The following is a 576,716-nucleotide window of genomic DNA, read 5'->3' as shown; positions in this document are numbered from 1 at the left end:
AGACCTACCCGTGCTTTAAACAGCTGGTCACTCTTGCCTCTCAGGAAGAGTTGGACTCTGTGGAACTACCTGCAGAACATCACACCTCTGAAGTCAAGTTACCTGCAGAACAGAAGACTCTTTCATCAATAACAATGACCTCCTTTCCAGAATGTTCTTCCATTGTGCTAGATTTAGAGGTTCTCTCGATTCTTTTGACCCAAAGCCCCAGCATTCATCTTGGAGGACTGGAAAAGCAAAGATAATGGATTAAAGCCCCCTCTTTAAGATTCCCTGAAACTCTTTCTTGAGATGCCAAGGCAGGAATCAATAATTAAGGTGGTTTTCCGCTGAATAGGTGTTATCATGTGTTAACAATTTTGCATTGTTGAATACCTTATGGAACCATTGTCTTTGCTTTACATATTATTTAGCCCATAAGATAAAGGTGTGGCTGAGTTGCAAAGGCTTTCACCTGCTGAAGGTGATTCCTGTAGTCCTGACTTCCCAAGTCCAGTCAAACCAGTCCATACCTCAAGCTTGTCCAAAGAAAGGCTCTGCTTCCCACTTTGTCAAATACTGACCCCATGACAAGAGTGTAAAAGTTGTGACTATTGTGTCTGTCATGGAGTAAATTCTGTCTGCTCAAATTCATAAGGTAAAACCCTAACCCCCAGTGTGGCTGTGTAGGCAGCTGCATATCTTAGAGTAAGAGAGTAATGAAAGGTAAATGAGGTGGCTGGGTGGAGTCTTCCTAAGGGAAGATTAGTGTGTCTATAGGAAGAGACACAAGAGAGCCGGCTGGCTTGCCTTTGCCTGATAAGAAAACAGCAGGTCAGGATCCCTTCAGGGGACCAAACTGAGTAGGTCCTTGATCTTGGACTTCAAAGACTAAACCCAGGAGAAAAATGAATTTCGATTGTTTAATCCTCCTAGTCTGTGAGTTTTGTTATGGAGGCTGACCGGGTTGTGTTTTGTATCAACTTAACACAAGCTAGAGTCATTTGGGAAGAGAGGACCTCAGTTGAGAAAATGCCCTCACCAATTTTGCCTTTGGGTAAGCCTGCATGCATGGCATTTTCTTTTTCTTTCTTCTTTCTTTCTTTCTTTTTTTTTTTTTTTGGTTTTTTTTTTTTTTTGGTTTTTCGAGACAGGGTTTCTCTGTATAGCCCTGACTGTCCTGGAACTCACTTTGTAGATCAGGCTGGCCTCGAACTCAGAAATCGGCCTGCCTCTGCCTTCTGAGTGCTGAGATTAAAGGTGTGCGCCACCACATGCATGGCATTTTCTTAATTAGTGATTGGTATGTAAGAACCTAGAGGGTGGTTACCACCCCTGTCTCTGTTCTATACGAAATCCTGCTGAGCAAGTCATGGGGAGCAATCCAATAAGCAACACTCCTCTATGGCCTCTACATCAGTTCCTGCCTCCAGGTTTCTGCCCTGCTTGGGGAAGAAAAGGTTTGTTTCATTTTATTGCTTGTAATCACCTTAGGTCTTGGTGGTTTATCATAACAATAGCAATCTAACTAAAATGGAAACTTAAGCAAACTATGACAATGTTAGTAATGGAATAAAATGGACTTTTAAGACAGACATGGTGGTGTTCATCCAGTACTCAGCAAACTGAGGCATGAGGACTTCTGCAAATTCAAGGCCAACCTGGTCTACAAAGTGAGTTCCAGGACAGCCAGGGCTACACAGAGAAACCCTGTCTCAAAAAACCAAACCAAACCAAACCAAACCAAACCAAATAAAGTGAGTTTCAGGCCAGCCAGGACCTCAAGGTGAGAATCTATCTCAAAGAGAGAGAGATTGACAGATTGACTTTTGGAAAGAATAACAACCTGGTTCCAGTGCACCCTGATTAGTCTATTATGCTGATGATGTAGTAGTCATTGTTGGTTGCTGGCAACACTGAACTCTCTTGGAGGCTCTCATCCACACTCTCCTGTGAAAACAACCAGTGAGCTTCATAGATCAGCTACACAACTTTAGTAATTATAAAAACTAATATCTCCTGAACACCCCCCCCCCCCGCCAATAGTACTTTTCAACTGGCCACACCCCTTGTTCACCAAAGTAAGCAGCCACTATTTGTGGATGCTCTTAAAACTCGCTTTTAGAGATCTGTAATTGCAGAGAATGTACTAAAGACTGTTTGTTGAACAAATTAATTTGCCACAGGCTTTAAAAGCCTAAACAATGGAAATGCCCAGGACTCAAAGACCTCACAGATGGGTGACAAGAGCTACTGCTGGCAATCTCTGAGAACCCATAGAGAGCTGGGTAAATACTGTCTGATATCCTTTTGAGGAAGAAAAAAAATGCAAATATAAGAAATTATAATTTACATACCTGGTAATTTTGATCCTTGGTAGAATTTGATCAGCAAATAATTAGGTCCAGAGTTGGAGGGGAAATAGCCACATATATTAAGATATGAGCCTGTGAAGTGTCCCTGAGAACAAATTGGAGAAATGGCGCAAAATGGGAGTGCAGTTGAAGGCTCTTCTATGTTTTATGTATGTGAATGAGTCCATGTGATAAAGGGAAAAGCTAACAATAGAATGTCCAACAACAACAACAACCACAACCACAACCAGGCTGACAAACAAGAGAACAAAATTCTATTGCTGTTTTATTGATGAAGAAATAAATATGCAAAATCTCTAGGAGATTCACAGAATATTATTAGTGATTGTATTTGTGAATTTCTTTTCTTTTTTGATTTTCTTTTTGCTATTTCTAATTTTGTATGATTAAGTTATCGACAAGCTATTTTTAGCAGTGAAAGAAGATGTCAAAAGACAAACACATAAGGGATCAGAAGTATTGATTATTGTATTGACTTTATGTGGAGAAGGGTACTATGAAGGGATCTCTTACTCTAATGCAGAATTCTTAGAAATGTTGCTACATTCTGGGTTTGCAGAAGTGTCTTGTCACCAAAATCACAAGGGACACAGTTAACAGTATGGATGTTGGAGTCTGTCATTCTGATAGAGTAGCCTGTGGTAAGACTTAAGGATCTAACCATGGGGAATTGATTATGTTACAGTACATTGATAACGGTTGAAACCATATATCCATTAAGAGTGAGGCAGAGGAGACTATCCATGGCTTGAGGGTCATTGATAGCACCAAAGATGAAGACAAATAGTTATAAGACAATGTGTACTTTTATAAATAATACATTTTTATGTATGTTAGTAATACTTGTTTATATAATGGGATTATGGCTTTATTTTCTTTTTTACTAATTTAATTTTCTCAACTTTTTAGACATTTCATCTGTTGTGGTTATGGCTATTTTAAAACCATAATTTGCAAAACATAGAGTATTGACATAAAATTTTATAATGGCAATTAATTTTCAACTGAAGAACTATGGTGATGTCATAAAAAAAGAGACCCACATGGAAATCAGTAGTGTGAGGGTTTATCCATAGGAATGGACCCCTCCAAACTAGGGAAATGGTCACTGCTCAGCGCTCATGGCATGATGGCTAATATTGTCAACTTTATAGGATGTAGACTCACCTAAGAGACAACCTTCCAAACAAATTGGTGAGGGAGTTTTTATATTGGGATGTTTGAGGGAAAACATTTACACTAAATGTGGTTGGCCCCATTACCACAGTGAATAATGAGACTGAGCAAAAGACCACCATATCTCTCTGATTCCTAACTGCATATGCAATGCGACCATCCACCTTAAGCTCTTTCTTGCGTGATGATTATACCCTCAAACTGTAAGCCAAAGTGACAACCATTCCTTCTCTCAAGTCATTTTTTTTTGTCAAGTGTTTTGTCATAGCAATGATAAAAGCAACTGACACACATGGCGAATCTAATCCCAACTCATATTTCCACTAGGCATTCCTCACTGTCCTTGTAGATGGCATTCCTAGAGATAAGGCCGGCCACAGTAATGTGTGTTTCCATGTTATCTAGCAGGATCTTTTTCATACCTTCCCCTGTGGGCTAACACCAGGACTTCAAAGAGCTATTTTGTTCATCAAAAATAGCTTCCCCAAGCTCATTAGTCACTCCTCCTAATGCTGATTTCAGATTTATTTCGACAGTGTTATCACTATTTTGGAAAGTAGAGCCAAATAATAAGATTTGAACACCTGAGCAATGCCTTCACTGAGATTCATTTTATATAGATTAAAAAGATTACTCAACTCTTTCAGTAAATATGGTAGTAAGCCAAGAACATGAAATTAGGATGAAGATCTTCAGGCCTGTCTGGGATGAGAACTCTGGAGCCTTTGGAGAGAAAAAAATACTTTGCTTTCACCTGCCGTAAGAGTACTGAAGAACCAGATGAGGGCCCGGGTAGAAAACCTTCCCGATGGTTCTGAACTCTCATCCCAGAGACATAGTGCTTTGCAGCAACCATTCCTTCCTTGTGTTCCCAACATCTTCTAACAGAAGGAACGAGGAGTCAGGGTTCCTAAGTCAAGAGACACAGCCAAGACCAATTGAAGAAGACGTTATTGGCTAATTCTGCATGTCAGAAGTGCTAAGGGTATGGGGCAGGTCTGTTACACAGAAGACGAGAGTACAGAAGGTGCAGATGCAGAGGCCTTTGGGGATGTGAGAGATGGGGTTGGAATGTGAAAGCTGGCACTTAATCATGACCCAGGAGCATGGGGGTGGACCTGACCATGAGCTATAAGGGGAGGCCTAGTGGAGACACTGTCGGTGAAGGGGGTTGAAGTCATAGAGGGTGAAGACCACTTAGCAGGATTCAAGACATTTACTGATGTGGGAGTCACAGAGTTTTTCTGAGGGCTGTCATTGGATTATCAGAAACAGAACCAGTTGGGTTTTTTGTTTTGTTTTTTTCTTTCACTTCTATATTTTCTCCTGAAATAATAAAATACATTCTCTTGTACTCACATAGCCTGTTATTTTACACTTTTGTGACATATTTGCACTTGGAAATACCAAGCAAGAGAGTATTAGGAGCCACAGGCAGAGACTGGGCTATATCGATTCTCCAGGAGAGGTGCTCCCTCAGACACACATACACACACACACACACACACACACACACACACACACACACACACACACACTCAGAGCCTGTATGCTAGGGAAGGTGATTATTGATGCTAAGAGGCACAGCACATGTGGATAGTGAAAGGACATTACACATAAGAACCTCACTCTATGATTGCAATAGCAACTCTTTCCTGTAGGTACACTACAGAGACTCAGACTTAGTTTCTCCATGTCTTACAGGCTATTTTTACCTTGTCCAAGGTGTCTGTATGAGCCAGACTTTGGAGGAAGTTCAGCCTTATTGGTTGTTTGACAAGCTTTTCCTTTCCCTTCTATTTTATTTTCTAGCAGCAGGGCATAATTCAGAATTTTATGAGGACCACTGCTTATCACCAAGTGAGCCTCCAGAGCCACATCGCCTTTAGAGACAAGGTAATGCTGGCATGGGGTGACTAATCTTGCAATGTTTGAAGGAGCCTTTTCAGGGCCAGAATCAAAACCAAGCTTTGAGAGAATTGGCACTTGTACACAAATGTTCACAGCAATACTGTTCGAAACAGCCCCAAAACAAGAAGCAATTAAAAGGCCTTTCAGCTAATAAGTATATAAATAAAATGTGGGATTGCTACACAATAGAATATTATTAATACTTATATGATTCATAAAGCAGGCTAGAATGCTGATATCTGCATTTGCTCAGGTGAACCTCAAAAACATGCCAAGTGCAAGGAACCAGTCACAAAAGGTCATATGATTGGCTGTATTTATGTGAAACATTCAGAATATGTAAATCAAAGGGACAGAAAGTACACTAGTGATTGCCAGCGCTGTGCCCAGGTGGGAGGGGACAGAAAGGACTGCCTAGAAGGACAGAGGTTGCTTTGGTATAGTGGGAATATCTTGGAACTAGATAGAGGTAATGGTTGTACCGCATAATGAGTATACTAATGACACCAAATTGTACTCTTGAAAATGGTTAATTTGATGTTATGTGAATTTTACCTCAATAAAAAAAATTAAGCTTTGAGTGCCAGGGACTCCAGAGACGGAATGTACTATGCTTTGCGACATAGAATAGACCAGGCACTTTATTGCCACATAATGAATAGCTCTTTGAGAGGCACTCTGCTCTCGTTCTCTCCCCGCGCCCCCCACCCCCATTGGCTCCACATGTGCTGACATCCTTTTCCTTGGCTAAATAGATCTGAATGGTACATGATTGCTAGCACATTGTGCAACTGTTGTCCAATATTCTTCTACTTGTTAATTTGCCAGAATGCTCCAAAAAATTAAGCAGCTCATCTCAGAGGTAGGGATACTGGCCATGAGCATCAGCAGTCGTGACATCCAGTCTCATATTTTCCCCTTATATTTCTCAATTGTGGGATCCTAAACACAATAGGGCATCATTCTGTTCACCTAGGGCAACAATTGTGTGCCCATGGCCCTTGAGCTTTGAAACACTATTTCCCTAAGCAAGTACAACAGAATTTTGAAACAACAGTCTCCAATGGCTCTTGTCTCCAACTGCAACTCCCCTCACCATGCTGTAGATCTTTCCTACTCTTTCAGAGACTTTCTAGCCCTTAAGTTATGCTAGACTTGTAACAGAGACAATATTCCCCATGAGTTCCAGGGTCCCAGGCTTCAGCAAACCTAGAGATCCTGTGTGCACATTCTCATGCCCAGGTCTTTCATGTTGGAGCTAAGGGTACACGTGAGAAATGAAGTGTGTCAGCTAACAGCCAGCACCAGCTACTAGAGTCATGCCGCTTTGAAGCTCTATGACCAACCAACCCTTGGTGGCACACACCGAAAGGGACACATCCAGGGAAGGGCAGCAGAGATTGCTCAGCTTGCCATGTAATCGGGGAGAACTAACTTCATTTCTAATATCCCCCTGCCCTGACTTGGCATCTTTCCCTTTTAACCCAAAGGAAGAAGGAAGGACAGAGGAAGAAGCCTAAAAGTCGTGATAGATAATCCACCACTTACAAGTTGATTTGCCTGTGGATTCCTTTTCTACAGATTGGCTAGGCAGAAAGGGTACAGGAAGAACAAAGCCCCAGTGGCAGGCATGACCCCAGCCTTTGAAACAACAGTGCCCAGGAGTGGAGAGGAGGTTCGCTCTCGTAGCTTTGGTTCCTGTTGGCTGATGTTACCATTATGGCAACACCACTGAGGCAGCGACATGGGAGGAGGGAAGAAATCAGGAGAGAAGGGGGGAAAAAAGAAGATGGAGAAGATGAGACAGAAGAAAGCAGTCTCACAATAGCTGCTCCCTCTCCCTCTTCTAGAGCTGGTGCAGTTCAGGGGATTTTGAGGTCTCTGTCATGGTGCGTATTTCTTAAACAAGACTGGACTTTATGGGAAGAGGAGAAATGGGGCTCAATTCTCTTCCAGTTCTGTTGTGTTTTGAATTCTGAACTTGACCCTGCTCCTGCCTGCTACTATATATTTTTGGAATCCCAAAGTATTCCACACCCCACAGAGGGGCTCAGGGAGATCATTCCACACCCCACAGAGGGGCTCAGGGAGATCAAGGGGGATGTGCACTTCTCACTTAACCCAGGCTGGGAACTTTAAAAAATTATTTCTGGATAACCTGGTTAGTGAAGATAAGAAAGAGGAAAGATAAGCTCAGATACAGCTGTATTTGGTCAAACTGATCTTTTCTGACACAGGCCTTGAGGGGACTTTGCTTTGTAAGCTATGTCTGGCTAATAGCTAGAAAACACATTGCAACCAAAGAGAAGACTCAGCAGATAGGAGAAGTCGGGAGGGAGGGCGGGAGGGCGGGAGGGCGGGAGGGCGGGAGGGCGGGCGGGAGGGCGGGCGGGCGGGCGGGCGGGCGGGCGGGAGGGAGGGCGGGAGGGAAGAGCATGATTCTCTCACCTCAACTGCAATCCAAGATTGTAGGTAAGCAGTTGCGTTTGACTTATGACAGGCTTTGTCTTCTCCAATTAAAAAAGAAAGCATCTTTGAGCTGTGGAATTCTCCTTCACGATGTGAGGTTGTTTCTTGGAGGTGATGGCTTCATTCTGGGAAAGCTCTTTCCCCGTGTGCAAACTTCGCGGTAGCAGTTAACTCATTTCTTGTTATCCATCAGCCCTGTTCACCTTATTATCTACTCTTATTCCTGGTTACAGCGTCTGAAGTTGACTCCCTCAACTCCTCATCTCACTAATAATTGCAATGTGAACGTCTTGGGGCTTCTGTGACTTGGCCAATGAGTTTCTTCATCTCATCGGAAACAATGAAGATACTGGACCACAAAATACCCACTTCCTGTTTGCCCTGAGGTAGTTTTATCTGCCAGTGAAATAGAATAAGTATCCATCTGCTGGGGTTTATGAAGGTGGTAATTAATCACATGGATGATAATTAATTACATCCCTTTCCCCCTTTGAATTCCAAACCAATTTGGAAGTAGACAAAATGTCAGCTAGAAAGCACAGTACCAGTTGTGTTGTGTTGCTGTTTGGAAAACGGTGCTCTGTCCCACAGCCAAATGAAACTTCCTAGTCCTTCCACCCCCAAACGAAACTTCACCATCCATTTGCATCCCAAACAATTGGTTTCCAGGAGGATACTAGGGAAACATACCTCACACAGTAGATGAAGGATGCTCTTTTAAATCAGTGAAGGCAGGCTAGGCTATCAACGGGCTGTGGACAGTCCCATTTCCCAGTGTCCCAAGTATGTTGAGTCACTCCCACAGTCGGGGGCAGGTGTGGGGTGGGGTGGGGAAAGGAAAGGTAAATGGCTACTTACACTCCCTTCTGAAAATGAAAGCAAGGAGCTGTCCCCAATCTCCCTTGTCAGACAGAGATAAAGCAGGTGGTTAGTCGCTCTGCCTCCAGATCCATCATAATTAGAAATTGCTTTCCAGCCTGTATGCTTCCATTTAACTGAAGACCATTCTAGAAAAACTCCAGTGAGTCTGTAGAGTGCTGCACCTTCTCACTAAAGCTTTATATTCTTCACCTAAAAGGGAACCCTTCACCTAAAGGGACGAGGCTTAGAGTGGCCAATGGTTTATATTTATACAGAAGCTTGTACAGGCAAGCTCCAAGCTGAGGGCTTTCAACAGTTTCCTTTAACCTTCTTGACAGCCTTTTTTTTTTTTTTAAATGAAATAAATGCTAATATTATTGCCCTTTCAGAGATGAGAGAATTATGGCCCCGAAAGGCTAATAGTTTCCCGGTTTTATGTAAATAGCAATGAAAAGGCCAAATTAAGACCTAGGTAGTCTGTCTATGGAACGTACGCACAACCTTAAAAGCCACTGCCATGGAAGGGTTGGCTGAAAGTCCTAAAGGAGATGATATCTCTAGGAATAGCAATAAAATGAACATACTCTGGTCACTCAACTCCCCCAAACACACTAAGTAGCACTGCACAGTGGTCAAGTTCCTGAGTTCCGGAGTCTAAGGGCTATTGAGACTGCAGCTTGACTCGTTGTCGTACACCTGCTATGGGGGTGTATCAAGATTGTCCTGTGGGGTCTTAGGCAGATTGTCTGCTCTCTCTGGCTTTGGTCGCCTTATCTATGAGACCAGTGTGGTGATAAGAACCATACTTCCCTCCTAGAGTCCTTGGCACTTAAAGATAATTCTGTGTGTTTGAGTTGCTTAGTGGATGGCCCCAAATGTGAACTCAACACGCATTAGCCAACACTATTGTCGTTCTTCTCTTGGGGAACGATGCTGTAGTTTCTCTCGACTATAATTTCAGATCCTTCAAGTCTTAATTTTTTTCCCCCATTCTGCCTCCTTCATAGAGTTTTAATGAAAACCCTTTCTTGGCCAGAGCACTGCTGGCGGAGAGCTGCATTTGGAAGCCATCCAGGAAACTGACCCTGCTGGAGCCTACCCCATCTCCCTTCCTTGGAGCTTCTGTTAATTGCCATCTGGCTATTTTTAGTTTCTTCAAGTGTGTGCTGGGTGTAAGCAGGGAAAGTCCATCCTGCTGTGGAAGTGGGGTGGTGTGAGCTGTGGGGCTTTAATTTGGAAATGTTTTGACACTTCATTTGTCAGGGCACCAGTTGCTGGAAACTTGTGAGAGTAAGCAGGAGCTGGGAGCTTATTTTTTTATTTATTTATTTTTTTTGTAATCAGCGTTCTCACGGAGGAGGAGAATCCCCTGTTGCTGCAGCAGCTCAGAGCATCCAAATATGAGGTTGGCACAGGCAGAAGGAATTTAGGGATTTGAAGGCTTAACGGAAAGCATAAATAACAAACATGCAAAGCAACCTATTTAGGCTGTCAGCTGATATGCAGATTGGCAGAGGCCGCTGGTTGGCTCTTCTCTTGGGAATTTTATTTGGCATAGGATTAGCATCAGTTTGGTCAAAAATCCCTACTCAGGTCTATTCCCAGTCCTACCCTGACACTCTCCTCTCATTTTAAAACACTGCACACCCTGTGCTAACCTGGTGTGCCAATGAGGCTGACCTTAATCATCTCCAGGAATGGAGGCTGCAGGCTAGGTGTGCCCGCATGGTTGTGTCTGTCAGTTTTTGTTTCTGTCTGGTGCTTCTAACCCTCCACTTCTCACCCAGACTGTTGTTAACCCAGTGGCAGTTCAGAACTGTGTCAGGAAACAGCTCACAGGTCCTACTAGCAGCTTTGTGTTTCTATCTCATTCCATCTTTGCTTATTAGGATGCTGGGCTGCCAGCATCAAAAACCAACCCTGTTAATGTATGGAAAAACAAAACATCCCTAAAAGGAAACATCAGATAAATTGGAGGCAACATAACTAGGAGACTTTGGAAACTCTGGCTGCAGGCTTGATGTCAGGAAGACAGCAATGCAACCAGAGACTCTGCCCCTACATAGCTGCCATACTATACTAGTTTTTATTGCCATCCTTAGTATCTCCCTCTGCATACCTGGAATTACCAGAGTAAACTCTACACAGTTCCTGTTTTTTCACTCTCTGAGCATCCCCTGACACCCCTGACACCCCTCCACTACCTCTCATGCAAGATGCCTCTTAACTCCAGATCATACCCATGCTTTAGCTGTAGGCATTTTGGAAGGGAATCTCTGACAGGCTTATGACCTCTTATGGTATGGGAGTGGGGCATTCCTTATACAGGAAAAGGAGTTCAGATGCTCTGAAAGACAAAAGAATGGCGGATGCTCTCTACTCTATGACAGAAAAACACATACAGATAGTTGCATGGCTTGTATGGCGGAAAGGAGGCTCACTTGCTTCACAGTGACACCAAGTGACTTGAACAGTGGGCAAACTTGGGTCTGTCTGTAGGCAAGCTGCACGGCAGAATGACTTGGGAACTACAGGGGAAAAATCATTCTTCATGTGGTCTAGGACAATAAAAACTAATAAACTAATGTTCTGATAGTTTAGTTATGTGGCCTTCGGAATGTGTTGGGGGGCAATGTATAGTTGCCTGACCTTTGTCTGGAAGATGTGAACGAATGTTGACTACACCAAGATAGCACCAATAACAAAATAAGAGTAATCACATCAACATCCAACCTGGAGGACTGGTAAGTTTATTGGGTTTATGGCTGAGGGGCTACTTACAGAAGTGTAGGTGACTCCAGAGCGGATACCACCAAACATCTCACTCCAGCATAAATAGGGTCTTTTCCATCACTGCATAGTTATTGTCCCTACTTGAGTTAAACTTCCATTCTCTATACATTCAAGCATCTCAGAACACATACAGCTGGGGAAGAATTACATACTGGTGACAGGGACACACAGGAGGCAGTAGCTGAGATCTCTCTCAAGTGAGAGACGCATGACCCTCCCTATCCATGCTTCTATGAGGGAATGTCAACAAGTCCAAGTTCAGCAGTCTTTTTGGAACAGTCACTGCTGCATAGGAGAGGGTGGCTGATACTCAAAAGACAATGTTCTGTAAAGGGCATAATGATTAAAAGCAGTATCTCCTAGCAAGCATATGTGTAGGAATGTTTCTTATTTCTCTAGCTTGTGCTTTGAAAGCTGTTGGAGTTTCCCCGGGGTTGCCATAACAAATTATTCCAAATGGGGTAGCACGGTACAGCAGAAACATACTGTGCACAGTTCTGGAGCTGGAACTCAGGATCAAGATGCATGCAGAGCCAAGTTCACTCTGACGGTTGTAGGAGAGGAGGTTCTCCCTTGCCTCTTAATATGTTGTGTAGCGGCTGCTGATCATATCTGCTCGTAGATGCATCACTCTAACCTCTGCCTGTGCTGTCGTATGATAATCCACCATGTCTCTTGGTGTCTCTGTACAAGTTTCTCTCTTCTCTCAGTGGCACCATTCACACTGTGGTTAAGTCCCAACTGCATCCAACAGGACCGTTTCTTAAGTCAATGACAGCTGCATGAATTCTATTTACAAGTAAGCTCACACTCAAGGTTATGGAAAGACACAAATCTCTGGGGAGCCTTCAGGGAAGTTAAACTGTATATCCCTGTAACATTGCTGCATTAAGTCTATGAAATAGAAATGAAGAGAAAGAAAGGTGAAAAATGACTAGGGTCTTTTACTGATCTCTGTGGTCCCTTAAGCCCAAAGGAAAAACTCTTCATGGATTCCCTGATTGTAGGTGTATAGAGAAAAATCTCTTGTGTACTGAATGAATGCAGCATCTGTCAATGAAAGCTGACTGGCCTGTAGCTGAGGCAGGAAATAGAAGGTGGGACGTCTGATAGACAGAAAGGATTCTGGGATAAAGCCAGGGTAGGAGGTCAGCCCGGGGGAGCATGCAGGAGGACATAAGCATGGGAGCTCAACAGAGGTAAGCAGTCACATAACAAAACTTAGAATAGAATAATGAGATATCAGTTTATGAGCTAGTCTTAGAATGGTGAAGCTTATGGACAAGATAATTTTATACATATGTTGAATCTCATAATTGTTATTTTGGGAGCTTGAGACTGGAAAGAAAACAGCCCAGGTGTAGAGAAGAGGGCACATCTGCAGGTTGTGCACATAAACAGATTCTGTCCCTGAAACAGAGCATAGAGAAAGATGCCAGAGTCCACAAAAAGAAAGGGTTTTGCTTAATGTGGAAGTATAGAATCCAAAATAAATTCAAGACCACCTAGCCCCTTCCCCCTCTGAAGGGACTTTCAGAAACATAGCAGTCAAAATGACTAAGTCTGCAGCTGCCAAAACAAAACCATAACAAGATAGCAGTTCCCAGAGAAATTCCCCTACCCACCCCACACTGAATTCTGAGAAAGACCACAACCCCCCCTGACCTTGCTAGAATTCCCTGTGACATTAATAGCTGTGTCCTTAATAGCTGACCCATAAGTTCAAAATGTACTGCTGCTTTGCTGATAACCTACCATAAAGGCAGGCAAAGTGAGTAACTAGGCCAAAGATAGTCTCTATGCAAACCAACCAATGCCTGAATGGGTTACTTGCTACACCCATGAGATAAGCCAGCTAGCCCTGTTGCCTAAATATGCCCCTTAAAAGGCATAAAAAGTGTGTTCTTTGTTTGTTCTGGATCTCTCCTCTGGTCTTCATGCTAGGAGGGGGGTCCCCAACACATTGGATCAATAAAAATCTTCATGCGGTTTGCAGAAATGGCGGTTTGCAGAAATGGCAGTCTCTGTGGTCTTTGTGAGTGAAGGTATTTTGACAGACTCCAACAGAAGCAGCAACCTTCACAAACACCTAAGAAGAACTGTGAATAAGCAAGGGTTTCACGCTGGATTTTAGAGTAATTGGGGGAAAATGCTGGGGGCTGGAGGGCACACTGTAGTAGGTGAGCTTTTAGTTAACATATATGTACTCACAGCCCATCTCTACTCCCTCTGACATGGTGACACATGACCCTGGTCTTCTCTCAGTCAATTTTAAAATGAGACAAGAATATGACTACCTCATGACTGTCAGGACTTAGTACAGCTCCACCATGCTGCACCTGTAGCTGGGAAATTAGCATCAGAGATCCCCATAACCTCAAAGATGGAGCCTAACCAGGCTGTGAGGCAGGGTAGCCTTAGGATAGGCTCTCCTGACAGTTCACTCCTAGATCCCAATGCCTCATATCACCAGGGCCTCACTTCTCACTTATATCACCTGTCCATCATGCTTTGAATAGGGGAACCATCTTTGTTCTAGACTCCACGTAAAGCAAGGACAAAGGGCTTGCTGCTCTGACTCCTCAATTCTTCCCCCTAGAAGTAGCCCATGCACTTCACATGAGCCATTATAAGTCATATGATCATTCTGAATCCCAGGGGGATGCAATTCTACCATGTGTGCACAGGAAAAAATAGGCATGTGTGGCCAGTGATACTAGTGGTTATCACCTCCGGTGTCACTTTTCGAGCTCATCCAAATGGGGCCAGTTTGTTAAGATACTATTCTTAAATCCCTACTGTTCATTGGAGGTAAATTATAAAGAAAAGAGGGTATTGAATAATTAATATTTCCACTAAATAGTCTTTTTTTTCTTTTTCGGTTTTTCAAGATAGGGTTTCTCTGTGTAGCCCTGGCTGTCCTGGAACTCACTCTGCAGACCAGACTGGCCTTGAACTCAGAAATCCACCTGTCTCTGCCTCCCAAGGGCTGGGATTAAAGGCACGCGCCACCACTGCCTGGCCCCACTAAATAGTCTTATTGGAATTAAATGGCTGAGTGGCCCATTGCAAAGGCCTGTTTGGAAGTTGCTGGGGTTGCTCTAAACCTTCAACTCTCTGTCCATGGCATTGCTGAGAAGGGCCAGTTTAAGTCAACTACTAACTTGCTAAATGTTAATATGGAATACTGTACAACAGCAATTTCCAGTGCTCATGACCTCGTGTTGACATGTAGTGTCTAAGATGCAAAGTAAGCACATGAAGATGTAAGGCCACTAAAAGTGCTGAACGAGGACCCCTCTGTCTATCTGAGTTCTGATGAACTTGGACCATCCATCCAAACCCTCTTTTCACTTAATTTCCAAAACCTGAACTATGAACACATTTATGCTCCTTTGAGCAGTGACTTGCATTTGGAATTGAGAAATTCCTGGAACCTGGAAAAAACATGGTGATTTTCTTATTGCTCAGCAGCAGAGGGCATCTCACTCCATCCTCACATGGCTCATCCAGGGAAGGAAAGTGAGGATGGTCTCTCCATTAGTCATCATCCCACACTGGCCAGTGTGAGGCACTCCTAACACAGGCATTAACACACTTCTGCTCTGTGGGAGTGCTGTGTGAATGCCAAGTGGGTGCTCTAGTGCTTGCTTCTGCCCAGCAACAACAAGAACAGTCTGCTATAGGAGACACATGGCATGAATGAGATGCACACTGACTCATGATGCCAGCCTACAACCTGTGTGAGGCACCAGGAGATGCCATGGCAGCAGGCTTCTCAGGAAGGCATCCTTAGAGCAGCAGCAGCATTAACAATGGAACCCAGCTCCAGGTTTCAAGCAGTCAGTTCAATGAATTCCTTGGAACCCTGTGGGCTGTAAGGCATGTGTGCTGCTATGCAAAACGGGAGTGATCCATGCTCAGGAACAATGCACCAGGACAGGCCTTCTCTTCTCCTTTCCAACCTCCAAATCTTTTCTTTCTACCAGCTGAGCATTTCTGAAACTCAATCATTATCCTCATGATATGGCTCAGTATTTGTCATCACTCATATTATATCATTCTGGGAAAGATGTAAAAGTTCCCCAACTACTTTTTCTCCTTGTACCAATAAAGGCTGCATCTCCAGAGGAGAGTAATCCCCAGTCAAACTAGCAGAAACAGTTCTAAGACAGTGTGACTGAACATTTTTCACTTGTTTCTGCTTCTGTGGGTTGTTGCTATTGAACAGTCTTCCTGCATCCCAGGTTAGGCTCAAACTCAGTATCCTTTCCAGTGTATCTACTGCTATGCTGTTTTAATCAAGATGGCTCAAGTTCAAATATAACCATACCCTGGAAATAGGCATTTTTTTTTTTTGGTGTATTAAAACATACGTACAAAGAAGGAGATCCCTCCTAGCAGATTTCCTTCCAGGTCACATTAACAGATTTCTGTCTCCCAAGTTTGAACTCATCACTGGGAAGAAGAACAAAACCACTTGGTTGTCCCTGACCAGTGAGAACCCACTTGCTGGAACTGGGTTATCTCTGTGGAGAAGAAGGATCAACATATAGTAAAATGGAGGCTCTTATTCAAAGAGAGAAGGCGAGGTTGCTGTTGTTGGTAAGAAATTCAGCATCTGACCCCTGCCACTGGTGGGATACTGCTGGTATGTAGCTATGATATCATCCTGCTGATGAGTCTGTGGTAACTCTGCGTTGCATAAGAATCGCAACCAAGGCTCTCTCTACCAGTTGTTCTTGCTCTTGCATCTTCAAGTCTCCGCCATACTTTTCTAATGCTTCTGTCTCTGAAACCTCATGCTCCCGACGTGATTGATCACTGGCTTCCATCTATGTTACTCTTAGGTACCTTGTGCACACTGTCTGAGATTCCTGCCCAGCCCTCTGTTCAGTTTCTACAACCTTGGCTCATTTTAAATGTCCACTCTTGCGGAGGTTTGAATGAGAATACTGCCCCCAATAGGCTCATAGATTTGGAGGTGTGGCCTTGTTGTAGGAGGTGTGTTGCTGGGGTTGGGCTTTAAGGTCTCAAGAGCTCACACCAGACCCAGTGTTGCACTCTATGCCTGCTGCCTGTGGATCAGGATGTAAAGCTTCCCCAGCGTCAAGCCTGCCTGCATGCCACTAGGCCGTGATGATAATAGACTAACCCTCTGACACTGTAAGCAACTCTCTAATTAAATACCTCCCTTTATAAGTTGCCCTGGTCACAGTGTCTTTACAGCAATAGAACAGTAACTAAGACAACCTGGCCACTTCCATGAAGTCTTTCCCTTGACACAGGCGATTCCCTGCTGTGTGCTCTGTGCCTTTTCTGCAATTCTCTCATTGCCGGTTTTGCTCACTGCTGCAATACTTTCTAACAGGCTTCTTCCTACATGTGTCTTCCCTTCCATCAACTACCCATGCTGGCTGCCTCTCCCCACTCTCAGTACCCGGCACAAAGAGCAATAAGACACATGTAATAGATTTCTGCAAAGGAATCAGTGCTTGAGGTTTGGGGCCAAGTGTTGGTGACACAGTCTATTCATGCTTACTTGAGAGGGGATAGCCATGGGAAGATATGGTAAGAGTAGCCAATAAGCTTTGTAGACTCTCCTGTCACTGAGAATGGTTGTGGAATAATAGGTAAAAGGGTGAACAAAATATGAGAGATACATTTCTCTGTCCCCTGCCAGAAGACTAGGAGAATGAAATAGGAGTTTTTCATGGTCCATGAGCATTGATTCTGCATTATTTAAACATGGGCAGTCCTAAGGGTGAAAGGGAGTTTTGCTACACAGCAAATAGAGAATTCTGTCTTAGGAGGAGCTGTTGCGGCGGAATTCTGCCATAATGAAAGTGCTAATTATCTGAACAAGATTTAAGTCCAATCTGCAAAGGCTGCAAAAGGAATCTTTTGCAACCCCCCCACCCCCCCAAGATGCTTAGTTAGAGGTGTGATTGACTGCAGCAACCAGTACAGTTTCCTGGTTTCCTTACTGCCTCAAAGCTGCTCAGCCAACCAGCCAGCTCTGGTAGTTTGCCTACCAGAAGAGCTGGGTGTGGTCTCTGGAGCTACCTAGCTAACAGTGTTGATGAAGCCCATGCAAGAGCCTGGCTCAGGTCTAAGGTTGGGCTGCCTAGTAGAGGTGACTCCAGACAGAATAAACTATGGCTGGAAGGAGTGTTGGTTGTGGGAGTTCATAGGTGGGTAGGGGGACAGATTTTACAAATATAAAGTATGCAATAAAGGCAGCTGGGATCTAAGCATCCTTTAAGGTGTGTAAATGAGGAAAAAGAAAGGAATAAAAGCAAGCCTCATGTGAGGAATCCGTTGAGGGATAATGACAACTCTAACCTAGGAAGGCAATTTATGAATAGCTGGGGCCAAAACATAAGGCCAATGGTGAGGTAGACTTCACAGCACAAAGGATAAGTTGAAATTGATGGTGAAGCAACTGGTTGGGAGCTTAAGGTTAGAGTTAGGTAATTAAACAATCTTAATTCTGCCATTCATCACAGTACATGGCCAACCTCTTATGACCATCACAATCTTTATCTATAATACAATGAAAATACTAGTACTGGATTCTGGGGTTCCCGGCACCAGTAAAGAAGATAATGTTTACAAAGTGCTAGGCACATAATAAGGTACATGTACTTAATATTTGTTTTTACTCTTTTATTCTGGATATTTTGGTTTTATACTTTTATAATAATTTGGATACTCACTGTTTAATTTAAGCCTAGTAACACACACACACACACACACACACACACACACACACACACACACAGATATATATCTCAGTGTTGATGTATATATATATATATATGGAGCTGTATTGTCCCTGTCCAAGCAATTCACAGAATTTTTTTCTGGACCAGGAAACCAAACAGACATTCTATAAATAAATAAATAAATAAATAAATAAATAAATAAATAAGCAAGCTTTACTTACCTATAAATTCACAGAACATTTGGCCAATGTTACATGGCTCAATTGTTGGCTTTTTCCTATTGCTTGTGCAGGAATTTCATATCATCTTCTCACCTTATGTGAGAAAATTGAGCATGTCTGCAGTTTCTACCTAGGTATTGAATGGGCAGATGAGAATGAACTTCCTCTCTATAGGAACAGAGGCCACACAAGAGTCCACTAGATCATCAATAGCAAAAGAAGAGCATCCTGTAAAGAACTCTTAGATGCATTAGATTAGGACCTAGAGAGATGGCTCAGTTGTTAAGAGCACCTACTGTAGAGGAGTTGAGTTCAGTTTCCAGCACCCAAGGCAAGCAGCTGCCTGCAACTCTAGCTCCAGGGGATTTGATGCTCTCTTCTGACCCACAGGGATATCTGTATTCACATGTGCAAATATATACACAGAATTATACACACACACAATATTAAAGATAAAAATAATCTTTTAAAATGTCATTTACACAAGGAAGGTTTTGCTGTACTGGTACAAGGTACCTTTTCACAAAGGGACCACATTAAAATATATTTTATGTATCATAGGAATCTGTTTTCTATTTTCAGATGTGTAGAGCCTTTTTATTAATTCAGTCTACCAACAAAAATTTAGTGACTGCTTCTACTTGGCACCAGACGCTGTGCTTCATGCTATCACTTTGGTACTGGGTAGAAAATAGATCTCTCCTTTAGTGGCAAACACTATAGGAGGCAAGAGTAGACACTAATTGTCTTAGTCTCTTTTCCTCTTGCTATGATCAGTACCATGACAAAAGAAACTTAAAGAAGAAAAGATTTATTTGGTCAATAATTCTATGGTACAGTCTATCACTACAGAGAAGTCAAAATGGAAGGAACTTGAAGCAATTGGTCACATTGCATCTCAAGAGGAGAGAGCAATGAGTTAATGCCCGTATGCTAGTGCTCAGATCTTTCTTGTAACTCATAGAATAAATAATTTACTACATAGGGAATGGTGCTACCCATGGTGGATGGATCTTCCCATCCCAGTGTAATCAAGACAGTTCCCTTCAGAGAAATCCTTCATTGAGACTCCCTCCCCAGATATTTTAGATCATGTTAAGTTGACAATTAAAATTAACCATCATACTAATTAAACAAGCCCACCCATTATTATGGGTGTTACTAAAGAAGAATCTGAGAAGGTGGAAATAAGAAAGCATATAACAGGAGAATTTATCCCAGGAAGAGAACAAAGGCCATGGAGGGTATACTTTATGCCTACGATCTGAGGAATGACTTGGTTGATCAGCAATGATCCCCACAAACAAATACAGCACATCCAACAGAATATTTCAGCTAAGTTAGATAATATGGCTAATTCCCAAAGATATGCAAGAGTTTAGGGAACCAACCAACAAAAGATGTTAAGTACACTAGTAAGGGTGGCCTCAGCCTTGACCTAAAGATGATGACCTAGAAACCTGAGGGAATACTCATGGCTGGATAGTCTGGTCAAGAATTCCTTCACTATCTTGAAAAGGGACAGACAGTTGCATTTTTTCTGTTATTCAACTAAGATTCTGCGAGTCTCTAAAATGCACCAGAATCACAAAGACACAGAGATGGTAGCCCTAAGAAGAGCTGTGACCTTTTTAGTAGAGGGAGTCCAGCCAGTCTGTGGAGTCCTTGGTAGGAGAAAGCCAGGAGAGTAACCGTCAGACCTCGACACCCTCATTTCCTCTGCCCTCCTGTTGTTATTTTGCTTAGATGATTCCAAACAGAGTCAGGTGGCAAGGAAGCCCACTAGTACAGTCCGTGAAAATCTGACTCCTGGGGGACAGCAGGATAAAGGAGAATGGAGGGAAGATTGGAGGATAAAAGAGAAAATTCCCTGCAGAGTAGACATTGTATGAGTGAAATAAAAAGTGACTATAGGACAATACCACATAGTAGGGAGCACACCAAGGGAGAAAGCAGCATAAGTGTCAACTAAGTGTGACAGGAATTAGCACTTGATCTCCCCAGTGGGGTTTCTTATCATTGGGCTCTGGCTGAAATCAGCCAAGTGAAATGACAATAGGAAAACAGGGACAAGAATTTGGAAGATGGCTACCATATTCAGGCCATACTTAAAGAAGAAGACTAGGGTGCCCAACTTTTAAGAACACTTGTTCACTCAAAGAACCTGGGTTTAAGTCCCACCACTACATGGCAGCTCAGATCTGCCTGTAGCTCCAATCCCAGGGTATCTGACACCTTCTTTTGATTTCAGCAGGCACCAGGCAGATATGTGGTACATTGATATACATGTAGGCAAAACATTCATACATATAAAATAACATTTTTGTTTAATTTAATTTAAAATAAGAAGGGCAGAGACCATGAAGGAAAAATAAATCGAAAGGGAGAAAGAGAGTTTCTGAAGTGGCTTGGAGGTCAATATACAAGGAAAGGTGAGGTTTAGCGGACAAGGACTATTGAGTGAACCCACTCAGGATGAAGATCACAGATAAGGCAGAGGCATCCAGAGCTTATCGGGAGAATCCCAAGCTCATCCTCTTCAGCGATGACTTCTGAGATGAGGGTATTCGTATAGTCAGTGATGGCTGATGTAAATCGTAGTCCTTTTCCAGAGATAACTTAGCTGGTGCTGGAATTGAGAGATTACCATTTTGGGGTCGTCCCCCTTCATTTATTTAGTTTATAGGTATTTATTAATAGTTTTAATTAATTAATAAATCTGGCCAGAGGCTAAGACTTAAATTATATGACCTATATTTAGGGAGACCATGGGTTAAGCAGGAGCAATAAGAATGCAAGGAATGCTTGCAATAGCCTGTGATGTATACATCACATGTATCTTATGCAGAGAGCTGAGTACCAAGGGCCCGAGAGCCTTGCTTTGACTAGTGAGAGAGTCCAGAACGCATCCCTACCTAAGCTACATCTCAGAGAATGAGTTTCCCAGGTAGAAAACTAAGCAGCGGAATGTCTCCAAAAGAAAAGAATTGATCATTGTATTCCAGCTATTAAAAAGTAAGCCATCCTCGTGCCTTAGTCGTTTGCCATAATGAAATATATTTCCTGTCCATCCCATCTCGAGTGCCTTCTGGGTAGCCAACCCAGAGACTCCTATTCCTTTCATGAGTAGGTGGTCTCAGCATTGCTGCACATGGAGCACAAAGCACAGATGCTCCCGGCTTGTAGGTTCCCTTTCTAGTTTCCTGGATTCTACAGATTAAACACACAGATCTCGAGATTCGATGGTAGGATACACATTTGAGTGGGAACAGGCTGTCTTTACCTTTCTGGGTCTGTGTTACTTCCCTCTCAACTCGTATTAATTTGGAACAATCATAAATCCAAGATACATTTGATATACCTATCCTATCCAAATCATAGCACACGGAGGCAATGCCATGTGACTGGAAGCTAAGTCTCACCTTAGATGCTCAATGGTCCATGGGAACACACCATTACACATCACTAGTGCAGAGAATGTTCAGACTTCAGAACTAGTTGTAGCATTTCTGCTTAAAGTGTATCCTCCCCACATCTCTATAAATTCAGAAATTCTTCAATGGACCCATCATAAGCTGCTTGCCTTGGAAGCATATGCTGGACCCTTTGCCTGAAATGACTCATCACATACCCAAATATACTCTTGGCAGAAGTGGCCCTGTGCATGGACAGACACAAGAGTGTGGGAATGCTGTCCTGGTGAAGCTACTGCTTGCTGCTTCTAAACAACTCTACAGTAAGGGAACATGAACATTTGGGTGGATGTTGGCTGCCACTGACTTGGGGGACAGCACAAGATATAACCAGAATCTAGAAAAGGGATGGAATTCTTGAGAAATCGGAAGAGAAGAGAACATGGAAGAGGCTAAAGAGGTTGTTTGATTGCTTAGGAAAGCAGAAATAGCCCAAAGTAGCCCTCTTGTTCTTCTCCAGATACATGAGGCCATCAGAGATGTAATATGATTGGAAGTGCATTTCTTCTGCACTTTGCTCTCATCTTTTGCCACACAAAAAAGAGAACCACTTAACCTTGGTAGATGGTTCAGCAGTTAAGAGAGCTTGCTGCTCTGGCAGAGATCCTAAGTCCTATACCCAGCACCTATGTCGATGGTTCAGAACGGGCTGTAACTACAGCTCCAGGGAATATGGTGCCCTCTTCTGGCCTCCACAGGTACCTGTACTCATGTGCAAACCTACCCCCACCCACCTACCCCCACCCACCCCACATACTCACACACACACACACACACACACACACACACACACACACAGACTCACACACACACACACACACACACACACACACACACTCACACACACACACACACACACACACACACACATACACACACACACAAAATAATTAATAAAACTAAATCTTAGAACAGAGTCATGCCATTATGAAAAGCTAGTCACTGAATTCCCATCCAAGTCCCACCCCACACTTACTTAATTACATATTTGGAAAGATTCATTTTTGCTTTTCATAAGATGGGTACAAAGCTGTATGCTGCCTATCCCAAGGAGACACAAAGATCAAACACATGCACAGGGACATCCTTTGGAACTGTAAATTTTTTCTGCAGATACAAAAAGATTTTCTTGCTTTTTGTTGCTTCTGCCTGAGGGGGATATTTTTTCCCCACTGCATCAAAATATAATTTAACATCTGCCAATGTCCTCAAATATAGCCAATTCTGTGAAAATTGTACCAATGGTAGAATAACGAATGAGCTCAATATAATTTTCTGTGAGAACAAAGAGATATAATTAGAGGACACTCAGTGGTTTCCTGAGGTGCTGTGAGGGATAGTGTAATGGAATTATCTGTGTTACTGTCCTCTCTTCTGCACTCTTGCAAATCCCATCTGGAAAGTGTCAGGTGGAAGGTTTCCAGATAATCTAGATATTTCCTTTTCATGTTACCTTTTTACCATAGATTTTTCTGCTTGGCCCCACAGCACTGTTTCTGAAGTTGTACAGCTTAGGTACAAAAGGCAACCCAATCTGCATTCACTTGCCTCCACTTTCTTGTCATATAACGAAAGATTCGATTATTTCCTTTTAAAATACACACACAAGCAGGAAGCCAGAGGGATTATCTGGATCATGCTAGCAAATGATCAGATTGCTTTCCAAAGCCTATGCCCCATTTTGAAACAGCCATAGAGCTAAAGGTGTTTTGACTCCACTTATTGAGGAAATTGCCTCAGTCTGTGTGATGGCTTCTATTGATTGACAACTTGACAGGATCTAGAATCATTTTGGAGACAGATCTCTGGGTGGGTCTGTAGAGGAATTTTCCTGAGTAGACTAATTGCTATGCCAAGACTCTTAAGTGTGAATAATACCATTTTATCACTTGTTGGGGAGGGGCTGGGGGAGGGACGAACACACATAAAAACAAGCTGAGCATACATCTGCTTTCTGACTGCAGATGTGCTGTGACCACCTGCCTGTGTGCCTGCTGCCATGACTTCCTCAACAACTGTGAGCCAAAATAAATGTTTCTTTTCTTGAGTTGCCTTTGTCAAGCCTTTTGTTCACAGCAACAAGAGAAGCAAGAAACATTTATCACTTTTGGGCTTCCTAGTAAAATGTGATCAGAGGCTGTTAATGTACCATCCTACCAAATGGACCAATCTGGCAAAAGCTTTGTCACTCCCCTATTTCTTTCCCTTTTCTCTCCATGTCCTGTTTCCATTTCTATCCCAAACACTAGACACTTCTTTGCTTTAAACTGGATGATCAATAAAATTAGAAAACTGGGTTCTAAGTTGTGCTTTCTAACACCCCCATAAACTAGAGGAGAAACTGCATGGGAGGGTCTCAAGGGCATCTGGCATGAAAGCATCCGCTGTAGCCACGGACAATTGCCATTCCTTCTTGAGAACTTGGACTCTAAGGGGAGTTGAAGAAAAGTCTACAGAGCCTTGTAATCATGGTGCTTCTCTCTTTGTGGAGATGGACTTTTCTCTCCACCTGAGTGGCCTCTACTTCCTAAATTATGAGAGCCATAACTGCTCTCACAATGGATCATGCCAAGTGAAGATGGTGCCATGCCTGGGAAGAAGCAGAGAGATGAGAACACTGGTATTTCTGCAAGTACAGACAGCCTGACAGCCAAATTTGGAGTCTGGGTGACATTTCAGATTGGTAGTGCTACTAATTACTCGAGCCCTAGGAAACCATATGGAACGCAGCCACCACTCTAGAATTAATACGAGCAGGCACTGGGAACCCATTAGTGACAGCATGTTCTCCTGGAGTAATGGCACCGTGTCTGTGTCAGCACAGTGTGATACGGCAGTTAGTGTGTGTGCGTGTGCGCACACACATGTACATGCCAAGTTAAATGTCTGACTACGAAGCTAATACCCAAAGAGATGAAGGATGAAAGTCACCAAAGAAGCAGAAGTAAAGTGATATGAAATTTCAGTGAACAAGCCATATTCCAAGTTTTAGCTTCAGCAGTATGGAAGAGGAGAAATCTGGCATTCATGGTGCACCCTTAATCTCACCAGCATCCTCTATGGGCTGTGCCTATCATCCATGAGTGTCCCGCAAATTAAGCTGTACATCAACTACATTTGCTTTCTTCACCCAACATAACTTAAGGGTCACCTTTGTTTATTTACTATTCATTTTTTTATCTTGTTTCTTGTTTAAAATTGTGGCTATCGATTATACATTGTAGATGATGTATAATGTCTCCTTGTCTGGCACGTCTCAAGCTGATGGTCTCCCACACTGTTGGAAGGCTCCAATGGCTTTCACTGTAAAAGTCTTTACATGAGAATTCTTACAGCACCGACATTTTCTGGAGTTTCTTGGGCATGTACCTTGGTATGAAACTGTTGGCTATTAGGCTGCGAGGGTTGTTCAGCTTGGTCATACAATGCCAATTTTGTGTCTTGTAAAAACAAAGCACATCCTGTCCCACACGGCTTGGCATAGGCAGATGCCCAGGGGAAGCTATGCTCTAGTCTAATTTTTAAATTAAATGATGTGTCTGTGTGTATCCCATTTCACTCTGTAACGAGATGTGGGAACTATCATTGCTTTGCACCTTTGTCAGATTTCAGTGCTAAAAAAATTAGTCATTTCTACCAAGCTGGTACTTATGACTTGCTACTTCAGGGTTGAATTTGCATTTCCACTCACTGATGACTTGGGTTCTTGGCATTTTGTGCTCCTATCTTCTGTAAAGGGCTTACTCATGGATTTTGGCAATTTTTCATGTGAATCGGTTCTAATCCATCTGTGGGACTGAGTTTTATAGTCTCTGGGCTAAACTTCATGAGGTATAACCTCTCTGGCAAATATGTCCTCCCAGTGTGTACTTGACACCCACCCCTTCCTGGTGGCCTTCTAAGACATAATTAGAGACATAAGCTTGTACAGCAGAGTTTCTTACGTGAAAACCCCTCTGCTTGGATTGTTCGATGTATCCTTAAGGGTGAGGAGTTGAGAGCTCAGGTGTGGCTCACTTTTCACAACCGCTTTCAGTTGTATCCTTCAGTGCTGTTGTTGAGTAGTATAGGAGAGATAATAAGGATAAATATCTATTCCTACCTTGAAATTTCCATCCTAACGTGGAATTGAGCTTATGCGTTTACTGTCCATCGTAGCTCCTCCCCAGAGCACAGTGTAAATAATTTAGGCACTTTCTGTTTTTCATACAGCTTGTTTTCTCATTTAAAGTATGGTGAGGACAGGATAGTTGCCTTTAAAACTTTAAATATTCAGCATCCTTGTTTGTAGCTTTTTAAGGAAAAGAAGAGAGAAAGAAAGAAAGAAAGAAAGAAAGAGAGAGAGAGAGAGAGAGAGAGAGAGAGAGAGAAAGAAAGAAAGAAAGAAAGAAAGAAAGAAAGAAAGAAAGAAAGAAAGAAAGAAGAGAAGGAGGAAGGAAGGAAGGAAAGAGAGAGAGAAAGAAAGAAAGTGAGAGAGAGAGAGAGAGAGAGAGAGAGAGAGAGAGAGAGAGAGAGAATTAGCTGAAGATAGTCTTGCATTCCCAACCCATCACCTGGTCTCCAGCTACACCATAGATTCCCAGTTATCACCAGCATTTCCCAGGGACCATTCTAGAACCCTCGGTGTGATCAACTTCAGCAAGTAAATTCTCACTTAACTTAAGCACAGAGCAGCCTGGTCCCTCTCTCAGGCGAGTCTCCTCATGGCTGTTTTTCACTCCGTGTGGCTGCCACAGGATGGTAAGAGCCTCTGGCAAGAAGTTATTTCAGAAAGGAAGAAAGGGGAAAAAAATTAAAACCTTTTGTTTAGAAATAGTTTCAACTTCCAGATAAACTTCAAAACCAAAATCAATTTACAGATGACTCCAAGTTCTTTAATTGTTTCACCTATTTATCTTTACCCAGTTCTCTTCCGCTGTTCTTTCTTACCATGAAGGTTTGTATAGACACATATAAGCATGAATATATTCATATAAAACACATAATGCATGTATATGTTTATAAACATAGGCATCATAGCCTTTGTCTAAATGGTTCAGTGTAATTTCCCCCCCTAAGATCAAGGCTTTTCTTTTGTATAAACTAAAGAAGAATTACATTTAAAAGCAAAAAGAAAGCCGTCCAGTTATGTATGTAGTGAGCCGTTCAGTGTTGGTGCTCCAGTGTCAGTGGAGACCCCAGCATAAATGGGGAGACTGTTGCCTTGAGCATTGAGATGAGAAGGAACTATGCCTACTTGCCTTTTCCTTGTCTAATTCCAGGGAGACGTGATTTTTATAACACTGAAACTAATATTCAGGGGAAGGGAGTGGGAGTGGTCAAGATGCACAGACAGAGAGAGGGAGGGGAAGAGAGGGGGAGGGGAAGGTAGAGGGACACAAGAAGGGGAAGGAGGGAGAAGGAGAGTGCCTGCTAACGTTCTACAGCACATCTGGGATGCTAGGGTTGATAAAAATTCATTGCATATTTTAAAATAGGTAGTAGAAAAGATGTTGAGTGTCCCTGACATAAAGCAATGACACATTTGACATGATGGATGGACCAGTGACTCAGATCCAATCATTGTGCAGTATCCACATGCACTGAAGTCGTTCACTATCCTCCACGCATGTGCACGCTTGCGTCAACTTAGCAATGCACTTAAAATTTAACACACTTGTCAAAGAAAATTAAAAAACCAAAACCAAAACCCAAGTCATATTCTATGAAACCCCCAAAGCAACATGGCTTGCAGAGGACCCTAGTGTTGTGAAATGTTTTTTTAGGTGTACAGTTGGGGAGAGCTGGCGACAAGGACAGCTTTCAGGATGCTGTCAAGACTGGAGGGAGTCCATGAAACCCTTGATAGTCAGTCTGTTCTCTCCCCTGGGCTTTCCCTGCATGTGGTCTAAACACAGGCTGCTTAAAAATGTATTCTGGGTTAAGGATGCCTAGAATCTTTTCAAGCATGCGCTTTAAAGAGGCTGAGGCTTCCTGCTGTGTGGGTCAGAGCTGTTCCCTCGCGGCTGGGTCCCTTTGCCCTGTGAGGCTGAGCAGTACCAGTTCGTGGTTTCCACTGCTTCTCCCAACTCTTGACTGCATGGTTTGTGGGTGGCAAAATGTGATGGTGAACAGCACAAGGATGATTTTGCCTCTAAGAATAGGCTGATGCTGGAGCCCAGCACACAGCGCGTGGCGCTCCTTTCGACCTTTTCATTATTTGGTAATTGAACCGGCAGACATTTAATTCTTTCCTCTGGAGTCTTCATTAAAGTGCTCAGAAAAGATAAAATTGCAACAAGAAAGAAAAATGTACAAATTTAACTACCATTGCTCATGCCTGGATTCTTCCTCTCATACCAGGCTTCTGGATTTTAAGTAAACAGAATATTTTCAAATTGCATGGAATTCAATATCAGCTGCAACTACTGGCTCAGCCTGAGTCTGTAAGGACTGGTACTCGGTAGGCAGTGATGTGAATGACTGCGGGCACATGTGTTGAATTGAGCCCATTTTGGGGTGGCCATGAACAGAGGTATACCTACATATTCTCTCACATTTCTGGATGAGAAAAAGAGACTCTTCTAATCAAGGGACAAGCCAGAATTAAAGGCTTGAAAACCTTGAACCTGCCTACCTCATGTGACAAATATTTCTTGCTAGTTTTTTTTTTTTAATCTTCACCATCTTCCTCCTTCCTTTTCTTCAGTATGAAACATGAAACTAAACTTTCCAGAGATTATGGGCCAAGTGCAAAAGAAAAGGCATGGATCAAATTTATATACATATGTAGTCAATGAAGGGACTGTCGTTTCATTCGAAACTGGACTCAGATACATGTCCTACTTCTGTCTGAAGGACAACACCATGAAGGTCTAGCAGGATGAAAACAGTGAAGACCTCTTAGGATGACAAACACCTTTGACAATACTACACACTGTTATCAACTTGTAGCAAAGTTCTTGGCCATTTAGGCAGCATTAATGATCATTATTGATCTCCTAGACTATAAGCACACAGCTCCTATGTATTCCTCATTTGGATGATTGTAAAGAAATCAGACCAAGTATTCCTGAAGGAGTCGAGTGGTGGACGTAAAAGCAAGAAGAACTAGAAGCATTGTGGCATCCTGCCTCTATAGACCTGCTTAATTTATCTTCATGAGAAGTGTCTTGTTCAGTATGGTAGTCACTGGATGAATGTGACTAAGCTTAAATATAAGTAAACAATAAACATTTAACTTTCCTTTTTTGTTTGTTTGTTTGTTGTTGTTTCTTGTTTTGTTTTGGTTTTGGTTTTTTTTCGAGACAGAGTTTCTCTGTGTAACCCTGGCTGTCCTGGCACTCACTTTGTAGACCAGGCTGGCCTCGAACTCAGAAATCCGCCTGCCTCTCTTAAGATTATCTACCTTTTAGTAAGCACAAGTAGCTACTGGCTGTCATATTGCAGAGCACAGGTATGGGGGACATCTTTCGAATCTTCATAGAAGTTCTGTTGGGCTGCACTGATAGAGAGATTGATATGACCCAAATGCACCTATCTGGCATATAATGGCCAAGGGTAGTGGCTGTGCTCACTTGCCAGTCATGGGTACACTGTACCTAGCTTAGTACATGAGGCAACACTTTTCAGTCCCTCTTGGTGTGCATCTTGTTTAGTCTTTCTTTATATGTATTTATTGGTGTTGTAGTTTCTTTTCTATGTGAGAACACACCATGATTAAGGCAAACTTATAAAAGAAATTGCTTAGTTAGGGCTCATGGTTTCCTAGGCTTAGCGTCTAGAATAGCAGAGCAAAGGCGTGGTGGTAGGAACAGCTGAGAACTGACCTCTTACTTTGCAAGTTTTTGGAGGCAGAGAGATAGGGGAGGGAGGGAGAGGGAGAGAGAGAGAGAGAGGGAGAGGGAGAGGGAGAGGGAGAGGGAGAGGGAGAGGGAGAGGGAGAGGGAGAGGGAGAGGGAGAGGGAGAGGGAGAGGGAGAGGGAGAGGGAGAGGGAGAGGGAGAGGGAGAGGACTAGGAATGGCATGAATCTCTTAAAACCTCAAAACCTTCCCCCATGACATACCTTTTCCAACAAGGCCACACCTAATCCTCAAATAGTTCTACCAACTGGGAGCCAAATATCAATCATAAAACCTATGTGGGTTCATTCTCATTCAGACCACCACAGTTTGTATGTGGGATCTGTCACTGAGCAGGTTTCCAAGGAAACAGATCATAGTGTAGATCTGTTTGCAGGGAGTTTAGTAGGGAAAGCTTTCTGCTTTCTCCTATGGATGTGAAGTCACATTTAGGTGGCCTTGGGAAGAGTTAAACTACTATAGAGCTGTACTAAAGGCTCAGCTCGAGCAACAGAGACTGTTCAAGATGGGCTAGCCCTTAGATTCAAAGCAATCCCCATCAAAATTCCAACTCAATTCTTCAACGAATTAGAAAGGGCAATCTGCAAATTTATCTGGAACAACAAAAAACCTAGGATAGCAAAAACTCTTCTCAAGGATAAAAGAACCTCTGGTGGAATCACCATGCCTGACCTAAAGCTGTACTACAGAGCAATTGTGATAAAAACTGCATGGTACTAGTATAGCAACAGACAAGTAGACCAATGGAATAGAATTGAAGACCCAGAAATGAACCCACACACCTATGGTCACTTGATCTTTGACAAGGGAGCAAAAACCATCCAGTGGGAAAAAGACAGCATTTTCAACAAATGATGCTGGCACAACTGGCAGTTATCATGTACAAGAATTCAAATTGATCCATTCCTATCTCCTTGTACTAAGGTCAAATCTAAGTGGATCAAGGAACTTCACATAAAACCAGAGACACTGAAACTTATAGAGGAGAAAGTGGGGAAAAGCCTTGAAGATATGGGCACAGAGGAAAAATTCCTGAATAGAACAGTAATGGCTTGTGCTGTAAGATCGAGGATTGACAAATGGGACCTCATGAAACTGCACAGCTTCTGTAAGGCAAAAGACACCGTCAATAAGACAAAAAGACCACCAACAGATTGGGAAAGGATCTTTACCTATCCTAAAACAGATAGGGGACTAATATCCAACATATATAAAGAACTCAAGAAGGTGGACTCCAGAAAATCAAATAACCCCATTAAAAATGGGGCTCAGAGCTAAACAAAGAATTCTCACCTGAGGAATACCGAATGGCTGAGGAGCAACTGAAAAAATGTTCAGCATCCTTAATCATCAGGGGAATGCAAATCAAAACAACCCCGAGATTCCACCTCACACCAGTCAGAATGGCTAAGATCAAAAATTCAAGTGACAGCAGATGCTGGTGAGGATGTGGAGAAAGAGGAACACTCCTCCATTGTTGGTGGGACTGCAAGCTTGTACAACCACTTTGGAAATCAGTCTGGCGGTTCCTCAGAAAATTGGACATAGTACTACTGGAGGATCCCGCAATACCTCTCCTGGGCATATATCCAGAAGATGTTCCAACCGGTAAGAAGGACACATGCTCCACTATGTTTAAGGCAGCCTTATTTATAATAGCCAGAAGCTGGAAAGATGCCCCTCAACAGAGGAATGGATACAGAAAATGTGGTACATTTACACAATGGAGTACTACTCAGCTATTACAAAGAATGAATTTATGAAATTCCTAGGCAAATGGATGGACCTGGAGGGCATCATCCTGAGTAAGATAACCCAGTCACAAAAGAACTCATACAATATGTACTCACTGATAAGTGGATATTAGCCCAGAAACTTAGAATACCTAAGATATAAGATACAGTTTGCAAAACACATGAAACTCAAGAAGAATGAAGACCAGAATGTGGACACTTTGCCCCTTCTTAGAATTGGGAACAAAACACCCATGGAAGGAGTTACAGAGACAAAGTTTGGAGCTGAGACGAAAGGATGGATCATCTAGAGACTGCCATATCCGGGGATCCATCCCATAATCAGCATCCAAACACTGACACCACTGCATACACTAGTAAGATTTTGCTGAAAGGACCCTGATATAGCTGTCTCTTGTGAGACTATGCTGGGGCCTAGCAAACACAGAAGTGGATGCTCACAGTCAGCTATTGGATGGATCACAGGGCCCCCAATGGAGGAGCTAGAGAAAGTACCCAAGGAGCTAAAGGAATCTCAACCCTATAGGTGGAACAACAATATGAACTAACCAGTATCCCTCCCCCCGCCTCCCCGCCCCCCGGAGCTCGTGTCTCTAGCTGCATATGAATCAGAAGATGGCCTGGTTGGCCATCAGTGGAAAGAGAGGCCCATTGGTCTTGCAAACTTTATATGCCTCCGTACAGGGGAATACCAGGGCCAAGAAGTGGGAGTGGGTGGGTAGGAGAGTCGGGTGCAGGGAGGGTTTGGGGGACTTTTGGGATAGCAGTGGAAATGTAAATGAAGAAAATACCTAATTAAAAAAAAAGATTAAAAAAAAAAGAAAATGTAACATTAAAAAAAAAAAAAAAGATGGGCTAGCCCTGTTTTAAGAGTTGAACTATCTAGAGGTCAGTGGCTTTTATTATACACTTATGATTGTGTGTTCAGAGGGGATATGAATAAGTAAGGTGGTCCTTTTGGTATGAAGACAATTCCTACCTAGAGAATAGCTCAGCTATGAACCATCACCTTTCTTTGTCCTCAGCTGCTGAACAGTGAGTGCCTCCATCCTGATAGAAAGACCTGTGTGGTCCACCACAGTATATGCTGTAAGACCAAGATCCAGGATTCCAGTTTGGGGCTGCAAAAAAGAATGTGGTGGTAGATACCTGAAATATCAGATCAAAAATTGGGAGTCCATACGACGGACAAATGGATGTTGTCAAAACCTCAGCAGAAGTTACAGGATAATTCAGATCATCTTTTCCTGAGCCAAAGCTTTTAGAAACTGGGTATGTTACCTGACTGGGTGTGTTCTGTATGTTCTTTGTCCCATGGAAACACATGGCTTATAAAAGATGCATTCCTTCTTTTTCCCAGCAGGGAATGCAGTTGGTTGACAAAGAAGTGGAGTTTTCAATACAAGACAGTGAGGGCAAATGCACAGGTATGTGTAGTTGCATGGTCCAGCTGGAATTTCTATGCCAGTGCAGAGGAATTTCTTTGAGCTAGACTGGTTAAGGGAAAACTTAGAGAAGAAATGTGACAGAAATTGGTTGCTGAAGGATCAGAATTGGTAGACTTTTACTCTCTATCTTCTCACATCCTACTCTCACAAAAAAAGATTTTTAAATTCCTTTAGGTTCCCTTAGGATTCCTCATCTTAAATATGTTGATTGTCTTCTCATATATGCTTTAAAAGCCAATTATTGGAAAGTCACTTCTAATTTTTAATCCTGAATACTAAAAATGCACACCCCCTGAGATTTCCCTACGTGAATCTATCCTGACTTCACCTCTTTGGTTTCAGAATTTTTTTTTTTTTCTCCAGTAACTTCAGTGTCTCCAGTTGCTAGCTTCTATTTCTTCCTCATTCTCCCACGGGCTCCGAATGCATGAGTCACAGAATTCTGTCCAGCCTGTCAACACTTCTCATCCTTGCACTGACAACAGAGTTAAAGGGTGGCAATAAGGAATCTGTTAAGGAAACAATACCAAGCATTTGCATAGCTGAAGTTTTACACTTTAGAAAACTAGACTTAGGAAGCTCTTAGAGTAGATGACACCAGGACCATGTTATAGAACCTCAGTGTTGGATCAGGAAGCTAGAAAGTCACCTGAGAGTGAGACTGCATGGGGTGTTATAGCCCTGAACTTACACTTTCACGACCATACACAGTGAAAGTGTATGGGTTTCTTGTTGCTGATACTATTAAAACAAATCTGTAGAAATTATTAGGTGTTTAGAACAATTCAGATATATTACTTTATAGGTTAGGGGTCACAAATCTAAAACGGTCTTGCAAGGCTAAAGCATTGTTTGTGTCCTTCCTCAAGACTTTAGGGGAGAATCCATCCCCTGGAGATGTGTTGCCTTGGCTTCTGCTCTAGTTGTTACATCTCCTTCCTTGACTCAGACTCCCTGCCTTTCTGTTAGATGGATTCTTGTGGTCATGATGGATCACATTGTGATTGTGAACCCATGAGGATTGTGTAATCCCATGTATTCCCACCTCCCTGCCCCCCACTTTCAAGATCCATAGCATATTATATCTGAAAGCCCCCTTGTTATATAAGCCACCATGTAGAAGGCTTCAGTGGTTAGATTGAGACATCTTTCAAAAGCCATTATTCTGCCTTTCACACGAGATACCTAACCTTTGTCTTCATTGTCATCTGCATCAGTGAAGTGACAGATAATAGTCCCCCATAAGAGTATTTTGAATTTGGTAAGAAACAACCACATAAATAGCACCATGGTGCCTGGTATTCCCCAGCCAGTGTTATTGCCATGGTGGCCACCATCAGTGACATTGGAGCTGAGCAACATGGAGCAGGGCTTCACCAAAAATGACCTTTCAAAGATGCCCCAAGGAGGCCATTTGGAGAGTGAAGAAGAGACGAGAGAAGAGAACTGAAGCAGCAGCAAGCCTGCTTCCCTGAAGCCCTATGTTGGGGCCTTTGCCCTATGTGAGCGTTTCTAAATTAACTCACTGGGCTTCTGTATCAACATGTGCACGGTTTAAAAAAGCCAAGAGTCTGGAGACCAAGATCACCTTTTGAACTGAGACCTGGTTTCCCTAGTTGATGGCAGGCCTTAGAGATGTTAAGGACTGTGTGCTGATCTGCGGTGGTCTTTCCTCTTCTAAGGGCCTGCGTGTTCTCCAGGTTCATGTGTTGGGACTGAAGTGCCACTGTGGTGACTTGAGCAGCTCTGAGGGGGTGAAAGCATGGATGCCAGACTAGAGTCGGGGCTGAGAGACACTAGCTGAAGCCCTTCCTACACACTCCTTTTGTTCCTCCGATGTAGGAGGACAGTGACTGTCCCTCCTGCACTCTCTATACCTCATGTGAAGTAAGGACACCAGTGATACCATCTCTGAGCAATTGGCTCATACCAGAAACTTAGTGAAGGGCTTTTGTAGCTGAAACTTCTCAGCCTCCAGGACCGTAGGAGGTAGATTTTTTAATTCTATAAATGTCCCAGACTCAGGCAGTTTGTTTTAGCGGCACAGACTAAGATAACTCTCCTACAGTCTGTGTCATCTTAATAGTAAAATCTTATTTCTTGTGGATATGCTTTTCAGGGTACTTTGCAGCTTCTGAAATGTACTTACATCAGCTTCAGCCCTCTCTCTCAGCCTCTCTCTTCCACCATCTTCTTGGAGATTTCCCTCCGTGTGTTACTTTGCTGCTGAAGGGCCCCATTTAAGGGGCAGTTTGATTCTGAACATTTGAGGAAGGGAAGCAACCTGTTGGGGGAAATTCGTGGCTAATCTGAAGCATTTTCCGAGCACAACAGCTGCACATTTTAGCACAGTTGTGATTAGACCCCACGTGTTCTTGGCAAGAGCCAGAGACAGGAGGACACTCTGTCATTTCAATTCACCAGATGAACACCGGGCCACAGAGCTCTCGCCAGACCTGAAACCAAAATGTGTGGGGGTGGGTGGTTGATTGTTTGCTACTAATAGCTTCTTGGAGCCCCTATCCCTAGCAACAAAAGCGTGACTCCCCAGATTTACCTCTGAGAGAGAGAGAGAGAGAGAGAGAGAGAGAGAGAGAGAGAGAGAGAGAGAGAGAGAGACTGGGGTCTCACTGGGTAGGAGGTACCAGAAAAACAAGATCTGTGAGTTCAGCTATACAAGGCTCCTCAAGTGCAAACAGCCCAGCTGTTGGAAGAGCAAAATCAGCTTAGTCAACAGGTTACTTCTCTGCACAAAAAGAAGCAATCGCTCTGAGCCTGACTTTCCCTAGAACTGATGACCCCGCCTTTGCCGTGGGCTAATGGCCTGGCCTTCATGAAGCCTCAGATTGGCGGTCAATCTTCCTCTTTCATCTCCTGGAGCCCAGGAAATGATCAGTGCCCTGGCACCTGGGTTACTTTTTAATGATCTGAAAGACCACAAGGAGCCGTCATTTCTTTTGTGCGGTTTCTCATTCAGCAACCTAATAGCTACCAAAGAGAGATTTTCTTGAAAAGAAAAACTGCCTGCTCCTCTTGGGCGCCTATGATTAAACCCTCACACTGCGCATATTACCGGACATCGGACCTGCATGAGGCCGGCTGACTGCCGGGGAGTCTTGGTATCTGCACTCTGGCTTTCCTGCCAACAAGCCGTGAAATAACGGATGAGTGTACCGAAACTTCACTGTGAATAGAGGAGAGTAACCAAGAAGTTGCTGGGGCCCAGGGGTTCCTGTGTCAGTCCTAGAGGGGAAACCAAGTTTTTCTGTAGGTTACTCTGCTTGTACTCTGATCATGGTAAAACCAACGCCACCATAAATACCACAATGGGGTGGAGACCTATTGTCCATCTCCCCTAGCAGTCACTGACAATCGCAACTTACAGCAACCAAAGACAGAAGGAAGCAGAATAACTTTTTTTCTCATTTCCATAGCTCTTAAAAGAAATACAACGTTAAAATATCTGTAATGCAGAGTATTTTTAAAAAGGCAACTTTGTAATGGTTACAGTGCAGGCAGGCATTGATGGCATTGATGGCATTGATGGCAGGATGGTAGTCAACTCTGTATGCACAGTCAACTCTGGGCCGTGTAGTGCAAGCGATGGTTTAGAGCTGTTCTATCAGGACACAGAAACTATTTACTTGGGAAATTTTAGGTGTATAGCTATGTTCACACTCTATGTTTGTTAGAAGCAGGCCCAAGTTAAAGTATAAGATGCTACCACTTGCCCACAGATAGCTAACATGTTTGAGACTGACAGCCAGCGAGTAGGCAGGCGCTGAGCCAGCGTGCCCTCCCACTGCTGGTAGAAATGGAAAATGAAAAGATAGAACTCTCCAACAGCTTCTTAAAGTTCAGCATAAGCTTTCCCCAAGACCCACCAACTCTACAGGATTCAGTAAGAGAAAAGGAAAGAGATACCCAGAACAGGAGTCCTGCCTGAGATCTGGGAGACAATGGAGATAGCCCTCAGCAACTGAAATGATAAGTCAGATATAGGGAATCTAGACACCGGAATGTTGGTGAGCCATGGGAGCGAGCAAACTACTCACATACGCAACAGTACCAAGACCCACTGTGTTGGCAGACGACGCCCTAGGTGTGTGCTTTAGTTGTTTTTCCATTGCTGTAATAGAACACCGTGACCAAGGCAACTTACAGAAGAAAGAGTTTATTTGGCCTTGAGGTTCCCAAGGCTTAGAGTCCGTGATTGTGGTGTGGAGGCACGGTAGCAAGCACAGGGAGCCGAAAGCTCACATCTTACACTACAAGCACATAGCAGAGAGAACAAACTGAACATAAATAAGACTTGAAGCTCCTCGGTGATATAATTCCTCCAGCAAGGTTACCCCCCTCCTAAACTTCCCCAAGCGGTGCAACCAAGTGCTCAAATGTCTGAGACTGCAGGGGACATTTCTCATTTAAGCCACCAGAGTATGCTTTAATGTAAAATTCGAAATCAAGCAAAACTATTGTAGTGTAAACAAAAGTTCAGTAGTTTCTTGTTGGGGGTGTGGCAGATGGAGACAGCTGCAAATAAAATCATGAAGGGAAGTTAAGAGTGATAGTTTCTGCATCTTGGCTGTGTTGGCAACATGGATACATGCGTTGATTAAGACACATCAGACTAAATGCTTAGACTCAGATTTCTTCCCTGCATGTATAGGATGCCTTGATAATATGATTTAAAAATGAATAAACGTTTAGTCAGAACTGTCTAAAGAGATATGTGCAACAATATTAAAGAAGAAAGGAATGAAGGAACGAAGGAAGGAGGGAGGGAAGGAGAAAGCAAGGAAAAAAGGAAGGAAGGAAGAAAGGAAGGAAGGAAAGAAGGAAGGGAAGGGAAGGGAAGGGAAGGGAAGGGAAGGGAAGGGAAGGGAAGGGAAGGGAAGGGAAGGGCAGATGTGTGTGTGGGGGGGTACACTTTTAATCCCAGCACTTGGAGGCAGACACATGTGGATCTCTGTGAGTTCAAAGCAAGCCTGGTATACAAAGGGAGTTCCAGCCAAGGCTACAGAATAAAACCCTGTTTCAAAAGAGAAAATAAAGAAAGAGAGAGAGAGAGAAAGAAAGAAAAAAGAAGGAAGAAAGGAAGGAAAGAAGGAAGGAAGGAAGGAAGGAAGGAAGGAAGGAAGGAAGGAAGGAAGGAAGGAAGGAAGGAAGGAAAAGATGAAGACGAAAGAAACAATTTATCCCGGATCTGTGTTTTTAAACTAGAGGCACACAAAACGCACGTTGTAACGTGAGGTGAAACACTGATCTGATGTTTGTGGATGACCTGCTTCAGAGATCTAGCGTGACAAGTTTCTCTTGAAGCTTGGCAATGACAGCTGCTGCAGCTAGAAGCAAGCCTTACGGTATATACATTCAAATGGAAGAAACCCAAAATGTGTTGAGCCAAACACATCATGATACGCAGTCTGAAACTCAGCCATCATCACGTAACGTCCTTGAGACGCAGCTGATGTGTTGTTTCCCCTGAGACCAGTCAGCAGATCTTACAAACTAATCCTAAATCCTTACATTCTTTGCTCCCCCCTCCCCCCCCCCCCCCCCCACGCCAGAAGCAGGCTTAAATTTTTTAAAATTCTTCTTTTGGAAGACTTTGGAACAAGCTAAAAAAATTATGTTACCAAGTTTAAAAATTCTTGCAGATATGAGATTTTTTTTAATATCATCTTCAGCAACAAAATCACATAATGAAATACCACAAAGAACCACTTTGAAAATGTTCTTTCCACGGCAAGACTCCCTGTTGAAAGATAGCTCTTCTCCTGTTCATTACTAAAAGTCATCATTATCTTAGAAGAGAAAAATTAAGTTTATTCTTTCTAAAATACCTCCTGAGTAGAACAGCTCTGACAGCTACTTGTCATCACAGGAAATTTTAGCGAAATGTGGCTCTGCCTTGAACGAGAAAGTCTCAGAATTGATGTGTAAGTGAAGAAGCTCTTGTAAGTCCTCCATGATGAAGAAACCCAAAAAGGCCCACAGTTGAACAGACTCTCAAGGACAAATCCATGCTACGACCAGGTACTATAAACAATGTGCTACCACTTAAAGACATTCCTTGTTGTTGTTGTTGTTATTGTAAAATCCACATAACAAAAAGTTTACCATCTTCACCCTATGTGCGTGCACAGTTCAGTGCTAAGTATATTCATATTATTTTACAACCATCGTCACTGTCTGTAGAAGTCTTTCCTTCTTGCAAAATGGAAATTCCATACTCATTAAATAACAATTCCCTGTTTCTGATGGCCTGCAATCAAAGCAACTACCATTCTACTTTGTGTCTCTATAATTTTCATTTCTCTAGGTGTCTCCTATAAAGGAAACACACAATTTTTTGGGTCCTTGAGCTTGCTTGCTTGCTTGATTGATTGATTACACATAGCATGATATGCTTAAGACGCATTCATTTTGAAGTAAATGCCACAACTCCCTTATTAATATTCCATGTTTACCCACAGTTTGCTTCTCTGTTCATGTGTTGATGGATACTTGTTGAGACTTACAGTTCATAGGCTTAGTTCACTATCGCCGTAATGGGAAGCATGGTGATATTCAGGCAGATATAGTGATGGAGAGGTAACTGAGAGTTCTACATTTTGGCAGAGAAGCAGGAAGAGAGAGCCACTGGGCCCAGATGGAGCTTCTGAAATCCCAAACCCCATTGTCAGTTAAGCACTTCCTCCAACAAGGCCACACCTCCCAATAGTGTCACTCCCTATAAGCCTATGGAGGTTTCATTCAAATCGCACCCCTCCACTTTATTAGCACCTGAACTCTACTGTGCTCTCCCCTTATTAAGGAATATTAAGCATATTTTAAAAACCGAAATTTCTCTCTCATATTTTTGGACAGTGACAATTTCAAAATGAAGTAGCTGGCATGTTCGGTTGCCTGGTAGGGTTTGTATCCTTTAGAAAAGAAGACATCCTCATATGATAAAGGTTGAAAGACCAGCTCATCTAATGGCTCTTTAAGCCCCTTTTGTAGAGCTTTTAATTCCACTCGTGAAAGAAGTACCTTGAGGACTTAATAAACCTCTCAATACTGTTGCAATGGTAACATCTGAGTCAGAACATATATTCCAACAGTGTCAGGTTGTTTCTACATTGAACTATTACAGGTTGAATATTCCATATTCAGGATGCTTAGAGGCACCCCCCCCTTCAGGACTTTTTTTTTCTTTTTGATTTACGTAGACTCAGCTGGATGAATATGTGTAACATGGAGCTCTAGAGTCAGGAATATTTCAAAATCCCAAACTTGAAGGATTGTAGGAAAGTCTTGGAGTTTGGAGATTTATTTTATGTGCATGACTATTCTGACTACATACATGTCTGTGCCATTTGCATACCTGCTGTTTGCATGTCAGAAGAGGGTGTCAGGTCCCCTGGAACTGCAATTATGAATGGAGGTAAACTTTGTCTCTGAGACGAAAGGATGGACCATGTAGAGACTGCCATATCCGGGGATCCATCCCATAATCAGCATCCAAACGCTGACACCATTGCATACACTAGCAAGATTTTGCTGAAAGGACCCAGATATGGCTGTCTCTTGTGAGACTATGCCGGGGCCTGGCAAACACAGAAGTGGATGCTCACAGTCAGCTATTGGATGGATCACAGGGTCCCCAATGGAGGAGCTAGAGAAAGTACCCAAGGAGCTGAAGGGATCTGCAACCCTATAGGTGGAACAATAATATGAACTAACCAGTACCCCTGGAGCTCTTGTCTCTAGCTGCATATGAATCAGAAGATGGCCTGGTCGGCCATCAGTGGAAAGAGAGGCCCAATGGTCGTGCAAACTTTATATGCCTCAGTACAGGAGAATGCCAGGGCCAAGAAGTGGGAGTGGGTGGGTAGGGGAGTGGGTGGGGGAGCGTGTGGGGGACTTTTGGGATAGCATTGGAAATGTAAATGAAATAAATACCCCCTCACCCAAAAAGAATGGAGGTAAGCTACCATGTGGGTGCTTGAGAATCAAAGCTGGGTCCCCAGCAAGAACAACCTGTGCTCCTCATTGCTGAATCATCTCTCTACCTGCTAGAGACTTTTTAGAGTGTATATACTCAGTCTGTGTCAGTAATGCTACTGTAAACACAGGGGCGTGATCCATTTTGAGATATTTCTTTCAAAGTTTTGAAGTATGTACTCAGAAATAGAAATGCTACATCACATGGCAACTCCATTGTTAGTGTTCTAAGGGCCAGTCGTCCCGTTTTCTTCTACAGCTTTACCGTTCACCTTCCATCAGCTGTGTACAAGGATTTACATTTTCTATATCCTCACAACAGTTGTTAATTTCTGAGTTGTGGTTTTTCCTTTGCTTGTGAGTTGATATTTTTGAGACAAGATATCAAGTCGGCCAGGCCGGCCTCAAAATCAATATATAGCCAACATTAACTTTGAACAGCTGATCTCTCACCTCCCAAGTGTGAGATCACATGCATTTTATTTCTTTTGATACCATCCATTATAATGGTGTGAGCTGGTTTCTTTTCCTCTTGGTTTGTATTTTCTTTTTTCTTTTTTCTTTTTTTTTTTTTTGGTTTGTATTTTCTTAATGTCTCGCTGATAGAAAGCATGTCTGTTAGCTTATTGTCCATTCACTGGCTTTCTTGGAAAAGAAAAAGGAACTTTCTTTTTTTTAAAAAATATTTTTTATTAGGTATTTTCTTCATTTTTCAAGTTCCTTGTGTTTGCCAATTTTGTCCTTTAGTTCTAATAGGTTTTTTTTATGTGAAATAAACAGAGATTTTTATATATAAGATCATATTTTCCAAGGCTGTAGTGATGGCTCAGCAATTAAGAGTGTTTACTACTCTTGCAGAAAACGTCCTACAATCCTCTAATTTCTGTAGAGTTGGTGAGATTATTCCTATTTTCATTTAAATTTTTGTTGTTAAGGATTCATTTTTTCTTAGTTTGTTAAAGTTTATCAATGTCATCAATATTTTACAAGAACCAGCTTCTTACTATTTCCATTTTTATCTTTATTTTCCTATTCATTTCATTTATCTCTACTTTCCTTCGTATCATTTCTCCCCTTCGGGTAGATTTTAGTTTAGTTTTTTTGCTTTCTGTTTCTTCATCATTGATATCTTTCTTGTTTCAAACAAGCATTTGCAGCTGTAAACGTAGCCTTAGATCTTTTCTTTATTTTGTAAGTTTGAGTATGTTGTGTTCTTCTTTTAATTCATTGGTGTTTTCTAGTTTTTTTCTGTTATTTCTTATTTTGATCTTTTGGTTATTTAAGAGAATGATGTATTCTTCTGTATTCCTCTTGTTAACTTCTAAGTGATCCTATTATGTTGGGTAAAGGGAACTATTTCTCTCTCTTTGATGTATTATCTTTAATTTGTTATCTAATATATGGAATATACTGAAGCACACCTTATGTGTACTTAAAAGTTATAGATATTTTGTTCTTGGGTGAAGTGTCCTGTGTATGTTCATTAAATTTAATTAATTATTCATATTGCTCAGATCGTTCTATACATTACAAAAGTAAATAGTTACGTTATTCAACTAGGATTGTATAAATGCCTATTTCTCCCTTCAAATCTGACCATTTTCACACACACACACACACACACACACATACACACATCTGTTATTTGTGTGTAAATGTTTAAAAGTTTTATTTCTTCTTCCTGATAAATTCTTTATTAATATGAAGCCATTTTTCTCTTTTATCACGTTCTTCATTTAATGTATATTTTGTCTAATATTAAAAGAAATCTTTTTGCTCTCTTTTGCTACCATTGGCATGGAGTATCTTTCTACATCTTCATTTTCAACTTCTATGTTTGAGTGTAAAGTGGATCTATTGTACATAGTATATAAGGGGATCATATGTTTTTTTCAAAAATACTATGCCTATATCTTTTGATTGTAGAATTTAGCTCATTTATATTTAAAGTAATTATGGGACACGAGAGACTATTATTCATCTATTTCCTTTTCTATATGATGTACACATTTCTGTACCTCATTTTCTACAATATTGTTGAATTTGTATTCAATTAAATTTTTGATAGTAGAACATTTAGATTTATTTTTCATTTTCATTTGTATATGTTATATAGCTAATTATCTTTGTGGTTACCATGGTGAACATGTCTAACATCTAAAGTTATGACAATCTAATTTGAATTTGTACCATCTGAACTTCAATAATGTACCAAAACTGTGTTCATTTTCAATTCTAACTCTACCTCTTTCTGTAATTACTGTCACAATTAACTTGTTAATTATCTTGACTGTGGTAATATCTTCACAATGTATATCAACTCATCATCATAGTATATACCTCAGATGCTAATTCCATTTGCATCTATACAGAGGGGTTATGTCTTTTGATATACATGCTCATAAATATTAACCATTTTAATGTATTATTCTTTTAAATCATGTAGGTAATCAAGGTGAAGTCATAAGCCATAATTTTTAACAGTACTAGATTTTAGAAATATCCATATATTTACATATACTGAGATTTATTTTGTCTTCATACAACTTTGAGTTACCATCTGGTGTCTTTTTATTTCAACTTGCCAGTCTCAGTTGAGAATTTCTTGTAGCAGACAGAGGGACAGAGCAGTAATTCATTTCCTCAGATTTTGTTTATCTGAGGACTTCTTAATTTTCTCTGAATTTTGAGGGACATTTTTTTCTGAGCATAGAACCCTGTGCTAATTGTTTGTTTGTTTGTTTAGATTTGTTTCATATGTAGGAGTGTTTTGCCTGTATACATGTACACCATATGTGTGCCTTGTAGCTGTAGAGGTTAGAAGATCCCTGAAACGGGAATTGCAGGTAGTGGTGAACCACCATAGAGGTGCTGAGACTTGCACTCAGTTCTTTGCATCAGCAACAAGCACTCTTAACTGTGAAGCCATCTATCTGTTTCTGATTTTTTTTTTCTCTTTCAGCACACTGGATATATCTACTGACTTCTGGTCTCTAAAATTCCTAATGAGGCTTCTGATTATCATGTCACTGAGGATTCATTGTATGCAAATAATATCCCTTGGATCTAATTGAAAAAATTCCAGGGATGTAATTTTGATGAGCCTTCCAGTCTGAAGCTCTTTTTCTTTGGATCTTTGTATTCTTTTTTTTTTCTTTTTCTGATTTATTTTTATGAATGGTACTTTTATACCTAATACATTTCAAATTAATGATTTATCGATCAGTTACTTACTTCAAAAATTTGTGTTGACTATAGGAAAAAAGTTTGATTTCATACTGTCCACCTTCTAATCACTGCTGTCACTGGAAGGGGAATGTCATGGGTGGCTGAACCTAGGTCCCTTTCAACTTCTCTGGCCAAGGTCAGGGAAGGCAACTTTAACTGGGCAGCATCGCCAGCACCACAATAGATCAGAATAGAAGAGAAAGAGCTTACCAGAACTTTCCAGAGAAAGAACAGATCTTGTACAGATGAACTTGACAAAGAGAAGGCACGCCTATTTCACTCGAAAATAAGGTAAAGTGTATGGAAGCCTTTTGTAAACTGCAAAGCATTGTCCAAATGCTAATTGCTGTTATTATTCCTTCCTGTTAAATAAAGAGCCACATTATCTACTAGAGTAAATTAATGCTGGTAGCAAACCACTATTGTTCCACTCTTGCGCACATGAAAGTAAAGATTCAGTAAATAGACAGAAGGTCACCAGCAAAAACTGTTTAGCACTGAACCCAGAAGTTCTGCTTGTTACTTAGAAATGAGACTGTGTCTACATGAAAACAACTACCCTGCCACAATGGGGGAAACTGTTCAATATGGATTTTCTGAGTGGTCTTACATCCCTGGCTTTACGCTAGGAGACATTCTAGAAGAATAAGATACAAGCCTTCTCTCTTGGAGGAATGCCCCATGACAACAAGGCTCCAGTAGTTCCAGATATGCAAATTAAGTCAAGGAGGGTTCAGGACAAATTGACTGGAGTTTTCACTTTTTCTCCCGATGCCTTGACAGTCTATCATGCTTCCTGAATGATGTTTAATTTAATTCACATGCTTAAGGCACTGTGCTCTGCTTTGCAGCTGTGCACAGTTTGTTTGAAAAGGCTTAGGAGGCAAGGCCAAAGGCAGGAAGCACACCACCATGATATCTTGATGAATAGATCCCGGGGGAAAGAAGTGCCCACATAATGAAGTCAGAAAAGAAATCACAAATCCCCCAGGAGGCCCACAGCTTGCAGGTCCAAGAGCAACCAAGGTAATTCCAACAGGATCTGGGTGAAGGAGAGGAGACAGCTGTCTCCTCAATTCAGAGCCACACATGCGTGCACAGACATGTGTGATCAAAAGTTGCCAGAATGGAAAGGCACCTTCAACTACTTTCTGCAAGGCTGATTAACTAATAAGAACTTCATTGGATGTGGAGGGTTTAGTGTGTCGCAAGTTCAGAGCCAAAGTCTCTTGGGCATTTTTAGCCCTTTTACTAGTCATTTGTTGTTCTCCTCTGCAGGTGACCTAACAGCTTTGTGGCCACTGGGGAAGTTATTTGGTATGTACTCACAGGACACTGGTTTTTCTTTGGAAAACTGAAAAACTAGCTGCCTTCACCAACCCAAAAACGAAGAGTGTCAATCAGATAGCATCTGAGGTCTGTGTCCTACTTAGGGTTACTCTGGCTATGAGCAAACACCATGACCAAAGGCAAGTTAGGGAAGAAAAGGTCCATTTGGTTTGCACTTTCCCATCAAAGCCCACCACTGAAGGCCGTCGGGATAGGAACTCAAGCAGGACAGAAACCTGGAGGCAGGAGCTGATGCAGAGGTCACAGAGGAGTGACCTGCTTACTGGCTCATTCCCCATGGCTTGCTCAGCCTGTTTTATTATAGAACTCAGGACCACCTGACCAGGGATGGCACCCGCAACAGTGATCCGGGTCTTGCCCTATCAATCACTGATTAAGAAAATGCTCTATAGTATTGCTTACAGCCTGATCTTGCAGAAGCATTTTCTCAATCAAGATTTCCTCCTCTCAGATAACTAACAATTGTGCCCAGTTGACATAAAACTGGCCAGCACAGTCTGCAGCAAAGCTTTCCTACTCATCGTTGGTGTCTCCACCAATGTGCTTGAAACATTTTGATTTATGATTTAGAATCAACTCTCTCTGTGAATGTGGGAGTTGTATTTTTGTGTCACCACACACACATGTATAAGTAGATAAACATGAATGTGTACCCATCTTGTTTATTCCTCCTGTGAACCCTGATCCTTTTTCCAGTTCCTGCTTTTTTCAAGAAAAGCAGAGGCCATAGAGGAATCCTGCTTACTGGCCTGTTCTTTGTGTCTTGGTTTTCATCAAAGAAGGAGAAATAATAATGTCACTCTCCATGCTGGATAGGTTTATGTCAACTTGACACAAGCTAAAATTATCTAAGAAGAAGGAATCTCGGTTAAGAAAATGCTTCCATAAGATGGAGCTCTAGACAAGCCTGTAGGGAATTTTCTTAATTAGTGATGGATGGTGGAGAGCTTAGACCATTGTTGGCAGTGCTACCCCTGTGCTGGTCGTACTGGGTTTTATTTAAATAATAATAATAATAATAATAATAATAATAATAATAATAATAATAAAGCAGGCTGAGCAAGTCTTGGGGAGCAATCCAATAAGCAGCATTCCTCCAGGGCCTCTGCATCAGCTTCTGTTCCTGGTTCCTGCCCTGTTTGAGTTTCTGTCCTGGCTTCCTTCAATGATGGACTACAGTGCAGAAGTGTAAGGCAAATAAACCCTTCCCTCCTCAACTTGCTTTTAGGTCATGGTGTTTCATCACAGCGATAGAAACCCCAATTAATATACTCTCCCTGGTCTATTGATCAGCTAAGTGACTCTTTTGTTAATGAATTTGACTTCTCAATCATTGCAGTTTTAGGTCTTGGAGTCTCTAACAGGAAGCAACTGACAACTTCTCATTAAATTATGTATATATAATTGGTTATACATATATATATATATATGGGGTTTTATATATATATGAGGTTGAGGAGGATTGTCCGCAATCGTTTTCTATCCTAGGTCTTTAGGCTATCCAGCCTCTGGGTCCTGGCCATTCAGGCAGTGTCAGGGGTAGGCTCCCTCTCATGGCATAGGTCTCAAGCTGGACTAGTCATTGACTGGCTACTCCGACAATTTCTGTGCTACCTTTACCCCAACATATCTTGTAGGCAGGACAAATTGCAGGTGAAAGGTTTTGTGGCTGGGTTGATTTCCCAATCTTTTTACTGGAAGTCTTACCTGATCACAGGAGATGACCAGTTCAGGTTCCATATCCCCCATTGCTAGAAGTCTTATCTAGGGTTGCCCTTGTACATTTCTAGAAATTTCCATTGCATGAGGTTTCTAGCTTGTCCCAGCAATGCCCACCAAATTCCAGTTTTCTCTCCTGGTACTCTCTTGCTCCATCTTCCTCCCATCTTGACCCTTCCTGTTTCCATACCTACTCACTCCCAGACATCACTACCTTGATCCCATCCACCTCAGATGTCTATTCTTTACACCATTACAGGGAAATGCAAGTGTCCCCCTAGCCTCAGCCCCTACACATGCATTGAGCCCCCCTTGTTACTTATCTTCTCTGGTCTGTTGATTTCTAGCATGGTTATACTTTACAGTTAACATCCACTTATAAGTGAGTACATACCATGTTTGTCTTTCTGTGTCTAGGCAACCTAACTCAGAATTTTTTTTCCTAGTTCCACCCATTTGACTGAAAAGTTCATGATATCATTGTTTTTAACAGCTGAGTCAAACTCCATTGTGTAAATTTGTCCATTTTCTTTATTATTTGGTTGAGAGACAGCCATTCTTTGTTTCCAGTTTCTGGTTATTATGAAACAGCTGCTATGAACATAGTTGAACGTGTTTCCTTGTGATACAGTGGGGCATCCTTTGGGTATATGCCCAGGAATGGAATAACTGGGTCTTGAGGTAGATTGATTCCCAGTTTTCTAAGAAACTGCCATATTAATTTCCAAAATGGCTGTACAAGTTTGCATCCCAGCAGCAATGGAGGAGTGACCCCCTTTGCTATACACATCCTTGACAGCAGGAACTGTCACTTGTGTATTTGATCTTAGTTGAAATCTCTAGAGCAAAAAGGAAGCAAACACACCCAAAAAGGAGTAGATGGCAGAAAACAGATCAATAAAATAGGAACAAAGAGAACAACTAAAAAAAAAAAAAATCAATGAAACAGAGAGTCTGTTCCTTGAGAAAATCAACAAAACAGACAACCCTTTATCTAAACTAACTAAAAGGCAGAGAGAGAATATTCAAATCAACAAGATCAAAAACAAAAAGGGGAAACATAATAAGAGATACCAAGGAAATCCAAAAAGTCATTACATCAAAAATCTGTACCCCACAAAGTTAGAAAGTCTGAAAGAAATGGGAAAATTTCTTGATAAATATTATTTACCAGAGTTAAATTAAGGTCAGATACATAACTTAAATATACCTATAACCCCTAAGGAAATAGAAAGTAGTTATTAAAAGTCTCTCAACCAAAAGAAGCCCAGGACCAAATGGTTTTAGTGCAGAATGCTACCAGACTTTCAAAAAAGGGCTAACACCAGTATTCCTCAAATTATTTCACAAAAGAAGGAACATTGCCAAATTCATCTTACAAAGCTATTGTCGCCCTGATACCCAAGCCACAGAAAGACTCAACAAAGAAAGAGAATTACAGACCAATTTCCCACATGAACATTGATGTAAAAATATTCAATAAAATACCCATAAACCAAAAATAAAGCACTCATAAAATGAGTTCAAGAATACATCAAAAGCATCATCCAGCATGATCAAGTAGACTTTATCCCAGAGATGCAGGGATGGTTCAACATATGGAAATCTATCAATGCAATTCAACCATATAAAGAAACTGAAAGAAAAACAAACAAACCCATGTGGTCTCTCACTAGATCCTGAAAAAGCCTTTGACAAAGTCCAGCATCTCTTCATGATAAAAGTCTTAGAGAGATCAGGGATACACGGATATACATAAGCATCATAAAAGTAATACACAGCAAGTTGACAGCCAACATCAAATTAAATGGAAAGTCAAAGCAATTCCGCTAGAACAAGGGACAAGACAAGACTGTCCACTCCTTCCATACCTATTCAATATAGCACTTTAAATTCTAGCTAGAGCAATAAGTCAGCTGAAGGGGATCAAGGGGATGCAAACTGGATTTAAATTCTATGCAGTTGTTTGGCTTGCTGGTTGAGTTCATGTCCTAGGGTTACTTAAGAGTGTACCATAAACAGGGTGGCGGCATGGGAAAGTTAGGGACACAGTTCAAGTCTGTGATCTGGGATTGGCAGAAACAGTTTTTTCTGAGGACAACCAAAGAGAATTATCTCCCTGCTCCCTCCTGCTCTGGGTGCTTTGGTGTAGTCTTTGATGTTTCTTGACTTATGTAGTGTTGTCCACACTGCTGCTTGCGTCTTTACCTGGCATGCTCCTTGTGTATATACCTGCCTCTCAACATGCTCCCTTTAGAAGGACATTAGCTGTGTTAGACTGGAGGTCCACTTTCTCAATGGAACCTAAGTAGCATCTGCTACCTCCTTCAAATAACGTCACATTTGTAGGCCCTAGAGGTGTAGATATCAACATTCAAATTTTGAGGAGGGGGTTTGTCACAAGACGACCTCTAACAGTGGTAAATGATCTAGTTCCAATTTCCACAGTAATAGAATAACAGCACAGTCCACTGTATGAGGTGGTTGTACACTGGAATGACTTAATATAGCCCAGACACATTGTCAGGACTCAGCCCAGGACAGTCAGAACTTTCACTATCTGGTTTTGGGCTGTGTCTATGTCTGTCTCCTTCATTAACCTATTGTGGGTGGAGATTGTGCACAGTCAAATACAATGGTATTTTTTTATCACATATGATACAGCATCTAAGAATGTTCTTTCTGAGCTATAATCTTTGAGCTGATTGATTAAACTGACTCTAAAGCAGACTGATACTGGGGCTGGAATTGAAAGTCTGCCTGCATTTGTGAGATAGCATGTTTGGGTAGATTATACTTTCTCATCCCATTCACGAAGTTAGATCCCAGAGGCTCTCCCTGAAAGGAATTGGAAACCTCTCCTTTTTCTTGTCTCTCCCCAAGGTTCCCTGCTTTTTGAGGAAGCCTGGGGATTTGGTATTCTGCATGCAAATGCCATTGTCTTGAGATGTGCAGGGAGCATCCAGCCCGGCAGCTTACCTTGAGTTATTGGCTTCATTGAATGCCGTCGTCCTGTCATTCTCGACGCAGTTGTGATATTATCTGTGCAAGGCAGGAAAGCAGATGGAAGCACGCTGTGATATTTCCCCTCAGAGGCTTGAGTGGGCCAATGGCAATCTTTAAATCTGGGTGCCAGATTAAATAACATGCCTTGGGTGACTCCTAATATGTATTATTCAGGAGAGATGTTGTTTTAACCTCCACAACTTTACAGGACTTCTGAGTTAATAGAAAGTTTTTCTCCTTGCTTGAAAATTAGGTGGAATGGAGCCCAGTAGAGACTAATCCGTCAGCGTGAGAACTCCAAGTAGCAGCTAATGATGGGAAAGGATGCTTAGTTATTCTGCGGAAAGAATGGACTTGGGAGCCATGGACTCACATGTGGGGCACAGGCTGGTTTTTGACCGTTAGTGCGTTTGGATATACCTCTTGTTCCAGCCACAGTGAGGTCATCTCAGAGAGGAGTCCAAGTGGCTAGATGAGAAAATACTTGCACAGTAGACAGTGTGGTCAGCATCTAGCTTTGGTCAGGTTACTCTCTGGTTTGTTGAGATCAACAAGTCTTATCATTTTCCCACATTTACCCTTCCTCTTTGGTACAACCAAAATTGTTTATTTATGAGTGTGGTATTTAAGGTACATCCTCTTCTGTAACAGAAAGGTTTCTGTACCTCTTGACCCCAAGTTCTCTCTCTAGACTAGTTTCTTTCCCTCTTAGACTCTGACACCCACTTCTTAAAGACTTGCTTGGAGCTCAGTGACAAGTTCTTTGTGTTCTTCATAGAACTCTCTCAAACAGGACTTGAAACGTGAAAGACCCTCATCCTCCCATAGGAGAGTCTTCTGAAACACAGAGTGGGTGGGGTTGGCTCTGTACTGACTCCTGAAGACATCTTAGTGGATTGGGAAAGAAATCTTTCCACGTGGAAGATCAAAGGCTATTTGCTGTCATTGTGCATGTGAGTCTTCGTTAAATTTGAAATAAAATAAATCGAGAGATGTATAACCTGGGACCAGGGACTTTGGTAGGAGAAAGATACATATGTGTGGTCTGAAATATGTCAGCCTGATTCATTCTCGTGTACATGCTCTGAAGTGGTACCCAACTAACTGGCTAGTGATGCAAACATGTAAGTTAGTGTGTGGTTTGGGTTCGTTTCCGAAGAAAACGCTAAGAATGGAGTGATCTGAGTCACTTGGGCTGACACACGATTGAATACTCTGAATCAGGACAGAACATGGGTAGGGAAGAAGCCCTGAGACCACCAGCCTAGTCAGTAAATCACTGTATCACAGAAAGACATCAAAGAAGGTGGAGGAACACACATCCAGACCCCTAGCCTAGGGACATGTGGTTTGGAATGCTCGTAGCAAATGTGTTTTGTTCAGACCTAGCTTCTTATCAGAGCCCTGTTGTCTGATGTGTTTACTGCTGTTTTGCTGAGTCCCAGTTCCATTCACATCATGAAGGAGCGCTGTGTGAATGCAGCCTTCTCTTTAGATCTGTTGGCCATCATGAATATTTCATGTGCTTGTAGCACTGCATGCCTGACCACTTGGAAACGGGATGTTTATACTGCTGTCTAAGAGTTGTTTTCTCAATTTCTAAGAGAATTAAGAAAATTCTCAGCATTTTGAAAGATGTAAGGTAGATCTGAAGAGTGTGTGTGTGATGTGTGTGGTTTGTGATGTATGTGATGTATATGTGTATGTGGTGCGTGATGTATATGATGTACATGTGTGTATATGTGTGTGGTATATGTGTGAGAGAGAGTGTGTGTGGTATGTATGGGTGGGTGATTGGGTGGTGTGCTATATGTGTGTGTGGTGTATATGTGTATAATGTGTGACATATATGTGTGTGGTGTGTGTATGAATATGTGGTATATGTGTATGTGTGTGGCTTATGTGTATGGGTGTGTATAGTGTGTGTGGTGTATATGTGGAATGTGTGTGTGTGTGTGATATATATGTGTGTGTGCAGTGGTGTGTATATGTATGCATGGCATGGGTATGTGTGTAGTGTGTATATGTGCGGTGTCTGTGTGGTATATGTGTGTGTGTGGTATATGTGTCTTGTAGTGTGTGTGATGTATATGTGGTATGTGTATGATATATGTGGTATGTATGTGTTATGGTCTACATATGTACACTTTACTGAACATCTTTTGTATATGAGGTATCCTTAAGGAAAACCTAGCAGAAAGAAGCTTTAAAATGCCATAAAGTTCAGGTTGCAACTCCCGTGTTGAACCTATCAGTCCTTGGACGGCCATGGCTGCACCTCTGTGGTGTATGCATCTGGTTATCAGTCCTTGGACGGCCATGGCTGCACCTCTGTGGTGTATGCATCTGGTTAGCCATCATCATGGAGAAAACATTCCATTTATTGTTCCAATGTCTTGGTGAAGTTGGTTACAGATTGGGATTCTAGATATTTTCAGATTACAGGTTGGCCACAAAGCCAAGGACAGGCTCATAAGCTAAACTTCACTCTCGGGGGCTGGAGAGATGGCTCAGCAGTTAAGAGCACTGACTGCTCTTCTGAAGGTCCTGAGTTCAAATCTCAGCAACCATGTGATGGCTCACAACCATCCATAATGAGATCTGACACCCTCTTCTGGTGTGCCTGAAGACAGCTACAGTGTACTTACATATAATAAATAAATAAATCTTTGGGAAAAAAAATCAAACTCTGCAAAGGTAAACATTTGAGATTGGTGAAACCTGGAAGAAATTTTATTTTAATACATTTGTTGGAAACAAAAATCCAAATCACTTCAATTTCTTCATTTTTAAATGGCAACCTTCTGACTTTGCCAGAATTCATGAACTCTTTAATTTCTTTAAAACAAATCCCTCACTTTAATCCATCCCATAACCAATTTTCTTATATTTCCTTTATAACTTTTAAACAGACAAAATCAAGTAGATATTGTGATAGTCACCTAAAAGCTCCAATACCAACTAAATCTTTGGTACATCTAAAAAGTTCCAGTGATGTGAATTCAATAATGTGAGTTCAGTTTTTTCTGTCTATGTGGTAAAGTTAATGACAACACCTCTCCCGGCGTCTTGGGGTAGACACGAGCTAGAAAAGACAGTTTGTAGAAGGAAGAAGTCCAAAGCTTATCACCGATTTGATTAAAAACCAAAGCTCACAAAATACAATCAGGAAGCCCAATTTTACTCCTTTCATTACACAGATATATGTTATTGATGTACATTCCCAACAGAGGCAAACTGGAAATATATAATTATTTATATATTAATAGTGTGCCTTTCTCTGAAACCTATAAGTGCTGGGGACTTGAACACACTGAAGGTGACTCTAGAATGAAAAGACAGATTCCTATTAATGAAACTGGCCTGTTGGTACTAAAGGGAGCATGTTCCCAAGAAACCATAAGGAAACAACGGAACATCACAAAAGAGTGGGAATGAGTCTTCAAACAACAAGGGTCTGTTAAGTCTATCAGGACTGTAAGACTCCCGAGGGCTGAAAACTCCAGGATGTATCTGTTAGCTTAGTTCAATGTAATGGAAATCTTGCACCAGTGCCACACAAGGCTGTTTTTATCTCTTGTAAAAAGAAGTCTGAAGGAATGAGCAGAGGACCATAGAGCTAACAACTTTCGTAAAGCCAGTCCCAAGTTCTTTGCATCTCCTGCCAGGCTAACCTGGTCCATGGCTAACAAGGGATAGAATACCACAGAATCTACTGATGGCAGCATTTAATAAACAAATCTTCACTTTAGACAACAGGATTGAGAAAATGAAACTCCAAAGTCACCCTGCAGAGCTGTTTCTCCCCTTTAAGAAAACCTTTTGGGAAAGAGTTTCCAAAAAATTTGTGCTTATGTCTACCCCAGAGGCAAGAATTTAGACACACTTTGTGAGAGATGATAGGGGATGTGGCATTTTCATTGGCATATTTTTGCCTCTAATAATGCAGCAATTTTATTTGAAAGAAAAGGCAAAAAAAGGATGTTGGATAGGCAAGTATCAGATTCCACAGCAAGTATTTGTCTGGAGCATTTTGAGAGAAGAGTAGAAAATAAAATGTATGGCCAGGCAGAGTTCTACCCGGTGGCCTGGCCAGGTCCTTCTCCCTCGTATTGGAAAATAACCACTAGCCCTCTCTTCCCTCTACCGTAGGAAAAAGCAGGTGATAGCATCTACTGTGTGGCTGCTGTTTCCTAAGCAACGGACAATCACTCTACATGAATTATGCTGTTAAGTCCCAGAGCAATCCATGAAGTAAATGCTAATCTTGTTTCTATTTTACATGCGGAGGACTTGAAGCTGTGAGGGTGTTTAACCAACATTCCTAGGAGACGAAGGGGCACAACCTTGACCTTAGGTCTTCGGTTTCAGAAGCAAGTACTCTTAACCTCAGCACTGCCTGCTGTTTTAAACATGTGAGCACATGCGCACAGGCAGGCATGCACCCAGGAGCGAAAGGGAGAGTGTCATAAAAAGGGGTGAGGATAAAGTAATCCCTGAAACAAAGGTTCAAAAATTAAATATTAAAATGGAAAAAAAGAAAAAAAATGGGTACAATAGGTTAGGGCACTTGCCACCAAGTCTGACAACCTCAGTACAAAGACTAGGACCCTCACCGTGGAAAGACAGAAGCAGTTTCTTCAAGTGGTCCTCTGATACCCACAGCCATGTTATGGCATTGTGCACGTATGAGTACATCATGAACCACGCATGCATACACACGCAAATAAATGTAATATAAGAAGCTAATATAATACATTGAAAAGCCACACCAACAAATCTTCTTAAATGCAAAACCCAATTTTTAGAGGTGTAGAATCATGATACGTCCTACAAGTATGAGATACATATCGAATAGTTTACTCCTTAGTAAGTAAAACAGCAAGGGTAAACGGTAAACAGTCCAAAGGGAAGCTTGAAAAACTATGTATTTATAGACACTGAGGAGTGCTGGAAAGATTCCAAGTAGAGAGGAGAGTGTTGGAGCCTCGGGTTGCACATGATGGCATCCTACCTGAACAGCTCTTTCTCATTTCTAGCAGGATTCTTTGTTTCACTGCCATCTCTCCTTACAGACTACACAGGGGCGCCGATTGCCGAGGATGTGTTGGGCAAGACCCTCAGGGCCCTTAGGGCACACCGTAAAGTCTCAAGTCCTTCATAAGTAAAAAACAAAGTTTCCTGTTGTACTTAGATCACCCTCCTCCTGTCACCAGATGTGGCAGCTTTGGGGACGGCATGTGACATCACTCTGACATTCCCTCTGTACACTTAACGTTCCCCTTATCCCCTACAAGAGGTGTACCGAGAGTGAGGGGCAAAGAATGGTCCCTTCACTTCTAATGTGTTGAAAGTAACTTTCCAAACTAAGATGGAAAATTGAATCTTTTTTTCTTTTTCCATTTTCAATTGTGTGTTGCCTATTTGTGTGTGTATGTGTACATCTTAGCATGTGTGGGTATACCTATGTGGAAGTGTGCATCCATGTGTGTGAGAGTGGGTATGGAGGCCCGAGACTGACTTGAGAATCATCCTCCATGACTCTTCTACTTTATTCATGGAGACAGGGTCTCTCAGTAAAACCCGGAGCTCACCAATATAGCTAGTCTTGTGAGCCAGCCTGCTTTAGGAGTCCTGTTTCTGTCATCTGGGACTAGGATTATAGGCAGGCTACCACATTCATTAGATTTCTGGGCATCCGACCTCCAGTTCTCAAAGCAGGTTAAGACAAGCATTTTAACTGCTAAGCCATCTTCTCCTGTGTAGAAAACCGAAATCTAATGGCGGCCATGACTCCTTTAGTGTGAGAATTAGCAGAGATGTCTTAGATGCCTTTGAGATGGCAGATGCACTGCTGGATGGGCAAGGTAGACAGAGCAAGTGATATTTCAACAGGAGAAACTTGTTTCCCGATAAAGGGCAAATAAACTAGCCAAGACCGTGTACAAAACAATGTGTGCACATGCATGCACACACCCACTGCTTCGACAGACAGTGCATATTTCTTAGGACAGCTTTATCAGCTGATCAGCACCCTCTCCAAGCCTATACTGCTTGTCTGCCTCTCTCGTGTGTCCTCCTCCAGTGGTGGGGCAATTTGGAACATCATCAAAGAAAACCACTATGTGTATTAACCGTTGGCATTTTGTTTTTTTAAGTTTGGCAATAGCCCAAATGTGGTCCTGGCAGCTTTTCCTTCATAAAAGCTTCCTGGGACTTCCTCCTTCTACCTGGGAGAGCCTGTGGTGACCAGGAAGGTCCCTACTTGACCAGTACAGAGCCGTGTTCTAAAGATCAGTACAGAGAAGTGTCAGACTACCTATGGCATGTCCTCTAGAACTTGGTCTCCTGGTTTCTGAAGTGAATGTGCTTAGCAAAGACCTTTAGTTTAAATATCCTGCTTACATTCAAGCCACTGGATATTTCTAAGAGTGAAGTGAGGGTTGCTTTATATAAATATTTAAACAAATCTTCAGATTCCTTCATTAAGGAATGGGGTTCAAAAGAGTGGACGAAAATGATTGGTTAGGACTCCATCTTTTCCCTCTCTCCTTTTATTTAAATACCTGTACGTAGAGAAAGAGAAAGCAAAAAACAAAAGAAGGTCTCAAATTACAAAGTTATCATCCCCACCCACCTTCTTCAGGCCTGCCCATGTTCTGCCTTGAATCTGAAATATTCCCTTCACCATGGATTATATATTCGGCTACCTGATAGCACCAATGCTCTTAGATGCTGTGGGAACTTTAGCATAAGGGCCTACCTAGTCAATACAAGCCACTGAGTGGGGATGTTGGAAGGTCATAGCCTTGCCTTGCTTCTGGTCCCATTCCATCTCCTTCCTGATCTACTAGGATGTGAACAAACCATGCTATAGGATCCTACCGTGGGGGCCTGAGCTAACCTGCCCACCATGTTTCCCTGAGCTATAATACTCTCTAAACTGTGAGCCAGTCTCAACTCTGTTCCCCCACCCACCTCCCACCCCCCATGCTTCTCAGCCATGAGAAAAGAAGCTGCTACTCTATGTTCACCAATGGTAGCCATCTAACATTTTAGTCCTTTGTCTGGTTAGCATAAATGTATGTCACGAGGACTGCACTGCTGGTATTGAGAGTGTCACCTCTGCACCTGCTGTCCAGCCCCATGCAGCAGGCCTGCTTTCCTCTCCTGGTGACTCCCATAGTTTCTTGGATATATCATTTCTAAATGCTTAAGATGTAGGATAATTGGCCAAGTCCCCAATGCTTTGACAATAGCTGCTTCTAAAAAGTCTGCCCCATAAAAACATGCTAAATATAATAACCTAAAAGTAGCCTCTTGCTATGGAACTAGTCAATCTTACTGAGCCCATAGGAAAAGAAATTCAGCCCTGCGTCCCTGCTTTTGCCATTCCAGCAAGAACAATATAGATTGGTGTGGGGCGCACACATGCTTTTAATCCCAGCACTCAGAGACAGCGGCAAGTGGATCTCTGTGAGTTCAAGGCCAGCCTGGGCTGCAGAGTGAGCCCCTATCTTAAACAAAAGAATCAAATCCACAACAACAAAAGAAGAATGGTATGAGTGATTGAAAGTGAGAGGTCAGTAGATGGAGATATGTAGACTCAAATCTTTTTCTTTATAACATTTTAAAGTTTATTTATTTATGATTGTGAGTGTATATATACAGTATACATGTGTACCTACAGTGCACTTGTGGAAGTTTGAGAACAACTTGCTAGAACTGATTTTCTCTTACCATGTGGGTCCTGGAGATAAAACTCAGGTCATCAGAATTGGCAGCCGGTGACTTTACCCACCAAGCCATTTTCCAGCTTTAGGTATGAAAATGTTTTATTGTTTTCCACATTTCGTCATTTCTAATTCATATTCACGTTACTACTGTTTCTTGCATGCTTTTCTTTTTAAAGTATATTCTCTTATTTTTTGTTAGTGGTGCTGGGGATGGAGACCAGGGTTCCGTGTACACAAACCATGCAGGCTCCACAAAGGTGCCTGGCTAGCACCTTTCCTTGTGTTTTTGTGGCTCGTCATATGTAATTAAAATGCCTCTAGGCTCTTCTTGCCTGAAAGTGTTTTTGCATGCCTTCACGGTTTGTCGATTTTGTCTGGATGTAGACTTGAAGCGTGGAAATCACTTCCCCTCCGAATTTGCCTCATTTTCTGCTCATGTCTGTGCCTCTCATGAGAGCTGGGATTGCTATAATTCTAGCTCATTTGTGGTTAATGTGATTTTCTTTTTCTAACTTTGAAAGACTGGGGATTTTTCATCCTATCCCTCCTGTTGTTCAGTTTTGTTTTGATGTCTCTTAAAGTAGACTAAGTAGCCTTTGACCCAGTTCCCTCCCCACTCCCCGTATTTAGCCGTTTGGATTGAGGGCTGATTTCTTTCTTGAATTCTGGGAATGATTTTTTTTTCTATTATTTTTTCATCTACTATGTCCAGGTCCAACTCAACCTGACTCTTGGTTTCAAAAGTACCTTACCAATCACTCTCTGACCTTCAGCATGGATGGCTCACAGAATAAATTATTTTTTTAAAAAATCATGTCCCTTTTAAGACTTTTTTTAACCCCCCCCCCCCCCCCAGGGATGAAACTAAAGACCTCAGTCTTGCTAGGCAAATGCTTTACCACTGAACTCTCCTTCTCTCCCTCCAGTAAAGGTATCCTTAATTTTTAAACCAATCTAACTTTATTTTATGGCAACAAAAACAATCTATAATATTCTGTTAGTTATTTTTTATAGCTATCTTGTTTCCCTTCGAGTCATTTATTCTGCTTATTCATCTTAATATTTCTCTTTGGTTTGATTTATTTCTTTGTCTTATTTTTGCATTACTCCAGTAAAGCATGATTTATTCAGTTTTATTGTATGGAGTACTGTAGAAAGCAATTCAAACACATCAAATTCAACTAACAGAAAATTCCGACATTTGTTTTGTTAAATGTCACTCTAACTAAAGGTAGACATATTCATGCGACTTTCTTCTTTGATATCTGGTGATCCTTGGTCCCTGTTTTGTAGTTGAGTGAGGGCTTAGCACAGAGTGGTGTGATCCTGCATCCCAACAGGGCTCTTTCTTAAAAGAGCTGACCAATGGTTTTGCCTAAACAGAAAAGATGCACTGATGGGCGAGTTTCCTGCAGAGGGCATGGACATATTGCCCAAGTTGGGTGGTGCTAACCCACAGCCCCACCCCCAACTCCCAGGGTTAGACTGGAACTGAAAGCTATCCCATTTTGTCTCTGTTCATCCTCCCAAGCCTGAGCATCCACTCTCTAGTTTCCTTTCTGCCATCTCACCATGAACAGCAATTCCAGCCAGGGAACAAAACCCTGTGATGTCAGCCTCATACACTTTGCGTATGCGGAAGAAAAGACAGCACCATCTGCCTAAGATGACAGCCTTTTGAGCTTCTTTTGATTTTTGGCTTTTGTTTTTTTTATTTTTTTGATTTTATTTTATTTTTTAGCAATTTCACTTCATTTAGAGAATCTTTATTAGCTGTATTTACAAATTCTGAGTCCTATGTTGATTTTTTTTCCCTCAATTAATCTATTTTGCTCTTTTTCTTCTCTAGTTCAAGCCAATGTTTTCTCTTGCTGGCTCTTCACAGTGTACAAGCATGTTAAGGTTTCTTTCCCATTAATAGAACTTCATGTATTTCGGTGGGCTCTCACAAGAGAGGAGACATATATACTCACTTGGATCCTATAAAAAGGATCAAAGAAAATGAGTGTGTGATTATACAAATGAACTTCTAAAAGAACACCTGTGAACAAAGTATTGTTTATTTTTAAAATCAATGAGCCAAGAGATAGTTTAGTAAGGATAAGAATCATTAATTTGCAGAAGATTGCTATGCATAGTTGCTGTTATTTGTTACAATTAATAAGTACAATAAGCTGAAGCCATGAATACCAAAGCCATCCCCTTAAATGACTCAGTGCTTGAATATGCACATATACCAAAGATACATGCAAACACATAGATGTGTGAAGAATATATATAGCATATGTAGTAAGACTCTAGATATTTATTTCTTATCTGCATCTTCTAATTATCTGACATAAAATCATACTATTTATGCAGTAAGAAAAATAAGGTAAATTTTTTTTCAGTTTTTCAGAACTATGTTTATTCTTTTTCCCCTGAGGTCTTTTCAACTCCTTGTTTATATAATCTAGTCTTCCTGAGGTCTTAAGAAACAACAGCACCCATGTCCTGGGTTATTTTTTTTTCAGATGTTAACAAAAAATAACCTCCTTTTAGACAACATCTTTGTTCTGTGGGAGAAAATTGAAGAAATCTTCCTTCCTGAGGCCATAGATTGTGAATCAATGTTATCTTAGTTGCTGTTCTGCTGCCATGAAGAGACACCATGGCATGACAACTCATACAAAAGAAAACATTTAATTGGGGCTGGCTTACAGTTTCAGAGATGTAGTCCATTATTTTCATGGAGGCAAGAATGGCAGCATGCAGGCAGACTTGGTGCTGGAGAAGTAGCTGAGAGTTCTATATCTGACTGATCAGGCAGCAGAAGAAAGACTCTGGCTTAGAATGGGCTTTTTGAAACTTCAAAGTCTACCCTCAATGACACACTTCTTCCAACAAGGCCACACTTCTTAATTCTTTCAAAGACTGGCACTTCCTAGAGACGAAGTTTTCAAATTTATGGGCCTTTGGAGACCGTCCTCATTCAAACAACCACAAAGGGAAAACATGTTTTTCCATACAAGGATGCTGGAAAGTCACACACACACACACACACACACACACACACACACACACACACACACACACACGGATAAAATCAAATGGTGGACTGGCCAATGTACAGTTTAGGAAAGAGACTTCCCAGTGACTTCTCAGTAACCATAGTAACCATGTCTGTCCTCCATGTTTGATTCTCTCTAGAAAAGGAGATAGAACATTTTTTATTACACTCACTTCAGGACTCTGTAATGAAATAGTTTATATAATAAAATAGCCATAAGGATGCTTACTAGTCTACTGCAGACTGCCCAGTGTTGTATAAGGGCTGGCCAGGTCAACACAATGCCTCTGCCCTGACTCTGTGACTTTCTTTCTTAATGAACTTTGCCTTTTAGCCTCCCCCTCTCTTGTTCACCTAACAATATATCATTACACACAGTCTTGGAAGGCTTTCCCAGTGCTGGTCTTCTGGAAGGTGTGAACCCCCTTAGGGTCTGCTTGTTCATTTTGATATTCATACACACACAGAGAGAAGGAGAGAGAGAGAGAGAGAGAGAGAGAGAGAGAGAGAGAGAGAGAGAGAGAGAGAGAGAGAATCTCTCTCCTTTTTTGTAATCACTACACACAATCAAGCTAGTGTCACAGCCATCTTTCCTTATTCATGGTTTTGCTTTCCAAGGTTTCAGGTACTTGTCACTGGAGGTCCAAAAAACATTAAATATAAATTTTCAGAAATTAATAATTTGTCACTTTTGGATTCTGGATCATTCTGCAAAGCCTAGTGAAATCTAGAGCTACCTGGTCCTACCCTGCCTGGGACGGGTATCATCCCTTTCCTTAGGATATCCTGTGATGCAAATGCTATGTGTCTACTATCAATGAGTAGTCGTCTCAGTCATCAGCTCAACTGCGTTTAGGTCCCAGTGGCTCTTCCACAGTATCCTGACAGTGTATCGATCACATTGAATCACATAAGTGTTTTGTGCTGAATATGTACATGGGTACACACGGTGCACATATGGAGATTAAAGGACAACCCATAGGAGTCATTTCTTTTATTCCTCTATATGGATTCTGGTAACCAAACTCAGGTCATCACACTTGGCAATAAGTGCCTTTAACACACAGAGCCTCTTACCCATTTGCTGTGAATATGTTATGTGCCTTATTTATAATTAAATCTTTTCTTGTGTAAATGAATAGAGAGCACACATGTAGTCAGGAATATCCTCATTTTAGGACCTGATCCCCCTGAGGGAAAAATGTGAATCTAATACTTTTCTTGTGCTTGGCCAGATGACTACATGTATTTGTATTAAGTGATTTGAAAACAAAATTCTTGCAAAGTATAAATAATGGCATTTTAATTTATTTGAATGATTAGCATTTAGCTTCTCCATAATATGGTGCCTTTATTATATAGGAACATCTTAATGTCTAGAAGTTTTTAAGTTGTCACAATGGCATCTGGGGCCATAGGCAGGGATACTTCTAAACAGTCTTCAATTACAGAAGAGTCCCTATATCAAATCCTTATGTAGTCCCAAATGACAACAGTGTGAGACGGAGACCTCAGTTGACAGAACACACCATTAGGATCTTGATATTATTGTACAAAGAAAACTGTGACTCTGAAAAGAGCGTAAATAATAACAGGAATCTGAACTCAGGTCTGACACTGAAGTCCATAGTGCACATATTCTCTTGCCACCCATTATCGTTGTGCAGACATGATCCAACAGACCTTTCTTTAAAAAATTATGATTCTTGGGGCTGGAGAGATGTCTCAGCAGTTAATAGCACTTACTGTTCTTCTAGAGCATCCAGATTAAATTCTCAGCATCCACATGGCAGCTCACAACTGTCCAGGATCTCAGATGCCCTCTTCTGACCTCTGCATACATAGTCATGTATGTGATGCACAAACATGCGTGTGGTGCATAGGCACTCACATGGTGCATAGGCTTATATGCAAGCAAAACACCCATTTACAAGTAAATAAAGATTTTTAAAATCATATACTTATATAATATATTTTGCCCATGTCCATTCAATTCAGTTTTCCTCCAACTCCCCTCTTCCCTCATGACCCATTCCTTTCTGTGCTTTATCTTCTTTATTATTTATTTATTTATTTATTTATTTATTTATTTATTGAAAGAGGGTCTCACTAGGTAGCCCTGGATTGTCTGGAATTCGCCAAGCAGATCTGGGTGGCCTTGAACTCACAGAGATCCATCTGCTTCTCAGTGCTATAGTTAAAGATGCACATCACCATGCACAGCCAGGTGTCCTCCTTTCATTGTTGTTATTGAGTACAGTTAGTGCTGCCCATATGTGCATGGGCCATCTACTAGGACGTGAGCAACCTATCAGTGACCATGTTCCCAAAGGACAGTGGCTCTTCCTCTCAGTATTCATCAACCGTCAATAGCTCCTTTGCCAAGAATGGGCCCTCTGGGGCCCCACCCTAGCCATGTTGTAATGTTGACTGGCTTGAATCTGTGTAAGCCTTACCCAGCTGCTGCGAGTTAATGGATGTAGCAGCTACATCATGTTCAGAAATCCCCATGTCACAGCTCTCTCCTCCCCACTCACTGAGCCTTGTATTCTTTTTTCTCTTCGTCTATCATGTTCTTAGATGGGGAGATGGAGTGAAATAGCCTGTCCGCAGCTGATCACTCACAGTTACTTATTCCTGAACATTCTGACCACTATGAGTCTGTGCAATAACCATTACTTCCTGTAAAAAGAAACTTTATTGACCAAAGTTGGGAGTACCACAACCTCGTGTATATAAACATATTTGGAAGAGAGTTTAGTTTGAGTGCATGCCCATTAAGTGAAATAACAAAGGACAGCCAGATGATTTTAAAAGTTGCACAAGAATGTCAGCCTCTTGGCCCAGTTGACTTATTTTAAACTAACAATTTTGTTACTCCTTACCCTCGTATCCAAGCAAGGCAGTGTGGTGACCATTATGTCCACTCTACCAGGCCATCTATATCGTCCATGCCTCTGGGTGACACAAGTGAAGCCTGAAGCTCATCTGAAGTTTTCTATATGTTTCAGAGTTTGGGGTTTCAGACAGGGGCACTGAGCATTGTGGGTAAAGATAAGAAAGCACAAACAGAGCATCCCTGATGTCAAGACCTACTGTGAACCAGCACGGGAGGCTCTTGGGAGCCTTGTGTGTGTGCATGGGTTAGAGCTGACAAGAGAACAAAGGAAAGGCACAAAGCAGCCTGACTTTCTTCCATGGGTTCTCTGAAAAAACATTCTGGTTTTATTTTGCTGGATTTTTCCCCAGGTGATTGGACCCTTTCTGTGATGAAATTTTTACACATAGTTTATTAACCTGCTCCCATAGAGCTTTTCTTAACTAAACATTTAGATCTTATATCTAAGAATCCTGTTTTTCCCCAGACTTTTTTTTTTGGCTTGAATTTTGAATTTTGCTGTTTTTCTTGAATTTCATTCTAGGATGTGCAATTTTATTCTATGCTATGCATCTCTTTAGCTAGACAAGTATAAATGCCTACTGACTATTTTTTTTTAAAAACCAAACATCTATCCTGTATGTTCTCAAGAGAATGGTTGAGGTTTTTTAAAGTTATTTTTATTTTTCATCAAAAGAATATATAGTCTAAAACATCAAATGATAGTAAAAGTGAGTAAGTAAAAACAGTAGCCTCTACCATGCCTCCTTCCTTGCAACACTTCCTAAGAGCAACCACCTTGAACTCCATACACTGCTTCCTCGGTATTGTGCCTACACATCCTTGTGTGAAGTTACTACGTCGACGCTCTGTATTTGAGACTGTAGCTTTCATATGTAGCAGCTCTTTCTCTTTGTGGTATAGCCTCCCCTTGCCCCATCAGTCAATGGACTTACACTGGTTCACAGTCCCTAGTCCAAACACTCAGGGCATGGATGCTTTACCAAATCCAAACCCAGAGGACTTCAGAAAGGCAATATGATCTTAGACCATGTATTACTTCACCCTCCCAGAGGGGTCTGCGGCAACACCCTATAATGAAACACATTGCATTTCTGCAACAAAACATGAATGTTGTTAGCAAATGGGATAAAGACTATACATAGACATGTCAGCTCAGATCAGGGTTTGCCATCAATAATGTTACTGTAGAATTACAAAAGTATGTTGGTTTCCATAGCTGTTTCTAGCCTCTGGAATTTAGCATGGAGGAATATCAACCTAGATCATTCTTCGATTAAGTCAGTGATGGGTATTGACATTATTATGATGTGATATATAATGGGATGTACATATTATTCAATACTGCAGTGCTTGGTTTAGCAGATAATCTATGATTTTGCTAAGTTTGCCTTTCCTGGAATTAATGACCTTGCTTCTTTCATTAGGTTGGTTTTGATACCCCTTGATAGATGATTCCATGGCCCATTCGACCTGACAGGTGCTGTGATGGATAATCTTGGTTGTTAAGTTACCATACCTGGGGAAAATGAGCCTCCATTGAGGAATTGCTTTCATCAGATTGGTCTGTGGACATGTTTGTAAGGCAATCATCTCAATTGCTGATTGATGTAGGAGGACCCTCCCACAGTGGGCAATACCGTCCCTGGATATGTGGGCCTGGGCTGTATATGAAAAAGAGCTGAAAGAGAGAGTTACGAGGGAGCAAGCTAGTACAAAGTGTTCCTTCATTGTCTGTGCTTCAGTTCCTGCTTCCAGGCTCTTGCTTTGAGTTCCTCCCTTGGCTTCCCTCATTGTCAGATTTTAACCTGTAAGCCAAATAAACTCTTTCCTCCCCAAGTTGCTTTAGGTCGTGGTGTTTATCACAGCAGTACTTTAGGACACACCAGGACCTACCAGGATTGGCTCTGTAGTTGCTTCCCCCCTTGTGCCCTAAGGCAGGGTTGCCAGGGGTTGACTCTTTTCATCTTTTCATCTTTCCATCTTTTGTTTGCCTGCCTCTCCCTTTTACACTGTTGAGTCAGAAAGGGATGCTTTTTAGTAGCTTCTAGATGAAGTGTGCTCAAGAAAATGGGGGGCTTACAATATTGTCTGAAACTTCTCATTCACATAAGCAATACACTAACACACACGCCATTTTGGGTTGCTCATATGTTTAATAGCTGCTAGCCTCACCTATTTCTCCCCTCTCCCTTATTTAGAGATAGGACTTTATATAGCACAACCCAGCCTCAAAGCATCTATACAGCCAAGGATGACTTTGAACTCGCATTCCTCCTACCTGTACTTCCCAAATGAATGGTGGCTTTATAGGAGTGTGCTACTATGCCCAGCTAGTCCTTCTACCTGGAAGTTGAAAAAATCTGGTTAACAACAATCACCATTTTGAGAGCCACACAGGAGGTTTAAATAAAGACCCGTAAATAATACTAGAATCAGACTTTGTCTCTAGCCACCTCTGAAAAGGCCTTGAATAAGATCATTTGTATTTTGAAAGGCATAGAGGCCAACACTAGGCACAAGACAATGACCATCAGATGCGCGTCTCCTCCCTGCATTTTCATCTTCTGATTCTTAGCTCTATGACCTTGGCTATCTTACTTGAATTATTTCTCTTTTACTCCACTTCCTCATGTATAAGATGGAGACAGTAATAGAACCCCCTTTATATTGTTCTGAAGCCCAAGTGAGCAAGCAAAGCAGTCCACAGAGAGCACATGACAGTCAACGCTACCAAGGCGTTTTTAGCAATTATCGTTATTTTTTACATCATCTTTGGTTACTTAGGGCATTCTCAATTCTCAGGTACACTCAACTTTTTAAAAATCTCTTTTATAAATACAATTTAATAAATGACCCAGAAAGGTTGTCTCTAAAATAACAAGATTAAACAATGCCAATCAATGCATCTACTTACTCAGAAAGTCCACCTTTCTCTTCTATAGTCTAGAATCTCCCTTTCGCATAGTTCCAGGAGCTGAGCACAGAGGAGAGCTTCCCACTGGAGGTTAGTGAGCATCCACAGAAACACAGGCTCCTGCCACACTAGGAAGAGAGAAGAGGGTCATAGTCTGAGGGTAAAACCAAAGGTGTAACAGGATGACAGGAGCTGGTTGTTTGCAAAGCTGGTTGTTTTCACACTAGATAAGAGAATTCAATAAACACCAAAAGACAGTGCCACAAATTCCAAGCAAAGGACATACTGAAGGAAAAAAGGAAAAACAATGAAAAGCTATCTGTGTTGCATCAAATGCCTTACTGAAGACTGCAAGCTTCTATCACCAGAGAGCTGTGGGGTTTGATTCACAAATATCTTTCATATTTTGTTGTGTCTGGCCAGTAGATCACAACCTGCGTTCTAGCCTGGAAAGACATTTTGGAAACCTGGAAGAGAAGAGGGGCTAGGCGGCGAGAGAAAGAAATGCAGCTAAGACAGGCATTCTGATCAAAGCTCAATTTTACTGTTCTGCACAGTTATGAAGCAGGGGAAGGGGGCCCAATTCCCGCCAATTAATCTTGGGATCCAATAGCAAGGTGACCACGTGTACGTCTCTGAACAGCAAAGCGGCAGGTTCCAGCAGTGGGCGTGGCAGAACGATTGAGCGGGAAGCTCCACCCCTGAGCAAGCAGGTTTCAGGCTGGGGGAGGGGAGACTACAATATTTAATACTCTGCCTTATTTTTAGCCTTGCTTTGAGGGAAATTCCTATTTTATCCATTTATGTACAAACTGAAATAAAATTAAGGACTGGGATTAGTCTTAGGGGGCCAGACACATGTACCTTTCAACCAGAAGGCAACACAAGTCAACTTTTGGGTCCACTGTCCTCTGTTCACTAGGGATGATATTCCTGGACAGTCAGCAGCACCGACTTGGCCCCTTTTCTGCTGACAGCTCTACATGAAACACTACTCCAAGAGCCAACTTCTGATAAAGGTCTCTTTTTCTCTTCCCCTCCTTTGCCTTCAGAGTAAACCAGAGTTTCCTGATTTCCTGATATTTTGAGGCCGGATAATGTAGAGAAAGGGTTGTTCTGTACACTGAGGGATAATTAGCAATCTCCCTACTAGATTGTTAGTAACACTGTAACTGCAGAGCACGGTGACCGAAATGCCCCCATGACACTGCCAAGTGTCCCCGCTGGAACTCAGTCCTTAAACTTTAGCACCCACTTGTGGGTGGGAGCCACTATTCACAACCAAGACAGACAAATGAAGTATCTGCCACTAGAACATTAACACAAAACAAGAGGACACACAGCTGCTAAAATAATGACGTGTTCCTCAGATTCCCCCCTTCCACTTTCATCATCTACCCTTTTTACTCCACTCGTAACTTCTATCAGATATGCCTTGTGCAGAGAACAGATCAATCGATACACGTCAGTGTAAATGAGTTGATCAAATCTTCCTGGGAGTTTCCCCAAATCCCAAATCAATTTAACTGGCTTTTGGCTTTGGGCCATTCCTTTCTCCCCTATGGGACTCTGTTTCTTGGTTTGCCTAATAGAAACTGATATAAAACCCTGCTAGATCTAACACACCATGACTTATTGGGTTTCTGTTTTTCTAGGAAGCAGAATGACAATATTGGACCCTTGTGAGGGAGGAGGCAAGAGACATCATCCCCTAAGGAGTGGCACGTGGGAGGAAGCAGAGGCAGGCACTAGGTTTAATGTTTTAGCCTCGCTGGGGCAAACACAATCTTCCAACTCAAAGATGTCTAGAGTTGACTTCTACATTTCCCCCTCCTTTTAATCTTAGTAAATGGGCATCAAGCAGAAGGAGCTCTGGCTTTAAAAGATAAAAGAAGAAACTGAAAGTGGCTTTGGAAACAGGGAGTATAGACTGCTCTTCTGAGAAATTTTGCTTCAAAGGGGCTTAAGAGATGGGAGTGGGTGACTAGGGAAGGGGTTTATTGACAAGTTTGAACTTTTGCTTTCATCTTTTATTACTAAGTATTTTCATATCTATCATCTCTGTCTGTCTGTCTGTCTGTCTGTCTGTCTGTCTATCAGTAAGGGGGCATTGACAAGGTTGGACTTTTACTTTCATCTTTTATTTCATGTTTATCAGCTATTTATCTGTCTATCATCTATCTATCTATCTATCTATCTATCTATCTATCTATCTATCCATCCACCATCATTTATCATCTATCCAATTAAAAGGACTCAACATGTATGAATCAGTTCTCTCCCCCTACCATGTGTATCCCAGGGATTGAATGTAGATCATCAGGCTATGGAAAGTGCCTTAACTCTCTGAGCAGTCTCACCAGCCCTAATTTTCCTTTTCAGGGTAGAGGATGACAATGCATCATAGGAAGTTCTAGCCAATCCACTGTACTCATTAGTGCTACCAAGGTATAGGGTGCCAAAAGATGGTATTGGCTAGAAGTCACATATGGGCTATTGGGATGGCCAGTGTCCAGTTTATTGATCTGATCTATTCTGCTATCTAAAACACTTCTGCCTGTTTCCCAACTCAGGTCCCATGTAAAACACAAACACTTAAGGCCAGCATAAATTCAGAGTGATGATTATACTTAAGGCAAGCATCCTCCCAAATCCTTCCTTCTCCACCCAACACATGCCTACATTAGGGAGCTGTTTCTCTTCTGCGATGATAAGTTTATCCTTCAAATCATCCAGGTAAAGAGATTAGAATGTCTCTGATGACCTTCATCCAAATATCAAGATGTCTTGCTCATTCTCCTGCAAGACCTACCTAGGATCTGAGCGGTTTTCATATGACTACTGTTCTCTTTGAGCACAGTGGCCATGGCTCTCATCTAGATGGCTGCAACCCTCTTAAACCTGTGTGTCTTGACATGGCCAAGGCTAGACCATGGGTTCTGCCCACTCTGGCTCTTTATTTCATTCTGATCTCATTTCTCTGCTTCTGTGATCATTATTCAACATGCTACTTCTTGTACATCTGCAGATTCTCTTACCTGGATTTTTTTTTTTTGCCCCTCAATATTCAGATGGTAATTCCTCTAGTCTACAATGTTTTCCTTAAATGCCACCTCCTTAGTGGGATCCACTATGACTGCCGAATTCAAAGCTGTAGTCCACATTCCTTTTTTTTTTTTCATTGCGATGACAAGTGAGCTGACAAAGGCAACTTAAGGAGAGAAGGGTTTATTTGGCTCATGGCTTAAGGGTATTCATTGGGATGGGGAAGGCATAGCTGTGGGAGGACTAGGCAGCTGGTCACATTACATCTGATCAGAAAGTGAAGAGAGATGAACACTGATACTCAACTGGCATTCTCCTTTTCAAACAGTCTACAACACTAGCCCAGGGGATAGTGCTGCACACATTTAGGTTGGGTCTGTCTTCTTCAGGTCAATCTGTCTGGAGACACAGGCCAAGGGGTGTTTCCATGGTGATTCTAAACCAAGCCAAGTTGATGATGAAGATTAACCATTGCACAGCTAGACATTTCCAGCCCTTCTCATGTGCACTCACTGTTTTCCTACAGTGCTTATTACCTCTTATGAGGAGAATAAAAAGGTTTTCTTCATTATAATCTATCAATCAACCATGTCTCCTCAATAGGCTGTAAACACCGCAAGGGTGGAAATTAGGGTTTTCACTGATACATCCCAAAGATCCATATGGCAGACCCTCAGCAAGTATTCTAGATGAATAAAAGTCCAATAAGGTCAAGCTAGCTAAAGAATAATTAGTATTGAGAAGCTTAAAATAACTGCTATTGAGACTTTTGTCTCAAGTGTTTTTTCTATTCTCTTTCTTTAAAAAAAAGAAGTAGACTCACAACATCATTTTATAGTAAGTTTCCCTTCTTTTTTCTTTGACTACATTTTTTGAACAGGTTCTTATATCATTAAAATTCTTCTTCTGCAGAGACGTTTGTTCTGAAGCTATATCAGAATTTGCTGACCTAAGCTCCAAAGTGGAATATTATTAAATGATTTTGATTTTCTTTGCTGTTTTGAGCCTATAAGTCCTGTCAGAAACGCGACTTGGGTGTTTCAGTGTTCCATGAAAATAGAAATTTTTACTTAATTTGATATCCTAACAACTTATAAGAATAGCACTGTTGTGAGCATCCTTTTATAGATATCTAGATGCACAAGCTGGTGGTTTCTTTACAATAAACTGTAAAAAGAAAAAAATATTAGACTCAAATACATCTAGAAAAAATTTATAAAAATTATTCTTCTGTATTACCAAGCTGCCCTTAGAAAAGTTTTAGTAATTAACACTTAAACCAGCAGGATAAAGCATGCCTGCTATGTCTTGCCTGTAGTGGGATATGCCCTTTAAAATGCCAATTTGGTTTGGAGAAGTAGGGTAACCAGCTTACTTTAATCTGCATTTCTACAATAGCTAGTGCATTTAAATGGTTTTGGTTTTTTTTTTTTAATTTAAATCCTGAAAATACAAATATACCGAATTTCACAGGCTTCCTTTTCCTGATAACCTTCCCATTGTAAAAAGCCTTCTGTATAAGACTTCTGGCACTGCAGCCGTTCACTGCTGTGATCTGGAGAACAGGTGGTAAAGGCTTGAAGGATTTCTGCAAAAAGAGACAAAGGATGTGGAAGTGCTGGCTGTTGCGGAGTGGTACTCCCCACCACCACCACCCACACCCAAAAGAAAGCATTTAGGTGGGATTTGAAGGAGACTGAGCTTGAATAACTGAGAGGCTAAATTGGCCTATGAGACACAAGCAGTAACCTGGTCCTTACTCAGTTTTCTACCAACAGCACTTAGGATAATTGATTCTCTCTTCATTTCCCTCCTGAAATTCACACGAGGTTTCCCCCTGCCTCACGAGCTCCTTCCCAGCCTCAAGGGCCACATCTTTAATGCTGGTGTGGCCCCAGGATTCTCTCATACACGGCTTCCCTTTTCTGATTTCATGTAGTTTCTAAGGTCATCTGACTCATCTCTTGGCTGTATGTGCTGTCTGTAAACTAACAACTCAGACAGAACTCCAGCCCAGGCCTTTGCCCAGAACTACAGACTTGGATGCCCAGCAAGCTGTTGACATGTCTACTTGGATGTCAGCTTTGCATTTCAAACTTAATGTGTCCAAATGCAAGCTGCTGTCTTTTCTTGCCCACTCCTATTCATCCTGAAAAATAAAACAAACATTATTTCTACTTCAGGATTGCAATGGCCCCTTAACTTATTTCTTCTTCTTTAGCAATAAGAGAAATGATCTTGATTACACAAGCCAGATCAAAGTTCAATTCTGTAGAATCCTCTGGTGCCTTCCAAAGTTCTTACAAATGACAGCAAGACCCCAAGTGTCCCAGATACCGTCCTGCTCCCCTCCCCTCTTCCTACTTGTTCTCATATTCTTCACTCTGGACAGTGGCTTCCCCGCTCCATTCTCTTGCAGATGTAGTAGAGAAACGCCACCCCAGGAACATGCCTATAGCTTCACACAGACACCCCTGGGGTTTCTTCTCACTCCTTGTCTTATTCACACATCACCTTTATAGATAAGCTTTCTATTGGTGAAAGTTGATTAATTAATCAGTTAGTTAAATTAAAAACACTATGTTCTTCCCTCCTGGGAGCCCTCATCACTGTTTCCCACTTTCTCAATAGTTCTTATTACTACCTACAACGTTATGTTTTTAACCACTTATTTATTGTTTGCTTCCCCTGATAAGACCACGTGTTTCATAGAGATTGCTGTTTTAGCTAAGCAGGAAATGGTGCCTATGATGGTTTGTATATGCTTGGTCCAGGAAATGTTACTGTTAGGAGGTGTGGCCTTGTTGGAGTAGGTGTGTCACTGTGGGTGTGGGCTTTTAGACCTTCATCCTAGCTGCCTGGAAGTCATTATTCTGCTAGCAACCTTCAGATGAAGCTGTAGAACTCTCAGCTCCTCCTGCACCAGGCCTTCCTGGATGCTGCCAAGTTCCTGCCTTGATGATAGTAGACTGAACCTCTGAACCTGTAAGCCAGGCCCAATTAGATGTTGACCTTATAAGAGTAGCCTTGGTCATGGTGTCTGTTCACAGCAATAAAACCCTAGGACAGTGCCTGTCACAAATTTTAGTCCCAAGATATACATGGTAGAAAAGAAAATCAGCTTCCACAAGTTCTCCTCTGACCTCCCCATGCATGCATGCACACACATATAATAAACTCATGGATATGCTTTATAAAGAACAGCCATTTTGATTACTGTTGATCGTTTGCCTCTCCCCCCTCATTTGGGCCAGTGAGCAAATGTTAATGCATTACTGTTGAGAAAGATAAATGATTGATTTGTCAGAATTCCTATGCTGTAGAAATTTTCAGACTTTCTCACATTCTTTTCAGACTTTCCAGTTAACATTGGAACTTTTTTTTCCCCTGAAAGCTTTTATCACACAACAGCTGCAACGTGGCTGTGTAGCTGCATGAGTCAGTAAGTTTGTCGATTCCTTCTTTTCCTTCCCCACCTCGCATCTGGTATTAGCTCTTTCCTTCGTTTTTGGTGGCTTTCCACTTTTCATTGCACATCAATGACAAAAAACCACATTCAATTCTAAAGTTTGTCTTAACATACCAAACGTTATATGTATACAACTGTATCCTTTCTGAATATGCTACCAACTTATTGTGTTATGATGCCAGGTGCAACCACCTACAAAATTAATAATTCCAATGAGTGTAGTGATTGTGGTTCCTCAGCCCTCATTAAATAAGTCCTTGAGATGTTTCTCCTGGGAGAAGGCTTTGTCCTTAAGAAACATCATTCCACCTGTAAGCCTTCAATATTAATGAAAGGAATTGGCTTTGGGTTTACAACGAAGCCTGCAAATACTATTTTGAATAGATATTGTAGTGGTTTGGATAGGTATGCCCCCATAGTTCTGCGTATTTGAACACTTGACCCATTGGACATGGCATTACTAGGTGTGGCCTTGATGGAGTAGGTGTGGCCCTGTTGGAGAAAGCATGTCACCGTGTATGTGGGCCTTGAGGTTTCCTCCTATGATCAGGCTCCACCCAGTGCAGATGACCATTTCCTCCTAGCTGTTTTCTGAACAAGATGTAGTGCTTTTGGCTCTTCCAGAACCACGTCTGCCTGCACTGGCTACATGCAGCTATATGCTTCCTGCCATGATGATAATGGACTAAACCTCTGAACCTGTAAGCCAGTCTCAATTAAATGCTGTCCTTTATAAGAGTTGCCTGGGTCACAGTGTCTCTTCACAGCAATGCAAATATCATATTAAAAATAAGTATGGGATCAATTAAGAAATACACCTGAATAGCCTCAGAAATCTTGAAGATATATTTATCTAAGTTATATATTTAAAAAAAATAAGTAGAATACTAAAACTAGAATAACTGAGCCCTCTAAGAAGACTAAACTGTATTTGATTCTTGATTCTGTCAATTACCAACTGTGAAACCTTAGCTGCATGAATTTAATTGAATCTGCTGATGAGAACACTCCAGGTTCAGGGAGGAGTCATCTGCTTGTGCTTTCCTGCAGTGATAATCCTGTGTTCACAGGCCATGCCACCAAAGTGAGGCTCTTCCAGATGCTGCTTATATCAACCCGAATTTCGTATTTAGGGGGTGACAAAATGACCATAGGATAATAGGAAGGCACTGACGGCTCAGTGACATGGGTGTGATCCCAAACTCCATTTATCACTCACTGTCCAGAGGTCATCAGTGGATCACTCTTGATCTCTTGGTATCACTATCAGGTCAGGCTTCTTGTTTAACTTTCCTTAAGACATCTAAATGTCTCCTTTCCCCATTATTGTTGCTCTGCCATGAGAGAACAAGTCTTTCTGAAGAAAGATGTGCTCTGAAGAATGTGGTTCATGTATGCTATAGGGCACAGCAGAACCCATTCTCCAGAGGCTGGATCAATTAGTCATAGTCAATAGATCCATGTCACCTGGATCTGGGAACAGAATTAGTGCCCTGATATATTCATGGTGACACAATACTTGTGCAACAATTTTTCGTTGTACAAACTGAGCACTATTCGTCTCGGCTGCCCATCTTATGCACTGCTCTTGGTAACACTATGATCTATTAACAACCATGACAGATGAGTGTGGGTCAAGGTAGTTGACTGCCTCACTACACTTGATGTGTGTCACAGTAATTGCGTTATTGTGGACCATAATCATTAATTCTTGCTTTGTTGCTTTGGACACTGGGAAATTTTATTCAAAGTATACCTGCGAGGAACACAATATAACATACCACTAGCATAACATACCACTATTTGGGGGTTACCAAGAACACCTACCCTAAGCTTCTCAAAGATGCCACTGTTGTTTCCATTGTGAAAGGAATGTTTCCTGGGATGTGTGTGTGTGTGTGTGTGTGTGTGTGTGTGTGTGTGTGTGTGTGTGTTCTCAAAAAATTCCCAGGTCAAATATTCTCAAGTCTCCCATAATATATTCACATAACACTTCTATCTTTCTGATCACAATATAAATTTCTGTCTCACTTACTGTAGACCAACATGATGACCAAGCTTCAAGTCAACATGCCAGCAAAATAATGAAACCTATGAGAGGATTTCTCAATGACTTACATCCAGATTACAGTTTACTCTTTTTAATACAATCCCCTTACAATCTAATCTCCTATAGCCCTTCCTGGTTCTTAGCACAGAATATTACCTAGTATCTGCAATTTCATAGGAACACAAACTCTATCCTGGAGTAAGACATCCATTTATTCTCAAAGTTGTGGTTGAGTTATCAGCCTATCAACAGTGAGGACCTTTAGCCTAGAGGTAGATCTTGGGGAGACTAACACCCATCTTTCTACCACACAATCCAAAAGTTGCTGTGAAGTCCTTAGGCAAGGGGAGGCTGTTGTTCAGTAAGTGGGGGAATAATTCTGTCTCTGCTGACCTATGGGATTCAGGAACATTGGAAAGTCTCCAGTGGGATCATTGAAAAAGCACCCGATATTCTTTGCTTGGTCCAATCCAACGGTAAGACTGTCAGTTCTAGCACCTTGCTCTTCCTCTGGCAAGCCCCATATCTGATTGCTCCCTTCTAGTGTTCCATTTTACTGTCTGGCTTGGAGTGACGGTGATTTTAGCTTTAAGGATGTGACCTCTGGCTGTGAAATCACCTTACATTCTGCAGAGTAAGCACCAAGGGTTCGAAGCTCCTTTAATTCTGCTAGAAGAGCTTTGGGGGGTTTATGTCTTGATTTATGGATTGGGGTTAGCTTTTCTGAGATTATAATTTTGTGTTTGCAAAGCTTCTCGTTCAGCAATCAGAGGTTTTCCTATTCCTCATTCCACATAATTTTTATCCCCATCCCAAACTTCAAGCATAGCCATCTTATAACCCAATGTTTCACCTCTCTGCTGCATCCTGGTTAACTACCAGGCAGACCTTAGAAATAAGGATAAATCAGTCCAAGAGTTAGCAGTCTCTGCCCACCACATGGAATGAGAAATCTATTGTTCCATCTCAATGCTCCCCATTCCAAGCCACACATGGTATCAATTGTCTGGGCTGGAGTTTTCCAAGAAGCAGGGTCTTAGGCAAAATTTGTAGCCTGCCATGCTAAAGAATGCAATCCCAGTGAAATATGAATAGACATGAGTAATGTAAGCAAGAATGGAGAACTGATGTAAAAACCCCTTCCAAGATGACTACCTTGTGGTATCAACCAATCATCAGGGGACAGCTTGGTATCTCAGGATCATCGTATTGCAGTGAAATAAACTGCGCTACAGGGAAGTTTATACAGCGTACGGGAGGAGAAAATAACTTATACAGTGTCTTTCAGCCCTCATTGGTTAAAACCTCAAGCTTCAGATCCTGACTAGTCCTTCACTTCACCACAGGTCACATGGGATCTCATACCCAGAGACAACCAGATATGCTCCAGCACAGGAGGATAGGAGCACTACTGAGCTGTACCAAAGAAAGATTAGATGAGTGTGTACTTTGGCAAAGCTGAAATAGAACACATGTCCTAGGAATCCAGAGTCACCTGAGACTTGGAGGGCTGAGGTGACAGTGAACAGGAAATATACCAAAGCAGGAGCCAAAGGGCACTTCCCAGCTCCCTCGTTGTTGTATACGAGTGGGTGGTAGGCATCTATCATGCTTGAAAATGGCAGAGCCACTTGAGTGATGCAGAGCCATCACGTATGTAGCAACCTGGAGGTAGTTGTTCACAGAAGTCAGAAGCTCCTGCTTATGAAGGGTCAGGTACTATGAATGTGGGTAGAGTCTTGCCACAGGAAAGGACAGCTTTCTTGTTATTCATCTTATCCAGGACCTCCTAAATACTGTGATGGCCATGATTCTGCAGTGAAGCAATGTTTTCTAAGGAAACTCACTCAACAGAGCTGGCATGCTGCCGGGTTCTATTGTGAAACTCATAGATAGTTGATTCCTAGGCTAAACTATCTTAGTGTTGAAATCCTTGCAACCACTTCTTCTGCACAACTCAAGGCTTTCTGATCTTTCTCCAAATACATTCGACCCCAGTAGTTACTGGTTCATAAAAATAGCGCATGGATCAAAGGACAGTTCAAATGAGATTGTGAGAGAATGGTGTTTTTGTTAGAAGCCAAGGATACAACACAAAGCATCACAGAGAAAGAATGTCTGCAGTCCTTCTGAGTCCAGTGCAATCACATCTGCATCCTCATGGTCTGCCGACTTTGTCTTTCATTTCAATAACCTCTTGGCCTAGACCAGTGCTTCTCAACCTGTGGGTCGACCACCCCCCAGCCCCTTGGGAGTCACATATCAGATATCCGGCACATCAGATGTTTACACTGTGTTTCATAAAAGTAGATAACAGTAACAAAACTAGTTAAGAAGTAAATTTATGGTTGGGGGATCACCACACATGAGGAACTGCATTAAAGGGTCACAGCATTAGGAAGGCTGAGAGCCTGTTTCACTACATTGCAGGTTATATCTATTGAATTCATCTTGATTTTGCTCTTAAAACAAGACTGTATTTCTGTATCAATCTTTTTTTCTGGAACCTATGTCACACTTTGTGACTGCCCTGCAATGTTCTACCTCTGGGCACACTCATACCCACACTCATATCTGTGGTGTCAGGGTTCTCTATATCAGTTTCTATGGCCTCAGACAGAACTGCCAAGTCAAGTAGATATCTACTACACCATCCCCCAGCCTGATGCTACACGCTGGGCTAGAAGCAAGCAGTTTGGTCCTCACCAGGAAGTTACAACATACCTCCTCTTAGAGTTGTGTTTATAGCCCAGATAGAATTCTTTATTTCTTAATACAGGAATTCTGGGCTTTAAAATGACAAAAAGCCACTGAGAAATGTCTTAAGAAAGGACATTTCTGATTCAAGTGTCTGAAGAATTCAGGATGAATTCATCTCCTTCGATACCAATGGCTCCAAGGCAAGACACAGACATACTGGGTTTTGGGTTCTGGCTCTTGCTTGGCTCCATTCTTCAATAAGCATTACCAGAGAACTCATAGCTCTCTGTCTATGTTTTCTTTGCTACAGTTTGAACCAAAGTACAATTTTTTTGAGAAAGATAATTTTGTAATTATATTTATGTACGGAAAGCTTAGTATACATTTAACCCAGTTTAGTGGCGAGTTCTTTAACTGTTGCTTTTTTCAGCATGGCAATGTGAGCCACAGACTTAGGACCCAGGACATTGCCTCCCCAGTGGTGGCAGATCTTGTCACATCTGGCATTATAATTGGTCCTAATAGCTTCCACCAGTTTAGCCAGAGCACCTTGGGTTAATCCGTGTGAAGGCAACAGTGGTACATGTCTTCCTGTGGACCAGGCACCCCAGCCTGGCCTTTCCCTTGATAATGCAGTAAGGAATCCCCATCTTTTGACACAAGGCAGGCAGGAAAACCACCAGCTCAATGGGGGTCTACATCATGGGCAATCACCAGCATCTGAGCCTTCTTGTTCTCCACCAAGGTGGTTTCTATATCGACTGCTCAGAGGACTGGTGGTCTCTTAGTTGGGACATCGCCTTTGCCAGCAGCTTTCTTCTCAGCATAGGCCAAAAGTAGCCTTTGCTTCTTTTCTTGCTTTGTCTCTAGTCTGTACTTGTGGGCAAGCTTAAGCATCTGAGTAGCTGTTTGCCTGTCCAGGGCCTGAGTGAACTGTTTAATGGCATGAGGTACTTTGACCCACTTATAGAGGATGGCTCTTTGCTACTGCAGCCTGATATAGTGGGGCCATTTGACGAAGTGTGTTCGATCTCAATTTGGGCTGGATGTTCTTGGACCTTTTCTCAAACAAAGGATTGACGCCCTTTTTGGCCTCCTGGTTTTTTTTATGACGGTGGGGGTTGGGACCACCTTTTTCCCCTTGGCCTTCTTTCCTTTGGGCATCTTGCTTGGCTGGGGGAGGGATCCCAAAATGCAATCTTAATTCTCACTGGATCGGATGCTTTACGCTGAATCCTTCTCTAAGACCAAGGTGAGTAGATATGCCACATGATATGCCAGAATCAAGACCACCCAAGTCACAAGACTTCCAAATGGGGAAGTGATGACCCGCCCAAAGAAAAGCCTATTCCAACCATCCTTATCCTGACTGACCACTCTTCCCTTTCATATGCCTGCCCTCCATAAGGCAATCATCCATGCCTCGGTAGATCTTGACACATCTCTAAGTGCGTGAATTGCTTTACAGAAGTGGTTTCCCCTGCTTCTTACAATAAGAGGCACCACCTGGTGTCAGTTTTCTTTTGAAGGCTCATGAGTCCATTTCTCCTCTTCTTCTCTTTGCTAAAAAGAAACTGTACATTTGCAATTATGAAAGTATATAATCACAAAAACATGGAAAACATAATCCAGATAAAAACAGATATTGAATAAACACGGTGCTGGTAGGATGGAAAATAAATGGACCATCTGCTTTAAAAAGAGTTCTGAGAGCTGGCAGAATGGCTCAGTGGGAAAAGGTGCTGTGGCTAAGCCTAGCAAACTGAGTACCTGGGACCCACACAGTGACTTTGCCCTTTAAAGGATCCCTAATCAGCCTCGATGTGATGCTGTACCTGTATGCAGAAACAATGTATCGCATCCTTACATTTTTTTAGAGGTTTGATGTGTTTATCAGTTTTGTTTGTCTTTGAGACAGTCTCACTGAGCAGCCGCACAAGGTTTCATGTTGAATGTTTTTAACGTGCTCTTTAAATAAATAGAATAAGCTCACTGTAGCATTCAACTTAATTTTTAAAAGAAAAATTGTCCAAAGTAACCAAGCCTCCAGTCTGGCGATCTATGGAATGTGTGTACCAGCAAGTGCAGCTGCAGCTTGTCCCCAGCGTGACCTTTGACCTTTGACCATGCATACTTTGGAGCCTTTCCTTTTAGCTTCTGTTTTCTAGCTGTTGGAGTGACAAATGTTTACCTTGGTTGCTTGACTCTGATAACGCTTCTTATTAGGCGTGCAGTTTACCTTTCAAACAGCTTCTCCTCCCACTCTCTCCTTTCTCCTCTCCCCTGTCCCCTCTCCCCTCCCTCCTCTCCTCCCTCCTCTTGCTCACCTCTCTTCCTTTTCCCTTGCTTTATTTCATCTCCTACCCGCTTCCCTTTCTTGTTCTTTCTCTTTCTCTCTCTCTCTCCTCCCCTCTCTTTTTCTCTCCCACTCCTCCCCACCCCCATCTCTGTCTTCCATCTTTGAAAATGGAAAGTTTCCTAATGGAGGTAGGTTGGTAGCTTTGTTCGAGGACAGTAAACTTACAAAGACTTTTTATCTAAATAAGACATCTAAGTTTCAGAACGCAGGACAGAGAAGAGGGTGCCAATGTGGACTGGGACAAGGAGAAGCTCAGGGTATACGCCTCTTACCTGGACATGGGTGGGACAGACATGGGGAGGATCAGAGAAATCAATGACCAAGGTGAGCTAAAGAGAGACATCAACAACATGACAGAAACCAGGGAGGGAAGGCTCCATAGTAGGCTGTGTGCACACAGTAAATGTGGGCTGATCCCTTCTCTGCATGCTGCCTGCATGCGGACTAGTGAATCCAGGTTGAGCATCCCCAATCTACAACCCAAAGTATCTCAAAATGCAACAGTGTCAGTTCAGATTTGATGCTGGGAACATGAAGAGTTAACGTCAAAATGAGGCTACACTAAAAATACTGTATAAAATTCCCTTCAGTCCTGCGTGTAAGGTATTCATGAAACTTATTTACATTTGAGTCCCATCTCCAGGATATCTTATTATGAATATGCAAATACACTAAAGAGAGAGAAAAAAAAAAAACAACCCTGAAACCCTTCTGACCTCAATCATTCTGGATTAAGGAGCCCAAACTCGAGGTGAAAATGATTTATATTTTTTCTGGACTGCTTTGACAAGCCCTTCCAGATGCTGTGTGCACAGGGATGGTTGATGGGTGCTGAGAAGAACCCCTCAGATGCAAAGTGGTGAGAATCACAAGTGTGAACTGAGAAAAAGAACACAGAGACAGACTCTTTCCTTATGTGCTCATAAAGGGGGCCATAAGCTAACTTGGGAAAACAAAACCCACATAGGAAGAAAACAATGGAAAGTATCCCTCCCTCCCAAGTCAACAGATGAGCTCCATCCCCCACCCACAGTGACTCTTAAGAGACCCAGCCAGAAGCCAGCTCCCATCTGCCTTTATTATTTTATGATGCAGTACAGGAAGATGCTTGAAATTTCTAAGAACTAGAAATACGAAATGTGGTCCAGCCAGGATTTTTTTTTAAACCCAGGCAGTAGGCTTTCTGCCCACAGCTCTCCCATCTGCCCCAGGAATGGTGCCCATTTGTACCACGCCGATTGTGGCTGCAGGGTTTTAATTGCTACCGAACACACAAAGCAACTGGCACAGATGCATCCCCTCTGAGAGCCGAGGTTGTGTCCAGCCACAGAGAGGGGCTTTCAACTCAGCCACAGTGAGAGGGAGGAAGGCTGTCTCTATCCTGGACGTTTTCCCTTTAACACACTTGGCTGGGATTCTGGACCAACTGACTTAGGTAGCATCCACCTTAGACTGAGCCTTAGGGATACGGGGTGAGCTTTGGATGCCTACAGGCCTTATGTACATCTACAGATCAAAACAGTCACAGGCTGGGGTCAGGTACAAGGAGGATTAGCGCTTTTCATGGAACTATAGAAAAGATGAAGGTTAGGCCTTCTGAGCACCCTGGAAAGTCCTCCTGTCCCTCCCCTCTTCTTTATTCCGTATTTATCTCCCTCTTTTCTTCTCCTTTTCTCCCTACTCTGTCCCTTTCTCTCTTCTTCCAATACTAGACTTTTGTGACAGTGACTGGTTTCTCCTGAGCAACCTCATTCTACTTCTAAATACTAAAATATTGTCTCAGTCCATATCTGTTCTGAAGCCCTTTTCCTGGGGTTATGGGGGCCTTGGTTTTGATCCATGCATGTATAGAGAGATGTGCAACGCTCTTCATCACTACACATTGTCTAGCTTCTCTCTGGCTCTTAGCAGAACAGGAAGGTTAGGAGATGACTAAGAGACCTGGAGAACCTCAGACGGACGATTTCCTGTTCCCTTATTATTATAATGACTCTGCCTGTCTGTGTGTAGGGCCATGTAGGATTCTGCGTCCTCCAACTTCATTCACTGGCTAAAGCATTCACCAAATAAGTAATTATAGATCAAATGAAAACAACAGAAACTATCTCTTGCTCCCAAGTCAACAGATGAGCTTTCTGATCCATCCACAGAGTATCTTAGCAGACCCAGCGAGATACCAGCTTCCCCTCTGATTTCATTAGCTTGTGATAACATTCCATGAGCTGTGCTAAGTGCCAACTGTACACTAATGAATAAGAAAATTCTTATTTTAAGAGGGCAAAATGTAAATGTTCAACTATTCCACAATTTCTTTTTTCAGTTTTTAATGGAAATGTTTGAGCCAAATCTTCAAGACTAAATGGGAAATAAGAGAACAAAGAGAGCTCTAAGGGGAGTAAGAGACAACTAAAGGCTCATGGGTGAGGAATGGCAGCCACCATCTCAGAACCTGTCAGCCATTCAAGGGTACACTCACTGCCAGCTGACTACTGATTGTGTACCTATGAATAAGAGGTGGCATCTTGCTGCCTGAGAGGACACTTAAGGGTGGGACTCCTAGTTCAAATTTACTTTGATTGACTCGGTCACCAAAGTCTGATAGCACCACAATCCGTTTATGTTTATTTCTGTTTCTCTGTTTTGTTTTCTTTCTTCTCTGCACACTGGTGGGGTGGAACCTGACAGAGGATGGGAAGATGGGAAGATGGGAATTGATTAATTGAAAGGACATTGGGTTCACAGAAGCACAATGCAGACACACATACATGCAGGAGGGACACAGTTAAGGGCTAAAGGTTTTCCATCTCTATAGGCAAGTCCCCAAGTCTTTATGAATTTGCACCTAGAAATTTGAACTTGTAACAAGTTCCTCCCGAAGAGTAACATGCCAGAGTTACTGCGGGAATCGTCTTCCTAGCACCCAGTGCTGGATTAAGGGGGTGCTGTTCTGAAGGGAGTAGCCATTATTATACAGTAATGAAAACACCCAAAGCATCAAAGCTACCCTCTGCTAACCTATTTAACCCTGACAAGAACCTCTATAGTAAGTTTATGAGTATTTCTGCTGTAGAGATACGGAACTGAATCCAACTCAAGTGACTTTTTTGAGTCCTACTGTGTCAGTGGCAGGACTCTTCATTTACACCTTGACCACCTCAAATTATTTGGGACTGTTAGCCACACTGATGCCAAACCTCCTACCATGTGTCTTGTGTGGTCTCTGTTGCAGCAGGTCCAGAGTGGTGTGAGAGGGCCATAAGTGTTCTGGTACATGCTTGGCATTTGTGTTTCTGGGTTGGGGGTAGGAAGTTAGGCAATGCAAAGTGTGATTTGTCATTTGCTGTGGCTCAGACGTCACTGACCATGGGATACGAAAAAAGTGTGTCCAGTGGACTCTGATGAGCTGACAGGAGCCACCTTTAGTTTTCCATCAGACACAGCCTCCACTCACTTGTGAGTCACTGCCTGCTGCTGGACACCAACAGCCAAGGCCTTTGTGTAGACACAGGCCAGTTTCCATGGAATAGCAGAAAAGGTAAATCTGTTTCCTAAAACATCAAGGGTGTCAAGAAGTTTTGGAGATCTGCAATTGTGCGCTGGTAGTGAAAAAGCCAGACAAGAGGAAGGTCTTGCCATTCCCATGGGCCTGAGACACTGGGGTCTTTGACATAACTCAGCTCATGTCAACAATATATGTTCACTGAGGGCTTCCTCTGATCTCCACAATCATGGAATAGGAAAAAAGAGTTCCTTAGAACACCGTGTTTATAAGCCTTGGGACTCAGACCTCTCAATCAAAAAGAAAATTATCGTGGAGGGCTACTGCTCAAAATAAGGCATTATCTAACTCTCTTTCAGTGCTATGTATAGTCTCTACTTCCCTCACTACCCTGATCTATTCCAGATAGACAGTCAACTCATCCACATCCAGTAATCCATATCTTCCCTTTGATTCTGATAGAGCAAAGAATGATAGAAAATGGAAAACAGTGTAGTAGCTTAGGGGGAGCTTTGTGGCTCACCAGCCTAGAGTTTCAACCCTGGTCTTATCTTGTTGTATGATACTGGGCAACTCTGCCTCCATCCAAAAGCTTCGAGTGAGTGGCATGAAGCCAAACTGAACTGGCCTGAACTGAAATGTAACGACTGTCCCACAAAGACCCCAAAGCCTAATGATGCAGTGTGCCTTCGACACCTGTTGCAATGGCTCAAGATCACCTGGACCCCAGTTCTAGTCCTCAGATCTTAAATTTCCACCCTTTTGCTTAATCCTGTTCCTTTACTGTAGCAAGATCTCTACAGAAGCTCCAGCTTCCATTTAACAAGTCCCACGAGGGTCTAGGTTTCCCTATTAATTTAGGCAACCACCTCCGAGCTAGGACAAATAGAGCCTGATTGTTCCGCCTCGAACATTGCCCTATCTACCATATCCCTATCCATGAGCCAATCACCACCTTCAGGAGAAAGTGAATGCTTTTGGGTGACCAAACTAAGATCACATGTCATACCTATTGCTGAAGACAGATTAAGTTCATATAGTACTTCTTGGGTAGCTAGACTGCATACTTGCTTAAGTGCCATTGTCACGGCAGAAATGTGACATCTTTGACTTCTTTCCCTCAAAGACACTTTTGACATTAGGCTCTCGATGGCTCAGACAGTCAACTCCACATTGTAGATGCAGAGGTTGACTAGCTGTGCAGGGGCACACCAATTAGTGTCGCTCTTGGTTTCTAAGACCTACTCTCCATACCTCTCACACCCCACAGCTTTAGACTTTGGGGAGAAAAGTTTCCATCTGAGCTGAACTATTGAGGATTGGCTCAGCCTCATTCAATGCAAAAAACTGAAGATAATGTCTTTGGTAGGATTATTCATAAAGCTGAGTGACAAAAAATAGATGAAGTCAATACTTCCATCCCTGAGATACTGTTCTACACACTTAGACTATAATAACTCACTGGGCAATGGTGTTACACACCTTTAATCTCAGCAAGCAGGAGGCAGAGGTAGCCAATCTCTGAGTTCAAGGCCAGCCTGGACTACACAGAGAGACCCTGCTTCAAAAAACAAATAAACAAAAATATAGTATAATAACTCATTTAATCATCACCACAAGCATATGTAAACCATACTGGTGTCTCCACTTAGCAGATACAGGCAGAGGAGAATGGAAGTTTGAGTAAATGCAGAGAAATGATACATGTTTTAAAGTTAAGATTTTAATGTTTCTTTCAGAGGGCTCCAGAATTTGGGCTTTTAGCCATTGTGTTCCATACAGTCAGGTCTACGAATTCATAGCAAGAACAATAAGCACAAGGTTTTGAGTGCCTGCTCTGTATCAGCACCGCGTACTAAGTGTATTGTAGGTTGTAGCATACCTCTAAGAGAACATTCAGTAATTATTCCTCTTTCTCTCCACTTGAAGATACTGAGATGAGGCCTCGTAACTGAGATGAGGCCTTGGTTCCACTTTCATAGAGGGTGATATGAATCTTCTTTGATTTTTTCATTAATGTTTTACCCTTTCTTGCCTTAGAAAAATCAATATTTGCATTTTTTCCCTGAGAAATAAAGTTTAGCCACAGCCAGATTATAACTTGTCTAGAGCTACATAGGAAGCAATGGGCTCGCTGGAAAAACAGCCATCCTTCTTGAGAGTATGATGGGCAAAGTGTTAGGATCCTGTATTAGTTAGGATAGGTGCCAACCTTCTACAGTAACAAAAGGCAACCTTAGCATATGACAACACAGAAGACTTTCTTCTTTACATACTGCACACCAGCTTTAGCCCAATCCAGAGACAGCCCCACTAGCTTCCACTCCATCAATCCTGGTCTCTGAAGAATGTGCATAGGCAGGTTCTGTGCAGAGACAGGATAAGTCACCTCTGCTTACATGAAACTGGTCAGAGCAGGGCCTGTGCCTGAGAACACGTGGGCCAAGGAGTGAAGTTCTACCATAGGTCAGAGTGAGAGGCGTCTGGAAGCAGTGCTAGCTGCTATAGCTCCAAAGTTGACTTCAGCTGGCCATTTTCACTGCTCAAGGCTACCTCCTGACTCCAAGGGAAAGTTTTGAAAATTATGCCTGTGTTAACCTTCCAGGAAGATCATGCATTCACCAGTGTGCTGATGTAGCAAACGCTCATTGGGATTCCACTGTGTTTCAGGGACAGATACTGTGGTGGTTTAAATACACTTTGGCCCATAGGGAGTGGTACTGTTAGGAGGTGTGCCTTGTCAGAGGTAGTGTCAGGGTGGCCTTTAGAGGTCTCCTCCTATGCTCAAGCTCCACCCATTGTGGAAGAGAGCTTCCTCCTAACTGTCTGAGGATGCTCCTTTCTTCCTGGCTGACTTCAGATCAAGATATAGAACTCTTAGGGTCCTTTTCCAGCACTAGTCTGCCTGGATGCTGCCATGCTTCCCACCATGATGACAATGGGCTAAACCTCTGAAACTGTACCCCAGGCCCAATTAAATATTTGCTTTTATAAGAGTTGCCTTGGTGTCTATAAGACTCATGGTGTCTCTTCACAGCAATGGAAACCATAAGACATATAAAAGTCATTTGCTCTAGTACCTATCTCTACGGAGCTTAAAGTCTACCTGGAGGACAGAAAGAAAAAGAATTTCAGTGTAGGACCAATAAATATAATGTGCCAAACACAGTAGAAAATTCTAGAAATATTATGATTTCTGAATGAGAGAAGAACTTAAGTCTTTGGGAGCATCATGAAGGTCAACACTCCACGAATCCATAAGAATGCCTCTAGACTGGTGGATAGTGTCTCCAGAGATGGGATAGCAATAACACCTTTTAGCTGTGAACTGCATTTTCTCTTTTTGGCAGACACATACACAGACACAAACACAGAGACACACAGACACACGCACACACACACACACACGCGTGCGCGCGCGAATGATTTTTATGACCTTTCAACATGTGACAATTTGGAGGTCCAGAAGCTAGAAGCAGTATTTTAAGGCCCCACAGCTAAACAAATACAGTGTCTCCATTGTGTTCTGCTTTTCTCAACATCCCCTTTATTTCTACTTTATCTGCATGTGACATAAACTGTGGCCATTTATGCATAGCTCCTGCTGTGACCTGGTGGGAAGCTAAATCACTTCCCTTTTCAAAAAGCCAACTATGCCCATGACCTTCTTAACACAATGACATTCTTATAATCTGGTGCACATTTTTCTTTTTGTTTGTTTCTTTGTTTTTGGGGTGGTATTAATAGCCCTTATCTGAACAGCTGTGCTGGGAAGTAGCAGCAACCCCTGTTTTGACTTCTTGAAGATGGTTGTCAACTGGGACCTGAATCATCCCCTCTTCAGTCGTCAAACTACATCAGGACGTTATATTCCACTCTGTGCAGTTCTGGATCCCTAAATAGAGGTGGCATGATTCTTGCAGGAATTTGACAAGAAATGGGCTTCTCAATCTCACAGCATCCCTTGACAGTAATTATATACTTAGAGAGCCTCACTGTTGAAGCAAAGGTGTGCAAGACAAAGGACATATCCTGTGAATTCTCTCTCTTCCTATCTGTCAATAAAATAATGATAATTTTAGGAGTTTTCTTCTGCCTGCCTGCCTGCCTGCCTGTGTTTATTTCCTTGCGAAGTAGAATCCCTTTTGTGTTCCAGGTGGCATTCAGGTTTGGTGTGGTCTCCATTGGATCTCTATTGTATCCTCCATCTTCCTAGCTTAGTGTACTCAATACTTGCATTTGTATCCACAATTTTACAATCCTTAAGAATTAATTCAAGCAATAGTAGTAGTTATTTCTTTAGTTTTCAAGAAAATAATCACTACATTTCAAAAATATATTTATTTTAAACTTTTATATTCTTGGGTGAAATAGAAACAAAAGAGTTTTTCACAGTACAGTATCAAATTTAATTCAAATCCACAAAACCTCATAAGCTGGTGACTGCACTGAGAACAAGAGAGCTGAAAGAGTCTGCCTCCTCTGAGCTCTCTTCACCCCTCCCAGGATGGACCAGGTAGAATCTTCATGCTGAGTTATCCAACCTCTTATGCCAGTAATTGCTAGAATTAGTCCATTCCCCATGGTCCTTGCCAATCCAGCATCCTTCTCTCATGACCAGGCAGGCATGTTTTACCAACATCAATTGCAGATACAGCAACTTCTGCATCTGTGTTCTCCTTTCCTCTTATTGCAAGAGTCTTTGCAGGGAAAACAGAAGACCACCTACAAGTTGACTGTTTCTTTAATATTCCTTGTATGAACAATGCCACTCTCATGACCCCTGAGCCTCAAATTGATATTTATCCTTGACTTCTTAACTTTTTGCCAAGGTTTCCTCAAGTGTCTTGATTAGCGAAGAGGTTGTACCAGCTCCTGTGCCCATATGAATATTAGCCTCTAGGCTTATCTTTGTACCTGACTAAGAACAAACCCTTAGGAGTCTGATAAAGTCTGGTGGACACAGGGTCAAGTAAGGGGAACCAGGGAAGGGAGAGCACATAGAAGCCCTTTTCAGGGTGACAATCAGAGAAGAAAATGATACACACCATACTCCATGTAAGTACATTTGTTCAAAGAGTGCAGACATAAGTCTATCTCAGTAATATCCCACATACTTGAAGTTATTCCTCCAAAGACAAGGAAGATGAACTTGAAGAGTTGTGGTTTTTTTTTGTTGTTGTTGTTTTGTTTTTTCCCTACTGGAAAAGTTTCTTTGTAACCGATCAGTTGGGGTTTTTAAAGTGTAGATAATCTGAATCCTCTATATTGGTAAAATTAGATAGAAAGGTGACTTATACGCAATGGTCTGATTGTGTACCCTCTTGTTCAAGTCTTCATGTCAAAACTGAACCTCTAGGACTTTGTTTCATGTTTAGCCTGACCTTGGTTTCCCAGAAGTCATTGCCTCGCCTCAGGGTGAGTACAGTGTTAGGGGCTCAGAAATATGATCTCACTTCCTCCCATGAAATAAAGAACCCAAATTTAAAGACACATAGACAAAGCTCATCTAAAAGGATAGTAGATCCCTCTGCTCTGACAGTGTATCTTGCTTCCAGAAGCCCTCTCACAATCTCCAGACAGGTGATATGGAAACTCTAGGCTCCTCCCTTGTACCAATGCTCAGATTAAGCACTTCCTAACTTAACTGAGTTATCTATGGGGTGTCTGTGGGGCCAGTCATTTTATTTCTCTAGGCCTCCTTGGCAGCACTGTTATGTCAATTTCATGGGATGGTAATATCTATCAATCCTTGAAGTATGTGTTCACTCAACACATAGTAATGGCTCAACAGAGATACCCTTATGTCAAAGCACCATGTGAGTCAAAACCACAAACCAAAACGGGTACAAGTATAGCATCTTCTCTATGGAGCCAGCCTTTCCAAGGAAGGGGAGACATCCCAGGGAAAGTACTGGTTATAGTCAGTGTGCAAGTAGAGAGAGTGCACATGTGATTTCACCTGTGGAAACTGGAGACTGCCTTCATAGTCACAGTTTAAGTCCTGCTCAGCTATCACCAAAACCTGAAGGTATTACATAATATTTGATCACACTGTGAACTCCAAGATTGTGTTGCTTACTGGAAAAACCTGTTTCTAGTTGTAGTATGGCTCAGCCTTAGCACATACCTTTAATCCCTTTGGCTGGAATACAGACACACTCTTATTATACACCTTTAATCCCAAACAATGAAGGTAAAGTTAATTTGTAGCTGGAAACACCCATGTTTGACAGTGATGTCTGAGAGGCAGACAAAGAATAGGAGATGCCCAACTCTTAAGAAAATAGATGGAAAGGGGGGCTACTTAAGAGAAAGCATAACAGAGGGAGGAGGAAGAGAGAGAGTGGTTTTATCAGGAGAGATTTACAGAGACAGGTTGCAGAGACAGAACAAGGTAGACACTCGTAAAGACAGAGCGAGCCAGAGAATGAGAAGGAGCCAGAATATTAGAACATATTACCAAAGGTAGTATGAGGCCAACCAGAGCAATTCAGTCAGAGGCCAAGAGAGAAGCCAGATTGAGTCAGTCAGCTTGGAGAGGAGTTGAGCTAGAACAGCTGAGTTGAACCAGCCAGCCAGAGTTCAGAAAGAACTAGAAAGGGTGAGCTTATTCAGCAGCAAGCCTCAGAGGCTGAAAACATTCTAGGCCTAGAGTAGATTCTATAAAGGCTAGAAGCTTCAAAGATTAGGCCAGGGTTAGCCAACAGAGGCAATAAGCCTTAGAGACAATTAAATCAAGCAAATAAAAGATACGTTTATATCTGACACTCAAAATTGTTGGAAGGAAAACCCAATGTGATTGGAGGAGAAAACCCAATGTTGGTGGGCTTCCTCTAATCACATTGGGTTTCACATTCCTGTCCTCTGTGACATTTCTGTCAGATGCCATTTGCTTTCTGCAGCATTGGTGGGCTCTCTCCTTCTAGAGACATCGACCTAAAGTTATTTCCTTAATTACAAAATGTAACATACTCTCATATGAATCACAAACTACAAAATTGTCCATATAGAGCCCACCTTCCTTTTCTACTCATTACAATTCAGTTAATATATTTATATATATTTGTGATTTTCTATGCATGTACCTACATATAATATTGTTCTCATCTCCACAATAAGATTTTCTTAATAGTCTTCCTCTTCTTTTTTTCCTAATCATTAGTCCTGGATCTATACCAGTAGGCCTGCTTTGTTCCTTTTAATAGATGCATGTAAGTCTAGAACATGGATACATCATAATGTCTAAACATAATAAGAACAAAAACCCTAGTTCATGACCTGGCCTAGCATTTGGAAGGCTGAGGTAGGAGGCTCACAAGTTCAAGGCCAGCCTAGACTATATAGCAAGACTCGTGGAAACAAAAGAGACAAAAGAAAAAATGAAAATGTTCCCTGGCATTTGAGCTGCCTTCTCTATTTTTGCTATTGAGAATGCTCTACTAAAGATCTTCAAACATATAATCATGACAGGGGTATCCCATATGAGATGCCTGGACATGGAACTATTGAGGCAAAGGGTGTATGCCTCTTATGCTTGATGACACTGCCTCTCTTAGATCACAAACAATCTTGCCTCGGGTCTGCAACAGGTGAGTGAGCATGCTCATTCCTTTACCTCTTTACCTAAATGTCCCAGTCTGTAAGATTTCTGACAGGTCCAGAAACTTTCTAAGATGTGTTAAAATTATTTTAAATCTTATACAGGTGTGTGTGTGTGTGTGTGTGTGTGTGTGTGTGTGTGTGTTAATGCAGGTACACAGGTATCCACAGAGACCAGAGGGGTCTGATCCCCTGCATCTAGAGTTACAGGTGGCTGTGAGCCATGTGACATGGATACCATGCTGGCTGCTCTCAAGTCTCATATGAATCAGAAACTACAAAATTGTCCATATATTGACATCGTCAATTGAGAAAATGCCTCCATAAGATCTGGTTCTAGACAAGCCTGTGTGAGGAGCGGGTGTGGCAGCAGTTCCAAGATGGCGCCCGGGACTGCAGCTAAGTCTTATGACTTGCACCTGACTTCCTCATACACCTGAAAATAAGTCATGACCATTGTGAGAGCTGCGCAGGTGCACCATGATGCTGGCGGAGTAAACAAGTCCATATTTGGTGGAGACGTGTCCCTGCTGCCCTGATTGGCTGAAGTTGCGTGCCTGGTGAGGTGACGTGGCCTGCCGTGAGTGGATGGGGGCTGAAAGTATATAAGAGTGAGAGGTCCCGGGGTTGGGGGAGAAAAAAGATGAAGGGAGAGAGATGAAGACTGAAGCTTGCTGAATAAACTGCTGTTAGAAGAACTGGTGGTCGTGTCGTTCTTGCTGGTCGAGAACAGATGTGACAAGCCTGTATGGAATTTTCTTAATTATTGATTGATTTGGGAGGGGCTATCTTACTGTGGGTAGGTCTATTCCTGGGCTGGTGGTCCTGAGGTGTATAAGACCTGGGTGTTGGCTGAGTAAAACATGAGGAGCAAGTCAGTAAGCAGCACCCCTCCATCGTCTCTACATCAGCTCCTGCCTCCAGGTTCCTACCATGTTTCAGTTCCCATCCACACATCCTTCAATGATGAAAAGCAATGCGGAAGTGTAAGTCAAATAAACTCTTTCCTCCCCTACTTACCTTTCAGTCGTGGTGTTTCGATACAGCAATAGTAGCCCAAACTAAGACAGGTGCTGATAGCCAAACTTGGGTCTGCTAGAAGAACAGTGAGCACCCTTAACCAAGGTTCGTTTTCCTCACTGAAAGAGCCTGGCTTATTAATGTCCTTTTGAAAATGTTTCCAGAATGAAACTCAGGGCAGTCTCTGCATTCTGCTAAGTGTCAGCTACAAAGTACAGATGATGGATGCTCTGAGTCTTACTTCTAATTACATAGTGTAACATAAGTTTAAATTAAGTTGGAGATCATTTTACTGAGTTTTGAGTAAAAGCTGAAACGTTGATTTCCACAGGATCTATTTTGAGCCACATCTTTCCTTTTGCTGACATGCGACTCTTTGTCACCTTTCCTAGTCTAAGCTTTTGTATGCTTCTGTCCATGCACTTGTCTGTCTGTGTGTGTGTGTGTGTGTGTTTAATATCTTCACTAGAGCTGATAAATCATTTATTTTTTTAAACCCTTATGTGAGCAGGTTAATCATCCTTAGCAGTTCCTAAAGAAATAACATTCTCTCACTTGCAAGTTGCTTCTCTCTAGCCTACTGCACACCCTTTTGATTTGGTCGTGGGAATGGCTCAGAATCTATCCACTTGTACTTGGATCACATCCGGAATCCTCTATCCAGGCCAGAGGAAATGTGCTCTACCCAGATTAGCTGAATTATCTGGATCCACTCTCCAGTCCCGCTCAACAACCACGCTGGAAAGGAAAACAAGGAGACTGGTCTGCTCTTGTTTGATATCTTAGTGTGAGCACCCCAGGCTTCTGGCTGTCCCAGTTTTCTCAGACCTGAAGGGGTTAAGTTTTTGAAGTGCTGATTCAGCTGCATCTTTTCAAAGCTGCTGTTGAGAGGCAATAAAAGTCCTCCTGCCTTGTTCTGCAGCCACCGCTGGCACAGTGTATCTTATAGTTTCTTGTGTGTCCTCCCAGACTTTCACTAGGGATGAATTTAGAAAGCATGGTGGTAGCCGGGCGGTGATGGCGCATGCCTTTAATCCCAGCACTCGGGAGGCAGAGGCAGGTGGATTTCTGAGTTCGAGGCCAGCCTGGTCTACAAAGTGAGTTCCAGGACAGCCGGGGCTATACAGAGAAACCCTGTCTTGAAAAACCAAAAAAAAAAAAAAAAAAAAAAAAAAAAGAAAGAAAGCATCGTGGTGACAAGAATTTATACACTTAAATAGTAACATCTCTAATCCTTTTCTTCATCTTCATCTTTTAGTGAAGGAAAATCACAAGGACATGTCATCCTGACCATCCTGGTCCTTCTCTTCCCTCAGTTGTATTTCTCCATCATGCTTTCTCATTGATACAGTTGCATCCTTCTTGCAGGTCAAAGCTTTGTCATAGATTTAGAGTTTGCAAACAAAGTATCTGCTCCCATTATTGTTATACGCGTTCGCGCGCCCGGCCAGGAAGAACACAACAAACCAGAATCTTCTGCGGCAAAACTTTATTGCTTACATCTTCAGGAGCCAGGAGCGCAAACCCCCAGCCCCAAAAGTGAAAGCCACCCCAATAACGAAACCGAAACCCTTCTCTATTTAGGAGAGTTATATTTCGCCTAGGACGCATCACTCCCTGATTGGCTGCAGCCCATGGCCGAGCTGACGTTCACGGGAAAGGCAGAGTACAAGTAGTCGTAAAATACCCTTGGCACATGCGCAGATTATTTGTTTACCACTTAGAACACAGGATGTCAGCGCCATCTTGTGACGGCGAATGTGGGGGCGGCTCCCAACATCTCCCCCTTTTCTTTTAATAAGAGCAAATAGGCCACCCATATTAATGAGAGTGGAGATAGAGGTCAAATCCCCAGTGTGTAGGTAAAGGAGCCGTACACATAACCTCCTCCCAGGCTCATCACCCAGAGGGGTCCTGGTCTGGTCCTGTGTTGTTTTTTCTGGGGGAAGGACACTTGAACACTCAACCTTCTTGAAAGATGACATGTCTCCCTAGAATAGGCTCATATATGCCGCAGAGCCCTTCTACTGCAGTGCTTAGCCGTGCAACTCTCTCGGGCTGCTGAAGCACACTCACTCTATCCCGTGCAATGAGACTAGCCTCATGGGATATAAGAGCTGAGTGGCCAGCGACCTATTGCCTAAGCATAGATATATCAGGGGAAGCTCCATGTTCTAGTCCTGCAAGCGCCTGGGCAATAACCACCTTGTCTCTCCTAGTTTGGGCCTTAAGCTTACAGACCAATCAAAGAAGCAACACTAATCCACAGCAAAGTGTATCTCCAAATAATATCAATCCCACCCATCCTTTAAAGAAGGAAAATGCTGAGGAGATCCAATTGGGTAATCCTTTGGTTAGGGACAGGTCCAAGCGCGTGGAGTTGACCTGAAGTCTCAATTCCCGAAGGATCTGTTCAAATTCAGCCGTCCAATTCTGTAACATATACTGAAAAAGACTTTTTGACAAATTAGCTGCCCTAGTAAATTTAACATACTGAATGGAAATAACACACAATCCCGGAAACTTTTGTTTACACCCCAGCTGAGCTATTTGCCATAATACATCTAGTTGTTCCTAGACAAGATCTATGAGTTGATTAACCAGCATGAGACCTCCCTGTATCTTGACATTAGCTGAGGCCTGTTTATCTATGACTGTAGTCACTGAGGCTGACAAAGTGTTAATGGTGTCAGTCATCTGGACCTGTCCAGACAGAGCCAAGACTGTCTGAATCAAGGCTAAACCCAGTTCCTAGTTAGTGGTAAAAAAGCAGGAGAATACTTGAGCATTATACACCACCGTCATTGGGAGTGGAAATGTCGACATTATTCCCCAACGCTGCTCTCTCTTTATTATTGACGCCCTGGACATCACCAAGACGAGGGACATCAGTATTCCCTTGGTCAGTCTGGATTTTTCGGGTGAGTCTTTCTGGTATCCAAAATGGGTTGTCTTCATTCTGTGGGAAAACACAAACCGCTCCCCTGGATCTTATCAAAATAGGATCCGGGCCATACCATTTATTATCAAGGACATTTTTCCATTTAACCATCTCATTGGGCCTATCTGGCTCTGAACAATGACGTTCAGCCGCAGTATGGCCATGAACATCAATATTTAAAAAATTGAGTGTAAAGAGTGCCATAGACACAGACACTCTTGGTATTCAGGGTAGAGTCTCCTCAATTCCCCTCTTCTGTTTTATAAGATAGGCTTTGAGGGTGCGATGCGCACGCTCAACAATATCCTGTCCTTGAGGGTTGTATGGAAGTCCAGTCAGGTGGGTCACGTCCATCTGACGGCAGAACTGCTGGAATTTTTGAGACGTATAAGCTGGTCCATTATCAGTCTTAAGGAGTTTGGGTTTCCCCCAAGCACTCCATGCCTCAAGACAATGTTGAATCACATGTGAGGCCTTTTCTCCGGTTAACGGAGAAGCAAACATGATGCCAGAACATGTGTCAATGGACACATGGAGATATTGAAGTTTTCCAAAGGAAGAAACATGTGTAACATCCATTTGCCAGACCTGTAGAGGTCGAATACCGCGTGGGTTAATTCCCACATGAGGAACTGGCAAGAACTCACAGCAGCTTTGACATTGAGTAACAATGTCACGGGCTTCTTTTCTTGTCAAGGAGAAACGACTGCGTAATGTTTCAGCCGTCACATGAAAATTGTTATGAAAATTTCTTGCAGCCTCTACCGGGGATGATAGGGCAGCAGCCACCACTTTAGTGGCCTTATCTGCCAAATCATTTTTCAGAGCCATGGGGCCAGGTAGGCCTGAATGGGCTCTAACATGAGTAATATAAACAGGAAATCTTCTAGATATCAAAACTAATTGTATCTGCTGAAAAATATTGGCAACTCTACTGGAAGGCTTAATCACTCCAGCCACTTCTAAAAGATTTACTGCATTAACCACATAACAGGAATCTGACACAATATTAAGGGGTTCTAAAAAGGTTTTTAAAACTTCTAAAACCACTAAACATTCTACCACTTGAGGTGAATTTTCATTATATTGTTTGGATACCACTTTACCATTAGCCACATAGGCACCTATGCCAGTTTTTGATCCATCAGTATATACCACAATCCCATTTTTAAGTGGGTTTCTTACTGTTATTTGTGGAAACACAACAGATTGATTTTGGGCAAACTGTAAAATTGGATGTTTTGGATAATGGTTATCTATTTGTCCTGAAAAGGAGGTAACTAAAACTGCCCAATCATTAGATGTGGCTGCCAAGGTTTGAACCTGTGCAGCGGTATAAGGTACAATTAAAAGATATGGACTTTGCCCAAAGTGGGTGATTGCTGCTTTTAGGCCTTTAAGGGCAAGCTGTGCAATTGCATCAGGATACCAATCTATTATTTTAGCTGGGGATACGTTTGGATGGATCCACAACAATGGCCCATTCTGCCACAAAACTGAGGTTGGCAATTGTGCTGTCTTAAAGACACACAAACTGAAAGGCTGCGAATCCTCAATACGTTGTAATTGTGCATTCTGTAAGGCTTTTTCCACCTTTTGTAAGGCCTGGTTAGCAGCTAGAGTAAGAGCCCTAGGGGAGGAGATATGAGGATCTCCTTCTAAAATACCAAACAAAGGCCTTAACTCAGCGGAAGGAATCTTTAAAAAAGGCCTGAGCCAATTAATATCTCCCAACAGCTTTTGAAAATCATTTAAGGTATGGAGGTGATCTCTTTTTATCTAAACATGTAAATATTGATTTCTCTCAAAGGAGGAAATATGCGTGACATCCATTTGTCAGACCTGTAATGGCCTGACGCCACGAGGGTTTACCCCTACGTGAGTAGATAAAATTTGACAACAATCTAAAGGCATTATTAAGTAATCAGAATCATTTTCAGTAGAACCAATCCCTCTTGCAGCTCTAGGAATACCAGAGGAAGAAAAAACAGCCATGTAGGCTTGGCAAAATTATTAGTTGAGCTATTCTGTCCCCTTGTGATATAGAAAAGACAACTTGAGGACAAGAACAGAGAACCTGAAGTTCTCCTTTATAATCCTGATCTACAACTCCAGGGTGGACAATAAGACCTTGTAGGCTGCAAGAGCCTGTCTCTGTCATTATTGTCCAGTGGCTTCACCTGCTCGGGAGAGCGCCTTCCAGGCCCTAATAGCCTTTTCATCTGATTCAGAACTATTAAGAACTGGCTCCTTGAACTCATCTAGTGATGAGTAGAGGCTCCTTCTCCTAGAAGCCTCCGCTGATTGATCTTTTTTCTTTTCTTTTTCCTTCTCCTTCCTTCTAATCTCTCCCCAGGTATTCTTACCTGACCTAAACTTTTCCTCAGGTTCAAGACCCGTGGAAAGGCCTGTATACTTATTTTGTGTACCATATTTTCTCTTTGCTCCTATTCTCTCTCCCCGCTTTACTTCTGATAGATTGTCCTGAATTTCATCTAGAATCCGCCCTGCCTTAACCACTTGATAACATGTGAAAAGGAACAAAAGGGCTCCTAACACTAGAAAAAATTTAAGGCCAAACATACCTTGTAAAGCCATTTCCCACTTTACTTCTGATAGACTGTCTTGACTTTCCTTAGAAAGTTCAAGACCAGACTTACCTTGTAAAGCTATTTTCCACTTTACTTCTGATAGACTGTCTTGAATTTCGTTAGAAAGTTCAAGGCCAGACTTACCTTGTAAAGCTATTTTCCACTTTACTTCTGATAGACTGTCTTGAATCTCGTTAGAAAGTTCAAGGCCAGACTTACCTTGTAAAGCTATACTTACGGGTTACCGCCGTTCCCCAGCTGAAAAGTTCTGAATTCACGCAGTTGAATCCTTCTCAACAGTCTGTTTTACGAGAACACTTCATTACCGTGACCCGCAGTTCTGGTTCTGGAATGAGGGATCTTCTTTGCGCCGGTGATGGTAAACTCTCGTCCCGAGTTTTTCTTCCCGGGTTTCCTCTTCCCGGATTTTCTCGTCCCGGAATTTCTCGTCCCGGAATTCGGCACCAATTCTTATACGCGTTCGCGCGCCCGGCCAGGAAGAACACAACAAACCAGAATCTTCTGCGGCAAAACTTTATTGCTTACATCTTCAGGAGCCAGGAGCGCAAACCCCCAGCCCCAAAAGCGAAAGCCACCCCAATAACGAAACCGAAACCCTTCTCTATTTAGGAGAGTTATATTTCGCCTAGGCATCACTCCCTGATTGGCTGCAGCCCATGGCCGAGCTGACGTTCACGGGAAAGGCAGAGTACAAGTAGTCGTAAAATACCCTTGGCACATGCGCAGATTATTTGTTTACCACTTAGAACACAGGATGTCAGCGCCATCTTGTGACGGCGAATGTGGGGGCGGCTTCCAACCCATTATAAAACCCAGGCCTCCCTGAGTTCTGAAGTCGAGTGTACTTCTCCTGCACACGTTTCCATCTGTCCCATTATAATCTCAACTGCTTTCCCAGCCCTTGCACAGATGTTGGTGGCTACAGATGTCTTTCTTTGGTGTTACAGAAAACGGGCTCTGGAGTCTGCCCAGGCTTTCTGTTCTCTGTACTTTGGATGGCTTCCAGGCAAACAGTAGAAAATGCTGACTCATGGCATGTCCCTCCGGGAACTTATCATTTTCTTTCCCGAATCCTCATAAACCAGCTGCTAAATGATGGATTCTAAAATAAAATCAAATAAAAATGTGGTGTGGAGCAAGAGCCAGTGTGTGCCTGCAGATTGAACTTCCATCTTTTCTGCCTCTAGCAAACCTGGACAGCCTTTCAATATCTACATTTTAAAAGTATCTCATGGTGCATATATAATTGAGTGCATTTAAACCATTTTATTTTTCTATTACATTTATCTGAAAAAACTTTGGGTTTCATCCATTCATGCTGTTTTCTTTTTCCTTTTTAACTTCCATATCTGAATAACCCATCCAATAGGTTCTTATTTATTTATTTATTTATTTATTTATTTAGCAATCACCAATTCACTTACCACTCTGGCTTGGCTCCCACATGTACTGAAGCACCGATGCTTAAGGTCACGTTTCTATTTGTCTATACGGGCGCCTTCCTCAGAAGAGGGACTGAGTCCTAGTCTGTGCTGTGTCCCTGCTCACTCAGCACATTTCAGAGAGTCAGCAGGGTTGAGCAATGACTAACCAAACGGAGGCAGCTCTAAGAAACTAGCTTGGCACAATTTAAAGAAGCAGCAAGGATGCTATGGGCATGCAATCCTTGGCAGAAGTGAAAAAGGAAAGCAAGATAGGAGGTTGCTTCTTATTAGATTGTTACTCTGAGATAGTGAAGAGAGTAGGCCTGGAGCCTGCTGTATCCTGGTTCCATTTAGTCTCTTCTATATGCTGGTTGGTGCACCATGACCTCAGACAAGTTCATGAATCTGTTTAGCACCGTAATTTTCTTGCTGCATCTTACCGAGTGCCATTTATAATAACCATCCCACAAGGTCTTTACAAATACGAACGGGGAGCCTCCCACAGTAATGACTATCCAGTGAGCTTACAGTAAGTTCTTTCCTTAGTTCTCTTTCTACCACTGTGCTTTGTATGTTTGTTGTTTAGAATTCTTGCTTTCCTTGATATTTTCTTGTGAGCCTCAGCACTTCCTGAGTGTCTCTATCTCCAGGATGTTCTTTTTTTTTCCCCAGTAAGGGTATATTGTCCCTTCCCACTCCCGTAGACGGGATTACCTCTCTCTAATTGCCAAATAATCTTTTAAACTCTGAACTCTGAGGAGGAGTCCCCATGCAACCTCTGTGTGTGGCAATGCCTGCCCTTCCTTTTCCCACCAGGACCATTTACAATCGTGCTTTTAGCATTTTGTTTTTGACAGCTCCATCATTGTGGAGCTGTCTTCTATTTTATTGCTCTGGCAGCAATAAAGTAGAGCCTATCCTTTTATGAACTTTATGAAATCTGTGTTCTGAAAGGTCACAGACATGATCTCTAAAGTATTTTTGACAACCTGCTCCTAGGAGTAAAACCTCTTTATGTATATCTTCCCCAAGTGTATCGAATGAATCTTTCAATTGTGAGCATGTACAATAACAACAATAATAACAGAAAGTGTAGAACTAGCCTGTATGTGTGTATGTATGTATGTACACAGAGACACATGCACATCCATGTATAGACAGATTGTGCACACATGTAGGAATTCATGTTATGTGTTTTATAGTGCATACAAAATTTAAAATTAGTGTGACACATTGACAAGATTAAATATAGACAGATTATTGGATCTAACTCAGCTTCTTATCCTATGCCAAAATATTTTGAAACACTCTTTAAACATTATGGGTCCCTGCGAAGGCCCACTACACCCAGGTTTGGCAAGGGATTTAGTTTAGAGAGAATTTGATGAGCTTTGTGGTTTACAAAATTGGAAGAAGTGCTGATCAAAGAATTCGACCCTTGGAAGCTTCAAGCCCTCCTCCTCCAGCCATCTTCATTAAGCTGCTTTACAGAGGACACCATGCAAAGTGAAGCCTCCAGATAGCTATGCATTTGGTCAGCTGCCCCAAGGAGAATTATGGGAGGAGATTTTCACAGTCTTAGTGATGTATGGGAAGTGATGGCTCAGCTTTTCATGCCTATTTTTGCTCTTCAGCTTCAGATTCTCTGTGTGCTCATCACATCGTGGCCATCACCCACAGATGGGCCATTTTATTTAGAAATAGAGTCGTACTGGGTGAGGTGTCCTGTCTTTTCAAGACCTGTGCAACTAGGTAAAGATAACAGTGCCTCATGTTGATTTGGACAGAGCCTCACCCTCACCTAGGGAATTTACCAGGTTCCCTGTGTTTCAACAGCTATCTTGTTTTCCTAAATCTTCCATAGTAAGTTGTTCCATGGCAGGGAGGTTAAAACAACAATGGTTTGTCCTTAGGTTCTGGAGGTCCGAAGTCTGAAATCAACGAGAGAATAAGGTCCCATTCCCTCTCAAAGCTCAAAGCTCAAGGAGAAATGTTGCCCTACATTTTTCAGTCTCAAGGTGTTCCATGATGATTGGCACTCCCTGTGGCAGCACCCTCGTCCCTACCTGTCTCCCCTTGACCATCTTCCCTGTGTGTGTCTGTGTGTATTCCTCTCATAAGGATGCCTGTCTATTGGGCATAACTCAATATGGCCTCATCTAATCTTGGTTACAGAGGCAAAACAAGGTCCCATTCACAGTTACTGTAGTTTAAATTGAACCATAAATTTCATGAAGACACAGTATTTTTATGACAACCAAAATATTAAGAATAATAGCTAAATATCTTTTCCACTCCTCCAGTGCTCTCCACATTTTTTCTGGGGAAAACTCAAACCCCTTTAGCAAATACTACTCTGATGCCCGTGTCTTGCTCAATCAATAAACCCTCACTGATAGGCTTAGCTGTCCCCAAGATTCCAGCCCTTTGTTTCCCCATCCCTTTCTTCCTAATGATCACCCATAAGCCTATTTAGAATTACCATATCTCATTGAATGTTACCGAAAAAAAAAGTTGACCTATAAATGAATGGTTTTCCTACTCAGTATTGAACTAAGATGCATTCTCATCCTAACCATCTGCTCTGTTTCTGTAAAGTGTTAAATGAATGAATGAGTCTAGCAAAGATCTAGGGTTTTAAAACACACATGTCTATAAATGTATGAATACGTATAATGTACATGATATATAATGTATAAAATATACTCAAATAACTTGTTCAGGATAACAAGTGATTTAGGTTCTGTAGATACAGTTTGAAAAGCTATTTAATATTGTTTGTTCACTTTGGGAACTTTGAGCTACAATTTTGGGGTTTAATGTTGACCTCCAGAGCGTCTTGCCACAAACTTTTCATTATTTTCCTGCCATTTTAAGTACTCGCACATTCTCCTCGGTCAGATGAGTCACTATGAAGTCAGTGAGCCCAACTACCACATCTTGCTCCTCACACACACACTGAGTCACTCTGACAACCAGTTTCAGCCTCTCACTGACCATTCTGAGATGGCATTCTCCATCTTCTTGGATTCTTCCAACACTGGCGTACATGAGGACTTTCTGAATAAGGTTTTCCAGGAAATAAGCCTAACAATAGATAAATGGGACCTTAGGAAATTCAAAAGCTTCCTGACAACAAAGGAAACAATTGAGAAAAGAGACAGCTTAGAGACTCCTCTACAAAGCAGTAACAGCACTAAACCAAAAGATGGTGTACTGGCTGGTTTTGTGTGCCAACTTGACATAAGCGAGCTGGAGTTATCACAGAGAAAGTAGCCTCCCTTGAAGAAATGCCTCCATGAGCTCCAGTGTAAGGCATTTTCTCAATTAGTGATCAAGGGTAAGAGGGGCCCAGTGTGGGTGGTGCTATCCTTGGACTGGACATCCTGGGTTCTATAGGAAAGCAAGCTGAGCAAGCCAGAGAAAGCAATCCAGTAAGCAGCACCCCTCCATGGCCTCTGTATCAGCTCCTACCTCCAAATTCCTGCCCTGTGTGTGTCCTGACTTCCTTTATTGAAGAACAGCAATGTGGCAGTGTAAGCTGAATAAACCCTTTCCTCCCCAGCTTGCTTCTTTGTCATGATGTTTTGTGCAGGAATACAAACCCTAAGACAGATGGGTATGGGGGGGGGTAATATGATTGTGTACATGCATGAAAATATAATGAGATCTGTTTTATATGTAATCAATGTATGCTAATAAAAATAACCAATAAGAAAGCTTACAGGAAAAATTAAACAACTCAGCAATAAATAGGCTAATGAAATGAATAAAAAGGTCTCAGATAATAAAACACAAGTGGCCAATAAACACATAAGAAACTGTTCAAATTCACCAGTCACCAGAAAATGGAAATTAGATTACACTGATACTCCAGCTTATCCCAGTCAGAATGGCAGTCATTAAGAAAACATGAACAGTGCTAAAGAGATGGCTCAGCAGTTAAGAGCACTGGCTGCTCTTCCAGATGTCCAGAGTTCAATTCCCAGCAACCACATGGTGGCTCAAAACCATCTATAATGGGATTTGATGCCCTCTTCTGGTGTGCATGAAGACAGCTACAGTGTACTCACATACTTAGATAGATAGATAGATAGATAGATAGATAGATAGATAGATAGATAGATAGATCTAAAGAAAAAAAGAGAGAGAGAGAGAGAAACGGAGAAAGGACAAAAGGAAGAAAGAAAGCAAAATCAGCCCTCATCGCCATGGTCCTAGGGCAGCCAGAAGAGAGACACCCAAGCACTTTCCCTGGACCTGCCTGCAGAGGGTGCAACTCTGATGAGCAAATGGGATGGAAAGAAGGGGAAGATGAAGTACCCAGTGGAGAGCAGGGAGAGAAAGTAAAGCGAAAGCCACATGGTTCATGCACTGTGAAAAGAAGCAGAACTGGAGACTTTATAGTGGTGAGAAGCAGGCAGATGTGAGGAGCCAGCCTGGGAAACCACCTGGGGCCATGGTGATGTCTGGGCCTGGACTGCCCCATAGGGCCATGTCTGTGTCCATAACCCTATTGAAGCTGGAGTCTGTAACTGATGTCTGTGGCCCAGGTTGCCACTGAAGGCCATTTGAATATCAGTGATACGGGCTGATGACTGAGACCATGTTGATGGCCAGAGGTCATACTGATACAAGGTGCCAAACTGATCTGGGTGGACTATGCTGCTACCTAAGGCCATGATGATATCTGGGCCCATGCTGCTGCCAGGGACCGTGTCTGGGTCCATGGTCCTACAGCAGCCAGGGTCTATGTTCATGTCTGAGGCCCAAGTTACTACCAAAAGCCATTTGATGTCTGACCACTGTGCTGCCCCTCATAACACTGCATGCTGGAGAGCTGGCCTCACCCCTCACCTGGGCAGCACAGTAGAACTGGCTCTGGTGGTATGGGTGGCCCTGCCCCTTGCTGGGTGCAGCACTCTGCAGTATGTCCCCACCCAACCCTACACCTTGCCTGAGCTGCACAGTAGAACTGGCCCTGGTGGCAGGGGTGTGGGTCACCTAGGGCTACCCAAGGGCATAAGCATGGGAGAGCTGGCTCTGACCCTCATCTGCTGAGTGATGGGATAGGCACAGGAGAGATGCCCCCACCTACATCTGAGGCAGGCCTGCCCCTCACCAGCCCTAGCACCCAGGAGAGTGGCCCCCTACACCATGCATGGCCATTGCAGTAAAATTGACCCTGGTGGTGTGGGCAAGGGCCTCAAGGGCTAAAGAATGGGAGAGTTTTCCCTAACCCTTGCCTTGAAAAAGTGGGAGAGCTGCCTTGGTGGCACAGGAGAGCTGATGAGCTGAAGAACTCAACTTCTGCCCAGGCCTAGAGCCAAGGCTCTGAGTTGGCCCACCCCAACATTCATCCCATCAACGAACTGCTGGAGCACATGAGGGGGCCAGTCCTGCAGACCCAAAGCGTCAGCATCTCCATAACACAAGGCAACAACATGATATCTGAGAGGAGTCCTGGTGAAAACCCAGTATTGATAGAGTAGCAGAAACCAGAGGCCTTGGACTGGACCAATGACTCATTGCAATGAACAATTGCAAGTAAAGATATAGGTACAAAAGTGTGTATCATGTGGCACACTGTGACTCACCACAGTGTCTACGGTGAGATTCTTTTGAGGGGTTCATTTGTTTTCTTTTTATGGCAGATATGAATGGATGGGGAGATAAATAGAATTGGGGTGCAATAAAGTATAAAAAAGACAGAGAGAGAGATTGATTGATTGATTCAGGGAGTAATGGTGTATGCCTTTAATTCCAGCACTCAGGTGACAGAGGCAGGCAAATCTCTATAAGTTTGAGGCCAACCTGGTTTACAGACTGAGTTCCAGGAAAGCCAGGACTTGAAAACCCTGACTTGGAAAACCAAACCAACCAAACAAAACAAAAACAACAAGCAAAACAACAAATATTATAGGTTTGGACTAAGGGGAACTCCACTGCACAGCCGCTGAAATGTAAACTAACCCAGCCAGCATAGAAATTACTATGGAGGCTTCTCAGAAAACTCAAAATAGAACTATCGAGTGACCTGGTTATGCCATTGCTCAGTCGTTACCCAAAGGACTCCACATCAACATATCAGACATGCTTGTGTATCCATGGTTACTGGAGTAGTGTTCACAATGGCTAAGTTATGGAACAAAGCTAGACATCCAACCACGGAGGACTGTGTGATACTTGTAGTTATATACAATGGACTTTCTTCAGCTATAAAGAAGAGCAAAATTACATCATTTTCTAGAAAGTGAATGTAGCTGGAGATCGCCAAGTTAGGCTGCTTAAGCCAGTCTCTGAAGGATTGTATCTGAATCGTTTCCCATGTGGTTTCCAAATTTTCATAGATGTATAAAATCATGTACCTATCATGTACCTACACATGCTGTCGGGGTGTAGATGAGACTCTCTAGGGAAGCAAGGGAGACAAATATGAGAGGGATGAAAATGAGGAAGGCAGAGAGGAGGAATCTGCGCAGAGTGTAAGACACACGAGGAAACATTCTTACGGAACACAGGACAGAAAAACAACGATCCACTAAGAAATATTTATTTATTTATAGATATTTATTTTTATATGTATGAATGTTTTACCCAATTGCATGCCTATACCTCAAGCATGTCTGGTGCCCATGGAAGTCAGAAGGAGGTATCAGATCCTTGGAACTGGAGTTATGGAGCCAGAAGGTTGCTCACAAGGGTCCTCTGCAAGGACGGTAAGTGCCGTTAGCTGCTGAGCCATCACTCTCACCATACAATAAGAGCTTTAAATTTTTCATCCAAAATTAAAAATTTTGAATAATACATAGGTGTGTCTTCCTCTGACTTATTTACCCCCACGGCTTGCAGCAAGGTCTGAGCATCTTCTAAGGAGCACGCTGTATCAACATCTAGTTTCCCTCCAGCAGGGGTCCTCAGCCTGGGAATCATGACCCCCTTGTGGGTTAAATGATCCTTTCACGGGGGTCACATGTCAGATATCCTGCATATCAGATATTTACATTATGATTCATAACAGTAGTCAAGTTACAGTTATGAATTGGCAACAAAATAATTTTATGGTTGGGGCTCACTACAACATGAGGCACTGAATTAAAGATTACAGCATTAGGAAGGTTGAGAGCCACTGCCAAACAGCCTACCTTTAAATGTCACAGATGCAGTGAACTGTTAGACAGAAGAAAACTAAAAACCACAACAACCAGAGAAATCTCCTTTGTCAATTAGATGAATTTAAACAAGATCAAAAAGCACAGTGTTGATTTATTTGATACGGGCCTATATTCTCCTCTCATTTGTTTGGGCCCAAGAAAATATGTGACTTGGATTATAGCTTTCAATTGACCTAACATTATATTTAAATCTTTTCAGGTCATTATGGGTAAGGATGGGTGCTGTATACAAAATTTTGGAATTTGGAAAAGAATCTTGGCAACTAAGTTAACCCTTAGTATTTATCCTCATCTCTGTAAGGCTAAGGATTAGGAAGAGAAGTCCTAAAAGTGGCACTTTCTTTGGGAGACGTGGAAGTAACCCAGCACACTCTCAGAAATAGTTACAGCGATAGTGTTTGGAACCTTACATATGCCCACATACATCAGCATGGTGAGCCTGCCTCTAAGAATTGGTGCCAAGGGAGTGGTTGCAGGTACAACATAAAGATGTTTCATAAGAATATCCTTAATAGCATTTTGTCCAAAAAAATCTTGTTATTATAAATAATAATACTATAAGAAATAAGCATTTCATAATAGTACCAAGTAAATACTGCTTTTCCCATAAAATGCCACCAAAAAGTTTAATAATTTATCTTATGACATAATACTTGCTTATTAAAAAAAAAGAAAAGAAAAGAAAACGGACAAACCGTACTTAAACACGCACACCTATAACCACATAAATAAAATAGGAGGAATAACCTATAAGGTCAGCTGAAAAAAATCCTTACCCACTGGTGTTGGGAAATATCTTTATTTTCACAACTTTTCGCTTTCTCTATGATGAATATGTAATACTTTTATAATTAGGACATATACATGACTCAGAATATTCAACGAAATCCTGTAAGAGAGGCTCTTTCAGACCAGCCATCAAGACTACCCCAGACTACATATTGTTATCAGTTTGTTCCTTTCGCTGTAATAGCATGAAGCTTTCTTCTGGGGCCCCTTAAACGCAGTCACATCTGTTTAGTTGTTTACATCCATCTGAGATTTAGCTCAGCCATGATTAGGAAGGTACTTCACTGAAGACCGTCAAGCATCTGGTCCTTAAAGTCCCTCTCTGTCATTACGCTGGGAAAGTGCTCCCCACCAAACACTTTAATCATCCAGGAGCAGTGTTAACTTTGTGCTTTTTAGATCAAGAAATTATGACTGTCATCTGTTCTCAAGAATCAACAAGACATTCAATGGCCTCTGTCAATATTAATAGCATCTAAATAAGCAAACGAGAGCTTAAGTAAGACACCAAAGCACATTTGTGAAACTACAGTGAGTATAATAGACCCCCAAAGGCATGTGTGCGGTGCTTTACTGACTTGAAAGATGATGTTGTTTCTCTGTTCCACAGACAGAGCTATGGCATTCAGGCTGTGATGCTGTGCGGGGCTGTGGGTGTGGGGGAAAGGGGAGTGGGAGAGAACCCGCGTCCTGCCAGAGTTCCGGTGCTCTGGGTGGGCAGATGCGGGAGGACTACCAAACGCTTTCCACACTGCCCGTATGGGTGTCTGGCTGTGGGAAGCCACGGAATCCCAGCTCAGAGGGTGGTGGACAAGGAGCAGTCCTAGGCACCAGGTTCGCAGCCTCTGGCATCCCATTCTGGATACCGCAGAGGAGCTGAGAACAGAATAGGGGCCCGGGGCAGCACTGAGACCTGGGGCTGAAGGGAGGAGAGGACAGGGGGAGAGGGCGCTTGATGGTTCCCATGCGGGTGAGAGTCCTTGGTCCGGTCCATGGCTAGAATGCAGGATGGCCTTCTGGAGGGAGGTTAGACGTGGCTCGTTAGGAGAAATATCCCATCGTTCAAGCACAGCAGGCCTTGATGAGCAGAGACAGTCTATGGTTTTAGAGCTTTATTGTAGAAAGGCAGGGAGAAGGAGAGAAGGTAGAAAGAGAGAGACTGGCCATGGCCAAGTGGAGAGAGGGGGAAAAGGAGAGAGAGAAGGGCTAGAGAATAAGAAAGGTGAGGGCTTAAAGAGAGCGAGGAGGGGCCAAGCAGTCCCTCTACCTGATAGCAGAGCTATCAGGTAACTGTGGGGAGGAGCATACCTGGCTATAGTCAGGTAACTGTGGGGGTGGAGTCTAGCCAGAATGCCAGAAGCTTGGGACATTGTCTGCGTGACTGATAGTCACATAGTCACAGAATTATGGAGTCGGGGGCTCTGTGGTGTCAGGCACCTGTCTCTGGGAACGTGGCTCACTTTTCTGTTCCTTGTAGAGTTCTCTACTGGGTCACTAGAACAAGCCCCATTCAACCAAAATAGGCTGCCTATCACAGTCCCACAACACTGGTGAACGAAACGGACTTCAGATCTGAGAATGCCCTCAATTTAAAGAATCTTTGCAGTAGGTCAGTATGCTGTATGTGCATATAAAAGTTCAAACAGAAACATCTGAACCTTGACTATTTGGCGGTGACTTAGAAAACTCACTTTCTGAAGGCAAGGACATGTAAACCACTAACTTAAGTTCCATTTCCCCTCGCTTTATATGAACAAGGCTCTTCCAGGAATGCTACCTAGAGACACCAGGACAGAGCCGACTCTTGCTTTGCACAAAGGCACACACACAGAGGTCAAGAAGAGGTCAGAGTGAACTGCTCAAAGGCCAAGGGTAACTCAGCCACAGCCCAGTCACTTAGGCAGGCTGTCAGGAGAGGGACACACACCTTTCTGTCCTTTTTGTCCCACTCAAGTGACAAATTTAAATTAAAAAAAAACTGCTTGAAAATATGACCGTCTTGAGAATTCTAGATCTTGCATGGGTTTTCTTTTTTTCTTTTTTTCTTTTTCCAGTTCCTAGCTTGATGCCCAAGCTCCAGCAGACTAATATTGACAGGAGGCAAATGGCAGAATGTTTGAAAAGCTGGGCTTAGAGGGGGTGCTGAGCTAATGTTCAGCAGTGACAGTGTCCTTTTTCTGTCCTCTACTGAACCTCAATTTCCTACCTGCAACAAAGGATAGAAGAATGTATGTCCCTGTGTCATTTGTGCAGTGTGTGTGTGTTATGTGTATAGTTTGGTATATATGTATGGTATATCTATAAGATGTATGGTGCATACATGTAGTGTGTATGGTGCATGTATGTGGTGTATATGGTACATCTGTGAGAATATTTGTGGTGTATATGCATGCTGTATATGTAGTGTGTGTGTGTGTGTGTGTGTGTGTGTGTGTGTGTGTGTGTGTGCGCACGCGTGTGTGTATGTGTGTTTGTGTGTGTGTGTGTGTGTGTATGTGTGTATGTGTGTTTGTGTGTGTGTGTGTGTGTGATAGTTACAAACCTTCTTCCTAGTCTAGAGAGGCTTATGACCTGCCTCAGACTCATAAAAATCAAATCTAATCTAAATCCAGGCAGTGCAGCACAGGAGGAGGAAGACAGACAGAGACCTGCTGACTGCCATGCCAGTCACGGACCTGCCCTGCAGTGCATGGCACAGGTAGGTCATAGACACATGCTTGCCACCATGCAGCACAATATGGATGGAGAATGTCATTCAGGGACCCACCAGCCATGTGTCCAGCTTGTACTGGGAGCCATCTCAATGTGTGAGTATGTGGTGATCAGACGGGAGAGAAAGAGAAGTGGAGCAAATTGAGCATTATGAAGAGAGATGGAACAGGAGACTTCAAGGGTGGAGAGTCTGTTACAAATGGCCAGCCCAGTCACCTAGAGCCATAATGAGGTTCCAGCCTGAGCTGCAGTTGAGGGTCACATCTGGGTCTGTTGCTACACAGCACGGCAGCAGGGGTAGGTGTCATCTCTGGCTCATATTATCACTAGGGAACGTGGGGATGTCCCCAGTTGGAGCAGCCCCCAGGGAATACATGGTTGTCCGGGGGCTGCACAGAACTATCCCCGCCCCTCAGTGTGATTAGTGCCCTGGAAAGCTGGCTCATCTCTCACTGGTGGCAGCACTTGAAAGAACGGGCCCTGCACCTCACCTAGGCAGCACAGCGAAGCTGGCCCCGGAGGCATAGAGGAAGGTGAGCAACCCCTGAGGGCATGAGAGCCTGGCGTGATGACCCTGCCTCCTGCTGATGGCAGCATTGCAGTGGCCTAGCCAGAGCAGTGCTGAAGAGCTCTCCTTGGTGGTACAGATAAAGGAGCTCAGCCACCATCCAGGTCCAGATCCAGGGTTCTGAATTGGTCTACCCCCAAATCTACCATCTGTGACTGGTTGGGGCACAGAAAAGGGCTGCTGTTCCAAAGCTGCAGGATCTCCATGACACAGAGCAATAGCAGGATAACCAAGAGGAGTCCGGATGAAGATCCAATATTTATAGTGTCACAGAAGCTAGCGATCTAGAACCAGACTAATGACTCATTGCAGTGAGCATTTGCAAGTGAAGACGGATGGGCAGAGGGATATACTTGGGACACTCTGTGACATACTACAGTTTCCACTGATGTGGAAAGTAATGAGGCCCTTTCTATGCTTTCTGGTTTTGTGGCTGTTGTCTGTTGTTTTTAAAACAAAAGCCTAAATGTTTAGTTTATCAAATGAAGACTAAGGAGTCATATGCTATGGCGAAAACCTTCTAGCTTAGAAGCAGAGAAAGCACCCAGTTGACCTCCCTATCCCATAGATTTTCCAGAAGGAAAGCGCTCCTTCTCCTTCTCCAGGTTTCTTAAATACGCTTCAACTCAAAGTCTCTCCTTTCTCTTTGCCAGATTTTTTTCATGTTCACTCTCTGTAAACTGGTTGCTAGCTCTGCCCCTTGACTTTATTTAGCTTGTGCTTACAGAAAGCTCATGGGGTAAAGGTGTGTGCTAGGGCTGAGCCACACCACAACAAGAAAGCTTTTTTTTTTTCAATTCACAATCTTGGAGATCACAATGTGATCACAATGTGATTCTGCCCCGGTTGTTTTGGGGGGAAGCTGCAAGGGCAGATATGAAGGGACAGGGAGAAGAGGGGATTTTGTGAAACTCACAAGGGATCAATAAAAAGTTTAAGAAAAGAAGGAAGGGAGGGAGGGAGGGAGGAAAGGAGGGAGGAAGAGATGTTAAGCCTAAGTGCAGGTGAAGCCAGGGAGTCACAGTGGATCTGGAAAGGCTGCTTTGGAAATGGCTCAGGCAGTTTCTTAATCCACTTAGCATCTGCCCCAGTAACCTCACACTGAGGCATTATACACCTTCAGCTGAATATTTACTGTTGCTTTACCGATAATCACCAGAAATGAGAAGCAACGAAAATGTATTCTAAATGGAGACTTAATCAACTGTAGTCAGTGCACATAAAGGAATATTCAGTTGTAAAGTGTGAAAAGGGATGGAACACTGGAGATCATTTTTTTAAAAAAGCCAGACTCAGAGTGGTAAATACCACATTTTCTCTCATCTGAAGACTCCCCCCTCCATGAGTGTGTGTGTGTATGTGTGTGTGTGTGTGCATATATGCTCATCGCACATTAAAGGAGAAAGGGGACCAGGAGAAGGGAAAGAAGACAGTGTAGAGGGAATTGGGAACAGGAGAGGGAGCAGAGGATCTATGTTACAAACACAGAAGGATGACAGGTTGGGCAGGGCCAGCAGGGGAATAAGAACAAAGTGTAATTAGGGATATGCATGGAAATATCACAAGGAAAGCCACATCTTTTTTATGCTAACCAAGACTTAATTTAAAAACAAGTTTAAAAGACAGGAATGAAGTCCCAGTGCTTATCATAATGTAGGTGAGTCTGAGATTCAAAGTAGCGTTAACTGGTTCTATTTTTATATTATTCTGATAAGAGAAGATGTGCTTGTTTAGTAGGGCTCCAAATATCAGAAAGGAGCCAGGTAGGGCAGATGTGCATGTAGAACCTTCCCAAACAGGGTCCTAGGGAACTTGCACCACTGGCTAGCGAACAGTAAGTCGGAGCTTTGGTCTTTGCTATGACACAGGAAATGAAAAGTTCTTTCAGTGAACAAGAATCTGGATCGTTGGCTCACATCTGATTTAGGCTGTGCATAATCAAACTCACTAAATATAGTAGGTGAAAATAGATTCAAGGCTGCCCATAAAACCTCCAGGGAAAGTGGTGGATGCAAGGGGGTGGGGCACAGGATGGAAGAGTGGAATACTACAAAGCCTGCCTGCCCCTGGCTTTACCTGGAAATAGCACTTAACATCTTCACTGTCTTCGAGTCCTCTGGTTATCACAAGCCAAGCAGGGAGGATAATGACAGTCAGCGAAGCCCATCAGCGTATGAGTCCGTAAGCCACCTTCTCTGCATTTTCAATAGATGTCTTAGGCTTGTTTAATCTTTTTCCTCTAGAACTGTAAACTCCCCATCCTGTATAGAGAAAACTGTTTCTTGGTGTCCCTTGGACAGGTTCCTTACAGCTTCAGACATTTCCCTAAAAAACTTTTGTCATTTCATCTTTAGAGTAGCCACCCTACACCATGCAATGGCTACGCTCTGTGTCTTCAGGGAAGGCCCAAATTCCCAGACAGCATCAAAGGCTGCAAACTCAGTAGCCGTATAGATGTGTGATGTAGAGTTTAGTCCCTACTTGGGCATGATAAGAGCAAAATAATAATAACAGTAAGGTGGAACAATTTTAACATGTATACTCTCGTGAATGTTACTGGAGTGTATCTTCCTCTTCAAAAACAGAATTTCAGCTTTCATGTTTTCAGACCATCATTCCTGGGACATCCCCCAAGAAGACTGCAAAGCCTGAGGAGGCTCTGTAAAGGATGCAGAGCTGAACCACTCCAGAGACGGTTTCAGGAAAACAGTGTTTGCTTTGTTGTACGTGAACAAGTACTTACATAGCAGAAGGCTATCGACATTATCTGAGTGGACAGTGAATGCTCACACCTCCCGGGGCTCAAAGCACTGAAAAGGAGATGTGGAGAGTGCAGAGTCATCAGCAGGCCAGCTACAGGCTACTCACGCCACTTCAGAATTCAGTGTTCTGACTTCTGGGAAAACTCGGGCGCATGGTGTCTGCCTCGTTTCTTAGTTAGAAGCACAATGTGCCATGTAGGCTGGTCACCAGGTCATGCCTGCATTTCCTCACACAGTCGTAAACTTCAGGGAGCGCAAACCAAAGGAGGCAAAGTTATGCCTAGCAAGGACCTACTGTGTTACCACACTCCAAAGCCAACAGCATTGACTCAGTTTCTGAATTATTTTTTTTTAAGATTTATTTATTTATATGAGCACTTTAGTTGCATGTATGCCTGCATGACGGAAGAGAGCATCAGACAGGAGTGGTCATCATATCCCATTACAGATGCTTGTGAGACACCATGTAACCTCATGGAATTGAACTCAGGATTTCTGAATGAATAGCCAGTGCTCTTGACCGCTGAGACATCTCTCTAGTCCCAGTTTCTGAGCTCTTTGTAAAGAAATTTAAAACGCATGGGCTGGTGATGTCATATGTGGAAGCTTGCTTGCCTAGCATGCTTGAGGTCCTAGGTTGGTCCTTAGAGCCACATAAACAAGGTAGGGTGATTCCAGGACGTAGGAGATGCAGGAAGGAGTATCAACATCAGCCTCAGCTCCATAGTGAGCTTGAAGTCATTTGACCCTCTTTGAAAAAAGTAGAAATAAGTAAATAGGAATTTAATAAGCCCCTACCTTACATACCTGCCATATTTGACAGATATCAGAGCATGTAATAGTGGCCTTCTATTTGGATTTTTAATCTGCTTTTGATGCTGTCTTCCACAAATCAAAAGCTAGCCTTGGCACAGCATGTTCAGGCTTTCGCCTTTGTTCCTTTATGTATGTGATAGCATAGTTATGACATCAGGGGGTCTTTCACTGGAGCCCACTGGTGTATCTGTAAGCTCTTAAGAGATAACAATGAAAGTTTTCTCAATTCCCTTTGCTTTAGAGTAAATACGTGCAAGGCAAGACACCATGGAGGAGAGGCATCTCCTTTACTTCCTGGCACTTGCTCTTTGTCACCCCTCAAGTCAGGAGGAGAGATGGTCTTTCCAAAGACCAAGCTTCTCTCAGCTTAAGCAGCCCTTACACATCAGCACGGCAGGCTAACACATCAGGGACTCTCAGGAATGCTCGAAGAAGCAGTGAAGTAAGTGCTCTCACCAGCTGCTCGGTTGTTGTCCACCAGGGCTTTCAGATGTCCATCCTGATGCTAAGCGCATTCTGGCCACTCATGTGAAGCCGCCTTCCCTTCCACTTCTGTCTACAGCTGGTCTTACTAACATTTCAGCAAGCCTCTGTCCCAGTACACCCTCATCAGTGTCCTTTTCCAAGTAACTTCTCATCCACCTTAGACATATCCCTGCCCCATTCCTCTCTTCAGTCCACCTGGTAGACTTCCACAGACACCTTTGTTGTCTAGTAGATAATCTTTATAGATTCAACCCACATCCTATTCAGTTTTTAATTTCCCCTACTATTTAACATTGTGCTTTAAGCATCACAGATACTCAATAAATGTGCATCAACTAAATTGATTGATCCTGAACTTGAGGAACTAGAATTATGAAACAGGGCTGGATATTGCCCCAACTCTGTTTTAAGCATGTCAAGCAGAGACTAGACACATGTGATGGTTTGAATGTGCTCTGCTCATAGGAAGTGGCACTATTAGAAGGTGTGACCTTGTTAGAGTAGTTTGTGGCCTTGTTGGAGGAAGTGTACCACTATGGGGGGTAGGCTTTGAGACCCTTCTCCATCCAAGCTACCTGAGAGACAGTCTTCTCCCGGCAGCCTTCCGGTCAAGAAGTAGAATTCTCAGCTTCTCCTACAACATGCCTGCCTGGATACTGCTATGTTCCTGTCTTGATGATATTGGAGTGAACCTCAGAACCTGTAAGTCATTCCCAAATAAATGTCCTTTATGAAAGTTGCCTTGGTCATGACGTCTTTTCACAGCAATGGAAACCCTAACTAAGACAACACCCTAGTCCCAGAAATATACTGTGGCCAATGCTGAGGCCTCTGCCCACTGATTCCTGTGTTCCTTCCAGTTGAACTTTCACGTGGTATCCATGCCTCTCCAGAAAGCCCTATCAGTCTGTACAGGTGGACACAGCAGAGGAGGCTGTGGCCTTTACAATCCAAAGTTTTAATACTGAATCTTTGCCTTCGAACAATCCTGAAGATCTGTAAAGGTTACACATTTGTGGCTTTGCTGAGACAAAAATTTGCTCCAAATATAAGCTACAAGGTGAGTGTGACTTTTGGTTGGATGGCGGGTCTCCATTGGGAACAGTAATGCCTCTAGAGTATTTTACACTGGTTTTAGAAATTTTACGCTGGTTTTAGTATTTTCACCTTGGTTTTAGAATTTTAAGTAGCTTCCTAGTAAACTTTACTATAAAATGATGCCATGTGCAGTAGAGTTGATTTCAACGGGGAGCTATAGTAGTGACTGGTGATTCTAACCTTGTCTCTGCAGATTCACCTGGAATGAAAGAGGGTGGCATATCTAAATGATATTTATTCTATTTAAATGGTGGAGGAAATTAGCTTACTGTATTGCCTGAAGATCTGAAACTCATCTTAGAGCCATTTCCTTGTTGGGGTGGTTGATTTTGTGTGATCCTGGCTGCATCAGAGTTCCCAGGAGCACATTCATCTCTGGCTATGTTAGTGGAGGTACTTCCAGCGATTAGCATTTAACTTGCTGGGCCCAGATGAGCAGGTTGCTGTGAGCAGCATCTAATCTGTCGAGGACCTGAGTAGAACAAAAGGTAGAGGAAGCCTTCCTTTGTGCTTCCTGCCAGCCTCCTTAGCTGTGACATGGGTCTCCTCTTGTCCCTTTCCTCAGATCCACACCATTAACTCCTCTGGTTCTTGAGCGTCAGAAGTGGATGAGGTATAGCTCTGGCTTCCATGGCTGCTGGGCTTGTGCAGATTGTATGAGGATTTCTGTCTTCACAGCTTAGTGTCCATCAAATCCTTATGAGAAATCCCCCTATATGTATATATCACACACATGCATGCATACATGAACGCATATGCACAGGTACATGCGCACACACAAACATGTATGCACATATACACCCATAGGCACAGACACACATACATAGGTGGGGGGAACACACACACACACACACACACACACACACACACACACACACACACAGAGGCATGCACACACATACAAAAGCTGTAGGACTCCAGGATGGCGATAAAAAGCACAGTTCTTGACTCTAAGAGGAACATAGATTACTTGCTCTAAATGATGTGCTCCAACAAGAACATGATCAATTACATGGGTTTTAGAGTCACAGAACAAAAGAAAGCTATACAAATTCACTGGTGAGAACATAGATAGGTAGGTCACAGCATAAGAGGTAAAACACTGCAGTTGGTTCCATATATTCTTACAAAATTGTCTGCTATGTTACTATATCTTAAAGATTTCACCTGATAGTTAGAAGGAAGTTAGGTCAGACACAGAGGTGTCCAATGAATAGTTACAAAGGGGACTATACATAGACCAGGATAATTTGGCTCTGGATCTGCAATATTCCAACTCTCTAGTATGACTAAGTTCCAAGTAGAATATCAGCTGTGTAGGAACACTGATGAAAATATCTTTGTTTATGTGTGTGTGTGGGGGGGGGGTGAACTTTAGTTTATACACACAAGGAACTCACAATAGAGGTTAAATTATATCTCTCACTGTCAGTGATGCAAGACCTTCATCAAAAAGTCCCTAAATAATATAGAAAGAAATTGGTTCTATCATTTAAGGAGTCTGGGGCAGAGTGAGTTTTAAGATTACAGGCTTGGGGGGTTGGGGAGACGTTGGTAAAGCGATTGCCTGGCAACCAGAGGCCTGAGTTCAATTCCTAAAACCCCAGGTAAAGACAAAAAAGAAACTAAACCAAAGGCTGGCTGTGGTGGCTGTCACCTGTAATCCCAGTTCCGGGAAGGTAGAGGTGGCTCCCGAGGACCAACAGCCAAGATCGTCTTCTGGCCTCCATGTGTGCACACACATATATGCACGTACATAGACTATGGGGTTGAGTTGTGCAGGTCTTTTCAGTTTTTCATCCTCTGGTCATCTAAAGGACAAGGTGACCTTAGATATTATAGGGGTTATGTTCAGACAGAGTTATAATCAGAAACATCAAAAAGAAGAAGCGATCGTTTTTGGTGTCTCCTATTGAAATAATGACATGTGACACTCACTGTGTACCAGAGACCCTTCTAAATGTTTTGGGGCACATTATTTTATTTCCCCACTAAGCACATGCTTTTATTAAACCCATTTAACAGATGAAGAAGCAGGGGCATCATGGTTCAATCACTTATGGCATACATGTCCAGAGCCAGAGTAGTAATCCAGGCAGGTTACTCTAGCATGGAAGCACGCTCTACCACCGGCAAGCCTTTTGAAAGGAGTCCAGAGACTGGTTTGTCTGTTTCATTGGCCAAATCTGAGTCAGTATTTATATTAAATCACTAAATCACAAGGGATGCAAGATTAGCTTGGAACCAACTCAGGCAATCAAGTTTTATCCCAGAACTAGAAGTAAGTTCATCTTCTCAAAGATATATACCCTAAAACAAGGTGAAGTTCAGTCCCAAAGAATAGGGATGGAGCCAGGGAAAAGAGGTGACTGAGCGGGATTGACACACAAGAGTCTACCTTCTCAAATCCCATTTCCTCTGTGACACTGTCATCATTCATGCAAGTATCTTTGCTTCCTCCAACTTGCTTGCAAGCATCCCCGAGACAGGAGTAAATATCACCCATCTGCAAATTTCCCACTGGCCCCAGCATAGGACTTTATACAGAGAAATTATTCAAGGAATATTTGTTCATTGTAATTGAATCTTCATTCCGAGTCAACTTAATTGGCAAGGTCAACAGTTGACCATGCTCAAGGCGAGCAGATAATGCATTTTCACATAGATCTTATAATCAAATGTGTTCTTAAACACTTCTCTCTTGCTGTGCAAAAATGCATAAAATTGCACATTAACATAGGTCAGTGCAAAAGCCCAAACTTATTAAATGGTTAGTGTCTTGCACTCAGCACCCTTGGAGGTAACAGCAATGCCATGTGTTTATTAGTGACTTCACAGTCCCACTGTACTCAAAAAGACACTATATTCAAAAACATCCTTCAAAGAGCCGTAGACAAGGCTGGGCTATGTAATTTGCAGGATTCAGTTCAGAAAAATGCAGTGGTTTGGTAAACCAATTGTGGCGTTCTTTTTTTTTTTTTTTTTTTTTCTGAGACAGGGTTTCTCTGTGTAACCCTGGCTATCCTGGAACTCACTTTGTAGATCAGGCTGGCCTCGAACTCAGAAATCCGCCTGCCTCTGCCTCCCGAGTGCTGGGATTAAAGCGCTACCACGCCCAGCTTACCGGCTTAATTGTGGTGTTCTTTAGGCCTGTTGTTCCAACCTGCAGGAACAGGTGGCTTTCAAGAGACTGTAACCTCCTAATAGTTAATTGCTTATTGAATATACAAGAACAGTACCAGCTCCTGGTCAGCAAGGCATTGCCTTGTTGCTTAGTGACGCAGAAGGACATTTTCTTTTTTTTTTAAGTATTATTTATTTTTTGTATATGAGTATACTGTAGCTGTCTTCAGACACACAGACAGAAGAGGGCATCAGATGGTTGTGAGCCACCATGTGGTTGTTGGGAATTGAACTCAGGACCTCTGGAAGAGATGTCAGTGCTCTTAACCACTGAGCCATCTCTCCAGCCCCAGAAGGACATTTTCACAGCCCCTCTTCTTCTGCACTTGCACATAGAGCTCCCCAGGGTAGAATACACAGGAGAGCCCCTAAGTTACCTACGTCTGACATGATTTGGATGCAACCATAAAGAACCAGCAGAGAGAGAAAAGGAAGTCCAGGCAGGATCTGGAGTTTGGCATGTGGATGAAAACCCACTCTAGAGAGCCACACAGAGGCTACTGGCCATGATCCAGGGTTCTGAACTCCACTGTCCCAACATACTCATCAGGTCCCCATCACATGTCACTCACAAACTCAAAGGTAAAATCAGTCACTTCACATAATGGGACTTTCCCAGACCCAACAGGTACATAAATAATGTCAAGGAATCTTTTGACTATTTTAAAGTTTAGGCCTTTACCTTAGACTCCCTCCCAGCTCCTCTAAACTTACTAATTCTGGCCTACATCCCCATCACGTGGTCAGGTCTACCTCTCTGCTCGGTCTCAGTCATCCATCCACCTCCACATCTGCTGGCTAAATCTCCGATTTCTTCTCCCAGAGACCCTTTCTCTGCCCAGAAATTCTGTTGCAAGCTTCTACCACTGCAGGCCATTCCACCCTCTTTGCCAAGCTAAACTGTACTGCCTGGGATTGTGAGTCTAAATAAACCTCTCCGGGGCTTCTCCTGTCGGGTCCTCGATCACATCAACGAAGGTAAGGGACCAATGCAGGACTCTGTGCTATGGTTGGTGATCATGTGCCCTGGCTGTGGCCACATAGAACCTGGTTTCTATACAATAAGCCATTTGTAGGGAGGATAAAGAAGATTTTAAGAACTTCTATCATGAGGAGAAAGAACATAACTGAGGGTGTGGAGGAAGAATCCGACAATGGGGGAAATATTTGCCCACTGCATGCTCCATTCGGTGTTTCCTGCCCGAAGAGTATGCTGAGCTGACTTCCGATTCTGCCCCACAGACAGGTACTAAGGAACCATCTGGTATTTGCTTCATGTTGGAATGAAGCAACTGGGTTTATTCCATAGATGGAGCTCTTTGGCAGTAGAATAGAGACTTCAAGGAAATGGAGTGATTTATTCAAACATCTAAATTCTAGGTCAGCCTGTTGCTCAAGTAAATACACTCTATTTGATGATATAATGTTACCAAGATATGGTTGGGATTCTAGTGCAGTGCTTAAAAGCCTGTTAGAATTCTGTGGTCATGAGAAGGTAAAGGCAATTGTGGTGGTCAAATTTAAGTTACATATACCTTAGTTCAAACCCAAGTTCTACTATGCATGTACCGGATAAATTGTTTGTCTATTGTGAGCTTAAGGTTTGGTTTTTTTTTTTTTTCAATCTGCTTAAACAAGTAAATTGTGATAGGGTTTTGTGACAGTTAAATAACAGAACTGTGTGAAATGATACATAGAAACAACTTAGCATAGTGCCTGGCTCATTAAACATAGCCATTATTATCTTAGGAAATGAGCTGTTTGCTTCCATCACCAGCTCTGTTTATTTTTGCTCTAAAACCTCTGTGATTCCAAGACAGAAGGAAGGATGAATGCCCAGCCCTCTCATCAACCAGCCAATCCCCCTCTGTACTGCACAGCCTTCAAGAAAAGAAGGGACAGCTCTGCTATCTTTCCACTGTGTTATAATGCTCCCCTAACTAAGGGCAGCCTCAAGAACTGGGCATCAAAAATAGAGTGACATCTATTTTATTGTCAAGTCTCTTGATATGTAAAGAGAATTTAGGGAAACAAAAGCCATTTTCTGTTCATACCTTAGTTTAAAAATGTATTGTCCTGTCAGATAAAGTATCTCCCTTATTTATTCATTCAGATATCTCCTATCACCCCTGGTCAAAAGTCTGGGTAGAGAAAGAACTAAAGGCTTGTTGAGTTGAGGAAGAAATAAAATACATTCATTTAGTACTCACAATGTACAGTCTTCAAAGAAAAGATAATTCATTGTTGCTATAATGGTACCATATGAAAAGTAATTTCTGGAAAGTCTACTTATATAACATGTCAGAGTACACATAATTTGGTATAAACAACAAAATCACTTCTTTATTAGAAACCTCAGAGGCAGCTAGCATCCCCCAGGAATGAAGAAATATCTGGAAACTAGAGTGGAAAAAAAAATACAAGGTTGTCAAGATAAAAACTCAGAGGCTATGGTCATCTAAGACTAGAGAAGTTAACAGTGGTGGTGGTCTGAAGTCATACATGCCAGGACTCCATGTCCAAGGAAAGAGGGGACTTAGTGTCCAATGGTACCACCTGCCGGGGGTGTTCCGAGCACTTGGGATTCTACCAGCATTCCCACTGAGGTCAAAGGATGAGCAGAGTACAATTCTGTGGTCTCCCTGCCCTTCTGTCAATCAGAGATGTTGGCCCTGTACTGAGGCAGGAGATGGAGATCAAGGTGAACTCCAAAGGACTACTGCTCAAATTTTAAAACACTGTTAATTAACTGGGAATAGATTTCATTGTAATTCAAATATAATGGGTGGGGAAAGGATGACTTTTGGGTAGTTGGCTTTCAAATAAGTTTCCTGGTGCTGGATGCACTTCCAACAGCGAGGAAACCCGGGCTGTTAAAGCATCTAGTGGGAGCATTACCGTAACACTTTTGTTTGACTGGTTTGTTTGTTGTTTGTGGTGGTGGTTTTTGTTGTTGTTGTTTTGTCTTGTTTTTGTTTTTTCAAGATTTTTGAGATAATGTTTCTCTATGTAATTCTGGCTATCCAGGTACTTGCTCTTTAGTACAGGCGGGCTTTGAACTCACAAAGATCCACCTGCCTCTGCCTCCTGAGTGCTGGAATTAAAGATGTGTACTGCCACTACCTGGCTCCACCACAACTCTTTTGACTTAAATCATTGTCTTGTTCTCTTTCCACCAAACATTGCATATTCTGCATTCCTGACCTCAGAAAACAATGAAAACAACTTTCATCATATTTGACACACCTTTTATCAGAAAGATGAGTGCCAACCCTCCTGGATCAATCCCTGGGTTCATCCGGAAGGCCTTGTCCTCAAGGAGCAAAAGTCATGTGTAAATATCCTCAGCAACTATTTTTAAGTGCCTTCCCTTCTTAGGAAAAGAAGACATGTAAGGGAGGCCAGAATGAGTGATTCTTTTTAACCTAAGGTCATGTTTTCTCATCTGTGACTACAGATAGTAACAAACTCTTCAAAGGTTGTGCTTCAAGGATTTAATAAATCTCAAGTCTCTGGTACTTGCTTTGTGGATGGGTAGTTCCAGTCATCTCATATACTAGAAGTAGGTGGGAAAACAGAACACAGAGTGTTGTAGGGTTTTGCTCAGGGAGCCTCACTGATGTGGTCATCATCATGCTGCCAAGACATCCACAAGTCTAGAGGAAAGAACTCAGGGAGAAAACAGTCACTTGAAAGTTTGAGTAGAGGGCTTGCTTGGGCATCAGAAAGCAATTCTGGTTGCTCTTTATAAACCAATCATCTCTGACCAAGAATTGAAAGAGGAAACTGAGTCAAGAGACTGTTGCAATAGAGCAAATCAGAGATAAAGTGTCTGTGGCAAAGTGTTAGAGTTTCAGTGGTAAAAGATGCTGAGAAGTGACCAGATAGATGTGTGATCTGTTTTGGAGACAGTAGTGACACGACAGGGGGATGCACTGGATCTTGGTAGGAAAGGGACAGAAGAATTGAGGTCAGTTCTCATCTTCATAATCGGACCAACTGTATCCATACAACTGTATCCATACAACAAACTAAGGAACAGCACATTTGGAAGGCAAAGTTGCAGGTGCAGCTGTGAGAGTGCTAGTTGGATATGGCCATTGCACATCAGTGTGGAACTGACTACAGAGCAAACAAGGACACTCAGCTGGGAGTCAGAAGGACTGCTGTGTGAGGATGAGGTGGGGAGCGTTGAGAGCATGCAGTGGTCGTTGCAACAAAGTCCTGCATGCCAGAGGAGGAAAGGAACGAAACGGAAGAGGAGTGAGACAGAGGAGGACAGAGGAGAGGAGAAGAAAGTGGAGGAATTGGGAGGCCAGAGGAGGAGTCTAACAGTTAAAGGTTAGGAAGAAGAAAACGTCTCATTGGGAAGACTAAGAGGTTTGCAAGAAGTGTAGGATGCCCATGGAGACATGAAACAAAGTAGTTACTTTGAGATGGAGAAATATATAATCTTCATCGTGTGGCTGTGGGGGCCAAATATGACAGAGATTTGTCCCTTGAGACATGTAACCTGGATATGTATGGCCTATGTAGTGACAATAGCAGTTTGAGGATTAGAGTGTATGTGTGTGGGGGGAGGGGGGAGTGTGATCTAGTAGGGATATGTATCCAGACATCTCTTCCATGGAGTTTAAGTGTAAAGGGACAACAGAGGATCTAGTGGATAATGGGTCCCTGCATTGGAACCTTGGTCTTGATAGCACCTGTGGCAACTCATTCCCTCCAAATATGGCTGGACAGGAAACAACCAATGTTTCTGGACTGTATGTGGGCTGAGATTTTTTCCTGAACTCTAAGACTGGGATTGTACGCCTCTCTGACAGACCACCCAAGAACAAATGTCTGCCTCTACATTCTCCTTCTAAAGTAAAAGCCAACAATTCACCTTGAAGGAATGTACAAAATAAATAACAGGTGAATCAAAGAGCATTTATGATTTCTCACAAAACCAGAATATCTCTATGCATGTGATGGCAGTTACAAGCAGGCTCTCAAAAGCATGGGCCTCAGGAAAATGGGTGATGGTATTAAGAAAGTCAGACCACTCACATAAAAGCAGACCTCATACGCATACTGAGGTGCTCATGAAATTCATAATTACTTAAGTTTAATTTCTGAATTGCCATTATATTCATATAATTAAAAGTTCAAAAGGTTTAAGGGACATAAAATGATGTCCCCCATCAGCTGTGTGAAGCACCTGACCTTTATATTTCTAGCTCACTGCTCTGGAGGCAACCAGTGATTTTGCTCTCTTTCATCCTTCCGTATACAGGTGCATCTGCATATGTGTTCTCCCCACTTTCTAACTTTTGTTGAAAGTGACATTTTACTCCACATTTTCTTCTTCACCTACAGAACCAGGAATCTGACAGCAAAGATGAGAAGTGAAGATGAGAAGTGAATTTTTGTTAGTCCTACCAAACAGGTATTGAACTCAGGATAAATATTTTGGGAGAAAGTATTTATTCCATGGTAGGCATGATATCTGGAGTTTGGGTAGAGTTCTCTCGTGTGTCTAGGGATGATGCTTGCTGAATGAATTGACCTATAGGAAAATGGGAGGTGCCTGAGAAAGCAAAAGTAAGAGATCCAATGTGTGTGCTTAAGCATTCTTACACAAGCAGGGATGTTCTAGAACTTACCATCAGTCATGCTTGCTCACCATCACCCGCCCTTCTCGGAAGACCTTACCCTCTTGCCAGCACACCCACAGGCCCTTGGCTGGCTCTCTCTGAAGCTAATTAGGTGCCAAGATCACCACCTGTCTCATGTCAAATCTGGCTTTGTATTGCAAACGCCTCTACTTTAGCTGACCATCAGTGCAATGCTGCCATGGGATCTATCACATCACTGGGTCCCCAAGCTCCTGCTTTGAAGTCCGGCCCTCAGCTGCTGGCCTGAGACACTCTCCTAACAAGAGGCACAGGCCTCTTGAACATAAACCAGTTGTAATATCTTCTCTTAAAAAAAAATAGATTCCAGCTTTTTAAATGACCATCAGATATCCCCAGTGACGTGAAGCCCATTTCCAGATGATCTCCAGCTGTCACAACAGCGCCGTGCCTGACTGGCAGAGTCGTCCCAGAGGCAAGGAGCAGGAGTTCTTCTCACATTTGACCTGACAACAGCCATTGTGATGAGAGATCAACTTGAGATCCTCAGAACAGCTACTTGTAATTACAGCAATTAATGCGCGTTCACTGCTTTGCCATTCATGAAGCGCGGTTATGAGCACTGTCATAATATATTACCGAGTGATGGCATCTCGGGAAAGAACATGGATGAACGATTTTCCTACCCAAGCTTGGAGTTCGGGAGGAAGCACACAAGTTCTTACACAGAGGGTAGCTAAGCAGACTACAATGCTAAGCATAAAGGCATACTCCATTGCCAGACTCAAAGATGATGAAAGGAAAATTTACTGAATCATGAATTTGAGATGCACACAGCATGGGAGGAAGCTCCAAGCAAACTGAAGTCCTATAATAAAGGGTTTGAAGCTAAGGGCTGCTGAGCAACTGACTGGCCAGCATGTGCTTTCTTCTGTTTTGCATATAGCATATAGGCAACAAGAAGCTTTGTGTTAGAGTCTAGCAACCAAAAGAGACCAAGCAGTGGATTTTAGTTTCTCTGCCCGGGATCTTTGCTTCCTACATTTCTGGTATTCTCTACTGCTTCTTACGTGTTCTGCTTCTTTCAATTTGAATCTAGGAAGTGCCTAGTGATTCCTAGTCCAGCATGGTTCTTCATGTGATGTTAGTCTGGGACTAACTTTTTCCTAGCTCTTGAACACTTGGTTATGAACTTGCATGATGATAACCAAATTTTTTGGAGAGTAGGAGCTCCTGGTTGTCTTTTGTCTTGATCTGGATTGCGTTGCATATTTCTATATAATGTAAAAGGCTTTAGCTTGATTACTATCATACAAACCTAAGCTGAGCAAAATCATAGTTCAATTTATCTGGTTGTCTTAGTTACTTTTCTGTAACTTTAATGTTTCCAAACCTTATTTTTAATGATGGTTCTTAAATGCTTTAACCTCCCTTGAAGCCCACCACCCACCAAAGGGAGTGGAAAAGAAAGGATACAGAGGAAGTGGACCTGTTTAGAAAGGTTCTTTGGAGCAACTCCCATCTGTGTTGTCTGGAAATCAGCAATTCAGTTCACAGGTTAGCAGGCAGTGGCAGCGCATTCTACTTGCTAACATCTCACTGAGACAGTGAGATGAGTTGAGTTCAGTAGAGTTGGGTTAGCAACAGCAGTAGCACAACCTAGCAGAGACAGCCAGGCCTCAGCATTGCCTCAAGTTAGCAGAAGGGACAAACAACAGGAACACCAGAAGTTCTTAGCTGCGCCTCTCTCAGGAACAGAGCATGCTGCACTGCTAGCTGTACCAGCAAGCCAAGCTCTCTCTTCCTCACTCCAGTGAGTCAGTCCTATTTATACTCTCTCAACATCACATGTCCTCCACATGCCTTGCCTCGGCATGGGTTTTGCCTCAGCACATGCATCCAATCAGCCCAAGTCCATGGAAGCAGATAGAAACTGCAGTACACCACCAGAAGTTTCATGGTGTGTTTTTCTCTCTATGGAGTCCTAACAAATGCAGCTCAACTATGCAATGTAAGGTGAGCCAACATATGTGTGTTGTTAACAAAGGATCCTTCATCATGTGTGCTTTCAGCAAAATACCATCCAACTGACTTTCCAAAGAACCCTTGTTTCCACTTCACTTTTCTATTGCTATTATAAGATACCATGACCAAGGCAACTTGTAGAAGGAAAAATTTATATGGGGCCATGAGCATCATGGTGGGGAGCAAGGCAGCAGGAAGGCAGGTGTATGATGGAGCAATAGCTAAGAGCTTACATCCTGATCTGCAAGGTCAGGGAGGGAAGAAGGGAGGGGGGGGGGAGGGAGGGACTGATGGACAGACAGACAGATAGACAGATACAGAGAGTGACTTCGGGTGGCTCCAGTATTTTGAAACCTCAAAGTCTGTCTTCAGTGACACACCTCCTCCAACAAGGCCACACCTCCCTAATCCTTTCCAAGAAGTTCTACCAACTGGGGACCAAGTATCCAAATACATGAGACTACAGGGGCCATTCTCATTCAAACTGCCACACTGATGGTGTTAATTTGTCAATTTTGAAAAACTATTTTCTTTCTGGTGCTTTCCCTGAAGGGTCTTGAGGGATTGGCTTACACATACCTTCACTCTTGCACACTCACTTCCAGTCCTGTGTGTTTTCCTGGAAGGCTTCAAAAACTTAACGCATGCTTATGGGACTGTGAACCCAGTTGACTCAGTAGGCTCATGTGGTTCATGAGCACGAAACCTCGAAGGGTGAAGTCATATGTGTTCTGAGGACAATCAGAGCTAAAGTCACGTTTCTCTTTGAGAATAAACATGTGACTGTGGTGGGGGAGCTAATGACCAGGTGTGAATGAGTGTGGAGTGGGGTAGGGGGATGGGCTATGTTCATGCACTATTGCCTCCCCCACCCCCATCCTCTGATTTTTCCCAGCAGATGACCATCCTCTCCAAAAACAACTTCTTGGGATTCTTTCTTCTAGAGCAGCCCTTTCAGTCTCTCCAAATACAGAGATCTTACCCATGTCAAGACGGTTGCAGCCTAAGGTCCGAAATGGAAACTGGTTTTGGTTCTTGAGCAAAGCCCAACCACTGCCAGCATTGGTAGGACATTAAATAGAAGTGAATCTTTCAGAATAAAAATCAGGACAGAACAAGAACATGGAAGTAGTGTGGGAAAGTGGCCAAGGAGAGTAACACTGGCCTAGCTTACCCAGGACATGTGCAGTTGGATTTCATTGGAAAGACTGAGTGTCCTGCCTAGAACTGCTCAAACGCTATCTTGACTTAGAGATGAGATGAGTAATTATTAATAAAGAGGACAGGAGAAGAAAATGAGTAGGGAAGGAGTTAAATTATGGAAAAACTTCAAGTGGGTTAACAGAAATAGTAAATATGTATCAGTAGCCTTTCTATTAAAGTGATTGTAAGAGTAGCTATCTACATCAATCTCTCCATGCATCCATCCCTGCATCCATCCATCCATCCATCCATCCACACATCCCTGCATCCATCCATCCATCCATCCATCCATCCATCCCTGCATCCATCCATCCATCCATCCATCCATCCATCCATCCAATCCTGCCTTTTTATAAAAGGATTTAAATTAGCTTCTAAGAGTAAGTTGTATGTAATGATATAATATAAACTACACTGGAAGGGAAACATGGAAACACAACGATGTAAGACTGCATGAAGCCAAGAATGAGGCTGGACACAGACCTTTTCTACCGCTAGACCACATGACAGTGAAGGCAGGGAGCATAAGCAGGGTGAGCATCCTGGTAAACTGGGGATGTGGTCTACAGCCACCTGCCTGTCTGGATGTGTCTAGCTTGGACGGAGCCACAGCCTGTGGGATCAGTGGAGTGGCCTCTACATAAATTCAAAAGAGTGACTGCTCATGTCTGTGAGTGTTGTGGACATTAAAATCCAAGTAGAAAGTTCGCTTCAGTTGCATAAGGAATGATAGCAGAAAGAATTTGCGTAGGTACAGGGAATAAAAACCTTGTCAGGGGTTATGAAACAGCAACATTAAGTTTTTCATAGTTAGAAAAACAGCAAAATTTCAAAACTTTATTTTGGAATTTAAAAAAAAAATAGATGCAAAAGTGTGGTGACACGGCCGCCCATGGGCTTCTCTTATCTAAGATCTCCCTCTACTGACAGTGCTTGCTTGCTTTTTTTTTTTTTTTCCTCCCCTTTGAAACTCAGCAGGAGAGTCCTTTGAAAGTGACATGCCTGTGAAATGGCTTTGAGTCCTAGCTCACATCATGGAGAAGGGCCAGGTTTGGGGAGAAAAATGCTAGGTCCGTTTGGGAATTGGGGGATTGGAGCCAAGTTCAATCACCAAGAGATACAGTGCCTGGAGATGAGATGAGAGACCTGAGACGGAGCAGTGGTGGGGGGAAAATCTCAATGAAAGTGGATGAAAGGGAGGAGAAGACGGAACATACTCTGACTTTGAGAGTCTCACAGAAAGGTCAGGCAGCCGGGCAGGAGGAAAACAGTGCAAACTCGGTCGTTCCCTGAATACCTTTTTATAGCATTTCCTACTGAGGACAATCCATCTTTGACTTCCATACCTTGTGTCTGAAAGTTCCTTTCCTTACTGTGTGGCTATTTATCATCATCGTCATTATTACTAATATTATTATTATTGACACCTGTTTCTTATTGTTTTCTTTTGAGACAGAGTCTTCCAGCAGCCCAGGCTGGCCTTGAACACACCACCCTCCTGCTTCAGCCTCCCAAGTGCTGGGATCGCAGGCAGGTACCACCAGGCCCAGATGGCACTTCTTTTTATTAGAGATTTATTCCTTTCTATGAGTCGGGATCAGCTTCCCTGCCCATTCCTGTCCCTTTCCTTCATTCTGCCATGGGCCACTTGAAAGATAGACTCTTTGTGCCTTGGCTTGGTTCGTTCCTCACAGGAATCCCATGAGACAAATACAGTCAAACAGTTAATCCCACCCCTCCAGCCCAGAGCCAAACCTCTTTCCTACCCCATTGTCTTTCTCCTTTCTCCACAGCCTCCAGCATATGAAGACGTCTGTGTTACAAGTCCTTCTCCTGCAGATCTTCAGACACTGCGCTGGCTGAGTAAGTGAGGCACATTCCTTTCTCCATCTACAAACGGGAAGGCTGAGGCTCAGAGAGATATGTGATCTGTATCAGGGAGGCCACACAGCTAATGGGGGATAGAATCTGGCTGGATAAACGAGAGCTCGCTGATGTTGAAGACTAGATGTATGCATCAATGTGATTCTGCATCTCCTGCCCAGAGACAGCATCAGACACAGAAGCCCATGGTGGTATTTACTGCATAGTTCAAATGGTAGTAATAGCTATTGGAAATTCAATAATTGTCATTAAGATACTATACGGTAAAGAAGCTAAGATTCTGTAGGCCCACGCTCCTCTCCTTGGTCTCTGCAAAGCCTCTGTAGAACCCCAACCTTTGTCAGTCCCTTGCTACTAGGGACTAGCCTTGGTTTTGTTGTTATTTTGCTGTGTGTGTTTGAGACATGTTTTTCTATGTAGCCCTGTCCTGGAACTCACTTTATAGACCACCTGGCCTTGAACTCAGAGATCTGCCTGCTTCTGCTTCCTAAATGCTGGAATTAAAGGCATGTGCCACCACTGCCCAGAAAATTTTTGTTTCTCTAAAGTGACTGTCTGTGACACAGCCTCCCTACAGCCCTTATTAGCAAACAATCCATCCATATCAGAGTTTTGTGGACCAGAAGGTTTTGTCAGTATTTCCAAGGTCCTAAAAAGTGACAGGTTTTTATTTATTATAGTTTGGTCATAATTGGCTCTCAGGAAGTGAGTTCTATAGCCTTAGATGTCAAGTGCTTTGAAGCAGTGACTATACAGATTATATACAGACTTTAACAGAAACTATGAGCCAAAGTCCCAACACAGTGCCTGTCCCACACCATATCAACTCTGAAAATTAGTTGCATACTCTGTCGATGGAAACTGAAAAACGTGTGCTCGTTCCTTCCAATTGGGGATAAGCAGAGACAATGGAGACAACTCAAGGAAAAGGGGGTTACAGGGACAAGAGAGTGAAGCGGCTGCAGGACCATGGAAATCATAAAATAAATGTTATCTCCTGTTTCTATTTTCTACAGAATGGTTCCAATTCTCTGTCTTGTGATTGGCATGGAGATTCAAGGATCTTTGAAACATCTTTTTCTGTAGCTAAGTGGGAATAGAGGAAATCAGGGAGGTCTTAAGGAAATGAAGGCAGCTACTGATGATCATGTGTAACAGGGAAGGAAAGCAGGGCACAGGGCAGCAGTTGGGGGCAGGTGAATGACTTCGAGTAGATAAATCGGTGGTCACAGAACCTCTGGCTGAGGGAGCATTGGAGAGAGCCGAGTGCCTGGGGTTAAGTGATTTTGATAATGTTCATATTGTTGAGTCTGTACTTCCTTAAGGCTTTCTGTTAATAGTAAAAGTATGGAGCATTGTGCTGTTTGCAGCCAATAGCAACGCACTGAGGGCCAGAGAGCAGGAAGTAAAATTCCGTTCACCTGCTGCCGTCTGTGGCTTCTAAGCTGCCAGACTTTCTCTATGTGCTCTCTGACTGCATGAGGTCTGGAGAAAGGGGAACATAGAGAAGATTCAGGAATGCTGGCTGTGGGTAGAACTTAGATATGTATACGGTTGAGACTGAATATCTAGATCCACTTGGCAGTGTCTCCCGAGACCCTTATTTTCAGGTTGTCTGCAGGCTGGAGGACAACCAGCCTGGGTCCTTCAGTTCACTTCTGGGATCTGGACTTCTGCCTCCCTCAGTACTATTGACTAGGTAGAACTAGCCTGAACAGGTCAGGGATAGAATGACAGGTGAACCACTGGTCATTTATTATTGATCAGAACTTCTAAGAATCGTCTGGTATGGTTACTCTCGTCGCTAATCCCCTGTGGGGACAGAGCCTGGCTATCCACTTCCTCCAGTGAAGCAGCGGGGTGTGGTGAACTGCTATGGTAAGGCAAGGTATAATATATCTGACCTTGTGTGTCCAAAGAGATTCTTAGAGTTGGTTCGGTTTTAAGACTGTGTTCCCTTTCCCTAACTTAGAAACATGCAAAGGAAAAACTGTAATAGCAGATGCTTAGACTCATGAATATGGGACTGGAAGGATGGTCAGTGGTCAAGAATACATTTATCTATTCCAAAGGACTCAGGTTCACTTCCCAGTACCCACACTAGGTGATTCACAAGCAACTGTTATCCCAGCTCTTGAGAATCCAACACCCTTTTCTTGTTTCTATGGGCATCTGTACATATATGTAACATACCCACATACAAACACACACACATACATACAAAAGAAAGAAAGAAAGAAAGAAAGAAAGAAAGATCATGCATTTATAGTTCAAAGATTTTTTTTTTTTTGCAATACACACCTGAACATCTAGTATCCTTGCTTCCTTTTTTATTTTGTTTATTTTTATTTTTTGACCTTCACAGTTTGGTACAACCCCACTTTGGTTGATTTGGCATTCCCTCTGTGGATCAACTTTCTTCTGGCTTTGGAAAAAGCTTCCATCTTTTACCAGGCACTTTTAACCTGCAGGATCTCCATTTAGCTTAATTGGCATATTTATGTATTGAGATGGGTGCCTAGAGGGCTTGGGCCACAGCATCTTTTGTATAAATCGAAAAAAATGAAATGAGCTGTTCTCACAGTGGTGTGCCCTTCAGTCATGGAGTGCGTTAAAAGGCTCATCATTTACAGGCTGCGAAAGCTCGGGGAGATCAATAGGTAGAATGCAGCCCAGGGCCATTTAGAAAAGCAAAACTTGGGCATTTTCAAGCCCAATTACTTTAGGAGCTTGGCCATTACTAATTCCCGTTAAATCCGTCCTGGGCCTCCATTTCAGTGTTAAGGAATGGCCTCAGTACAGAAGACTCTGCCTCCAAAGGCTAACCCAGGAGCCTGTCCCTGAGAGCTGGACAATATAAGCTCTTGGGAGCTGGCACTTCTGGCCAGCCCCCTCTGATCACGAGCCAAGCTGTGGACTGTCATTTTTCAAGTCGCTTCTGGAGCCCAGCATGCTTTGAAGGCAAGTGTGGGAATTGATTCTTATTAGTTTAATATAGCTATAGTTAATGGCTTATAGATTTTTATCTACTCTGGCCCAGCTCGACATGTCTATTAAGTCTCTATTAAAGTTGACAGAGGACAGAGCAGGTCATAGGAGGTGGGCAAATGCATGGCTTCCCCGCAAGCCAGACTGAGAAATGACTCCTTAACAAGAGTTCTTAGAACCTCTTGCGAGGAAAAAAACGGTGGGGAGGGGGACGTCTGTCTGCATACCCCAAGGATAGAACTTGTGAGTTCAAGAAAGCCTGTCTTGATTAGGGCAAAGATAGCATCAGGCTAGCACAATATCCTACTAGGATGAATGGCAAACAGACTATTGGCCCTTAGGAGTTTCTCTGCCTGCCAAGATGGCAGTGGGTGGCAAAAAAGGTCCACCTAGAAACTGTCAAGAGCCTATCTGGGAAAAGAATCTTTGAGGATGCAATTAAGGTAAGGCTCTCCCAGTGAGATCATCTTGGATTCTCTCCATGGGCTGTCAGTATCGCTATAGATAGCTTTGGAAAAGAAAAGATGCTGACACAGAGATGGGACAATATGAGAAAAGAGTGGGGACCAGGGATGGGGCAGCACACCCATGATAAAAAAAAAAAAGGCTCAAAAAATTACCAGCAAAGACCAGAAACCGGAAGCGGAGGCATGGGATGAGTTCTTCCTGTCAACTAGACTTCCAACATTAGTTTTGGATCCCTGACCTCCGAGAATTCCTAAACCCAAGGGAATGACTCCCTCCTCAGCAACAGTTCTTTGCTAGGATTTTTAAAGGGGTGACACTGACTGAGAGAGTTACCTAACAAGATGGCAACAGATGACAAAGAGCAGCAATGGTTCTGTGGCTATCAAGGGCTCCTTCCTGAGGCCCATCCCTCCCCTTTCTCCAACTCACCTGAACTCACAGGCATGAAGGCAACCAAATCAGAACTCTGGGAACAAGAACTTAAAGTGAATTTTTAAAAAAAGCAATTCTGTGATACAAGACTGCATGAGGTACCTGAAGCAAGAACAAAAGCCAAGCTTAACTAAAGAAAAACTCCATTTAAGTCTCTCCTAGTTTGTTTTTCTGTTATTGTGATCAACACCATTACCAAAAAGCCACCTCCAGGGAAAAGGAGCTAATTTAGGTTACAGTATGGATACAGACTATTATCAGGAGACCAGAGCAGAAACAAGACTTGAAACAAGAGAGCATGGAGGGGCACTACTTACTGGCTTGATCCTCCTGACTTGCTCAGCTCCCCGTCTTCTACAACCCAGGCTTACTTTTCTACTCAGCAGATAGGGTATTAGCCATAGGTATCTGGGTCCTCCTACATCAATCATCAGTCAAGAAAATGCCCCTCTGACATGTCCACAGGCCAGTCTGATGAATGTGATTGCTCAATTGAGATTCCTTCTTCCCAGGTAGATCTAGGTTTCTGTCAGGTTGACAATAGCTAACTATAATAGATAGAGTAAATCCTAGAATCAATGTAGATCAATAATGAACCACTGAGTGGGAAGATTGTAATGAATATGACAGACAACAAAGCAATGCACACACACACACACACAATATATATATATATATATATATATATATATATATATATATATATATTTGAAAAATTAACTTGAAATTCCAATTTTTGTTAATTTGATTTTGGGGTTTTTTTTTTTGTTGTTGTTTACTTGCTTATTTGTTTTGGAGGCAAGATCTTGCTAGACTGGGTTTACCTCAAATTTGCAATTCTTCTCCCTTAGACTCCTAAATGCTTGGATTACCATTGTACATCAACATACCCAGCTCCAATTGTTAAATGTTTCAAAGATCTGAGGAAAAAAATCCCAGAAGTTCAAAACATCATGAAAAACTCAACTTACTGATAATTAAAATGATTATATAAAATATTATAATAAAATCATGTTTTAATCCCTGAGTGGAAAAAAGCACAAAGTCCTTCAGAATAAAGTCATCAAGTTTGGATGACTTGGCGGTTGTTCAAATATATACACCACTTCAGGAGGTCATAGGTTTTATTGGTGATCAGATTTTTTTTTTTTTTTTTTGGTGATACCAGAAATTAGTGCTTGATAGAAAACAGACCAGAAGGTACAAGGGAATGGAGTATATGGAGGTGAGGCCAAAGCTTCCAAATAAGGTTTGTGAGGCAGGGATGCTCACACATTGCTGGGTTGTAACCTCTCTGGAGACTAATTTAAAGATACTAATTAGTCCAGAAATCTGTGAATGTGTGTGTGGAAACTCCCAACCTCTGCTTTTCAAGAGAAATTCCTTTGTCTCTTTTCTCTTGATGCCCACAGAAGCCCTCTCTCCACCATCCCCAGAATTTTCTGTAATCTGCTCTCTTGGTCCAGGCTTCACTAAACCTCAGAAAGAACAGTTGCCATCAGATGATGGGGCAAAATGAGGAACCACCTGACGGCCATGGTGGGCATTGTAACCGTCTCACACTGCTTGCGTCTGGGATGTTCTTAGTATCATTAGATATTCTTTATTTGTTCAAGCTACACAGATCAACTCCGAGATTACCAGCAAGTAAATACTACTCAAAGATGAAAGATTTCATAAAGGTTGAACACATTTGCCCTAAACGCTCAGGTGCTCGGTCGTCATTGGCGTGAGTCTGGAATACTTCAAAGCTTCTTCAATCACCAAGTGCTGATTTCTGGTTACATCACCTACCCCCACCACCACCCCACCATCCCCCGCAAGTCTGTTTGTTCTATTGGCAGATCTAGAATTCACATTCACTAACCTTGAACATCAGTGTATCACTATCCAAATACTCTCTTTGTCGACCATTCTCATTCCTACCTTCTTGTCTGGACCTTTTGAAAAATAAGGTTTTGCTAGTTCTTTGAGACTTTATATATTTTGATCATATTCACCCATTCTCCCAAGTACTCCATGTCCACCCTCTCTATCCTCCTCTTCTTACTTACCCAAATTTGAGTCTTCCCCCACCTCCATTAAGTCTACTTTGTGTTGCTCAACTAGTCTTGGAAATGGGGCCTTCGCTGGAGAATGGACAACTTACCAGGAATCACATCATTAAAGTAAACTGGCCCTTCCTTTCACAGCAGCTATCAATTGCTAATGGCTCCTCGGCTAGTGGTAGGTTTCATGCCTGTGTCTTTCTTTTCCCACACTGGGATTTTTGTCTTGCTTGAGCTTGGGCGAGTCTGTGCATGCTGTGACAATCACTGTGAGCTCATATGTATAACTGACATTATGTCTGAGAAATACTGTTTCCTTGATGTTATCCACCACATCATCTTCAAACCTTTCTGCCCCTTTGGGGGGTAGGGAGGGAAGAGAAGTGTGATATGTATATTCCACTTAAGGCTGAGAGTTCCACAGACTCTTATTCTCTGCATGTTGATTAGTTGAAGGTTAATTGCCTATGTTAGTTTTCATTTATTACAAGAAGAATCTTTCCTGATGAGAGTTGCGAGATGTACTGATGTATATATCTATAAGTCATTAGGATGCCTTTTGTTACTACGTCCGTTTAACAGCGTAATAGTGTTGGGTTTGCCCCTAGGCTCTAGCTGCAGGTCCTTGTCTACTCTAGCAGTGCTAACTATGGGATCTAGGGAGCCATGGAATCTGTTCAGAAAGTGGTTGGTTACTCCCATAACGTTCATACCACTATTGGACCAGTGGGTGTATCCTGTCAAGGAAGCCACTGTTGTAAGCTGCAGGGTTTACAGTTTACAGAAGAGACGCATGATTTCGCTTCTCTTCTGGCCATATGCATGGCACTCTCTAGTGCCAGGAAAGCAAGACAACAGAGATGAAGCTTCTGTGTGAGGATCAGCTTGGTTTTGCCATATTCTATGACTCAGCAATATGGTCTTATAGTCAAATTCAGGAAGGTAGCCAAGTATCAGCAATAGCTAATAATGTTTGAGGAACATTATTATGGGGCTCCATTTTGCAACATTTTTACAGTAGTTCATTAACATAAATTATAATTAAAGTTGTATCACTTGGCCTGAAAGGATAGCTTGTGTTTAAGACATCCCATCCTTGACTTTTAAGATATTGTTTGAGAAGGTAGCATGCTTAATCTCCAAACTTGTATATTCATCACAATTTCCCCCATGGATGCTGAAGCTGTAATTTGAAGCCTAGCATTTTTAGAGGCTAGCAGAGGGTAGGGCAGACTCCTGTAAAATCCACCTCAGTTTCCCAATGCCAAGTTCTGTCAGTATTCTTAAGTAAAGGCAGCAGCCATATATTTAGGACTTATAAAATGCTACTAGCTGTCTGGCCCATGTTTAAATATACTGGGAAAGATGTGGGCTTTATTGGTAGTTTAATGTAGTGCCAGATATAAGGACTTGATAGAAAACTGAGAGGTAAAAGCAGGTGTTTGAGGCCACTGTTATGTAATGAAAAGCAGATAAACAGTACAGAAGAAGTGTTAGAAAGAGCAAGGGAGTTCCCCAGGGCTGTCAGCAAAGGGGCTGACATAGTGTAGCCAGGACAAAGGACACTACCAGTTTACATCATCTTGTTTAAATTAACACAAATGTAAAGTTTGTTTGAACAACTCATTGGGCTTGTTTGTAAATGAGATACCAAGACATTAAGGATAGTTATTCTCTATTCTCCTTTCCACCCTATTAAATATGTATATTGTAAAAAAGCCTTATTCTTGAAGAAAATTCAAGCTTTTTAAAATTCAAATCTTCTGAGACTGGAAGAAGGGAATAAGAATTACATAAGCAGCCTGTTTCTATAAAGTAGATTTTTATGAAAAGACGCCCAACAAACAATTAGTCAGAGAAGGGGAAGAAAAGAAGGCTCTGTAGCTTTATATTTTCATTTCTTCAGAAGCCAAGAGCAATGTGCAGCCAGGGCTCTCCCGGAGAGCAAGATGGGCCAACGTGCTCTGCCGCAGCAGACCAAGGTCCACTCTGAAGTGGTAGATGTGAGGACAGTGGTATTTGTGGAAGGATGGAGAAGTGGATCCATGGTTCAAAATGGCACACCCCAGCATAGGTTCACACATCAGTGCCCACTTAGTGCATAGCTGAGGATATGTGCAAAGGCACAGGGAAGATCAGTCTTTTAAAATAGGCCGTGTTTAACAGAGGATTCTGCAGTTTAAAAAGTGGAGTAGGGGCAAGAAGGAAAAGGGCAGAGTAAAGGAAGGGGAAAAAGGGAGGACAGATTTTTGATTTCTGCTTTGAACATGAACAATGAACAAAAATTAATTCTAGAGGCTTAAATATTTATGTATAAAAAGCAAAACACATCTTTTAGAAGACAGCACTAATAAAACACAGAGAGCACAAATAAAGGAATACATGTACACACACACATGTGCACATACACATGGAGAGGGGAGTAAAAAGAGGGGCATAGGGAAAAGGGCAGAGGAAGAGAGAAAGGATGATGTAGAGGGGGAAGAGAGGGAGAGATTAACAAAGCTACCCTGAGCATGTACCTCCCTTCACTGACCAGACTGTACATTGGTTCAACTATAAAAGGTGGACAAAATCAAATGTTGGAAACATGCCACAGTAAGAGCTCAGTGAATTGTTGTTGGGGCATTAGTGTATGTATGTAATTGAAGAATAGCATATCTTTATCTAGCACTTCAGCTATGTTTCCTGAATCTAGCAATCTTGCCTCTAGATATATTCTCCTTAGAGAATGTCAGCATAAACATATCAGAAGACAAGCAGAAGAATCAACTGAACAACACACTCATTATAGGGAAAAAAAAAAAACCCAGGAAAATTAAGGTCTGAAATAAAATTGATAAATGGATTGTGGAAATTTTACTTAATAACATTCCATGCAGGAAAAAAAATCAATAAAAAGTAGCTGTAAAGAACAACGTGGGTGCTTTTAAAATGTTTGACATAAGGTAGAGACAAAATTATTCCTTATGATTTCATTTTTATAAAGATGTATGTTATAAAGCAAACAGCTGGCCTGGAGTTGGGGCTGGAGCTGGAGCTGGGGCTCAGTGGTCCAGCATTTGTTTAGTGGCCAGAGTTTCACACTCTGACTAGCAAAGGCTAAGGTGTTCTCCTGGGGATGATGCACATTTATGTGTAGAAGAAAAGAAAGGGGGAGAGCTGAGCATAGTGGCGCACGCCTTTAATCCCAGCACTTGGGAGGCAGAGGCAGGCAGGTTTCTGAGTTTGAGGACAGCCTGGTCTACAAAGGGAGTTGCAGGACAGCCAGGGCTACACAGAGAAACCCTGTCTCGAAAAACAAAACAGAAAGAAAGAAAGAAAGAAAGAAAGGAAGGAAGGAAGGAAGGAAGGAAGGAAGAAAGAAAAGAAAAGAAAAGAAAAGAAAAGAAAAGAAAAGAAAAGAAAAGAAAAGAAAAGAAAAGAAAAGAAAAGAAAAGAAAAGAAAAGAAAAGAGGAAACACTAAGTGTAAACTGGAGCAATGGGAGCTGTAGACACATGGAGACACTGGAGGCTCAGAGAACATTGCCCTTCTTGCTGTGGACACTAGTTTCCCAGGTCGCTTCACACAGTCTTTTAAACTACAGTAAAATGTAGATGTATAAGCCCAGGTGTGGTGACTTATGAGTATAAACTCAGCACTCAGAAAGATGAGGCAGGAAGATTTTTGCTACTAGCCCAAGTCTAGTCCATCACACAGTGTGTTCTAGTCCCTAAGCTACAGTGTGAGACAGTCCTCTCATCTCAGACACACACACACACACACACACACTATATATGTATATATAGTGTGTGTGTGTGTATATGTATACATATATATATAATATTATGTATAATATTTTCCAAATAAAAATTAAAAGGTTAAAAAACCCCTAGACATTATAAACATAAAAGACCAAAAATCCATGACATACCCGAGGCAACTTGAAAAATGACCTCTTTATTCTCCAAGCAATTTTGCACAGTACTTTTGAACAGGTTGGTTCCTGTTTCTGTTAGTAGACTGAAAGATTTGTCATTCTCGGATGCTTGTGGGCAGCAGTGGCAGATCAGCGACTATGCATGCAAAGAGTGCTGGATTTCACAGAAAATACTCAGCTTCTCTCAACTCTTCCATATTCTGTGTGAAGATGCATGAAGATGCTCAGGACAACGTTGTTCAAAACAACCCCACCCTGGGAAAGGTGTCCGTCAGGGTAAAGTTGATATTGTACTATGTTATGGCTTTGGTTAGCCACAAAATAGAAGCTACATGTAACAATCTGTTTTAATCTATTCTCATACCCAGATGTTGAACAGAACAGGACAGATAGAAAACGTCTTAATGTTGCGGGGCCCATTGCTTAAAAAACTAAATATATGTTTAAAAAAAAAAAACTATTGTGTTGGGAGATTCATACTTATAGCTCAAAAATCTGGGGGATGGGGGCAGAAAATGATAGGGTTCCAATGGGAACAAGTCAATATCCTCCAGAGTAACTGAAATAGACACTGTAGGATCCTTAGTAAGCAGTGTATTGGTCTCTGGAGTCATTAAGTTTCTCAAAAATGAAGGAACTTTTACAAGCACACAGTAACCCTTTGCTTTCGCTTTTCCTTTTTATATATGCTATGTCAGCCTTACAAGAAGTAAATTAATATCAGGATAAGTAATAGCTCATTAAACCAAATAATTTTAGATTTACAGCCATGCCTCTTATGTATCTGTTTAAATCCATATCCAGACTTAGATCAATTTCACAATATACTCTTATGTATACACAATATACTTCCTATATGCATCCCTCATCCTTATCATATTTTCTATACTTCTTCCAGTGATGCAGTTTGTATCTACTTTAAAACTACTGTGTTTGAACCAGAGTACAGCTTTGCTCCTTGTCTACCTGGCCCTGAGGGGCTGTCACCTTTTACATTATAGATGCTAAACCTCTCTGTTCAGGGTACTCTAAAGATGCCCACACTGGTACCCCAGTTCTCCTTAACCCATTTAATGCAAACAAATCCAAATGCCAGTGTGAGTCTGAAGACTGGCTGGTTGTAGGAAGGATAGGTAGGTATCTTAAAAGCAGGTAAGACACGAATGACCTGGGCCTGTTATTTTTAAGATGCTCACACTTGCCTAGCTTGTGTTAGGGCTGCATCTCTCCATGCTTGCGGGAGCATGCCTTCTGTGAGGTCCTAGGATAGCTTTCCAATCAATGATGGATGGTGTTGCTATGTGAGACCAATCCAGTAAGCTGCAGATGATAGAAAATGCAGTTACTCTGCTGGGCTTGTCCCTGTGGTTGCTTGCTAGTGCCCCCTGCTGGCATTGGTGTCCAGGCTAACACTTTTCAGGAGTGTTGCCAGCGATTGTTGTGTGATTCTCCCACACATGTGTCCCAGTGAAGCCGTACCTTAACCGTGCAGACCTCAGGGCATGAAAATAAAATGATTAGCATATGTACCCTGTGCATAATAATAAACTAGACACTTTAGTAAAATAAAATGGCTTTTAAAGGACTTGTATTTGTGCTAAGGAAAGTGAATTGTTATATCAAACCCCATGTAACTGACCCATGGTGCTTTTATGTTCACAGTATCAATGAAAGGCAATAGTTAAAACGATTGTAAACGTGAAATTCAAGAGTTGCCAGCACCCCTATTCCAGTCCAATCTGTTAATTCCTTTATCCAGTATTAACTGAACATTTACTACATACCGGAGCCTATGACAGGCAATGACTGTCCCCAGTGATACTGGGGCGACACAGACAATAGTAAGGTAAGTACTCAAATTTAGGATGAGATTAAGAGCCCTGAATAAGATAAAGCGGGGTAGGAGATGGCGAGTTGGGAGCGCCTGGACGTTAAGGAGATGTTTTAAGTAGAATGATGTAGGGATTCAAAGGACTTTTCTGTTTCTCTAACTACTGGAATGAACTGGCTTTTGGCAACTAGAGCATCCTTCCTGGGATTTGGGTGACATTAACTTTGACTTTGGGTGAAGCAATGAAGGGGAAAGCAAAGAAGACCCAGGAAGCAGCTTGGCTAGTGTATTGTTTTCTCAAATAACTTAAGGAAGGAAGATGGGAAGGAGGGAAGAAGAAATGAATAAAAAGCTGCTCAGGATTTGAGGGTGTAGCCCATCACGCAGGAAAGCCATGGTGGCAGGGGTTTGAGGGAGCTGGTTGCATGTGATCCACAGTCCGGAGGCACGGGAAGATGAGTATTTGACTCATTTTCTGTTTCATTACCTATGTCGAGGACTCCACCCCACCAAATGATGCCATCCACATATAGAGTAGGTCTTCCAATATTAACCTGTTTTAGAAAAAAAAAATCCCAGAATTGGGAACAAAACACCCATGGAAGGAGTTACAGAGACAAAGTTTGGAGCTGAGACAAAAGGATGAACCATCTAGAGACTGCCATATCCAGGGATCCATCCCATTATCAGCCTCCAAACGTTGACACCATTGCATACACTAGCAAGATTTTGCTGAAAGGACCCTGATATAGCTGTCTCTTGTGAAACTATGCTGGGGCCTAGCAAACACAGAAGTGGATGCTCACAGTCAGCTAGTGGATGGATCACAGGGCCCCCAATGGAGGAGCTAGAGAAAGTACCCAAGGAGCTAAAGGGAACTGCAACCCTATATGTGGAACAACATTATGAACTAACCAGTACCCCGGAGCTCTTAACTCTAGCTGCATATGTATCAAAAGATGGCCTAGTCAGCCATCACTGGAAAGAGAGGCCCATTGGTCATGCAAAGTTTATATGCCCCAGTACAGGGTAACACCAGGGCCAAAAAGTGGGAGTGGGTGGGTGGGGGAGTGGGGGGAGGGTAGGGGAGTGGGAGGGAGGGTATGGGGGACTTTTGGGATAGCATTGGAAATGTAAATGAGGAAAATACCTAATAAAAATATTTTTAAAAAAAGAAGAAAAAGAAAAAAAAATCCAGCACACATGCCAGAGGTTGCCCTTCAAGGTGATTCTAGATCTCGTCAATCAATATTAACCACACAGCTAACAAAGAAGATAGGAGAGACTCTAAGATAAGATGGATGTCCTAGTGCCTTGGAGACATCGCAAGAAGTAGGAGAGGGGAGATGGGACTGTCAGGAAGATGGCCAAGGGCAGGGCACTGCAGGAAGAAGATGTGCCAGATCCCTGAGCCCAACTCATCCCCACTGCGCCAGATCCCTGAACCCAACTCAAGGAAGTTCCTGCACTCAGGCGACAAAATCTATGTTAGGCAGATGAAATTAGAAGAGAAGCCACTCCAATAGCTCCGCTGGTGTTGACTAATGAGTCCAACAACCCTCAGAGCCAGCACAGGTTCCGAGGGCTCCAGCCTGACACGGAGTCACCCAGCTCTGTCCACTCATGGACAGAAACTAGAATAGAGGTGTGGGCGACGGGAGTGAAGTGTTGGCACAGCTCACCCTTTGCCTTCTTAGAATAAAATCTAAATAGTTTGATGCTGCCCAGGCTGAAGCACCCCTACTGTGTGTGAGTGGTAGAGCCCCAGCTGCCAGAGAGAAAACTGCCCCGGCTGGCTGTCAGCTTTTGTGCTGAAGTTGTTCCGTAAGGACCCATCGACAGGCATCCTCAGCCACTATAAATCATTTTCAAAGTGTTGAAGGCTAAGGATTGCTAAGCTAGGGTCTCTCACTAGTCACAGGCTCCATGGGCACACCGAACAAAGAAATCTAGAGAGAGTGTGTGGAGGGAAAAGACAAGCATATTTTCATTGACGTCTTACTAAGACGAAGCAGCTTATCTAATATGATAATGGGTGACAAACATCCCAGGACAGTTGTAAATATCTTGAAGTATCATTTTTGCCCACATCTGTTCCACAATCGCAGTGGGTACGAAGAGGCCTGCCCCATTAAAGTGCATCAGTAAAGACATGAGTGATATGTTACCACATCACACACTCCCTTAAATATTCACATTTCAGCAAGATTGGTTGCCTTTTGTAATCCAGAGAGTACTGTTGTATATATTTGATGGCACCATGCTGATGAGTTCAGAGGCATAATGGATTGCCAGGGGTCTAAGAATCCCTGTGTTCGACTCTGTTGCGAACTTGTTTGGGGAGAGCAGATCTTTCATAGCCATCCTGTGCGGGTCAGCCTGAAGATTTGCCCAGGAAGAGTCAGAACACCACCAGCCCCCACCTCTAGAGCTCTAGGCATCTGCCTTTAAAAGAGATGTAGATAAAAACCGACTCTTCCCGATAATCCAGAGGGGTGGTCGATTCTGGCCTTCCATACCATCAGACATTTCTAGGCACATACTGCCATCTGGTGACCAGTTCCCTCTGCCATTTCTGTCTGTCCTGTAATTGGGAATATTCATGGCAAATCTCGGGGGCTCAGGGCTCTTCTCCAGTTTGTCTATTGTCTCAGTCCCATTAATTCTCAACCCTCACAGACTGTGTTTGACAATGCCCATGGAGCGCTCTGCAGAAATACACTTTGGTCTTGGAAATACACGTGTTTAGTAGGGGGCAGTGACCTGCAGTATTCAAATCCCAGTTTTCCCTCAGTTTCACTACTAATGGTAGTCCCTCTTCCCACAGAAGACAGGATCTTATGTAACCCAGAATGACTTGAAACTCCTTCTGTCTGCCTGCCTCTGTCCACTTTCTAGGTGCCAGGCTTGTAGGGGTGTACCATGACACTCAACTCTCAAAAGGTCACATTTTTCTGTGTTCATGTCTGGGTAAATTTTAAAACAGGGTGTACAAAGAGATGGTGGTGCTCCAGGGAGCACACAGTTTGACAGATGGAGGCTTCAAGTGATGTTAACGGTCCTAGAGTCTCAGGTTCCTAGCATCCTGACCAGGATACTCTCCCACCCTTGGTCAACTTGCCCTCCGCTCAGACACCGTGGTGCTAGATCCTCAGGCACCTCCATGCCCCACCTTTTACCCACTTTCAGACCTCCACTGCTCCCTGACAGGCTCCAAGATACCACTCTCCTTTCCCCCTTCCAGTTTTGAAAGGGTTTCATCCCCTTCTTCCACCCCCATCAGTTTCTTCTCTATGTGGCATCCAGAATGTGGTCCAGTTTAAAATACAAGCCTATCCATAGCTCTCTTGGGCTCACTACCCCTCAGAGCAAAAGAAGTCTTCACACTACAAAACACTATCATCTGCCTTTCAAGTGAGTCTCTAAGCCTCCTACACTGATGCACCAACAAGGGGGTCTTCCTGTTACCCTTCAAGCTAGTGCTGTGTGTCCATGTCTCAGGGCGTTTGCACCTGTTGCTCTTCTCTACCCCAAACAACAAACACCACCAAGGTTCATTCTCTTAGTTCTTCCCAGGCCCAGGACGGGACTTCAATCTGCCCCTTCCTGATTTGATTTTCTCTGTATTGTTGTATGAATTCTACTAATTTTTTGTTATCTCCCTCCCACTGCTAAAGCAATCTCCATGGGAATGTGGACAGTTGTCTCCCAGTTAGTGTCAAATCCCCAGTGTCTAAAGAAGTGCTAGGCACAGGACAGAAGATGTCTACAAGTTGTAAGACTCCCATGACTTTACATCTAGACACTACCCTGCACCTGCCAGTGGGCCTGCAGTAAGATTGGCCCCTTCCTGGGTGCTCCAGGATCCAAGATCCAGGAGAATCCTGGGGAGTTGAAGAAGTAACAGTATACAAAATGGCAATATATGGTTTTGTGAAGTTTGGCTTGGGGTTGCTTTCAATTAGGTCTTGCTATATAGCTTTGGCTGGCATGGAATTTTATATGTAGACCAGGCTGGCAAAGGAGTCCATGTATAGACAAGACTGGACTAGGATTTCACATGTAGACCAGCCTGTCCTGTAGCTTGCTGCAATTTCCCTGTTGTTTGGCTTCTGGAATCCCAGGGTTACAGGTAGGCATTGTCAAGCCCAGTCTTTCATATTTGCACTTTAGTTTCTCCATGGGGGTTTTATAACAATTATTTTTCAAAGGGTTTTAAATGATAGTAGACACATCATAATGGTAGATATTTATGGCATTCCAGACAACATTTAAATGAATGGGTGTAGTGTGTAATGATCAGACAAGGGTAGTTGGCATATCCATCACAACAAATATGTATTTTCTTTCTGTGGGAACTATTCAAGAACATCTCTGCCGGGCATTTTATTTTTTTTAATTTAATTTTATTTTAGGTTTTTTACTTATTCACTTTACATCCTGTTCAATGCCCCACTCCCAGTTACCCCCTCCCACAACCCTTCCTCCACTTCCCTAACCGTTCTCCTCTGAGCAAGTGGAGGCCCCTCTAGATATCCCTCCCACTGTGGCACTTCAAGTTTCTGTGAGGCTAGGTGCTTCCTCTCCCACTAAGGGGAGACAAGGCAGCCCAGCTAGAAGAACCTATCCCACGCACAGGCAACAGTGTTTGGAATAGCACCCGTTTCAGTTCTTCGGAACCCACATGAAGACTAAGCTGCACATCTGCTACATATGAACAGAGTAGCCTAGGTCCACCCCGTGTATGCTCTTCAGTTGGTGATTCAGACTCGGAGAGTCCCAAGGGGCCAGCTTAGTTGACTCTGTTTTTCTTCCTGTGGAGTTCATATCCCCTTCAGAGTCCACAGTCCTTCCTCCTACTCTTCCATAAGAGTCCCCAAGCTTCATCCACTGTTTGACTGTGGATGTCTGGGTCTGTCTGAGTCAGTTGCTGGGTGGAGCCTCTCAGAGGACAACGTGCTCCTGTCTGCATCTGCTAGGTATTTCAAATACACAACTGTTAACAGAACTCATCCTGCTGGTTTAGACCATAAGAAGTCGAACCTCTGATTGTACCACTAATTTGATAATCACCCTTTCACCAATCCCTATCCTTCACCCTTCTCAGCTTCCGTAAGATCAGCTTTTTAACTTCCGACTATAAATGAGAGGATATGGTCTTTGTCCTTCTGAGTCTAGCTTATTTTACTTAACATGTTATCTTCCGGTCTATCTATGCCACTACAAGTGACAGAATTTCATTCTTTATGTCTGGACCATATTCTGTTGTGTGTCTATATCACATCTTCACTGAATACTACCAACCAATGAACAGCAGTTTAGCCTATATCTTGGCTTTGTTAGTAGCAATGCACAGAGGAGTGCAAGCGCCTCTTCAGTACACTGGTTGTATTTCCTTTGGGCGTATACCTAGTATCAGGATAACTGGATCATGAGGTAATTCTATTTCCTTGAGGAGCATTCAATATTACTTCCCATTTACATTCCTACCAATAGTGTATGAGAGTTCTTTTTTCTCTGTATGGATGCCAAGGAAAGTGTCCTGGTTTCCCCCATCGTAGTTTTGTAGTTTGGGGTCTTTCACTTAAGGGTCTGTCTATTTTGAGTTAGTTTTTGTTCCTTAGGAACAAACATAAAGCCCTACTGGGTGTTGTGGCACACACCTTTAATCCCAGTACTCAGGAGGCAGAGGCAGGCAGATCTCTGTGAGTTGGAGGCCATTCTGGTCTACATAGGCTACAGGCTATCCAGGCTATGGAGGGCTACAAAGCAAGACTCAATCTCAAAACAACAAATGTGAAGGCATGCCCCCCCAGCATGAACTATGACATAGCCTGAGGGGTGGGGTGGATGGGGGTCCATCTAAGCATCGGACGGTTTTAAGTTACTAAGTGATTACAAGGCACAGCCAGGGCTGGAAGATACTACCAGTTCAGAAACTGGCAGCTTGACCAAAGCACTTCTGGGCTGTGTCACCACAAGAGATGGGACAACAGGTTTCTGTCCCCATTTTACAGGAGCCTCAATCAGATAACTGACCTGGCCATCCAGTAAGTCTCCGAGGTGGAACTTAAATCTGTCTTCTGACTCAAATTCCAGACTCTTTCACACAAATATAGCAGAAGCCATCTGTAAATAACGCTGTCTATCCCATGCCTAACCATCGCCACTGCTTCTTCATATTTAGATCGCATTTCTTTTTCTGTCTTGTCTCAATAGATCACTAACCGACAAAGCTTGGGAACAGACCCCAAGCTGCATTATTCACTCAGGACCTAGCATATTCTGGGTTCTGCACAAGCTATTTTTTGAATGAATGAATAAATGAATGAAGCTGTTGTTCCCAATGTTCTCTGAAAATTCTTGTCCTGCTTTAGTGATTGTACTGCCTGGTGGAAGTCACACTCAAAGGTTGGTAATTAGGTCTGGTGAGATGGCTTAATGGATTAAAGGTGTTTGCTGCCATGGTGTGTGTGTGTGTGTGTGTGTGTGTGTGTGTGTATGCCATGGTGTGTTTGCTGCATTCACACACACACACACACACACACACACACACACACACCCCACATGCATACTTATTTTGAGGCAGATGGTGGTAGTTTAACTCCGAGAACAAGTGAGCTCATACCTGGGCCTAAGGAGCATGCCCTGACCCCAAACACTTACATAGCTGAAAATGTCACTGAGTGTTGAGATTTTAAAAATTAAGGTTCTGCTTAGAAGTCTTCTAACTGCCGGCTGTCATAAATAGGTTTCAGTGGAACAACTTGCTCTGCCAGCACGATTGCAAATCTAGGAAGACAAAGGAGGGAAGAATAATCTTGCATTAAGTTTCTTGCAGTTATTTTCCCTCAAGGTGAACCTAATGACTCCCCCAAACTAGAAACGTCAGGTCCCTACCAGGCAGTAAGGCTTTCTGTGGTCTCTTTCTCTAGCTTAAGACTGGAGGCTATGGACCATGGTTTTTCAGCCTTGGCAATAGGGATGTTTAGGTTTGTAGAATGTTGCTGTGGGTGGGGATTTGTCCTATTCACTGTAGGAGTTTAGAGGTGTCCCTGCCCTCCACCAACAGCTTAGCCAAAGCCTTTCCCCAGAAGTCCACACAATCCTAACAGAGGCTCTCTCTTAACCTCTTTCATCCTTTCTCTTCCACAGGCTATTTCTTTTATAACCTTTATAGCCTTTATTTCCACTTATTGCAACAGACAAGCTAACAAAACTGGTACCAAACATGGTTCCACAACGTTGGAAGCAGGATGGAATTCTGAGAGTGACCCATTCACTACCTCCTTGCCATTCACTGTGGCAAGGAGGACCACAATCCAAACTGAATATGGGGCACACATGGTCCAAAGGGCAGCATGGCTGCTAAGTTGCTAAGCAAATCACTATCCGTGGGCTAGGATGTCTGATGAAAATACTCTTGCCAGAGCAGTCAGTGGCTCAGGCATTTGGAAGCTTTCAATTATGCTTTTTGTCCATGTACTGTAATGCCCTACAGAAACAACCTAGGAGAGGAGAGGTTTGTATTGGCTCCCGATTTACGGTGATGCAGTGACTAATCTTGGTTGTCAGATGGGAAGCGACTGAAACCCAAGCTGCTGAGTGCTCCTGGGAGGGAGTTTCTTAGATAAGTGGATGAGAAAGACTCCCCTAAATCTGGGCCACACCTTCTGGTGGCAGCCCACAGGAAAGGACACCAAAGAATGAAGCTTTGTTTTTGGCCTGCTTGCCCAGAATTCTCACTAATCCCTTCCCTGAGATTAGAACCTACATCTCTGGGGTTTCAATTTAGACTGAAGCTTGGCAGTCAGGAATCAGTGATGACACCAAGATGGATGTGATGATGACCTTTAACCCTCAAGGCCAGTTTCTTAGCAACCTACTTCCTTCAGCTGGGTCCCAAATCCTGAAGGTTCTACAACTTCTTTAAACACTAGCTGGGGACCAACGGTTGAAACACAGGGCCCTGTGGGGACATTTCATATTCAAACCTTGACAAAATGTTCTGTCAATGGAGTTGAATGATTTCCTGAAGAAGAGTAATGAGTAGCAGGGTGTCTTTAGCAATGAAGACCTAGTAGGAGGGCCATTGGACATTTGGTAGATTTCAAATAGGCTTCTACCTCCTGTAGGCAAAAGGACAAGCTGAAAGAAAACACATTTAAAAGTCACGAATCTAAAGACTCTTGCAAGTATTCAGCCACTGTGGTCTACTATAGTCAGGTCAGTGTGCTGGTTGAAAAAACTTGAGACACTGAAACGTGAGCTAGGGACGTGAGTAGATACCCAGTGTCAGTACGGAGCACCCCAGCCAAAACCTAGATCCCCCACCCCCCACCCCATGCAGGAGACATATAAATGTCTCTCCTTGTAAGAACCCCTCTCTTCTCTCCCCAGCCAACAGCTGCCCCGTTGCCTCTCAGCCATCAGAGCAATAACTAAGATTAAATCCCAGCAGCAATGCTGGGCCTGATGAGAGTGATTATCCTAGAGCAGACTTTCAAGAGTTTCCCTGTGCACACTGTCCAAGGCAGAATACTGAGAGACTGAATTACAAGGGACTAAAGGGAAAAAAATAAACATGCGAAGATATACTTAGGGTCACTTTCTCAAGGCATGCTTCTTAACACCTTGGCATGATCTCCAAAGGTCAGAGCAGAGCCATTGTTATATGGCTTCCCGAATGCCTGAGTTTACCATAGCAGATGGTAAAAGATAATGAAAGCAGTTGGAAAATAGGATGAGAAGCCGTTCAAATTACTTTGAGTGAACAACATTCATTTCTAGTTTTGTACCAGGGCTATGTTAGCTCGCCCACCCTCTGTCTTAATTTAGTCCGAAGAGCTCTGGGCCATCTGGACACTACGCAGAATGTCACTTCATACCAGTACATCAATAAAACAAAGGCATGGCTGGAATGCTAGAGACCTTGATTAGAAACAGGTGTCCCATAGGGCAGGCAGTGAACTCTACAAAGTGGGCCACTGCAGTAAGGCTGCCAGGAATTCCGTGAGCATGGATGTGACATGGTGACATTTTTGCATGCTGATACATATCCACAAAGGAAGAGTCACTGAACAATCACTTTAGCCAGTTGACATTAGTCTCCAGCTATGGATATGATGGGTGTAGTGATGGAGTAACTAGGGTGGCAGAGATGGAATCTCTAGATATAGGCCCACAGCACAAATAGTCACTAACCAAGACAAATGTAACTGCTACTTCCAGTGGCCAAAAGCCAGTAAAGGACACTCTATGGCACTTTTACACAAAGAAACCAGTAGGCAGGCCACTTGGTGGCAAGTTCATGACACAAGCTCTACTCATTCTGAAGGGACCACCAGTTCCTTCTGACAGAAGCAATGCCCAATTTTAATTATGCGTTGTCCTTTGCCATTCACAGAGCCTCCACTAAGACTTGAATCTACTAGCCTGTGAAATGCCTGGTCCTTGGGCACAAATTCTACAGAACATAGTCTGTACACGGGAGATGTGCATCAGAGTGAAGCAGAAGCAGTGGGGCCTGTGCCTTGAGATTCATGGGCCGTATCACACCCTGTACTACCCAGATACAGGCAACCTGACAAAGCATGATGCTGGCTTGTTGGAGACATAGCCGAAACACTGGCTGAGAGATAAACATCTGTGAAAATGAAGTACTGCCTTCCAGAATACAGAGCAAGTGGTATGCTCCTCAAAATAATGCATGTGTGTAAAGATGATACATGTGTCTAGGGACCAAGGGATGGCAGTTCTGAATGGAGACAGTTACCTTCATTCTCTGTGTCCCTCTTGGAAAAAAAAAATCATGCTTCCTGTCTCAAACGATAGGATCTGCAAGGTGAAAATAAATAATGAAAAAATTTTCCCAATAGGGACACACTTGCCAGAGGAGAGAGGAAGTCCATTGAATTATGGACATCACCTAGATATTTTGAACTGGTTGTATCCAAGACCAGCAGATAAGAAGAGGAATCACTCTCATGGCCAGGAAAATTAACTCTGGTTAGTAGAAGTTATGGCTGCCTCTATACACTAGAGACAGGAAGAAGAGGATGAAGAGCCCACTGACCCACTTAGATGTCTTGCAGGGGGTTTTAGCCCCCATTGTAGCTGTAGACATGTGGCAAAGCCTTAGAAAAGTATGGTTAGAAACAGTGCAAATATCTATGTAAGCCCACTCTCAGAACCGTATAGGTAGCGAAAGGTGAGATGAGTTTCAATGAAGAGCAGAGAAGGAAGCCCTTGAGGCCCTGTTGTAGGGACTTTGGAGGGTCTGCTTCCCAGTATAGCGGAGAGATAGATTATTTGAGGGTTGGACTCTGGTAGCCATGGGAGTGAACTGTTCTGAGTGCTTCTCAAGGAAGAACTTGGAACTAGCGGTGCCATGATTTCAGGAATCGCGGTGACATGAATGCTATATCTATGTTCTTCCTAGACCCTCTGTATTGGCTAGTTTTGTGTCAACTTGACACAGGCTGGAGTTATCACAGAGAAAGGAGCTTCAGTTGGGGAAATGCCTCCACGAGATCCAGCTATAAGGCATTTTCTCAATTAGTGATCAAGGGGGAATGTCCCTTTGAGGGTGGTGCCATCTCTGGGCTGGTAGTCTTGGGTTCTATAAGAGAGCAGGCTGAGCAAGCCAGGGGAAGCAAGCCAATAAAGAACATCCCTCCATGGCCTCTGCATCAGCTCCTGCTTCCTGACCTGTCTGAGTTCCAGTCCTGACTTCCTTTGGTGATGAACAGCAGTATGGAAGTGTAAGCTGAATAAACCCTTTCCTCCCCAACTTGCTTCTTGGTCATGATGTTTGTGCAGGAATAGAAACCATGACTAAGACACCCTCTTAGCCAGTGGTTGAATGCAGCAGGTACACTAGAGCCCAGATGTTCCTACCCTACAGGCCTTCTTTCACAGTAAGTATCTACTCTGTTGCTTAGCCAAGACTTCCTTGGAGCTTTTGTTATTTGAAGGCTTCTCACCACAGTCACCTCCTTCTGTCTCTCCCTTCACAGTTGTCAGGTCTAAATCCCCCCCCCCACACACACACAACAGATTCCATTTTCCTACTCACTCCTCCTTCACAAAGTTCCCCCACCCCCAGGATAAATCTCTTGTCCCTTTAAATCTATCAGGTATCTGCAACCTGGCCACAGGTGGAGTTCAATTTTCCCTTCATCACAAAAAGCAATGGCACATGCAGAAAGGGGGTTAGGTTATTATTATAAGGTCCAAATTAAATTTTTATTATTTTTTAAAGGCGAAATTGTAATGACAATTAGAAAATTATTCGCTGGGGCTGGAGAGATGCTTCCCTCACTAAGAACACGTGCTTTTCTTCCAGAAGACTTGGGTTTAGCAATCGGCTCACAACTGCCTGTAACTCCAGGTCTGGGGCTCAAGTCCCCTATCCTGGGCTGCTAGGCCTCCCACACATAAGTAGTGGCATCCACACACAGAAATACACACACACACACACACACACACACACACACACACACACACAGAGAGAGAGAGAGAGAGAGAGAGAGAGAGAGAGAGAGAGAGAGAGAGAGACAGAGACAGAGACAGAGACAGAAAGAGAGAGAGGGAGAGAAACAGAGGCAACAATAAATCTTTTTTTTTTTTAAGGATGTTATTCTTGAAAGCAGAAGTTTCTTCTCTGTTCATCTAGTGACGAAATGTATGCTTTGTCATTGTGTCTTTATTGCTTGTGGGTTAAAGAAATCATAACGTAAAACAAATCGGGGCTTAGTAAAGGAACTAGCTTTCATCAAGTGCAAAAGCGAAAGTTAAACGCTTACACTACAAGCCTCCTTTTTATCCTTATTCTGGTTTAAGAGCTCAGAACTGCTATGTGCTGCGGAATTGTTACGTACAACATCCCAGCACCGTGCACTGTGCTGTGTGTGAGTGACCGAGTGTAGGCTTTAGGTAGTGCTCATTTTTATTGCATTTTCCCATCACATGTTGATGTGACAAATCATTAGAGGTGGCACTAGTACAACTATCAGATCAACCTTTACCCTGGGCACATCACTTTCCTCTTGCTCCAAAGCATGTCACACTAAAAGCAAACAAGGACAAGGTTGACTTCATGTTTACTGGACAACAAGAACATAATGGAATAGTAGTGGTTAGACTCACTAGCTCACATTTTAAGAAACCTGAGGTATGACAAAAGACAACGTACCTTACTGTGAAACAGTTCTTTACTAAAGGAAAATGCATCGATGATGGCTCTGTTTCCATGGATTTATTATTCTAATAGATTCTGAAAATAAAACCATCTTTGCTAAATGTTTATTGATGCTTCACATTACTATTCCCTTTATTCCTGCATAGGCAGGTGAGAAACAGAAAACCTAAACTGAAAACACATTAAGTTGAATTCTAAAGAAGTTAGGGGGGAGGGGAGGTGTGTGGGAGATGACACTGAACATACCTTATGTTTAAGGGAGGGAAGGAGGGAAGAAGGGAGGGAGGGAGGGAGAGGGGGAGGGAGGGAGAGAGAGAGAGAGAGAGAGAGAGAGAGAGAGAGAGAGAGAGAGAGAGAGAGAGAGAGAAGCAATCATGCTGAATTGAAAAAGAAAAAAGCAAGCATTTCCCAAACAGATTTTGTGATACAGTTCAAATTTATATTTTTCAACTTCTCATGGGAATTAATCATTATAAGAAATCTCAGTCAATTAAAAAAAAAAGACATGTGTGTCCAGGACAGTCTACTTAGAGAAACAAGGATATTACACATTAATTCTTATCTTTGTTGGCTGCAATAAAAGTGAAGACCAGAGCATTGCAAGGTTTAATTAGAAAACCAAATCAACATTTTGAAGCTCATTCCTTAAACAAGTGGCTCTTGATTTAGCTGCGCATTAAGGAAACCCTGGGAGCTTCCACAGTCTTTCCACCTAGGTCCACTCAAGATCAATTAAATGAGAATTGCTGACATTTTTAACTCTACAGGTGATTCTGGTGTGCGTCCAAGATTGACATAGATTTCCTTGGATACTAAAGCTATTTTAAGCTTTAAAGTATTTTCATTTAAGCTACAAATTAAATATCTACAGCTCCACAGCCTTTCAGTCCTAGAAGTATTGATGCACCCAGTTTTAAACCCTGATATAGAGGAGCATCCTTGCTGGGTCTTTTCTTTCTGGGATGAGAACTGAGCCCTTTTAGAGCAGGAAAAGTGAACTTCACCCCTTTGTCCATTCCCCTGGTCCAGTTCTGTGTTATACACCCTAAAGAGAAGAGGACATCTGCCCATCAGAAAGCAACAGACAGGAGAATAAATAAAAGCTAACTCTGTTGTCTACATCTACACAGAAGTTGACTTAAAGATCACCACTCTTAACTATATAGCTACAGCAGTGATGAACCTTTTATATAGATTCTCACCTAACTACAGATTAAACTTCATGTGTATCGAATAGTATCAAAAGCATCTAGAAATATGGCACTCCACACTGAGGTCATTAGATAGTTGAAGGATGGGCAGAGTTACTGGCTTACAAGCAAAATCATAAGATGCAACTTTTGTATTATGCTATAAAAATGAAAAAATACTTCCTTACTCCAAACAAATAAAACTCCATGTCAAGAGCTTAGGGGACTAACAATGAGGGCTTTGCTATAGAGCAAGTTTTTATCTCCCTTGGTGGAGAGGCAGATGAGCAGTAGGGGGTTAGTCTATATCTTCAAGTGGCTTAGATGTGTTGTCCAGAAGATGAGGTGCTGCTAGTTCTGAAATTAAAGACACAAACATTTCCAGACTGTGTGGTAGCGGGTTGTGGTGGTTTGAATATGAGTGACCCCCATAGACCCATAGATTTGAAAACTCTGGATTAGAAAAATCTGTTGAATGCCTTAAGTGGGGTTTAGTGGGACACAGTAGGAGCATGGAAGGCTGTGGTGCTGAGGGTGATTTGAATTGCAGGAGCCTGGCTCAAAAGGTTTCCAGAGGAGAATATTTGTATGTGATGTGGAGACTGTTCTTGTGATATTTTGGCTAAGAATGTGGTTGCTTTTTGCCCTTGTCCAGAAAAAAAATCTGCCTGAGGCTAAATTGAGTTTTGTATTGTGTTGGCAGAAGAAATCTCAAAACAGCCTAGTATATTCTCTGCCATGAGTTTTATTAGTGTTCACTCTTACACAACTCTATAATGAAAAGGAGCAAACTGAGCAAGGAAAAATAGAAAATGTACAATTTGAGGAGAAAAGGGGCACCAGGAAGTGGAATGGAGCTAAGTCCTGTGTTCAAGGAGATCAGGAGATTAGAGAAAAGCCTGATATTAAATGAAATAAAGGAGGTTGTGACCTCAAGGCAAGACCCCACCCAAGTAAGCTTTCAACCTGTAAAAAGGAATTAAAGAAAAGTTTAGGTCCAGGCCTAGAGGTACATGCCTTTAATCCCAGCACTTGAGAGGCAGTGACTGTTCAATCTCTGAGTTCAAGGCGAGCCTGGTCTTCAGAACAAGTTCCTGTACAGCCAAGCTTAGGCAGTGAAGGAAACCTTAAAACCAAAAAGCTGGTGGAGATGTGATCTGAAAAGGAGGCCATTTTCCAGCCCAGCAAGCAGTAGAACTTGGCATTTTTCGTGTAGGACCCTGAAAGGCAGCCTGGTTTCTGGTTGAGCTAAGGTTGGAAACCCCAGCGATCCTGAGGGACGGTAGGTGATTTGCCACGCTCCTGGACACCAGGCTCCTGGCACGAGGCCACAGCTCTCCATATGTGTTTGTGTCCTTCAGTCACGTAAGGGCAATGCCCCAAGCTTCTCCACAAGTAGACCACGGGCTACATAGCCTCAAGACAAATCTCCATTTTAATGAGGTACCTAAAGACCTGGAGGCTTAGCCAATAAACTCCCCTTCCCAGACACTCTTCCCTGTAAAAGGTATTTAACCTCAGGCCTGCCCTGAGAAAGTGGGGGTACGGTTTTATTCATCTACTCTTTGCCATAACAATAAATGTCTTAAAACCATGGAGTGTCTCTTTTCATCGGGATCCGCCTAATCTTCTGTGGAGGGCCTCTCAGCGCTCCCAGTCATGGCCTCCACTAAGCCAGGGCATCCACCAAACAAGCCAAAAGACTCTGCTCCCCGCAGGACCCAGCCAGAGCTCTCCCCTCTTTTCCCCCTTGGCCCTGGGCTAGATCCAATCTGAGGGCCCATACCCCATTCTCAGCTATTCCACGGCTCCCAGCGGTGCCTGAATGCTCAAGAGTCTGAGAACCAGATGACCCTGGCCCCTCTGCAGGCCCGGGACCTCTGAGCAGGCTCCGGCAGTCTCTGGGACCTCAGACTGAGCTCCCCCAGCCCTGGAGCGGTGTCCAGTGGCTTCCAGTAGCCTGTAGGGTAAGCACAGTCAAAACTCCCAGGTCCTGCCTCCACGGCCGGAGCCCTGTGGAGGAGTGCACGCAGGATACCCCCATCCCCAAACCTTACATTTTGATCAAGTGGTTCTAGCTTTAGATTCAAGGATACAAGAAAGGGGTAATAGAATCTTGCTCCATGAAAGCTGCTGAGGCCCCTTGTGTGGCAGGGGTGTCCCTGCATGGAGGCCCAGAGAAACTATTGTCTGAAGCTGTGAAGGTGAAGCCTGAATTGTCTTTGAGACACCAAGATATTGGAGAAACACACATGTGGGATATCTGCCAAGGATAGCTGCAAACAAGGGGTGGAGCCAGCCTAAGAGAATGAGGGTATGAGGTCTCCTATGCTCAAACCAGACCCAGTGTGGCATTGCCTTTCCCTGTTGCCTGCTAATCCAGATGTAGAACTTCTCCATCACCATTTCTGCCTTGTGTGCTGCCATGCTTTCTGCCATGACAAAGGACTAAATTTCAGAACCTTTAAGACAGCCCCAGTTAAATGTCTAAGAGAGATATTTAACTCAACTCAACACAACTCAAGAGTTGCCTTGGTCATGCTGTCTCTTCATAGCCATAGGAACCCTAACTCAGACAGGGGTATTCTGTAGTTCTTTTCCTTCTGGGGGGCATTTACTTGTCAGGAGTTTCTTAAGTGCTCAATAGACACTGAAAACCAGGCTCTTCTGGGCCTTGAATTCTTGATCCTTATTCTCTTTTCTTCGGCATTTGTCAAATTAATAAATTCCAGTTTGTTTGTTTGTTTGTTTGTTTGTTTGGTTTTTCGAGACAGGGTTTCTCTGTATAGCTCCGGCTGTCCTGGAACTCACTCTGTAAACCAGGCTGGCCTCGAACTCAGAAATCTGCCTGCCTCTGCCTCCCGAGTGCTGAGATTAAAGGTGTGCGCCACCACGCCCGGCTCAAATTCCAGTTTTAAAAAAAGCAGTACAGAGACATCCCATTGAATTTGTAATCTGACTCTTGTAACCAAAGCTAGTGTATCCCCTGCGGGCCCATACCCCACTCTCAGCTCTTCCACGGCTCCCAGCAGTGCCTGGGTGCTCAAGAGTCTGAGAACCAGATGACCTCGGTTCTGAGAAAAATAAATCACCTTCATAATTCCTATTTAAACTAACTGGTTTCATTGTGAAATTTTAATATACATATGTGTATATATTTATACTTTGTTCTTATATGTCCCCTCAGTGTTCTTCCCACCCCACCTCCCCTCCACTTTCTCCTTTCTCCCTTCAAATATCAATTCTTTGTTTTCATGTCACAAATATATTTTGTTCCCCTCTCCCTCCAAAGCTCCCATCCCATCAGTCTCCTGTCATGTCCTACACACACTCAGGGATAGGAGTAGTAAATATATTTGTCACAATAAAGGCAGACAAGTATTTATGAAATCTGTGTGCCGAGCAGTGGTATGGGTACCTGAGAACTAAGTGTGGCTTCTAACCTAGCAAACCGCACTGTCTTATGTATATTACCCTTCTCAAGCTGAATGTCTCAAAGAGAAAACACTGAGTGAGTTGGAAGATAAGACAATCTTAAGGTCAGTGTCTTAGTTACTGTGAAGACACATGCTGTGAGGATACACCACGACCAAGGTGACTATTAGAAACAAAAGCATTTAATTGGGGCCTGCATGCAGTTTCAGACATTTAGTCCTTTATCATCTTGGTGGGAACACCTTAGAAGCATGGCAGCACTCACGGCTAGATAAGTAGCTGGGAGCTACATCCTGATTCTCAGGCAAAGAAAAGGAGAGAGAGTGGGCCTAGCTTGGGCTTTGAAACCTCCAGGCCCATCCCTCAGTGACACATACACTTCTTCCAACAAAGTCATACCTACTCCAGCAAGGGCACAACTCCTAGTCTTTTTCAGTTTCACTTCTTTGTGACTAAGTATTCAAATATACGAGCTTATAAGGACCATTCTCATTCAAACCACCACGCAGTACACCAGGGACCAAGTACGAAGTTCATCTTTTCCAGATGTAGTTGGTGGTCTCTGCCAAAGATTTCCAGACTTTAATCCACAGAATATGTAAATATGGCTGTATTTGGATAAAAAGGTCTTTCCAGGTATAATTAGGAACTGGAGATATTATCCTGTTGGATCTTAAAACAAGCTGAGTTCTTTTTGTAGGCTCTTGGTCTTGTAGATAAAAAGAATTGAAAATCAGACTCAAAAGAGAAAAACTCAAGGACAATTTTATTGGAGTTTGCTTTTATTGATTTTTAAGGGTGCTTTTAAAAAATCATATTGTGTGTGTATTTACAATGGTACATGTATGGAAGTCAGAGGATAAGTTGGGCTCCAGGGATTAAATTCATGTCTGTCTTCAGGCCTGGGGCAAGCACCTTCACTTGCTGAGCTATCTTAACAGCAATGTGTGTGTGTGTGTGGTGTATGTTGTGTGTGTTTGAGAAAACAAAAAGGGTCAGCAAGCTAGAGCTCTTGACAGCTTCCAGGAAGAGAGCACTGGGTAAGAAGAAAGCTAAGTTTTTCAAATTATTAGTCAAGAAAGTAGGCAGGATCAGTAACATGTAGCCTAGTGCATGGCCAGTCGGGGAGGGATCTTCAGAGAAAACAACTGTCCAGGGAGTGAAGGCAATCCAGTTTGGGATCGGGCTGTTATCCAGAGCAGGGAGATATAAAAAGGGAGGTGGAAGAGTTGGAGTCAGCTGTAATTCCGAAAGCAGGGTCTCAGAGCAGAGAGCATCTGTAAGCGACTGCCTTGTGAGAGAAGCTTCGGGGATATTCATAAGTGCATGGCTCACTGAGGAGACAAGCATGCTCCCATCTTAACATGCTTTTAAGTTTATTATATTTCGTTAAGGTTTCCAGAACATTTCCTGTCCAGATGCTTGACAGGCAGATCTGGATTAACTGGAGGGTCTGATATGTTTTTGTAATTTTATTTTCTGATCAGTTTAGAATATATGTGTTCTAAGTCATACCCAGCAACAGAGGTACAACTTGGGTCTATTTTTTTCATCATCATCATCAACAACAACAACAACCAAACAAAACCTGAAGATCTTTTTAAAATTAAAGTGAAACAAAATAATATAGCCAGACTTTATCAGGATATTTATAACCTTTCCTTGATTGGTCACAATAGAGCCCTGCAACTCCGTTCCTTCATGGAATATCTATGGAATTTGCTTTCATAAGCCTCTTGTAACTGTATAATATTAAATATTGAGGGGAAGTTATAATACATCCTTCACATGGTACTTCTAAAAAGGATCAACTGTGGTATTTTCCACTTTCTTCAAATAGGTATTGCTGGCCATTTACACCAACTCAAGCAACAGGCTTTTCTGCCATGACCTCCCTTTGTAAATTTTGTATACTTAGTAGCCGTTGTAAATCCTCAAGGCACAAAAGTGGCTAGGTCTTGGCCTCAGGAGCTCTAGCAAGGGTGTAAAGGCTAAAACAGCTGTAACTGCCTTTCTAGTGCTTCAAGGCAGGAAATAGCCAGACCCCCCCCCCCACACACACATGTGCCCTTGACTTCCCTAATGGTCATCTTTTAAAGGCTGTAATAGCCATTCCCAGCCCAGGTCTCGCCGTACAAGAAAAAAGTAAAATAAAATCCCAGACCACCCTGGAAAGTAACCCCCCACCCCAGAATCCTGATATATTTCCCCATCCCCCAATTCTGCCCAGTTCTCTGTTGCTTCTCTTCCAAGCAGGGCAACCACCCTCCTTAGCTTTTCCCTCCAAATTAATCCCTTGCCTGAGCTTAGTTGTGCAGCAAGACTTTGTGGTATTCCTTGGCTCCTGACTGCCAGGATACCTTTTGGAGCAGAACTGTCACAGGGAAAATTTTCTATGAGCCAGAGCAAAGCTGTAACACCTGCATCAGGGAAACTTTCCCAGCAGCTGAAGCCTTCCCCTAACAGAGCCGTAACACTTAAAGATGTGTTACCAGCGACACAAGAGACAGTGTCCACAGGGAATTATAGTCTCTAAGCTTATTTGCAAGCTATCTTAACAAACTGACAAGTGTTCTCACAACAAAGACGGAAGAGAATGAAAGGCAGGGGCAGGAGTCAGGTATAAGCCAAGGAACGTCTGAAGCACCAGATGCTGAAGATACATGGGACGTCCACTCACTCCTTGGGGCTTCAAAAAGGGCCCCCTGCTCAACCAACTAACATCTGCATTTCAGAACAGTTAGGCAGTAAGGTTCTGTTGTTTGGCGCGACGTGGGATCCCCTGGAACTGCCGCCATGTAGGTGCTGGGAAATGAACCCAAGTCCTCTCCAAGAGCAGAAAACAGCTTAGCCATCTCTGCAGCCCCCAAGACCAAGTTTGTTTCTATTGCTTCCTCGCTAAAATGGAGTAATACCTTAAATATATATCCTAAAGTGGAACCGTGGGGGAAAAAATGCATGCCCAAGAACGGGCCTACATTAAAAACGCCACACACACATTTATGGAAAGAGCTTTTCACAATATTTGACTGTGCTCCGTTCTTTACACTTATGGTTCCCGAGGGATCTAATTTATCCGGAGATTCGCAGCTAGGGTGGGAAATAAGGGAGACATGGGTGTTGGCAAACACGATTACAACAGAAGAGACTCCGGTACAGCTTTTACCCTCCAGGCTAGACTAACGACGCAAACAGACACTAACGAGCGAGCTGTCCCAACGCTAACCCAGCTTGCAGACTTCGCTGTCTTTTAACTCCTTCAGGACCTGGGTGGCCCTCGCGAGAACCCGCGTCGTTCCCAGAAATCTGCAGGCTCAAGCGTCACTTTCCCAAGCCACGGACTCGTCTTCCACGGGACGGATCCCTTCGAGGGCCAAAACTCATGCAGCCCTCTCAGACGAGAGGTGTGGCGAAAATGGACCAACAGGAACTACGGATTTCGTGTTTCCTAAGCTCCACCCCTTGACCCCAGTACCAGGACGTAACGCTACAATCAGCGGATCCGGGGCGGGGCAGAACGCGGAAGCGGAAGCGGAAGCGGCGGGGGGTGGTGGCGGAACTCTGCGAGTTTCTGCCCCACGTGTGCGGTGAGTGTTGTGGAGAGTTTGGTGCGGGAAGTGTGGGGCGAGTGTCCGCCGGCCGCTCGGGAGCGGGGAGCTCTGCGGGGTGGTGGGCGAGCGGCGTCTTCAGCTCCATCTCCGGGACGGTCTACCTGGCCGCTTCTCTGGCCCGGAGTTGGAGGAACCCTGGCGAGGGCAGGGGTTAAGCCCTCTCTGTTAACTTGATTATTGTAGAGCTAAAGGAACAAGTTTCGCTGTCAAACTCCGGCCTGTGCGAGTCACAGTCAGCCCACTCGTCCCGTGTCAGACGTTGTGCATAGGAGCAGTGCAGGGAAAACTGAAGCGATCCATAAGCCAAGCATGATGGGAGGCAAGAGTATTTTAAACAGAGGCAGTGGGATGTCCCGGAGGTGGAAGTCAGGAGTAAGGCGCGGACTGGACAAAGAGGAAGGTAGAACTGTGGAGCCTTGGTGTCGAGTCTCTTTATTTTTGTGTAGTGGGAAGTATTTTGCTTTGTGTTCCTAGGCATATAAAATAATGAAGGATTATTAGAAAAGATCGGGAGGCTCATGGTAGGTCTTGACTCTCTTAAGGAGATTTTTGATGATTTGCATTGAGTGTTGGTAGTAGAGACAGAGGTATCTTTAAGGAGACTGCAGGATAACTTACTGTTGGGTACACGATGACTACCAAAGAAGTGAACATCAGGAGCCGTGCTCCAGTTTTCTCTCTGCGAAGTGGAGTAGATGGTCCCCGTTGAATACAGCAGGAATAGACAGGGAGAGAAAGATAGTAATTTGTAGTGGAATGCAGAGGATTGTGTCTCAGACATTAAGCATAAGACGCCAGTTATATACATAATCAAGAAGTGTTGAGGACTCAGGTCTGTGTAGGACGTTATCTCAGGGTCCCAAGGCTGCACAGTCTAGAATACCTAATTTGCTTGTCTTGCTCTTGGATTAGCCGTTAATTTGATTGCTTAGTAACTTGGTGAACAGTGCTTTAAGTGACCAGGGTTAACATCATCATGACTGCCGCATAGCTTTGTCACTGTGAGAGCAGCACTTCTTTGCTGTCATGTGCCACCCCTTCCCCTGGCCCAAGCATAACCTCAGTCTAATAATGAAAATCTTAAACTCCCAAAGGGGACATAACCTGGAAAAAAGGACATGAGGTGGCTACATTAACTGTATCTTGGAATAGGAAGAGGACAGGAATGAGAAAATTGATTTCCAAATAAACCCTGTGTTATACTAGTGTTATTTTCATAAGTTTCATTACACTGTCTTATTAAGTTGTCAGTGGGGAAGCTGGGTAATAGATCTATAGGCTCTATATCGTTTTAACTCTAATGTAAGAGGCATAGTTTTAAAATAGAGTATGTAAATAAGGTTTTTCTAGACAGCTACATGTGAGGGCCATTGGCACAATTGCTTAGCATGTGGTAGTACATGAAACCTACATGCAGAAATGCAAATGCGAATGTGATGTCTTACCAGGTAATAAAATGAAAAAGTGAAAAAGAGATGCCCCGCAGGAAGCTGAGCAGGTCCTGTGCTGGAATTATAGATCTGTACCCTGTGTATACACTGCTGGGCATCAAACCCACTGCATTTTCCAGAGTGTTTCCTGGACAAATTTGGTTCTATTAGGTTTAGGAAGTCTTGTGCAATGGATAGTTCATAGTAGCAAATTAGAGAATTTGGAAAATCTTTACTTGCTGGCTATTGCTGTTTGATTTAGTGTTTCTCAATCTCAAATATAACATGGACCCCTGCCCAAGATGTTCCAGCGTCCTAAGGAACATCTTGTTTTGTTTTGAGTTTTGAAACAGTATCTCACGATGTAGCCCAGACTTGCCTCTAATTTATGTTGCCCAGAGTAGCCTTGAACTCAAACAGTGATCCTTCTGCCTTAGTCTAGGTGCTAGGATTACAACTGTGTGTTAACATAGCCAACAAGAAATTAATTCTTGTGGAAGTTTCTAATCTGTAAACATTGTCTAGGAATTCCTACAGGTGACTCTTGAGGTCATTTAGAGATGGGTGAGCATGTAACTTTGGGGACTGTAGTCATGAGCCTGGAGATGCTTGCCTTTTGTCCATATGTGTTCTGCTTCTTGCAGAGCTTGTAAGTTGGTGGGAGGTGAAGGTCACTGGACCCAACAGGTGACATGTTAGACAAATCCTTTGAAATAAAGTATTACATAGCTCTGTGTAACTTAGAGGCCAGCCAGATATTTGGTTACCTCTAAAAGAGTTGGCCAGTAACCTTTCTTTTAGCTTTCTTGTGTGTGTGTGTGTGTGTGTGTGTTTTCATGTTTTCATTAAATTGTAATATGTGCTGAGTGTAGCCTATTTCTGGTCCCTGCTTTGTAAGGTGGATGCCGAGAGATCCACTTACTCATCACCAAGGCTTCCCAGGTTAGAAGCTGCAGACAGTGGTGTTTACTCTTACAGTGGTCTGTATTGAGCCAGCTAGGGTGTGCTTGGGCTGGGATCTTTTTTGACTTTCCTTTTAATGTCTTAGAGGTTAACTATATACGTGGTGGACTTGAGAGCCTCCAGGCCGTGCCTGGTTACTTTATATGGCATCTGAACTCAAGGACTAAACGCTGTAGCAACTACTTAATGACTCTTATTGGATGAGCAAGTCAGTGATTCTTTGTGGTTTTGGCTTTTGTTTTTCAGAAGTACTATGATGGAAGTCAAAGGGAAGAAAAAGTTTACAGGAAAGAGTCCACAGACATCACAAGGAAAGAATAAATTTCATAAGAACAGTGGTAAGATGGCCTTTCCCAAGGTGCTTCCCTTCTGGTGACTACCTAGATTGGGGCAGGGGGTGGGGATTTATGGCAGGTGCCACTCTGTTCATGGGCTAGGATTACAGTAAACGTGGGAGAAAGAGGCCACTGCTACTGTCCACAAGTTGACCTGTTCCTCATGAAACTTCTATGAGATTGCCAGAAGAATCGAGGAATTTTTTTTATTTCTGAAAGCTCCTCTGTGTCAGCAGTGGATGTGGCCTCATGGTGTTCACATTTATTCTCTGAACAATTCATTTTAACATTGGTGAGTTGGAGCTGGCTAATTTTGACAGCTTTTGCCTTCTGAATTTTGAATGGTGATACCTCTGTTATTCCATCAGGTGTCAGTATTGCAGAGTAGAAACATCCAGGCCTATATAGATAACTGTTTCCTAAGCTGTCTTATGTTCCCCTCCTAATGGTCTTAAGTCAGCTATTGTTATTGGCATCCTGTTTGTTAGGTATATGTAAGCTTTTTGACCAAAAATTTTAACCAAATAATTTTATTATAGGCTTTAATTTATTTTTTTTTTTTTACAGAATTAGACCTTTTCAGAAATACACTTTCACTCATTTTTATGATATACTTATCGTCAGTGATATTCATTTTGTTCTTAGACTCTTATAGAACCACTGATTGAGGTTTTTGTATAAATACTGATGGTAGAGCCAGTAACTTCTAGCATATGCTTAAAACGGCAAAACTATGCTGAGCTAACAGTAGTGGTTGTTTCTAGGAGGTAAATTACAGTTTATTGTGAACTCCTTTACTTTCTGGGGCTACATCACTAGTCTATATTGCAGTTTTATAATCGGAAAGTTTTCTTTTGATTTGATTGTTTAAGTACGAATCTATTCAAAAGGGTTAATGCATATTTAAGAGTAAGGCTGTCTGTTGCTCTACAGAGCATGCCATTCTCTGTGGTGTGCAGTTGAGTGGATGCTGGTGATTAAGGCTCAGAGTCAGTGAACTAACACATATTCATTGTTACTGCTAGAGTCTAGTTCTTCAAAGACATTCCCAAGGAAAGCTGTTAAGGAAGGCGGACCTAAAGTCACATCTAAGAACTTTGAGAAAGGTGCCACAAAACCTGGCAAGAAAGGTGTGAAGCAGTTCAAGAACAAGCCACAAGGGGGCAAAGGACCGAAGGACAAATTTCAGAAGGCAAATAAATTCAGCAAGAAGCGGAAATTCCAGCCAGATGGTGAAAGTGATGGTAAGCTGTCTCAGAGCCGTTGCAGAAGCCTCCCTGACCAAGGCGCGCAGGTCTCCACCCTGTCGGAGACCACCTGTCCTTGCTCCAAGACAGGCAGCAGCTTGAAGTAAAAGGAAGGAAGCACACAAGGTTTTAAGTAAACAACAGCATGTTTCCTAACCAAAATTTCTCTTACTGGGGCTGGAGAGTTGGCTGTGCGGGTAAGAGCACTTGTTCTTGCAGAGGACCCAAGTTTGAGTCCCTGCACCTACGTGGTTGCACACACCCATCTCTTCAGACTTCCAGTTCAAGGGAATCGATCAGTGTCCTCTTCCGAGCTCCTCAGGCACCAAGCACACATGCTGTGCTCAGATATGCATGTAGCAAAACACTCATAAGATGAAAAAATACATGGTATTTATACCTAGGATTTATTATGACTCGTTTACTTTTTATTCTTTTGGTTTTTGCATTGAGTCACTTTTATAATCAGAGAGTGGGAGACCTTGGAAATAACTAATTTCTAAAGGACTCAGGGGAGATACTGCCATTAATAATACCCTAGTGGAGTATTCATTTCATTTTCCTCCCCTGAGGGGTATTACTGTTGTGTAACTGATCATGCAATCAGCTTTCGAAGATTACGACACAGGCATAGGTAGACACTCAAGCTTTATAGCATGGATCTGTAGAGAACTTAGAAGCTTGCTGTGCGTTGTCAGGAGTGAAAGGTGATTGTGGGTGATTATGTCCCTGTCCACCACGTAGCAGTGACAGGAGGCTTTGGCACGGACCTGCTGTGTGGGACCTGCTTCCCTAGTGTGGCAGGGGTGAGTAAGTCATAGCTACCTCATGCTCTAAGAGTTAAGTAATGCATGACAGCTCTTGGAACGTGGAGTTTGGGTAGTTTGTGATGTTTGGATTGAATGAGGAATCCCACGTGCAAGTGTTCCACCTCTGAGCTTCACCACCCACTTTTGAACAGTGGCTTTCTCAAATTATTTTTCCTGTTTTAACCTGGACTGACTTGTTTCCATTGGAAACTCTGGCTTAAAGGCACAGTTGTCTGTGCTCTAAAGTCGAGTGTTCTTTCACAACGGAAGATGGTGTTTCACATTTGTAGGCACTTTTAAAATCCTTTCATGTTCAGTTCCCATACTAGGTGTCCTCTTAAGAATAGTAAGCCATTAAAATGGCTGGGCTGTGGCCAGTCAGGGTGTTGCATGCACTTACTGAGTTTGAGGCTGGCCTGTGAGAGCCTTGTCTTTTAAAAAGCTACTAAATACATTGTTTTAGATACATTTTAAATGTATAGACTGGCTAAAAATTGTGATCAAATGCAAAACTTCTGGGAAATTATGGTTTCCCCTTGTAGCTTCTAGAATGAGATTGGTTCTGGTGATCGCCCTTTGTACTAACTTCATATTCGGGTATAGTATTTGGAATGCTAAACACATTGAATCTGGATCTAGAATCAGGAGCCAAGAAACCCAAGTGGGATGACTTCAAAAAGAAGAAGAAAGAGCTGAAGCAGAGCAGGCAGCTCAGTGACAAGACCAACTATGACATCGTGGTTCGAGCAAAGCACATTTGGGAGAGCTTGAGAAGGTACCTGAGAGCCACTTCTCTCTTATCCGACCAAGACAAGGGCAGCAGGAAGAGGTGTCCTCCAGACAGACAGTGCTCTAGGCATCCTGTCTGAGACAAGGGCAGCAAGAAGGGGTGTCCTGCAAACAGACCATGCTCTAGGCAGCAGAGACTGCGCCTGGTTTCTTGGTTGTGTACTGGCAGTCTGCTGTCATGGTGGCAGGATGGCTGGCTGCTTAGTGTAGCCGTGTGTGAAATCATTAGGATGGTGTCAGATAGCTTTATGGAAATGGAGAGAGTCAAATAGATTTGATATCTATCCTGAAAGATTTCTTAGAAAATGAAGGACAATTTCTTATCAGCTAGGTTTTGAGATGTTTAAGTATTTGCCATCTGAGATTGTTTTATTATTTTTCTTTGCTTCTGAAGTTCTGGCTGTTAAGATTTAGATTGATGCATAAAATTATACCTTGTGAGATGAGTTTCTGTCTCTGAGAAAATTGCTTTTGTCTGGCTGCTCCAGAATAATAATTTTAATGTCAAAGATTTGCTGCCTTCAAAGGAAAAACCTCACTGAACTGGTGACCATGTATTGCATGGTGTTTGGTTTTCATGTTTAAAATAACTTCATCTGTGCTTCCTCTGCAGAAAAGATTGTGACAAGGAAAAACGGGTGAAGCTCATGAGTGATTTGCAGAAGTTGATTCAAGGGAAAATTAAAACTGTGAGTAGAGTGTGCTCATTATTCCATTTAAAAAATAAAAATTCAGGTTTCCTTTGCTCTTAGGGAAGAGTAGTTGGCTGTTGGTGACAGGGGCCTGAAAAATGGACAAGTGCTAGCTCAGTGTCGGGACCCAAGTGTGGAATGAAACTCTTTTGTTTAATGAATACTTTATGCATTGGCATTGCTTCAGCTGTCTTTGCATATTTTATTTTTAGTGTGCTTGAGTGTTGAGTGTGGCTCATGGCCACCTGTGTCCAGGTGTGGAGATTTTCCCCTTGTGGTGTCATGTTAGTCTTCACAGCTTTCAGATTCTGGAACAGCAGATATTAATTAATGAGAAATGCTAATCCAGATTGAGGGGCAGTATTGCTGTAGAACTGGGACGATCAGCTGAGAGTTTCTTCTCCCTGAGATTGTCCGTGTGCTGCTTGTATGTGGTTACAGTTACTGATGCAGCAACACTTGGGCATTGGTCAGTCCTACATCAGAACCTGTTAACCTTCAGGAAACGAAGCAGTAGTCCACGCAGTCCTGCAGTGCGGTTTTAGTTAGCATTGGAACTTGGATGGTGATAGTATCTTCCCATCTCTTGAATTTATTTCAGCTATCAAATATGATAAGAAACAAAGCCAGATAATAGTACCTCATATAATTAGATGTATTTTCGCCTCAAGCAGTCTAGTGCAGTTTAAGTTGAAACAAGTAAAAATTGTAAGAAATAGTGTAAATAGTAAGAAACATCTAACATTCTCCTACAGATCGCCTTTGCACATGACTCGACGCGCGTGATCCAGTGCTTCATTCAGTATGGGAACGAGGAGCAGAGGAAGCAGGCTTTCCAAGAGTTGCAAGGTATTGTTAATAGCGGTGTGTTTATCACGCAATAAGGTCACTTGTTTTCTCTTGGAATGCTGAAGACTACCCTGCATGCTCCATGCTTTCTGAGGGATGATTTTTGTTGCTGCGTGTCTGCCTGGGGCGAGGAGAGTTCGCCCCTGTCCACAGTCTTGCACGGCGTCGTTCCGTGTCTCTGGGCACTGCAGTGAGACGCGCAGAGTGCTGACATGCTTGCTTTTCCCTCCAGGCGACTTGGTTGAATTAAGTAAAGCCAAATATTCCAGGAATATCGTTAAGAAATTTCTCATGTATGGGTAAGTTGTAAAGCGATGGTGGTGGTGGTGGGTTTTCACTTTCAGTTTTGTGGATTTTACTTTGTCCGAATGTTACTTTAAAATCTCTGGTCTTGGTGATTGCCTCCAGGGACTTGTGCTCTTCCTAGGGCATAACATCTTAAAATGGTAACTGAAATCGAGTAAAAAAACGGTGCTGCCTTCTCTGTTGTTAAGGACCTGTTTTTACATAGTGGGTTACAGAACAAAGCATTGGAACACTGTTGGTTAACACTGTTTATTTAGTTGGTAGTTATTGGAATAACTTCAGTTAACAGTATTTAGAGGATAGACGGTTAGGGACTGATAAACTGACTCTGACTACTGCTTGAGACAGAAATAGGTTTCCTTATGTTCCTGGCTACTCTCTCAGCTGCCCAGATTTAGAGTGAATTCTGTTTCTGAGACAGTTGGAGTTCACTTTCTCTCCCTTTGTCCCCTTCTTGCCTTCCTTTCCTTGTGGTCTAGTTGAAGGGACCGACTCGGGCACTTTGTATGTACTGGCCACTGCTCTGGGGGCAGCTTAGTTCATCTCGATCTCCTAGCAATTGTCTGTCTGTCTGTCTCTTTGCCTGCCTGCCTGCCTCCCTCTTTCTTTCTTTCTTTCTTTCTTTCTTTCTTTCTTTCTTTCTTTCTTTCTTTCTTTCTTTCTTTCCTTCCTTCCTTCCTTCCTTCCTCCTTCCTTCCTTCCTTCCTTCCTTCCTTCCTCCCTCCCTCCCTCCCTCTCTCTCTCTCTCTCTCTCTCTCTCTTTCTTTCTTTCTTTCATGAAGAAGCTGAGAAATGGAAGACTTCAGGGCTGGGGCTGTAACTTAGTGGCAGAGCATTTGCTGTCCTTGACCTTTTCTCTGCTCTTTGTGACTTTAGAAGTAAGCCACAAGTTGCGGAGATAATCAGAAGTTTTAAAGGTCATGTGAGGAAGATGCTGCGGCATTCGGAGGCATCGGCCATTGTGGAGTACGCATACAACGACAAAGCCATTTTGGAACAGAGGAACATGCTGACAGAGGAGCTCTATGGGAACACGTTTCAGCTTTACAAGGTGACCTTTCCGGAGAAGTTCTTTCCTTCCCAGTGTGTTTGTTTTTCTGTGGAGTCTCTTAGGTTTCAGGGTCCTATATTTAGGATGTGTTTTTACTGGGGCAGTCCTTCAGAACGCATCTCACATCGTTTGTTGTCTTAGATTATGTCTCTGCAAGAGGAGCGAGTGATCATTCTGTGCTCTCTCCTCCAGAATGTTGCCTCCAAACCCCCTTGGGATCTGTGTGTCCATTTTGTTCCTTCCCCTGCTGTGTGTGATGCCTTAGCACTTCTGTCTGTAGTCAGACTGAGATCAAAGACTGCAACATTGAGCAGAGCTTTTCCGCTCCATAGCCACCTCTGGCTGAGGTGCTCTAGACTCCTCTTCTTGCCTTGTGTTTCTTCCTGGTTTTGCCGTACCTTTGTCCAAGTTAGACCTGGAGAGGAAGAGGACAAGAGACCTGGCAACGGATGGTGGGGAGAAGTCTGAGAGTGGCCAGAGATGGGACTAGTACTGCTCTAGGACCTGTTTTCAACTCTGGGATAGGCGTGTCCGAGGGATGTGAAAGGATATGGATTGACTGTAGGGTTATCTCCAGTAGCTTCAGTTCCTGAATTGAATTGCTCTATAGCATTTCTGTTGTGACACCTGACGTTGGCAATATCCAGCCAATTATAAAACATACCAATTTGTGATTAGGCACATGCTAGGTGCTTGGTAAGATGTGTTCTTAAAGTATAGCCAGCTGCTCCCAAACCCTTTTCCAGGGCTTCCACATGCTCAGCCAAACAACACCATTAAGAAAAATCTATGTCTGTATTGGACAAGTATAGAGTTTGTTCTTATTGTTCCTTATAGTATAATCTATTTGCAGAGCATTTCTGCTCTGTTAGGTCATGTAAGTACATGATTGATTTAAAATATGCTGAAGGGTCATATAGGTTATATGCAATTAAGCGCCATCAAGTTTTTGTATCCTTGGAGGTTGCTAGGGCCAGTCCTCCGCAGGGATGACCACATGTTGGCAGATGTATAAACAGGGAGTCGGATTCTGAAGAGTAATCTTACTACGTAGTAAATATTTGTTCTAGAAATGTGAAACATCTCAAATTTATCTGAAACTCGGTTTTCCATGGCTGTAGTTGTTGCTTGTTTTGAAGTGATCACATTTGGAGGCGTTTGCTCTTTCCTTTCAGTCAGCAGATCACCCAACGCTGGACAAGGTGCTGGAGCTGCAGCCAGCAAAGCTAGAGCTTATCATGGACGAGATGAAGCAGATTCTGACACCGATGGCCCAAAAGTAAGAGAGGGTTTTTATTAATAGACTGAAAGAAGCATTTGAGGGAGCCACATCTTAATCCTTGCCAGAGAGGGGCCGTGCCTCCTCCTTCCGTTACTCCTCTGTTATAAATAAGAGCATCAAACTTTTTGTTTGAAACCATTCTTGATGCAGGTAGACATTGTTCTTGCTGATATTGTATCTTATTGGCTAACTTGTAATAGTGATTATAAACTTTCTTAAAGTGACAAAACCTTTTTTCTTTTTTTTTCAAAATAAAGTGTTATGCTGAAGCCTGTATGTTAAATAGCTTCATAAATTCAATTGATTATTTAAACTGCATTAGTTTGAGCTTGTTAGCTTCATGTCTTTTGTACCCTAGCAAAATGGTTGAACACAAAGCTTCTGGGACTAGGGAGGATGGATGGGACTCCTGATGCCACATCCTGTGTGCATGTGGACAACTTCACTTCTCTGGGCCTAGTTTCTGGACCTGTGGAATTGAGGTTGTAGCAGCGCATCCTCTGTAGAGTGTTATGAAGATGAAATAGCTTAATGTTTGCAAAGCCCTTAGAAGAATGCTGTGTGCATCAAAGTGTCCATGCTCTGTGTTTGCATGGTCCCCGTGAACTTTTAGGTCCTGGATCTTGAACATTAGCCTGCACTGAACTCCAGAGTGCACCACAGATCACATTAGAGGGGCATAGATTAAGTAGGAGTTGTTGCTCCTGGTGCCACTGTTGTGGTCCATTCAAATTGTAGTGCTACTGAAATTATTTCTGATACTGAGATATTTTGAAGAATGCTTGACAGAAAATAATAACCATTAGGTCTTAGGTTTGCATGTGAGTCCTTAATGCGATGCGCAGTACCTAGAGAGGAGGTGCAGCTGATAGGACCTGGGGTAGAACAGTGGTACTAGGGCATCGGTCATCCTGCTAGAGAGCCTGGAAATCTGTATCCTAGTCTCGGTCTTGATGAAAACAAGTGTCACAGGCTCAAATTATTTAACCTAGTACTGCTGACAGATGCAGTTGACTTATGACAAAGCGTTTAGTGAGAACCATCTCACTTGTTAGATGATCTTAGGATGGACAGACAGGTTACCTGCCTTTGTGTGGCCGTTCCGCTAGAGCTGATGTTTGTTTCTTTCTTTTGTGTCCAGGGAAGCTGTGATTAAGCACTCACTCGTTCATAAAGTATTCTTGGACTTTTTTACCTACGCACCCCCAAAACCTCGATCAGTAAGTGCTTGCTTTCTGTTTCTGTATCAGCGTTAAGCCAGTGCTGGCACACTGAGTTTGGCACTTGGGGGCCTGAGACAGGATGACAATTACTGTATGACGATGTATAGGGAAAGCAAGGCTGCTCTGATGCCCGCAATCCTTTAGACATGCCAGGTTTTCCTTCTCACTTAAGTAACTCACTAAACAGGCACTGAACAGATCTGCTAAATCTCTTTAATGTTTCACCCCCAGAAAATTATAGAATTGACCCTGGGTTTATGAATGCCACTCAATTTTTACATTTTAGTTACAATCCAGAGAGTGTCCTCTAGCTAATCCAATCCGAAGGGTAACTTACATTGAAGCATTACTCAGTGTTCCAATAGTTTTAAATTAAAAAAAAAAGAAGAAGAAGAAGAAGCCCGCTTTAAAAGGTTAAGGGAGGATACTTAATGTAAAACTAAATGGCCTGTGAAAACCTGGACCTTATGTGATGGCAGGCGGAGGGCCGGTGAAGGTAACTGCACCGTCCTTCCAGGCAGTGGTGCGAATACAGATGAGAGCTGATACCTCAGCCCCTGACCTTCCTTCGCTTGCCTCATCAGGCCGTGAGTTGCTGTCCCTTTGCTCTCATTGTCTAATCCCAAGGGCTGACTAAGTCACACATCAGATTCCTCTCAGTGAATATGCCTGTCACACATTTGTGGGAATTTTGTAGCCTTCCAATTAGCATGTAGAGTAATTTCTCTGCAGCAGCCCCCAAAGCTTGTGACGAGAACAGCACTTACTCTCTTAGGGATGTTCCTCTTCTCTGCTGAAATCAGTGTCTGAGGGTTTCTCATGGTGAGTGTGTTTGGAAGACAGTAGAAGGCAGCATTCAGCTACAGCAAGGGCTTGGAGTGGCTGGACAGTGACAATTGGAACCTGTGTTATCCTCTAGCCCAGTAGCTTTCTATTGATTCTTTGAGAATTTCACATATGTATATAATGTCTCTTGATCATATTTCTCCCCCTAATTCCTTCCAGATCTACCTCTCAATTTTCTGTCATCCTTTTTAAAAATAAATAAATAGCCCCTGAGTTCAGTTTGTGCCACTGTACGCTCATAGTTGTGGGGCCATCCATTATTAAGGGTCAACTGTTAGCAGCTCTTCAGCTCAGGGTGGAAGCTAGTGAGGCCCTGTCCCGCCCCCACGCTGGATCTTGACCGGCAGCCACACTGCTGTGAGTTTGTGGGTGCAATGGTCCTGTCCAGTCAGATACACTCCAGTCTAGAAGACTGTTTGACCTGGGTTCCACAGGCTGTGGCTCATGGACTCTTCCAGCTCACTCTTTCACAGTGCTCCCTCAGCCTTAGGGGGAGAAGCTGTGATTTAAATGTCCTGTTTATGGTGGAGCACTTTGGAGAGATTCTTAAGTTCATATATATGATCTGAAATCTTGAGATTCATCCCTGTAGAGGATGGGGCTTTTCAGGTGAGTGCAGTCCTTCTGTGTCTGCTCACCTGCTGTGACTTTTTAAGTTGGGTTCCTAGGTGGCAGAACTCATCCATATGACTTGTGGATATTGGCCCTGTGCTATATTCACCGCAGAAGCTTGAGTCAGGGTACGGTTAGACTGTGTTGTATATACACATGTAGGGGGGCAGTTTCTTTCCCCTGCTCTTCTGATAAACACTCCTCAGCACCACTCCCCCCTGGCTTCTTTTTCTATATTCATTAGAATGTACCACCTGCCACCTGTGAGCACCTTTAAAAATAGATATAAGAACAAGTGGTTATGCTGTTTGTTAGACGTTAGCTGGGAGCTGTATTGGTTGCCTTTGATGGAAAAGACCGTGCCTAGAAAGAGCCTGTCTGTAGAACTAAAGTCGCAGGGTCTGACGCCTGGGCTCACTTCGCTCTTTCACTCTCCGCCTCGCCTTGCTGTTCTCATGCACATGGGGGAGAAATTACAACTGACCTCTTCTGTTCCCCAGGAACTAATTGAAGCCATCCGGGAAGCAGTGGTGTACCTGGCCCACACACACGATGGCGCCAGAGTGGCCATGCACTGCCTGTGGCACGGCACACCCAAGGTAAGTGTCAGAGCCGTGTCTCGCCTGCAGTCTGGGTTTGATGAGCCCTTAACTTTGAGTTGGTAGCCTTTGGACTGGCTTTGGTTTCCAGTTGTACTTAAGCATTATCTTCTGGAAGTTGTGCCTTAGGGCCTCCCAGGGCTTTGGCATCTTTGAGCCTTGTATTCTCTGCTTCCGCAGAAATGCAAGACTTTACTGAAGGTTAGGAAGAGATCCTCTGGTACGGTTATACTCAGCTTTGGCTTATAGAGGCTTGGGCGCTTGTGTTATGGTTTTTTTTACTCTCCATTTAATGGTCATTCAGAGTGGGAGGAAGGAAGAGCTGGTTAGTATTGGATACACCATAAGTATGTTCTTGTGTATATTAAGTTCTTTGAGGAAAAGGTGAGCTCTTGATCAGAGAACTTTCCATCTTCTATATCCTTTAAATGGTGTTGTGTTTTATCTTCCTTTTACTCACTGCTAATTTAACTGCTGCACAAACATTAAACATGTCTGTATGCTAGATTCTTGCCATATCGGATATTGGAAGAGGGATGGTTGTAAAGGGGACTGCACTAGGTTTGCATGTACCTTAGACTTTCATGGTTGCATATCTGTGTCTAAAATACGGTGAAGGCTGCAGAGCTCCTTACAGGTGCTCTTGGGGTCCCAGTGCACTGGGTCTCATTCTACCTTATAACGTCTCTCCTCACTAATGATGCTGGTGAGAATGTAGTACTATACAAAGCATTAGCCATGCGGTAAGCTTACTGGATACCTAAACATTCATTGACGCAGTTTCTCCTTTTCAAGGACAGGAAAGTGATCGTGAAAACGATGAAGACGTATGTGGAGAAGGTTGCCAATGTGAGTGCAGCAAGAGCACGTTTCTTAAAGTCTGACTGACTTGATGTGAACTGAGACGAGTTGGTGCCTGCTGGGAAATTTGAACATTACAGATAATTGTTACATTTGTTCATTACGTCTTTTTTATCTATTTTTCTAGGTTAACTTAAACAAAATGGGTTTCGTACTATAGTTCTCTCTTTGTATGGCTTGTATATGTGTATGTGTTTTGTTAGAGATCAAAGGGCTTCATGTGTTCTGGGGGAGTGTCCTGCCTCTGCACTATACCCCAGATCCTGTTTGGTTGTGATGTGTCAAGAGTGGTATTTATCTAGAAAGACTGTTTTACGAGTGTCTCCAGACGTATTAGCTGACATGAGATTATAGCTGCCTATTTAAGACATGTATATCTAAGTAAGTAATAGGAGATTATAGCTCAGAAACAGGATACTGGTTTTTGTTACCACCAAAACTTAATAAATTAAAAGTTTTGTTTTTTCTTGGCATAAATTTATAATGTACTCATGAAAAGGTTAAGCTATTAAACATTAAATATTTTAGCTCCATGCAATGTGGTTTTTTTTTTTTTTAACTGGGAATTAATTGTTTCTAGGTGAGAAGCTGCCCAGTGGATAAACTACTTAGAGTTGACGTCTGGCCTCCACACATGTGTGCACAGGCAGTCTCACACACACACTTGCCTACACAGGCAGTCTCAATCATACACACACTCATACACGTGTGTGCACAGACAGTCTCACACACTTGCATGTATAGGCAATCTCTCACACATGTAGTAAAAATACTGGTAGTAATGTCATTTTAATTATATAGTTCAGTAAATTTGTCAGTTACTGGTGGGTGAAAAAAACCCAATGAGAACAACTAACATTTGTCAAATTCTTTCAGACCAAGGTAGGGTAGATGCTGTGTGATATAGGTTGTCCTCTGTGGCGTTGGGGGTTGGTATGTCATCATTTGGTAGATAGCTGACTTTTCTATAAGGGAAAAGTACTTTCTCTAGCTTGTGGTGTAAAAGAATATTCTGCTTACAATTCACTGTTGAGTAAGTTATGTGTGAGATTTAATTAAAATTCTTAGATTAGGATTGGCTAAAAACAGGATGTTAATAGAATGTTCTATCTAAACTGTATTGGTGTGGTACTTTTTAAATAATAAAATTAGACTTTAATTTTAGGTTTTGAGTACCTGAAGTAATTGGCCAATTCATTTTCTGAGATCCTTATCCTAGCTTGGCATTGTGGTGGTAACAGTACCTAGCAATTTTCCATCTTTTTAAGAATTACCTCTGAGGGAAGAGGTAAACAGATATAAATACCCATCAGTTCTTTAGAGTCTCAAGTGTTATTGTTAGGTTTTGAGATTTTTACATTTTTATTTTATCACTCCAGTGTTTTAAATGTTATTGAGACCCATTTCAGACCCGAGACTGGGTCTGACTTAGTCTTTTGAACAGAATTATTATGGAGTCCGTATGGAGTCTGTAAGTGTTTGTAGCATAAAGGTGGGGTTAGGCACCATTATTTGCTGGGTTCCCATTTTCTAGGGCTCAGTTGCTGAGAGACGCATGCTCAGTTTCTAGATGTGATTGTGGAGTTGCCTGTTGCTCACTACTATAATTGATGTGGAATGATTGTGGAGCTCCAGTAAGTACGATCATCACTCTTTGTTCTGTATAATTGTGCCTTCACAAGATGGTGCAGCTGTCCACATTTTAACATTGACTTGTGGACCAGTTTGTCCATTCATACAGAAATGCCTTGCACTTAGACATGCTGTGCCTGCCGCCCGAGAGTAGAGACCAGCAGTTTGGGTTGTGTGTGTCCTTTCCCTGTTTCCTTCACTCACCTGGAGCTGCTTTGTGTGAATACATGCGCCCCTGCTTGCCTCACTCAGGATGACTTTCCAGTATTCTGTTGCGTGGCTGTAGTCACTTAACACGGTCCCTGCTGTTGGATACTGAAGTTGTTTCTAGAATCATTAGTATTCCAGCACATATTTTATATGTGTCTGTTCTTTGTGGAAGCATGACTGGGGTAAATCCCTAGAGATAGAATTGCTGGGTGAGCACATGCATGCATGTTGTATTGAGGTTGCCAACTGCTTCCCTCAGAAGAAAACCCCTTTACATTCCGGCCAGCGTAGCAATCCCTGCTTGACCCCACATCGCTGAACTTTTTTAAAAACTCTTATCTATAGGTAGAGTTGCATGCATTTCATCATTTTATTATCCTTACTATTTCTCTAAAATGTTTCACACATTTAATATCATTTGCCTTTTCTGTGAATCAAGTCATCCGCTCTGTTTGAGTTGATCTGTGGTTTTTGTATAGTTTGTGTCTTAGCTTAGTTATTTTTTTCCAGTTAATTTTTTTAGGCACAATTAGTAAATTCCTCATTGCCTCTGGCCTTTCATATTCCTTAGACCTAGTTCTGATTAAAGCAACTCCACCCCTCAAAAGGCCCTCTGACACCTCACAAGGAATGTGTTAGGAACTCTGAAAACTGGGTTCTTCGGGTTTCCCAAGGGCACCAGGCGACATCTGTCACAGATGCAGGAACAGCTCAGAAGGTTCTTAGGAACACTGTGTGCGTGGTTGCTTGTGTGCACGCCTGTGTGTGCATGCCTTGTGTTTACACGTTGAAAGCCGTGATTTATCTGCTTCTCAGAGTCATTGTGTTGTGTGTACTTTGTTTATTGTAGATTTAGGGGCATTTGTTTCTTTGTTTTGGAACTTGTGATTTTTTTTCCTGTTTGTTTACATGGCTTGGATTTTTGTTTTGTTTTTGGTATTTGTACTTAAATATAGTTATTATCAAAGAAACTAGACAATATAAAATACAGTTGAACATAAATACAATATAAATAGTTTATAGTTCTTTGACCCAGAGGTGACTATGTTTTGCTTTCTAGAATTTTCTGTGCACATGTTTATGTGAATGTATGTATATAATCATGCCTGAGGATACTCATTTCTATTTTGGTGATTTGAATAGTTTCTATATGAGGCTAATATTTTGTTTAATTATCTCATTAAAATTTTTTTCGAATAGCCATTCATTAATTCATGAACTGAGTGCTTGCTTAGATGTTGGATTCTGGTACTTGGGCTGTTTGATGACTTGGTTCTCTCTCTTTTTAAATTAATCTTATCTTTGATATATAATTAGCTAGTTCATTTGAGTGGCTTTGATTTACCTTGCTTACCTGGGGTTGGTGCTGACTCTATGGGGAGACTGTATAAGAAGGAACCTTTTTTCATTTTTTTTTTAAAGACTGATTCTCACTATAATAATAATGTAGATCTCAAAGAGATCTATGTACCTGCTCCTCAGATGCTGAGATTAAATGCATATGCTATCAGGTCTAGGTTTCTGGGGTTTATTCTTATTCTGTCTTGTGAAATTTTTTATTACATATATATGTTGGGGGATATGTGGCCTGCACATGCATAGAGGTCAGAGGACAACATGGGAGAGTCTCTTCTCTTCTTCTACCACATGGGTTTTAGAAGATTAGACTCAGGTCATCAGGCTTGGCAGCAAGTGCCTTTACCCACAAGAATGGTTTTGCCAGCTCTGTGTGAAATCTTTTAACCTTTTCTGTCTCCCCTTTCTTATAGGGCCAGTACTCTCACTTGGTTCTCCTGGCAGCGTTTGACTGTATTGATGATACTAAGCTTGTGAAGCAGATAATCATATCAGTAAGTAACTTGGATGGGATGAGTGCTGGCGTTGGTCAGTTGATAGTGTTGAAGTTTAATGTCACACATGTTATATAAACACTTTATTTAACCTGTGCTTTCTGTCTATGTTTTCCATGACTTTCTAGTCACCTGGGCTATGGGTTATTTTAGAATCTTGTTCTGTTCCTGTGTGCATTCCAACCTTGTAACTGGATAGTAATTGTTTTAAATGACCATGGTGAAAATGACATTTTACACACACACACACACACACACACACATACACGCACACACACACACAGTGTCCACACACAGTGGACATCACCACCTCTTGAAGTCAAATTGTTCCTATACCTATGACAGATGTAATGTTGACACTTCTACTTTTGAGTAAAGTTGATTAAATTCTTTTTTTCACAAAACAGTGCTTAAATTTGATTGATGGTTGCCTATGTAGTGATGGCTCAGTTAAACACACTTCGTGTGGACAAGCAGCCTCTGCAGTTGTCCTTGCCATCCATCCCTGTGTGCTGGGTTATGTGGATGGAGAAGACAACACCCAGCACTTACTCAGTTGTGCCTGTGACATCCTTTTACAGAATCAGGTTAAATGTTATTAAAGTTGAAACATTAACTTCCTCTTACAACCAATTATGCAGGTCTAATCCAACGACCAAAGGTTACGTAATACTTGAGTAAAGGTCTTTATCCCTGCACTTGACTTTCAGGACTCTTGGGAAAGCTACTCCGAAGTAGATATAGTCAGAACTATCTGTCCTTTGTGATGCTCCTTTTCTCATTCTGCTTGTGTAAGTCTTTCTTCCCTATGTGTAGGATACACAAGTATTGAATGGATAAGGTTGAGATTGCCCGAGTGGGGAAGAGAAAGTGCAGTACTGGTATCAAAGACCAAAACTGAAAATGATTTCAAAACTGCTTAGTCTTTGTGAACACAATTGTTCAACTGGAAATCATAAATGCCGTTGTGTTTGCACACGAATGGAGCCTTAGAGAAATCTTACTGACAAATGAGACTCACAGTGTCAGTAGAGGAAAGAAAGACTGTGGTTAGGTGTGGGTGCTGTCGCCTTCTTAGTCGCAGATGAGGGTGGCTGGGTGTTGACTTGTTTATCTCTAGTAGAAGGGAGGTGGGGAAGGTCTGTTCAGATGGCAGCTGTCAGTCCCAGCTGTGGGTTCTCAGGCCCCGCTGGCACTTTCCCGCATTGTTGTTGACTGTTTTCAAGTTGTAATGACATTTGTGGGGACTGGGTTGTGGGAAGGAACATGTTGGCAAGATTTTGTGTCACAGACTGAGTGTTTTGACATGTTCCTTGGGACTTTAGTACCCTTTGACTCCAAGCAATAGTGGTTGTTTTTAATTTCTGTGACAGAGATGTGAGGGTGTAGAATTGGCTATGAATAAAGCTGTTTCACAAAAATGGAAACTGGCTGGCCTATTGAAAGTTTGCTTTTGTGTAATATTTCACAAAATTGAAAATGTGCATAACTGTTCCAAATGGATTTCAAGGGAAACAATCACCCTTCAGGACTTGCCAGAACTATCTGCTGGGTTGGTCTTTCCCAGCGATTTATCTCACTTCAGCTTGCTGTTGGAGCTGTTTTCATTTCTCTTGCTTATCAGTTTGAAGTCCACAACTGTGGAGCCCAAGTTCCTAAAGACTCATGGACATGCCTCTCGCTGACAAATGCGCTACCAGTTCTGGGTACCATTAAGCCCCAAAGTTAGTGATAAAGCCGTACTTAATGTTCATTGCTCTCGCATTTCCCCACCCATCCATCACAGAGTCTGTTGTAGTGCTTTTTGAAAATAGCCAGAAAAGGCCTAGAATTGCCAGGTGCTCCTCGGGGTATCCATACTTCCCGAATGTTAAGTCAAAATTTCAACCTGGTCAGCTCTATCTTTCTTTCTTTCATTTTTCAAACTAAATTTAAGCTGTTTCTTATCTACTTTCCTTTCCAAAATGAGCATATTTATAATTGAAATGTGGTCCCATTTATTTTAGTGTGCACAGGCTGGTTTGGTAACAGTGTTCTTAAGGAAAGGAATAAGAAGCTAGCTCATTGCTGTTTGGGAATGAAGCAGTAGTAATGCATATTTTAGATGCCTAATCTTCAATATGTACTTCAAGTTACAAAGAGTAAGGTGTTGAGTGCTTGGCTTTCCATCTTGTGACACAAAGAAAACCTAGTCAGGTCTTAGTGTTTCACACCTATAATCTCATCACTTGAGAGGCCAAGACTGGAGGATTGCCATGAATTTGGAGGCCATCCTGGGCTGAAGAGTAAGATACTATTTTTAAAAGAGTGGATTGGAGGGGGACAGTAAAACTTGACAGAGTTGAGGCTTTTCTTCTTGCTTTTAAAGAATTAGATAGTAATCATTTGGGCCCTTGTGGGAAGTATATGGTTTGTCCTGTTTGTTTATACTTTTAAAGAATGTTTTGCAATGTAAAAAAAAAAAAAAAGTAATCATTAGCGGAAGGAAGAGGAGAAAGGGAAAAACCACTCTTAGCTTCCTGTGTGCATTTAATTTACTTTTCAATGGCAACTAGGAAGTAGTCAACTAGTGAATATACTGGCTTGTTAGTTTTTATTTTCATTTTGTTTACACTCTTGAAAACTATTTTGAACCTAATCTGTGTAGTTCATTTGATAGAGTGCTTTTCTAGTATCCATAAAGCCGTGGGCTCCATACGCCGACCACCTAAGCCAGGCATGGTAGCACAGGCTTTTAGCAATTTTAGTGCTTAAGTTAGAGGGTGAAGGCAGGAGAAGGGAAGGTCAAGGTTATCCTTGGCCACAAAGCAGCTCTGATGCCAGCCTTGGGATACATGAAACCCTGTCTCAAAAACAAAAACAAACCATTTTTGGAGGAGTTTGTATATAGTTGATTGTGGGAGCACTTGGGCAGTCCACAAGAGCGTCAAGCCCTAGCACTGGAAACCTCAAGCAAACAACAACAAAACACAGAGAAACCCAACTCAGCAGTTACTCTTTGATTTTTATTGGCTTTTGCTAGTCCATATAATTCATAATCACATATATTCTCGTTTTATTACTGTAGCTTTAAAAAAACGAACGAAAACCAACCCCTGGAAGGAAGGGTTTATTTGGCTTTAGTTGAGAGGTTTGGCCCCTTATTGTGAGAAGTCAGGGACGGAACTCAAAGCATCACATCCATCATCACTGGCAGGATAAAGACATGGCTTCTTGATTGTGGTCAGCTAGGTTTTTTTCTTATACTGGTCATTAACCCTAGACCCCGGGAATGGAGCTTCCTATAGCTATCAACAGACAAGACAGTTTGCCCACAGTAGTACCCACAGGTCATTCTGTTCTTGGTAACTCTTCAGTAAGATTCTTTCCAGATGTTTCTAGTCTGTGTCAAATTGACAGCAAAACTAAGCAGTAGAGTCCTTTGATGGTATTCCCACCTAGATGCTAAAAACGTTGGTAATTGTCCTTACCAAAATGTCAGGTTGAAGTCATGGGCTGATAATCACTCTTTGTTTCCTAAGGCTAGTTGCCAGGTAGTGCTCTCTGACCTCTCAGCCATATCTCTACCTGTCCCTTAAAACTTTCCTTAGGTTGTTTTCATTCATATTTAGTAGTTAACTGTGAAATGTCGGTACTTAAAACTTAGAAATGTCCATAGACCAGATACTTGCTTGAGCGAGATGGACTAGGTATTCAGTAAAGAGGGAGGTTGGGGCTGAGACTGGAGAGAGTCCTGCCCTGAGTCCAGCCAAAGGGTGCGCTTTGGAGTAAGCTCGTATTTTTAAAGTCCTCAGGCTTCCTAGCCATCTAGCCTTCCCTTGGCTTTTCTGTTGGTATCTATTAAAGTCTCTCCTATTTGTTTTTAACTTTCCGTTAATACTCTTGTCTATTCTGTTAGATTTAACTCCCTGTGGCTAAAGTAGCTTACAGTTTTTTCGTTGTTTGCTTTTGGTTTTTCCTCACATAACCTATTGTAGAACTGCGCTTACTATAGATAGGTTCAGGTCTCAGGTTTCTTTTTTTTTTTCCATTTTTTATTAGGTATTTAGCTCATTTACATTTCCAATGCTATACCAAAAGTCCCCCATACCCACCCACCCCCAACCCCCTACCCACCCACTCCCACTTTTTGGCCCTGGCGTTCCCCTGTACTGGGGCATATAAAGTTTGCGTGTCCAATGGGCCTCTCTTTCCAGTGATGGCCGACTAGGCCATCTTTTGATACATATGCAGCTAGAGTCAAGAGCTCCGGGGTACTGGTTAGTTCATAATGTTGTTCCGCCTATAGGGTTGCAGATCCCTTTAGCTCCTTGGCTACTTTCTCTAGCTCCTCCATTGGGGGCCCTGTGATCCATTAGCTGACTGTGAGCATCCACTTCTGTGTTTGCTAGGCCCCGGCATAGTCTCACAAGAGACAGGTACATCTGGGTCCTTTCGATAAAATCTTGCTAGTGTATGCAATGGTGTCAGCGTTTGGATGCTGATTATGGGGTGGATCCCTGGATATGGAAGTCTCTACATGGACCATCCTTTCATCTCAGCTCCAAACTTTGTCTTTGTAACTCCTTCCAAGGGTGTTTTGTTCCCACTTCTAAGGAGGGGCATAGTGTCCACACTTCAGTCTTCATTTTTCTTGAGTTTCATGTGTTTAGGAAATTATATCTTATATCTTGGGTATCCTAGGTTTTGGGCTAATATCCACTTATCAGTGAGTACATATTGTGTGAGTTCCTTTGTGAATGTGTTACCTCACTCAGGATGATGCCCTCCAGGTCCATCCATTTGGCTAGGAATTTCATAAATTCATTCTTTTTAATAGCTGAGTAGTACTCCATTGTGTAGATGTACCACATTTTCTGTATCCATTCCTCTATTGAGGGACATCTGGGTTCTTTCCAGCTTCTGGCTATTATAAATAAGGCTGCTAAGAACATAGTGGAGCATGTGTCCTTCTTACCAGTTGGGGCATCTTCTGGATATATGCCCAGGAGAGGTATTGCTGGATCCTCCGGTAGTACTATGTCCAATTTCCTGAGGAACCGCCAGACTGATTTCCAGAGTGGTTGTACAAGCCTGCAATCCCACCAACAATGGAGGAGTGTTCCTCTTTCTCCACATCCACGCCAGCATCTGCTGTCACCTGAATTTTTGATCTTAGCCATTCTGACTGGTGTGAGGTGGAATCTCAGGGTTGTTTTGATTTGCATTTCCCTGATGATTAAGGATGTTGAACATTTTTTCAGGTGCTTCTCTGCCATTCGGTATTCCTCAGGTGAGAATTCTTTGTTCAGTTCTGAGCCCCATTTTTTAATGGGGTTATTTGATTTTCTGAAGTCCACCTTCTTGAGTTCTTTATATATGTTGGATATTAGTCCCCTATCTGATTTAGGATAGGTAAAGATCCTTTCCCAATCTGTTGGTGGTCTTTTTGTCTTATTGACGGTGTCTTTTGCCTTGCAGAAACTTTGGAGTTTCATTAGGTCCCATTTGTCAATTCTCGATCTTACAGCACAAGCCATTGCTGTTCTGTTCAGGAATTTTTCCCCTGTGCCCATATCTTCAAGGCTTTTCCCCACATTCTCCTCTATAAGTTTCAGTGTCTCTGGTTTTATGTGAAGTTCCTTGATCCACTTAGATTTGACCTTAGTACAAGGAGATAAGTATGGATCGATGCGCATTCTTCTACATGATAACAACCAGTTGTGCCAGCACCAATTGTTGAAAATGCTGTCTTTCTTCCACTGGATGGTTTTAGCTTCCTTGTCGAAGATCAAGTGACCATAGGTGTGTGGGTTCATTTCTGGGTCTTCAATTCTATTCCATTGGTCAACTGGTCTGTCTCTATACCAGTACCATGCAGTTTTTATCACAATTGCTCTGTAGTAAAGCTTTAGGTCAGGCATGGTGATTCCACCAGAGGTTCTTTTATCCTTGAGAAGACTTTTTGCTATCCTAAGTTTTTTGTTATTCCAGATGAATTTGCAAATTGCTGCTTCTAATTCGTTGAAGAATTGAGTTGGAATTTTGATGGGGATTGCATTGAATCTGTAGATTGCTTTTGGCAAGATAGCCATTTTTACAATGTTGATCCTGCCAATCCATGAGCATGGGAGATCTTTCCATCTTCTGAGATCTTCTTTAATTTCTTTCTTCAGAGATTTGAAGTTTTTATCATACAGATCTTTCACTTCCTTAGTTAGAGTCACACCAAGATATTTTATATTATTTGTGACTATTGAGAAGGGTGTTGTTTCCCTAATTTCTTTCTCAGCCTGTTTATTCTTTGTATAGAGAAAGGCCATTGACTTGTTTGAGTTTATTTTATATCCAGCTACTTCACCGAAGCTGTTTATCAGGTTTAGGAGTTCTCTGGTAGAATTTTTAGGGTCACTTATATATACTATCATATCATCTGCAAAAAGTGATATTTTGACTTCCTCTTTTCCAATTTGTATCCCCTTGATCTCCTTTTGTTGTCGAATTGCTCTGGCTAATACTTCAAGTACTATGTTGAAAAGGTAGGGAGAAAGTGGGCAGCCTTGTCTAGTCCCTGATTTTAGTGGGATTGCTTCCAGCTTCTCTCCATTTACTTTGATGTTGGCTACTGGTTTGCTGTAGATTGCTTTTATCATGTTTAGGTATGGGCCTTGAATTCCTGATCTTTCCAAAACTTTTATCATGAATGGGTGTTGGATCTTGTCAAATGCTTTTTCTGCATCTAACGAGATGATCATGTGGTTTTTGTCTTTGAGTTTGTTTATATAATGGATTACATTGATGGATTTTCGTATATTAAACCATCCCTGCATCCCTGGAATAAAACCTACTTGGTCAGGATGGATGATTGCTTTAATGTGTTCTTGGATTCGGTTAGCGAGAATTTTATTGAGGATTTTTGCATCGATATTCATAAGAGAAATTGGTCTGAAGTTCTCTATCTTTGTTGGGTCTTTATGTGGTTTAGGTATCAGTAATAGTGGCTTCATAAAATGAGTTGGGTAGAGTACCTTCTACTTCTATTTTGTGAAATAGTTTGTGCAGAACTGGAATTAGATCTTCTCTGAAGGTCTGATAGAACTCTGAACTAAACCCGTCTGGTCCTGGGCTTTTTTTGGCTGGGAGACTATTGATAACTGCTTCTATTTCTTTAGGTGATATGGGACTGTTTAGATGGTCAACTTGATCCTGATTCAACTTTGGTACCTGGTATCTGTCCAGAAATTTGTCCATTTCGTCCAGGTTTTCCAGTTTTGTTGAGTATAGCCTTTTGTAGAAGGATCTGATGGTGTTTTGGATTTCTTCAGGATCTGTTGTTATGTCTCCCTTTTCATTTCTGATTTTGTTAATTAGGATTTTGTCCCTGTGCCCTTTAGTGAGTCTAGCTAAGGGTTTATCTATCTTGTTGATTTTCTCAAAGAACCAACTCCTCGTTTGGTTAATTCTTTGAATAGTTCTTCTTGTTTCCACTTGGTTGATTTCACCCCTGAGTTTGATTATTTCCTGCCGTCTACTCCTCTTGGGTGAATTTGCTTCCTTTTTTTCTAGAGCTTTTAGATGTGTTGTCAAGCTGCTAGTATGTGCTCTCTCCCGTTTCTTCTTGGAGGCACTCAGAGCTATGAGTTTCCCTCTTAGAAATGCTTTCATTGTGTCCCATAGGTTTGGGTACGTTGTGGCTTCATTTTCATTAAACTCTAAAAAGTCTTTAATTTCTTTCTTTATTCCTTCCTTGACCAAGGTATCATTGAGAAGAGTGTTGTTCAGTTTCCACGTGAATGTTGGCTTTCCATTATTTATGCTGTTATTGAAGATCAGTCTTAAGCCATGGTGGTCTGATAGGATACATGGGACAATTTCAATATTTTTGTATCTGTTGAGGCCTGTTTTGTGACCAATTATATGGTCAATTTTGGAGAAGGTCCCGTGAGGTCCTGAGAAGAAGGTATATCCTTTTGTTTTAGGATAAAATGTTCTGTAGATATCTGTCAGGTCCATTTGTTTCATAACTTCTGTTAGTTTCACTGTGTCCCTGTTTAGTTTCTGTTTCCACGATCTGTCCATTGATGAAAGTGGTGTGTTGAAGTCTCCCACTATTATTGTGTGAGGTGCAACGTGTGCTTTGAGCTTTACTAAAGTGTCTTTAATGAATGTGGCTGCCCTTGCATTTGGAGCGTAGATATTCAGAATTGAGAGTTCCTCTTGGAGGATTTTACCTTTGATGAGTATGAAGTGTCCCTCCTTGTCTTTTTTAATAACTTTGGGTTGGAAGTCGATTTTATCCGATATTAAAATGGCTACTCCAGCTTGTTTCTTCAGCCCATTTGCTTGGAAAATTGTTTTCCAGCCTTTCACTCTGAGGTAGTGTCTGTCTTTTTCCCCTGAGATGGGTTTCCTGTAAGCAGCAGAATGTTGGGTCCTGTTTGTGTAGCCAGTCTGTTAGTCTATGTCTTTTTATTGGGGAGTTGAGCCCATTGATATTAAGAGATATTAAGGAAAAGTAATTGTTGCTTCCTGTTATTTTGTTGTTAAAGTTGGCATTCTGTTCTTGTGGCTGTCTTCTTTTAGTTTTGTTGAGGGATTATCTTCTTGTTTTTTCTAGGGGCGTGGTTCCCGTCCTTGTATTGGTTTTTTTCTGTTATTATCCTTTGAAGGGCTGGATTGTGGAGAGATAATGGGTGAATTTAGTTTTGTCGTGGAATACTTTGGTTTCTCCATCTATGGTAATTGAGAGTTTGGCTGGGTATAGTAGCCTGGGCTGGAATTTGTGTTCTCTTAGTGTCTGTATAACATCTGTCCAGGCTCTTCTGGCTTTCATAGTCTCTGGTGAAAAATCTGGTGTAATTCTGATAGGCTTGCGCTTTATATGTTACTTGACCTTTTTCCCTTACTGCTTTTAGTATTCTATCTTTATTTAGTGTATTTGTTGTTCTGATTATTATGTGTCGGGAGGAATTTCTTTTCTGGTCCAGTCTATTTGGAGTTCTGTAGGCTTCTTGTATGTTCATGGGTATCTCTTTCTTTAGATTTGGGAAGTTTTCTTCAATAATCTTGTTGAAGATGTTTGCTGGTCCTTTGAGTTGAAAATCTTCATTCTCATCCACTCCTCATTGTGTCCTGGATTTCCTGGATGTTTTGAGTTAGGATCTTTTTGCATTTTCCATTTTCTTTGATTGTTGTGCCGATGTTCTCTATGGAATCTTCTGCACCTGAGATTCTCTCTTCCATTTCTTGTATTCTGTTGCTGATGCTCGCATCTATGGTTCCAGATCTCTTTCCTAGTGTTTCTATCTCCACTGTTGCCTCACTTTGGGTTTTCTTTATTGTGTCTACTTCCCTTTTTAGGTCTTGGATGGTTTTATTCAATTCCATCACCTGTTTGGTTATGTTTTCCTGCAATTCTTTAAGGGATTTTTGTGTTTCCTCTTTAATGTCTTCTACTTGTTTAGCAGTGTTCTGTATTTCTTTAAGTGAGTTATTTAAGTCCTTCTTGATGTCCTCTACCATCATCATGAGATATGCTTTTAAATCCAGGTCTAGCTTTTCAGGTGTGTTGGGGTGCCCTGGACTGGGCGAAGTGGGAGTGCTGGGTTCTGATGATGGTGAGTAGTCCTGGTTTCTGTTAGTAAGATTCTTACGTTTACCTTTCGCCATCTGGTAATCTCTGGAGTTAGTTGTTATAGTTGTCTCTGTTTAGAGATTGTTCCTCTGGTGATTTTGTTACACTATATCAGCAGACCAGGGAGACTAGCTCTCTTCCCTGAGTTTCAGTGGTCAGAGCAGTCTCTGCAGGCAAGCTCTCCTCTTTCAGGGAGGTGCACAGTTATCTGGTGTTTGGACCTCCTCCTGGCCGAAGATGAAGGGCCAAAACAGGATTTTTCCCAGAAGCTGTGTTGCTTTGGCCTGCAGACTGCCCGCCGCGGAGTCCCGGAACCAAGGTGGCCCCCACGGAACGTGAGGCAGAAGCCTCTCGGGCCGGGTGGACCCCTGTGCTCTCACCAGGAAGGTGGCAGGTTGTCCTGAGCCGGAAATGGCGCCGCCTCAGAGGCTCTGTGGCTCTCGCCCGTTCCAGAAGCTGCTGGCCTCTGTGTTCCACACTCTCAAGGTGACCCCCGCGGAACGTGAGGCAGAAGCCTCCCGGGCTGTGCGGACACCTGTGCTCTGACCAGGAAGGTGGCAGGTTCAGGTCTCAGGTTTCTGTTGCTTGTCCTGTTTCTGTCCTCATGGAAACTGTGTGACCACTTTAACTCCATTGCCTGTGTGCATCTTTGCTTTGAACCATTCACCTCTTAAGAATGCCAAGGAGCCTAGGCAAAGACCTGCTTGGTCAGAGCAAGGACCTGACATGTCAGTTACAGAAGTTGTTCATCCTGGCAGTGCCCTTAGAGTGGTTCTTATGTGTGGGACCTGTCAGGGAGGCCATTCCTTATCTTGGTGCCTCTTACCTTTCCTTATTATGCCATGAAAAAGAGTTCAGGTGCACTGAGGACATACAAAAGCTTCCCTGACTTTGGATCATTAAATATCTCATTATCAAAAGCACAGATAATGCTACTTTGGGGGATTTTATCATCAACACATGATTCTAAGTTTTGCTGTATTGTGATGCTGTGGTTGATGACTGACTTTTTAGTTCAATCCTTTGTACTAAAACACTAACTTAGTAATAAAGAGGTATTTTTGTTGTCTATCTGTCTGTCTGTCTGTCTGTCTGTTTTTTAAGAGCAGACTGGGGACTGGAGCAGTGCTCAAGAGCATTGGCTGCTGTTCCAGAGCCCAGGTTCAGTACCCAGCTCACAGTGCTCTAATGCCAGTGGATCCGACACCCTCTTCTGGCTTCTGCAGGCACTGTATGCATCTTTTGCACAGACATACATGCAGACAAAATACCCATACACAATACAGATACTTTTTAATTCTTGAAAAAAAAAAAAAAAACCAAAAAAACCGGGGCTGAAGAGATGGCTGGGAGGTTACAAACACTGACTGCTCTTCCTGAGGTCCTGAGTTCAGTTCCCAGCAACCACATGGTGGCTCACAACCATCTGCAATGGGATCTGATGCCCTCTTGTGTTCTGTCTGAAGACAGATACAGTGTACTCATATACATAGAATAAGTAAATAAATCTTAAAACAAAACTAGAAGCAGACCTGAGTATGTATCATGTTAAGAGAAGGTCTTCCTTTCAGAGGAGGGGTGTGCTTTCTTTGGATCTGACAGATTTGGAGTCACATTCGGGTCTAGTCGGATCACTGCTTCTAATCCTGACCTATAAACTTAGCAAGTAAGCTAGTACTGTCTGTGGCTTCAGGTAACTTCTGCTCAGTTGTGTGTGGCTTTGGAAACAATGTCTTTGGAAACAGTGTTGTGACAAGTCATGATGGATTCCCTTTGCATTTTCTCTGTTAACAGTTGAGGGTGTGGTGGCTCATGCTGGTAACCCTAGCATTCAGTTCAAGGCCTTTCCAGGCTACCTAGCAAGAACTTGTCTCTCTCTCTCTCTCTTTTTTTTTTTGTTTTTTGTTTTGTTTGTTTGTTTGTTTTGAGACAGGGTTTCTCTGTATAGCCCTGGCTGTCCTGGAACTCTCAGCCTTGTAGACCAGGCTGGCCTCGAACTCAGAAATCTGCCTGCCTCTGCCTCCCAAGAGCTGGGATTAAAGGCATGCGCCACCACCGCCCAGCAAGAACTTGTCTCTAAAATAAAGTAGGATAAAGGAATTCAGTGACTTTCTGTGATGATTTCCTTAGGCATTTGGGGGGGGGAGTGGGGAGCAGTATCACTTTAGTTCTAACTACTGGCAATGCTGATGTCAATTCAGGATGGTGGGCATCTTCTTGCTAGATTATTTTCTCATCTCCCTGTGTGTATTTTTTACTGCAGTAAACAGCCTTCTTTTGCTATGAATAAGCAACCTAGCTAAGCCTTCATACTCTTTGTGATTAGCAGAGCAGCTTCCTGTCTCCTGGCTCAGCAGGGAGGTTCTGAGGTCCGTGCTTCATCAAGGCTCATGCTACATTAAGTCTCCTGCAGATTGACTGTCCACTCAGATCGCAGTAGGTGCTGTCCTTAGTAATAGCGGCCTGACCCATACTCACAATGAGTGGAGGTAGCTCTTCTAACTTTAAAAAGTCCTTGGGTTTGATCAGTTAGTTCAAACAGATTGTTCAATAATGGCCACCACAGCAGAGAATGAACAGTTCTGAAAGTAATTCTTTGTGCTTTGATAAGACATGTCAGAATTGACGTCACAAGTGATGTGAGTGGAGTGAGGAAAATACCCAGGGTGTGTTCTTCATCCCCATCAAATCTCAGCGGAACTCTGGGAATATAATAAACAGTGGACGTTTTTGTTTCCATTATCTAGGAAATCATCAGTTCCTTGCCCAGCATAGTTAATGACAAATACGGAAGGAAAGTCCTCTTGTACTTGATGAGCCCCAGAGACCCCGCCCACACGGTGCCCGAGCTCATCGAGCTTCTGCAGAAGGGTGATGGCAACGCGCACAGGTGAAGGCCAGCTCATGACTCCAAGAAATCCTCTAGATGCCTCCCTCTCTCCCTCCATTTCCCTAAGACTTCTTAGTGAATTCCATAGTCTCAAGAGCTTACTTTGAAGGAAATGGCAGTATCTGGCTGAAAGAACACAGCTGAACCTGGCACACAGTAGGCATTCAAGTGAATAGTTTGCTTTTTGTTTTACTTTACTTTCAGAGTTGTCAGTATCTTATACTTAAATGTCCTGAGAGCATCTATAAAGTACTCTGAACACGTCCTGTCTCACATGATGACTTGCCACTACTTGGTTGAAGATTGGCAGGATTGGGAATGGTTGGTTACTCGTTTGTGACTGTGGTGTAGAAAGCAGCTTCCTTTATTGAAGTCTTGCTCCATGCCAGATAGTGTTCAGATCCTGGGGATGGAAAGATGACACCTAGTCTGCCCTTGACTCACTCACTGTCCACATGCTCGGCAGGACTGACAGTTACAGGAGATAGTGCCCTGGGTTATGATAAGCTCCTGGAGGTTTGTGATAACAAGACTGGTCACTTAGCTTACCACCTCACTCAACATATTCCGACAGCAAGAAGGACACTGCAATCCGCCGGCGTGAGCTCTTGGAGTCCATCTCTCCAGCTTTGCTGAGCTACCTGCAAGGACACACTCAAGAGGTGGTGCTGGATAAGTCTGCATGTGTGCTGGTGTCTGACATGCTGGGATCTGCTACTGGAGATGTTCAGCCTGCTATGGATGCCATCGCCAGTTTGGCAGCAGCAGAACTGCATCCTGGTGGCAAGGACGGAGAGGTGATGTACTGTGATTATAGTAGGAGAGCCCCAGGGCCTATAGTATCTCCAGATGTGGATTCTGCAGAGGGTCAACAGTCATGCCAGTAGTACATTTAAAAACGGTAACTCAGAGTGCCGGTGGTAGCACTTGTCTTCCCCAGAATGCAGAGATCCTGTAGTGCCTACAGACATGTGCTATGACTTATGGTTATCTGTGATTGCCCCTTCACTACCTTTCCAGAGTAGTCCATGCTTGCTGTGGCAGCTGCTTCCTGTGGTGTGAAGTGCTGTTTGTCCTGTGCTCCATCCATTCAAAGCCTAATGCATTCCAGTGCCCATAGTTCTCCTTGAAGTCTTCCCTAATTTTGTTTGACTCATTAAAAAAGACTCACTCAGCCGGGTGCATAACCACAAACCTAGGCTTTAGACTTGAGAGATTGAGGTAGGAGAAATAGGAGTTCAAGGTCATTCTCCTACACATGAAGTGGAGGGCCTGACTGAGCTGGGTGAGGCTGTCTCAGACAGAACAGTTGTTCCTTCTTGTTTGTAGTTACATGGGCATGGTGTGATTCTACGTTGCATCTGAAGTTCACTGATTGTGTGTGCCTTGTTAGTGCTGTACCGCAGGCAACACCGTCCTCTGCTGCACCCCAAAGCTTTCGGAAGACATGCAATTTAAGGAAAGTAATTATTTAAGTTAACATAGAAACAAAAACTGAAGGACAACTGTGGATTCTAAGGGGTTGTATAAGAACAGCATGTCCCCAGGTAGCCTTCCTGGAATTGGAAAAGGCTACACTGGGCCCTGAAGGGTTAGCAGCTCAGTCAAGAATGGTGGAGAAGAGCGTGGGCTGCAGGGAGCCATACCGCAGCTCTGAGGAGGGGAGCATTGGGAGCTCAAGACTCGTGTTTGCAAATCAGCCGGCCACAAGCAGAAGGCAGGGGCCGCCGATCGATCGGACTGCCTTTGTCCTGTGCTGCCTTGTAAGACCCGGGAGCTCTGAACTAGCAGCTGGTTACAGGCAACCACCAATTTTATTTTATTTTATTTATTTATTTATTTGGATCTTTGACCTCTACTGTCAGTTAGTCTCACAAAAGCCTTTATGTGCTAAATAGAATAGCCTTTCATTATGATCGCTGGCATTGCTCAAGGATATAAAATAAGCTGTTCAAGTTAAGCCTTTCATTCATTAATCGAAAAGGCAATAAATCTGTCAGGAATGCTTAAAGAGATACTCGATAGATGAAATGACAGTCCCTGCCCTTCGAGTTTGGAATCCATTGGACAGAAGTGTACGTGTCACTTTTATGCACACCTTTATGTTAGCTGAATGCTAACAGCTGCATTTTAGTTCCGTCCAAGGGACTTTAAACTAGTGATGTAGTTCTGGTGACAGTAAACTACACATAATGGAATGCCTTGTGGTAGCAGCACTGAGTCGTCACAGTACAAAGGCTGTGTGCTGCACAGGGCAGTCAGCCTCCCCTGTTGGGCTCCTTTGCCCTGCCCTCTTTCCCTGTGTGTTCTAGTTCAGGCCAGCTTCCATAGCCGCAGCACTTGCTCACATCAGGCTCTCAGGCAGGAAGGAAAGCAAGAGCAAGGAGGCCTTTTCTTGTCAGGGAAGACCATCTCTAGCCAGGCTTTCCTGCCATGTCATTAGCGAAAATTGGTCTGAGGCACACCTGCGTCCACACCAGTCTAGCAAGAGTGACTGGATGGCGAGGGTTACTTAAAGCCTTGAGGATGTAGCCCCGGAGACCACAGTGGAGCCTTTAGAGGAAACAAGTTGGGGCTACCTGTTGAGTAAGTAGTTAGAATCTTTTTCACAGCACAGTTATTCATTCCATGTCTAATTCCCTTTAGCCATGGGTCTAGTCTGGCACTCAGCAGTGTTAATCCCCACCCGCACTTGATTCTGGTATTGAGTGTCTGATGTCTGACATGTGGCATGCTTTTGACAACGTGGATTGGAAGAGACAAGTGGACTGTCAGCTGAAGCTCAGACCCCTGCCTTCCTGGAGCAGACAGATGAATGTGATGAAATACTGCTCTCTATGGAAATAGTGCTCATTGGTTCTCATCCTAAATGAAGGGAGACCACTGTTACTGTGGGAACAGTTGGTAGGGCCAGCAAGCAAGCTGCAGAATGTTTTCTTGGCCTGCTGATTAGGTCACTGTAGAGAATAATATTTAAACGCCATGTAGCATTCTCCCCAGAGATTTCTTTGTATCTTAGAACAATGTTGCCATGGGAAGAGTGGACAGATTACCTGATTTTTTAGATGAGCATTGTATGTTGCTATTCAAACAAACTAATTTCTGCACTACCTTGTAGGGGCTATGATCTTCTACTTTGCTGCTTGTTGCACCCTAGGTATATGATGGGCATCCTGGGTTAAGATTTCTTAAAACTGAAACGTAACCACATCTGTGTCTACACGTGGGGTAAAGATAGGCTCAGGGACCAGAGATATTTACTAGCTTCTGCAATAACGTGTCGGGTTCTCTTGTAGCTTCATGTTGCTGAGCATCCTGCAGGACATCTGGTTCTCAAATGGTTACTAGAGCAAGATAAAAAGATGAAAGAAAGCGGAAAGGAAGGTAGGCTGTGCAGCTTATCTTTTGTGTGTGTGTTACATGGAGTTTTTGCATTCCTTGACTTTATACTGACCATTTAGGTTCAGGTACTATTTGCCAAGTATGTGGAAATCGTGCCTGTGAATAAGTAAGTAATGATTAAATGTCAAGGGCTGGCTACAGCTCACTAGTAGACTGCTTGCCTACCATGCAAATACCATGAGCTGTTACGGTGGCTGGAAAAGCTTTGAGCTGAGGTCATGGATTTGTTTTTGGAGACAGTTTCCAGTGGAGGGCGGAGGGTGGTACTGTCACATAAAGACCTGGGACTGGTTTCTGCCGCAATTTCATTATTGGAAACATTGATGCTCTGTTTAGGTGAGTTTGACAAGTTACCAATTTCCAAACATTTTTCTAATGATTTTTTTATAATTAAGACACCAAAAGCCCTAAACCATGGCTGGTGGGCTTGGAGTGGTTGTTGTTTCAAGCACGAATAAGTGTCTGTTATCCGGGTTATGTATTGCTGTGTGACAAGCTCCCTCGGCTTAGTGGTTCACTGAGCAGGATTTCGGCTTTAGTGGAGCTTGTTTCTCCCTACCTCTCAAGGCTCCTTGTTGGGCACTGGAGTTTACACAGTGTTGCTGGCCCAGCCACAGGGCTGCCAGTGTTAGCTGCACTTCCTCATCCTACCACAGGGCCGCCAGTGTTAGCCGCACTTCCTCGTCCTAGACTGCTTGGGCCTGCACACATCATGGTGGTTAATTGTTTTTTATTTATTTTTATTCTTTTATTTATGGCATGTATGTGTATGACTATGGACATAGCATGTCGTGGCACATGTGTAGAGTGCAGAGGACAGCTTCAGTTGTCAGTGTACCTTGTTTGAGACAGAGCTTGTCTTTTGTGATCTGTCACTCCATATGCTGGGCTAGCTGGCCCCTGTGCTCCTAGGGGCCCTGTTTCCACATCTCATCCCACCTGGGAATATTAGGTATATAATAATAACAAGCTCCAGCCATACATAGTTTCTAGGAGTCTGAGTTGAGGTCCTCAGCCCCGGGTGTTGGTGCTTAGATTGAGCGTCCCAAGGAAACAGCCCACGTATGCTTAGGCCTCAGGATTAGTCCTTAGATGTCATCTCATCTCACTTCTACCCTGTTCTGTTGGTCCAGGCAATGAGACCACCCAGATTCAACAGAAGACTTAGATTCTACCCTTAATGGGGGACTGGCAGCATCTAGAAATGCACACCATGGAGAACATGTTGTTTTTATCACCTTTGGAAAGCAAACAGCCTCACTAGCTGTCCTTGTTTACCACAAGAGCTAAGTGTGCTCCATGCGTGTCTTTGAATTATTATATGTACACAGTACCTACGTGAGATTGTTGCCATCAGCATAGGTCACCCTTTCCTTCCCAAACCCCAGTCACTGGCTGAGAATGAGCTGCACCTAGAGGGTACAGGGAACAACAGGCTAAGGCCTTGGAAAGAGAGTTACAGATGAACGGTGTTTGGGATGGAGGAATCACATAGCCTGAAACCCATGGCAGTCTTCTTGCCTCAGCCTCCAGAGCTGGGACAACAGGCTATGGTGGCTACGAAATCATTGTAGAAAGAAATTGCCACGAGTAAGCCAAAATGTTCATTCTTTAGTCACTAGCCATGTTACTGGTCCCTTCTAGTTAATTTTTTTTTTCTGTAGGAACTAATTTTGGCTACAGGTAAAGTGATATTGTCAAACATTTACTTGCTGGTCAAGGTTAAATCATTAAATATTACAAAAGTACAGATGTGATCAAATAAGCTTTTTAAAAATAATTTGTTTTTCTTGGGTAATTATTGCTAAAAGATAGTTTAGAAGTTGCATCAGAGTTAAGAAACTTGGCTTTATTAACACAGTGCTCGATCTATACTAGAATTTTAGTGTTTATATTAACTTAAGGGGATATGCATGTGGCGCCCACTAAGTATCAGTCTACTTTGCAGGTTGTTTTGCAAAAACCCTTGTAGAGCGTGTTGGTATGAAGAACCTCAAGTCCTGGGCCAGCATCAACCGAGGTGCCATTATTCTTTCCAGGTTGGTAGCTGTGTCATGCAACACACACAGACACTTATTTCATTTCTTTCTTTTTCTCGAGTTTATTCCCAATAATGTGGGATTACTCCATCACTCTTAGTCTAGACAAATATGAAAAAGTACTTGTAGAGGCGGTGAGACAAAGGCATTTGCCAGTAAGCTTGACTACCAGAGTTGCATCTCCAGGCCCCACATGATACAAAGAGAGAACTAACTCCTCCTGCAAGTTGTCCTCTTACCCATACTCTCAGGCTGAGGCAAGGAGCTTTGTGTGCTCGCACAAAAAACAGTAAACAGATGCGACTTAAACTTTTCTTTCTTTTTTTAAAGATTTATTTATTTTATGTAAGTACACTATAGCTGTCATCAGGCACACCAGAAGAGGGTGTCAGATCTCATTACGGGTGGTTGTGAGCCACCATGTGGTTGCTGGGATTTGAACTCAGGACCTTTGGAAGAGCAGTCAGTGCTCTTACCCACTGAGCCATCTCGCCAGCCCTAAACTTTTCTTTAAGCAAATACAGCTCTTCAGTCCTCAGATTTAAGTGTCATCTTTGGGTGTCAGGGGTCACAGAAATTTATGTTTACAGTTTTACTACATTTGTAGATTTGACCAAAATGTAGTTATATTTTTTTCTTAATGAGTAAGATGCATGCCTGTGGAAACTGTCACAGAGCTGTTTAAGCCAAGCCTAACTTTATAGTTTATTTTGTTGTCTTTAGTGATTTCCAGATTGATAGAGATTTGTTAAAGTACAAGAAGTTGATGATATGGAAATGGAGGCCAAGTTATAGACTGCTCTCTGGAATTGGTTATGTTGAGTTTATAATGTATGGATCATTGTTTAAAATGTTCATTTTATAATATCTGTGTGCTGTTACTGGTTTTCTGCTGTGTTGCTATCCTGGTTTGCTTCTCATTTATACAAAACTAGCCAAGATCAGCCTTGGGGAGCTTATTTTATCTTAGAACTCCTGGATCAGAATCCATCACTGAGCAAAGCCAAGGCAAAGTTTAAGGCATGGGCTGAGACTGTGGGCAGATGCCGATTCCTTGCTAGTTTGCTCCCAGGTTCACCTGCAGCTGCTTTTCTTGCCTGGACTAAGACCACCTACTGGGGATGGCACTTGTCACAGTTTGCTGGGGATGGCACTTGTCACAGTTTGCTGAGCCCTCCTACATCAATTAACAAGAAAGCGACCCATGGCCAGTCTGTTGGAGGCAATTCTTCATTTGAGATTTCCTTTTCAAGTTGACAATACTAGCCAGCACATGTACCGACAGTGAGAAGCTTTTTTTTTTTACCGGTTTGAAGCTTCCACCTTATATGTGGAACTTGCTGTCTAGCCTTACTGTAACTTGTAAACTAGGCTCAGTATTCTAGTATATGATTTGATCTACTGTAGATACATGAGAATTCATTTTTAAACCAGTCATTTTATTTGATTGTATGTTATTACATGTATATTCAGCTGTCTGTTTCTTAGTAAAATGAGTTAATATTTGAGGGGATGTTAAGGAGTCAGAACCCATTAGCTGCAACAGGAACTTTTTTGACTTGCATTTCCTTACCAGGCCTTTGGAATGTTAACGCCTACTGACACATGCTTTCATTCTGCCCAACCAAGTGGAAATTTCAGTGATGCTATGAAATTAATGGGTAAAGTTTGCTTATCAGTCAGCACTCCCTTGGGTAGATCAGACATACGAATGATCCAGTGTGCTTCTTGTGGAGCTTTGCCTGGAACTATATGGAGATACATAGTGTTTAAGGTTCTAAACAGAAGTTCAACTGTTGTGTGGCTTCAAAGGTAGTCTTCATGTTTGCTGGACAGTTGAGTAGAATTTGTTTGCCAAATTTCCCTGCCTGTTTACATTTTAGTTAGAATTTGTGTTTTCTTTTGGGACTATTTAATGTTGTTTGTTCACAGTTGCTATTAGGTTACTGAAGGAACATTTTGGGTAGAAAGGAAAAAGCCTTGTATGCTGGCTAAGGAATAACACTGTAGAGTTCTTTAGCAGCTAGGAAAACAGGCCTTAGTCTGCCTGGGCCTCGAGCCCTGCCTGTTGCATGGTTTGCAAAGTCATTGAGCTTTTCTGGTTTTTCTTGGTTGTAAAGCAAAAAGTTAATAATCTTAAAGTTGCTTTGAGAAAACAAGGCATATATAGTGCCTTTCACTGTGTCTGTGTATGACTTACTTATGTATACCATGTAATACAGTGGCTGTTTAGCCAGGTTGCTAACATAAGGACGCTGAGTGACAGGTCCACTACAGGGCACTCTACTAGTAGCTGTTGTCATCTCCTGTGAGCTGTAGGATGCTGCCTAGTACTTTTAACACAGCTTCCTCGTTATTGATATAAATGAAAGTTACTGGGACCAGGGGCTCTTGAAAATGCCAGGTGATCTCCTTATAGAATATATTTCAGAGGGCAACATTTAAATGTAGTCCTAAAGAACTTGGGAGAGAAAAGGAGATTTGGGCCTGGTGGCATGCAGTCAGGTGCCTGTGACCCAGCCCTGTGTAGTGGTTCTCATTGAGTATTTACTAAGTATCAGTGTCTAGTTTAAAAAAACAAAACAAAACAAAACAAAAAAACATCCTTCTGGGAACTGTTATCTCAGTGGCTGAATGTGGGCTTAGTGTGTGAGTGGGTTGAGCCTGAGTATAGCTCAGCTTGGCAGCAGAATGCAGCCATAAACTACATAGTCCGTGGTGAGATCCTGGATTCAGTTCTCCAACCAAAAGCAAACAACCTGAAGGAGAAGATGAATTCTGTTGTTAAAGAAAACTGAGTCTAAGACAATTACCATGCTCTTGAGTTACTGACAGAAGGCAGTTTCTGGCCAAATCAGGGACGTTCTAAGGTGAAGGCCTTCCACTTCCACAGCATAGTATGTTATAGGTGTAGAGCTCAGTGACAGGGTCACCAAGGTCTGCTTTCCTCCCATGCTTTGTCTGCCACACCTGTTCACTAGGGCGAGTTCATCTATGGAGCCATCTGTGTCCGTAATGAGTGAACCATGTGGCCTCTGCTTTTGAGATTGTCACCAGGATAAGATTGCTGTCTTAGTCGATGTTTATTGCTGTGGAGAGGAAGAGTGGGTGGGAGGGAGGGATAGAGAGAGAGGAGAGAGAGAGAGGAAGAGAGAGAGAGAGAGCGAGAGTGAGAGCGCGAGCCATCACAAGACAACTAATAAAAGGTTTTTTGGGGAAGAGGGTTGCTCACAGTTTTAGAAGGTAAGTCCATGCCCATCATGGCAGGGAGCATGGCAGCATGCAAGCAGGCAGCGTGCTGGAGAAGTAGCTGAGAACTCACATGTAGTCACAGGTAAAAGACAGGGTGGGCAAGACTGAGTGTAATACGGGCTTTTGAAACCACAAAGGCCACCCCAAAGGCTCTACCTCCTGATCCTTCCCAAACAGTTCTGCCAAATGGGATCCAAACATTCAAAGATAGGAGCCTAGACCACCACCCATGCCTGCCAAACCATGTTAAGGCAGGATGCAAGTAAGTCAGAAGATAATCACCATCGATGGAGTCTTACCTCCGGGTCTCCACCCACGGGGTTATAAAGCATTTCATCGTTTCAGAATGTGGACTACTCTCATTTGGTGAATTTTAATTCTTTTAAACTACATTTCTTTGTTCCTTTAGTGGGTATCTATATACACATACATGCCACAGCACACAGATGAGCCAGGAAGCAAGTTGCTTTATTCCGTTTTCCTCTTGGACCATATGGGTTCCACCTGTTGAGTCATCTTGGTGACCCTCATCTTGTAAATGTTTAAAAATCTGTATAATATACTGTACAGGAGGTGACTCAACAATGGATTGGTTACCCTGTCAATATGGGTTGTGTTGTAGATTCAGGGCTTGTGTGAAATTTAATCTTTTAATCTTTTTCCTCCTTCCAGCCTTCTTCAGAGTTGTGACCAAGAAGTTGTAAACAAAGTCAAAGGTGGACTGAAACCCCTGATTCCTACCTTGGAAAAAAACAAAAGCAGCAGCAGAGGCATCCAGACCCTGCTTGAGAAGCTGACTGCGTAGGCAGCAGGATGAGCAAGCGGGAACCCGCTTCCCAGAGGAGAAGGTGGAATCTCTCATACTCACAACTGGACGCTCTGTGCATGCATTTGTTAAAGGACCTATTTATATAAAATTGTTTCTAAAAGAGACCTTTGGTTTAATGTCAACTGTCTGATCTGTGAGACTGAGTACTACACAGTATGGCAGTGATCTGTGGGCCCAGGTGTGTGCTCTGTGGTTGAATGGCTTAATTTAGGAAAGGAGACAGCTATGATCTGAGAAGGTTTCCTGGTGTAGGTGAACTTTAGAGGGATGTTATAACAAAAGAATTAAGGACATGAAGTTCAAACAGAGTGTGTATAGTGGAGCAGGAAAGTGGTCTGAACTCCGGGAAGCCTGTGGCCAGGGCAGCCTGCACTGGGGACAGCTGCTTCCTCAGCTGCCGTGCAGACTGAGTTCCATCAGGTTTGTTTGGAAGCTGCTCTGGTCAGTCCAGCACATGGAGGGAAGTGTGCTAGAGGAATCAGGAGATGATGGGTCCTCGCTTGAAGTCAGCGTTGCTGGGAAAGTCTGATCTTTGTATTTGGGCCTTCAGGGTAAATACCTTCCAAGGAGAATGAGGACATTGTCCCATGAACAATCCCTAAAATAGTCAGAGCCCATAGTGTGACTAAAAGGGGGAACTGTAGAGGATTGAGTGTAGGTAGTATGTTTGGACTTTAAAAATACAGCTGGCTTTCAGCGGCAAAACTGGAGATCTGTAGACCATGAGAACTTGTGTAGCAGGCGTTTTTAGTACAGAGGCCTGTCCTTGCTGCTCTGCATGTCTGATATATACTAAGGCGGCCATCTGACCCTCTGAGGAATTGTCTGTGCCTTACCTGTCCCAACTTAAGGTTCCAGGACTACTAATGCAGCTTCTAGGACTCTCCTGCCCTCTCGTGCTGGGGTGTAGTAAGCCCTTTCCCAGGCATGACACCTGCCACTGTTGGCTGGATCCTCTAGGCATGGAGTGAGGAGGAGAGTGGGGAAAGACAGTTTGATTTGCTTCTGTGTGGCTAACATACCATGACTCGAGTTTTCGTTCTCCGTATAAAGGACCGTTTAGAGAGATGAGAGTCGGGTGCTAACATGTTTAATCTTTAAAAGTGAAAAACACGTACATAACTTGAAAGGTGCTTTTGTGCAGCTTGTAGAAAAAGCAGCTGTTTCCTCTGTAGTTCTAATTCACGCTCTCCATAATGACTTGAGTTCTTAGCTCTGGTGAATTTCTAAACATGTAGTATGAAGTCCCGAGTACCTAAAACGTATATATTCAAATACACAATAAAGAGCATGTTTATTTTTTGTTTTTTAAGGCAGGATCTTGCTATGTAGCTCTGACTGTTTTGAAATTTATTGTGTAGACCAAACTGGCCTCAAACTCACAGAGATCTGCCTGCCTCTGTCTCCCTGGTGCTGCGATTAAAGATGTGGGCCACCACATCCAGCTGAGGACACAGTTTCTATTTGTTTGTTTGTTTGTTTATTATAAGTAAACTGTAGCTATCTTCAAACACACCAGAAGAGGGCATCAGATCTCATTACAGATGGCTGTAAGCCACCATGTGGTTGCTGGGATTTGAACTCATGACCTCTGGAAGAGCAGTCAGTACTCTTACCCTCTGAGCCATCTCTCCAGCCCAAGGACAGTTTCTTGCATGACCAAACTCAAGACAGGAGTTAGCATTTTTTTTTATATTTTCCGTAAAATTTTATAAAAGATTGAATTTTAATTAGAGCAAGCTAATCTCTTCTGAGAGTAAATCTTGGGCAGGCAAAATGTCTCAGTGTGTACTTGAAACCAAACCTGACAACCTGAGTTTGTTGACTGGGATCCACGTGGTGGAAGGGGAGAACCAACTCCCCCAGATTGTCTCGTGACCTCCATATGCATTGTAACATGACCACATACACACTAAATGAGTGAAAACCTTTTAAGTTGAACTTTGCAGAGGTGTATGCATTCCTTGAGAATAATGGTGAGCAGAACACGAGGAAGGCTGCTTGTACGAGCTTACCTGTAATCCCCGCACTTGGGGACCTTGCAGGAGGGTCTTGAATTTGAAGCCAGCCCAGGCAAAAATGGAAAAAGAGTAAAAGAACATGATGTCTTAGAGCATCAGTTTATATGGAGCCAATTACAGTGAACTGAACAGCCCTACCACCCACTTGGGGCTTGCAGTGCAGCTCCATGGCAGAGAAGTTGCCTGGCACGCAGGACCTGCGAGTTCTGGTACCAGCAGCCCAAGAAAGAAAAAGCAAAGCTTGGCCTCTTAACTTTGTGATGGTGCTTAGCCAGGGAGACAGGTCACACCATGCTCTCTCCCATTTCCTTCTAAATTTGAGACATCACCAAGGTGCTCCAAGTCCCTTAGCCTATGTTGTGGGGAGTGAAAGCGAGTGTATTGTTGACATGGGTGTGGCCAGGTCAGTGATCTTACTGTCTCAGCCCCATAGAAGTTCCAAAGCCTGCCCCGGAGATTGCTCCTACGGAGATTAGACTAACCTGCCTCCTTGTTCAGCTGTAAACTGAACTGATACATAAACACACTAAGCTCCCTGGGTGCTGCGGCTTCTCCCCCAGTGATCCCAGTCCACCTGATCCCAGCTTTCCTATGTTTGCCTTCTCCTCCCTTGCCATCCCTGTTATGTTTCTAGGACCTTTGCCTGGAGCAAAGCACTGTGTCTGGATGAATGCTTAAGATTTTTCACATGAGTGAGTGGTCCCACCCAGAAGATGCCTTGTGCTGTTTGTCTAGTCTGCGTTTTATGGGTAGCACAAAGTAGCTACTCTGCACTCCAGCCTGCAAACACGCTGTACTCCACACAGTGTCCTCCTGATGCCCTCTCTCCCAGAGCTGTCAAGGAATCATGCTTTAGAGTCTTTCATAAAAAGAAAAATGTCCCACTCACTTACCCCACAAGTCAGCACGTTTGTAAGCCCGTGGATAGATTGATAGAGCATCAGAGGTGTGGGAGTGAGTAATGTTAGCCCGTGTTCTGTTCTTAATTACATCCAGAGAAGACATGACTATCTCTTGATGCCTCGTGTGTTGAGTACTTGGGTGGGGGGTGATAACGGTCTGGTAAGGTCGTGAGAATCATCTGACTTTGCGCTCTTAATGACTACAATTAAGCATAATGAATAATTTCGATATTTTAAATCACTTCCAGATGCTTGAAAACAGACTCTCCTTTTAAGTAGAACTTGTCTTGCACTTAAGGCTCATGTTGCCAGCCCTATCCATGTATCTGCTAGTGGATACAGATGACGTGGTGTTGCTTCTTCTATAACAGGCAGTGGTGGATGGACTCTTAGAGACCAGCATCACAGAGCAGGAATGTGCTCTTTGGAAGCATTTGACCAGGTAGGAGTTTTGGTCTTGTTACTAGATCAATCAATCATTCTGCCATTTGCATTTCAGTATCTAAGCCAAGTCTACATATGGATCTGCTGGAAATAACAGCCTTCTGGAGACATATGGTCCATCTGGTACCTTGCCAGCAGTTGATTACCATCATCACTATCATCATCATCGTAGGTGAGAAAGAGGAGGCCATTTATGACCTGCCCCAATCATGACCTCATGTCCCCCAAATCACAGTTGATTCTTGAGGGGAAAAATGGTTAACAGACCAAAGTACTCTGCTTAAGTGAGAGCATCCAATCAGAATGTAGAGCATTTGAGTTCTCCAGCTTAGGTGAGCAAAACAGTGAAAGATGCTCTCTCCTCTGAATCCCAGGCTACTTGGACCCTGAACTGCAGACTGCTTGCATAAATATTGCCATACTCCATCACTTCCATTCTGCACACTTGAGAATTGCAAATCTTTCAGTTGCATCTTAGCAGTGATACATGAACATGGCCGATACTTGACAGGTAGCTCATTTCTTGGTGATACATAAGACGACAGAGTTGGGCTCAGGGGGTATAAAGCCCAGAATGCTGCCCTTCCTCGCCTTCTCTGCAGCAGTCTGGTTTGCTCAGTCCTCCTCCTTCTTGTCAGTTAGCATGGTGAGATGGCATGGCTTCTGAAACACTGGCACACAGAACCCACTGCTTTTGGAAGACAAAAACCAGGTGAAGTGAGAGGCAATAAAAAAATACTGTCTGGGAGCGCCAGCCTGGAGCAAGTGATTTGAAGCCTAGCCCTGCGGTTTGGTGGACTGTGGGAAGTTTGCACAACTTCAGCTTCAGTTTGCTCACTGATGGAATGAAAGTAGCACAACACCTCCTCCCCTCGTCTTTGTGAAGATTTGATGAGTTTGTGTATGTGAAGCGCTTAGAACTGGATCTAGCCCAGTTGGGTGGTTCATAGCCAGGCTTCCTACACAAAGGATCACTGGAATTTGGAAATTATTCTAAAGGCCCCGTGACAACTCTGAAACTTGTGACTTGAAAGTGAAATGAACTCTCTAGCCTTTGGAGGCAGAACATTTCTGCCTCCCCTTTCCTGCACACAGGAGTCACTGGAGCTAGGTATTCACTGCTTCAGCTATTGTCTGGGGTAAGAATATCTGCACTTCCCTCCAGTCCCTTCTGCCTGTGGGTTAGGAAGCCTGGAGGAACTCTGAACCCAAATAAAAATCCTTTTGAAATGCAAATGATCTTGATAGAAATAGCACCTTGAGCTGTTGCTTGTCACAACACCTTCTTGTGAAGTCTATCAACCCTATTATGTAGATGTCATAGTGCAAGACTTGTTAGAAAGGGAGGCTGTTTGCAGGGGGGGAAAATGGGGGTAAGATGAGGTCACCTAGGTGAAGGTACAGAAGAGAAGTGGGGCCTTCCAGTCTCTTGTCTTAGCCTCCAGAGGTCAAGTTTGAATCAGTCAAGAGACAAGGCAGGGATAACCCTTGGTCTTGGTTTTGTAGCAGAAATGCCATGGGTTTTTATTTTGGAGAGGGCTACCATAGGGGTCTACCTACTGGCCAGCAGGTGATCTTGATCCTATAAAGCAAAAACCACCTGCTTGAAGCCATCTGCTTACTTAAGTCCTCAGAAGATCTGATAGTGCAGTGTTGCCCTGATTCTGACCAAGAATGCGGGCAAGGGTTCATCCCCAGAGCACTCCACTCATCCCTGTGAAGGTAGAAGTTATGCCTGAAAGCCCTCAGGATGCTGTGTCAGGCTCGTAGAGGCTGTGTGTGTGTGCAAAGGTGCCTTGCAAAACATTAGGTAGTCACGTGTTGCTAGGCTTATTTTAGACCCATATTACAAGGTTGTAGGTTAGAGATTTAAAGGAAAGATGGAAAAAAAAAAACAGACAGAAACAAAATCTCTACTGTCTGGCAGAAGGATCCAGATTGGCCCCATTCAAGAGCTTGCTCGAGCAATGTCTGCCTGAATATTTGTCATCGGTCTTCCTAAGGGAGTCGTAGCTATTTGAAAAGTGGGTGATATAACCGGGCTGCCTTGTCTAGCCTCAGTAGAAAACATACCTACCCCTACTGCAAATTGATAGGCCAAGTGGTTTGATATCCATGGGAGGCCTCCATTTTTCTATGAAGAAAAGGAGGGCAGGAGGATGTGGGCGCGTGGTGGGAGGAGATAATGGAAGGAGAGGAAGGAGAGAAGCTGGGATCAGAATGTAAAGTATATAATTATATAGAAAACCAATGAAAAGAAAAGTGGGGATTAAGATGATGTGTAGAATTTGTTAAACGCATGAAACTCAAGAACGAAGACCAAAGTGTGGACACTGTGCCCCTTCTTAGAATTGGGAACAAAACACCCATGGAAAGAGTTACAGAGATAAAGTTTGGAGCTGTGAAGAAAGGATGGACCATCTAGAGACTGCCATATCCGGTGATCCATCCCATAATCAGCTTCCAAACACTGACACCATTGCATACACTAGTAAGATTGTGCTGATAGGACCCTGATATAGCTGTCTCTTGTGAGACTATGCCGGGGCCTAGCAAACACAGAAGTGGATGCTCACAGTCAGCTAATGGATGGATCACAGGGCCCCCAATGGAGGAGCTAGAGAAAGTATCCAAGGAGCTAAAGGGATCTGCAACCCTATAGGTGGAACAACATTATGAACTAACCAGTACCCCGGAGCTCTTGACTCTAGCTGCATATGTATCAAAAGATGGCCTAGTCGGCCATCACTGGAAAGAGAGGCTCATTGGACATGCAAACTTTATATGCCCCAGTACAGGGGAACGCCAGGGCCAAAAAGTGGGAGTGGGTGGGTAGGGGAGTGTGTGGGGGGGGAGTGTATTGGGGACTTTTGGGATAGCATTGGAAATGTAAATGAGGAAAATACCTAATAAAAAAAATAATTCTAAAAAAAAAAAAAAGATGGTGTGTAGAACTGTAAGCGTTAGCTATCCAATAGCATAGGAAACACCTAAGATGAGTTGGCCTGCAGAATTTACCCAGGTTGATCTAAATTTGTCATCTTCTTCTAGGACCTTCATTACGTTTGTGTGTGTGATTTCAATCAAGTGTGTCCTTTTAACTTACTATGTCTTCCTGCTTATTTTTTAATAAGTTACATGCAAATCATTGTATGTTTATATAAGGATGTATGCTTTTTCTCGCATTATAGTGCTGTGTTTTGTTGTTTGTATGTTTGATGCTTTAGGTGTAATTATGTTATTTTTCCACCTGTTGGTTCAACCAAACCCAGACAACATTTGGCCCCGGTAAAAGGTAGTAGCCAGGCAATAGCTGATTGCCAAATAGAGAAAGCAGGCTGCCCACTGCTATTGTGGTGTCCTCGGCACTGCAGGCATGGGTATTCTATGGATAGCCATTTTCTTGCATTCAGATCGTGTTTAAATTTGTTTTGAAGAAAACGTTTAAGGGTGACATTTCAGTTCCTGAGTGTCCTAGTTGCTGCTCTGTGGCTAACATGAAACACCATGACAAGGCAGCCTATAAGAGGAAGCGTTTAATTGGGGGCTTCATTGCCATTTCAGAAGGTTAGTCTATGATCGTCATAGCAGGAGGCATAGCAACAGGCAGGCATGGAGCTGGAACAGTAGCTGAGAGCTTACATATGATCCACAAGCACGCAACAGAAAGAGCGAGACTGGACCTGGTTGGGGTTTTGAAACTTCTAAGCCCAGCACTTCTAACAAGGCCACACCTCCCCCAGCAAGGCCACACCTCCTAATCCTTTCTCAACAGTCCTTCAGGTAGAAGCCAGACATTCAAAGACTGTGGGGACCGTTCTTATTCAGACCCCCACAACGATGAACATTAACGCTTCTTGCTCAGTTGAAATTTGTTCCTTGGTATATTATAATTGAGGAGCAAGACTCTTCTCATTAGAAAACTAAGTCATGGAACTTTGCCTGTATACAATTTAATGTATAGGTCTGTTTGAATCAAGAAAAACACATACCATGCAGGGAACATTTGTTTCAGCACTCAAGTGGGCAAAAAGCAAACTGATATTCTATGAAAATGAGGAGCAACTTAAAATATCTTTCTAGAGAAGCTGTTTAAGGCCAAGACTAGAAATACAATAAAAAAAAAAAGAAGACACCAAGTCCCAGCAAGTGGGGAGGAATAAGTTTGCAGCCCATATTTAAGTCAGTCAGCAATAAAAATGAAAGAAAAACAAGTGTGTGTGTGCCTACATACAGTTCCTTAGCCCTCCCTGGGGCTTTTTGAATGGTTGCTTTTATCTCTGTATACGTAGATTCAGCCAACCCAAGATCAAAAATAGTTTTGAGTCTGTAGCACATATCTCTGGCTAGCCTGTAACTTCTAATCCTCCTGCCTCCACTTCCCAAGTACTGAAATTACAGGCATGATCACAATACCCTGTTTACAGTTTCAGGGCACAGATCCAGGACTACTAGCCAGCTGATAACTGTTTTCCAAATAGGAAAAGCATGCTTTTTGAATGCATGCCTGGCAAACACTGCCAACTGAGCTACATCCCCAGCTTCAGAAAAAAATGTGTTTTAATGTTTTGGACAGGACCTGGAAGGTAGCTCAGTTGGTGAAATGCTTGCCACACAAGCATGAGGGCCTGAGTTCAGATCCCCCACCATCCATATAAAGAGCTGAGTGTGCCAACACACAAATCACAGTGCTAAGAGTGGGGTGTGGGATGAAGACAGAAGGATCCTGGGCTTGTGGGCCAACTAGTTTTATCAAGTTGATGAGTTCTTATGTAGCAAGAAGCCCTACGTCAGACAAGGTGGAACGATTGAGGATGCACCTGATAGTGATCTCTGGTCTCCACTCCTGTCATTTATATCTGCATAGGCATGTACACACATACATACACGCACAATGTGTGCTGAGCATGTATAGACCTTTTTGCTATTTAAATGGTATAAAGGTAATTATTTGCATAGCATTTACATTATCTATTATGTAAACTATGCAAATATTTGGTAGGTGACTTAAAATGTTCAGGTTTTGCTTCGGTGGGCATGTGGGCTTCATTACCTATGGCCATAGCTGTCTAGAGACGAATTGTATTTCATGTTTCATGGAGCTAATGCCACGCGCTGGCTTCCTTCTCGGCCTCTTGCCTTCTGTGTGTATGCCAGTGACTTAGCCAGTGGCGCAGTATGAGGTAAGGGCAGGCAGGATCTGTACAAGGCAGAGGCTTCACTGACGAGGCTGAGGGGAGGAATACCTACCCACCTTCCTGGGCTACAGTGGGAGAAATTTTCTGACTTTTCCGTATAAGGGGTAATACCTGCTGTAATTCTATCCTATCCTGTAAATCCTTTTAATAACCCTATTCTGGGGAAAAGGTGGGAGACAACTTGATAAAAGACTGGCTTAAGAGTCAAGGTGGTGTTGTGGTGCAATGTAAGATCTGGGAGTAGACAAGCGTTCTAGGTGCTCTTGCCCAACACTTAAGCATGCAACTTAGGCTGAGCTATCCAAACTGTCTGGGTCTTCACTCTGTCCACCATAAGAAGCAGACCTTGAGATATATCAGGTAGTTTTCAGACCATATCCTTGTAGCCATGGTTTCTGCGTGACACATCAGTAGCTGAATCATGGCAGAACAGATGGAACTCTAGAATCCCCACCAGGACTCAACCAAGTTGCCCCAATCATATCTGTCTAATATGTTCAGATGTGGAGTCAGACTTCCTCTGTAAGTGTGCTGTGGTCAGGAAACAGCAAGTCACAGCTTTGAGACTAAGAATGCATGCTTGAAGACGACATTCTTCAATTCATTCATTTGATGCTTTCAGTTACTCTCCATTCATGGACATATGTTGTGCTGGTTGGTTTTAGCCAACATGAAACAAAATTTCAAGGATATCTCAATTGAGGGATTGTCTCCATTAGACTGGCTTTTCAGCCTGTCTGTGAGACTTATTTTAATTGCTAACTGTCTTATTTGGCATTACCATTGGCCGTGATGAAAGCATGACCAAAGACAACTTGGGAGGGAAGGGTTTATTTGGTTCATACATCCCAAGTCATAGTTCATCTAAGGAAGGCAATGCAAGTCAAACTGGAGGTGGGCAAACAGCAGAGCCTGGAGGCAGAACTTAATACAGAAGCCATGAAGACTTGCTTACTGGCTTGTTCCTCGTGGCTTGCTCATCCTGTTTTCTTATAGCATCGAACACCACCAGCTGAGGGGTGGTACCACCTCTAGTGGGCTGAGCCATCCTGTGTCAGTTGATAAGTAAGAAAATGCCTTTTATTTTTCTCAGTTGAGGTCCCCTTCTCTCAGATGACTCTAGCTGGGTCAAGTTGACATAAACTAGTCAGCATCCTAATTCAAGAGGGCCAAGACCACTGTGAGCTGTGCCAGCCTTGGTCAGATGGGCCCGGGCTTTATAAGAAAAGTGGCAGAACAAGCCAGTAAGCAGTATTCCTCCATGGTCTCTGCTTGAGTTCCTGCTCTGACATTACTGACTGTAATGTACTTAAGCCAAATAAACCCTTTCCTCCTTCCTGCAGAGTTTTTGTTGCATAGCAACAAAAAGCAAACACCTGGACAACCTCTTTAAGCTCCACTTTGCTCCTCTATAAAATGAGAGTAACAATTCCCCATAGGACTGTGAAGAAACAAGATACCATGCATGACGAGCTTACAGTGGTCTGCATGCTTAGGTTGTGCACATAGGCTTGCTTTTCTTATTGGCATTGCTGGATAATACCACAAACAGTCCCTTGATTGCTTTTCCTTTTTTCATTTTGAATCTGTGTGTGTGTGTGTGTGTGTGTGTGTGTGTATCTATGCCTGTTTTTGCATGTATATATGTGTGCATGGGTACATATGTGTGGTGTGTGTGTAAACCTCTCTCTTTCTCTCTCTCACACACACACACACCACTACTGCATTTTTTTTTTCATTTTTAGAACCTTGATCTTGAACTGGGTAGTTCAGTATCCAACCATCAGTCATTTTCTACTTTCTTCACAGAAAACAAAACAAAACAAGATGTGCCTTGTTTTTGCTGTTCTTTGAAGGTTTTTATGTTTGCAGTGTGATGTGAGAAGCGGTGCTGTGCTCTGACACAGTCATGCTAAAGTAGAATGTGTGCTCTCTATTCTACTCCCTTAGACCAGCTTGTGATCGCTGGATCCCAACCGCTGCCCTGGTGAACCTGTGCACAAGGTTCTTATGTGGCCATGAAAATGGTGAGCAAAGGGAAGTCCAGGTCCCTGGCAGCTTCTTGGTTCTGCTGGACTTTCCTTGGGTGGCCTCCTTCTCAAATCCTTAGAGTAGTGCTTCTTGAATCTATGGAGGACTCACTAAAAAGAGTTCTGTATCCTGCCCAAACAGTTTCTCATTGCACAGATTTGGTTTGAAATCTAAGAACTGACATTTCTATGGTGCTAGTGAATGCTGAGACAATATACAATAAGAAGTAACTCCTCCCTCATGTAAGCCTGCTGTCCAAAACGCTCTGTCAGTAACAAAGACTCTCTTGTTATTGACATTTTATAGCTCATTTTTCTTGTTCTGATGAATAAAATAAGCACAGCAAAATGGCTAAACAGAAAGCTGCAAATTGAGTCGCTAACCTCCGCACTATTCATGCATGCAATGCGCATTGAGGACCACAGATGTGCAAAGATGACCAAGACAGACAGTTGGTGCTTAGCAGATACTAATGGGAGTGTGGGTCAGTTGGACTGACAGCCAGGGTGCTTGTTTCTCTTTCCATGACAAAAAAAATAAAATAAAATAAAATAAAATAAAATAAAATAAAATAAAATAAAAAATCCTGACTATAGCAACTTGAGGAAGGGAGATTTTACCATGGCTCAGTTCGATTGGTTACTCCACCATGGAAGGGAAGATGACGGGGTGCTGCTGAGCCGAAGCTCTCCTTTGCCCCTTGTGTTCCATCTAGGACTCCACCCAGTAGGATGGCGCTTGAGTCTTCTCAGTTAAACCGCCCTGGAAAACCATTCACAAACCTACCCAGAAGTGAGGGTCCCAGATGACGATTCCAAATCCAATTGAGCTTAAGTATCACAGCCAGTGCCAGAACCGAAAAGAAGGGAATGAAAGAAGCCAGTGGCTTTCCATCGTTCAGTCTAGAAATGGGGAGATCGCAGAGTCCTCTCCATGCACGAGGCGTCCGTCCCACCCGCATCTGGAACTCCTCTAAAGAGCTTAGCTTATTTATCAGGGATTCTTCTGTAATTGCCTGGGGTGGGGATCCGTATCTGGAATATTGAAATATGCTTGATGAATTTGCTGTGGCTTCAAGGTTGAAAACCATGGGTCTAGCCCTCCAGAGAGGCTGGGTAGCTGGACCCAAAGGCACTGGCTTAGAGAACCAGAGGCAGCTCTGCTGTGCTGGGCAGTGTTCTTTAAATGCGGGTCTTCTCACCAAGGCCAGGTGCAGGGTAGTCCTCCCTCCCGTGTGTTCAACAGGCAGTTCTGTGATCGTGTGTTCCCAGCTCACTAACAACCCGCTGCAGCTCATCAGTTTCCCTAACAAGATTTTCCTCGGTGACAGAGAAACAGATCATTTTAATTAGCATTAGATAATGAATTTAAATGGCATTGCAGTAATTCCAAAATCTCCCTTAACTGTCCTAAATAACATCATGCAGGCAGTGCTCCCGTGGGATTTATTGCTGAGAAATATCCATGGCAAGAACACAGTTCTTTAAAGGCTCCTTACGTGAAATTATTTTCTCCTGATACAGTCAGGTTAGAGCTACGCTGGAACGATTTACATGTCATCTGGTGGCCTTGCTTCTTGGCTATGTGAATATCTGTCTCTGAGTAGAGAGGGTTTGTTCTCTGTCTCCTGAGGGGCCCCCGACCCTTCAGAAAGTCCTTTCTACTACTCAGCTAAGAAGGTCCTTGTGTCTTCCACCTTCATTCTCACTTCTGCTGTCTGGGAATTCATTCTCAGCCTCTCCATGCTAAGGCAGTACTTCTGAGAGCCCCATATTGGACTTGAGCAGATAGTGCTTTAGAGTGAATACTACTGTATGAGGTCTGGGACTGGAAGAACCAGGAGAATATGTGCTATCCTTGTGACTGGAGGATCTCGAAAGCCATCCCTCAACATAACATGGCTGGGAAGTTGGTTGTGTATTTTTTGTTTGTTTGCTTGTTTGTTTTGTGTTGTTTTGTTTTGTTTTGTTTTTTGAGATATAGATTTGATAGTCTTGGCAATCCTGGGACTCACTATGGAAACCAGGCTGGCCTTGAAATTCACAGAGATCTGCCTGCCTCTGCCTCCAGATTGCTAGGATTAAAGGCATGCATCACCATGCCCAGCTTGTGGTGAATATTTTTCATTCATATTTCTTAAAGAAAAGGAAGGCAAAGGAATATATTTGCTTCCTTCAAGCCACTAAACCATGGGCTTGCTTGTGCTGGCTTGTTTTTATGTCAACTTGACACAGTCTAGAGTCATCTGAGATTGGGCTGCAGACAAGTCACTAAGACATTTTCTTAGTGACTGATGTGGGAAGGTTCAGCCCATTGTGGGTGCTGCTAGCACTGGGCTGGTGGTCCTGGGTTCTACAAGGAAGCAGGCTGAGCACACCAGTGAAGAATAGCCTATGACCTCTGCATCAGCTCCTGCCTCCAGGTTCTTGCCTTGAATTCCTTTTACCCGCTTTGATGGTGGACTGTGATCTGGAAGTTTATGGAAAGTAAGCCCAAGTTGCTTTTGGTCACAGTGTTTCATCACAGCAATAGACACGCTAACTTAAAAAAATAAATACCCTCTTGTTATTGTGGTGTTTATGTCTCAGGCCATATTCTGGTTTAGAAAGAGGGGCTCTGAAGTCTGGGTGTGGAAATAAATGCCCATGATCCCAAAACTTGGAAGGCAGTGGAAGGAGGATTGGTATGTTTGAGTCTCTTCTGATCAAAATAGTAAGTTCCAGGCTAGCCAAGACTATATAACAAAACCCTCACCTAAAAACAAATGTGAAAGAGAAGCTCTGCCTTCTCTTCCTAGCTGGCCTTGCCTTCCTGTGGACAGACTGTTCATCAATAGTCTTAGCTATTCAGTGGTAACACAGGTCAGTAACCTGCTATTCATGAACATATCGACTGATTCGGTTTTCTCAGTTACATAGAGTAAATGGACTTGAGAGCTTTAGGCTCTGAGACTCCAGGCTACAGTTCCTGATTTTCTGACCTGGTCTGAGGACAGTCTTCACTTGGTGACTTAAAATCTCATGGGAAGTATAGTATGAAGAACTGAATACTATTACTCCAGGAGTAATTAAATAGAACATAGCTGTTAAATGTCTTAACTTGATATTCTGCCTGTTGAGTCCATCATCCCCAGATGATACTTGTTTGCCTGAATTATAATGCCTTGGTCTTTTTCACAGAGTAAATGCACTTGGTTTTGGTTTCCCAGCATCCAAAAGAACATGATTTTTCTTGATCATCCCCTTCACGTCCCTGATTCTCTGTGCCCAGAGGTGAGAATGTACCTGAAGCTCCTGCCCAAACTGTTGAAGAACATGGGCTCTTTGTCCACCATGTTCCAATAACAGTGTGATGCAAGCTTTGAGTTACTATTGCATGTAGCCAATGGGAAAGAAGGCACAATGGAGGAAATGGGGGTGGGGATAGCCAAGTCTATGTAGTGTTATTTAAACCCCAGTCCAACTGCGCTTGAAGTCAGATTTAACTTGCAGTCAGTTCTCAGTTTGTCAAAAATAAAATCAGGAAGAAGTTTAATTCATGCACCAAGAAAAAAATATATAGAACAACCCAAGAGAGTTGGACCACAAGGTTGTAAGAAACTCCGCACAGAGGTGAGTGCCGGCTTATGGAGCAACAAAGATAAAACATGCTATTTCTTGTCATGACTGGCAAAGTTTACATTTCTCTCCAGGTAGCCCTGCTCCATGAGTTTATGCGCTCACTTCTCATTGGCCAGGAATTTGAAGGTTCATGCTGGCCTGGGAAACCTTGAATTTTGTTTGCAGGTGGAGCTTGCATTTCTGAGGAAGGAAGCTATTTTCAGGTTTGGTTATATTACCTCAGGTGTTTGAGGTAAGGACTTACCAGACTATGGCCTCCAGAAAGTTCTCTGACTGCCTCACTCGTGGTCATTCTCTCAGGGAAATTAAGCATTTCTGTGGTCACTGCTGCTTTTCTTCCTCTCAGGGGATTTCTGTTGCTCATGTCCCAAGGATTCCATCCCATGAGCTGGTGACTCCTAGTAAACATGTACGCCTCTTCACAGCACACAACTCAAGAATGGTTTTCAATATGACTAATAAGAGGGTGATAGCATGAGTGGAACATACCCCCATGGCAAACCCTCCCCCAGCCCCCACATTTGAGACTTAATCACTTGACCAGGTCAACTGATTGTCCTTTCTCAGTTAGGTAGAATACGTGGACAAGACTGCCCAGGTCTCAGGTTCAAGACTACAGTCTCTGAGTTAGTGATATAAAATACCACGTTGTTTCTAATAAAAGCACATAGCTCCTCTTTATTAAGCAGAGAGATTATTAAGAAGTTTCCTGGTGGTTTAATTTCCAGTACCCATGTGGTGGCTCATAACTATCTGTAACTCCACTTCCAGGAGATCCAATGCCCTTTTTTTTGGCCTCTGAGTGCACTGCAGGCTCATGATGCACAGACATATATGCACATAAAAGATAAAGGAAGAAAGTTAAATGAAAGCATACAGTCAATGCAAAATGGGGCCAAGTTAAAGAAGTCGTGCTTCAGCCAAAGCAATTAAGGAAAGAAAAACCTGAGCCCGTTGCAGTCCATTTGGCTCAGCTGGTCCCTTTGCCAATAGGATGTTAGCATACAGTGGGAACTCTTGGAATAACGAGGGCTGGGGAGATGACTTAGTTGGTAAACTGCCTAGCTTTACAAGCGTAGGGACCCGAGTTCAGATCTTCAGTACCTACTCAATGTGTGAGGCAGAGCCAGACACGGGGCGGGGGGGGGGGGGGCGGGTCTCTGCTGCTCACTGGACAGCTATTTTAGCCAGTTGGTGATCTCTCACAGAAACAAACAAACAAACAAAAAACTGCTGGAGAGCAATAGAAGAAAACATATTACCTTCTGACCACAGCCACATACACTTACGCACAGACGTCCACACCCACGCATATCTTGGACTAACTTCTACTTTCAACTACAAGATATCTTGCAAACTTCCATTTTTTGGTCCCTGCTTTTGTTTTGATTTTTATTTTTAATGGGCAGGGTAGGGAGTACCATTACAGAACAGCACAAGGAACAATATTACTCTTGTTATTTAAATCTTTTATAGAGTAAGTCCTTGTCTAAGCTCGGTTTTTAACAGATAATCCTTTATTCAATGCCCTTTCTGTTGGCAGTACAAACAAATGTCTTCATCCCAAGAAGTCTAATCTAAAAGTCTTTTAAAGCCAGAGCGAATGGGCTGGGATATGACTGTGTGGTTAGGATCCTCATCACAAAAATGTAAGAACTACAGTTCAGATCCCCAGGACCCATATAAATACTGAGTGGAAACAGCAGCCCAGCTGCAGTTCCAGTGCTTAGAGGCAGAGTCAAGGATTTCCAGCGTTAGCTGGCTAGGCAGATTAGATTATCAGCAACTTCTGGTTCAGCTGAGAGACCCTGCCTTGGTGAAGAATGATGGACAAAAACCCCTGAGTTCAGTCTTGGGTCTCCATGTGCATACATACATACATACATACATACGTGAATCCACATACATTTGCTCCTACATAAACAAATAATTGTGTGCACATTGGACCACACACACAAAAGAAAGAAAAATTAGAACAAATATCTTGGAACAGTTGTAAATACAGAGCCATTAATTTGCTTGACAGTGATTCCTTGTCTGTCCTAACATCCTCTTGAAATGCTCTGCTAAATGTTGTCATTTTATCAGGGGACAGGGGAGAGTCGCTTCCCATTCTAACAGATCTTTCTTGAATCACTTATCTCTGTATGTAGTCCATTAACAACATGGAATGACAAGACCACTTCATCAGCTCAGCCAATAAGACCCGTGTTGTTGATATATTCTTCTAAATGCATAGCAGATTGGGTGACTGTGTTTGAAGACTGGGCTGTTTATTCTTAAAGAAAAAAAAAATCGAAGAACATTCTTAAGATTTATTTTCCTGCTTTTCTACCTCTTATTGATCCATCCTTGGAGACATGTTGCATAGAATCACCACGAAGCCTGGTGGGACAACTCCTGTCTAAATCAAGGACTATCAAATAGACAGATTGGTAGAATCAGGGATTCCTGGAGCTTTACACACAAAGAACTTCCCATTTCAAATATTTAGTTTGACCTTTTTTTCAGGTCTGAAAAATACCGTACCATGGCTCAGAATTTGTCTTGAGACGAAGGTTCCAGCTCTGCTTTATTTAATACCTCAAGCTCATTACCTTAAAATGGCATTTGGTGTGAAGAAGTTCATGAAGAAAGCATCAACACTGTTAGTGTATTCAAAATAGGCAGTAGTAGTAAATGGAGGATAAGTGAGGGTGCCTACTGCATCTAATCTGATTTTAGTCTGGAATTTATTAGCACATTATTAAAATTCTTATAGAGAGAATTGGAGTATAATTCTTCTAGAAACCTTTATATGCCAATTAAATGATGCATCCCATGGTTTGTGGAGATTTTATATTCTATTTTCTCAAGGGCGATCTAGTAAATGACTATTTTATCTAAGGGAAAGATCCCAAAAGTGGCCACAACAATTCTAAATTATCCTTAGTGAAGTTCACCAATTTTTTTTTCAAAAACACAAAATTCCAGTCTTTAGTGTTTAAACTGCAACTGGTCCCAGACCTTAGCATAACTGACCCTGTTCAGGCCTTGGAACCGAGCATGTGAGCAGCAGTACCGGCCAAAGCAAGAACAAAGATCTAGTCTACCTGCCAAGACAGGAAGAAAGGCTGTCAGTGATCCCAGATTGGAGCTAGGAAAGTCTCTAAACATACTAGCCTTGCCTTTTGGCTTTAGTGCTTCCATTTCTTGCTAACTGTTCTTGTTAACCGAAGTGATTCAATCCAGGATATGGTCTTTTGTGCTTAATAGGCCAAGAACAGTACGGCTCAGACCTGCAAGATTTGGGCAAGTTCCCCATGCAGCCTCTGGCTATAAAGGCTTTCTGTTGGCTTTAAGAATCTGTGTGTTCAAGCCGGGCGTGGTGGCGCACACCTTTAATCCCAGCACTCGGGAGGCAGAGGCAGGCGGATTTCTGAGTTTGAGGCCAGCCTGGTCTACAAAGTGAGTTCCAGGACAGCCAGGGCTATACAGAGAAACCCTGTCTCGAAAAAACAAAAAACAAATAGAACAAACAAAAAACAAAAGAATCTGTGTGTTTTCTGAAGGAGTTACCGCACAACAAAATTTCTAAGCAGCTCTAGAGCCAGATGAAGCTAACACTGGAACTCCACTCAGTGAGTACAGTGGGCTCTGTGGGTCCCACTGGCTTTGAAGCTTCTCTGGACTGTTTAAGTGTCCCTCCTCCAACACTGAACTAGACCAAACTTATTATGATGCAGTGAAAGTAGGTCACTGGGAATACATGAAAAGGACAAAAGGGGTCTCCTGTGCAGATGTGGGGAGAATGCCTCATCTTCACCCAGACTCTACATTGGCCAACCCCTTTAGGGACTTGGTACAGGGGGAAAAAATCCTCAGGGTCTTTCCCACATGGGTCAGCTCTGATGGTTTGAATTGCAATGGCTCTCATAGGCTCATATGTTTAATCCTTTGGCCACCTGTTTGGTGGAGCTGTTTGGGAAGGATTAGGAGGAAAGTCACTAGGGGGTGAGCTCCGAGGGATCAAAGGACTTCCACCAACCCTACTGTGCCTCTCTCTGGTGCCTACTTGCCCATCAAGATGCAACCTCTCAGATGTTCCTGCTGCCACACCTCGGCTCTGGCATGACTCTAACCCTCTGAAAAAATAAGCCCAGCTATATACTTTATTTTCTAAGTTGTCTTGGTCATGATGTTTTATCTCATGTATCAGCCAGCTTAACTTATTATACTTACTCCTTATTAGCAGAGAGGTTTTCTTTAAGACTTAATATTTTAAGAGTGTGTGTGTACACACGCACAGATACCCACAGAAGCCAGAAGTGTCAGATACCCTGGGTGGTGCTGTGGATACCGTGTGGGTGCTGGCAACTGGACTGAGGTCTTCTGCAAGAGCAGTGTATACTTTTAACTACAGAGTCATCTCTTCAGTTCAGACATTTGGTGATGACCACTTGGTATGAGCCTTTAAAGAGGTCCATGAGAGGAAGGAAAGTCTTTCTACTGTAACTGGAGAGGAAAAGGCGATCTTAGCCCAAGTGGCCATCCCATCCACCTCGGGTGTAGTCATTAAAGCCTCTGAAAACAAGCCAACTTCTTGCACTGCTGCCAACCCCCCCAGTGAACCCATTCCTGCGCTGTTTGGATTGTTCTTTAGCTTTGCTAAGTAAACCTCTGCTTAAACTGTCGCTATCTCTCTGCTGAATTCTTTCCTCTGGGAAAACACAAACCAAGAACCTTTTACCTGGCAGCAGTATGAAAAGAGAAGGACAGAGTAGGATTCAGAAAATTCCATGCTAAAAATGGCCAGAAACTCAGCTAACAGTAGGTAGGACCCTACTTCATCATCAAATGATAAAGGGCATTGCTTTCTGCCATCACTGACTACTTGAAATGCGCATTCCTTTTAGGGTAGCAACACTGCATGAGCTTGTTGTGGCTGACTGGCTAGGAATTGTAAGGTCAGGATGACCTGGGAAGCCTTGAATTTTGTTTATGGTTACAGCTTGCAATTTAGGGAGTTAAGAAGAGCTTTTAGCTTGTTGACTGCCCAGTGACAATGAACAGTTATTCTTGGTTTAGTCCAGTAACGGTCTCTAAAAAAAGGTTATCATTAGCAAGTTACTTGGAGGAACAAATTGCTGGGGTAGGATGTTGTTTATCTTAAACTACTTTGAGCCTTACTCAAGAGTCCTAACTAAATATACCAGTTTTCTATGTAGTAGTGTGCTAGTAACTGTTTACCAATCCATTCTCTTTGGGAAGGGAAAGAACAATACCTCGTGTCATGCTTTCCTATTTTATAGTCTCTGCATTCCGTCTGTGAGAACACAGCTATTGTCACGAAGCCGACATGCTTTCAGATACCCTTGCCATCCACTTTCATAAGCCAGATTTAAGACACTACTTTTTTCTTGGATTTGTCAAGTTTCAGTTTGTTTGTTTTGTTTTGTTTTGTTTATCAAGACCAAGCCAAAAACCATCAACTAGGGAACCTTCCTCTCCCAGCAACTTGTCATGGTACTTCAACCAACACTATTTTGGCAAGTCCAGCAAGCTCCACATTTAGCTGTTTATACTGCTAGCCAACTTACTCCTATTTGGTCCAACATAAAAGGATGTCCACGTGAGCAGGGGGTGAGAGACTTTGGAGAACTGAGTCCTAATTGGGATTTCTTCATCAAATCCTCTTCCCTCAAGGTTCAGATATCTGGGTGGCAGAAGAGGAGGAAAGATTGCAAGAGCGTGAGGTGATGGATGCTTGTCTACACATCTTTGATGCTTACTCATCCAACAAACAGCATCTTCCAGACACAACAAGGCTGATATACATATGAACTCACAGACACAGTGACAGCACACATAAAAATTGCACAAGTTTAAACCAGACAAAATCCCAGCACTAAGAAATGGAAATGAACATGAACTCCCACCACAAACAAGAACTAGTCAGAGTTGATAGCTAAGAAAGGAAAAATCAGTTTTCTCCAATGGAGTGCCCACTGGGCATACCAACTACGTTCCAGGGCAGGCTCCATGCCCAGACGTTGACCAATGTAAAAGGAATTCCTTTTTGTTTGTGTGCTTTTGGTGGTTTTTTTTTTTTTTTTTTTTTGCCTTTAATGGTTTTTGTCATTTGTTTTGACTTTTGGTTTTTGTTTGTTTCACTAGTGTAAGAAAGAACATGAAGGCAGGCACAAAGGCAGGTGGGATCTGGGAGGAGCTGGGGGAGGGGAAAATATGATCAGGATAAATTGTGTGGGAAAAGATGAATAAAAAATAAAAGGATGTCCAGTATCCTGCATCATTCTGTCAGTCCATTCATCTTGTTGGTCTTTTCCATGGCTGGTTTTTTTTTTTTTTTTTTTGAATCCCTGCCATCTCCTAAAGATCACTTTCCATTCTGAATGGCCAACCACTCGCCAAGCACTCCAGCCTAGAGTTTTGATTACACAGCAATTGTCTCACTATTTTTTAAATCTAGTAATGTTTTTCCTCTGTAAACTTCGTTGTGCCTACAGCCAGTCTTCGTTAGCATCTCCTTCCTCCCTTCCCCCATTCCCTCTTTTTAAGATGGAGTCTCATTTATGCAACTCCAGACTAGCCTCAAACTGGGATGCTCCTGCCTCAGTGTTTCAGATGCTAGTACACCATGTATGTATTACTGCATCCATGAGTCTGTTAATTGTCATCAAATATTCTGCACATACATAATGGGAAAAAAACAGAAACAATTGGTGTTGCAAATTCCATATAACCTTACCATTTTCATCTGTATAATCTTGCCAAAATCTGATTTTTCCCCCCAACAGATTTTCAATTTCAAATGCTTCTAGAAGCCTGCTCTACTTAGAGAAACTGGGGTTCTTTTCTAATCTTCCTTCAATCTTTATATCGATTCCACTATAAATAATATTTTCTGGAGCCCTTTGATAAAAGCATACTGGTGCAGAGATCATATATTTCCTTCTCCCTGTCCTTTGCCAAATGTCCTTCCCTATCACCGTTTAGTCTGTGGATTTCCAACCAGGATCGCATCCTCTTACCATTTCCTATTCAACTCTCCAGTAGGTCACATTTTCCACAGGATACTTAGCCCTACAGGAACTCTGGGATGTACAGACCTTAACTACTAATTGCTGACCCATTAAAAATTATTTTATCCAGTGTTTATTCTCTCTTTCAATGCCCTCCCCCTTGAAGAGGCTCTTACTGTGTAAGCCCTGGTTGGTCTGGATCTTGGCATATAGACCAGGTTGGCCATGAACTCACAGATCCATCTGCCTCTGCCTTCTGCCTGTAGTGCTGGGATTAAAGGCATGTTGCATCATGCCCAGTCCATGCTGCTTCTTTCTCTGCTTTTCCTCATTGGTGTGAGGACCTCTCAGGTTTGAAAGGCTGTACTGCCATGTGAGTTCCTCTCCATCTCTGGTGACATGCCTTGTCCTTGACTGAGAGGAGTCTAAAACTTTTGTCATACCCCTGATACCCCAAATCCTGTTCTTGGGCATCATCTATCTATACCGTTAGCTCTTCACCTCCCAAATCTTGTTCCAGCTGTCCTTCAGGACAGAATAAAACCAAGCCTCCGGACTGTCAAGCCAGGAAGCTGCATAGTTCCGTCACTCAAAAGGGGGTTGTTCTTAGATTCTGCTCTCCCCTTTGTTACCTGCTGACTCTGTGACCTTAGGCAAGCCGCTTTAACCCCTTCCCTTTTCCACTAGATAAAGCCAGGGGAAGCATGATGGTTCTCCCTCAGACTTTTCAAAATGGAGTAAGAGTGTTTCCGAAGGCGTTTGTGAGGGAAGCACTGTACACCAGTGAGACTGTTGGTGACATTCCAAAACCTTCTTGTAAAATGTGGGGATGTGACATTGGTCCATAGTTGTGGAGCTTAACCGAGTCATCATCCATTCATGATCAGGAGGATTTACAGGACCGATTGAGCATCACAGTGGAAGGCGAGAGGTAAATGCATTGGCTGAGCCATTGATCCTCATTTCTCTTCATTGACACCTTCGCTGGTGAAGTTCAAGGAACCATTCTGACCGGTGGCCCTGTTTTCGCCTTGTGACAGCTTATGTGAAACACTGGCTCCAGAGGACCTCCAGTTAACTACTTCTGTGTCACCTCGGGCAAACTCATCTCCCATCTCTGGCTTCTGGGGACTGGAGGGGAAGAGGAGAGAGAAAAATGGGCTTGTCTTCCTGTTGGTAGCTTAATGCTGGTAATTTAGAACTGATCAATGTAATTGCTGTCCTTATCAGCATGTTGTCTAGAAGTGTGTCTGTGTATGTGTGTGTTGTGGCATTTTAAAAATTCCACTGGTTACTGATGAAGTCTCAAAAAAAGAAAGCAGGCAGATTTGGGCTTGGCCTATGCCATACTCCCTCTCCTATTTAAAATAAACTCTCGGAAATAGAATTTCACATCAGATTTAATAAGTTTGAAGAATTTTTATCATTAATTATGTGAGAAATCATTATGTAAATTATATTAGGAAGAAAAAATATTATTTAAAAATTCTATGTGCATAATGTAGGCCAGCTTGTGTCCCTGAGTCTGTTGACCACAGACCTGTCATTAGGTTTTCTGAGCCACTGCTCACTTTTCTACAGACCACTTCATGTCACTGTGTATGGGGGCACACGCAAAGACATGTGGCAAAAAGATGCAGGCCGGGGCAGATCATAGCTGCTTTCTAAGAAGATACACAGCATGTCTTTATTTATCTGTCTTCTCTCCTTTCTTCTCTGACTGGTTACTTGTCTTATTAAAATAGAATATAATATGCTTTCTCCCTATTCATTAAAACCACACTAAAATCCTTCCCAGGCAACTGGTGTAGCGGCCATTTTCCTGCTGATGGGCATTCCTCTTTTTCCCTCCTCCCCCCCCCCCTTCTCTCTCCTTCCCCTCTTCTGTGATCCACACACTTTAATTTTAATTAGCCTCATGAATAATCCTTTTACAAATAAATCAGAGCATTACATTTCTGCTCTCAAGACCCTGAAGCAACTCCCGGTTCACCACCAATTGACAAGCAAAGCCCTAATATTTACATAATGATATTCACATGTAATCAATGACTTAAATTGCTTTTTTTTTTTTAAGCTTGTAAATATGTTGTAAAATAGGCAGAGGCCAAGGCAGAGCTTTTTTGCAGCTGTGGCCTGGAGTCACAGAAGTCACCCACATTTGTGCAATTTTAACACCAGGATGCTACCAATGGTCCATCTAAGAATAAGTTCTGAGGCACCTGACCCGGCGTGTCAGAATGAGCCAGGACAAGTTTGCAGGGTCAGGGGAAGACAAACACGGAGGTAAGGAAGAAGACTGCTGTATGTCAGCGGGCAGGGGAGGCAGCACCTACCCAGGCCACACTAATTTCTCAGGGCAGCCCAACCCTGAGACATCTGGTCTGCCTGGCTACACAGAGCTTTTTGCCCACAGCAGAGACAGACAGCATCTGGAAGCTGGCTGCGCTGACCACTTTCTTCACTGACTTGAACCAAGAGGCTGTCTACCTGCTCTTGAGGGATGGTCAGTCATGGTGGCCAAGTTCACAGAATCTCCAGCACTGATGTGTGCGTTTCCAGATTCTGTCCTGTCTGCTGTGCATCGCTGCAGACACCTTCTGTAGATCCAGGGCACTCAGAGCCTCATAGAGAGCTTTAGTGACTTGTGCTGGACTCTGCGTCACTCTGTGCATGGTCACAGCTGTGTGCACCTGAGAAGCGACATCATCAACGTGGGACATGTTGGCATGCTCCTTAGTTTTCTGTCCTTTACTCTGGCCTGTTCAGCCTTGGAGTTCATCTCTGCCCTCTTGGCTGACTTCTCCTGCTGTCTTACTATGAACTTTAGCAGGACTCAGGTATGGTCCTGGCCAGCTGGGCGGCACAGGAGTGGCCCAGGATGTTACCATTGACATTTTTAAAATTTTATTTATTTATTTTTATTAGATATTTTCTTTATATACATTTCAAATGCTATCCCGAAAGTTCCCTATACTCTCCCTCTGCCCTGCTCCCCTACCCACCCACTCCTGCTTCTTGGCCCTGGCATTCCACTGTATTGGGGCATATAAATTTTGCAATACCAAGGGGCCTCTTTGCAAACCTAGAGAGGAAAAAGCAACCACAAACGATCCATGTAACACATCTCTTCTGCTCTTGGCCACACATACAGGTGTGTCCTTATCCTGGAAATGATTTTCAGCAATACTGTAAGAAGATGGTTTTTCTGGGCAAGTTCAACCTGGTTAGCATTATCAGGGCTCTGTGGATTGCTACAAAATAACAAATGTAAGAATCCTTAGTGTACCTGGTACCAGATGATGGATGGATGGAGCCTGGTTCTAGGTAGTTGGTGGCCAGTGCCATTGCCACAGGCTCTGATAGGCCCAATACTGGCATCTGATGGACACTCTCCCCAGCCAGGGGACCCAAGGAGATCTTTTTAGTGGTTCCTCATCTGATCTTTAATCCTACTTTAAACTTCATTGCTTAGACTCCAAGCCACACACACCCTGTATCCTTCTGCCCTCGGAGACTCATTGTGTGTGGTAGCCGCTACCTGAAAACACGAAGCTTATACTCTTTTTTCAGACAATGCCACTCCTACAACATTAACTCAAATAGCTGTCATGTTCTCTCTCTCTCTCTCTCTCTCTCTCTCTCTCTCTCTCTCTCTCTCTCCCTTTTCAGCCCACACTCACTTTCCCAACTTCCAAATTAAAAAAATAAAATTAAATAAAAATAAAAACAAAACACCTTGCTGGAGTCTTCTCATAATTCTCAATTTTGACTCTGAAATAGCAAAATTAAAACTTACCTACTCTACGAGATTCAAATATACTAAAAATCAAGAAAAGCATTCTAAAAATATCTTTTTTAAAAATCTTATCTAAGGCAGAAATGGTAGTAAAGAGAAGCTAAATTAAAAAAAAATAAATTATCCTATCTTATATAAACAAGTACACACAAAGTAACCCTGGCAGTTGGTGCCCTGCCCAGCAGTTTGAGAAATGAGACAAAAAGAAAACCTTCAGAGGCTTTTCAGCTTTCAGAGCAATCCCTGCTCCAGGGGGACGTGACCTTGGCTGTGTCAGGAAAGTTCCTGGGCTGGCAGCTTTGTAAACTGTGAGTCATAATCCTGTCACCAAACAGAGAGGGTCAATCTTTCAGAGAGGGGGGATGGGGCTGGAGTACCAGGTTCCCAGGGCCCAGTCAGTTACCCAGTATGGCAGTTTACTGATTGGTGTTAAGGTTCAGTCTCTAGTTAAAGAATCACAGTACGTCTGCTGAGTACCGGATGCTGTGGCGATAGCAGTGAACAAGACAAACGGGGTCTCGCCCCTGCATGCTTAACATCTGTTCGTCTTCTCCCTGTAGGGAAACTGCACACGAAGTCAATTTATGATCAGAAAGTTGTGTCGGGACCCTGAAACCAAAAGCAAAATTAAAATGGTGATGCTCTGTGCAGCACTTCGTGAAGTATGCCTGCCCAAGTGCGGGTCCGTGGGGCTAGTCATCTTCTCCTGAACAAATGCTGGAGATGGAAATTAACTTGGGGGTGTTCAGGTTGTTTTTCTTTTTATCCCTTGTATGATACTGGCGCTTGAACAAAGATCTCCTACACCCTGGGCAAATCCTCTGCCGATGAGCTACATCTTTAATCTCTCTCTCTCTCTCTCTCTCTCTCTCTCTCTCTCTCTCTCTCTCTCTCTCTCTCTCTCTCTCACACACACACACACACACACACACACACACACACACACACACCAGGTATGTATGGAGGGGCATGCTTAGAATATTAGCATTCAGGAGGTAGAGGAAGGCAGATCTGACATCAAGGTCCAAACGGTCTAGAAAGTGAGTCAGAGCAGCCAGAGCTGAACAGCGAGGCGCTGTCTCAACAAAACAAAGCAAAGAATAAAACAAATTGAAATGAAACAAAGTTGGTTAGAAGACTGTAAACAATAACCATGAATACTTGCCCCATTCTGATTTCCCGTGGTTAACATCTTATCCCAAATATTTCCAGGTATTTTTCTCTTTTAAAGAAAAATCCTTTTTGTTGTTTTAGTGAAAAAAAATAATGGTTTTTATGGAGAGTGCACGTAACGAAGAGTAGCACAAAGGTCAGGGCTTAAAAATATTTACTCAGAATATGACACCCAGAAATAGTTTACAATTAATATTATTTTAACTCTTATTTATTTATTTATTCATTCATTCATTCATTCATTCATTCATTTAATATAGTCTTAGTTTGGAATACAGACTGGCTTCAAATTTGCTATGTATCCATGCTATTCTTGAATTCAAGATCCTCCTACCTCAGCCTCCCAAATGCTAAGATTACAGGCATGCACCACTACACCCAGCTTGTCCAAACACTTCCTTATAAACACATTCTATTTGAAGCAAGGTAGATTGAATGGCAGTGATTTTGTGTTTTTTTTTTTTAAAAGCATCCTGTTCTATGGGATTGTTTTAGAAGAAAAATAGAAATACAGAAAAAAGGAACAATTGAACTTCAGAATATTATTTTTTTAATCTACAAGAGAAAGATTATTTATGCTTAAAAAGGTAATTGTGAGAAACATTGGCACCGGAGCTTATAAAAGCATTTTGTTAGCATATCTTATGACTTCATTATGACATTTTCACACACATCACACACACAGTGTATTTCTATCACATCCACCATCTTCCCCCTCTCCTACTCCCTCTCACCCCCCTCCTTCAGCGGATTTTATAAGTCGATGTCAGTCGCCTTTATCTTACAGGAATATGGCATTTCAATACGCATTTGTCTTTCTCCTTCTCCAGATCTCTGGTTTTGTTATGCTAGCTTCTGTATGTCTGTGTGTTTACACACGCAGATGCACATACATGTGTTGACTATCACTGTATATTTGCTGTCACAGATTTGACCACTGCATTCTGTCTACAGCCTTCATTCCCATTTCTGTCTAGTATTAGCTTGACACTCACTGAATTTGACTTAGTACTTAGTCTTGTTTTTGTGTGTACGCTCCTGAGTTTTCTTTTGCATTCTTTGTAAATTAGCTGGCTACTGATTTCCGATTACTGGATATTGGCACTGTGCTTGCTGATTCTTTCATTTATTAAAATATACATTTTGAATTTGAAGCACTCCCCCTGGCTCGGTATGATCTCACCAAGTCATACTTTCTTTTCCTTAGAACTTCGTAAGACAGCTTTCTTGTGTTCTAGTATTAAAACTATACAGTAGAGAAGTCTGGAGCCTGGCTAAACGTTCAGCCTCTGCAGGGGCTTTTCTCCTGTCTGCAAGTGAAGCTTTTAATTTTCAGTGGCTAAGTAGGCTATATCCAAAATTTCCTTGCTTCTGGCTTGCCCCATTGAGTTAAAGATGACCTTATATATTTCCGTGTTTTGTACATTTTCTGCTATCTCTCTCTATATGGAATTTTCCAGTTTCCATAAGTACCACTTATGGGACTGTTGGATTACCTTTATGTCATTAGTTTCTCTCTCAATGATGTAGTAACTGTCCATCCCCATGGAGATTAGCCTTGTCTTCCTCTTGTTTTTAGTGTTGTCTGCTTGCTTCTTTTCTACATCATTATGTCTATAGTTGGTTTGGCTCCCACTGTGTTTATGGTCTTATTCCCTACCCTGTAATCTATCTTTTAGTTCTGTTTATCTAATCAATAGAGCCCCATTTGGAGCCCCTTCTATAGGAATAACTGTTCTGCCCTCCTATTCTACAGGCAGGATAACTGTGTGGCACTACTCTGTTATATTGCTACTTTCCTCTCTGCTTCAGGAGTCCTGACAAGAATCATGCTTTGCATTTGGTTGTGATGTCTTCTATTGTCTCCATTCAGTCTGCTATAGCAACGTATCCTGGACAGGAAGCTTCTAAATGGCAGAAAGCACTCATCTTTCTGGAGGCGGAGAAATCGAGGATTGAGCTGCCATCAGGTTCTGTAGAACTTGTTTCTTCATTGTAGAAGTCATCGTCTTGTTGACCCCTCACAGGGTAGAAAAGTGAGGGGAGATGTGTTAGTTAAGGTTTCATTGCTGTGAAGAGACCACCATGACCAAGGCATCTCTTATAAAGGGCAGCACATTTAATTGGGGCTGGCTTATAGTTTCGGAGAATCAGTCCATTATCATTATGGTGGGAAGCAAGACATGGTACTGGAGGAGCTGAGAGTTCTATACCTTGATCTGAAGGCATCCACAAGAAGGCTGTCTACTATAGGCAGCCAGGAAGAAGGTCTCCTCTGCACTGGGTGGAGCTTGAGCACAGGACCTCAAAGTCCACCCCCACAGTGACACACTTCATCTAACATGGCCACACCTACTCCAAAAAGGTCACATCTCCTAGCAATGCCACTTCCTGTGGGCCAAGCATATTCAAACCACCACAAGATATATCACGGAAATGCTTTATTTCTTTTAAAATTAAGTGTAGGTGTGTACATCTGCATGTGGATATGTGCAAGTGAGTTGAAGGGTCTAGAGAGGCCAGAGGCATAAGATTCCCTGAAACTAGAGTCACAGATAGTTGTGAGGTGCCATGTGGGTGTTAGAAACCAAACTCAGGTCCTCTGGAAGAGCAAGTGCTCTTAATCACAGAGACATTTCTCCAGAGCCTTTATTACTTTCTAATGACTCTTGTCTAATGTCATCATCTTTAGCTACGGGGGATCTACATTTTTTTGTGTGGGCTGAAGAGACCACCATGTTTTTTTCAGTCTCTAATCTGGAAGAGCTCTTTCTCATCTCTTTGCCTACCTGCCTTTCCCCCTCTCTATTTCCCTCCCACCCTCGCTTTTATCGCTGGGGATCAAGCCCCAGGCCTTCCACATGCTAGGAAAAGCGATCTGAATTTCATCTCCAACTCTGCTGTGCTTGACCCAGGAGGAATCGAGGCTAGTTACTTTAGAATGTGCATAAGCTTGAATTTGCCTGATAATGACTAGTTTATAATGTGGGCAACAATAGCACAGTTCTTCAGTGTTTTAAGTGGCACTTGCTTTTAATTGCTCTAATGTTAGTGACATTAACTTGGACTACTTAATTAAGGAGGATCTGCCACCACTAGTTTAAAGCCCCTTCTCTCCTTTTTTCAATTAGTAAGTAATTTGTATGGGGGGAATGGGTTGTACCATGAGCTTGTGCACAGATTATTTTTATTATGAAAACATTTTTTCACTCATTTTAGCAATGATTTAGGATTTTCTACTACCACTGTTTGGCAAGATTTATGTTTTCATATAACCAAATAACATTTGAAATAGTCCCTTCAGTATTTCTTCTTGGAAAATGCTCTTTGTTCTGTCTCTCTTGCCTGCTGGGACTAAGGCCAGCTCTCAATACCTTGGGAAAGGACTGATGTGTGGAGGAGTTGGGGTGGGGGTGGGGTTAGAAAATGAAATAAAATTATTCATCCAGATTCCAAAATAAGGTCTTGAAAGCCTTAGCTCCAGTTCACTCTTTATTTTCATTGCTACAGATTGAACACAGGGACTTGTGCACAGTAAGACACATGTGCTCTACCTTTGAGTCAAACTCCCTACTCCTCATTGCTGTCAATTAAAAAAAAAACTCAGATTTTTTTCCTCAAGTATAGAAGTCTCCTCCTCTTCCTCTTCCTCTTCCTCTTCCTCTTCCTCCTCCTCCCCCTTCTTCTCTTCTTTTTCTTCCTTTAATTTTAAACTCTTGGCTTTGGTAATTACAAGAACTCTTACATCAATGTCATAATTCAGGGAAGGATTATCAGTGTATAAAATAAAATTCTGCTGGGAAATAGGTTGTTTTATGTCAAAGGATCACTTCTCCAATTTCATACAAGTTTCAAAGCAGAGTATACCATTGCAGGAGAGACCTTTAGCTAAGTAAAGCTAATATCCCTATTCCAGGATGACTAGACACTGAATATCTGCTAACCCGATGTTCTTTCACTATATTTAAGGTATACACCACACATAAAATTCTTTTTGCCAAAGGTGTTTAGCCTGAATCTCATCTCCAGATTCAATTTCCAATTTATGAAAAATATATGTGAGACAGAAGTTGGTGTTATGGATAGAATGTAAATGTCCGGCAAGGGCTAATGTGCTTCTCTTGATCCAGCCAGTGACATTACTTTGGGAAGCTATTTTAGAATCTCTGGACCTTAGGGCTAGCTGGTGGACATGGGCTACTAGAGGTAGGCTTTGACAGTTGTAGCTCATCCCTGCTTCTTGATCTGCCTCTTCTTCCTGATCCACTGAGATGTGAACGAGCTGTGTTCCAAGCTCCAGCTGTCATGCATTCCCTGCCAAGATGGACAGAAACTGGGAGCAGAACTAAATTCTCCTCCCTTAAGTTGCTTCTGTCATATGTTCATTCTCTTACAATAATAACAACAGGAGCCATAACAGTACAATAGGCTAAATGACATTATAAGGCAGCTGTCAAATCAAATGTGTCACTTTTTAAAAAATTCAATGGAAAGGAGCTGCCTTAGATAAAAAGATACTATACTATATTTTGTCTCTTGACAAAACAATCAAACCACATAATTGGAGGCATTTTCATATGTACATGATGTTGATATGTTACTTGAATTATGATACAAAACTATCAAATTTTGTACCTGTGATAATATATCCTATAATTTTACATAATATCATCTCTATTTTTAGAATATATGTGCTGTAATATTTAGAGAGTATTTAGATGTACCTATTATAGAGAGAATGCCCAGGTCTCTTACATTTCTGCACACTAATTTTTTATTTTTGAGAAATTTGTAAAATATGTTTTGATCATATTCACCTCTCTCCTCAAATATGCCCAGATCCACCCTCCTTCCCTGAAGTATAAATTTCTGGTATCTTTGGGGATTCAGTTGTGTCATGTTATGTTTTTCTGGACGCTGTCTTGTGAGAGGATACATGATATTTTACTGGATCAGACACTTGAGAAGGTGTCTGATGTTTAGAAAGAATAAAAATAAAACCCCACAGACAGTGAAAGAATGTTCTTGTATTGGTTCCTTGCAACATATCTCTGGTCTTTTCCCAGTGCTTTTAAATCGGTTCACCTTGCAATGCTTTGCTGGTCTTTACTGATCTTCACTTGTGACATCATGGAGAGAAGTGTGCCTCGTGGAATCCTGCCTGCTTCTTGCTACTTCCATCTACTTGTGTCAATTTGGCAGAGCCTTGTGGTTTCTTCTGGATCAAACCACTGTTACTGATTCGTGTTTGGGGTTTGCTGACTGATCTGGACTGCTGCTACTGATTCAAGTTAGATGTTTTGAACTGGACTGCTGATATCCTGATAACAAAAATTGGAATCACCCCCAAAGAACTACGTCTAACCAGGTCCACATGTCCCTTGTCCTATTAACCATCTTTTCCTGCAACCTCTAGTCAGTGGGCTAGAAGAGAGGTTGAATCATTTAAGAACTTAAAATGGGTTTTGAAAAATCTAAGCCTACAATTCCCTTCAACTTTTGATTCTCTTTAAACATACCATACACACACACACACACACACACACACACACACACACACATTCATGTCTAGTTTGTGCTATTCTTGGATGTGTGGTCATTTCTTGGAAAAATGTTGACTTACCAGGGGCAACACTCTGAAAGAAAACTAACTCTCCCTCTCCTAGCAGCTAACAATTACCAGTAGCTCCTCAGCTATGGGTGGGACTTCATATCCAATTTCTCTCTCCATATTGGAATTTTGTCTGGCTTGAGCTTGCACAAGTCCTATGCATGCCACCATAACCACTGTGAGTTCATAAGTACAGTTACCCTGTTGAATCTGAAGGGCACTGTTTCTGATTTCTGTGTAGTAACTTACCACCACTGGCTCTTACACTCTTTCTACCCCTCTTTCACAATGATCCCTGGGCTTGTCCTATTTAGGTCTAAGCATTCATTTCACAGTCTCTTATTTTCTGCACCTCAGCCACATATGGGTTCTTTGTTTATCACCATCTACTACAAATAGAAGCTTCTCTGATGAGGGCCAGGATATGCATTAATTTGTGGGTGTTTGATAAGCCATTAATACTATGTTCATCTGTCAAAGTAACACTAATAGGATCTCTTCTAGAACCTATGACCTGTCCTAGTCACAAGCATTTGTCCCAACAATAGTGCCAGGTATGTTTTCATCTTATAGAACATGAATTAAATCCAATCAGAAAGTGGTTAGTTACTCCTATGATGTACATACCACTATTGTACCAGTCGGCATGCATTATCAAGCTAGTTGTTATTGTAACTCCCTGTGTTCACATCTAGATAAAGATGACAATTATTTTTATTATGCAGTAGAATGCTTAACACATTTCAGCAGTGTGAAAGCCAGCCAGTAGAGGTGAAATGCATATATCAGTATCAGCTTTATCTTTTCATATTCTATGACTTAAGTACACATGGTATCTTCAGCAGTAGAGTTTTCCAAGGTCTGGAGGATAACCAATAACATTGACAATAGCGTGTGTGGTGGTTTGAATATGGTTGGCCCAGGGAGTGGCATTATTAGGAGGTGTGGTCTTTTTGGAGAAAGTGTGGCCTTGTTGAAGGAAGTGTGCTACTGTGGGGGTGGGCTTTGAGACCTTCTTCCTAGCTTCTTGGAAGTCAGTCTTCTCTTAGCTGCCTTCAGAACAAGAGTTAGAACTCTCAGCTCCTCCAGCACCATACCTGCCTGAACACTGCCATACTTCCCACCGTGATGATAATGGACTGAACCTCTGAACCCTTAAGCAAGCCTCAATTAAATGTTGTCCCTTATAAGAATTGCCATGGTCGCTCTTGCTCTCTTGCTCTTACTCCCCTTACACTTACTCTCCTCTCTCCTCTCCTCTCTCTCTCTCTCTCTCTCTACTTGTTCTCCCCTCCCCTCCCCTCCCCTCCCCTCCCCTCCCCTCCCCTCCCCTCCCCTCCCCTCCTCTCCTTTCTCTCTCTAACCTCTTACTTCCTCTTACTCTAGACTTTTCTTCTCTCTCCTTTTCCCCCTTCTCTCCTCTTGGTCATGGCCGGTCTCCCTCTTGGCCATGGCCAGTCTCTCTCTCTCTTTCCACCTTTTCTCATTCTCCCTGCCTTTATAATAAAGCTCTAAAACCATAGACTGACTCTGTTCATCAAGGCCCGCTGCACTTACTCTCGCCTGCGTGGGAACCTCTCTCACTCAACCCTCACTCCCATAACCCCAGTGCTACAGGGTGTCGCGCCCGGGGCCCCAGGTCAGGGGCTGTCCCTTTTCTACCACCACCACCACCACCACCCCTGTCGAGTGGGGTCAGTGGCTTACATGCCCACCAGGGTCCAAGTGGAAAGCGTCTGGCAGCCCTCCTGCGCCTGCCTGCCCAGAGCATAGGAGGAACTCTGGCTGAACGTGGGCTATCCTCCCTCCCCCTCCTTCCTTTGCCCCCCTTCAGTACCCACAGTGTGCTATGTTTTGTTTCATACAAAACAGCTGAACTGTTTTCTAGGAAGGTGAATTAGGAGACCTGAACAGATAGCAAATCTCTTCAGAGACATAAAAGGGGGATTTATTAGAGTGTCTTCCAGGCTGTGGTCTAGCTAGCCCAACAATGGCTGTCTACTGGTCCAGGAATCCAGTAGTTTTTCAGTTCATGAAGATGGGCATCTCGGCTGGTCTTCAGTAGACACTGGAATCCCGAAGACCTAGAAAGCCAGTGAAGGAATGAGCTTGCCAGTGAGAGCAAGGGCAAGCAAGCAAAGAGCAAAAGTTTCCCTTTTCCATGTTCTTTCTATAGGCTGCCAAGGGAAGGCGTAGCCAGATTAAAGGTGGACCTTTCCATCTCAAATGATCTAGATTACAGGTTGGTCTTCCCACCTTGGAAAACCTGGATTAAAAGTGGGACTTCCCACTTCCCACTTCAAAAGAAAAAAGATCTCACAGGTGTACCCATCAGCTTGGGTTTTACTTCATTTCAGATGAAGTCAAGTTGACAACCAAAAGTTGCCATTACAGGTGGCTGGGACATTTTACATCCCCACCCACAATTTATAAAAAATTCAGTCACTGTGAACATTTGCCAGTGTTTGGTGTGTCACTGTTTTTATTTTAACCATTAAAAAAAAAAAAAAAAAAAAAAGAATTGCCATGGTCATGGTGTCTTGTCACAGTAGTGGAACCCTAACTAAGGCAGCCTGTCTTATTAGCGGTATATCAGACCTCACTGGTCAATAATCCAAAAAGGGTAATCCATTCCTGGTGCTGAGCTTTCCATGTTGAGCCTGTGGTGTCCAGTAGGAGCATTGTTGCCATGTTAGAGGGTATGTCCATTTTAGCTCTGTGTGTGTATGTGTGTGTGTTTATGCATATATGTATATACATACACATATAGATGTAGTAGGCAGGTTTCCATGTAACTTTTTAAGAAGATATTTTATCTTTATTTATCTCTCCCCCTATTTTTTCCTTCACCCTATTCTCCCCCATCACAATTTAACCCTTTCTGTACTATTATTCCCCTTAAAATCTTTATACCATTGTGTCTCATCTCTTCTCCCTTAAGAGCCACTTCCTCAAGAAAATTTAAGTATGCTTCAAGCTTGTAGAGTAAAAGCTGTGGCTGCTTTTGGTTATGTTGCTCTACTGACGCTGCTGCAACAAATCACTACAGCTTCTGTGCTTAGACTATAGAAACATATTTTCTCACAGCATTAAAGGTCAGAAGCGTAAGATCAAAGTGGCTTAGTTAGGATGTCAGTGGTCATGTGTTAAGCATCATGACCAAAAGCAACTTGGGAAGAAAATTGTTGATTTTTCTTTCAATCCTCAGTTCCCACTCCCTCACCAAGAAAGTCATGGTAGGAAGCTGGAGAGGTGCTGCTCACTGGCCCATTCCTATGGCTTTCTTTCTTTTTTTTTTTCTTTCTTTTTTTTTTTTTTTTTTGAACAAAGAATTCTCACGTGAGGAATACCGAATGGCTGAGAAGCACCTGAAAAAATGTTCAACATCCTTAATCATCAGGGAAATGCAAATCAAAACAACCCTCAGATTCCACCTCACACCAGTCAGAATGGCTAAGATCAAAAATTCAGGTTACAGTAGATGCTGGCGAGGATGTGGAGAAAGAGGAACACTCCTCCATTGTTGGTGGGATTGCAGGCTTGTACAACCACTCTGGAAATCAGTCTGGCGGTTCCTCAGAAAATTGGACATAGTACTACCGGAGGATCCAGCAATACCTCTCCTGGGCATATATCCAGAAGATGTCCCAACCGGTAAGAAGGACACATGCTCCACTATGTTCATAGCAGCCTTATTTATAATAGCCAGAAGCTGGAAAGAACCCAGATGCCCCTCAACAGAGGAATGGATACAGAAAATGTGGTACATTTACACAATGGAGTACTACTCAGCTATTAAAAAGAATGAAGTTATGAAATTTCTAGCCAAATGGATGGACCTGGAGGGCATCATCCTGAGTGAGGTAACACATTCACAAAGGAACTCACACAATATGTACTCACTGATAAGTGGATATTAACCCAAAACCTAGGATACCCAAGATATAAGATACAATTTGCTAAACACATGAAACTCAAGAAGAATGAAGACTGAAGTGTGGACACTATGCCCCTCCTTAGAATTGGGAACAAAACACCCATGGAATGAGTTACAGAGACAAAGTTTGGAGCTGAGACGAGAGGATGGACCATGTAGAGACTGCCATATCCAGGGATCCACCCCATAATCAGCTTCCAAACGCTGACACCATTGCATACACTAGCAAGATTTTATCGAAAGGACCCAGATGTAGCTGTCTCTTGTGAGACTATGCCGGGTCCTATGGCTTTCTTAACCGCTTTCGTACATCATCTAGGACCACCTGACAAAATGGACTGGGCCCTCCCACACTGAGCACTAATCAAGAATATGCAGTACAGACGTGCTTAGAGACAAATCTTTTGGAGGCACTTCCTCTATAGAGAGTCACTCTTTTCAAGACTGTAGTTTGTGTCAAGTTGACGTAAAGCTGACACATATGGAAGCCTATCAAGGTTGTTCTTGTGATAGGCAAAAGGAGGGAAGAGAATAAAACTCATCCTTTTGCTCCCACTCGAAGTGCACTCCTAAAAAAAACCACGCATTTATTGTTTTTGTTGAGCTCACTTCCTCTTCCTCATCCTCCTTCTTTTCCTTCTTCTTAAGACAGGGTCTCTCTGTCTCCCAAGTACTGAGATTAAAGGTGTGTGCCACTGTGCCTGGCAAGGACTAATTTACACTTTAATTATTATGTTTCTTAATACGTTATTGTGTGACTGTGTGTGGGCTGGGTATTTTGGGTTTTCTTATTTAGCAATTGAGAGTTTCGAGTTAATGGCAATGGCAATGGGTTGCTTTAACTCAACTGATGTTCCCCGTGTATTGATGACAGAATGTGAGCTATTTGTGCATTTATACTGACAGCACGAGCTATGGTGGTAAACTGTAAATTGTATCTATGTCATTGCATCAGAAACAAAATTTAAACATCATTATTGTCCTGGATGTTGCGCCTAAGGCTGTGGTATACATACTAGGCATGTCATTTACCACTAACCTACCCCCACCCCCAGCATACTACTTAAAACAAAAGTATGATTTAACCAGTTTTCTAGTGAAATATAGACAGATTTTAAAGCTTAAATGAAAGCACATGTTGGGGCTGGAGAGATGGCTGTGCATGTGCTGCACAGATAAAAGATAAATGAAGAAAATTAAATAAAGACATACAGTCGATGCAATATGTGGCTGAGTTAAGGAAGTTAGTGGTTCAGCCAAAGCAATTAAGGAAAAAAAACTGGGTGGGGGGATGGATACCCAGGGGGCCTCCATTCACTCAGAGGAGAAGGGGAGAAGGGATGGGGGAAGGACTGTTTGAGGCACGACCGGGAGCAGGGCAGTGAGTGGGACGCAAAGTGAATAAGTAAATATATATATATGTATATATATATGTATATATATATATATGTATATGTATATATATATGTATATATATGAAGAAATAAGAAAAGAACAAAGTGAGAGTGTTGAAACCGCATACTGAAGTGCAATTGCAATGTATTGCAGTACGTCATTAGAAATAATATTTGTTGTGTCAAAAGCTGAAATATTTTAAACAAAGAATTTGAGAGTTTCTTGTTAATAATTATTTGCTAGAGTAAATTCCTTTTAACTCACATAGAGTGGTTTGAAACAGGACTTGATCTCGCTACTTTGAATTCAGAGCTGTGCACACAGGCATGGGTACTCTTAGGTGAGGAGATGGCTAAAGAAATTCTTTCATTTATGGAATTGGGCTTCGAAATTATGAATAGACTACAGTAAATGCCTTTATAAATGTCTAGGTCTAAGCAGACAATTACTAATGCATGGAAGGCATTCATAATGTGACTGACTGTGATGGGTTCAGTCTTTGGCTAGTACAAAGCCCATACACACAACCGGAGTTGAAAGCAGAGAGAGGTTTGTTACTTGCAACAACCAAGAAGAGTTCTGGGGTAAGGCTCTCCAGTGCGGAAACATTAACAATCACTTAAAGCGGCAGCACGTGGAGGCTTGTCCAGAAGAGGACCTGCTTACAAGTTACACTTCCCAGCATTAGGAGGCAGAGGCAGGAGGATCTCTGTGAGTTCTAGGCCATCCTAGTCTACAGAACTAGCTTCAGGACAGCCAGGGCTACATAGAGAAACCCTGTCTCAAATACATACATACATACATACATACATACATACATACATACATACATACATACATACCAAAAACTAACTAACTAACACTAGCAATATCAGAGATCAATTTATTCACAGTTCGACAAACTGCAACTATGTTTATTTAGCTTTAGATGAGTCATGTGATATAAAAGCTACCACCTAATTAATTCTTTAGGCTCCTTTCCTCTGACAGGATCTCCAGGCTTACACAGAAATGCTGTCACGATGATTAATCCTTGTTGTTAACTCATTGCATTGAGAAATGCCTAAAAAACTTGGCAAAGCACACCCCTGCGTGTGACTGCGAGGGTGTTTTCTCAGAGGAGACAAGCATGTGAGTCAGTGAGTTGGGTGGGGAAGACCCACTCTGAATGTCGGTGCTATGGTTCAAAAGGCTAGAGAACAATGGGGAATAAAAGCAGGAAGGGGAGGCCTGAGTCAACATATACTAAGCTCTCTCTCGAGTGGATACGCACTGAGCACCCTGCTCATCTCTGTGAACCTCATCCCTGTGGACATCAGATTCTACTCTCTTCCGGCTTGACTGTGGGCTTTCGCCAGCCACTTGCTAAGATGCTCACGGGCATCCAGCCTTCATCTGGGGCTGTGCCATGATCCCCTTTGTTCTGAGATTTCTACTGAGACCAAACTTGCTCAGTTCCCCAGCTCCCCAGCCAGCAGTCAGGCATTGTAGGGCTATTTAGCCTTCGATGTTATAAACGAATCGAATACATCCTCCTATAATTATGTGTACATCTATTGGTTCTGTCCCTCTGGAGAACGGAGACTAAAGAAGTTGGAAGTTTGAGTTAAAATTTTAACATCATGGTGCAGATGTTTAGATCTTCTACATCTATTAAAGAAATACCCCGGACCCACCTAATGTACTTAATGATTAGTTTTTATCATGATGGCTAATGTTCTAGCTAGGTTAGGTTAGAAGTCTGGATTTAAAATAAGAAAGATGCAGCCATGGTAATGTACACTGATAATCCCAGCATTCAGTAGGCTGAAACATGGAATCAAGAGTTCAAGGCTGGCCTGGGCTACATAGCAAGACCGTGCCAAAGCAATGAAATATTCAAGAAAATGGCTTCCCCAACTGAACTTTGTTTTACAGTTCAGTGTTTCTGATGGTAGTTTTGTTTGTTTGTTTGGTTTGATTTGGTTTGGTTTGGTTTGGTTTGGTTTAGCCTTGTATTCCTGGCAAAGGTTCTGTGTAAATGCTCTCACTCCCACACTTGAAACAGGTCATCATCTTCCTCAATAGCTATGTCCTTTCTCTGTCTCTGTGCCTCTGGATTCCCAGACTGCCTTTATTTTCCTTGAAGGGAAGTAAATATTTTCCCTCCAAAGAGTGGGATGACTACCTGTGCTTTCTTGTCATAAAAAGGGTTTGTGAGAGAACCTTTACAAATACCTGCTAATGACCACAAAACTGCAGTATTTAAGGGGCAATAGCAATCTACTAAGCCTTCTTCAAACAAAAGGTTAGGCTTCTAGTATGCATTGCTACATCCTATCAGATTCTCTGTATGGTTGCACATTAGTCATAGATGGGGAAAGGTACAGACCTCTTTAGAGCTGGATAACTTTGAAGACTCTTGTAAATACCTTGCATTGTGTGTAAAGGAAGTCTGAGGCCCGGACTAAAGGCACTTGCCATACAAAGTTGATGACCCATGTTTGATGCCTGGAGCCCACACAGAGCTGGAAGGAGAGAACAAACTCCTTCACAAAGTTGTTCTCTGACCTCCACATTCATGATGTGGCATGTGTGTGCCCTCAAACGCACATCCTGCGCACATACGCAAGCACACTCCCATAATAATAATAATAATAATAATAATGATAATAATAATGATAAAATTAAAAATAAAAGAATGTTCATAATACCTTTGCTTATTTCAAGGTTTTCTTCTCACGTTTCTTCCCAGCATATTTTAACTGTAAGAATTTGAAATCCGAGAAGAGAAATTTGTACATCAAGGTTATGACAGCCAATGGAATTAATTGTGCAATATCAGGCTGTATTGAATGAGATAAATTTTACATTACCTAAATTTTTTGCATGCTCTAATAACACATACACTATATTAATATATGCGGACTCCTACTCATCTCCATGGGGTACTTAGACAAAGAGATGAATTCCCTCCATTGGTCTTGGGGACAGAGAGCCTATACTTGGCGCCAGACAGGCATAGCCCAGAGAGCCGTGCCCCTGGAACCCAGTGTTTGGATTCTGTAGAAATACATCTAATAGCTTGTGTCCTCCATTTACTCTTAAAGACACCATTAAGAGGCAAACATACAGAACTGAAATTGTGTGACTTGGAGGCCTGGAGTGCACTCACTTCAGTTCAGCTTCTACTCCCTCCACCACGGTCCACCCTTGAAAGACTTTCAATGCAAACAGAAGGCTTCCCTTCCCTTCCCCGAATGTTCCATTCCAGAAGGACACATTCTTATACTCTATTCTCTTTTCTTGGAGTTCCTGGGAATCGAAATCTCCAGGAGGAGCCCACCCCAAGCCACTTGCCTTTTTTTTTTTTTTTTTTTTTTTAACTTTCCCAGCCAATCTTATTTCCATTAAGGGCCAGTAGCCCTGCCTTTGGTTGCAGACCTCATTTAAAACACACACACACACACACACACACACACACACACACACACATACACACACACACACACACATCGAAAAGACAAGATCATATGGGAGTTAAGAAGATATGCATGGGCAGACTATTTGAATTAAAAGCAATTTGTAGCTCAGAAAGATGACGGACTGTGCACAGGGCTTCTCACCTGCTCACTGGTGGAGCCAGGAATAGAACCCATGGAGCAAGCAGACTGTGACCGTCACTTCTGGGTAACTGTCTCATGTGACATAGTCTCAGCTTAATGAAGCCTCACCTCTTGCCACCCAACTAAGTGAAACCCTGCTGCGTGAGTTTAGCCTTGATACCTGATCACTCTCCATATCTGACCAGATTCTTCTTCTCCTACCTCCAGATGACGTCTGAGCAAGTATCCTGTTGGATCGGCTCAGCCAGAATCTTAGGACTTTGGTGACTGTCTCAGTGACCTCGTACCTACTGTTGCTAGCTATAAATGTCCAGTTTTCTTTATTCAGAATTGAGCCCTGTTTCTCTTTCTTAGAATAAAACTCCATCATAATATACTACATGCTCATCTTCATAGTCTAATGTCTTCTTAGCTATTGTCTCTTGGGCTCTTATGTCTTTTGTATTTTGCTATTGTTTCTTGTTGACACAGTGTCTCAGTGTCTTGTAACCTAGGCTGGCCTAGAATTTACTATGTAGCTTGACTGGGAACTCCTGACAATCCTCCTGTCTCAGCCTGTTGAGAGGTGAGATTGCACTTGAGTCACCATGCCTTCTTCCAGTCTGCCTTTGAATAAGTGTTTCCAATTACCATTAGTTTACCACACAGCCCATGGAGATTCTCCAGGCAGGCTAGTCTAATCTCAAGAGCCCTTTAAGAGCAGTCAGTAGCAGAAGTCAGGAAGATCCAAGATGTACGGGAGTTTGATACACAACACTTCTCCGCTGTAGTACGTGAGAGTAGTTAAGAGCAGAGAACTTTCACTTCAATGACTGCAAGGAACTGGATTTTCCCAGGAACCGGAGTGGCTCCAGAGGAAGCAACGGGTCCATATAAAACCACCAGGTAAAACCCAGTTAATCTTAACTTTGCCTCAGACACGAGAGCCTAAGCAAAGAATCTATCCACACCCCTCAAATTTCTCCTCTACACAACTGTGAGATAAACATAGAGTTTAAAGCTGTTGAATTTGTTCAGCAATCCGAGTGTATGTTAAAGTTTCTTTTTCTACAGTATTATATTAGGTATCCCCACAGCCTGACAGGACAAAGGTCCTTCTGCTTGTCTTGTGAGGGCTGGAGTGGTTTAAAGGGGATCAAGGAATTTGAGATAAGCTCTCACCTCTGGTAATCGTAAGCCCATCACCACTGCTGAGTGCGTGCTAGAAGACAGGCTGACTGAGAAAACGAAATAAAAAGGAAACATGATTGCCCCTAGGTATGGTAAAGGAGAAAGTTTATCGTGGATAAAAGGGAGAGCATAGCCAGAAGCAGGGGCTGCTGGGAGAGTCCAGAGTGGTCAGGACCCTGAGCCCTGTGAGAAGACTTGGGAGAGGAGAGAGAGGAGAACCAGGTGCAGCAGCCAGAAGGCCCAAAAGAGGGCAGATGAAAAGACCAGGTAACCAAGAAGGTTGGATTACAGGGGGAAGGGCAGCTGGGGAAGTGGGAGCCCAGCCCTTGGGCTGGAGAAGTTTAGGGTAGAGGTAGCAGACTGGAGGGCCCTGTAATAAGCTAGGAGACACTGGCAGACAAGTCTGCTTTGATATGTTAAATTCATGCCTCAGCCATTTGGATTGTCTCAGGTTTGAAACCCAATACAGGCGTTGTAACTAGATGCCTGAGTTTGTTACTTGGCTTGATTCTTGATGGCCATAAGCTATGGAGAGATCTCTTATTTAATAGGTGAAGAAATGGTGGCCTAATAAGGTAAGGGGGTGGTTGGAGGTGGTGGTGCAGAGGTTCAAATCAGTTGTTCGATCCATATGGCTTTGTGCTCATGGTACCCAATGTTCTTGTACTTATTGTTGTACTTACCTTGTATTTATTGTTGTGACGGCTATAACAAGGACCACAGGTTGAATGTCTTAAACAACAGAAAGTTGTCTTTCATTTCTGATGTAGTAAGTCCTAGATCATGTTTAGTGGTGTTGAATGCTTCTGGGGACAGAGTCAGATGTTTCTCTGATTCTCTCTGGCTTCTGGGAACTTGTTGATAATCCTTGCTATTCTTTGGTCCATAGACCTGTCAACTGATCTCCTGCCTTCATTTTCATGTATCATTCTTCCCAGGTATGCCTTAAGCCCTAGGGAAAAATTTCGTATTTCTTAGGAGCACAGGTATATGAGATTAGGACTCATACTAATGACCTCATTTTAATTGGGACCACCTTCCAAGACCCTTTCTCCAAATGAATGGTATTCATAGATCCAGAGAGGACTCGATGTGCTTGCAGAGAACACAGTACAACCCCATCCTGAACCTCAAACTGTGGTTCTTATGTGGTTCTTTGCAGCTGTGCATTGCTTTGCCCCATTAATCTCTAACATGGAGATTGGTATCCACATGCAAACCCTCAGAAGTATCAAAGGGAACCTGGGTTTTCTTCTCTTGCCTGTCCAGTCATCCTGTTTCTTAGCACTCTATCCCATGCCTGTAGGCACTTTTGGCCTCTTCGAATCCTATAGAAAGGAAGTTGTCAAATGCTCCTGAGGGGTCTTCTGCTTGGTTCTCTTGTCTCTGATCTATCTCTGCCATGCACAGCTGAGGGCAGAGAGGCCTCTGGTTGCTTCTGGCCCAGAGGGCAGCTTCAGGGTAGATTAGGCTTCTTAGGAGGAAAGGGGAATCTGGACCCAAGTCAGAAGTTAGACAAACATTAATGACTTCACTTGACCTTCCTGGCAGAGTGCCTGTTAATGGGAAGATACTCTGTTATTTATCCTCTCTTTGCTCCCAGCCAGGCTATAAGTATGCTAAGGATTTTATGTATAGATTTATACATCATTTTCATTGTCATAATTTTATGCTTGCACCGTATTCTGCAGTTTGTACAACATTTTCTCCTCACATTTGACCTTTGCTGAGAGTCATCTCCTTCCATTTTGTAGGTGGACAAGTCGACCTGTTTTAAAGCCATCCATATTTGATAGGGATTGTATTAATTTTGCATCGCTGCCTGTGAGATCATACTAAGACAGAGACAACTTACTTAAGGTCATAGTTGCAGAGGGATTTGAGAGCATGTCAGGGAAGACCTGTGGCATGTCTCTGTATCGTGAATCATGATGGGTGTTCATGCAGTCATAGACTAAAGAACACAGAGGACAGGCTGGACCTAAGAGCTGGCCTGAATGACTGGCCCTCAATTACACGGACTTGAGGGAACAGCAAGGGTTTGATGTTTGGGGGCTAGGGAATTAGGAAGTCGCTGGTAAACAGAAGCCCCGCATGACAGATGACTTCAACCCAGCTACCCACAGTGGCAATGCAGTTTCACTGCAGGCAGCTGTCATTCCATGGGACAGAAAGGGCAAATGACCTCCAGGGATACCCAGGTAGAGGGCCACAGTGACCCTGTAGTTATCTCCTTGTGCCTTGGAACAGGTGGCCTGTTACACTGAACCAAAAGCGAGAAAGGGAAAGGGGTAAAAACACTTTCTGTGCATATGATGTCACCTGTTGGTACTGAAGCAGTCACTAACCTGATAGGACTGGGTAGAAGCCAAGACTTGCACTCTTCAGGGACACCTCCCACCTCTAGATCCCTCTACCCACCCCTGTATCCAGGGTCTTGACATATAACCCAGGTTTGCAATCTGCTTGCCTTGGCCTTCCATATGCTGGGGTCACACGTGTGTGCCACACCCAACTCAATCCTGCGCATTGCCTGCTCTGTCCCAGAGCGCTATGTAGGTATGCCTTTGTGGAAGCCAGGCAGGCCTCCTTTCCCCTTTTCTCACAGCGTCCAGTCCCTTTCCTTAGACTTGGGCTACACATAGTTTAATGTCATTCCAAATTCCAGCCCCTGTTGTCTTTTAGTTGAGCGGGATCTCACCCTGAAGCTAGGTCCTCCAGACTCCCAAAGGCCAGAGGTGGAGCTTTGAAGCTTCTTCTTAAAGGAACTCCTGAGTTTTGCTAAAACAAGGAAGTGTGGAGGCAGAGCAAGAGCCTGATGATTGGCATAGACATCACTAGAGAGAGAAAACTCAATGTTTTGAGTCTCCTCCAACAGGGAAAAAGTAAAGCTTCCAGCTTGTTATATTTTCTTTCCAAAGATTTCGTTCAAGAGCCCTATTACACATTATGGTTTTCCCATCATATTTATGAGGGAATTGAAGCTCCATAGGGTTAAATAACCAGTCCAAGTCTCATGGTAAGAAAGAAACAGAACTAAGCCATAGGCTGTGGCTCTCACAGTAGCAAGCACCTAGTTGCTTCTAGATGTCAGGCAGACATTGTCTAATCCTGAGAAATGAGTCTCACTGGACTTACATAGGAGTTGACAAACAGGCTTAGCAAGGTTAAGGGTCCTGCCTAGGGACATCTGCAGGATGTGGCACGATTCAAGAGGAGATTGGAAGGTCCGCAGAAAGCTTTTCATCTTCTGGTCTCCTCCAGGGCAGAGAAGGAACATCAGGCATGTGGTACTTCAGAAACCTTGTCCCTAGTGTCTCAGTGTTCTGTACCCATCATGGGCTCTGTTGAGATGTATCCATGTCTCTCCTACCTTCCACATACAGCTTTGTCAATGCCATCTGCCCTGGGGTCAGCAGGACCATCTCACCACCTCTTCTTCATGCTTGTAATAGTTCCATCAGAAGCCTGGTCCACTGTAGAATCACTCAGGTTGCAGGTTCTCATTCCACATCCCCCCCTAGCAACAACTCCTTATATGTTCCACATTCTACAACCCTTCTCTGGAATGTCAATCACTGCACCCCCACCTTGCCCTTTCATGCTGAATGTCCTCACTACCTGTTTGTGTTAATTTTCTACACCAGCCCCCCAATTGCCCCAAGACAGGGTTTCTCTGTATATCCCTAGCCATCCTGGAACTTGCTTTGTTCAAGGCCAGGCTGGTCTTGAACTCAGAGAGATTTCATATGCCTCTGCCTCTCAAGTGCTGAAATTAAAGGTGTGTACCACCACCACTAGGCTTGTATTGATGTTCTAAAAGAAGGCACTACTGGATGGGACAAGCTTTCATTTTGTGGAGTGCTTCTTTGTCTTGTAGGCACGTAGCACCTTCTGACCACCTGTCTGGTGCATACTAGGTGTGTTCTCTAGTGAAATGCCAATGGCCCGTAACTCTTCCTGGCTCCCCACTGTGAGTTTTCCCCTCTTGTATCTTGTAGTCCTCTCTGGAAACGGTGATATTTTATCCAGAGGCTTCTGCCTACTCAGCCTGGAGTAAAGTAGGCATCTTCCTAATGCCTTCTTGACGCTTCCAGGTCATTTTGTGATCCTTCCTTCCTTACAGTTCCAAGCCAAGCTGAAAGACAAGTTATCAGATCCCCATGCCCAGTCACCAGTCACAATCATCTGCTGATCCCCACATCCGCCCTCTAATTTCCTGTAGAGTACGCGCTGGCTCTTTGGGAGCCTCATCAACCAACACCTTTGTACTACTTAGGGATTATCACGTCTACCAAGATGTCATTGCAGTACCCTTTGTCTCCAACCTCATTTTTGATGCTTTTGCCTGTTTCCCTACTTTAGACACCCACTCTCTATCTGGCCTTAGATTGTACCATCCAGGGACAATAACCAATCAAGTTGGTTGCAAATGCCCTAGTTTCTGACCATCTCTTCTGTGTCTTCCAGTTCACCCCCTGGCAACCTCTGAACGTGATAATTCTGAGTATACCAGGAACTTTTTTCTTACCCTTCCCCACACCCTTGCATTGCTCCTGGATAAACTGGGGCCATGAGGCCACTCCTGAATGGAATAAATCTCTTTGGGGAGGTGGTGGTCAGGGTTTTGTTCTGTAACTAAGTGGCCTGGAGGCTTTCCTCCCTCCACAGTCGCAGATGTGCGAGGATTATGACCCATGAAGCACAACTGGCTGCAAATCTTCCTTTCAAGGGCTACTCTCTGGCTGCGCATGCTTATGTTCTCCCATAGGGTATCCGAGAGAAATATTTGGTGTTTCCTCTTGTCCCCAAGGCATCTGCAGAATTAGCTTCTCTTTTCCGAGTCACCCTCCAATGGGAAGCCTACCCTGGTTCTCTCGTTTGAACTTGGGATCCACCCTAATATGTCACCTCTTTTCGGCTATTGTGCTGACCACTGAGATGTTGCACCTTCCCCTGGCTATTTATTCCCCTAGAACGGAGACTCTGCAAAGGCAGGGGATTTTGTTCACCTCAAGCCAGTGCCAGAACAAGGCTTGGCCCTTATATGGCTATCGAGAAGAATTTGTTGTGTGAGAACCAAGTGCTAAGACTGCTTTCTGAACGCACGTCAGGCAGGCTTCTCACTACTCTGTGTCATCTCAAAATGTATCATAGGTACAAATTACATTTGTATACGTTTGGGTTTGAGACTTTTCTGGGGGTGGGTACTAGTGGGGTACAAGGAAAAAATTCCACAAAATACCTTTGACAGTGTGTCTTAGTTAGGATTTTACTGCTGTGAACAGACACCATGACCGAGGCAACTCTTTTTTTTTTTTTTTTTTTTTTTTTTTTTTTTTTGGAGACAGGGTTTCTCTGTGTAGCCCTGGCTGTCCTGGAACTCACTTTGTAGACCAGGCTGGCCTCGAACTCAGAAATCCGCCTGCCTCAGCCTCCCGAGTGCTGGGATTAAAGGCATGCGCCACCACGCTCAGCTATTGAAGCAACTCTTATAAGGACAATATTTAACTGGGGCTGGCTCAGAGGTTCAGTCCATTATCATCAAGGTGGGAACTTGGTGGCATCCAGGCAGGCATAATACAGCTGGAGCTGATATTTCTACATCTTCATCTAAAGGCTGCTAGCAGAATACTTGCTAGGGCAGCAAGGATGAGGGTCTTAAAGCCCACACCCACAGTGACACACCTATGCCATCAAGGCCACACCTTCTAATAGTGCCATTCCCTGGGCTGAACATATACAAACTATTATACAGTGTATTGACAATTCACAAACTGGACCAACTGATCTTTTAAAAGCAGACAAATGTTTCATGTTGTGCTGACAAAATGAAGACACGGGATCTGACTCAGTGCTTTCCCATTTCTTTTTTCTTCCTCCTTCCCCATCTTACTCTCTCACTTCTTCTGTGCATCTTTTCTTTATTCTACCCTCCCTCTCATCCTCCTTGCTTCTCATTTTATTATTCGTACTCCTCTGACCCCTTTTTTCCTCTCTTTAGCTTTTTCAAAGAACAAAGCAAATTATGTTTTGGAAGGAATTTTAATTTCCAAGGCACAGGAAAAAAACGAAATTGTCCCCACTCCCGAGTTTCCCTTGAGCATCTGTACTTTAATGAAATAAATGGCCTGGAGAAAACTGGGAAGTGTGGAGGTCAGGTGATGGGTCCATCGTGTCTGGCTTCTCTCCCTCCTTCTGTTTGGACTCTGTATCTCTAGGGGATGGATCAGGCCAGGAAACTTGGCCCTAGCCCCTTGTCTCCTGCTACTTATGAAATCGAAATAATTGACAGGTGAGCTCAGAGACCTTGAAAAAAAAATGGAGGAAGGAGGGAACAATTCCTCAGAACTGGATCATGAAGCTGGTACAAAAACAGAGCCCTCTTCTTGAATGCCAAGTTTTATTTTCAAGAGGCGTTGGCCTAGGGGAACCCAGTTTTCTCTCCCTTCTCAATAAATTGATCCCAAACAGCTGTAGGTGATAGAACAAGGGAGCGGTTTTGTTTCATGTTGAACTACCAGATTCTGGTGGCATTTGTCAAGCAGCTGTGGAGGCAGCATGAAAAGCACATGACTTAGGTTTAGTTCACACTCAGCTTCCTCCTTCAAGCGTGCTCTTGCCTCTGGAACCTTGGGTATATTGCATATATCCTTAGTGTCCATTTCCATTGCTGGAAACGGATAGTGCTATCTTCCTTACTGAACCTTTTTAAGAACTGCACTGCAGCAGTGACAGTGATGTATAGGAAGGAAGATGGCCATGAATCTGGATGCTCTGGTATCTTATATGTGTTGTTAGATGTTGTGATGGTTTGTATATCCTTGGGCCAGGGAGTGGCACCATCGGAAGGTGTGGCCTTGTTGGAATGGGTGTGACCTGGTTGGAATGGGTGTGTCACTGTGGGTATGGGTATAAGATCCTTACCCTAGTTGCCTGGAAGGCAGTCTTCCACTACCAGCCTTTGGATGAAGACATAGAACTCTCAGCTCCTCCTGCGCCATGCCTGCCTGGATACTGCCATGTCCCCACCTTGATGATAATGGACTGAACCTCTGAACCTGTAAGCCAGCCCCAATTAAATGTCCTTTTTTTTTTTTTTTTTAATAAGACTTGCCTTGGTCATGGTGTCTGTTCATAGCAGTAAAACCCTAAGACAGATGTATTCACTGGCAGGCAACCTGGAAAAATGGTGGTCATCTGATGGACACTGGGTACCTTACCATTTAGTATTGCTTACATGTAGATATGTTCAGGGCCAAACACTGGGATTGGATAAACAATTAGGAGCCTTACTCCTAGATATTATAGATTCTTCTTCTCTTGGCAGCCACTGAATGCCTGGAATTCTTCATTTAGGGGTGGGACCTCGTGAAATTTCTCCCACCTCCATTGGCATGTTATGCAGGTTTTGTTTAGGCAACCATGCCGTTTAGATTTCATGTGTGTAGCATTCCAGGCATGTCTGGAAGACACTATCTCACTGCAACCTTTTAAGCAGCATTATCACCTAGCTCTGTTAAGAGACTATGAATTGGGGACCATGAACATTTACAGCACAGTATTTCAGGCCATTTCTCTGTTGTGAGACAGAGAAGATTCAGCCACTTTTGATGTGCAAAGATAGCATCAAGATGCATCCAGGTACAGAATGGAGGGCCATTAAAATGACTTAGGCTATCACCGAAGAAAGAAATGGCTTCTGAAGGGTAGTACCTTCCCAGGCCAGGTAGGTTTCTCATTTACACTGTATGTCTCACAAGGCTGGCCTGAGGTTCTACTCAGGCTCGGTTCTAGTGGTTGTTCCATCGTGGCTTTTGTTCTCACACTCACAAAACCTAGATACAGGGCTGAATATGTGGCTCGGTTACTAAAGAGCTCTCTTAGCATGCCTAAGAGCCCTGGATCCTTTCCTGTAAATTATATTGATAAATTGTCATATGCCATAGTGTGTTAAAAGTGACCCCCCCCCCTTGAAATACAGAAGGCTCTCCTTTGTTACCTTGAAAACCCCCATGCTGAGCAGGCTGGGTCCGTGTCTATGTAACAGGGAGAGGGAAAAGAGTAACTAATAAGGGCATTAAAAACAGTATGTCCTTGAAGGTGAACCATTTCTCACACAGGTGACTAGCATTTACTCCATGCCATAAAAATGTTCACAGTGGGAAGAGAGAGTGGAAAGTTCATGCCAAGCTAGAGAACTCCTCACCCAGGGACCCAGCAGACTGCCTCTGCTTCCTCATTGATTTCTGTTGGATATTTGTGAGCCCTGACTTGACGCTACCTTTGATTTCTCTCTCAATCAGGCTGCTCCAGTCCATTTCTGTTGAAGGTTGTAAACTCTTAACTGGATGGTGCCCTGTAATATGTTGCTTTTTCTGTCTCTCTGTAGTGACTTGAATAGACATGCTCCCACATGTTCACAGATTTGAATAATTGATCCTCAGGGGGGGTGAAGTTACTTGATAGGAATTAGGAGGTGTGGCCTTGTTGGAGGAAGTGTGTCACTGGGGATATAGGCTTTGAGGTTTCAAATGTTCAAGCCAGGCCCAGTGGCTGTTTCCTTCTGCACATATCCTATATGTGTTGTCAGATGACTTACACATGGGCACACAAGCTCACGCTTGCACATGCATGTGCACAAGCACACACATTATGTTTTTATGTAGCTCAGAGTAACATAAAACTCCGAAGTCTTCTGTGTCAACCCCCTGAGTGCTGGGATTACAGGCGTGTGCCATTATACCCAGCTTGCATAGGATAGATATTGTGCCAAATACTTTCTTTATCAACCCCACAGAAAGGAAGGCTGAAATCTCCCTAGGGTCATTTTCTAAAACTTACAAGAATGAAGGATAACAGGAGCAGAGTCCATGTAGTTTTTCTGAGAAAAGGAGGAGAAGGAGGAGGAGGAGGAGGAGGAAGAGGAGGGCACCAGGAGATAACTGACTTATTTGTAGTCCCTTTTCCTATTTTTTTAAAGTCTGAGAACATATCAGACAGCAAATATATCCTGAGACAATATCGGCTGCTAGACAGCTCATGAAAGCTTTGTGAACTGCAACTGGTCAACAATGTCTGACCTGGACACAGGGAAAGGCAAGCGTGGGAAACTCTGCTGGCATTTGTCTGCAGAGACAATCAACCTACAGAACAAGGCAAATCAGGTAGGAACTGGGACAAAATGATTTTTTGATGTTCCCCCGAGAGGATCAGAGCTTCTGTTCCTAGTTGCAAATATTCCAGCTGGTCCTATGCATATCATATATGCATGAAACTCTATTCGTATGAGTGGAATGGCTTATGAAGTGGACCCAGTGGACTGAATAATTGAAAAAACTGCTCTGCAGAGGGCAGAGCTGGGAGCTTTGGACAGGAGGGCTAAACCACTTAGTGCTTTGAGGTGCCCTGATCATCTATGTTCCGGATGTGCCTCTTGGTCTCTAAAGTAGAGAGCTGGGTTTCATTGCCTGGAATGATAACCTGGGGAGGTAGGACTATCAACACACACACACACACACACACACACACACACACACACAATTGTTTTGCTGGCAATTTGGGAAATACAAACTATATTTTTCTTGAAATGCACTCAGTACATCAATCAGCTAGAAAATGCTGACAGGTCCAAGGGGACAACTGGAGTGAGTTTAATAAACATTCTCTTTACAGAGATGAAAGAAACCAAGCAAGAGTAATTAAACACTAGAGGACAAGCAACCATGAGGGGACTCTTCCACTCCTAGCCTTTAGGACAGCAGGAGGGAAGGGCTCTGCCAGGGACCTGTGAATGCTGTCACCAAACTAGAGAGCTGCTAAGTAGAACCATGGCTGTGGGGACTCAGCTTTTCCCCTCCCATCTCTGGTATCCTGGCAGAAGGCTCAGAATCTGCCTAACATTCCTGGAGACAGACCTCTGTGGCCACACAGCTAGGTGTGGCATCGTAAATATATTAGAAATGTCAACAGAGAACGGGGGTGGGGGTGGGAGTGGGGAGGGAGGGAAGGATGCTGGGCTGAGGCACCACATTCATCTCGTTCAGATTGGCCAAGTCACCACTGCTTAGAGGCCAATACTATTTAAATCCATTTTCCTTGATCTAACTTGTTTGGAATAATGTTCTGTGGTTTGTTTTTGTTGGTGATAAAGTTTCTTTTAATTTTAGTTAAAGGTTTCTTGCAAACATGTCACTTTTTCCCATGAAAAGGAAGCAACAGCTGTGGTCTAGCTAACAGTCATGGTATCGGGCATGGCTCAATGTCTTCATCACTACAAGTCCTTTTGAACACATTGGCCTGGGACCTCATGTACAGCCCTGGGTGGTGAAGATTCAAAAGCTGCATCATTCAGAGCAGCTATTTTCAACCTGTGGGTCATGACCATTTGAGGGGTCGCAAATCGGATATCCTGTATATAAGATATTTACATTACGATTCCTCACAGATGCAAAATTACAGTTATGAAGTAGCAACAAAAGTAATCCTATGGTTGGGGGTCAGCACAACATGGAGAAATGTATTAAAGGGTTGCATTAGGAAGTGGAAACCACTGCTTAGAGCCTTCTCTGTGTATGCTTATTATCTGACATGCGCATGGTCCCATCAGATAGGCAAAGCCTTTCCCTATGAAACATTTGTGTGAATGTTGACAGCGTATATAGGAAGTTTCAACCACAGCTTCCTGCTGGATCTTTACAGCCTAAGACTGCTCTCTCATAAACCTTCTAGGTAGGTTTATGAGTAGCTAAACCTGCTTCCTCCTTGTTCCGCTATATACAGTAAACCTGCCACCTCAATTCAGATGTGTAAAAGAAATGCGTTCAGTTTTCGGCTGCTGTGTCTCCATTGCAGTGCTTGGTCCACCTGAGCCTAGCTTTCTGTACATGTCTGTGTGTCTGTCCTCTCTTCATTCCCTGATGTCTGAGTTAGGTCAATCACTGAGCTCTGCAGAGCACTCTTCTCCTTGATGACAGAGGACTTTGACTCAGTTGGAGCAGTTTTTTTTTTTTTTTTTTTTTGTACAGCAAAAAAAAAAAAAAACAGAAATAAAGAGAAAGAGGAGGACCAATTTTTATTTAATACATAACATGTGCCAGGATGCTAAAGTTTTAAATATGCACAATGTCATTTAATAGCCATCAAAATTGTGAGGAAAACACCATTATTATTTCCATGTTAACAATGTGGGAACAAGTTGAGAGAAATTGTAACCACATAACTATTAGGTCATACCAGATGAAACTGCCAATATTCAATCATGTTTGATGAATGTGTCAACTTCATATGACTCCACAATGTGGAGTACATTGCAGAATCAGCTTTAAAATCAAGAGTAAGCTCATTGTGACTAAGCCTTTGTGAGTGACCAGGGAAACCTTGATAACGCAACTGAAGTATTACATTAAATAATGTTCCTACGCCTGGGACACAGTGAAGCTCACAAAATGTTCTTTTTGTGTGTGTTAATTGTATTCTGCCTGCTGTTCTTACTCCCTGGGGGAGGCAGTGTACAGCTGTCTGAACAGATGTGGTCAGTAAGACTGGGAGGAGGCCTCTTGCTGTTGACTAGGTCCCATCCCAGGAACCTGGAAGGTTCCAGCTTTGTTATCAGTGCCTCCCCCCACACCCCATGTGCCTCCACTCCTGTTTCTCGGGGAATTTCTTCTGCCTTGCAGTTCTAAGTCAGCTCTCTTGTCCAGATCAGAGTGAGTGTTATGATCATTAGGTCTTCCCTGGTCCCTATACCTCGTGATAGCCCAGAAGTTTCACTTCATCATCAAATCCATCCCTGGAGTTGAAGTGCTAGAGAGCTGGGGATGGATGGAAGGGCAGCTGCCTTGTTGACTGTGTTATGTGGATATGTGAGCTGACTGAGTTCACATGATTACTTCTGGCAAGGAAACTGGTTCAAAATTCCTCCTCTCTTTACTTGGCAAGAGGAAAGAGAAGACTCTCTTGGCTGAAGGGTGTGCTGTTTGGGTTTGGTTTTAGGGCTTGGGGAAACTTTGTCTCTAAAAAAACAATAGTATAGGATTATCAGATTTAACAAAGCAAAATGCCAGACTTGTAGATAGATTTGAATTTTAGGAGTATATTCTATGCAATATTTGAGCCATATTTCTATCAAAAATCGCTGCTTATCTAAAATTCAAGTTTGACTCTGTGCTTTTGGCTTGAGTAGGGCTCTCTGTAAGTCAGGTGTGTTGTCACCGTGGCATATAAAGAGCTGAAGTGTTCAGGGCTGATTAAGCTATGAGGCTGTTCCTTCATGAACTATGGGATCAAGGCCCTTATACGATACTTTGAGTCAGCGTTCAGTGAGCTTGCCTTATGCTTTTAGGATACAATCTTCTCTGTAGAATGCACCAAAAAGGCACCATCTTGACTGCAGAGAGCAGTTTGAACCTACAACACAACTGCCTGTGTCTTGATCTTGAAGTTCTAGCCTCCAGAGCTGAGGGATACAAACACTATTTATATTGCTCAATCCATAGAATTCTGTCACAGAGTAAGACACTCTTCTGATTTGTTGTTGCCCTGAAATACCATGACCAAAAGCAACAAAGGGCAAGAGAGGGCATATTTCATCTTACATTTCTTGGTTGAAATTCATCATTAAGAGAAATCAGGGCAAGAGCATGAAGCAGAAGCCATGGAGGAATGATGCTTACTGGCTCACTCTCTGGCTTGTTCCCTGGCTCACATTCATCTAACTTTCTTATATAGCGTAGGCTCACTTGCTAGGGATGATGTCACTGCCCACAGTGGGCTAGGCCCTCAAACAATAATCATCTATAAGTGCTAGTGCTTATCATCAAGCCAGGATTCTTTGCAATCATCAGTCAAGATAATTTCTCACAGACACAGCCATGGTCACAGGACATTCTGATCAGAGCAATCTCTCAATGGAGGTTCCCACTTCCCAAGTGACTCTAGGTTGTATCATATTGACGAGAACTAACCAGCACCAAGGCTGTGACCTCCTAGATTGAGTAATCTTAGAAGAGTCCACTTTGTCCACCCTTCAGGTGCTTTGTCATAATGTAGGAAAGTCATACATTTAGACTCCCAACAGTCTTGTGCCTCAGATGAACCTTGGCTTAAAGCCCAGTCTCACTATTTTAGTGGCTAGGCGAGTGTAGCTGGATCGCTTAACCTCTCTAAGCCTCCATTTCTCCTTAACTAGAACAACCACAGCATCTAACTTAGGGGTGCACTGAGGGTTAAACGAAGTTACAGACTAGATGCATAGTTCCTAACATTTGCCACTGTCAGTAGCACAATTACTCTTATATATGATCCAGATGGGGCAGTTATACCCCAAAAGAATTCTATAACATCACAAGCTCCAGTTATGGGAGCAAATCTCTGAGTGCTCTGTGCAAATGAGCCTTCAATTTCAACTTCAATTTACAGGAGCCCTGTGGACCCAGAAAGGAATTAAAAGAAAGGTTTCAAGGAGAGAAATGGCCCAAGGGGCACTGGTTCCCAACCCTCAGTCTAAAGAGGTCTTCCAGGGCTTGCCATTCAGCAAGTGTTGTGAAGGAGGTTTTACTCTTCCACCTCTCTTCTGGGAAATAAAGAATGGAAGTCTGAGTTAAGTGAGAGGACAGTGGGTGCTTCTTTCAAGGGAGGGAGATATTCACACATACAGAAAAATTTCATGGACCAAGTTTGGGTTCCCATAGTAATTCTAGACAGAGGTTCATCAACATCTAGTAGCATTACTGACATCTAGTAATTTGCAATGCTAGAAGCTACTGGGGTTATCTTCAACCCCAACACTCATCCTTAAGACTTTGTACATTTCCCAATCGAAGAGACCAAGGCTCAAAGGGTTAAAGTAAGTTCTTACACACCATCTAGCTGGTAGATCTGGGATACTGGCTGAGTGGTTGATCTGACTCCAAAACTTATGCAGCTCCTGGTGTGACGCTCCATTCTCTGGAAAATTAAGGGCCCCTCCTCCTGGTTTGAACTAGGGGGAAACGTCTTCCTGCAATTCAAATCTAAATATATGCATCAAGCTAGATGCCATGAGAATCTATAAGAGAAATCTAAGATGTTGCTTCCTCAGAGCCATTTCCAGTACTGACATCATACATCTAGCTAAAGTGCGATGTGAGGCATTTTGAGTTTGGGCTGAAATGATCATTCCCAGAGTTAGAACTTTGAACAGAATGCTCTTTGTGTGTGTTGGCATCACATGCCCCTCTGTTGCCAGGAGGGGACCATAATTTTAAAAGAAGCAATGAAGCTTTGAAATTCATGGGTTCAACCATCCTTGTGTCCTAATGAAGCCTTAATTCTCTTGCCTTGTGGTGGACTGTGCATGACTTTCAGATAAACATTCAGCCATTTTCTTTGTGGCTCTCTGCATAAAGTTGACCTTTCCTCGTTCCCTCCGGATGGCGGTGTACTCGTAAGCTTTGAGCTTGCTGTAGTAATCGGAGAACTTGTTGTAGAGGATGGAAATGGGCATCCCATTGAGAATAATGCCAAAAGCGATGCAGAGGAAGGCAAAAAGCCTGCCCAGGTGGGTCTCCGGGTACATGTCTCCATAGCCCACGGTGGAGATGCTTACCTAAAAGGAAGCAGTACAGAACGGTTAGCCCGAGAAGGGAGTGGAAGAGGAGCCTGTGGTAAAGAGCCCCACCACCCTGTCGGTGCACATGGGAATTGCTAAGAGCTCCCACGGAGGCAGTTTTCAGAGCTGCCTGCAGGACTGTGCCATGCAAGGAATACAAGCCATGGAGCTAAAAGGCTGGTTCAAATCCTGACCGTGGCACGCCAGTGTTTGTATATGCAGCACAGGGAAAGACCTTAAGGAGCTGTAGGAACCTTAAGGAGCTGTAGGAACCTTAAGGAGCAGCCTTAAGGAGCTGTAGGAACAGCACTGATGTAACATATGCTGAATTCCTAGCACGGAAAGTATGCAGTAGTTGTCTTGTTGGCACGCCTCTGCCAGTTGGTGTCAGGACTGTGTTAGGACAGGGGGGTTCCCTGGATTCACCTTCATTATGAATGCCTGAGAAAAAGCTGGAGCTTTGAAGCAAGCAGATCAGTGTTCAAGTCCAGACTGACCCTTCCCAGCTGGCGGACATACACTTAGATGCTGGGACCATCTCTCAGGGTTCTGGTAAAGATGGACTGCAGAAGTCAATACAAAGCAGTGGGCACTGTGTCAGGCACCCAGGATGCTGACTACCTCTCCTATGCTCCCCTCCTCTTTAAAAGGCATAACTATAACACGCCCAGAGCTGTTGTGTTGTTCAACTGGCTTTTCAACGGAGGCCCTTTAATTTGGCACATGTAGAGAAACACACATGAGGGCCCTCAGAAGACCTCATAGAATAGAACTATATTCATCCTTCATGAAACTCCTCTCTTCATTCTTGTCACTCTGTTTTAAATCCCACTAATTAGAGATTTATTTCAGTTAACAAGCTTCCTGTTTAAAATGCAGATCCCCGCAGGACTAGTTACCACTTAGTACAGCCTGAGCCAAAGCCTGGCGAAGACCCCAGGGGACTATTTCTACGCCTCATGTGCTTCCATTGGTCCCTAGATTAAGTCACTAGAAACCTCTTTAGCAGGGCTGGCTGTTGCTTGCAGCGGTAAAACCTTCCTGTTGCCTAACTCTGAGCCTGCTTGCTGCTCCACGTTTGGGTGATGTTTGTCCTGAACTTCCAACAGGTGGCAGTAATTATACAAAGTCACTCCCTTGCCACCCTGAGATGGCCTCCTCTGGCTCAGAGATGTAAGCATCTTTTGTGCTAAGAATATAAAGGTTAGTCTGAACCTTCAAATGTGGCTGATTGATTAGAATGAAATGGAGAGAGGAGTCAGCTGGGCGAAGCCAGTGGCAAAGTGCCACAGACCCATCTGGCCCACAGACAGGGAAAGGTATGCCTCTACAAGCCCCAAGGGGCACTGCTCCATCCCTGACAAGAGAAGTGCCCCCCCCCCCCCAGCTGTAGAACACAAGCAAACATGGCAGAGGCAGGGCAGCCTAGACAGGGTTAAAGAAATAAGGACCATAGCTGACATCTCTGGTCTAAACCGACTTCACATTTGTGTGGGTTTTGGGCAACGGAGCTCAATTCTCTCTTGCTCAGTTTTTACTTTCGACATATAATAGAGAGAGTGATAGTACCCACCTTCTGTGATTGTAATAGGAATCCACAGGTGTGTTTACTGACAGGCTGTAGGGACTCATTCATGAGAGAGACCTGAGGGACCCTGTCTGGAAGCTGGCCCCAGCTCAAGAGAAGCAAACACAAACACTTATGGAGCATACACTCTGTCAGGAACTTGACCTCTTTTGTGTCTACGAGACCCAGAGGCTGTACAAATAGGCTCCTTCAGACTTTGGGTAAATACAGGATGAGGGAGATTTTTGCTAGAGAATATTCTTTCCCCACACTCTGGATAAGGACATAAAGAGCAGCAGAGGCCACGTTACACCTCGCTTCATTTCCATGTCTGTATGTGTGCCTATGTGTCTGCATATGTGTCTTTTTTGGCTGGCCATACCAGAGCCACACCTCTCTCGAGGTTTCTCGTGAGCTTAGCTGTGGTTTTCATCTCTCACTATTACGTACACTCCAAGATGGCCAGTCAACCGAGTCTTCATAGAGACCACTGAAGAGAGTTTGGTTACTGGGACGAGTGATAGGAAGGAGCGGATTTAGAATAAGATACAGCTACAAAGGAGAAGGCCTTGCCCTTGCATCCAGTCAGATACACAAGGGTTTAGCAGTACGTGTGTTGGGAAGCGGCTAGGAGGAGAGAGAGGAAAGGAAGTGATTAAGACAAAGTGTTGTTGTCAAGCTTTTGATAAATTCCCACCCTGGCCCAGCTTCACCCCCAACCTTACTTTCTTTGAGTTTTGTTTCCCATAAATTATCAAGACCCTTTCATTTTGTTTCTTTTCTTCTTTTCTTTTTGAGATGATGATATCATTACATCATTCTTATTTTTGTTTCTTGGCTGAACTTGGAGGGAAAAGTCAAAAGCAAATGTATTTGTCTTAAATAAGAACAAATATCTGTTATGCATAGTCAGGTTTGAAAAATTTGAAGTATCTTGGGTTTCTAGTTTCAGAGAAGAGACCTCTTCTACTAGGAGGCTATGAGAGTCTGGTTCCCAAGAATATGTTCAAAATGTAGAGTTGTTTTGCTATCTGCTTTGTAAATAATTTGATTCAATGATTTAATATGTAACCATGTTCTTTTTTTTTTCCCTTAGAGACAGGATCTCACTATGTATCTCTGGCTGTTTTGGAACTCACTATATGGACCAGGCTGGCTTAGAACTCACAGAAATATGCCTGCCTCTGCCTTGGATTAAAGTACTTGGATTAAAGGCATGTGCCACTATCTCTGGTTGTAACCTTGTTCTCTTCCCTTGCTCCTGGGGTAGGATTTGAGATTTCTTGGTTTAGGGAAGTTTCTATAGATTCCATAGAAGACTGAAGACCCAGACTGACCCAGATGACCTCACAGAGCGACTTTTCCCATTAGTAGAAGATGAGTTTGGAAATGTGACCAAAAGTGTCTACAAGTCATCCAAATATCTAGCAAATATCTAGCCAGTCTTATCCTGGAAGCCGACCATTCTACTGAGAACTCACAGATGTACCCTAGTTTTGGGTTTCAAGACTCAGAGCATGGTCACTAATCAACAAAGCCAGAGCACCATTCAGTAAAGGATCAGGATTTCCCCCAAAACAGGAATATCACACTTGAATTTGTCCATCAACAAGCCATGCTTGTCTCCCTCATGAAGTATGTGGTATAGATAAAATGCCTTGGCAGCTAGTAGTTCATGCATCCAGGAAGGATGATGGAAGCAATAAAGGTAATCAAGAGAACTAATTAGTACCCTTCTGGTTTTCCCAAAGAAGTAGAGGCAGTAAAAGCCTCACTGTTTTTCTTCCTAAAACGCTACTCAAGAGTTGATATTGTCCTTCAAAGGTTACTTATCCATGCTGCTGTTGCAACAAATATTCCTCTTGAGGATTATAATCTAAAGAAACAACTCAGATGGGTAAGAGTGCCTGCACACATCCTGATAATTAATTTGGTTGTCAGTTGCCTTCCTCAGAAATACTGAATGCAACCATTCTGGGGCAATTCCTCAAAGCATTATGAAGAATGAGATCAACACTAAACATTAACTCCCATTTGGACATTACTGTGTGCCACATTTATACCATGACTTGAGATGGTACAGTAAGGAGGAGGTTGGCCTGAGCTAAGGCAAATCTATGAATAAAAGTCGGAGGTCTATCAATCTACCTACAAAAAAGGCAGACAGTAAAGATGCCCTATGCATCTCCCGCTTGTCTGATGCTCTCCGTTCCTTTACTACTCAATCACATTCCACAGAAAGTCATCTTGAAAAAGAGGACCATGCTTCAGAGACACAAAAGGGGCCCACTCCTAAAGCAGGGGTCCCTAAGATAACAAACCACAGTGTCTTTGAGCTGTTGCTTCATTTATGACTGGTTCTGAAGCAGTTAGAACTTCAACACTTTCTGGAATTCTGCAACTAGGTTTCTATGGGCTGTATTTCCCAGTTCTCCTTCCTGATCATTTTTCAGAGCAGAGGCATGGGGACTGGGAGGTTAGGAAGGACATATGAGGGTCTCTGTTGTTGATTCTGGTTTCCTCTACCACCACCACCACCACCACCACCACCACCACCACCACCACCACCACCACCACCACCACCAGCAGCAGCATCTGGCTCAGATACTTTCAAACTCCCAAGACTCCCAGCATCTGCCTCACAGTGCCACCCTATAAATCTGCAATGACTACACATGGCCCTCCCCTGTGTGTCCAAGTCTGATAGCACTACCGTCTCCCATTTGTTCTTCCTGTTCTAAGGACAATGGTTATTCTCTCCATTTGTTACATTTTTTCTTCTACCTCCTAATAACTGTGTATCTTTTTCCTCACAGCATCTGCCCACTTTGATTTCCATTTTCCCAACTGTAACCTAACTCACTTCACATGCATCTCTTCTAAGCAGCCAATTAAAATAAATTTCAGTGATCCTGTAAGGACCAACTACTTTCAAGATAACGATACTATCATTTAGGATAACAAAGATGAGAGCTATCTCTATTATCTGGTGCCTCAGATTAAGGTAAGTTTCCTTTTGGGAGAGTTTTCAAAGTGAGGAGTTTATGCCGTGGTTTTCTCTTTGACTCCTACAACATTAAGTTGATCTGGAAGAGTCCAAAGGGAATGGTTGGTTGAAGGTCCAACTGGCCTTTTTACTTGAAAGCAAACCCATTCAGGAAGCTGATGTTAGCACAGAGCTATTGTTGACCCAAAGGATTCATTTACTCACTGTTGGGCAATTCTGACACACACACCCCTCCCAATCATTGGCACTACTCCAGGCATGGCCTGTTGATCTGCAGGGTCAGAAACTTGTCCTTCTGTGTGTCTCACAACACCGCGCCCCCACCAGGCCCTGGTAGAGAAGGGGTGAGTTCTGTATTAATTTCCTCTAAAATAGATCTGGAATCAGAGGTTATTGCTTACGTGTAATACCACATCAGCTAGTTAGACACAGTAGGTTCTATTTATTAATTACTTACTATAAGCTAGTATGTTACATGTGTGTTTTTTTTTATTACATTAGTGTTCACAAATAACCAGCATTTGACAGATGAGAGGGGTCTATCTTACATACTACTACATGAGCAATTGCAGACCTAAGGCTCCATGGGGGATTTGTTCTTACAGCTATAAGATCTGTCCAATAATTAAAAACTCTTTATAATAACAGAAGTGACTTATTCCTCTTAAAACCCTGAGTTGAATTACAGAGGGTTGACAGATTCTTGGCACTAGAAAGAGGGACGATATTAAAAGCAGATCAGCTTGGGAGTTCTATACGTTCAGTTAAGGGACAAACATGCATAGAATGGATTGGAGAATCTGTGTTTCATTATGAGGTACAAGGAACACAGCTCTGGAGTAGCGTAAGAGACTATCAGCACAGCCAGAAGTGGGAGCTCAGACCTTTAATTCTAGCATTTGGGAGGCAGAGGCAGGTAGATCTTGAACCAGGAGTTCAAGGCCACCCTGGTCTGTTAGCGAGTTCTAGGACAGCCAGAATTACACCGTGAGACCCTGTGTCAAAGAAAAAAAGAAAAGGAAAAGAAAATATCTAGCATGTGTCTTTTGACTCCATCTTGACAGTTTGATGTGTGGGTGTATGACTATAATCTGAGCAGCAATATATGACAGTGGAATGATTGTATGATTGGACCTAACTTATAGTATCGCTCTATTACCAAGGCATTTTCTATTAATCTCACAGGGCTTTCCTATCCTGGGCTGACTTGCCCTCACCCTTGCCTGAGTATGGCCATGTGACTTGCTTTGGGTTGAGCGATATTGATAATCTACAGCCCAACAAGTTGAGCAAATATGAACAGAAGTGATACGGTAGAGTGTGTGCGTAGTTAGGTTCATGCTCTCTCTCTCGCCTGACCTTTGTCACAGCCTAGAGACAGGCCTGTTGAAGTAGGAAGGACATGTAGGCCAGTTACCTCATCCCATCTTCATACAGCCTTTCACCCAGCTTGACAGTCAGACAGGAGGGCGAGTGTCACCAGAAGAAAAGAGCTTCTAGCTTAAACCGTTCACACTAGCTACTCATCAGCATTGATTTCTTTATCCTGAGACAAGATCACACTGTGTAGTCCTGGCTGACTTGGAACTTGCTATGTAGGCCAGACTTGCTCCCATCTCTCAGAGATCAGCCTGGCTTTGTCTCCTAAATGCTAGGATGAAAAGTATGTATTACCACACCTATATTAAGGAGCTCAATTTTATACTCATGCGCTAAATGAATGCTTGATGTCTGAAGTCACTGAGTGTTGGCACCGGTTATGATACATCATTGCTATGGCAGTAATAACTTGTAATATATATTATTTATAAGTAAAGAAATGTCTGCGCATTTTGGAGTTGTATTTAATTTATATATGATTAATAAAATACTTGTGGGCCAGTCACTTTTAAGATCCCACTTCTTTGTTTTTAATTTACATTTTTTAATTAGCATGTCAAAATTCCACTTCTCAGATTCTCAGTCTGTCTAGTCATGTGGATTTAAGTGAATTTCTTCTCATGGTTCATATTTGACCTCAATGCCATCTCATCTCCAAATTGATGTTTCTGCTCTACCCCCCAAGAGGGACTCTACCATCCCAACTGCTCTCGCTCTTGCTCTCTCATATGGTTTCCCTCACTGATATCAGAAATTATTATGTTTCTATCTGCACTAAAGTGCAAGCACCATAATGCAAAGATACCTCCCTGGGCATCACTTGGTGCTTGCTGTTTAGGCTATGACCCGGCACACTGCAGACCCTCAGTGAAGAAGATGGGCCTTTGTGGGTTATACAAACACGGAGCCTAACAGTCCACATCCTCTCACTTTATAGCTACACGTAAGCAGCAGGACACTTTGTGTATATCATTTCATGCTGTTCTGTCCTCCTTGCTCTTGATAATGCAATGCACAAGTACACAACAGGCAAGATAACCAAAGCCCCAAGAAGAGCTGAGTTCATAGCATCAGTTCTGAGGAATGCACGGGTCCTAGAATAATCAAGAAAATTGTTCCTTCTGTGCTCTTACATCTGCGCAGGCAGAAATCACAAGTTATCAGTCACCTGTGTACCTTATGAAGATTTGTCGTGTAGACATTCAAGAAGAAAGTGGCTAAAGATCATTGGTATGTGGTAAGGTTGGTAAATGGGGAAGTCAGCATATAGGAGATTTAGTGTGTGAAAATAGTGTTTGATAAAGACAGGAGCTCTACACCCTCAAACGCCTCACATTTGTTAAAACAATAGTAGGTAAACTATTTAACAGGTAGAAAAAAATGGTGTTTTTTTGTTGTAAATTTTATCTTTAAAAAAGCACTGATTTTGAATAAAATAAACTCCTTAACCAAAACAAAAAAAAACAAACAAACAAAAAAAAAACAAAAAACAAAAAACAAAAAACAAAAAAATCAAAAAACCAAACCCTTCAGTTTTCATTAATCAGTACAGGAAATTAAGGGACCAAAGGGCATGAACATCAGAACTATTTTTAAAGGTAAAATAATTCGGTTTTAACAAGTCTAATAAAAATATCTATATTAGTATAGTTAACATGGCATAAATACTGTAGGTTAAAACTAGTTGAAGGTCCCATAATACCGCTGCCTATACACAACAGCCTTTTAAGATCTCTGAAGGAAGCGAACTCTGGCTTTAAGACTCTGTATTATAGCATCAGCATGGGGATTCACTGTTTACTTTCCCGCACCTTCAAAGTAAATGTCATTTGCTGGGGACAAATCATCCTCTGGGAACTCCATCTGTCACATGGTTTATCTACTATGGGGATGACCTTTCATCTCTCAGGATATCAGATGGAACGATCAGAGCAGCAGCCGTTGACAAGCCTGTCCAGGAGAGCCAGATACCGCCTGTCATTGAGGAAAGTTCAACTGACTTTCAGCTTGGAAAGTAAGGAAGATCACTGCACTGTAGGGAACATCAAGTCCAACTTCCTGTCCTAGAGACATGGGAATGAGGAAAGCGAGCAATGGGATGAAATCTCATGCTACTTACCCAGAATCATGGTTAATTGTTGGAATATTGGAGGCTGGCCCTTTCCGAGTCTAATCGTGATAGACTGCTCTGTCAGTAGCCCTGGGGTTAGTTTATCTCAACATATTATACCAGACTATGTGTTGATGCTATGTGCTATTCTCAATGATGTTGTAAATAACTGCTCTTTCAATTTTTGCTTAATGTCTTTAAAGGCTTTGTCATCTGCTTTGAAGATGATCTGGTTAGTATATATAAAAAGAGTCAAGTACTCGAAGCAAGATAAGAATAACTAGGATATTAACAATCTGTTTAGGCAAGGTGCGACAAAGGCCTAAAGCTTGCAAGACACAGTGGAAGAACCTGACACAAGGAAAGGTCATGAGAGTTCAAGCAGGGCAGACATATTTTATCCCCACGTGTGCAACCTCCAGCAGTGTGCCTACTTTCTCTGCTTATAAAATAGGCCACTCTATCCTGAAAGGACTGTAGGGCAGTTAGAAGTAGTTTCCATTTTAGATGCATCCATCCACCCTCAGACTGAGCTAGAACAAAAGGCAGTCAGTTCTCAGGATTAGCATGGCTCAGCCAAAAGTTACACCCCCCCCCCCAAGCACTTGGGAGGCAGAGGCAGGCGGATTTCTGAGTTCGAGGTCAGCCTGGTCTACAAAGTGAGTTCCAGGACAGTCAGGGATATACAGAGAAATCCTGTCTCGAAAACAAAAAACAAAAAACAAAAAAAATGATGCTACTTCTTGTCCTATTAAAAAGAAATAGTGACCACAGCCATGTGTTTATGTTTACATGAAATCAGTTTTATAAACTTCTTAGCATACTAAGTGTCCAATAAGGGGTGACTGAGCATTGACGAGCCTACTATATGCACAAAACATTAATCATTTCTCACTTTTCTTAAATTCTGCCTGTCAAATTTTTTTTTCACTTTTCAATTTTTGTTGTTGTTTTGTGTGTGTGTGTGTGTGTGTGTGTGTGTGTGTGTTTTGAGATAGGGTCTCAGTAACCCAAGCTGGCCTCTAACATGTGGGCTATCTGGCCAACACTGGCCTTGGATTGCTGGTCTTCCTCTCTTCCCAGCGCAGGGAGGACAGGATTCGTGCAACACCTAACCAGCTCTCTGTCAAGGATTTTATGATCAAATCTGGATTTTAAGAAAATTTAGGACCATGTAAACTTCAGTTAGTAAACTACAATCTTGATGTTGTTCCAACCTTATAATATCCACCCAGGTTTGGTTAGAGGCAACCATGTGGTGAAGGGGTGTGCTATCCTTTAGCAAGACCAGGAAAGATCAAGAGACAAGCTTGATAAGGCTGATAACTTAAAGAACTGGGGGGTGGGGACATGGGAGATCACAGAGTGTGTTTTGCTGATAGAAAGAATGCAGAAACCCAAGTGCCATGTTACTCACCGCGGCCCACCACCAGGCATGGAGGATGCTGGTGAAGTTGGTACCAGGCACGTCGTGCTCCACCGAGTAGACAGCTGCAGAGAAGGAGAAGATGCCCATAGTGATGAAGAGCATCAGGCAGCCCACCTGCTGGTAGCACTGGCGCAGGGTGAAGCCAAAGGCCCGCAGCCCTGTGGAGTGGCGAGCCAGCTTGAGGATTCGGAAGATGCGCATGAGGCGCATGATGCGCAGCACCTGGCCTACCTTGCCCACTCGGCCCACGGTCTCCAGGTCGTGTTCTCGTGGGGAGTCCTTGTTGTGCCTCTGGTCCTCGCTCGTGAAGCACTCGAGCAGCAGCTGCAGGTAGAAAGGCAGAATGGCCACCAGGTCCACTAGGTTGAGGGCGCTGCGTGCAAAGCGCTGCAGGTTAGGGGTGGAGGCGAGGCGCAGCAGGAACTCCAGAGTGAAGAAAGCCACGCACAGCATCTCCACGTGCTCCAAGATGGGCCTGGGGTCCCCACCACCTGTGCCCTGCTCCGCCTGGTGCTGCATCTCCTCCACCGTGTTGAGCGCCAGGGCCACCACGGAGATGAGCACGAAGAGGTTGGTGGCCACCCCCATGGCCTTGGCGGCCACAGAGGAAAAGGGCTTCTCCATGAGGTTCCAGAGGCGTTGACGTTGTGGTCCATAGAAGCGCATGTCCCGAAAGAGCTCCTCGGCCTCCTCGGCCTGCGCCTGCGCGCGCAGCTCCCTTTGGATCTTCAGTTGCTCGCTCAGTTCATCCCTCCGCTCCTCGAAGCAGATGCGACAGCAGCGTGGCGTGTATTTGAGCCTCACTCCCCAGTAGCCCAGCTCCTCGAGAAAGCTGCGTGGACACAGCTCGTCTCGCACCAGCAACACCCCGGATGTGTAGAAGTTGTAGATGAGCTGGAAGACCGCTGGGTCACGGTCAAAGAAGTACTCGTCTGTCTGTGCCTCGTAGTCATCACACAGGCCCAGCTGGCCTCTGCGAGTGGTGGAGGTGGCCAGGCGACCCAGGCGCGTTTTGGGGTAGTTGGCCAGCTCACAGCATTCCAGCAGATAGCTGTGGCCGCCTACGTTCACTTTCAGCGTGGACATTTGGGCTGGAGTATCGTTGTGGCCATCCAGGAGGCTTGTGAGGCACTCCGCCTTCTGATTCTCTTCGGCAAGATCATCCTTCCAGTCCTCCCCCTCCTCCCCGCAGTCCTCATCTTCCTCAATGTAGTAATTGTAGTTGCCCTCGGTCCATTGTGGTGCGATGCTGGCCTGAGAGCCAGTGCGGGCTCCCAAGGAGCAGATGCTCCTGCGGTGTTGGTTGCTCCCAGTGTTGGGCACATCCTCAGTCTCTGGGGTACTCCAGGGCTTGTAGCTCAAGGACCATCTCCTCTCGTTGCTCTGTTTCAGCATGGTGGTGGGAGTCAGTTTCCTGGCCTATCTCTCCTGCCTGTCTATGGCCCCTGGAGAGTACACTGCCCTGCACTGTTTTAGAGAGGCCAGCAAACTGGGGCCCTAGGCATTACCCTCAAAGCTGCTCTTCCTTCTGTCCTGAAAAAGTCCAGGCTAGCCTGCCAGATCTGAATACTAGTGGCAGAGAGACTTGAGAGCTCTAATCTTGCTGATAGGGAAGAAGCAAGCGTTAGGAGGGATTTGGGCCTCTTAGCCAGTTCAGTCTCTCCCCACCCCCTCTGACGTGGAGGGTGATTATGTGGTCTTAAATCTCCAGATAATCAAAAGAAGGCAGAGATTATTGCTAATAAAAATGTCGGTCAGCCTTGCCCTGGGGAAGTTCTTAGGGTATGTGTGCCGAGTGAGATAAAATCAACCGAATTAGCTAGAGCCCATGAGTGCCCCTGTCTTCATTCCTTAAAATTTGAGATTGAAGCCCCCTGTCCCCAGAAAACCCACAGTGGAAAGTAATGACAGCAGAGAGCTTACTTTGTGACTAGTCAGTTTAGGGTCCCTTGTTTAGATCCTCTAGAATTTTCTTTTTATTGAAAATAGATTTTTTTTCATACAATATATTCTGATTATGGTTTCCCCTTCCCCACTCCTCCCAGTTTCTTCCCACTTACCCTCCCATTCAAATTCACACCCTTTCTGTCTTTCCCTAAGGGGGAAAAAATAAGCATCTAAGAAATGATAAGAAAATAAAAATAAATCAAACAAATCAGAGTATGACACAGTGACCAAGAAGAAAAAGAGCAGGAGAAAAAGAACAAGAAACACATATAGACCCAGAGACACATGAACATCTACACACACACACACACACACACATACACAGAGAGAGAGAGAGAGAGAGAGAGAGAGAGAGAGAGAGAGAGAGAGAGAGAGAATCATATAAAACCTCAAGACCAGAAGCCATAGTACATTCACAGAGGACCTGCTGTAAGGTTTAAAAAAAAAAAAAAAAAAAAAAAAAGCCCCGACTTAACATTTTGAGACAAAGAACCTCTGACAAGACCATTGAGATAGTTTTGTGTTGGCCATCTACTGCTGGGCATGGGGCCTAGCCTTAGGACTGGTTTGTTTCTCCTATGAGTCTCCCTTAGAGAAAACTAAGTTTTCCTTTGCAAGTGCCTATCAATTGGAGAGAGCATCTATGATAGGGATGAGGGCATGTGCCCAAGGCTTTCAGCTCTAGGACCCCATGTGGTGCAGGTCCGCATAGGCTCTGTGCATGCTGCCACAGTCTCTGTGAATTCATATGGGCTCCAGTCTTGTAGCTAGAAGACCTTGATTCTTTGGTGTCCATCTCCTCTGGCTCTTGCAATCTTTCTGCCCCCTCTTCTGCAGAGCTCCCTAAGGCCTTGTTGTGGGGGCGGGCGGGGGGGATTGATGGAGACATCCCTTGTATCTCTCTCTCTCTCTCTGCGAATTGTTTGGACATCGGTCTTTGAATTTGTTCCCATCTACTGTGGGAGGAAGCTTCTGTGATGATGGCGAAGCAAGACACAGATCTATGGATGTAGCAGAATGTTGTTAGGACTCATTTTATTGCCACATCCTTTTAGCAAAGCAGTAGTATATGGGTTTCCCCTAGGTCCCTGGCCTGTACAGTCTCAGGTTCCTAGGCAAAGAGCAGTGTTGGGGATGGGTTCCATTTCATGGAATGGGCCTTAACTTGAATCAGATATCGGTTGGTCACTCCCACAAACTTTATGCCACTATCGCTCTGGAGCTTCTCTTTACTTTTAAGACTTGCGTAGAAATATGCAATGGAACATGATCATACCCTACTCTTCCATTTCCCCTTTCTTTGTCCCCCCAACCTGGCCCCTTCCAATGTCACTTCTTTCTTTTCTTTTTATATTATTATTTACTGTATTAGGTACCCTCCCATTGCTCTGATGAGCTACCATAACCAAGGCAACTGAATAGAAGCATTTATTTGGCCTTGTGGTTCCACAGTGAGGATACATAACGGAAAGAAGAACAGGGGTGTACAGAGGCCAGAGGAGGAAGCTGGGAGACCACTCCAACCCTTAGCATGAAAGAGCAAAGTATAAGAGGAGGCTACCTACTCTCAAAGCCAACCCCCCCCCCCCCCCGCACACACTTCTTCCAACTAGACTGTATCTTATTCATCTCCTCCCCAAGCAATGGCACCAACTGCTCACTTAGTGAGTCTAAGGGGGACATTTCTCATTAGAATTACCATACCCAATACAGTTAATGCTGCCTATATGTGTATAAGAAAGAGAAATCTCATAGATCATGGGAAATGGCTCAGTGGACACATTCTCCAAAAAGATTTAAGTTGCCCTTCCTTGGCAGCTACCCACTGCCAACAGCTCTTCAGTAAGGGGTGGGGCCTGGAGATTGTCTCCTCAGTCTATGCTACAGTTTTGCCTGGCTTGATCTTATGTAGATCTCATATGGGTAACCACAGCTGTTATGAGTTCCTGATTGCGATAGTCAGTCATGCCAGGTCCAGAAGGCGGCATTTCAAGCACACCTCCTTAGCCTTTCAATTTGCATTCTTCCTTTTCTAAGATGTTCCCTGAGCCTTGCTTGGTGCTGGTGTGATTGCTTAGTTATCCTACATAGAGCTGAGTACCCCCTCTCTTATTCTCAGTACTTTGAACAGTTATATGCCTCGCTGTTGACTGCTCTCCCCTACAGAAACTTTTGCCATGGGTCTATGGGTCTATGCATAAATATTTGGAAGGCAATTTGACACCATGACCATTTAGGCAAAATAACAAGAGCAGGTTCTATTCCCGGGCCAATAACCATTCCCAGCCGTGGGCTTTTGACCAGGATTACAGTACAAAGCATAGCATTCCTCCCTGTGAAGCAGGCCTTCCATCCAATCAAAAACCATACTGACTTTCTAGGCAATATGTACTAATGGAATAGTAGCAAGACCATAGAATTGTAGAATCTTCATAGAAGTCATAGAATCTTCAGGACAGCAAGCATCTCAGCTTAAGTCCACTCACACAGCTGAATGCATCCATGTGATTCTCCCTAACAACACTGCACTGGAGTCCGGTCTGGACCACCATTTCACTTTCTAACTTTTCCCCCCTTCTTTTCCTTCTCTCCTCTTTTCTTTAAAAGGATAGTCCTCATGCTGTGACCCTTTAATTCCTCACGTTGTGGTGAACCCCAACCATAAAATTTTGCTGCTGTTATGAATCCTAATGTTAACATCTGTGTTTCCTGATGGTGTTAGGTGACTCCTGTGAAAGGGTTACTTAGCCTCCTTCCCCCAAAGAGGTCATGACCCACAGGTTGAGAACCAATGCTTTAAAAGATTAAAGACAGGTTTCAAAATAGAATCCCAGAAGTGAATGCAAGAAGTTTGTAAGGTCTTCTTTATATGTGTCCAACTTCTTTCTATGGAGAGGGTTTTTATCATCTTTCGGAACAATTTCAAATGCTGAGGTGGAAATAGGAGAAGGGAGGGAGGGGTCCCACAGGAGGAGTCCATTGCACCTTATTGGCGGTACATGTAAGCAAGGATGTTGACAAAAAGCAAGGGAGCAGGGGAGTTACAGAACAGGAAGAGGTTTGTTCTGAATAGGGAATTCACTTTGCAATCCAATTTGTTCTGATTTTAGCTCATAGGGACTCATCTTAAAACTTCAGCAGCTACAAAGATTCATTATAGTGGAAATAATCCATTCTCCCACCACAGCCTCTAGCTGTCAGGTTACCTCCAAGGAAGCAAAAACACTCTTATTGTTTTCTGGCCATCATTTTTTCCAGGAATATTTGAACATCTGCTCATCATTATATTGTCAGCTCACCATTAGCACAAATCACAGGACACAATACACTGCTGCTTTTCCAGGTAACTATATATTTTGAAGGCATTTCAGTATATTGACATAATTACTTCAATCATTCCATTTTGAAGATATTCTCTAAGTGGGCTTCCCCAATTAGCTTTAACTGTCAACCTGGCTCAGCTTAGAGTTACCCATGGGGGATTTCTCAGGTCAGATTGGCCTATGATTATATCTATGGGGGATTGTCTTGTCTTGATTATTAATTGATGTAGGAGGACCCAGCCTACTGTAGGTGGTGCCATTCCTTAGGCTGTATGGAAAAAGGTAAGCAGAAGCCTAGGAGTCAGTTAGCTAGCAGCATCCTCCATTGTTCCTGCTGTACTTATTTCGGAGTGAAGTGAGTTCCTGGATTAGAGGTAATGCTGTGTGAAATAGCAAGTTTGCCTGTTTCCTTCCTTGGCTTTCTCCAATGATGGGCTGTGACTGCTAAGTGTAAGCCAAAGACATCTTTCCCTCCCCAACATTGTTTTTGATCAGAGTGTTTTTATCACATAACTAGAACACATGACATGATAGTAGATAATTAAGCTTTTTGCTGAAGCCATCTAGTCCCACTGATCACTTTATAGCTAAGGAAGCACAGGTGTCACCTAGAACTGAGGACTTGTTCAAGGCCCCGTAGACGTGCTAGTTAGTATTAAATCTTTTTAGAACCCTCTCTAACTCCAGGTCAGTACACTTGCCCCCTCCCCCAACCTACTGATTCTATCTCAGTGTTAGTTTTTCACTTAACTAATCAGAACCTAGCATTAAAATAATGGGGGTCTGATGTCTAAGTTAATTGCCTTCACTGATAATGATTTCATGGAATAGTTCTGAGCTCCGTTTACTGTTATATGTGTAGTCACCACCTAGCATCATGTACATTTAAAAATATTTTTTCTCCATAATCTGAGCCTTGATTATTTCCTATTAAAGAATAACCCCTACCTGTTGACCTTGAAACCAGATTGACCTTTTATAATTGGACACTGATTTGCATCTAACTCTTCTTGGCTCTTCCTTCACTCCTGACCTTTGTAGGTGGCCTCTACTCTGAACAAAAAGGTGCTCTCTGTCCTAGACTTTGGAAGAACAGAAAGGAGTTGAAGAAAACACTTTTGCCCCTGAGGTTGTTTTTGTGTGTGTGTGTGTGTGTGTGTGTGTTATTGGTGGTGGTTGGTTTTTTTTCCCCCCACTATATCTCAAAATTTGCATTCTGAATTCTACTGCAGCAGGGAAATATGGCAGAGAATGAGGAACATCTGCTCCCATGCAGGCATTACTGTGATGACAGGGGCTCCCTGGAGTAGGGTGATGGGAGCCAGATGATGCTCCCAAGGAGATTTGCCGAGTTAAAAAGCGGCATCTGTGAAACCTAGTAAGACTATAAGGAATGTGCTGGAACAGATGGTAGGTGAAGAACACTGGAATGAAACGGTTCCCTGAAAACCTTTCAAGGATTAGTAAACGTGGCGAAGGGAAAAGAAGACAAAAGACTAATGACAACTAGATTGTATTCTGCAACTCCCCTGCATAGAATTTACTCTAGAATGAGATGTCATAAAATGCTGGGTTTTTTTTTTTTTTTTTTTTTTTTTTACTTCAAGGGTGGTTCACGGAATTAGAACAGAATGGCTGGTCCCGAGTGGATGAATTTTCAGTGTGGGAGGGGCACACACCTGACACGTAAAAGTAACAGCTTAAACAAATGTATTTATGGCTATATTGTTCTTACCTTGATGCAGCTTACATTTTATTGCAGTCAGCTGATGTTAGATAACTATGGGAGAGGTCAGTAAACTGGACTGAAAGATCAAAGAAAAACTGGGTTAGCACATTGTCAACAAAGGGTTCATGAATGGGAGAAGATTACAGTTGGCATAGCAACTATGAGTGTACAACTCAGGGCTGGGTGCTGCTAAAAGGCTGGTGACTAATAATAAGTATCATTCTTTTGAGAAAGGTCACAGTTTTCCTTGCCCTTATAATTTTTTACCTTCGATTTCTTCTAAAATGAATTTGGCAAAAGTTCACCTTACTGCCTACTTACGTAAGGACATCAAAACTATGACTGCGTCAAAATAATTTAAAGAGAACTTGTACCTGTTCTTGAGGGTTCCATGTGGGGCTGACACTGGAAGATGTTTTGGTATTTAACCATCATTTCCTCCTGAGATGGGATGCATACCAACTGGCAGTCTGGGGCGAGAGACACTGCTAAGGCTGCCGCCGAGGATCCCTGCTCATCCGGGTTTGCTCCAAGTAAGTGCATGGCTTCTCATGATGATGCAAGATTACTGAGTCCATATTCTATGCTATTAGAAAAAGGAGAAGCAAGGAAGACTTTGCAGTGAGGTTTTGAAAGGAAACCCTTGCCAGCCAGTGTCCTCCTCCGACTGGGCACTGACTTCCCCATTTAGAATGTCCATCACCTTGTTTAGATAAGAGTTTTTTGAGTTACTTGTATGGCTCTAGTAGATGCTTAAATTATACTTAAATTACTCTAGAAGTTTAGAAATGTGCATTACTTGATACTAAGCATACACACACACACACACACACACACACACACACACACACACACGCGCGCGCACGCGCACACATGCTTTAAAAACGTGTGTGTGTGTGCGTTTATGAATGATTGTGAATTTGGGCACTCATGGGCCATGACACACGCATGTGCAGATCAGAGGACAATGTTTTGGAATTGGTTCTCTTCTTCTACGGTGGCTTGTAGGAACTGAACACAAGTGTCATCTCGGCTTGGCAATCACTTTTAGCGCTGAGTCATCCTGCTGTCCCTCATCCCCCTCAAAGATTTATATCTTAATAATGTGTGTATGTGTGTGCGTGCCTCTGTAAGTGGGGGCCACATGCATACAGGTGCTTAAGGATGCTATGAATTTATTCACCCCAAGCTTTCGGACCTTAACCAATCATCATGCTGAGCTGTATCTGCCTCAGATTTTAACACCAAAATACTTATTAGCTCCTTAAGCCTTCATCCGAAAACATGTCTTTCTATATGTGTATGTAAGTGTGTGTAAATACACACAGGTATACACTCGTTTATAAATTATGTACATTTTAGTGATATTTATACCTATATAGTTTTATACAAATGAGTGCATAAATACATCTAAATATATAATTCCATATATTTATCATACATACGCAATTTAAACAGACTGGTTGATGGTAAGTGGAAAATTTTATAGCTGCCGCTATATCTCAATGGCAATTAGCATTTTATTATTTTCCACGTATAGATCTACACCTATGTTTACAAGTTCATTTTTTGTTTTAAACGTTCATTTTTTGTTTTTGTTCTTTTCTGAGACAGGTTTTCTCTATGTAGCCCTTGGCTATCATGGAACTCACTATATAGATCAAGATGGCCTTGAACTCACAGAGATGTACTTGCCTCTGTCTCCCCACTGTTAGGATTAAAGGCATTGTACCATCATGCTATTTACATGTTCTTAATAAGTAGCCTGACAGTCTCTTATTTATATGTTCCATGATTATTGCAAAATATTAATTAATAAAATACCAGCACCATGACAATGCTCAGGATTATTATTTTTTTGCATGTGTAAAATTTGTACTGTAAAAACATCTTAAAATAGGCTGGAGAGAAGGCATAGCATTTGTTGCTCTTGCAGAAGACTTGGGTGTAGTTTCTTCTCTGCATGTGGTGTCTTGAAACCATCTGTGACTCCAGCTCCTGATGATCCAACACCCTCTTCTGACTTCTGAAAGCATCAGGCATACCCACTATGTACATGCGTGCATGCAGGCAAAAAACTTACACATATAAGTATTTAACACACACGTACAACTCTCTCTCTCTCTCTCTCTCTCTCTCTCTCTCTCTCTCAGACACACACACACACACACACACACACACACACACACACACACAATATACACAAAAACCCTCTGTCAAAACATAGTGAAAAGCCTCTGGCTATTATCCGAAAGGCAGAAACGCATGTGGAGGAAGTCGGGAGAACTGAACCCTGATTGCAGTTGGTTCTCACTGACCGCTGTGTGAACTTGTTGAGCAAATTATACCTTCTCAGGCCCATTTCTACATGTCACGTGATGGTGTGGGTGGAGATGACACTGAAGATCAACCTAACTTACACCAACCCTCATGCATTACGTTTTCATACCATCTTGGCTTAGGTTATTACTGTCAAGCTGTACGAGAACGCAGGCCAGATCTAGATTGTGACTGAGGAGTAGCGTGGAGCCTCGCTGGATGACTGAGTGAAGTATCAGGTCATCCATCTTCTGCATTGTTATCCAACGATACCAAGCCCACTCCTGTTCTTTGCCCTCGTCAGATGTAAGTATAGTGACAGACACCGCTTAGAATAGGTTTGTTTTTTTTTTTTTTTCCATTTGAGCAGGTCTGGTTTATGGTTCTTGGCCAGGTCATACAGATTGCATAGATTTATTTGTAATGGTACTAAGCCTGCTTTGCTGCATTTCTTTACCATTGTTTGCTATTATAAATACTATCCATATTTCATAACTAGGTGCTTATTGCTCGAAGAGGGAAGACTTATCAGTGTTCTATTAATTTATCCTGGATTAAGTCATCTTATCAAATTGAAAAAAATTTTCTTTTTAGTTTTTTTAAAATAGAATATCTAGGGTTCTCAAAAATAAAATAAAATCATCATCAAGTCAAGAGTTTGATATTTCCTAATGAATGTGCAGACCCTTTCCTTTCCTTTTGACTTTGCTTATAGCTCTAAGACAGCAGCGAAGAGAAAATTAAGAAGGAACATGAGTAAGAAATCTGTAAAATAATAAAAACAATGTTTGTTGCCTTCAGGGGGTTCTGATTTTTTTTTCCTTTAAAGATTTATTTATTGGGTCTTTGAACAAGAAAGTTTTTTCCTACTCTTCATCGCCTCCTTATGCTTGTGTATCTGTCATTTATATTCTTTGAGTAGGACAGATAAATGTGAAAGTGTTTTAAAAGTTCTCAGCATATTGCCAAATTACTCAGTAAAAAGCTATGCCAATATAAAACCCCGCAAATATTACATATGTTAAAAGTAAAACAAAACACCACCATCATCATCACCACCACCACCACCATCATCATCATCCTAAAAATACTTATATTCTACATTTCACCAATAGTTTAGCCTAAACTTATCTCTTATTTTCCTAATAGTAAAAGCAAGCAGCTGCACAGTGCTTATTAAGTTTCAGGTACTCTTCAAAGACTCATTTACATTAGCTTACTTAGAGACTGTCCGAGCGAGGTTCTAAAGCTACCCTCAGGTTCCAGGAGAACAACTGTGGCATGGGGAGATTAAACAAGTCACCTGGAGTCTCTCCACAAGTGACTTAGCTATAATGTGAACACAGGCATTCCGGTTATATTGTATCATGTTGTATCAGACAGGGTCCTCCAGAGGCACAGAATGATAGGAGGTATATATAGTATATAGTATTCTGAGATTTGTTTTCACAAGCGCAACAATGGTTGTCAACATGCTGGAGGGTTGGGGAACATGGTAGCTGCTCCATCCACAAAGCTGGAATCCTCTGCAGTGCCACCCTGCCTCTCTGTAAGCCTGGAAGATCCCTGGAGAGTCATTCGTGCTGAGCCCACGTTGGAAGGCACAGGGAGTCTGCAGCTGATGTGGGTGGAGTGTGCCAAGTGCAGTGACAGACAGATAAGCAGCTGATGCAATGATAGACAGATATACTCATAAAGAGCAAGGCAGGCATATGCAGACTGCTGAGACATTCTTATATTGGCTCACCTCCTAGAAGATGAAATCCCACTTTGAGATCCCATCTTCACTTTATCCTCTCTGGAAACACACTTGCAGGTGTGCCTCCCAGATGATTCTAAGTCCTGGCAGATTGACAAGAGCAATCACCAATAACTTCCTTTTATAGCCAATAGATGTTTGGTGTTCGCTATAGAGCAAGAGTCACAATTAGTCACCACAGCCACCTTCTCAAGTGTCATCGACGTTCCGGCACTTTGCATGCTGTGGCACATGATGTACATTTGCTGCTCAGTGAGAACATTGGTCTGCTGCTGGCTTGCGCAATGGTTGATCCTCATGTGCCCTCGGAGTTTCACGGTGTCCTTGGGTTGTAGCTAGTGCGTGACATAGTGTCTGATTTGCAAGGGGTGACTTGTGGTTATTGCTCAGATTTAGTAAGGACCACACTTACATCCACACTGAACAAGAAATGATCTGGAAGTGGATATTAGGAAAGGGAAAAGCTCAGATAGGAGCAACATTATTTACTCGTTTACTTACTGGAGAAAGTATTATTGCTTTGTAGCTGAACTGGCTCGGCATCCCAAGTGCTGGAGTTACAAGTGTGCAGCAGCATGGCCAGCTTCAATCTTCTTTATTTAGTCTTGCAGTGTGGGTGATGAGATCCAGAGGCTGACACATGCTACAGATCTACTGCATCTGTATACTGAGCACGATAGTGTCCCCAGCCTCCAGCACAACTTTAATTACATAATATATAGCTGATATTTAAAATGGTTAACTGACTGTGTAGGTTGTACACAATTCCTTTCATGGACAAGCCATAAACACTTTCCACTTGGATGCATCGCTAGTAAGTGGTCAGTGGGGTCAATTGAAAGTTAGGGTATTTACTCCCAGAGGGATATGTGTGTGCATGCACCTGTGCATGTGTGCGTGTGTATGTGTGTGCCTTTGTATTGTGTAGAAAAAAATTTTTGAGTGTCGTCCTCAAGTTCAGTCTGTCTTCTTTTTTAAAGATAGTATTTCTCACTTGACCTAGAATTTACCAAGTAATCTTCAGGGACCCCTTTGTCCTGGTTGTGGGAGCTTAAGGGAGCCTCTGGCTATAAAAATCATTTAGATTACCAGGTATCTCTCGTCACGGTTAGAGGAGCTTGATGTGGCCTGGCCCAGCAGATAACGTGGATCACTAGGCTCTTCATAACTTCCAATTCTCAGATTTCTGGATGGAAGAACAGTTTTTTCCCATCTTTTTCATTGGAAAGACAATCCTGTGTGCTTAACATTTCTGGGTTCTCTGGAGATCTGTGAGTACAAGGACCTCCGTGTTCTGCTCCCAACAGTGGTCTAGGCTGGCTGGCTCAGAAGTCCAACAGAAGTCTAGACTAGCTGGCTAGAAAACCCCCAAAGCTATTCTTCACAGTACTGGAGCAGGGATTTTGACCATGTACCACAATGCCTGGGTGCTTTTCAGTATCTTTTCTGGGATCAAATTCAGGTGGTTATGATCCCAAGGCAGGTACCTTACAAACTCAGGTCCTCCTGCGTACAGGGCAAGCACTTTATGGGCTGAGTCATCTCCTTGGTCCATTTCCAGAGTCATAATCTCCATGTCACACTTCCTCGGGGACAACTCAGAAGTCAGTTCCTGACAAATGCCAACTGTGGGAAAGAGCAACTAGCAAATTCCCATTTGGGTTTTCTGGTTTGAAGTCCATTTCTAATGAGTTAATTTAGATATGCAGATATTCCTTGGCTCTATCAAATATTAAAGTTAATTTATGCTTTTCGTATTGTGTTTGCTTCGAAATACATCACTTCTCTGTCCGTCATTCTATTTATCCCACCAACAGTGTGTATTAAATCTTTATGAAGACTGGCCAATTAATTGTACCAAGAGGACTTCAAATCAGAAAACCTACCTCTAAATAATGTCTTATTTTTCTGGGTGTGAGACCTGGGTACATCATGCAAGTTGTTTGAGCCTCGTGCCTCTTAGGCTAAGTAGAGGAGGCAGTTCCTAATATTGTGGGCTACACTGATGGTCAAGTGAAGGAATAAGGACAGGGAAAGTAGTTTGGAAGCTGAAATCTAGCAAGTGAGACTTATGCATGCATCCTATTTGACGGTGAGGAACCAGCCAGGTACCATTGCTCTCTCAGCTTGGGGGATAGGATGGGAATTACATCTCTCTGTGCACTTCCATTGTTGACCTTCGGTTTCCGTCTGGGTTTGATTTTCAGCCAGCGGTGACATGGGGCTGGAAATAGAAGAGCTTTGAAGGAAGCTAGCTCAAATTTCCCACTTCCTTCTCCATGCTGTCTCCTGAGGGCTGTGATAGACTTAATTGTCAGCAAAGTGCTCCCTGTGTGTTCCAGGATGTAAATTAAAGCAGTTCAGACCAAAGTCATCAGCACTTCCTTACAGAGAAATGATGTCAAAATGAGCATGCAGCTCATGGGGCTTGGTAGAACAGTGAGGTGGGCAAAGGAGTTCATGCTGTCACACTGTCCTCAGACCTCCCACTAAGAACTCGAACTTAAAGTTTGGGGCAACTTTCTATTCTGTGGTAGAAAATTGTCTCCTATGGCAATGTCTTTGAAGGCAACTGGTCCCCAGAGAAAACAATTGCACTTGTATCAACTAATGATAAGAGGAAGTCGAACAAATCCCTTCTGGTCTGTCTTTTGATATTTTCATTATCATCTGTGTACCCTACCACCACCATCAAAGTTTACTTCTAGAAGCTCATTAGAAAGCTTTCCAAGTTACCTGTGGGCTCTGTGTGCACAGAACATGCTGCACTGAGGGCAGCCATTTTCCCTTGCCTAGCAGTCTCCCCCTCACCATGACCAGTTTTGTTCTTAGTGATATGGTTGGGTTCAGTAATGTCAGTACTTGCCCGTTTTCTCACTGTCTTACATCTGTTGAAGTGAGCCTATGAAATCCCCATTTGAATGACTGATGTCCAGCATACATATAGCTCTTTGAGATGAGGGAGGACTTCTGTTTCAGCCACACTCAGGAGGTAGCAATTTCTCTAGAACCACTCGCAAAGGCTGCTGCTATCTTACCAACAATGTACAAGGGCTCCTTACCTTTCCATCCTTCTTGGTGTTCATTGTAACATCATCTCTGGTGTTTGTGATAACAGTTCTTCTGACTGGGGTGAGAAATTTGACCTCAGTGAAATTTGATTTCCATTTTCATGATGACTAAGGTTGTTGAACATTTTCCAGGTTCTTACTGACGGTCAGAATTACTACTTTTGTGAACTATCTGTTGGTTCATGTGTCAATTTACTGATTGGATCGGCTAGCTTGGGAGGGAATTTCAGACTTTACTGTTTGGAGTTCTTTGTGTTTTTAAAACAAATTCCTGTCAGATGTATAGATGGAAGATGTGTGTTTTTTGCGGTAAATCTCTTCCCAAATATTCCCCAGCAATGAAAACACAACACAGTTCATATGATTACATGCTGCGAGCCTAGATTGGGCAGATCTACCACTACACTACCATCTTCCACAGCTTATGAGACCCCTTAGAACTTGCAGTTTCTCCAGGCCATGTGCTTCTGCTCCACTTTTCTCCTTCTTCCTCCTCCTCCTCTGCATCCTCTCCCTCTTCCGTTTCCTCCTTCCTCTTCCCTCCTTCTGCTCCACCTTCTCTTTTATCTGCTCAATCATCAACTCTCCTTTATTTTACAAATTAAGGTGGGAAGCAGGTTTACAGGAAATCACCTGAGTGCTGACTCATTCCTAGTTCACAACCACTCACAGGAGAGCAGAATTAACATCAAACATAATTAGCTCCAGGGCTATCCACAACAGTGTGTTCTGTAGCCTGTTTCTTCTCTTGGCTGGTTATTTCCTCTGCTGTGCAGACTCTTTCCTGTCACACAATCCCCAGAGCCCAGCAGCTGCCACCAGTCTGGCTCAGGTGTTCACTGCTCCGAGTCATTTTCTTTGTGATCTTTGCTTTCTCTGACCCAGTGCTAGAAATTGCTTTGCTTCCTTCCCTAAAACGGTTCATTGAACCTGATCTGATATTTCTTGAAGAAGAAAAACTCTGCTATATCGCAGATTGTCCCAAGACAGAATCTCAACTTTTTTTGTGTTCTGAATATAACCATGTAAATGCATCATGCATTTGATATGAGCTGTACTCTGGATTTTTTAATTTCAAGTGTCTCCATCAATATAGGGGCTGATACTCTCTTGGAACAGCATTGAGCCACAGCTCCATGTCAACCACACGATCTTGAAGAGAAACATCCAATACGTCATGGTATACTCGGTGATTAAATTAAGATGTAAAGTGTTAAATACTCTGTCATTTTGTGGTATTTTCAGCTTACACTGTGTTTATTGACACCAAGGAAGTACAATGTATGTTATAAATTGCCCGATGTGGTGTTTATGCTGCTTAAATGATTTTTTATTAACTGGTACAGAAGAAGCTTAGAGCTGGTAAAGGCACTGGGCATGATTACCTAAGTTCAGATCCCAGAATATGTGGAAGGAAGGAATTGACTACTCAAAGTTGTCCTGTGACCTCTGCAAATGCACTTTAACTGTTACTTATCAATACATGATAATGATAAGTAAAAAAAACCAATTAATCAGAACTTAAAGCAACTGGTCACATCACATGCACAGTCAAGACCAAAAAGCAATGAATTAATGTGTCTGTGTTAGTGCTTAGCTTACTCTCTCCTCTCTTAGACAATTCAGAATTCCCTTGCTAAGGAAGGGTGCTACCCACTGTGGGCAGGTTTAGTCACTTCAATTAACATAGTCAAGATAATCAGAGACATACAGACTGACCTAACCTAGAAAATCCCTTGTTGAATCTCACTTCCCAAGTCTAGGGGAGAATTAAAACTCTCAGTGGGGAGAGATGAAACATGGGGATTCTGTACTGATTTAGAAGGCAGCATTTTTGCTACTATTTTGTTATTTATTCATAGAATGATGGGTTTCATCATTATAATTTTATATGTTTATAGCATTTTTTGCTCCTTTAACCTCTATTGCTCTCTCTTAATTCCTTCTATTGACCCTTATTCTCACCAAGTAAACTCTTTTATTTGTTTTACACACACACACACACACACACACACACACACACACGTATATACACACAACTTAAATATACATTTTGAAGGTGAGACAAAATATGTGTCTTCCCAGATTTCTTGGCCTAACTTGATGATCTCTGGTCCTATCCATTTACCATATTACCTGCGAAGACGTCTTTTCATTCCTTTTTGTGACTGGTTAACATCCCATTATGCGTGACATGTTCTCTTTATCCCTTCATCTGTTGATAGCCATCTACCCAGGTTTCGCTGCTTTGCTACTGTAGCTAAGCATACATGTGCATATCTATGTTGTATGCTGATATGGATTCCTTTAGGTATATGTTTGCAGGAATCATACAGGTTGATCATATGATAGTTCTGTTTTTATTGTTTTGGAAACCTCCTTACAGGTTTTCGTAGTGGACACACTAATTTACTTTATACATCCAGCATATAAGAGTTCCTTACCCCTGCATGCTCACAAATATTCATTGTTTGGCTGTAGCCATTCTTACTGGTGAAAGTTAGAGTCTCAGTATAGTTTGGTATGCATTCTTTCCTGATAGATAATGGTGCTGAGCAATATTTTTGATGGATTGTTTATCCATTTGTGGTTCTTATTAAAACTGTTCATTTATCTGTCAATTAATTGATTAATTAGATGATTTGGAGCATTCTGTCTACTATTTTTAGGTATTTCTAAAAATATATATTCTAGATAGTAAGTCCTTGTCAAATTAATAGCTAGCAAAGACCACGGTCTGCAGACTGTCACTTTGATCAGCTAATTATTTCGTCTTCTGTGCAGAAACTTTTAAGTTTCTTTCAGTCTAATTTGTGAATTCTTGCTTCATTTCCTGAGAGAAGGCCATGGTTCTTATATGAGGTGTAAGGAGAGCATGGTGTGAACCAGTAGAATAAGCAGTCAGAGTCACACAGCATCTGTAGAACCTGGCAGTGGTGGTCAGGGGCAGAGAGGGCTTGATTATCTCTACCTTTCTGCCTAGAGTACTTAAGTGGATAATCCTGTCTCTGGAGCATGGAACACATGGACAGCAACAGGATTGTGTAGTCATCAGTGCCGAGCCCAGGAGAAATGGTCATAGAGTGTGACGAAAGCAAAGGACTCTTGAAATTGCCTCATAACCAGAAGCTTATTTTGTGCCATGTCATTCGTGCTCCTCATTTTCTCTGTGTCTTGTGTCTGTCTGTCTGTCTGTCTTGGTCATATTTTCTTTGATCTTGTCTGGTCTGCTCGCTTTTGCTTTTATCTTCTTTCTCTCACTCCTACTTCACTGTTTACTTTCTCCACCCAGCCTTAGCTCTGCATTTAACCCACCAGCATGTGAAGGGAAATTCCTGTACCCTTTAGAAGTTGTGTATTTGTGGGATTAACCTTTATGTTCCCTGCTCTGGATTTAAAAGCAGTATAACTTTATATATATAAATATATATATATTGTATGTGTATATATATATATATATATATATATATATGTATATATATATATATATATACACACACACACACAAACAATTATAATGATGTGATTATAATGGTCATTCTTTTAAATTGTAAAATAGCCTCTTTTTTATTTTGAAATTTAAATTAAAAATCTTTTTTGAGAGCGCTGTATTTACATATCATTCTCAGCTGCCCTCCTTCCTGCAACTCCGTTGTATGTTCCCAACCCTACTCCCTCTAAATTCATGACCTCTTATTTTTAATTATTGTTTTACACACACACACACACACACACACACACACACACACACACATTGAGAGGTTAGAGGACAACTTGTGGGAGTTTGTTCTCTCCTTTCACTATGTGGATCTGGGGACCAAGCTCAGGTCTTTAGGAAAGCGTCTAAGCCTGGGCTTCTATTTTGGTAACAAAACAGCATGACCAAATGCAAGTTGGGGAAAAGTGGATTAATCCTAGAGTTTTAGTCCATCATCAGGGAAGTCATGGTAAGAACTGAAGGCAGGAACCTGGAGGCAGGAACTGAGATAGAAGATGTAGAGGAACACTGCTTACTGGCTTGTTCCTTATTGATCACTCTGCCTGCTTTCTTACACACTTCAAGAGCACCTGGCCATAGGAGGTGCTACTCACAGTGGGCAGGACCTTCCACATCCAGCACTTAGTAGGACCACATAGGCCTGACTACAGGCTGTCTCAATGGAGGCATTTTCTTACTTATGGTTGGCTTTTCACAAATGACTCTACCTTGCGGCAAGTCAAAACACAAGAGCAAACTAACCCGGACAGTACCCTTACCCACTGTACACAACAAGAGCAAACTAACCCGGACAGTACCCTTACCCACTGAATCATCTCCTCAGCCCCATAACAGTCGTCATTCTTCTCCTGACTCTATGAACCCTGAAAAATGAAAGGTGACCCCAATTAATGTCTGCTTTGGTTTTTCAGATTACAGTGTGTATCTCCTCACTGAGAGTTAAGTAACTTGTGCCAAGTGAGTCTGCCTCTTGTACCTATTAAAGATAGTTCCCCAAACACCAATTTCCCATTGGCTCCAGGTGTTAGAGATGGTAAAACTGCACTTAAAATGGCAGCTTTAAAAACAAATAGACTAAATGTGGAATAAAATCAAGTGAACCACACATCTACCTGCCTTAGCAACAACAAATATTGAAGTGTAAATCAATGGGACTATTAGTGTTAGGTAAAAACACAGAGATGACCACAAGCAGAGCCCCATAGAAGGCCTCACACTAGACTAGGTCCTTTCCCTCTGTTATAATTTCCCACTGTGTAATTATTACAGTGGCTCAAGGACAGTGTTAATTCCATTTCTGGTGGCACTACCAAGACTTGGAAAAATTATAACACAAGTACAGGATGAGCATCTTTACATATAATGGTTGGTGTCAGATTTTGAAATACTTGCATATACATAATTAGAAAGCTTGTGAATGGAAGCTATATACAAACAATACTCATGAGCAGACATGAAATTCATTTCTAGTTCACCTATAGCTGATACATATAGCCTGAAGAAAATTCTGTATAACTTAAACATTAATTATATGCATGAAACAAAGTTTTGTGGTATGGGACTTTTTATTTGTAAAAGCTGTACATTTTACAGTTTTATACTTTTCAGATTAAAATGATCAACCTATAGTAATTGCCATTCATTTTGTAGCATCTTGAGGGTCTTGTTGTTTGTTTTTCGCCCATGTGGTAAAATATGCATGGCATAAGATATACTATTTGAATTATCTTAGGAATACAAGTCATGTGGTACTCTGAATGAGAACGATTCCAATAGGTTCATGCTCACCAGGGAGTGGAACTGTTTGAGAAGGATATGAAGGTATGGCCTTGTAGGAGTAAATATGGCCTTGTTGAAAGTAGTTATGTTGCTAGGAGTGGGCTTTGAGGTTTCAATACCGCATGCCTGGCTCAGTCTCTCTCCCAACCCCTGCTGTTTCCAAATAAGAATATAAAGCTTTCAGCCACTGTCTAACACCATGTCTGTCTGCTTCTCACCATGATGGTGGTCATGGACTAACCCTTTAAAACTGTAAGCACATACCCAGATAAATGCTTCCTTTTATAGGTTACCTTGGTCATAGTGTCTTCTCACAGGAATAAAACAGTAAGACAAAAGTTGGTACCAGAATTGAGTTATTGATAACAAGCCATATCATGCTGTTGTTTGGAGGAATATGGAAGGAAGCCTTTGAGATTTGTGGTGAAATGTCTTAAGTGAGGCTTAATGGGCCATTCTAGTAGAAACATGGGAGATGTAGTACAGAGAGCAATGTGTAACTGTTGGAGCAGAATGCAAGAAGCTTCAGAGGAGAAGAATATTCAAGATTATTCCTGTGATATTTTGGCACAGAGTATCATTGGTCTATCTCCTTGGCCTAAAAAATCTTCCTGAAGCTAAGTTGAAACATTTTGCACTAATGGTCAAGGAGATTTCAAGACCACGTAGTGTTGACTGTGTCATGGTATTAGTGATCACTCTTATGAAGATCTACAATGAAAAGGAGCAAATGGGATAAAGAAAAATATACAATATACACTCTGAGAAGAAAATGAGCAGCAGGTAATGGGATAGGATAGCCAAGTCTTGTGTCCAAGGAGATGACAAGTTTAAAGAAAAGCCTGATGCTAAATGGAATAAAGGGAGTGGTGGCCTGGCAGGGGGTTGGGGGGCATTACCCCATCCAGCTAAGCTTCCAACTTAGGAAAAGGAATGAAAGGAAAGCTTAAGTAACAAAGAAAACCGTCAATAATGGAAAGCTTATAGAATGTCATTTAAGAAGAGGGGAGGGTTCTAATCCTAGCAAGCAGAAGAACTTGGCAGCTTTGGCTATGTGGTTCTGGCTTTAGAGTCAAGAAGTATACAAGAGTAAAGGGCTTGTGGAATATTTCTCTATAGTTAAAAGAAAGCTCATGAGGCTAGGCATATATCAGGAGACTTCTTCCATGGGGGGCTGGAAAGACCACTGTGTGAAGCTGTGAAAGGGAAGCCTGATTTGCCTTGAAGATCCAAAGTTGCTGGGAATGCCAGAGTCATGGGATACCTACCAAGGAGAGCTGCTAACAGGAAGTAGAACCACCCTAAGAGAGAAAAGTGTGTTAAAGTCAGCAAAGATGGAAGGGAAGTGCCCTCTTCCTTACATAAGAGCTCTTACATCAGACATGAAGGTATAGAATCTGAAGTCTACTACACTGATATTTGCTCTTTCTTTGGTCCAGTATTTACTCACTATGCATACTTTCTTCCCTTTCGGAATGGTAATATATATTCTGTGCCATTGTATTTTTGAAAGTATGTGATCTGCTTATTGATGTTGATTTTGCAGGAAGTTACAGTTAAGTGATTGCCTTGAGTCTCTGAAGAGACTTTCAATTTTGGAATTTTAAACAGTGTTGAGACTGGAAAAGACCATGGAGACTTTAAGTTGGACTAAATTAATTTGGCATTATGATATGGCGACAAGCCTAAAGGGTCTGTGAATGGAATGTGGTGGTTTGAATGTGAATGGCCTCCATAGGCTCATATTTTTGATTGCTTAGTGACTAGGGAGTGGAATTATTGGAAGAAGATTAAAAGGTTTAGGAGATGTGGCCTTGCTAGAGGAAGTGTGTCATTGGGAGGTGGGCTTTGATGTTTCAAAAGTCCATGCCAGAACCAGCGTTTCTCTCTTCCTGCTGCCTGTAGATCAGGATGTGCCGCTCTCTGCTACTGCTTCAGCACCATGCCTGTCTGTTTCTTGCAATGATGGTCACAAACTAAAACTTTAAGCAAGCCCCCAATTAAATGCTTCCTTTATAAGTTTCCTTGGTTGTAGTGTCTCCTTGCAAGAATAGAACAGTAACTAAGAAACGTCATTTCCTATTTCATTCTGCCTGGCCTCTGCTTTACTTTCTCAAATTGTTGCCGTTCACAATCCCCCAAGAGCATTAGTGGGAAGTAGAAGACTATAATGGTTGTAAACAAGAACTCTAATCCCAGAAACACATTCAAAACATGGCTTCTTTGGGGAGTTATTTATTTTTGTATCCCAGTATGATGATTACAAAAACATTTTGTTAGTTACTCCCTTCAAGGGAGTTAGCTGGATTTGGCAAGGTTTTAGCTGGATTTGCAAGGCCAAGACTTCAGTAACTTCAATTATTCATAGGAAATGAAGAAGAGTTAGCTATAGAATACGGAAGGAAACAGAAAGGTGTTCCTAATAGAAGTTACAAGGACATATATTGGCCACACAAAGAAGTAATGAGTGTTTGTGGTCCTTCTTACCATAGGATATGATCTCAAGTCTATGTGATAACTGATGTCAAAAAAGAAAGATAAACAGCAGATACATGCAACACAAACACACACACAGAGGAACCTAGTGAGTTTATATATTTATATATGTAGGACCTCAACATTTTATAGCTGTTATAGTGGTTAATTTTGTTTTACATTAGTTTCACTGTGCTATGAAGTAACCAGATTAAACATCATTTCTGGATGTACCTATTAGACTACTTCCAAATGAGGTTAACCTTTGAATAAGTGAATGCAATACTGTGAATTTTCCTCCCCAGGGTGGGTGAGCTTATCTCTCTATCAAAGGCCTGAATGGAACAAAAATAAAAGGAGGAATTGGTTCCTTCCTCTTCCTGCTTGTCTAATGAGCTGGGACATGGGTGGTCTTTGGTTTTTTGGTCTAGGATTTGCATTACTAAGTTTGTTCTTAGAGTTGGACTTGACTAGAACTACATGAATAACGTGGTCTGTTGCTTGCAGGGAAACAGTTGGTGGAATTTAGTCTCCTTAAGCATATGTGCTAGATCTAATAAACGTAGGTATGTGTATGTCATTCATTATATTAACTTTGTTTCTCTGAAGAGCCCTAACTAATCAGTCTATCCATCAGTCTGTCTATTACAGTCTATCTGCCTGCCTTCCTACCTGTCAGTAGAAAGACAGATGCATAGTCTAAATATTAGTCTTGATTCTACCCTGGTCCAAGGGCAAAGGACTTGTAAAATTCTCTTAAATATTTTGAAACTAGAATTTTGCTTGTAAGGAGAGTTGAGTCTAATGTAAATGCATGTCTAATACCTTTGAGAGAATTAAATATATGTAATACCTATACTGTCTTCAAAAGACTAGCCATGTAACAACAAAGTCTCAGAAGCCTAGAAAAACAACAATGTTCCTTTAAAAATGCCCTAGCCTGGGCCATCAAAACAGGGTTAATTAAACCTGTCATCTAGAAGCCTTGGAGGAAAACAAGGCCAGCGTGACAACTATGGCCAAAAGACTTTGGGCTAATAGTTCTACCTGTCTAAGCCAGGAAAATAAAATCGATACTATAAAGTAGATATGGGAATCCAATGATGTAATTCATGTGCAATTGCCTGGTGCAAAGAACAAGGTAAATACTCATTGACCAAATGGCTTATCTTAAAATATTATTTCTCTTAAATGACAGTAATGGCCGCTGTTTGTTTTTAAAGGCATTTTCCATGTTATCAGAATCATAGTATATCTTCTTTACAACTTGTGAAAGGATCATTATGATTCTGGCTGGTGTTTGTAGACAAGGGAACTGAATCTCAGAGAAGCAGCCAAGGTCACTGAGCGTTGCAGGTGGTATCTACTTTCTCGACCTGCTTACCAGCTTCTCTTTACCCCTGATGCTCAGGGTTGAATCTGACCTTGTGCTGTGGCCCTCCCACATAAAGCTTTCCTGGCAGAAAGATATTTATTGCTTGGGAAGGGTAAGGAGGCTGTGTGTGTGTGTGTGTGTGTGTGTGTGTGTGTGTGTGTGTGTGTGCGTGTACGCGCGCGCGCGCGCGTGTGCGTGTGCGTGTACGTGTGTGTGAGTTCGTGCACGTGCATGCGGGTATGCTTTAGTATATGACCTGTCTTTTCCTAGTTTGTTTCTGGAAATGGAAGTGATTGACTTTTATTTCTGCTTCAGGCTTTTGATGGTGTTTCGTTCCCATCAACAAGTGCAATATCACTAAATCAGAGCCACCCACTTAGTGGAGCTAGCCTGGTGCTGAGGCTGAGCAGTCAATGGCATCAATCATAGGCCTTCAGCCCATCAGTATCTAACCGGGGACAGAGCTAATCACATTGGAGGACAGTCCACAGAATGATGCTGAAAGGAAAATGGCCTCTCTTATGACTATCTTACCTATCATGACCTCTCATGTATAACAAACAGGAGGGATGGAGTCTATGACAAGATCCTGTGACACTGAGTTGACCTCCAAGCTGTTAGTTTTTAACTAAAACTCAAGCAGGTGAACTTTAAGGTCTTTAAGACATTTGTAGCTCTCCACTTTGGATATGTCACCTCTTCCCCATTAACCGTCATCTTACCCATGAGCCCCTCCCCCTTCTTTGACTGTGGGTCAGTTACTAAGATTCTTGTGCTTATAGTCAGCTTTTCTCTACTAGCTTTGGAAGGGTCAAGAACCTAAAACGTCAACTCGGCTGTGGGTTACAGGACATGCCTATGGGGCATCATCTGCTCTTCAGTCTTCCCCCTGGACTGAGCAACCTTGAGTGCTATAACTAGAACTTTCTGAGCTTTAATCTTTTACTTAAAAGCTGGCAGTTACTCTTTCTTAAGCACAAGCCTTCTAGAGTTGGATCTGGTTCCAACTTCTGTGCATATAACATGTGTCTAGTCTGGGGAGTGGAACTATTGGAGGTGTGACCTTGTTGGAGTAGGTGTGGCCTTGTTGGAGGAAGTGTGTCATGGTGGGCTTAGGTTTTAAAATCTTAACCCTAGCTGCCTGGAAGTCAATCTTCTCCTATCAGCTTTCAGATGAAGATATAGAACTCTCAGCTCTGCCTATACCATGTCTTCCTGGACATTTCCATGCTCCCACCTTGATGATAATGGATTGAACCTCTGAACCTGTAACCTAGCCTCAATTAAATGTTGGCTATGAGCTGCCTTGGTCATGGTGTATCATCATAGCAGTAAAACCCTAAGATAATAGTTGGTACCAGGAGTGGGGTATTGCTGTGATAGACCTGATCAGGCTTTTATTTGAAAGAATGGGGATTTTGGGAATTTGGATTTGGAAAGCAGTGGAATACTTTAAGTGGTCTTAATGGGCTATCCTAGTAGGAATATGGAAGACTTTGCTGCTGAGAGTGATTTGAACTGTTCAGACCTAGCCCAAGAGGTTTCAGTGGAGAAAAATATCAGTACATGGCCTAGAGACTGTTTTGTGGCATTTTGGTGAAGAATGTGGCTGCTTTTTGCTCTTATCTGAAGAGAATACCTGAGGCTAAGGTAAAAAGATTTATATTACTTGCATTGGCAAAGGAAGTCTCAAAAAGCCCAGCATAGATTTTGTTCTCTGGTTAAGTCTTATGAGGAGTGTTTTGAACAAGCATAGCAAGCTAGAAAGGATAAATATACGGTTTCAGTATTAAAGGACACCAGAAAGTGAAATGCAGCCAAACTCTGTGTTCAAGGACATTAAATTGAATTAAGAGAGTAGTGATTTTGGGGCAAGATCCTACCTAGCTAAGATTAGGTTCAGGCTTGGTGTCACACACCTTTAATCCCAGGAGACAGAGGCAAGCAGATCTCTTGAGTTCAAGGCCAGCCTGGAACAGAGAAAGTTCCAAGTAGAGAAATGCTTAAATCTAGGCATGGTATTACATACCTTTAATCCCAACATTCAGGAGACACAGCCATGCAGATCTCTGAGTTCAAGGTCAATCTGTAGAGCAAGTTCCAGGACAGCCAAGCTAGGCAGCGTGAAGGATTTGGAAAACAAAAAGCTCTTGATGATGTCATAAGGCAAGGGAGTATGTTCCAGCTCCTGCAAGTAGCAGAACTTTGGCAGCTTTGGCCATGTGTCTCTGGCTTTATAGTCAAGAAGAGAAGGATATTACTGGGACAATTGATGCTGGCTAGCTAGAGATTAAGAAATTAGTGATAATTAAAGAGAGACCAGCATCACTGAGGGGAAATCTTCTGTGAATTATTTTCTGAGAGCACAAAGAAACTGTGTCCCAGAGATAGCCATGCTTGTACCTTATGAGTCACCTAGGTGGTACTGGTATTGAAGGCATGAAGGGGTCATGAAGAGCAGCTGAGACTTGCTACTGTGAAAAGCCATAGAAGGCCATTGGTGAAGATGCAGCCTCAATTGCAGTTGAAGGCCCAGGACTAAAGGGGCCGTGCAAAAAAGTTGAGGATTGACACCATAAAGGGAGCCTATGAGAGGCTATTGGGGAAGCCTGGTTGCAACGAGAAACCCCAGCATATTAGAGATGCCAGTACTATGAGATGACCATCAGGAATAGCAGCCACAATACAATGGAGTCATCTGTAACCTCCCCCAGCCTTGAGCAGGCTGACTCAGACCTATTCTGCCACTGTGAATGAGATCACCTAGGGTGGAGTCTTCCATCTATTTTTCTGTCACCTGTGCTGCTCTTCTCCAAGACGCTGCTACCCGCTGAGAGGCTGAACCTGTCTTCTTGAGATATTCCTGAGATAGCTGACAACTTGGCAACTGACAACCTACTGCTAACAGCGCTAGCTGACTAATTGCTACAGGCATGGCAACAAAGCATCAAGAAGCCTGGTGTGTCAAAGGATGGACCTCCCCCTTTATAAGCGCAGACTCTTAGTAAACACTGGGCCTTGATCAGAAATCTGTCTTGGTCTCGTTTCTTCTCTTGCCATTTCCTCCCTTACAGCTCCAGTCTCCCACCCAGGAACCCGTTTCCTGTGGCCGTGGTCAACCAGAGCCCAGAGTGCTACAAATGGCAGAGCAGACGTGATGTAATCCCTTTAGAGACTCCCTGAAGATTGTCTATAGACCCCTGCTATTGGAACAAGATGCTGTAAAGTTAAGTTGCTTTGGAGATCCCAAGATGCTAAAGATGTCAGACCATGGGTTACCTGCCAAGGCAAGATGCTAATAGGGAGTGGAACCATCCCTGGAGAAAGAAATTTGTTGCAGTCAACAAAGATAAGAGGGAGTTGGAGATCTGAAGACTACTTTGACATTAGACATGGAGATGCAGAGTTTGGAGTTTGCCCAGCTAGTTTCCTGTCTTGTTTTGGGGGATTACAGTTAAGTGATTGGACAAATCTCAGAAGAGACTTTTAACATTGTTAAGACTGCTATAGACTATTGGGACTTTTGAAGTTGAATTAAATATATTTTGCATTACGCTAAGTTTAGGTATGGTCCCCATAGACTCATATGTTTGAACAAGCCTATGGGGGCCAGGGAGTGGAATGTGGTGGTGTGAGTATGCCTAGACCAATGATTGAACTATTTGGGAGTGTGGCCTTGGAGTAGGCGTGCCTCTGTGGACTTGAGCTTTTAAACCCTCATCCTATCTGCTTGGACATCAGTCTTCTAGTAGCCTTCAGATGAAGATATAGAACTCTCAGCTCTGCCTACACTATGCCTGCTTGAACTCTGCCATGCTCCCACCTTGATAATAATGGGATGAACCTCTGAACCTGTTTAAATGTTGTCTATGCTTTGGTCATGGTGTCTGTTCACAGCAGAAAACCCTAACTAAGGCACAGACTCTCTCTCTCTCTCTCTCTCTCTCTCTCTCTCTCTCTCTCTGTATATATATATATATATATATATATATATATATATATATATATATCATATGTATATATCATAATTGTTCTGTTATTTGTATTGTATTTATAATTATTATCTCTTATTATACCCAATTTTTAAATTAAACATATCCTATTTTTCTGCATATGTATAGGAAAAGCCAAAGAATGTGTGTATGTATGAATCATGCTATCCATGGTTTCAGGCATTTGAGGACTGGTTTGGCACATGTCATCTGTGGATAAGTAGGGACTGCTATTTATTTATTTTTTAATAAGTTGCCCTCGTCAGCTTTCTTTCACCAGGAACCTGCCCTAACTCTTGCCTATTTTTGCTCTTTGTGACTGTTAGGTCCCGTGGGATCTGGTTAATTTTCTTTGAACACATTGGAGTTCAGCCACTTCAGTGGGGTACAGTGGTTAGGGTGACAGTGATATGGGTTAACTCTGACAGCTGGATGGGCTGCAGTGACAGATGTGGGTTTTCCCTGACATGTGGGTGTCCTTCAGTGACAGATGTGGGTTAGCAGTGACAGCTGTGTGTGTTGCAGTGGGAAGTTGTAAGTTTCCTGTGATCACCAGAAAGTAAGAAGATCAAAAGAAGTTCACTTAGCCTGAGGGGAGCCCACACTCCAACCTTTTCTCCCTCTCTCTGCTTCTTTGGCCTTAGACCATGGTTGAGATTTGGGAACACTCAGGCTAGCTGCAGTCAGCTTTCTATCTGCTGTCTGGAGATCCCATTAAATTAGGTTCCTCCTCAGTCTTCTTGGATCTTCAGATCTAAAAGCCCCAAACCATGATCTGATATTTCCTTCCCTTCTCCAGCTTCCTCCTGGCCCGAGATTCCTCCTGGTAGTGTGGTGCATTAGACTGAGATATATCCCATGCACTCCAGCATTTGAAGACCCCATTTCCAGTTGGTGATATTGTTGGGAAGAATTAGGAAGTGTGGTCTTGCTGGAGGATGCCTGTCACTGGGTACCTTCCCTTCCATGCATACACTCACTGCTTTCTGCTTGCCATTGGAGATGTGGGTTCTCAGTTTCTGCCCCAGCAGCCATGTCTGCTGCTTGCTGTCATGTTTCCCTGTATGATGGAACTCTCATCCCTTGGAACTGTAAGCAAATTAAACCCTTCTGTTTAATTTAATTTAATTTAATTTAATTTAATTTAATTTTATTTTTGACAAAAGAAACTGAAGAGTTTATTGTGTCTCAGAGTTTGAGGGTACAGATATCAAGCCATGGAAGCATGAGCTGACAATGTTTGTCACATTGTGTCACCAGTCAGGATGCAGAGAAGAGTATACACTCAGTTCTTCTCCTTTTTAGTCAATCTGGGAACTCAACTGCCTGGGAAGAAGGCTGACCTCATTGAACCCAGGTCTAAGTAATCCTCATCGACAGACCCAGATGCCTGTCTTCTGGGTAAGTCTAGACTCTTTCAAGTTGATAATTTTAACCATATTCATCAGGAAACAAGATTGTTGTGTATTATCTGTGGAACTCTGTACCCTCGGTATATGGCTATTGATTTTTAAGTTGTGAGAAGCATTTTAACACAATGTTCTAATGTTACCATGTTTATGTAGCATTTGGGACAAGATTCTTTTGTTTTCAAGTAAACAAAGCCTAACTTTTTTTTTCCTTTTTTTTTAAAATAATTTTTAAAAATTAGATATTTTCTTTATTTACATTTCCAATGTTATCCCCTTTCCTAGTTTCCCCTCCAAAAATCCCCTATCCCCTCCCCACCCACCCTGCTTCCCAACCCACCCACTCCCATTCCTGGCCTTGGCATTCCCCTATACTGGGGCATAGAGCCTTCACAGGACCAAGGGCCTCTCCTCTCACTGATAACTGACTAGGCCATCATCTACTACATATACAGCTAGAGCCACAAGTGTCACCATGTGTTTTCTTCAATTGGTGGTATATTTTTCTCATAGAATACCTTAGTTTCTCCATCAGGTGTAATTCTGATAGGTCTGCCTTTATATGTTACTTGACCTTTTTCCCTTACTGCTTTTAATATTTTATCTTTGTTTTGTGCATTTGGTTTTTTGATTATTATGTGATGGGAGGATTTTCTTTTCTGGTCCAAACTATGTGTAGTTCTGTAGGCTTCTTGTATGTTCATGGGTATCTTTCTTTAGGTTGGGGAAGTTTTTTTTCTATAGTTTTGTTGAAGATATTTACTGGCCCTTTAAGTTGGAAATCTTCCTTCTTGTCTATACCTATTATCCTTAGGTTTGGTCTTCTCATTGTGTCCTAGATTTCCTGCATGTTTTGTGTTAGGATCTTTTTGCATTTCACATTTTCTTTGTTGTGTCCATGTTTTCTATGGTATCTTCTGCACCTGAGATTCTCTCTGCTATCTCTTGTATTCTGTTAGTTATGCTTGCATCAATGGCTCCTGACTTCTTTTCTAGGGTTTCTACTTTCAGAGTGATCTCCCTTTGTGATTTCCTTATTGTTTCTACTTCCATTTTTAGATCCTGGATGGTTTTGTTCAATTCTTTCACCTGATTGGATGTGTTTTCCTGTATTTCTTTAAGGGAGTTATATTTTCCTTCTTAAAGTCCTCCATCATCATCATGAGAAGTGATTTTAGATCCATATCTTGCTTTTCTGGTGTGATGGTCTATCCGGGACTTGCTACGATGGGAGAGTCTGGTTCTGATGATGCCAAGTAACCTTGGTTTCTGTTGCTTCTGTTCTTATGCTTGCTCCCTGCCATCTGATTATCTCAAGTGCTCGCTGCCCTCAATATATGTGATTGGAGCCTGTCCTTGCTGTAATCCCAGTTGATTCATGACTCCTCAGAGTTCAGCTTTCTCTGTGATCCTGTGATTCTGGATCCTGTAAACCTGAGATTCTGGGTGTGTCCGAGTTCTTGGCAGTTAAGCTTCTTCTGAGACCCTGAGATCCTGGTGTCCTGGGCTCCTGGAATCCTAAGATCCTGGGTGTGTTATAGTGCCTGGAAGTGGTTTCTCCTGTGGGGACGGTGGGGCTGTCCACTATGTTCGAAACCAAGGTATACCAGAACCAATCAGAAGGAACCCCAGCTGCTGGTCAGGCAGGGCTCCAGTGTCCTCGCTCCTGCTGGCACAGGCCCATCATGATTGTTTTGGAACAGATGTTGTGTTCCACTCACCAGTGATCCTAAGATCCTGGGCATGCTAGGGCACTTGCGGCGTGGAGAGTCCTCTGGGGACTGTGGGACAGTCCACCAAGTTCTTGCCCAAGGTGGCCCGGAGCTGGTGCTGACCAGAAGGGAAACCCTTCTGTTTTATCTGTTGTCTTGCTCCTGGTATTTCACCACAGCAGTAGAAACATAACTAACATAACATAATAATGGGCTCCACACTAGTAAGCAGTTTGTCCTGTGTCTGCATTGTTGTTATGCCTAGGGTCAGTGAGATCAGACTGAGGTCGTGCGTGTGGGAAAGGCAGAATGCATTAGTGTGCGTCCACATTCATCCTTATATACAATGTGCAAATAAAGGTAACAGAAATTCGATGAGACTTCTGGGGGTTACAGGGTGAGGTTGGAGGGTGTGCTGGACGCCTTACAACACTCAGTTGTAGGCACAATGCTCCATGTTCACTCATGACATCAAGTTACATTGTTTTCGTTTGGGCTACATCAACAGTTCTGATCCCGAAGTGCTTTGTCTCTGCTTTGTCCCATGACTTCCTCCTAGTTACTGTGAGGCAAAATTTTAAGATCTTTTCTCATAGGAAAGTTTTGTTAATCCTAGATCTGAGGAAGCCAGTACAGGTGCAGCCTGGGCCACACAAGCACAAGAAAGTCTTCCTTTCTGGACCATGAAATTCTGAGTTACTGTGAAAACAACACATTCTTACATATTTGTACTTCTCTGTTAGAAGGAAGAATGGCATTCCACGTCCTAATGCTTGCATACTTCAGGACAGAAGTGGTTGTTTTTAGCTTTTTTTTCCCCATAAAATAATAAATATAGCAGACACATGCTTGCTTAGTGCCCTGACTCCTGACACTCTCCAGGATGGTGTTGCCGGTAACAGAATACCACATCAGTACACAGTCAGTCTTATTCTGAGCAGACGGCACAGGCATTTATTGCATCATTACATAAACAATTTAATAAAGCCATTAGTAAATTAATTATCTATGTTTTTACATTGGGTAGCATTTATCCACTTTACAAAACTTAAAAATGCACATGTGGAAGATAATTCGTCCTCTCGTCTTTATCTTAAGAAAACTGCAAATATCCCGTGCTCTACACACTCCTCTCGCTGTGACCTTGTTCAGTGGAAAGCAGGATGACAGATACTCTGCTGCCTGTGGACCTAAATATGTGTCACAACCCTCCACCTCAAGCAGAGATGCGTGGTAGTAGCTAAACAATATGGAGTGTCTGTGTTCTGAGAAGACTTATAGACAATGAAATTGGAATCCCATGAATTTTCCACGAAATTGTGTTAGTCTTTTGAGCTTGTTCTATTGATTTCTTCCCAGCCACTAGATGATATAATGTTAGATATGGACAGGGCACAGAGTACCTCAAGTTGACCATACTCATTAGTGTCCTGCATGTTTCTCGACAGCTAAGAAAGAGGAAATGTGAAATACTTCAGATGATAAGCCCCCAAGGAAATGGTAACTATTTAAGATGATAAACATGATAATTGCCCTGAACTGGTCATTCTACAGTATATATATATATACATCTATCAAAATAACATCTTTTGTCTCATCCATTTATATAATGGCTTGTCAATGTAAATGTAAGACTTAAAAAAGTACAGACAAATGGGCTAGACATGTGGTGTAGTTGGCAGTACAATTGTTAACTTCAAAATAAAAGCAGTTAACATGAATATATGTGTTTCAATATTCATAAGTACATATACAGTACTATAAGTAATATCTATATATTATTCATACATATCATACCTAAATAATCTGGTAATCTATACATATGTATATTTATATATGGATAGGTGACTACATACACACACACACACTATTTATAGTATACAAAAACAGGTAGTAGGCTGTATTTGATCCTTTGGCTATAGTTTGCTGACCTTTGCATACTCAATCACATGTCAATATCTTTTTCTTCTATTTGGTTTTAGGGGTTCATTTTATCATTTTATTTATTTATTTAGGGAAAGGTTCTCTTGATGTAGTACTAACTTTTCTGAAGCTCACTTTGTAGACCAAGCTGGCCTTGAACTCATGGAGACCTACTTGCCTTTGCCTCCAGAGTGCTGGGATTAAAGGCATGCAGTACCATGTGTGACGGTTTATTTGATTTCTTTTTTATTATGTGTTTGTGTCTATATGAATGTGTGCCACTTGTGTGTGAGTGTCCATAGAGGTCAGAAGAAGGTGTTAAATTTTGTGCAGCTGGAGTTACAGGCAATTATGAGTTCCTTATGTGGGTGCTGGGAACTGAACTCTAGTCCCGTGGCAGAGCAGCAGACTCTCTGAACTTCCAAGTCGTCTCTCCAGCCCTCCACCTATTTCTTTATACACAACCCTATGACACATCGTTCTGCCCTAGCATATTTATGTTAAGGTTCCTATTGATAGAATCCTTGTTTTCTGTAGCTCCTGTGATATTTAAGAATATGCTCAATATAGTGAGAACTAAGAACTGTCTGGCTTTTTTTTTAATAGGTAACACAGCTACAGACAACTTTCTGTATTTTCCTGTATGTGCCTCTGTGAATGTCTGTAGAATAAGTTCACAAAAGTGTGATCAATTAAATACAAATAGAATGAAGTTTCTTACAACAGATTTGCCTAGATCCACAGCCTCTTTCATGTCCAGACTACACAAAAATGCTACGTGGTTCTGAATCCTTCCAGCAATCATCTGTTAGAGATCCCAGAATCAGCAGACAAAACCAGTATGTGTAAGCATGTCTTAATGTTGTAGTTAGGTTTTCTATTGTTGTGCTAAAAGATCATGACCGAAATCAACTGCCAGATTACAACTCTCTTTGAAGGAAGTTGGGGAAGGAACTTGGAGGCAGCAACTGAAGCAGAGACTGTGGAGAGGGGCTGATTACAGTGTCTTTCCCTAAGGTTACCTTAGACTGCTTTCTTATGGACCTCCAGGTCCAGGACCATCTGAAATGTAGGTCCTCTCATATCAATTACTTATTAAGAAAACCAACCACAGCTTGTCTACAGGCCAACCTGGTGAGGCATTTTCTTAATTGAGGTTCTATCTTCCCAAACGTGGCATGTGTCATTTTGGCATAAAACCAGCTTGCACACTTAGTGACTGCATTGCATGGCAGAGAGTTTATAACACTCTCACCTACTGGAACCTCCAATGATTCTAGCTCAGAGGTATAGACTGAGGCTCTCTAAATGCACAAAGAGATGACTGGGACTGATAGGGTCTAGAATGGGTAGAAGAGCAAGACTCTTGAATTTTTATGATTTACAAGTGATCCACTCTAAAAGAGATTATGGACTAATTTTAGTGAGATTTTTATTTTAATGCCATTTAAATGAATCCTATAGAAAAGCATACTGTAGCAGTTCTCTCTATAAATATCAGACATATCTCATGCTGGCATATAATAAGCCCCATTTATATGCATAAAATTTTTGCACCCAGAAAAATTGGTGTCAGAAAAATGCAAATGACAGGCAATAAAAAAATCAGGTATATCCTCAATCTACCAAATGACTTTCTATTCCAGGATGGTGCCTCCTCACTATAAAATGAGAATGTTATGGTGTTTGGTACATAAGGCTCTTTCTAGCTTTGGAACTATACAAAATGTGAACAATAAAGAAATGTCTATATAGTCAGGGTAGAGACAGGGTGGTGGTTTGATTAAGAAATGATCCCCTTCTTCTGCTACATATATAGCTAGAACCACAAGTTCCATGTGTTTTCTTTGATTGGTGGTATAGTTCCAAGGAGCTTGGGGGGTACAGGTTAGTTCATATTGATGTTCCTCCTATAGGGCTTCAGATCCTTCAGCTCCCTGGGTATTTATCTGGCTGTTTCATTGAAGACCTTGTGCTCCTTCATCTAATGGATGACTGTGAGCATCCACTTCTGTATTTGCCAGGCACTGGCAGAGCCTCACAGGAGACAGCTATATCAGGCTCCTGTCAGCAGGCTCTTGTTGGCATCTGCCTAGTGACTGGGTTTGGTGTTTGTTTATGTGGTGGATCCCCAAGTAGGGCAGTCTCTGGATGGTCATTCCTTCAGGCTCTGCTCAAAACTTTGTCTCTGTAACTCCTTCCATGAGTATTTTGTTCCCCGTTCTAAGAAGCAAAGAAGTATTCACACTCTGGTCTTCCTTCTTCTTGAGTTTCATGTGTTTTGGAAATTGTATCTTGGGTATTCTAGGTTTCTGGGCAAATATGCACTTATCAGTGAGTGCATATCATGTGAGTTCTTTTGTGATTGGGTTACCTCACTCAGCATGATATCCTCCAGATCCATCCATTTGCCTAAGATTTCATAAATTCATTGTTTATAAAAGCTGAGTAGTACTCCATTGTGTAAATGTACCACATTTTTTGTATCCATTCTTCTGTTGAGGGACATCTGGGTTCTTTCCAGCATCTGGCTATTATAAATAGGGCTGCTATGAACATAGTGGAGCATGTGTCATTATTACAAGTTGGAACATCTTCTGGGTATATGCCCAGGATAGGTAATGCTGAATCTTACAGTAGTACTATGTCCAATTGTCTGAGGATCCGCCAAAATGATTTCCAGAGTGGTTGTACCAGCTTGCAATTCCACCAGCAATGGAGGAGTGTTCTTTCTCCACATTCTCGCTATCATCTGCTGTCACCTGAATTTTTTATCTTAGCCATTCTGACTGGTGTGAGGTGGAATCTCAGGGTTGCTTTGATTTGCATTTCTCTGATGATTAAGAATGTTGAACAAATTTTTTAGGTGCTTCTCAGCCTTTCAGTATTCCTCAGTTGAGAATTCTTTGTTTAGCTCTGTGCCCCATTTTTAAAAACAGAGTTGTTTAGTTTTCTGGAGTCCAACTTCTTGAGTTCTCTCTATATATTGGATATTAACCCCCTATCAGATTAAGGATTGGTAAAGATCTTTTCCCAACCTGTTGGTTGCCTTTTGGTCTATTTACAGTGTCCTTTGCCTTACTGAAGCCTTGCAATTTTATGAGGTCCCATTTGTCAATTCTCGATCTTACAGCACAGCCATTTCTGTTCTGTTCAGGAATTTTTCCCCTGTGCCCGTATCTTCAAGGTTTTTCTCCACTTTCTCCTCTATAAGTTTCAGTGTCTCTGGTTTTATGTGGAATTCCTTGATCCACTTAGACTTGAGCTTTGTACAATTCGCATTCTTCTACACAATAACTGCCAGTTGAGCCAGCACCATTTGTTGAAAATGCTCTTTTTTTCACCGGATGGTTTTAGCTCCCTTGTCAAAGATCAAGTGACTACAGGTGTGTGGGTTCATTTATGGGTCTTCAATTCTATTCCATTGATCTACCTGTCTGTCGCTATACCAGTACCATGCAGTTTTAAATCACAATTGCTTTGTTGTACAGCTTGAGTTCAGGCATGGTGATTCCACCAGAGGTTCTTTTATTGTTAAGAATAGTTTTTTGCTATCCTAGGTTTTTTGTTATTCCAGATGAATTTGCAAATTGCCCTTTCTAACTCTGTGAAGAATTGAGTTGGAATTTTGATGGGGATTGCATTGAATCTGTAGATTGCTTTAGGCAAGATGGCCATTTTGACTATGTTAATCCTGCCCATCCATGAGCATGGGAGATCCATCTTCTGAGATCTTCTTCGATTTCTTTTTTCAGACCGTGGGACTGTCCACTGAGTTTGTGTCCAAGTTCCCCACTTTTTCTCCTATTAGTTTCAGTGTATCTGGTTTTCTGTTTGAGCTTTGTATAAGGTTATAAGTATGGATCTATTTATATTCTTCTATATGCAGACCGCCAGTTAGACCAGTACCATTTGCTGATGATGCTTTCTATTTTTCCACTCTATGCTTTTAGCTTCTGTGTCAAAGATCAATTATGGGTTTATTTCTGGGTCTTCAATTCTATTCCATTGGTTGACCTTTCTTTGTACCAATACCATGTGTTTTTTACCACTATTGCTCTGTAGTGTATTTTAGCTCAGGGATGGTGATTCCCTGAGAAGTTCTTTTATTGTTGAGAATTGTTTTTGCTATCCTGGGTTTTTTGTTATTCCAAATGAAGTTGAGAATTGCTCTTTTTATCTCTGTGAAGGATTGCGTTTGATTTTTAATGGGGATTGTGTTGAATCTGTAGATTGCCTTTGGAAAGATGTCCAGCTTTACAATGTTAATCCTACTGCTCCATGAGCATAGGAGATCTTTTCATATTCTGAGGTCACCTTTGATTTCTTTCTTCAGAAACTTTCTTTCATACAGCTCTTTCACTTATACCAAGATAGAGGCCTTTAAGGAGGATAAAAATAACTACCTTAAAGAAATACAGGAAAACACGGGCAAAAAGGTAGAAACTCTTAAAGAGAAAACAAATAAGTCCCTTAAAGAAATACAAGCGAAGGAATTGAACAAAACGGTCCAGTTACTTGTTCTTAAGCATAAGCCTTCTAGAGTTGGATCTGGTTCCAACTTCTGTGTATATAAGATTCTTATTTGTAGTGAGAATTCTGGAGTTTTGTTTTGTTTTGTTTTGTTTTTTAAACCACAGAAATATAAGAATATGTTGTTATTTCAATCCCAGGTGTGGGAATATGAGGTTGTTTCCTTAATAGCTGACTATGACTTGCCTTGTGCCTTGGCAGTGGTGTGTTCTTGCCAGCTGCAGATAGTTTCTGCAATTGTGTGATGCTAGGAATTCTGGGAACTTTTCACAGGGTATATAAATGCTAGATACCTGGTAGGCAAAGTTGTTGGTCACTCATGGGGGTTGATTGTGGTTTGTTAGTAGTTGTGCTCAAGAAGAAAGGAAAGGAAAGAAATTAGATTTAGGGATCTCTATATCTTTCTCTGTCCCTCTATCCTTCTTTCTTTCCCATCTAATGATAGGGAGTGAAACTGGAGGAGAAGATAAAGGGTGGGAAAAAGAATCCACAAAGTAACAAAGACCAGCTACAAACACAGAAGAAACAAGAAGAAATTACTTTTTAAAAAATTTTATTGGATATTTTCTTTTTTTTTAAATTTCAAATGTTTTCCCCCTTCTAGTTCTCCCCTTCGGAAACTCCCTATCCCATGCCCCCACTCTACCTACCTTTATGATGGTGCTCCCCCACCCACCCACTTCCATCTTTCTGCCCTGGCATTCTCCTACACTGGGGCATCAAACACCCTCAGGCCCAAGGGCCTCTCCTCCCACTGATGTCCAACAAGGTCATCCTCTGCTACATATGTGGCCAGTGCCATGGGTCCCTCCATGTGTACTCTTTGGTTGGTGGTCCAGTCCCTGAGAATTCCAGGGGGATCTGGCCTGTTGACAGTGTTGCTCCCTCCATGGGGCTGCAAACCTCCTCAGCTTCTCCTCTCCTCCCTCTCCCTCTCCCTCTCCCTCTCCCTCTCCCTCTCCCTCTCCCTCTCCCTCTCCCTCTCCCTCTCCCTCTCCCTCTCCCTCTCCCTCTCCCTCTCCCTCTCCCTCTCCCTCTCCCTCTCCCTCTCCCTCTCCCTCTCCCTCCCTCTCCCTCCCCCTCCCTCCCCCTCCCTCTCTCTCCCTCTCCCCCTCCCCCTCCCCCTCCCTCTCCCCCTCCCCCCTCCCCCTCCCCCTCTCCCCCTCCTCTCTCCCTCTCCCCCTCTCCCCCTCTCCCCCTCTCCCCCTCTCCCCCTCTCCCCCTCTCCCCCTCCCTCCCTCCTATAGTGATAGGTTATGGAAGGGTGGGAAAAAAGAAACCCACATGGTAACAGAGTCCAGCTACACTTATCTGAAGAGAAAACACTCATTTCGAATAATAGGGGGCAGTGTCAATCAGCTGAATCTTTAATGACATTATGGTTAGGAATAGTAATTAGCTCATGAGCTGATGCATAAACAGGGTATTACAGAAAGGCAAAGGTCTGCCCAGAGTGATTAGTATAATGGCAGGAAAAGAATTTACTTGCTAATCTAAATGGACCAGATATTGAGGTGATTCGATTGTATTATCACAGTTACTACTGGAAAGGAGTTATTCAATAGGTAGTTTAAAGTGTCAAGGATGCTCCTCCTTATGAAGGAAAGAATTTCCATTTGGATCTATAACAGGAAGTAATCCATCCTGTTACAAAGAAAGTGCCATTTCCTTCCCATGTGCATAACTGCTTGGGGATATTGTCAGAAATGATATCTCATGAAGAGACACAGCTGCCAAAGATAAACAAAAGCTCAGGTTAGAGAGGAAGAGGGGCTCAACCTCGAACTGTTTATCCAATGTTAATTAAGGTCACATAAAAAGCAGCAGCATTTTCCTGTAGAGATTATTGAGAATAAGCAACCCACATGAATCTCAACTGGTGGCGTGTTTTCAGTTGAAGAGGTTATGATGCTGCTCAGCAGAATCTATAATCACCTTCTGAAGCATAGTCAGGGAATTCAAAGAGAAACACATGCTTGTGCTTAGAATTTACGAAGTCCTGAATTTGATTCCCACTACAACACTTACTAAAGGAAGACTTAGCTATTATCAGCCCGATAGTCAGGAGTCTACAGAAGACAATCTGGAAGACAGACGACGATTATCCAAGTCAAACAGCTGGGAGCTGGCTCAGTGGTTAAGAGCACTGATTGCTCTTCCAGAGGACCCAGGTTTGATTCACACTATCCATATGCCAGCTCACAAGCTTCTATAACTGCAGTCTCAAGGGATCTGACACCTCTGTATTATATAGCAATTCCAGGCCATGCTGAGCTATAGTGAGATCCTGTCCTTACACAACAAAAAGTCACCATCATAATAAAGTACTTTCACTGAGTCAAATTTTCAAAAAGACTTATAAAGTAAATTAAAATCCTCCTCGAGTCTTACTGTATGTATGTATCTATAATCTTGGAAATGACAATGAAGATGAAATACTTAACAGGGAAAATTATACAAAAATAATATTGAATACTTTAAATAGTGGAGGGTAAAATTTGGGGTGAGGTCTGCAAAGAACTAAAAAGTCCATTGTCCTATGAAAAAGCATTATGCAGATATTAAAGCATCGTGACTGCATGGCAGTTCATGGTCCAGAAGGAATGTGATAGAGATACATTTCTTACCTGGAATTCCTGTTGTCATTCTGTGTGGTTACCCCCTCTCTAGATTTACCTCTTATATGTGCCCCTATAGGATTTTGGCTTTTAATATTTCACTGTGGAGGAATTTTTGTTGTCGTTGAAGATGGTGACTTTCTGGAACCCACCGTCAATGTGCAGGATTTTGGCTGTTATTGACTTTAGAGCTTTGGGCCTTTTACCAGCTGGAGTTGTATTGTTGCTTTGAATTGTGTCTTGTGGCATTTGACAGACAAGACTTTAAAGAGCTAACCGAGGTAAATGACGTCACAAGGGAAGATCAGGACACAGGCACTCTAAAAAGGGCCATGTGAGGATACAGGGAGAAGGCAGGCTATCCATATCAGCCCAGTTCACACCTAGAGTCTGGACTGATAGCCTCCTGAAGGTTCACACTTCTGTTCACACTTTCCTTTTATATGATACCTTATGGCAGGCACAGCACATCAATATAGCATTCTTTCTGCCACTGACCGCCTAAGTAGAGACAAGGACAAAGGTGTTTCGTAAACACACAAAGGCCAGGGACGACCCACATCTAGCTCACACACCTGCTTTTTTGTTTCTAAGATTCTTTTCCATCTCACCAGTTTCTGTATCTCACAGGATGCACGTCAGTCAGGCGTGTCACCTAATGGCCATGTTCTCTGTGCTTCCCATATGCTCTGTAGTGCTCTGCTCTTAGTTGGGGGGAGGGGGGAGGGGTCCTGCTTCTCCAGATTAGGGTATTCTCCTTGCTCTTCTACCTGCCCAGCCTCTGGGTCCTAGTTCCTAACTGATCATCTTCTATTACCTCCCCACTTTATAATTTGTACAGCATGATTTGGGGTTCAACTTTCCTCTTCCTGTTTTTTGTTTGTTTGTTTTTGTTTTTTGTTTTTTTATAAGCTACCTTCTTTTTTTTTGTTTGTTTGTTTAAAAAAAAGTAGCTTACACATGTCACAAAACGCAGCCAAACCCCATCATTTCAACACAGGAGCGAGAGTAAAGCAATGGCAAGGTTGTAAACGGGACACAAACAGCTGGAAGCTGTGACTTGCTGTGCATTTGGCTCCCTTGAAGAAGCCATCTGAGTAGGGCAACTTTGCAGTTCTCAGAGTCACGCTGTGTACAAGATGGAAACAGACCGATTGCTCAGAAGGAGCATTGTCCTTGGTATGGCCAAAGAAATGCATCTCTCCTGAGAGTCCTAGAACTGCTAAACATAAGGAACCACGTTGTCAGTGTTCCACTGCTAATGAGATTCAGTGCCTGCCCTCACAGTTAAACAGAACTATAATTCAGCAAGGGTCACTGTACAGATGTTGTTCCTTACCTTGTCATTGCTGGGCCAAACACTTGAGGGACCCAGCATAGAGGATGGATGGAATATATATTTTGCTTCATGGTATCAGAAGTTTCAGGTCATTTTTTTTTGGTGGCAAAAAAATGTGCTGTGTGTAAGCATCTATTATTATTATTATTATTATTATTATTATTATTTACAAGTTATAACCATGGCTGTCCCTTGTTACTCAATTAAAAAGAAAGATCTTTTATAACGCACACCCACGGATGGCTACTGATGCCCAATGGATAAGGGCAGTTGCTGACAAGCCTGACAACCTGAGTTCTCACCCCTGAACCCAAATGGTGGAAGGAGAGAACCAATTTCCCCAAATTGTCTTCAGGCTTCCACATGTATGCTGTAGCACATGTGTAAGTACACACATGCATTCACGCGCACACACACACACACACACACACACACACACACACATGCTCCACAAAAAGAAAAAAAAAACCTCCTTAATTTCACAGGAACTCTTACTTAAAAAGCAATCATCACTGCAGCATAGTAGAAATGATCCCTATCATACTCTATACTACTGTTATCCCAGCTATGTGTTCCAGCTTTTATATGTACATTTTAAAGCTATTTTAATCATACTGCACTGTGTAATTTTACTTTGTGATGTGCTGTTTTACCTTATATCCATGCTTTTATTGTAACTATAGAATCATTTTAATGTCTCCTCTCTCTTTTAGTGAAAATAGATTTTTTTCGTACAGTATATTTTGATTAAGGTTTCTCAACTGCTCCTCCTAGAACTTCCCAACATATCCAGATCTGAAAGAAAGATGAAATTTCAAGACCTGTAAGTCATATAAAGTACTCAGAAATTGCTGGTTGTTTGTGAGCCTAGAGGTTTCCTGGGGCTGAGAAAAAAAGAAAAACAAACCTGGGCACGCCCTGTAGTTAAAACATTCCTGGGAACAGCTTGACCATAAAGATAAAGAAGAATGTGAGGACATAACAGGGCTATCTGAACTGAGTCAAACTGACCAGATACTCTGCGAGCATTGATAAACATCCAACTCACAGAATTCCTGCACGTATTTTTTTGCTGCTGACACCTTGATCTGCACGTACATATAATTTTTCTGCTGATGTTTGAATAAGCCAATAGTGTGTCGCTATGCTGAATTCCCCACCCCTAAGCCCTTTACCCCATAAAACCCCCTAGCTTTTGAGCCTTGTGGCTGACATCCATTATCTCCTGTGTGGGGATGCACATCAGTCCGGACGTGTCTTTACATCAAGACGGTCTTTTCGTGATTTTTTGGGTGCACTCTGAATCGGGAATTGAGTGGGGGTTTCCCCATTAGGTTCTTTCAGATCTCTCCCTTTCTTGCTCTCTCGAATTTAAAAACAGTCATCTAAAAGTAAATAAAAGGGCTGGAGAGATGGCTCAGTGGTTGAGAGCACTGGTTGCTTTTCCAGAAGACCTGAGCCCAATCCCTGGCACCTACATAGTGGCTCCTTACCAGCTGTAACTCTAGCCCCAGAGGGATCCCTGGCATTCATAGGGAGAGTGTAGAGACATACATGCAGGCAAAAATATCCCTACACATAAAATTAAAAAATTAAAGTAAATTAAAACTAAGATAAAAACCAATGAATTGGAACAGGGCAAAAACAGGGAAAAGTGAGCCAAAGAAAAAGCAGAAGAAACATAATAATATTATATATATTACTATATATATAATTTCTGTTTCAGTTGTACTTCTGAAAGGAACATGTCTTTTTCCATTGTAAGTTTTTTTGTTTTTTGTTTTTTTTTTAGCTTTTAAGATTGCCTTTTCTTATAGCTAGAAGGTTGTGAGATTGGAAGTTTATTCTAGAACATAGATAAATATACTTTATCTTTCAATAGTATCATCTAAAAATCCATGTGATGGTTTTGACACAAAATTTCAGATTCTTTTTCAAGGTAGGTTTTGCTTTGATTTCTGGGCATTTTTTTCCTCTTATCTTTTCTTTTTCTTGTAGGACTCCATGTTAGTTCATGGGCCCCGTGTGCTCATCTTCCGTAGGCTAACTACTTTGTGTTTTTCCTCATCTGATCCTTAGTCTCCCAGGCCAGGGAATTTGAGCAACAACAAAGATCATCTCATGATACCATGATGAATCAAATGAACTCATCCACTGGTTTTCTTTTTAAATGTAAAGGCTTTTAGGGTCATCTCTTTCCTTATGCTGAGCTCAAATTTTCTTTGGCTTTTTAGTCATTGCTGTTAGTCTGTCTGGTCCACATCTTCACACTATTAGTTTTAGTTATTCAAGGTCATTTTTTTTTTGTACCAAAATCTTAAATGGACATCTCTACTATGAAGAACTCATTTTTTAAAAATAAAACTCATTATAGCGCATTGTTAAAGGAAGCATCCTGGGGTATGGCTCAGGGATAGAGAATTTGCTTAGATGTATAGCACAAGACACCCGTAACATACACACACACACACACACACACATAAACACACATGACACACATGTGCATGCGCACATACACTATATATATTATCATTATAATTGTTCTGTTATTGATATTTATCATTAATCTTTTTTACACCCAATATTTACTAAATTTATGTATTTTTTCCTGTATATGTATAGGAAAAGGCAAACAATATGCATGTATAATTCATGCTACCCATGTTTGCAGGTATTTGAGGATATGTTTGGCACATGCCACCTTTGGATAAGTAGGTGCTGCTGTTTATTTTTTATTATATATATACATATATATATACATATATATATATATATATGTATATATATATACATACACACACACACATATATATATGTATATATAACATATATATTTGAGACAGGGTTTCTGTGATTATCACCGCCTGTCCTGGAACTCACTCTGTAGACCAGGGTGGCCTTGAAATCAGAAATACACCTGCTTCTGCCTCCCAAGTGCCGGGATTAAAGGCATGCGCCACCCCAACCAGCCTGTTTATTTTTTAATACGTTGCACTCTCCATGCTGTAGCCAGCTATCTTTCTAGGAGTCTGCCCTAACCCTTTCTTACTACTGAGCCATTTAGGCATCTGAGTATTTTTGTTTGAGCACACTGGAATTCAACCAACTAGTACACTGGGTGTTGAGAGTGAACAATATGTGGATTAACTCTGAAAGGTGTGTGGGCTGCAGTGAGAGATATGCACCAGTCCAGAGAGTTGTGTGTGCTGCAGTGACAGAGATGTAGGTTAACATGGAGAGGTGTGTGGACTACAGTGACAGAGATGAGGGTTAACCCTGAAAGGTGTTCGAGCTGCAGTGACAGATGTGGGTTAACCCTGCTAGGTGGGTGGGCTGCAGTGACAGATGAGGGTTAACCCTGACAGGTGTGTGGGCCGCAGAGACAGATGAGGGTTGTAGTGGCTATTTCTGGTTCTCAATTTGACTATATCTGGAATGAACTACAATCCAGAATTGGAAGGCTCACCAGTGATCCTAATCTGGAGTCTGGGAGATAGAAGTTTCTGACCTGGATCTTGGCATGGAGATCTTGTGGCAAAGTGGCTATGAATTCCAGAAGATTAAGACAGGGAGGTCTCCGAGATCAAGGTCATCTGGGATTAAAGGTGTGGTAACACACACCTTTAATCTGGGCTACACCTTCTGCTGGAGACCATATAAGGACAATGGAAGTAGGGAGTGTCTCTCTCTCTCTCTCTCTCTCTCTCTCTCTCTCTCTCTCTCTCTCTCTCTCTCTCTCTCTCTCTCTCTTCACCTACTTGCCATGTGGGACTGAGCAACTGCTAGATCCTTGGACTTCCATTCACAGCTGCTACTGAACCATTGTTGGGACTGTAAGTCATCAATAAATTCCTTTATTATATAGAGACTAAGTTCTGTGACTCTAAAGAACCCTGATTAATAAAAGGGTTAGCCCTGACAGGTGTGCGAGCTGCAGTGACAGGTGTGGGCTAACCCTGACAGGTGGGTGGGCTGCAATGACAGATGAGGGTTAACCCTGACAGGTGTGTGGGCTGCAGAGACAGATGTGGTTTAACACTGGCTGCTGAGTGGTCTGTAGTGATAGAGACATGGGTTATCCCCAACAGATGGGTGGGCTTCATGGATAAATGTAGGCTATCATAGAAAAAACTTTGGACCTTGTAATTGTTGAGACTGTAAAGTACGATGAAGATTTTGCAACTGGACTAAATGAGTTTTACTTTATGAAATGGGCATGAACCTGTGATGGCCAGGGAGTACCATTTTTGTTTGAGTAAGTAGTGTCACTTACAGGTATTTGAACATGTGCTTTCCAATTTGTGAGGCTGTTTGAGAGGTTATGTGAAGGTGTAGCCTTTCATGTGAAAGTTCATCACTGGGGTAGGCCTTGAAAAGTTCAATACTTCATTCTACTCATAGTTTAGTCTCTCTGTATCATATATATGATAATGTGACCCCTCAGCTTCCTGCCCCTATCACTATGTCTCTTGCTTGATATTATGCCTGTCCCTTCCCTTAATGATGGACTCTTATGCCTCTGAAATTATAAGCCAAATTAAACTCTTTGATAGTCATGGTGTTTTATCGCAGCAATAAGAAAGTAATGAACTAATACAGATGTTGTCTACCCTTTTCTAACCGTATGTTCTTCTTAGACACAGCATAATGATCAGCCATAAAACATACACAGGAAACCTTTGTTAGTGCGTGAGAAATCCGTGGGTACGGTGGCCACATTATAGGAAGTTTTTGCTTCTCACCAGGTCTTTCTCCTTCTTTGTAAACACAGTACCATTAATAAAATGTCTTTTTCCACATTACCATATTCAGGAGTCATGCTCTTTGGTGCCAGTGGTAGAAGATGGAGAAGGCCAATCTTAGTAATCCACAACGCTTGCTTGCAATTGGCCTTAATCCAGTTATCTGATATAATTTTGACAAACCAGAGGAATATGGGTACCGGAGCTGTGGGATCTAAAGGATCCTGTTAATCTAGGATCACTGGAAGAGAGAGTCCCCATCATTACATCTACTTGATCCCAAAGTCATTTAGACATGTCCTCACACTCAAGTGAGAGGCAACTGAGAAGAGCCGAGAAGGCTGCAGTCAAAGCAGATACAGTGGGATGAATCTGACGCCATGGTGACCATAGGATTTGTGACTTTAGGGAACCTCTGCTTCTGGACTTCCATGAAGTGGAATAAGAAATTCTTCATGGTTTTGACTGTCTTAATTTTTTGTTAATTGTACCCAAAAGAATCTGAATATATTTCTTTTATAGTCATTATGCAGATAAATTATACAAACTAAAGAGTCCCTGTTGACTCAATAGTCAGAAAATGAAGATTTGTGTGTGTGTGTGTGTGTGTGTGTGTGTGTGTATGTGTGTGTGTGTTGTTTCTCCTATGAAAAATTTCAAGAAACAAAAGCTACCAACATAGGGAAGAATGTAGTATTGTTTTTTTTTAAGGCATGCCTGTGGCAAATTTTGTAAACTATGCCAAGATATTAGACATATGGGAAATTTATGAAAATGGATATGGTGACTATTTCTACATTAAGATACAATAACCTCTAAATTTCCTATGCAGACTTAACTTTGATGTTTTTGCCATAAGCAAATCAACAACAAGAAAAACCTCATTTTATTTTATATTATTTTATTTGGATATTTTCTTTATTTACATGTCAAATGTTATCCCCTTTCCCAGTTTCTCTCCCTCCTGGAAACACCCTATAACATCCTCCCTCCCCCTGCTTCTATGAGGGTGTTCCTCCACCCACCCACCCACTCCCACCTCCCTGCCCTTGATTCCCCTACACTGGGGCATCTATCAAGCCTTCATAGGACCAAGGATCTCTCCTTCCATTAATGCGTGAAAAGGCCATCCTCTGCTGAATATGTAGCTGGAGCCATGTGTACTCTTTTGTTGATGGCTTAGTCTCTGGGAGCTCTGGGGGGTCTGGTTGGTTGATGTTGTTGTTCCTCCTATGGGGTTGCAAACCTCTTTAACTCTTTTAGTTCTTTCTCTAATTCCTCTATGTGAACCCTGTGCTCAGTCCAATGGTTGGCTGCTAACGTCTACCTCTGTATTTGTAAGGCTCTGGCAGGGCCTCTCAGGAGACAGTCATATCAGGCTCGTTTCAGCATGCACTTCTTGGCATCCACAATAGTGTCTGGGTTTGGTAACTTTATATGGGATGAATCCCCAGGTGAGACAGTCTTTGGGTTGCCTTTTCTTTAGTCTCTGCTCTACACTTTATAAAAGCTACATTTTAAATATATATAAAAGTCCGTGGCATGAACAAAATTCTGTCATTAATAAATATATCAACAGAATACAGATAAAGCACACTGTTGTGTTGGAATCTTTATAGTATAGATAAGTTGTCTTAGTATTTATTAGGTATCCACTCACAATAGGAAGCTGGATTCTGAGGGATGCTTGCTAGAGGTTCAAGCCTTTACATGATTAGCCATCACACTACAGGAGCAAATTATAGGATTAACTGAGGATGAACTATTATTAGACCTGTCAATATTATTTAATTGCTGGATAATGATGTTTCTTACAGTCTACATCTGCTTTGTTATAGGATCCTTCTCAAGACCAAAAGTACAATAGATAACACACATGTGCATGTGTGCATACATGTGAACATACACTTCGTACTTAGGTAAACACTTGTTTAAAAGACAAAGTTAATTTTCAGGTACTGAATTTGTGTACAATTCTAGTGCATAGGTGGTGCAACCCTAATTCCCAGGCAATCGTTGTTTGTATAAGCTCTCATAGAGCTCTAACTATAGTATCCCAAAGCATTACAAAAGAGGTTGCAACGAAGAAGCATAGAGCAAGTGGGTGACTGTGCTGAAAGGTAAGTTCTCTGACACCTGACTGACAGGTGTCATCATTTGTAGCAAATGATTCTTTGCACTGAATTATGGGCTCTCGATATTCTCAAGCTGTCTTAGGTATTTTTTTATTTATAACTAATATCTATTTTATTTTGCTCCCTTTTCTCCCTATTATCTCTTCTCCACCCACTTGTGCTCCAGTTATTTCTTGTAAGTATGGTGGGGGACACTCCCTCCTAGGAGAATACAAAAAAAAAAAAAAAAAAAAAACTTTCTACAACTACAAGAACTGTGTCGATTGTTAGTGCCGTGTCTGGCGGACTCCATTTTCAAGGCTCAGAATCCTTTTAGGGGAGGTTAAGTATTATGAGATCAATCGCGTGCTCTAGAGCCATCATTGAGGTTGGACCCATAAGGTGGAAGGCTAATGTGATGCAAAGAGAATGGAGTTTACTCAAGGCAATCCGAGGTCACCAAAAATTTCTGTTATTTAGTTATCACATTTTACAAGCTAGATAATTAGCTAATATAAGATAAACCCTCAATTTCTTTATGTGCTTAAGGGGAGTGAGACCTTGTGAGACTTGAGAGATGACATAGAAAGTAGGGTAACATTAGGACAGAAAATTAAGTTGTAAACAGCACAGGACCCAATCCTAAGGAACTTACCTCAGGGAAGACAGATATAGCTTAAATCTGCACCAATCTATAAATTACATTCCAATGTAAGATTATAACTTCAATTTGCATTAACTATAAAGATTTCTACCAATGTAAGATATGGCTATGCAATGTTTTGTTTAAGAGTAAATTTAATAACCTATTCCTACTTCTCTACTTCCTATGATATTACTATATCCCTCTTTTTCTCTTCCATGCCCCCTTTCTCTACCTAAGAAGGAAAGATAGAGAAGAGGAAAGGAAAGGTAGAAGGTCCCTGAGTTTAATCTTTCTAGTTCCCTCCCTGTCCAAAGCTACAAACTTTGTAAAGTAACTCTTAAAATGACAACATATCTATAATTCATAAAATGACTAGAAGAGTCCACTCTAAACCCAGGGAATTGGGCTGATGACTCCTCATAACTTCTTCCCACTGAATAGGGGCAATACAAATCTTTAAAGGGGAGAGAAGGCCAGGACACTTAGGAGATTTGGTCAGGCCTTAGGAAAGTGAAGCCAGCAATTGTTATTCAGTCTCTGATGCCTAGAAGGCTCAGGGATTGGCTGAAGTTCTGACTGGATCTGTCTGAAAGGTTGAATGAAGCAAGAAAACCTGGAATCCATGACACAGGAAGGCCAATTGGGTCAGTTCAGCATCTTTACGGATGAATCTCGCCAAAGCTGTATACTTTGCAATATATAAATCTCAAGACAAATTTAAGTACCATCAAGATATCTGCATGGATTGTGCTAATCTGTGCAAGGTGCACAGAGTAGTTAAGGATAAAAATTCTGCTCCTTGTTTGAGCATTTGAAAGACAGCTGTCCTTTTTATGAGCCAATTTTAATAATAACCAATCAAAACTCTTCCTTTACGCCATGTGAAGGATGGCACAAGGAATCTTTACCTGTCCTGTTTGATTCTCTTGAATTTTTCTAGTTCTTCAGGGGGGTATCCTCTGTCATATCTGATCCATATATCTCTGGAAGGGATCCATAGCCTAATGTCCTTTTCTGTGAACACAAAAATAGAGACTTTCTCCCAAAATAACATGCCCCTGAGCCAGTAACCAGAAAAACTTTTAGCTCAACCTCTCTCCCAGAGGAATAATAATATAACCACAAAACTCAAAATCGCACCTAGATGATGTTATAATAACTACTGAAAAAACACTGTTTCATTGCCTTGCCTGCTACCAAGGCTTAGCTTAAATTGTGGACAAACAGAGGGCACAGAGAGTTAAATGTCTCATATTGCCTAAGACAAAGTGAGTCATTTCTCCCACATTCCTCCTCCCCAGAAAAAAAGTCTCTCATCATCTGGGCCTGATGGCCAGACTACCTCTGCCTGAGTTGTGATGGAGACCACAGGGACCTGGGAAAATTGTCTAGGTAGTGGACTATAGACCATCCTATGTCATTTTAATTAATATATAACATCTAGATTATTCTTCCCAGATATTTGATTACGTTGACAGCTAAGCTAACTGAAGCTTGACAGCTAGAAAACAGACAACTAGCTTCTTACCCCAAGGTAATCCACCACTGTATTAGCTCATTAGTCAATTCATTAATTAGCTAAGACTATCAGATCTGTTATTGAAAAGACAAACAGGTTTGCCTTGCTCATAGGCTTCATGATATAGGATGCACACATTCAGGTATAACCCTTCACAGGTGTAGCCTTCAGCTACTTCCTTATATAAACTCAGTCTCCAGTGACTGAATGCCTCATGTTTCCTCTCCTTGCCATGCCACTATAAACATCCCAGTGTACGATCCAACTTTTATAATTTCAAGTTCAAATTTTAAGTTTCCTTTGTCTTCTAACTATAGACTTAAAGTGTTTCTCATGCTAAATCTACACTATCAATTATCATAGTTACCACTAAGACCTAAGGGTTTCAAATATACATCTAAGAAAAGTTTTTCTCCCCAATCTACTTAACTTTATTTTCTGTCTTTAATATATATCTCTATCTCTATATCTATCTCTATCTAATCTATCTATCATATATATATATTCTCTTGAATTTTTCTAGTTCTTCAGGGGGGTATCCTCTGTCATATCTGATCCACATATCTCTGGAAGGGATCCATAGCCTAGTGTCCTTTTCTGTGAACAAAAAAATAGAGACTTTCTCCCAAAATAACATGTCCCCGAGCCAGTAACCAGAAAAACTTATATATATAGTGTTTGTGTGTTTCAGCATCTTGCCAAGTCCAGGCATTTACTCAAAATTGACACCCACGACATCTCCAGAGAAGCAGCTTGCAGATGTTCCAGGCTACTCTCACAGACACAGACACTTCTACTGGACCTGCTCCTTCCTATCCACAAATGGTTCCATAGTACCCTGGACAGCCAGGAAACAGCCAACTCTCCTAAGACTGGACCAACAACCCCCATCCCATTTTCCTAGGTTTCCCAGAGACATGTGACCTGAAAGTCAGCAGGAAGCACTTAAAGATCACAATGACCCTATTCCTGCTTCACCACCACCTCTCTCTAGTTTCTCCTTTTTAAAAAATTAACTCAAAATGGAAGAATGTTGGCATTCCTTCTACACTCTGCCCAAGAGTTACTTAGCAACAGCTAGGTGGGCCTAGCTTGCTATAAAAAGGGACTGTTTGGCCTCTCTCTCTCTCTCTCTCTCTCTCTCTCTCTGTGTGTGTGTGTCTCCTCTTTCTCTCTCTCTCCCTCTCTTCTTTCTCTACCTCTACTCCCTTCTCAACTCCCCTTCCCATGCCCCCAAATAAACTCCATTCTATATGATACCTGTTGTATGGTTGATACCTTGGCCATGCAGGGGAGGATACCTCAGCATGGGCCTGCTGATGTACCTTCTCCCACCACATCATACTGTGCTCTATAAAACATATAAAACCCATCAGAAGGGGTCTCCAGGACCCTCTTCTTCACTAGCACTGGCATGTTCTGCTACTGGTTACTACTTAGTGTCCTGTTGCTATGATAAAACATCAAGACCAAGGCAACATACAAAAGGAACATTACACTGCTTTCAGTTCTGGAGCCTGAGAATCCAGAAACTAAGGCATGATGGAAGGAAAAGCAGAGAACTCACATCTGGAACTGAGGGCAGGAGCTAAGCACCCACTGGGAATGGCAAGAGGCGTTTGAAAGCTCAAACATGTCTGCAGTGATGTATCTCCAATAGCGCCCCCTCCCCCAGCACCTCCTAATCCTTTCCATACCAACTGCGACCAAGCAGTCAACTATGAGAGCCTGTGGGGCCATTCTCATTCAGACCACCACAGCTACCTTCATTAGAAGCACAGTGCTGACACAAAGAGCAAACTACACTTGGCCTGGTTCCATGCAACTGAGATTGCTTTTCTGTACAATACCTTCTCGATCATTGTGTAGTCTTTCTACTGTCTTCCTTGCTGATCTTCCTCCCAGAGAACTGTCGCTTCTTTAGTCCCTCCAAAGGGAAAGAGTCATTTCAACATTTACATTAAAAGTATTCTCTTGAGAATAGTCCAGGGTTTAAAATTAATTTGAAGAGTCATTTATGGAAACTTACCTGCCCGAGGACATCACACTTACCATCCTAAAGAGCATTACTGTCCTAGAAAAAAAAAAATCAGGCTAGATAAAATTTGTATGTAGGGGAGTTAGGTGAGCTAAAGACACAAAGAAAGAAATAGGAACCAAAATTCCCCCCTTGTCCCAGGTATTGCTGGGCTTCATTTGTGGGCAGTATTGTATTGACAAGTCTGTTTCTGTTTGCTTTGCCGTGTTTGGTTTCTGGTCAAGTTGGTGGAGCATTAGAATAACACAGTGTTCTTGCTCTCTCTGCCAGCCTGGTTGGCTTTGGTAGAGGGATTACCACTGGCATGTGTGTCACTGAATGTAATCAGTTCTTTGTTCCCCTAGCACCTCTTGCCCAAACTAGAAAAGCACAGTTCTTTAAGATTGCTTGGCAATCCCAATCTGAAATCTTCATTTTGACCTGGCAAAACAAAAGCACACCTGTTTGGCTCTAAGTTTTAGCTGGTGCTAGAACCCAAATCCCCCAAAGTGTGGATACTTCATTCCTTCTTAGAATGGGGAACAAAATACCCATGGAAGGAGTTACAGAGACAAAGTTCAGAGCTGAGACAGAAGGAAAGACTATTCAGAGACTGCCCCATCCGGGGATCCATCCCATATACAACCACCAAACCCAGACACTATTGCATATGGCAGCAAGATTTTGCTGACAGGACCCTGACATAGCTCTCTCTTGTGAGGCTATGCAAATGCCTGGCAAATACAGAAGTGGATGCTCACAGTCATTTATTGGATAGAACACAGGGCTCCTAATGAAAGAGCTAGAGAAAGTACCCAAGGAGCTAAAGGGGTCTGCAACCCTATAGGAGGAACAACAATATGAACTAACCAGTACCCCCAGAGCTGTGTGTCTAGTTGCATATGTAGCAGAAGATGGCCTAGTCACCCATCTATGGGAGGAGAGGCACTTGGTATGGCGAAGATCATATGCTCCAGTACAGGGGAATGCCAGGGCCAGGAAGCAGGAGTGGGTGGGTTGGGGAGAAGTGCAGGGTAGGAGATAGGGGGCTTTGGGGATAGCATTTGAAATGTAAATGAAGAAAATAGCTAATAAAAAATGCCTTAAAAAAAAAAAAAGAAAGGAAAACCTTCTACCTTTCAAGGGCGCTGATTGTCCTAAAATGCTTTCAATACTGACAAAGTCAGGGTTGTTTCTATAACATTTATAGAGGCAGAAGAGTAGCTTAGAGCAAGTGGTGCTAAACCTGGGTGTCGAGTGACTCCTTCACAGGGGTCGCCTAAGACCACAGGAAAACCCAGATATTTACATTATGATTCAAGACCATAGGAAAACAGATATTTACAGTATGATTCCTAACAATAGCAAAATTGCAGCAAAATAATATATGGGTATATCCCAGACTCAATTAGTATCCAAAAGCAAAGAGCATTTTACTCTGCAGAAGTCCAGCATGCTAGGGTCTACCATCGTCTAAGATGGAGGCGCCCCAGTGAACTCACAGACCTGATTTAAAGTACATTAGGGGGATTTGGGGCTGAGTTGGTGACCTCTATCTTAGTCTGTTGGCTCCATCTCTGGGGAAATTCCAGAACCATTGCTGGGGTGTGCTCCCCCCGGAACTGTTGATGAGGAAGTTTGGAAATCGTTGCTGAGGAAGTCTGGAAACTGCTGCTGACCCATTGTCTTTGCCTCAGGCCAGATGGCAGGACTTGGACTTGCCTGGACTTGTCCAGTCCTTGGAAACAGAGACTTAAGCCTAGTCTCCTGAACTGCCAGTTTGAATCCTCTCATGGAGTCAGGAGCCTTTCTCATCCCCTCTCCCTCTTCAGTTTTGGGTCATCGAGAATCTTTGAGGTATTTTTCTATGGGCTGGTATTGTTGTTGAGAATCATCAATGGAACTGTGGAAATCTGTTCCTTAACAAACCCAACTAAAGAATTGATTATGCAAGTCCTTGCATAAGTCAAAGCCAACATCAGTAGGATAAGAGGATGGGTCAGGGCAGAGACAAGGGTGGTCAGGCAAAGAGACCAGTTGATGAGGGACTTATACCAACCCTGAGACTATTCTCTTTCCATTCTTCTGTCTTGTTGTCTCTTTCTGACCAAGGCCATGGAGTCTTTGACCACCTCTAAGTGGTCAACATAGAAATAACATTCCTTGCCTAAGTCTGCACAGAGTCCTCCCTGCTTGGGAAACAGCAAATCTAGGCCTCTTCTGTAAGACTACTTCTGCCATGGAGGATAGGGAATCCTGCAGGGCTGTGATGGACTTTTCCATCTGTATATCTGTATCCATCACCATCCATTGGACCTTGTACATTTTATCTCGGAGTATTAGGGCTGAGGCCCCTACACTAGCAGCTCTGGCCACCTCTAAGCCAAGGAGAGAACCTAGTAGCCCAGCGGAAATGGCCACCCTTTTAACCCATTGTTTGGAGGTGCTAGCTGGTTGAAGACATCCTCCCCTGAGTAATAAGTCACTCTGTGTACCAGCTATACTAGAACATAAAAATCCTCAGTCATACTTACAACCAGGCCATAAATGCATGAAGTAAGCCCTGAGGTACAAGTCCACCAAAGCTTCTCTGGGGGCAACATGTATCCTGCAACAATAGGAGTTATAGTGCGGTTGCAGAGATGGGAATAGACTATAGGTACCTTATTTTCAATACAGAGTCCCTGTCCGGTATCCAACAGTTCTGCATTAAGTCCTGGGTGAGAGGAGTTAAGAATTGGAGATCCAATTGGCCTGCTTGACACCCACTATGAACTTGATGACGAGGTTGTTGCATCACCCCCTGGAGGTACCCAGATACTAAGGGGGCTCCCAGTTTATCCACCATTGCAGCATTATTGTGGGAGTGGTTTATCCACTCTCTGATCCTGCATATCTTAACAGCTGTAGGCATGGCTAGGATCATGGTGTGAGGTCCTTTCCAGGGAGGTTCCAGAGTCTTATGGTTATGTCTCTTTATCCAGACTCCTGTCACCTGATTCAAAGCAGTGGGAGTTAGGGGGAGGGGCAGACTCATAAACCTGGCAGATGGCAGGCCAGAGTTGCTTCTGGACCCTATGGAGGGCTTCTAAGGATTTTAAAATCTTATTTTGGTGATATTCAGCTAAGATATCAGATTGGATGTTAGGCAGCATGGGAGGGGGCCTCCCATATAGGATCTCAAAGGAGGTGAGACCTAAAGTATAGGGGGTATTTCTAGCCCTGTATAAGGCATAAAATAGAAAGAATGCCCAGTCACTGCCAGTTTCAAGAGTTAAGTTGGTCAATGCTGGTCCATTGTCAGACCCAAGCAGGGTAGGCAAACCATACATACATATCTAGGTATGATGTCTTTCAGAAGCTTCTTTGCCACTATGTTGGCAGTCAGTCTCCTCCTTTGAAGGTAGGCATCTACCCATCCTGAAAAGGTATCTATAGAAACTAGCAAATAAGCCGGGCATGGTGGTGCACACCTTTAATCCCAGCACTCGGGAGGCAGAGGCAGGAGGATTTCTGAGTTCGAGGCCAGCCTGGTCTACAAAGTGAGTTCCAGGACAGCCAGGGCTACACAGAGAAACTCTGTCTCAAAAAAACCAAAAACCAAACAAAACAAACAAAACAAACAAACAAACAAAACCCTAGCAAATACTTATATCCATAAGTTCCTGGTTTTATTTCTGTATAATATCTTTCCCAATTAGCCACTGACCATTGACCCCTGATTCTGATTCCTGGAGAGGCTCCTAGATGGGGCCTGAGGAGTTCACAGCCTGGCAGGTGACATAATCTGAGATTACCTGATCAACCAAGTGTCCTAAGTTAAATATTTTGCACAAAATTCCTTCAGTTTTCAGTGACCAGGTGGGAAGCTTGATGAATCTGATGAAGGAGTTGCTTAGCAAACTCCTTCAGTAGAGTGGTGCAGCCTTCAGAGGTCAGCAACCATCTGTCTCTTCTGAGATCTACTTGGCATTTTACCTGAAGTCATTTGTCTTCAGAAGTATATTCAGGGATGACTGGGAGTGCAGGGGGCGGCAAAGCTACTAGGATGCTGGCAGTGGAAGCTTGAGCAGCCTCCCTTTTGGCTTTATCAGCTAGCCTGTTCCCTTGGGCTATTTCTGATGTCCCTTTCTGATGCCTGGGGCAATGAATTGTGGGCACTTTGAGAGGAAGTCATAATGCCTCCAATAAAGCAAGTATTCTTTCCCTGTTTTTGATGGGTTTTCCTTCAGCAGTCAATAATCCCCTCTCTTGGTAGATGGACCCATGAACATGAGCCATGTACTATGCCAATGTAGAGATGAGCTGTGACCCCTTTTGTCAGTTTTAAAACATGGGTTAGAGCTGTTAGATCAGCTTTCTGAGTGTAAGTTCCTGGTGGCAAGGCAGTTCCCCAGATAACAGAGTCCAAGTCCACTACCGCTGCCCATGCACACCTGATTCCATTCTAGATGAAGCTGCTTTTATTCATGAAGTTGACACATTCTGCTTCTGACCAGGGTCTGTCAGTCAAGTCTGGCTATTCTGTTCATGCCCCAGAACTACAGCAATCATGCTGCCCATCTGAGGAAGGGTCAGGTCGCAGGGTGGCTGGGTTTAGAGCAGATGATGGGTTATATCTTATGTGAGGGGGATTCAAAAGTAGAGCCTGAAAGTGCACCAGTCTGTGTTGGACAGCCACTGGCTGTGTGGATTCTTGACAGTCCCCTCAATAGCATGGGGTGTGTGTGTGATGATAAGTTCCTGATCTATGGTTATTTTGTCAGTATCCTTGACTATCAGTGCAGCTATGATCCAGAAGCAGGTTGACCATCCTTGGGCCATCAGATATGGCTGCTTAAACAAGCCACAGGTCTTTTCCAAGGTCCCAAAGTTTAGGTTAATACCCCCTTTGCTACCCCCTTTCTCTGATCCACCTACAGGTAGAAAGATTTGTGAATGTCCAGGAGAGTCAAGGGTGGCTCCTCCAATAAGGCTCTTCTTAGAGTCTTAAAAGCCGTGTCCCATCTCAGGGGTCCATTCTATTTTGTCTTTTTTGCCCCAGTGGCCTCATATAACAGTTTGGTTATCTCAGTAAACCCTGACACCCAAAATCTATAAGACCTGGCAGACCCCAGAAATTACTGTACTTTCCTTAGGTTGATGGAACTAGGATGCTAAGGATGGTTTGCTTCCTGCCATCTAACAGCATTCGTTGGCTTCCCTCCCCTCCCCCACCCGCTTGAATATGTACCCCAGATAGGTGTCCTCAAATTGACGAAGCTGGACCTTCTTAGCAGACACTCGGTAGCCAAGTTGACTCAGTTCCTGTAGCAGGTCTCGTGTGTCCTCCTGGCATGTCTCCAGGTCAGGTGCCCCACAATCAGGATGTCATCTTCGAACTGGAACACAGTTATTTGGGGGTGGGCCTTCCAGTATTCATCCAAGTCCTCATGCAGTGCCTTGTCAAAGATAGTGGGTGAGTTCTTGAATCCTTGTGTCAGGCATGTCCAACTCAGTTGTCCATTGAAGCCTTTCTCCAAATCTTGCCATTCAAAGGCAAATAGAGGCTGGCTTTTAGGTGCCAGAGGCAGGCTACAAAGCCATTCAGTGGCTGAAGCTTCCAAGGGATGTCAGAGGCAGCTTGGTTAATAAAAGCCATGTTCACAGCTGACTGGTATGCTCTAGCTTCTGGGTCAAAAGGAGTGTAGGTCCTATAGGCTTCAAAAAGTCTTTCTAGATGTTCCCTCGGGCTCTCATTCTTTCCCTGTATCACCTGGCTGACCTTAGATAAATTTGTGGGTCACCTGGCAGCCTCTCAGAGGTCCCCCATCAGAATCTGGTGGTTGACCCAGAGACTTTCCCTACTCTCAGCAGTGTAAAAATCCCAGACATGTCAACTCAAAGGAAAGGCTACATCAATATCAGCCTGGACTTGAGTGGACAGCCCATTTGTTCCTGGAACCAATTTCTGGATAGCTCCCACAATCCCCCCCCCCTCTCTCTCTCCTCTGACATGAAGAGGAACTGGAGCAACTGCTGACAGTCATCCCAGGTGGGCAGGTGAGTCTGCATGATTGAATCTAGAAGACCTGTGAGAGCTGATGGTCTTTCTAAAAATGGGGTATTCTGCAACTTTTAATTGTAAAGATCATTACTGGCGAACAGCACATATGCCATGAACTGTCTCCCCTGAGCATCTAGGGGTCCTGTAGCCTGGAGGAGTAAGGCCATAGTAGAGTCTGTCTTCTGGGTAGTATGGGCCCAAATGTGAGGTGAATTCCAAGTGGAGTCAGGGGAGTCAGGGGCTGCTCTTCCCTCTGCTTGTGCTGGCTGGGCACATGCAGTGGCAGTAGCAGCAGGAACATAAGGTAGGTGACAGAGATCCTCCCTGGGAGCAGAGGCAGGGGGATGAAGATGACCTTTTAAGAAGAAGAAGGGTGGGGAAAGAGAGGCTGGTGACAAAAAAAGGTCTCATCCAAACAGGGAGCTTCTCAACCAGATATTGCCACGTGGTGATATGTGACACTTGGTCTGGGTGACCCCAGACCTCATATACTTAATCTTTACCCTGTAAATGATGGGAATATAGAAAGTTCCCTCCTCAGGCCATCCTACTTTATAGGTGGGCCATTCATTCCTGCAGAAGACAGTTAGTTTGCGGAGAGGAACAACCAGACCAAAGTCTTCCGGGACTCTGCAAATGTCCTTAAAATGTCTCAGGACCGGGTGCTTTGTGCCTATTCCATCCCAGGAATCAAAGAAAAGTTTGTAGGAGAGGACAAAAAAGCAGAAACAGAACTCACACAGACAGATACATTCCCAGGGGAGGGGTGTGGGGTGGGGAGGGAAAAGGCTGTCTCAGGCGGTCTTAGACCTCCCTGCTCAGGGGAGGCCCACAGACCTGGTTCAGAAATCAGATGAGAACTGGCAAGTTCTCCTGCCTCTAGTAAGGGGTCTGGAGTGTCCTCCATTGCCCCTGGCCAGGTGACGAAATATTGTCTGCCCTGTCCCTCTCAGCCTCCAGATTAAATCTGAAACAGAAACACAGAGATGATGAAAGCCAACTTACCAGTCAGAAAAACACTCCACTCTTTGGGTCAGGGCAGTCTCCAGTGAATCCCAGATGAGCTCCCAAATCTAAGGGTCCACGATTTGCTGAAGAATGATATCCCAGACTCAAATAGTATGCAAAAGCAAAGAGTGTTTTATTTGCAGAAGTCCAGCATGCTGGGGTCTACCACCTTTCAAGATGGAGGTGCCCTAGTGAGCTTGCAGGCCCAATTTAAAGAACATTATGGAAATTCTGGGATAGGGTAGGTGGCCTCTATTGTAATCTTTTGGCTCTATCCCTAGAGACATTCCAGAACCTTTGCTGGTATGGGGGATGGGGGGATGGCAACTGTTGCTGAGTAAGTCTGGAAACTGCTGCTGACCCACTGGCCTTGCCTCAGGTCAGGTGGCAGGGCATGGACTTGCCTGGACTTGCCCAGTTCTTGGAAACAGAGATTTAGGCCTAGTCTCCTGAACTGCCAATTTGAATCCTGTCATGGAGTCAGCTTAGCCTCTCTCAATAATTTTAGGGTTGGGGGGTGGGGGGTCACCACACCAAGAGGAGAACTGTGTTATAGGGTTGCAGCATTAGGAAGGTTGAGAACTACAGGCCATCAGAGTGGCACATAAAAGTTTTGGGTTCTTTTTAAATCTAAAACTACAGTAGGCTATACCTTTATATGAACCAGTCATCTTTTCCAGCTTTGGAGGCTTCAGTTATATAAGAAAGAATGATGAGCAATCCATGGGGACAAGCCAGTAAGCAGCATTGCTCCATGGTCTGTGCTTCAGTTGTCTTCAGGTTCCTGCCTTGAGCTTCTGCCTCTAAGTGTCTGCCCTGCTTGAGTTCCTGCCCTGGCTTCCTTTCATGATGGACTGTAAGCTATAAGTCAAAATATACCCCCCCCCCTTTCCCCAAGTTGTTTTTGATCATGGTGTTTTATTATAGCAATAGATACCAAACTAAAATAGTTCCTCTGAATTGCTTCCTTTGAAGTGGTTAAAACGACACCTTTTATGTTATGTGTGTCCTGCCATAGTTTAAAAAGGTAAGGCATAATATCAGATCCTATATAGATGAGCTCAGGGAATGGAAGGAAAGGTCTCTCAGAGACAAAGGTCTCTGATTTTCTTTTTCAATTCTATCATGGCATAAGACTTTGGTACAAGCATGCATACTTGGTACAAATCCATGCCCTGCACACACACCAATTGATTGGTGAGTACCTTTAGTTGATAGATTTCTTGCAGATTCCCAGCTTTCTTGTTGGTAAAATGGACCAATGAGAAATGATGATTGTCACATTATTGTGTATGTGCGATGCTTAGCATAGTGCAAAATTCAGACAGGCATAAACTAGTTAATTCATAGGCCCTCCCACCTTCTCCCCAATGACTGTATTCTCTCCCCATCCCTACACCATCTCATCTTTCCCATCATTCTTTTCTACTTGCAAATATTTGGTCCTCTGATCCAAAAGTGCCTCAGTGATAGATGATGTCCTCCCTGGCTGGCTCAGGGAGTGGATACCACGGAGATAACGGTCTGTGAACCAGGTATGTATTTGGAAAGCTGTGCAGATGTTTAAACTGAAGCCAGAGTCCAGTCTTTATGCCTGTGGTATTGCCCATGCAGCCCACACATCCCCCTCTGTCACGGTAGAGTTAGAGCCATTAGGTTTCTTAGAATGTCAGTTTTATTTTCCTTATGCCAAAGCATAAAGCAGCCCCCTCTCTTCTGTTTGCACCTGGCTTTCTTTTTTAAAGTTACTATTTTTAGAGCAGGCAATTTAAAAGTCAAAAGGTTCCACAATGATACAATGAAACCCAGCATTTACTTTCTTACTCATGCCTCTTCCCAAATGTATCTACACAGAGACAAGTATCATTAACTCTTACTGATTTTATTGCTAATAGTCTATCACACTCCATTTTCCAAATTATATAATTTTACTGTTTTGCCTTATTTTTTATTTGGTTAGATACCATCGATTGACTTATTACAATTAAATATGAGAATTTTCTCAAATTTTGTTCCCAGAGATCTGACATGTTCTTTTGGTCTCCATAGAGACCGAAAAACTAATGATACACACACACACACACACACACACACACACACACACACACACACACACACACACACGCACACACACACATACACACACAGACATTCATGTCCATTTATACACATATACAAACTCACATACAAACACATACATACAAATAGATAGGATAGATAGATAGATAGATAGATAGATTGATTGATTGATTTTGAAAAACAGATTAATGGACAATGTTGATTCCTAGCTTGCTCATCCTACTATCTATGAAAAGTCTCTGGTTTGTCTCTTTAAGATTGTATAGCTGATGATTCCTGTCAAGATTAGAGAATGATCTGTGTTATGAAAGACATCTAAAAGGTTTTCAATTTGCTGTGTGGATGAGAGTAGGTCTATATATTCCTTTACAATTCAGTATTTAAGAGAATTGGAACAAAACAGAAGCCAACAGTAGAACATAGTCCTGGTTCAGTCCTGCCCTGATGTTTGGGTGATAAAAGGATTATTTAGACAAATCTGTTACCGAGGAAAATGTTCATAATGTGAGAGAGATAATCAAGCGTTCATGTGTTTAAATGTGTATAATAATATTTTTTAAAAGAAAACTGCAAAATTGTTGTCATTATTAAATACTTTGAATTATAAGACAAAAACTGTGCTAACGAGATAAATGGCTCTTTAAATGTAAAACTAAAGAGGTGTCTTTTCAAAAAGCTTTCTCATTTGATGAAGTATAAGGAGACCACATTCTCGGTTGCATTGGCTTTCTTCCTATCTCTTGTCAGTGGTGTGACTCATAGACACTTTTGCCTTGACTCTTTGGCCAAAATAGGAGGTGAAATACAGTCTGAGCTCTGTGGCACCAAGTGACCCAACAACCCAAGGCCACTCTGTGTGGTGCAGACTAGAGACACATAAGGGGCCTGAGTCCAGGAGGTGGTTAGCATGAAGAGCGAGTGTGAACGAGCCACAGGCATCCTTGGTAAGCATTAAACTTTCATTGTATTGAGGGTCTTAGAAAAAAGAAATGTCAAGCACATGGCAGTAATTTTGAAAAATGTCATGTTGGCCCTTAAGATTGTATGTTCTCCCTGTCATTCTCTCTCCTTCCTGCTCTTTACCATTTTAATGAAGTTTCCTTACAATCTTGGATTTCAAAGGGCTTTTACTTAGTTGTCAGTTGACTTTTACAGAAAGCCTTCTCTAAGCTCTTCCTTACTCAATCCATTGACATGCCGTATTAGATTGCTTAATATTTAGCATTCCTGGACTAGCTTGGGAATTATGATTTGGTCATGGCAGATTATGTACTCTATACATTTGAATTTGATTTGCCAGCATGTTCTTTGGGAATTCTTTTCATTTGCCTTCATAAATGATGATAACCTATAAATTCGTGTAAGCAAGGATATGGATGCAAGCAATATATCAGTGTTAGAAGCAGGACAAGATTATTTCCACTCTAAGTAAAATATAGTAGGTAATCCATATTTATAATAAGAGACTGCATTGTTTATTTCTTAATAACTCATTAAATAAGTAGAGATGTATACCTGAAGAATTTTTATGTCTTTGATCATGGGGTGCATTGGCCTATTTTCTTATAATATTTCATCTAATTTTGTATCAAAATACCGTTTGCATCTTGAAATAATTTGAGAAATATCCTATAGCTTTCAATTTTCTGGAAGATATTAGGTAAGCACCATGCTACTGTTTTCTTAAGTATTTGTTGGGGATGGCTTTGAACCCCAGTCTCATGTGCAGACCCATGGTGTAAAAAACGATGGTGTCTACACAATTTGCTCAAGAAACTGAATCTAGCACTTGTAGGTAGGGAGAGAGCCTAGACACTGAAGAAAACATATTCTAATTGCCAATGTTGCTGAAGATAAAGCTTTTGGCTAACTTCGGAAGGCTTGGGGAGATCTGTTAACATAGGAGGGAACGTGACTCTCTCTGATGGAAACTGAAAGGAATGTTTTCTTCCTGGGAAGGCTATAAGAAGGCTGTCACCATGGACACTGAGGAGTGGCACCTCCTGCTTGGAGCTTCTCGTGAAGCTGAACAAATCTAGCCTGGCTTCACGCGTGCTCTATGAAGTACCAAGAATGAAATCAGGCCAGAACATTTTTAAAGAAGTCGGATTTTTCAAGGACTATCTTGGATTTCCTTTTCTTTGTATGTTTAAACAACCGTAGATGTTGAGAAATCCAAAGGACCTACTCATAACACCACTCTGCAAAGTTGCCAGCTGCCTACAACTCTGAAGATTTGTCCTATGATCAAGTACAATCTGGACTTGGTCTTCTGTTCTAGACATGGTGTTCAGGGAAATTCCTTCCACAGTGTTCATTGTATTGAAGGGAATAATACAGCAATATGTGATTGATTGCTACGGCTGCTCTCACCAAGTTGCCCTGCATTGCATCAGCTGCCAGCATAGGACAGGGCCAAATAAAAAGCTTAGTAAGGCCAATTGTAAGAATAGTGACGTGGGCTTATTTGAAGATCAAAACTACAGCATCCTGTAAATCTGTAATTGCTCTTGAAATTATCTCCTAAGATACAAGTTTTCTAAGAGTATCTTTTATGATTTTCTTCTGCCCTTTGAGTCCAACAAAACCTGTGTGTTAGTAAAGAACACATTCCTTGCTAATGCTAAGAACTGTTGCCAGGAGAAAGCCATAGTCAACATCTCTAGAAGACTTATTGGATTACAGAATAGGGCTCACTGGCACCCGTGTGAAAGTCTTGGCTTTGACAGTGTGGGTGGCGTTATTTTAACCACAGAACACCCTGCACTGTGATTCTTATTGTAAACCAAAGGTCTGTGGCATCAAACTTCAGTACGGTCTCTATTTGGGATGTGAGCCTGCCAAATGTGCACATGGCAAATGTGTTTTATTCAAACAGCTCTGGGGGGAAAGAGAGCTCACATTTGGATAGTGCGCATCTGTTTTCCCATCTGGTTCTCATAACAACTGTGTGCAGTGACTGAGTCAGAGTTTATCATTGGCTTGTTTGAAGGTGGAGAAATGGAGAGTCAGTAAGTGAAAGGAATTTACCAGAATTGTAAGGCAAGTAGGAAGCAGCTAAGATCAAAACTCGCAGCTTTCAGCCCAGACTCTCATGGTAGTACCAGTGTGGTAATTTCTTCACAATGAAAACAGACATTATAGTTAAGGGTTCAGTTTGAAAGATCAAAATAGACCCCAACCCCCCCCAAGCCACAGTGAAAGCCAACATTTCACTGCTGGAGCTAGATTTGTTAATTTCTCTCACCAGCCAGAGGGGTCTGGGTGGGTTTCCTGTAGCAGGGATGTGTCCCCTCCTGTGGAGTGGTCCTCAAATCCAATCAGAAGGCAGTTAGTGACCTTTCCCCCAACCCCGCCTGCAAAGCACTCATACCACCAATTGCACGGTAGGCATATCTTGCTGGTAGGTTAATGCTATTGCACAAAAGCTTCAAAGCTGAGTAAGACTGTGAAGGTTCTCCTCCAGCATTCTGCACAGCACCTTCTGGTTCTATGGACAATGATCGCCACGGAGGATGCTTAACAGCTCAGCTCCACCCTAATTTCTGTGTCCTTTAATGAAAATATGTTGTTTTGTCAATGTAGAATTGGAGGTTTTGTGAAATTTTCAATTGTTACACCTATATACAGGACCCCCCACAGTATGCGTCACAAAAGATACTGATTCTGTGGTTGGCTCTATCCATTTTGGTGCCATCTCAGGACTTATACATTGTATCTTAGGAGTACAGAAACACTAAAAGAAAAAATGGAGGTATTGAGATGGATGAGTCCCAACTCATATATTCATTCTAGCCTGAGGCGTGCACATCCTTAGACTTCATAGGGAGACAGCAGGAGATCCCAAGTCACTGACATTAAATGTGAGAATTTGTGTTTCAGTCATCCCTCAGTATACACCAAGCATACGTCCCAGGATCCCTGTCTGTTGAGGGCTTTTGGTGCAGTTTCTAGGAATTTGGCATTTGTCACTGGGCTTGGACAAGGAAGTAGGCTCAGATAAGAATATTAGAAGCAATGATCATGGGGCTTTTCTTACTATTTTGCTGAATTCCTACCTTATGTGATCTCTTTGCTGACTACTTTACTTAATTATGACCTTGTGTGACCCTTTGCCTTTCTACTTTGCTTAATTACTATCTCGTGTGATCGCCTTGATTACTACTTTGCTTGACTACCTTGTCTTTGCTCTAAGAACTGACCGTAGTTTTTGGATGTACCTAGAATGATATAAAAGCAGGCTAGAGAGACATAGAGTTGCTCCCGCCTCAGCACTGGCTGGAGCCATGTTCTAGTGTTGTCTAATTGTTTTCCTTCTTTTTCAATCCTCACTCCCTCCCTTGAAACCCTGTTGACTGACTGAGCTGGCTTGGTCACCTGCCAACCAAATTTCATGGATGTCAGAGTTTCTCCTATGTTTCCTTGAATGGTGGTACTTGTACACAACCTGTGCCTTTCCTCCCATGTACTTCATCATGTCAAGATTGCAGGTTGCGCATCCGTAACTCACAAACACAAAATAGAAACATCTTGATCTCTAACATGATACCAGAAGAAGAACACTTCACATCATGAACCTTGCTTCATATATAACATGATTGAACTCTTTGTGTGACATCACTTTCAAGCTACATGTATAAGGGTACTTGAACCATAAATGAACAAAACTTCTTGGACTGCATGCTCTCTTGGGCTCTATGCTTCTCTATAGATAAAAGTTGTTCAGTTAATGTGTTGCCTGGGAACAGCACATCCCTTGATGTGCTGACACATGTGCCCAGCTCTAGGACTGCTGTTTTCTTGTACTTTTCATCAAAAGCCACTAAAGTAAATTTTGATGAAGGAACACACACACACACACACACACACACACACACACACACTCAAACCTGTGTATTTCACATTCTTATTGTTTATTCAAGGCACAAATTTCTACCCCCTACACTTTGGTTCCACCTTACTCTCTGCCTGATTTTTTTTTTTTTTAAATAGATTTTTGGATCAATGGATTAGCCCAATCCCCTGACTCAACTCAGGGACATTCTCCAGTAAGTACTAAGATTTCCCATCTCTAAGGCAATATAGAAATCTCCTTTCCCAGGGACATTATGTTCCCAGGCCTTCTGCCAAGGCAAGAACAGATACTGTTCCACCTCAATTTTCCTGGGTTTCCAAGAGTCTGAGATTGCACACAAACTAGTATGCCACTTCTGATGAATTGATGCTATTAATTAGGCATTGAAATCTTTATCTGTTTCCTAGAGGAAACAGTTGAGAGTGTTGGGGACGTTGTGTCTGCTGCTGGGGAGAGGCTTCGAGGAGAACTGCACGAAGCCTCTAGTCTCAGTCCTGCACTCTCTTCCTGGAGGTCACCAGATCCAGAGATACTGGGAGGCAGGCTTGCTTTTCTGAGTGAGACTGGTACTGGACTGATGTGTGGAAAGTGGCCTTCTCTTTCAGAAGCTGTTAACACTTGGATTCTAGCAGAGGGGCAGTTTGGAAACTCAGTTCCTATATTAGCATATTTAAATAAAATCCTTCAAATTTTAGATCTTAGGAAGACCTTATTTTCTGAGACAATTATACTCTCTGTTTCTGTCTTCCTTTCTGTCTTTCTTTTTGTTTCTGTCTTCCTCCTTCCTTTCTTGCATTTATTTCTTTCTCTCTGTCTCTGTCTCTCTTCCTCCTCCTCCTTTTTTTTTCTTTTTTCTTTTCTTTTTTTTCTTTTTTTTTTCTTTTTTTTTTTTTTTTTTTGTATCACAAGGGCATGAGCTGTCAGTGACTTTGTGGCTTATGATAAGAATTGTTACACTGTGGGTGGCTGGAAGCCAGTCTGCCGAGTGGGTTCTTTGCTCTACCAGGGCTCTGTCACGTCTGCCGAGTGGGTTCTTTGCTCTACCAGGGCTCTGTCACGTTCTCCTTTATCAGGTATAAGGCTCAGTGACTTAGGGTCCTCCTTAACTCAGAAGAGCAAGGATTCTAACATTTCATCAAGCAAATAGTTCTGATGGTTCTCTGAAGCTTTTAAAAATCGAAGTGGCTAGCAGAGACCTGAGAAGCAGCTGGTGTACAGAAAAGAGTGTCTAAAGCTACTGTATTATTAAAGAGAAAATATTGCCCATATACAGGTGGGTGCCCAGGAGCTTGGCTATGGCTCTGTTCTCCAAAAAACTTAATCCAAATGTGTCCCTAGAATGACTTCACCTGGAAGATAGAAAAGGACAGACTGACATGTTGAGGCCTCTGAGCTGAAGGCAATGATCTCTGCTCCTAGTACAACTAGATTCTTCTAGATTCCAACATCCTTGGCTCAGGAGCAGCACCATTCATGTTCTTCCCACACTGCCTGCAGAATTGGTAGTTTTTCCATGTATGTGGTTTGTGCATTGTAGACAGTTGGGGCAGTCAGGTTGGTATCTTCAGGCAGAGGACACAGCTGAGCTAGGAGCCTGCATGAAGGGGCGTGTTACACCCCATCATCCATTCAGGGAGGTATCCAGTACATACATCTTCCTCATGTAATAAATGTGAAGAGTACCTGCCCCACCAAACCTATGAACTTGGTCCAGATCTATTGTCATAGTCCTCTAACTCACACCCTGTTTGTGTGTTTGCTTCCCAAACGAAGCGTTCGGTGGAAACGTTTTAAAATTGGGTGTGTTTCTGCTGTGTCACCCCATCTCGTGTTATTCCATCGCTTAGATATTCCTGAGTTCTAACCACCATCCTTGAAGTTGACAGCACTTGGTCCCTGTTGCTCTCTCTCCTATTCTTTGCCTTTGCCTCTGTGGCAACAAAGCCACTTTGCTTTGTCTGCGATAAGTCATGCATGCTTTTCACTCAGAACCTGGCCCCTACCCTCATAGACTTGCCCCACACTTCATCTGTTTCTGTTTTTGTTTTTGTTTTGTTTTGTTTTGTTTTCCTCCAGTCACCTCCCTGGAGAGTGTCCTAGAAATGTTATCTAAATTAGACCACTCTGTGTTCCATGGTTTATTTTATTTTCCTTCATAGTTCTTGTCTCCACCTGTGTTGGATCAGTTCCTGGCTCCCAGCTCATTCAAGTTTTGCATTTTGTCCTAATTGATGTTCCATCCAGTATCTGCCCATCTTGAAACTGTCCCAGAACCTCTGAAAGACCATCACCACTATTCCCCTGAGGCCCGAGGGAGAAATACTGTGCTAACTACCTTACACTATCTTCCACTGAGAATTTTTTCTCAGAAAACCATGGTTCTATTCATTTAAAGAACTAGACCTCAGAAAACATCACGGGGGGTGGGCATGGGGAGATAGAGTGATGACTCAGCAAATAAAAGCACAAACTGCTATTGCAGAGGACCCAACCTTGGTTCCTATCACCCATGTCGGGTGGCTCACAACTGCCTATAACTCCAGCTCCAGTGGAATCTAACACCACTGGCTTTGATGGGTACCTGTACTTACATGGACACACTCACACATAGACATACACACCTACTCATAATTGAACCATCATCTTTTAAAATAGAGAAAACAAATATAAGGACTGAAGGCTTAAAACACATTCTGCTCCAGAATTCAACATCCCAGCCTCAGTTATCCAGACTTAACTCTCTTTTTCTTACCCTGAGGACCTGACTTGTCTACTGAGCAGAGTCACTCCAAAGGGTGTGTTAAGTTCTCCTTCCCAAGTGGTGTTAAGGTATAAGTTACCTTTCCAACTGATTAAAAAGACCTTGCTGTATAACTGGTGAACTCTAGCCAGGCACTTGCATTTTTTAATCAGCACAATGTCACATGTGAGACCTTCTGCAAAGCCAATAAATACAGGACAATTAATCTTCTTGCTTTTTTTTTCCATGTAGAAAAGGTCACCAATACTAGTGTTTCAAGGAGAGAATTAGGAGGGAACACTCATAATGGGTGATTAATTCAAAGAGGCAGATCAGAAACCAGGTCCCCAGGTGAACATGAGTAAAAGATTTTAAGTTTACTGAAAAACAAACAAACAAACAAAACACCAGCTAACCAACCAAAACAACATCAAGCCCCACCCCCAAACCAAACCAAAACCCGACAATGACAATGATGATGATGTAGGGATGGTGTAAGAAAAGCTGTAGTCATTATCAGATCAGTCTAGATCTACTTGCCTCTATCTGAGACACACGTGGTGGTGGCTGTGATAGTTTTCAGAAGAATGTATTAGTATGACCGTGACCAAAGGTAGTCATGTGGTGGGAGGGCGGTCCCATGTGTTGTGCCTCTGCATTCATTACGAACTCACCAGAGTGAGTGAACTTCAAAATTTCAAAGAGTCCTTCCCTCCTCTTTTTCATTTTCTTCCCTCCCTTCCCCAGCTGTGTCCCCCTCCCTTTCTTCCTCCCTCCCTTCCTGTCTTCTGTTTTTGAGTTTCCCTATCTTCCAATTAGCTCCTTCTGAACTCAGTTTACACCCAGGATAATTCAAACACTCAAGGCCCAATTCTTAGATATGTCTCATGTGGATTTAGCTTTATCACGAACCAATTCCAATAGACCTCCGGAGAACTGACGAAAGCTCAGAATTCAGGAGCAATTCCCTGCTTCTCAGTGTCTGTTTTATCTCTCATCTCGGAGCATCATCCCTTCAGTCGAGTGCGGCCTGACCTGTGAGGAAGAGCTGGTCCAACAGTCTTTCTGGAACACAGCACTGACTTTGTTTCAGTCAAGGGAAGAAGAATAGGGATGGGGGATGGTGAGGAGGTGACTACGACACTGTTCCTCATGGTGAAACCCTAACTGTCCTTTTCAGGGTGGCAAGACAAGGGTCATCTTAGCCTGACCAGCTCATGTCTGGATGATTCTTGTTGTTTTCTTTAAAGGCCAACTGTGTCATCTTTAGTTATTCAGCTGAGAAAAGATGGAAGATTTGAGCCAATGTTTCCCCCAAGAAGGTCTCTAGAAAAAGTAGACTTTGCAACAGTTATCTCAAAAATAAATTTTTATTTAAGATAAATGTACAGTTCATTTAGAGAAAAATAATTATCTACAGGTCAGCAGGACTGGATGTGTTCCAACATGTGCCTTTACAACAGTGACAGTACTAAGACAGCGGTCTGGTGTGCGCATGGGCCTTCTGAGACATCATGTGTTCTTAAGCCATATTTCTCGTATCAAGTGTAATGTTTAAAAGAGGCAAGACAGTTTTGTGAAAGTTAGCCATTTTGTTCAAAGACATTCTTTTCTCTCCAAGTAGACACATAAGTTGAGAAACAGCCCAATGTCCCAGCAGATTCTAGAATACTTGAGATCAGTTTTGAAGTCACAGTAGCATCATTCTATGAACAAGCCATATTTCCTGTCTCCTGTGATGTGTTCTCCACTTGGTTGCCTTGGAAACTGAAAATTATTGTATGGCAGTTTGCTTTCTTCTAATATGCTCTGCTCAGGAGTGATGTCATATCTCCAAATTCCTTTAGAGAATCTGCCTTTTTCTTAAAGCTACTCCTATTTCTACTCAGATGGCCAAGTAAAAGGATTCTACCAAGTCTCGAGTCTTGAAGTCATGTCTCAACTGAGTTATACTGTGCTATTCTGTTGCCACACTACTGGCTTTAGAGTTCTGTGCATCATCATCCCGGTTAGGTAGGAAATCTATAACAACCGAGAAACTGCAGACATGCTCTGCAAACCTATAGGAAAAGAGACTCAGCAAATATACAGTGTGATATCCAACTTAACATTTGCACAGGACAGCACCCTCACCCTAGACCATGGCAGCAAGCTTATTTGGTTTGGAATCTCACATGGTTCATGGTCTTAGCTTTCACATCTGCAAAATCAAGATAATACTTGCCTATTAGGGTTTCTGAGAAGCTCTAATAAAAGACAGAAGAGCACTTATTTAGCACACTATTAAGCATATAGTAAGAATTGAAGGGCCATTATAAATTTCAATAGCCATTTAAACACTCTGGAGGTTCCAATACTTGTTTCCATGTCTTAGCAGGAGCAAAGACAGACACACACACTAGCTTTGACTCCAGAGTTTAAATCATAGAGTCCTTTAAGGATTTTCACCTGTATGAATTGAGATCCTCAGAGCTGAGTGCCCTTGCTACTCACTGAGTGAAGCTACCTGCCATGCTCGCTGGTGAGGGCACTTACCAGTTCCTGGACTGTATAACAACACACACCGACAGTCATAGTCAGTACATGTGCCCATGCACACCAGATGCCAGACACTGTGCTGAGCTCTTGGATGCCACTGCTATATCACGCCATTGTCTCAGTGAATTCCTATCATCTCCATCCTACAGAGATGCTTAGTAATTTGCCCTCTCTAGGACCCCTGGGACAGAGAAGCATGTGTTATTGACAATTCGTAGAGCTCTAAACACACACCCAGCTGCCCATCTGACTTTGCTCCCAAGCACAGTCAAAAAGAAAGCCATCCTTGAAATATCCCAGAGTTACTACCGAGCCCAGACTCCCCACACTCTTCCTGTCTCACACTTGTCCCAGGGTCAACACAGACACACAACAGGGAAACTTAAATGGATTCTAAATCTGTGGCCCCACTTCATTCCTGTGTCTTGGAGGAACCAGGCTCAGAAACACAAACAGATTGAAGTGACACTGTAAAGAGATGGGACCTCTGATCACAACCCTCAACTTAGGAGTCCCTAGTCCTTAGGGCAAAAGAATTACAATTGGCTCTCCATCGGTAAAGGTCGATGGGAATGAGATTCCTACAAACATGATTATTATCCTTCCCAGGAAGCTCTTGTGAACTGGAGACCTCCGTGCTGGACATGAGAAAACCAAGTAAACAAACAAAAACCAACGACAAAACCCACAAAGACTGTCTCATTTTCAAAGCCATTTTCCTTTCTCCTTGAAAGCAAGACTCTCTTGCAGAGTTTTTTCCATTTCTGGAATTTGACAAGCTTAAGAGTCTAGAATATGGACGAAATCAGGCCACAGTTCTCAGTCTTTCCAAAGAGGGCAAAACATCGGCTTTAGAAATGAAGGGCACAACATCTGAACTAGGAGTAGCATTTTTTTGTTGTTTGTTTTGTTCTTGAAATTAGGTAAGCAAAAGGGTGTATGATTTTTTTTTTTTAATTTGTTTGCTTTGCCACAGGTAAAAGAAAGTAGCGTGATGTTCATTTGGGTTTAAGGGAACATACTGTTCTATTGGGAAAGATTTTACTAGGGAAGAATGCTAGGAAATCAGTTCTCTTTAGCAATGCGATGCACAGGAAGCCCAGTAGCATCTTTGAGGGTGGAGCGAAGACAGTTAAAAGCTAGGATATGGGTGGGTCTCAGATTTCTGCAGGATCCATGACTGAAAAGCGAGTCTTATAACTGGTCAGTAGTTAAGCTGTTTAAAACCTGCCTGCTCACTTTGGAGAGGGGGTATCTGACTTCCAATAATAAAAGGAATCAAGGCAAGTGCCCAAGTTAAAGCCTCAAAGAATTAGTTTTGTCCTCTATTTACCCAGATCCAAAGGCTCACAAATCATGACACATCTTCAGAGTAACTGTTAGAATATTCTAAGTGACCTGGTGATATGCAAAGCCTGCATCTTAACAAGGAGCATGCAGCTTGCATCAACTTCTTAACATTTTTCACTGAGACTTGGCTGAACTTCTTTACCAGGGTCCACAAATCTGTTGATTTTTCTATACTTTGCAGATACTTCTCAAATTCCCAGATGTTCCACTCACAGTTGCCTCATGACAGGCTGTTTTAATTATAAATATCCTTTTTAGGATTTGATATTTCATATTTTACCCCTTAGTGAGTTATCTAATACATTGAGCCCTAGAGAAGTGGTTCTCAACCTTCCTAATGCCACGAGTCTTTAATATAGTTCCTCATGTTGTGGTGACCCTCAACCATAAGATTATTTCATAACTAGTTCATAACTATACATTTGATATTGTTATAAATCATAATGGCAATCTCTGTTAGTCAGCATATCTGTTATGTGACCTACCCACCCCCAAAGGGGTTGCGATCCAGAAGTTGAAAACTGATGCTCCAGAGACTCAACCAACTCACGTCAACCAATCTCATAGAGAGTTCTTGTTTGGGTGATAAAGGCCAAGGTTCTCATCCCGTGTGAACTATCATACACTGAATCAATTAGCAGTCTCACCAGATAACTAGCTACTCTAGCAATACTCAACAATACTCGGTCAATATTTAATCACTTCATTTTTTATAAATGACTTTGTGACTTTTAAATTACAGCAAGTTCTACCTAATGTTGGATTTTTACAGAAGAGACAAGGTTTTTTGTTTTTGTTTTTAAATGAAATGATCTTTTTCAGATGCTGGCTCAGTTCTTTCATCCCAAGAAACCAGCAACATTTTTTTCAGTGACCACTTCACGATGGAGTCAGAGCATCTCATCTGAGTTTTAAGCTTTGTGTCTTCCTTCACTTCCAGGAATCTTGAGACTTCAGTCAGGATGTGATGGCCAACATGATGGAAAACTCACAAAAATCTTCCCTTGACACAGTACCACTTTTTCATCTCCAACTCCTTCTTTGTTCTCCACACTAAAGTTCCACAAATTCTCCACAGAAAGACCATCTCTACATATTTGATGCCACCACACTGACAATTTTGAATACATTACAGTTACACCCTCCATAAAAAGCCACATTAGAATAGATTTTGTCGAACTTTATGTTATATTCAAAGTACATGAGGAATTTGTGAAAACTGTTTTCTGGTCTGTATTACTGGGGTTTCTGATTAAGTAGGTTTGGGGTGAGAACCAAGAATCCTCATTTCTGTTAAGTTCCTAGCCTCCCATGCTGCTGTTCCTGGGACAGGCTAAGAACCACAACTTAGATTGTTCAGCAACGCTGCCTACCTAGTATCCTTCCTACCCGTCTTCTAGTTAAGACAGGCCAGACTCTTATAAGAATAAAGCCCTTTCCCATGCCATAGAAGGCACTTGTCTTTGACCTACAAATAGAAAAAGAACATGGATGACAAAGTAAGAAAACTCATGAGAATCTTGGCATGTGTTTCTAGATCATGGGGAAAAAAAGTAAGAAAAAGAAATCTGTTAAAGAAAGGAATTCTGGAAGACAGTGTCATTTATAAAATAAAACTACATAGGCTGGGTGAAGTGGTGCAGCCATGTAATTCTAGAAGTTGAGAGGCTGAGGCAGGAGCATTGCAAGCTTGAGGCCAGCAAGGGAAGAAAGGAAGGAAGGAAAGAAGGAAGGAAGTGATAGATTTGGAGGTACAAATATTAAACTGTATCTAATTGTTTAGCTGGTTCTTGGTTGTATACCATCCAAGATACTAGCTCGATTATGGGCTTAGGTATACAACATCAAGAACTAACTCTAGCTTAAATGTTTGGGACATTTGGTGATACTGTTCCCAGAAGCTCATCTTAGAGGAATAATCAAAACCATGGTTAAGCTGCTTGGTTTAATTTTTTTTTTAGCACTTGAAAAAAACGTACAGTAGTTTGAAGTCAGTCTTTGCAAACCTCGACAGAGGTCAAAGATTTCATTCATACGTACAAAATTAGTTACAAATTTTTTTTTTTTTTTGGCAATTTCATCTTAGTAACCCGTTTTATCCTATTGCCATTGTCCCAACCATTGAAAAAGTTTACAATAATTTACATAGAAATATCTTCAAAGTGCTTAAGAATAGTGATTGTTCTCTGGGATATGTACAGGTGGCCTATACAATGTATGTACAGGTGGGAGTCACTATAGCACAAGGTTCATTGCTGGAATATGGCTTTCTAGGGAAAGTGCATATTTGGCCAGAGATGGCAATACTGTCTAGGGGCTCAAGGGTTACAGATACTTGGTAACCACATCCAGAGCTGAAGTAGAATGTGGCCAAGAATATTTACAAAAGTAATATAAAAATGATCAAGTACTCAAACTTGATCCACAAAAAGATATCTTGATGTTCTTCCAGATGGGAGGAAGAAAGGAGACTTCAGCGCTGGCTCTGTTACCATTCCAGAGTAGGGTGTTATTGGTGTAGACCTCATAGACCAAGATTTGTTCAGAACTCAAGCCAGATCATCATCTGTGCTTACAACTGATATCTGCAGAGAAGACAAAGGTTCAGGTGAGCTTGGCGGTTACTCTACGGAGTGGACTTTGCTTTTGAGTAGGCCATTTAAAGACCAAAAGAGTTGGAGGTCAGAAACATAACATTATTATTTTTTTTATGTACCCCAAGCTGAAAATCTAAAATTCAAAAGGGGATTCCAAGTCTGAAATCTTCTGAGTATCACCATGACACTACAAAAGAAAAATTCTACATCTAACCTTATATTATTGGTTGTGGTCAAAATGAACATACATCAAAATGTCATGTAAAGTGTATATAAAACAAATGGATTTTGTGTTCAAACTTCTTATGTATGCAAAAACTTCAAAATCCATGCCCCTCTGAACACTTTGGACACCAAGTATTTTAAATATGGGATATTTAACTTGTACCTACTTGGTTGGAAAAAAACTTTGACTGATTCTGTTTACGGACTATAAATCTTAAAGACAAATGTGAAAAGATATATGATATGCACTGAACCTTACTCCCTGTTCCACCAGAGATCATGCAAGGACACTGTTCATGTTCATCATGGTTCAGTCAGCATGGTCCTGAAGTGGAGGCCAAATATGTACTTGAGTTTTTAGTGGAAGAACAAGCGATTGCTGTTGTTGCTCTTGTAGAAAGCTGTCTCTCTGGGTGGGATGGAGCACCTCTCCAAGGAAAGCACTTATTACTTTTGGCTAATTGAATCTTACTCAAGCTATTGACTTTCAGTCAACTCCTCTATCCACAATTCTCATGTGTCCACACTGATTTACCTTTAGGTATTAGTATGCAAGGAATCAAAGTTTACAAAGGAGCTTGTTGGTTCATACACTATTCATATGTCATTTCTATCATCTAAAATAAGGCCAGGTAGGACTTACCTCCCCTTCCTCTGTGGGTGAAATGCTTATTAACTGACTGCTCTCATGGACCAGACATTTAGTATTTAACAAGCAGTCATTGGATAAAATGTCTGGGATTCAATGCTCCTCCCCAGCCCAGGTAGCCATAGCTAGTGATTCTAGTCTCCTTGGAAGCAACTGATGTCAAGCCAGTGAATATAGACAAAGTATACTTACTGCTGGGTATGTGTGTCCTACAGAAGCGCTGTGTCTACCAATGTCTATCGACAGGTCCTCTTCAGTGGTCTTCAAGTACACAGGATTGTCAAAGTTCATGCTTTTCATGTTTTTATGTTGCCAATTCCTCCACATCAAGTAGCCACCTACTGCTGCCATCACTAAGAGCACTGAAAAAAAAAATCAGAGGTGACTAAATGGAGTCTAATGTTTATGGATCTATGGGAATTAACACTAACAACAGTTCCATGTTTTAGGGAGCTTGGACAACTAGAAGTTGGAATATAGATGAGACAAAGTTTTGAAATAAATTCAGCCCAGTGGTTGTGTGAATCTTTGCACTGGAGTTGGGGGAAGTACACCCAGGGAAGTATAGAGTCCTGAGCCCTAACCCAAGGCCAGCTACATAAAAAATTACAGAAGCCTTTGGCATGCTAGTCAAGTGGTTCTGGTGTGTTAGGTCAACCAGTAAGCTCAGTCGAAGGGGACAGTAAAGCAAAGTGCCTTCAAATTCACCTGCTTGACAGTGGCTTTAGAGATGCTTTTCTCTGAGTTTGAAAATACTTAACTACTTTTAATTTACTCTTCATGAATTCTACAGCTCATTCAAAAAGCATTTGACCATTTGCGTCTCTCCTCTTTGTGAATGACTATATACAATAAATGGGACTGGAATGAAACCCTTATTGGAGATACTTCCTCTAAATAGGGATAAGCAAGGTTAACATGTTCAACAGCCCATAAGATCTTGTAGATAACTGATGGATATTCACCATCAAGGGAAAGATGACACTGAAGAGTAGGTGCCAGGTAGGTGAGGAGGTAAATGGAATTCAGTGTCACATGTGTTAGGACAGCAAAAGAGACCACTGGAAGGTGGCTGTAGATGAACTAAAATTGTCCATAAAAATCTATATGAGAAGCAAATTTACTTACAGAGAGGAAGGATGGCCCAGGCAGCTGAAGTCCCTTTTGGGGGAACACTGACTTCTGATACTGCTGTGGTCACATTGATCCCTACAAGGACATACAAGTAATCAGTCTATAAGGATTTGAATTAAGACTTAGACATCTACGAATTAGGTAGAGATCCTTATACCTTTGTACTTAATATTGATTTCTAGTATCCATTATAATTAGATATCAGAAGAACTTAGGCTTATAATTATTTGAGTTACATTAAACCTATAGGTTTAAATAAGTCAAGAGAAATCCAGGATGTGCAGGGTCTAAATCTTTGGGCTTTAGGCACAAGTAGCCAGTTGGGACAGAACCAGTAGTTAAAAGCTGCACTAATTATTTAAGCGGCAGTTAGTTGAGATTAACAGTTTGCAGTGCTGGACCCAATACCTCCAGGAACCAGTCCACTAGTTCGTAGAATGTCTGTTGTGTTGATATCTTTTGTCTCACTGTAAGTCACAGGAGTTGAAGTACCTGGATTATAAAAACCAAGAACCCGGTTAAGGCCAAGGTTCCTGAGTTGCTGACTGTGTAGTCCAGAGAAGTAATGCTGAAAGGTTATTTTAATTCCAGGTAATAAAGACAACCCACTGCGGAATTAACTGGTAAAGTGGACATATCTGAATGGACAGAAATAGCCAGCTTTGTGCAAAGAATCCGGAAATTAGGAAACGTTGGGCAGGGCTGTCAGCATGTGGAATTTGACAACTCAGAAAAATTCAGACAAATGGATCCCTCTCAAGAAAGCCCCAAGCTCCTGAAATGTCCACAAATGTTCTCAAAATTACTCTAGCATGCAGTGCACACCAGGGGGTCTTGTACCTATTTTCTAAGAACACTAAGTGCTTATTATGGTACTACATAATGAAGCTAATTAAGACATCACTATGTGAGCTCCTTGCTTACAATCAGGAAGTTCAGTTTGCTCCTTAATCAAAAGCTGAGAACAAACTATTAAAATTCAAGTTCAGGCTATCCGTGAGTTTAAACTTGTGTCATCTACTGAGGCTAGTAGCATCCTGGAACCATGGCCTCCTTACTCAAGTGCCTTCATATACTGGTTTAGCTCTCTATGGAAGACTTTAATTAGCTAAAAATTGACTAGCTCAGGGGGTGTTATAGAGCAATGGGGACAAGTTACCATATGGCACATTGATATTTTTGTCCCCTCTAAACTCAACTGATGTTGAAATGGGTCACAGGTGAGCCCCAAAGCACAGATAGAATGAATGCCTGCTATACAACCGTAATACCTAATCACTTATTCTGAAATCAATTTTAAAGGTTAGCCACAACAGAGTCTCTAAAATCCAGGTAAGTTGTAGCTGGTGTCTTGCAGTGCTCGTTCTATGTCTTGCTTGTGGTTGAAACGCTGAAAGCCTTACTTTGACACTCTCGTCCATTTTCTTCGAGATTGTACCCATTGGGACAGGAACAGGTATATTTTGGAGAGTGGTCATTGATCTGTGGTGCTGGCAGGCAGAGATATTCACATCCTCCATTCTCCATATCGTCTTCACACCAGTTTTTACCTAGTTGGGGGAAAAAAAAGTCCTTTAAAATAAGCACTGTAGTGTTAACTACCTGTAGTCTCTGTGGAGCTTACGTTTGTCTACTCTATCAGTTCTTCAAGTGAGCCGAACATCAAAGAAGAATGGGTATCACTGGTGTCGAATGGGTATCACTCAGTGTACTGGAAATACACTCTGAAGATACCTGATTCAGAGGCTTCTTGGAAGTAGACTAAGAAAGAGTTATGTCTTCCATGAGTAGGTGAGAAAGAACCCAGGCCTGGCTCATACTGTTTATCCAAAGCTCAGAGCAAAGACTCAGAAGAAGGAGACAACTCATAATTTCCTGGCTTTATATTGACTTACTCCTACAAAGTGTAAGGGAACTCAGCCAGAGAGGTGTGAGGGTCTCATTAGATAGACAAGCTGGTGTTCTGGGCAAGAGAAAAACATGACTAGATACAATTGATAACTTGTTAAATCCTATATAAGATGTGTTATGGTGAAGAAAAGGTGTTATAGATTAGGCTGTGTCCCTCCATAAAATTTGCACATTGAAGTCCTAACTGACAATATCTTAGAATGTGGCCTTAGTTTCAGATATGGTATTGACAGAGGTCATTAGGGTAGGTCTAAACCCCAAGTGTCCAGTATCCTTCCCAGAAGATGAACTATGGGTACAAACATGTACCAAAAGGAGATGTGAACAGATACTGTAAGGAAATGGCCATCTTCTAGTAAAGAAGAGAGGGATAGAGCCTTCCCTCAAGTCTCCAAAAGGAACCAAATTGCCAACTCCTTGACTTTATACTCTTAGTTTCCAGACTGTGGGACAGCAAATTTCTGTTGTTTAAGGCATCCAATTTGTGTTATTTTGCTCCAGCAAACCTAGAAAACTAATCCTGAGGAGTATCTGTGGCCTGAAGGTTACCATGGAAACTGGTACAACAGGTGCAGCAAGGAAGACCCAAAAGATGTAGATGAAAGCTATGCCACTAGGGGTTAGAAGGAGCTAAGAGCTGACTCTCAAGCCATTTCTTTAAGATGGCTGAAAGGAAATATCAGGCATCAAGTGTTGAGTTGGGCCTAGGGTTCAAGAGGACAAAGGTTCCAATTTTAAAGTGAGTTGAATTGCTAAGGAGCCAGTAAGTAGTAAGTTGAGGATCATAATACTCTTTTAGGATGGTCTTTAGGGAGTGGGCACCTCCATGTTACCTGACGGCTGGACGAGTTCATGGTAGACAATGATGTCTTGGGCATCATTGAGATTATTCACTAGAGTGGCCAGCTCTGACCCAGTGAATTTATTGGCACCGTACACTGCTTCATTTTCTCCATCTATCCAGTAGACGCGATCCTAAAACAGAACCCTACAATTAGCATGTAGACCCAAGACTGGCACAAATCACAAGCTAAGATTATCATGATTTACTTGACATTTAATGGCGCAAGGTTACTGCATGATTCTTTGGAATACTGAGTACAAGGCGCAAGAGACTCAAGTTCTTTGTGGACTTAGCATCTAGTACATTCCAGGCTTTAAGCACTTAGTGTCTATTGTATTCCAGGCTTTAGGTAAAGGTTTCTCAGTTGTCTACTGCTCTTTTCTCTAGAACTGCTTCACAAGTGTCCACATAGACGTGAGTCACGAGTCTTACCTCAAATATGGTGAGTGCAAGAGGATGAGCTAGGAACTCCAGAGACTTGAGCACTATCCTACGATCTTGACCATTCAGGTCCACACTAGAGAGCATGTGCAACTTGGAATCCAGCCAGTAGAGGCGGCTTTTGACAAGGTCTAGGCAGGAAAAGAATTGACATGATTTGAGCTATTGCTGCTCTGGTTTCTATTTAAAACACCCAAAGAATCTATTCTACTTTATGGTTTCCTCTCTATCAGGAGCTCTTAATGAGAACACTATAAATACTTGTGAAGTCACCAAAAGAAAATGTGTCTGCATTCCCTCTGTGAGGGTCAATGGGATTTCTAAGACTCTCAAAGTCATTGACTCAGAATCTGCTACATTAGAGGAGGAGGCTTGTATTTTGTATTTCTTCCAAGATAATTCAGAAGGAAACAGTTACAAGTTACCACCCAGGAAAGACAAAGGCACCAATGCCTATAGTATTCTATATGAGAGCCCCAAAGATCCAAGATTCCCTGAGTTTCTGTTGCATATTAGATCAACTGGATGACAAGCCAGTGATCTGGCACCCATAATTTGTTAAGTCTGCCATTTTTGTTTAGCTACTTTCTCCCCAAGTTTCTGCTATAGGTGGGACTAGAAGAATCATTTCAAATTTATATCGGGCATGCATTTAAAAATTATAAAGGTAGTTAACTAGTCAGTAACAGGGAAGGACATACATACCGAGTGTAATTCCATTAGGCCATTGGATGTCCTCCGTCACCAGAGGACGTCTATCAAATCCATTCATTCCTGCTTTTTCTATTTTAGCTGGCTCGCCCCAGTCTGACCAGTAAACAAAGCTGGGAAGAGTGAAATCAGAGAAGTGTCTTAATGGATTAGAAGGAATAAAGTTTTACCTTAGAACAAAAGCTTAAAGAATGATCAGGAAACCCTTAAGCTTGAGGCTCTTGAGATAAATGCTGATGCTTAAGACTCTAATTATGTTTTGAGTGAATTAAACTTAACAGTCGGAATTCACAAGGGTTGGAGACACAGCTCAGTGGTAGAACATTTGGCCCACCATGTGTGAGGCTCTAGGTCTACTCCTCAGGACTATCGGAGACAATAATATAATTTCCAAGTCATAGCCATGTTATTCTGCGTTGATCTGATATGTAACTATCAGTCCAAAGTACCATTTCCTTTTCAAAGGCACATTCTTTCAGAACCACGAAGGAGATGTTTTACTGTAAGCTCTATAAGAAGAGCTTGGGGATTATGTTCTAATGATATTCATAGGGACCAATTGTGATCACTGCAGTCAACTATCTAAGCAGCCTGCCTCAGTGAAACATTTTGACAAAAATCTGTTCCTCTCAATTGAACTTTCACGTAATCTGCATTTTTAAATAGAAGCCGTTGAGGGGACAGGGTTATGCAAATCCCATTTCCTGCAAGTCCTAGATTTGAGCACCCACAGCTAACTAACCCAGTAAAGTGTCTCTCTCTATCTATCTCTCTGTCTCTCCACCCTCTAACCCTCCCCCCAACACACACACACACACACACACACACACAGAGAGAGAGAGAGAGAGAGAGAGAGAGAGAGAGAGAGAGAGAGAGAGAGAGGGAGAGGGAGAGGGAGAGGGAGAGGGAGAGGGAGAGGGAGAGGGAGAGGGAGAGAGAGAGAGAAAGTTGGGTGGATAAAGGGTTCAGATATGGCTTTAGGTTTATGTATTACATGAAATCTACAGCATTGCTATTGCCACCAAACAGCTGGCTTAAGAAGGAGTGAGACTGGGAGGAGGGCCCATCACATACAAGAGCTGCCCAGGGAGGCTCCATATTTTGTCACTCACAGCATTATTTTCATTAGTACACATTCATTATGTATCATGATTGGTTTCAAGAGAATATTTTCATTCAAATTTATCAGGTACACAATGGAATTTTAGTTAGCCATAGAGAAGAAGAAGAAGAAGAAGAAGAAGAAGAAGAAGAAGAAGAAGAAGAAGAAGAAGAAGAAGAAGAAGAAGAAGAAGAAGAAGAAGAAGAAGAAGAAGAAGTAATTTTCAGGAAAATGGAGGCAACTGTAGGTGATCATATTAAGCACTGAAAGATGCCAACAAATTTATAGATCCTAGACTTTATAAAGATAAATTGTGTGTGTGTGTGTGTGTATGTGTGTGTGTGTGTGTGTGTGAGAGAGAGAGAGAGAGAGAGAGAGAGAGAGAGAGAGAGAGAGAGAGAGAGAGAGGAATAGAGACATGAGATCAGGGAAGAAAGAGAATTAATGGGGGGGGTGTAAAGGAGAAAGGGGGGCAGGCAATGAACACTGTCCTTGATGTCTTGAACCAGCTAATTCTGTTTCTGGGAATTCTTATGACAAGTGAGCTCTTTTTGAGAAAAGCTCTCAACCTCTGTGGCTTGCACCCAAAAAGGCTAAGTGAAGGAAAACATAGAATACAAACCCCGACAACGGATCCACAGCTATGGAGGCAGGCTCTCGCAAGTCAGAATTAAACAGGAACTTCCTCTTGGCTCCGTCTAGGGTAGCTACTGAAATAGTCTTAGAAGCCGCATCAGTCCAGTAGATGGTCTTGTACACCCAATCAACAGCAATGGCTGCAGGATTATAGACATTGTCGATCATTTTAAAATGTCTACCAACCTTGTCATCAATTGAGGCACTGAAACAGAATAGGTCACAAGAGATTTAAAAGTTGTCACCATTGGACCCTGCAAAATGGACTTTTCTGCTTACAAAATGTTTAAGGACTTTACTCTGAAAAGACTCTAGGAACCCCATCGCTCAGCACAGAAATTATTCAGCCATGTTGCTTGGGGATGGAAAATTAGTAATACTTTAGCTTATCTAGTTGTGGATATGAACTCTAGATACGAGCTCAAAGCCCAGCAAAATTTGAAAAGAGATATTCAACTCAGTAGCCATCATCTTGGGTCTACGGTGTCAACTGAGGGAAAGCTGCTGCTATCATTTCTGTTTGTAGCAAGACAATTCAGTTCACAACCACAAAAGGGGAGAAATTCTGATGTCATATTCAGGCATAGGCACCTTTTACATCATGATCAATGATTATCAAGGTAACTTCTGGTGATCATTTAATAGCTAAAAATAAATCAGTGTTGAATTTAAAACTCCTAGCTAAGTAGATGGTAGATAGGAGTCACAGACAAGAGAAGACCCATGCATACTCCAATCCTTTCCACAGACCTAATGACAGTGACGTAGATTCCCAGACATCAGGGGTGCAAGTGGAAGTTACCTGAAGATGGCCTTCTGGCTGAGATCAGCCCAAAACAGCTTCTGAGCTGCAATGTCCGCATCGAGAGCCACCGTGTTCCTTAGTTGCTCTACAAGTTGGATGTATTCCTTTCTCTCTAGGCCAATCTTCCTGATGTCTCTTCGATTAGTGAAGATCAGACTCGGCTCTTTGCCTGCAAGACATAAGCCAGGTTGATTTAGTTTTGCTCGAAGGCAAGATCCTCTAAGTCATCTCCTCTCCACAGAGGACCACTTGTAAAGATACTGCTGAACATCTCAGTAGTATCCAGCCTGGATTTCCAGGCACCCCTCCCCTCCCCTAGGACCTGCAAGTATTTCCACCCTGTTTAGGAAGGCAGTCTTGGGGTTACAGCATCCGAAAGTAGGGTGGCTGATAAACAAGTTACTTGTTTGAATTGTGCTCAGTTTTAGAAGCAGAAAGGAAGAAACTACGGTGACTATTCACAGTATCCTATGCAAAAGGAAGGACCAAGGCAGATGTGTGGGAAGATGGTTTATTTTCAGCTATCCTGCTGCACTCAGAGTTTAATAGCATTGCTCTGGGGTGTGACTTTATGTGTAGGTTGACTGCTGCAGTCACCAACTGTACCTTTTAGAATCACTAACTCAAAAAGGTACCAGAGCAACACCAGCCCAAGTCTATTTACCTACTGCCTTGCACACGCCAGTGGCAAGATCCATTTGATAGCCACGACTACATTCACACTTGTAACCGCCTTTTAAGTTGATACAAATTTGACTGCAGATCCCCGGGTTTTGGCATTCATCAATATCTAGGAGGGAAATTAGAATTAGTCTTGTTCTTCCTATGCCTCACTAGATGTATGTTGCCCTTTCCCGTGTCCGCCAGGGGCCAGGCTCTTTGCTTCAACTCACCTCCACAGGTTTTCCTATCTATCAGTTCAAACCCAGCTGCACAATCACACTCATAACCTATAACTAGGTCTTTGCAGATATGGGAACAGCCACCATTATTGACCAGGCATTCGTTGATATCTGGAATAAAAGGGTAGCAGAGTCATCTGATAGCTTATTTATTTGCTTTGAATACAATGTTTTAGATTTATTCTTTGAGACTTCCACATACAGATACAATGTATTTTGATCATATCCAACATGACACTCCACCCAACTCTCTGAAGATGCTGCACAAACATCTCCCTCCCAATTTCCTAGTGGTCATTTTGTTTTCTGTTTTATAAACCCAGAGTCCAAATTAGTATGACATCTTATTCTTTTGTTTTGCTTTTGTTTGTTTGTTTGTTCGTTTTGTTTTTTGAGACAGAGTTTCTCTGTATAGCCCTGGCTGTCCTGGAACTCACTCTGTAGACCAGGCTGGCCTCGAACTCAGAAATCCGCCTGCCTCTGCCTCCCAAGTGCTGGGATTAAAGGCATGCACCACCACCGCCTGGCGACATCTTATTCTTAATTGATAGTTGTCTTATTCACATTCAGTCTCCGGCTATTGGTGATGGCCTTTCAAAGATTTTATTATGTGTTTGGGAGATATACATTTCAGGCTGGATGGTAGTTAGTTATTAAGGATTTACTCAAGTTTTGCTATGACTTTTAGCTATCTTAAGGGGTTTCTCAACCCTGAGTTAGTTTGTCATGGGCTAAAATTCCACTTTGAAATACTTTATCTTCAAGCTTAACTATTAAAAATTAGCTCATTCTGAGTTCAACAGAGAACTAAGCTGTGTCCAAAACAGCATTAGGGCTGAATGGAACCTCTCAGCTCTGGCCCCGAGCAAGCCTCCCTCTCACTTACGGCATTCCTTCAGGGGCTCGTCACTCCAGTCTCTGCAGTCTTGTTCCTGGTCACATACTTTGCTCATGTCTATGCATTCCCCGCTTCTGCACTTGAACTTTCCAGGGCCCAGGCACTGATTGACTATAAATTCAAACACAGGAGAAAAGTTCCACTGCTGTTCTGACAGGAGTAGCCAATAGCCTAACCAAACACAATGGAGAAAGAACCTCACCGTTTTTGCAGTTGACTTCATCAGAGCCATCAACACAGTCTCGGATGCCATTGCATTGCCTGCTGCCGTGGATACAGCTACCATCTTCACATTCAAACTGGTCAGGTCGGCAGGTTCGAGAAGCTACGAAAGAAGGTAACAATGATGGAATGAAGTCAGCCAAATGGCTTCCGGTTGGCGCATGGAATTGAACTGGAAAGTTACTTACGGCAGTTGACCTCATCGCTGCCGTCCTTGCAGTCAGGGTCTCCGTCACACCGCCATTTTTTGTGAATGCACTCGCCAGAGCCACACTGGATCTCACTGGTAGGACATTTGGTATGTATCACAGGCTGACGGCCACACTGCTCAAGAGACTCGTCTGATTGGTCTGAACAGTCTGCGTCATCATCACACACCCAGCTGAGGGGAATGCAGGAAGAGGTGCTGCACTGGAACTCGTGGGCTCCGCAGGTTGGTGGAGCACAGTCCAGCTCATCACTGCCATCGTCACAGTCATCCTGGCCATTGCACACAAAGTTTCTGGAGACGCAGCGGCCACTGGAGCAAGTGAACTCATCTGCACTACATGTTATGTTGCCTGTTAGAGGGAGGATGCCCATTGAAAGTACATCAGCACTTATAAAAAAACAAACATACAAACAAAAAGACAACATACAAGCCTCTCATCACCAAATCAAATATATTCATCTTCGATGAGTAACTTTAGCTTTCTAATTGTAAAGCTACAGTGCTGTTATATTGAGAACGAGTTTCTGAAATATGACAAAACAGTTTCACAGTATAAAATAAGATGCAGCCATACTATGTGTAAGAGCAGAAATAAAGGACCAAGAAAACAGTAGAAGGCTCGAAACTAATTCGAGATGAGACCCACAACTGACACTTAAAGGGACAGTGTTCAAAAGCTTAAGCTGGCCTTGGGTATTTCATTTTGGAAGGCAGCGTTTATACCTAGACCAACCTATTGCATGTCAGCTGAAGTCATATCACTAGCTGAGAATATACATCAGCTATATGGGCAAGGTATAATGGAAAATAAGGCACTCTCCAAAAAGAAACAAACCAAAGAACACTCTACATGGTTCCTTCCTTTTGAGTCTTTTAAATAAACATTAGGAATACCAACTTAATAATTTTTATTTTTTATTTTTAGGAAATGTTCCTGCTAGGACTAGAATCATAGCCTAGCAACCCCGCATGCTATTGATGACAAGGTATTCACAGTAGCCAGTTTAGATTTTGATTTAAATTCCTGCCAAACATACCAAGGTTATAATTTGGTGGTAATTGGACAGGAGACCACAACTCTCTTGGGAAGCAAAGTGTAGATTTTCGAGGGAAAATGTATGGCAGCTCCAGGGCTCACCATGGCAAAGTATGAAGCTCAGGTCTGTGACTGAACGTGAAACTCCTTGGACTAGGTGCAGTGGTATTACAATCACAAAATGACTTGAACCTGCCAGACTAGTGTTTGACCTGCAAGGACCCTGAGCTCCCTTGGATACTACTGCAGCCTGTCCTCATTAAACTCATCAAACTCAGGTTATAGGGGGGGGGTCTTAAAGGGGTAGTAGTTTGAAAGAAGTCAGGGTCATGTTTATTTAACCCGCAGATTTTCTCCAGGGCCTCGCCTTTAACATGGAACACTTGATTCTAGACTTTCCAAGAATATAAGCATGAAAGAATAGGAAACAGCACTAGCATTCAGAGATAGGCATCGTAATAGAACACAAAGGTCAGGTAGGCTTTGTATTTGCTGGCAACATGATAGGTCATGTTTCTCAGCTAACTTAGCCATAGATTCCAGTTGGTGGAAATGTTTGTCTCATACTCATGTACCTTATTCCAAGAAGCTAATCTAACTAAACCTAGGAATGTGTCTGTTGGTCCCATCACTTTCTAGTTTTATTGAGCCACTGTAAGAAAGGCCCATGAGTTACTGTCATAAAAGACAAAAGCCCACATCGCTGCAACCTTACTAGGCTGTGCTAAATGTACTATGCTGAACTATGCTGAATGTAAGCACCAAGATGACTTCTCTGATTGCTTCTATCTGCCTGGAAGACATACCAGGCAATGGCCAATCAGCAGGAAAAGGCCTTTCACAGTTTTATGGTGGTTAGGAAGGACAAATATTGAGCAGACAGCAAAGCCACTGCAAAGTGGGTCAGCGGCACTGGGTCTTCAGGCTTAAGTTAGCATCCCTTGCCTGCCTTTCTTTAGGAAAAGGGTCTCTGGGATATGCCACTGCACACTGGTCTTCTTACCACAGTTTTCTTCATCTTCTCCATTGTCACAATCATTTTCACCATCGCATCTCCAGGACACGGGGATACACTGAGTAGAACGGGCGCCACAGCTGATTTCATTTATGCGGCATGTTCTCATATCTGTTGATGACATACAGTCTCAAAAGAGCCTCCAAACTGGTCAGTGCAAAGTTGCTGCTCCCGTGCTGCCTGGAAGTGCAACACCTGGGGCTCAGTGGTCAGGTACACAGGCACACTGGGTAGTGGAAGCCAGGCAGATCCTTCGCCAGCTCCGTCCTTAGAAGCTACGCCAAGCAAGGCCACCTGGCAGCGTACCTGAGAACCTTGACTGGGTTACTCTTTCAAGGTTCTGCCGCACGCTTAGTTCTGGCTTTTGTTTTACTTGGCACGGTTAAGTTGATTTGTTAGCCTACTCCTAGTCCCTTACTTATGTTTGGATATCAGTGGGCATACCAGATATTGTCACCTAATCCTGATTCCATTAAAGGTCAGATGCGTTACCTCTAGGACACCTACTATGGAACAGTTTCCTTCCTAAGTCCCCTTTTCACATCTTTCATTGTATCCATAAAGCAGGGATATGCCTTGACTATTGATTTTTACCATGTCATTCACCACTGAAACATGGGGCTGAAGATTCTGTCTAGGACCCTAACTCATTGACAAAACAGTTCACTTCTTTGCTAGACAATGAAAGTCCAACCTTAGGTATTTTCATAATCATACCCTAAACCTAAACTTGGATTATGTCAATCCTATTTATTCTGTGTGAGCAGGCCTCTACTGCAGTGAATCATCAGACTTGCCCTCATCTTAGCCTCCAAATGATCCCAGTGTGATTCCAACACACCTTTCTCTGGGGCTTTGAAACTTGCTCTTGAATATCAGCCTATGAGAAGAGAAATTATTTGTACCTTCATGAAGTTTTTCTTACTCAGTAACAAACTCTATGGCCCCTGCTTTTGGTTACACATTTGTTTAAAAAAAAACCAAATTATCCTATTACTAATCATCTTCCTGTTTTAATAATAGCATATTTTCGTAGTATAAAAAATCTGGTTGTTTCAAAGCTTATGTGTGTCTCTTAGGAAACCTTCACATCTCGATTTTACTTCCAGGATCAGGGAAACCATCTATCCAGTTCCTGTCAGACATTTGAGATCTATGCACCTAGTCAAGGAGTTCTTAATTGAATCTGCTGGCTTCAGTCTTAAGTATTCAATGAGGAAGCTACCCAAGAGAATGTCAGTCTTGTTAGACTAGGGAGAGCAGTCTTTAAAGGAGAGGGAGTAACTGTTAATAGCTGGAATGACCTTCAAGTCAGTTGGCCTCAAGTTTCAGGCAGGCAAAGAAAAATGAATGTCAAGCAATCGATAAAGCATCACTTAGAACGGAGACAGAACAGCACAAAGGAGGTCTAGTCCAAAGCAAGTCAAGGCACACTCACGGCACTGTTCAGGGCTTTCATCAGAACCGTCTTCGCAATCAGGATCCCCGTCACACTGCCATCTGTTAGGAACACACTGGCCGTTTTTGCACACGAAGTCAGACTCAGCACACGTCTTCTTTACTATAAACGTTTATTCTCAGAGTTAGAATTAATATCATTTGCCCCAGACCTCAGTTTTCTGATTAAGGTAAAAACCATATTTAAGTATGTTTCCCTTTAAAAACAATGCTGAATCAGCTGACTGATATTCAAATTGTTGGCATCTCTAGGGCTGAGCTCTAGGGAGCTCATCTTTTCTTCATAGGTTTCAGAGGAGGGAGTTATTCATTAGAGAGACTCAGAGGATGAGAAAGTCAAGGAAAGACAAAGGTTGTCCATTGTCTTATGACCCAGGGGTCATCTTAAAATGATCTCATCTGTGTACAATGTTAGCACCATGGATTTCTTCCAACGCATTCACACACTCTGAGGTGTTTTTCCTCCAAGACCATTTTCTGTCCCTATAACAGAACATTTGAGAGTGGACAATTTATAAAGGAAAGAAACTTATTTCAACTCAAGGTTCTGAGCTGGGAATCCTGAGAGCATTCCACCAACACCTGCTTGCTTTGGAGTGTGGCTTGCTTCCTAGGCGACTCTCTTAGTGATTAATCAGGGTCAGGGAAAAAGGATTTATTCTCTCTCGCTGACCTAATCACTTCCTAAGTACCCTACCATCTCTCAACACAATACTATCAAAAATCAGACTTCAACGTGAACTCCAGAAGAGACAAACCATAGAAAAGATTTCCTACTGGATCCTAGGATAACTGTTTGTTATGAAGTATGTGTGTCTTCATAATCTTCACATCTTGAAATCCCTACAGCTCTGTTGTAGGAGGGAGGACCTGAGGGAGGCGAGGCTAGAACCTTCTCCAATGGGATCGGTGCCCTTATTAGAAACATGAGTGCTTGTTTGCCACCCTCCCATCTCTCCTTCTCCTTTCTCTCCTACCATGGGAGGACATGGAAAGAAAACAGCCTTCTGCATTTCAGAAAAGAGGGCTTTTATCAGACACTCTATTTGTCTCTTTGTTTTGGGTCTTCCTAACACCCAGAATCCTAAAATCAAATTTCTATCATTTAAGCCTCTTTACCTATAGTATTTGTGTCCCAGCAGTGAAAACCAAGGCTGCTTCAGTGACAATTGTCACAATGCAGAGGTATGCTCTAGAACTGGATATTGCCACGCTTGCTGGTCTACTGAGGTAGAGGAACTCACACACCAGACAAGCTTAAGCCAATTATAACACTTGTAACAAGTGGTAGGACTTGGAATTCAAAGAGATTTTAGGCTTTCAGCCAAAGTTTGGTTTAACATCAACCAACTAAAAGTCACTGGAGCTGCCAGGACTAAGTCCCATAATTCACAGCTCCCATCAAATAGCCTAAGGCAAAATATCAATTCTACTACTAGAGACTTAGAGTTACGCTACAACTTGCCACCAATTAATTAGACTAGGAAAATAAATATAAACAAAGCAGGCAGTTTGATCACCGTACCCACGAAGGAGTCCCACAATCTGGAAGAGTTTTGCCAAAGTAGCTAGATGAGATACCAACATACTGTGGTTGTCTTTTTAGACTAGATTCCTCCATCCCTATGTGTCTATAATTTCTACTCAAAAGTCCATTTTAAAAACCCCTCTCATCATTTTTTTTTTTGTGTTTGTAAATCAGTCAAAGCCTACAATACTTTGCAAATTTCTAAGAGATCACTGGGCACAAGTGGTTTAAGCTGGGTAGAGGCCTTGAAGGCTATGGCTTGTTCTTATGCCTTTCTTGTTAAGCCTATACACTTGGAAGACAGTCACTTTATAACACTCAGCATGGGCTGGTAAATTATGATGAATCCTAAGGGCTTATTCATATCCTTGAACGTAGCTAAGGAACCATGCAAAGCCATGCCAACTCATAAATTGACCCATTTTTAAAATCATAATACAACGTTAACACAGCAAATACTATACAAGGCCTGTGTTCTCCTGGGCCCATATGGAAACCAAGGCCAGGCTATGGGGCTTGATGCTACAATTCAACCTGTGGTCAGCTCTGTTAGTTGCAAAAGTGAAAACAGGGTAACTGGCCATAAAGAAAGCAGATGATTTTGCAAGTAGAAAATGTCATGATATGAAAGATCAACTGTGCAACAAAGAGTTAGAGCAAAGATAAATATGGACACATCTTCATAGAGATCATCTTTCGCAATTCTGAGCATACACTGTAGGGGCAAAGAAAAGCCTTCAAATTAATACTGACATGCAGATAGAAAGCGTTCCACAGGGGAGGAAAGCCATTGGATACATACTCTGGGAAGTCGCAGAAGCAAGTGGCATAAGAAATCCACACTCAAACTGATCGTAGTAGCTGTCAAGTGCAAAAAGGATCCTCGCGAAAACCGCAACTACAGTCGCGTCAAAGGTTACATGGGGAAGTTGGAAGGAGGCTTCAGAAGTTTTAAGTAAGGGTGTAGTTTTTCCATTCCAGACACACATTTCAGGCTGCTTTTGATAATGCTTACCCCTTTCCTGTTTCCCTCCTGGGAGCCAGCAACAACAAATCTACCTATTGATATATTTAATTTATGCCACCGCAAGAGATCTTGATTCGCTGTTCATTTACCAATTTCCACCACCCAAATCCTCTACCATGTGGCTGGTTGAGAGTACTCATGCAGAAAGGACTTAAAAAAAAGTCCAGTCACTGTTCCTATGATGACCCGGGTGTCTCTGGTGAGCTAGATGATAAAACCTCCTATAATGGGAAGCATAAAAATAGGTGTAAGATGTCCTTTGCTCAATACATGACTTTTTGGTAGCTTCACACCTTACAACCATAAAACAGCTGAAAGTCCCCTTAGTGAGAGATGAGTTGAGAGAACTATAGACTTTAAACAACCTAGAAGTAGCAGGAAACTCGGTGTTCTGCGGTGCAGAGTGAAATCTTTACATTAAAAGCCCACAATGGAGAAGGATAGCACAGGAGAACTAGCCTTGGTCTTGAGACTGGGGACAAGTTTCCCCAGCTGTAGAATGGACTTTCAGAGCTGGCACTGGCACAGAAGCACCCGGGGTCTTGCTGCCTTGACATTTCAAGATCTCTTGAGGTGGGATAAATTAAACACATCTGTCTGCAGCTTTGTTGCTGGCTCCTGGGAGGTAAACAGGGAAGGGATAAGAATGTGTGTCTGAAATGCAAAAACTACACACTTACTTAAAACTTCTGAAGCCACCTTCCAACTTCCCCATGTAACCTTTGACCGGTAGGTACATGGCTGCAATTTTGGAGAGGGCTCATTTTGGCACCTGACAACTACTATGGTCAATTTGAGAGTGGATAATGTCCGTGACAATTTAATGCTGATAAATAAAGAAGCGCTGAAGGAATAACCAACAAGACAGTCAATAAAACCCCACATGGCCTTTATTTTTCTTCTGATCCCCACGTGCTGGAATACACATGTTCCTCCAGCATTGTCTGCACCATCTCTCAAAAGGCAAACGACAATGGTCACACTTCCCTTGCAACACTGTGCTGGGATTTTTTTTTCCATCACAGAACAGAGTAAATAAGTAAACTTCAACAAAATATCCAGGTCCATGTGATGCTGACATACAGTTCTCAGTTATTCTTTATGGCATGAGGTTATGGGGCCAATGCACACAGGCCTTTCTCACCATGACCTTTTTGGTAGGTTCTGATCAATGGTATGCTGTTATAGTCACATTCGTTTGTGAAGGGGAATAGTTTCTACTCTGCCTCATGGTTTTGTAGAAGCAAGTATTGTAAACAAACAAACAAACAAGTAGAATCTTTTTCTGATCTTTGATGCCTGTTGTTGTCTTGTCATTTTTATAGCAGTTAATTAACCTCTGGAATGTTAGGGGATGTTGTAATGTCCAGAGCTTTCTACATTCTTGGATCAGAGCCATTTGTGAATTTAAAGATGTATTTATTTTGTTTATATGCATACGTGTGCATTTCTGCATAATTGTATACCATATGTGTGTCCTCACGTGGATACACAGGGGATGCCCATGGATGTCAAATAAGGGTGTCAGATCCCCTAAAGCAGGGAGATTATGAGCTGTCCAATCTGGGTGGTAGGAAATGAACTCAGGCCTTCTGAAAAAGCTGTAGACAGTCTTAACCACTAAGTCATCCCTCCATCAAATTCCCCCATTTGCGTATTTATAAAGTTACTTTATGCAGTCTTCTGCCTGCTTCTATGTCTGGTCCTCTCTTTCCTTTCTCAGTTTCCAGCAGCACATTTTTCTGAGGTATGATAAATCAGATCTCGTCATTTGAAAGAAATCCCTCTTGGTAGTCAACATTCTATATTCAAGGTGATTTCCTCATGTCAAGTATTCAATTCTATTCCTCTAGACCAGTCTAGATTCATTGGACTCTGATTCACGGTCATACTCCAGTGAGTTTTACTTACAGAATCTCAATATATTTGCAGAGGCTAGAAGAACATGTGCACATTAAGTCAGATGCATAAGTCCAAACTAGACCTAAAGCTTGGTGACGAACAAGACTGCCAAAGACTTACCACAGTTCTTCTCGTCGCTGCCATCCGCACAGTCTTCATCTCCATCACATTTCCACAGCAGGGTAATGCAGCGGCCATTTGTGCACTGAAACTGGGAGCTATCACATTTGGCTTTCTTCCCTAGGAGGAAGAAGGGACATTGATCAATGCATGCATAGATGGTAATTTAGAGATACAAGTTCCCCAAGACCGATGGATAGGAACAGCTGCAGACTCAGCAAGCTGTGTCTTTCTAGGGGGCCAGACTGGGATGAGTTTGGGGACAGTGGAAAACAGTTGCAGACTCCTTCACTGGGCAACAAACTAAAACTGAACATCGGAGTTCTAGCCTTTCCCCCAGAGAGCCACAGCTGAGATAGCAGGTTCTAACTGGTGGCATGCAAGCAGACAGGAATTACGTAGCTTCTAAGAAATCCAGACACATGTTGGCTGGTGATATTTTGGCTAATATGTCACCATCTCCAATGGTAACCATAAAACTGCAATGGAGCAACATACTTGTGAGCGTATAGAGGACACCCAGATGAAGAACTAGCAAAAGGAAACTTCAGAAGAAAAGAAACCACCTCTGAGAAAATTCAAGGGTTAGGAGAAGATTATGGGCTTTAAGTAGCTTGGGGATGTATCGGCAAACATGGACACCCAACACAAATGTATTCACTGATAGGGAGGTATGTTCATAGAGATTTTTCTGATTGAAAAGAAGATACAAAGCACCATGGGCATAAGCGAGAGTTCCCGTCACCTCCTTCAGGAGAGAGTCCAGAAGGCCTTACTGTTGTAGAGGATAGTTTCAAGCACACAGGGGGCGATACTAACAGGCCCGGCACTCAATAGGCTCAGGAGAAGGTGTATGACCGTGGCTTTGCTCTTAGGAAACGTTTGAAACACAAAAAGATAAATACAGAAAAGCTTGTAGAATGAGCATGTAGAGACAATTTTTTGCATAGTTGTGCACCATGTGTTTTAAGCTGTTATTAGAGTTTAATATATTTTTAAGGTGAGGTAGATGGCTCAGTGGGTAAAGGCACTTGCTATCCAAGTCTGATCACCTGGGGTCAAGCTCTTGAACCTACGGTGGAATGACTCCTGAAATTTGTCTACCAACTGTCACACTGGTGCTGTGCACCCTGAATAAACATTTTTTTTAATGTTGAAAAAAGAAAAAAGAATATTCATTATTGAAAGCAGAAATATTTTTATAAACTTACTGTAAATCAAAGGCCCACTAAGGATACAGTGTTTCTGAAGTGACAGCAATGTCTTAGGCCTTGGATCTCACTTTTTATTCACTCACAGGCTCACCCAGAGCAACTGCCAACTCTGCCAAGTCCACTCACGCTAAGCATCCTGCACAGAGATACCCTGTTAACCTTGTGCAGATATATTTGTGTGTGCCTTTTCCATGTTTTAATATATCTGGCTACACACATACCTGCCGTTGCGTTATGGATGTCTACAAAATTTAGTGCAAGTACTATGCTGTATGCAGGGAGCCTAGAAGCAATAGACTAGACCCTATAACCCAGGTATGAAGTCAAACCATTGTGTTTTGAGTGAGAATGGCCTCCCATAGGCTAATACATTTTAATGTTTGGTTCCCGGTTGGTGCAACTGTGGGGATGATTAGGAAGTTTTAAAAGTCCACACTAAGTGCTCTCTCTGTTTCTCTGTTTCTGTCTCTCTCAGTTCTCAGCTTTTGTTCTAGTGTCATGCCTGCCTACCTGTTTCTATGCTCCCCATGATGACGGTCATAGACTAAGCCTATGTAAGCAGTACTCAGTGAAGTACTTTCTCTTATAAGTTGCCTTGCTCATGGTGTTTCATCACAGCAATAGGATAGTAACCAAGACAACCACTGCTGTGTGTTTAAGTAAAGGAACAATGAATTGCACAATGAACTGTAGAGTGTAGGACTTATCTCTATCATTATGTGATGCATGGCTGTCTCTCTAAAAGAACAGGGAGTTCATTTTCCTTCCCTTTAGTTTTTGCTTCCATGATCTAGAGGTGAGATGGCTCAGCAGGAAGTGGCACTTGCTCCCAAGATTGAGACATTAAGTTTTATTCATACAGGGTTGGAGAGAACTGCTTCCTGTAAATTGCCCTTTGACCTCTCATCTATGCTATGGCACATGTGTACACATATATACACATAAATACATACATGAGTAAATAAATGTAATTAAAAATCCCTTTTATTTCTAAAAAAAATGGACATGGTGGCTGGAATAGTGATCTTTAGCCAATGGAGTCAGACCAGGATTAATGAACTTAGCTAGATCAGAGACACAAGGGGCCATCGAATGGCCTCAAGACTCTTCTTTGCATAAATTGTCTGTGTGTGGGGGGGGGAGGGGGCGGGCAACAACATGCAGACCATCCTAATCCTTTCATAGCATTTCCTGGCTACAGGCACCACTTTACTCAAGAGTGACTCTGCTATCACCAGGTAAGAGTAAACTACTTGTGAGGGTGGCAAGCAGAAACCACAGATAGATAATGGTCATGTATCTTAAAAACTGAGGCCTCCTTTGGAAAACATACATTTACAAACCAGCTCCAAAACAAATCAAAAGCATCAAGAAAGCATGGTTAGGAGACAACGGGGTGCCACGAAAGAAAAGGAGAGCAAGCCATAGAGCTGACTCTGCTTGCCTGGGCTCAGTGGCTTTGGCTCATTATGGACATGTCCTTTAGAGAGGTGTGAACTAAGATTTTCATGGCGGTACTCCATGGCCAGGACAGTGACTGTTCAGGTGCTTTAGTCATTAGCACTTCTATCCTTCTACAAGACCAGATTGCAGATTGCAATAAAAGATGTAGCTCTTGTCCCTTAAAGGCCTCTCTTCAATACACTGCCTGGACTTGCAGAACCCAGCTTTCTTCCCAGGGTGCATGCAGATTTGCTGGGGGGAGGGTGGTTCCAAGCAGAAAGCCTTCCGATTTCCTACCACCTCTCAGCACTTGCAGCTGGGGCATGCTGGCATAGAAACAGAGAGGGCAGAGGCAAGCACAGACTGGAACACTTGTGTGAACCGCACAATGCTCTAGTTGGTCTCCCTGGTGTCAACTCCGCCCTGCTGTCAGGAAGAATGCTGCACTTGTGGCTAATTCCCAAAGAGTTTAAAATTCGGCCCAAGACAAGATTAACACCAAGGTGTGACTACCTTCCAGAATGGCTTTTTAAATCTATATGGAGCTTTCTGCTCTTAAACGTTTAGCTAGCTAGAACTTGGCTACCAAGCAATATAACTTGATGATATTTTCTACCACCATTTCATAATGTTTATTCGTTCTACAAATATTTTAGCAAATAAAAAAAATACTAGGGAGTTACAAAGGGAACAAGAGGTGAGCATCAGTTGTTTGTTTCAAAACGGAGAAGCCAAGTGTGAGGCACCTGGCTGCCTCCTCCCTCTCTCTCGCCCCACCCTCTCTCCTCCTGCCACCATGAGTCCTTGGAATGTTCTCCAAGTTCTCAGAGCTGGAGGTCTATGTTCCTGAGGCCATTTGCTACAGCTCTATAACCTTTCAGCTTTGAGGACTACAGGAATGGCAGGAATCCACTCAGAGGACTTCATTAGGAAAAAGGATCTACACTCAGAGAACATAGAATGAAACAAACAAATGTGGAAAGGATAGCTCCCTGCAGTTAGGATACAGGAAAGGCAAAAAGAGTGACTTCTAAGGCTTTACTTTTGAAGAGCAAAAGTCAAAATGAGCCCAAACCATTAACATTGAAATCTATATAGTGAGGATGATAACCACGCCATCAGACTTCCAGAGAGACTCAGGGAGAAATGATAACCATGCCATCAGACTTCCAGAGAGACTTGGAAAAAATATTTTTAGCCCCAGGATTAGGCTTGTGGGAGAGGACATCCTCAAAAAATGAGGCTCATGTGATGGATTTTGTAGACCCTCAAGCTGTCTTGGAGCTAAAAGCCCAACATATAACCTGATAAAGCTAATATACTGTTCCTGGTCGTTCTGGACTCTGGATCCAGTTGTAATACACAAGCTATCAACAGTAATAGGTTATGTTAAAATCCCTGGAGGTTTGGCTCAAAACAGGGTTATAACAGACATAGCACTTTCATCTGTTCATTCCAATATCCTAAAGCAGAAAGGGATCTAATGTCTAGCTTTTCTTTGCTAACATGTGTCCATGTCACCAAGGCTTCTGCTTGCTTATCGGAAAGTTGTATGTTACTATGACACACGTGACATTCCATTATCAAAGAGGAAAAATGTACATGAGGAAGACAATGGTTACTGAAACATCTCTGCTTATCTAAAAGATGATGGAGAAAAGGATGGACGAAAAGCCAGCTGGCTTGATAAAGGTCCTCTAAAGAGAATCAACAGCGTTGGTGCAGCTCAGATTTCCAGTTCCCTGAGCATTTTAAGAGGCTGCTGCTAGGTAGGAAGTGTTCCCTGCTTCTGTTCACTTCTGTGTTCCATGCACAGCAGGGAGAGCTCAGCCACTAAATTGAACACAGAGACCCCAGCCACCACCCTGGAATACTACAGGATTTTCTCTGCAGGTCCCAAAAAGATTCTACCTTTCCATTCGGATGTTCCACTGAGACCACTGCTGCTCAGAGGTCCAGAACCAAAAGCGCCACATGAGTTAAGAAGCTTTTGGTTCTCAAAGCTTTGGGGATTATAGGATTGTAGACCTGTAGTCTATTTTCATCCATGGACGTTAAATCTCAAGTTCACTCTTACAGTACATAGAGGGAACAATTGGCATGAAATCATCCATCACCAGGTTTCTTTTAATTGTTAAGCTGATCTAAAGCCACTGTACACCATAAAGAACCTTGGGAGTGGAAATGCTAGGCACTCTATACCCCTGCATCTGTCTGTTCTGAAAGGTGGGAAGCTGGAGGTAAAATACAGTTTTCAGTGGATTCCTTAAAGCTTCAGTGTTCCTAGGAAGTAGCTTGAGGCTAAAGGAATGGGGGTGGGGGCAGGCTAGAGGGGAGAGGCATGGAGCCTGGAGCTCTGCCTCCACTGCAAATGAGAAAGACTCTTGGTATTAGTTTAGGAATATGAAAAGGCTCCTCTTCCGTGAAGAGATCAAACTTTCTAAGTTTCCTCTACCTCTAATATTGAGTAGGAATACCTTTGTCCTTTTGAGCCCAGAGATTTGGATTGGCTTGTGTCTATCCACTCATGTGGCTATTAGAGTTAGTAATAGCTACACTCTCCCAAATGCTTCTGTTGTCGCTTGAATAGGTGGCACCAGGCTTCAGAAAATATCTATGTTCCAGGAGGTTTGCTCACCTACGCACTTCACATTCACTCTGCGACCTGCCGTTTATGGGTCTTGGGGCAGGGGTGGGGGGCGGTGTAAGGGTTTGAGTGCACAGAGAAGTCAGCTCGCCATTGTCTAATTGGTTCTGCAAGGGTTAACATGGAAAATCAGTGTGTGAGCTTCAGTGAAGTAGTGCATAGGCCTTACAGTGAATAGCCTAGCTGGCTTTCAGGATGGGCCACAGATTTCCCTGTAGGCTTTGAGTAATGTTGGCAGGAGTCCTCTTGCTTGAATGTCTGGAATATTGAGTATTCCAGACATCAGAGTATTAGGCTCAGAAGAACTTGAATCTGTGAGGGGTAGAGGGTTGCCACACTCTGCCAGGCCCAGCATTCACTTCACTGGCAGACATGGTAAGGGTGCTATCATCTACTGGTTTTTCTTCAGTCCATTCCCTTTGGCACATCTAGGGCCACCAAGGGCATTTATTTTTAGTCTACTTCGTCTCTACTGCTTGCTAGTTTAATGCCAATCCTATTCATAGGCTAAAACTCCTTTTAGGACAAGCAGACTTCTGAGTCAGCAAAAAAAGAAAAAGTTTTCCTACAGGAATGAGAGGCTGTCAGCAGCAAAGTCTATAGCAAGGTGCCCAGGAAGAGGCTCTGAGATGCAGACTAATGAATTTTACAGTTCAGTTGTCACAGTTGTTCCATTTATACTGGATAGGGATTATCTTAGAATCCTAAATACAGCAAATAAATGCTTTTCATTGTTGGCCAGTTGCTGCTCTAAAGACTTCTCATGTCTTTAATCACTGGTTCTATATGACCCTTCCCCTTTTCCTCTCCACAGTTTTGGAAAAGAAAAATATGGTGACTTGCCCAAGATTACCCTGGGCTTACCAAAGATCTGAACTCAGGTACTCTGGCTCTAAATCCCATTCTACCTACCAAGCACAAAAAACCCAACAGTAACCCATACAGGACTGCATAATTCTAGAATATTCCATTTGCTTAGAATTTGCCTAATACAGTCTGCTTAAATCCATCAAGAATGAAGTAGTTTTCCTTCTCAAGAACGACACTCCACAGCATAGCTTTATAGTTGAGATAGGGCCCGTTTTTCTTCTTTCCATCGTAGCCTTTTAAATATGTTGCTAGATTTCCCCTAGCAGCTTTTCCTAGAAGGACTAAGTCTCTTGATTTTCTTGATGAGGGTACATTGACCAAGTCATTGTAAAGGCTTTGTACCTTATCTGCCTGGAGATGGAGAGTAGCCCAAGGGGCATCAGCATGAAGACCAAGAAGTTACAGAGGCAACATATAACATGGAAGAGACTTTGTTTACAAGGTTGTAATTGAAATTGAATACTAAATACACTGTTAATCCCCCATAAGCCCTCATGTCTGTCACTGGGCTCAGAAAGGAGAGAAATGAAAGTGTTTTAGAACAGACATGTAGATGACATCCCAAATACAGCTTTTGAGCACATGATATAGGAAACATTCATCTAGATGGCTTGCCAGACATGCAACATAAAGCAGTTTGATCTAAAACCCACCTTCTTCTCTTTGAGTTTTATCCTCAGTTGGCTTGCCTCTTATTCTAACTCAGTAGCCCAGAGGGAGCCGGGATCCTTCTCCCCTGCCATTGGGCCATCAAATCTTGGCCAAGGGTAACCCTTCATTTCTCACTCGGTCTAAATTTAAGTCACCCTTCCCTTTGCCTCCGGGCTGTTGCTGTCTCTATCCAAATTAAGAGAGTGATTTAAGCCACTTAGAATATCCAGAAGGGCCGAGGATAGGATCATTTCCTGGCTTCCAACTGCCTCTAGAATTGAGTCTCAGTTCCCTACCAGCTTGCCCTGACTTCTTCCTCTCAGTGATCACCCGCCATCTGTTCTGGCTACAACAGCAGAGCTAAGGAGCTATGGGCTCTAAGGGGCTTCCCTTATGTCCCCTGCCTTCGACCACTCTCACTGATGTTTTGGTTACATTTGTCCATCTGATTCCATCCTCTTCCCCCAAGGGGGCAGGTTCAGATTGCACTTCTCCATGGAGGCCCTCTGTGCCCCTCTGGGTCTTTAAATTCTTTCCCAAGAAACAAGGAAGATCTGGCTTACTTCCCAAAAGTTTTCATACCTTTCCCAGAGCCAGTGCACTGAGGATTTATCACCCAGAATCCAAAGATTTGCTATGTCCTAGTCAACAGCCATGATTGTATTAGTTGGTTAATGAATTAACCTGTAAAGCTGTTCTGACTTATAGACTTTTGTCAAAATATTTTCTCAGCTTGTCTAAACTTCAAGTGAAGTGTGACCTGCTAAATGAAGTTTTGCCTGGTAGAATCTTTGAAAGGTAAAGTTATAAAGGTGCCTGCTTTCTGAGCCCACGAGAGTACTTTTAACCCATCTGTGTGGCGAGTTATTAAAAAGCAAGGCATGTTGCACACCTGTCTGCCACAGTGAGTGTGTCAGCCACACTCCCACAGGAGAGAGATTCTAAAACACATGAAAGATCTGAGCAAGTTAGGAGGTTGGTGTGTCAGACCCAGGTCTTACTTTTGACATACTACTGCTCTTTGGGGATGCTGGCCATAGCCACTATGGTTGTTTGAATCCTTACCTTCGTAAGACCATTTGGCAGAGATAAAATCCCTTCTGGCTTTGGCGTATTAAAGTCTAAGTTGCTGGTGATTTTAGGGAAACATTATGAGCGATGATCAAAGCAGCACTTGGGAGCTCACGGGACATCTTCAGCTGATGTCAGTGGCTTTTGTGATTACGAAGCACCAGGTCTGCTCATTCCCCTCACAGCTTCTACGATCACCTCCTTTTGCATCTTGACTTTCCTGGTTTGACTTCCTACAAAAACATGGCACCAAGTGGGCAGCTTTCTGGCTTCTATGCTGACCTGTTACCACGTGGTCTTGAGCAGATATACAAAGGAGACTGACTTCAAGTTCACTAGCAACTTAGACTTTAATATGCTAAAGCCAGAAGGGATTTTATATCCTGCCTGGTAAACCTCCTGGCCAGTTAATAATTTATATCTTGAGAAAGCATTCTTAGGACAATTCAAGATTAGAGGCAGGTATAGAGAATAGGACAGTATACACTAAATTCTTTGCAGGAAATGTGGTTATAACATATGAACACTCAAATGTCAATCATCACTTCCTGGCAAACTGCATCCCCCCCCCACTCCCTCACCTCCATGGCAAGACTTTTTTAAACACCTAAAGACTACTGGCCAATTGCCAACCCAGATGCCCCAAGTTGGTGGTGGCAGAATTGGCCATTCTAGTGAGTGCCTGACCCTTCCAAGTTGTAGCTTCTTGCCCTAAATGTACTTCTTAAGTGCTGGCTCAGGCACACCCTCTCTCCTCCACACAGTGCATCTCTACCGTACAAAGTCGAGCATTTCTACCACACAAAGCTGAGCATGTATACCAGAAAAAGTTAGTGCAAGGCCCCTTCACAAACACTGATCTAATTTAGAGCATAAAAATGACTAACAGGCCCAAATCATCCAGGGTTCTTTCTCCACCTGAAGGCAAAGCAGGTCCAGTTTAAGGTGCTTTCTCATGTAGCTACACCACAGTTAGCATATCTAACTAGCTGGAATTAACCGTGTTTAGGGCCATGATTGCAAACCAACCCTGGAGCTAAGCAGAAAAATACAGATTTATATTAAAAACAAATAGAGTAAAATTGAGCCAGTTTTACTTACAAGTAGGTTCTCCAAGAACTGGGTTAGAGTATGCCTTGGAGACCTCAGAAAAAGCTACCAGTCCTCAGATTATCCCCTCCTCAGCTAGAAGGGGATAGAGTCTTGCATTCTTCCTTTTTAATAAGTACATTTCAGTCATAACCTCCAAAGAAGAGCTTCTATTTTTCTTGAAAGCCATCTGCGTGCTGTGGTCTGGGGGATCGTCCTGGGTGATCATCTCTTGAGATTATCTCAAGTTAGATGACTCTATCACCTGCCTTTCGGAGGACAGCTGTCTTAGTCAGTGAGACTCTCTGTTGTAAGCCAGATCTTTATGTGACAAGCACCACTTCAGGCCTGTTTGGGCTCTGTGATGTCCTTAATGTCTCATAGGCTGGCACCTGCCAGTGGCTTTCCAAAACAAGGTCAAGTTAAGCCAATCAAGACCAGGACCTGAAATGAGAACAGCTCCATCTCCATCTTACCTCCACTGAGAACCACTTGACACTCTGTGAGAGACTAGAAAATAGTTACTATACATTTTCTCTTTCTATGCCATTTGGTAACTGTCAGGGTTTGGGGATCTAAACCTGAAGCCATATGCCTGGGGCCCTGTCTGTGCTCTTCATCTTAAGGCACACGTTTTATGGTTCTGACACTGTCCAGGGAACAGAAAGGGGTCACAACAGCTCTTTAGCTCTTCTAGAACCTTCACAAGAAGTTCTACCGGGAAGTCCTGTCTGAGGTTACTCATATTTTAGGAAGCAGGAATCTGATGATCAGGTTTGCCACTGTTTAGAAGATGGAGGGAGCCACCTTTACACAGGTTTACAAGTGCAGTTGGTCAGCCTGAAGTCTTAACCTATGTTGGCTCTACTGAACTTGAACTTTATATACACAGTGTAGGTCTCTAGAGACTCAAGCATTAAAAGCAGAATTGTGTAGAGATGACACAGCACTAGAGGTACTGGTAAGAGAATGAACCTGGGCAAAAAGCTGCTTCGGGCTTTGGGAAATGCGCTGCCCATGAAGCTTGGGTTGTGACTCTCTTTTTAAAAAGAAAGCCTTCATCTGCATGGATTGCTACGGTCTCTGCCTTTTCTTGATGCTCTGGTAAGCCAGGAATTATCTCTCCTGGTCTTTCAGATTCCTACCTGCAGATACTCTGGTATTTCTCAGTCCCAGGGGAAGAGAAGTGAGAGTCACTGGTCAGATTGGAAGAGCTCTTGCAGAACTCTGGCTTTGAAGACTGTACAACACACCGTATCTTAATCTATACCTAGGCTTAATCTATATGAGGCAAGAGTCCTAGAACCCCCATGTGTTCTGCCATCAGTCCTTGCGATCTCTCGTTTGTTAGTGTCCCTTCACTTCAATTCCTTGCAGAAACTCTATACACACATGCCTCCCCTGTGTCAGGCAGTTTAGTGTGTGTGTGTGTGTGTGTGTGTGTGTGTGTGTGTTGGTGGGGGGCAGAGGGAAGGGTTGGAGAGAAAGAGTAATCACAGAAGGTCTGGGGCAGAAAAATCAGTCTGCATGTTTTGGGACTTTGAACTTAGGACACTACTGTGGGTTCACTTATGGTCAACCAACTCCAAGTCTGCTGTAGTTCAGAAAGAACTGCCTCTCCCACTCTGGCTGCTTAGGTTTGTGCCTGGTTCTCTCTTCCACTTTTTACAGCACCACCATAGCCCACTTGCAGTAAAGGAGAAACAAAGGCTATCCCCACTTTCCTGATCCCAGCTCAACAACTTCTGGTGTTGGACTAGCTCCTTGAAGCAGTCTGGATGCTTTCCGACCACTCCGTAAAAAACAGCACCTGATGGAAAGTTAGCACTTTAAACATTCCAAGAATCCAAAAGGTTCTGCAGCTAAGGAGACTCCTTTCTCCCAACTCCCCGGATCACAGTCAGTAATGGATTTTATGCATTCGTGTTTTGAAATACTACAAAATATATAGCCCGAGTCAAGTCACTCTTCTGAGAGATGGTTTAATAAGTTAACATTACTCATCCATTAATGATTAATGTCAGCGTCTGAAATGTTCTGTTAAGCAGGGCTTCTCTGGGCACAGAGGTTTGTCACAGGAAGGATTCTAGCGTCACGATACCTGGGCCCTTTTCAGAGTGCAGCTGGAGAAAGCGCCAGAGGGAAAGGCCCCTCTGAGCCTGGCTGATCTTAAAGGTAACCCAGCTGGGGCAGCTCAATTAACTCCGCGTAGACACGTGACCAAGCTAAACGCAATCCAGCTACCAGCCAATCGCATGGGGCAGAAAAGCCCTGCCCAGCTTCTCACGCTCCGGACAGCGGAACCAAAGGCCCAGGGGCGCTGGGAGACTTAAACACCCCAGCATAGCTCGACAGACAGCTTGACCACACACTTGAAAGTTCGCTCTCACTCCAGGACACACGTGACCGCACGCAGGCGGGCCTTCTAAGCTACCCGGCGACAGGAGATGTGGATTGTGGACTATTTAGAGCTGGGACAGCGTTCTGCCCTAATTACCTAGAGCTGGTTGGCAAGCAAGCACTTTGGTGTCACCTCTTAAGACCTCTAAGACCTCTTCAGTGGCCCGCCAAGGATCAGACGCGGACCTTGTTAGGAAGGCATCTTATCACCTGCTCTGGAAAGTTGTGTGACCCAAGATGGGGTGCTGGAAACACACAGGGCTCCAAAGCCAGTGTGCCGACCCCCTGGGACTCGACAGTAGTCACCCCGCCCTCCCCAAGCTCCAGTCACACGCTCCAGCTCCACACCTTCGGGCCGTATTGTGCAGAATAAAGGCTAATTACAGTCACTACACTGGGACTCAGTTTCTCTGGGGGAAAGTGTTGCCCAGAATGAGGCTCGGCAAAGTAACCTGATTAAGTCTTGATCCCACTCCCCTCCCCCGTTCAGTTATCTCAGAGACCCCAGAGGTTTTTAAAAGCCGCAGTAGCTGCGGAATCCCCGGGGATGGGAGAAAGAAAAGCACTCGGAGGACAGTCCAGTTGAAAGCCACTCTTGGAGCCCGAGAGACGGCCCGGCGCCTGGGGAGTCTCAGTCCCGGGCGCAGGCTGCGTACTTGTCATGGCTCGGCCTCCAGGCTGCCGCCCACCGAACGTGCGCTTGCTCACGGCAGCGCGAGGACTCCCGGCTCGGCCGGCACCTGGCGCCCGGTGTCCTCGGAGACGCCCACCTTCACCCACTGTGCGCTCTCAACCCTGCTTAAGTCTGAGGGGCGCACTCGGGCTTCCAGGCCCCGTGCTCTGCCACGGTCCTAACAGCCCGCCTGGCAGAGGAGGCAGAACCATTGTTCAGTGGCTCCAAAGCCCACATCCCCTAGCCCTTGTCAATGGGGGGTGAAAACCATGTAAAACAGAGGTTCTGGGAAGAAGGGGGACACAGAAGAATGACAACAAGTTCAAGGGACGCTTTAGGACACCCTAAACCCCACCGTCCCCCGGGCCTGGCTCCCAGTAACCTCGGCTCTGACAGCTCAGAGGCGCCACCCGGGTGGGGAGGGGAGGCAGGAGAGGAGCGTGGAGAGGCGCCTGCTAGGAGGGGATGGGCAAGAGGAGCCCCGGGGTCCCCCAGAACGCGGCGATCGCGGACGCCTCGGCTTGTTTCGGGCCGAGTGCGGAGGGGCGCGTCCCCACTCACCGCTTGCAGTGGCGCCGCTGTCCCGGGGCGCCCAGCACAGCGCGAGCAGCAGCCACAGCGCCCAGCGCGCGGACGTGCCCATGCTGCCCGCCCGGATGGTGCCTCCGTCGCGCCGTCGTTGTCGCCGTTCGCTCCGCACAACAAGTTACCAGCCCTTCGGAGAGGAAGAAGGAGGTGGGGGCGGGGAGGGAGGAGACGAGGAGGAGGGGGAAGGAGTGAAGAGCCGGGAGCACGGAGAGCACGCAAGGAGCGGGCACCCTTTCCCTGCAACTTGCACACTCTACTCCCCGCCAGCCACCCACCCAACCACCCACCCGGTCACCTCCCCCGCCGCGGCCGCGGTGTGCGCGCGGACCCTGCGGGCGGAAAATAATGCAGGCGTTGCAGAGAAGGGGAGGGAGAGGGGAGGGAACGGCGCGGGAGGAGGGGGCGGGGAGCCCGTTCGCCACCGAGGACAGCTCAAGTGAGCGGTTTGGGGGCAACCACCCGGGCGGCCGCAGGAGCGCGGCCGAGCGGCGCGGGGACCCCAGCGGGGGAGCTCAGCCCAGCAGCTCAGGCACGCACCGCTCTCCCGCGCGCAGTGAGGAGGGTGCGGGGGCAAGTGGCAGCGTGCGTGCGTGAGTGGCTGGGGCTGGGGCTGTCGCCGCCGCCATCCGGATGGCTCCAGGGGCTCGACTGCTCCGCGCGTTGGCCCGGGGCTCACGGGGGACCCGGGGCGGCCGCTGGTTGGCTCGCGCACCGTCCTCACCTCCAATCCCGGGTGCCTGTCCTAATTTCCTGATCCAGGGAACCTGCGGCCGCAGCAGCTGTGCGCTCCCTAGCTCCCTACAGTTGCTACTGTACCCTCCTGGCGCCTTGGCTAGGAGCGCTGATGCAACTATTGCTGCTCTTGCCACCGCCTCCAGGCTTGATGGGGCTGGCAGTTGAGGGGTCTGGGGGGCAGCAAGGAACCCTTTTCCTCCCTCTCCTGAGCCCCTAGGAAGGGCTGATGTAGTGAGGTCGGTAGGTAGCATCTTCCGGGGGACTCTTCTTTCCAACCTGAAAGTGATGAAGAGGAGGGGTGCGAAAGCTCCGCTGTTCTGCTGTGGGGTTCGGAGTCCCATCTCAATGGCAAGCTGAGATGCCATTTTGTTAAAAATTAAATGTGGCTTTAAGTAAGAGTGTGTGAAAGAGAAAGAGAGAAAGAACAAGAGCGCTCCCGCGGTTGTGGCTTGTCCTCTGTAATAGAACAAGACTAAAATAACCGAGTCTGGGATGGGGAGGAGGGAAATTGCCAGCGCAGCTCTGCATTCTCTCATCAACGATTAGAGTTAATTGCTAATTGCACAAAATGATAGTTTGAGGGCCTGTAATTAAAAGCTTAACCTTTTTCTGGTTGGAGGAAGGGGACCCCGGTAGATTTATTCTTGGTATAGTTTGTAACGTTCAATTATAAGCATTGTGGAGGGAAAGAAGTCAACCCTCCCAGAGAGGATAGATTGGAGGGAGGTGGGTGCCAGACAGGACCTAAGTTTATGGTTTGTTCTTAGTGTACTTCAGTTTTCTTGAACACATCGCCTTGGTTGAGATGCTTTCTGTGGTATACCACAGATTTTTCCAAATTATTTCACCTGTTAATATGTGTGTATGTGCTTCTGTTTTATAAGTTGCTGTACCTCGAATGAATCAAAGTTGACAGATTTCAGATTCCATGTCCTAGCTTCCTTCTGGCATTGTAATGTCACCTTGGTTCTCTTGAGCAGTTCTCTGGGGACAGTCTACTAGGAGAGATGTTCTCATGTACCCAGGAGACCCTGGGGGTAATTCTCAGCCAGGGTACATTTTGATCGGTGTAATTTAGCCTCATTGTGATGGATAATCTCACATGCAGATGGGGTCTTTCAAAGCTGCTCACTGTGGATGCTGTTGTGTATAATCAGAGGGTAGGAGATGGGCGGAAACTGCATGGTGAACACGTGATCACAGCCAGTACCAGTCCACAGACCAAGTTTGAGGGGGATGGTCTAACTTTCGTATCCCTGGGGCTTGAAAAGCTCATAGTCACTTTACACCTGATGAAATGGGTGGGGGACATAGGTGAAGTCAATAAATAGTCAATATGAACAGGCTCCATAGTTAACTGAGACGTCACAAGCTTGTTTTCAATGTTTTACTTGAGAGAGAAAGGTACACGACAAGGGAAACATTGATACGGCACATAAGACTTAACTTTGACAAACATGTATTATGCTTTCTAGCATAAATAAACTGTTGGTAAGCCAAGTTATGGCTCTACACTCAACCTGGTGGCTTTTTTGGTCTATCATTCGACTGCCTCTGCCTCTGTGTAACTTCAAAGGATAAAAACAAACCACTCCCTTTTCTGTGCCTGCCATCTGACCTGTAAACTGAAATCAGAAACAACCCACATGATACTCAAAATCATCTGTGGCCTCAAGAAGCAGGTCTCTTTCAGACCAACCTATTAGAGGCTGAAAGAAGTTCCAAAGGACGAATGCATATAATTAACATAGAGAGTAACTGATAACTAAGAGAATAAATTAATCTCGAGTAGATAACGTGGGCAAACGAACAGAGGCCTTCAGGTAACTATGTGAGTAGTGCTATTTACTTCCACAATCCACCGAGTGAACTAGTGTGTCCAAACAGCACACACACTGAGCAGTGCTGGGTTCTATGCTATGTAAGGCAACCGCCATGGGTCAATACTTAGCTGAGGAGGCCATGGGAGCTGGTCAAGGTAAGAGAGACATGTTGAAAATTACAGCACTGTTTTACATGCGGCACTGTGTTCCAAAGTTGTTTCAGATGCTGTAGAATACAGAGATGCGACTGTAGCTGTGGCTGAGGCTGTTACTCAGTGGTGGATTGCTTGCCTAGCATGCAAAGGTTGTCCATTCCATCTGAACCATCACAATGATGAATGAATGAATGAATGAATGAATGAATGAATAAGGATTACAGGGGAAACCCAGCTGACTTGGTCGCAGGATAAGGATGTAAGAAAAGGCTTCCCCGGGTGCTTGACTTGAGCTGATCTAGTCAGCATTTTTCACTCAGTAAGTCACAGCCTGCCTCAGCCTCTTTATCATTGTCTGGGTTAAGGTATTAACTTTTACTAATTAAGGGACAGAAGTTGCATGGGCATCACTCCCAGACCCTGACATTTCATTGTTTGTGTGAGGCTCTTTTTGTCTCCCTGGCAACAGGAGGCATTCAAAAGGTGGCTGTGCTATTAACGAAGGTTTCTGATCGACCTCATGAGTAGCAATACACACACATCTCTGAAAATGTCTATGAATAAAAAAGCTTTTAAATACAGTTTAAAGGTTTGGATACATATATATACTCATGTATCAGAGACTATGTCACTCATAAAGCCTAAAGTATTTACCTTTTGTCCTGTTAGGGAAAGACTTGCCAGCCAGTGACACAGAAGAAGGACACAACCCATGTTGACCTAATCTACCGAGAGTTTGTACACAACCTGGTATTAGCTTAACTGCTACACTGGGACGACTGAAGGAAGGGCTTACATTGTTGAGGAAACCAAGACACAAGAGCCCTGCCTTAGTTAGGGTTTCACTGCTGTGAAGAGACACCATGACCAAGGCAACTCTTTTAAAGACAACATTTAATTGGGGCTGGCTTACAGGTTCAGAGGTTCAGACCATTATCATCAAGGTAGGAACATGGTAGCCTCCAGGCAGGCAAGGTGTAGGAGAAACTGAAAGTTCTACATCTTCATCTGAAGGCTGCTGAGAGAATACTGGCTTCCAGGCAGCTAGGATGAGGATTTTAAAGCCCACATCTGCAGTGACATATCTGCTCCAACAAGGCCACACCTCCTAATAGTGCCACTCTCTGGGCCAAGCAAATATAAACCATCACAAGCCCTGTGTGTCCAAGACAGTGTGAGGGATTCAGAATAGGCTCAGGGGCTGAAGCGGTGGGAAGCAGGGCTGAAGAAAGAAAGTGGCAGGGACTGGATTAGTGTGGCCCAGGGACTCACCCTAAAGCTTTGGAGTTTACTATGGAGCACAGGGAGGCTTGGAGATAGAATTTGAGCAGAGGTCTGGCAACCAGATTCTTTTCCAGAGATGACACTCCAGGGATGCAAGGTAGGTTCGAATAACATCAGAGAAGGAAACCCTAGAGACACTGGTGGTGAAGGAGTATATTAAAGAACAGTAAGGAAAGTTGTGCTCAGTACAGAGACTCCAGCCTCTTCCTCAGAAATCCTGTTATAATAGGGCTTTAAAAGACATCTATATATGTACCCCTATTCCAGTGATCGGGGAGGCAGAAATGATCATATTTCAATATGTATACTTATGAGATTCTTAAAAAAAACAAATTACTCTACATCTAAAAATATACAAAAGAAATATTTTTTTAGAGAACGACTCCAGTGTGTTTTGTTTGAGAAGTGGGACTTTTTTTCCCCCCTTCAAAAATTATGTAATTTTTTTTTTTAACTCAATTTCTGAAATCAGGGCAGGGCCTACAGAAAACTTGAAAGTTCACGTTCTTCTGTCATGTCCCTCTCTTCAAAGGCCTAGATGGGTACATATAGGGCTCAGAAGTCATCTTCAGACCAATTGGCTAGTTGTCCTGCTGATCACTGAAGCCTCAGCAAGTCAGAAGTGAGCAGAGCTGACCCTTCCTGCTGTATTCTGGTACTCACACCCGGGCCTCCCTGCTATCCTTTTTTTAATTGTGTGAGAGGCCAGCAAACCCCACAGGTTTCACCTTCTCTCTAGGCTGTATGTGTGGGGCCTGATGATTTATAATAATGTATTATACACTTCGACTTCTATCAGAGTCACTTGAAAAGACAGTCTCAATAGTGTGCCAGGCTCTGGCCTGAGAGTTTGTGCTTGAACAGGGTGCTGCTGAAGGTTCTGAGTTTTTCCCTGAGTTGGTCAGGGTAAGTGCTTTGAGAATCACTCCTGAAGCCACCTGCAGAATATCCTCCCTTAACTACATGGCTGCTTCAGGGTCTCAACCCGTTAGCCCAAGGCATTCTCCCAGTGCATCATTCAAGGCTTAAGCCCCAAGCACATTCCCCAAGCTGCTTGAGTTCTGCAGAGGCTTAAGAACTTAGTTTGGAGCTCTCTCTTGGTTAGATGGATGTTTACGTCTTATTAATGTGATAAGTAGGCAAAGGCTAGAACCACTTTTGTCATTGTGCCAGTCTGTATGTGGTTTGATCATGATCACTCCATTCTGTGAGCTTTTACAAGATTCGCACATGGGCATCCATGCTATACCTGATGTTTCCTTACATGGTTATGTGTATGGTTTGTGTGGCATCACAGCTAGTGCTCTGTGAAGAACAGACCTGCCTCCTCCCATGCTCTTTGGGAAGGTGTTATCCAAACAGCTTCATTGTTTTAAAAGTCTATTTACTGGCATTCAAGTAACGAACACACGTGGCTTATCTAGGGACTAAAGGAGAGGCCAGATCTGAAAACTGTTTCGATTTAGGAACAGCAGATAGTTTGGAATTGTAGGAAAATAGGTTAATTTACATTGAGAGGAGAGACCAGAGAAATGGAGGAATACAGACGAGGAAGGGATTGGTATCTTCTCTATTTATTCAGAGAGTCTAGGACACCATTAAAATTTATGGTCAAGAGGTGATGAGAGCTGACATGCATATTTATAAATATGATCAAGAAGGTGATTTTCTTTGCATAGGATCTGGAGGCCACCCACTAGGTATCTGAAAATCATTGGCATTGAATGAATATGGAGAGGTAGTGTAAGTCAGTTGTTAAACCATAAGAGGGTGGATGCAGGCTTTTGGGGATTCTAAGTCTGATTCTGATGCTAACTAGTGCATTATTTAAACTCTCTTTTATATCAGTTCCCCGCCCCCAATCTGAAAGTGGGCTATTAGTCCTTACAAGGATTAATCTGATTTAAACTATTTCTTACAATAGCATCTAGCATATAACAAGTGGTCAATTAAAAACTTCCAATTGGCGATAGGAGTGATGCTTGTTGTTCTGATGTTGTGAAAGGAATAACAGACCTTACAAAAATATAAAGCAAGATATTTTGATCCTCGCTGCACACTAGCCCTTTCCGTGGGAATGTCAACACAGATGCCCTTCTTAAGAATAGCAGTGATTATAAACAGGGTCTGCCCATCGGCAGCTTCAGGCTTCCCAGCTAAGTCTGATGTATGGTCTAGTTCCGAATCTCTCCTGTCCAGTCTGACTCTCAGGCCTAGATTATTATAGAGGACATTTGGGGATAAAGTTTGAAGGCGATATCATCCATAGAGAGGATGAGGGTCTTGCAAATGCAAATCTCCCAACAGAGTTCCAGAGCAGCCTTCCAGTTCTTGCTCTGGGCATCCTGCTCTTAGCCTGGCATCTCACACTAGCTAAATTTGTCAGCTGTAAGAGAGCCAAAGACCACAGGAGGTCAAAGACTGGCACAGCCAGCCTGTGAGAAACCCAGCTGGCGCCCACCTATCAGGTGATGGATTACATACCACCAGTCCTGTGCCTTTTTGACTCGATCTGACAACAAGGACTTGTTGAGCTCTTTTTGTGTGACCAGCAGTGTGCCAGGTGACTGGAGGCAGCAACCAGATAGCCATGTGGCTGCTGTTGGGGAGCAAGTTGCTATTATTCTGCTTGTTCTTTCTATGGGAGCCAACTCAGGCTTGTTAAGTGGTAACTGACAGTCCTTTCTTCTAAGGAAGTTTCCCTTGGATTTGCTGCCAATAGGAAGTGTATTATTTTGCAGAGCACTATAGCATTCATTTATCGAGTGCCCACTCAATTATGAGGCATGACAGAGTTTGCCATCTGAGAAAGGAAAGACCACTTAAGGATTCTTAGAGTCAGAAGTCTGGAATAAATGGACAGACAGATCAAAGAGTTAGGGGTTGGATTTCATTACAACTGGGGAAGCCCTGTTTGCAAGAGCTGGGGTTTCCATTGTAGTTTTAAAGATCTTTCAAGTTAGTTTTATAGAAAAGAAATTATGACCTGGGGATTAAAGAAATGATGAATTTAGTTGACATTATGGCAATGTGGTTATTTTGCTAAATCATAACGAGAACCTAGGTGTGGTGATGCAACCTTACAATGCCAGCCCTTGGGAGGCAGAAGCAAGATCATGAATTCTAGGCAAGACTGAGCTACATAGCATTCTCAAGGGTTGCCCCTTGCTTCTGACACTTGCTTTTCATTCTTTCCACCACACTGTCCTAACAACATCAAAAGATTTCCTTGCAATCAAAACATACTACTTTGCTATCTGTGTACGAAGTGTGCATGTTAAGAGCAGAACTTATGGTTTAAACCCTTGTTTGATAGAATAGCAAATGAAAGTATGGGGAGCTATCATTCAATCAGGTTCTTTCCGTGAATTCCAGAACAGCCCCTTTCAATGAGTGTGTCTATGAGGAGGGTGGATTATTGCTTGGTTTTCTTTGTATTTCTTTTTTCTCTTTTTCCCCTTTGCCAAGACAAAATACACACACACACAACACAAGCAAGCAAGCAAGCAAGCAAACAAACAAAACACCTAAAACAAAACAAAAAACCCAGAAATAAAGAAAGGGATGAAGGGAGAGAATAGGGAGGAGAGAAGGGTGGAGAATGAAGAAGAGAAGGAAAGAGTATGTAAAGAACTCAGTTTAGGAGGGTCACAAAGGATCTATGTCCCTTTATGCAGTGACTCCCTAGCGCTGGCTAAGCAAGAGGGACAGCTTTCCACATGCAGAACAGAAATATGATAGCTATGTCTTGCATAGTGTGAGAAGAATGTCTTCAACTTGTGTGTTGTCTTTCTTCTGTGTGGGTTCAAAGAACTCAGCAAACATGACATCATTACCCACTCAAAGGAGACCATGGATCAAGTCTTGGGAAAATAATCCCCCTTTGGGAGCTTAAAGAGCCAGATTAGAGCCCATGTTGAGTTTATCCAAAGTGTCCTCCAAGGATTTGACTCCAAGCCCTCACTTATAGAAGAATGGTCACTACTACTCATTGGTGGTCTAAGTAAAGCCTCTTAGTAAACTCATATTTTAAAGAGTCAAACTCTGAGGTTTTATCACTTTTTGCTTGTCTCACCATAATGATCAGTCTTAGTACATAGAGATACGTATCAGACATCTTTGCTTTAAGCAAGGCAAGAGAGAGAGAGAGAGAGAGAGAGAGAGAGAGAGAGAGAGAGAGAGAGAGAACAAAACAAGATATCAAGTAGCATCACAGCAAGCCAGATCTCCTTGGATAGAGTTTGGATTCTCAGCATCCCCAGAAGAGGAGAGTAAAAATACCCTGCTCTGGTGTCTAGTGCCATCTTGTAGCAAAGTACAGTTGCTAAAACCTAAACAAGTGGAAGTACAGAATGTAAGCAGGAGTTATAGTTTTATATACATATACACAAACATATACATACATATATATATAATTTTTCTATGTTGTAGGAAATATCAGTCATATTTAATCAAGTTGCTTATATTTTCCATTTCTTGATTCCTTCCTGTCCCCCAACCCTTTTCTCTCTTCTGCTTGCCTTTCTGAAAATATCTTAGGTGCTCTGGTCATTGGAAGAAGTTCATAGGATATGAAGAAAAATGGAGCTGTCCCTCCTGGATCTAATAACATTTCCTCAAGTCTAGTTGATTTCAGGAGACATTCATTGGAGAAATTATCGGAACTGTTGCAGCAAGGGTTATTTGGAAATTGAAGGTGAAAACAGGAACTATTTATCAGGTCAAATTCTATTCTGGTTTCCTTTGTTCCTGTCCTGAACTGTCTGGAGTTTATTTTTACAAATGGATCTTCTAGTCTGTCAGACAGAGTTATTATTCCATTAGTGTCTTATTTTTCTTTCACTTTTTTCTTTTGTTATTTTTTAGATAAAATTTAATCTTAAATTATTTTAATGCTGTGTTTGATAAACAGATCATGATTGCCCATCTATGGGGTATAATGTGTTGTATTGGTATAAATGTTGCATGATCAAATCAAGCTAATTGACCCATCACTTCATTTACTTATCAGTTTTTGTGGCAGGACATTTGAAATGTCCTCTCCTAGTTGTAAAATGTAAAATGCATTATTTTTGCTTATGTTCAATTGATTGTGCAATGGATGGCAAAGTGTTTCCATTCCATGTGTATGTACCCTTTGACCACCTGCTTCCACTCCCTGCTTCTCACTTCTCCAGGGCTCTTGGTAACCGCTAGATTCATTGTTTCCTAATTACCAAGGAATCTTGTGTAGGGAGCAGTACCACCCAGGTAAATCTCTTTCAGCCACAAACAATCATCCTGTATTTAGATCTGACCCCATGTATACTGGGCTTTTCATTGAACAGCTGTTTGACAGTGGTTTTCTACTTGATGGCTAGATTTCGAGAGGACTCATGTCTTTTTCTTCCTAAATACTAACAATTAAAAAAAAAAATAAGAAAAGAAAAAAAAAAAAACAAGTCCTATGAGGCTGTGGTAGAGGTTTTGGATTTATTAGGACTGAATGTGAAAAGTGCTGGGACAGCATGGTTATTTAGAATTGCACTGTTCAATTTATCTTCTCACCCGATCTTGCTCTACACAAATATTCTTGCTGAGAAAGGGTCACATGTCTCCTTCCAAAGGTTTAGTAAACACTTTCATTTGGCCCTTGGAGCCTCCTCCCACCCATTGTGATGAGTTCCTATCCTCCCTTCCCATATAGAACTTAACGATACCATCCCATGTTTTCTCATACTTACCCTTTGCTCTTCATCCCTAGTTTCATGTGGGAAGGGCTTATGATACTTGTCATTTCAGACACGTCCTCCGATTTGGTAAAGTTGGGATCACAAAGCATTTCTCTACTTATTTTTTATCTATTTTCTGTGTTGATATTCCCATAACAATCAGGGCCCATCTTAGGAGGTACTTTAAAGGTCCTTTAGTGACCAATAAGGGTAACTTGTACTTGAGTTATATTTACTGTCTTCTTTAGCTACTTAAATCCCTCCAAGGACCAAGACTCATACCCAATGTGTTGAAAGCATCTGTGGTACCGATTTCCCTGAATGATAGCAGCATAGTCCTGGACTCCATTCAAGCCATGTCTGTCTTCAACAAATGTTGTTTTTTTGGAAAGAAATTAGCGCTAATATTTCATTGTATGTTATAACCGTTGAAAGGGATTCTGTGTGTGCTCATTGATGGAGATGTGGATCAGGCACCAGTCTTAACTTTATACTCTGATGGCTAAGATTAGAGGTTCCTTTTCTGTTCTATGACTTCTGCCCAGAGACACACGACTAGAGGTGGCAAGCACTGTATGTTATCCATGGATTCTGAGATGGTCCTAGACCAGAGTAATCTCAGGCCCAGTGTCATCTGTGGGAGAAAGAATCATGGCCTCGTCAGAGCAGTATGTTTCTTTTGTGTATATGTGTGTATATGCATGTGTATATACACGTGTATATGTAGATGCACATGTGTGCACGTGTATGTGGAGGTCAGAAGTTGACATTGGGTGGCCTCCTCTATAACTCCCCACTTTTTCACGTTCTTAGGGGATAAAGTGTTTATCTTGCTTTCTAATTCCAGGGCAAACAGTCCATCATAGTGAGGAAGACATAACAGCTGGGCGTGAAGCCATCCTGCTGTCAGGATGTACAGACCACCATGTTATTTACGTATTTAAACTTTAGATTTTTCTCTATGTTTATTTTTTCTTTTTACAAGTAGGTATTCTTTTTTTCTTTCCATAACTTATTATTTTTAATTTATGTTATCCCCAATTGCAGCCTCTCCCCCCTTCTCCCAGTTCTGCCCTTACAAATCCCTCCTCCCATTACCTCCTCTCGTTCTGGGAAGCCCACCTTGGGTACCATCCCACCCTGGTATAGCTAGTCCCAGTAGAACTAAGCACCTCCTCTCCCACCGACGCCCAACCAGGCAGTCAGATAGGGGAATGATATTCAATGACAGGGACAGCCTCTGCTCCAATTGTTAGGGGACCCACATGAAGAAGAATAAGCTGCATATCTGATATAAATATGTATGGGGCCTAGGTCCAGCCCCTGTGTGCTCTCTGGTTGGTGGGTCAGTTTCTTTGAGCCCCAGTGTGCCCAGGTTAGTTGACACTATAGATCTTTTGGTACCATTGACCTCCCTAGCTGATCAGTTCTATGCCCCACTCTTGAACAAGACTCTCCCAGTTCTGCCTGATGTTTGGCTATGGATCTCTTCAACAATTTCCATCTACTGCTGGATGAAGTCTCTCAGGAGACAATTATGCTAGGTTTCTGTCTTCAAACATAGCAGAGTATCATTAATAGGGTCAGGAATTGGCACTCTCCCATGGGATGGGTCTCAAGTTGGACCAGTCATTGGTTGTCTGTCCCCTCCATCTCTGTTCATCTTTTCTATGTTTTAAATTGTTTTGTGAATTTTATATATAAGATCTCTATTTATGTTATTGCTATCCTTCCCTCCTTACTCTGACTCCCCCGTGTCTTAATGTCTTATTGTTATTGCTATCTATCTATCTATCTATCTATCTATCTATCTATCTATCTATCATCTATCTATCCATCCATCCATCTATCCATCTATTTATCTATCTCTTCCTGTACATCTAAGGCTAGCCTCAATCCAGCTCCCCCAACCTCAGTTGGATTACAGACACACTACCATTCCTAGCATTAAGTGAATTCACCATTAATGCTTCATTCTGAGTTCCCATGGAACCTACGAGCCACTCCAGCACACAGTAATATTTATCCAGTGGTTCTCAACCTTCCTAATATTATGATCTTTTAATACATTTCCTCGTGTTGTGGTCATCCCCAATGATAACATTTTTTGTTACTTCTAACTATAGTTTTGCTACTGTTATGAATAATAGTGTAGAAATCTGTGTTTTCTGAAGGTAAGCATGTGAACGGGATTTTCTACCTCTCCAAGGGGTCACAACCCACAGGGTGAGGACTATTGCTTTATGCCATGGAGGTTGTCCACAAGACCTTCATGGAGCTACAGGTTTGCTATTCAGGGCTTAGGTCCCCTGGGATCCACTGCTGTGCTAAGGAAGGAACTTGGAATAGGAAATCCTGTGACTTGCCCTACAATAATCTTTTCCTAAAACAAATGTATGAGTATTAATGCATGCTTATGGCTATTGAAAGCAGGGGACCAACACTCTTCTATGCACATATGTTCCTGTGCACAGTACAAAGCACAGACAAACTCTCTTTGAGTGTGTTCTATGAAAGCATTTGCAAGCTCAGAATTTAGCAAAGAGGTTGAGATTGCAATGGAAAGCAGCTCAGGGTTCTTGGAGAACACATTGCAGGTAAGGCACGCATTCTTTCTTCTTATCAGTTTTGTTCCACCAAAGAAGATGCAGGCTGTGCTCTTTCTGAAGAATGAAGGGAAGTTCTGGTGACATGGGGCTCTCATTCCATAGGTCATTTTCTATTTTTCTTTCCCTTTCTAGCAGTAATCACTTCTCTTCTAACTGCTGCTCTAGTTACAGTCTCTTGCTGTGATAAGCCACCCACCAAAAACAACTCAGAGAGGAAGGGCTTTGGCTTACATTTTGGGTCGTGATCCATTCCTGTGTTTCCCAGGCTGGGAACTCAAGACAGGAACCTGGAGATGAGAGCCATGGAAGCATGCTGCTTACTGGATTGCTACCCTCTGGCTTTCTTATATAGCCTAGGTTCACCTTTGTAGGAATGGCCCACAGTGGACTGGAGCCTGCCACATCAACCCTTAATCCAGACATCGCTGATGTGGCCACAGGTCAGTCTGGTTGATAAAAATTTTCACAGAGCTTGTGTCTCTAGCTGCATATGTAGCAGAAGATGACCTAGTCGGCCATCATTGTGAAGAGAGGCCCCTTGGTCTTGCAAACTTTATATGCCCAGTACAGAGGAAGACCAGGGCCAAGAAGTGGGAGTGGATGGATAGGGGAGCAGGGTGGGGGGAGGGTATAGAGGACTTTCAGGATAGCATTTGAAATGTAAATGAAGAAAATATCTAATAAAAATTGAAAAAAATTTCACTTGAGGTTCTTTCTTCTCTGGTGATTCTAGGTTGTATAAAGTCAACAAGAAAAACCAGCAAGGGTGCTCACCTTGATCTTCAAATACTTAAGGGTGATTTTTAAAAGGATACAATATAGCTGGGTGTGTTGGTACATATCTATAATCCCAGGACTTGGGAGACCGAAGAGGTAAGATTGAGACTTCAATGCCAGTGTGGGCTAAAATAATGAATTCAAGGCTACTTTAGGTTATATAAGACTCTCTGTCTCTCTCTGTCTCTGTTTCTCTCTCTCTCTCTCTCTCAAAAAAAAGATAACTGTGGACAAAAGAAGTAAAAGCAATAAAGTGGAGTTAGCTATAGAAAATGCATTTCCATGGAATACAAGTTTTGTCTGTGACTACCCTAGTGACCATGACTAAAAAAGAAATGAATCTCAAATGGTTACCTGCTCGCAAAGAAAAATGAAGTTTCTCAGGAACAGCTCCTTTCTCCCCCATACATAGAACAGGATTGAATTTCCGTTGCTCCTCATAAAAAAGGCTGTTTGCAACTCTGATGATTCAGATTCCCTACACTGACTGCCACCAAATTATGCAGGGCTGCTCTGTATAACGGTCTATGTTGCTATGTTGCCAAAGTGAAGCTCCATAAAGGAAAAGAAATAAGTTCCAGGCAGTCATGTGTTCTCACTGTTTATTGTCACTGAATATATGTGAAGCATGGAGCCCACGGAGCTAGAGGAGCCGCAAGGGCAGCTCTGCTTAGCAGGTGCCCAAGAGCAAAGCCGTAGACTCCAGCCTAGTCCCTTTAGCTGGGCAAAGGCAGCGTTCCCTTATCCACAGAAAAAAGGAAGCCAAAAGCCAAAAGCATGAAACAGAAGAAGGCCACCCGTGCCTCTGTGTGGAAAGTGACAAGGATCTCAAAGGAGAGGCGGAAAATCTGAGGGAGGGGAAGAAAAGAATTAATGGTGATTTTACTACTTTAACTGCTTGCCACACTTCTGCATATTCCAATCTTAAAAAAAAAATCTTCTCATGGGTAAAGTTAGCACCATGAGGGTGTGCATACAAATTCTTTCCATTTTTCACTTAACTAGGCAGCATAAAATAGGTTATTACATTTTATATTACCATAGTGTGCAGGGTTCTGTGATATAATCTTCACTGTGCATCAGACCTTCCATAAAGTATGTCATATGCCACTTGTCACAGGTAAGTGATGCCTTAGGAAATTAGGCAAAGAGGCTGCTTAATAAAGAGATTAGAATCAGGGCAGTGGGAGAACGATAGGGGGTGAGACCTGGGTATGGCAGAGATTCCAGCAAATCAGAATCTGAAGGGAAAGTGACTGTAGGAATTTATACCAGTGGCGCGTACGGGAGCTTTGGGGTCCAAGGACTCAGTTATGTGGGTCTCAAGACAGAGCAAGTGTGCCTCATGAGACAAGTTTCAAAAGTTTAAGTGTATGTAAGATCTGTCCTTTCATCCAACATAAAAACAGAGCAGCCACTGGCTGTATCAAGGGGTAATGAGATTTTTTTGTAACTCCCCTCCCCTCTTTTCAAAGCAGATTTTTAGAAGCCACTTTTGTCTGTTGTCAAGAACTTGGCCTCTTATCTCTTTCTTTGGAAAAGAGGGCTCAAAACAGAATCTTAATTATAGAAGGAAATACAGTGTTTGCTTTTGAACTAGTTCTCCCATGTAAGTGCCTAATTATCTGATCTCACTTTGTTCCGTTTACTAACCAGACTTTCCAGAAATCAAGAATTTCTGATTATTTAATACAACAAGTTCATTAAAAGCATGCCTTGAAAAAAATGTTCACTTCATTTTTGTGTGTTTGAGTGCCTGCATGTATGTATGTATACCATACACGTGCCTGATACCCATGGATGCCAGAAGACAACATTGGATCCCCTGGAACTGAAGTTACAGACAGCAGTAACCTACCTGAGATGGATGTTGAGTCATCTTTCCAGCCTCAGATATCAGAATTATTAAGTGGTGTGTGTGTGTGTGTGTGTGTGTGTGTGTGTGTGTGTGTGATACTGACACTGAACTCTGAATCTTTTGCATGCAAGGCAAGCAAGCACTCTACTGAGCTTTGTCCTCAGCCATGAAAGCACGTCTTAGATGACCTCTATCTAGGATCTGATACCCCTGCTATGCTCTTGCACAGATGGCTTTATTACACTGAAACAAGTAGCCCCACCCCCTTTGAAACAAGTAGCCCCACCCCCTTGGCTTCTCTGTACTACTTCTGTTCCAGAAAGGGATGGGAGATGTATCTTCTTAACTTCTGGTAGTTCTTTGCTGGCCAGAAGATGAAGCTTGCAGAAATCAGGTCTTAATACATGATCCTTCTCTGATAACCCTAAGAAGTAGAGGAAGGGAGGGGACCTGTCTCTAACTTGCCCCTGATAATCCCTTTGCTAAGGAGGCCATATCCTCAGAAATTCAACCAGTGTGAGTTTTAACCATCTAAAAACCTTCCTTTCCCAATGAATGAGTGAATGCGTGAATGAATGAATGAATGAATGAAGGCAGGTATCTGAAAAGACACAATGAAATGAGGAGCTTTTGGTTGATGTAATTAAGCAGCTGGGATTGAAAGGTTGGATTCTGCCCGCAGTGGTGGTGCCTTCTCCATTTTCTAGTATTCAGTTAATGAATGGAAATAATCAATGCATGCTTCTCTTCCTGTAGCCAACACTGCAAGCCGCAGAAGTTGTTAGCTTTACTACTAAATCCCGAAATATTTAATGGTAAATATTCAATGTAACTATAAGACAATCCCCTCTTCTATCTAAACAGATGTGCATTTTGTGTGTCAGGCATAGTAGGTTGATGAGCACCTGGTCCTCAACTTCTTCAAAGCCCTCACTGGTGTTTCAGAAGTATGAATGTACCCCACCATACAGACCAGACTGCCAGCTGCTTGACAAATTGATTCAGAAGTTGATTGTGAGATGAATCCTCTGGGCACAAAGCTTTAATTACAAATTCAGAGAAACACTTGTGTGCTCAGTGATATGAATCCATTTAAAGTATCGATGGGAACGTCTGATGGTGACCAGAGAATTCCGGAGACCAGAGTTTACCTGGTGACTCTGATCTTTTTCTTTGGAGTTCTGACGGTACCATTCCTTTGAGGGAGTCACTAGGTCTTCTTACTAGATTAAAAGAATTTCTCTTCTCTATTCATGGTTTTTCAAACCATGGTTTATCTTGAGGTTGAGGTGCTGTCTCCATGGTTAGGAGTGATTGCTGCAAAATGAATAATCTGGGTGCCTAGCACTTACGTGCAACCGCAGCTCCAAGGCAAGGAGAGATGGGAGGGATGCTGGGACTTTCTGACTTCCAGTTTAGTGGAGTAAACATGTCTGGAGAAAGCCTCAAAGGAACAGGCAGAGGTTGATTGAGAAAGGTACCCTATGTCCTTTTCTGATCTCCACATGCACACACAGTGGCAAACAACTGCACACAGGTGCACATAAGCTCTCACACACATACACACAGACACATACAAATACATAAGCAAATAAATCTTTCAGAGCCTTTATCTTTATTCTTCCTTTATCTGGGGCACTTACACCGTTGATGGAGGGATTCCTTGTCATCTTACCCCAGGGCTCACTAGTAGCTGTGCAAATGGTATCCTCTTCTTATTCTCTCCCCTTATTTCCTGTTGGACCTTCCTCCATCGTTTCTACTCTCTACCTTCTGTGCCCATCATTTTTCTTTTTATACACACACACACACAAAATAGAGCAAAAGCATATATAACTTATAATTAACATTTTAAACTTTAATTTACTTTGTGATGATAAAATGCCATAAATAAAATCAAAAGTTAAAAATAGTTTTATTACACACACACACACACACACACACACACACACACTGTGTGTTCATTGTCAGGCTTGGAAGGCAGGTATTTTCCCTTCAGAGCCATCCATCCCTGAAAATATTTTTGATGCTTTGATTCTACTCTCTTCCATCTTTCTCGTTGTAGAGGTGACTACCTATCAAAACTATCAGAAAGCTACATGATCTTTCTATATCTTGTTGGCACCATAGATACAGTAGAATCTGCTTCACAAAAGGATTCTTGCTCTGTCATTAGACCAAGAGATAATTTGAGTATCCCTGACATAAAATACTCTGAAACCTACAGTAGTTTTTTCTCCAAGCATTTTAGGCAAGGGGTACTTAATCCATGTTCTATGTGGTTCAGAAATAAATGTAATAAATGCCTCTTATAGAAATAGTCTGGAGAATAAGTAGATTTGCTGCCTGTGGGGAAAATTAAACTTTAGGAGATTTAAACAATGCAGTCAGGGTCTTCTAAGCCTGAGTCTATGTTTCTTGCTGGGGTTCTATCATGGAGAACTCCTCAGTTTGAAAAGCTAGTGTTCTAGTGACTGCTCTGAATTCTTTCAGATTTCATGAACAAGCTGACTTGCATCTGCAGTGGTCCAGATACTGTAGCTTTGTTTCTTTGCTTGCTTGGTTGGTTGGTTGGCTTTTGTCCTTGTTGCTGTTGTTGCTTTCCACAGATTTTAGTATCTACAGCAGGGTCATTGCTCTTGTGGCTGTTTCCTAGTTCCCTGACCACATCATGGTTTGGCTCTTGTGTTCCTAAGTTTGTACCATCACCTGTCTCTTCCTGTCTAATTGAAGAGTCTAAACAGTGGCTTCTTACAGAGTCCCCAGCCTAAGCCAACAAAGCAGGCTTGGCCCTAGGTAGAGACTGCTACTCAACTGCCTGTTCCTTTATTGCCACCTTTCACCTCTCTGTGAATAAATGCAGACCCTAGATAGAGGCAAGACCCAAACAACATGACAGGGAACCCGAAGCCTGAAATGTCAGCATCAACTCCAACGCCTGACCTGTTGCCTACCAAGGCAATTCTTAGAATAAATTATGCAAATGGCTGCAGGTCCTGGTTCTATGTTCCTTTGAAGTTCCAACTTTCCATGGCTTTGGGTACTCTTGACAGGGTATGAGATGGATACTTCAGGGCTAACATTAATGATGTGAGGGATGCTCTCATGAGTCCATCATCTACTCTGTGACATGTGCACAGTGCTTGGTCTGTAGACTCCTTTGTGAGCATCATATTGCTTTGCTCCCTCCAACTCCTCAGCTTCCTTCATCGCTCTTTTCTTTCTCTTCACCTTGACTTATGGGTCTGCTGGACTTTTTCATATAGCATCTGGTCAATGTGTTCTCGTAGCTAGTGAATTGTAGGGATACATAAATGGAGAAATGGAAAATATTGATCAGCTTCGTATAAAGCCTGCCAAAATTGTCTTCAGCCCTTCTCACTTTCCTCAAATTCCAGGGACATAAACTGATGAATCATGGGTTCCAACAGGCATCTGAAATCCAGGACTCATGCCCCACTTAGTGTCTGCTGTCAGTGGGGAGGGTCTCAACTTCTATAAAAAGGCAACATTCCCAAAGAAAAAAAATGCTATTTTTGCATATTCCATTTTTAGCTTTCTTGGTCTTATGTCCCCCAGTGATTAACTTGTGCTTTATAAGAAAGAGTAATTGATCTATTTTCTCTCTTTGCCATGGAGCCGTCTTTTCTCAAGGTTAAGTTACAGCTTTCAAACATTCTCTTACCTGTCCCCCTTTCTAGGCCTTTGAAGGAAAAGAAATGAAATGACATCACATGTCAGGCAGAGAAAGACCAAGTGAAATTATTTCCAACCCTCTAAACAAAACAAACAAACAAACAAACAAACAAACAAAACAACACCCCCACCCCTGATACTCAAAGTGTATATTTCCAGCCAGATTTCTCAGTATGTGCCTCTTGTTGGCAGGAATATTGGGTCAAATGTCACTGGGGCATCTGGCTATGTGGGTTCTGTGTTGATTCCAGAAATTACAGCTTAGGGGCCTTAGGTCACTCATTGAACCCCTTTGAATCTTGATGTTGTCACATGCAATATGGGGTATAGAGTGTGATGAAACAAAGCTATCTGATGTTGTTGGGCTGCACACAGGAAATGCCTGACAAGTGCTTAGCACAAAAAGTAGTGGAGAATTAGCACGCAGGCATAACTGGCTGCAATGGCTGCTCTTCTGTCTCCTTCTTCCTTCCGTTCTTGTATGCCCCTGGGGCAAACCTTTCCTCGTCCCGAGGTTTCTGTATCTCAGACTTAATGATGGTGAGAGTGGTAGTGATGCTTCATCCAAGTTCATTTAAAGTTTTAGCTAGATACAAAAATAAATGAAAAACCAGACTGTGTCAATTGGTTGTTAGTTACGACAAAATGATCACTAGTAGTTTCTCTAAAATCAAAATATTAGAATTTCCCTTTAATCCTAGCACTTGGGAGGCAGAGGAAGGCAGATCTCTGTCACTTCAAGGCCGTTCTGGTCTGCATAGTGAGTTCCAGAATGGCTAGGGCTACATAGAAACATCCTGTCTCAAAGAAACAATCAAATTATAACAACAAAAAGAACCGTCTTAAAATATTGCTGTATTTATAGGTTGCTGGCAGAGCTATGATGAGATCAGAGGGAAGTGTTTGTAAACATTTGTCATGTATTCAGTGTCTTTCCATGGAAGATGCACGGGTTGCTTATTTTTACATATGTCTTATATACTAGGGCCTTTCCTCCTAGCCTAATCTTCCTTTGCAGGCTCCTAGGATGCTAACAGCGAGATGGATCTCCCTTAGTCCTCTCTCAGAAGCTGCATTGGTTAAAAGGAGAGATGCTGGTAGAGAGAGGGGATGTTGGTGCCTGTAAGAAGGGATGCTAGCGTCCTTTAAGGAGGGATGCTGCTGGTTGTACCAGATATAAGTAGGTTCTTTGTTCTGAAATTCTAATATCTGCCTCTCTTCTCCTTCCAAAATAGCACACGCAACAAGTATTGCCATTTGGAGTTACTTCAACCAACTTTTGATGGTATTAGAGTAACATTAGCTGATATTTGAAAGCAAAAATAGAATCTGAGTTTGGTGCAGAAGAAAAGCCAGTGCATAAGGCAGGGGAGAAGTGTCAAAGATAAACTGCTTGTTTTATAGGTTTTCCTGAGCTAATTCCCATGCAGCTCCATCACTAGGTCTGCTTAAGCTACAGTCTATATATAGTACACTGCCTTTGTCCTTAACAAATGTGAACTGTCTAATCACACTGGCTCTTAGTCTGGCTTTTCTCACTAATTGGGATGAACCTAATCCATATAAGATGCAGTATTCCTCTGAGTGTCCCATAACTACTCTACTGTTCCTGCTGATGGGGAAAAGTCTCCTGACTGGAAAAGTAAAGGCTCAAGGTTGCCTCTCTCTGTCTCTGAAGCAAGAGCCCTTTTCCCTTCTCACAGCCAATGGGTGTCCACGGTGGAAGGGTTTTGCAGAGCCAGCAACCTAGTCAGGTCCCCTCCTAAACCTCCACCCAGTGTGGCAATAGAGTTCTTTTTAGCAGGGTGACTCAGTTTGTACTCATGTCCATACCCACCAGAACCACTGCATATTTCCCAAAAAACATTAAATTAAGGGGTTATACAAGCCATTACCCATAGTCATCAAAACAGCAATTAACTCAATAACCGTGACATTAAGCCAGCTGTTTCCCTGGGGAATGCTTGGGTCAGCCATGAACTGCCATGAAATAAAAGTCAATATTGTACATGAAAATATAAATATAATTATAATTATAGGGCAGTGACATGTCAAAGATCAAAGTAGCTCTCTTTCAGAGAGGAAGATCATGAGGATAAAAAAAAAAAGGAGAGTATTTCCTGGATGGAAGACTATTTCTTCAAATGTGAGTTACTCCCTATGTTGTTTATTATTTCATGGATTACATGATATATTTAACGTACTAAACAAACATTTCTGGGGGTTGGAGAGATGGTTCAGTGGTTAAGGGCACTGGTTGATCTTCCAGAGGACCCAGGCTCAATTCCCAGCACCCACATGGCAGCTCACAACTGTCTGTAACCCCAGTTACAGGGGATCTGACACCCTCACACAGATATACATGCAGACAAAACATCAGTACACATCAAATAAAAATATATAAATATATAAACCAAGGAAAGAAGAAGAAGCACTTCTTATTAAGCAAAGGCTAAGACATTTGGAAATGAGAATATAGAAAACAATGCTAATCATGTTATACAAAGTTCTACAAACTTGTCCGTACAGTTGTTCTCCTTTAAATTGAATTAAATTGTATTTGACAGAAACACATAAAAAGCTAATTTGTTGCATATCTGTATAAACTTAAAAATGTTTTCTGTCCTTCCAGTTTTTTGATCCGTTCATTTAATGATTAGGACCTATGCTTTATTCCTTCAGAGTACATCACCCTTTACTCAATCAATATACAGCAATAAGGCAAGGCTTTTCCAGCCTTGGGGAAATGGGGACCTCAAAGGCTGCTACCACTCAAGAATTTAGAAAGAAATGTTTGTTTATCTGATCATAAAATTAGAAGTACATAGAATATTTTTTTTGAAAATACTGAAAAGTAAAGGTGGCCAGTACAGTGTGATTCTGCTGACACCATTACTCGCACACACCGATGGACTTCTTGCTTTTCTTGTACGTATGCATTTCTTAAATCATTTGATTCCAACTATGATAGATATTCTTATAGCCAACTTTGGTTTACATGTCATTAGTGGCATCTCAGTTTTGAACTTTTCATTGAAAAATCTTCAATACAAGTGCATCAGACTTATAATACTCCTTGGGGTTTTTTTTTGTTTTATTTTGTTTTTTTACTAATGATGTTTCAACTAATATTTTAGTATATTAAGCTTTGATTTTATGCTTATTTCTTTTTGAATTCTTAGAAAGACTGTCAATTTATTTATTTAGACCTCTTACGTATTGCCAATTGTGTTTAAACAGATGGTCCTAAACCTTATGTATTGTTATTTCTGGGCACCCCAGTACATCTTCCGTTACACCTTTCTTGCTGGGGTACTTCTCAGATTTGGCTTCCTACTAGAACCAACACAGAGCACTAAATATATCTATAGTTGACCTTTGTCCTAAACCAATGAAGCTGGAATTTCTGAGAAAAGTAGGGGAACTAAGGAGTTAGTAACTTTGAAAGAACTCAAATGAGATTAGCTGGGTAAAATGGCAATATTAACCAAGCCTGGTAGCGCACGCCTGAAATCCCAACACTCTGGAGACAGAGCCATGAAGACAGTAAGTCAGAGGTCAGTCTAGTCTATGCTGAATGTTTCAGACCTGAAAGAGCTTCAAAGTGAAACACCATCTCATAAATAAGTGAATAAATACGTAAATTTATAAATTTCCAATTAGTTCTATTTTAAGTTTTTCTCTTTTCTTCTCTTTTCTCTCTCTCTCTCTCTCTCTCTCTCTCTCTCTTTCTCTCTCTCTTTTTCTCTCTCTCTCCCTTCCTTCCTTCCTTCCTTCCTTTGTTCCTCTCTCTTTCTCTCCCTCCCTCCCTCCCTCCCTCCCTCCCTCCCTCCCTCCCTCCCTCCCTCCCTCTCTCTCTCTTTCTTTCTTTCTTTCTTTCTTTCTTTCTTTCTTTCTTTCTTTCTTCCATTCTTTCTTCCCTTCTTTCTTTCTTTGACTCTCCCCATTTATTTCAGTGGTAACTGCCCATCTCATCCTGGACATCATTTGTGGTTGTTTGTTTTTCCAATGACTGCTATTCTGACTGGGGTGAGATGGAATATCAATGAGATTTTAATTTGCATTTCCCTGGTGGCTAAGTAGAACCACTTTGTTAATTGAATAAATAAAAATGCTCTCTTCTAAAGCCCTTATGGTCACAAGGCGAATTAGAATTTAAGTAGTGTATGTTCGTTATTTTATTAGTTTGAAAAGCATACTATGAAGCTAGAATCTTGGCCAAGACATTTTGGCATTTCTCTTTCATATACAGTTGTACCTTGGCTGTTATGGAGGATTGATTCTGGGACACATCTTGGAAACTAGGGTCTTTTGCTCAAGCCCCTTAAATATTGTGGTGGTCTATAATATACATCATCTGTATATTACATATAATACCTAATACTATTCAAGTCCTGTGTAAAGACTTGTTACACCATATTAGTTAGGGAATAATGACTCCTCCAGTCTGCATGTACTTGTAAAGAAATTTTTTCTTGAATAGTTTCATCTAAAGTTAATTGAATTCCGCACTTGCCTGTAGAACCCTTAGATACAGAGAAAATTAGGGCATCCTGCATCTAAACAGCATCCCTTAGCATCTCACCAATTGAAACCTAGACAAGGCTTAGAGGAGCTCTCGCTGGTTCATTTCTAAGCTTTCTGTTTGAAATTCCTCAGAATGGTAAATTTTATACTGTCTTGTCTCTTTAATCATTGTTCAATTTGACTGGCTGTCAAACATTTCATCCATCCATTTTTAACACTGGAATGTGTATTGTCAAATGCAAGGGTTTCTTCAATATAATCATATGGTATCATTTCCCATGTATCTTAGATGCCATTTAATAGATAAATAATCATCAAAAAGGCTAAATATAGCATGCAAGTTGAACCTGCCAGTTCTGATTAGATTCATGGAGGTGCCTAACGTTTCTGGGTCATGCTTCTGATGGAGTCAGTCCATGGAAGCCCAGTTAATGTAGCCTGTTAGTGTAAGCTGATATATAATACTGTTAGATGATATTTGAGCACAATATGAACCCTGAGACTGTGTTAGTTACTGAAACAAACAAACAAACAAACAAAAAAACCAAAAACCCTGTTTCTAGTTGTGGTGTGTCTCAGCCCTTTAGCACACACCTTGAATCTCTCTGGCTCGAATATAGACACACCCTTAGTACACACCTTCAATTCCAAACACTGAAGGTAAAGTTAGTTTGCAGAAAGAAGCACCTATGTTTGAAAGTGATGTCTAATTGAGTGGCAGACAAAGTGACAAATCAGAGAAAGATTTGACAGAATAGAATATGCCCAACTCTCATGAGAAGAGAGAGAGGAAAGGGAAACTATTTAAGGGGTAGTGCAGAGAGAGGAAAGAGAGGAGGCAGTTTAGAGAGACAGGTTGCAGAGAGAGAATGAACTAAACACAGGACTAGGCCTAGGTTAGCAGACTGAGTCTGTAAGCCTCGAAGATGGAGACAAAAACTATCATAGGTGAGTTAAAGTTACATTCACAATACTCTGTTCTCCCTCACATCATGGTATAAGTATTTTACCACTGAGCTCATTGCCTGTCCTTGTGTTTTGGTTGTTTTCTTATTTTGGTACCAGAGATACAATCATAAATAAGACAGATCAAAGTTCTTCCTCTTAAGGGATTTACATCTTAAATGGGCAGGCAAGAAGAGAACAATGAAGTTAGCCACATTCCTGGAGTTGGGCATAGCGGTACAGACCTGAAATCAGAGGAATGAGGAGGCAGAGGCAGGAAGATACTGAGTGTGGAGCTCACATTGAACTGCATAGAAGACCTTCCCCTCCCTGACACCCCAGCAAGCAGCAAAGCAACTATCATTACTGTAGCCAGGATGGTTAGAATGGGAAAAGTACTGCATAGATGCAAGCTGAATGAATGAATGAATGAATGAATGAATGAATGCACTTGGCCTGGTGAAAAGCTCCAAAGCAGCAGCAGGGACAGAAGTTGGTGCTGACTTGGATTGACAGAGGAAAAGAAGCAGCTCCCTGCATCTCTGGGAAATGACGTCATTTCTTAGGGAACCCACCCTTTCCCTAAGAAGGGAAAGTCAGAGGAGGGGCACTGTGGACAGATGATGAATTCTTCTTTAAGGTAATCTGTGGAACATCCAAGTAAGGATTCCAAGAAGCAGGTAGATGGGTCAAAGCAGTCTGGGCTACCGTTGTAGACTTTAGTCTATAAGCCATTAGAATGAATGAGATCACTAGGAATTAGAACGAGAAAAGAAGTCCAAACATTTGAGTACCTACCTAGTGTTACCATAGGAAAGATGATTAGTAATGCATCTTATATCAACAAGAATAGACATAGGGTTCTAAGTCCGTCTCACCCTGAACCCACACTTTCTGTAGTAATCACATTCTTTTCTTAAATTATGCAACTTTTCAAGTCATTGCTAGGGTTGGGGATGGGCTGAGAAAGATGAGTGGAAAAGGCAAGGCTTGGAAACAAGAAACACTGAAGAAACCTGGAAAAATGAGTCATGAATCCAGGACTAGGCTAGGGGCTAGGGGCTAGAGAAGAAAGCCACAGCCTAATTTGCAAAATTCAGGCTTAACTTTACATTAAAATACAAATTGACACCCTCTACTTCCTGACAGTATTAGGACACACAACAAAGGTACAAAGACTTCATTGAGAATTTGAAAAGGACCTAAACAGCTACCAATAAGATAATAAATTCACGGTTGTCTCGTTAAAGAGTGTAATTATAACTCATTAGAATGAATTGGAACATCCTATGTAACACATCTTAAAACTGCAACCATGTAAATGTAACATGCTATCCCAGGTTAGATATTTATTTATTTATTTATTTATTTATTTATTTATTTATTTATTTATTTATTTTGAGGTTATGTTTGGTTATTGGTTTTGAAGCCCTGGGGATTGAACCCTAAGCCTTGGGCGTAGTGGACAAGCATCCCACCAATGTCTCTTTAACACCTTTGCAACTGTTCTGCGAATCTAAAAATATTCCCAGTTGGGGGGGGGGGGCAGATGCGAGATAGAAAGGCTTAAAATACAGAGTACCCGTGTATGAAATTCTCAAATAGAAAACATAGTTATCCCGAAATAAAAGAATTATTTAAAAAAAAAAAAAAACCTAAGCTCAGAGCTGCAGGTATAGCTCCGTGGTGAATTTGCACGTAAATATACTCCCTGGATTTGCTTCTCAGCCCCTTGGAGGGGTTGTGAAGGGAGGGGGACCTTGTAAGCAATGTGAGCTCAAGGCAAGCCAAATAAACTGTAAAGGAACTGATGCCACATGATAGCATTGATGAGAACCTTAAAGCACTCAAAGCAATATGAAATGTTGATGCATAGCATGTATTTAATTAAGGTGTAACAACATTCAAAAGAATGATGTTTTATTTAAAGTAGAAAGTGAAAAAGAATATACATTCAATTAAATTGAATATATCAAACTTATTTTTCTTTTTTCTTGGATGTTTTCTTTATTTACATTTCAAATGTTATCCCCTTTCCCAATTTTCCACCCCCTCCCAGAAACCCCCTATCCCATTCCCCCCCCCCCTGCTTCTATGAGGGTGTTCACCCACCCACCTACTCCTGCCTCCCTGCCCTCAATTCCCCTAGCCATCTATCGAGCCTTCATATGACCAAGGACCTCTCCTCCCATTGATGCCTGACAAGGCCGTCCTCTGCTACATATACAGCTGGAGCCATGTATACTCCTAGGTTGGTGGCTTAGTCCCTGGGAGCTACGGGTGGTCTGGTTGGTTGATATTGTTGTTCTTCCTATGGGTTTGCAAACTCCTTCAGTCCTCTTAAAAACTCGTTTATGTATGTGTGTATTCATGTATAGGTATGTGGATGTGCATACAAGTTTCCTCTGCGTCCAGAAGAGTTGGAGTTACAGGGAGCTGTAGGTGCCCAATATGAGTTCTGTGAACTGAACTTGGTTCCTCGGTAAGAACAGTAAGTTTTCTTAGTCCTGAGCTATTTCTCCAACTCTGATAAACTTTTTGATGTTATCATTAGTTAGATTCTGTTATATATAAACTTAAATATAACTCATAAGAGCTGTTAACAGTAAAATCCAGGTTAAATATTAAGTACCTTTGCTTATCATTTTTATATTTCACCAAATAGTGTGGTCTTTTTGTTATTTTCATTAATAAGTAAGTACACTTTTAAGAATGCAGGCAGCAGGACATGTTGGTGCCTGCCTATAATCTTGATGTTTGGGAGGCTGAGGCAGGAGGATTGCTAATAAGGTTAGAGCTAACCTGATTTACATAGCAAGTTTCAGGCCAGCCAGAGCTACACTGTGTGACCCTGTTTAAATAAAGGAAGAAAAAGTCCTTGGAGGTGGTGCATACTTTTAGTCCCAATACTTACGAGAGCAGAGGCAGGTGCACCTCTGAGTTTGAAGCCAGTCTGGTCTACAGAGCAAGTTCCAGGACAGCTAGGGCTACACTGAGAACTATTCTGTAAAAGCAAAAAGCAAAAACCAACCAACCAACCAACCAAAAACAGAAATAAAGGAAGGAAAAAAAGAAAAAAAAATATGTTACTGACTCTAATAAAGATAACCCGAGACTATCTCTAATGGCAGAGGACTACATCCACTAGAATCATAAAAAAAAGCCATGTTTTATATTTATTTACTATTTGTGTGTATGTATGTATATCTGTGTAAGTTTATGGGCACCACATGCATGCAGGTGCCCATTCAAGTCCGAGGGCTTCAGATCCCTGGGACTGGAGTTACAGATGGTTGTGAGCCTTCTGATGTGAGTGCGGGAACCAAACCCAGGCCCTGGGCAAGAGTAATTAAGTGCTCTTAACTCCTGAGCCATCTCTCCAATCCCCAAAACCATGATTCATGTTTTTGTTGGGTATTCTAGTATTTTGTTCTTTGTTTGTTTGTTTGTTTTGAGATAGTGTCTAACCTTGAACTCATTATATAATGGAGGATGAGCTGACCTCTTGATCTTTCTGTCTTAACCTCCAAAATCCAGCCTTTGAATTTGTAAGATAAGGTCTGATATGTAGGCTGGGCTAGCCTATTGCTTTGTCTTGCCTCTGCCTCCCCAGTACTAGATCACAGATATGCTACCACTGCTTGCCAATGCTCTGCTTTTTCCTGAAATATTTTCATAGATTTATAAAGTAATAGAAGAAAATATTTCCTTTCTAAATTATTTTTATCTCAAATTCTCAGGTCAGATATTTATCCATGTGGTCTCTTAGACTGTCCTTTCTTCCTTTTTGTCTTGTGCTGGTCTTCCCCAAGATGAACTGTGCAGGTTTTCATAGACTCACTTCCCATGATTTTCTCACAGCTGACAGTTGCCATCTGAGTCAATTCTTCTAACCTACATGTAAGTCAAATCCTGTAGAGGCCTTTAAGGGAAAGGATGGTTTTATGCCATAGTGGATCCTCATCCCTTCTAGCCTTAGGTTTGGGAGGAATGCTTGGACTTTAGTGCTCATCTTGGAAACATGAGCTAACAAACCAGAGAAAAAGATGAATGGAAGTGTGGAGACTTGAGCATCCACTATCATCCACATTCTACCACGAGGAAAGCTCACCCTCAATCAGTGTTTGATGCTGTTGGTCTTAGTTATGATGAAAAGCATTCCTGGTTCACCTACATATCGGTCAATATTGGAGTCAGGCATTGATTACAGCTTGCTGTTTCTATTGCTGTTATGTAAGGTCTAACTTATTAAGACCATGACTGTTGCTACAAGGGGAGGCCTGATCTTCTTCCGTAATTCTTCTTCATTATGGCAGTAGTCAGACTTGGGCAGGAGTTGGACTAAGAACTGGGGGAAGCCATTGCTTCTTGCTATCTGTCCTTGATCCTATTTCTGACTTACACTGGAATATGAACATGTGTCAGATTAAAGCTATTACCTTTTAAAATTCAGTGGGAACAAATGGAGATAGTTGTCTATACCAGATTTGAATTAGGGAATTCTCAAACACATATAATAAAACATCATTTGCACATAGCACAGTTTCTTGTAGACTTCTGTCCTTTCCAAGCCCAGGAAGGTAAGTATGTGATATGCAAGGCAGAATATTCAAACCTCTTACCATCTAAGTATTTCATATTATTCCAATCTTGACACAATTTCTCTCACCCTTAATCATTGATATAGCTTTGCTAATGGACGTCATTTGAACTTACATATATTTATTCGGTGCTTACAAATGTTCTGGCCAGAGCTGTAATTGGTTTTGATAGAGTGAACTCAAAGCCTTGGGTATACAAAGCAATTAAAACCTTTTGGCATTTTGCAGCAATCACTGAAGCATCATAAATTTTTGATTGGCTATGTGATGTACATATTTACTGAACACAAGCTATTGTGATTTATGTGTGTGCAGCTGGGGGTTAGCCAAGAAAACGCAGATCCCTTGAGGTTACGGAGGCTCATATCATGTATTCAGTCATTGCTATGACAGTGAAGTGTTGGATCAGGCTGAGAAACAAAGGTGGATTTACCTTCCTCCCTCTGTAACTACCACAGGCTTATCTACTTGACATTTTTAGCTGAGTGGTTTTAAAATAAGATTTGTATCATTTTCTGATCTTAAACTGACTCTCTTCATGTCAAAGAATTTTATAAGTTTGTTTGTTCCAGGCAGGGCTTTTCAGTATAGCCTTGTCTGTCCTTGAACTCTGTAGGTCAGGCTGGCCTCAAACTCACAAAGATCCACTTACTTCTGCCTCCTAACTGCTGGGAGCAAAGGCATGCATGCACCACCATCATGAAGCTACTTCAAAGTATTTTAAATCTATGGAATTATGTTGAAAAAAAAAAACCCCTCGGAATTACACATTTGACCTTGAATTAAGCACAAAAGCAGGATCTAGTTTATTTGTGCCCTAGAATTCCCAAGTTCATCTTTTTCAGGTGTCACATGTTCTGGGCCTTGAAAGCACCCATGGAAAGGAACTTCCTTTGAAGCTAACTCCTATTACAGGCTCCTTGGCATCTTCTTTACAAAGCCCTGTGACTATAATTCCAGCCCCATCTGACCGGGATAGAGATAGATCATGTTCGGAAGAAAAAGCTTATAGAGTGTTTCTTAGCAGTGTGCCCAGGACCAGCTTACAAAATAAAATCCAGGCAGATCCTTTACCGTCAACACAGGAGATAAACCAGTGTGGCCTTTCCCAGAGAAAGCCATCTGAGAAGGGTCATCGTGTTCAATCCGATGTTTTGAGGTTAGCTTCCCTTGCGACAGTGACTCAGAGCAAGCTTTAGTCTGACACCTTGACTTTTCTTACAGAAGCGATCTGTGTGGTTCCTCCTGTACCGCAGGCTTCTAAGTAGTTTCTGGGAGTGTTTGTAGATGAGAAGTGGCTCCGCTTTCTGACCATGGAAGGGTAGAGAAATGTCTCTTTCTTGAATCTTTCTGGAGGCTTTGGTTTCCTTTGTGGCATTCAAAGACGAAGCCACAAGAAAGAACAAAATTTAGGCTTAATCCTAAAACTCATCTATCAAATTTTTAAATCCCCAAAGATTGGCTGGGTGGTAGTGAGGCTCAATGGTAAGGGGCAGTGCTCTTTTATGCTGGCATGCTAATGATCATTTTATCCTTTGCATAATTGTGACAGTCAAAGAATGCTTACCTTCTTTTTAGATGGAGATGTGAGTTCAAATTCTGTTTTACTAGCCGTCATGTAGACTCTCATCCAGGGTTCCCATTTAGGCCCTGGATCTTTGTTCTGTTCTCAACTTACTGAGAAGGAAAGTGGCCATGCCCCATTACCTGGTCAGGCTGTGAATTCAGTCTCTCCTTTTCCAGTCTCTTGTTAATTTTCAGCACACACAGCTGGAGCATAGTAAGACTCAATAAAACCCTCACAGGCCTCAAGCAATGAAAAAAAAAAGCAGCTTAAAAATTCTCTGCCATGGAAGCTAATTGTGCTTCCATCTTAATTAATTGCTCCAATTAGCTCCACTCTTCTCAGCTCTGCTACTTTATAACAGTGTCATCTGGGATGCTCCTGCAAATTACAGCAATGGCCAGGTACTTGTCAATTAAAACACTTACTATGTGCAATTAGCTTCTCCTCACAATTTTATGGATACCCCGAGGAGTGAGTGTGGCAAGGAGCCTGGGCAAAGGCCTGATACCAGATAGACAGAGAGTATCATGGTGTCTCCATTCCTATCATTTTGGAAGCACATAAGTTTATCTATAAAGTTTATTGTGAAGCAAATTATCTGAACAGCACAATGAGCCACCTTGACTCTGCATTTGAGTGATCTGAACAGATTCTTTATTATACTTTAACAAACAACACAAACACCAGGAGATGCTGGGCAGTTAAGGAAAAGCTGCCTTTCAAACATCTCAACTAAGTATCTTTAACAGGGTAGGAGAACTGGCAATTATCATATTTGTTCATTTATTACATCTGGGATTTCTTAGGATCACTAATAATGAAGATGAGGTACAAATTAAATTATTTAGGTATAAATTGGGACTCATGAAACGTCTTTTTTTTTTCTCAAACATTTAGCCTTTTCCTTGGAAAGCCCGAGATTTTGTGATAGGAAGCCATCTTGCTTTCACATAAAGCCAAGGCAGTATGGTGACTGAGGACTTAGAATTCTCTCTACAATGACAGTCTTTAAATTTGTGTGAATTACGTGAGTGCTTATCAGCATGCAGCAAACTTGACTAGCTAACTCAAGCGTATTCACCGAGTCAATGACAGGTCAAAGGAACAAACCGTAGCTAGTGGTCCAGAAGTCTGTCCTTCTTCCCGAATTAAGGCAGCCATTTTGGTTAAATTAACCATCGACTTTCATCTTTCATTGGTGTGTCTTGAGAGATGGGTACTGGCCCTCAACGCTTCTTGAGAGCAATTACTTTTACTGTGGCACTCTTCAAATTTTTTTTTTCCTCTCTCTGTAGCTCAGTAATTTTATCGGGACGGACCCAGGTAATGATTTCTTCGTTTTATCTGGAGTTCACAGCAGGTCTTGAATCTGAAGATAGTTGGTTTTCCTTGCTTTGCAGTGTGCTCAGCCACTTCCACCTCAGATGTTGTGTTGGCTTCAGCCTTCCTGCCTTTCTCTTCAGATCTCCAGAGTAGTTTGTCTTCTCTCTGCCTCCTCTACTCTCCTACTTTCTTTAAACCTACATCTTCCACATCTTGTGTCTCTGTGCCTCCATGTGAACTGCATTCGTCCTCCTGTTCACTAATATTCTCCTCCTTAAGCCTCTCTATGTGTGTACAGATTAGGATAAAGCGGAGGTGCTCACCCTCCCTAATGCTGCGGCCCTTTAATACATTCCTCCTGTTGTGGTGGCCCATAGCCATAAAGTTGTTTCATTGCTGCTTTGTAACTGTAATTTTGCTACTGTTATGAATCATAATGTAAATATATAATATGCAGGATTTGTAATATGCAACCTTTGTCAAAAAGTCATTCAATCCCTGAAGATATTACGACCTAGAGGTTGAGAACATCTGCTCTGAATGGATACCACCTTCATTTTGGTTATTAGTTTGATTTCCAGTCATTGAATTTTTTTACTTAGGTGTTTTTAAAGCTGATGTGTCCTTAAAACAATTTCGATTTTGAGCCCAATTCACAACCTAGTTGTTTATCCTTCTGTAAAAGTGAGCAAAGTGCTGTTACTATGCTGAGTTTCCTTTCTAAGCATGTCACACCAGAGAATGTCAGAAGTACCAAAGTGCCAAATAAAATCCTATTTGAATTGGTTCAAAGACATCCCTTTCTTCTCATCTCCTTAGGCCAACATCTGTTTCAATTCTACATCTGTATGTAGGTGTATTTTATAAGTGCGAATATGTGTATGTGTGTGTCCTTTATATGTATGTTTGAGTTTGTCTGTGCATTTGTGTGGAGGTTAGAGGTCAATACTGAATGTTCCCCAAGGTTACTTCCTATTCTATTTTTTTTCTTTTTGAGACATGTTCTCTCAATGGATTTGGAGTTTACCATTTCAGCTAGGTTAGCAGGCCACTGTGCTCCAGGCATTCTACTGGAGAAAATATGCTAAAAAAAAAAAAAAAGTATTCATTTTACATACAGCTCACTGTCCCCCTCCCAGTCATCCCTTCCCACAATCCTTCCACAATTCCCTTCCCCTTCTTCTCTGAGTGGGTGGGGGCCTCCCTGAGGGGACCCCCTCCCCCAGCACTTCAAGTCTCTGCAAGGCTAGGGCATTTCCTCTCCCACTGAGACCAGACAAGGCAGCCCAGCTAGTAGAACATATCCCTCATACAGGCAGCAGCTTTTGGGATAGCCCTCATTCCAGTTGTTCGGGACCCACATGAAGACTAAGCTGCCCATCTGCTACAAATGAGCAGGAGGCCTAGATCCAGCATGTGTATGTTCTTTGGTTGGTGATTCAGACTTTGAGGGCCCCAGGGGTCCAGGTTAGTTGACTCTGTCAGTCTTCCTATGGAGTTCCTATCCCCTTTGGGGTCATCGATCTTTCCTTCTCTTCTTCTGTGAGAGTCCCCAAGCTCCATCCACTGTTTGGCTGTGGGTGTCTGTATCTGTCTGAGTCCGTTGCTGGGTGGAGCCTCTCAGAAGACAGCATGCTCCTGTCTGTAAGCATAGCAGAGTATCATTAATAGTTTAGGACTGGTGCTTGCCTATGGGATGGGTTTCTAGTCACACTGGTATGGGATCCAAACACAGACCCTTATGCTTATTAATAGTGCCAGGGATCAGTGCTTGCCCATGGGGTGGCTCTCTCATTACATGGGGTATGGGATCCAAACACGGATCCTTAGGCTTATTTGGCAAGCATAAAAAAAGCATAAAAAAGATGCTTATTTCCCCACTGAGCCATCTTCCAAGTCTGACTTTTTTCCTAAAAAAATAACAAAACAACAACAACAACAACAACAAAAGCAAAACCTTCTAGCATACTGAAAGGGACAATGCATGAACATACATGCCTCTCCCTCCAGTTTTAACAACTTAGCATTTTGTTACTTTGTTAGTTTGTTGCTGGCAAGTCAACCATCTGGATCCATTAATGATCTGTCTCCATTTTCTGATCTTCCTGTAGTCTCTTGTTCTTGTCTTCTTGATATTATTTCTTGCATTGCAGAAATGATATTGAATAGTCTTGGGTAGAGATAATTTGATACCTGGGAGGCTTTCATCCCGTGGGAAGGATTTACATTGTCTCCCTGTTGCCTGGCAGCTTGTGCGTCAGGAATCGCCATAATCCAATTTCAGGCAAGAGGATGCCAAGCTGAAATTCCTACAGGAGCCAGTCTGCTTCTTGTTCACACCTGCCAAGGTGACTCAGGATCTCCTACCAGGCTCAAGATTACAGCCCTTGTGACTCGATACTGTCAAAAGTACTACTTATGCTCTTGGCTGCCTCTTCTTGAGTTGGCAAAGGTCCCCAGAGGATAACCGAGCATTTGATCTTACTATCATGGGCAAGGTACAGCATACGCCATCAGCTCTTCATACTGCCTTCGGTGTTACCATAGCAGAAACTCCAGGTTTCCCTAGAGTTAACAGCAACTTCTCCAGTCTCTCCTCCAGGCCTTATTTCCACTGCCCCAATGCTGTCTGTCCAGGTTCAAGGTTGATTTCAAAGCTAGGCTTATTTCCCTTCAGTACAAGGCCACTGGGCATCTCTGTGCTCTGGGAAGTATATGCAAAATCCCCATTGGACTACAGTGCTTGGCACCGAACACAGATGAAATGTTTTGCTTTCTTTTTGTTGTCTTCTTGTTTTGCTGTTGTTTTGCGGAGGGAAACATACCAGCCCCTCTCGTCAGCTGACATCCCTTTCTTAATCCTTCCACGAATACTTTTAATAACAATCATGATAAGATATTTAATAGAGTTCTTCAGTACCAGAAATTATTTCATTGATTCCTCTAGAAGTGTTCCCTCTCCCATGTTCCTCTCCCCTCCCCTCCCTTTCCCTCCCCTCTCCTCCCCTCCCCTCCTTCCCCTTCCCTTTCCCCTCTCTTCCCTCCTCTTCTCTTCCCTCTGCTCTCCTCTTCTTCCTACTCCTTCCCTCCCCTCCTCTCCCTTTGCCTCCCCATTCTTTCCTCCCCTATCCCATCTTCAAGTAGATGTGACTCAAAGAGGACGTTGGTGGTAAGTTTGAGCATGAGAGTCCAGGAGAAAAGTCAAGATATTTCCATCACTGTTTTGCCTACCACCAGGTCTATCAGCTCTGTCCCCACTGTGGGGGTTCAGCTCTTAACTGAGCACCTGCCATCCAGAAGGTAATAAGACCGTTGTCTCACTTTTATCTCCTCTGGGTGGAACAGGTTTCCTATTACCGATAACTTGTGGGGTATCTTACTTTTGAAGAGTAAAATGCAGGCATGACCTGGTGATCCATTGAACTGGCACATTGTGATTCTAACTAGAAAGTACACCATGCTCCTGAGTATTCCCAGAAGTCAGAGCACTGAATTCTAAAGCAGTGTGGGTAGCCCATAACTGGCCAGCTGACATGTCTGTACCCTGCACATCTCCTTTTAGGTGCTTAGAGACCCTTGTGTTATGAACATTCACTGTCCTATCTGAGGCAGTATGCTACCAAGCACAGTTGAGAGGCTTATACTATATAAGAGGAATAAAGCAGACAGTGTTCCCTGAAACCATCTCAGAAGTGGTTTACCTCCATACTCTTTACTGACCTTCGCAGTCTTGTTGGGAGATGCCCTGATCACAACAGCATATTCCTTTTTTTTTTTTTAAGATTTATTTATTTATTATATGTAAATACACTGTAGCTGTCTTCAGACACTCCAGAAGAGGGCATCAGATCTTGTTACAGATGGTTGTGAGCTACCATGTGGTTGCTGGGATTTGAACTCTGGACCTTTGGAAGAACAGTCGGGTGCTCTTACCCACTCAGCCATCTCTCCAGCCCAGCATATTCCTTTTGACTTAATAATTCTTCTGTCTCCCTTCATCAGTTCTTCTTAACTTGACCCTACCTTAAAGATCTACTGTGGTTACTCACTCACTGCTGGGATTTTGCTATAGTTCGCAAGTCTGTTTGCAGGGGAGAGTCCCTATCATCCCCAGGAAGAATATTATTTTGACAAGGGATGAAGGCAACTACCCATGAGAAATCACAAAGACACGTGTTACTTGTCAAACTAAATGATTTACAGGAGAATGTCAAAGAAACTGAATAAGGGAAGGACCTTAAATTTCCATATCTTAGGGTGGGAAGACATAGTGGAGACAAGTAAGTCAGGCTATGAGGAAAGTGTGGCAGAAGGGTCCAGGTCTGATCCAGTTCACAGAGGATCAAAGACTTGAACTAGGAAATTCTAGAAAAGAAAAGATTTGTTCACTAACTCCATGTAAAGTTAACCTTTGAAATTATTTCCAGTCCAACTAACAACACATATGAGTAGCTAGGTCACTCTTGGGCACATTTTGGAAGATCTTCAAAGTTTGGAAACACTTTCAAACTATTTGATGTTGTGGCATTTTCAAATTCACTTAACGTGTTTAAGCTTGCTGGTCCATAAGCTTGCACCTCAAGGGAAATTACCATGTCAGTCACTGCGAACATGCTCTGTCTTTACCAGTGTTGCTCACAGACAGTTGATTGAAAGCTGTACAAAGAATAATAGTCAAATGGCAACTGAGCTATTACATAATTTTTCAGAGTCTAAAGAAACAAGACGGTTAGTATGATAAGTTGCTTTTTCTGAGCTTGGATGTTCCTTGTACATTGGGGGCAAGGCAGACTATTGAAACAAGTTAGGAGATGGGAGCATGGAGACTCATTACTCAGGTATGGATTATTTGTAGCTATTTATATGGGCTGGGAGGTTTTGCTCAAGGCCAGTGCTATAGAATCCACACCTGTTTCTCTACTCAGTGTGTGAAGTCTTGACGTGGTAAATGGAGAAATCGTTGAGTCGGGATGCAAATCGGAGTTCAAGTCCTCTTGTAGCTGTTTGTTATAGGACAGAGAGCAAGACTTTTTATGTCCTCCTTCCTTATCCATACGTTAGGGAGAATAATACACTCTCTTTGACTAGATTGTGGAGATGGCTTAGGTGTGAGTGCTTACAAATGTGTGACAGTTGTAGCCTCTATCTTACACAAACATCTGCTAGCTGTCCTAACCGATGTGAGCCCGTGCTTGGGCAGGTTATAAATGTTCCTGGGAGGGAACTATGCCTCTGGATGGGGACCTTGTGGCAATTTCCTTGAGTATTTCCTTCCTGGCTTGTCTTTTACTTCTTTCTCCCTCTCTGATTGCCACTCCTAAGGTTTTGGCACCCGGCCCCTAGGGTATTTATTTGTATTCATTACACACACTCCCCACGTGACTCCCTCGGCTCTGTGCCAAAGGTGGAAATCGAAATCAGTAAAAGCTTCCTTTATTTGCGTTATAACTAACTTTCATTTCTTTCCTTCCCTTGCCGACATCCGGGAACCCTCCTAATGTATACAATGCATTAAGAGCCCATGAAATAACACGTCTTCTGCAAAACTCACTTTCCTCTTCCTGGGGCCTTATTAGCAATCGGTGATGTTAAAATCGTCCCTCCTTAGCAGGACTCATGAGATGATCCTTGACCCCATTCTGTAAGGTGCCTGGTCTTGAACATTTTGCTAAAATTCGTAGAAAAACTTCTTCAAGGGAAGAAGGTCCCTTGTACCCCTCAAACTCCCCTTACTCACAACAAACGCCAACAAGGCCAAAACCTGGCCAAGCATCACGTTACTTACTCTGAAAATAAAAGTCTCTTGCAGTTTATCCGTACTTTGTCACCCAGTCCCAGCAATAGTGGGCTTGATGGCCTGCATGCTAACTAGTTTGTTATTCTAGAGGTTGCATTTGCCACACGGCTCCTGTGCTCCCAAGTACTCATAAATTCCCATGAAAAGCAAACAACTAAAAGCATATTTTTTAAATATCCCTGAAGACAAAATAAATGCTAGCAACCCATATCTGTTGATAGTCCCCCTTCAAGTATTCTATCCACCTAGACCATGCCCTCCTATATTCTCAGAGGGGACTCTTTCTCCCATGAGTTTAAGAGTGCTTTAAGATCTGTAAGTTAATTCAGATGTGAGGGACACTGAAGCCTGACCTACTTAAATTCAGGCAAAACAATACAATTATGACCTGCATTGTTCATTTTTATTATGTACTTGCAACTATAACTGCCCAGTTCAGATGAAAATAATGAAATTCCAAATACCAAAATGTATTTTGGAGTTTCAATGTGGGTAATAAAGACCCTCATCACTCAAATAGTACCTGAGATGATATCAAATTGTTTCGTTTGTGCCAAGTTTGGTCATAGTTGATTGGCAGCAGTGAATGGAGGAGAAACATGAGAAGTCAGTTTGGGCTGGCATAGCAAGTACCATCTTTTAGCCACAGATATTCATTCTTCACAGTCCAGAGGCTGGAGGTCAAGATCTAGTTGCTGGCTGACTTAAGTTCTTGTAAGGGATCAGGTTCTAACTTGCAGCCCACAGCCGTCTTGCTTGGGCTTTCTTTCATGTACGAACGTGAACAGAAAGCAGGCTCTTCTCAGACGGATCTTATGAGCATCCTAAGCTAGGCATGGGGCTGACACTGTGACTTCATTCAATCCTAATTGCCTTCCAAAGGTTCCATGTGCAAACACCATAACTCTGCATCACAACCCCACTTCATGAACTTGGGGGCAACACAATTCTGCCCATAGCACCTTAATAAAACAAAGACACCAGCCTCAGTCAAAGGAGAATCGTATTTATTTTTAATTCTAGCTATTTAATGCAGAGATATATTCCTCAAAGGAAATCACTGGGTTTTGAGGACATCTTGATTACAAATGTTCATGGTTATAGATCCAAATCTCCCATGCCTTTTGTTTAAGAGTACAGAAAAAAGTGGAATCAGTTTTTAGATTATTTTTGTCATGGTTCTTGAAGTATTAGTATGTCTTCTGGTTGCAGTCAGTCATTTGAAATATCTACATAGGCGGAATGGTTTGTTTTCAGAATCTTGATAAATCTCATGTATGGACAGACATTTAATAAATATTTTCTAGGGTCAGTTCAACAGGATGTCATTTTCAAGGAATAATTTTCTTTTCAACTGAATTATGCAAGAGCTAACAATTTAACGTTGATATTTCAGCCATAAAGAACAATCTACCAGGCTCTTTGCTACCTAGAGCCAAGGTTGAAGAAAATTCATTACAGTTCTTTCTTATCCAAAATTCGGCATGTGACCAGGCTTATTGCCCTTTAATTTAAAAGGCACTAAAAGGGTTCACATTTCCATAGAAGGCAGCACTTCAGTTTGACCACAGTTCTTGCACCTTGGCAAGGACCAGTGATTTCCCAATGTGTACCCTTTTATTCTCAGCTCCTACCCTCCCTATTAATAGCCATTTGCCTGAGGTTGCAATGGCCAGATTCTCCTTATTCCTGCCCGTGTACTTGCCAAGCAGTCAGCATTCATCTCCACAATAAGGTCTATATTGCAAAAGGTCCGGGCTGCTTGAAGTCAATTGGCTCTAATTCCCTTTATCAATCCCAACAGTAGTCAGAGCCCTGCTGATGGGACCGTAATAATTAAAATTACTTGGCAGAGCCCGCTTCCTCTGGGTACTATTTGGAAAGGAACAGTGTAGGAGCCAATAAAGCCCTGAGTGAATGTGTATTGTTGATATGGGCACAGCCATATTCAGGACCCCAAATGCCTCATACCCATGGGAATGGCAAGGCCTTCTCCAGGACAGGCTCAGGGAATTTCAAATGACAAACCTTTCACCTACTTCAAGTGCCAGTGTTGATAGTGTACACAGAAACTATCAGCCATTAGCTCCCTTTTGTTTATGCTCACTACATCCAAGGACTGCTCCCCTACAGAGACCTCTTATACAGATTGGCTAAACCTGTCCCTAGTTCAATTGTACACAATACCTCCACCTCCTTATTTAGCTGTATACAATAAACCCACCACCTTTTGAGGTTATGAGTTGCTGCATTTCCATTAGAATACACACAGCCCACTCAATCCCAACTTTCCTGTATGTGTGCCTTTTCTTCATTGCCCCTGTTAGGTTTCTAGCACCAGTTCATGCAGGGTGTGGTCATGCTGACTTCTTTCTTTCTAATTCTCTTTCCATATATGCATCTATGTCTGAAAAACTCTCCCTTGACTGATGCATGCCTCCTTTAGGTATGTTAAGAAGTCTTGTCTCAGCTGGCTGGCAGTAGTGCCTAAGGTTACATTAATGTACCATGGCAGTTGTGGTTAGAGTTACTGTATCCTACTTTCAAAAGACGCTTTGGTGTGGTCCTAGTCCCTTCTGTGCTTTTGAACTGCCTCCTAGTACTGAATCTAAAATACAGGTCTAAATTACAGCTACTTCTCCAGCCTGTCTCTAGCCCAAACCTCCAATTTTGTCCATCCCAACACTGTGCTAGTAATTACGATTTCCCATCCACCCCTAGACACATAACAAAGCATTTACTAGAGCTGGAATAGTCTTCTCTTTAGAGAGGAATACCAATCCCTCCACAAAGCATCCGTCCATGGGATGTTCATGCCTCCTGGTCCTTGCCTTTAGTTCCTGGTCCTGAATTCTCTCAGAAATAAATTGAGACCAAAAAGTGCAAACAAAGAAACCTTTTTCCTTTCTAAAGCTGTTTTTGGTTACAATATTTCAACACAGTAATAGAAAAGCAGCTAGAACAAATGGGTATGTATTTCCCATGATAAACTGTGTTTTGTTACAGGGATCTTACCTGTGTATCTGGAAATGAGGAAGGATACATTAGTCTTTTCAAAATTAGAGGAGATTGAATTCCCTTATAGATGTTGTACTTGCATATAGCCATTTTCTGATCTTCCTATAGTCTCTCATATTCTCTCTTATACTTTAAATAGACTCCTTTTTAACATCTCATAGAATGTAAATTCTCTATAATTACTTGATATACTGCACTGTTTAGGAAATATTAAGCAAAGGCTGTTGTTCATGTTTAATATAGATGCACTTTTTACCCCAAATATGTTTGACCCAATGGTTGGTTGATATTGGGACCTACGGGGCAACAGTATGTGTAGTTCAGGTCCAAAGCCGCAATAGTTAAGAATAACAGTCAAATAATGAACTACAAGGAGGTACAGAATGTTAGACATTACATGTTTATGAGTTTCATCACCAGCATCCTTATCGCAGGTTTCCTGGCCTGAGTCAGGAATGCCTGGCTGGTGTTGGACATGAAAGGCACTAAAGACTGGTCAAGTGCTCACGTGTTGCCCTTTGTGGCTGTCTTGTTGGTTTTGGCAAAAAACAAAACCACAGCCTAGCTGACTGAGACAGCTGCTAACTCTTGAATGTACTTCCAGCAACTAAGGTTTCAACAGGCCCTTCTGTGTGTCTAGAAGTGGATACCCCAGTGGAGTTCACCTCTGAATAAGCAATGCCAATTTGTCTCAGTGTTGGTGTGGTTTAACTATTGTTTATATGTAAATAGTTCTCCAGTTTTAACCTAAATAGTTGCTGCCAATAAGAATGCCCTGACTAGATTCTCTTTAACTACATAAATGTGAAATACATTATATCCCAAAGTGGACACTTTTTGTTTGTTTGTTTGTTTGTTTGAGAAAAGTCCTCTCTAGGTAGCTCTGGCTAGCCTAAAATTACCTATGTAGGCCAGGCCGACCTCTAACTCACAGAGATCCACATATTGCAGCCTGGCAAGTGGTGGGATTAAAGGCCTGTGACATCATGATTAGCCATAGATGGACATTTTAAAGATCATGATGTGAACTAGTTATTGAATAAGATATAGGAAATCCATGATTGGTTGGCATATAAATTGTTTTTGTTCTTTAAAAGGACTAGTTCTAGTGGCTATTGCAACAGTGTAGGGCAAACATCTGAAGAGAGCACCTAGCCTGCTGGGGCATTGTTTTAGTTCTGTATTCCAGTTATTGGATTATATTTATTATTTTTTCCAATTTTCAAACCTATTTTTAATTTTCTGGCTCTTTAATTTTTTTCTAACTTACTGGATATTGGATTATCAACACGAAGTTTATAGTAGTTCATCTCTGTCCCAGGAAGTCATTCAGAGAACATGTTGCAGTAAACCCACATCAAGTTACCTATGACCTGCAATGTTATCATCTGACAAGAGAACCACCTCCCATGACCTCTCCCCCTGCATTTCAAGCTATAAATAGGTGCTAGGGCCCTGCCAAGTTGAGCCACTGTGGCTCACAAGGAACTGTTAGTTCCTCACAAACATCACCTAGCTTCAAATCTACTATACCACACAAGGTGACTCATGACATCTGCTCCTCTTTAAAAGGGGCTGTGAGCAGTGTCACCTCTTGGCTATCTATCATGAGAATACAATTATGAGCTCTTTTCTTTGTTGACTGCTCAGAGATGTTCTTAGGAACCAAACAGGAAATCAGGAAAATCTAATGCTAGCTTACCTACCCAAGGCAAGGAGGCAGTTAGAGTGAACTTTCTGAATGTTTTTATTGTATTTTATTTTATTTATTTACTTATTCACTGGGGAGGAGAGACAGGCCCTTACTACGCGAGTGTGGCACAGAGATCTTCCTGTCCACTCAAATGCTAAAATTAAAGACATGTGCCATCAGGCTGTTACTTAATTCTTAATATATATGGAGAGAGAGGGAAAGACAGAGAGACAGGCCAACAGAAGTGAGTTATTTGAATAAATTCGCTCACAAAACTGTGCAAAGCCAAATTTCTGGAGGACAGACCACAAATGAGCTCAGGCAATGACTTCATGTGCAAGGTTGAAGCAGGATGTCTTTGTAGGAGACCTCTGACTCTGGTCTTGACACTTTTCATGGATTCTGCAAGACCCACCCACAAATCCACCTACAGACTCACTCACAGACTCACCCATTTGCCCACCTACAGAGCCACCCACAGATCCACACACAGACTCACCTCACAGACCCACACAGACACACCTACAGACCCACCCACATTATGGAGAATAATCTATTTTCCTGGTTATAAAATACATCAGGTGTGAATGTTAATCATATCTATCTACAAAATTTTATCACAGCAATATTCAGGCTAGTATCTAAATTAACCATAGGCCACCATAGATTAGACAAAGCTGACACAAAACTATTTCACTGCAGTATTTGAAAGAATTAATCTGAATTCTTTGTCATGTTATAGGAGAAGACATCCTGTGATTTTTAACTAGTCACCATCAAAGCCCTCCAGGTTCGATGTTCATCTCTTGCATGCTCTCAGTCATGGGGTTGGGGTCACTTCACAAAGCTGCCACATCTGTCTTTGTATAACTCTCTTAGCTGACAGAACCTTACTTGACCTCTTTATTTAATTCTAATCCCTTGCCCCATATCATTCAAGTGTGTGCATATTTCAACCTCTGGAACACCTGAAGCAGGATGAAAGCAATTCACCTTCAATTATACCCCAAGATATATTCTATAAAATACTCCATTTTGCATGATTCTCAGCATGGGGTAAGAGATAGAGAACATTCTGTGAACATATAAGTTTGGGAGATATTGTTTAGCATCCCTTCTTATGGAAGACTTACCCTTAATTATATTAAAGGCATTGATATCCTGTAACAAATAAGCTAGCTAGAATGAGTTTTGACTTCACATTTCCCAGACTCCTGGCTGTGGAAACACTTCTTTTATTTTTCTTTTCAGCATCCTGCAACATTGAAAATTAAAGTGTCTACAGTTTGGGTGATCTGTCCCTCTGGTCGCTGTTCTCCATGATCGTTGCCAACTGTTGACTGTGTTGTAGAACAACTCACCCCAGTGCTTAGTGGCTTAAAATCAAAGCCATTTATTATAATTTTTTTCAAGTTGACAGTTCCTTGGGTGATTCTGCAGATGTGTTGGCCATGATTAATGTCTGCTAGGCTTATCCAGCTGGTAAGTAGGCTGAGGTGGGGGGGTAGGGTGAGTCTGGCCTTTTCACAGCTGAGATGACTGTCCTGTAACTCATGGGCCTCACAGATTCTTCCTCTAGAAGGCTGCCAGAACAGGCTCGTGTATCAGATTTAAGTCTCTGGCATCTTTGATATATAATCTAGTGGCCAGAAGAAGTGACTTAGGTGAGCTGAGAGTAAGAGTGGGAGACATCCCAAGTCATGGGACAGAGTGGGAAGTGATGAGTGACATTAATGAAGGCACCTCAGCATCTAGCACAGTTACTAACAATAATCTGAGAAATGGTTCCCAAATGGCTTCATCAGAATGAAAGCACGGGTGGTACCAGTGCAACTCCCAAGATTCCCATCTCCAACAGGGAACCACAAAGAGGTTGTTACCGATTATATCTGTTCCCTTTCTGTTACTGTGGTAAAAAAAAAAATACCATGATCAAGGAAAATTATAGATGGAAGAGTTTATTTGGGTTTACAGTTCCAGAGGGGTTAGAGTCCATCCTGGAGGGAGGTGTGGCAGCAAGGGACAGGAAGCTGAGAGATCTTCCACTTCAGGTTCGAAGCAGAGTGAATTGGAAGTAAGATTAGACTTCATTCTCAATTCCCGTCCCCCCTCATCCCCAGTGATATATTTCCACCAGCGAGGCCCTAACTCCTAAACATCCCAAACAGTGTACCAGCTGGAGACAACCTGTTCAAATACCTGAGCCTATGAAGGAATTTTTTATTGAAGCCAACAAATGCTACCACCAGACCTCTATAGGCTCAAACCATGTCATAACACAAAATGCATTTAGTCTAACTCCAAAAGCCACAATAGTGTTTGTGAGTTTCAATACTGTTTAAATGTCCAAAGTCATGTCTGAGACTCAAGGCAATGTCTTAGTTGTATCCTGTTGTAAAAAGAAAAAAAAATCAATTCTCATACCTCTGATATATAATGACATGGAATACACTATTATTCTAAGAAGGAGGAATTGGGACATAGTGAGGAAATGCTAGACCAAAGTAAAACCCAAACCCAGCAGGGCTAACACCAAACCCTGTAACTCCTTGTCTAATGTTAGGAACTTAGGTGGTTCTATCTCCCCAGCTTTGCTGACTATGACACACTTCTCACTCTTGGGGGCAATTCTACTTCCTGTCTGCAGATCCCCTGGACAGATTTCTCCTGGCTCTGGCATCTTCAACATCTCGAGGTTCATACGCTTCCCTTTCACATCATGGCCTCTCCTGCTCCCTTTCACAAGTTGGAAGCTTAGCTGTGTGGGGTCTTGCCCTGAGGGTACCCTTCTCTTTGTTCCTGTGCGGAACAGATCCTACATATCAGCCTATGTCTTCCAGACTCCTCTTAGAACCGTCCTTTAAGAGACATTTACAGCATTCAACTGCTTCTTTAGTTCAAAGTCCTCCACTTTCTTCCAGACAGCAATACAGTTAGGTTCTTCACAGCAACAGCCAGTTCTCTGTATCAACTCTGTATTAGGTCTTTTCCATTACTTTGATAAGGCATCATAACCAGGGCAACTTATAGAAAGGGGGATTTATTTAGACCTTCAGTTCTAAGGCAATAGGAGTCTATCACGGTAGCTGGAGCACAACGCTGAGCGTGATCACATCTTCAACTGAACATCAGGCAAAGAGACAGAGAACTGGAAGCAGAGTAAAGCTATAAATTCTCAAAGCTCTTCCCCAGTGATAGAATTTCTCCAGTAAGGCCACACCACCTATGTCCCCAAGCAGATGCAGTGGGGACCAAGTGTTCAAATACCTGAGCTTATGTGATTATGACATTTCTCATTCTAACTACAATATTCACAATGTTAAAAACTAGCTAGGTGATACGATTAATGAGTCTCAAAGCTCTCATTTTAGAACTTTTACTTTTCTCATTTATATGGCAAAATACCTGATGGAGGTAGGAGGTCAGTCATTGAAATAGCATGCTACTCTAACTTGATAGAAGAATGTGGGAAGCACACTGCATAGAAATGCACCAGCCCAGCCGAGGCCAGGCTAGGCCAGCTATTCCCAGCTTACTCATGGATTGGGGGCGGGGGTATGTTCATATTTTGGCTTATGACTTAAGAGAATATAGTCCTTGATCATAAGGAAGGCATGGCAAAGTTCATGGTGTAGGGAGCATAAAACTTGAATTTGTTACACCTCAATTGACCAGGAAGCAGAAAGTAGAGAATACTGGACCCATCTGGTTTTCTCCTTTCCCTTTTCAATGCACTCTAGGACCCTAGCTGATGGGAAGGTACCACCTACATTTAGAGTAGGTCTTTTCTCCTTAGTCAACCCTCTCGAAATACAACTCAACATCATGAGAGGTGTGTCTCCTAGGTAATTCCAAATCCACTTAAGCTGACAATAAAGGTTAACTACCTTTCTTGTGTTAAACAGTGTTATTCGCTTCGATCATAAAGACCACAAAGGAGTAGAAGGAGGTCTAAGACGGAGATTTTCAACCTGTAGGTTATAAGCCCTTTGGAGGTCAAATGACCTTTATACAGGGGTCACCTATCAGATATCCCACATACCAGATATTTACATTATGATTCATAATAATAGGAAAATTATAGTTATGAAGTAGCATGAAATACTTTTATTGTTAGGGGCTACCACAACACGAGGAAGTGTATTAAGGGGTCACAGCATTGGGAAGGCTGAGAACCACTGCTCTAGGATGAAGAAGTTTGCCCTCCTTCCCTGTAATCCTCCAGTCTGCAGCAAATGAGACCAGTAAGTGGTCAGATAAATAGCAGCAAGTCAGCCTGCTTTTACTACTATGACTCTTCCCTGGCTTAGCCTCTTCCCTGCCTATGCCTGTGACTAGATGGCTTCCTCTAATAGTGACTGACGTGAGTCACTCTCTGAGTGTCATGTCCTCAGTCGAGGAGAGAGCTCTGGAAGAGGGACTTAGGCAAGCAATGCTAATATAATTGGACTCACAAGAAGCTGGGAGTAGGAGTCCTATCTCCACAATTGAGCATGCCAGGAGGCTCTATGAAATATAATTGTAAGAGAATTGACTGTGAGAACTGATTAGTATCATCTGCAGGCTAAATATGAAATTACATCCCTCCCTCAAATATATGTATAGGTTTTCACCCAAATAGTTACAAGTTATTATGATTGGTAATATCCTAAAGCATTACTAAATCTCTCTCCCTCTCCCTCTCTCTCTCTCTCTCTCTCTCTCTCTCTCTCTCTATATATATATATATATATATATGTATATATGTATATGTATATATACACATATACATATACATATATATGTATATATGCATATGCACACATATATACATATATGCATATTCATATGCATATATATATACATATATGTGTGTTCTATGAATTCATATGCATCAAATGTTGGGAAGTTCTACTAGTCAGCTGGAATTACCATAAGAAAAGACTGCAGCTTGGGTGGTTTCAGTGACAGATATTCTTTCTAGCAGTTTTGGAATCTAAAAAGTCAAATTAAGATAGAAAGAGAATTGGGAATGTCGTGGCTTACATTTAGACTTACTATACTTGAGAGACCAAAAAACAAACAAACAAACAAAAAACAAAATAAAAATGCCTCTAACTCTCAAGGCCCTAGCTTGTACAGGCTTTCCCCTAGTGACCCACTTCCCCTTTCCCCCGGATGTGAAAATCTATTCTTTTTTTGTTTGTTTGTTTGTTTGTTTGTTTTTCGAGACAGGGTCTCTCTGTGTAGCCCTGGCTGTCCTGGAACTCACTCTGTAGACCAGGCTGACCTCGAACTCAGAAATCTGCCTGCCTCTGCCTCCCGAGAGCTGGGATTAAAGGGCTCATCTAAATCCCTCACTATTATGGAGAACTCTGTTCTGATCTACAAGACCACAGGTTACATTTCCTATGTGGGAAGTGTGTCCTGTGTTCAGGGCCAGGAACCTGGTAAGGAACAGGGGGCCACCTACCATCTCAAGTGGGTGCCTGGGTGCTGGAAACTCCGAACCTACTCAACCTTACCAAGTTTTCTGGCATGGTCCATTGTCCCACACACTAGGAGGATAATGAGGCAGGTGGGCCTCTGAGTTTGAGGCCAGCCTGGTTGACAGAGTAAGTTCCAGGACAGCCAGCCGTACACAGAGAAACCCTGTCTTGTAAGAAAACAACAATAGCAAAGGATTACAATAGTGACCTTAATGATGAATGATGTTATATATATATATCCTAGAATACTGCAATGTAAGTTTAGCCAGTCAAATAAACCTGACATACTCTCTGAATATGTTACAACTCTAAGGAAAAAAAACAAGCAATCTTCCTCAAATCACCAATGAAAGTGTTGCTTTGCAGGTGTATATTTATCTTTTTTTTTTTTTTTTACACCAATAAAGGTATAGGTGAATAATGGTTGAATTGCAATGTCTTTGTGCCTTACTGAGTCCTCCTGATCCGTCTGCATTCTGGTGAAGCTAAGTAAGAAAATGTTGCCAGGCGTGGTGGCACAAGCCTTTAATCCCAGCACTGGGGAGGCAGAGGCAGGTGGATTTCTGAGTTTGAGGCCAGCCTGGTCTACAAAGTGAGTTCCAGGACAGCCAGGGCTACACAGAGAAACCCTGTCTCAAAAAACCAAAAAAATAAAAAAAGAAAGAAAGAAAATGTGAATGGTGTAGTGAATGTGATTCAAAGTCCTATTGGCTTCCTGTATTTGTCAATAACGTTATATTGTAGCACAGTCCTGTTCATTTGTTTGTGTAACGCCAGTGCCTGCTTTGTCCTCAACAGTGGAGTTTAGTAGAGCACATATGATCAACCAAAATCAAAACAGCCCCAATTTCAGTATTTGATCTTTTACAAGATTTAGCAAACTATCCCCAAACTACATCAAAGACTGTGAGTTCAATGCTAGCTCTGTGATATCCTGCTGTGTGATTTAAGATGAGTTATCTACTTCTCTGTTCCTTAGTTTTTCCAGCTATAGATAAATGTGGTAATATCTGTCTCTAAAGGGTCCTAAGGATAAAGAGGTAATACCTGTTTCTAAAAGATCCTAAGGATAAAGACCCCAGCATGTGAAGACCCCAGCCCAGGAGTAGACTAAAGAGCAGAACTGATTAACAACCCGGGACAAACTAACTCCACACCAAAGATGTTAAAGTAAGAGGAACTTATAATTAAGAAGAAAATAATGGTAACTACAGACCTGACTCAAATCCACAAAGCTGAGAGTCCTTTCTCAGCACCTTTCCAAAGGCCCACAAGGATGGCAAGGATTCTATTTGCATATGGGGCGTGGCAAATGGGAGTGAGCAAACCCTGACAGGAACTGTACCGAGTCATTTAAGAAAACAAAATAGATTCTTGGTAAGCTTAGGCCGTACACTAAGTTTAGTTTATTAACAACACATTTAGTAGCTCTTAATCACTCATTTGGGGGACTGGAGAGATGGTACAGTGTCTAAGAGGGATTGCTGCTCTTCTAGAGGTTCTGATTTCTATTCCTAGTACCTACGCTAGGCAACACATCCCTACTGGTGACTCGTACTTCCAGGAGAGCCAATGCTATCTATCGTCTGGCCTCTGCAGGCAACTGCATGCTCGTGGCATGCACTTACACAGATACCTGCAAAAAATAAAATAAAATAAAATGAAAAAGTAAAATAAAACAAAATAGAATAAAATGAAGCATCTTCTAGTTGTTTCTGAAAATAGAAGTCAGGTAACTTAAATTCTGTTTTGAGTTGTGTTTATAGCATCAGATCTTAGTCTGCAATTGTCTAATCCTAACCGTCCTGTGACTGGAGAGGGTCAGCCATCTGATTCATTGGTTCCATGGATCCGATTTCCAGTTTTATTATGAACTTGATTCTCTCTTGTGGTTACTGGCTGAACCTTTCCCTGCGGTCAGCTGTGGCAAAACAGGCCCCTGGGGAGGATTAAGTAGTAAACAGGACATGTGGTTGGGTAATTATCAAGAGTTTACCCCACTGGAAATTTTGTCTGGCTGATGACTGCTAGGTAGCTCAGAAGCATCCTGTTTTAAGTACAGCTCTTGATCCAGGGCAGCAGAGGAAGCTCCTGATTTACCTGGGGTTACACAAGGTCATTGGCAGTTCCTTCAGTAGGTGTCAGCTTCACAGCTATATGGGTAACACTGAAAATAGTAGTCATAGGTGACAACTTAAGTTGTTTAGCGAGGAGTAGGAAGTGTGAATAGAAAGTTCCTAATAGAATCTAGTGGCTGTTTGTTTTCTTATCATGGTCAGATGTCTCTTCACAGGTTTTCAAAATAAATCTAAATTAATCATTAACCCAAGAGCATGACTGGAAAGGAGCCCTCAAGTGAGGAGACTCGGCCACATAGAGAGACTCATTTAACCTGATCTTGATTTAACTTTGGTACCTGGTATCTGTCTAGAAACTTGTCCATTTCATCCAGGTTCTCCAGTTTTGTTGAGTATAGCCTTTTGTAGAAGGATCTGATGGTGGTTTGGATTTCTTCAGGATCTGTTGTTATGTCTCCCTTTTCATTTCTGATTTTGTTAATTAGGATGTTTTCCCTGTGCCCTCTAGGGAGTCTGGCTAAGGGTTTATTTATCTTGTTGATTTTCTCAAAGAACCAGCTCCTCGTTTGGTTGATTCTTTGAATAGTTCTTCTTGTTTCCACTTGGTTGATTTTGCCCCTGCGTTTGATTATTTCCTGCCGTCTACTCCTCTTGGGTGAATTTGCTTCCTTTTGTTCTAGAGCTTTTAGGTGTGTTGTCAAGTTGCTAGTGTGTGCTCTCTCTAGTTTCTTTTTGGAGGCACTCAGAGCTCTAAGTTTTCCTCTTAGAAATGCTTTCATTGTGTCCCATAAGTTTGGGTATGTTGTGGCTTCATTTTCATTAAACTCTAAAAAGTCCTTAATTTCTTTCTTTATTCCTTCCAAGGTATCATTGAGTGTTGTTCAGTTTCCAAGTAAATGTTGGCTTTCTATTATTTATGTTGTTATTGAAGATCCAAACGCTGACACCAGTGCATACACTAGCAAGATTTTGCTGAAAGGACCCAGATATAGCTATCTCTTGTGAGACTATGCCGGGGCCTAGCAAACACAGAAGTGGATGCTCACAGTCAGCTATTGGATGGATCACAGGGCCCCCAATGGAGGAGCTAGAGAAAGTAACCAAGGAGCTAAAGGGATCTGCAACCCTATAGGTGGAACAACAATATGAACTACCCAGTACTCCCCAGACCTCGTGTCTCTAGCTGCATATGTATCAGAAGATGGCCTAGTCGGCCATCAGTGGAAAGAGAGGCCCATTGGTCTTGCAAACTTTATCTGCCTCAATACAGGGGGACGCCAGGGCCAAGAAGTGGGAGTGGGTGGGTGGGGGGAGCGGGTGGGGGACTTTTGGGATAGCATTGGAAATGTAAATGAAATAAATACCTAATTAAAAAAAAGAAATTAAAAAAAAGAAAGACTCATTTACCCCAGGAAACTCTGGCACCCTATATCTTCTTTAGTAAACCAAATAGGCTTGTTTGTTTGTTTGTTTGTTTGAGACCGTGTCATTCTCTAGCCAGGCTGGTGTGGAAATCATTATGTACCTAGGTTGGCTTTGAACTTGTAACAATCCTGCTGTCTCAGCCTCTCAAGTGCTGGGATGACCAGTGTGAGCCACTACGTCTAGCTCCCAGTAAAGTGTTGAAATAGACGTTGGATTTTAGAGTCCTATATTCATAGCAAAATTGAGTGGATGGTAGAGACTTCCCATATACCCCTAACCTTATACTTTTACAGCCTCCGTCATAATCTTCTTGCCGTCACCCCCCTCCACCCCCTGTGGCAATTGGTAAGACTCTACTAGCCAATAGGAATGTAAATAACATTCCTATTATCTACACTTTACTAGGGTTCATTATTATTGTGTGCACCATGGATTTAGACAAACATACAGCCGTAGATATTCAGCATCATAATAGCTAATAGCAGATGTCTCTTTCCCCATAATTCTGGAAATAAATGATCTTTAATCGTGTCTATCATTTTGCCAGAAGGCCATAAAACTAAGATCATGTGGTATGTTCAATTAACTTCTCACATTTCCTAAATACAAGTTTAAGTTTTCTCCTTGCCATGTTAGAGCTTTCTGTTTCATCTCTTTCTTGGTGTCAAATGATACTCCATTGTCCAGATATTTTTATTATTTTTAATGTGTGTGTGTGTGTGTGTGTGTGTGTGTGTGTGTGTGTGTGGTATGTGGCTATGTGCTGTGGTTCAAAGAAGTCAGAGGTGGTATATTCCTCTAGAGATGGTATTATAGGTGGTTTTGAGCCACCTGATGTGGGTTTGGGAACTGAACCTGGGTGTTCTGAAAGAGTAAACTCTTAGCTACTAGGCTATCTGTCCAGGTCCTATGCTAGCTTATTCATACATCCCCCTACTAAAGGATAGCTTGGTTCCTTTCTCATTCGGGGTGAAGTTGCTATAAGCACTCGTGTGTATATTTATATGTGAACATAAACATTTTCTATTCTTTTGGGTAAATACTAAGAAGCATGATTGCTGAATTTTGAAAAAAAAAGTAGGCTTAATTGTGTAGGAAACTGTCCAACTGCCTTCCTAAGTAGCTGTACCAATTTATATTCTCACCAGTGAGGAATGAGAACGTTTCTGCTCCATACCTTGGTGAAGCCTTGGGTGTGTTCAAGGTTCTGGATTTGGGCTATTCTAAGAGAAGTGTGACGGAGCTGAATTTGAATTCCATTTCTCCCATGATTGGGATCTTGACCATATTTTCATAACCTTATTTATCACCTATATTCCTTCTCTGATGTGCTGTTTATGTGTTTAGATCACAATTCGAATGAAGTTCTCATATTGTTGATTATATGAATTCTAAATGTATCTTAGGGTTTTCATTGCTTTGAAGAGACATCATAACCATGACAACTCCTACAAAGGAAAGCATTTCATTGGACTGATTTACAGGTTGAAAGCTGTAAATTATCCATTATCATTGTGGCAGGAATCATGGCAGCATGCAAACAGACATAGTGCTGGAGGAGCCGAGAGTTCTGCCTCATGATTCTCAGGCAGCAGAAGGGAATTGTGTGCCACACTGGTCAGAACTTGAGCATATGAGACTTCAAGCCATACCCACACAGTGACACACTTCCTCCAGCTAGGCCACACCTCCTCCAACAAGGCCATATCCCCTAATGCCACTCCCTATGGGAAAAGAATTCAAACACATGAGCCTATAGGGGCCGTATCTATCCCAACCACCACAGTATGTATTTCATATGACATATTAGACCTTTATTGCATGTCTTGCCTAAGCATTTTCCCTGTAGATTTGTCATTTAATGGTCTTTTAATATCTCTTAGAGCAGATGAGTTTAGTTTTCTAACAAAGCCTGCTTTATTAACTGTTTTCTTTTTTGCGAATTGGGTATTTTGTGTTTTGTCTAAAACATAATTTTTCAAATTCAAAGGAACCCAGACTTTCTCCTCTTATCTTCCAAGAGTTTTATGATTTTGTGTGTGTAGTTCTGTATCTATGTGAGCTCATTTTGTGAAGAGAGTAAATGTATGACTAGATTCTTTAAAAGAAAAACGTTTTACACATGAATTCCCACTTGTTCAAGAGTAATTTATTGAAATCATTTCTTTTCTACATTGTATTACATCTACTTCTTTTCGAAAGATTGGTTGTCTATATGACTGTGGGTCCATTACTGGCTTTCTATTCTGGTTCATTGATTCATTTCTTTCTTCTTTCACCAAGTACCACATTGCCTTGATTGTCATAATTTTATACTTGCCTTGAAGTCTCCTGTGTCTATCTTCCAACTCTCTTCTGCTGTGTTGATATTCTGTTGAGTATTATTGATCCTTTATCTCTTCATATAAACTTCAGAATCAGTTTGTTTGGATCCACAGCATACCTCTTAGGATTTTGATTGGGACATCCTTAAATTAAAACATTTATGCACAGCAAAGAAAACAGCACTGTAGAAGAAAAGATTGCCTGTAGAAGAGAGAATATATTTGCCAGCTATTCATCAGAAAATACAAAGGATCCCAGAAGTGGAACATTTCTCTTTAAAATGTTATTATTGTACATGTACATCTGTGAATGATGTGCAGGGACACACACACATCATGATGACTACAAAGACAACAACTTAGATGACAACTTATGTGGAGGTCAGAGAAAAACTTGGTGGGAGTCATTTCTCTCATCCGTCCTCTGTGTAACCCAGGGATAGAGCTCAAGTCACCAGGTCTGCGTGACAAGCACCCTTACCTCCTGAGTGACCTCACCTGCCCAAAGAATATTTCTTGAAAGCTAGTTAATTCACAATTTTGTTTAGGAAAAATGCTTATATTTTCTTTATCTCAGAAGAACTGAAATCACAATGGCTCAGAGTTCTAACTTGATTGCTCTTTTTCTCTCAAAACTAGAAATAGTCACTCCACTTTTCTAGCTTGTATGGGTTTTAAGAGACATCAGACACACTTCTTATCTTTGCTGTCCTTTGTGGGAGGATAGAATTTCCTTCCTTTGCTTCTTTCAGTATAATTTTCTATATTGGAATCTATACCTACAGTTTTCTCCATTGAAAGAAGTATGTCTACCTGAAGTGTCTTTTGTTGTTGTTGATAGTGTTTTGTTTGTTTGTTTTAATCCTGCTTGGTGTCAGTGCTTTCTGAGCCTCATAGATCTGTGACTTTGTGCTTGACAAGAATTTCTTAGGCATTATTGATTTTTTGCTTTTGTTTTTGCTTTTCCCAGAAAGGATTTCTCTAGGTAGCCTTGGCCGTTCTGGAACTCACTCTGTAGACAAGGCTGTCATCAGACTCAGAGATCTGCCTGCCTCTGCCTCCCAAGTGTTTCTTTATGTACATGTTGTTCTGTCTGTCTTCTATGATTATCTATGTCATGTTCTTTTAAATTCTGGTTTTAGTTTTTGAACCTCACAGTTTTTGTTTTCTTCAGTTTTGGAGAGTTTTGTTGAGAATCTCAAGCTTAGATTCTTTCCTCAACTGTGTAGTCTGTTGTGGATTTGGTCTAATGCTACTAATGTTAATTTGGTCCCCCAAATTACCCAGGAATCTACTTGTCTGCAGTAAGACATTGAGGCACCCTACCCCCAGTTGGTTTTGATAGGTAAATAAAGTTACCGGTGGCCAATGGCAGGCAGGGAGACAGAGGTGGGACTTTTAGGATTCCTGGGCAAAGGACCAGGAGAGAGATGGGGTAGGGGGAGATAGCCTCCATGCCAGGAGAGGAGTAGCTGCCAGGCCTGGGAAGGCAGGACAGAGCGACAACCAATGTGTAAGAGCTGGGGAAGAGCCACACACACACTGGGTCTAGGGCAACAACAATAGAATGTAGATTTTAGTAAGTCAATAACTCAGGAATATTAGAGGGGAGGTGTTAACCACATGGAGGTTTGGAACTGGCCCAGTCACTGAGCTGTTTAAGGCATATTCAACTAGAAGATGCTCTCTCTCTCTCTCTCTCTCTCTCTCTCTCTCTCTCTCTCTCTGTGTGTGTGTGTGTGTGTGTGTGTGTGTGTGTGTGTGTATCTTTCATTAGGGAATCTAGAACACTGGGGCAGGTAGCAAGGAATGAGTAGCCGCTGCCGGGTCAATTAGAGAAGAGATTAATTGGCAACTACTGCAGTAGTCAGCGTCTTTGTTTATTCGTTTGTTTTCAGGTTCTGTCTTAGAAGTTCTTACTGTGTTTGCACTGGTCTATTGCAGACTGCTGTCTGTCTACAAGTAGCGTCTTCAACAGGTGAACCACAGTTGCCTTAAGTTCCTGTTTAATCACCCAACTTCCTCTCCATCCTCTTAGTCTGACACTTGTGTGCTCTTTAGCCTGTGTTTTTGTTTTCTACTGTGCCTTGGAATGTTTTCCTAGTAGCCAGGCATGAGGTAATAGATAAAATTAGCATCTGTGAACAGACGTGAGACTAATGTGCTGAGGCGGGAATGGTAAGCATTCTGTGATTGGCCTCCACCATCTGGAGGGACGAGGCTTTTGAACTGTGAGCTCCATGAGGGCTTCTGGTTGATTTTTTTCCTCTCAGAGGTGAGATGGGATGACTGGAGGGGGTTGGAAATGGGGGTTTCCCTTTTCCCAGGTTAGATAGGCTCCAGTAAGAGCCTAGCATGTTAGATTCTAGTTAAACAGTTTCTCCTGGTGCTGGGCTTTATTAAGACAGCACAAAATGTTCTGGTGTGTTTTAAAATAGTTTTTTTTTTCTCACCCCAAAGGAAGCAGGAGACAGTTTTCCCCCAGTATTCATTATGAGAGACCTAGGAGGTAATTTTGCAAATGTATGGGGCTCCTGATGACAGGGTCTGGGGTGGGGAGTGGCACGGCGGTGAGGTTTAAAGCGATGGGTGTGGAGCTCACTGTCAGAGCTGACTATTGCAGACAGAGCCTCCAGTTGATCCTACACCTCTGCTTCTTCCCAAGGGTTTGAGTTTCTGCTCTGGAAAGCTGTGGTTATCAGTGTCTACTGTTTTTGTTGTTGTTGTTGTTGTTGTTTTTGTTGTTTTTGTTGTTGTTGTTGTTGTTTTTCCAGGGAAAGTAGTTTGCCCCATGTGGGACCTCATTTCTCTTCCAGATTCAAGAATAGGTCTTGATTTTCAGTGTGTTCAGCTTTGGACCTACCTGCCGTTAGATTGGTGTGTGGCAACCTCTAAGCTCCTCATATGCTCAGCCAGAATGGAAAAGTCTGACGGGGTTTTTTTTTTTTTAAACACTCCCCTAGACAGTTCTTATACCAAATTTGTCAGAGTCAGAACCTTCCCAGTTCCTACAGACAGATGATCGGCTGGTGCCTTGCTGTCGTGTGTGAGAATTCTGGCAGAGCCTCCTCCCTCAGATCTTCACATCCTGCCTCTCCCCTTAGTCTTGCCACTAGCTGCAGATCCCCCTCATCAGCTCCCCCTGGATTGAGTTTTATTATTTTTCAGGCCTGTCCATGAAGCCCTCTCTCTAACTTCTTTGGAAGGTTAAGATCAGGTGGAAATAGTCTGTGTTGACAAGCCCATCCGTTTGTCTGGAAGATAAAGGATGAGCCTGTATTACTGAGAGGAAGAGAAGATATAAAAGTACTTATTTGTGGGGTTCCCATCTTTTTATCTTGACTGGTTTATAAAGGACCATGATTCAGGATCTATTGTGGGAAATTTTGCAAGACAAAGAAACCTAATAAAGAGAAGGACAGTCACTGCGATCCTGCACTGGGTATTACAGGCATGAATTCCTTGCTGTGTTTCTCTCTTACTTCTTGACATGATTGTTCAGTGTAGAAGCACACAAATGGGATTTTTTTTTTCTGTTAAAAAGTTACATTGTAGCCGGGCGTGGTAAGTGCACACCTTTAATCCCAGCACTCAGGAGGCAGAGGCAGGCGGATTTCTGAGTTTGAGGCCAGCCTGGTCTACAAAATGAGTTCCAGGACAGCCAGGGCTACACAGAGAAACCCTGTCTCAAAAAAAAAAACTAAAAAGAAAACATTACATTGTGGTGAGAGTTCTTGTATACAGAGCAGTTATTGGACCTGGGGCCACACCTTGCATATATATTAAATTATTTGATTTTCATTATAACCCTAGCTTAGTGGTTCTCAGCCACTAAGTGGTTCCTGATGCCACAACCCTTTAGTACAGTTCCTCACGTTGTAGTGACTCCCAGCCATAAAGTTATTATTATTTTTTTTGCTACTTCATGACTGTAATTTTGCTACTGTTTTGAGTTGTAATGTAAATATCTGACAGGCAGGATGTCTGAGATGTGATTCCCAAAGAACTCGGGTTCTACAGGTTAAGAACCTGTACCCTAGGTGCCACAATCTGAATTGTTCTCATGCTAAACCGATTAAACAGGGCCTGGAGAAGGAAGCTACTTCACTGGGTAAGGATGAAGTCTCAGGCAGACAAGAGGTCAGCCACCACAGTGTGTTAGCTCTGTGCTAAGTGAGTGCCATCGACACTGTATTTTACTATTTAAATTGAATGCATCCATTTGTTTATTAGTTTAAAATAAAATGAGTTTAGATCAATGCCATATTCAGCTGTCATCAGAGCCTCCTCCTACAGCAGATGGGAACAAATGCAAAGATATTATGTGTGTGTACACACAGAGACAGACAGACAGAGAGACAGACACACACACACACACACACACACACACACACACACACACACAGAGAGAGAGAGAGAGAGAGAGAGAGTGCTTGGAATACACAGTTCAAAATGAGATACATTCATCAAAGCCCTCCCTTTAGCATTCAGAGAACCCCACAGAAGAGAACGCAGAAGTAGTGGGGGAAATAGAGGAGATGGAGGAAGCCAGGCCCTTTAAAACAACTGAGCAAAGCTCATATGAACTCATAGAAACTGAAGCAGTAATCAAAGGGCCAACACCAGTCTACCCTAGGACCATTGCATATGTACTATAGCTTTCAGTCTAGTATTTTTATGAGACCCCTGAGTGTGTAAACAGGTTGGTCTCTGATTCCTGTGCCTTCTCTTGGCGCTCTTTTATTCTTCTGTTGGCTGGTTGGTCCAGCTTCCATGTTATGGTTTTTCACTTTATCTTATTATATTTTATTTTGTTATGTTCTATTGTTATATCTTAGAGGTCTGTTCTTTTCTAATGGGATCCAGATGGGAGGGGAGATAGGGAGGAACTGGAAGGAGCAGAGGGAAAAGAGACTGTAATCAGGATATATTCTATGAGAAAAGAATCTGTGTTTAATGAAAGGAAAAAAAAATCAAATGAGTTATTAGATTTTGATCAAATAATTAAAATTATAATATTTGTGGTTCAAAACATATAAGTTTCAATTTTTGACAGAAAACCTTTCTTGCCTCCCAGAAATCAAAGCAAAGAAGTATTAGCATGGAAGACACCAAGGCACACTCCATTCTTGTCACTACCCTTGTTTCTCATCATTTTTCAACTGTCCCAATAATCAATGAGTTTGTCATGTGAGAAGGCGAAGAGGAGAAATGATTTCTCTAGCTAGAAGGGTTCACATTAACTTCTCCTTCCACCGCTGCTCCTGGACACCCTGGCAGAGTGGGCCTGGCACTCTGACAGGCAGGATCTACATGGCTTGTTCCCACATCCTGTTCTTCCTACGGGATTCAAGAGGCATCATTCATAAAATGGGCAGAAAACAGAAGCATTTGACAAATTACCAAATGTATTTACCATTTAGGGAGACTTTAATATATGAAATATTGCACTGTGGGGGTCTGAATACTAATTACATGCGAATCAGTATGTACTATACGTGGTCCTACATGTGGTGACTTAAAAATAGTGTTCTACCATAGTATTATCAGCAATGCTGAGGCATCTCAATTTAAAAATTAATGGAAGCAGATGTTAATCTAAGATCCTTATACTTATGCACACAATAGAGTATCTTGTTGTACATTTTCCATGTGTATCGCAGCTCACAACACTGAGCTCAGAGTTATCAGCACTATGTAACGCATGCTTGGATGGAGTTTCAAGCCCATTTTCCTGTCTATCACAACTCTGTGTCTAGTAACACAAGATAGCACTTCTCCCTTAAAGTTCCGTTCAAGATGAACAGCAAAAGGACCAAACAAAGCACAAAAGTATACAAAGTCTGGCACTAGATAGACTATAAAATAGACAGCTCCAGTAGGAGAGATGAAACAAGAAAGCAGAAATGCCTTGTTTAACCTCTGCTGGGGGTGTGCACAGGGATGTTCACTCTTGTTTGCTACCGTGTACATACCTGCAAAGTGTGAATACTGGAGTTATAGATACACTCTAATATATACATAAGTTCTCAATTCAATAAAGAATAATGAAAACCGGGTATGACAAAGTGACAACTCCTTTCTCCATGAGTACATGTGACAATAATGCTGGACGTAAACAGTTGTCACCAGGAAGCCTCCACTGCGGTAATTACAAATGAACCCACTGACCAGTGCTAAGCACAGTGAGAAGAAGCCTGAGGAACAAAGAGATTTGCATCGTCTCAAGGTATGACCCACAAGACCTTTGTTGACTTCAGAGAGAAAGAAAATACATTGACATTTACTTTATATCTAATGTCTCATAATCAGTTTGTCCAAGTATTTGCATAGTATTAGTAGATGTTGGCCAGCACAAGCAAGTGTATGTGTAACAGAGCCCAAATTCTTGTTGAAAGGGGACGCCTACATTTTGCGTGTTCTTAACAGGTAATTAGCTGGTGTTCCAAGAGAGCTGTTGATTTATGTCTGCTGTGTGAAGCCTCAGACTAGAAACGCTACAAATTAGGACATATTTCCACTAGGAGGGCCGAAATGAGGAGTCCGATGATGCCCTCTCTGACCTCCACTGGACATGCACTGGGAAGTTACTCACACTTGTTAGCATTTGCCCGCTGGAGAGAGGAGAGAGGCTCATAAAACTCAGGAAGCTAATGAAGCTTTCCAGTGGGAAGCTCAAAAAACCATTTGGATGAACTTCCCACTGCAAACAATGGTGGGAGAAAGGATGCTGGCTCAGGCAGGGCTGCCAAGAATTGTTCCAGGAGCACTAGCAATGTATCATGCCTGGCTAGTCATCCATGATAGGGGGAGACTTTCCAATGAGGTAGGTGCCCTTGAATCACCCACGCTCCCTTAAGGCGTAGCTCTTGGTTATCAGTTTCCTACTATAGACTTGACTATGTGTATGCTTCTCTTCTGACCAGGGTATACTCAGTACAGGGGCTGCTTTGTTCATGCTTAAATCACTAATGGCAACATAATTCATTCACAGAATAGACCCTTAATAACCCGAATCACAAATGGAACTGGTTAGGATTAGATCCAAGATGTTGTGTGTGTTTTGGACAAACGTTATGCATGGTTGAACTAATATAGCATGTCTCTAATTGGGAATGTATACACAAGTGACACACAGAAGTGAAAACTGACCTTTTCAGGTACATTTGGGGGAGAGAAGAGATATCTCTGTCACCATAACAACACTGGCTATTCTTCCAGAGGACTGGGGTTGGATTCCTAGCATCCATACAACAATAGCAGCTCGTAAATGTCTATAACTCTAGCACCAGTGGATCCAATGTTCTTGTCTAGCCTCTATAGGCAACAGGTATGCATGTGGTAAACAGTTCAAAAGAATGCATTGACTTCATATGTGTCAGTTCAGATGTGATCTTAAGGGTGTTATTTATATTCCCGGTTTTCTGTTAGAAATGGTGCTTCTGTGGCCTCGGAAAGGTTGGTGATTGTGGAGGGAAATATTAAAAAGAAGGAACTGCCTCATTCTGTGCTTGTGCTGGAAACTCTCAGCCCCGCTGCAGTCCCTCTGGCTCTGGCTCTACCGCCAACTCTCCGGAGGGACCAGAGCATCTGAGTTCCTTTCGCTGCCATGCCAGCCCCATGCAACGACCGTCCACCCAGTGGTCAGCCTCCACAACACCCAGCAACCCAGGAGAAACAAAACTCTAGGAGCTTATAATTAACCAAACAGATTTATGATCAATAAATTATCAATTCACAAGATGCAAATACAATACTTTTAGAACCAATTGATAATGATAAAAGCTGCTCACCTAGATTAGAGAAATTATCCCAAATATTCTATCCTTTATGGTATCATAACTATCTGTGGCTATTAAACCATGCGGGATCTGGCTCTTCTTACTGTCCATCCATCTCCATCTTGGCTCTTCTCCTTGCTCCTGAACCACTCTTTGTCTCTGCAACTTTTTGTTCTGCCTCCCTTTTCCCTGTCCAATCACAGGCCTCCTGCTGCACTAATATTTTAATGTGATTGGACAGGGAAAATCCCATCACAGGTGATCACTCCAGAGATTTTTCTAAAGCAGTTTATCTGGAAAAGCTGGCAGTGATGGGCTAGGTCCTAAGCACTTGTGACTTCAAGTTGAAGCAAATGCATTCAGGTTAGCTGCTGACATAACCAACATCTAGTGTCAGAGGCTTAGCCGTATTTCCTTCCTCATGAGAATGCATTGCTGGTGTTTCTGGTCTGGCAGTTTTCACCTGAATAGAGTTGTAAGGTTGCAGACTGCTTCCATTTTACGGATTTATCTTCCTACAGAACTTCAGTTCTTACTCGTTAGCCTTTCAACTAGTAGTGTATTTGTTGTTGTTGTTATTGCAGTTTTTATTTTTGCTTTTTTTCTCACTATGTAGCATTGATAGACCTGGAACTTACTTTGTAGACTAGGGAGGCTTCAAATTCACAGAGATCTGCTTGTTTCTGCCTCCAGCGTGCTGAGATTAAAGGTATACAGCACCACACCTGTATAACTGGTGGTTTTTTTATGGGCCAGGTCCAGGGTAGTTTCCTGCCTCTGCCCACATTTCTTTGATGTAAATCTATTGTATTTCCAGGTCCAGATGGAAAGCATTAAATTGGAAATATCTGGTTCCTTTGGAAACTCAGTTATGTCATATGATGTTCTGCTGGGGCAGACAGGTGAACAGAAGTTTTGCTAAAGCAGATACCTGAAAGAATATTGAAGCAGATACATGAAAGAATATTGAAGCAGATACATGAAAGAATGTTTTGCAAAGCAGACACAGGTGAGAGAGTGTTTTGCTGAAACAGACTCATGAGAGGACACGTGATGCTTAGAAAGAATGTAAATATGACCACAGATGGTGGGCAAGGGCGCTTTGGCTCTCCTTGCACTGATTCACTAGTCTCCACTGAAGATGCCCTGGCACTGGTTGGCCTTGCACCCCATTGCTGATCTTCACTTGTCGTGACTTAGTTAAGAGTAACTCATTAAAGAACTTCTTGTTGCTGTTTCCACAGACTCATGTGATTTATTTTGGGTTAAGCTGCAGCTCCTGCTTTATGTGTGGTTTTCTTCCTCTTCTTAAGACAGTGATTGCTTCCCCCCCCCCCCCCTTATCTTTATCCATTAACACTCAGTAGTGGGACTGCAGGCTCAATCAGTGAAGTAACTGCGACACAGCATGTAGACCTGGGTTCAAATTACCGACACTCACGTAAAAGCTAGGTGTAGGCACACCTGTATTCTACCCTAGTGCTGGAAGGTGAAGGGTCCAAACAGGCAGATCCAGACTTGTTGGCTAGTGAATCTATCCAATCAGGTAGCTCTGGCCTCAGGGATAGACCCTATCCCAAAAGATAATGTAGGGATCATCATTTTGTTAGTTATTTTTCTGTTGCTGTGATAAAATACCATGAGCAAGGCAACTCGTAGAAGGAAGAGTTTATTTTGGCTTATGGTTCCAGAGGGAGAGGCCATATTGGCAGGGAAGGCATGGTGGCAGGGTGGCAGGGTAGCAGGAGAAGAGAACCTGAAATAGACGTAGGGAACTGGAAGCTGGAAGAAGCTAAGAGCTTTCAAACCCATTCTCACTGATGTACTTCCTCCAAGAGTATACCATGTCAACCTCCCCAAACAGTGCCACCACATGGAGACCAAGGGTTCAAACACAGGAGCTTTTAGGGACATCTTAATTCAAACCACCACAGCAATTAACAGAAAAAGTCGAATGAAGATCTACCTTAGAACTCAGTTCAGGTCTCCTTGTTAACTTTATAGTATTTGGAAATTACAAAATATTTATTTTATTTTTTACATGTATTCGGGGTCTCTCTCTCTCTCTCTCTCTCTCTCTCTCTCTCTCTCTCTGTGTGTGTGTGTGTGTGTGTGTGTGTGTATGTGTGTGTGAGTACCCATGGGCACACACAAACCACAGCTCATGTATGGAAGTGACAGGACAATTTGCAAGAACAAGTGTTCTTTGTGTGGAAGTTAGAGGACAATTTGCAAGAACAGGTTTTCTTTGTCATCTATGAGGGTTCTTGGCATCTAATTCATTCACCTGCTGTCCTCGTTAATGTTCTATTTCTGTGAAGAGATACTATGACCATGGTAAGTCTTGCAAAAGAGAGGATTGAATTTGGCCTTGCTTACAGTTTCAGAGGTTCAGTCTAGTATCATCATGGCAGGAAGCATGGTGGCATACAGGCAGACATGGTGCTGGAGAAGGAGCTGAGAGTTCTACATCCTGAGCCACCGGCCCAGAGAGAAACTCTGGACTTGGCATGGGCTTCTGAAACTTCAAAGCCCACCCTCAGTGATACACTTCCTCCAACAAGGCCACACCTCTTAATCCTTTCAAACAGTGCCACTCCTAGTGAATGAACATTCAAACTATGAGCCTATGACGGTCATTCTTATTCAACACGTCTGGTTTGGCAGCAAGGAAGCTTTACCTGCAAAGCCATCTCTCCCAATCTCTCGTTTTTAATTTTTTTTTAACTAAGCACAATTATCAATACTCTTAGACAAGTACTTTTAGCTACTTAGATATGTAAGTTTTGCTTCAAATATTCATTTTCTACTCACTCACATGTTAATGCAATGTCTATTCATAGACCTTCTAAAAATAAGCACAGGTAGATATGAAGCTTAAGGCAATATATAAAAAGAATTAATTTCCTCCTAAATTTAATTGTCTTTGAGCAACTGGAAAAGGGTATTATTCATGCCAATTAGCAGATTACAAGAATTGAAAACTACTTATCTAGGCCCAGATATCTGTGGGTGTGGGACTCTTATTAGTACATAGGCAATTCAACATTGGAGATGTAGTCTAACACAGTTATCTTTACCCCTAAATACTCTCCTTATTCATTTAACTCATCACATCTTTTAACTAAGAGCTCTAATTTATAACTTTAAATATGCCTATTTTGGAAATGTTCATTGTCTTCCTTTCCACAAACACATCCCGTTAAGGTGTGTATACTCTTGGTCTCTTTTCTCTGTTCCATTGTATTAAACACACAGATAAAAGTATCCATCTGTGTTTTAGTTAGCTCTCTACTGCTGTGAACAGACACCAGGACCAAAGCAACTCTTATAAGAACAATATTTAATTGAGGCTGGCTTACATGATCAGAGGTTCAGCCCATTATCATCAAGGCAGGAATATGGCAGCATCCAGGCAAACATGGTACAGGAGGAGCTGAGAGTTCAACATCTTGTTCCAAAGATAAACAGAAGGAGACTGGCTTCCAGGCAGCTAGGATAAGAGTCTTAATGCCCATGCTCACAGTGACACACTTCCTCCAACAAGGGCATACCTACTTCAACAAGGCCAAACCTCCAAACAGTGCCACTCCCTGGGCCAAGCATATTCAAACCACTATAATCTGTTAATATGTCTTCTGTATATTACTACTTTTTTTTTGCTATAATTTCACTTTGAACATAATGGGAATAAAATAAACCAACAGATTAAAAAGCAACCCCTCCAAGAAAGTGATTATTGTGTGTCAATGGGGTAACCATGGCAAACAATAGGACCTTGAGAGTGGCTAAGGCTGCTTCGGTTCTGTGATAGTGTAGGGCGGGGCTTCAGCGAGAGCTCAGCTTCAGGCTTACCTTCAAAGTGGACGCAATAGTAGTTCTTGGTGTCGATGAACTTTGTTGAGGAAAATAATTACATTTGAGTCAATAGTTCACTTATTTGTTAGTGAAGTAAATTAAGCATCAGTAGTCAGTCACTTATCCTGGTTTTATTTTATTATCTAAGGTCCTGGTAGCCCATGTGAATGGTGAGTACTACTGTCTACTTAAAAGGGCTTTTGGGATGAGGAAGTGAGCATACAGTGAACTATTAGCCCCCCCGTACCTGTTAGCTATCATGGTGCATGTGTGCACTGAAGAGAACACACAGTAGTCTTTAACTGTGATAAAGCCTAAATCAAGAGCGATGCCCCCTATCTCACTGTGTGAGTCTAGTTGTTGCTGTGACCAAGTTACCTGACAGAATTAAACTTAGGGAGAAATTACTTATTTGGGTTCACTATGTGGGAAGATGAAGTTTACCATGGAGGAGAGGGCCTGGTGAAGCAGAGTCGTTCAACTCATGGCAGCCAGGAAGTAGAGCAAAGGGACACAGGAAGAGGCAAGACAAGATCGAAACCCCTAAGACGTACTACTACAGTGATCTGCTAAGAGGTCTTCCTAAAGATTCCACCACCACCCAAAACAGCAGTGTCAGCTGGGGACCAAGTATTTGACACATGAGCTTGCGCGGACAATTTTTATTCACGTCATAGCACCCAGTTCCCCATAGGAAATGTTTGATAGTATCTAAAAATACCTGCTGATTATAGAGACCTGCAACTGAGGTCTAGTGGTTAGACTAGTGAGTGATGTTAAATGTCCTACAGTGAACAGGGCAGTCATGCAAAGAACTATCCTCTCCGTAATGACAGTAGTATTTGAAAGTCTTCACAGTCTTGCTAATGCTGTGACTCTTTAATTCAGCTCCTCCTATAGTGCTGACCCCAACCATACAATTACATCATTGCTACTTCATAAGTGTACTGTTGCTACTATTATTAATTATAATGTAAATATATAATATGCAGGATATCTGATATTCCACCACCAAAGGAATCATGGCCCACAGGTTGAAAATCACTGCTTTAAAAGTATGGACGTACTGTTATGTCACAACTCTGGGTAGGGAGTTTGCCATCAAGGTCCCAGGGTCAGACTATAACTTCTCAGATTGTCAATCTATACAGCCTGGAAAAGGATTGATTTCAACCAACTGATATTAATCACTTGGGGTTTTGTTGTTGTTGTTGTTAGATACAGTATCAATGGCTGTATTGAATTGTTTGTTGACTGATAAATGTAGGTGCTAAATATGTTAGAGGAAGGAAATGGGATGGAGGGAAAAGATGTAACTGTATTTTAATTAAAAACAGAAGCCAAGCAGTGGTGGTACATGCCTTTAATCCCACAGCTCTGGAGGGAGGCAAAGGCAGGCAGATCTCTGTGAGTTTCAGGCCAGCCTGGTCTACAAAGCAAGTTCCAGAGCAGCCAGGGCTGTTACAGGGAGAACCTGGTTTGAAAACCCAAAACCAAAAACCAAAACAAAACAAAAACCAAAAAAACAAAAAAAAAAAAAATACCCAAAAAACCCAAAAAACTTTAAAAGGTTTCTTCAACCCCCACCCCCGTTTTTTGCCTCCATCCTCTGTGACATGTTAACAGGACCGATATGTTGTCTGTCTGTTTGTGTGGTTGGGTATGGCTGAGGTTTCCAAGGTTATACATCACTATGTTAGTCGAGTCCAAAAGAAATTGGGGACCAATGGCTGTAGTGGCTATTAGCGTACTGAGCGCTGTTGCCTTCCAGGCTTTCTCTGAGATCCAGGGCTGGGATCTCACAAATGTGTGGCTCTTCTTAGCTCTTCTCACCCATTCCTACTGTAAACCTCTCTCCCCACCGTCAGCTCCTGCATCCCTTATAGCTCCATTGTTTCAGCTATGTGCTCTCTGTCTTCCTTTCTTGGTCCCCTCTCTCTAGTCCGGTCTCATCTGCCTGCACTCTCTTTGTCTTGCTTTCTTGCTCTTCCCCTCTCTCTTGCCTCTCATGGCCCCATTCAGTCTGCTGGCCTAGTCTACTACTTTCTCTACTCTGGACTCTTCCAGAGACCTCTGGCTGTTCTCTCCCTCAGAGGTACAATAAAAATCCATGTCCCCAACCGCACCTTGGAGCTGCCATGTCCTCAGTTGTTACATTCATCTGCATGCTTGACCTATTAAAGACAGTTTTTGCACTCTTGGGGAAATTTCCCACCACGGAGGCAGCATCTCCAAATGAAATGGGAGCGAACTCAGCCAAGTGCTATTTTGCATTGCTGCTTTAATCACCTGCTCAATTAAAAGTGGCATGATAACTCTGCATTTGGGATCAAATGGAAACGACAACTTAACGTTCTATTGACTTCAGATGCTCACAGACATGAATGTAACGTCACTGAAATCTGAGAATGCAATAAATAAATAAATAAAATCTGATTGTGGCCCAAATACAGGATAAACTGAAAAGGAGATTAAGGTTTTCCTGAGAGACAAGCGATCTGACTATAACATCATAAGAAGGAAGCATAAAAGGGTTCCAGAGGCAACACAGGGGCAGGGTAATTTGATGGATACGGAAGCTGAAGGAATAATAAGAAAGTTTCTTATTTGTGGGTCAAAGCTTGTACAGTAACTAGGCACCCCTCCCCACCCCACCCCCAGCCTGTACATTGTTTGAAAAGTAAAGATTAAACACAGTTAAATCCACAGAGTGAGAAACCAGCCACATCCTGTATTGGGGTGGATTGGCAACAGACAGCCTGTAGGCTATCACCTGGTTATCAAACCACAGGGCTGGGATCTCTGGTCTTTTCCTAGACAAGCCTGTTTACATCCATTTCCTTTGTTGCGCCGGCTGTCACTTGTTTTATGATGTCTATGAGCCTTCAGTAAAAGGCTTCTGTCTGAGAACAGCCTTATCTCTTAACACAGCATTTCCCTGAATGCCTACTGTCAGGTCAGCTTTCCCGCTTCCTACCAGTTCCTGTGGGTTTCCACATCCTTAACTCCCTCAACCCACACATTGCTGTGGACTGCCTCCTCCGGCCTTCGTTGTCTAACTGTAGACTTTGAATTCTTTCCCATTCTTATTTCTCTCCACTGAACGAACTTCATAGAGGAAGATAGATGGGCACACGACTGCCCATCCTGATCCCCTTAAGTCACGGAGCTGTGGGCTAGATTGGCCGTAACATTCAAATTCTGATGTAGTCTAAGCATGCAGTTTGGAGTAACCTTTGCTGGTATGATGTCATAGCCTTTGGCTTTTCTGTTTCCCACTAACAAATATACTGACAGAAGCCGTTTTCTTTGCAGATGGGTGAATGTCAGTAAATAGAAATACTACAGTTCTCTGCAGTATACATTTTGAATTTTATACCTTCCTTATTTGTTAGCATCTAACAGCCACTGGGGATAAGTCTTTAAGTCTGCCTTTTTGTTTTGCTTTGGATTTTTTTTTTTTTTTTCTGTTCAAGGTGACAGTTGATGTTGACTCCAGAGTCAGAGTGTATATATCATGGATGCTCATTTTTCTATAGTACACTACAACTTTTTAGGTGTGCACTGTAAGTGACCACATACAGAGGCCTAGCTCCTATCCTGCCTGTGACATTGTCTGAAGGTAGAATTTGTCAGTTTTGAAATGTTTGTGATTTATTCATGTGTGTAAATATGTGTGTGTGTGTGTATGTGTGTGTGCGTGTGGCACACTTGTTGGTGCCTGAGGTCAGAAGAGGTATTTAATCCCCTCAACCTGGAGTCACAGGGTTTTTTACATCGCTCATTGTGAACCACCTGATGTAGGTACTGGGAACTAAAGCCAGGCCCACTGGAAGAGGAACAACTGCTCTTAGCTACTGAGCATCTATCTCTCCAGCCCCTGAAGGTAGAGGGCTTTTTTATTTTTTCTATGTTTCATATTTATGAGCCTGGCCCTGCTCTGGAACATGGTTGTTTCTTAACACGAGCTCACTGAAGCAAAGGAGTGATTGTTTCTCTCCTTCTCCATGTGGGCTCTTTGCCAAGTTCCTAACAATTCTCCTTTCTCTGGAAACTCCAACTTGGTGTTTGCTAGTCCTTCCTTGAACTCCTGCACCCACCCACCCCCGCTCACACTTAACTGACTAGAGGTGAACCGTCCTGTATCCGGGTTACATTCGCTTCTTAAGACTGAGAAATTGAGAGCCAGTCTATGTGGCTGAGCCCAGATCACATTAGAAGACAGCAGCTCTTTCTAACCAGCCTGGGAGTGAAGAGTAGGGGAAGCCAACCTTCCAAAGCTGAAAAGCAGACATCACCACACAGGGAAGAGCAGGCAAAACTGGGGTGAGAATCCAGAGGCATTCCGACCCGCTCTGGCTGTCCTTCTACAGTGTCTGCAAGACACCTTTATACTCTCATAATACATTCCCTTAGTGTTAAGATGGATTCAAGTTGCTTTTCCATATTTGTGCCAAAAAATCCTCCATTATATCAAACATCCAGATTTCCCACTTCAATGAAGGGAATTATACTTGGCAGAAAAATAATGATCAGAAATGTTTTAAAAACTATGAACTTGACGAGAGATTGATTGTTCTTGTTAGGTGATAGGGAGCTTGCCCAACACACCCAAGGCCCTAGGTTGTCCTTCAGCACTGAAATAAACAAGAAACCCAAAACCTTGTAAACAAGTCAGGAATTCTTTAAAATGGATTTGGATTTCAGAACACTGGTAAAGCAGTACTCAGGGGCTTTGTGCATTCTTAGTTGTGAAACAATAGGAAGATTTTTTTTCCTTGATAAAGAAAGAAAAATAATAAAATATCTGAACTTACCACAGATAACACTAAAGCCAAGAGCCCAGCAGTGGAAATAGGGTACGTGAGCTATGCACATTGTTTTTCCTACTTCTGCAGTTCTGTCTTCCTGCTCCAACCATCAGCACAGCCCATGTGTTCTTCCATCTCATGGTGTCCTGAGCTTGCCTCCTCCCACCGGAACACGCGGCCATCTCTTCTTATGAGAACTCCCGCAGTGACCATATTTGGGAGCCTGTTGATAGCGCCCTTGCTGTCCATGATTCAGCTCCCGACGAGGCCGGTGACCTTCTCAACTTCCTAGCTGTCCCGTCACCGCTTCCAAGTGAAACTTTTAATGACTGTGTTTATTTTTCTTCAGTCAAGTCCCACACCTGTCCGGCCTCATCCTGTTCTCTACTTCCTCCCTGCCCATGCCCTGATCGGGGTTCATCTTAGGCCCGTGTCTTGTTGGCTTCCTTTCCCCTGCGCCTCTGACACAGGTTATTTCTTCTCCTGGAATATCTTTTTTCTTTTTTTCTGTCATCCAGTTTTGTTTGGCCTCTTTCACTAGGATTCCTGCTAAGATAGGACTATGCGTCCAGTTGTTTCGGTCACACAGCAGCAGACAATGTATGTGATTATGTAACGGTGTCAGCAAGTTTCACTGAGACAATAAACACATGGAAAGGTACACCAAGAAAAAAGTGAGCAGAACAAAGCTGTCTTCAACTTAGCTTTCGTTTTCAAACACTGAATGCACAATTCCATTTTTACAGTTTCTTTTAGACCAGTGGTTCTCAGCCTTTGGGTCATGACCCCTTTGGGGGCTGAATAACCCTTTCACAGGGGTCGCCTAAGACAATGGGAAAACACGGATATTTACATTATGAGTTGCAACAGTAGCAATATTACAGTGATGGAATAGCAATGATGAAACATGCTTGGGAGGTCACTACAGCATGAGGAACTGCATTAAAGAACCACAGCTTTAGACACGTTGAGAACCACTGTTGTATGACTCGCGAGCTACATCATTAATAATGATAATATCTTTTTTACAAGTAAGGATGTAAGAGTATTAGTATATAACACATTGGTATTGTTAGCTTTGCTCCTAGCCAAGCTATAAATTGTAATTTAATAACTTGTTGTTGTTACTAGTGGTGGTGGTGGTGGTGGTGGTGATGGTGAAAGTAGCGGTGTGTGTGCATTTGCACAAGCAAGAGTGAGCATATGTATGTGTATTGGCCTCTTGTGGGTCAGGGGTCAATGTTGGGTGTACGTATTTATTTATTTAGACAAGGTCACCCACTGGACCTGGAGCCCACTGATTTGGTCAGGTTAGCCTGGACAGTGAGATCCAGAAATCTTCTGTTTTTCTCTTTCCTTATACTGGAGTCCACAGATATGCATTGCTTTAGTGCCTAGGTTGTTTATGTGGCTGTTGGGGCTATGAACTCAAGTCTCCAGGCTTGTGTGGAAGGCACATGACTCACTGAGCCATCTCCCTAGTCATTATTTAAGTCTTACACCTTTGAGACAGTGGTTTAATCCTTGGAGCCTAATTTCCCATGGCTTGAGAGATATGCCAGGGATGTGGAAGGAAGAGGACTCTTATAGTAAGTAACTCCCAGAGGGTCACAGAAGAAAGAGGCTCTCGGAGCCATCGCTGAGGTCTGCAGTTCTGGCAGTCAGCATGAGGTAGGCAGGCTGACGGAACTGAGGGAGTCATGGGGACCCTTCCTCTTGTCTACGTATGTAACCGAGAGTATGTAACCCTCCATAGAAGGTAGCCTACCCTGCTGAGGGAAGACCTTTCTCCCCTCCAGACTACAGCAGTCACCATATGCTTGGTGAGACCTTCCGTAAACACTTCACGATAAGAGGAGGAAGATGAAAGACTCCAGAGGTTCAGGATTGCTCCAAAGTTTCCTGATAAGGGGAGTAAAGGCAAATTGCAGAGTGACGACAGACATTGATCACCAAACAGAGAGGTTGAGAATCTTCAGGCAGTGATGGAAAAGGACGGGAGAAGACACAGGAGGCCTGCCCGGGAGCCAGGAACACAAGCCTGGTCAACAGGCTGTCTGACAAATATTCCCAGAGTAAAACTTGGTAGACTGGCTACTTGCTTCCTGTAAATCTTTGTAGATAGAGTTAGTTTTCTTTTGGAAAGAATAGTCTTGGCTGCGAAGTTAAGGAAAGGCCAGCACTTAGAAAATACTCAGTTATGCAATTATGTTGTCATGATTCATTTTCATGACATATACCATATACTCTGTCAAGGCTGGAGATGTAGTTCAGTTGGTCGAATACTTGCCCAGCTTGCAAGAAGCTCTGGTTCGATCTGTATAGCACTGTCTAAACTGCACACAGTGGTGCATCCCTGTTTAGCATCCGCACTCAGGAGAGGGAAGCAGGAAGATCAGAAGTTTAAAATCATCTTCTACTACATTACGAGTTCTAGGCCAGCCTGGGCGACATGAAACTCTCTCTCTCAAACACACAAAACAAAACAACAAAAACAAAAAAATCGAGCAAATAAAAACAAAAACCAAACCAAACCAACCAACCAAACAACAACAAAAATAACATTACCAAAGCCTCAACCAAGAGCATTTTCTGAAATTAAATACAAAAAGCCAGCAAATGCTGTCCATGCAGCAAGAACAAGAATCCTGGTGCGACTGTATCTTCATGAATTCATCTCCACCTTCCCTTTCACTCAGAGGGTGGCCTCTTATTTGCAGCCGTGGGATGGAATCAGTGAACCAAACACTTGAAACCAATTTGCTGGTTTTCGAAGAGGTTATTGATTCTCACAGCGGGCATCTGCTTAGAAAACTTCATTGTTTAACTCTCCATGTGGATGATTCTTGCCACACACTGTCTTAAGTCGGGCAGATTGTGCATGGTGTATATTCTGTCTTGGCTATATTGGCATCTTCAGAGGAGTTGAGAAATGTTTAACAGGTCCGACTGTTGCCTTGAGTTAAAAATACCTGTACGTGCTCCAGAGGAAATGTCTGATTTGGTGATAGATATTTATTATAAGCATGTGCCTTGCTTTGAGGGTGGATGCTGAGAGAGATGTTTCTGGGCATTTTGCACAGTGCCGAGAAGACAATAGAAGTGATTGATAAACACACAATTAAGTAAATATATTTTTTGGGTCTTTCTTTTTCTTGTGTGAAAGTATAATTGCTTGAGATGTTGGTGATTTATGGCTTTTCAGAAGCCCTGTTCTTCATATAGAAAAGTCATAGTTTAGTGACCTGAATTTTTACTCTTTCAGTAAAAGGCAGCTTCTTTTCTCACTACAAAAGAGCTCCGGGGACACCCGTGCTCACTGCAGGACCTCTTGTGGGATGTTTTGTTTGTTTTACTGCATAGTAAAAATTCAAGTGAGTAACAGTCAGCTTTGAGTGGGTGAGAATGAGCAAAAACTCAGTGTGTTTGAAGTTAGTTCCTGCTCTGCGTTTTATGGAAACTGAGGGTGGGGCGTGTAGCTCACTGGGAGAGCACCTGTTAGCCTGTCTAAGTCCCTGTTGAAGTTCAATGCCAGCACTGGAAAAATGAAACAGAATAAAATAATGAGGTAAAACGAATATATGTAAGATGATCATGGTACAAACTGATCATTGCTTCCTCTCACACTTGGTAGGGTGAGTCCTACCCGGCCCTGACTATCAACTCCCTTACTTTCCCCTAAAATGCTGTTATTACCCCCAGGAAAGGCATCTTCCAGCAGAAAGCCTGACATTTTGAAGCAGTCTGAGTAGCCTGATTTGCAGGAAGAAGTGATTTCTTTTTCTACTGGCCATTGGTAAAGTGATCATGGTGAGCCACTTGGCTATCACATCCCTAACAGTCGAAGGCTTTCATCTGTGACAAGGGGAGTTTCTTTTTGCCTAATGGGGAGTGACATCTTTGTTCCCTGGCCCTTAGCTGTGAGCGCTTGTGGTGGAAGAAAATCATCCCTGAGGCCACACAATCAATGCAAGCTGGGGGGTCTTTCTGATGAAGCATTCTATTTAGGAATAAACTCCAGAGCTGCACCTGGGGAAGCAATTAGTGAAGAAAGGGATCAAGGTTCCGATTCTCTCAAACATCTGCAACTTCATCAAGAACAAAACCAAATCACAAATGGCAACAACACAGAGTTATTTCTGTTTGGGGTCCTGCAGTGAGGGGGAGGGTAGCAGAGCATCGTCTAAACTTAGAGGAGAACACAAACAAACAAACACAAAAATCACTGCAGCATGTCACCCAAGGCACAAGTCAGGGATGGAAGGTGGGCAAGCAGGGCAGGGCCCTGCATCCCAGGAGCAGGAGGAGGCATCTGAGGGTACAGAGCTCGTCAAGCCTGCAGCCTCAGGTTGCAGACCTTACACTGTGGTTTAGGCAAAGGCTGGGTGGCAGGTGACCGGCTGGCCACATAACTGTCATGGCAACTGTGTGTCTTAGGCTTTGATGATTGAACTTAAGGTCCTTCTGCTGAATTTCTTAAGGAAAGTTGTTGCAGAGAATCCTCAGGGATGTGGGAACAGGGGTCTCCCTTTACAGATGCTAAGGTCACCTTGTCATAGCACCTCCAGTGCAGTCTACAGCAGCCACTAAGAAATGAAAGTCTGAGACCAAAGAGCCAGGAGGAGCCATTCATTCCTGGGGATGGAGAGGTGGGATGGTATTCCCAGCATTAAAGTAAATTTAAAGGGGCTGGGGGGACCCTGTTGCAGGATATTTTTAATAATTGACACCTATACCACAACAGCTCTTTGCTTCTCCCCTTTAATCCATTCTGGAGAAAAGTTTCATCAGAGATCAGGAGAAGCAGGCTTTGGTTTTAAAGTTAAGACTCTATAAACAGCTGGTTCAGAAACTGTGTGGGTTCCAGCTCTGTCAGGATGTGAGATTTCCAGAGGCTCTGATGAGGCAGGGATGACAAAGGAGAAGGAAGAGAATTGGTGTGTGATGGAGGGAAGAGGGACAGAAAGGAAGGGAGGCCAAGGGGATTTTGATGGTTTGTATATGCCTGGCCCAGGGAGTGGCTTCCTAGCTGCCTGGAAGTCAATATTATGCTAGCAGCTTTCAGATAAAGATATAGAACTCTCAGCTCCTCCTGCACTATGCATTCCTGAATGCTGCCACATTCCCACCTTAATCGACTGAACCTCTGAACCTGTAAGCTACTCCCAATTAAATGTCCTTATAAGAGTTGCATTGGTCATGGTGTCTGTTCACAGCAGTAAAACCCTGACTAATACAGGTGAAGAAGGAGAAGCAGAGAGCACTCAGTTGCTGTGGCCCTTGTCTGCTCTGAGAAAGACTCCCCAGCCTGCTTCCCAGACGGAACAGTGCTCAGTGACAATATCCAGATGGCTTGGTGTCATCACTGGTTCCCAAATAGAACCCAATGTGACTGCAAACCTGAAAACCAAAGTGGGTGAGTGATATGTAAGGAGCGTGTGATCTAAGCCAACCCCAACAGACGATGCACATTGTAGCACAGCATACAAGTGTGTGAATGAGCCTTCTGTGCTCAGAGTGTCACAGAAAAGATGACAAAGGACCCAGAGAGTTTCCTAGAAGCCCGGTGGTATGAAGGCTGTGGTATAAGTGTGCCCTATGGTACCAATAGTCAGAGGAAGTGTGTAAAACCTGGAAGAGTCCAGAGCAGGAGGCAGCTCAATTGTAGCGAACCATCAGCTAAGAAGGACATCTCAGCCAAAACTGATGCAGGAGAGAGAGAGAGAGAGAGAGAGAGAGAGAGAGAGAGAGAGAGAGGAAGAGAAGAGAAGAGAAGAGAAGAGAAGAGAAGAGAAGAAAAGAGAAGAGAAGAGAGAGGCATCCCTTCATTGTTCCAGTACTAATCTAATGACAGGAACAAACACGTAGATTTGAGTGACATTATGACTCGTACAGTGAATGTAGGCCCTGGATTGCTAAGTCACTATGGAACTATAAAGTTAAATCTCTTTACAATTGTGTTTCTAGATGGAGATGTGAACTCAGAAGTAAAGTTATTCTATACATTGATAAGGAAGCTGGAGAGATGCCTTCTTAGTTAAAAGTGATTGCTGCTCTTTCAGAGGACTGAGGTTCCATTCCTGGCACCCACATAGGGTGGCTCACAGTCACCTCAAGCCTCAGCTCCAAGGGATTCAATGCCCTCTTCTGGCCTCCTAGGCACCCACATACACATGACATTAATTCATACAGAGGTACTCACATGCACATAAATACAAATAATAAAAATGGTCTAAAATGTCTCCAACATGTCTTTTACAAACCTGCTGGCCATGCAGCCTGAACCACTCCAGATGCTCTCTCTGTTTTGATTCATTTAATCCTTGAGAAGCGTCCAGCAGATCACAGTTTATTCCTGTTGTACTGACAGATAAATGTCGGCTCAGTGAGTGAGGCTGGGAGGACCCGTGTAACTGTGTAGTTTGCCTGACACAGGTCGTTCCCACATTTTCAGGCATCCCTCCTTCAGTCCTCCATCAACACAACTTCCCCTGTCTTATGTGTCCCTTATGCTGACCCACTTCTTTGCTTTTGTTCAGACCACTCCTAATCTGCATGCTGCCCCTTTCCTTCTATCCCTCTGTCATCCTTTTCATTTTCTAGGCACTGTTCAAATCCACCAGTTCATAGACACTTGCCTAGCCAGCCCCATACCCATCCCTTTAGCACTTCCTGTATTCATCCGGTTCCTTTATCAGAGGCAGCCCTGCAGCCTCCGTGCTTGGTTAAGCTCACATCAGCTACCGGAGTGGAAACCCCAGAAGTGTTCTGACTTGTGACTGTACAGAACCTTAGCATCCTGAGCTGGCAGATGGCATGGGCCTTGTCTATGTGTGTCAAATGAGATTGAAGCCAAAGTTCTGAAACTTGGACTTAGCTTGGCCTGGAGCTTGGCTATGTACTGTTTCTCCTCTTTTTTTTTTTCCCCCAACTTGTTTCTTGTTTAACCACAAAATAGTTTAAAGACTTGCCCACTGAAGAGTGGCACGACCACCTAGCTTCTGTAGTATCTGCTCTCTTGTACGTGTGTTGTCATATCTATCTGTCTGCCAACCCTGTGACCCAGCCTCACTGGCTTTCAAACTCATCCAATGCCCGGAAGTGCTTTGGACCAGATGTGGGATTAATTCCCTTCCTCAATCCAGCTGTATGTTGCTTTGATTATGTTTTTGGTTTTGTTTTTATCTTAACCTGTGCCTGACTCCCCATTTCTAAATTGAAGGTGGGCAGCGATGCCTGATTCATAGAGTATGGTGAAAGCCAAGTGAGATGGAACAAATACGAACTCTGGGACCTGGTGTGTGTTCAGCGAATGGGGGTGAGGAGGTATTGGGGTTTGGGGTATTGAAGACATAATATTTCAACCATCAGTACACTTTCTAGCAAATTGGGGTTTGGGTTACTATTAGTTTCAGTCTCTAGTTTAGTCCCTGAAGAAAAAGAAATGCATGAAGGTGTAAATCTTAAGCCCTTCCTTGACTACAAGGAAGAAATTTCTGGTTCTAAATAGTGAGGTGAAGTGACCTGCTTTAGGCTTGGAGACTGCATTAGAAATCCGGGCTCCCCCACCCCCACCCCAACCCTCCACTCTGCTCCAAAAGCCACAGAACCACAGATCATTTGCTTAAACCCATACAAGACTGGGGTTGGGGGCAGAGTCCATGGCTTGTTGAAATGTAGAACTTTCCTGGAACTTGAGAAGATTAAGGGAGAATGTCAGAGCTCTTCAGAGCCATAAAATCCAGTTCCGGAGCCCCTTTATGCTGGGATTTGCGTATTTCAGAGTATAAGCCATCATTACCACAATCCTCTAAGGTGCATCCCTATTATGGAACCATCTTTAATTAGGCTTCAGATCATCTTGCCCCTGAAATGGCCCTGCTGAGTGATGGCTGGAGACTGCAGGATTAGATCATGTTCTTTGGGGCTTTGGATCAGAAGGTGTGTAGGACATTAGAGGGTTGGTAAACGGAGCTTCATCCTGATTTCCTACCTGTATAACCACTGTGCTCACACCCACACTCAGTCCACAAGACTTCTAGCATGCTCTGTAGCCAGTCACATCAGGGTTATAATGGTGCAAATAGTCACACTTTGGATATATGAATTGTGGTTCATCTTTATGAAGTTTTCTGTGGCACACACAGAATTGGACCTGCTAATTTCAAATTTGTGTTCATGGGTGACAGGAAGAGTTGTTCCCAGGTGAGCTGGAAAACGTCATATGTCCTTAAAAATCTCTACAGATTATCTCAGCCTCTTAGCTTGGTGCATGGTGTCACACACCCTTAACTGCAACACCTAGGAAGCAAAGGCAGGTGGATCTCTAAGAGTTCAAGGCCAGGCTGGTCTATATAAAGAATTCCAGGGCAGCCAGTACTACATGGAGATGGCCTGTCTCAAAAATAAATAGACAAATAAATAATTGTCTCTTGATTCTACATATATAGAGTTCTTCCTAATAAAATCAGTGAGTGATGAAGTGTGTCTATTTTTGAAAAGATGCTTTTTTTGTTTTGTATTTTTAATGATGTACATTGTGTGTGTATGTTGGGAGAGGGTAGGTATGTGCATGTGAGCTCACTGCATGTAGAGGTCAGAAGAGGGTATAGAATCCCCCCCCCCCAAGAGCTGGAGTTACAGGCAGTTTTAAGCAATCCTATGAAGGGCTGGGAACTGAACTTGGGTCCTTATAGAATCAGTACATGCTTTTAACTGCTGAGGTATTTCTCCAGGCCCTAAGTAAAGGGCTTTTTTGGCATGAAGTTCTTGTTGTTGTTTACATTGTTGTTGTTGTTGTTGTTGGCAGTGGTAGTGGTGGTGGTGGTGATGGAGGAGGAGGAGGAGGACAAGGAGGAGGAGGCAACCAAACATTCTGCAACTGCTGTCCTTTGCAGCCCCAAGTATGTCTTCCTTTAGATACAAAGCATTAGTTGACCTTTTCAATTTTTTGCTTTGTTTCTTTTCAACTAAGAGAAAACTAATTGAAACAGAAAGATTGGGAGAGTTTCTGAGATGGAATAGATTGGATATGAAATAGAAGTAAGGGAAATGCAAGGAACCCAAGGAGATTCAGATAAGGAAAGCAGTGCTCTGAGGTTATCACAGATGCTGGGGTTATCAGCAAAGGGTACAGCCTAGGATGCAAAGGCAGGCATACAAAGGGAATGGCTGCACTCGATCTGTTTGAATAAAACATCTTTCACATTTCATTATCCCAGACAACTGCCAGGCTGGTGCCATTAGGAAAGAATTATAATTGCTCATACTTAGTGTATTTTCTTACTAGCCAAGTAGCATTATTGGATACCTTCAACTCCTCAAACTTTCAGTCAACAAGGTAGTCATAGACCATTTGGAGGAAAAGGAAGACCCTGTCATTGTCTAGGGATCTAGTGATATCATATGCTGCTGGTTAGACATTCTTTTTTAAGATGTCATATTGGAAAAGTTTTCTGGATGTTAGTTGCTTAGAAAAGGATTCTGTACGTGTTCATGTAATATTTCAAAAAGGTTTATTTTGCTCTGAGTGTGTGTGTGTGTGTGTGTGTGTGTGTGAGTGAGAGAGAGAGAGAGAGAGAGAGAGAGAGAGAGAGAGAGAGAGAGAGAGAGACCAGGTGTGTGGATGCACAAGGATGCAAGAAGAGGGTATCCCCTGAAGGTGGAATTACGTGTGGTTGTGGGTGATGGATCTGAACTCACAGAAGAACAGTAAGTATTATTTATCAATGAATTATCTCTAATCTTGCAATTTTTTAAAGCTTCTTTGCTTGCCTGCCTACTTTTTTCCCTCCCTCCCCCCTCCTTTACTTCTTTCCTTCCATCCTGTGTAGGTGTCGGTGGAGGCCAGAAGAAGACATTAGATCCTTTGAAGTTAGAGTTCTAGGTGGTTGTGAGTTATGTGTTATATGTGTTGGTTGTGCTAGAACTAAATTCTGGTCCTCTACAAGATCAGTAAGTCTTCTTAGCCTTTGAGCCATCTCTCTAGTCTCAATGATCACATGATTCTTTTAATGTAAGTGCTATATTCTTAATACTTTTGATGATCTGGATACCAATTCCATAAGTATGTCAGTTATGCTTGAAAGGTGAATGTAGGTCAACTGACTCTAAACATGGCAAAGTTTCAGGTACAGTGTAATTTCACATATTTTCTCTTAGTGGTACATAATATACTTTTAAATAAAGCTCCAGGCAGTGGTGGTAGCTCAGATTCAGTGTAATATGGAATTTACAAAAGAGAATATAGAAGATTTTCAACTTCAAACAGTTTCCTAGTCTTGATAACAGTTACCACCCAGAACTGATAAACATATATAGAACTCTAGGAGGGGACCTACTGATTTGAGTATGCCCAACTTTCATACAGCCTAGCTTCTAAGACAGAAACAAGGAAAGACCTCATATACCTAAAGTAAATTGGTGATCACCAATCTCTCGCTACCTTCCAAGCACAGCCACATCTAGAAGGCAACAATTTGGACCATGCACAGCACCATTCTCTCATACTAAGCTTGGGGCTGATGGCAGCCGTCAAGCCTTCTCCGTACTCATTGCCACTAGTGCTGGTGTTCCTTGGCCTTTGTTCCTATTAAACTTCATGACTCTAGTGTTACCTGAAACACTTCCTTCTCTACACTTTAGTTAGCTGAAGATACTGCTGAGCCTTTTCTGTATCATTATCAAGATTACCAACTTCGAAACTGCCCAGAACAGCCTTCCAGGCTCTTTGCTTCACTCCATTTTGGCATTTACCATTCACATCATAGAGGCCATTTAGCATACAATTTATTTAATTATCATGTCATAAAAGTCACATGCTTCTACCTTTTCCATAAAAATCTATTGAAGTCCCTAGAAAATGTCTTACAAAATACCAGCTTGTAATAATCTATATCTCTCTCTATCACTTAACAATCTATCTATCTAGATCCTGGGCCAAAATAACAAGTAAAGTTGAAGAAGGGAATAGAGGAAGCATCAGAGGTGACCTGATTTCACGTTTCAGAAATTCTGTTTTATTTAAGCTTCCATAGACCGAGGTGTTGTCTGGTACATGGTCTAAATGAATGATAAATTAATGCTATTCAGATGGAAGCGCAGTATATCATTGTCAAATATGTAGGAGATCTGGCTGGCTGGTGGCTCTTGCTGGGGGAAGGTCTCCTCCTACCTATCAGGAACATCTGTTTGGGGACATCACCTGCATAGCTTAGGTGTATAGGAGAGCATGAACTGAACTCCTGCCTAATCATGTAAATATTATTGCTGAAGTGAAAACACAAGTAGGGCTGCCAGGGTGATCCAGATGCAGAAAGTCCCAAGTCTTTTATGTAAGCAGGTTAATTAGGCAGCATCTTCAAGTCTGGAGACAGGTCCCATGGTGTTAATCAAGTGGAATATCACCAGCCGCTAAAAGAACAGGCTCTTTCCAGAAGCATCCCCTACACCAGACAGGAGGGGGATGCAGCCATGGGAGGGAATCGTCTAAAGATCCAGTAGCTAAGAATCCCTGGGGAAGAACTGTGGGAAGGTGTTGAACAAGCGCCACCATGACAGATCAAACACCCGAGTCAGTGCGGAGGTTTAGGGGAAAGCCTAAGTTTGGAAGCTACTTAGAGCTGAGTTCAGCACTCAGTTCCCCTTTTGCTAGCTCTGGAAAAATTACATGAACAAGGTAAGCCTTAGGTTCTTTAAATTTAAGATGGAGGTGGCAACGCCTCCCTGGTGGGGCTTCTTAAAGATGAGAGGCTTCACGGGGGATACCCAGGGGCAGGTGGAAGGCTGTGCCAGTGGGACAGAGTGCGGTCTGGATCTCTCTCTGTATGTGTTTAAAGCTTGTTCTTTCCCTTTTTCTGAAAAGGCAGGAGAGTGCTGGCTGCTGCTACTCTGATGGAAGAGACTCGGGGAGATAAAAGTGCAGTGAGATAGGGCAGGATCCACTGCTGTGGGTGACTATGTGGTTGTCTTAATCGGGGTTTCTATTCCTGCACAATCATCATGACCAAGAAGCAAATTGGGGAGGAAAGGGTTTATTCAGCTTACATTTCCACATTGCTGTTCATCACTGAAGGAAGTCAGGACTGGAACTCAAGCAGGTCAGGAAGCAGGAGCTGATGCAGAGGCCATGGAGGGATGTTCTTTACTGGCTTGCTTCCCCTGGCTTGCTCAGCCTGCTCTCCTATAGAACTCAAGACTACCAGCCCAGAGATGGTCCCACCCACAAGGGGCCTTTCCCCCTTGATCACTAATTGAGAAAATGCCTTACAGTTGGATCTCATGGAGGCATTTCCCCAACTGAAGCTCCTTTCTCTGTGATAACTCCAGCTGTGTCAAGTTGACACAAAACTAGCCAGTACAGTGGTCATCCTAGGCAAACTCCATGGGGCGTTCAGTTTCCCTGCTGTTAACTTCCCTTTCTCTACGTCTGGCTGGAGGCCACCTGAAGTCAGCTATCTTCTCCTATATTTACTACATGCCTGGCTGGCTGTCAGGCATCACAGGTGGCAATGCCACATGGAACATGTCTGTCCAGGGGGTAAAGACACTCAGCAATACAACAAAGACACCTGAGGGGGGGGGGTAGTTTTGGAAGGTGAGTGAGACCTGTCTTGTATTATTCACATTAGTTTCTTCCCCTATATTCCTCAGCATTCGGTCCTGCTTCTCTCTCTTCCCCTCATCAATGCTAAGTTGCTGATTTCTCCTGATCCTAAGACCTTCCCTATTGGACAGAGGTAATCAGGGTGATATGTTTCCTCCTGGAGCTTATGTATATACACAAGGCATGGCCAGGAAGCAGAAAGAATAGTCCTAATTCATGCTTTTATTTTTTTTAACTCTTGTTTTTAAATCCCAATGTATCTTTAATAACATGTCTGTAGGTAAAGAGTCACAGGCTGTGATGGTGGCCTGGCAGCTCACATTCCTTCCACCTCTGCCACATCCAGGCCCATGAGATGACTGCTACATGTTTACATTTTGTAGTCACACCCATGGCTGGAAAAATGAGGAAATGAGGTGTGTGTGGGGAGGGGTGGGGGGGTTTCTCCTATTGAAGCTTGGTTTCCCATCCAGGAAGAGATTTCTTCCCGAATTGGCCCAAACCAACCAAGTTGAGGAAAATAACATACTTCACAGTCAAGATTCTTATTTTTCAGTTTGTATTTTTTCACATGGCTTACTCACAGTGACTCATACGAAGATTCACACACAATGTGAGCCTTGGCTTTGCCTTTGATAGAGATGACTGCCTACAGCGAGGCTGTAGTTGCTTAAATAACTTGAATTCTGCTCATTCAACATCCCTGTTTCTGTGCCAACAGGGACAGGAACAGCCATGACGACAAAATTGCAATGGTTTGTTTTTTTTTTAAACTGTAAGTTTTCATTGGTCTTAGAAGAAGAGTCAAGAGCAGGGTTGACTCCGAAGTACATGGAGTATAGGAGACTTTCTGCCCCTAGGAAGGTGCCTACTCTTATGTACACCCCCAACTTGCTAGGCCACTTTAAGGCGATGTGTATGGGAAGGATACATATCTACATGGTGAAACTGAGAAGCGGCACTTGAATGGGATGGTCACAGCTCAAAGCAGGACTTAGGGGCAGAGTAACTGTGGACAGGAAGAGACTGTAGCAGTGGATGAATAAGGGTGGAAGGCAGGGAAGGCAGAATGGCTTGAATGGTTCAAGCTACAAAGAACACTAAACAAGAAATACAATGACCAGGGAAGAAATGAGAAGGAATCCTGCAGGGGCCTGAAACTGGAAAAAAGTCTATCACTCTGAAGGACCAGAAGTTGGCTTTTCACAGGGAGGTGAGTCTCTAGAAGGAGTAAACAGGCCACTATGTAGTGAGGAGCTAGACCTCTTTCAATCCGCTTCTATAGATTCACAGGACATTCATTTGAAGGCTAAGGTGGTTCTGCAGAGGGTTTGGTAATCTGGAGATTTGGAAACTGATAGAGATCTGTTGGAGATTGGTTTTAATGAATTGATTCAATCAGGAATCTGCGTGCCCAAATGCTAAAGGTCCTTGTCCCAAGTTGGTTTTTGATCAATCAATAAAGATGCCAATGGCTAATGGCTGGGTACAGGGCAGGACACTTAGAGTTGTTTGGGTAGGACAAGAGAGGAACGGGGCAGATTTGCCATGTCTAGGGTAAGAAGAATATAACACGGTAGTGGCAGGAGATAAAGCCAACCAGCCATGTGAGATTTCAGATTAATGGCCACTGGCCACTTTTTCTATTGGGCCTGGGGTAGCAGGGGAAGTTTTAGGACTGCCCAGCCTTTGAGGTAGCCAAGGCATTTAAAAATAAGCTAATGTAATCTACAGATTCAATGCAATCCCCATCAAAATTCCAACTCAATTCTTCAACGAATTAGAAGGAGCAATTTGCAAATTCATCTGGAATAACAAAAAACCTAGGATAGCAAAAACTCTTCTCAAGGATAAAAGAACCTCTGGTGGAATCACCATGCCTGACCTAAAGCTTTACTACAGGGCAATTGTGATAAAAACTGCATGGTACTGGTATAGAGACAGACAAGTAGACCAATGGAATAGAATTGAAGACCCAGAAATGAACCCACACACCTATGGTCACTTGATCTTCGACAAGGGAGCTAAAACCATCCAGTGGAAGAAAGACAGCATTTTCAACAATTGGTGCTGGCACAACTGGTTGTTATCATGTAGAAGAATGCGAATCGATCCATACTTATCTCCTTGTACTAAGGTCAAATCTAAGTGGATCAAGGAACTTCACATAAAACCAGAGACACTGAAACTTATAGAGGAGAAAGTGGGGGAAAGCCTTGAAGATATGGGTACAGGGGAAAAATTCCTGAACAGAACAGCAATGGCTTGCTCTGTAAGATCGAGAATTGACAAATGGGACCTAATGAAACTCCAAAGTTTCTGCAAGGCAAAAGACACCGTCAATAAGACAAAAAGACCACCAACAGATTGGGAAAGGATCTTTACCTATCCTAAATCAGATAGGGGACTAATATCCAACATATATAAAGAACTCAAGAAGGTGGACTTCAGAAAATCAAATAACCCCATTAAAAAATGGGGCTCAGAACTGAACAAAGAATTCTCACCTGAGGAATACCGAATGGCAGAGAAGCACCTGAAAAAATGCTCAACATCCTTAATCATCAGGGAAATGCAAATCAAAACAACCCTGAGATTCCACCTCACACCAGTCAGAATGGCTAAGATCAAAAATTCAGGTGACAGCAGATGCGGGCGTGGATGTGGAGAAAGAGGAACACTCCTCCATTGTTGGTGGGATTGCAGGCTTGTACAACCACTATGGAAATCAGTCTGGCGGTTCCTCAGAAAACTGGATATAGTACTACCGGAGGATCCAGCAATACCTCTCCTGGGCATATATCCAGAAGATGCCCCAACTGGTAAGAAGGACACATGCTCCACTATGTTCATAGCAGCCTTATTTATAATAGCCAGAAGCTGGAAGGAACCCAGATGCCCCTCAACAGAGGAATGGATACAGAAAGTGTGGTACATCTACACAATGGAGTACTACTCAGCTATTAAAAAGAATGAATTTATGAAATTCCTAGCCAAATGGATGGACCTGGAGGGCATCATCCTGAGTGAGGTAACACATTCACAAAGGAACTCACACAATATGTACTCACTGATAAGTGGATATTAGCCCAAAACCTAAGATACCCAAGATATAAGATACAATTTCCTAAACACATGAAACTCAAGAAAAATGAAGACTGAAGTGTGAACACTATGCCCCTCCTTAGAAGTGGGAACAAAACACCCTTGGAAGGAGTTACAGAGACAAAGTTTGGAGCTGAGATAAAAGGATGGACCATGTAGACACTAGCATATCCGGGGATCCATCCCATAATCAGCTTCCAAATGCTGACACCATTGCATACACTAGCAAGATTATGCTGAAAGGACCCTGATATAGCTGTGTCTTGTCAGAGTATGCCTGGGCCTAGCAAACATAGAAGTGGATGCTCACAGTCGGCTATTGGATGGATCACATGGCCCCCAATGAAGGAGCTAGAGAAAGTACCAAAGAAGCTAAAGGGATCTGCAACCCTATAGGTGGAACAACATTATGAACTAACCAGTACCCCGGAGCTCTTGACTCTAGCTGCATATGCATCAAAAGATGGCCTAGTCGGCCATCACTGGAAAGAGAGGCCCATTGGACACGCAAACTTTATATGCCCCAGTACAGGGGAACGCCAGGGCCATAAAAGGGGAGTGGGTGGGTAGGGGAGAGGGGGTGGGTGGCTATGGGGGACTTTTGGTATAGCATTGCAAATGTAAATGAGCGAAATACCTAATAAAAAATGGAAAAAAAAAAAAAAGAAAAAGTAAAAAAAAAAAAAAAATAAGCTAATGTGTGTGTATGTTTCTTTCATTCGAGGATCCAAAGATAGTTCCTGGGTGTCTGCGAGAATGCACGTCGGGAGTGAAAGCAGAGTAGCAAAAATTCCCGAAACAGAGATCAGTCAAGCTGGATACTCTAGGTTCTGTAGTGCTCCTTAGTGATGCTTATCCTGGCAATTTGCAGTAGTTCTTCATGAATGTGTAGGAAGTAAACAGGATGCCTATGAATACACAAGATGCCATCGCCATGTACAAAACCAAAACAAAAATTATTAATACCATCCCCAAACCTACAAGCTTTGCCCAGTGGGGAAAGTCATAGACAACCCCAGTATCTTTAGCCTATTCGTAATTGAAGAAGCAAAAATGTTTAAGAGCAACATCAGATATTTGAGCTAGATACATTTTATCACCAAGGAAGTTGTTATCAAGAAGGACATTATATTGGGAAATAAGTTCTTTTAAAAGGTGGGAGTCAAGGAAGGCACACACACACACACACACACACACACACACACACACAAATCCAGTGAATTTTCAAGGAAAACAAATAATTGGTTTCTGAACACATTTATATTCTGAAATGATGTAGTTATTTTACATAGCTCATTTTAAATGTCATACAGCACATTTTAATGCTCCTAAGTTCTCAAGGGGAAAGCAGTTAAAGAGAGTATAATGTACTTTCTTATGTCTAACCTAGAGTGAACGTAAAATAGAACTTTGTAGATGTTGAATAAAGAGTCTCATATTAGATTTAAATTTTGGCTTCTAGCGACAGAACACCTCGGTGGGGACAGTTGTTCCATCACATATCAGCTGTGTGAACTGAGTGAAAGTCAACTATGCATATTACATGATCAACTGCTTTCTAGGATGGTTTTGAAGATTAAGTAAGATAGTCTATGTCAAACTCACCATAATAAACATTCTGAATGTTACAGAAACACACAGAGGAATGCACTGCCCTAGCTTTTTATCACTGTGACAAAATGCACAAGAACCATCGGCTTGGAAGAAAAGGGTTTTGTTGTTATTTTGTGTTTTGTTTTTCCTGGATGGCAGTTTCAGAGGTTCCAGCCCAGGACTGATTGGCTCTGTTAATCTGTGGAAAGACTGTTGTAGTGGGAGCCCATGGTGGATCAAATCTCATGTTTGGGAAGAAAAAAAAAGAAATAGTTAAAGACTGTTATCCCAATATTCCCTTCAAGAGCTTGTCCCTAACAACCTATCTTCCTTCCACTTGGACTCACATCTGAAAGGTTCTAAAGCCTTTGTCCTAGTTTTTAACAAGTGCAGTTGGTATAGCAATGGGTAAACAGCATCTTTCTTTGATTAGATTTATATATATTTTGTTTGAATTTCCTTATCAGGATTATGAACCTATTTCAAACATGGAAGCCATTTTCATAGTCAGTTCTTGCTAAAAACAAACAAAAACCAAAAAGCCAGCATCAACTCCTGAGGTTTCTGCCTTGTTAACTCTTTATTTTAGCAGAAAGTACTTAGCTTTTTAGTTTAATTTAGCAGGTACTTACCAGACTTTTGTAGATATTGGCATGGCATGGTTATCAAGAATGATAATTATATTATGAGACTCTTGGGTCTCACTAGATTCAACATTTTGAGAAGTTGCTTACTCTTGTTGAGCCCCACTGTCCTTATCTGTAAAATTACTATTATATTAATATTGAATCGTGAAATTAAGACTGTGGCAGTTATTCCTTAACCAGCCAATTCTCCAACAACCTCACAGAGAGATCAGGTCTATTAAAATTGTCTTGAGCCAAATACTAAGCTATTATTATTCCATTCTAAACCTCCAAGCTAGTTAGGCCTTCTCGCAGGCAATATTCCCCTCTTCCTTGAATTTTCCATCTTTTCTCGACTTAGCTCCCTTCTGGTGTTTTCTCGAACTCCCTCATGGCTCCTCTTTACTTCCATCACTTTTCCATGCCTCCTAGAGTTGGAAGTTCCGCCTATTCTCTTTAAAGCTCTGTATTGTTTCTCATTGGCTTTTATTGGCAAGGCAGAGAATGAAGGAGGAACAATGTTTATACAAACTTGAGATGGAGACTTCTGAGAATAAACATAAGAAAGCCATGTTAGGATTGAAATAAGACTGAAACAAGGGCAGAGAAATCAACATTTGAAAACACAATCAACTATATGTAGTATTTTAATAATGACAATAACATTAAAAACAGTTTAGAAAATGTTGTGGGAAATATTTTTTTAAAAAGAGGATGTGACATGCTCCTGCTCTTGTGCCTCTCCCTGGTGGTCTGGCCGGCCATGCACTGGCAGGCAATGGTCTACCTGTTTTTATCTCTTGGAGACTCTGACTCAGAACTCCACAATCTCTCCACCCATCTCTCTAGGTTCCCACTGGTGGTCATTACCACGCCAACCCAGAGCTTCAAATCCCCCACAGCCTTTGTGGTGCATATCTGGCAAACCCACACTTTGTACCATACCTTTCTCCCTTAAACCCAAATGAGCCGCTGTGTGAAGGAAACCACAACACAAACTTAGTTCAGAAACAATGGTAACTCAATCTCTGGGAGCAACAACTAAAACCCAATCTTGTAAGCCTTATAAAAATCTAATTCCTCTGGTGGCGAATCCTTGCGGATCTACCATGATAGTGGGAAACTCTAGCTGCTACAGCTTACCTTTTGCAGTCTTGTTCCAATGAGGAGTTAACTCTCTCCTGCTACCTCTCTTCCTCCCTCCAACCCGGAAGTCCCTCCTACTTACCCAGTGATTGGCTCCTTTATTCATTCGGTGATTGGGTCACAAGAATAGCAGCACCAGGCTCATCCACAACAAGAAAAAGATTATTTTCTTTTTATTTAGTTTTGTTAATTTTTTCCACATAACATTTTTACTGATTCTCTGAGAAAGTTGCATCACGCACCCCATAACGATCCTTTCCCAGTCTTTCCATGTCTGCCTCACTTTTTGTGACCGACTCCCAAAGAAGTAAAAATAAAAACAGGTCTACTTTGTGCTTTCTATATACTCATTGGAGCATGGTCAAACTTTCCGTGGCTTGTCCTTTAAATAGAACTGAGTTTCCCCCATCCCACACCTCTGCTAGAGGCCATCAATTGTGTAGAGCTACTCTTCAGCATCTTTATCATCTCTAAAAGTTGTCTTTGGTAGCTTCCTGTCTAAGCCATTACTTTTTTAGCGGGGTGTGCTCTAAGGATAAGGGTTTGTCACAGCAGCCTTCCATGTCTTTCTTTTCTTCTTAACTGTGCATCTGCAGTCATCAATAGCACAGAAAAAAGTAGCCTCGTTGCTATTCCCAGTCCATGGAAGCACGGATCATGGACAGCTACAAGCTTTCTGGTGGCAGCACTGACCATGAACAAAGCCTCCTGCTACAGTAGGACCATGAATGCAGACAAGACCCTTGGAGGATGCCTGGCAGACACCACACTTCAACATGGCTTCAGGGGGTAATGCAGGCCACCCACATCAATAAGGACCCTGTGAGCATCACGGCTTATGGACATTGATGTGACTTTAGGCTGCACTAGAGACCACAGACATCTTCATGGCCTTTGGTAATAATTCAGGCCATAGACATCAACACTGAGCCCTGATACAGTAGAACCACAGACCAAGGCATGGCCCTCTGTAGCAGCAAGGACCTGGACATGGCCATGGACTCAGAAGTCAGTGAAGTATACTTACATCAATATGGTCCCCAGCAGCAGGATGGCCTACGGACATGGATGTGGCTTCAAGCTTCAGCACAGACTGGGGACATCTGCATGGCCCTTGTGGTAGCGTGTCACAAATATCATCCCAGCTCCCAACAGATATGCTGTCTTTTCTGCTGTGTGCCCAACCGCCAGTTTGGTTTATTTTTATTTTTACATATTTTAAAATAAAATAGTAATTACATCATTTCTCTCCATTTTTTTTTCTTCCAACCTTTCCCATGTCTTCCACCCACCTTCCCCCCTCTCAAATTCCTGGCCTCTTTTTGTCTTATTGTTAAATGGTTTTCTACTCTCATTCCAGTAATGTATCTTCAGACATGACCTGCCCACCCCCTCTGGAAGATGTTTTCAAGCAAACTCCTTCAGAAGTTCCAGTCAGAGATGATGATGAATAATCAGTCCTCTTTCATGCCTTTGAGTAAACAGAATGAACTACATAAAAGAGAGGGAAAGAGTTGACTGACAACACTCTGGATCTACTGTTTGTGCTGCTATGGAAGATTCTGTTGCGACAGATGACACTGATAGCTATGATTCTAAAGAAGAGATTTGCTACAGCCTGAGAAAATTTATTTGGGATGCGGCTCCTGCAGCCGTCAACTCAGTGAATAATTTCCCAGAATGATAGCTTAGTTGCCATTGTTTAATGCATCTTACAGCTGGGTGCCTTTTATTGTACCTTGGAAGAAAGATACAAATGATAAGTATGAAGATTGGTTCCTCTGTGCTGATTGGTTCATAGACATTAAACTCTGCATTCTGCAGCATCTTGTAATCAGCATTGTTACATATCATCATGGGATCCTATTCTTCAAGAAAGAGTAGTTGTGCTCATTATGAGTCACTTTAGAAGACAAGAAAATCTGGGCTCCAGAGGAAGATTTGTCTCCTACCAATCAACACAGAAAGATACCTGCAGTGGAAAATGGGCAGAAGGTTTGGAGGGTTACACTGGGAAAAAGAGGAGATTCAAGAAGTTAGAAAGAGTAGGAAGAGATGCTCAAAGTGATTGTCAACAGAAGGATAGAGTAAGTTAATTATGCCATATCATTTTACATGTGTTATGTAAGCAAAATCAAGAAGCTGGCACAGACCTAGGATCATGGAAACCCTCGTGAACTGCTGATAGGGTAGAAACTGGTATGGACATGCTAGAGGCAGTAGAAAACTAGATCTTTGTTTTCTCTCTGATACAGCAGGCCAAGTCCACTGCTAGGCATCTGTTTCCAAAAAGGAATTATAAAAACCCATATGAATCAGATAAAGAAGTGTCCCAGCTTGCTTGGGGTAGTTATAATAAACTTCTGGTCTTGGTGTAATTACTGACATCACTCTTTCATTTCAAGAATGTACGCCTTCTGTCTGAGGCTACTTGTGTTTGCCACTATTCTCATCTTCTTGTGGCTGCAACCAATAGTCAACAAGAAGCAACTTAAGGGAAGAAGGGGTCATTCTGGCTGAAAACTAAAGATGCAGCTTATCATGGTATGACAGGCATGATGGCAGGCATGTGAAGTGACCAGTTACACTGGATCCACAGTTAGGAGGTGAAGGGCAGACAAGAAGTGGTAGTGAGGTAAGCAGGGACCCACTCCTTCTATATATGAGTGCATATATGTTCACTCAGTCTCTCTCTCTATCCTCCCTGTCCCCCCCCCCCCATCAAAACTATAAAGGTCCAAAGTCTTTTCTGACACTCAGTGCAATCTTGTGATTGCATTTTACAGGGACTCCTGTAAAAAATTTTTTTAAATCATTAGAAGTTACACACTTCTAATATACAATGGCACAGAGTAAAGATTTCCATTCCAAAAAGAGGCAATGGAAACATACGAAAGAAAAATTAGAACAAAGCAAGACTTCAACTCAACCCTCCAGACCACAAGACTCTGCAGCTACTTATCCAGCATCTGGGACTCATGACTCTCATCTGGGCTCCAAAGGTCTTGGTTTGCCCTGCTCCCCCAGCTCTTCTACCCACAGCACACAAAGCTTATCTCTTGGGCCAGCTCCATTCCCACCTGCTGTTCACGTTGGAAGATGGTCTACTGTCCTGAAATCAGCACCACTGTAGAATCTCCACTGTACCTTAGACTTCATCTTCAGAACGTCACAAAAACATCTTTTCAGGGCCTGGCCTCAGTGATCTTTTGAAGCCTTGTCTCAAGACTCCATTGGTCCCTCACTGTTGCATCTCATATGCCTATAAAACCAGTATTCACCTTGGCTGCTGCAGCAAACTTCTACAACAAGCTTCAGATGGAGTCTGGCCCCTTTGGATCAAAGCTACAGTGATGTCAGTATGTCTAGGTGGATGACTATGGGAAAATATTTTCAGCGGGAAGTTTTATTTGATCAGGGAATTCTTTGGACAGCATTTTTAGCTCAGGCTACCTCTTTTCAAATGAAGTTGCATGTCCACCAATTGGAACCATTAGTGGGCAGGGCCTTACCACTGGGGCACGTGTCCTGTTGCCTCATCTTTTTGGTTGCTTTTTCTCCCTCATTATCTGAAACTTCACAGTCACTTACTGCTCTTCTCAACAAGTCGGCATTTGTCATATTTTTCTGCTGCATTTGTCACTCTCTCCCATAGCAGAACCTGGTTAAGAGCAGTGAACAGTATCATGACATGGCCTAAACCCTATCCTGTCTTGTGATTTACTCTGCCAACGAATTAGTACATTACTTTGGAATTCTGCCTCAAAGTCGGTAGAATGAAGCCAAGCTGCTCCTCCTCCCCCTCCCCCTCCTCTTCCCCCTCCTCCTCCTCCTCAAAAAATGTGTGTGTGTGGTGGGGGGTAGTCAAAGCACAATTTAATCCATTTGGGTTTTTTCCTTCCACATTTACATGCGTTCTGACGTCAAACTCTTACAGCGGGCTCTCATGACAGGCACTTTTCCTGCTGAGCCTTCCCTGTCTGCGTGTCTCTCAGCACTGTTGTCTTCTGACTCCCACTAGTGTGGCCCATTAAGCTTACAGCAGTCTAAGGCGTCTGTAGTCCACAGTTCCACATTCTTCCACATTCCTTCTGAAAACCCATCCTCAAGGCCTACAAGTCACACCATCAGGCTTATCATAGCAGAACACTTCATCCCAATTTTCTCTACCATTTGCTGTTCTCACTGCTGTGACTAAACCCCAGCCAAGAAGAGACTTCAGGGAGGAGGGGTTTATTTTGGCCTATGGTTTAAGATGCAGACCATCCTGACAGGGAAGGCGTCACAGTTGGGATAGGAGGTTGTTGGTCGGCAGGAAGCAGAGAACAGACAGGAAGTGGAGCTAGACTCACCTCCTGTGACCCACAGCCTCCAGTGAGGTTCCACCTCCTGCAGTTTCCACAACCTTCCAAACAGCGCCACCATCTGGGGAGCAAGCGCTCGAGCACGTGAGCTCTGGGGCACACTTTCACACGGAAACCACAGCAGATTTGCCGCGATGGAAAATAGAAAGGCAAAGTGTGTTAGGCTCTTGCTATTTAGCACAGAGAAGCAACAGACAAAATGTGCTTGTAGCAAAAACACTTGCATCTTAAAAGCAAGGCTGGATGGGAAGAGAAACAGATTGGGTTTATAAAAGTTACATTTGCATGGAGTTAAGTCCACAGCAAAAACTATACATTCTACAGAACTGTAAAGCAGCCAAAGGGTGTGGTCAGAACTGTTACCATAAGGCAGGAAAGGGAATAAGCAGGATGCACGAGGCAGAGTGGGAGGGGTCTCGGCTGGACCAAAAAAAAAAAAAAAAAGCTAATGAACACAGAGAGATGTGATAGTTCTGCCTCAGGACCTGGATTTAAAAAGTAAGAGTATGTTGATAGCAAAATACATGGAACTGAGGGAATTTTTAAAAAGTACTCAAAAAAAAAAAGAACTATTCAAATGTGAGCTTTCATGGTAACGAGGTTTTTATTTATTTATCCCCTCCCACCTCTTTGAAGTTTCACAGAGCGCTGGATGGAGGCTGCTTAAATCACTACTTGAAATCGGACAAAATGAATGTTAAAATGTTTAGACAAAGAAGCAGCCGCGCATGTATATGGAACTACAGCATCTAAGGCAAAAGCAGTGTGAAGCTAACATCTAAAAACCCCACAGCAGATGGGCCTGGAGACATGCCAGGGATGGGTTTCAGATTTGGCACAGAACTGGCCAAGCAGGCGACACACAGAAAGGAGATGCCCTCACATACAGGATCTGTGTTGTCGAAAGGAGGAACCACCCACAAACTTGAGAATCCTAAAAAGCAGGGCACGGTTCCCATTCTGAAGCCAGAGAAGTTTGTTCTCCGAGCTCCTTAAAGAGGGCAGCATGTGATGGACTACTGACCCAGAGAACTCATTTCCCCAGGAAGATCCATTCCAGGCTGTGTTGAGAAGCAGAATGTTAATTTACTCTAACGCAATTGAGGGCTCCTTGATTTCCACAGAACAACCAGGTTTCAGCTTGGTTGAAACCCCAGGACATATTCCTTGGTATCCATACCCCAGTAGCCTTCAGAAACATGTGCTCTGCCATTAGGTCATAAATCACAAGGGCGGGAGACTCCTGGTCATTACAGCTCTGGCTAATAAGAACAGGGGAAAAAGGGGTTCTTCACTCAGATTCTGAGAGAGACGTGGTCTATAGGCCCCTGAGGAGCAGGTGAGAGACTCCCCCCATCTCTTTCTGAAATAGTTTCAACTGCCATTAAATTTGTATCGACTGTAAGCCAAACCTAGTAAGCGTTGTAGAGTGCATAGAAATCCAATTTGCTGCTGCTGTCCAGGGACAGGACTCAATGTTTAGTGGCAGACATGTGCAAAAGGGGTTCACTCTGAGAAATGCTCTTCAGATGTACACTTGGAGGAAGAGACAGAGACAGACAGAAAGACAAATGACAGAGACCAATAGAGATAGAAGCAGAGAGACAGATACAGAGAGAAAAACCTGTGACATTCTGTTTTACTGGATACAGAATTTGGGGCCGATACAGTTCATCAAGCTATTTTGAAGCCTGGTATAAATAAACCTTGAGCATATCCAATTATACTTGATTTTGTATTCACCAAGCAACTCCTGCTTATTAATTCAATTTCCAAGAGTCTGAGAAAGGAAGTGGTAGATGTGCCAAAGCCGCTGTAATTATTCCCTCCCTGCAGCCAGGCCTCATGCAGTGTGACTTTGAGATTCTTCCCTGCAGTGCACACAGCCCAATTCCTTACCTCTCTCTCGACTGGCCTTGTGTTATGTCGTGGTCAGTAGACCAGTGTGCCAGAGTTGAACCTAGGTCTCAAGACCTAGGCGTGCACCTCTCCCATTCACTGAATCATATACAACCACCATGAAATGGACATGGGCCAACCTGTGCTACGATGAGAAAGAATGCCTATATAGCTCTGTTTGCTGGCAGGCTGACATAGGGCTATGGGATTTTTCAAAACACTCCTCCATTCCCAGTTTACCTGTGAGGAGAAGGATCTAGAAGAGAGGCATAGTAAGAATTCAACATACAGACATGGAAATGGTCGGAGGACAGTGAATGCTAATTACTCCCACTGGATCAAGCCTCCTGTGCTGGCTAGTTTGCACTGTCAACTCAACAAGCTAAAAATCACTCAGGAAGAGGGTCACACTTGAGGAAATATGTGGAGCAGATTGGCTTGCAGGGATATCTGTAGGGGATTTTTCTTAATTGTTAATTGATATGGAAAGATTAATTGATAAAGAAAGATTGTTAGTTGACATAGAACAATGCAACTCACTGTGGGTGATGACATCATTTCCTAGGCAGGGTACCCCTGAGTGGAGCAGAGAGAGCTAGATGAGAGAAAGCAAGCAAGCAAGCAGCATGCATGCATTAGTTCTCTCTGCGTGGGATGATGACTGTGCTATAACTAGCTGCTTAAGTTCCTGTCACTGGGCTGGAGAAATGGCTCCATGGTTAACAGCACTGTTTGGTCTTCCAGAGGACACAGGTTTGATTTCGGCATCCATATGGCACCTTGCAACTATCTGTAACTAAACTTCCAGAGACTACAACAGTCTTCTAGCCTCCTCAGGCTCTGGACACCCACATGGTGGACATGTAGGCAAAACACTCATACATATAAAATAAAACAACTCTTAACTAGGTGATGCATACCTTTGATCCCAGCAATCAGGAGTCAGAGACAGGTGGGTCTTTGAGTTTGAGGCCAGCCTGATCTATAGAGCAAGTTCCATGACAGTCTGGGTTATACAGATAAATCCTGTTTCAAAAAATAAAAGTTCCTGCCTCTACTTCCCTCAGTGGTAGACTATGACATGTAAATTGTAAGCTTAATAAACCTTTCCTCCCTTGTGTTGCTTTTGGTCAGGATGTTACACACACACACACAATCAAATATGCATTATGTTGTAATTGGCATTTTTTAAAAGAATGTATTAAATTCTTAGAATTTAGGTCACCCCTCTTCCATTCCCTGCCAGCTCGAGTGACAGTGGCAGAGGGTTGTTTTCTGTTAGAGTGTCTTTAATTCCCCAGACTTCCTCTGCACCTGCTGCGGTGGCAGCCATAACAGCTCCTCACAGAGCTGCGCCTCTCTGCTGGGCTGTAGCTCATCACCTCTCCTCTGGGAAATGACAGGGAGTTGTGTACCGAGTACCTGTCAAGAGAGAAGCTGGGAAAGCCAACTTTTAATTGGGTTCTGTAGTGGTTTCCATGGCCAGACCTGACCCCCTGGCATTTTCCTTTTCCTGGAGTCCTGTTGTCAGTTTTATTGTGAGGAGTTTGGTAGGGCCTGGGTGCGTTTCCCTCTGAGCCCCTGCTTTCTGTTCGGATGTGCTGAGCCTCATAATTGCCACCGCCGCTGATCTTTTGATCGCTGGAATGGAGGCCCATGGGACTCACTAATGACACGTAGGGAGATTCTACAGGTGGGATGCTGCCTAGGAGATACCATGGTGAAAACATGCTCATCTGTGTCCATCAAGGCATGAAAGATTTCTTTCCATTAAAAACCGATGAAGGAGCGAGGCTATCCTTCTTAGGCTCCACATACAACACACTGAGGAGTTCGGGTTCAGGTTAGAAAATGTCTAGGAACTTCGGGGATATTTTGTGAAATTAAAATTGCATTCATGCTCATTCTCCTGTTAAGAAATTAAAGAGTTAGGTCATTATGGTGGGGTGATTCCTGGGATAGAAACGTGGAGCCTGGATTTGAGGCTCACTTGGGGAACGTCCTGGCTCTGTGTGCTAGCTGTGTGCCCCCAGGCAAGATACATGCATAGCTTTTCCGAGACTCTATGGAGTGAGTTTGGTGTTAAATTTGTCATGAGGATTAAGTAATTTAAATGTGTATAATATCTAGCATGGGGCTGAGAGCATATATGCACTGGATAAATGTGAGCTCAATTTCCCACTCTCTTCTCACCATTTCTACTTGATTTTTATTGCTGTTGTTTGTTTGTTTTCCTGCTCTCTCTCTCTCTCTCTCTCTCTCTCCTACTCTCCCACTCTCCCCCTTCTCTCTTTCTCTGTTGTGTGCGTGCATGTGTGCACACACAGATGTACACACATTCACACACACACACACACCTACTCTGTAAAGTGGTGGATGGGTTTTTGGAGAACAAGATGGCCTATGTATATCAATCTTTAAATATATATAATTTTTTGACCTAATAATCTCACATAACTAAAACTCTGATCCAGATTCTCAAAATTTACAAAGCTATAGTCATAGCAAGACTGACTGTTGCTTTAAGAAATAATCTTTTTGATCTTTTCTTTTTTGCCTTATTTCCTTAAAGAAATATATCGTCATTGCCCTTTAAATTATGCCACCTGCAGTTCTTTTATTAATGCTTCTGTATACTCAGTAAGTTCTCATTACTATCCCAAATCATTAAAAAAACAGATTGATTTTAATTCCCCCATGGGCACACAATGAATCACTTCTTCTACAAAGTTTGTCTAATACAATTACTTTCTTTACCCAGGGAACCATTTTTTTTAAGCAAAGCTTCACTCTGGACCATAGCCCATCTTCAGTGTTGAAGTATTTCATGATACTAGATATGATGGTCCTGTGTAACACTGGCAACGAGATGCTCAAAGCAAGTACACTCTGTGTGTACACAGTCATGGGCGTGGTGGAGGCAGAGGGAAGGAAAGTCATTATCAGGCGGTCAGCTGCCCATGCCAGTGCAGGGTCCTCCATGTTGTTCTATTACTATCATTCCGTGAGGAAGCATTTTAAGATGGAGGTTTCTGAGTAAGAAGCTGACGCCCAAGATTACAAATTTCTTGCTTATAGACCTAGAATGGCAGAGGCAGTTCTTTTTCTGTTCCTAGCAGCCTCAAAGGCAGAGGTCCATGCCTTTGAAATCATTTTGAATGCTATCAAAAGTAGCATTGCCTGATAGACCTCTGGACAGGAGCAAAGCTAGAGATGCCCCATAACTGCTTAAAGGGTTCATTATCGAGATGTACTCTATTCTTAAAAGAGTCCACCCTATCAAAGGTCAGTAGAGCAGAGAGAGTAGAAATAGACAATTACAAATTGCAAAAACATTTAACCTGTCATTTAAGACTGGGGTGAGCGTTCAGCTGGTAAAGTGCTTGATGACTTGAGTGTGAGTCCCCAGCAGCCATGTAAAAGAGCCAGGTGTTGGCTCACATGTATCTCCGGCACTGGAGAGGCAGAGGTGGGCAGATCCCAGAGCTCACTGACCAGACAACCGACCATACTCCATGAACACAGCCCAACAAGAGACCCAATCTCAAAGACAGAACAAACAGAAATGCAAGATGCATAGCATATGAGGAGAGACAGCCCACACATGTGCGTGTGTGCACAGATGCGTGCGCGTGCACGCACATGCGTATAACAGAATAAAGTCATTGTGAAAAGGCTGTGTGTTATACATTCCATTCTAAAGTATTCTAGAAAAAGGAAACCAGTATAGACTGTAGAAAGGTTGCTGGTTTCAGGGCCTCAGGAGGCTGCAAAGAGGGGATCAGTGAAGCCTGGGCAATTATTTAACATAGTGAACTTTTTCTATATTATATAAAATATTAATATATAACATCTTGTTATATATTGTATTATTGTATTCTGTATTATATATTCCTTGATTATATAATATTGTGTATTTTCAAGGCCTACCGAAACTCAGTAAGATGAAGTATAAACTTTATTGTATACTAACGAAATGAATCATGCATGAGACTGGATGAGTCTTGGGTTGAATGTGGAATTGTGACAAATCTCTTTAGTTTACTCTCACTAAAAGGTATGCAGACAAAAGGAGGCTAGACTAAATAACCATGGAAATAATTGACATCTCTAAGGCAAAAAACAAGAGAAATGTAAATATACGGAAGCACCGTGCTGGAGTTGATAACATTTCTCATGATGGCTCACATTAAGAATGTTTTACAGTTATATATGCATGCTAGACTTGAACATCTAGAGGCACAAACAGTGAAAGGAGCCATGTGTCTCATGGTTGCCATGAATATTACAGTTGAGTAAAGGAAGAATTCTGGAATCACCTGTGTGGTACTGGATTAGAGTTGAGGGTTTCAATGTAGATTTTGTGCACTGTATATAGACACAGGTTGTTACATATGGAAGTGACTATATATAACACAGAAATATGTAAGTGTGTCAGTATACACACAGATATTTGTGTGACTCATCAGCTGGGATTCCTTATATAACACTACCCTAAGAGTATCAGCCAAGACTACTATCTTGATTTCCAATGTTATTCTTTAGTAACAGGAACATATTTTGGGTAAATGACTGGTTCTAGGACTAAGGTGAGAAACAGAAAAGATAAGACTAGAGTGAAAAAAATACTCATAAACACAGGCATGTGTGCACACAGATGGGGATATGCCAAATTAGCCAAAATTAACCAAATTACCTTCCAGTGGCCCAGTGTAGCACATTTGAATAACAAAAGAAATAAATCCAAAGGAATACATATATGACTATGTATAATAAATATATAATATTATATATTACACACATTATACATAGTAAACATGTGTATATAATAAATACAGATTTGACTATGCCAAAAGGAGTAAGTTATTAAATAAATAATTTCCTTTGTCCAAGAATTCCAACTAATATGTATAGATACTCTAGTCTCATGAATTAGAGCATAATTCCCTATTGCTCAACAGTACGTCAAGCACAGTCCTTTCCTTCCAAAGAGTATACTTTGGAAAAGGAGTACCAAAGTACATATACTGGAAGCTAAATCATTAGGAAGACATCGACAGACTCCATGTGAGAACATTTTTAAAAAAAGCATCTTACTAGTACTCCTCAAAAAAAGTTAAGATCATCAAAAACAAGAGAAACATCAAGAACTGTTACTATCAAGAGGAGCCCAAGGAGACACGATGCTGCTCATGTTGTAGGATGGCCTAGAGGAGACCCTAGAAAAGAAAGATGGGGATGTTGGGTAAAACCTGAGAAAGGAGTGTGGAGTGTAGTTAATGATACTGTATCAACAATAATGCATCCTTGGGCTAAAGATCCAGATCAATGGTAGAATGCTTGGCTAGTATTTGACAGACCCTAGGTTCAATCCATGAGAGGCAGAAAAGAAGGGAAGAGAAAGAGGAGGAGGAGGAGGAGGAGAAGGAGGAGAAAAAGAAAAGAAACACTGTACTGGCTAGTTTTGTGTCAACTTGACACAGCTGGAGTTATCACAGAGAAAGGAGCTGCAGTTGAGGAAATGCCTCCATGAGATCCAGCTGTAAGGCAGTTTCTCAATTAGTGATCAAGGAGGAAAGGCCCCTTGTGGGTGGGACTATCTCTGGGCTGGTAGTCTTGGGTTCTATAAGAGAGCAGGCTGAGCAAGCCAGGGGAAGCAAGCCAATAAGAAACACACTCCAATGGCCTCTGCATCAGCTCCTGCTTCCTGACCTGCTTGAGTTCCAGTCCTGACTTCCTTGGTGATCAACAGCAGTATGGAAGTGTAAGCCGAATAAACCCTTTCCTCCCCAACTGGCTTCTTGGTCATGATGTTTGTGTAGGAATAGAAACCCTGACTAAGACAAACACTAACTTAATAATAAGGGTACTAATGTAACATATGAATAATAACAGAAATTGTCTGTTGTATATGGAAACTCTGTACCATTTTCATATTATACACAGACTTAGTGTTACTCTCAGAAGAAATGTTCATTTGAAATATGCAGATACCTCATTGTCATCCCCAAGAGTCTGATTTAGTTAGTCTAGATTACAGCCTATTCAGGACCTTTGAAATGCTCTTAAGGTGAGTCAAAGCAGTAACCTGCAATTTACCCCTCTGTGGGAGGGTAGGTGTCTACAAAAAGGTCTCTCTTCCCCCACTCCCCAACCCTTTAATTATAAGGATCCTGGCCTGGTAGAATAGTTTAATGATTTTGGGTGTTTGGATGCAGCAGTTTGGTTTTTTAAAATTATTTTATTTATTTACATCTGAAATATTACCCCTCCCAGAGTCCTTCACCCTGTTCCCTCTTCTCTTCACCTCTGAGAGGTGTGCTCCCCCAACTCTTGCATCTCCCTTCCTTGGGGCATCAAGTTTCTACAGGATTACAGGTTTAGGCACATCCTCTCCTGTTGAGGCCAGACAAGGCAGTCCTCTGCTGCATATGTGCTAGGGGCCTCAGACCAGCCCATGTATGAGTTTTGGTTGGTGGCTTAGTCTCTGGGACCTCCCAAGGGCCCAGGTTAGTTGACACTGTTGGACAGATGCAAATACTTACTTACTTACTGGACTGAGGTCAGGGCCCCCTATGGGTCCCTGAAGAGTTAGGTGAAGGATTGAAGGAGTGGAAGGGGATGATGCAGCAGTTCTTTAAGCTCAGGACCAGTGAGATGGACCTTGGAGGGTGCTTTTACCTGTTAAATTAAAAATCGTCCAGAAGCTCAATTTAGCACTCCGAATTCAGGGATGTAGACAATGAAGTGCAGAGTGTGTGAAATCTGCTATGGGTCGGATCTGCATGTGGTAGGAATGTCTTGGATCTTACTCTGTGTGTTAAAGGTGAGACACCCCTAGGCATAGAAAGGTTGGCCTCAATTAGAGAGAGAATTATTCTTTGGGATTTTGGTGGTGAAAAAGTGTTAAAACATATGACCTGTGGCAAATACCACTTTCAGGCTCAGGAGTCACAGAACTGAAGCCATCATATTTGTCTCTCGCAGGGGTGCAGGGCAGCTGGGATCTAGGGCTCCAGGCATGTCGCACACATTGTTCTGGAGATGATGGACCTTATTAAGCAGAGAGGGAGCGATTGTAGCAGGCTGACACAAGCTGGATGAAGAGAGAAGGCCGAGAGGTGAAAGAATACCACAGCCCCTCACTGACAATTTGGAAGTGTGGAGATGACATTTCAGACTCCGAGCTGAAAATCCTCAAAGGCCTGGAGATCAACTCACCCACATCAGGGTATGAAAAAGGCATTTTCCTATCATTTTCCTCCCTCAAATAATCAGTTGTGGGAATTCTTGCATTTTCTAAAAATATTTAACTTGCTAGAAAGCATTTTCTGATCATATCTTATACATAGCTATGCCCTGAGGAGGAATGTCTAAAAATTAAAAAGTAAGCATGGCTTTTATCCATTTATCCAATCCACTATTTAATTATGTCTCATGTACCGCTAGGTACTAGAGATATAATAAATAAATAATAATAATTGATTATTATTATTATTATTATTATTGTAATACAAAAGCAATTTCTAGCCATCTAAGAGTTTGCTATCTGATTCAGGTATTCCCAATGTCAAGATATTGGAGGTCTGCAAGGAGTTAAAGGGATCTGCAATCCTATAGGTGGAACAACAATATGAACTAACCAGTACCCCCCGGAGCTCGTGTCTCTTGCTGTATATGTATCAGAAGATGGCCTAATCGGCCATTAGTAGAAAGAGAGGCCCATTGGTCTTGCAAACTTTATATGCCTAAGTACAGGGGAGCTCCAGGGCCAAGAAGTGGGAGGGGGTGGGGAGAAGAATGGGGGGGGGATGGGGGACTTTTGGGATAGCATTGGAAATGTAAATGAAGAAAATACCTAATTAAAAAAAAGTAAAAAAATAAAAAGATATTCGAGGTCTGGAAGATGGTATAGTAGTGTTGTAGTTGGGGTATGAAGTATCTACCCAAAAAACTCACGTATTGAGGGAAGGGTCCCCTTGGTGGATCTAAGCAGTAAGAGATGATGGCATCACAAGGACTCTGATGTCACCAGTGTCCTAGCAGAGGCTCTGAAGCAATGCTCATTATTGTGGTAACTCAACTTTGTTGTTGGTTAGTAAGGCATGACCATGTTCAGCACTTGGGACCATCTCTTTACTGACATGGAATTTGGGGAGTGATTTACAGAACGGCTTTTGGTTTTAACTTATCAGAAGATTGAAGATTTTCAGAAAACTGTTAACAATATAAAAATTAAGTAGCTAAACCCTGTAAGGCATTGCTGATCTAAGTGTGTATTATTAAATAATTGTTCCATTAAGGCATGTCAGTGGGGAATTAAGATGTGACCCAAATTTTGTAAGTCTTTTTAGTAACTCAGTGTAATGCGGAGCTAACACTCAGTGGACCCCAGATGCAGGCATGTGACATGGAGGAAGGGGAAGGGGGTGATGCGCCCTTGGGGAGCTCTTACCAAGTGTACAAGTCACATCTTGTAGGTGTATGCTGGTGGGTGGAGTAGCTCCCTCTCCTCTCCCTCTCCCTCTCCCTCTCCATCTCCCTCTCCCTTACCCCTCTCTCTTTCATGTGTGTGTGTCTCCCTTACCCCTCTCTCTTCCATGTGTGTGTATGTGTGTGTGTGTGTGTGTGTGTGCATTTTCTTCTATGAATTGTGCATCACTATGACCAAAACAGAGAGTACCTAACAGGAACAGATTAAAAGAGACTAGATTTATGCCACGCTTGGTTCCAGCCTTTATGTTACTCATGGTTCCAGAAGGTTGGGTCCTGACTGCTTAGCACCACACACTTGGGCAGAACATCTTATTATCCAGAGTATGTGGCTAAGGATAGGGATGGCTTCATGCTGACTAGAAAGTAGAGATTGAAACCAGAAATGGCTGGGAACAGGATACCCCTAAGGACTCATCCCAGGTGACCTCATTTCTGTAGTTAGGGCACAAGTCTCAAAGTAAAAGGAACCTCCCACAACAGTGCCACTACTGGGAGTGGGGTGGGGAGATGGAGAGGCTGGGGTAGAAGGAGACCTGAGTGTTCAAAATGGGAGCTAGGAGGAGGGTGAGCATTTCATATTCAAACCACAGCATTTGCAATCTAAAATCATTTATTTTAAAGCTATGGAAAGGGCAGTTAGTGTGTCTCTTGCTGATGTCAGAAAGGATATGTGACCTTTAAAAGGCACCACCCTCTAGACATTTCGATTGAGTGCAGCTCTACTGGAGCCTAGGAACCCTGTTCTCTAGAAACCCTATTCTCTCTGTGTCCTTCTTTGTGGTCCACTCACCTTTGCATCCATCTTCCCCCTGAGTCGAGTACGAGCATCATCAGTTGAGTTTTGAGCAGTGACTTTAAGCCAGTTTCTTTTTCCCCTCAACAGTGAGTATCGGTCTTAATGTTTTAAGCTGCCTATTGCAGTCTGTTCTTGGAGACCTGAAGTGATAACATTATACACTCCTGATCACACGTTGTAACGTGTTCATGGAGGAAGCATTGGCAGCTGATGGAGTAGGTGCCGGGGTTTTCATTCAAGCTGAGGGGTGCCCCACTTCCTCAGGAAAGTGAGCTGTGAGAAATCAGGCAGAGTGTGAGCTGACCTCTGAAGGGATCTCGTCAGTCAAGCATTTGGATACATACTTTAGCTAAGAACCTAGAGTTTTCGAAGAGCTTTGTCTGCCTCTGTTACTACTAGAAGGTGGTTATTAGCCATTGATGAGCCCGCTAGTCCAGGAGAGTGATGTTGACTTCCACCCATGGAGGGAATATTGAACTCTTCTTCTCATGCTTGTTTTTATTCACAGGGAAGAGGCATAAGCTTTCAGTTTCTTGTCTTCACATATCAACTTGGGCCAGATGCTACTGCGTGGTCCTCTATGACGATTCTATTTTAAAGTGTCCACCACAGGCTCATGTGTGTACATGATACTGACTTGGGGCCAGCTGGGGAAGGGGGTGGGGGTTGTGGCTTCTGTAGAGTAGAAGCCAAGGCTGGTAGAGGTGAGTTCCTAGGGATAACCTTTGAGGGTTATACCCCAGCCTTGCTCCCAGCTGAAGGTGGTCTCTTTTCTATAATGATGATGTAATCTGCCACTGTAAGGTCCTGCCATTGCAGGCTGGGCTGCTCCAATCATCTTGCCCTCCCCACCGCAATGAGGTGCACCTGCTAAACTGTGAGCCAAGAGAAATCTTTCCTCCCGTAAAGTGTTTCTGTTGGGTGTTTGATCGTAGCAATGGGAGAAGTAAGTAACAGGAATACCTGCCAGAGACGTTTCCTGTGGTCAGCAGACCTATTTCCCTGGGGGGAGACATGACCACCTGGCTTGCAGTTGGGGAAATGAAATAAGCAAAACAATATAGTGACATCAGATCTATGGCTGTTAATTTTTCCTTGTAGGAGGCAAAGGGAGACCAATACACTAGATACTCCCTTGAGATTTCAGGCCATATCCCTTCCTGATCATATGCCAAGCTGCATGAAGTCTTGGGTGATCAATGGTAGAAGGTTGCCTGGAGATCCAGTGACTTTGCTTTTGGGAGTCATTGCCCACGCTGGGCTGAGACTCTTGCATGGTACAGACAGTTTTGAGTTTCCTACGCTCTTTAGGTACCCCCTCTATGTTTCTGTAAGTATCTACAATAAATCCATTGGTTCAGCATGCTTGGTTAAGATGGAATCTTTTCTTTGGTATGACAATGTTCTTTCTGGGGTGAATAGAATTTTTTTTAAAGATCTTCCCATAAAATATCATGTAACAGTCCCTCGCTTAGCTTCCACAATGTCCCAGCACATTCCTACTGTGGGTATGCTGGTTTTAGAGTAGGCTGGGTGGGTTTCTACTGTGACAATAAACCCAGAAACTCTTGGCTGGGTCCTTGGGGATAACTGGAACCTTATAGTCATCATTTACTCAGAATTAACTGAGCCTGAGACTCTGCACATCCTGGTGCCATTACAGCAGGTTGGCTTTCCTGTAGCTAGTAGGCTAGTTGGCCAATCACAGCTAATGGGAGCCTTTTCTCCTGGTAGGAGCAAGTCTGAAACCTGCTCATGTTTCCACTTTCCTTCAAATGAACCTCACCAACCTCTTGGATCAATAACTACTCTGACTGACTCTCTTAGCATAGTATTGTAGTTTTACAATTTAGACTCCTAGATCCCTGGCTTGGCTGAAACCCCAAGGTTGGGACATCTCCAGAGTATCTGAGGACCAGTGTGTGTGTGTGTGTGTGTGTGTGTGTGTGTGCCCTTGATATATTGGCAGTTAACAGGCCATGAAAAGTTTCCCATATTCAGGGGCCACAGTAGGCAATGACATGTTGTATGCCACACTTCAGTACTTGCCCTCTTCTCCAGAGACTCCACTTTATATGGAAGTTCCAGGCAACTACTGCATCAATGCAACCAAGCAGGCCACATGTCAGCACCAACTGCTCCTCTTACAGAGAAGACACAGGGTCCTGCTGCTGCTGTAGCTCCACCCCGGCACCCACTTAACACTGAGGATTTTGCATTGTATGTTCATAGTGGGTCTTATTCTTGGCTGGTCCACGTTTGTTTTCCTTTCCTTTCCTCCCTTCAAATTGCTTTAGAGAAGCCTTACTGCATTTTGTTTTGCTCACCCCTGATTTTAGATCTTCCTGTTAGAAACTCAGCTTTCCCTGCGGGGTGTAATACTGATCACTTGAGTTTTTAAAGGGCTAGGTGTGAGATCCAAAGTCTTGGAAACTATCTGAGTATGAACGCTGTGGGGTAGCATAATATGCAATCACTATGCCACCACCCATGGACATCTCTAACCCCAGTCTCCCCCTTCTTCCAGGGCACCAGAGCTTGTGGGTTATGTTGGAAGAAAGAGATAAAGGGTAGATAGGAAATGAGTAGGTCAGGTTTTGTCCCTGAAAGACCTTCATATTTCTCTTTTCAGTCTTCCTGTGTCTGAGCTGTCAAGGGTGTGGAGTGCCCTTAGATTCTGGGAAACATCTGGTTTTCTTTTCTTTAAATTATCCAATTAGAAGAGGAGGAGGCCTTTAAAATTGGAATTTAGATTTATGTTTTTCATTAAAAATTCTTTTTATGACAAAAGAAATAAATAGTTTCAGAGAAGCCTACTAATGACTATAATATTCATTCACAAGAAAATATTTTCTGACCTTTGTGGGCCAGACACTGTGGTACAATGTGTTGCTATGACATGCTTTTAAAAATAATTAGTCTTGGTTCCCATTTCTAACACAGAGATTCTAAAAGTTGTGACATTTTCTGAGTGAGAGGAGTGTTTATGTATGTTAATCAGGCAACTAAGGTGGATAGGGGTGTACACAGGCTCCTTGAAGGAAGAAGTTGGTCACCAGTGGAACCCAACATATGGTTGGGGGAGTAGAGTTCTGAGTTCTGCATGTGGCCTCTACTTCCAGGAGGTGGTCTATAGGCAGAAGATGGAGTTAAATCACCAATAGCTAATGATTTAGTAACTTGTGCCTACAAATTGAAGCTTCTATAAGCGTCGTGGGTCTAAGCAAGCATCCTGATTGGTGGACACAGATAGCAATTCTGAGAGGCTAGCATGCCCAAAGAGGCCATCGAAGTTGGGTGTCCCCAACCATATACCTGGCTCTGTGGAGTTCTTCCACTGGCTGTCTCTAGGTTGTACCGCTTATAATAAAACTGCAACAGAAAGTAGGCAGCTTTCTCTAGCTAAGTGAGTCAATGACTGAGCAGATGATTGAACCTGTGTGTAACGTAGAGAATGGTACCTAAGTCTGTGGTAGGCTAGACTGAAGTACAGTGTCTTTGTAGCTAGTACCTATAGCAGTGACATATTCTGTCTCTATTCCTTTACTTGTGAGGACTGCCCTGAGAAGTAGCCAAAGGAATCCCACTGTTGGCCACTCAGTTGTTGTTGTTATAGTGAATTGAAGAACTAGCTGTTTTTTGAATAATGTATCTGGGACTAAAATGGAAAACAGAAACACAAAGTTTCCATTCTCAAAGTCTGCAGCAATGCAATGGGTTTATTAGGGTTCTTTAGCACAATGCCGCACACCATCCATGTAGTCACTGGGCTCTACTCAATCTTTGTGGATCATCACATCAGAGGGCTTTATGCTTTCTATCCCTGTCTGTGTGAGATCACTGGGGTTCCAGCTTCCAGCAGGAAGTTGATGGGAAGGAGGTGCGTAAAAGCAAGGGGTGGACCAACATGGTCTTGGTTCCTCCTTGTGAGGCCACCATTGGCCTTGTGTCTTTTCACAGAGCCTTTCTCCTTTTACATCATGATAACTCCTTCTGGTTTTCTAGGGCCTGGGAGTGGTAAAAGTGTTTCAGATTCTTGTGGTTCTATTATACCATATACACACTCATAAAATGAATGAATGAATGAATGAATGAATGAATGAAGCAAGCAAGCAAGCAAGCAAACAAGCTAGCTTCCTTAAATATACCATCTCAAATTACTCTCATAAGAGAGTTCCATCTCTTTGGGACCCAACCCCAGAACTGTTCTTCTGAATTCTGGATTTATGTTCACTGAGTGTGTTGACTCTTCTTTTAGTTTAGTTGATGCCATGCCAGCTATTTGGCTGTTTACAAAAGTCACGTGGTCTGCAACGATAACAACCTATAGAGTAAAATGCTTATCCTCCAAATTTCCTTTGGCACAAGAGAGCAGAGAAGGGGCCAGAGCACCAGCTCTGCTTTATAGCATTTAGAATTGCACTTTCCATTGCCAAAATGCCCATCTCACTCACTGTGATTTTGGCATCAGCTCTATATTCCAGCTTTGAAGATGCATTAATGATCTGGGTTTATAGCAAAGTGAAGTTTGCCCATGAGGGGTTAATAAATGATGCAAAAGTTACTGAGCTAACATTTTATTGGTGAGATGGGACAGGATAGCAACACTCACAAGCTTAGCAGTTATTCCTGAAACATGGTTCATGATAAACGTTTTTAGTGAGAGAGAACCCAGGAATAGACCATGAAAAGAGGGGGGAAATGTGTGCTTCTCTTCCTTACAGAGGTTTTGCTACAGAGAACTATATCCTAACCTTGATAATTGTGATTGGCCTCACTGGCTGAGCCCCACCCTAGCACTTATGTCAGAATCTATTAGTTTTTCTGGTGAATTTCTTGTGAAAAATTATGAACTTGTATGTTTTCCCTTTTCATGACAACCACTTTGAGCCTCTTTTACTTTCTAAGTCATTACTGAGAAATGCATTAGACTGGCCAGGAAGTATGTATTTAAAGATGGTTTCAACTGGTCTCTGATCCATTCTCATAAAGATAAAAGGGACAGCTTGTGTAGGAAGACCTCTGAAGAGCAGATGAAATGCTGTCTCCATACCTGACCTAAAAAAATGAAGACTTTCAAAAGGCATTCACCCCTAGTGCTATAGAAAAAAGACACACTTAGGCACACAGTATGGTGGTTTAATTAAATACCCTTTGATGACATAAGCCAAAATAAACTCTTCTTCCATAAGCGAACTTTGACCATGGTGTTTTTCCACTGTATCAGAGAAGAACTAATACAAAAGTTGGTACCAGAGCGTGGGTTGGTGATGTTAAGAACCTGACAATGCTGGGGTTTTTGTTTGTTTGTTTTTTTTTTAATATGGAAGACTTTGGATTATAAGTGTTCTATCGGCAGAACGTAATGGGCCATTCTAGTAGGAGTTTATGTGACAGAAATGCTGAGAATAATGTAGACGATGGAAAAGCAAGTGGTTTCAAACAATATCTTGACAAGAACTGTGATAGCGGCCATTCTTATGGTTTTTAGCAAGAGTCTGTCTGCCTATGCCCTAATAACTTGCATAAGACTAAAGTAGAAGAAATGGATTCATCCTTTGGTGGAGGAAATTTGAAGACATTGTAATCCTGAGTATGTTTCATGGGGGTTACTGGCAACTCTTATGCAGGTCTGCAATGATAAAGAGTGAGTGTGGCAAAAACAAATACAAGATGTGCAGTTTAGAGAGGAAAAAGAATAGTAGGAAGCTCAATTAACAGCCAAAGATTGCACTGAAAGAGAGGACACAATTGTTCAGGAGCTTATTGTCATTGAGGAGAGACTTTCTGCCTGCACTGAGGTACTGAGAAACATGCACTCAGGGTGAGACCCCACTGTCTGCTAAGAGTTCAACCTGTGAAGGAAGAAAGAATTAAGGGTTTCTTGTTCCTAGAAAGCAATTGCTCCAACATACTAAAGCTGCTATGAATGTGGTTGTAGGGGACCGTGTCTACCCTGAGCAGGCCGCTGAACTTGGCAGTGTCACCTGTGTGGTACTGGCTATGGAGGCATGTGTTGGGACCATAGTCTGCCTCCATGTATTGAGGATGCAGCTGAAGTCAATGTGTGTCACTGAGTCAGTACAGAGTGACACTTCCAGGAAGTCACGAAGCCACAAGGCCATGACAAGCCGTTGCATGAAGTTGTGAAAGTGAATCCCCGAGTTTCAAGAAAGAAAGACCATTAGGTGTTAGAGACTCCAAAGATGGTGAGAAAATCTACTACCATAGAGAGAGTGGAATGAGTAGGATCTGTACATTGCAGACAGCAAAATTGGAGGGGCCAAACCACATAAGCCCTTTGAAGATAGAGCTTTAGGTATCAGACATAGAGCTGCAGGATTTGATAATTTTCCCACTGGATTTCAGTCTTGCTTTAGTCTAGTGTTGTATCACTACACTCCCCATTTCTTTTTTTTCAGAATGGTAGTATATATTTGATGACATTGGGTGTTGAAAGTGTGTAATTGGCATTTTTATTAACAGGGAAGTAACAGTTAAGAGAATGTGTTCAGTCTCAAGAGTCTTTGGACTAAAAACAACATGGAGATCATAGAAGCCTATAGGGACTTTTGAAATTGAATTAAATGCATTTTTATTATGATATGGCCATGGGCCTATGAAAATCAAGGGGTACTATGTGGTGCTTTGAATGAGAAATGCCCCCAGCAGGCTCAAGAATTTGTGCTCCCTGGTTTGTGGTACTATTTTGGGAGGTTATGGAATCTTCAGGAAGTGGAGGCCTTCTGGAGGACATACATTACTGGGGTGTCCTTTGAGGATTCATAGCCTCACCCCACTTTCAGTTATCTCTCTGCCTGTACCTCTGTCTGTGTATGTTCTCTCTCTCTCTCTCTCTCTGTCTCTCTCTCTCTCTCTCTCTGTCTCTCTCTCTCTCTCTCTCCCTGTCTTTGTCTCTGTCTCTCTCTCTCTCTCTCTCTCTCTGGTTTGTGTTTGAAGTTGATGATGTAATCTCTCAGCTTCCTGCTCCAGACAACTGCAGCCACCATGCCTCCCCTGACATTGATGGGCTCTCCCATGGAATCACTGGTCTTGATGGGTTATCGCAGCAACACAGTTAACTAAAAAGCAACTGATAGGTACAGCTATGTTAATTTGCTAGGATCAACTTGAGGGCCTTCTGTAATCAGCTTGGTTAAAGAGTAATTTACTGCATTGTAATTCTGGAGGATGGAAGTCTAAAAATCAAGGCGTTGGCAGGCTTGTTCCTCTGGAGAGCTGTGTGTGAGAGATTTCTTCCAACTCTTTTTTCTTAGCTTCTTAGTGACTGTTATGACCCCACGTCTGTCCATAAGAGCTTCTATTTGTGGTTAGTTGTGTCCAAATTCTAGCCCCTTTGGGGACACTAGTGATACTGGATTATAGAAGGCCACAATGACATCATTTTAACTGGAGTACCTCTGTAAAGGTCCTCTACCCAAATACAGTGATGTTCTGAGGTGGTGGGGACCAGGAATTCAACAGTGGATTCTGGAAAAGATGGAGCAGGGATAATTCAGCCCCTAACAACATCATCTGTCTAAAGACAGTGCAACTCAGTTCTTTAACACCCCTATTAGCTTTTATTCCTGTCATACTAATTTCAATAGTCTCGTTTCCCACTTTCTCTTACCCTGAGATAGCATACCGGAGTGTAGTTATAACTAAGAATTTTCACAGACGCTTCAAAGAATTCAATTTAGGGGAAAATAAAGCCGAAACAAATTCCAGGCAGCAATGACTATTATTAATATGGCCCAGAAATACTCATTTGGGGGATAAACATGAACTTTTCATTACTCCGTGATGGATAGATGATGTTGAAATTTGTAGGCATAATTTTTAAGAATTATTTTATAAGCTGTATTTTGTTATTAAATTGTGATAATGAGAACATGTCTGTTCCCCCGACCCCCTTTGGGTCTCTTTACTTCTGAGAGATGAGATCCCCCATGGAGGGAAGCTTCATCTCCTGATGTACCTCGGGTACACTTTTGGCAGGACCATAGCCAATACAGGCATTACATTCATCTAAAATGGTTTTGTCAGTGGAAGGATGCTGAAACCATCCATAGGAGAGGAGGAGGCAGCTATATCAGTTTAGTGCTCTGTAGAGGCTCACCTGCACATTGCTAGAATATAGTTTTCTTGTGTTGGACCAAATGGTCTCTTGGGGAAGGATGCTCTAAATAAGGCAAATATGTCTTTCAGCCATATGCTGGTAGTCAAGGTCATCAGCCTCACATCAATCTAAGATGTTTTGATTTGTGGCCTCTGAAAATAAATATAAGAATGTTGAACTCCACTCCATAGACTCCATTCTTCCTTGTCTTGTGTGGCCCAAGGTGCTTGCTGGAAGTGGGTGGCTACTGGCAAACACCACTATGCTCCTTCTGAGCCCACAGTCAAAATCTTCTTAGACTTGCAAGGCTTCATCAGGCACATCGGCAGTATTTCATGGCTGAGGACTTTCCTCCCCAACCCACATGCTCAGGGAAGGCTGTTGAAACTAACCCATAACACAGAACATGTTTCTTGTGGGAACCTGTAAGTGTCCAGAAGTAAGCTGTATTTTCTACTGAATCTTCGGCAGAGTTAACTGGCTGATGAGACCTCCAACGGTTGTGTGTGTGTGTGTGTGTTGGGGGGGGGGGTGCTGGAGAGTTGCAGGTCTAGCGCCTGATCACAAATTATCTTGGGCCATCATTTTCTAAAGTAGTCGTTTGTTGCCTGCTTCTGTATGTGACCTAATAGCTTTATCGCTATTGAGAAAGTCCATTGGACTGTACAGATAGAATACTAGTTTCTAGCCGACCAAACAGCTGTCAGATAGCCCCTGAGGCTGGAACATGTTTCCCTTTTGCCTTTAATCTACTCACTTGATGTTTCTATGGATGTATTAGTGAAGTGTCTTTATTTATGACTTCCTTTGTTCTGTTACCATAAAAACATCATCAAACTGTTACAACATCGGAACATGGACTTTGACGTAACTTAACTTTGTGTTCCTGTGCCATGGTCATTTATATTTGGATTCAGAATAGACTATCTCTTACCTGTTGTTTATAGGACTATTTTCTGAGCAAAATTACTACCATGTTTTCAAGTTCAGCTTGGCCAGCTCGCAGAAGGTCATCACAGCTGGGCTTGTTGACTATTGACCTTCCCTCTTAGAAAGAGGGTGGAAGAAGTCTATGGGACCCTTAGCTGAGTGCCCAGCTACCCTACCCTCACCCCAGCCAGTCATATGCAATTCTTCCCTAAGTGCACATGGGTCTCTGGGAGATGCTACAGTATATGGGTAGAGAAGGGTAGAGAGAAGGGACTCCATACACACAGCCATGGAAGAGTCATCATCTATGCTGGGTACAGATCTTCCAGTGTGGCTTCTCAGAACCTTCCCCATCTCTCTGAAAGTAAGCCTAATAAACTCACTGGGTCCTCAGAGTGAACACTGAACCTCAGTTTATTACTGAGACCATAGGACGAGGGGATAGATGTTGTCTACAAGAGAAGGAATTTTAGCTATACCCCGTTTGTGGTGAGTGCTGTGTTTTTGCATCAGTACTTGATACCTGACAGAAGTAATAGTGGGTTTTAGGCTGTGACCCCAAGCAACACTAGCAGGTGCTTCTCAAAGGAATTGTTGAGACTGTCCCCGCCCATGCCCGGATCTGGAGAGTCTGCAGTTCCCCTAGGGCATCAGACTTCAGCTGTATGCCTAGAAAAAGAATGTCAATGACTAAACAGGTTTGAAAAAACCCGTCATATATTGCACCCTTCCTTGATACCTTTCTACCTATTGGAATAGAGAAAGCTTTTAAATATTTCAATAGCAATGAAGAAGAGGTTTCAGTTTAAGCAGATGTGTCCAGGAGTTTCTTGATCAAGACACCATTTGTTCAGACAAAACCTGCAAGGAGGTTTTTGAGAAAACTTGTTTAAAATATGCATAAGCTTAAGGGCCAGATATGCATTGAAATAAGATATATGTTAAGCTCATAGGTGACAGAGCAAGAGAGTCATAGGCAAGAAAAATCCTAATACTATGACACAGAATGTTGCCATAGCCATGGACATGTGCAATAGGTGGGTGAGGGGCGCCCTGAGCTGGACTCACGGGCTTCACATCCCCTGGGGCTTTCCTAACTGTTGGGAGGGGTGACAGTATGAGTCACCGTGAGCTTGGCCTTAACAAGTAGGTGGTCCTGGGCTGGCAGTCAGAAGGCAGAGCATACTTGCCTTGGCCTTTGGCACCCAGCTTTCACTAAGCTTCATTGGTTAGAGTCCCACTGATACTAGTCCCGATGCTCCATCACACCCAGGTCTTTGGTGTCTACACGAGCTGTCTCTCTTCGAGAGTTCAGCACACACTGTCTGAAGGTGAAGAGGAAGGTGTCACTGAGCTGATGACATAATGTCTACACTGCCATGTCACCCCGGAGAAACAGCATTTGGTCCAGTAAAGCTGCCAAGGGAGGCAGGATGACCACATGACAGAGCTGGCAGGTGGATGCTGCTGTTACAAAGACCCTTTGGTTCTAAATTACAGAGACTACCTTGATTGAATGAGCTTAAGACAAGAAGATTCCTTTGCAGGGAGGTAATGAAGCAAAAGACAGAATTTAAAGAACTGAGACATTGTCCTAAGATTTGGAAACACAACAGCGTAAGATGTCTTTAAGACTCAATTGCTGTGTGTCTTTTGAGAAAGGGGATTTTTCTAAGCCCAGTCTGGGATCAAATGCCTACTCTTGCCTACCCAGCTCTAGCAGATCCAATAGATAGCACTCTTATCATTCCTATGAAAAACCTGGTTTATTCAGAAGACTTTGGCAATAGCTCAACATTAGGGAAAATGGACTGTTTTTAGTTGTTTATACTCCTTAGGCGATGGGCCATATCATCTAGTCCTAACTGGATATAATTCTGAATAGCTTTTATTTTCTTTAGGTAAAAGGGCATATCTTCACCTTGCTTTCTGCCTTAACTTTCCTTTTCTTTTTTCTTTTCTTTTCTTTTTTTTTTCACGATGTCTGGTGCAGCAGCAGTACCTGTGATCATGATGTGACAAGCCTGCGATGCCACCCATGCATTCGTGCCTAGAAGAGAAGGCACAAAGGAGGTTCCAAGGTCCCTTGTGACCACCCTGCCTTCATGACACCAGACTGGGATCTTCCTGTTTGTTTCTCATTTGAAAAAAATGAAATCCTCTCTTCGAGCTCACGTCTTGATTATTGTTCTTACTTGAGACAACCAAAGCATTCCTAAGTGGAAGAGTTGCACAGTGGAAACATGGGTACCAAGGGACAAACAACTATGACTCAGAGTGATTCAGTCTCCGTTAGGAGAGAGGGGAGTCGTCTCATGAAAGCATGAGATGTCCCAAAGTGGGTGCTGGGGCTCCCTGCTGCTGCAGAGCACAGAGAAACTCTCTGAGCCTCTGCATCCCTGCTCCAGCTTGAATTCATGAATTAATTAAACCGTTTTTGTTCATCCCTCCTTACCTGCTAGCAGTTTTTCTAGTGCTCATGGCAGATGGCTGAAGATACTGGCTCCCATTAAGCTGACATTCCAAAGGGGAAGAGACAGTAGACATGGAATGAAGTGAATAGGCTTATTCTGGGTGGTGAGAAGCCTGCTTCCATAATATAAATGAGAGCATCATGTTGGTAAGTTAAGGGAAGCTGTGGCCATCAAAGTCTAAGATATTGCTAGTTTTTTAATTAAATATTTTCTTTACATTTCAAATGTTATCCCCTTTCCTGGTTTCCTCCCTGAAAAACCACTATCCCACCCTCCCTCCCCCTGCTCAACAACCTACCCACTCCTGCTTCCACGTCCTGGCATTTCCCTACACTGGGGCATTGAACCGTCTCAGGACCAAGGGCCTCTCCTTCCATTGATGTCCAACAAAGCCATCCTCTGTTACATATGCAGCTGGAGCCATGGGTCCCTCCATGTGTACTCTTTGGTTGGTGGTTTAGTTCCTGGGAGCTCTGGGGTTACTGGTTGGTTCATATTGTTGTTCGTCCTATGGGGCTGCAAACTCCTTTAGCTTCTTCGATCCTTTCTCTAGCTCCTCCATTGGGAAACTTGTGCTCAGTCCAATGGTTGGCTGAGAGCATCCACCTCTGTATTTGTCAGGCACTGGCAGAACCTCTCAGGAGACAGCTCTATATCAGGCTCCTGTCAGCAAGCACTTGTTGGCATCTACAATAGTGTCTGGGTTTGGTGACTGTATATAGGATGGATCCCCAGGTGGGGCAGTCTCTGGATGGTCTTTCCTTCAGTCTCTGCTCCACACTTTGTCTCTGTATCTCCTCCCATGGGTATTTTGTTCCCCTTTCTAAGAAGGACTAAAGTATCCACACTAGGGTCTTTCTTCTTCTTGAGCTTCATTTGGTCTGTGAATTGTATCTTGGGTATTCTGAGCTTCTGGGCTAATATCGACTTATTGAGGGGTAGAAAAAAAAAAAGACAAATGAGAAAGTCCCAGAGAACCAGGCCACTCAGGATAAAAGGGTCGGTGCAGACACAGTAAGACCAGTGGGCCTGGCCTGCTGAAGAGGGACAGGTGGCTGGTGGGTGGGTGTCCGCTGCAGGGGCTTTGGGATCCCACCCTGCACCAGCATCTCCACTCCTTATCTTCACAAAGCTGAGTGTACTCTGTGTAGATTATGAGTTTTCTATCATCTGCTACAACAGTCAGAATCCAGAGGAGGGGATTGCTGAGGTCCATGTGGGTGGGTAATGCCCCCCACCCCCCAGTCTAATCTCCTTCTGTCCATTCAAAGCACTAGGGATGGATTCATCACTCCCAGCCACAGCTCCCCAGGGGACTACTTTTCCCATGCACAACCAGGGCTGGCTTCCCTTGGAACAGGGTCAGTCTTTTGCTGGAGGGACTGGCAGAGCATTCAGCGGGCACACAGCTGCTTCCAGGCCATGCTCCAGCCACCCTGTCAAGGTCCTGCTGTCACATCAGACATGTCTCCTGCTGGTGGCTGCCCATGGAGAGACCTTTGCAAAAAAAAAAAAAAAAAAAAAATCAGGGAGTCAGAGAATGCCCCAGGCTATGGCATGCTGCCTAGGGTGGCTCACAGCCTGCCACAGCTGCTCATGCCTGGTGTCATTTTCAAGTGATACTTATCAGAGAACCAGTCACATGAGATCACAGGACCACAGTCTCTCTCAAAGGTCATCCTGTATCACTTACCTCATTCATCTGTCATTACCCAGAGCAAATTGTTGGAATACCATCACCACAGTACCTGCTAAACTGGATCTCTACTGGCTACAGGAGAAAACCACTTCTCCTTTCTCTGACACTAACTTGCTGGCAGTTGGATTCATGACATCTCTAGGCAGTTAGTTACCTTGCTTGTGGGACTGTGGGACTTTATAAGGGTGATCATTCACCTTAGGTAGATGGAGTTGCCAAAAAGTGCCAGGTTACCTCTATCGGATAGCTTGGATTCCTATTCCTAGACCTGGGATGCAGAGATGCCAAGTGCCAAAGCTGGGGAGAGGTTAGGATTCCAGATGCAATATAAAATAGAGATAGTCCAAGACTGGACCAAGACTGATGCTCATACTACAAAGAAAGGTTCTTTGAGGTCTATGCAGTGCTTTCACAGATATGTGGGGTGCTGTAATGTGATGACCTCTTTGTCTTATGGGACAGACAACACCAAAGGTCCACATGTCCACCATGTGGCATTTCTGCACCTCTGTGTTTTCGCTTATACCTTCCTCTGTGTTTAGTATTAGTTTTCATTCCACAGACAAAGAAATGAGACCAGAATCATCAAATATATTTAGCTGGCATTAGCAATGCAGGTGGCAGCTGGAGACTTCTGATTCTAAGTCAGTCTGTATTCTACTCTCTGGGGGAAGGAGGGGTTTGATGGCATAGCAGAAATTAGCCATGATTTAGGTAGGGTGAAATGAATACAGGTTCTGTGAGGTCTCTACTTGTGAGGTGGGTATTATGGGTAAAATTGGAGTCCAAACGCAGCCCATTGGCTTTGGGTGGTGCTCCTCTGTTATTGGAAGTGTTCCATTAGAAAGTATGCCAGCAGAAGCAGGGTCCATGAAACCCCTAACAAAGCACGTTATCTTCCCAGTAGCTCTTCATGATCAAAACATTTTTTATATGGGTATGAGTAACTATGTGTGTTGTGAGCATACGTGTGTATGTGTATCATCACGTATGTGCTTGCACATGTGTGCAAAGGCCAGAGGTTGATGGCAGGCATCTTCCTCCATTACTCTCCATTCTATCTCGGGGGCTCTTGCTGAACTTGGAGTTTGATGATTTAGTGGATCTAGTCAGCCATCTTGCCTGGCAGATCCTGTCTCCTCTGCCCTAATGCTAGAACTATCCAAGGACTGCCATGGCCCTGAGCTTTTTTGTGGGTACTGAGGATCTCCAGTCGTTCATGGCAAGAGCTTTTTCTAACAAGTCTTCTTCCAGCCCTTCCCCTTTCTTACTTTAATCACTATTGTGAGACTTAACATGGAACCTCACAGGCCAGGCTGCAAGAATCTCATGGCTGGATGTAAGTCCTGCTTCTGAGGCTGAGGCTGAGGTATGTGATGGATCCTGCCTGTGTCTCAGTAGTTCTTGAGCAGCACAAAGCAGCTCTAGAGCCTTCCGGAGAAGGTGGTAAAGATGGAGGAGGTAACTGAGATGTGTGGAAGCTCAGTAAAGCTAAGCTGTTACCCGTGGCTGTTGATCCAGCTGCAGGAGCATGGACTTAGAGCTGGGTGCTCTACAGCACTCCAGAAGGACTACATCCTTAGGTCATGGCAAGGGCAACCTTTCTAGGGCAGGAAATATTCCAAAGACACAATTGAGGACCATTTCTCTTAACCCTATGGACTGATCTGCTCTGGACCCCGAACTCCCAGGGTTATCTCCATTTTCTGCCAGCGTCACCCCTATAATAGCAGAAAGCTCAGCTTGCCTACTTGAAAAGCAAATGCTGACCTGAAGGTTATACAAAATATTTGATCTGAGAAGAGAAGCAGAAGTAAGAGCCTCTTATGTAACTTGGAGGGCATAGAGGAGCCAACGATAAAACCACTGGCCTGAGTTTCCCCGAAGCAACATAAATCTCCTGTACTGGTTTCCAGTTCTGGCTAATGTGTCCGCTGTCTGTTGTTTTTGGTCTTAAGATAGACTAGGGGGAAAAAAAAGCTAATTTGTAATTAAAGGCTACAGCATGCTACTATTTGAAGTTATTTCTGTTATATCAAACAATCTGGAGTTTCTTTCCAGTTTCTCGGCAATATTCTGACTTAAATAGATTGCTTCCTGAAAGTGTATCTGGTTCCCCACTTCGTTCTTCTTCCCTCGTTCTCCCTTTTCCTCTCTCTCATATACATTTACTCTTTTCATATTTAGATCATCTCTCCACTGACCTTTCCACAGCTTAGCATTCTGTTGTCGAATCTGAGCAAAGTTGAAACACAGAGCCAAGTGAGAAACTGCAATGTAGCAGCTTAGCCTTCACAAGGCAAATGCACTCTGGGTTATTTCTGGCCAGAGAAGTTGTGGCCTTGATGGACCATGGGCAAGAGTGTCTCTCAGGTAAAAACAAGTTATTAAGATTAGGACACAGATGACACAAGACCTTCAGTCCACCAACTGATCGTGAACAGTGAGCCACAGAGGAGGAAATCTCATGGGAGATTCTACACCGATGGCCCTCAGGCTACAACAGCAACTAAACCAAACACAATCACAAAGCTCTGTGTGTTGTCATCCAACTTGGCATGACCTACAGAGTGAGGGGCTCACATCAGAGACAGTTGAAATCATCTGAATTCTAGCTCTCTTCTTCCCACCCCAAAGACAACACTGTATTCAGCTTGCACACTTACCCCAAAGACAACACTGTATTCAGCTTGCATGCTTACACGTTTCCCAGTGTACATGCATAATTCATGCTTACATGTTTCCCTGTTCATGTGTGTACATGTATAATTCAGTAAGATGAAATATTGCTTTGCATAAACAGACCTTCGAGAAAGCACACGCTACATGTTATTCTGCAACTTGTTTTAAAATGTCACTAGATTTTTAAGCATTTTAGCTTTTGGCACACGTGCAACACAAAGCAGCAATTTATTGAGCCCATTTGTGGAATGCCGATTCCCAAAGCGAACACTACACATATTTAGCCATTCTTCAGGTGAGGACCATTCAGGCTGCATCTCATGCCACTCAGTCACAAACAATGCCTCAGAATATGATTTTACTTACAAAAGCCTCTTCAAGATGACAGGATTTTCTCTTCTCACAGGAAGAGGTACACCTCACACCGCCATCCAGCGCACATGTATGCTATATCTGTATGTGTATACACATGCAAGTTTGGAGAGAACATAAAATTTCCCAAATGAAATCTTATTTTTATTCAGTTATAATGTAGCTTAGGAGAAAATAGTTTATACTCCCTGCCCCCGACTCCAAAACTTCTAAGCACAGCTTATTGAAATACTCCCACTACCAGCCGAATTAGTTCCATCAGCAGTCATAGATACATGCAGAGACAGGAATTTCTTTGTCTTGGGGAGTGCCCATGATGTGCAAAAGGATGGTCCTGTCCTTGTGAGTTCATGAATTAAACAGGTAAATGGATAGAATAAGTGTTTAGGAGCATTCTATGTACTGCTAGAACACAGCTTTTCAGATATTCAGTGTGCCCCACAGCTGAAACAGAAGTCCTATTTTAAGCTTTCTGGGTCACAGTTTCTTGTTGGTTCCAAGAAACACACACATGCGTGCGCATGCGCGCACAAACACACACACACACACACACACACACAGGGGTGGGATGGTTAGAGGGAAAAAGAGATAGCTAGAGATAGAGACAGATTGAGACAGACTGAAACAGAGACAGAGACTTAAGTGTTCTGCAGGTACGCTTTTTTCTGGAGCCCCAGGATCCTGATGGCAGCTTTGGATTCTGCTACCGTGTGTGCACATCCAGGAGAGGCAGATGGACAGGGAGTGAGTTGGTGGTTTTCTCCACCCTTCACCGCTGTCCTTACCTAAGGAACCCCATCCTAATATTTGACCACCATATTTTCTTTGAATATAATTGACAAAAATGGATACACCCTGAAAATAATTATTAAACTATGGATTTAGATATCCTTAAAAATATTTCAAGATTTCAACAAATAAAAGTAACTTGTGAGTCTCTGGAACATTTATAATAGCATTCAGAATTAACGAACAGGCTTGCTTAGGCATGCAGGATTCCCTGGGTTGGGTCTACACAATTCAAATGGGCTCCTCTGACAGGTAACGCATTCCTGTCACTGCAGAGGCTGACTTGAGTGGGACAGGGCTATGAGTTCAGCATCATTGTGGGCTGCAAACTGGTATCTTTTCAGTGACCTTGTTGGCTTTGTTGGCAAGAAGCTACTTGAAAAAAAAAAAAAAACGCAATCCTTTTGCATCGAGTTTGTCTATACTGTGAATAAGCGGGTAACGTAAATTTCCCTGAAATTTCCTGTTTCCTCCCAACACACTGTTCCACTTGCTCATGATGAAGCTTACTAGCTCGCTCAGCAGGATGCTCAGACAGTTAAACTATTATATTCGACTATTATAGCCACAGAGATGAAAATTTTATTATTATTTTAATGAAAATATTCAGCTCCTCGTGGGTTTACTTTGCATTCTCAAATACAGTGAGAGCATTTAAAAAGGAAAACTCCTAGGTAGTAACTTGGTGAAGTGAGTTAGAGGTGGGGGGTGTTAATTAATTTGTACAGATTCATAATTCTCCCTCCTGTCACCCCCCTGGGCCTGGATTACTGCGTCCTCCTCTCGGTGCCGGGTGCTTCCCTCTGATTCGTCCTGCTTGTATTTCATCTTCCCCAATCACTGTCTCTATCACTCCCAGGCTGCTAAAGCCTCAAGGGATCTTTATTTCCCACCACATCAAACCTCATATGTGGCTGCCTGTTTTCACGGCTCCTCCTAATCTGTTTACTCCTCACATCTTCCGGCTTTCTTTCTTTTGCCAGATATGATCCTGGTTCCTGCGGTTTGGAGATAATGGAATTTTTGTACACCTCCCAAATTGAAATCTGCATCGCTTCTTTTTTTTTTTTTTTTTTTTTTTTCAGGCGTAAGTCAGCCCCGTTCCTTTCATCAAAAGCACACATAGACACTGCATTCTCCCTGTCAGGCTGCGGGCGTAAGGCTATGTGGTGGCCCCATGGGGGTGGGGTAGGGGAAAACCTTTTCTAGATGTGTAAAGGGAGGAGATCTAGGCCAAAATCGTGGCTTTCTGGAGCAGTTTGTAAAGCTCAGCCATATTGCTACCTTTGGCAGAATTCAAGCCACCTATGGGCAAGTGGGGAAATGGTAAATGTACAACCAGCAGAGCCTGGCTCAAAACCCTCTAAAGAGTCATACCCACATACCCACATACCCACATACATACCCACATACTCACATACCCACATACCTGAGGACTGAGCAGGTCACAAAGCTCCAGAGAGCTTGCCTGAGGGGTAAATGAGAGGCAAAGGCAATACACCGAAGGCGACATTTCATGGCTGACTCTTTTGTTGTTTTTGTTTTTTGTTTTTTGTTTTTTTGTTTTTTTGTTTTTGTTTTTGTTTTTGTTTTTCAAGATAGGGTTTGTCTTATAGTTCTGGAGTCGGTGTTTCTAATACTGTGATAAACACCAGGACCAAAAGCAACTTGGGGAGGCAAAGGGTTTCTTTCACCTCTCAGGTGACAGCCTATCATCAAGGGGAGTCAAGGCAGGAACTAAAGGCAGGAACCTGGAAGCAGGAACTGAAGCAGAGGCCATGGGGGAACGCTACTCACTGGCTTGCTCCTCCCAGTTTTCAGATCCTGATTACTTAAAAACCCCAGGACTACCTGCCCAGGCATGATACCACCCCCAGTGATCTGGGTCCTTCCACATCAATCCCCAACAAAGAAAATGTACCATAGACTTGCCTACAGGCCTATCTTCTGGAAGCATCTTCTCAATTAATATTCTCTCTTCCCAGACATGTATAGGTTAGTATCAAGTAGACAAAAACCAAACAGCACAATATCTTTGAATCTAATTTATTTTCAATTTTTGTTTGGCTCTTCTATCTTGTAAGGCTATAACTTGGGGAAAATTTCTTTACCCGTAAAACAAAGGCATTAGTGATGTAAAGAACACAGGCTGTTCTGCAGCTAAATGACAGATATATTTGTTCATCCTTGCTTCTAGTAATCTGTTTTGTTTCTATTCTGTCTTTATAATGTCTCCATTTTTGCTCCTAATTTTATTTGTGCCTTTACTCCTTTTTCCCTTTTTAATCTGGCTGAGGGCTTATCATTTTTTTTTTTCAAAAACCAGCATTTAGCATTGCTGATCTTTGGTGAAGTTTTCAGTGCCGAGTACGCGAACACCTGTTCTGCTCTTTCTCTGGCCTTTGCTGTGTTTGTATGTCTTCAGTGCCTTATGGAACAACAACAAGTTCTTTGAGCTCTTTCTGATTTTTTAAGGCAGTGATGAGTTTAGATATCAACTGCTATCAGCTTCTTCCTTGGTACTGATTTTGCTTTGTGTGTGTTCTATTTCCATTTTAATTTGTCCCAAGAAGTGTTTTTTTTTTTTTCTTCTTCTTCTTCTTCTATTTATTCGTTGACCTATTTAGCAATCTGGTATTTGATTTCCGTGTATTTGCTTTTATGGTCTCCAAAGTCTTTAATTTATCGATTTCTGATTTTAATACATTGTGCTGAAGAGAAGCCTGTACTTGCCTTGCACCGTTTACAATATTTAAGTGGAAAAAATATTTATTTATCACTTGATGGGCAGAAAAAGAGTGCACATGTAATGCTCTTCAGCCATAAAAACAAAGTACTCCTTTTATTTGCAGTAACATGAGGAGGACTGGAGAACTGGTGGACTGAGGGAGGACTGGAGGAAGACTGGAGGAGGACTAGAGGACTGGAGGAGGACTGGAGGAGGACTGGAGGACTGGAGGAGGACTGGAGGAGGACTGGAGGACTGAGGACTTGAGGAGGACTGGAGGAGGACTGGAGGACTGAGGACTGGAGGACTGAGGACTGGAGGAGGACTGGAGGAGGACTGGAGGACTGAGGACTTGAGGAGGACTGGAGGAGGACTGGAGGACTGAGGACTGGAGGACTGAGGACTGGAGGAGGACTGGAGGAGGACTGCAGGAGGACTGGAGGACTGGAGGAGGACTGGAGGACTGAGGACTGGAGGAGGACTGGAGGAGGACTGGAGGACTGAGGACTGGAGGACTTGAGGAGGACTGGAGGACTGAGGACTGGAGGACTGGAGGAGGACTGGAGGACTGAGGACTGGAGGAGGACTGGAGGAGGACTGGAGGACTGGAGGAGGACTGGAGGACTGAGGACTGGAGGAGGACTGGAGGAGGACTGGAGGAGGACTGGAGGACTGGAGGAGGACTGGAGGAGGACTGGAGGACTGAGGACTGGAGGACTGGAGGAGGACTGGAGGACTGAGGACTGGAGGAGGACTGGAGGAGGACTGAAGGAGGACTGGAGGAGGACTGGAGGACTGGAGGAGGACTGGAGGAGGACTGGAGGACTGGAGGAGGGCTGGAGGACTGAGGACTGGAGGAGGACTGGAAGAGGACTGGAGGACTGAGAACTGGAGGACTGGAGGAGGACTGGAGGACTGAGGACTGGAGGAGGACTGGAGGAGGACTGGAGGACTGAGGACTGGAGAACTGGAGGAGGACTGGAGGAGGACTGGAGGAGGACTGGAGGACTGGAGGACTGAGGACTGGAGGACTGGAGTTCATTATGTTACATGAAATAAATCAGGCACAAGAGGGACAGACCTTCATGGGCTTCCTTAATGTGAAATCAAAGATTATTCATCTCATAGGCTGGGGTTCAGAGCAGCTGCCACTGACGCTTGAGGAGAGTAGGGGACAGGACGGAGGGAGAGAGGGGCACTGGGTGAGTAGGGACAGGATGGAGGCCATTGAGTGAGCAGCAACCTGAGAGCTGGGGGAAAGAAGAGCTACTGTGCCATTGCAGAGAATGCTGACAATAAAGGCAGTGTGTTGTGTGTCTCAAAACTATATAGAAGGAAAGACTTTGAATACTTTCACCACAAAGAATAGCAAGTGTTTGGGGAGCTAAATACATGAACTCTGAGTTGACCATCACACAATGAACATGTGCATTCAAACACAACATGGTACCTAATAAAACATGTATAATCTTTATGCCAAATCCATGTTTAAAGATGATTATAATGGAGCTAAAGTGTTCCTGTCATCTAGGGATGATGAAACAATGCAATGTATTAGTCATGTGTTTGTAGTGGTACACACAAACACCTACTGTGCGCACACACCTACTATGCTCACAGCCATATAAAAGTACAATGCATATAACTGTGGATAATCCTAGCACTTGATAATAAACAAGTAGATTATTGGTTTATGCATTTCCTCTACTTTATATCTTTATCATTATTTTAAAGTTTACTCATTCTACTTATAAAAAATTTACTGCACGTAGTATATTGCATTATGGACCCAGAAGCCCTATAAATCAGGCACTTACTTGATCTATTGACAGCATCATTTTCTCTTGTGCTTCATTTAACTTACAGTGTTTTAGCCACAATTTCCCTAGGAGCAACAACAATGCCATGCACCCATGTACCATTAGCTGACACTGGGAGCAGACGGTATGTAATACCCAGTTTTGTCTAAGTTCACATTGTCATGCTTCTACATTGAAACCCTATCTATGCATTTCTCAGCATTGCTGTGCAACATAGGCCGAGGTGCCTGTTTCTATGCATTGCCCCTTGTCAAACAACAGGACGAGAGAGCATCTAGTGACAAGGAATATCATTCAAACATTTAGGTTCATTCCAGGAAGAAGCAGGAGTTGAGACACAGCAGAGACGCCTAATGACTCATGGAGCTTTGCAGTGATAAAGTACCTACACATGCTAAATATGAGAATCATTGAAAACACTGTATTAAGTAAAACAAGGCAAAAATGATTGTGCATTCCATTATCCAATTTATATGAAAGGACCAGGAAGTCTGGAGTCTGGTGGTTCTAGGATGTTAGATTTGAAACCTAACAAATGCCTGAGGTTCCTACTTAACATATCTAAGTAAACCTGGCTGGCAGCTTCTACCAGCATCCTACAGCCCCTCCCTGTTACAGGGCTCTTGGCTTACACACCCTGCCCCTTACTCTGAACTCTCCAACCCAGGGGGCTGGGCTGCTCTTCCCCATATAATCCAACCATTTTGGTTACTCTGCTCTCTTCGGGCTTCCTGGATGCTGTACCTGGTTCCCTCTCCCCTCTCCCTGCCCCTCCATTTTCTCCTCATGTGGCTCAGAGTCATGTCCACTCTGAACTCCCGGAGATGTCCCTCCCTGCCTGTGACTGTGTCTCCTTTTATCTACAGTAAGCTTTCTCCTCCACCAGATCAAGGAGCAGTCATGTCCATTCCTTTTTATTTTTTATATTTTTATTCAACTGGTGTCAAAACCTGTAACCAGTCATATCCTTTCCTTTTACTTTCTCTTTCTCTCTCTCTCTTCCTTCCTTCTTTCCTTTTTTCTTTCCTACTTCCCCCTTTCTCCTTCCTCCTTCCTTTTTTCCTTCTTCCTTCCTTCCTCCCTCCCTCCCTCCCTCCCTCTCTCCCTCCCTCCCTCTCTCCCTTTCTTTATCCATTCAGGCAGTAGGGTGGTATTACCTAGAGCTTGTTATTGGGAAGGAGACTGTGAAGTGACTGTTATTGAATATGAGGCTTCTGCTTTGAGGTGATGAGATGCTATGATGGTTGTGCACCTGTGAGTATTCTGTGAGCAGACATACTGGGTTGTATATTTTCAAAGAATAAAGCTTATGAGCTGTGAATTATATTTCATTAAAGCTATTATTTTAAAAACTGTTTCATGCAAACATCTTCTTGGGTATGGAACAATTAGTTGGTCTTTCCTGATTTAACTCAACATGACACTTTTGAAAATTACAGTTCTTTCTATATTATTCCTGTTAGGTTATTATATTTGATGCTTCTTCACATTTGTCTGCACAGCTTAGGCAGGAAGATCTCAGAGGGGATCTTGGATTCTTTTCCTTGGATTTTGTGCATGGCTTTGTTCTCCTATCACTCGTTCAGCTTGACTGAGGTATTGTAGTATCTATCAAGCATCATTCCTTAAAGTCATCTTCTCTTTTCCTTTGAAGTCATTTTACTTTGTGGGAATGCACATTGAGACTCTCTAATTCTTCATTAAATATTTATTTGTTTGTATCAGAAAGGATGCATGCTGTCACAGGTAACACGCCCCATTATGGTGTGTTTCTAACGCTAGCTCTTCTGGTCTTTAAGTTACCTCAGGCCTGCCTGGCCATTGAGAGCCCCATCAGGCTGGCCTCTGTAGCATTGTTGTGTGTCTTTGACTCCTGACTACATTCTCCCTCTGATACAAGAAAGTGCCTCCTTTGTCTTGTGCTCTGTCTGCCTCAGTCCCAGAAATAGCTCATTTTCCCAGAAGTCCCTGCTTCATTTTGTGATATTATGTGTTTAGATACCAAACTCTGACCACGAAGGCCTGTGCAATGCTGGGTGTTACTGCTTCTGGGCCTTCCCAGTCAACTGAGCAAGAATAGATCCTTGTTTATTTGTATATTACACATGTATGTCCATTCTGCATATGTGCTCATCCACCCACCGTCCTGCCTCACCATAGACAGAAGAACAGTTCACATTAATGCTTTTACTCCAACTCCACACATCTGTTCCAGTTTCTCCTTTTCTACCCACATGGCTTCCTCTTTTGAGACTGAGAAACTTTGTTTCCACTGTCCTTGAGACAGTTCTGTGACTGCTAGACACCTGTGAAGTTGTCAGATGACCATTCTCACACCACTCAGGTTCCAAACCCTCCCTCCTTAAATCTGGATGATGACTTTTGAGTTGAATTGTTTGAGAAAGGAAAGAGGATAGCAGTAGATTGGGGAGAAAGCTCTTTAGTAATACTAATATCCTCCCATCTACGCTTTGTTTATTATTCTTTTATTTAATATTTAAATTTTATGAATTTATTATTGTGTGTACATGTCTGTTTATATACACATAAGATGCATGGTGTGAATATGTGTGTGTGTATGGGTGTGTATGTGTGGTGTCTGCAGTGATGGGGCACACATCACAGGGCATGTGTAAAAACCAGAAGACAATGTTGTGTAGTCAATTTGTTCTCCCTCTCCCTCTCCCTCTCCCTCTCCCTCTCCCTCTCCCTCTCCCTCTCCCTCTCCCTCTCCCTCTCCCTCTCCACCTCCTTCCCTGTCTCTCTCCACCTCTCTCTCTGGTTCCAGGGATTGAACTCGGGTCATTAGGCTTATGTAGCAAGTGCTTTTTGTCAATGAGCCATCTTGCTAGTCTTCAAAGAATCTCTAAGTTCATTTCTCTTTTTGATATGAAAAAGCTGAGGAATGCTAGAACTTTCTCAGATATTAATTTAATGACCTTCTTCTTTGGATTCCACGGGAAATCTAAGGAATGCAGGGCTTTCTCCTGACGTTTTCATAGTTTCCCAGTGCCTTTGGCATGGACATTCTTTAGGAATGGAAGGTGTGCTTTCAGTAGTAGACACCCGTGATGAGCCTCACATATCATCTGCTTGCAGCGGTGACTCTGGCTCATGCCACATGAATGTTTATCACAGCAGCATGCATTCTCTCATGGAGACAGACAATAGATTTCCTGCAGTTTCAAGAAAAGTTCTCAAAAATTCAACTGGATCCCAGTGTCGTTACCCAGTTTGGGCCAGAGGGGATTATAGAGAATGATCGGCTGGAAGCAGAGCTAGCACCACTGCCTTTGCTCTGCTCCATGTCCAGACTGACCTTACAGAACTTCTGGCAGCTCTGAAGAAAGTTGACCAGCAGCATTCACCTGCTTTGGGAAACATTTGTAATTTTAAGCAAAGGTGGTATCTGAGGACAGTCCATGTAAACTCCTGTCTCTCTGTAAGTCGTGATAATTGTCAGACTGAAACCAGGAGCACAATGCTTAAATAATGTCTGTAGTTGTTCCCTTAGTGACAGCTATTGCCCTCCTACCTTGTCATTACCACACTCTCTTGGCTTTGCATCTAATGTGAGTGACTTGCTTCTGTTCCCGTGGGCGGCTGGCTAACCTTGGAAGTGAGTGATCTGCGACTCTCAAATCTGCTTTTAGCAGCTGATAAAGCCCGAGTTGCTCTACTATTTGCATTTCATGGCTCATAATGTCCTCTTCTCCATCTCACACCAGCTACTCTAGTTCTGTTTAAAAGAGATCTTTATAATCTATGTAGAGCCCTCCAAAAAGATCAGCATGTGCCTGTGTGTGTTCATGTGCACATGTATGCACATATACTCCCACAATGTATGTGTGCTTCTGTGTATATTTTCATAATGTGATTACTCCTGGGGGAAAGTGTGACTTCTAAAGCTGAAAAGATGAGGAGAAGGAGGAGGAAGTAATCGGGTGATAATCATTGGTTTGAGGTCTTTATGTGTTGTTGCATCAGTAACTGGCTGTTGGGCAAGTATGCTTCCCAATGACAAAAGACATGCTTCAAGCAGGCCATTGGCTCTGATGACCCAGAAATACATGCTTCAAGCAGGCCACTGGCTCTGGTGACCCAGAAAGACATGCTTCAAGCAGGCCACCGGTTCTGGTGACCTAGAGAGACTGCAACCCACTTTTCTTTTTTCAAGACAAGGTTTCTCTGTGTAGCCTTGGGCCTTGGCTGTCCTGGAACTCTCTTTGTCGACCAGGCTGGTCTCCAACTCACAGCAATCCACCTGACTCTGGCTCTCAGGTGCTGGGATAAAAGGCATGCTATACCACCTGGCAACTATAAATTACTTTTTAAAAAGATATCCATGAAAACAAGGAACAAATACTGACACCTGCCTTTCTAAAGCTTGCTCACTCACAAAACTGGTAAACCATATCCCTTACATATCCTGGGAACACAACTTGCTTCTCTCTCTCTCTCTCTCTCTCTCTCTCTCTCTCTCTTCAAAAGTTTGATCAACATCCAGGGTAAACTGAGGAAGACAATGAGCTGTGACACTGGGTGATTACAGTTGGTGCTGATAGAAGCCCACCCCTACCAACTCCCAGAGGAAAATTGAATTATCTGGGTTAAGGCAAGAATGCTGGGGTGAAACTCTGAAAAAAAAAAAGGATAGAGAGAAAGTCATACAGACACACACACACACACACACACACACACACACAGAGAGAGAGAGAGAGAGAGAGAGAGAGAGAGAGAGAGAGAGAGAGAGAGAACAGAGAGAGACAGACATATACACATATATGCATTTGGTAGATGGAGCAAAGCTCCAACAGCCACATTTTTTCCTCTTAGCCTTTTTACAGCTTCTTAGGTAAAAGTCCTTTATAAAACTATTTCACAGATAAAATATTACACAAAATGAAGCTCCAGAAGGATTTCAGTAGTAAGTTCAAAGCAGTGTTTCATTCTATAAGCTCATTATAAGTTCAAAACAACAGTTCCGTATGGCCTTGCTTTATAGTGGTGCACATTTGTAGCCTTATCCTTAGACCTAACCTAGAATGACTGCTTTTCCTTAATCACAAATCTGTCTCAAGCCTATTCCTATTTTTAGTACAATTTATGAAAGTTTTTGTATCCCTTATTGTGAAGCCTTTACTTACTATTTTACGAGGAGGGGACATATTCTATTCTTGATTCTAGTTTTATTATTATATCTTTCTGGCAAAACAACTAAAGCTATCTCCTTAAACTTTCTTCCAAAAAAATTATTTGAATCAAATCAGGAATTCTATACAGGCATTAATTCATCTAAATAGCATTAATTCAATAAAAGTTTATTTTCATATTGATCTGCAGGAATTTGTCCAGCAGGGTGGGCTGATGCCTAGGATTCATTAGGCTATATAATACTGGCAGGAAAGGCACATCAGCAGTGCGAAGCAATCCAGGGATGAAGTCTCTGAGTCCCTTGCCTCACAGAGCACATCCTTTGCAACTATGCAAAATGGTGGCCCATCTCCAGAAAACTCACTTGCTTGCCATAGCCTTTCCTACATGCCCTGTGCTTCTCTCTCTCTCTCCCTCCTTCCCTCCCTCCCTTCCTCCCTCCCTCCCTCCTTCCCACCTCTCTCTCTCTCTCTCTCTCTCATTGAGCTCATACACTGTGTGAGTGCCTTGGATGTGTTGCTAAGTGAGGGCAAGCGTTGTTCCTGCTAGTAAACGTGTAACATCTGGGTTTCCAGAAACAAAATCTCCAATCAGTAAATCAGTAGTATTTGACAGCTTCTGTAGTATAACTATTCTACCATAGCCACTTGCAAACCATCTGTGTCTTGCCCTACCAGAAGATGTAGACATAATCCACAATTGCAAGCCAGTGTGAGCTGGCTCCTATGTACAGCTTACCCTTGATGGCCAAGAGCTTAAGATCAAATTGAGGAGGCATTACCTTTAAAACATTAAAGTGTCACTTCAGCCTGTGATAAGGACAGTGAAAGGGGACCCTGGGAAGTTAGAATGTAATGAAGTAGCATGAACCAGATTGCAAACCATTGTGTTTCCTAGACAACAATATTTAAGTTGATTTACGTTTAGATCCTCTCTAAGATCTTGGGACTGGAAACCTAGGGAAGAGATACATATGATGAGTCTGAAACTAAGTTACAAGACGGGCAAGAATGTGGATTTTCATGCTAAAAGCAGGGTCTATCCATTTGTGAACTTAAAGCTTTGAAGGAAAATGATGAAATTGTATTTTTAAAAAGTCACTTTAGACTTATTCCATTTAGGGCTGAACACCCAGAAAAGTGGCTTTCAACAACAGTAGCATTTATCTTGACCATAGATTTGCCATTTGGTGGAGGGACATTTTGTCTCTACTTTTCTTGACCTCAGGTAGAGCTATGAATGTTGAAGAGTGGGATTATCTGCAGGAACCAACACCCATCATCACCACCACCACCACTTGTCTGACATGACTGTTGACTAGGGGCAGTGGTGACCTTCCACATGACTGGTGTCATCTTCATATGATTGTAGCAGGTCTGCAAAGATGACTGTCCCAAGAACCAGGTGGATGCTCTATTAATTACTAGGACCTAATTGAAGTTGCCTAGCACCATCCCTCCCCATGCCTATAATCAAGACAATCATGATCCGACTCAAAGAGAAGAAAAACACTGTTTTTCCCTGATAGTAAGTAACCATTCTGCAAGAGCATGAGAAATTGGAAACACTAATGGACATTTTTTTTTTTTTTTGGAAACATAGTCTGCTACAGTTAAGTCTATCTCCACAGATGTCAAATCTACAGAGAAAATATGGAAAAAAGCCAGATGCTCTTAGTTCCATGGCTACATGTGAGAATTACAATTTTATCTTTTAAAGACAGGATTTATGCATTATAATGACTATAAATCCTTAAGTGGAAAAAGCAGAGGCTTTTTAAATTTTAAATTTATTTTTAACTATTAAGACATAAATATTGCACATTTGTGAAATACTGTGTGATAGTTTGATAGATGTATATATTATACATGTGATATTTTTATAAGGTTAAATATATCTAGCCCCTGTATGTCTGTGTTATAAAAACATTCCACTTCTCTGTCTTTCTCAAATACAGAGTGTATTGTGATCATTTATTGTTACTATATGGTAAAACCTGTTCTCTCATATTTCACTGTTGGTATTCATTGACCAGCCTGCTCTTCCTAACACCGAAGGATTTTGGTATTGTCTCATTGTCTTTCCAATGCCTGGCAAAGCTGTGCTTTTAAAATGTTAGCTTTCCTGTGTGCCATGAAATTTATATTAACTTAAAGGTAAATTGATCTATTCCAATCGTTGGAGAAATCTACCTTTTCCTGAGCTAACCCAGGAGCTGGTGAGTTTACACCATTTGGTTTTTTGTTTCTAAGCTTAATCCTCAAACACACACAAAAAAGGGGGCCACCGAGGAAAACACAAGAGAATGAATGTTTTGCAGCATAATTTGAAGTGCTTGTCTTTGGTGAGGATCAGCAACTTTCTATCTACCAACTTTGTTTCATGCGAGGCTGTGATACCTTTAGTGTGTTGTGTGAGAGTCAAGCACATTTCTCATGGTATTTATTTATTGGATTTGAAACAAGTTTTTGGTTCATATCCCCATTGTCCTTGGTTCCAACTGGGTCAGACACACAGGCCATTATTAACAAGAGACTAATCACTGTGTCTTTATTGACTACCGCAGAGCCGTGCTTAGGGGATTGACAGGAAGCATCCCATTAGCAGAGCTCACTCGATCCAAATATCTTTTCATTTTGTGGTTTGAATGGCTACTCCAAAACAAGATATAAATTAGTTCTGCAGGCACCCTAGTTTCTCAAGACACTATTATTATACATTTTTATATCTTTGAACACACCCAAATTCTTGTCTCATTGAGAAGTTAAGGTTATTACATAATAGACGCTTAAAATCTAAGTGATTTTGTCATAATTACCCTCCTACAACAAGCTTAGTGTGTAAAAGTAAGCAAAGAAGAGAGCTGGCATAGATCTAAGTGATGGAGCACTTACCCTGCATGCACTAGGATCTGCGTCCAATCACCAGGATTACCACAACAAAGTTTACAAAGCCTATACACAATTGGTAAAACTTAGGCATTCAGATTATTTTCTAAAATTGGAAAAATGATTTTTATTCGTGATCATATCCACCAGTTAAATTCTGTTTGGTGAATGCACATTTGTGTGTGCTGGTATAAGTGGTTTCGGTGCACACATGGAAGTGAGGAGAATTCTGGGTGTACTGGTCTATCATTCACCATCTTATTGCACTGAGATAGGTTCTCTCAGTGAATCTGGTGCCAGGCGTGGATCAGTCTGCCCCAGTGTTCCACCTATCTGTTCTCCCACAGCTCTGAGATTCTGGGTTATACTGGCTTTTTATGAGGGTGCTGGGATTTTTAGTCAGCTCCTCATGCTATACATCAAGCCCTCTTATTCCTACCCTTAAGTTAAAATTTTTAATCTTCTTTTTATTTTTGAGATTATAATATATCATTTCCCCGTTCCCTTTCCTCCCTGTAAACCTTCCATGTACACATCTTGTTCTCTGTCAAATCCATGGCCTCTTTTTCATATACATGTGTTATATATATACATATATATGAGTATATATATATATATATATATATATATATATATATATATACACACACATTATGTATACATGCATATATACCTGTATGTGTATATGCATACATTCACACACATATATATGTATGCAATATACATACACACACATATATGTGAATGAATATATAGGAATATATATTTCTAAATATAAAAATACAACCTGATTATTCTTTATAATATTACTTGTATGTTTATAAGTATAATAAAGTTTTCCTCCCAAATATTTTCTTGTTTATACAAAAAACTACTATTAAGACAACACTTTATATTCCAGACATTTGTTAAGCTTCAAGTATTTAGCTACCCCTCTTCTCAGGGAATTATGGGGCTGAAATAGCAAAACTAGTAAGTGTATGGGCTGTATCTTCTCTGAATTGACAGCATAGATAGAATCCAAGTGTTCCAGTGTGCATTTGTACTTGTAGGAGTCATTTCCTCCTGTCTCCAGCACAGATATTTTATTATAAAATCTGTCAGTTGAGAGGCTCAACTTGGCTGTTTACCAGCTTGCCTGGGGGGGATTTTATGAATTATGAATTATGAACTTTTGGCTCCCACATTCTGAAGATGTTGGCTCACAGGGCAAGTATGAAGACGAGTGGTGTATAATGTCCAAAGATTCTCCCAAATTCTGGTATCAACCGGGGCTGAGAGTTGCTGATCTGGAGTGCCGGGAATTGAGACAGCCTGCCTTGATCAAGCCTCTTAGAGTTTGGAATGATTTTATATTTAAATGTCCTTGTTACAGGCTACCAGTGAGATAGGTTTACAGTAAACTGTTTTATATTCATGTGCTTTATATGGAAGCCACATCCTGATAACAAACAAGGAAAGGCAATCTAATTTAAAGCTTTCATCATTATTTCTCTTTGAGTTTTGGGGATGGACTATAATATGTTTTATATGTAAATATGTATAATAATAAAGATAACCATTATAATGATAATCTGGCTAGCTTCCCTTTTTCAGATACCTCAGGCCCCTCATATCAAACACAGAATAAATGAACAACTATCAGCAATGGGTATACTTAGAAGCAGTAAACACACCATTCCTTATAAAAGGGAATATGGCTCTGTGGCACCTCAAAACACAGAATTTCCACAGATAGAGGAGATAAAAGATTATTTCCACACAGAGGGAACTAAGGCACAAAGCAAGAGGCAAATACTTGGAGTTCCATGGCGAAGTCACAGAGCTGTGTGAATTGTTCAGTGTGGCCTGTGTGGTCTTTATGTGGGAGGCATATATACATTGCCTTCCACTGATAGGAACAAAGAATTCTGTTGGTTCTCTCTGTAGTCCTGTGGTGTGGCCTTCTGAGCAATGGACTAAGATGGGTTCTAATCCTCTTTCTGGCCTTGGGGTTCTTAGAACTGTGGGCATTGAGAAAGGCAGCAGGGAGACCTATGCCACGTATTTCTATTCCTAGGCCATATGATACAGACTTCTCTAAGTGTGTTGTCCACATTGTCCCTTAACTTGGTGTACAATTCAAGGATTTTGCCCCGTACCCTCAGTTGTGGTCTCTTAGGATGGACCAAGATTCCTGACTCACGTTGTGTTGATCTGTGGATATGGATATAGGTGTTATATGTTTGTCTTTTTAATCCTGTTGACAAGCATTGTGGCTTGAGTGTGCCAGAAGTCAGTCATGTGATAGAAAACGTGACATCCAGCCTGGTGTTTCCTGCATGGCTTCCGAAGCAACGCTCAAATTGATGGGTAGCTGAGGAACTGGTCCTCAGATGTTCTGCACTTACAGATCTCCATCTGAAAGCTGTGGGCCAGGCATCTCCTTCAAAACAAAATGACCAGAAAGAAAGAAAGAGAGAGAGAGAGAGAGAGAGAGAGAGAGAGAGAGAAAGAAAGAAAGAAAGAAAGAAAGAAAGAAAGAAAGAAAGAAAGAAAGGGAAAGAAAGAAAAGAGAAAGAAAAGAGAGAGAGAGGAAGGGAGGGAGGGAGGGAGGGAGGGAGGAAGGAAGGAAGGAAGGAAGGAAGGAAGAAGGGAGGGGGAGGGAGGGAGGGAGGGAGGGAGAGAGAGAGAGAGAGAGAGAGAGAGAGAGAGAGAGAGAGAGAGAGAAAATAATATGGCATAAAGTTGCAAACACACACGCTAGTCGACCTAGTAAAGTTTCAGTTCGCTAGATCCAAATCTGTTAAGTGCATCAAGAAATTTTAAAAATGCATTTGTGTTTTCAAAACTGCAAATCACATGAAGTTCCCTTTGTTATTGCATTTTGTTATTCTTTTTGTCATTACGTTTCAGCTATCTATAGACATGTCACTTAGACAAAGTTCGTAAGCTCTGCATCAATACCGTTTGAACATTTTCTTTTTCTCTGAAAATTGTATTTGCAATTAACGTGACACTTTGCTCCTGAGGCTTTCTTCATGGTTGTTCTTTAGCATCCTGAAATAAAATTACAATCTGTGTGGGTTTTCTGTCTGTTCCCTCCCACCCCCGCACTTTCTGCTCTTACCCTTAGTACCAAAGGACTGCTGGATCAATGCTGTTCTTGGCCATTTTCAAGTTGAAGAGATGTGGGAATGTGGGTGTGGAGGATGGATTGCTCTCAGTGACTCTGCAAAACTAAAATGAGAACATTGGTTAATAAAACATAAAGAATTCCCCCTGAAAATTTCCAAACCATTGTCTCTCAGTTTGTACTTGCGTGTGGCCATGTAAGTGTCTGACAGCCCGGGATGCCAGATGACTCTTCTATGGCATTTAAAGGAGGCTAAAAACCCTGTGAGGTGACTTAAGACCACATTAGCTCCAGCTTTGTAGGTTTATTTTAGTTAGCCGAGAAGGTCAATTGGTTATCAGTGCTAGAGGGAACAATCTCCTCCTTGCCTATAGATTAGATGTAACACAGAACTGAGAGCAAGGGAGTCTGAAGAAATTGTTCAGCAGTAAAGAACACTCGACTCTCTTCCGGAGGACCAGAGTTCAGTTCCTAGCACTCACATCTGAAGGCTCAAAACTGCCCATAATTTAGGATCTAACACCCTAACACCCTCTTCTGGATTCTCATGGCGTGTGTGTGTGTGTGTGTGTGTGTGTGTGTGTGTGTGTGTGTATTTAGAGACATATTTATTTGAAGGTGGGTGTGGGTGTATTTAGAGACATTTATTTGAAACTCGTTTAGCTGAGCTGAAGCTTTATATATAGGGACTTGCCCTTCTAGGTTCCAGTCCGGAATTCTGTTTGGTAATTTCTTACCCTGAAGATTGTAAGAAGCGCTTAGAGACTTTCTGTTTATTACTTTGACCTTAGAATCACATCATTTAAGCACTTTTAAGTTTTCTAGTTGCCACAGATGGAAAGTGTGAGGAGAGATTTGGAGGTCTCACAGAGGACGGCGCAAGCCTCAGTTGTGCCATCTCCCCAGCTTCTCGATGTAACATCTCTGAGCATGTTTGCATATCCATGTCCCTCAAAAGATGGTTGTCATCACGAGATTTGTGCATTGGAATGTGCCAGCAGGAGCTTGGATGCTGGGATCATTAAACCCAGGAGCTCATTCCTACGCTCGTGGACTGAGCTCGAGAGAATACATGAGAATTCGTTGTCAATGATAGAACCCAGGACTGGTCTGGAATAGAGATAACCCTGGCTGGGGGATGGAGCACACTGTTCACAAGTCTTTCAGAGTAGTTGTATCAAAGACATGAACAATAGGAGCCATCAGGTAGTTAGAAGAAATAAGGCGTACCTTGTCCTTCTTCCCTATAAACTGGACCTCTCACTGCATCCTTCTCTTCCTTGCTGGATTATAGCAAGAAGCAGACAATGACCAGGGCATCCCAGGGATGTCCACCCTAGGTAATGGGGTTCCAAAGGATATAGGATGCTATCTCTCCATATTTCTAAGTCTGTAAAGCCAAAAGCCTGTTTGTGGATCCCATGCACTTCTGTTACAGCTCTTGTTCCATGGTATATGTTAATTGCTTGCTTCTGTGGCTGAAGTTCAAGACTATCAGTGCAGTGACAGCAGTTCCTAGTGCTGGTGAGACTCGCTTATCCATCATTCCTCTGCCATAGATGCAGTGTGCATCCTGCTGTATCTTCTTTGCTTGACCTTCTCTATTTACATCTGCCAGCCTTTAAAAGGGCCAGCACCTATATGTGCTGAGCTGAAGGTTTTGCCTGGCTACCTCCCAGAAGAGGTAGGCTGCAGATGCTGAGATCTGAGCCTCATCCTCAGCTGCTGTCAGTGGTTTCACACAGCAATTGGTGGATGAGTATCACATAGGCTTGGGCTCTTCGGGGAGAAGAGTATTAGGAACTGAGATTCCCTTCTAGAGGAGAATAGAGGCTCACAGGACTTGACAATCTAATGATACTTGAAGGCTCATGAAACCAATGCAACTCAGCAATCACAGAAAGTAACAGGAGTCACAAGATCTCTCCCATGTTATAAACGCAATAAACGATTTCTTAGGGAGGAGACTCTCCTATCAGCTCAAGCTGTGCAGGAGGTTCCTGAGATACAGTGCTCCTGAGTTTTCACCCTTGATGGGGTTGGTGATGTGGCGAAACAGCTGACTACTTCTGAGTCACTCATGTGCCCATAATCAACTCCAGTAAATTCACTGGTTCACCAAGCTAGACTTTAGTGGTATAATTTTTTGTTGTTGTTCTGTTGTCTGTGTGTTGGAAAGAACAGAAATGTGCCATGTTTCCCCAAGAGAAGTCATATAGTACCTCTGAGTTATGGCTCCCAAGTTGGTATCTAAGACCCCCCCCCCTTAGTGACAACTTTCTTGATAATTTGATGGCATTTTATTTTCTCTCTTATCTTACTTCTTTCTCAGTGATTCTTGGAATTCATCCTTCTCCAAACAAACAAACAAACAAACCAAACCAAACCAAACCAAAACAAAACAACAAAAAAAAAAACCCCACTGACACTGGAAACTTTGCCTCAGGCTCACTCAAACTAAACTATCCATTGAGCTTCTATGCCCCTATTCTATTTATAGGAAATGTTGCTCCAATTATGAGACTGAAAATGCCAGTTTCTATGTCCTTCCTTGCTGCTAGGCTCAGGTTTGGTTCACAGTCTGTCCCAGGATAATCAGGTATATCTATCCGAGTCTCTAAATTGGAAGCTCATATCAGGAAGAGTGAAGAAGTGCCCAGAGGTGTTTCTGTTGACATACAGAGGTAGACATCTTGAATGGCAGTTTCCAGAAGCCAACATTAGTGGCACCTGTGATGAAGCCTTAACTAGCTGTGATGTGATGGTAACTTCATAGAAAATTCTCTTTAATTTGTTTTGAGAGCTACCTCTTTCCCACCTCTGAGACTGATTTTCTAATCTCTCCAATGTCTTTTCTAATAAATCTCTTTTATATAAAATACCAGTGTTAGTTTCTGTAGCTTGTAACTGTGAATTCTGTTTGTATCCATCGGGATCTAGCCAAGAAAATAACCCTTAAGGTCTTTAGAACAGATGGAATTTAACGGAGATAGTTGGTTAAAGGGGTGATAGGAAGCTGAGACACAAAAATGGAAGCAATGAGGTGATTAGGATGAGGAACAGCTGGAAGATGCTGCCTGCCTTCTCCCAGGACCAGAGGAACAGTGAAAGAAGCATGCCCTAGAAGCCATTGTCTGAGAAGAGCTGCCTGGACAGACTGACCAGCTGGGCTGGAAACAGAAAAAAGAAGAGCCAGAAATAGAACCCGAAGACTAACAGGCACACATAATAGAAACACAGATATTTTTGGCTAAGGGAGTGAGGAGAGTCAGGGAGAAGGCTGGTTTCCAAGCCTTACATAAACTCTTAAAGGATTCCCTCAAAGACAGAGAGATCTGAGGGAAACCAAGGATGAGCAACCTCCTGGAAGCCACAGCTCAAAAGCAATCAAGTCTGCCAGAGTCCGAACTGGATTTCCAGGACCTGGTCTTCTGAATTATTCATTGAGTCTAGACAGAAGATCCCCCAAGCACTCATCCATGAGATTTGGGCATCATAGCTTTTAATCCAGCTATTCCCTGGGTAGTGTGACTTCTTAAGTGAGGATAACAACGGGGACTGCCAATTTTAGGTAGGAAGGTGAGAAGCAATGAATAAAGACGATGTTTAAATACTTTGGCAAACAGAGCAATGTGTTACAGCAGCATCTTAATTGACAAACTAGAGATAAGTGTGTTTACTCTCACTCTGAATTTATGGACTCTGCGATGTAGCTTACAGGCACGAATGGGACATATCGCCTGTGTTAGTGGCAGCCCTGCCTTACTGTGTAAACAAATGACTGGGCTTAGAGTTTATCAAAAGAAACAAGGTATACAATTTAAAAAAGAACATAGATTTATTTTCTGTTCATATTTGTCTATCTGTTATATTATTTTTAATTGGAGAATCAATATTGCATTTATTGTGTTTGCCATAATATTTTTAAATAGGCATACATTGTAGAATGTCTCAAACAAGGTAACTGCCTGAAACAGTTATCACTGTGGTGGGAACACAACCTCCACTTTTCTGTGCAAGCCCCTGAAGCAAGGTTCTTACCTATAATCTTCTTGCCTGGACAATAGATCTCCTGAACATAGAATATTCCTTCTAGTTAAAATTTTATATTCTTTGGCCAGTAGCACCCTCAACACCTCCCACCCTCAAGACTTGTCAGTCATCACTACAGCCTCTGTTCCTGTGAGTTTGGCTTTTTAAATATCCCACTTATGGATGATATCATGTGGTGTTTGTTTTTCAGTGCCTGGATTCTTCAGCTTAGCACAATGTCACTCGTGTTATGGCAAACAAGAAGAGCTACTTCTGGTTTAGAGCTGTCTAGTATGCTGATATGTGTGTATGTATTTTATATATATATATATATATATACATCACATATATACATAGATATTTATGTGTATATATATTTCACTTTTTTTTTTATTCATTCACAAATGAGCACTTAAGATGAGGCTGCCTCTGGGCTATTGGGAATTGTGTTGCAAGGCACAAGGAAGTGAAGATATCAAAAATAGCATCAATTTAAGATTCAGAATGATCTCATGTTAACATATCAGCTCAGTTGTTTGCTCATCTTATAATTTAACACATACTGTACATGTCTTTTTAGTGTATTGTTTAAAATGGGTACCATAGCACAATTCCCTGCTTAGAACCCTGACAGCTTGCTAAGATATCATGGTGAAAGTTTTACACACATACACACGATACCCAGCACACTTCCTCCTTCCTCGACTGGCCTTCTTTTCCCCGTAGTTCCAACTTGGATGAGAACAGAGCAATAATAAACTGAAATTATCTTTCTGGGGGAGGCTACTGTGAGTTTGGTCCTAAAGAAATGCGTTTGAGAGAATTAAACCCAAAGCACAATGACCTGATAGAAACACCAAAATCCATGCAATTGTATGCATTTATGGGCATTTACTCTGGATTTTAGATGGGAAAAAAGAAGCCCATTCGTGCTTACCTGACCCTGACTTGCCAATGTGTGTTGTTTGCTATTTTATAAGGCCTTTTCCCTCAGATAGCTTTTAGGGTTTCTGAGACCCAAACAAAGCATCCTCAAGCCTGCTCACTGTTTCTTTTGGTCACAGTAGGAAATGCGATCACCTCAAGGACCAGCAATAAGGAACTGCACCTTTGCTCTATGTCAGCAGCAGCCTGATGTTGCTAAGTTACCCTGCAAAAGCCCAGGGCCTCTAGGCCATCTGGTTTCTGAAGCAGCCACCTCCAGCTCAGCTGCTGAAATCGTAACACCTTTACTGAAATACAAACACGTCTGTGCTCCAGGCAGGAAAATGCTTCTTGCGAAGACTTTCCCCACCTTGGTTTATATTAATTCAATTAATTCAGCATGAGTTGTAACTACCCGAGGATGGAGACTCCCAGTGATGAAGACTCTCAGATGGAGAAGAGAACTACATACACCTCACACTCAGTCACTAGGATGTTCCCTGCTGATTTTGCTCATAAAATGCCATGTGTGCTCAGGTGAAACTAGATCTGCCTTCAGCCTCATCTTTACAAGGACAGCCTGCATGGTTTCTCTCATTCTTCAATTAAACTTTTTCCCCCTAATTTTTGGGCAGCTATCCTCTTAACCGTTTCATTTCCCCAAACAGTATGGATATATATTCTTTCACAGGTCACCTTCTTTTAAATGGTAGATGTGTAATGTGATTTTCTATTAGCCCAAAAGCTTGGAATACTCAAGATAAAATTCACAGGCTCATGAAGCTCAAGAAGAAGGAAGACCAAAGTGTGGATGCTTCAGTCCTTCTTAGAAGGGGGAACGAAATACTCACGGGAGGAAATATGGAGACAAAGTGTAGAGTAGATACTGAAGGAAAGGCCATCCAGAGACTGCCCCACCTGGGGATCCATTCCATACACAGTCACCAAATGAAGACACTATTGTGGATGCCAAAAAGTGCATGCTGACAGGACCCTGATATAGCTGTCTCCTGAGAGGCTTTGCCAGAGCCTGACAAATACAAACAGATGCTCACAGCCAACCAGCTGAGCATGGAGTCCCCAATGGAGGAGTTAGAGAAAGGACTGAAGGAACTTAAGGGGTTTGCAACCCCATAGGAAGAACAACAATATCAACCAACCAGACCCCCAAGAACTCCCAGGGTTTGAACCACCAACCAAAGAGAACCCATGGAGCGACCCATGGCTCTAGCCCCATATGTAGCAGAGGATGGCCTTGTTGGGCATCAATGGGTGAAGAGGCCCTTAGTCCTGTGAAGGCTTGATGCCCCAATGTAGGGGAATGCCAGGGCTGAAGTTGGTGGTGGGGAACACCATCATAAAAGCAGGGGTAGGGGGGATGGGATAGGGAGTTTCCGGAGGGGGGGGACCAGAAAAGGGGATAACATTTGAAATGTCAATGAAGAAAATATCCAATAAAATAAAAATTAAAAATTAAAAAGACCTAATTTCAACTCAAAATTTATTTTTTTCATTTAGAAGTAAGTATAATAAAATCCTATGAATCAGAGCCTTTTGAAAAAAAAAAGAGAAAAAGAAAGTGAAAGAGAAAAAAATTCTTTCTTTATCATTAGAAGGCTGGAGTGGCCCCTCAATCCATGGGAGAATCAGGGTCCCGGTACAGGTGGCCAGGGAGTTTGCAAAAAGTGACAAAAAGGCATGAACACAAGGGAGTGTTGTATCTGAATGTAATTTGTCAAAGTGAGCATCAGACTTATATATTACAGAAAACAAAGAAGTTAAGTGATACATTAAGGTCATCCACGGTACACTGAAGTTATCGGACACAAAACAAAAAATGCATACAAAAACACTGGCAGGAACCAGGCAATGTTTACAATTGAGATAAGATTCGCCTTATGTAAAGTCAGCTATTCACAGGATCCAGCTGAAAGGTCTGATGCAATACTAGTCTATTGTTAAACCCACCACCAGGGGTCCCTTAGTAAATACCTACTTATGCTACTCCTCTGGGCCTAGTGAAAAGCATGCACCAGGGAAATTCCCTACTACTATGACTCTGCTATTGTTCTAAGTATTTACTATGTAAACTAGCCCTGAGATTTCTAGCTCTATTCAAGTAAACTGTAATACTGTCTCTCTTATAATACTAGAGTTAATTCTGAATGTTACTGAATAGGTAATATTCTTACTGAATTCCAAGCCCAGGGTTAGCTCAAGGATGGCCTAGGACATTGGCACACTGGTAGAAGCTAATCTAATTTAGCTATGTGTCAAAATCAATCCTTAAAGGCACTTAGAATAAAACAATATTGAAGGAAAGCACACAGATCCATTCACCGACTAAAGCAAGGACAGATTTGGAGCATTCTTTTTACAGGATGCCACAGGTCCAGGAGACTAAGTTTCCATGAACTTTTTGCCTCAAGACTGCATCCAAACTTTTGGGCCTGTCACAGTCACTACTGGAGTAGGTGTGGCAAAGTCTGTCACTGGGATTGGGCTTTGAGGACTTAGAGCCTCACTGGCTTTCATACTCTTTATTCTTCATGATTAAAGACCTGACTCTCAGTCTCTTGCTTCAGCTGCCATGCTGATGTTGCTGCCTCTTCCCCAAGGTCCTGCTGTGATGGATTCTTTTCATTTAAAAAGATTAATTTTTAATTGTTCTCAATTAGGTGTAGGTGTACGTGTCTGCATCTGGGAATGTTTATGCAAATGCAGGTGACCACCAAAGCCAGAGGTGTTAGATCCCCAGATCCCCAGGATCTAACAAGAAGACTGTCAACTGTTAGACCTGAGCTTGAGCTCTCAGGAAAAGCAGCAAGTGCCCTCCTTCACTGAGCCATCTCTGTAGCCCTGCAATGTACTCATATTAAGTTCCCTTTGTTTGAGGTGTTTCATCACAACAAACAGAAAAAGAAGGAATAACAGTGGCCCCTGAACCTGACTCTTATAGAAAGAAAATAAATTGCATTTTAGAACAATAGGGAGCCATGCAATGTGCCCGAGGAGTGGATGATGGAGAGTAACTCCTCCTCTGTGTTTCTCCTGAGCAGTACACATCTTGCAACCTGTATCAGAATTCCTACAAGGGCAACTGATTCTCTTCCATCTCTTCTTTCTTTAATAGTAATCATTTTTTGAAAAAATAACAAACAGCAGAGTTAATAAGATGAATTCAACATAGCCATTCACTTCAACAGTTGGAATTCCCCATTCCAGATGGAATGCATCTCTCCTCACTTCCTGTTAGCATCTCTGCCCACTTCCTGTTATGGCAACAGCTAAGGATGCCTTTCTTAAATCCCCTTCTCCTTCGTGCCTTTCCTCAGTTTGCCTGTATTCTAGTTTTTAACATTTGCATTATTTCTCAAGATTTATTTTTATTTGTAATTTGCACATGGGTGTCTGTGGAGTCCAGAAGAGGGTGTCAAGTCCCCTAGAGTTGGAGTTATATATGGCTGACAAAGAGTTGTGAGGTGTTCAGAACAAAACAAAGGTCTCTGCAAGAGCAGCAAGCTCTTTTAATCACTCAGACCACTCCAGCTCCGAAACCACATTCAATTCTCTTTACAAGGACTTGTGATTTTCTCCATCTTGAAATAGTCATACCAGAAAACCCTGTGGTACTTAGGAGGCTGAGGCAGGAGGATTCTATTTCAGGTTAGACTGAACTACTTACATAGTTAGATCCAGACCAATGGAGCCCGAGGCTATACAGTGAGATCTTGGTTGATTTTTCTAAGGGTCTTTGCCTTGTCTATTGACTTTCAATTCAATCTTCTACCAACCCCAAATCTCCAAATGTTAGGGAAACATGGTGCTCACTAATATGTCATCTTTGAATGTGGTTTCTTTTCTTTGGAATCAAGTGTTTGGTTCTTACTCTAATAGACCTCTCAGGAGCTTTTGGTGTACTGAATTGTATCCTGCTTCTGGCAGCTCCCTGGATTTGTTCTGTCTCCTATTACCTTGGCTATGCTTTTCCAGTCTCCTCTGCTACATCCATCTCCTCAGCTAGACATCCAACATGAAAACAATCCAGGATCCTGTTCTCAGGTCCTCTGCTCCTGACATCTTTTTGTTCTGCCTTGCCCATATTATCATAATGATGGTTCCCAGATCTGTATTTTCCCTCATGTTTTAAACCCCCATTAGTCACTCTAGTGGCTCATTAGACATGATCCCTGGATGCTCGGCAGACGTCCAAAACTGTGTGGCAAGCATGGAAGTCTCTAGTATCTCTCCCTTTCTGTTCTTGTCCTCGCATGCATCTCACTTGAAAAACTGGAACCAACATCCAACAATGCTCATTTTCAAGCTAGGAATCTTTCCTTTCACATAAGAGAGTATTTAACTATCTATTCTCCTTCCCACAGATGCTTCAACAATGTCCAGTCTTTGCGTTTCCATGATGTCTTCCTTAGCAAAGACATCTATGACATTTGTTTTTCTGAACATATGCAATAGCTTTCTATTAAATATCTCAGCTTCCAACCTTATACATAACACCCCCCAAAAAAGTATAAATAATATCATATACTCAAAATCTTGTCATCTCTTTCCATCCATGGCTTCCAGAATCCTCCATGTTCTTCCTCTTGCCTACTAAGCCTTTGTTTGGTTCCTTACAGTACAATTTTCTCCCATGACCTTTGACCAGCACTTCTTCTGGCTGGAATCAGCATCTATCGTCTATATCGTCTATTCCTAGATATTATATTGTCATCCCATCTTAAGTACCACTTCCTCAGGGTCCTTTCCCAAGCTCCTGCACTGTAATTTCCTTTCGCAGCAGCCTACTGTAATTCCATAGAAGATTATTATCCCTGCCCTGTGCATTTCTCATGTACTTTTTTTTTCTGTCTAGCCCCTTCCTGAATGTAAACTGTATAAGAACAGTGACCTTGTCAACCACATCTTAGAGCTTGTCATTGGTGTCTTGTACTAAGAAAGCATTCAGTGCCTGTCATTATACACATGAATTCATAGTCAGGTGAAATGCACTTGAGACACCATCTGTCAATGAGTTTGTATCTACAAGTGACAAGGCTGTAAACCAAAAAGGAAAGGAGTTTGCATAAGGTCAAGTAAGTAGTGGGCTAATTGGCCTATTGTTGTAAATATGCTCATTGTTATTGTATTCTTAACTCCATCTCACTGGACCTATTTTGAGTTTTCCTCCTTGTTGTACCAGTGTTATCAGTTTGCTGCATCTTGAAGCCAGGGATAACATTCAGCCTTTCTGGCATTGTTGCACCTGAGGTTGCTGAAGGCAAAGCCAAGAGTACGGTCTACAGTGTCACTTGTCAATCATGGCTCAGTTGTGTCCTGAGGCAGTTATACCAGCTCTAACTATAAACTCTGGAAACTAAAATGTTGGCCCTTCTCTCCTGTGACCCACTAAAATTCGCAATTCTTTCAAACCAGATATTTGATTGCGGAGGGAAATGTTAGAGATTTATTTTGTTTGAGCTGTCATGGGCCAGTTTACAGGGAGTTTGTGGTTTGATGGAGGCAGTTTGCACCTTGTAAACCGGTCTTTTCATATACTCCGTTACCTGAGATGAGGCTTCGATGTTCTAAACTTGAATTTTGTCAAACTATCAACTTTCTTGTTACTTGTTTGAGAAAGAAAACAACAGTTACAGGGATAAGAGGGAGATAAATGAGGATGTATGGGAGACAGTGAACATAATATCTTATAATATATGAAATGGTCAACGAACAAAATTAACCCATGGAAAAATAGATGATGAAAAGAATGCAACAACAAAGAGGAGAGGAGGGAGGGAAGGGAGGGAGGAAGGGAGGGAAGGAAGGAAAGAATCAGGGAAAAAGAAAAGAAAACCACAAAGCTTAGAACTCCTTCTTCTCTACTTATCATACAACAGTAGAGGAGAGAAATTCTGATAGGGATGAGACAGGCCCATGCTGTAGAAGCACATTTGCTAAGTTTAAAATGTATCACAAATTCAGGGGGTTAAATATCAAGTGTTGCAGAGTTGATAATGAATTGAATATACAGTCAGCTGTAATGACTGATTCTTTTAAAAATCTCTGTTACATTCCAAACTCTTAAAGCAACTGCCTTGTTACCCACTATACTTTTAAGTGGCAATCTTTAATTCATTATTTCAATAAAATATGCTCAGTGGAAACAATACAGACAGTATTATATAAAGAAAAATGAAAGTACCTTTCTCTTCAAGCCCCACAGGTTCAGCATCCAGATAACTAAGTTATGCAGGTTAGTTTCAATTTAATGTGAACAGTTATTAACAGTGCTTTGTTATGAATCAGATAAGGCTGTAAACACATTGCGTATTATCGGCTGTCAAAGCTCACAGTCGGTCTGTGTCTCAAATAGCAGCACTCCTCTGACTTTGTATTTGAGCAGACCAAGGCTCAAAGAAAAGGAGAGACTTTTTCAGTGCCACAGGCATCTGAGGTTGAGAAGTTTGGCTCCCAAGTTCATGTCACAACACTGAAACTGGATACCTCCCCAGCCAAGTGCTGCATGCAGTTCTGCATGATCTTAGCACACCGGGTTATATGTCCCTCACTTGGCCAGTTCCCAATTAACGAGACTTTTTTTTTGTTTCTTCTTTGTTTTTAATCATTAAAAATAAATAACAAAAAGGCAAAGGTATAAAATTCAACTTATTGGTCATCTGTGTGTTCTTGTACATCTGTCTATGGGCAAAAATCTAGAAGTGTATGGTTATTAGATATGTATACTTTTTAATACTGCCAAACTGACTTCCATAATGAAGAACCATTTTCACCAGTCTATAAGCCACGAGAAGCTCTGAGAGAGTGTGAGGTTTCTATGTGCCTCCATTGTGTGGTTTCTATGTGACTCCACTGTATCATTCCACTCTTTCCTGAGGCTTCCCCTGCTGTTTTGACAAGGGCTTCTACTACATATCAAGGAAAATGGGGAAACGTGTTCACTTTTCTATAAGGTCTAACTCTGCTCATAGGGGGTGAGCAGGCACTTGGCTCCTCTTGGCTTGTGCTGCCTGGCACCCTGAGGCCATGAGAGAATTACTGTGAGGGCTGGCTCACCTGGGCTTAGCCTGATCTACACTGACAGCTTTATTGGCTCTTAAACATTTATCTAGCCAGAACCTTTAAACCAATCTAAGGTTTCATTTAGTTTTACTCTAGGGAGAGAAGAGAAATGAGAATTGTGCTGAGTGAAACTCCACAGAGAGGTGACCCCATCCCATCCCTTCCTTGAAAACTTCTTACAAAAGGGAACTCATCCTTTCTCTCCAATTGTATGTCGCTTTTCTACCAGCATTCCTCTGACTCCATTCTTAAGTAAAAAGTACATTGGTGGTGGGGGTGGGGGTGGGGGGATTACAGAGCTCTTTCAATCAGTGTCTATTTAACTCTTCCATGAATTACTTGCTTTGTTAGGGGAAAGTATTGAATAAGAGACTATCTTAGCTACTTTTCCAGTTACTGGGATAAAATTCTCTGACAAAAGCAACTTCGGGGAGGAAGGGACATTTATTTTATCCCACATTTCAAGGTATAGCCCATCATGACAACATGAAGCCATGAAGGCAGGTGTGAAGCAGCCGGTCACACGTCATCTATATTTAGAAATCACGAGCAACTCGTGCAGGCATGCTAGGCTAGTCAGCTTCCTTTCTTCACTTAGCAGGAACTGGCACCTCCCGTAGTGGGTGAGTCTTCCCTCTTTAATCAATGTAGTCAAGATAAGGTCCCATTATCTTGGCTCAGAAGCCCATCTCCCAAGTGATTCTGGATCATTCCAGTTGACAATTAGCACTAGCCATCACATAGGATACCTGCATATGTCAAACTGGTATTCTTTGTCAGCTTTCCTAGGAATGAAAGATGGAGAAACTGGGTCCCACATAAATAGGAGGGAAATTAGAGCAGTAAGGAAAAATATGGAAGGGATTTTCTAGCCTTTATTTATTGATGAGGACTCTAAATACTAAGCAAATGTAGTGACTTGATATTCTTTACTTGGTCACCAAAGAGGAAGTCACATCTCAAACTCTGGTTCTGGTTACAAAACTCAAGTGTCTTCCCTTATACTAATGTGTGTTCTGCAGACCTAATTCTTAACTACTGTGCATTTCCAGGACCTTTTACACAATGTGACATCCTCTGCACTACACATACATGTAAACACTGAGTGAAATGGAGCAAAACTATTTTGCATACACACACACACACACACACACACACACACACACACACATACAGGAATGCAGATTTTTCTAGAAGCCTCTGTGGAGTCTGTCATGGAACGGGGAGGGATGTGGCTTGGCTCGTCTCCACCCAGCCTTCTCCCTTGGTTTCTGAGTGGACAGGCAGCTGCTGTCACAGCTTGGCACTGCTCTCAGCTCCATGCTGTAGTGTGCTTGCTTTCTGGCCGGTCCCTCCAATTGCATATGCTTTGCCTTTCCGCTCTCACGCAGAGGCCCCTTGGATGCACCAGTCAGCTGTCAGCAGGTGGCCTGCCGGCCCCAAAAGCTTTCTGCGTGATTTACTGTGTGCATTTTCTGCACACTGAAACTTGGCATGCTCCCCGCCACACACACTTCCTTTACCCCACTCTTACATACTCCGTGTTCCCGCAGAAGCCATCCAGATTTTCACTGAGGGTACTGGCCCAGTGCCAGGCTTTCCTCAAGGCCTCAGCTAGTTTCCACTATAAGCTGCAATTCCTCCTCCACTTACCCAAATAAAGCATCTTATATATAGTAACTTACCATCTTCAAGGACCCTCTTTCTTCTTCTATCTTTGACTCTGCACGGCAACTGAATGAGCTGCTCACAGCATCCCATCACCCTAGAGTCTTCCACAGCTCTTGTTTTATTCAGGATAATGAATGCAATTCCATACGTGGCAGGCAAGTTCCTTCAAGGTAGCACACCAGCTCACCTACCCAGTCCTCCTGTTTTCCACACACATTTCCCTTCATCTATTGTCCTAACAAGAGCTCTGGGTTCCATTTGCTTTCTCATTCATCATTGCCTATCCACATCCCATTCTATTCCGTGTCCTTCCTCCACTCTGTTCCCTGGTCAATGTTTCTTTATGTTTTAAAATGTAACCTAAGTATCACATCCACTGGGAAGCTTTACCCTGACTCTATCCCCATCCCTATTCTTCCACACAGCCCAAAGAGTTCTTCCATATACCCCTTAAAGACACTGAAGAGTATCTGCTGGCCTGTCACTGCTCTTTCCTACATTCATGGTTAGATTCTGGTCTTTCCATGGTTTTATTCCAGTGTCTATTTTCATAATTTCTAATATATAGTATCAAAACTATCTGTAACAATTCTATTCAAGGGTATAATACAAGAATGTTCATAATTGGGACTGGAGAGATGACATCACAGTTAAAATATCTGGAACCCTTCCAGATGAGCCAAGTTTAATTCCTGGCACACACCAGGCTACTCACAGCTGCCCCTAACTCCAACTTCATAGGACCCACACCATCTTCTGGCCTCCATAGGCACCCCCACACAAGTGGCACCCAACCAGTCCCCCACCACACACACAGAATAATAGTTCTAAAAATCTTTTAAAATGTTCAACTGCCATTTGTATTAGTTCCAAAATACAATTTCTATATAGTGAAAAAGAAAGTCATAACCTTTTAAATAAATAAAACCTACATGACAATGAATGAATTACAACTACATGGTCCTAAATGAAAGAAGCCAGACAGAAACACAGTCATTAGTGTTCAATCTGCTCATATAAGCCCAAAGGCATGCAGAAGTCATCACCTGTAATGTTAGAAATCACAATGGTTGTCTGATAGGGGGCACCTATGACTCAAATAATGTTCTCTTTCTTGATCAAGCATGCAAAATTCCTATGAATTTTCATGCTGTCAAAATGTGAAGACTTGTATATTTGTGATTGGCACACATCCCTGAATCTTATACCTCAGTAAACACTTTGATTTGGAAATGTCCTCTGTGTGAAGGACATTTTTCCTTGAGGTTCAGATCTGAGTCAGCAATGGAGAATGTGGTCTGGACGCAAGTGACTCGGCCATGTGAGCAATGGACTTGTCCCATTCAAAATGTCCCTCACTTGGGAGAAAGGAAAATGAAAAGAACCTGCTCCATGGACAGAGTATAGCATTTGTTTGGAAAATACAGTGCTCAATTATGACAGCAGGTCTTCTGTGCGTGACTCAGTGTAGCACCTTGAATTTCAGCAAGTGTAAATGTGTTTAGCTTAAGTCATGGTACAAATAAATAGACCCGGACTCTGGAATTCCACTCTTGCAGAGCTCGCAGGTCTGCATACATCAGTCACATCTGCTCACCTTGTTTCTTCACCTCTATAGTTTAAAATGCGTAGGACTGTGATTTGTTACCCAAAGAACCACTTTTGAATCAGTAGGTGTTTTTCCTCCAAGTTGGTTAAGGTCTAGAAATAGCAGACTGCAGGACATTTTCAAAACAAAATATTTCTTCCCTTTAGATAAGCGTATGAATGTGGAGAAAGAGCCTGGAAATCCTTGTCTTAGCAAAAGTGTGAGCGACTGTGGCTGCTGCTTTCTGTGGGCCCCCACCCTGGAGCCAGTCCAGCCTTCGCTGCAGGACTTTCTCTTTCAGGGTCCTAATAAAGGACCAGCATGGATGCGGATTCTTATCTACCTTCTCACTTCATGGTTCCTGCACTTTCCTTACTAAGGTCCTCACTACCCAAAATAGAATCAGACTTTTTTTTTTAATTTGAAAGCCATTGTGTGTGTAATTTGAAATTTCATGGGAGAGTAAACAGGGTGTATGTGGCTCCCTTTAAATTACCACACCCTAAGGTCATTTTCCTTATGGGTTAGAAGGTAGGTCAATGATGCAGAAGAATGCTTGGCGCTCTCTCAAAACCAACACTCTATGGTGGCAAGGGATGGTTGAAATGTCCATTCTGAATCCGGGAATGGATACAGACCATGTGAACAATGAGGAAAGAGAAGATAGGAGACTTTGCCTAAACGGATACTTCCAGTTAGCATCATGAATCCTCTGGTCTTGTAACATCACCTCCTGAAGTAACATGTTTCCCTTTTCTGTGAAAAAAAATTTTATTAGGCGTCTATGAAGACCATTCTCCATGTTCTTCTCTGCCAAATTGTTTTTTTTTTTTCTTATCCTTTAAGGTCTCACTCACACCTCAGATCCTCTGGGAAGGCTTCCCCGGATGGCTTGATGTAGTAGGTTGGTTTAACACTGCTTGTATTCTAGTGTCAAGTGCTGGCCTCCAAGATTTGGAGTCAGCACATAACTAAAATATTAATACTACAGCTTGACCTAGAAGTGATTTTCCTATTGTCTAAAATACTAGAGCCCTTGATTGTTGGGCTTTCTGATGCTCTCTCTATGCAGGATAAGTTATAGTTTTGGTATCCAGAGAAATAACAGAGTAACTGAAAACCTGGTGTTAGGTACTAGTCTCCTCAGATATATATATATTCAGAATCCTTCCAATGAAACCATGAGGAAGGTTGTATTATTCTTCTCATTTTACAGATGAGGCTTAAGGCCCATAGAGATTTCAAATCTCCCTAACCAGATTGGAAGCTCCATTCACCATCACCTTGATTTACCGATCTTTTTTCACCACACAAGATTTAGCACCTTGGTGGTTGGTAATTACTCAACCAATATTTGTTCAACTCAACCTAAGTATGCTTAATGAAACATAAGATCATGAGGAGAGGATTTAAGAACCATTTCTGACAGTCAGATATGCTACCTTTCCACTTCTGTCAACACAGTGAAGTGGGCAAGGTTGATGAAAACCAGAGTAACAGCAACGGAGCCCAAGTTGCTATGTAGTGTATCCCAGGCCTTGTCAAAGCCTGGTCAAAGGGATGCATATTCATATGCTCTATCTCAGCTATTTCCCCCCTAAAAGGATCATAACTTTAGGAAAACAAACAAAATCTGGGGTTCATCATTACCAAAAACCACATGCCTTCCTTGTAGGAGTTTCACTGTCTACAGTGAAAATGGACATACATTTAGTTATTGTACCCACGGGCTATCAGATAAAGGTAACTGGTCATCTAGGCAAGACACCATAAATATTGGTAACTATTGTATCAAACTCTTATATACTTAGTTGCATATATGTATGCATATGTATACTTATATACTTGTGTGCACATGTATGTGTGTGTGAGAGGTGTTGCTAGTGCATGTGGAGATAAGAGTTCAACATTGGCTATCTTCTTTCTCTCTTCACCTTATTTTTTAAGGCAGTCTTTTATTGAACCTAAAGATCATTGATTCAGCTAGGTTGACAGATCAATATGCTTTAGGGATCCACCTTCATTAATCTCATAGTGCTGCAATTATAGCCAAATATGCCACGACACCCATCAGGTGCAGGTGTACTGCAGGTGTTGAGGGTCCAAATTCAGGTCTTCTCCTTGTGAAGCTATCACTTTAATGGCGGAGCAATGTCTCCATCCCCATCAGCAAACATCTTGTTCTTCTTCCTTGCCTGGGCAAACTGTTCTTGACCTGTGAGTTGTGATCTCTTTGGAGGTTGAATGATCCTATCACAGAGGTCGCTTAAGACCATTGGGAAACACACCATTTGCAGTATGATTCATAACAGTAACAAAATCAAAATTTTGAAGTAGCAATTAAATAATTTTATAGTTGAATGCCATGCTTTCCAGTTGAGTCAGCGAACGGGCTGAGGCTTGAAAGCTACTCATGAAGCAAAAGAGTTTCACAGAAACTCGCTCCTGGAGTCTGGCGTTCTCTCTAACCCATACATTAATTTTCCATTCCTGCATTAGTCTAGTGTATGGATCCACATGCTCTCTTTCAGTATTATCCTATTAGAAGTGCCTTTTACGATTGAATTCTGACATAGCTAAAGCCTTCCGCCAGTGTTCCAACAGTCCTAGAACGTCCTTGAGCAAGACCACGGGCTTAAAATTCAGTAAGAATATTGCTATTCAGTGACATTCAGAATAGCCTCTGGTGTTACACTATCACTTAGAATAAAAGCCAAGTTGCACCCATATACAGGAATTTGCAATGGTTTAGGAAGTAGATCGGGCTATGGTTTTAGAGTATTGCATTATTCATGAGATGGTTAGCTAGAACGGAACTCCCTAGTTAGAACCTTGACTTGGGTGCGAAAGCCCTTGCCTTAGGAGAGTAAAGACCTCACACCTGGCTTCTAAGACTATAGTTGAGTTACACCCATACACACGTATTTACAATGGCCTATGGGGAAGGTGGACTATACAATAGACTAAAATAGGAACTATGGCAAGGGCACAAAGCCCTTGACCCTGGCTTCTAAGAATAATCAAATCTTAGGTGGAGCCCTTTTTGATCCCAGTTGTTAACAATGAATTCTATCCCAGGTGGTTCCCATTAGACCTTCTGTGTTTGCATCCCTCTGTTTTATGTAAGAATCCAGTAACATCTTTGTACTGTGTGGGTATGTCACCCAACTTTTTTATTGTCTTATGTATAAAAAGTTAGATGCTCGATTTAACATTACATTCAGATACTACACAACCTCTCCTGTGTGCATCTGCCTGTCAATTCATCCGACGCTTTGCCCACCCGAGACTAGAGATCCGTTCCACGCAGACAAAGGGGCCCAGAGGGTCTGCTGCAGTTGTGGGGTTAGGACAACATGGAGAACTGTAAAAGTGTTGCAGCATTAGGAAGGTTGAGAACCACTGGCCTAAGCCAATCTCATATGACTGAAGATTAGAAGAGCAGACACCTTTTTAGGCAGCAGCAAACTGTTGTGGCCAGTATACATATGAAGTTGTTTGACTTATTTACATGTGTCAACTGAGCACATTTCAGCAGACTCTGTGAATTCTGTTTCCTGTTGTCATGACTCCACACTATGTATTCAGAGGATTTATCCTTCTCCCTTCAATCACATGCTATATAGGTGTTACAGAATGCCATCTATGACCACCCTATAGAACCAATGTGTCCAAGAAATAATAATAGCCCTTGGAACACCTGGTACTGCAGGAAATCTGGTTTTTGGAAAATTGACTTTCCAGTAGAGAAAATGAAATCCAAACTCCTTTGCCTGATTTATAATGCTCTTTACAATCCAGCCTCAACCTGCTTTTACAGACCTAATTTATAACATTTCTTTTCAGTATCTTCATGGTTCATTCAAACCAAACTATATAGGAATCTGTGGTGATATTCAGGGCTTCCACTCCCTGAGCCTTCATGGACGCTTCTGAGAATTTCCTCTTCTCTCTCTCTGACACCCTAGCTCCTCTGTGTAGAGGGTCTTGAAGGATATTCCCTTTCTTGTGACCTTGGCTCAATTCCATTTACAATTAATTTCCTTTATTATGGTATGTTTTGTTATCTTCTTTCCTCCTCCTCCTCCTCCTCCTCCTCCTCCTCCTCCTCCTCCTCCTCCTCCTCCTCCTCCTCCTCCTCCTCCTCTGATTTGTCTGCCAAACTGCTGTGCACTCATCCAGGATGGAATGCATCTTAAATAAATGTGTCTTTGCATTCCAGTTTTGATAACACACTCTGACCTGAATTTATTTTGCCATTGTTTTTTATCAAGTGCTTCCTGCACAGAAAATATAAGTGGGGACAAGTCCCACCATGTAATGCTAGGTTTAAGAAAACAATGAGCCACTCCACAGGGACCTAAGTTTGCTTGCATTGATCTCTGGACCTGAGTTGTGGATCCCTCAATGTAGCTCAGGGTTGAAGTGGCTAATGAATAGGCTGCATCACAAACAAATTATTGGGAAATTTTTTTTTTTCTCATTGTAGAATTTCTCAGATTTGAAACACTCCAAAGGAGCCTATACTTGGATGTTACCATTTATTCCAGATACATTCTCTTATTTGTGTAACATCTATCATGCCAAAGAACTTTGTTAAGATTTCTGGTATGTGGATATTTCCTTCATCCACCAACAGAATGTTTTAGTATGTAAACAGACCAATTATCTCGGGGGCTTTCAGCCCCAAGGTGGGGAGAAATGTCAGCTACTCCTTTGGATGGCCAAGTAGAAGTTAGCCTTAAGAGAAAGAGCTACTAAATAAATTTCTTGTCATAGAAAGATCTCATGTGGTGGAGGTAGCTGTAACTTGAGCAAATCTGATCTTGTTTTGGGACTGGTAAAGCTTTTTATCCATACAAAAGTCATATTGTGAACAGCATGAGCCACAAGACTGCAAAAGTATGATAAAATTGCCATAGACAGAGTTTTGAAAAATGCTTAGGAAATAGAAACATTTGGATCTAGAGAGCAACAATGGTATTTGAAAGCTGTTTTCTATCCAGTTATTGACTACACATTTACCAGCCCAATAGTACCAAAGCCTTTACTAGCAGATAAAAATCTTGAGGAGAATTGGCATCAATTTATAACACTGGCCTCATGGGATACATCTGTAACATTTTTAGGTAAAGAACAATGGACTAATTCTGGAGAATCAGAAAGTTTTTAGATTCTGAAGAGTCAGAGTTCTCATACTCAGCCACCTTGGATGACTTTATCCCAAGTCCCAGGGTGCATCCCTTTCCCTGTCATAGTTGTAGCATTAGAGCATAATACTTAGGTCTAGGGAGATGGCTTAGCAGGTAAAGCACTAGTTAGTTATGCAAGAGGACTTGGGTTCAGATCCCCAGAACTCACCTAAATGTCATGTGGGTGTGATATCCTACCCATAATTCCAGCCTTAGAAGACAGACAGAAATACTTGTAGCCTTATGGTTGACAAGACTAGTTTACCTGTTTTGGATTTTGTTGAGAGACCCCTGCCACAAAGAGGTTAAATAGTGACTAGGAGCATGCTTTTGCACACACACACACACACACACACACACACACACACACACACACATAAAGGGAGGAAAGATATATGAGATTTCATGAAACTTCAAAATATTTTTAATTTTCAATTTTTCAATATTTATTTTTATTAATTTTACTTTTTGTGTCTATGTGTATGTAAGTGTACCCTATTTATTCCCAGGGCCCTTAGAAGTTAGAAGAGGCCAGAAGATCCCCTTGAAACAAAAGTTATGAATTGTTATAGGCTACTATGTGAGTTTTGGTATCCAAACTCATTCTCAAACTCATTCTTTTCCAAGAATTATAAGTGCTCTTAACCATCAAGCCATCTCCTTAGCCTTAAATTAAGCCTTTTAAACGTGACTTTCACAATCAGATCATGGATCTTATTTTCAGGCAAATCTTCCTTCCACTTACCATTGAAAATGCCCCCTCTGAGTACTGTAAAAGAGGTTTTGTAGTTTGTATTTTGTGGTCTGGATTCATAGTTGCTTTGGCCTATAACTCCACAGGCCTTGCTATTATCATTTGTATCCCAAATTTTAATGAATTTTTGAATGCCTATATCCTTTCTTTCTTGGTCACTAGTGAGGTTTCTAGTAATCTGAGATATTGTCATGTGTCCGGACACATCAGTTTCTGTTCCTCCTACACTGTAGCTTCACTATAGGAACTTCAACATCTAATACTAGAAGCATTGGCTATATTTTATAATTAAAAAGCATTTTTTATTGCAAAATCAAGATAAAATACCAGGGGATACTTATGCTAGAACTCAGGCAAAAGTATATATATGTACTTGTTTATGTGTATATATATATATATATATATATATATATATATATATATATATATGTTTGTGAGCTTCTGACCTGCATGCTATTTAGTTGAAACTCCTTTTTTTTTATTCTTTAATCATTTTTGTATAATCCAGACTTTATCTCCCCTCCTGGTCCACAGAACTCAAGAAGGCTAACAAGAGGGTCTAAATGAGAATGCCTCAATCCTACTTGGGAGAGAGAAAAAAGAAATCACAGGAAGGGGTGGGGTATGGAGGGAGGGACCTGGATGGGAAAAGTGACAAGGAGGGGAAGAGGGGAACATGATCACATATTGCTGGGAGGGGCAGTGGGGTAAGGGACAGGACTGAAGCCCTGAGAGCCAGAAGAAAGAATTGAAACAGGCAACCTCAAGGGGTAGGAGGTGGGAAGACACTCTAGAGTATAACAGAGAGCTGGGAGGTAACTCTCAGGACTCAAATGGAGGAACCTTAGGTGAAATGCCCTACAGCGGGGAGAGGAAACTTATAGAGCCTGTCTCCAGTAGAAAAAGACAGAGCATCTCAGTGAGGAATGGGGTTGCCATCCAACAGTTAAAAACTCTGACCCAGAATTGTTTCTGTCTGGAAGAACTGCAGGAACAAACATTGAGAAGAGGCCGAGGAAAAGGAGCTCCAGTGACTGGCTCAAATTGAGATACAGTTCATGGGGATGCCCCAGGGCCTGACACTATTACTGATGCTATGGTGTGCTTACAAATTGGGGCCAATCATGACTGCCCTCTGAAAGACCCAACAAGTAGCTGAAAGAGTCAGATGCAGATATTTACACCCAACCAATGGACAGGAGCTGGTGACCCCTGTGGTTGAATTATGAAAAAGCTGGAAGAAGCTGAGGAGGAAAGCAACCCCATAGGAAGACCAGCAGTCTCAATTAACCTGGACCTCCGGGATCTCTCACCACTGAGCCATCTCTCAGGCAGCATACACCAGCTGATATTAGGCACCAACACATACAGCAAAGGACTGTTGAGTCTGGACTCAGTCAGAGAAGATGCACCTAACCCTCAAGAGACTTGGGGCCCTAGGAAGTGGTGAGGTCTGGTGGGGCTGAGGGGGGCTGGGTGGGTGAGGACATTCTCTTAGAGATGGGTTGGGGTGGGGGACATGTGATATGTGGAACAGTCAGAGGGTTTTTGTTAAAATGTTTTTCTCCTCTTTCTTTTTCTCCTATTCTTTCTCATTTTCTCTTTCTTTTCTTCTCCTATATTCTTCCTCTCCTTTCTTTCTTTCATTCCTTCCTTCCTCCCTATCTCCTTCCTCCTCCTCCTCTTGCTCCCCCTTCCTTATTTCCATCTTTCTATACAAATAATGTCTCATTATGTAGTTCAGACTTGCTTGGAATTCCCTTCGTAACCCAGTCTGGTTACAAAGTTGGTATTTTTCTGCCTTGACTATCACTTCCTGGGATTACAGTCACACCCTACCATGCCCAGCTTATGTTCTGCACTGCCTTCCTTATAATGACTTTTAAAAATAATGGTCATCTTTATTTTAGTGTTGTTGTTTTTTCCTTTTTACTATACTACAACTTTCTTTGGCAACACTATTTTAGGTAAATGAGCCTATGAGAAGGAATATAGTATACTTGAGTAGACTTGTGTGCATTATAAAATAAGTATAGAATTATATAATTATATGTTATATATATGTATGTATATATATGTATATATATATGTGTGTGTGTATAATGTATAGTATCACCACACATGTCAAGGGTTTACAGCAAATAATTTTTTGTGTCAGTTGCCCACCTGTCTTCTTTTATGTCTTTGCCCTGAAACAAAACAAAACAAAACAAAACAAAACAAAACAAAACAAAACAAAACAAAACAAAACAGAATTGGCTTGGTATTCAACTTAGAAGACAAGAATTCCATACACACTTTTGTTATTTATTGCCTTATGTGTACATAGATAATTAGTCTCTGAACCTTCTTTTTATATTAGAGATTATATATCTCTAATATAGGTAATAAAAATATATGCTGGATACCCTCCCAGCACTCCCTGTTGATGTATACCTTGCCATTTATGCCCACACCCCTCCTTTGCTACTGTCCTATGTGCCTTTTTCTTCCCACTGGAAAGGCCCATCCTGTCACAGTTCTCATGGATGGCTTTCCATGCTTGGTTGGGACTTTCCTTAAGTCTGAGAGGTTTTTGTTTTTGTTTTTGTTTTAAATCCTAGATAAAAACGTATGAACTTCAATGACCATGCATGCAATATTCTTTAACATACATATAACATACTGTGATTATTTTCTGTGTGAATATAAAACACTGTGTGTTTTATATTGACTTTGAAAGATTCAATGTGGATGTAAGGCTTGGCATAAAATAAAATCTTAATAAAGTTATTAGTTAAACTAACTTTTCAATTTACTTTATTGAGCATGGCTGTGTTAATGTTGTAGAATATGTAGACAATAATTAAATTATATTGTTGTTTATACTATCCCCAAATGCAAATATTTCACAATTTTCAAAGAGTTATTTAGGTTAGTCACTTGATACCAAACCAAAATATTAGTATGCATGGATGTTAAAATATAATAATGACTCAAATGCTTATGTTTATAATTATTGTATATTTTCTCAATTATGTCAGATACATTCATTTAAGTAGTTGAATTGTGAGTACAACTTGAATATGAAAGGATCACACAATTTGAGAGATAAATAATTATATATAATGTAAAAAAACAGTCTTTCTGGTTTCTATTAACCAAAACGTTGAAGTCTTCTTGTTAATGGAGTCAAGTGGGAAAAAGTAGTGTGGTCCTCAGGAATTTCTGAAGTGTTAGTTACATTTTGAGCCCTGCCTTAATTGATTATGGAATCTACGTGAGCATGAGTTGCTTGCCACCATCTGTGATATGTTCCTAATATCAGAAAACATGAGGCACAGAGTCCAGGTGGCAGCTTGGTACTCTACAACCTGATGAAGGAAGGAGACCTCACAAAGCCACAAGCCATCACTCCCGTATAGCCAATCACAAAGGCTCAGATTTTGAATTGCAAACTGATGCTCTCAAACATGCAGGTCTGACATTGAGCTAGCATGGAGGGAATCAGTCAAACAATAGATTTTTAGAAGGTTGGCATGATGCTTCTATGCATGAAGGAAACTTACATTGAAAACCTTCTTCAGAAACAAAAATCTTTTATAACTACCATTCTCCCATGACATTGTAACAATCATATGTTCTAAAATCATCATGGGGAACAGAAAGAATGAGAACGTTGGTTCCTAAAGTTTATGAAATTGCCAAGATCAATTGCAGGTCCATCTTTATGCAATAATGTGCTGGCTGTCATGGGTGTAGGCTAACCTCTAGCTCTTTATCTGCCAGGTTGCCTAAGATGCATCCTCCTAGGTTGCCTCTGCTGCAATATAAAAGACAGGCTATAACTGAAGAGCTTATCTGATTTGACCACTTGGACTTCAATCACTTATCACTTCACTTAGAGTCAAGATGGGAAAGAACAGAACCGGGTTTTATACTTTTAGTACCTTCAGTGTGATAGGCTATACTAAATGAATTAATTTATTTCGTTGAGCCATTTCTGTAGAACTCTATTGGGTTTTTTGTTTTGTTTTTGTTTTTTATGCTTTTGGTTTTCTTTAAGTAACAAGGAAACTAAGACAATGACCACTGGGGAGATGTCAGGTGAAAAACGTAACAGGGCATGGATACAAACTCATTCTAACCACACAGAAAGGCTAATAAACTTCCCATTGTAATTTCTGCCTTTTGCTTGAGTTATAGTAAATGTCAACCTCTTTTCTCCTTGATATTAAGGCCAATTTGTTTGACAAAGAGAAAGTGGTTCCTAATTCAGAATCTAAATTCAGCTCCATGAAGCATTTCAGGATGTACAGTACCATCTGCAGACATTTCTAACTACAGCATCATCAAAAAGCTCCCACTGGGTCTGCTTCTATCAATGATGATCACCAGGAGCTGAAGTTGGTTTTTGTTGGAGACTGTAGACTGAAGCTAGCTGTAGCAGGAACTCTTGTCAGCAGTAGTGGCTCTGAGAAATGGTAGCTCACACCAGGTTATCTCACCACATCCTTTCTCCTATCAATGCAACATCTTGGTAGCAAGGCAAGATGTAGTCTGACATGGGCTCTTCAGCTTGGGCAGCTTTGTACACTATAGTTTGGGCTGTGCCTTCAGTCATGGTTTACATTACCTAAGGTTATAAAATATTCAGCCTCCTTTTAATTTCCAGTGAACATGATTCCCTCAGATGGGGGTTGGGGGGAGACAACGAAGTACAATTGGAAGGACCTATGTTGAGGTTTACTGCAGGATTATCTTAGAATCTCCATTCTTGGGCTTAGGAGGATCTAAATAAATTAATATCCAGGAAGATGCCAAAATTTTTTTCAGTGATTCTAAATAGTTACAAGAAGGAGTATGTTGGAAGAAAACCCTTCCGAGTTGATGTAATTATCACTTACCACCACTCCCCAGCTAACACTGTGTGGGACAGAGACAAGTCTCCCCACTGATGTCCGGATGAAGTGAAGATCCATCATACAGGGCTGGGGTGATATTCTTTATAAGTTAGAGTTTTGGCTGGGAAAAAAATGATCATTTCAAGCCTACAAGACCTTATTTTCCTCTGAATCTCGCCAGACTAGTCACCTGTCATTAGAATATGCCGTCTCAGAATTATACTCTAATGCATGTAAGGCCTATATTAGTAATGAAGGGATGGGTTTCTTGAAAACAGGTATCTTGTTGAGTCATCTATATCTTCCGATACAGTGAATTTCTAGGCAGGAGGTGCTCTATAAATATCCCTTGGCTAATTAAATCAGATGCTGTGTTATCTAGGAAATAAAACCACCTCTTCTTGTGCAAGTTTTGCAGCATAAGATATGGTACAAAGCAAATTTATTAAGGCCTGTCTACTTACTGAGTGTGAAACACATTGACCTTTAAGATCATTGTAGTATATGAGCATTATAGACAAGGCAGATAGCCACTGATTCCCCAGTCCCATTGCTCACTATTTACTGCTCCGTTGCAATTTGAGATCCAAATCTTGAAATTTATTTAAGATGTCAAACCACATTAGAGCCCCATCATTCCATCTACCTTTCTAATTAATGAATCACGGCACAAATGAAGCAAGTTTTCAGTTAATGAGCTACAAATAAATCTATGTGTAGATACTAATTACCACTAATATACAAATTAGTTACACTCCAGGTTTGTTCTCTTTGAATTTACATTAATTTGTCTCCTTTACCCTAATCAGTTAAGTCTCATCTAGAGATAATTGTAGGGATGTGACTTCCAGGATGGAGTCTCCAGAACACAACCTTAATGGGTGACATCATTAAATAAAAACAACCCAGCAATTATTTAACGTCTTTGTACATGGCTGAAGGCCATACAGAAATGAAGAAACATTTATTCAAGGAAATCTGTGTGGTCAATTAATGTAGACAAGGGCAGTAAGAATATGCAAAGGAGAAAAAAAAGTTTCTTCAATAAATGCTGCCAGGGTAATTGGATATCCACATGAAAAATTAAATGGAAAATGGACCCTTATATTCTATAATGATAAGTTTGAATAGATTAAAGTCAAGCAGGAAAGATCTGAAACCATAAAACACTTAGAAGAAGACAGGGACAAAGCCTCAACATTGGACTTGGTGATGGGCTTTATCAAGATCACCTGAAGTCCAGGCGAAAAAAACAAAAACCACGTTGACTGGGTCAAATTATAAAGCTTCTGCATAAGGAAGAAAATGTAACCTAACTGGAAAGACAACTCTAGGATGGAAGAAAACTTGTATGTCGTGTATGTGGTAAGAAGTTAATACTCTATACAATGGAATACTCTTCAGATATTATTTTTGGTTGTAAGCGTATCTGTCCTTTAACAGTTGAGCCATCTCTCCCCATTCATCTATTAAAAACAAGGCATCATAAAATTTGCAGGCAAAAGAATGAAACTTGAGAATGTCATCCTGAGTGAGGTAATGCAGACACCAGAAAGACATGTATGGTATGTGCTCACTTATAAGTGGACAGTAGCCATAGAGTGCAGGATAATCATGCTACAATCCACAGACCCAAAGAAACTGGGTAATAAGGAGGGGTCAAGGGAGGATGTGTGAATCTCAGAAGGGGAAATAAAATAGTCATTGGAGGTGGATGGAGAGAGGGAGCTGGGTGGGACAGAGGGTGAGGAAGAACATGGAGATGGTGATCAGGTGTGGGGAGAAAGGGGCAGGAGAGGGCTGGGAGTGAGAATGAAAATTGTGGAGGAATATCTATGGGGATATCTGAAGATCTAGGATGGGGGAGGCTTCAAGGAGTCTATGGGGATGACCCTAGCTGATATTCCTTCCAGTGGAGGATATAGAGACTGAATGGGTCACCTACTGTAGTTAGGCAGAACTTCCAGAAGAAGGGTGGGCATCAAGATGGAACAGAGACTAAGGGAAAGGCCAACCAATGACTGGCCCAACTTGAGACTCATTGCATGGGAGAGAGCCAATCCCTGGTACTATTAATGATACTCTGCTATGCTTGCAGACAGGAACCTATCATAACTGTCTCCTGAGAGGCTTCATCCACCCATAAATAGAAACAGATGCACAGCCAAACATCAGTCAGAGCTTGGCAGTCTTGGAGAATAGTGGGTAATAGAAGTGAGCAAGCTGGAGGGGTCAAAGACACCACAAGAAGACCTACAGAGTCAACTAACCTGGGCCCAGGGGAGCTCACACAATTGAACCACCAACCAAAGAGCATACAGGGGCTGGACTTAGGGCCCACATATATTTGTAGCACATTTGCAGCTCATCCTTCATGTGGATTCCCTAACAATTGGAGTGGGGGCTGTCTCTTACTCTGTTGCCTGCCATTGGATTCCTTCCCCTACCTAAAGTGCCTGGTTGCACCTCAGAGGGAGAGAAGGTGCTTAGTCCTGGGGGAACTAGATGTCCTTGGGTAGAGTGGTACCAAAGTGGGGCTTCCCTTCTCAAAGGAGAAGAAGAGGGGGTATTTATAAGGGTGGGACTGGGAGGAGAGGAAGGAACAGGCTTCGATTGGGATATAAAGTAAAATTTTAAAGTAAATTATGGAAAGAAAAAATGTAAATATTCAAGATATATATGGTACTTCTGTGAGTCAATAGTAAAGAATAAATAATTGAATTTATAAATGGGCAAAGGAGGCCTAAAAGTAACTACATATATTTACACTGATATGTAGAATCTAAAACAGCTAAATCAAGCAGTAGAAATCAAAACATCTGAGCCAGACAGTGGTGGCACACTCCTTTAATCTTAACATTTGGGAGGAATTCAGAGCCAGCCTGGTCTACACAGCACATTTCAGGACAGCCAGGGCTACACAGAGAAACTCAAAAAAAAAAAAAAAACCCAAAACAATAAAAACAACTTTTATAAGGAACCAGGAAATGTAGAGGAGGTTGGGAGAAATAGGCTGACAGATACAGAGTCACAGTCAGATAATTTATAGTAGTACAATAATTACAGTCAAAACATTATATGGTAGAACTCAACAAAGCTCGACAAGAGGATTTCTAATGTTCTCACTGAAAATAAATGATAAAAATTGGAGATGGCAAACAGCACACACATCTCGAGTTGAAAGATGAAGTGTATACATGTACTGAATCACGACGATGTATTCCTTAAAGCTATGTAATTACTGCCAGTCAGTAAGCAAATAAGAATGTTTCAAAATCAAAAGGACCAAAGGACTAGAGTTGACATTTTTCCCAATTAGGATAAGACAAATCACCAATGTATGCATAAAAAAGGTGTTCAAAATCACTGATCATTAGAGAAAGGCAAATTAAGACAAAATGACATATCACTTCACTGGTTAAAATAACTACCCCCCAAAAAGAAAGACGATGCACTTACATAGTACAGAGGAGTTGGGGAGAGGGAGCCCTCACAGACCATTGGTGGAGATCCTTACTAACTCAGTACCTGTGCAAAACTACTCAGAAGCTTCTCACAACCATTAAAGTTAGAATTACCATATGGTACAGCAATCGCGCTACTGAGGAGATAATCAAAGGAAATGCAATCACATCAAAGAAATACCTGCTGTTGTGTTTACCACTACACAGTCTCAGCAGCCAAGGTAGGGTGAGGTGCCAAGGAAGCACTGACAGTGTGTGCAGCAGGTCCCATTCAATCACAGAGGAAAAAAAAAAAAAAAACGTGGAGGACACTAGGGACTATGGTGCTAAATGAAGGAGCCACGGCAAAGGCAAAGGGGCCACCCCATTCACCTGTGGAATTCAAAGACGTTAACTCATAAACTTGCAGCAGAGTAAGGGTTCCTGAGCATGCGGGGCGGGGTGTGCAAGAGAAAACTATCCAACGGGTACACGATGTGTGCGTGTGTCAGTGTGAACAGGTCCTGGAGAACTAATTCAAAACAGAGATGGTGATAGATAGATCAGTTAATGGGATAATCATTGTGTAGTGCATGTGTATATTAAACCAGTCCATTCGATGTTTTCTATCTGCAAAAAGCTATTGGGATTTGCTGATAATGGCGAGTGATTATAACAAACTCCAGGCCACTCTTCCTCACCCTTCACCCCTCCCTCAGCATGCTGGAAGCTTGACTCCAGACGAAACTCTCTCCCACAAAGCACTCAAGTGCTATTGAATTTCTCTAGGATAAATAAATGGCCAATGTTTTCTAACAGTTCTTAGCTGCCTCTTCAGAGACAAGTTTTCAGACCAGTGTGGCCAAGATATGAAGGACTTCTTTCTTCCAGGAGCCCCACCGAGAGCTCCACTGGTTCAACCAGGAACAGAAAGGTCAATCATCCTTACTTCAGCTTTCTCATAAGGAGAATACTGCACGCTGGGAGTGGAAAGCTACAGGGACGGGTGTTACTGCTGATGCTTAGAGTCCATAAAGCAAGATCCGCTATGTAGGAGAGGTAGATTATTGTCTTTTTCTCAGAACCAGAGAGTGGCTCAGGAATTTGGTCACAGCATGTAAGAGCCCACCCTCTGAGTTGATTCAGAGCTGTGTGAATAGGAAACTCTTCTCAGAGAACAGTGGGCTTTGCTGACAACAGTTAAGACCCTGAGGCTGGCTCAGTAGAAGCAGCCAGCACCACAGGTCACCTAAGTCACCATGGATAGCCAGGAGAAGGAATAACTGTGAAGATGAGGAGTTCCCCCCTCAGCCAGACTTCAATAGATCAGACTGTGAAGCAATCCATGCACTGGGGCATTGTTTGAAAAAACCAATTAGCAGCAATTAGCAAACCTTTCCAGTGACTCTAACCAAGACAGGCCTATAGCAATCACAAGGGAACATAGAGCCCCACAACAGAACACAGAGCCCCACCAAACGCAGACACTCCAGATGATTGAGACAATGCCCAAGGCTACAGTCCCTTATGGATGCCACAAGACAGTTCATACCATGGGCAATAGCTTCTGTTAAGATATATCAGCCAAAATACTTCACAATGAATGTTAGTAAATGATCATGGGAAGGAGGATTCAGTATTTGGAGTTGCTTTAGTATTAAACATTCCTCTTTCAACAACAAAACCTAGGAGATATCTTTAACACTCATTAGCATAATTCGGGACAGGGATATGAAATTGGGTTTTAGAAACTGCCTATAAGACAACCGATCAGACTAAGTAGTTCTTTAATGCAGCCACGCGTCACTTTGTTTGAAAGTAATGAGAACCAGGCTTACAGAAGTAAAGGAAGGTACAAAGAGATAAGGAACCAAAAAGAATGAAAATGAAGAGAAACTGTAACTAATGAACTAAACAAAAGTTCTAGAGTTGAAAGTACAGTAATTAAAATAAAACATTCAGTCCTGACTGGAGAGCTGATCTGAACTGCCCAGTGAATCAGATCTGATTTAGACTAAATCAGAATTTAGACTAATTGGATTTAGACTAAATCAGGATGATTTATATTTCGTCTATGTAATATAAAGTCATGGAGGGATCAATAGGGAGAAGTGAGAAGAGTCCTAAAGAAACATGGTCCACCCCGGAGAGCACTTACAGATGTGTAGGAAGACATCTGAAGGGAAAATGATGGAAATGAGCCAAAAACTAGCAGTGGCTGAAAAGTTCTCAGATTGGACAAATGATGGGACTCTGTACATTCAAGAAATTCAACATAGTCTAAGAAGGGTGATATCAAAGGTTCCACAGCCACCACTTACGGTGACTTTTAATGGCAGAGATAGAGAGGAAACCTTAAAATCTGTAAGACAAAATGACACAACACATTCAAGAATGGCCTCTAAAACAGAGCTGCTGAACAAAGGGGCCATAGAATGAAATGTGTGGATTTAGGGCTGAAGGAAAAACAAAAGCCCTAAACTAGAAATTTATGTATGCCAATCATCTTGAAAAATGGAAGGCACAGTCACAACATTCCCGGACAAAGCAGAGAGAATTTGTGCCTATTAGAATTCTTCACAGCGGATATAGTAAAGTGTGTTCTTTTGGATAAACGTGAGCAATCAGAGGGAGTCATTTAAACCTTCATGAAAAATCGAAGAGCCCTGAGAGTTAATTAAGGAATTATGAAGACAGCACACACGCCAAGCCCTCTCGTTTTGTCTTAACCCACCTAAGAAGCAGCTGCGTGAGACAGTATGCAAATCGTCACAGATGGGAATCTCTAACTTACAGAAATGTGATTGATCATCACAGCGAAAGGTAGGTGAGAGGGACAAAGCTGGGCTGAAAAAGACACCATCTGTGACCCAAAACTTAGGACCTGTGAAAAGGACCAGAAAAGACAACCAAGCTGAAGAGCATCACACTGCGAGCACACACTGGGTCACCTTTTCTCCATCAGAAGCTAGAGAAGACACGAACTGCATAAACAACATCAGCAGCGTACTGCATTACAACACAGGTGGCTGTGGTGTGCCGAGCACCAGTAACATAAGAATGAAGCAGTTGACTTCCACCCATTGGGAGAAAGTTAGCACAACCTAAAATGGGGACTGACAAATTATGCTGGGTATGGTGGTCGTAGAGGGACCACTAAGCAAAGAATTCAAACATCAGGAGGCATTGTGAGAAAGGATTCTTTAAGGCAAGAGAAGCAGAGAAAGAAAAAGAATGGAAGGGAGGGAGGGGGCAGAGAGAGAGAGAAGAGAGAGAGAGAAGAGAGAGGAGAGAGGAGGGAGGAGGGAGGAGGGAGGAGGGAGGAGAGAGGAGAGAGGAGAGAGGAGAGAGGAGAGAGGAGAGAGGAGAGAGGAGAGAGGAGAGAGGAGAGAGGAGAGAAAGGACTTGAAATAGATCATTATGTATTGTCCTGTGTCTCTCCCCAAATTCCTGTGTTACAGTTCTGAGCCCCAGTACCTCAGATATGACAATCTGGAGCCAGGAATTTTTTTCAGAGGTATTTACTTTAAAATGAGGTCATCAAAGTCATGGTTGAACTTAATCCAATATGTCAGGTATCCTTCCAGAGAGTGTGAATTTGGACACAGTTTCAGACAAGATGACATGAACAGGATTGGGGACACAGTCACTTTCAGGCCAAGGACAGAGTTCAGGTCAGCTGCTTCTCTTACAGCTTCCAGATCTCTCCAAACATACCAACATGTTGATCTTGAGCAGCTAATCTCCAAAACTGTGAGACAACAAGCTTTTATCATTTCAGTCACCAATGTTATGGTAAATTTTAAGGTAGCCTTGGTAAATGGATACACGTGAAAAACAGAAAACCAAATGCCAGTTGCAACTATGACTGTACCAGCAATCACACACAGGGCAAGGGCACACAGAGTTTCAGATCCAATAAAATTACCATACTCTATAGCACATTGCCTGCAAGGGACACACTGTACATCCAAAGATGTAAACACTTTGAAAGTAAAGGGATGAGACACAGACTTCCTTAAGAAAATTGGAACATTTATATCAGGCAAAACAGATTTTTATACAGAAATCTTCCTGAAGGTGAAAAGAAAAATGTCATGCTAAAAGGGGTGTTCCACTAGGGAGCCATACATACTCGAGTATAGAGCATGAACCAAAACTGAAATCAAGGAAAAACTTTTAAAAATGAAGTCAGAGACTCAACGATAATAGTGACAGACTTCAATGCATCAATTTCAATACCAGAAGGAACAATAAAGCAGACAGTCTAAGAAGAAGAGCCGAGTCAAGCTTAAACGAATTGTACCTGACAGGTCTACAGTCCCTCCATCAAATAACTGGTGAAGCAAAGACATAGGAGACATTCTCCAGCTAGACCATATGTTGCATAAGAAAAAAAAAAAAGAATCAACAAGTTAGAAAGGCTATAAGCCTATGTATGTATAAATATGTATTATGTAACATACTCTATGATGAAATAAGATATGAAATAAATAACAAATGCAATTAAGTGACTTAACTATATTAAATGGCACACTACTCAATAACCAATGGGTCAAATAATAATCAACAAAACAAACCACATTGAGATAAAAATTTACATATAATACAGCAAAACTTAAAAAGAGTCAGCTTAAATGATAGAGAGAAAATAAACTAAATTTATTATTTAAAATAAAAAAGAAATGTTTCTCACTTGATGCCCTGTCTTTCTGCTGGAGGTGGGCTCTACAAGTTCCCTCTCCCCACTGTAGGGCATTTCATCTAAGGTCCCTCTCTTTGAGTCCTGAGAGTCTCTCACCGCCCAGGTCTCTGGTACATTCTGGAGAATCCCCCTAACATCCTACCTCCCAAGGTTGCATGTTTCCATTCTTTCTGCTGGTCCTCAGGAATTTTGGTCCTTTCCCCCACCCAATACCCAATCATGTTTCCCTCTCAACCCTCCCCCCCAATCTCCTTTCCCTTCCAGTTTCCTCCCTCCCTGCTTGTGGTGGATGGGGTTGCCATGCCACAGTCAAAACTCTGACCCATAATTGTTCCTGTTTGAAAGAACTGCAGGGATGGAAATAGAGAGGAGCCTGAGGAAAAGAAGGTCCAGCGACAGGCCCAAAGTGGGATCCAGCTCAAGGGGAGGTCCCAAGACCTCACACTATTACTGAGGCTACGGAACACTCGCAAAACGGAACCTAGCATGACTGCCCTCCAAAAGACCCAGCAAGCAGCTGAAAGAGACAGATATTTGCACCCAACCAATGGACTGAAGCTGCTGACCCCTGTGGGTGAATTAGGGGAAAGCTGGAAGAAGCTGAGGAGGAGGGCAACCCTGTAGGAAGACCAGCAGTCTCGATTAACCTTGAAGAAAGGGTTTGTTTGGTTTATCCATCCCCATCTAGCCATCAGTGAGGGAATTCAGGACAGGAGCTCAAACAGGAACCTGGAGGTAGGAACTAAAGCAGCAGTCATGGAGAAATGCTGCGTACTGGCTTGTTCTTCATGACTTGCTCAAGCTGCTTTATTGTACCACTCAGGACCATTTCCTAGGAGTAGGCACAGCCCTCGGTGGGCTGGATCCTCCCATCTCAATCATTAATTAAGAAAATGCCTCCATAGACTTGCCTACAGGCCAGTTTGATGGAGGCATCTTCTGAATTGACCTTTCTGCTTCCCAGAGGACCATGACTTATGTCAAGTTGACAAAACCCAACCAGCATGGGAGGCAGAAGGAAATCAAAGTAGACCTGTAGAAAAGCAAAAATAGTAAGTAATAGTGATTATTGTTATAGTACTCATGGGAACTATGCATACAGAAAAGCACAGGACCAGATGGCTTTACTGGTGAATTCTACCCAACAGTAAAGAATACACAGTGATAGTTCTCAAGGTCTCCCAGAAGGCAGAAAGGAGAGGATGCTTTCCCCTCATTTCAGCTGTCAGGATAATGCTGCTACCAAATCAGATAAAAAACCATTCTAAGGAAAGACAATGAGAAAACTCTAAAGCATCGTCTTTAATAAATTTATACACAAACCTCAAAAAAAATTTAACCACCCAGATAAAGTAACCCATGGTAAAGATTATATTCATGGCTAAGATATGAAAAAGAGTAGATACTGTAACCAAGTAGGGATTTATCTCGGGAATACAAGACTGATTTGGTAACAGAGCATCAGTGAATAAAACACACATATAGGTGAAAAAGACCTTTAACAAGGATTGTTTCAACGGCTGTTGAAAAAGCCCCTACCAAAACCCTCCTCGTGATGGAAAGGAAAGGAAAGGAAAGGAAAGGAAAGGAAAGGAAAGGAAAGGAAAGGAAAGGAAAGGAAAGGAAAGGAAAGGAAAACACCACCACCACCATATGAATTGAGAGAACAGCATCATTCCGAAAGGATCACCTTTTTACTCTAGACCTGTTGTCCTCTTAACAGAGCAAAATCTCACAAGCCGGGTTAGGACATAGGGGACCATGGATTCTCACAAATTGAAAACTTCGAAGTTTGGTTGAGGACATTTAAATGAGAAAACAAAGCAGAAGACAACAGATCATGAAGGAAGAAGAGGCAGTATACAACCCACCGTGTATAAAGAAAACTCGAAAACATCTTCTAAAAACAAACAGAAATGTTGGGTAGGTTTGGCAAGTTGTCAGAATCTCATGGTGATAGGAAAAATAAACCAAACCAAACAACAACAACAAAACCAGTATTGCAACACAAGGGCAATGAATAATTCAGAAAACAAGATTATGAAAGTCTATTTATAGTAACATCAAAGAGGGTAACATAGGAATACATTTCAAAAATGAACTATTAAACTTGTACTCTGGAAAGTCTAAAACACTACTGAAAAATAATTAAAAGACCCAATTAAAGTGAAGGCGCTTGCAGCTTGCTTTGGAAGATTTAGTGTTTGAAGATGCTGTGTTGGTTAGATGGCTCCTTGAGAGTCACTTGGGAGTCACTTTGGTATCCTTTGATTCATGGGCCTTTGAGGACCTAGCCAGTGTGGCTGGCACCATCTCCAGGGTTGGGTCCATGAAGAAAGCAAGCGTGTGAACCCAACCCCCAACCCTGCCTGCTTTCTGGTTCCATGTGATGTGAGGAGCAGCATCAAGCTGCCACTCACCGACATCCCTGCCCTGATGTGAACTGTGAGGCATCATAAATGCCTGACTCTGCCTTTGTCTCAGACACAGGAAAAGAAACTGGGACAGATGGTGAAGCCTCTCAAATTGCCCTACAGAGTCAGCATGCCCATTATCAAATTCAGCCTGGCCTTATTTCTTAGAGAAATTGAAAACTAGACCCTATAATTCAAAGGAAGTGTAAGGGACTCAGAAGAGCGAAAATATCACTTAAGAGAAAGATAAAGTAACTTTTACTTACTAGTTGTGTTAGTTAGGGTTTTACTGCTGTGAATAGACACCACAATTAAGGTAACTCTTGTCAGGACAACATTTAATTGGGGCTGGACATGGCAGCATCCAGGCAGGCATGGTGCTAGTGGAGCTGAGAGTTTTACGGCTTCATCTGAAGGCTGCTAGCAGAACACTGGCTTCCAGGCAGCTAGGATGAGAGTCTTAAAGCCCACATCCACAGTAGCACACCTACTCCAACAGGGCCACACCTTCTAATAGTGCCACTCCCTAGGCTGAGCATATACAAACTATCATACTAGTTTTAAATTTTACTATAAGGCAGGTGTGGTTGTGAATGTCTGTATTTCTAGCAATTGAGATGCATAGGAGGAAAGATTACTACAGGTTAACTCAGGCCTGGGTTATGCAATGAGGTTGAAGCCAGCCCAAGCTACCGATTGAGGCCTGGTCTCAATGAAGACGAAACAAAAGCCCCATAGAACTCTCAGCAGAAGAAGCCAGCAGAGTAGAAATCAGAAAAATAAAACTTAGAACTTAGACTTTACCCTACATATATATTCAGTCAATTTCCAACTAGAATGGTAAGACAATTTAATAAAGAAAATATTTTTGTCAACAAGTGGCAACACTACAATTATAGAATCACATGGAGAAAATGAAATTGGAACCTGCCTCATATACACACAAAATCAATTCCACAAATAGATCAACAAATTAAATGCAAGAGCTGAAATTTGAGACAACACAAAGAAATTACAGATGGGAATCCTCATGACCTTGAATTAAGATATAGCTGCATGGGTATTATACTAAAAGCCCAAGTTTAAAGAAAGAGAAAATAATGTGGAAATTGGATTTCAACACAATCTAGTACCTTATGGTAAATGGACCACCACTGAGAAGGGTAAGAGATGGTTTATGTTCAGTTGACTGAGAGCAGTGGCTCCCCTCTAGGGCCTGTGACATTCCCAGCCATGGGTTCTTGGTCCTGTTAACCCTGCCAGGCGTTAGCTCCACAGAAGCACATGACATACATGTTTGAAGTTCTCAAACAAGAAAAAAACTGATAATTCAGTTTTGGCTGGGGCTCAGTGATAACAAGTTTGCTTGTGTCAGGTCCTGGTTTGATCCTAGATACCACTGAAAAAGAAAGATAGTCCACTTTGTAAATCATTCAAATCTATTATTAAGTTTATTACTTATTATGTTTATTGAAATTACATTTGCACGCATATGTGTGATATATAAATTATGCCTTAATATGATATACATATCAAGTTATATATAGAAGATAGCTAGACCATGTTTTTTTCTTTTTTTTTTTTTTATAAAACACATTCACTCCTGATTTGAGTTATCAAAGTGTCAGAGAAGCAAGCTTGCAATTCCTGATTGCTCTGGAAAAAATGTGGAAAAAAATGGCTTGTGACAGAACAGTGTTAGCCTTAAGGGATTAGAAGAAGTGCTAACATCAGAAAAACCTAAAGCTTGACGTCAAAATCGCTGCCCCTGGTAACATGGGGACTTGCTAAGAACTGGCGATTGTGAGTGACTCCTGGACTTTAAAGTAAGAAGGGACTTGAGACACTGTTAAGAAGGGTCCTCAGGGAAGAATTTTGTATTAGTATGAGAAGGCCTTGAGTAGCTTGCTTGAGTAGCACTCCAGGATCACAAGTGGGAAATGGAGAAACTGAGGCAGGAAGAAACCAGGAAGGTATGCAATTAAACCCAATTACTGAGGAGGGCAGTTGGGACTTGATCCTGCTGGGGATGCTCTGAGAAGATGTAGGCTATGCCTCTGTGTTGTGCTGAAGTAGAACAGACCACACAGGCTGGTCCAGATCACATCTGTCCTGGCGGGGGGGGGGGGGGCTGGAGGGGGGCTCTGGAACACTGACTCCCCACATCTGGGCCCTGTCTGCCCGCTGTGGTACTCTCTTCTACTGAATGAACCCTGTGTGCTCAGGAAGAGATGTGGAAGTGGAGGACAGGGCAGCCATCCAGAGGTCAGGTGGGCTGTGAGGTTTTGTGGTCAGGAAGCATCTACTCCACAATTAAATAAACAAAATGGTTTAGGAGGTTATCACTGCCCTGGCCAGAAGGTAATTTCTGGTTGACCCTGCCTGCTCCACCTTAATCCTGGGTAAATTTCACTGCTACCATCCTGCCCTTTGGTAGTTAAGTTTGGGTATGAGTTTGATTAGATTGGGGAATAGCAGAAGCCTTGGTAATGTGGCTGCTGGAAGCTCTTTACCAAGAGAAGATTCACACACGAGTGAGGAAGACACCTAAAAGCCTCTACCAAATCAATGGGTCTCCTGCTCTCTTCTACCCTCCTCCTCTCCTCCCCTCCTTCCTTCCTTCCCTCATCCTCTCCTCTCCTCCTTTTTTCCCTCTTCCCCTTTCCCCTCTGTTTACCTCTTCTCTACTAGAGATGGACCTCTCCCCTCCTCCTGCCTCTGAACATCAGAGGTCTGTCTTGGGCACTGGATTCTAGGATACATCTGTCTCCCCTATCTGCCTCCATTCTTAAGGCCTTTAGCTTCTTGGCATGTCACATCATTGTTTCCTCTGGTTCTGAGCTGTGGGATCTGGACACAGCAGTGTTTCTAGCTTCAAGGCTACTGTATCTCTGAGCTCTGACCCCCTACTGAGTCCTCTTTCATCCATCTGTCTTCCATAGCCTTGTGATGCCATCACTGAAGAACTGTAAACGAAGGCAGAAGTAACTGTGTCCCTTTTCCCTTCTCTCTCTCTCTCTCTCTCTCTCTCTCTCTCTCTCTCTCTGTGTGTGTGTGTGTGTGTGTGTGTGTGTGTGTGTGATATTTTTGTTTTGTTTCTGCAAGGCTCGAGTGTCTGGGATCATCATACTAGCAGACAAGACCATACAGGAGAGGTTTAGGCAGGATTACTCGAGAAACAATATTCCTGGCCAGATGCCCAGTGTCCTGTGGGTCCATCCCTGGAAGCCTGAGGCACACTCATGGAGGAGAGGGACACATTGCCTTGGTGCAGTGTCATCTTCCCTGAACTTCCCACCTGCTTTCACCTAATACTGCCTTCTGTCTTCCAGTGCATGGAACATGAAGAAAGAATCTCAACAGTTGTATCTAACTCAGAACTTGCAGTGATTTGACAATACTCCAGGTTATTTCTTGCTCATATCAGAGTTCCCCCTACTGAGTCAGTAGTTTTTCCTTCACATGGGGTTTCAAAAACACTCTCTAGGTAGACAGAGAGCTCAACAAACACACGTTGAATAGGCAACAGAGAGGAGACAGGGTTCTTCCTGCTCCAAACTATCAGTACATCCCTTAGCAAGAACACGACATGTGACCATATGTGATTGTGCAGAGATGGCCTGCACACCACATGTGGGTAGACCCTGAGACTGTATTGGGCAACCAGCTGTCACACCACGGTGCTGGGTGTTAAAACAGTTTTTCCCACTTTCCTCTTTTAGCTTCTTTCCCTACGTGTTGATAGCTGCTGACCTTGGGTGTGGTTATAAACACGCCCATTCATGTGCTGTAGCTCTGAAAGGAGGATGGCATTCCTTAATGTCCAAACAGAGAAAGAATAGTCTACCATAACGTAAGATCATGGCCATTTTGCTGCTGTTGAGCAAAGGCAGTCTGAAGTACAGGAGCTCTGGGATGAGGAACATCAGATGGCTTGATGTATTTAAAAACCAGGGGACACAGATGCCTTGACACATAAGAAGGACAGGGCAGTCCAACAGCACCCTCACTACATCCCATCCCTTCCCTCCGGAAATCACATGGGCTCACCCTGTGGTGGTTTATAGACTTCATGCTTCTCTCCATTCCCACCATGGGAACAGAGGAAGGCTTGCCCACCTCTGTTGGTGGGATTGCTGCAAATGTTTACTAACTGATTCTACGCTTTGTAACATGGAAATAGGATTAGAACCCACTCCCCGGTCAGGACCTTGAGCCTCTTCAGTTACTCGCCGAATGGGAATCATAAAGTTTAACCCTCTCATCACATGACACATAGGCCTACATGCCACTACCTTGGCTTCATCTCTAGATTCTATACTCCCAGATTTTAATTTCCACCGTGGCTGTGAACCTCTCTCAACTCTGTAAGTGTATCCTGCCTCTGAGCCATGGCAAATGAGACTCACTTCCAGATATGTCTGCCCTTCTCTTTCTTCCTTCCTTCTCTCTATTCCCTTCCTTTTCAACAGTTTAACCTCCATTCCACCACCACCACTTCCTCTGGGAAGGTTTCTCTGATAATCCCAGGCTATACTAACTTCTTTTCTGTCTGTTCTCAATACTCTGTTCATGCCTCTTGCAGTAGATATTGACTCTGAGGGTTGTTTCCTGGACATTAGTCATGGAGTGGATATTTTGTTATTGTTTTCTCTCTCTCTCTCTCTCTCTCTCTCTCTCTCTCTCTCTCTCTCTCTCTCTCGTGTGTGTGTGTGTGTGTGTGTGTGTGTGTGTGTTGAGAGTGGAAACCCATTTAATCTAACAAAGAAAAAGCCCACTATAAAACAAGAAGCAATGTTCGTAACTACTGGTAAAAACACGAACACATTTTTCCTGCACATTTATCATTGAATTAAACTCCATAATGAAGGTTTAAAATTAAATTTTCTAGATGCATATCTGTGATTCCAGCACTTAGGAATGAATGCCAAGAGACTGCTGGGTTATCAGTTAGTCTAAGTGTAAGACCCTGCTCAAACAAAATAACAGTAACAACAAAAATAATATCTCTGTGTTTGGGTATTCTTTGAGTGCTTGGTTGGTTGCTTGGTTGGTTATTAATAGCCTAAGAGACAAGCTGGAACATTCTCATTTGCTCTCTGCAAGTGAGGGCTTGAAGAGCTTTATTTGGTCACAAGGAATAAAGTACACACAGGGTTAAGACTCTGGCTGTGGCGTCCTAAGTGTCTGGTTTGAGTTCTATCAATAGGATTGGCCAGTCATGTGACCTTGAGCAATAAATAATGCTCTCTAAGTCCTAGCAGAATGCCGGCTGCACAGTAAGAGCCCAGCAGCTGGTAGCAATGGCGATTAGTGTTATATTCTCCACAAAAGTAATATTAATTTGATCATTTCCCTGCTTTAATCTTGCTGTTGGAGGCTGACTAAGGCATCACCAGGGGCTTTGTACACTGTGTGCAGGAAAAGCAGTCAAGAATGACGAGCCCTGTGAGGTTATGGGAGAAAGCAGTGCTTTTCACTGGACAGACAAGAAAACCCACACTGGGCAGGGTTTGGTGACCTGCTTCTGGTCACGTAGCCAGGCTAGGCAGAGCTGAAACTCTAAGTAGGCCCTCTAACTCCAACACCAGTTCCCTCCACACAACACCCTCTGGGTGTTACTGTTTCCATGCCCCACAGAGTTTCCAGCTGTTTAAGATCAAATAGGACTTTGGAAGCTAAAGATGCATCCTGGGACAGCCTGTTCCTCTCTGTCCATTCATTCATAGTTTGCTGGGATTTTTAACCCAGGGGCATACTGCTCATGTTCCAGCATGTTCACTTGAGGCTCTCTCCCCGCAGATCAGCTCCCACAGAGGCAAATGTACCTTTGGACAGTGTGCCTTTTGTAGGACTGGTCTGCAAATGCCACCAACCCCTCACACTCCCAAGGCTCGCAGATTCCAGGGGGGTTCTGGTCAATGGGTGTTTATCATGAAAAATGAACCTAACACCTATGTGCACATTAGGAAGCTCCAAAACTCACTGTAAATTTCCCAAGCTTGGTAAGAACTGAGGACATGCCTCAATGATTTTTCTTTGTAGAAGTGGACAATTGGGCATGGAAATAAATACTACTCTTTGCTCAGGCTTTTGTGGAAGTGGTTGCTTGGTGTCTCCTGGGCTCCATAATGCCGTCTCTTCCATCGGAGACATGATCATAATTGGATATACCCTCCAGATGCCAGATGCTTCAGACATGGAAAGCTGTTTTGCCTGTCTCCCGTCTTCATGGAGAGATGTTTTCTATGGAAGCATTGGTAGTGCTCAGGCCTTTCTAAGGATGGGATGATTCTAGGAGCATGTTGGTTCGTGGGGGCTTGTGTAATAAGAACTTCAAGAGAAGAAAGGGGGGGAAAGGTGGAGAATTCTAGCATTGTTTCAAGAGTGTTTCTCATCGTTGCCTGTTCAATGCACAGAGGAAAGTTCAGGGGAGGTATTCTGGTCATCAGTCAAGCCAAAAGCCAGAAACAAAAGAGTGGCTATGAAGTCATCAACCAGCTGCAGGAGTTACATATTTCTTCATGGGGTTCCAAGAGTGGAATTGCAGGCATCTACACTTCTAACAACCCAGTGCCCCTCTATAAGTGAAATGAGAATCTCTTTTATAGGTAATTTTTACTTGAGTCTTAGGGATTGAATCTAGGGCCTCATACAAGCTAGGAAAACCCTTTACCACTGAGCTATATCCTCAGTCTCTTCTCTACCTTTTATTTTATACATGTATCTAATATATGTTTATCCTATCTATTCCCTAATCTTTCCCCACAATGACTCCCCCAAGGCCCCTCCCAATGTGATGCCCTCTGTTACTTTTTCATATAACTACTGAGTCCCATGGGTTCTGCTCCATGCTCACCTTAAGTATAGAGCCATCCTCTGGAGCATGGGCAACCTACCAATAGCCACTAAAGAGAAATGACTGTCTGCTAGCACCCACAGACTGCCAATAGCTCCTCAGCTGGGGTGGGTCCTCCAAAGCCACACCCCCTCCATGCTAGGACTTTGACAGGGTTGGTCTTGTATGGGTAATCATAGTTGCTGTGCCTTCATGAGTGTCATGGCTATGATATGTCCAGAAGACCGTGTTTCACACACTCCTCTTTATCCTCCAGCTCAGAACTCTGTAGAACACTGCTGCAGTAAATGATTTTGATCTCTGAACATCTTAGTCATTAAGGTATTAGTATGATTTCCATTCACCTGGATGTCTTTTTAACCTACTAGAGTAATCTTGGTTGATGCAGTTCTTGAATGTTTTGATATTTTTGAATCCTGTAGGATTTGGTGTCTCAAAACCTTCCTAGGGCTTTAGATCTAGAATTTGCTTCAATCAGAAAGACATGGGACTTATTTAACATTCTCTGTTCCCCACCATTTGTTTTCCGGGCCTCTATTCTCATGGCTCTGTAAGCTCCCTCCAATATGGCAGTACCTTGCTGAAGGTCTAGGGGAATCTGTCCAGGGCAAAGAGTCTTTGGCAGCTGGATTTACAGCTGCAAGTAGAAATGGAAGGCAGGATTCAGTGTTTCTTCTCAAGTCTCTATTGTCCTCTTTGGTACCCAGTGCCTGGAAGAGCCTGCACAAACAAATTAGGCAAATGAATTGAGAGAAAGAACAGGGAGTATCTGGCTTAGCAAGTTAATGAACATCCTTTCTAGACTATAGAATGTCTGCTGAGAAACCTTGATAACACCTGCATATATTTGCATGAATTACAGGACAGAGAAAGAAGAAATACCACAACAGTCCATCTTTTCTATTCATTTCAGGAACTCTTATAAAACAAAGACCATAAATTATTTAATTCTCTGAACATTTAAAATAATTAAAGGCGTTATTGTTTTCATTTCTCTAGCCAGATTTTTGTTTCTGATAAATGTCCTTCCACTCTCTCTGGTGTCTGGTCTGTGCATCTGTGCCCACTAGCTGGACTTGCTGCCATATCCAAGCTCATTAGTGCATCGCCTGCACAGGGTTCCAATGGAAGCAAGAGAAGAAGGGTGAGACAGAGAGGGCTGAAGAGCACACAAGCCTTAAGTTCTGATTCCTGGGTCCACCATTTATCAGAGAGACTGCACAGGGTACTTAGCCTCTGGAATATAGTAGGTTTGCCTGTGCATCTGATTCTGAGTAATTATGTAAGGAAGGTACCTTGAATCTGCTTATCAAAGTCAGTGTGTGATGCATTTTAAGTTATCATCAACATATTGTATTGCTATGATATAGATGACCCATATATCATGCCATGTCATATCACTCAAACTTGGCATATAAGATTACATGCAGTAATTTTACATATAATAGTATTGTACATAGATATCCATGTACTGATTGACTGAATACTGCCACATCTGTGCCTATGTGTATTTTGGCCAAAGTCACATGTTCCTCCGAGTCCTCCAAGCATCCTGGTGACTTTCTGTTGCAGACCTGACCTTTACTTTTTTCTCCTGTGCACACTGAAGGTATAATCCAATGCTGTTCTTGTTCTTCCACCTAAACAATGTTCAACCTGTAGCCGAGTTGGCCTCTTTCCCATTCAGAGGAGGCCGTCTGAGTTCCAAATCCTGTTATGAGCCTTCTCTGAAAGATTATCAGAATCATTTATGGACCCGGCTTTCACCTCCCCAATAGCATTCTGAACTTTTACTTATCTCCACATATTAGAATGGAACTGTTTGGAATCAGGGAAGTTTATGCTCTTACACCAAGGACTGGCCAGAGTTAGTGTGAAATCATGTTTCCCTCTAGGCTTTGAGGTTGTCAAAGTCAGGGCAGCATGGGGAAGGATGAGGTTTTCATACTCTGGGGAAGAAACAAACACAGAGCCTGAGACATGGCAGAGAAAATATGGTATAGAGACAAAACCCTCAGCTTGGGTCCATGGCAAAACTGTTGATTGATATCTGCCCTCACTACACTTTCCTCTAGGTTATAAAACAACACACTCAAGAAGGAGGGAGCCCTTCCTCTGGCCTGAAAAGATGGAACAAAATCAGTTTATGCCACAGATGGCAATCCTATCTCTCCTTTTTTGAGAATGACTTGAGAAGAGGCAGGTGACCTCAGTTCTGACCAATAAGACCACAGGAGCAGTTAGGGAGTAGATTCTCCTTCAAGACATTTGCTTCCTGTTACCAAAAACCACATGTAGATGCCCTTGCTTGAAGGCATGGTTCTTGGAGCTACAGCACTATGTGATCAGACAAGCCAATGGTCCAAGGCTGCAACAGTAAAGAAACACAGAGGGTGGGGTCGGTGAGTAGTCTTGAATTGCAAGGCAGTATGGGAAAATCTGCTTCTGGACTTTGCCTGGTTTGTGAGCCAAATAAATGTGTCTATTGCTTCAACCACTGTGTCTTTTATGTTATTGTCACTAGAGGCATCATGTGTGATAGGCACAATTCAATTTGTGCTTTAATTTATTGTTGTTGCACCTCCACATTGTTTTGGAATGATTTCTGAGTTCCTGGCACTGAGGTAATCTCAGCACTTAGAAAGACTTCCAGAAATAAATGAAGGACTTGTTCAGAAATGGAAACTTGCAAAGTTGCTGAAATACAAAGATCAGGATCTGTATGACTATATGACTTGTAGATGCATTACTACCTCTTTGGTTCCGTCTATGACAAAAAGGTGACTAGAAAACACTATGGGGTGTGACATGTAATTAAAATACAGTGGCATCTGCCAGTAAATAAATAATGACTGGTATAATGACCACTTAGAATGCCCAGAAATATCATCATCCAAATAGATATCGCCATCCATATACAGATTCAAATCATGCATACAATTGCAGAATATTTAAAGTTGTTGTTCTAGGAAACCCAGGCGTGTGCTTTATACATTTAGCAGGTATATCTTTAACATCTTTCATCTACCAGGCACTTCTCAGTGCAGTAGGGAAGAGAGATGGGCAGCCATGAAGCCTCTGTCCTTGAAAACTCACAGTACGGAACAGGATGAATGCCCCACACAAAGGCATCTACAAGCCGTACTGTTAGCAGAGTGTGACAGTGCCACTGTGTTAATTAAGAAAACCAGAATTCTTAGACATCCATCCTTGACGAAATGCCATCCATAGAACTTCCCCTACTTGGCCTTCCTTGCCTACATTTGTTTGGGGAGGCTACTTTTTGTAATTACTGCCCTTGGTCCTCAACACTCATCCCACATGGTCCAGAAGCACCTGCTTGCCAGACTATGGCTTGACTCAGAACAGCCACTTCAAGGAGAAATCCAGTTTAGTAACTGGTGAAGATTTAGGGACATTTTAGTTTTCAATGTAGGAGGATACCTAATAGAGCCAAGCTTCACTACAAAGAAAGAAATACAAATCAAATACAAATTAAGCCTCATTTCACTTCCTTCTAACTGTGACTTCTGAAGGTCAGAGCTCCTGTCCTTAATACCATTGAAAAAAAAAAATCATCCTCAAGACTGCAACCCAGTTCCCATAGAGTGCAAGCGCCCAAGGACAGCAAACTTGGCGCTCTTGATTTTGAGTCTCATCTGCCTAAAGCAGGGATTGCTGGAAACTGGTTTTCCTGTGCTTCTTCCAGAAAGTGATCCTCCTTCTGTGTCCTGTATATCTTCTGTGTATGCTCAGATCCTTATACACCTTGCCTTCTGCTGGTGGCTCCAGGTGTATTTTTTCCTCTTTGTGGCATGGATGCCACAGCCTTACTGTGTAGGAATAAATCCAAACTCCCCCACTTAAAGATGTGATTCAATGGGAGATTAGCACCCGTGGCTCAGTTGGTACACATTGAAGATGGAACCTAACCACCTTTCCTCCAAAACTTCCAACATCATACACTTCCAGTTTAATCAGCTTGCATCACTAACTGCCTCCGGGCTGACCTCCTGTGGTCACTGTGCATACAGTCTCAAGTGTGTGATCCCACAAGCATGCCCACGTGGTACTCAGGACTCCGTCTGCATCTTGGTTTATGCACTCCGTGAGCAGTTATTAGACTGTGACCTTGGCCCTTTTCTGTACACTTGTTGTGCTTCAATAAAGCACTTAAAATTGTTTGTTGGTTAAGTTGAACCCATGGAGCCAGAGGCAGCTCTTGTATCTTTTTCTTTCTCTATAGGTTAAAGTGTTACTGGGAGCCAGCCAGAGAGGACCACTCAGACACAGTTTGTAGCCAAATGAAAGTCTTTATTTCAGTCAGCTGGGACAAGCTTCTGGTGTTTGTGATCTAAGTGTAGTCCTGGAGGACTTAAAGCAAGGAGCTTTTCAAGGTTAAAAGCCACATCCTGGTGTTTCACTCTGACTCTGCAGGTAGGAGAATGTGTGCATATGTGTGTAAGCAAGCAGTTTAACAGAAGCTGTTAGCTAGGACATCTTGACCTCAGATTCCTAGAATAGAACTGGATAATTTTTCTATGGGATTCTTCATCAAGGAGATCAAATTCTAGATAAACTTGAAATAGTCTCAGCAAAAAGACAAGATTGAGGAAACTGTACGGTTTGCCCTGTCACAAAATGAGTATTCATTTAGCATCACACACACACACACACACACACACACACAGTGTGTGTGTGTGTGTGTGTGTGTGCAATTTATTTTATAATTACATAAAATTTATAATTTGTAATTATCTATAAATATAATTATATAGAATTAATATTATTCATATTAGAAATAAATATATAGTAGAAATAAAAATAAAATTGAAAGGCATTCCTGTTCGTAGTACTCGGATTGTCATGGTTGATATTTAGTGTGTGATATTTATTTTCTTTTCATTTTTTACCAAGAAAAGAAAAGAAAGAATTTGTTCATGTTTTATAACCTTTTCCAATGTGGCCTACTTGTAGTCCTAACATTCTATTTGTAAAGGGGTCCTTGTATTTCATGGAAGGGAACTGCACAATTATTTTACCAGCCTCTATCGGGAAAGATATACACAGCTCTAGTATTTAGCAATGCCGCTGTGACGAGCTTTGCTGCTAAATCATTGCATCTCAGAGGAGCTCCACTCAACTTAAATTTCCATTTTTCACAGCACTCCTCCAGGTCTTGTTTGAATTTCCTGGTCTTTGAGGGAATTCAGAATTGCTTTATTATACACTACATCCTCTGAACGATTCCTATGAAAGAGGTGCACGTCACTGGAACAAATTGTGAGCCCTTTACGCAGATAGGATAGGAGGAAGCAAGGGCGCCATTGGCTGAAGTGGGTTGGCATGGGAAACCCCCTTTCAGTCACAGATCTGCTGGGCACCCAGGCTACTCAGAAGCCCTGTTGTGACTCACAGTGCTATTTCCTTCTTGAGTGTTATTTGCTATGTTTCTTTGGTGCTAATGACTGCAAATTGCTAATGGCTGTGAAAAGCTAATTGTTTTGCAAGGTGTTTCTGTCCTGATTATCAGGGGAGCACACAGTCACAGTTAAGCAGAGATTCATTAGCGCCTCTGACATAGCGCTCTTGGGGGATCTTCCTCTCGGGCTGGCAAAGAACCAAGCCTCTCTACTGACCCAGAACCAGGAGGACTGTGCCTGCCAGACAGCAAATCAAAGCAAAGGAAAGGGGTTTAGGGAGCATGTCCTAGGAGTAAACAGAGGAAGCAGGATACAGTGTGCTGTGCTTCCAAGACCTGAGCAACAGAAAGTCTTCTCTTTGCAGGAAAGTCTCCTAAAATGATACCATGTACTAAATAAACCAATCTGGACACCATGAAGGTCCTCTATGGCCATTTCTCTTCTGAGGAGAATACTGAGACTCAAAAGAATGACTTCCACCAAACTATTTTACTCCAGAGATTAGTGTCTAAATTGGTTTGTTTGATTTTGTTGTTGAAATGGAGTCTCACTATTTCGCTCAGGTAGACCACTAACTCACCATGTAGCTCAGGCTGGACCAGTTTGCTGATGGTGGAATTACTGGTATGCATCACCATTTAAGGGCTAGAGACTGGACTCTTAATCACTATAGAGTAACACTTCCTAGAAACTCATGGGCTAGCCTGGGTCTCTCTCTCTCTCTCTCTCTCTCTCTCTCTCTCTGTCTGTGTGTGTGTGTGTGTGTGTGTGTGTGTGTGTGTGTGTGTGTGTGTGTTTCATTATAGCCCATGGTTAAAAAAGTTGGGCTGGTCAAAGAGCAAAGAAACAACTCCACACCAGATGCACTAGATAATGAAGATTCCCTTCTGCTGCATTCCTGTCTGGAAGGCACAATGTCTCCACTACTTCCACTGAAGTCCTGTGTTCTAGAAAACCTGGGTAAAAACAAGCACGAGCTTACTTGTCATTGCTCTGTCCTTTGACTTGAGTTCAGCCATGGGTTTGACAGCGAAAGTGAGGGGCGGTAATGCTTCTGGAACCTCCCCTACTAGAAATGGTGCTGCAGTATTTGCATGGGCTCACTAGAACCATGCAGCTGGAGAGAAAGCACTGTTGGGCATTACTCTCTCCTGCCTGGAAAAATTATTATCTCTGTCTCTCCACCTTCCCTAAACTTCAGTGGCTAGTCTCACCTAGCCCCTGCCAAACATCCCTGGTCACCTGCCTGTAGTGGAGGCCCTAGCTCTCTCCACCCCAGACCTTACATGGCTTTTGCATTCTTGTTCCTCCAAAGAATGGTAGAAAACCCCTCTTTCCTTCCTTGTGTCTGCCTTTTCCTCCTGGGACCTGGAAGTCCTGCCTTTACCTTCTGCCCAGCAATTGGCCACCGAGCTTTTTTTTTTTTTTTTTTAACTGACAAATCAAGAACCAATTGGGGGGACAGGATGTTGGTATCAGAATCTCCCCTTACACAGACCTTCCTCCCCAGACCCCAATGTCTTAAAGGCATCTCTCTGCTTCTGTCTTCCTTTCCTAGACACTCTATTCACTGTTTCCTACTCATAATTTCACTTGCAAAATTATATTTCTAATTCTTATAATATTTCAAAAAAAATAATAGAATTGACAGCAATTGAAATTAGTGGAGACAATATGCCTGGTGCCTGAGATTTCCAGGAGGCATTAGCTGGAGGTCATCGCACACATTCTTTGAGAAAACAAAGCAGAGGGACCCAGGCATTGGGAGGGCAGCCTGCTAATGCTGGATAGAAAGAACAACTTTGAAAAGCCCAACACCACCATTTACAGTTAAAGGACAAGCTGCCTAGGCAACCAGAGACTGGGGTGGGCATGGGGGGGGGAATGAAGAACTGGACTCACCTGCCATCCCATCATCCTTTCTCCTGCCTCATTAGCTTAACAGAGATAGCAGGTGACTTTATTGGCTTGGCTATTAACGGGGCAAAGAACTGGCATTAAAGTTAATGTTAAACTCTCAACCAACTCAATTGATTCAATAATGAGATCTGGTGTGAGAAAAATGAAGTAAGGACAGAAGAGTCCAAATTTCCAGCTCTTCAGTAAGTGGTAGGTGTTAATCAGGGCTGACAAACTATTCCTGGCATAATTATTCCAGGCAGATCATCTGGTGCAGTAAGGGAGCTTGATGCAAATGATTGATCCCCCCAGAGAAGCACAGAAAGCAAAAAGAGGCTTCTGTATTGTAAAAAAGATGCCTTCCAGAGTTAGTCCTGTTGGATTCTGTCAGGTCTTGGTGAAAGATGAGTTATTGCAGCTCTGCCATTCCTGTTAGTCACCACTGGCCAGGGCAAAATGAGGTCTACTTCCAGGATTGCTCAGCTAATGTTGCCAGCAGCCACTCCTCAGGACAGGACTGTCACATGGAGCAACAGTTTACAAATGGCATTGGTAACAGCAATATATCTTGCTTGAGTTTGAAGCAATGCCAATGACATTCAGTTTCCAGAAGCAGCCCTCCTAGGACTCCTGTGGGATCCTGGGGGAGAGAGCCAATGACGGGCATTTACCTGCTACCTACCACCCCCTTACAGTTTCAGCAGCTAACAGTTATAGCCTTCTTAACAGTCTTTGCATTTTACTCTGTCCCATGGTCACTTGCGCTTCACTAGTTTAGAAAGCCACTTTTTCTCATTTGAATCACTTAAGACAAGTAGAAGTCTTTTTGCCCCCAGATTCATCACCCTCTCCGCTTCAGCATACCTTTAAAAAAATTCAAATCTGACCATGTTATTTCACTGTCACAAATATTTGGCTATTCTCCAAAGTTTTGAGGCTGAAGTTCAGTCCAGCTTGTCAAAATGAAAATGTAAGCAGACATAATATGAGTCTTTTTCTATCAGGGTAGAAAAGACCCCAAGCCACAGGTAAATGTTCCCTGTACTTTCTTCTTGTGACAGTAGAAGAGAGTGGGCCTTCTTGGATACAAGCTGTGTGGCTGGACATAAGGATTGGGTCCTTTAAAGACAAAGCTTGAGTTAGAAGTTTCCGTCTGGGAGGGGTTGTATAATGAAGCTTTGTCCTCAAAAATTCACATGTCCAAATTGTGGTGCCTGGTGTGATGGAATTAGGAGACGGGGGGTGGGGGTGGGGGGCTCTTTAAGAAGTAACTAAGTGTTTGCCAGGAGCCGGCATAGCCTCACAAGAGACAGCTATATCAAGGTCCTTTCAGCAAAATCTTGCTGGAATATGCAATGGTGTCTGCATTTGGAGGCTGATTATGGCAAACACAGAAGTGGATACTCACAGTCAGCTATTGGATGGAACACAGGTCCCCCAGTGGAGGAGCTAAAGGGGTCTGCAACCCTATAGGTGGAACAACAATATGAACTAAGAAGTACCCCCAGAGCTCGTGTCTCTAGCTGCATATGTAGCAGAAGATGGCCTAGTCGGCCATCATTGGGAAGAGAGGCCCCTTGGTCTTGCAAACTTTATATGCTCCAATGCAGGGGAACACCAGGGCCAAGAAGTGGGAGTGGGTGGGTAGGGGAGCAGGGGGTGGGGAGGGTATGGGGGACTTTCGGGATAGCATTTGAAATGTAAATGAAGAAAATACCTAATAAAAAATTGGAAAAAAAAAATGCCGGGCGGTGGTGGCACACGCCTTTAATCCCAGCACTTGGGAGGCAGAGGCAGGCGAATTTCTGAGTTCGAGGCCAGCCTGGTCTACAAAGTGAGTTCCAGGACAGCCAAGACTATACAGAGAAACCCTGTCTGGAAAAAAACCAAAAAAAAAAAAAAAAAAAAAAAAAAAAAGAAGTAACTAAGTATTAGGTCATGGTATAGAATCCCCAAGAGTGCCATAAAGGGCCACAGAGAACCTTCTAATCTTCCTACCATGAGAACATGGATTGTGTTACACTAGGGATCTTTTTTTCAAATCACACTATACGTAAATATGCCTAAAATAAAGGGCCAAGGGTCAATCAGACTCTAGAAGTTTGTACCAGCATTGGCTACTGAGTCATGCTGAGCCAGATTGCCTTCTTTCCTCATGTGAATTGTTACTTTGCTGGTGGTGGCCATTGCAAAGACCCCCCCCCCCCATGCTCAAGAATCCCTACCTGATGACCTCATGGCTCACCAGCTGATGGAATTAGCTTTTACTCCTTCTACCCAAGGAGCAGACTAAGGCTTAATATCGCTTATGGCATTCCATTTTATCCATCAGTTTATCCCCCATTTCTCTGGTGTCTAATGGGGACCAAAGTCTCAGGTAGGTATTTGTTGGGCAGATAAATATAATGGCCTTCAGAAACAATAATGCTGTTGAGAATTATAGTCACAGGAAGGGAAAGGCCTCCATATTGAGACTATGTATGTGAGGGAGGGAGGGAAGGTCATGCTTAAATTTCTTCTAAAAAATAGAATGTATTCATCCATCCATCCATCCATCCATCCATCTATCCATCCATTCATTCAGCTGAAGCTTATTGGGTGTCATGCCTATACTCTACTAGAAATAATATGGAATATTAGATAATGACTTCTGCAATCTAATACTTTAAATTTTTTGAGGGAAAATGTATTAGATCAATATTAAGACATCTTTACAGTAGAACAAACTGATCACATATATTAGAGGAATTAAAAAATCCAAACAGGGGCTGGTGAGATGGCTCAGTGGGTAAGAGCACCCGACTGCTCTTCCGAAGGTCCGGAGTTCAAATCCCAGCAACCACATGATGGCTCACGACCATCTGTAACAAGATCTGATGCCATCTTCTGGAGTGTCTGAAGACAGCTACAGCGTACTTATATATAATACATAAATCTTAAAAAAAAATCCAAACAGTGCTGAAGAGATGGCTCAATAGTTAAGAACCTTGACTATTCTCCCAGAGGTCCTGAGCTCAATTCCCAGCTACCACATGGTGGCTTACAACTATCTGTAATAGGATCCCATGCCCTCTTTTGGTGTGTCTGAAGAGAGCTACAGTGTACTCGTATACATAAAATCAATAAATATATCTTTTTTTTAAATCCAAAAACATTTTAGAAAGTAAACATATTTTTTATTTTGTTTTCAGGTTTATTAAAAATATGGCATCAACCATAGACTCGGTGACCTACCTGAAGTTCAGAGAGACGGCCAAAGTCCAGAAGCATCGGCATTTCCTAGGTGTCAGGATCTAACAGCCCTCAGGAACGTAATTATCTCTCCTCTCTCTTCCTTCTTCCTACAACTTGATAGAGCTACCTCCCACCGTACCTCTCTGAATCTGGTCCGTCAGATGCATGACCTGTCTTGTTTCGAAAGTTTCTTGCTGGGGACAGTGGCGATCTCCTCACACAGGCACTTGTTGGTGTGGAAGTCATTACCCAGGCACATGTAGTACTTCTCTATGATGACCTGGGCCACCTTCTTCACAGCCTTGGTGCGAACACAGCCCATGTTAGCGGGTAAAGAGGTAAATATATTATTTTAAAATTTATTTTTAATTAAAAATTCTCATACAATGTATTTTAATCATATTCTTTCCTCTCCTCTGGCTTTTCTCAGATCCCCCAACTCCCAACCCTATCTCAACGTCATGCTTTCTCGTTCTCTCTCTCTCAAAAAGAGGAAATTAAAATAAACTGAACAACAAAACAAAAAGACACAAAAACATACGACTCCCAATTTAATTCTCCTAGTTTCCCCCTTTGTCTCTTTATAACACTAGACTTCATTTCTCTTTCTTTGGATGGTCCCTTTCTCCTCTCTAGTCCCTTACTAGTTACCTAACCTCTGTGGTTATTTTGATTTAAACATACATATCTAAAACTTAATAACATTCACATATAAAAAATTCATATGATATTTGTCTTTTGAGGTCTGGGTTGTTTTTAGCTCCACCAGTTACCCTGCAAATTTATTAATTTAATTTTTCTTAGTGTTAAGCAAAATACTATTCCACTGTACCTGTGTCCCCCATCTACACTATTTTCATTTTCTAATGAAACATAGAGGTAGTGAACATGGATGAGCAAGTATCTCTATAGTAGAAGGTCTAGTCCTTTGGGTGTATGTCCCAGAGTGACATAGCTGTATCTTATGGTAGATCAGTTTTCAGTTTTCTGAGGAACCTCCACATTTCCATAATGGCTCTTCAAGTTTGTAGTCCCACTAGCAATGAGCAAGAGTTTCCCTTTCCCCACATCCACACCAACCCATGATATCACTTATTTTATTGATCTTGGCTCTTCTGACTTGAGTAAGATGAAATCTCAGAATAGTTTTAATTTGCATTTCTCTGATGGCTAAGGATGCTGAATATTTTTAAAAGTGTTTTCAGACATTTGTGATTCATCTTTTGAGAACTCTCGGTTTAGCCTGATACCCACTTTTTAATTGGGTTAATTGCTTTCTTGATGTTCCGCCTCCCCTCCTTTTAAAAAAAGTTCTTTATATTACAGTTTTAGATACTAACCCTCTATTAGATGTGTAATTGGTAATGATCTTTTCCCATCCTGTAGCTAGCTGCTTTGCCCCAGCGATGGTGGTCTTTGCCATACAAAACCTTTTGATCTTCACAAGGTCCCATTTGCTAATTGTTTGGTTTGGTGACTGTGTCATCGGTGTCCTGTTCAGAAAGTCTTTTCTCTGAGTGAGGTAACCCAATAACAAAGGAACTCGCACAATATGTACTCACTGATAAGTGGATATTAGCCCAGAAACTTAGGATACCCAAGATATAAGATACAACTTGCTAAACGCATGAAATTCAAGAAGAAGGAAGACCAAAGTGTGGACACTTTACCCCTTCCTAGAAATGGGAACAAAACACCCATGGAAGGAGTTACAGAGACAAAATTTGGAGCTGTGACAAAAAGATGGACCATCTAGTGATTGCCATATGCAGGGATCCATCCCATAATCAGCTTCCAAACGCTGACATCATTGCACACACTAGCAAGATTTTGCTGAAAGGACCCAGATATAGCTCTCTCTTGTGAGACTATGCCGGGGCCTAGCAAATACAGAAGTGGATGATCACAGTCAGCTATTGGATGGGTCACACAGCCCCCAATGCAGGAGCTAGAGATATTACCCAAGGAGCTAAAGGGAACTGCAACCCTATAGGTGGAACAACAATATGAACTAACCAGTACCCCTGAGCTCTTGTCTCTAGCTGCATATGCATCAAAAGATGGCCTAGTCGGCCATCACTGCAAAGAGAGGCCCATTGGACTTGCCAACTTTAGATGCCCCAGTACAGGGGAACGCCAGGGCCAAAAAGGGGGAGTGGGTGGGTACGGGATTGGGGGGGTGGGTATGAGGGACTTTTGGGATAGCATTGAAAATGTAAACGAGGAAAATACCTAATAAAAAAATTTAAAAAAATAAAAAATTAAAAAAAAAAAAGAAAGTCTTTTCTCATATGAGTAAGTTGAAGACTGTTTCCTCTTCTACCAGGCTTATATATGGTTTATATATGGTCTTAGGTTGATTCGTTTGGGGTTGAGTTCTGTACCAGATGACATATATAGATCTATTTTCCGTTGTCTACAAGCAGTTGTCCAGTTTGATCAGCACCATTTGTTGAAGATGCTGCTCACCAGTGTGAATGCTTTGTGTTCTTCACACACAATTTCTCCAATGTGTGCTTTAAGCTGCTTTTTAAAAAAGAATCAGCATCCATAAGTGTGTGGAGCTATGTCTGGGCTTTTAGTTCTATTCCATTGATCAGTACGTTTGTTTTTATGCAAACACTGTGCTGTTTTATTACTATACCTTTGTAATACAACTTAAAATATAAGTTATTAATATCTCCAGTTCTTTTATTATTAAGGAATGTTTTAGCTAACCTGGGTTTTTTGTTTGCTTGTTTGTTTCTATATGAAGTTGAAGGTTATTTCTTCAGTTGTCGAGAAGAATTGTGTTAGATTTTTGATGGAGACTGCATTGAGTCTGTAGATTGATTTTGGAAGGATGGGGATTTTCAAAATATTAATCCTACCAGTCTACAAGTGTTGAAGATCTTTCCATCATCTGCTGTCCTCTTTGATTTCTTTCTTCACATTTCTTAAAGATTTTATAATTCAGGTCTTTCATTTGCTTATTTATAATTAGCTTAAGATATTGTTAAGCCTATCGTGAAAGGTACTGCTTCCCTGATTTCTTTCTCAATATGTTTGCTATTTCCAAACATCTTTTCATTTATTTTATTTTGTGTGTGGGGGGGGGAAGGGGTGTGCACGTGTGCCATAGTCCGTGTATGGAAGTCCAAGGACACTTTGTGAATGTCAGTTCTCTCCTTTCACTATGTGGATCCTAGCAACCAAACTCGGGTTGTTATCCTGGGTGGAAATTACCTCCCCCCACTGAAGCATCTCACTAGCTTTTTGATTGGCTACATCACACACCAAATTCTACATATGACTTCATGCAATGGGTTATAGTCAAATATAGCTGTACTAAAAATACTATGCACAAGTATCTTCGGACTCTGTATTGGAAATAAATATAAAATGAGGGGGATTTCATATAAGTGTGAGATGTCACATACAAGTTATCAAGTGTTAAAGTGGAATTCCAGACAATGAGCTCAGAAATTAGACTTGGAGTACTCAGAGAAGGCTTCATGGAGAAGGCAGCATCTGAGTTGCTTTTTTAATACATAAAATTCCGGACAGTGAAAACAGCTGGGATGTTTCATCCAGAGGAGAGAAAAACAAGGCTCAACTAAACTGTTTGGGGCACAGCTGATTTTAGGTCTTGTAGGTAATGAGTCTGAGCTAACAGAAACAGAAGTTAAAGTTTCTAGAGGTCCGAGAGAGCACACCAAAGAGCTGGGTATTGTAAAGGGGAGCTATATATAAAGTCTTCCCTAAATACCAGCTCCTCTTTAATTACAACCACACAGAATCATCAGCTCCTTCCATTATATTCCAAAAGACACACCATGACAGCTCTTATCACAGAGAGTGATAATGACCTAGTTTGTGCTGGCTTTCTCTGCCATCCCTGGAAAGATGAAGACCCAGTGCTGTTCATCACCTGGACACGGGCACAGTGAGGGACCACCAGGATGGTCTTGGTAAAGACACTGAGAGTGAGGATAGATGGTGAGGCTGAGGCAAACTCAGTGCAGAGAGGGAGGGGTGTGCTGTGTCCTCTGTGATCTCTTCCTGACGCCACCTCTGATGGTTACCGGATCTCTCTTCAGCATCCTTAGTTACATTTCTCTGCCTTTGCCATTAAGAATCAGCCCAGAATTAGAGTTCAGGGAAACCTGCCAGCTTTTGTGCCCACACAGTGCTAGACTCTTACAGTCATCTTCTGTGGTGTCACCTGCTTCTCCATTACAGAATAGCTCAGTAAACCAAACTAGCACTTTCCGGATCACTCCCTTTTGGTCTAGAAGAGAAGATTCCCCCTTCTAACATATGTCTAGCTCTATCATCTCTCTGCCTGTCATATCTGTCATCTATCTGTCTGTCTCATGTTACACACACATACACACACAAACACACATACACATTCAGGCTTATGCTTTTATAGTGAATATAGAAGAAAAATTTGCTCTCAATTATCCATCCGCCAATCCCCAACCAGCAACAGTAGCACCACTATTAGAAGCTACGTGCCTGCTCTATATTTACAAAGCTTGTGCTTCACTAGAGCCTCTGCCTACTTCTGGGAGGTGACTGCAGCCATGTAGAAGTGGGTCAGGTGACAGTGTGCATCCCACTGGGAGGACTGAGCAAAGATTTTCCTATCTCTTCTTTCTTTAATTACCACTGGTGGGATACTGTCCACATTTAACCTCATTCCTAGAAGACAGGCCACAACATAGGGTGTTTTGAAATCTCTTAAAGATTATCTGATTGCCTGGTTTTCCCAAGGTGCTACCTGCACAGCTCTTAGCAGCCACAGCTTTGTATACCCTATACTGAAATGACTCTACAGTCTAATGATATTAAAATGGAAGAACTGGGCTTTGTTTCTTCTCTGCCCCAGCCCGGAATCACTCTCCTTCTTTCCTGGGAGTAAAGAAACAGCTGGCACACCAGTTTATCCTCTCATTCATTTTATCTCTCCCAGGGACAACCTTGCATGCATAATCCTTTCTGAATGAATAGTACTCTGGGCTCACCAATTTTTTTCTGTAATTCACTGAGCAGTTAGAGAAATAAAAAACTAAAGGAACTTTTTGAAAGGCACAAAGGGATAGGAAATAAGACATGGTTTCTGCCCTTGAGCCACCTATGAAAGTCAGCAGGCACAGATGGGAAAGATGCTGTGCTGTGGAAGGTCTCATTTGCTTCCTTGCTTAGGCGTATCCCAGATACTTTTTCCCTAAGGCACTATTGTGAGTGGGATACTTTTCCTAGATTCCATCTCTGCCACTTTGTTACTGGTATATATGAAAGCTACTGATTTTTGCACCTTGGTTTTGTATCTTGCATGTTGACTGAAAATGATACAGGATTGTTTGATCTTTTTAATAGTGTCCATCTTTTAATGAAATTCTAGTGTATGACTTATGAACAATGTCTAAACTTTATATAAAGCCAAAATTTTCCAGAACTCATACCATATCCATTAGTGTGACTAACATAAAAGCAAGCTAAAAAGGTGCAATGGTGCCTGCCTGTAACTCCAGAGCTCGGAGGCTGAGGGCAGCCTGGACTTTATAACAAGATTCAGAGAGAAGTAAACAAAAATAAGAACCAAAGCCAAACTATCAAGCCCAGAACCCTTAGAATGTAACGGATGTGCTATGAAATTGAAGTCTTTGCTATAAGATGTAACTCAATGATAGAGAACTTGTCTAGCATGCAGGAGACACAGGGGTCACTCACCAGGGCTACAAAACTCCGAAACAAGCAAGACAACAGTAACAAGAAAACCTTTCATGAATTACTAATGAACTTCTCATAGGAACATGCAACCATGTAGTGGCTAAGGAAAACAGTGAGGCAGGTCCTCACAAAGGTAATACATATAATAAACTTTATCCAAGTTAAAGGAGAGGAGTCCTGATACACACTGTAGCAGACAAGTATCCTTAGATCACTTGCTAATTAAAGTAAGCCAGACAGAAAAGACTAACCTAGTGCCGTTCCATCTGTAACATTCTAGGTAAGTTCACAGAGATGGAAGGTGCAATAGAGGTTACTGGAGTCATGAAAAAGAGAACACTGAAGAGTGATTATTTAATAGCGAGGTCAGTTTTGCAAGACGAAAATTGTTCTAGAGTTTGGCGGCATAGCAACAGGCATAGCAATATACTGCTATGAAATATACACTAAAAAATAAGTATGATAGAAAAGGTCATATTTTGCGTACTTTAGTAAAATGAAGTTTTAAAAAATTCTAACAGAAAAACTATTCGTGTATAAAAAACTATCAAAGAATTAGTAAAAATATGGTCCAAAAGAAACAGAAAACTCAGCTGGGCGTGGTGGCACACGCCTTTAATCCCAGCACTCGGGAGGCAGAGGCAGGTGGATTTCTGAGTTCGAGGCCAGCCTGGTCTACAAAGTGAGTTCCAGGACAGCCAGGGCTATACAGAAAAACCCTGTCTCAAAACAAAAACAAAACAAAAACAAACAAACAGAAACAGAAAACTCCATAATCTAATGTCTCTGGTAATAATTATTGCTATATTGTAAATTGTCCCTAAGTTTAGTTGCCCAAACAGTAAAAACATATTATATGCATTTCAGTTCATAGTGAGCTCAAGTCTTGATCAAGACTCTTGAGCATAGAGTCTTGGAGAAGACCATGTCCACTGATCTAAGATCTCTCAAGATTCACTTTAAGAAAAGCTGCTTCCAATATTGTTGGTGTAGAATTCAGTTCCTTGAGACCCACCCTCCCTTTCAGTTTCCTGCCACAGGCATGCCTCCAACTGCCAGTCAGCACATGGCTGCGAGCATATGCCAGAATGAGAGCATAAAAAACCAAAGTAGGTGGGAAGGTTTTTATAGATTAATCTTAGAAATGGTTCACCACTACTGCTCTTTTTCATTTCTTAGACACTGCTCACTAGGTCCCATTCAGTTAGATAAAAACAAAACAAAACAAAACAAAACAAAACAGATTGGTGTGGAGAACAAATGGTAGGAACCACTGATCATCAGTAGGAACTTCCAGAAATATTTCTAAATAAATGATAGAGTAAAAAAAAGGGGGGATTGAGGAGATATAAATAAAACTTACGTATTTTAATACCATAAAACACTGGCCCAGCAACTGTGGAATAATTGTTTTCAAACATGCATGGATCATTTTTCAGATTTAGTTTCATCTCTGTCCATGAAGTAAATTGTGATACATTTTAAGCATTAAATAATGTATCGTCCTATGCATTGGAAGTAATGTAGAAATCAATAACAAAAGACAAACTGGATGTCTGCCAATATTGAACTATGAAACAGTATTCTTTTAAATATTTGCCATGCTAAGGAAAAGTATAATCAGAAGACTTTAGAAAATATTTTAACTGACTATAAATATAATTTAAATAGGATACATTAAAACTTACAGATAAAATCTACCCTGATATAATTTCAATGGCAAAACATCTTTAAACAGCCAGAGATAGCATGCAATAATGAACCTTAAAATATTAAAAATCCATATTGCCTATGTTCAGTAAATAGCAACTCGTAAACAAAGTAACATCTGAATATGGTTAGGGTCTAAGTGTGATCCCAGGAGCGCAAAGCAAACAACATTACTGTTACGGAAAACAGCTACTTGGCAGTTCTGAAGAGAAAGTGAGATGTCTTCTTATAATGCAACTGGCATTTAAATTTGTACTTTCAAATGCTGAGACTTTACAAAACAAATAATTAAACTAGAAAATTGTCTTTAAGATGAAAGGAAAAGCTATGGGGACTGAACCCAAGGGAGAAAGTAAGAGCTAATGTTAGAGACTGATTCTGCCTCAAGGGCACTTAGGAAACCAGTGACCCTCAAGTCCTGCGTTCCTTTATTGATCTGTCTAGACGATCTGTCCATTATCAAAAGTGGGTTATTGAGGTGCCCTGCTGCTGTTGCACTGATAGTCTGTCTCTCCCTTCAGATCATTTAGCGATAGTTTTCTCTATTTAGGTGCTCTGATATTGGGTGGATTTGTTTTTATGACTGCTTACTTGTTGAGTGTTCTTTATCATTAGATAATGGCCTCTTTGTCTCTTTTTATTGCCTTTAATTTAAAGTCTATTTTGTCCAAGAGTGAAGAAGCTATTGCTGATTTCTTTCATTTTGCATAGAACACTTTCTGTACCCCGACTTTGAGTTGATATGTGTCCTTATACTAATAAAGTGAGCCTTTCACAGCCAGCATAGTTTGACTTTATCTTATTTCTTACCTCTTTCATTCACTCTTTGTCTTTGAGCTGGAATTAATTCATCTGTACTTAGGGTGATCATTAGGAGATAAGGACTAGATGCCATTGCTTTGTATCTGGTTTTCTGGTTGTTCTATATACACTCTTGCCCCTTCCTTATGCTGTCTTTGTGATTTGAGGATTGTACCACACTTTGAATTATTTCCCTTGTTACTGAATGGAGGGACTACAGGATTTTACTTTTCAGTTGCTGTGAGGCTTACTGTCTTTGTAACTTGACTTTTTACTCTTTTGTGGGTTCCCTTTTCTTCCACCCATTACCACCCCTCCTCTTCCTCCCTTTCAACCCCCTAGCATTAGGTAGGAAAGAGAAAAGGATAGAGGGAAAAGTGTGTGTGTGTGTGTGTGTGTGTGTGTGTGTGTGTGTGTGTGTGTGAGATATCATTAGACTACTTTCTGCTGATTGGGGCAAGTTTGATCGTCGCTGTCAGGATAGCTAATATCTTCTTCTCATATCTTTATGCTTGACTACTTGACAAACTGCCACAAAAGCAACCACCACCAGCAGCAGCATAAGCAGAAAGAGAAGGAGGAGGAGGAGGAGGAAGAGGAAGAGGAAGAGGAGCAGGAGGAGGAGAGACCAGAATATAGCTGTGGGGGAGGGGTACCCTTTCAAGAGTCTCCAGAATTCCAAACATCATATACTTGCAGAAACTATCTGCAGCTAGAAAAATCACGCCCCTGCTAGATCACAAAGCAAATCATAGTCCGTTGCTGTGGACAATCTAAAGGAACCCCATATCCTATACCTGAGATCAAAACAAAGACATATTCCTAAAAACATTTCTGTTTTTAAAGAAACCAAAATCCTCACTACAGCCTTAGTGTTTCTATTGCTATGATAAAACACCATGACCAAAAGCATGCTGGGGAGGAAAGGGATTTTTTTTTTTTTTTTGACTTATGCTTCCATATCAGGGTCCATCACTGAAGGAAGTTAGGAACTCAAACAGGTCAGGAACCTGGAAGCTGGAGCTGACACAGAGGCCATGGAGGGGTGCTGCTTACTGACTTACTCGCATGGCTTGCTCAGCCTGCTTTCTTATAGAAGCCAGAACCACCAGCTCCGGGGAGTGTACTACCAACAATGGGCTGGGTCCTCACCCACCAACACTAATTAGGAAAATGCCAGCTGGGCAGTGGTGGCACACACCTTTAATCCCAGGACTTGGGAGGCAGAGGCACCAGATCTCTAAGTTCAAGGCCAACCTCGTCCACAGAGTGAGTCCAAAACCAGGCAGGGTTACACAGACCCTGGTTACATAACCAGGTTACATAAACCCTGCCTCAAACAAACAAACAAACAAACAAACAAACAAACAAAGACCCTACACGCTTGGCTACAGCCCTGTGTTATGGAGGTATTTCCTCAATTGAGCTTCCTTCCTCTCTGATGACTCTAGCTTTTGTCGAGTTGGCATAGAAGTAGCCAACACACTTACATGGAATAGGGTATATATGATAGGCTAATTCAGACTGGTAGCAACTTAACTATAATTGCATAGAATTCCCACACTTTCATTTCTCTCACTTTCTGGTTTTTAGTAATATGCTTTATATATTGGAAACGTTTGTTTAACTTTACTCTTAAAGTTCTTCCTAAAAAAAATTGTCTTTGGGCCCTCCCAGTTAAAACAATTTATTGTAGAGATAACCTGCTTTACCCAGCACACTTGAGGTATTAGACTGTTCTGGATGTGTCTGATATTACACTGCTCAGTTTTATGTATTCATATGTTTAATGTTTAATTTCTTATAAGAAACGCCTCATGGTGATTCATGGTGATTCATAGATGTTGTCTGTCTAGGCAACTTTTTATTTCTCCTGTGTGAAGGACTCCACTAGGTAAGAAAGTAACTGGTAGGTTTTTTTTTCTTTAGCATTTTAAACACGTTACTTCATTCTTTCCTAGTTGTGGGTTTCAGTAGAGAAATACATGGCCATTTTGGGACAACTTTGAACATGAACTTCTTTTGTGAAAATTTTTCATTACATTTTTGTTTGGGGGGGGGGGGGGCTCAGAGGACAACTTGGCAGAGTCTCGTTTTTTACCATGTGGGTTTGAGGCATCAAACCCAGGTTGTGAGGTTGGGCAGCAAGCACCCTTACCTGTTGAGTGACCCCCCTGAAATGATGTATCTTATTTCCTTCTGCTCCCAGAATTCCTTCTTTGTCATTGGGTTTTAATAATTTGCTTATAATATGTCTCGGTTCCCTGTACTTTGCAATTGAGTTTGGCTGGACACCCCTAACTATCTGGAATTTTGATGCTCTTTTTTAGTCATTGCTTCCTTAAACATGGTCTAGGCATTCCCCCCCACCCCCCCTTCTGTTCCTCCTGAATCAATGGTAACATGAAGGTTGGCTTTCTTGATGGTATGTAGTCACTCCTGTTAGCATTCTTTTCTCTTTTATTCCCTACTTTTATCATTGAAAAAATTCAGAGCTGCGTGTGGTGACTCATGACTTTAATTTCAGCATGTAAGAAGATAAAGCGGGATGACTGGCATGAGTTCAAGGCCAGCCTGGGCTACATAGTGAGTTTTAGGTTAGCCTGGGCTACATAGTGAGTTTTAGACCAGCCTGGGCTTCATGGTGACTTTCAGCCCAGCTTTGGCTATAGAGTGAAACCCTATTTCATAGAGTATTTTTGGCCAATGTTCTTTGAAAGCTCCTCGATTCTTCTGCTTCATCCCCCTACTGCTGAGGTTTTCTGTTGACCTTCTCAGCTTGGTTACTATATTTAAAAAAAAAAAATTTATAATTCTGTTCATTTCTTTTAGTTTGAATTTCATTTGTCAAACTTCTAAATTTATTGATGAAATTTTTCTAAATTTGTTAGTTTATTCTTTTATTATATTGACTTTATTGTCTTGGAGGG

At 42.5% G+C, this 576,716-nt stretch overlaps 3 protein-coding genes, 4 long non-coding RNA genes and 1 pseudogene across 29 annotated transcripts; 2 read left to right on the top strand and 6 right to left on the bottom strand.

Annotated features, from left to right (window-relative positions):
- Window positions 1–159,228: 159,228 nt before the first annotated feature.
- Window positions 159,229–161,823, bottom strand: C030016D13Rik (RIKEN cDNA C030016D13 gene). The gene has a single exon (NR_027987.1). It is a non-coding gene; the product is annotated as an RIKEN cDNA C030016D13 gene (long non-coding RNA).
- A 128-nt stretch (window positions 161,824–161,951) lies between these two features.
- Pum3 (pumilio RNA-binding family member 3) lies at window positions 161,952–203,162 on the top strand. 3 transcript variants are annotated; one of them, NR_131940.1, is made up of 18 exons: window positions 161,952–162,068; window positions 164,732–164,823; window positions 165,846–166,064; window positions 167,516–167,651; window positions 168,279–168,354; window positions 169,113–169,206; window positions 169,439–169,505; window positions 170,389–170,563; window positions 171,743–171,842; window positions 172,987–173,065; window positions 175,027–175,125; window positions 175,921–175,974; window positions 179,598–179,678; window positions 192,039–192,181; window positions 192,760–192,978; window positions 195,478–195,565; window positions 197,532–197,622; window positions 201,547–203,162. NR_131940.1 is itself a non-coding variant. In NM_177474.5 (18 exons), the coding sequence occupies exons 2-18, from the start codon at window positions 164,739–164,741 to the stop codon at window positions 201,677–201,679; spliced, it is 1,947 nt and encodes a 648-aa protein (NP_803425.1). In that variant the 5' UTR covers window positions 161,952–162,068; window positions 164,732–164,738; the 3' UTR covers window positions 201,680–203,162. The 3 variants fall into 3 exon arrangements, 2 of the variants coding, with proteins under 2 accessions (NP_803425.1, XP_006527246.1); NM_177474.5 differs by having other exon boundaries at window positions 171,739–171,842; window positions 192,756–192,978; XM_006527183.4 differs by having other exon boundaries at window positions 162,066–162,492; window positions 171,739–171,842; window positions 192,756–192,978; window positions 201,547–203,034.
- Window positions 203,163–225,266: 22,104 nt separating this feature from the next.
- Gm50113 lies at window positions 225,267–229,460 on the bottom strand (annotated as a pseudogene).
- Window positions 229,461–235,450: 5,990 nt separating this feature from the next.
- Window positions 235,451–247,111, bottom strand: Gm35554 (predicted gene, 35554). 4 transcript variants are annotated; one of them, NR_167770.1, is made up of 5 exons: window positions 247,005–247,111; window positions 244,315–244,583; window positions 241,550–241,600; window positions 241,268–241,363; window positions 235,451–235,608 (listed from the first exon to the last, which is right to left on the bottom strand). It is a non-coding gene; the product is annotated as a predicted gene, 35554 (long non-coding RNA). The 4 variants fall into 4 exon arrangements; NR_167733.1 differs by lacking the exon at window positions 241,268–241,363 and having other exon boundaries at window positions 246,333–247,111; NR_167734.1 differs by lacking the exon at window positions 241,268–241,363.
- A 7,569-nt stretch (window positions 247,112–254,680) lies between these two features.
- Window positions 254,681–269,799, bottom strand: Kcnv2 (potassium channel, subfamily V, member 2). Of its 2 annotated transcripts, XM_006527067.3 has the most exons (3): window positions 267,946–269,799; window positions 267,703–267,776; window positions 258,132–258,218 (listed from the first exon to the last, which is right to left on the bottom strand). In XM_006527067.3, the coding sequence occupies exons 1-3, from the start codon at window positions 269,107–269,109 to the stop codon at window positions 258,215–258,217; spliced, it is 1,242 nt and encodes a 413-aa protein (XP_006527130.1). In that variant the 5' UTR covers window positions 269,110–269,799; the 3' UTR covers window positions 258,132–258,214. The 2 variants fall into 2 exon arrangements, with proteins under 2 accessions (NP_899002.1, XP_006527130.1); NM_183179.1 differs by having other exon boundaries at window positions 254,681–258,218; window positions 267,703–269,241.
- Window positions 269,800–270,130: 331 nt separating this feature from the next.
- Window positions 270,131–278,985, bottom strand: Gm35268. Its single transcript, XR_386629.3, has 4 exons — window positions 278,780–278,985; window positions 275,088–275,299; window positions 274,720–274,789; window positions 270,131–270,662 (listed from the first exon to the last, which is right to left on the bottom strand). It is a non-coding gene; the product is annotated as a predicted gene, 35268 (long non-coding RNA).
- Window positions 275,162–490,189, top strand: Gm35438. Of its 5 annotated transcripts, XR_003952921.1 has the most exons (8): window positions 275,162–275,246; window positions 277,176–277,338; window positions 329,482–329,631; window positions 400,689–400,792; window positions 417,052–417,099; window positions 417,561–417,791; window positions 476,379–476,622; window positions 489,732–490,189. It is a non-coding gene; the product is annotated as a predicted gene, 35438 (long non-coding RNA). The 5 variants fall into 5 exon arrangements; XR_877793.2 differs by lacking the exons at window positions 275,162–275,246; window positions 277,176–277,338; window positions 329,482–329,631 and adding an exon at window positions 396,734–400,561 and having other exon boundaries at window positions 489,729–489,909; XR_386631.2 differs by lacking the exons at window positions 400,689–400,792; window positions 417,052–417,099; window positions 417,561–417,791; window positions 476,379–476,622; window positions 489,732–490,189 and adding an exon at window positions 330,647–331,128.
- Window positions 337,629–375,380, bottom strand: Vldlr (very low density lipoprotein receptor). Of its 13 annotated transcripts, none has more exons than XM_006526917.1 (20): window positions 374,912–375,371; window positions 374,164–374,317; window positions 361,545–361,664; window positions 356,948–357,070; window positions 355,498–355,620; window positions 353,436–353,807; window positions 353,228–353,350; window positions 353,014–353,136; window positions 352,119–352,238; window positions 351,890–352,015; window positions 351,223–351,394; window positions 350,407–350,625; window positions 348,677–348,795; window positions 347,963–348,102; window positions 347,520–347,661; window positions 346,179–346,325; window positions 345,184–345,267; window positions 344,770–344,850; window positions 343,834–344,003; window positions 337,633–342,755 (listed from the first exon to the last, which is right to left on the bottom strand). In XM_006526917.1, exons 2-20 carry the CDS (start codon window positions 374,243–374,245, stop codon window positions 342,720–342,722), a joined length of 2,622 nt encoding a protein of 873 aa, XP_006526980.1. In that variant the 5' UTR covers window positions 374,246–374,317; window positions 374,912–375,371; the 3' UTR covers window positions 337,633–342,719. The 13 variants fall into 13 exon arrangements, 10 of the variants coding, with proteins under 10 accessions (NP_038731.2, NP_001334370.1, NP_001154892.1 ...); XM_030250865.1 differs by lacking the exon at window positions 374,912–375,371 and adding an exon at window positions 374,486–374,905; XM_006526918.3 differs by lacking the exon at window positions 374,912–375,371 and adding an exon at window positions 374,728–374,905.
- Window positions 490,190–576,716: the final 86,527 nt, after the last annotated feature.

This window comes from Mus musculus, chromosome 19 (genome assembly GCF_000001635.26).
Source record: "Mus musculus strain C57BL/6J chromosome 19, GRCm38.p6 C57BL/6J".
In the NCBI taxonomy this organism is placed as follows: Eukaryota; Metazoa; Chordata; class Mammalia; order Rodentia; family Muridae; genus Mus; species Mus musculus.
This window is presented reverse-complemented; position numbering and strand designations above follow the sequence as displayed.

Excerpts from the sequence above, each read along its gene's own strand:
- Pum3 (NM_177474.5), top strand. The coding sequence starts at position 164,739 with ATGATGGAAGTCAAAGGGAAGAAAAAGTTTACAGGAAAGAGTCCACAG. Across the intron at positions 173,066-175,026 it reads CACCCCCAAAACCTCGATCA|GAACTAATTGAAGCCATCCG; the intron begins GTAAGTGCTTGC and ends TCTGTTCCCCAG. Across the intron at positions 192,979-195,477 it reads CTGGTGGCAAGGACGGAGAG|CTTCATGTTGCTGAGCATCC; the intron begins GTGATGTACTGT and ends GTTCTCTTGTAG.
- Kcnv2 (NM_183179.1), bottom strand. The coding sequence starts at position 269,109 with ATGCTGAAACAGAGCAACGAGAGGAGATGGTCCTTGAGCTACAAGCCC. Across the intron at positions 258,219-267,702 it reads ATGCCTGGTGGTGGGCCGCG|GTAAGCATCTCCACCGTGGG; the intron begins GTGAGTAACATG and ends GCTTCCTTTTAG.
- Vldlr (XM_006526917.1), bottom strand. The coding sequence starts at position 374,245 with ATGGGCACGTCCGCGCGCTGGGCGCTGTGGCTGCTGCTCGCGCTGTGC. Across the intron at positions 348,796-350,406 it reads GCTGTGGATCCGTTGTCGGG|CTTTGTTTACTGGTCAGACT; the intron begins GTTTGTATTCTA and ends CACTCTTCCCAG. Across the intron at positions 344,851-345,183 it reads TAGTGGACTGGTTCCTGGAG|GGATCAATGTGACCACAGCA; the intron begins GTATTGGGTCCA and ends ATGTCCTTGTAG.